This window comes from Pseudorca crassidens, chromosome 13 (assembly GCF_039906515.1).
Source record: "Pseudorca crassidens isolate mPseCra1 chromosome 13, mPseCra1.hap1, whole genome shotgun sequence".
NCBI lineage: Eukaryota > Metazoa > Chordata > Mammalia > Artiodactyla > Delphinidae > Pseudorca > Pseudorca crassidens.
In genome coordinates this window covers 39,163,986-39,740,701 of record NC_090308.1, presented here as the reverse complement: position 1 = coordinate 39,740,701, position 576,716 = coordinate 39,163,986, and the positions used below count along the sequence as shown (strand labels likewise).

General features: G+C 36.6%; 2 protein-coding genes, 3 long non-coding RNA genes, 1 other non-coding gene and 2 pseudogenes across 11 annotated transcripts; 4 read left to right on the top strand and 4 right to left on the bottom strand.

Annotated features, from left to right (window-relative positions):
* Positions 1-103,255: 103,255 nt before the first annotated feature.
* TBC1D32 (TBC1 domain family member 32) lies at positions 103,256-292,130 on the bottom strand. 6 transcript variants are annotated; one of them, XM_067702240.1, is made up of 34 exons: positions 291,964-292,130; positions 291,630-291,787; positions 282,759-282,920; positions 274,790-274,967; positions 264,103-264,171; positions 262,046-262,171; positions 258,892-258,970; positions 258,662-258,765; positions 258,509-258,570; positions 257,800-257,944; positions 255,379-255,438; positions 248,595-248,685; positions 245,294-245,434; positions 242,717-242,809; positions 237,943-238,085; positions 236,204-236,331; positions 223,846-224,047; positions 223,177-223,259; positions 215,561-215,699; positions 212,879-212,966; positions 210,920-211,038; positions 207,857-207,973; positions 201,075-201,163; positions 185,515-185,637; positions 184,083-184,191; positions 183,242-183,338; positions 168,396-168,521; positions 151,795-151,878; positions 141,423-141,492; positions 139,210-139,325; positions 138,256-138,410; positions 132,189-132,329; positions 117,845-118,033; positions 103,256-108,449 (listed from the first exon to the last, which is right to left on the bottom strand). In XM_067702240.1, exons 2-34 carry the CDS (start codon positions 291,782-291,784, stop codon positions 108,330-108,332), a joined length of 3,903 nt encoding a protein of 1,300 aa, XP_067558341.1. In that variant the 5' UTR covers positions 291,785-291,787; positions 291,964-292,130; the 3' UTR covers positions 103,256-108,329. The 6 variants fall into 6 exon arrangements, with proteins under 6 accessions (XP_067558341.1, XP_067558343.1, XP_067558342.1 ...); XM_067702242.1 differs by lacking the exon at positions 132,189-132,329 and having other exon boundaries at positions 291,630-291,785; XM_067702241.1 differs by lacking the exon at positions 262,046-262,171 and having other exon boundaries at positions 291,630-291,785.
* On the top strand, positions 291,870-310,634 carry LOC137204592 (uncharacterized). The gene is made up of 3 exons (XR_010933745.1): positions 291,870-292,205; positions 292,365-292,517; positions 310,498-310,634. It is a non-coding gene; the product is annotated as an uncharacterized lncRNA (long non-coding RNA).
* On the top strand, positions 306,822-309,043 carry LOC137205089 (matrin-3 pseudogene; annotated as a pseudogene).
* A 22,141-nt stretch (positions 310,635-332,775) lies between the features above and the next one.
* LOC137205139 (U6 spliceosomal RNA) lies at positions 332,776-332,882 on the bottom strand. The gene has a single exon (XR_010934002.1). It is a non-coding gene; the product is annotated as a U6 spliceosomal RNA (small nuclear RNA).
* A 3,254-nt stretch (positions 332,883-336,136) lies between these two features.
* Positions 336,137-345,041, bottom strand: LOC137204591 (uncharacterized). The gene is made up of 3 exons (XR_010933744.1): positions 344,848-345,041; positions 342,872-343,103; positions 336,137-336,382 (listed from the first exon to the last, which is right to left on the bottom strand). It is a non-coding gene; the product is annotated as an uncharacterized lncRNA (long non-coding RNA).
* A 13-nt stretch (positions 345,042-345,054) lies between these two features.
* Positions 345,055-358,411, top strand: GJA1 (gap junction protein alpha 1). Its single transcript, XM_067702247.1, has 2 exons — positions 345,055-345,259; positions 355,506-358,411. The coding sequence occupies exon 2, from the start codon at positions 355,522-355,524 to the stop codon at positions 356,665-356,667; it is 1,146 nt and encodes a 381-aa protein (XP_067558348.1). The 5' UTR covers positions 345,055-345,259; positions 355,506-355,521; the 3' UTR covers positions 356,668-358,411.
* Positions 358,412-514,001: 155,590 nt separating this feature from the next.
* LOC137204878 (TNF receptor-associated factor 1 pseudogene) lies at positions 514,002-515,122 on the top strand (annotated as a pseudogene).
* A 1,556-nt stretch (positions 515,123-516,678) lies between these two features.
* On the bottom strand, positions 516,679-520,391 carry LOC137204984 (uncharacterized). The gene is made up of 3 exons (XR_010933939.1): positions 520,213-520,391; positions 519,169-519,227; positions 516,679-516,902 (listed from the first exon to the last, which is right to left on the bottom strand). It is a non-coding gene; the product is annotated as an uncharacterized lncRNA (long non-coding RNA).
* Between the last annotated feature and the right edge of the window lie 56,325 nt (positions 520,392-576,716).

Below are 576,716 nucleotides of genomic sequence, written 5' to 3'. Positions count from 1 at the left end.
AAAATAATAGTGGATGAGATGTAAGAAATGAAAGCATAGAGTCTCTCTGAGGAGAAGTATATAGGGAAACCCAGTCTAAAAAAAGAAGGTACAAACAAGGATGCTAGAGGAATTTGAAGCCTCTTCAGCTACCGCAACCTTTAAACACGGTCAAACTCCTAGCCAGATTAACATAAAAACTTATACTAAAGGCCTATTTACCTTAGTTCCTATTACATGATATATCATGTCTCAACAAAGAAAACCACAAGGCATGGTAAAAGGCAAGAAAAAAACACAGTCTTAAGTAATAACATAAGCAGTAGAAGCAAACTCAGAAATAACATCAATGTTGGAGTTATCAGACAGGAATTTAAAATAACTGAGATTAATGTGTTAGACCTATAATGGATAATGTAAGCAGAGAGATGGAAAGTCTAAAAAAATCAAAAATACTAGAAGTTAAAAACATTATAACATAAATGAAGAATACCTTTGATGGGCTTACCAGTAGACTGGACACAGCCAAGGAGAGAATCAACAACCTTGAAGATATATCAATAGAAACTGCCCAAACTGAAATGCAAAGAGAAAAGAGAATGGGGAAAAAACAGAGTACCCAGGAGCTGTGAAACAATTACTAAAGTTATAGCATATTAGTAATTGGAGTACTAGAAGAAGAGAGAATGGAGCAGAAGAAATACTTGGAGAAATAACAGTCAAGAATTTTCCAAAATTAATGACAGACACAAAAACACAGTTTTAGAAATCTCAGAGAATGCTAAACAGGATAAGTGCCAAACATCTACATCCAGGCATGTGATATTCAAACTGCAGAAAACGAAAGACAAAGAAAATCTAGAAAGATGCCAGGTGTGGGGTGGGAGTGGGAGGGCACCTTATCTATAGAGTAACAAGGAAAAGAATGACCACAGACTTATTTCCAGGAACCAGTCAAGCAAGAAAATGGTATAATATTTATAACAGGAGAATGGCATAATGAAAATTAATTTAGACCAGTTTAAAATGTATATTGCTAACTCTACAGCAACTGCAAAAAAAACTAAAAAGTATAATTACTAGATAAAAACTGGAGTGGAAATATAATTATATAAAATGCTCAGTTGAAACCAGAAGACAGAAAAATGGGGGGTTGAAAAAGAAGAAAAATGTAACAAACAGAAAGTTACCAACATGATAGATATTAATCCAATTATGTCTACATTCACTTTAAATGTGAATAACTGAAGTGCACAAGTCACAATACACAGACTGTCAGAGTGGATTAAAAAACAATAATAATAAGACCCAACTATATGTTGTCTTCAAGAAATCCACTTTAAATTTAAAAACTCAGGTTAAAAGCAAAAGGCAGAGAAAGATATACCATGCTAACATACATCAGAAGAAAGTAGGTGTGGGACTTCCCTGGTGGTCCAGTGGTAAAGAATCTGCCTTACAATGCAGGGGACGCGGGTTTCATCCCTGGTCAGGGAACTAAGATCCCACACTCTGCGGAGCAGCAAAGTCTCTGCACCACAACTACAGAGCCCACATGGCTTGGAGCCTGTGCGCCACAACTAGAGAGAAGCCCATGCACCACAACGAAAGATCCCGCATGCCTCAACGAAGATCCCATGTGCCTCAACTAAGACCCGATGCAGCCAAAAGTAAATAAAATAAATTAGTAAGTAATAAATAAATCTTTTTTTAAAAAAGGAATAAGAAAGTAGATGTAGCCATGTTAATTTCAGATAAATCACACTTCAGAACAAGGAATATTTTCAGGGATAAAGAAAATCATTACATAATGATACAGGGGTCAATTCCCTAAAAAGACACAACAATCATAAATAATTTTAGAATAATTATTGTATAGAAACTAGTATGCTCACTATTCAAACTATTAAGCAATACAAAAATAAGGAAAGCTGAAAGTACATAAAATTTCATTGCCCCCAAATTACCTGTGTAACCTCAAAATTACCCGTGTAACTGTGAGGTTAGCTCCTGTGAATCTCATTTCAGATCCAGCTATGTTAGGTAGATAGATAGATAGAGGAGTAGTGTCGTTTAAAAAACACAATAGACAGGATCCATTAATCCATTAATACTTTAAAAGTACTAGCTCTCCAAAATCCTGCTTATATTGAGAATAATATTACGTAAACATTAAGAATTTGGTATCATTATACTTCAGCCACAATTTTCTAATATAGTTTTTTTTTTTTTCTTTTTTTTTTTTTTGCGGTAAGTGGGCCTCTCACTGTTGTGGCCTCTCCCGTTGGGGAGCACAGGCTCCGGACGCGCAGGCTCAACGGCCATGGCTCATGGGCCTAGACGCTCTGCAGCATGTGGGATCTTCCCGGACCGGGGCATGAACCCGTGTCCCCTGCATCGGCAGGCGGACTCTCAACCACTGTGCCACCAGGGAAGCCCTGAAATTGATTTTTGACATGAAAAGTAGGATTCTAATTTCATTTTTATTCCATCAAGATAATTGTGTCCTAACTTCATTTAATCAAAAATGTTTCTCTACTATTTTGCATAAATCAGGTTACTGTTTCTATAGATGTTTTTCTATGTTCTCATTTCACTAATTTGCCTATTCCTTCACCATTAAACCATTGTATTAATTACTGTAGTAATAAAATAATTCTGGTATACAAAAAGGCAAGTCTCCCGTACTTTGCTCTACTTCGTGATTAATTGGTTATTCTTTACTCTTTGCTCAAGCATATAAATTTCAAATAATTTTGTCAAATTATGCATGTGCGCACACACAAACACACACACACACACACACATTCACATTTACATAGAAGCCTGTTAAGATTTTGATTAGAATTGCTTAAATCTATTAATATAATACTGTGACTTTTAATCAATGAACATGATATATATCTCCATTATTTGGTATTTTTTCAATGTTTTCAAAATTTTCTTTTTTATCCATAAAGGGCATGCATAACTTCTTTTAAATTAGTCCCAGATACTTTATATTCTTTGTATTTTGTATTATAATTTCTTGCTTTCTCATGTACAGAAATGTGACTGATTTGTAGATAATGAATTTCTTATCCAAAAACTTTCTAAATTCTCTGATTAAACTAGTTAATTGTATTCCTCTCATCTTTGATTTATCAATTCTCAGAAGGGTGAGTTAAAATTTCCTACCAATATTTTAATTTTTTTAAGATGTCTTAATAGACCTTCTCCTACCTGGCTAGAAGTACAGACTATTTTCATTTTTGTGAGATTCACCTATGGTTTTATTTCTAGTTTTCCCACCTAATTATGCATTCCTAAACAATATGATTTAGTTTTGCCTATTGTTGAAATTCATATAATTTAATTACGCACTATGTATAATGTTATGTCTAGTTTCTTTCTCTCAATTCACCTTTTTTGTGTTGTTGAGTTTCTGTTTTTCATAATTGCTGTATACTACTCTGTTGCATAACTACTCTATGACTTAAATAGCCATTCAAGTGTTAAGAATATTTCTTACTTACAAAACAGAGTCACAGATGCAGAAAATAAACTTATGGTTACCAGGGGGGAAAAGCGAGGGGAGAGAGAAATTAGATTGGAATTGACATATACATGCTACTATATATAAAATAGATAACTAATAAGGACCTACTGTATAGCACAGGAAGCTCTACTCAATACTCTTTAAAGACCTAGATGGGAAAATAATCTTATAAAAAAGTGGTTATGTGTATATGTATAAATGATTCACTTTGCTGTACAACAGAAACTAACACAACATTATAAATCAACTATATTCCAATAAAAAAATTTTTAAAAAAGAATATTTTCAGGTCACCACAACACTGAAAATTCAGACTACAATTATGGATTAAAAAAGCAGTTTATTTTTGCTAATTTTGAGGATAAGTTTTTTACACCTCCAGTCAGCACCAATGTTCAGAACAGAACAATTATCTTTGGCATTTCTTAGGGTAGTTAGTTAACTATTTCTAGTTTGCCTTTATACCAATGGTGACGTCTTTCGTGATTGCAGCTTTACAGGAAGTCTCCTATTTGACTTCCTACCTTGTGTTTTTATTCCTATCCACCAAGACCTATGAAACTCAAATTTACTCAGTTTTACAAATGCCTTCAAGGCAAGATCCAGCTTGTGTCTTGCCTATTTCTTTTAGCATGTACCTTTACTTAGTCTTTGGCCTGACTATTCCTTTATTTCTTGTCAGCAATCTGATATATTTAAGGATGTCCTTTTTATGATATCCAAAGTTGTAGCTGCTGTTAGTAAGAGGCTCAATCTTGGTACCTAGTTCACCATATTGCAAGAAAAGGAAGTAATTACATGCAATTTTTCAGTGTGCTTCCGCAGCAATTTTGTAAATGGCCCGGAATTTTTTCACAATTCTCCCATTGAGAAGTGCAATCTACATCCCCACTCCTGGAATCTGAGCCCTGTGACTGCTTAACAGTGGGATACACTATAAATGACACTGTGCTTTCAGGCTCAGGCCTTAAGATAAATATAGCATGTACTTCTCATTTCTTGGGACATTTGCTCTTTCAAATTACATCATGTTGCACATATTTACTTTGTTTAACTATTCCCACTAGTTGATCCAGTGCTCAACTATCTCAATCACAGAACCAGGCAAATCAAAGTTGTGGTCTCAACAATTATTCTACATGTTCTGCATAACTCATCAGTGTAATAAATGCATAGCAAAGTATTCATAACATTTTCAGAGAAAAGAAAATTTTTGTGAGTGTAATTAATGACTTCGTTCATATTTAATATATACAATGGGTGCTAAGCATATATTGAGCATCAAATATTAATAATGCGATTATGCAAAATAGATAATAAGAAATAGGTAGATATTTTTTAAAGCACATGTGTATTATTTGGAAAAAATGTAATTCAAAAGATATAAAGTGGGTGATTATTTGATGTGAAATAAATATAAAAGGCAAATAATACTGTCTGAAACTGTGATTCTCAGCTGGTACTCCAAATTAGAATCATATAGGGTTTTAAAAAAATACAAATAACCAAGCACCATTAATACCCAAGGAGGCAGGGTTGAAAAGAACTGGTTAAAGCAGTGGTTCTCAACCGTGGCTTAACATTATAATCATTTGTGAAGATTTTAAAGAACAAATTTCCAGGCTGTATTCCAGGCCAATTAAATCAGAATCTCTGGGGGTGGGATCCATGCATCAGTACTTTCTAAAGCTTCCAGACTTTTCCAATGTGCAGCCAAGTTGAGGACAACTCATCTAAAATATCTGATTGGTTGCATATACTATAATATAGGAGAAAGACTTAAAAATTAAAAATTCTATATAATAATTGTTTGCATTCCTATTAGCAGTTCAGTTTAAATTAATGTAAAATTTGACTACAAACTCTCTTTAGTACATTTTTCTCAGACTAAGAAAAATGAATCCTCCACAAAGAAAATTTCAGTGATTGACAGAAAATTTAAATGAATGGTCTATTCAACTTGGAGAAACTAAGAACATTTTTCTAATCAAGTAAGTAAATTATTCGATCAAAGTCAGAATCTGATATTAATTTAACACTACACAAGCATGGCTTCTTGCCCAAGTAAATAAGCAAAATATTGAATGTATTTCATTCAATCATAAAAAATATTTTTGATCATCTTGATGTACTAGTCATTGGCTTAAATGCTGGAGACACAGTAGTGAGAAAAATCAAAGATGCCTACTCACTAGACACTTATAATCTAACGGGAGACAATTTTAAAAATCACGCCAATATCTGTGTAATGACAAGCCATAAATGGCACTATGAAAGAAAGGTTCAGGGTGCTATAAGACATCTTACAGGAGAACAAGGGAGAAATGACACTATGCCAAACCTTATGAAAGTGGCAGCTTCCACTTCCTGTTTATCGGATCCTCGTTCTTAGAATCTAGCTATCATGATGTAAGGAAGCACAATCAACACGTGGAGTGATCTATATGGAGAAGAGCCAATGCCCATGGGACAGAGTCTTGGCTGAGTGCCAGCCAAGAGCCAACCCCAAATTGTCATTCATGCACATGAGCAATCTGGAAAAGTAAATCATACAGTCCCCTCTTTCCTCCAGTGTGGGGAGTCAGGAAGGGCTTCTTGGAAAGTTTACTTCTGAAGAGAGAGGAGTTATGTGCAAATGCCTCTGGAAGAAAGGTTGCTTACAGTTATGACCTATCTGCTAGTCACAATATTTTAACTGGGCAATTGACTGGATTATATGGAAATCTAATGACCAATACTTAAAAAATATTTTGAGTTAGAAAACAAAGGAAAATCAAATATATTTTGCATAAAACATCACTATTAATTTCATATTAACAGGACCAAAATGATACTAAAGGTAAAAGCAGTATATGGTAAAAAATGTGACTAATGGCAGATATAGATCAGAAGAAATTTTTTTTAATTCACTCTATAATTTTCATATCTAACCATGTTCACTAGAATATTATGTTATTTTGTTAAACCACAAAAGATGTTTTTTTTAAGGACCCAGTAAAAGTGTATGAGGTCAATACACTTTTCTTCCTGCTTTTATTTTAGATTAAAAGAGAGTAAAAATGAAGTCTTCTCATCAGTTCTTGTGAAATACTTGTATTGAGTCAAGTCATATGAGTTGCAACACTCGAATACCTGTGCACACACTTAAATATTCAGTTTCAAACCATTGATTATGAATTATACTCACAGTTATCTAAGCACATCCTTGCATAAATATTCCGATGTAAAGGGGAGCTGGAAGATGAGCGAAGCATCGTCATTATATTCAGCTCTTTGCCTGCAATTTAGAAATAAATGGATGTTGAAGTGTTTTCCCGTCCATGTATTGCCCTTTTCCTGGCACTTATCAAGATATAATTGAAAATAGTGATACAGTATTAAGGCTCAGAGAAAATCCTGACGTGTAATGGATTAAAGCACAGAATTAGTCAGACCTTATGATTTTCAGACAGCTTCTGCAACTGCTTCTCTGATTCACCAGTGAGCTGAATTGAGCATGAATTTTTATCCTTTTCAGTGCTCAAATACATTCATGACCTACCAGCTCTTTTTTAGAAAGCCCATGCCCTCTCTTAAGCCTCACTGTGGTCTCCAACATCAGCAAGAAATTATAATTTCTTGAGTTAAGTATTCAGCTACACAGTAGTTCATGCTGTCCTCCTTTTTTAATGTATCCCATTGGGTATTAACAGTGTTCAGATTTATTTTTCATAATTTAGAACTTGCCTTATAAAATATTAAAATGCTTATTAATGTTTGGAAAAGTGGCAGAGGCACTAATATATATTGCAAGCAGCACAATGCTGTTCTTCAGCCTCATACTAATTAGCCATACATATAAAAATACCTCAATTAAGTTTTGTCTTCATTGTTCAGAAGGCAAATAGAAAAGAGGACATAGAAACACATTTAAAGACTCTTAGGACAAGTTTGTGTTTATCTGAAACTGTAACCATTGGCTCAAACTGGTCAGATCATATTTATGAACACATATTATGTACAATAATTTTAAAAGGTTTCTCATCTTCTCACTGATAAACAGAAAATAGTGAATTCCCATATATTATGAAAAAACAAAATAAAAATCATACTTTCAAATTATGAATCTTTTGTGTTTCTCAGTCACCGTTACCATACCATGTCAAGCACTTTTTTTCTTTCAAGAATGATAATGAATTCAAGTTGTTCCATTCACCCTTCTGACTGACTCCTGCTGCATTTGCCAGATAACTAAAAACATCTAAAAATATTTAAAAATAACCCTCTGCCCATGGAGAGTTACTGTACATATATAGTACTCACTTCAGCTGATCTCACTAATCAAAAAGTAAAATTATTTTACAAAATCATACATTATGGTGTCTGATATCCATATTTCTACAAACAGAATTACCAAACAATAACTTTTGCCTTCTGACACCAGTCGTCAATATAGTAATCAACATCAAGCAAGATTAAGAATAAATTAGATTGGGCTTCCCTGGTGGCACAGTGGTTGAGAGTCCGCCTGCCGATGCAGGGGACACAGGTTCGTGCCCCGGTCCGGGAAGATCCCACATGCCGCAGAGCGGCTGGGCCCGTGAGCCATGGCCGCTGAGCCTGCGCGTCCGGAGCCTGTGCTCCGCAATGGGAGAGGCCACAACAGTGAGAGGCCCGCATACCGCAAAAAGAATAAATTAGATCAATACTAAAGATGATTCATTAATTTTGATTTTTAACTTTAGCAGCATTAAATTTGTAGAAATGCGTTTTATAGGACTTTTGCAAATAAAGATGCTTTTGACCTATTTGCTACTTGATGATCTTTCCTGGAATAGAAGATAACAGAAGTGAAAAATTAAGCACAAGGCAAAATAAATTCCCCATTACTGGAATTTTTGACATACTGCCGTTGCACCAATTTCACCAATAACTTCAATTTAATGAATTAATCACAGATTAGCAATTCTGCCCTGTATGTTAATGTGGTTAAGACCAAATTTGTATTTCTATTCTAAGTGACCTCCTTGTTTCCACTGTGAGAGTGCATCCTGCTTTTCCTAATACTAGTGAGCAACACTGGGCAACTGTTTCATCCCTATGAGCCTCAGTTTTCCAATCTCATAGGAATAATACAATAGAAATAATAGTACCTACCTCAAAAGAAATAATTAATGAGACAATTTTCATAAATCACTAATCACAATGTAATCCCTTGAAAAGTATTAGCTCTTATTGCCCTGTTAAACATATAAAGAGCCATAATTTCTGAAATGATTACATTCAATATTTTCAATGATCTAAAATCAAAGCAAAAGTTTAGAAACTTATGTAAGTTATGAAGGGAGGAATAGGAAATAAGGCATTGTAACCTTCAACTGGATGAGTACTTTCCATATCCCCTAGAGCACAATGCTATCATTCAGAAGATTTTCTATGCTTATGCTTCTTTTCATTATGAAATTTATTATTTATAGTTCAGATAGATGTTGTTGGTTTTTAACTGGAACACACAGATTACGGTCAACGTTTTTAAGAAGTATTCTGTGAGGAAATTATAATATGCTATTTACCCAGAGAAGGTTGACAAGCCATCTTTGTCTGATCATTTTTACTATAAATACATATATTGTGATCTTGACTGTGGGAGAGTGGAGTTTTGCATGAGTGCACACAAGGACACAAGGTATTGCAGACAGGTGGATGACTGAGTGCAAGTCGACTGGCAGGAAATTAATAGGAAATGATTTTCAGTGGAGGGTGTATACTAACTGATGCCTGTGCATTAACCAGCGTTATTGTTAATGGAGTATCACCATATGAATTATGGAATAAGATAACTCAAGAGACTGTAAGAAATTCTTATTTACTCTTTGTGACTGAGGATTAAATTTTTGTTGGTGTGAAATCTACTCTGAATAATACATATGTTATGAAACCTTAGCCCAGAAGGATTAAAATACACTGTTTTTTTGTCATTTCATTGCCATTTTCTCTTAAGCCCTGAGGTTTCCATAGACACCAAAAGTTAAATAAGATCAAGAAACAGGATTATCTGTCCCTTTCTTTCTCTCTCCCTCCCATCTCTCTCTTTCTTCCTAAAAGATTAAAGAAGCACTGTTCCCTACTGTAGATAAGTAAATTAAAAATAAAATGACAGAATTCATAAATTAATAAAGATATATAAATGTTTGTTCACTTCATACTTATTAAGATTTTTCAGTGTATAACTGAACAATAAGCTTATCATCAGAAATACCTGCTAACAGACCTTATTGATTCCTGTGCAGTATACAATGTATGTATGATGTTTCTCTTACTTTTTCCTTATAAAAATATGTGACCTTAGAATACTGAGCCTTATTAATTTACATTTTGTTTTATTTAAATCTCTCTCTATATTGTGATAAATTTGTGTAACTTTTACCATCTGTTGTGGAATCTTTTATTAATACACAGCAGTATTTATTACTTTCTGGGAGAATTACAAACCACTTTTAAGAAACTAATGAAAGCCATTCCCAGAAAAGACACATACAAAGTTTAAATACACACAAGAGACATACACATTTTTCTACAACATGAAGGGGCTTATATATACCTTGAAACCCATCCTTTCATATTAGGACCATAAATAAAGAAATCCTGATCAAAGTTTATTTTAACCTGAGGCTACATAGTGTTCATGCTTTTGACAGTTTCCAAGGCTTTGAATCAAAACACATGGTGTCCTCTCCAAACTCCGCTCCTCATTTAACCTTAGTAGGCTCATTTATAAAGTAAAAAGAGGGGGAGCTTCAAGATGGCGGAAGAGTAAGACGGGGAGATCACCTTCCTCCCCACAAATACATCAGAAATACATCTACACGTGGAACACCTCCTACAGAACACCTACTGAACACTGGCAGAAGACCTCAGACATCCCAAAAGGCAAGAAAGTCCCCACGTACCTGGGTAGGGCAAGAGAAAAAAGGAAAAACAGACAAAAGATTGGGGACGGGACCTGCACCAGTGGGAAGGAGCCGTTAAAGAGAAAAGGTTTTCACACACTAGAAGCCCCTTCGCGGGGGGGAGACTGTGTGTGGGGCGGGGGGGAGCCTCAGAGCCGCGGAGGAGAGCGCAGCAACAGGTGTGTGGAGGGCAAAGCGGAGAGATTCCCGCACAGAGGATCGGTGCCGACTGGCACTCACCAGCCCGAGAGGCTTGTCTACTCACCTGCCGGAATGGGTGGGGGCTGGGAGCTGAGGCTCCGGCTTCCGAGGTCGGATCCCAGGGAGAGGACTGGGGTTGGATACGTGAACACAGCCTGTGGCTAGTGCGCCACAAAGAGCCAGGAGGGAGTCCGGGAAAAAGTCTGGAGCGGCCGAAGAGGCACGAGACTTTTTCTTGCCTCTTTGTTTCCTGGTGCGTGAGGAGAGGGGATTAAGAACGCCGCTTAAAGGAGCTCCAGAGATGGGTGCGAGCCGCGGCTCCCAGCGCGGACCCTAAAGGGGCATGAGACGTTAAGGCTGCTGCTGCCGCCACCAAGAAGCCTGTGTGCAGCACAGGTCACGCTCCACACCTCCTCTCCTGGGAGCCTGTGCAGCCCGCCACTGCCAGGGTCCCGGGAACCAGGGTCAACGCCTCCGGGAGAACGCACGGCGCGCCTCAGGCTGGTGCAACGTCACGCCAACCTCTGCCGCCGCAGGCTCGCCCCGCCCTCCGTGCCTCTCTCTCCCCCCGGCCTGAGTGAGCCAGAGCCTCCGCATCAGCTGCTCCTTTAACCCTCCGGCGTCCTACACGCAGAGGCGGGGCCAAATCCAAAGCTGAGCCCTGGCAGCTGTGCGAACAACAAAGAGAAAGGGAAAGCTCTCCAGCAGCCTCAGGTGCTGCGGATTAAATCTCCACAATCAGCTTGATGTACCTGCATCTGTGGAATACCTGAATAGACAACGAATCCCAAATTAAGGAGGTGGACTTTGGAAGCAACGATATATATTTTTCCCCCTTTTTCTCTTTTTGTGAGTGTGTATGTGTATGCTTCTGTGTGTGATTTTTGTCTGTATAGCTTTGCTTTTACCATTTGTCCTAGAGTTCTGTCTGTCCATTTTTTGTTGTGGATTTAGTATAGTTTTTAGCGCTTGTTATCATTGGTGGATTTATTTTCTGGTTTGGTTCCTCTTCTTTCTTTTTTTTATTAATTTAAAAAAATTTAATAATTTTTATTTTAATTAATTTAATTTAACTTAATTTAATTTTATCTTCTTCTTACTTTCTTTCTTTCTTTTTTTTCTACCTTTTAATCTGAGCCGTGTGGATGACAGGCCCTTGGTGCTCCAGCCAGGCATCAGGGCTGTGCCTCTGAGGTGGGAGAGCCAAGTTCAGGACACTGGTCCACAAGAGACCTCCCAGCTCCACGTAATATCAAACAGCAAAAATCTCCCGGCGATCTCCATCTCAATGCCAAGACCCAGCTCCACTCAACGACCAGCAAGCTACAGTGCTGGACACCCTATGCCAAACAACTAGCAAGACAGGAACACAACCACATCCATTAGCAGAGAGGCTGCCTAAAATCATAATAGGGCCACAGACACCCCAGAAAACACCACCAGATGTAGACCTGCCCACCAGAAATACAAGATCCAGCGTCATACACCAGAACACAGGCACTAGTCCCCTCCACCAGGAAGCCTACACAACCCACTGAACCAACCTTAGCCACTGGGGACACACACCAAAAACAATGGGAACTATGAACGTGCAGCCTGCAAAAAGGAGACCCCAAACACAGTAAGTTAAGCAAAATGAGAAGACAGAGAAACACACAGCAGTTGAAGGAGCAAGGTAAAAACCCACCAGACCAAACAAATGAAGAGGAAATAGGCAGGCTTCCTGAAAAACAATTCAGAAAAATGATAGTAAAGATGATCCAAAATCTTGGATACAGAACGCAGAAAATATAAGAAACGTTTAACAAGGACCTAGAAGAACAAAGGGGAAACAAACAATGATGAACAACACAATAAATGAAATTAAAAATTCTCTAGAAGGGATCGATAGCAGAAAAACTGAGGCAGAAAAATGAATAAGTGCCCTGGAAGATAAAATAGTGGAAATAACTACTGCAGAGCAGAATAAAGAAAAAAGAACCAAAAGAATTGAGGACAGTCTCAGAGATCTCTGGGACAACATTAAACACACCAACATTTGAATTATAGGGGTCCCAGAAGAAGAAGAGAAAAAGAAGGGGACTGAGAAAATATTTGAAGAGATTATAGTAGAAAACTTCCCTAATATGGGAAAGGAAATAGTTAATCAAGTCCAGGAAGCACAGAGAGTCCCATACAGGATAAATCCAAAGAGAAACATACCAAGACACATAATAATCAAACTATCAAAAATTATATACAAAGAAAAAATATTAAAAGCAGCAAGGGAAGAACAGCAAATAACACACAAGGGAATCCCCATAAGGTTAACAGCTGATCTTTCAGCAGAAACTCTGCAAGCCAGAAGGAGTGGCAGCACATATTTAAAGTGATGAAGGAGAAAAACCTGCAACCAGATTACTCTACCCAGCAAGGATCTAGCTCAGATTTGACGGAGAAATTAAAATCTTTACAGGCAAGCAAATGTTAAGAGAATTCAGCACCATCGACCAGCTCTACAACAAATGCTGAAGGAACTTCTACAGACAGGAAACACAAGAGAAGGAAAAGACCTACAATAACAAACCCAAAATAATTAAGAAAATGGTAAAAGGAAAATAAAGATTGATAATTACCTTAAGGATAAATGGATTAAATGCTCCAACCAAATGACATAGACTGGCTGAATGGATACAAAAGCAAGACCCATATATATGCTGCCTACAAGAGACCCACTTCACACCTACGGACACATACAGGCTGAAACTGAGGGGATGGAAGAAGATATTACATGCAAATGGAAATCAAAAGAAAGCTGGAGTAGCTATTCTCCTATCAGACAAAATAGACTTTAAAACAAAGACTATTACAAGAGACAAAGAAGGACATTACATAATGATCAAGAGATCAATCCAAGGAGAATATATAACAATTGTAAATATTTATATACCCAACATAGGAGCACCTCAATACATAAAGCAAATACTAACAGCCATAAAAGGGGAAATTGACAGTAACACAATCATAGTAGGGGACTTTAACACCCCACTTTCACCAATGGACAGATCATCCAAAATGAAAATAAATAAGGAAACACAAGCTTTAAATGATACATTAAACAAGATGGACTTAATTGGTATTTGTAGGACGTTCCATCCCAAAACAACAGAATACACATTCTTCTCAAGTGCTCATGGAACATTCCCCAAGATACATCATATCTTGGGTCACAAAACAAGCCTTGGTAAATTTAAGACAATTGAAATTGTATCAAGTATCTTTTCTGACCACAACGCTATGAGACTAGATATCTACTACAGGAAAAAAAAACTGTAAAAAATACACATGGAGGCTAAACAATACACTACTAAATAACCAAAAGATCACTGAAGAAATCAAAGAGGAAACCAAAAAATACCTAGAAACAAATGACAATGAAAACACAACAACCCAATACCTATGGTATGCAGTAAAAGCAGTTCTAAGAGGGAAGTTTATAGCAATACAATCCTACCTTAAGGAACAAGAAACATCTCAAAAAAAACAACCTAACCTTACATCTAAAGCAATTAGAGAAAGAACAAAAAAAAAAACCCCAAAGTTAGCAGAAGGAAAGAAATCATAAAGATCAGATCAGAAATAAATGAAAAACAAATGAAGGAAATGATAGCAAAGATCAATAAAACTAAAAGCTGCTTCCTTGAGAAGATTAAAAAAATTGATAAACCAGACTCATCAAGAAAAAAAGGGAGAAGACTCAAATGAATAGAATTAGAAATGAAAAAGGAGAAGTAACAACTGACACTGCAGAAATACAGAGGATCATGAGAGATTACTACAAGCAACTCTATGCCAATAAAATGGACAACCTGGAAGAAATGTACAAATTCTTAGAAAAGCACAACCTTCTGAGACTGAATCAGAAAGAAATACAAAATATGAACAGACCAATCACAAGTAATAAAATTGAAACTGTGATTAAAAATCTTCCAACAAACAAAAGCCCAGGACCAGATGGCTTCACAGGTGAATTCTATCAAACATTTAGAGACGAGCTAACACCTATCCTTCTCAAACTCTTCCAAAATATAGCAGAGGGAGGAACACTCCCAAACTCATTCTGCGAGGCCACCATCACCCTGATACCAAAACCAGACAAAGTTGTCACGAAGAAAGAAAACTACAGGCCAATATCTCTGATGAACATAGAGGCAAAAATCCTCAACAAAATACTAGCAAACAGAATCGACCAGCACATTAAAGGGATCATACACCCTGATCAAGTGGGGTTTATCCCAGTATTGCAAGGATTCTTCAATATACGCAAATCAATCAATATGATACAACATGTTAACAAACAGAAGGAGAAAAACCATATGATCATCTCAATAGATGCAGAAAAAATTTCGACAAAATTCAAAACACATTTATGATAAAAACCCTCCAGAAAGTAGGCATAGAGGGAACTTTTCTCAACATAATAAAGGCCATATATGACAAACCCACAGCCAACATAATCCTCAATGGTTAAAAACAGAAACCATTTCCACTAAGATCAGGAAAAAGACAAGGTTGCCCACTCTCACCACTATAATTCAACATAGTTTTTGAAGTTTTAGCCACAGCAATCAGAGAAGAAGAAGAAATAAAAGGAATCCAAATTGGAAAAGAAGAAGTAAAGCTGTCACTGTTTGCAGATGACATGATACTATACATTGAGAATCCTAAAGATGCTACCAGAAAACTGCTAGAGCTAATCAATGAAGTTGGTGAAGTAGCAGGATACAAAATTAGTGCACAGAAATTTCTTGCATTCCTATACACTAATGATGAAAAATCTGAAAGTGAAATAAAAAAACACTCCCATTTACCATTGCAAGAAAAAGAATAAAATATCTAGGAATAAACCTACCTAAGGAGACAAAAGACCTGTATGCAGAAAATTATAAGACACTGATGAAAGAAATTAAAGATGATACAAACATATGGAGAGATATACCATGTTCTTGAATTGAAGGAGTCAACATTGTGCAAATGACTGTACTACACAAAGCAATCTACAGATTCAATGCCATCCCTATCAAACTACCACTGGCATTTTTCACAGAACTAGAACAATAAATTTCACAATTTGTATGGAAGCACAAAAGACCCCGAATAGCCAAAGCAACCATGAGAAAGAAAAATGGAGCTGGAGGAATCAGGCTCCCTGACTTCAAACTATACTACAAAGCTACAGTAATCAAGACAGTATGGTACTGGCACAAAAACAGAAATATAGATCAATGGAACAGGATAGAAAGCCCAGAGATAAACCCACACACATATGGTCACCTTATCTTTGATAAAGGAGGCAAGAATATACAGTGGAGAAAAGACAGCCTCTTCAGTAAGTGGTGCTGGGAAAACTGGACAGGTACATATAAAAGTATGAGATTAGATCACTCCCTAACACCATACACAAAAATAAACTCAAAATGGGTTAAATGTAAGGCCGGACACTATCAAACTCTTAGAGGAAAACATAGGCAGAACACTCTATGACATCAATCACAGCAAGATCCTTTTTGACTCACTTCCTAGAGAAAGGGAAATAAAAACAAAAATAAACAAATGGGACCTAGTGAAACTTAAAACTTTTTCACAGCAAAGGAAACCATAAACAAGATGAAAAGACAACCCTCAGAATGGGAGAAAATATTTGCAAATGAAGCAACTGACAAAGGATTAATCTCCAAAATATACAAGCAGTTCATGCAGCTCAATATCAAAAGAACAAACAACCCAATCCAAAAATGGGCAGAAGACCTAAATAGACATTTCTCCAAAGAAGATATACAGATTGCCAACAAACACATGAAAGGATGCTCAACATCAGTAATCATTAGAGAAATGCAAATCAAAACTACAGTGAGGTATCATCTCACACCACTCAGAATGGCCATCATCAAAGAGTCTACAAACAATAAATGCTGGACAGGGTGTGGAGAAAAGGGAACCCTCTTGCACTGTTGGTGGCAATGTAAATTGATACAGCCATTATGGAGAACAGTATGGAGGTTCCTTCAAAAACTACAAATAGAACTACCATATGACCCAGCAATCCCACTACTGGGCATATACCATGAGAAAACCATAATTCAAAAAGAGTCGTGAACCACCATGTTCATTGCAGCACTATTCACAATAGCCAGGACATGGAAGCAACCTAAGTGCCCATCGACAGATGAATGGCTAAAGAAGATGTGGCATATATACACTATGGAATATTACTCAGCCATAAAAAGAAATTAAATTATTTGTAGTGAGTTGGATGGACCTAGAGACTGTCATACAGAGTGAAGTAAGTCAGAAAGAGAAAAACAAATACTGTATGCTAACACATATATCTGGAATCTAAAAAAAAAAAATGGTTCTGAAGAACCTAGGGGCAGGACTGGAATAAAGATGCACACATAGATAATGGACTTGAGTACATGGGGAGGTGGAAGGGTAAGCTGGGACCAAGTGAGAGAGTGGCATGGACATATATACAGTACCTAATATAAAACAGATAGCTAGTGGGAAGCAGTAGCATAGCACAGGGAGATCACCTCGGTGCTTTTTGTCCACCTAGAGGGCTGGGATAGGGAGCTTGGAGACAGACGCAAGAGAGAGGAGATATGGGGATATATGTATATGTATAGCTGATTCACTATGTTATACAGCAGAAACTAACACACCATCGTAAAGCAATTATACTCCAACAAGATGATAAAAAAGTAAAATAAAAACCACCTAAGAATAAATAAATAAAAAATAAAATGTGTGACTTTGTATTCAGAATGCAAGAATATGTTTTCTGGATTGAGATGTGGTCTCACCCAAAGGGTGTTCACACACACACACAAAAAGAAAAGTGAAGAAGAAGAAAACACAGCAGAGGTAGATTGAGGATTCAATGCAGAGGTGCAAGAAAGATACAGAGTAATTGGTGGGATCTACACAGAGCTCCAATCCCTCATTGCAGTCTGTTCCTGACATAAATCCCAACCTTAGGAGCCCATAAAATTCTTCTATAAATCCTCCTTTTTAGTTAAGCTTAGTAAACGTTTTCTTGCTACAAATTTCTAGCTAAATTATTTGCAAAGAATTGTTTTTATAAGCCATCTCTACTTGATCACCTCACATCATTCAAAGGACTTCAGTCCACCTTTCACCTATACTACTTAAGCAACATAAAGATCAAATAGAGCATCTTCTATTATACTCCATCAATGATTCAAAATTATGTCACATTTTAGTTTGCTTTGTAAGTGGACTATAGTATTTTTGCACATGCTTATGTTTTATTTGGAGTTTCTCCTTACACTGATCTTTCTTTTTCCTGAAACATGCAAACAAAATCCTTTCCGAGGCTCTGAGGAGGAATGCTCTCCTTTTCTAACCCCATGAAACCCAAGTACATGCACATAAACGTACAGACACTGCTGTCTTGCCGTGGTTAATGCCTGTTCACTCTAAAGTTCTCAGTTTTAATATCGCTTCCATGTTAAGACCTTCTCTGACTCTACCCACATAAATTAAGTTTCCCTGTTTTACTCTCATAGCATGCTATACTTCTTCATGGAAATAATCACAATTTTTAATCATTATGTAACTGTTTAATGTCTGTCCAAACCCCTACCCACCCAATATCCTTTAAAAAGCTATGGAACCCCCTGAGGAAAAATGCTTTATTTATTTTATTTAACACTGTATGTCTTATGCTTTTTCTACATTCATGCCTAATAAATGGTAATACTTCCTCTCTAATTTAAACACAGATTTATGTTTATTAGCCAAGATATTGTTAGTATTCATACTATTCTTTGGTTATAAGGGGAGTATTTGAGGGTGTTAATTCTTTCAAATGTGTAATTCTCAGAGCATGAATAGAAAACAGTTTTCTTCTTGTGTGTCAATGTTTATCTACTAGTATTGACTGTCTATAATGAAACCTTGAGATGGACTCTGAGGCTGAGATTAGGTTCAGCAGGAAAGAGTAAATAAGAGATAAATTCTCTCTGCTAGGGACAAAGGAAAAGTTAGTGGGGTGTAGTTCTTAATTTTCATGTTTGACATCTTTGGCCTAGTAAAATTATATTACCCATGGTGCTAATTATATATCTAGTTGATTAACTGTCTTAGCTGAAGTATTACTGAGATTGAAGTTCCAAGATCATCTTAGCATTTTACTGGTTTGAAAGAAATACAGGCATGAAATTTAATTTCCAAGTTAGTCCAAATGCTTCTATAGCCTGAATCCACTCAAAAGGTCTCTTTGAGTAAGTCAGTGGGTAGATCCTAGTTTGCATATCATATTACTGAATCAAGGCTCAGGAGAATTTAATATCCTCTTTAACTCTGGCTCTGAAGTATCTTAACCTCACTAGTTTCATTTGCCCATCTGGAAAACAAAGATCATAAAACCTTACATGAGTAACTATTAAATGAAACTATACATTTTTAAAGTTATACTTAATTACATTTTTGTGAAAACAATATTTTTTAATATTGGCTTTAATCTTGGTGTGATGAAATGGTAAGTGGAAAAACATCAAAAGCTGATAGCTTAGACACAATTTCTAAAAATAAATAACCACTTTGATTTGAAGCAGTAATGTATGTTAGTAAAGAGAAGGCCCAGCCTTGGATATGATTCCAGAAAGGATCTTAATAGTTTCATTTGGAACTAATACCACTTAACTCTTACAAAGTAGGACTCAGTAATTCAGGTTCATTATGTAAACATCTTTGGCATTTCATTTACTTTCTGGGTATAAACATCTCGTAAAACAATAGAAGAACAGGATTATCTGAATATTAGTTCTTGGATTAATTCTCAAAATGGCTTGAGGACAGAAGCAACTGTTTCAATCTGTTGTGTACTACTTGAAATTAGGATTTTTCTTCTTGAAAAAAATATAATAACTTTTAAGGTAAAATCTGTTTGGAGCTCAGTATTATGATTTGTGATACAAATGAACAACATCAAGAAAGTAAGCAAACACAAATGTCAGTCCTACTCCCAGGTTGTAGTCTAGACATTGTCATTAACAATATCTATATCCCTTCCTTAATCTTTTTTTCAAGTACCTCAGTTTCTGTCTGTTCCTAGTCCCTTTAGTACTATAATCCCAATAACTTTTTAAAATCCCCTCTGTGACCTATAATAAATTGATTATACAAACTTCCCTCACTCTCATTTCTCCATTTTACACATTATCCAGAGTAGCTTCCATGTTTCTTCATTAAAATCCCTTGCATATACTTTAAAGGCTATGCTAAGCTAAATCTCAACTCACTATCTACTTGATGCGTATGTGCACTCTGCAGCCAGGTTGCCCATAAATTTATGACCACAAACCTCAGGTAGGCCTTAGTGTAGTAATTAATCTACTAATATTTCCTACCTTCTCAAAGTTCTAACTCCTTTCATCCTCACCTCAGACCATGACTTTCTTCCAATTTTACTGAAACACACAAGCAACAAGAAGAGTCCTATTCAAGCACTTGGACACGAAAACTGCCTGTCTGCTTACATTCATCTCTCTTATTAGATGAACCATTTGTGCTCCTATCTAAAGCCAATCGTTCTACTGTGCACTAGATTACATTCCTTTTGCCAAAGGAATGACGTCACATCACTCTGGTAACTTTCCCCTATTTTTCCCACAAAATGAATTATTTTTTTAAAACTACATTTTTCTTATCCACAAACATTCCTTTTATCATCTTAAAAAAACAAAAAGAAGCAAACAAAAATGCTTGACCCCACATCCCCATCTAGCTACAACCCTTTCTGCTCACTTTTACAGCAAAACTTATTGAAATATTTATCAGTATTTGCCACCTCCTCCCACTGTCTCTTGAACTTGCCCCAATTAGACTTTCACCTTGCCACTCTACCAACACCACTCCTGACAATGTCCCCAAAGAATTCCATGTTGCTCAATCCAATGATCAATTCTCAGTACTCTTATTACTTGATATATCAGCAAAATTTGATAAAACCAGTATCAACGGCCACTCTTCAGTCTCCTTTGCTAGTCCCTCTTCATCTCCCTAATATCTAAGTGCTGGAGCATACATGAACTCAAGCCTCTGTACTCACTCCATACGTGATCTCAGCTAGCATTGTGTTTTTAAATTTCATCTATAAATTATTTCCAAATTTATAGTTCCATTAGATATCTCTACCTTGAACCCCAAATCTGCAGTTCCAATCATTTACTTGACTTATCCACCTGCATATCTAATAGGCATCCCAAGTTTTACTTGTCCAATACCAAACTCCCAGTGTTCTCCCAAAAACCTGATTCTCCTAACATTTTTCTTCTCAGTAGTAGCAACTCCAATCATTCAGGAGTTTTGTCATTCTGGGACAAAAGCCCAGAATCATGTTTGACTCATTTTTTATTTCACAGCCCATATCAACATGTTAGCTAATCCTACTAGATCTACCTTCAAAACATCACCTTAATCTGTGTATTTCTCATGACCTCCATTTCTGAATGATCAAGGCATAATCATCTATGACCTAAACCAGTGCAAAAGCCATCAATATGGTTTCTCTGTCTTCTGCTACTATCTCCCTTGCTCACTTTGCTCCAGCCACACTAGCTTCCTTGATGACTCTGAAACAGGAGAGGCATGCACCTGCTCAATGCCTTTGTCCTTGCTGTACCCTATACCCAGGTTGTTCTTCCCCCAGATATCCACATGCCTCATTTCCATCTACTCCTTCAGATATTTCTTCAAATATCCCTTCTGGTAAGGCCTTTCCTATCTAATATTATATCCCATCCATCCCACTACATAACCTTAGTAGACATTTTATATGTGTATATATGATATATATTTGATATATGAATGTATTCTATATGGTATGTCAGAGACAAGCATTGTTTTTCAAAGCAGGATATATTAATCACTCAAAGCATCAGCCATTAATATGGTCAATCACATTCCTTTGGCATGCTTTACTTTTCTTGTTGACCTCACAAATTAATTACATAGAAAATATTTTCTACTTTAATAAATGATTGATAAAGATATGGCATTAGGTTTAGAAGAAAAACATAATAGGCCTGAGATAATTATAAAATCTAACTTCTATTAATTTCATTAGGTTTTTAAAAAAAATTTTATTATAGTATAGTTGCTTTACAATGTTGTGTTAGTTTCCGCTGTACAATAAAGTGAATTAGCTATATGTATACATACATCCCCTCCTTCTTGGACCTCCCTCCCACCGCACCCTGCATCCCACCCATCTAGGTCATCACAGAGCACCGAGCTGAGCTCCCTGTGCTATACAGCAGGTTCCCACTAGCTATCTATTTTACACATAGTAGTGTATATATGTCAATCCTAATCTCCCAATTCATCCCACCTTCCCCTTCCCGCAACCCGTGTCTACATGTCCATTCTCTACATCTGTGTCTCTATTACTGCCCTGCAAATAGGTTAATCTGTACCATTTTTCTAGATTCCACATATATGAGTTAATATTCGATACTTGTTTTTCTCTTTCTGACTTACTTCACTTTGTATGACAGACTCTAAGTCCATCCACAACTCTACGAATGACCCAGTTTAATTCCTTTTTATGGCTGAGCAATATTCTATTGTATATATGTACCACATCTTCTTTATCTATTCATCTGTCATTGGACATTTAGGTTGTTTCCATGTCCTGGCTATTGTAAATAGTGCTGCAATGAACATTAGGCTACATGTGTCTTTTTGAATTATGGTTTTCTCAGGGTATATGCCCAGTAGTGGGATTGCTGGGTCATATGTTAGTTCTATATGATTCTCATTCACATTTTTCATCTTTAAAAAAGAATATAAGCTTTAAAAATATATATATATTATTTTCTTCTATAATTTCTTATAGTAGTGCATTTTTTGAGCAAATAAAATTTGGTACCAAATCAAAAGTTTCAGTAGTAGCAACACTACTTTTCAAATGTCACTGATGATTTATAAAACCAAATAAAATAATTAAATGTAAGAAAAAAAGCAAGGGTTGACTTGACTGAAGCCTTTAATGCTACATTTGCTAGCCACATCAATGGTCTAAAATCGTGTTCTCAAATTTTATCATTCATTAGAATCATGTGAATGGCTGGCTAAAATGTAGATGACTATAAACCTCATGCTATAGTTTTTGACTCAGTAAATCCTGCATGAGGCCCAATAATTTGCATTTTTATCAATTCTCCAGGTGATATTAGCTCAGAAACCACACTTTGAAAACCTCTGGCTTAAACTGTCTTTCAGATTTACTGAAAGATAAACGCGTTCCAGAAAAACAACAAAAACAAAAAACTCCCACTTTCCCCATGCTTAGAGTAAAGAGATGGTATTCATTTTTTTGTTCACTGGTTGGTGTTAGAATTTCCTTTTGCCTTTATGGGATTCAGACCACACTTCACGCTGATATCACTAAAACAAAGCAATTTGAGGGCAATATGGCTTTAGGACAAGTATCCAATAATATTGTAATGTTCTAGATTATGTAGCCACAGCTATAATTTATAATCTTATGCATATGACTCTCCATTGTGTTACTTCTGAAAAGGGAAATCTGGGATAAAATGAACAGAAGTTTTAGAGTATCGTGAATAATTATATCAAAATCAAAACAATGGCATTTCAGAGAGTCTGATTATGTGGTATTATTCTTGATTTACTTACTAGATGTGCAGCTGAATTTTTTAAAGTCCAATTGCCAACATAAAGAAAAAGCCCTTAGCCTCTTCCTCATAGCTTCTACTTTCCATTGACATTTTGCTATTAAAATGTCTTCTGACAATCTAGATGATTTTACAACCACCATCGTTTCTCTTCACACTCTTTTCAAGATTAAAGGGGTTATGAAAAGAGATAGAAAAATAAGACTATGGTGTGTACTGCTGACTGGAAAGTAGTTAGTGTGTGTGATTCACTGTAAAGTATAGCATGATTGAGAAAAATGAGACTCTGGAACATACAGGGTTTATCTATTCCTTTTATTTACAATTCTCGGTAAGCAGGCAACTAAGAAGGCAACTCCTAAAATGTGCACAGTACATCACAGTTAGCTATCATGACTGAGCCTACTCAACAGGTAACATTTGTTTCTGCTATTGCTCTTAATCCTAGTTTAAGCCACTTCTTTCACTGTACTCCCATTCACTGTGGTCTGTTAGAAGGTAATACAATACCATTTCGTTCTGCTACATTCATATTTTAAAGGTAATAAACTCTAAGTTTGTATTCAAAATAGTGATATCACTCCCATCTATAAATTTTATACACTAACATATCTAAGTATTATGATTTTTAAAATATGTAGTACTTTTTGTTGAAAATATTGACAGAATAGGAATGTTAAAGTGACTGCTATACAGTCCCCTGAGACATAGCAGCACATAGTTATGAAGATGAACACCTTCATCTGGGCTCATAAAACTTTAACACATATCTTCTGTGGTGGTTTAATTTCTAAATTTAATTCTGAATCTATTTTTTTAATTAATGTCTTGATTGTTGTTATAGAAATTAGTGACTGAAGAACAATTAGGGGGGAAAAAGCTCAAAACCAGAATTTGCATAGAAATAAAGGACTGAATATGATCTATAGATTATTCTGACTATTCAGAATTACTGAGCATATGCTGTGCTAGAAAAACACCACAGATTTACAAAACTCAAAACCTACCATGACTTTTTCTCACAAAAGAAAGCATATCCTACACCAGAAAATTAAGAGTATTGATTTAACAACTGTGCCAAGGTAATCATGTTTGGTACACTTTATCTGTCTCTATGGCATGACATTAAAAACAAAATACAAGGACCTAAATGGAGTATATTAATATGTGGAAGTCAATGAAAACTCAAGATACTGAAATTGAGAATAAAATTTTCTTTGATTTATATGAAAAAAGTCCTTGATCATCAGCTACTATCTAATGGGCTTCTCCATTCCTTAGGAATAAGTAAAAAATAAATCTATGAACCTCATGATAAATACCACTAATAAAATATCAGATGGTTTAAAATAAAAGCAAGCTAAGATTTTCATCACTATTGACTATGTCTTAAGAAGGAATGAAATACAATTCCAGAAAATTAATAAACAAACAACAAAAAATGCTTTTTCAGGAAAAGAAAAAAGAAACAAAGAAAAATTTACCTTCCAGGGATTTCCCATTAATACTAGAAACTAAAAGCTATGCCATAATTCTAAACATATTTGTTAGATCCAGCATGGTTGCTCATGTCCAAAGCAGTGGAAAGCAATAGGCAAAGGATTACTGGGGCCTCATTTATCCCTTTGTATTTATGTGCTTTTTTGATATTCTACTTCATTTTTTAAATGATTGAGGATGCTTTCACAGTTATGGTGTAACAAGGTAAAAAGTGGATGGGGAAATAAGGGCAAGAAAAAATAAAGATTGGAAGATAATAGGAAGTAGGATATACACATACAGCTGATGATATAGATAACGGTAGATATATAGATACAGATATCGATTACAGTATAGATACCATAAACTCCTACAGTTACCAAAGGTGGGTTACAAATTTGCCTCTAGGCTTAAATTTTTTTTTTAATTTTTTAAAAATATTTATTTATTTGGCTATGCCAGGTCTTAGTTGCGGCACGCGGTATCTTCATCGCCGCGAGCAAGATCTTCGTTGCGGCATGTGGGATCTTTTTTAGTTGCAGCATGCGACCTCTTAGTTGCGGCATGCGGGATCTAGTGCCCATACCAGGGATCGAACCCAGGGCCTCTGCCTTCGGAGTGCAGAGTCCTAACCACTGGACCACCAGGGAAGTTCCAAGGCTTAAATTTTTTAATTGAGAAAATCAGATTTTCTAAAATAGTCAATCTTATGCAAACAGTAATGATCAAAAGTAAATGAACGTATTTGAACCATAATAATTTCTCACTTGTTTCTGATATTCTTCAGATTTCTCCACAGTCCTCCCCTAAAAGTTCACAAATTTTATATTTTGCAACTGAAAGATAACAGTTGAAACTTAACTCCTCTTATCTGCTAACAACCTTGATTTTCAAGGTAAAATATTGCTATATTTGAGATCTATGTAGGACTTTAATACACTATTTTCTGTATTTTTTCTCATACCATCACTACTAATTCATCTACGTTTCAAGTTATTATTACTCCCTAGAGGAAATCATAAATCATGTTTAATATATTTTTTCATAGGCAAGGGAAAAAACTGTCCATTTTGCATTATTAATTAAAACAACAAGAGTTAGTTTAACACTTACTGCTAATGGGGTCAGGAGCCATTGACTAAGGAGAGTAGCACTGCTGCTTTTCCAGCCTTTATCTAAAGTACACGCCCGGTGACTTTATCTACCCATTTAATCTCTTAAACTTTTAAATCTAATTTCTTCTTTTAAATCCTCTTTTCTTGTTTTGTTTTGTCTCCTAACTCCTGAAGTTCTCTTAGATAAGCTCTAAATTCAGTTGAAATAATCCCTATTGATTCTTGTGTTTCTCATAAAGTTTGAGAACAGGAAAACAAACTCAGATCAAAAGCTGAAATAAATGTCACTGAGCTAATAAAAACAATAAATGCATTTAATATTTAAGCCAACAATAGGTATTTTCAGCAGAAAGTATACATCCAATAAACAGCAAACCTCCATAACATTTACTAAATGCTCAGCTAATCCTTATATACCCCTACATGGCAGGTGCCATTATCCGCATTTTACAGATAAGGGAATTGACAAGAGGTAGATTAGTTTGTCCAACCACAAAGCTACTGAGGGATGGAGCTGTGATTCTAATTCTAGCAGTCTGCTCCAGCCCATGCTGGAACCTCTAAACTTCATCCCCTAAGAGGGAACTGTTCAAAGGCTGATCACCCGGTTCCATATGTAGCTTCTTATATGATCTTGATTATCTGCTCTCTCATATCCAGCTGCTCACACTTCTTCTTAGCAATTTAATGTTACCAAATAAAGCATTTAAAATTTACACAAATGAGAAAAATTTTGAAGTTAGACATTACACAGGACTGGGTCCTGATAAATAGATTTTTATAGGTAGAACTGGGAGAAGGGCACTACTAATGGAAGAAACATCAAGAACAAGGACAAAGTGGCATGGAAGACAGATGTAGGCTCTGGAGTGGCAGCTGCTGAGCATGCCTTCAGTGTGCAGTGTTAGGAGAAGTCGGAGTGAAATAACCACTGAGGACCAGATGATGAGAGTCTTGAATTTCAAGAAAGAACACAAGTGGAAGTCCTAGAAGATTATGGAATCAGAGAGTAATATGATAAGACATGTGATTTAAGAAACTTTCTTTTGCAGCAGTGAGAAAAATTGATAGGGAAGGCTGAGGACTAGACATGATGGGAAGACCAATTAGGAAGCTATTACAGTTGTCCAAACTATTGGAAAAGAGGGTGTGGGTCAGGTCAGTGACAATGTTAACAGAAAGGAGGAGATGGGTGCAAGAGAAACTGCAGAAATAGAATTGACTTTTCTTGGTAGTTTCTTACACTTGTTTTCTGAGATAGAGAAAAGAAAATTAAAAATTAATTCTAAAATGTCATGACTAGTTGATTGCAAAAAATATGGATCCATTAACCCAGCAAAAGATCATAAAAGAAAATGCTTAGCATAAAGACAAGTTTGATTGTGGACATGATTAATGTGAGGTGATAGGACAAAATTTACGCAAAGAACCCTATCAAGTATTTATTGAGTATGGAACTCAATGGAAAGACTGAGGGGATAGATGTATATTTTAGAGTTGTCAATATAGATGATAGTTGAAATTATGGCAATAAATGACACAGCAGAGAAAAAGAAAAAGAGAAAATAATATAGAAAAGGAAACCTGAGAAGAGATTCTAGAATATATATATTTAGAAATAAAAGGAGAGTTAAGAAGGAAATGTCAGAAGGTTAGCACAAAATAATCACACAGAAGCCAAAGAATAAATTTTCATAAAGATGTGTAAAGTCTAGTTTCTGTAACAAGGTCCTTAATTCCCAGAACACCCATAATGGCTCTGCTTCCATGATACTAGCCTGACTATGCTCTATGGTGGATATTACAAAAACTATGTGAAAATCATGATTCTAACAACATAATTAGTGATTTTTAAAAAAATGAAGTCAATAAAGATATTTTGTGAACTATAAAAAAAGAAGATAATGAGGTAGAAAAAGATGAGAAATGAGCAAAAGCGATTTGATTTTATAATTAGGTGACTTCTTTTAGAGAAATTTCAGAAGAGTGATAGGGATAAAATTTATATTTTATTTGAATATAAAATTTCAAATAAAATGAAATTTTATTGAATTTATTTGAATTTATTGAAATTTTTATGAATATACAATTTATATTTTATTTTAAATTTAAATTTTATTTTATTTATTTTATAAATAAAATTTATATTTTCAGGTACTGAAAAGTCAATATATAGTATACACGGAAGTGAAAGCAAAGAGTACGTTCACTGAGAGTTATTAAATGGTAAAATATACTGTTGTAAACATTTGTTATATTGTGCTTTATTTTATTTTAATTACTTTTGGTAGCCCAGCATGTGAACCCTGTCCTACATTTGTGGGATGTCCCATTGTATACATTTTGGTGGGTGACTTGAAAAGCTAGAAAGATGAGGCACACTCCTTTCAGCCCACCCTAGCAGCTAGGGTGAGAACACAGGGCTGGGGCTTGTCCTTGCAGGTGCTTTTGCCCTTTCAGCCTTCCCTATCAACTTTGATTCTGGAGTGTGCCCCACACTCTGGACAAGGGAAGAGAAGAGACAGTTTCTTCGAGGAGCACCAGGTGGTAATGGCACTTCTCAGGCCACTTCTGAAACATGAGTTTGGCATAGTCCTGGCTGTGTTGCCCATCTTGGTTCTTTTCTAATTTTTGACTCTGGTTTTCTAGCCTTCCAGACAGTTTGGAGAACTACTCAATATGCTTTAAATACATGACTTACCTGTGTATATCAGAGAGAATTGATTTCTGTTTCTCACAGCTAAGAATACTGATTGATGAGTATGACAAAAGATCAAGGTAACTAGGAATTTTAGGCCTCTTGCTTGAGAATATATGAAAAGTCTCAACATGGTATACAGGCTGGATAAGAAAGCAAGTGAAAATAGTGAAGGATTAATTTTATGGAGTAATGAAAAGTCCACAAGGACTTGAGAACTTGATGGGGATAAATGATAGGTTCATAAGAACAAAAGAGTAACAGAGATTAGAGGAGAATTTAACTGTTCAGTGTAGCACAAGTCAACAGATGATATGATTCCATGCTTTCCAGGCAACTACATGGAATCAACCTGACTTTGCCACTGGCTACACCCCCTTAAGGAGTGGTTGCCAGACTAACAGGAAAGAGAGACAGTCCATATTTATGTTACTTATGCCACTGCCTCCAGTTTAGATCTTCAGATAGCATTTCCTCAGCCTCTTGATTCTAGTACATCTTGTGGTTCTCCCTGACTGACTTGATATCACCTGATTTACTTTACATTCCTTTTAAATGTTTATGTCCAAGTAATACTTGCATATAGCAAAAATTGAAAAAGAAATGAAAAGCATGTAAGGAAAAACAAGAGTTTCCTGCTTCAATCCTCCACAGCCTAGTCCTGTTCCCCAGAGGAAAATATCTCTATTTTTATTTTTAGTTCTTCTGAAGTGAGAGTAAATTAAACAAAAACAAAAGACCTTGGGCTTCCTTGGTGACACAGTGGTTGAGAGTCCGCCTGCCGATGCAGGGGATACGGTTTCGTGCCCCGGTCTGGGAAGATCCCACATGCCGCGGAGCGGCTGGGCCCGTGAGCCATGGCCGCTGAGCCTGCGCGTCCGGAGCCTGTGCTCCGCAACGGGAGAGGCCACAACAGTGAGCAGCCCGCATACGGCAAAAAAAAAAAAAAAGACCTTGAAAATCCCCCACTATGTACACTGTACACAAAATGAACCAATATTGTTAACATTCTGGGAGTGAAAATCTTGAAAATATATATAAATAGAAATGCCATAGGGTTACATGGCTATGTAACTCTAGTTTACTCTGCAAACTTCACACTATGTTTCTTCTAAAACAAGATTCCTGTGTTGAGTGGTATGGGTATGTTATCTTGTCTATTCATTTGTTTTTGTTTGGGTGTTTCTTTAACATGGAACTGAAGCTCTGAGATTGGAGACAGAGTGGAAAGTGGTAATGGCTTTTACTCTTTTTAAGTAATCAAGGCAAAGCAAAAACCAAAGTGTACAGTTATTCATATTTTATTTGCCTAAGTATCTAGTGCTTTTCATTATAAATGACTGGTCCATTTTTTTTTAAGTACTTATCTTCCCCCAAAGAAAAACATAAAAAATTAAATTTGGTTGCAATTTATATAAATTAAGATATCATCTAAATAATGATTTAGAATTTAAAAATTACAAACCTAACTGACTTCAACTACCTGATATAGAATATGTAGACATTTATTATCAGAATATTTTAAAATTTTAAAAACACGTCTTAGGGTCAGGGCTAAAAATGTTACCTATTTCATCCATCTATCGAATGGAGAAACTTTGTTGGAATATTTCTAATTCAGAACATCTACATCTTGGAAAACTCTAGTTATTAGAAAGTTCTTCCTTATTTTCAGCCAATGTGCTTTCTATAATGTTTTCTCTTTTGTCAAAGTTAAGCTGACTTCAAAAACACAGCTTAAGTATCCTTCATTCTCCAGAAGCTTAAAATATTAAATAAAACATTTCTCTTAGCTATATTCACAACTTTAATTACTTTTCATATGACACCCAAACCTGTTTGTCAGTCTCTCTTAAAATATGTTGACCTGAATTGAACACAATATTCCAGACATTATATCATTGGTACAAGCATTTCACAGGATCAGAATGTTCTATTTCTAGTAACACAGCCTAAGAAAGAATTAGCTTTTTTGGCAAATGTGGTATCATATTGACCCTGTGGTCTTCCAAAGTCCTAAGTGTTTTTCATGTACTGCTCTCAAGTCAGGTCTCCCTTTAGACCATTAAATTTGCATAAGTTCTGTACCTACGATTCAGTGGGGAAAATGGTGTGTTCACTGCATAGTTCCATTTAACAATGTTTTCAGCCATTACTTATGCACAGCACAAGCCAACGAATGATTTCAAAGACCACAGAATAAGTTATCTGCTTGCTATGGGCTTGACATAATGAGGCTGTCAACAATTTTTTACTCAAGTGAAATAAATAGCCCTAAATAATAATTATGTATTTATTTAGTGTTATTACTCCTCAAGGCATTTTTCAATCACTAATTTACAGCACATCATGAAATATAGGCAAGAAAATTTTTGTTATGATGGGACTTACCACATGTGAAAATATATTAGCTTTATCTTAATATAAAATCTTGAAAATTCTTGCAGGAAAGGGAGCTCCCCCCTTGGTAGTAGGCATAGATAATTTTGTTTTCGCGGTAGCTCTCTAATCTGAGTTTTACATATGTCACATTTTTGTCTTTTCATTCTAAATGCCTTTCCAATTACCACTTTTCTGCCAGTATCTTTATTTGAATGATCATAATTTCTCCTCATGATGTCATGACTTCCTCTGGGGAAATAACAAGGGTAGTTATAGTGAATGCCAGTTGGGTATAGGAAAATTCGGGCTTCTCTGACTTGGCTTCAAAAGAAAACGGGAAACAAACAATTACTGACCATCCTCTGTGATGCAGACACTAGGTTGAGATATTCCAGAGATATGATCTCATTTCAGTCTCATAAGATCCTGTAAGGGACGTATTATTTTATTTTTCTTTTATAAACGAAAAACATTGGCAGAACTAAGACTCAAAGAGATTATTTGGCCCAATAGCAGAATGTGATTTAGCTGAGATTCAAACACAGGTTTTGCTGATTCTGTATCCATTTTCTTTCCTCTAAAAGAGCTTAAGTGAAATTCATTACATATAGTAGGGGAATTAGGAATGCTTTTAAGCACCAAAAAAAAAAAAAAAAAGTGTGGCATAACCTCTTCCTATATCCAGCATAAAGAAATTCTACAGAGACATCAGAACCCCAGTTTCCATATACAACAGGGCTAAAGAGCTTTAAATATGAACACTGTTTTAAGGAAGTTCCAGGTGAAGAAACAGATTGAATATTATATTTCCTTGCACAAAGTAAAGTTGAACAAAATTCACAAATTCAGTTCCATGGCCTACTAGTGAGAGTTTACAAATAATTAAGAGACCCCAGAAGACTTTGAAGAATCCAGATACAGTGGGATAGCAGAGAGTTACATAAGGCATCTGCTGCATAACCATCACTAGCTTGTAGATGTGATCTCATTCTGCCTGTTTCCATCTACTTGTGCCAATTTCAAGGTGAACATCTTACCCATCAACCTTGTCCATTCATCTCCCAACTGTTTGATTTTCTTTGCAAAGATGAAGTAACAAGGTGATATTTTATGTTGTCTTTTGTCTTTCATGGGCTCAAAAAACTAGCTCAGTTTGTTCAAATTTTCCATATCTTGAAGGAATGTGTAATGCAGCTTTTGCTGTGGTTGGATTTCCTTTTCACAGGTGGCTGGCTTGCTTACCAGCTGTTGTTTGATAGTTATTACAGTTAATTTACTTAGAAAATGAAGGCTTTACTCTGCAGCACAAGGGTATTTTACACTTAGCTGACAAATCCAATGCCCTTCTAATTGCACTGGCATACTCAGACTGCCATGCCTGACCTTACTTATAAATCTCTGGCTCAGAAGTGCAGGCAGTACCCTGGGTTCAGAAACCCCTTAGCAACACACTTGCAATCAGGAGTCATGCTAAGAGTTCTATTTCTTCACAACTATAGTTGGAGGGTTACCAGATGAGCATGGGAGAAGACCATTTCAAGCTTTGGAATAGAAATCAGAGCACCAAACCCTGACTCATTACGAGGAAGAGAAGTATATCTAATCTATTTTATTGTATAGTAAAATCCCCTCAGATCTTCACAGCTTGCATTCAAGAGCACCAGGTCCTTGGATTCAAGGAGCTTAGGGTACCATGGTGAGAGAGTTACATGGTGAAAGTCAACTCAGTTGTTCTTTTACATTGTTCAATTTCCAGTCAAACAAAAGTTCTGTTTCTGTCATTACTACGATGCAATTGCAATACCTATAGTGTGTTGCCAGGACTGTTAATGAAAGTGGATGAAGAAATTGTCTAAACTGGATGTGTGGAGGAACACCAAGAACCCATGACTCAAAACAAATTTCCTGCTCAGATGCTACACCTTTAGAATGTCATTAATTTGTGCGTTTTTTTTTTTGAAGTGTATTTATATTCCCAGGGTGAGCCACATGTTTAAAATATTAATGTGATATCAGATCTTTTCAGATTGCCTTTTTGCTAACAGGAGCAACTCATGGAAATAAGTTTGCATATAATTATTAAGTGAAAAAGATAAATAGAAAATTACACGCATATGTATGTGTGTATGTGTGTATACGACCACAGCTACTTAAGACAAAAATACAGAAACAGATTGGAAGGAAATACAACAAAATAGTAACAATTATTGTTACCAGGAGTGTGGATTCTTATATTTACTGATTCTAAATTTTCCAAATGCTTTATATATTTTTTAAATAAAATTTTAAAACAGTAGGCTCTTGATAAAAATGGTTAGTATGCATTTCATATTATTGAGAAAGGTAAGACGAAACACTGGCACCAAGAACTGGCTCTTAATGTGCCCCGTTGTTCCTCCTCCTATAAGCTGGCTGGTTCTCTGGCAGTTGTTAGCATCCAGGATGTCCTCCCACTTCAATTGCAATTTTGTAGGTAATGTGTTCCCCTGACCTTGGTCAGCTCTCATGCTCTACAGAGTTATGTGAAGACTTCTCTGTAACTTTCCCCATGTCTGTAAGTGCTTAGTTTCTACATGTCACTATCACATTCCTCTGTAAGGGTGAATCAAATTTTGTTGTATTTCCCTGTCCTTTTATTTAAGAAGGAAAGGTATTTGAATATATTTCCACAAACATCAATCCACTCTTCTTTGTGACATTCATCTTCTGTGGGATTTTGTATCCCCCATCTAGAAATTGTCCCTTAACACATCATGGCATTGTTCTTTTTCATAGTACTATGAGATACTGGAATCATACGTCAGCCTGTTTTTCTATTTTGTTCCTTCAGCTTTTTTTCCCCAAGGGAAATAGGTGTGAGTGTCTCTTATTAAAGGCATCACAGTGCAAGCCAATTACAGTCTCATAATGCATAATACCGTGCCTCACACTGGGTTGTTTCCCAAACTAGTGAGCTACTTTTTTTCCATCTGTCTGCCTATAACTTGGTTAAATAATAATAATAAATTAAAAATAAAAAGTGAGGTTATAGGATAGTAAGGCAAATTCCCTAAAAACCTTAATGTACAAATCAAAGAAGCCTGTTGAGAACTGAATGTTAATAAAATTTTAGAATACTATGCCTTGTTAAAAAATTGTTAGCCAGTGGGCTTCCCTGGTGGCGCAGTGGTTGAGTCCGCCGCCGATGCAGGGGATACGGTTTCATGCCCCGGCCCGGGAAGATCCCACATGCCGCGGAGCGGCTGGGCCCGTGAGCCATGGCCGCTGAGCCTGCGCGTCCGGAGCCTGTGCTCCGCAACGGGAGAGGCCACAACAGTGAGAGGCCCGCGTACCACCAAAAAAAAAAAAAATTGTTAGCCAGTGAAACCACATAAATCAGATGTTTAATTCAAGGGACTCCTTGAGTTAGATTTAAAAGGAGAGGAAGAAAAACCTATGATTGGCTGTGATTTAAAAGAAATCATACGGGGCGTGGTTTACGATTTGTTACGTCTCTCCTGAAAGCTCATAAAGCAATTGATTAGCAATATATTTAGCAATTTTCAGAAACCCTGAGGATGTAAAATGTCAAAAGTAACCAGAAATCTTATTTTCAGGGAGAATATATATTTCAAGATTTCATAAAAAAAAGAAAAACAAGAAATAAACAAAAAAAAGGTTTCATTAAAATTAGAAGAGCAAGGGTGAATTGTATTACAGAAAGACTGTGAATTTGAAAGCAGACATTGTCATCTGGAGTTTGCGATCAGCATCTCAATTTCTCATCTGATTTGTATTAGTCTCCTCAGATGTAGAAAGTGTGAGGTTAGCTGGGGCTATGTCTTGCAGCTGCTGTGCTTTACTGAGGAGGCTAGTTCAAGGAAGCTGAGAGCTGCTTCAGGTCCTCTGGGCAAAGCCGATCCACTGGTTTCACACCACATTATTGCCTTTCAAAGCTGAATAATGGATTTGCAAGTGGATTTAAGAAAGTTAAGAAGAAACAGGATAACTTCTCATTATAATTTATTCTTATGTCTTTCTCTTTCCATTAATCTATCTCAGGAAATATTAAGCATCATACTCATTTTCACTGACGGCTGGAAATATTTGCTGATTTGCAGAAGTAAAACTACTTCCATTTCCATTTTATAATATTGTTTCTATTCACAGATAAATTTTTATGTTTAAAAATATTTTGATGGTATGAGCTTAACATTGACAAATGTACTTAATACAAGATAAAAAATACTCTATTTAAATTAGACACCAAAGCAATGATGTTAGACTTTGAAAGAGACTCTCATTTTAAATGTAGATCCTGTATTATTCCCTATTGATACATGAAAGCTAACAGACAGTATTAGTTCTCAGGAAAAATTGATTGGTGTGATATTTGTCTTTCCTTTTCCATTTTAAAGGGGCTATAGGAATATATTTTTAAAAATTATTTTCCCTTTTGTTATATAAAACTTTCCTACTTTGAACTTACCCAATTCAGCATGGCTAGTTGAAAAGTAAAAGATGCAGGGATTCAGTTACTCATTTGTTTTTCGTTATACCTAACAATTCCTTTGAATTCTTTATACTTCCACGGTTTTCTTATGGTTTGATTGTTCAGGAATCAAGTAAATACTGTCTGGATCTATATGGTATCTATCTCCCTTTACTGTCTTTTGCCCCACATCAAATTCGAGTTAAAAAGCAGGTGGTATCTATTATGTATGCCTCCTCCCTTCCCTGAAATCACTTCCTTGTGTTCCTGGATAACATAAATTAAGACTAAGACCATTGGCCTGCAGGAACATAAGAGATTTCATAGTCCTCATGGTCAAGACTGACCCAAGAAGTTAGAAGCTTCCAAAAGATTTCATATGCTTCCAAATTAAAATAAGGAACCAAGTTTTCTCCTACCAGCTACATCTTCTCCCAGCCTTAGCATCACACCATAATCACCCACATCCATAGACAAGTAGGGGAAAAGCGAAGCAGACAATAGCAGGTGGGAAGAAAATGATTCATCAGGCTTGCATTCTATTCTTTCCTTACATGGGAGTAGCAAAGCACCTCCAGAAAAGAAGGGAGGTGACCTTGTCAAATTCCTTTCTAAGCATGTTAATGATAGGCCTCTAGTCAAATATACAAGTAGTGTTTCCTAGAAAGTCTTTATGGATAGAATGCTTCTAGCAGGATGTACCTGCTCTGTCTAGGATTACCTATGGAAAAACACAAATAAATAAAAATAAAGAAAACCCAGTAATCTATGAATAAAGAGAAATAACATATAATCTACATAATTATAATTATGTATACAGAGAAGTAGCATAACTGAAGCAATCCCTTTTGGCTATGTGATTTAGCCACACACGTCACTCAGAGAGGTCATATGTTAAATCTTGGCCAGAGCATGCAACCGAAAAGGGACCTGGGGAATGACATCAGCTATGCCAGTCCCCTTCATGCTTCACTATTCTTTAAGACTACTGTATCTTTAAAGTTATTAGTAAAGCTGACACAAGATAAGATCTCTCACTCTCATAAGTTTAAATCTCATAAGTTTGATTTAAAATCAGATCTGTTGTTATCTCAAGAGAAATAACTCATGGCTGCCCCCTTTTGTCCTGAGAGGTCTCTGATCCTATATTGTCCATTTGAGTTTCAACATTTTATGATTCCCAGCATTCATCCACAAACCCTCAGAATTCTGGATTTTAGCAGACATTTTGGCACCCTATTTTAAAACCCTAAATTTCCAATTTCTGGGTTTTTATGTACCAGAGCCTGAAAAACATACATCCTTGCATTTTACCACCAAGCCTACATTTGTTGAGAATTCCGGCTAAACCAAGGTCTTAAATTATGTCTGTTTTATACAGATATTCTACTGCAATTAGAACAAAGAAGATAATAGTCATCCATAACTTTTCTGCCTTTGATAGCACTCTTCCAATGAAAGGACAAATGTTTCCACCTCTACTATTCCTAATTTTATTTTAATATTAGAGTTCGATGCAATTAACATTCTAACTGATAATTTTATATCAGATATAAGCTTAGTAAATCAAATATTAGTCATTTTGAGTGTTAATAGAATAGCAATATGTTAAAATTTAGATACTCAATTATTCATAAAGCATTTATTTTTTTTCCTACTATGTGGCAGATGTGGTACTATGTTAAAAGCTATGGCAAATATAAAATATTACCATGATTCTTTCTTGGAAGAGTGTTTAATACGTAGAGAGAGTAAATCCAGTAACCAGGTAATTAAAATAAAATGTGACAAATGTTAGATTAAGTGTTGAGTGCTACAGAAACACAGAGAAAGAACTGATGAGCTGGAAGGAGGAGTCAATAAGATTCCTCTGAATGGGTGGTTGTTGGTCTGAGAATTGAAGACCGAATAGGAAGTCAGGTCATTAGGTGCAGGAGGATAGAAAGGGCATTTCACTGAGAGGAAAAAGCAGGCATGCAAGCAGAGCATGAAAGATGGTAACTGTTCAGAAACAGATAAGAGAGTGTATGGAGTGACTGGAAGACAAAGGATGTGCTGGAGTACCACCAGTCTCTTGTAGGATACCATTTTAGAAGCTATTGCAGTGGCTCTGGCTTGAGATTTTGATGGACTCAATTAAGGCGGTGGCAGAGAATTTTTTTAAAAAAGAAAGAGAAAAACAGGAGATATTCAGTAGGTGTATTGAGTATGCTATAAGTGAAAAATAAAAGAATAATATTTATACAATAGAATCTTACTCAGCCATTAAAAAGAATGAAATAATGCCATTTGCAGCAACACGGATAGACCTAGAGATTATCATACTGAGTGAAGTAACCAAAGACAAATATCATATGATATCACTTATATGTGGAATCTAAAAAAAAAAAAAGATACACATGAACTTATTTGCAAAACAGAAACAGACTCACAGACTTAGAAAGCAAACTTATGGTTACCAAAGGGAAGAAGTGAGGGAGAAGGATAATTTAGGAGGTTGGAATTAACATACATACACTACTATATAAAAAATAGATAATCAACAAGAACCTACAGTACAGCACAGGGAACTCTACTCAATACTGTGTAATAACCTACATGAGAAAAGAATCTAAAATAGAAAAGATATATGCATATGTATAACTGTATCACTTTGCTGTACACCTGAAACTAACACAATATTGTAAATCAACTATCCTCCAATATAAAATAAAAATCTTAAAAAAATGATTAAAAAAATTTTTTTTTAATAAAATAATAAAGGAGGATTTGTAGGAGTAGCAGGCCTCTAGGCCTTTAGGTTTAACAATCTGGTGATGAGATCAGCTTCCATAAGGATTACAGGAAGAAAAGCAGGTGTGTTGAGAGCCAAACACAGACCACGATTTCAACTCACTGAATTCCTCCCAGCTCTTGGAACAAACTAAAATTTTGTATATGCCTCTGAGTCCTCAGTCCATTCTATTCCCTCTGTCTGGGATGCACTACCACATTTTACCCTTCTTCACGACAAACTTCCTCAGGGCTTTCAGACACAGACCAAATATTATCTTGCAAATATTTCACAGGGGAGTAAGCATTTTATTGCTTATATATCTTCCTCTATTATGTGCCTTCCTCACATGCCATCATCATTATTTCTTAGCTTTTCTTCTTCCTCCACTCAAACTATAAGGTACTCCAAGGCAGAAGCCATGCTCATTCCTTTAAACTCTGCACCTATCACAAAATAAGCACATGAGCATTAGTTTTTGTTTCTGGTGTTTGTTATGCCTTTTCTAAATTAATGTTAAGAGTACCAAAATTGGTTAACTTCAAATTATGTTTTGTGCAAGCAGAAAATGCTGCATACATCTTAAGAATCAGATATAGGCATGGTTATTCACCTTTGACTGTATATAATGTCACATGTTTTCTTGTGTGCATGTAAGCATACAGTTAGTATACATTTGTGTACATTCACTAGCCAGGATAAAAACTATAATAACAATAACAACAACAATAATAATTATAATTCATTTGATGCTTCTCTGAACACCCAAAACATTTGAAAAGACAATTAGTTGCTGTTGTTGGCATATGATGTCTGAATTTTTATGATTCTAGTCAGTCAGTGAATCAGGAATCAATGAATTTGTCACTTTCTATTTTCTAGCTTGGGTGCTTTTGTGCACCATCATTCCACTAACGTCAAGTGTTAGTGCAATTGACTGGTAGTATGTACAAAATAAACTATCTCTCTCCTTTTTTTTGGTAGACTGTGGTTTTAAGAGCTAAACTGAAAATCTTTTTGATCTAAACAGTTCTATTACCTTGCTTTAAAAAAGTGTCCCTTTAGCTGATTACCTTTCTAAGTTATCTCACTAGGAACATGGCATTCTTTTTTTTTTTCCCCTAGGCTCTGTTTCTTTCAACTACTTTCCAGAGCTCCCAATGAAGTGTAAAAACCCAATAGTATACAAAAACTTTGCAATTTCCACTGGGTTCAATTCCAAATAAATCCAATTTTGAGGTCAGTCCTAAGGGCTACATGATATGTCCACATTAGAACAAAGTAATAAGTGAACCAAAAACATCAACAGCTCACAGAATCATAAGCGTGGAGAATTAGGGCAAGGGGAACTTTTCCTGAAATGCTTCTAATCAGAATATGAGCTCTAATGACCATGTTTATATTAACTTCCAGCAGAGATGGCCACCCAGGCTGGAGTATTTTCCTGCTACTGTGTGCTCAAAAAAAGATTTCTGTGTTTTGAAGCAATTTAACCATCACATTCATGGCTGCAGCTTCTTGTTGCTTTATTTTTATAAAAAAGCAGTTCTTTTGGTGTTTGGTGTTCTTTACTGTTTAGACATTCTGTCAAAAGGATTTTTTCAGTAAAGAAGTCAGTGGATACTGTGTGCCATTGCTCCCACACTCATTTGAAAGCTAATAGGGAGTCTTAGGGCTTTCGTTCACTCTCAAGCACCATTACTGCTGAGTACATTAAATAATACCCCCTTTTTAGTGCATTTTCAATCTGAAAGATAAATCTTGGATTTTAATATCTGATGGCACTTGTAGTGAAAAATTTTCTTTAAAAAATCACTCAAACTTTCAAAATTATAAATTGCTGAAAACTGTTTTATCAATATTGTTTTGAAGCAACCAAGGATTTCAGGTCATTAAAATGTTGGAAATTTCCATTATGAGGCCTTGTGTGTGTCTTCAAGTAGTTTTCCCTAATGAAGTGGGATACTCAGTGTTCTTAGAGAATTGTAACATGATGTAATTTCCTAAGGGATTTCCAGATAATCACAACTAACCCTAAACCAAATGCAAATTTCCCAAGGCAGTTTTATATCATGGTGCATCTCCCAGATTTAGGCCTGTCCAATCAGTTCCAGCCCAGATGTTCTGGGTACCTCTAAAGGGCAGTGCCCATCAAGGATGTCACTGTGATAACATCAGGCTTCCCTTCTTAATGGGTGGCTCAAGGATGTTCCCAGAATGGAAAGTCACATTCTTGAAAAGCCTTTATTTTTTTCCCCTAGCAATGCCAGTCAGTTAACATTAACTTATTGTTAGACAAGAAATTGATAAATGGACAACGAGTTTTACTTATCTAGGATTAAGAAGGAAAGTAACTTTTCGTATAACATACCAGAAATCATGTGAAGCACTTTATATGTTTAATCCTACCAAGAATCCTAAAAAGAAGTCGACGTTACTTCCAGTTTTCATATGAGGAAATCCCTAATCATAGAAGACAATCTCCTAAATATGATAGCTGCTTGCTTTGTATATTGTATCATTTTTTAAATACTCTAAACAAAGAGAGATCCTTCAAAGGATTCACAGCTGTTCATGTCACTCATCTATTATAATCATTTACTGCTTTTCGTAAAAGGATGAAGTCCAAACTCCTAACTTGGTACTGAGGCTCTCTCTACCATCTCTCCATAAGCCACATTCCTTTCTTCTCTCTAATGTTCCAGGTAATGCCTTCTTCTTCCAGCTCTCCCAACGTGCTGGTTCCTTCCTATCCTAGGCAGCATATGCTGTCCTTTCCATTCAGGAAGATCTCTCCAGTCACCTCCACTCCCAATTCATCAGGCTAACTTTTACTCATTCTTTAATTCTTGGAAGAAATAGCACTTCCTCAGATAGTTTGAAACTATAATTTCTGCAAGACTATTGAAATACATTTTGGTACTATGAGGGCACATACTAAATCTTGTTTTATATTGTATAACAAGATGCCCTCAAAACATCCTCTATTTAGTCCCCTGAGTATGTATTTCCATTTCAATTAATTAACTTTTTAAATCATATACTTTTCATATCACCTATAACCACAAGGTTTAAGGGGTCATGAGCTATCTGCTTCATTTACTGTTATACCCACATGACCTAGTGGCACATAGTAGGCACGCAGTAAATATCTGTTGAATGAATAAATGACTATCCCACATAATTATCTTCCTATTTCACTTCAAAAAAATCTTAGGGGAGCTTACTCCGAGTTAATGTTTCCAAGGATTTTTTTTTTCAGTTTTCTTCCATATCTTAAAAGCACTTACTTGCCTTTCTATGAAATAGAAATAAGGGAATGAAAATTCCCTTTCTATGAAATAAGGGAATGCACAAGGTTGTAACATGTTAAAAAATAAAATAAAATAAAAGACTGTTGTGTTCACTCTTGAGGCCCCCGACTGCATTTGCATCTGTACATCTTAATATTGATTATATAATTTAACCGACATTCAACAAGACATCATTTTGCTTCTTGACACTCTCATTTAATACACATGTGTTGTTTATTATAAATATGTACTTTGGCAAGTTATAAAGAAAATTTGAGGTTGAGTAAAAAGAAATCCATCTACCAAAAGCATAGCCTTACATTCATTCCACTACTAAAATTGGATTAAATGTAAATAAAAATGAAATACATGTATTTGAGCTTCTTTATAAAAGAAGAAGAGCACATGTTCTGGTTTTACAATTTCTATCTTGCGTGACCCCTTTGCATCACTAAACACTGTTGATAAGTCCTTTCTTAAATCTCCTCTCTGAGTTTCAATGACACAAAGCTTTTCCTCCTAATTCCCCTCCTTTTTCTCTTATTGTTCCCCATCACTCCATTTTCTGGCTTCTCTTCAACTATATGTTCCTTAATCAAGCATATATTAAAAGGTCATTATGTACCTCGTGCTGAGATTCATGCTGGAAATATGATGATGAGGAAGACAAATACAGTCCTTATCCTCATAAATCTTACTCTCTTTTCATCTCACTAAATTACTTGAAGAGTATCAACACAATTTTTGCAAACATCTCTATGTTGATAACTCCAAAATCTGTATCTAGCAAACTGCTCTCCTAAGCTCAAGGTTCACGTAACTACCTGTGTAATGGGTATAACTACCTATATGTCTCACAGGCACTTCAGACTCAGCATGCCCAAACTGAACTTGTCATTCTCCTCCTAAAACATATTCATACTCTAATTTCTAACTGCATAATGCTTCCTGTCTCCCAGTCTCCCAAACAAGGAACATGGAATTCATTTTGACTTTCCCTCTCCTTTATTCTTCAAATGCAACTGGTCCTCAAGCCCTATCTGTTTAACCTTTCCTTATAGCCTTTCTCACTGTCACTGTCCTAATCTAAACTCTCTTCACTTCTCTTCTGTATTACAATATTTACCTAATAGCTGGTCTTCTCTTTTTCATTTCTTTTTATCTCTAGTCCATTTATCACACTGCCACCTAAGTGGTATTTCTAAAAATTCAAATACAGCCCATGCTTAAACCAACTGATCACTTTTCATTCGCTAAGCTTTGTAGCATGATATGTGTCCTTATCTGATCACAAGTTGCCTCTCCAGCTTCCAACTCTTTATCCATTATATCATATAAAGGTCTCTCAATGAGACATATTATTTTAGATTTCTGTACTTTTATAATGCCTTCCCTCTGTCAGAAATACCTTTCCCACCTTGTCCATCAGTCAAACTTAACCACTAGAATTCATATTAGACACCTTTTCTATGAAGCCTTCACTGAGCTCTTCAGAAAATGCTCTGCCACCAAAAATTTTTACAAATCTAGAACATAGTATTTTCTTCTGCAATTATACATTTACATATTTAGCTCCTCTAACTGTAAACATATTTAGACTTTAGGACCTAGCACCATGAACCATAGCACATAATGGCTTCTTAACAAATGGTTGTGAAATGAGTCAATTAATGACCATAAATAAAGTAATAAAAGAGTAGAGTTCTCCTCTGACAAAAAGTCCCTGAAAATGAATAGTCAACTAGGGAAGTAAAATTGGTATCACTAAACCATATTTATGGTAATTCAATCTAATATTTTATTAACTATTATAAACTAGAAGAGAAGAAGCTGGGGAAAAGGTTTTCACTTGTGGTCAGGAGGGAAAGAGGTCATGGTTTGGTATTATCATATATTAAACTTTGGTATTTTGCTTCCAAAATGCCACCTACCTCCTACCCTTGTATGCCACCTACCTCCTACCTTGTATACCACCTACCTCCTACCCTTCCCCTTTTATGGCTGTTATTATTTGCCTTATGTATTGAGGCGCTCCTATGTTGGGTGCATAAATATTTACAATAGTTATGTCTTCTTGGTGGATTGATCCCTTGACCATTATGTAGTGTCCTTCTTTGTCTCTTGAAATAGTCTTTGTTTTATAGTCTATTTTGCCTGATATAACAATTGCCACTCCAGGTTTGATTTCCATTTGCATGGAATGTCTTTTTCCATCCCCTCACTTTCAGTCTGTATGTGTCCCTAGGTCTGAAGTGGGTCTCTTGTAGACAACATATATACAGATCTTGTTTTTGTATCCATTCAGCCAGTCTATGTCTTTTGGTTAGAGCAATTAATCCTTTTACATTTAAGGTAATTATGGATATGTATGTTCCTGTTACCATTTTCTTAATTGTTTGGGGTTTGTTATTGTAGGTCTTTTCCTTCTCTTGTGTTTCCTGCCTAGAGAAGTTCCTTTAGCATTTGCTGTAAACCTGGTTTGGTGGTGCTGAATTCTATTAGCTTTTGCTTGTCTGTAAAGGTTTTAACTTCTCCATCAAATCTGAATGAGATCCTTGCTGGGTATAGTAATCTTGGTTGTAGGTTTTTCCCTTTCATCACTTTAAATATGTCCTGCCACTCCTTCCGGCTTGTAGAGTTTCTGCTCTAAGATCAGCTGTTAACTGTGTGGGGATTCCCTTGTATGTTACTTGTTGTTTTTCCTTTGCTGCTTCTATTATTTTTTCTTTGTATTTAATTTTTGATAGCTTGATTGATACGTTTCTTTGCATGTTTCTCCTTGGATTATTCCTGTATGGGACACTCTGTGATTCCTGGACTTGAGTAAATATTTCCTTTCCCATATGAGGGAAGTTTTCAACTATAATCTCTTCAAATATTTCCTCAGTCCCTTTCTTTTTCTCTTCTTCTTCTGGGACCCCTATATTTCGAATGTTGGTGCGTTTAATGTTGTCCCAGAGGTCTCTGAGACTGTCTTCAATTCTTTTCATTCTTTTTTCTTTATTCTGCTCTGCAGTAATTATTTCCACTATTTTATCTTCCAGGTCACTTATCCATTCTTCTGCCTCAGTTATTCTGCTATTGATTCCTTCTTGAGAATTCTTAATTTCATTTATTGTGCTGTTCATCACTGTTTGTTTGCTCTTTAGTTCTTCTAGATCCTTGTTAAACCTTTCTTTTATTTTCTCCATTCTTTTTCCAAGATTTTGGATCACCTTTACTATCATTATTCTTAATTCTTTTTCAGGTAGACTGCCTATTTCCTCTTCCTTTGTTTGGTCTGGTGGGTTTTTACCTTGCTCCTTCATCTGCTGTGTATTTATCTGTCTTCTCATTTTGCTTAACTTACTGTGTTTGGGGTCTCCTTTTCACAGGCTGCAGGTCTGTAGTTCCTGTTGCTTTTGGTGTCTGCCCCTAGTGGCTAAAGTTTGTTCAGTGGGCTCTGTAGGCTTCCTGGTGGATGGGACTAGTGCCTGTGTTCTGGTGGATGACGCTGGATCTTGTCTTTCTGGTGGTCACTCCCACATCCGGTGGTGTTTTCTGGGGTGTCGGTGACCTTATTATGATTTAAGGCAGCCTCTCTGCTAATGGGTGGTGTCGTGTTCCTGTCTTGCTAGTTGTTTGGCATAGGATGTCCTGCACTGTAGCTTGCTGGTCGTTGAGTGGAGCTGGGTCTTAGCATTGAGATAGAGATCTCTGGGAGAGGTTTCACTACTTGATATTACGTGGAGCTAGGAGGCATCGGGTGGACCAATGTCCTGAACTCCGTCCACTCTCCCACCTCAGAGGCACAGGCCTGATGCCTGGCCACAGCACCAAGACCCGGTCATCCACACGGCTCAGAATAAAAGGGAGAAATAAATAAATAAATAAATAAAATTAAATAAAGTTATTAAAATAAAAAATAATTATTAAAAAAATTTAAAGTAATAAAAAGAAAGTAAGAAATAAAGTAGAGAGCAACCAAACCAAAAAACAAATCCACCAATGATAACAAGAGCTAAAAACTATACTAAAAAAAACAAAAAATGGACAGGCAGACAAATGGTAAAAGCAAAGTTATACATACAAAATCACACACAGAAGCATACACATACTCACCCACAAAAGATAAAAAGGAAAAAAATATATATATAGTTGCTCCCAAAGTCCACCTCCTCAACTTGGGATGATTCGTTTTCTATTCAGGTATTCCACAGATTCAACGTACATCAAGTTGATTGTGGAGATTTAATCCGCTGCTCCTGAGGCTGCTGGAGAGATTTCCCTTTCTCTTCTTTGTTTGCACAGCTCCCGAGTTTCAGCTTTGGATTTGGCCCCTCCTCTGCGTGTAGGTCGCCTGTGGGCGTCTGTTCCCGCTCTGACTGGATGGGGTTAAAGTAGCAGCTGATTCGGGGGCTCCGGCTCACTCAGGCCGCAGGGAGGGAGGGGTAGGGATGTGGGGCGAGCCTGCGGCGGCAGAGGACACCGTGACGTTGCACCAGCCTGAGGCGTGCCGTGCGTTCTCCCGGGGAAGTTGTCCCTGGGTCACGGGACCCTGGCATTGGCGGGCTGCACAGGTTCCCGGGAGGGGCGGTGTGGAGAGTGACCTGTGCTCGCACACAGGCTTCTTGGTGGCGGCAGCAGCGGCCTTAGCTTCTCATGCCCGTCTCTGGGGTCCGTGCTGATAGCTGCAGCTCGCACCCGTCTCTGGAGCTCGTTTAGGTGGCAGTCTGAATCCCCTCTCCTCCCACGCACCCTGAAGCAATAGTCTCTCGCCTCTTCGGCAGCTCCACACTTTTTCCCGGACTCCCTCCTGGCTAGCTGTGGTGCGCTCACCCCCTTCAGTCTGTGTTCACGCCGCCAGTCCTCTCCCGGCGCTCCGACCGAAGCCTGAGCCTCAGCTCCCAGCCCGCCTGCCGCGGCGTGTGAGCAGACAAGCCTCTCGGGCTGGTGAGTGCCAGTCGGCACTGGTCCTCTGTGCAGGAATCTCTCCACTTTGCCCTCTGCACCCCTGTTGCTGCGCTCTCCTCCGCGGCTCCGAAGCTTCCCCCCTCCACCCCCACCCCCATCTCCGCCCGAGAAGAGGCTTCCTAGTGTGTGGAAACTTTTCCTCCTTCACGGCTCCCTCCCACTGGTGCAGGTACCGTCCCTATTCTTTTGTCTTTGTTTTTTCTTTTTTCTTTTGCCCTACCCAGGTACGTGGGGAGTTTCTTACCTTTTGGGAAGTCTGAGGTCTTCTGCCAGCGTTCAGTAGGTGTTCTGTAGGAGTTGTTCCTCATGTAGATGTATTTCTGATGTATTTGTGGGGAGGAAAGTGATCTCCGCGTCTTACTCTTCCGCCATCTTGAAGCTCCTCCTATCAGTATTTACTCTAACTTTCATATATAGCACATAGCAGTGTCAATTATATTTATCATGTTGTACATTACATCCCTAGTACTTACTTATAACTGTAAGTTTGTACCTTTTGACTGCCTTTATCCAATTCCCCTTGCCCCTGCCCCCACGTCTGATTCTTGACTATTGCTTTACTTGACCTTAAATTATAGCAGAGGATATCATTGTTTGGCTACCCAAAGTCCATCCCTCTCCCTTCTTTCAAACATGGGGAAGCTTATGGAAGAGTTTCCTCAGTGGTAAAAGTAGATATCCAGAAATATTTGCTCCTTCTTCTTCTAATGGACATATATATGAATATTTTCATGTATAATTGTTTCTATCCGAACATTTTTTTCAAGATTGAATTTTCTGGAAGACATGAATCATTTTCTGTTATTGTTAATAACATTATAGTCTTTTCCTTAAAGATGATGATAGCACAATTTTAAGAATCTTTAACTACTATTTATAAAAGAATTGTGTGTTGGTTTTCTTGTCCAAAAGTTACAACTAGAATTTTTGCTTTTGCAGTTGATGTTATTTGTACAGAGAAAAAGTCATAGCTAGTAAGTTCTTAGTGATTTTCTACAAAAAAAGTGATTTTATTTCACTGTGACTGTGATCAGTCACAGTGAAATCATGACTGTGATCAGTCATGCTGATCACATTTTGGTTTGGAATTTACTTCTCTTGGAAAATTCATTATTGTGAAGGCAATCTTATTCTGGTACATGTGACAGAAACAAAAATGCTAAGGTTCTCAATATTAGTTAAACTTTGTATCCCTAAGCAAGAAAATTATTTAATCCATAAATAATGAGGCCCACACATCTTTAAAAGATCTTCAGGGAATATGAGAAGTAAGATTTAGCTTCTGATGTCGCAGCCTTGAGGAGGTGAACCAGTGGGAAGCTGACCTTGCCCTAATGCACGGGAATAAGAGAATACTATAGGAGGACTGTTATGAAGTAGACTTGCTGCTACTGGTTAACACCACCTATCTATCTTGTTTGGATGCCTCTGCAGGCTCACACCTTTTCCTCTGTAGCCAGTCTCTTTTGCAGCCAGTCCAATCCACCTCTAGGGGAAGAGTTCCTAAAACCTGAGAACATCTTGCCCTAGGAAAACAGGATAGGCAGATTGCTAATGACACTTCCTTCCATGTCCAGTGTGCTAACAAATCTGCCCTTTTTCCTTTTTCAAAGCCACAGTATAGAGTGTGCTCTATCTATTGAGAACATTTGAATGGGTTAGGAAGGATTAAAACAGGCTGTCCTTAATATTTCAATATAATTCAGAACTCTGTGCAACAATGAGGAAAGTGGTAGTGAATTCTAGGATACTGTTTCAATCCCAGGATAATGATTTAAAAATAGGTGAAACAATGAAAGATCCCTCATGCCTCAACAAAGATACTGCGTACTGCAGCTAAAACCTGATGCAGCCAAAAAAAAAAAAGTGAAAAATCCCACTATAATTTCTAAATGAAACGACCCCCAGGAATTCCCATGACCTTTTCAATATCTTCCAAACTTCTTAATGTTGTCTATTTATTTATTTTGATTAATTAAATAAATTAGCTTTAAATGTCTAACTTTCTGTAAGGAAATTTTAGTTCTAGTATTTTTTTAAGCATAAAAACTAAAATAGATAGAAAAATATACCAAATAATAAATAAAGATTTACTATAAAAATTAACTGGGTTATGAAGGAAACTTGCCATTAACAGAACTCTCCAAACCTAAGATTTAGTAATTCAGACAAGCATACTGTAGACTGGAAATCAAGGCACAGCTATTACAACATACAAAACTAAGTTTCATTATGTAAATCCGTACTAAGGATACCTTATCATAATATAAAGTCAAATCATTCTAATGTAAATGTACAGCATTAAAGAAGTTATAAAAGAGTTACTATGCATTCAGAAAGGATCTAAGTTCAGTAGAAATCCAATGAATTTTTGTAACTTTAAATTGCCTGAGTTTATTACTAAAACACTTGAAATCTTTGTAATTCTGCTCTCATTTCTCTAGATCCCCTAAGTGCTGTCAGGTGCATCCTTGGAAACATCATTGCTTTTGTTTTCATCAGTTCACATATTCCTGGCATTTTCCCATTGCTTGTCAAAGTAATTAATATCTGGAGTGGAAGAAATAGGCATACTGCATTTTAATACAAACTTTTTGAGAGAAACATTGTTAAAGGAACAGTCTATTAAAAGTGAGCTTTCTGTCCTTGACCTTTTGTTGCATTGCAAAACACTTCTGATCTACTTAAAGAATTATGGACCCGGTTGTCATCTCTGAAGAATTAATGAAGGATTTTATTTTCAACAGCATATCTGCCAAAGTTTTGGAAAAGTTTAGCTATTAATTAACTTAGGGTCCATTTCACAGTCAATGAGAATAAATATAACAAATCCATTCTATGGAATAAGAGTGAAAGCTTATAAGAACTCGAAGTACCTATCTCTTTGAATATATAGTTTTTGCTTGTTTATCAATAAACATATGTAAGAAATTGTTTATTCTTGCTAGCTACAAGTAGGCTATCGACCACCTCACTGTGTGACCATGGAGTCAAAACATATTGATAAATCAGCAGATCTAATTCTTTTCACAGTCCACTATAAAGCACGATAGTTCACTTTCCCAGGGGTATGACAACTACCTGACATCTTGCATCCTCCCTTCCAGATGCTAAGTATTTAGCATTACATCATCCTCCATGTAACACACCTGGAGTTTTTAGGCCCTGCTGCCTCTGCTTTTAGTCTATGGTTAGTAACCTTTGTCCTTTTTGTTAGGACACCCTCTGTAGTCACAAATCAACACAAGTGTACACAGTCCCATTAAATGGGTAGACGTTGAAAGTACTAATGAAATTACAAATATTTGGAAAAAAGATAATACCAATAGTTTTCCTCCCAACATACTACATTTTTCAAATTCAATCTTGTACAAATTGAAAGCAATTAAATAATGAAAAGAGTTGCAAATGTCAAACAGATTCTTAGAGTATTTCATAACACATACTTTTCTCCATTGAAAGATCCAATGATGTAAGGGCAAAAAGTGTTTGATGCCTTTAAAAGGCTCTAAATTTATACAGTCTATAAGACTTTTGCTTCAGAATTTCAGATAACCAAAAAGAATGTATTAAAAAAAACAACCTTGATCTCCAGAATCCTTAAATGTAATTCATGTTATTTTTTAAAAAAGAAGTAATTATTAGAGTAAAAAAAAAATTGTATATGAAAGTGTCTATGAGAGTATCTAGCACAGAGCAGACACTTAGGAAAACCAACATTCTCATTCCTTATCCCTCTCTTACCAAAAGAATGGATAAAATTTCACAATACACAAGCAAAAGACTTCAGAGATGCTAAAATCTCCTCTTCAAATGGCAGTTTTCACACCCTGGAATTTAATTTAATTTAATTTTTTAAATTTTACTTATTGATGATCTTTAAAATCCCTAATTGGTATTACAAATGGCAATTACATCAGAGCAGATAATAGTTTTATATGCATTCATGAAACTTTAAGGTAAATCCATGTAGGATTCAAATCAGTTTTCTTTTTGAAGTATATAGTTTCATATTGCTGCATAACATCCCAAATAATAAACTTTGCACCAGTTGCCTGCTGATGCCTAAAACTCCTTTAACAGAAGACAAATCTTTTATTCCACAATTATAGTTTAGGCTTAAGTATGCCAATATAATTTGAAAGGAGTAACAATTTAACTTCTGTTCACCTCAGAGTTGAAGAAACTGATTTGTGAATCTCCCTGGAAGCCAGTGTTGACAGGCGTAGGAAAAGAGAAGATTAAAGAGTACTATGGGGCTTCCCTGGTGGTGCAGTGGTTGAGAATCTGCCTGCTAATGCAGGGGACACGTGTTCGAGCCCTGGTCTGGGAGGATCCCACATGCCGCAGAGCAACTAGGCCCGTAAGCCACAACTACTGAGCCTGCGCGTCTGGAGCCTGTGCTCTGCAACAAGAGAGGCCACAACAGTGAGAGGCCCACGCACCACGATGATGAGTGGCCCCTGCTTGCCACAACTAGAGAAAACCCTCGCACAGAAATGAAGACGCAACATAGCAAAAATAAATAAATAAATAAACTCCTACCCCCAACATCTTCTTTTAAAAAAAAAAAAGAGTACGATGGGGGTCAGAAGAGAACCAAGGTAAGGAGCTGACGGGGAAATGAGTTAATCAAGTGCAAACTTTGTCTTTTACCAACAAGCCTCCTCTTCTGCCTTTCCATTTTCCTGTCTCTTTCTTTCCCTCTATCTTACATTTCAAACACTCCTTTCCTAGAGAACGTTGACAGCTGTATGCGTTTTCAGGATTGTGAAGGTCAAGAGGTACCAAGATAGTTCTCCATGCATTATTCTCAGGTGTTCTAGGTAAAAGAATTGGTCTAAGGGTGGGATTTAAAAGATTGAAAGAAAAAGAACGATTGTAATTTCCCTTGAGTTTTTTCCTAGCCCTGGAATTATAGATAGTGATTCCTCCCCGTCCCCTTTTTAAAAGAAATTTTACTACTATGGTAACATGTTTACAACTAGTCTAAATATACAGAATTCATGAAAAACTGAATTCATGGACATTTTCCAGGACCATAACATAGTTTTTTTGAACTTAAAAGCCAATTTCTTTTTATAATTTACTCCCTTCCCCAGTTAAAATAAGGTAAAAAAAAAAATTACATCTATTCCCGTCATTTACAAGACATGGTCACTATTTTATTTCCTCTCTAAATTCTCTTGCCCTTCTAATCTTCTTGCAGTTTGCTGAAGGTCAAGTTACACGAATATTTGCTTCTACTGATTAGAATCGAATAACCAGTAGGTGGTAAAGTTGAGCAAAGTTCAGAAAACTGCACTGCAGACACAAGGCAGAGATGCAAGGTGCAATAAATTTACGGAACAGCATGGACCTATGTAATTTAGCATGACCTTTCTGGTTTTCTATACCGGAGTGTACTATTCATTGGCAATTAGAGGAGTTTAGTATGAACTGTGTGAGACTTATTGAGTTTGAAGTTTTTTTTTTTTTTTGCGGTACGCAGGCCTCTCAGTATTGTGGCCTCTCCCGTTGCGGAGCACAGGCTCCGTACGCGCAGGCTCAGCAGCCATGGCTCACGGGCCCAGCCGCTCCACGGCACGTGGGATCCTCCCGGACGGGGGCACGAACCCGTGTCCCCTGCATCGGCAGGCGGACTCTCAACCACTGCGCCACCAGGGAAGCCCAGTTTGAAGTTTTATACTGAATTTCTTGGCCTGACTGCATAGCAACAAACTTTACTTACTTTTCTGCTCTTTTCCCTAATTCCAGCACTACCACCTCCGGAAGAGCCCATTTAAGAAAGCCCATTTCCTGAAGATTAAAACTCCTTCAAGGGCATCTTAGTGTTTTATATTTATAATGAGAGAGTTCTCCCCGTTTGGTGCTAGAAAGATCATACGTAAAAATAACTAGATGTTAAAAGCTGTTGGAAGGAAGGGAAGGAGGGAAGGAGGGAGGGAGGGAGGGAGGAAGAGAGGAAGAAAGGAAGGAAGGAAGAAAGGGAAAAGCAGAAAGAAGAAAAAAGAAGAAGAGGAAGAAAATATACACATTCAGAATTTTTTCTTTTCCAGGAAGGTGGATTATATATCTTGTTAATTTATGCTTATAGGATAAAATACTTTATTGTGGATCAAAATTTACCTTATCAACTGTAAATACAAGCTGATTGTTTTTCAGGGCTGTCTCTGTGACTGACCACATTTCATTTGCCTAATATCAATAGTTTTACTTTAGCTATTCTTTTCTGTGGATATTCTCAAGCTCTTGGTATTATTAACTCATTTAAGCAATAGAGGTTTTTCCGTTTGAACTCTGGGTATTAATTGCATTAAAAGCATTAATTGCAATTATTTTCTAAAATATATATTTTTTAATTTTGAAAATAAATCAGTTCCCTGAAGAATAATTATTCCTTCTCAAAAAGTGCAAGTGTAGGAGGGAGGTTGAGGAAGATGGCGGAAAAGTAAGAGGCGCATATCACCTTCCTCCCCACAAATACATCAGAAATACACCTACATGTGGAACAACTCCTACAGAACACCCACTGAACACTGGCAGAAGAACTCAGACCTCCCAAAAGGCAAGAAACTCCCCACGTACCTTGGTAGGGCAAAAGAAAAAAGAAAAAACGACAAAATAATAGGGATAGGACCTGCACCAGTGGGAGGGGGCTATGAAGGAGGAAAGGTTTCCACACCCTAGGAAGCCCCTTTTCGGACGGAGACTGTGGGTGGCGGAAGGGGGGAAGCGTCGGAGCCGCGGAGGACAGCGCAGCAACAGGGAGGGGTGCGGAAGGCAAAGTGGAGAGATTCCCGCACACAGGATCGGTGCCGACCAGCACTCACCAGCTTGAGAGGCTTGTCTGATCACCCGCCGGGGCGGGCGAGGGCTGGGAGCTGAAGCTCTGGCTTCGGAGGTCGGATCCCAGGGAGACGACTGGGGTTGGCGGCGTGAACACAGCCTGGAGAAGGCTAGTGCACCACGGCTAGCCAGGAGGGAATCCGGGGAAAAGCCTGGACCTGCCAAAGAGACAAGAGACTTTTTTTGCCTCTTTGTTTCCTGGTGCGCGAGGAGAGGGGATTAAGAGCGCTGCTTAAAGGAGCTCCAGAGACTGGCACGAGCCGCGGCTAACAGCGCAGACCCCAGAAACGGGCATGAGACGCTAAGGCTGCTGCTGCCGCCACCAAGAAGCCTGTGTGCGAGCACAGGTCACTATCCACACCCCGCTTCCGGGGAGGCTGTGCAGCCCGCCACTGCCAGGGTCCCGTGATCCAGGGACAACTTCCCCGGAAGAACGCACGGCGCGCCTCAGGCTGGTGCAACTTCACGCCAGCCTCTGCCACCACAGGCCCCCGCACCCCCCCCCCATCCGCACCACTCCCTCCCCACGGCCTGGGTGAGCCAGAGCCCCTGAATCAGCTGCTCCTTTAACCCCGTCCTGTCTCAGTGAAGAACAGACGCCCTCAGGTGACCTACACGCAGAGGCGGGGCCAAATCCAAAGCTGAGCTCCGGGAGCTGTGCGAACAAAGAAGAGAAAGGGAAATTTCTCCCAGCAGCCTCAGGAGCAGCGGATTAAAGCTCCACAATCAACTTGATGTACCCTGCATCTGTGGAATACATGAATAGACAACGAATCATCCCAAATTAAGGAGGTGGACTCTGGGAGCAACATATATTATTTTTTCTCTTTTTGTGAGTGTGTATGTGTATGCTTCTGTGTGAGATTTTGTCTGTATAGCTTTACTTTCACCATTTGTCCTAGGATTCTGTCTGGTTTTTTTTTGGTTTTTTTACCTTTTAAAACTTTTTTTCTCCAAAATTATTTTTTATTTTAATAACTTTATTTTGTTTTATCTTACTTTATTTTATCCTCTTCCTTTCTTTCTTTCTATTTCTTCTTCCTTTTATTCTGAGCCGTATGGATGAAGGCTCTTGGTGCTCCAGCCAGGAGTCAGTGCTGTGCCTCTGAGGTGGGAGAGCCAAGTTCAGGACACTGATCCACAAGAGACCTCCCAGCTCCACATAATAGCAAAAATCTCCCAGAGATCTCCATCTCAACACCAGCACCCAGCTTCACTCAACGACCAGCAAGCTACAGTGCTGGACACCCTATGCCAAACAACTAGCAAGACAGGAACACAACCCCACCCATTAGCAGAGAGGCTGCCTAAAATCATAATAAGGCCACAGACACCCCAAAACACACCACCAGATGTGGACCTGCCCACCAGAAATACAAGATCCAGCCTCATCCACCAGAACACAGGCACTAGTCCCCTCCACCAGGAAGCCTACACAACCCACTGAACCAACCTTAGCCACTGGGGGCAGGCACAAAAAACAATGGGAACTACTAACCTGCAGCCTGCAAAAAGGAGACCCCAAACACAGTAAGATAAGCAAAATGAGAAGACAGGGAAACACACAGCAGTGAAGGAGCAAGGGAAAAACCCACCAGACCTAACAAATGACGAGGAAGTAGGCAGTCTACCTGAAAAAGAATTCAGAATAATGATAGTAACAATGATCCAAAATCTTGGAAATAGAATAGAGAAAATGCAAGAAACATTTAACAAGGACCAAGAAGAACTAAAGAGGAAACAAGCAACGATGATCAACACAATAAATGATATTAAAAATTCTCTAGAAGGGATCGATAGCAGAATAACTGAGGCAGAAGAATGGATAAGTGACCTGGAAGATAAAATAGTGGAAATAACTACTGCAGAGCAGAATAAAGAAAAAGAATGAAAAGAACTGAGGACAGTCTCAGAGACCTCTGGGACAACACTAAATGCACCAACATTCGAATTATAGGTGTCCCAGAAGAAGAAGAGAAAAAGAAAGGGACTGAGAAAATATTTGAAGAGATTATAGTTGAAAACTTCCCTAATATGGGAAAGGAAATTGTTAATCAAGTCCAGGAAGCACAGAGAATCCCATACAGGATAAATCCAAGGAGAAACACGCCAAGACACATATTAATCAAACTATCAAAAATTAAATACAAAGAAAAAATATTAAAAGCAGCAAGGGGAAAACAACAAATAACACACAAGGGAATCCCCATACAGTTAACAGCTGATCTTTCAGCAGAAACTCAGCAAGCTAGAAGGGAGTGGCAGGTCATATTTAAAGTGATAAAGGTTTCTGTCTCTCTTAACAGACAATATGATTCTTTACATAGTAAATAGTAGGGAATCTATCACAAAGCTAACAGCACTAATAACTGAATTTAGCAAGGTCACAGGATGCAAGATAAATATTTAAAACAAATTGATTTTTCATACGCTATCAATAAACAATTGAAAATTGAAATTTAACAAACAATATCGCTTACAACAGCATCAAAGCAACATGAAAAAGAGATAAATTTCACAAAATATGTGCAATATCTATACTCTGAAAACTAAAACAATGCTGAGAGAATTTAAAGATAAATAAATGGAGAGATATACTGTGTTCATAAGTTAGAAGACTCTGCTAAGGTAATCTATCAATTGATAGATTGATTTCTCAATTAAATATAATCCCAATCAAAATGACAGTAAGCATTTTTTTTTAGAGATTAACAAGCTAATTCTAAAACTTACATCAAAATGCATAGAACTTATACCTAGAATATCCAGAACAAGTTTGAAGAGTAACGAAGTTGGAGGTCTAAAACTACCTGTTTCAAGTTTTCATAAAAATTTATAGGGCTTCCCTGGTGGCACAGTGGTTGAGAGTCCACCTGCTGATGCAGGGGACACAGGTTCGTGCCCCGGTCCGGGAAGATCCCACGTGCCGTAGAGCGGCTGGGCCCGTGAGCCACGGACGCTGAGCCTGTGCATCCGGAGCCTGTGCTCCGCAACGGGAGAGGCCACAACAGTGAGAGCCCCGCGTACTGCAAAAAAAAAAAAAAAAAAAAAAAAAGTGATAGTAACTAAGGGTAAACATAGAGATCAATGAATAAAAGATAAAGAGTTCATAAATAGACGAACATATATGATGAACTGATTTTAAATAAAAGTGCCCAAGTAATTCAGTGGAAAAAGGATAGTCTTTTCAACAAATGGTGTTGGAAAAATTGGACATCTATATGTGAAAATGAACTTCAATTCAAACTTCCTAACAGATACAATCATTAACCCTAAATGTATCACAGACCCAATTGTGAAACCTCTAACTATAAAACTTCTGGAAGACAACGTAGAAGAAAACCTTTGTGACCTTTAGTTAGTCAAATATTTTTTAGGTAAGACACACAAAGCACAAACCAAAAAGAAAATATTGATAAATTTATCTTCATCAAATTTAACAAATTTACTTCTTCAAAAAACTCATTAAGTAAAGGAAAAAAACAAACCATAAACATGGAGAAAATATTTGCAAAATTGATATGTGATAAAGGGCTTGTATCCAAAATATGTAAAAAACAAAATGGCAACAAAAAACCTCTTACAACTCATTGATAAAATAATCTAATACAAAATTTATAAAAGCTCTGAAGTACAGAGCATAGTATAGTACCCATCATCCAGTTTTGAAAATTATCAACATTTTGCTAATCTTATTTCATCTCTCTTCCCATATTCTTAAAGTATATCTTAAGCATCGTATCATTTCACCTAAAAATATTTCAGTATGTTTTTCCAAGTGATTAGGACTTTTTAGCATACAGCAAGCATACAGCAAGTCCTTAATATCATCAATAGCTAATAAGTTTTGTTTTGCTTTTTGATTTGGGGGAAATGATAGGGTATTTCTATGGTAATGAAAATAATGTAGTAGAGAGGAAAATGATGATGTAAGACAGACAAAATAATATTGTTGGAGCAACATCCTTGAGCAGGCAATAGAGGCATGGAATCTAGTGCACAAGAATAGGAATTAGCTTTAAATAAGAACATGAATTGTTCATCTGCGGTAACAAGTGAGAAGGCACAGTATTTGCTGTGGTAACAGATGCTGGGTACCTTGACAAATAGGGTGGTGAGAGTGTGTGAAATTTCACTTCCATTTGCATCTATTTTTAGTGAATAAGATTTGAGTCATTTGCTGAAATGCAGAATGGACTGAATGGTGCTGAGGATTGGCAAAGAGAAGACTGTCAAATAATATCCAAGAAATTAAGAGAGTGAATAACTAGGAGCAACCACTATGATTTTAAGAGTGCACTTGAAAGTTGTAGTTGTATATTTAGGGTGAGACTAATCAATGTAATTGGGCATGTTCTTCCCACTACACTCATGTCCAAAATGGTGGAGCTATCCAAGGATATTAAGATTTATGTGGATCTCTAATCCCAGTAGTCAGAGAAAATGCATTTTGAATGATGCCAACACCCAATCTGACCCTAAAAGAATAAGTAGAGATTATCAGAAAAATAAATGTAGTAAGAGGGAGGGTGGGGATTAAAAAAGAGGCACTGAAAATACACAAAGGAATAGAGGTGAGAAAGAAGTGAGTTAATAAGGTACAGCATTTTGTGCTGAAAATTAAAATGTAAAGAATGGAATGGTAACACATCAAGCTAGAAAGGGATCTAGATCATGGAAAGCTTTAAATAGAGCTTAGTTTTATCCTATAGGCAATGAAAGGTTTTATGCGGGAGAGTAAAACAGGTTTAGTTGTAGAGTTTGAATAAAATATTGAAATAGAATATAATACATGTGAAGATTTGAGGAAGACACAGGCAGAGTCAAGAAACCACAAACAGGGTCATTTGCAGCAGTCTAGGCAAATGGGGTCTGAACTAGAGTGTGAAAAGAGGTAAGAAATGAGAGGAGATCAATTAAACAAATACTTCAGAAGTAGAATTAGCAGGATTTAACATGACAATATGTTGGTTGTGGGCAATAAATATTAGAACTTTAATTTTTATCTTAAAACAGAAAAAATAGGCTTTCCTTACATTTAATATATGGATTGATGATACATGTAAATAATACCTAAATTAACTCATTTTGGAGTGGTTGCTTAGTATATTTTACTAAGTAAGAAGATCAAGAGTCTGGACACCATTAACTTATTAGATGTGGGTAGGAAATGGGAGGGAAAAGGAATACGGAAGACTATGGTTTCGACTTGAGTGACAAGATGCAATTTGTGCTGCTGTTGTTACTAAATGTAATTTAAAACGACAGATCAGAAGCTAGTTTTAGGGAGAAAAGAAAATAGATTTAATTTTGAATGTATGTTGAGGTATCTGAAGGACACCTTAGTAGAGCTTTCCAGCTGATGGTTGATTTTGGATGAACAGGGGAAGAAAAAGATTAATTCTACATGTACCCACTTTAACTCTCCATCTCCATGCCCGTAAATCCTAATCATCTTTAACTGGTCTATTACAATAATGCTATTTCCTAGGAATGAAAAAAATGAAGAAAGAACAAAGAGAAACAATATCAATATTAATAGTAACAATAACAACTACAAGGAAAATATTTAACATTTAATTCTCATTGGGGCAACCCATTTAGGTAGGCCCTGTTTTTCTTTCATTTTCGTAGATGAACAAACAGAGACAGAGTAGTGAAGTTACTTGACCTAAGTCATACAGCTAGTACTACAGAAATGATTGCTGAACACCTTGAGATCAAACCATGTGTAACACAGAGTCAGCTTGGTTTACTTTACCTCCCAGAATCTAAATAAGACTGGACTGAAGGCCCAGGTATTTTCCCAGAGCCACCTCTGGCTGTAATTTTCTATGTCTATTGAATTTTTAGTCTTGGTTCTATGTCATGAAGTTGTTTTTTTTCTGTCCATTCTGGACTAGCTAAAAATGAGGAACTCATCCCCTCCTCTTTAGGTTTCACAAAAAGAAACTCCATTTCATGTGTTGAAAGGCCATACCCTAGAGAAAGTTCAGCTAACTGGAGAGCAAGAAGTAATATCACAGCAAAGAGACAACTTCACATTCAGTATCATTGTTTATTAAAGTCCTTTGGACAGTTCTTCCATGTTGATTGATTCCATCTCTCTTCTCCTTTCATTACTACTCTCAAGACCCAAAATGCTGCCATCTGATATTTTTTTATACAGAGTAATTATGCTCTAGCATTAAAAACAAAACTCCTTCAGTCTCATTTCCCTGATGTCTTTCCTTCTAATCTCAAGTTACCAAATCACTTACCTTTGTTTTCCTAAGCAAAGATAATTCCTTTCCTAAAAGGAACTCTATTTCCAGTGAATAAAAATATACTTTTTCCCCATTCAGCTATACATATAAAAGGTTTGGGGCATGAATATTTTGATCTATGATCACAGTTGATTAAATCAGTTGCTTTTGCTGACTGTAGCCATATTTAAAGCTTAATAATTACAAATGTGACCTCAAAATAACTAAAGCAAAATTGGAAATCTGCCAAAACTCGTGGTTAACAATTTAATTATTTTCTAATTGAATATATGTTTGATGTTTTTCCCATGAATGATTTAGTACAAAAATGAACTTTAAAAGAACCCACAGATTCATAATTTGAATAGAAATATACTTAATATAAGCTGCATTGTAGGAAAACAAAAATTAAAATAATACCACTTTAAAAATTGTGAATCACTATTTTGTACACCTGAAACTTATATAATATTGTTCATCAACTATACCTCAATAAAAATAAACAATAAAATAAAAAAATAATAAACTTTGGAGGAAAAAATTATACTAAAAGAGAAAGGTACTCATTAAGCAAATAACAGTATTCTCTCAGTTGATTATTCCATTTGTCATCATATCACATAAGGAATAGAAGTGGAAAAATTATAATTTACCTTCAAGGCTGAGTTAAATTGTAATCTACTTGAAGGCAGGCATTGTACTGACAAAGAAACAAAGTTTCAAGGAAGTTAAACAACTAAAGATGACTGAATCTTCTGATGAGTTATTGTTGTTCTAAATACCACACCTAACTTGGACATTAGTAACAGTATGAGAATTAGAATGGTCTACTAAAAATCTCATTTACCTATCCACTTAAACATTTATAGACCATCCACGACGTGCCTGGACCTGTGCTACATATTGGGTAGTCTTGCTTTTTAAGCATCTCTACCTAACTTTCTACACAAATAATCCCTAAATAATTAGTCTCAATTTCTGTATAAAATAAATCTATTTTAATATTATTTTCTCTATATCCTAAATTTACACTCTGATATTGTAGTAATATTTCAGAAAAAAAAAAGTTATACTGAAACCATATTTGGAAGTCAGGAAGAAGAGAGATGCAACATAAACAAGAAGACCATTCCGGACTTCTAGAGTAGCCTCTTAAGAGCATATGTACTCACCTTTTCAAATCCATCATTGTTTTAGTATGGGTTCCCCAGGGAACAGACTCTGAGACAGGAATTCACATGTAGATACTTTCTTGAAGAGTGCTCTTGGTAATGAGATTTGTAAGGAAGCAAAGGAAGTAGAATTGGGCAGAAAGGGAATTTATTGATAAATTGTGTCACAGTGACAACAGGGGACTCAGAAGGTCACACAGGATGTTCTAGAGCTACGATGACTTTTCATATGTGCCCAGAATTGAGGGAAAAATACTAAGGTCCTTGAAACCCCACAATGACTAGTCATTGGATAACAGGGGTGCTCCCAAGGAGGCAGCACAATCTTTTGCAAAGGAAGTCCTTTTGGTTGAAGGCAATTACTAGAGAGGGACTCAACTGTGAGCCAAAAGCAGCCAGTATACCTGACAGCTAGGGAAATAAGTGGCTAAGCCATGAAGGAGGGACCTGAGCAGTGTACCACAGTATCTACTACACTACATCCTTTGCACAAACTGGATCCAATTACTTTGTAAAATAAGTTTGCCCAATTGAGAACAGCTCAAATGTTCTCTTTCACTGGCGAAACTTAAAATAGAAAAGTTAGTGGGGAAAAAATATAGCCTCCACTACTGCTTCTGATCTTATAGCCACCATCAATACGCATCCTCTCCCTCTTCTGTAATCCACTCTAGATTCCCCTCACCCTCAGCTAGAACACTGCTGATATAGGTGGTTTACCTGGTGGAGTGAACAAGAGTTTTACCCCTGAAGGGTCTAAGTCCCTGGTCACCATGCCCTTCTCAGACCATAACTGCTCCACTCATACACATATCATCAAAACTTGCCAATGTATACCAAAAGGTGTCCTCAAAGGACACCTGGAAGCCAAGTGTATTCTTCTGGCCACCATAAAAAAACAGGCTTTCCTCTCCATGGTGATCAGGGTTAATTACACTTGCCAGCAGACTAACTTCTTTCCTTGCTTGCTGTTCTCTTACCACAAGACACTTGAAGGGACCAGGGAACATACACAGCTTCAAATTTAATAAGATTCATGCTGTGTCTCGTGGTAGATGCATCCTCCCCCTCTGGGAAACAAGAGCTCTAGCTCCTCAGAACCTAAAATGTGGGGTTGGGAGGCACAAATTCCCCAAATGGGTTACTGGGAATAGTGATAAGTTGGGCCATTCCTACTTTCACGTCTTGGTTCCTGGTCTCTTGAATCCACATCCCTGTAATGATACATACACACCTTTGAGTGTATAGTATTCATTTTTTTAATAGGTCTTTATTGGAGTATAATTGCTTCACAATACTGTGCTACTTTCTGTTGTACACCAAAGAGAATCAGCCATATGCATACATATGTCCCTATAGCCCCTCCCTCTTGAGCTCCCTCCCACTCTCCCTATCCCACCCCTCTAGGTGGTCACAAAGCACAGAGCTGATCTCCCTGTGCTATGCTACTGCTTCCCACTAGCTATCTGTTTTACCTTTGGTAGTGTATATATGTCAATGCCACTCTCTCACTTCCTCCCAGCTTCCCCCTCCCACCCCGTATCCTCAAGTCCATTCTCTATGTTTACATCTTTATTCCTGCCCTGCAACTAGGTTCATCAGTACCATTTTTTTAAATTCCATATATACATGTTAGCATACAGTATTTGTTTTTCTCTTTCTGACTTACTTCACTCTGTATGACAGACTCTAGGTCCATCCACCTCACTACAAATAACTCAATTTCATTTCTTTTTATGGCTGAATAATATTCCATTGTATATATGTGCCATGTCTTCTTTATCCATTCATCTGTCGATGGACATTTAGGTTGGTTCCATGTCCTGGCTATTGTAAATAGTGCTGCAATGAACATTGTGACACGTCTCTTTTAATTATGGTTTTCTCAGGGTATATGTCCAGTAGTGGGATTGCTAGGTCATATGGTATTTCTACTTTTAGTTTTTTAAGGAACCTCCATACTGTTTTCCATAGTAGTTGGATCAATTTACATTCCCACCAACAGTGAAGGAGGGTTCCCTTTTCACCACACTCTTTCCAGAATTTATTGTTTCTAGATTTTTTGATAATGGCCATTCTGACCGGCGTGAGGTGATACCTCATTGTAGTTTTGATTTGCATTTCTCTAATACTTAGTGATGTTGAGAATCTTTTCATGTGCCTCTTGGCCATGTGTACGTCTTCCTTGGTGAAATGTCTGTTTAGGTCTTCCACCCAGTTTTTAACCGGATTGTTTGTTTTTTTGATATTGAACTCCATGAGCTGTTTGTATATTTTGGAGATTAATCCTTTGTCTGTTGTTTCATTTGCAAATATTTTCTCCCATTCTGAGGGTTGTCTTTTTCTCTTGTTTATGGCTTCCTTTGCTGTGCAAAAGCTTTTAAGTTTAATTAAATCCCATTTGTTTATTTTTGCTTTTATTTTCATTGCTCTAGGGGGTGGGTCAAAAAAGATCTTTCTGTAGTTTATGTCAAAGAGTGTTTTTCCTATGTTTTCCTCTAAGAGTTTTATAGTGTCTGGTCTTACATTTAGGTCTTTAATCCATTTGGAGTTTATTTTTGTGTATAGTGTTAGGTAGTGTTCTAATTTCATTCTTTTACATGTAGCTGTCCAGTTTTCTCAGCACCACTTATTGAACAGGCTGTCTTTTCTCCACTGTATGTGTATTCATCTGAGTGCCTCAGCTGCCGCTTTAAAATGCTATTCCATTGCTCTGTAAGGTTAGCAGCTTCTTGGTAGACAACATGTGCAGTAATGTTGCATTTTCTTTGCTGCAAAGTGAGTCACTTAGTCCCATGTGATGTTATGTGGAATATCGTGTCAGTGTATCATGACTAGTGATGTTGGCTAAGGTTCAGTGACAGGAAATATAAACACATACCCAGAATATGTTTTGATTCCATCCTGGACCCACTTTGTGCCTCAGTGAAAGCTAACATTTTCCAGTCACTTATGAATGGGCCAGAGCATTATTCCCAGGTTTTAAGAATTATGAGATGTAATAATTTGTCCTGTACTTTGGAGGGGTTGCCCCCAGCAGGCCACAGACCACTTTCTAGGTAAAAATTTCATTGACATACTGAACCAATGAATTGTTGTAGGATTTAAATTCGCCTCTAGGGATGTCATGTTCTATAACCATTTGTAATGATCTCTGTAAGTCAGTACACAAACACAAACACACACACACGCCTCAGACCTTGCCACTTGTTACTTTGCTTCAGATGGTTAAGTGCTATAACCTGATCTCTATTATTTCAGAATCCTATCATTTCCATTGCTATTAGGGAGCCCAGTTCTGTAACACCATCTATCATCAGCTGTGATCTACAGAGGAGAGCCACAAAGATTCTCAGTGATATTGGTTCCTTTCACCAGAACATTTCTTACTGCTTTGGGAAATGGAGAGGCCTCTGTACTCACAGAGTACATTTCTCTAGCATGCTCACTTCTCTGTGTCTTTTGATTTCTTCTTCCATTATCTGCCATGGCAACTCTGGCATTTCTATATCATTTAGTGTGGACCATTGCCTTCTCTAAGTTTCTAAGAGTCAGCTTAGCTGCATTTTAGTAGCATTTCCCAGGGTCCTTGACAGTGCTAAATCTTATATCAAAAGAGAGTACTTCCATGTCAATAAACTATGCATTTAACCTAATGTTCTATTCTCTCTTGATTCAGTTATCCCCAGAATCCAGGCCCACATATATTCTCCAGACTCCTGCTGGTACATGTTGGCTAAGTCCTTTCTTTTACAGAGTAAGCCCACAATTACCCTGCTTGAGTTATGTTGATACTTGACAAGCAGAGAAATGGAGGATAATGTTTGTTGCCTATATCATCTTCAAAATGAGGTGGTGTGCTAGTCTTCAAAAAGGAAGAGTGGGCCACTTCCATAGGTTCAGAGAGTTCAGGGACGCAAGGACTCAAGGTTTCCAATTGTGTTGACCCAGATATCCCCATCCCAAATCTCAAGATTCCATATCTTCCCAAAAGAGTCTTGACCTTGATATAGAAGACTTGCAGGGTTGAAAAGAAAGCATTCTCTGAAGCTCTACTTCCCTTATAATTAAGTCTTAGGCCTGATTCTCAGCATATTCTGTGCTCCATCTGCAGAAGATGTAGCTACTCCTATAGAGTTTACCATTCACCTTACTCGACAATGAGCAATAAACCTGGGAATCATTATTACCCTTAACACCTACACCCCTAAATTTTTGAAATATTGCAATTCCTTCTCTGACTCAACTTCCTCCTCCTACAGCTGGACCTATTAATCCTGCTCTAAACTCAACATAATTTAATGTTGAGACTATTATCCCTCCTTGATTTCATTTCCTTCCCTATCCAGTCTAAATTTCATTTCTTCTTTTAGAAATATTCACAAATCCCATGGCCTAACCAACTTTAATCCTAACAAATTCTCTGATCAATCCTGGAGAACCACAATGTTTTTTTCTCATTTCTTTCCTCTGGACTATTGCACGTGCTGGAGAAAATTCACATAACAGTAGAGATCAGCTACAATAAAATTTGTGATTTTCACCTTCGATAACTCAGTGTTTTCTATCTACCTCTGTCCTCATCAATTTCTCATAATTATCTTGTCAACAGAATAAAGGTGCTTCAAGCCAAATCTAACATGATTAAGTCCTCATTCTTAATTAATTAAACTCCCTTCTTTGTTAAAAAAACAAAGAAGGGAGTTTCATATTTTCTGAAGAAAAATAAAATACCAGAAATGAACACAAAAAGAAATAAAAAACTTGAATAGACAAATGAATATTAAAGAAAAAGAAACTTAAAAAAAATTCATCCAAGACAAGACAGTTTTATTTTGGGAATTCTACCTATTTAAATTAAACTCCCTTCTTTGTTAAAAAACAAAAGCAAAACAAAACCTGAGTTCATGTGATGTTTCCTCCTTCAATTTCAGCTTACCTCCTAGGTATAGTCTATAACATCAATCCTATCTTCCTCAGTAGGAAAAAAATGTTTCTGTTCTTCTGCACACCAACATCTCCATCTATGATTTTTATTTAGGAGCTTCCTAACAATGACAATAATAGCTGTTACTATTGAATGTTAACTGGGTGCCAGTCATTAGAATAAGCACTTTAACTGTAACATTTAATCTTCACCATAATCCTAAATTATCCCCATTTAATAAGTGATAAAACTGAGGCTTGTATGTTCACACAGCTAATAAAACATAAATCTAAATTCAAACCCTAGTGGTCTAGTACCAAGATTAGCATTGACCAATACTGCCCCTTCTCTTGTTTATCCTCAATCTATTCTTGTCCTCTTATTCCTCTTGCTCTCTAAACATGCTCAAGTATTTTTATCCTAAAACTACCTTTCTTTAGTCTTGATTTCCCTTCAAACCACCCTCTAGCTTCTTCCATTCCTTTATGATCAAGCTCCTTAGCAAATTAAGATAATTTACCTTCTGCCTCTAGTTTCTCACCTCCAATTCATTCATATATCCTCTGCAGTCTGCCTTATTCTCTTATCATTCTAATAAAATTGCCATCAATCTCTTCCTTGAAAACCAGTAGCCTCCTGTCAATCCCATCCTACTCAACCTCTCTGTGGTATTTGATTCTACTCTCATTCTAGAGTCTCCTTTTCTTGACTCATGATACCATTCTCTTTGGCTTTCCTCTTTCTTCCTAAGTCTCCTAATTCTCAGTCTTATTTATTGCTCTTTTTTTTTTTTTTTGCTAAAATATTGGCCTCCTTGCTCTTCTTTCCCATTATCCCTCCCCTACATGCACCCCAGTACAAACACTTTAAAGAGCTGAGCACTGTCCTGAAGAAGCTTAATACCCAGTTCAATGAGCTGTACTATACATAATACTCCAAACACATTTACAGAACTTGTAGTGACCAGATATAAATTACTATACAAAGCATTATGGTACATTAAGTGTTTGAGGAAGCACAGGATAGAAGATTCAATTGTTAAGGTAATACATTAAGGTAGATTTCTCAGAGGAGCTATATGTTGAATAAGCTGAGGAAAATGAATTCTCTCTCTCATCTTCTTAGCTTGGAAAAGATGATCATGCATTTTCCCTCATCCTTAAAGAAAGCCAAAGAAAACAATTCAGCAAGCTGCTTAAGTAATCAATACTGTGTGCTTAATGATCCTTCAGCTATTTTAATTTAGTCATCCATGAAATCATGAAAAAACTGTCTGGTTAAGTTCAAATTCATAGTCTTTACCATCACTTCGTACATGATCCACATCAGGACCAATTAAATAAAATTGGCTTAGCTTTTATCAAATGCTGGAATGAATAGATTTGAAGATGCTGAATATTCTTTTTATAAATGACTTACTAATGTGCTCAAAGCCATTCTGTGGATTCCATATTCCCCTCCTACAGGCACCACAGCCATTGTATCATTACCATCCAGAGCTGGTTCAAATCCTTACATGACGTTTTATTAGCAATGCAACCTTCTGCTTACTACTTGAATTGAGTCTTCATTTGTTCATATACATGGTAGAGACAATTATATACACATACAACAATTAGGATATTGTTGTGAGAATTAATGAGATAATTTGTGTGAAAGTACCTAAGGAGAGTACTCACCAAAGGATGGTCCTCTTTCCTTTCTTCCGTTTCCATCGCAAATCTGGACTACTTTCTTTTTGCCTGTTTTATTCTTCACTTATAGCAAATAAAGCATTAGTTTTGAAAAAGAATTTTAAAATCAGGTTGTTTTCAGTTTGTTGGCATTATGAATGTGCAGCAATATGCCTTGCACCTCTCTCTAGCATACTGTGTTTGACATTCCCAAGAAGACTTAAATACATATATCTTCTGTTGAAGTCACTTTGTGCTATCACTGTAAGAGTTATGATAGAAATAATTATAAAGATATTGCCAATCTATCACTATGATGGCTCTGCACACTTTCCTGCTGCTTATTTTCTCCTTTCCATTCTATATAAAGAAATATTATATGGTTTTTTTTTTTACTATAGAGAAGGTAGTAAAAAATTAGAAATCCAAATAGGAAAATATGCAAGGAAAATTATGCATATTAGAATTCAATGGACATTAAAACTTGAAAAAAATGTGTTGTGGGAGTCCATAGAAAATATGGAAAAGACCTTCACAGATAAAATAGTAAAGTTAACAAAATGTCTCTAAAACCCAGTAAGAATAAGATGTTATGGAGAAGGCTTAAAATCTTAATAGCCACTGAGACTTTAAGGTAGACTAAGGTTAATTTAATGATAAAATACAGTGTTTCTTGGGGAAAGAAATAAGGAATGTACATTTTTCCTTGTCCACTAAAAATGGCTATATAGGCTACGCTGAAGAAATTGAGATGTCCATTTTTCTAGAAGAGAAAGAAATGGATTTGAAGGAGATCAATATTGCTTGAAGAGAAGAAACATGTAACTTATAAAATCAAGTCCATTTGGGATTCATTCCAAAGGTGAAGAAAGTGGCAAATATTAAGAAAAATCTCTACCAGCTATATTTCATATCTCCCTATGAATTGGAATGGAAGCTACAAAGTTACAAAAAAATGAACATAGTTCTATATAGAAAAGCACCTTTAAAAACAGTAATGAAGGTTAGATTACTTTTATTTTCAGAGAGCAGCAGTGTTATAGAATGTGCTAGAATTTTTTTCTGATCCATTTTGTCTCACGGTTTTCATTTATTGGTTCTAAATGATATGTCTCCTTCAACAATTTCTAAATTTTTAAAGTTAAGATTACTTTGCGTTTAAGATGCTTTGGCAAGGACTCTAATGAGAATTTTAAATCTGTGCAAAATCTCTTGAAGTTCTAAATGAGGCCATCAAAGAGGACATTCACCAGATGGAACAAGTGATTGATCGAAAGCCTGGAGTGTTACTTTTAATCTCTTGTTTCCCAGCAAAGAGAAATTTTGCAGAATCTCCTCTCTTCTTATAGACTTAAACTAAAATACATAGTTAAAATAGAGGCACTATACTTTAAGTATATTTACAGAACGGAAAGTAGAAAAATCTTGTGCCACATCCCAATCAAGAGTTGGATACTCTAAAAACAATGTGGATACTTGCAGTTCTTTCTTTAAAAAATAAACTTATTTATTTATTTATTTATTTATTTTTGGCTACATTGAATCTTCGTTGCTGCGTGCGGGCTTTCTCCAGTTGCAGCGAGCGGGGGCCACTCTTCATAGCAGTGCATGGGCTTCTCATTGCAGTGGCTTCTCTTGTTGCAGAGCAGTGGCTCACTGGCTTCAGTAGTTGTGGCACGCTGTGGCATGTGGGCTCAGTGGTTGTGGCACACGGGCTTAGTTGCTCTGCGGCATATGGGATCTTCCCGGACCAGGGCTCGAACCCATGTCCCCTGCATTGGCAGGCAGATCCTTAACCACTGCGCCACCAAGGAAATCCCAGGGCTCCTGTTCTGCTGCTACTCTTAGGTTCATTTTCCACTGCTGGATGGAGGGCAGTCCCCAGAGTTCTCATGCCCCTAGGTGATGGCCTGTGTCTGAGCCTAAGATTGCTCACCAAGATCTACGATTACCTTTGATTCCTTGAGACAATGCTAGACTGCATTTCTCAGCTCCTTTCCACATAGGCAGGACTTTTCCTCACTCTCTCCTTTCCCCATGTACAGCTAGAAGGAGTCTGAGTCCTTGATTTGTCTCATAGATATTAAGCTTTTGTGTAAAAGATAAATAAATTTTTTTGTGTGTTAAGTCCCTAAAATCTTGGGTTTGTTTATTATTGCAGTTAGCCTAACCTTTTCATACCATATTTCCTTGAGGATCTTGCACAAACACACAGAATAGTTCAATGGAGAGGAAATTGTGAAATACAGACCGTATCTGTCTGAGCTAATTTCACAAGTAAAATCTGCTTAAAGGTTTTTAACATTCCTAGTGAGAACAATGACTAACTCCGTCATTAGTATCTGTGATGGTTAATTTTATATTAACCTGTCTATGCCACGGTACTCAGATGTGTGGTCAAACACACATCTGGATGTTTCTGTGAAGGTATTGTTTTTAGGTGAGATTCATATTTAAATCAGTAGATTGAGTAAATTACCCTCCATAATGTGGTTAGGCCTTGTCAAGTCAGTTGAAGGCCTTAAGAAAAAGAATAGCCTACCCTGAAGAAAAGGGAATTCTGTTATCAAACTGCCTTTCACCTCAATTTGCATCAACTTCTCTCTGGGGTCCTAGCCTGCTGGCCAACCTTACAAATCTTGAGCTTGCCAGCATCCACAATCACATAAGCCAATTCCTTAAAATTCTTCTCTCTCTGCCTCCCTTACTCCTCTGTGTGTGTGTGTGTGTGTTAATTAGCCAATGTCAAGTAAAATGGCATCTTATATTCATTTTAGAATTAATACACTTGTCATGGAAATATGTTTAGATTTTCTTCATGAGTCCTGCTACTGCCTTTTGTATCACAAGTGTATCTCATCTTTTCAATTATAATTATAAACAATAATGACTTAAAATTTTAGGGCTTCCCTGGTGGCGCAGTGGTTGAGAGTCCACCTGCCGATGCAGGGGACACGGGTTCGTGCCCCAGTCCGGGAAGATACCACATGCCGTGGAGCGGCTGGGCCTGTGAGCCATGGCTGCTGAGCCTGTGCGTCTGGAGCCTGTACTCCGCAGCGGGAGAGGCCACAACAGTGAGAGGCCCGCGTACCACAAAAAAAAAAAAAAAGAAAAAATTTAAAAAGGCTGCCCCTAGAAGGTTCAAATGGAAAAACACATGCACATGAACTTGACAGTAATCACTCTATTTGAAAATTGCTTATTGGACATTTGTTCATATTGGTCACTGTGTTAGGCACAAGGAATATAAAACTTAAGGGGTTAAAAAAAGGGGGAAAACATAGTTCCTGCCTACGGCAAGTCATATTTTCCCAAAAAAGCAGTAACGATACCTTCTAGCCTTCATTCTCTTTTTACTGTGATTTTGATATTCCTCCCATTGGGAGGCAGAGTCTGTATCTCCTCCCCTTGAACCTGAGTCAGCTTTTGCCTCAACAAATATAGTATGTCAGAAGTGATATAACTTTCAAGGCAAGGTCATAACAATGCCATCCATGTTCTTCTGCCTTGTTCTTTTGAGACCTTTGCTGTGGGGAAAGCCAGATGCCGTGTAAGCAGTCCAACAACCCTGATTACTATGCCGAGCCCAAAATAGTTCTCATGGAGAGACCACATAGAAACATCCTAAGAAAATGTGGAGAGGAGAAACAGAGAGAAATTCAAACAGCTCCCACCTGCTCCAGCCCCCTGTATTTCAGCTCCATCCACTGACTGACTAAACTAATGAGAGACTGTGATGAACTGAATTGTGTGGCCCCCGCCCAATGTTTATATGTTGACGCCCTAAACCCTAAAGTGACTTATAAGGAGATAGGGCCTTTAAGAAGGTAATTAAGGTTAAATGAGGTCATAAGGGTGAGGCTATAATCCAATAGAACCAGTGTCCTTATAAGAAGAGGAAAAAACACCTGAGATATCTCTCTCTTTTCATGTGTGCACAGAAGAAAGACCATGTGAGAACACAGTGAGAAGTCAGTAATCTGCAAGCCAGTAAAAGAGGCCTGACAAGAAACCAACTCTGCAGGCACCTTGATCTTAAACTTCTTGTTGCAGCAGCCTGAGCAGACTAATACAGAAACTGTGAGCCAGAACCATACGGTCAAGTCCTCTCCAAATTCCTGACCCACAAAAACCATGCAAGGTAATAAAATGATGATCTTTATTTTAAGTCACTAAGTTTTGGTGTGATTTGTTATGCAGCCACAGATAATTGGGATGCTGTTCTTGAGGCACTCGTCAGTGAGATAAAACACATAACTAATTATACATCAAAATGCCATATTAGTTATGTATCAAATTCTATGAGCTAGGAAGTAAGCAAAGGCAGAGCAGAAGATATTTTTGAACTGGAAATTTTAAAATAGTAAATAGTTAACCAGAAGTAGACCTAGGATGATAAAGGCTTACATGGGTTTGAACTGGGAGATGGTAGGTATCACTGAAGGAGATATCACTGAGATATACTATGAACCGAATTATGTCCCCCAAATTTCATATGTTGAAGCTCTAACTCCCATGTGACTATATTATAGATAGGGGTCATTAAGGAGGTGATTAAGGTTAAATTAGGTCATGAGTGTGGAGCCCTGATCCAATAGAACTGGTACCCTTATAAGGAAGAGACACCAGAACTCTCTCATCTGCAAGCCAGGAAAAGGGACCTCACTAGAACCTGACCATTCTGGCACCTGATCTCAGGCTTCTAGCTTCCAGAACTGTGAGAAAACAAGTTTTTTTTGTTTAAGCCACCCAGTCTATGGAATTTTTTTATGGCAACTGAGCTAATACAGGTGTCTTCATATGTTTTTCAGGACTTAATTAGATTGGGCATCAAACCCTTAGTATATGTGGAGAAAAAATAAAAACATATATCATTTGCTTGATCCACACATTAGTCTATGAACAACTTCAAAGCAAGAGTTATGTTCACTGAAGTATTTCTAGCACCTAGATCATGATCATGGCCTATATCTGAGCCATACAATTGCTAAAGGAAAGGAGAAGGGGAAGAAAGAGGAGTTAGAAAACTGAAATCTTTCAATGATATAGAACCTAATACCATCTGGTAGAATCTCTAGGATAACCCAGGGAAAGCAACCTTCCAGAGAGAAAAAGTGGAACATATCACTTAATGGAATGGAACTTGCCAAAATGGAGGAAGCCTCTATGAATCTTTGGGTTAACCAGTGATGGCAGTATGCAAAAGGATGATTGCCTGTGCTTTAGGCCACTCATTCTCAAAACTTTCTTCCTACTCATTATTCCTCAATAATTATTCAGTGCTGGTAGAATCATTTGTTGTGACCAGTCTAGGGTATGTGGCCTCCCGCTAGTCTATACCTTGCTTTCTGACCCCCAACAGCTCTCTCTGCTGACTCTAGTGTTACTCCATAGGCCTCCCTACACTCACTGTTCAATTCTTCAATGTTAATACACATCTAGATTTGAATACTTTTACATACAAAGAGTATAAATAAATGCACCTCATACAAATCATTTTAAAAGAAATTAAAACTTTTTAAAGGTTGAATGCATGTGAAGTAATCATTAGGAAAGAAAAGGCCATCAATTGTGTACTTAAGAATTCAAAAAGGAGTGTAGGGAGGAAGTGAAAGACAAGCAGAAAAAGAAGTTCGGGTCCAAGATCTCTTAGTACATTTTTCTTTGTCTTTGTGATTGTAAGCACTCATTTACAATAAATGGAATCGTTAGTGAACTTATTCTAGATCCAATTTTCACCTGGCCTTTTTACTGTAATCAAACATGAAAGTAGGAAGAAAGACCAGGCCAAACCTTAATGCCTGTGGGTTCTGCTCCTTTGATTCCATAACTTTAGGGCAGATTTGGATTTGCCTGTTTGATAATGTATAGGGTTTCCAAGGGGGGAATTTTTTGAACTGGAACTTCACTTTCCTTTAGACTGAATATTACTTTGTAGTGGTTTGCTGCCTAATTGTAGGTGTACCTTGACCAGTCATACTCTACAGTTTCCCCCAAAGGGAGTTACTTTTTATTGAGATGGGACTAGATGTCCAAATTTACTTTTTATATAGACACATATTTCCTACTGGATCTCTTACTGGGTCTCTGCAGCAGTGGAACCTATTGGAATGTGGATTATGTATGAAGGATACATATTTCTAATATGACCCAACTCTAAATGTGTGATGAGCTGAGTACTACACTGCAGAATAAACTAGCATATTATAGTGCCCTATAACAACTATAGTGCCTATAGTGCCACATAACAACTCTCTGGTACAGACAAACTGAGAGAAAATAGGATTGAATCATGGATGATGATCTATAAAGACATTACTGTCTAGCTAGAAGGCAAAACCCCTGTATTTCAGTTAAGATAGGTGACATCTATTTTATCTTCTTTATGACTACTTGCAGAACCATTCTGATTACAGACCATTGTCAAACACAACTTCAAACACTACTGGACAACCCAGGCCATAAATATTGACTGGTTGGTCTGAATTAAAAAGGTGTATAATTGGCTCAAGAGGAAAAGAACTTTTCTGGCACAACTGTAATAGATATAACCATAAAGTAATTTTTAAATTTCCACAAACCACACACTGAAATCAATATATTGCTTAGCAAGTGACATGTTGCATCATCTAATTCATATTTAGCGTTTAGGGTTTTCTAATGTTTACAGAGTACAACATAATCCATAGTACAATCTCATAGATGGAATTATGATCATTGCAAAGTTTGTCTCTGACAGAAATATTTTAATGTGCAACTTAGTGCTGCTTCAGGTTTATAATTATTTTTGTTCTTGAGAATTTTGCAAATAAAACTGGCACTAATTTTTGTTTATATTCCTAATGTAAGCAGATTTCAGCTTCTGAAAAAAAGAGTTTCTGGGCCCTGATGACTTCTCATGGATTTAATCTCTGTAGCACTGATTTATGCTAATCTGACAGTGAATCCTTTGCAAGTTTTTGGCCCCAGACTTCATGTTTACCCTGCTCCAGTTGGACTTCATACTGTACTTGGTATTTGGACATGCTACTCACTCATTCCACAGCCTCACTCCTTATCCCCTATTCCCTGACAATCTCTGAATAATGAGTGAGTCTTTAATGGGTGATTGCTTTGTGAAGAGAAATGAATAATTTACCTGATAATCATGGTCATCTATCAGACTATGCATTTTTTCCTAATAAGTGATTTTGCTATGTTTGCTTAAAACACGCTGAATTTTTCATGAATTGGATGAGTGCTTTCCAGCATCTGTTTATAATGTCAACTAACATTTTTTATGAGATGAAACGTTGGGAGATGGGAACAGGAAAACTGGGTGTTTAAAAAGATATATTACCTTTCAGAATGGGAGCTCCCTGTACCTGAAATATAAGAAAGTCCAGAGGTTTCAGAGTGGTTTTGTTGTTTTCAGATCTTTTGTTCATGCTGCTCAGCATACTGTGCAACATTTGCACATTTCTTGAAAGATCAGTTTGTACTTAATGCTTTGAAGAGAGGGAATCATGGGAGCTGCGTACTTATATGGAAGTATTCTTGTTGAGTAACATCTGAAGGTCTGAACATTAATCTCCTATTTGAAAACCTAGCTTAAAGCTTAAGAAAGAAGCTAATGTGTCTGAGGGTATTAAAGGCATAAAAGCACATTTTATTTGCTGTGATTACTACTGATGAAATGAAATATTAAATAGAATGCACAGTAAAGAAATTTTAAATAATTATAAGATACAATTTATATATTTCTAAGGAAGTATTAATATTGTAAAAAAATCTGCACAGTAAATTGTAGTTTCTAAAGTACTTTTAAATGATTATCATGTTTAATATATTTTTAAAAATTGTAAATTCAGAATTTTAACATATTTAAAAAACATATTCAACCTAGAGGACCTTCAAGATGGTGGAAGAGTAAGACATGGAGATCACATTCCACCCCACAAATACCTCAAAAACACATCTACATATGGAACAACTCCTACATAACACCTACTGAATGCTGGCAGAAGACCTCAGACTTCCCAAAAGGCAAGAAACTCCCCATTTACCTGGGTAGGGCAAAAGAAAAAAGGAAAAACAGAGACAAAAGGATAGATAGGGACAGGACCTGCACCTCTAGGAGGGAGCTGTGAAGGAGGAAAGGTCTCCACACACTAGGAAGCCCCTTTGCGGGCGGAGACTGTGGGTGGTAGAGGGGGGAAGCTTCGGAGCTGTGGGGGAGAGCGCAGCAACAGGGGTGCAGAGGGCAAAGCGGAGAGATTCCCGCAGTGCCGACCAGCACTCACCAGCCCGACAGGCTTGTCTGCTCACCTGCTGGGACGGGCGGGGGCTGGGAGCTGAGGCTCGGGCTTCGGAGGTCAGATCCCAGGGAGAGGGCTGGGGTTGGCTGCGTGAACACAGCCTAAAGGGGACTAGTGCACCACAGCTAGCCAGGAGGGAGTCCGGGAAAAAGTCTGGAGCTGCCTAAGAGGCAAGAGACCATTGTTTTGGGGTGTGCAAGGAGAGGGGATTCAGAGCACCACCTAAACGAGCTCCAGAGACGGGCGCAAACCGCGGCTATCAGCGCGGACCCCAGAGACTGGCATGAGACGCTAAGGCTGCTACTGCCGCCACCAAGAAGCCTGTGTGCGAGCACAGGTCACTGTCCACACCTCTCCTCCGGGAGCTTATGCAGCCCGCCACTGCCAGGGTCCCGTGATCCAGGGACAACTTCCCCGGGAGAATGCACGGCACGCCTCAGGCTGGTGCAACGTCATGTTGGCCTCTGCTGCCGCAGGCTCGCCCCACATCTGTACCCCTCCCTCCCCCCCGGCCTGAGTGAGCCAGAGCCCCCGAATCAGCTGCTCCCTTAACCCCATTCTGTCTAGGCAGGAACAGATGCCCTCAAGCGACCTACATGCAGAGGCAGGGCCAAATCCAAAGCTGAACCTCAGGAGCTGTACGAACAAAGAAGAGAAAGGGAAATCTCTCCCAGCAGCCTCAGGAGCAGTGGATTAAACCTCCACAATCAACTTGATGTACCCTGCATCTGTGGAATACCTGAATAGACAACGAATCATCCCAAAATTGAGGCAGTGGACTTTGGGAGCAACTGGAGACTTGAGGTGTGATGTATGTGACTGACTAGTTTCTGATTTTTATGTTTATCTTAGTTTAGTTTTCAGTATTTGTTATCATTGGTGGATTTGTTTATTGGTTTGGTTGCTCTCTTTTTTCTTTTATTTTTTTATTTTAATAATATATTTTTGAATTTTTTATTTAAACATTTTAATTTATTTATTTTCTTTCTTTCTTTCTTTTTTATCCTCCCTTTTCTTCTGAGCTGTGTGGCTGACAGGGTCTTGGTGCTCCGGCCAGTGTCAGGCCTGAGCCTCTGATGTGGGAGAGCTGAGATCAGGACACTGGACCACCAGAGACCTCCCAGCCCCACATGTTATCAATCAGTGAGAGCTCTCTCAGAGAGCTCTGTCTCAATGCTAAGACTCAGCTCCACTCAAAGACCAGCCAGCTCCAAGGCTGGACCCCCCATGCCAAACAACTAGCAAGACAGGAACACAACACCACCCATTAGCAGAGAGGTTGCCTAAAATCATAAGATCACAGACACCCCAAAACACACCACTGGATGAAAACCTGTCCACCAGAAAGAAAAGATCCAGCCTCATACACCAGAACACAGGCACCAGTCCCCTTTACCAGGAAGCCTACACAACTCACTGAACCAATTTTACCCACTGGGGGCAGACACCAAAAACAATGGGAACTATGAACCTGTAGTCTGTGAAAAGGAGACCCCAAACACAGTAAGATAAGCAAAATGAGAAGACAGAGAAACACACAGCAGATGAAGGAGCAAGGTAAAAACCCACCAGACCAAACACATGAAGAGGAAATAGGCAGTCTACCTGGAAAAGAATTCAGGGTAATCATAGTAAAGATGATCCAAAATATTGGAAATGGAATGGGGAAAATACAAGGAATATTTAACAAGGACCTAGAAGAACTAAAGAGCAAACAAACAATGATGAACAACACAATAAATGAAATTAAAAAATCTCTAGAAGGAATCAACAGCAGAATAACTGAGGCAGAAGAACGGATAAGTGACTTGGAAGGTAAAATAGTGGAAATAACTACCACAGAGCAGAATAAAGAAAAAAGAACGAAAAGAATTGAGGACAGTCTCAGAGACCTCTGGGACAACATTAAATGCACCAACATTCGAATATAGGGGACCCAGAAGAAGAAGAGAAAAAGGGACTGAGAAAATATTTGAAGAGATTATAGCTGAAAACTTCCCTAATATGGGAAAGGAAAGAGTCAATCAAGTGAAGGAAGCACAGAGAGTCCCATACAGGGTAAATCCAAGGAGAAACACGCCAAGACACATATTAATCAAACTATCAAAAATTAAATACAAAGAAAAAATATTAAAAGCAGCAAGGGAAAGACAACAAATAACATACAGGGAATCCCCATAAGTTAACAGCTGATCTTTCAGCAGAAACTCTGCAAGCCAGAAGGAAGTGGCAGGACATATTTAAAGTTATGAAAGAGAAAAACCTAAATTAAGCATACTCTACCCAGCAAGGATCACATTCAGATTCGACAGAGAAATTAAAACCTTTACAGACAAGCAAAAGCTAAGAGAATTCAGCACCACCAAACCAGCTTTACAACAAATGCTAAAGGAACTTCTCCAGGCCAAAAACACAAGAGAGGGAAAAGACCTAAAATAACAAACCCAAAACAATTAAGAAAATGGTAATAGGAAAATACATATCGATAACTACCTTAAATGTAAATGGATTAAATGCTCCAAACAAAAGACATAGACTGGCAGAATGGATACAAAAACAAGACCTGTATATATGCTGTCTACAAGAGACCCACTTCAGACCTAGGGACACATACAGACTGAAAGTGAGCAGATGGAAAAAGATATTCCATGCAGATGGAAATCAAAAGAAACCTGGAGTAGCAATTCTGATATCAGACAAAATAGATTTTTTTTTAACATCTTTATTGGAGTACAATTGCTTCCCAATGGTGTGGTGGTTTCTGCTTTATAACAAAGTGAATCAGTTATACATATACATATGTCCCCATTTCTCTTCCCTCTTGCATCTCCCTCCCTCCAACCCCTCTAGGTGGTCACAAAGCACCAAGCTGATCTCCCTGTAGTATGCGGCTGCTTCCCACTAGCTATCTATTTTACGTTTGGTAGTGTATATATGTCAATGCCACTCTCTCACTTTGTCCCAGCTTACCCTTTTCCCTCCCCGTATCCTCAAGTCCATTCTCTAGTAGGTCTGTGTCTTTATTCCCTTCTTGCCCCTAGGTTCTTCATGAGCATTTTTTTTTTTTTAGATTCCGTATATATGTGTTAGCCTACGGTATTTGTTTTTCCTCTTTCTGACTTACTTCACTCTGTATGACAGACTCTAGGTCCATCCACCTCACTACAAATAACTCAATTTCGTTTCTTTTTAGGGCTGAGTAATATTCCATTGTATATATGTGCCACATCTTCTTTACCCATTCATCTGTTGATGGACACTTAGGTCGCTTCCATGTTCTGGCTATTGTAAAGGGAGCTGCAATGAACATTTTGGTACATGACTTGTTTTGAATTAGAGTTTCTCATGGTATATGCCCAGTAGTGGGATTGCTGGGCTATATGGTAGTTCATTAGTCATTAGAGAAATGCAAATCAAAACTAAAATGAGATATCATCTCACACCGGTCAGAATGGCCATCATCAAAATATCTACAAACAATAAATGCTGGAGAGGGTGTGGAGAACAGGTGGGAATGTAAATTGATACAGCCACTATGGAGAACAGTATGGAGGTTCCTTAACAAGAGATTTTAAAATAAATACTATTACAAGAGAAAAAGAACGACACTACACAATGATCAAGGGACCAATCCAAGAAGAAAATATAACAATTGTACATATTTATGCACCCAACATAGGAGCACCTCAATACATAAGACAAATGCTAACAGCCATAAAAGGGGAAATCAACAGTAACACAATCACAGTAGGGGACTTAACAACCCACTTTCTCCAGTGGACAGATCATCCAAAATGAAAAGAAATAAGGAAACATGAGCTTTAAATGACACATAAACAAGATGGACTTAATTGATATTTATAGGACATTCCATCCAAAAACAACAGAATACACATTCTTCTCAAGTGTTCATGTAACATTCTCCAGGATAGATCATATCTTGGGTCACAAATCATGCCTTGGTAAATTTAAGAAAATTGAAGTCATATCAAGTATCTTTCTGACAACTATGCTATGAGACTAGATATCAATTACAGGGAAAAAATCTGTAAAAAATACAAGAACATGGAGGCTAAACAATACGTTACTAAATAATCAAGAGATCACGGAAGAAATCAAAAGGGAAATAAAAAAATACATAGAAACAAATGACAATGAAAACATGATGGACCAAAAAATATGGGATGATGCAAAAGCAATTATAAGAAGGAAGTTTATACCAATACAATCTTACTTAAAGAAACAAGAAAAATCTAAAATAAACTACCTAACCTTACAGCTAAAGCAATTCGAGAAAGAAGAACAAAAAATCCCGAAGTTAGCAGAAGGAAAGAAATCACAAAGATCAGATCAGAAATAAATGAAAAAGAAATGAAAGAAACGATAGCAAAGATCAATAAAACTAAAAGCTGGTTCTTTGAGAAAATGAAATTGATAAACCGTTAGACAGAATAAGCAGGAAAAAAAGGAAGAAGACTCAAATCAACAGAAATAGTAATGAAAAAGGAGAAGTAACTGACACTGCAGAAATATGAAGGATCATGAAAGATTACTACAAGCAACTATATGCCAATAAAATGGACAACCTCGAAGAAAAGGACAAATTCCTAGAAAGGCACAACCTTCTGAGATTGAACAGGAAAAATTGAAAATATAAACAGACCAATCACAAGCACTGAAATTGAAACTGTGATTAACAATCTTCCAACAAACAAAAGCCCACCACCAGATGGCTTCACAGGTGAATTCTATCAAACATTTAGAGAAGAGCTAACACCTACCCTTCTCAAAATTTTCCAAAATATAGCAGAGGGAGGAACACTCCCAAACTCATTCTACGAGGCCACCATCACCCTGAAAACAAAACCAGACAAAGATGTCACAAAAAAGAAAACTATAGGCCAATATCACTGATGAATATAGATGCAAATATCCTCAACAAAATACTAGCAAACAGAATTCAATAGCACATTAAAAGGATTACACACCATAACCAAGTGGGGTTTATCCCAGGAATGCAAGGATTCTTCAATATACGCAAATCAATCAATTTGATACAATATTAACAAACTGAAGGAGAAAAACCATATGATCATCCCAATAGATGCAGAAAAATCTTTCAACAGAATTCAACACCTATTTGTGATAAAAACTCTCCAGAAAGCATGCATAGAGGGAACCTACCTCAACATAATAAAGGCCATATATGACAAACCCACAGCCAACATCATTCTCAAAGGTGAAAAACTGAAACTATTTCCTCTAAGATCAGGAAGAAGACAAGGCTGCCCACTCTCACCACTATTATTCAACATAGTTTTGGAAGTTTTAGCCACAGCCATCAGAGAAGAAAAAGAAATAAAAAGAATCCAAATCAGAAAGAAGATGTAAAACTGTCACTGTTTGCAGATGACATGATACTATACATAGAGAATCCTAATGATGCTACCAGAAAACTACTAGAGCTAATCAATGAATTTGGTAAAGTAGCAGGATACAACATTAATGCACAGAAATCTCTTGCATTCCTATACACTAACGATGAAAAATCTCAGAGAGAAATTAAGGAAACACCTCCATTAACCATTACAACAAAAAGAATAATATACTTAAGAATAAACCTACCTAAGGAGACAAAAGACCTGTATGCAGAAAAGTATAAGACACTGAAGAAAGAAATTAAAGATGATATAAATAGATGAAGAGATATAGCATGTTCTTGATTGGAAGAATCAACACTGTAAAAATGATTATACTACCCAAAGCAATCTACAAATTCAATGCAATCCCTATCAAACGACCACTGGCATTTTTCACAGAACTAGAACAAAATATTTCACAATTTGTATGGAAACACAAAATACCCCAAATAGCAAAAGCAATCTTGAAAAAGAAAAACAGAGCTGGAGGAATCGGGCTACCTGTCTTCAGTTTATACTATACAGCTACAGTAATCAAGACAATATGGTACTGGCACAAAAACAGAAATATAGATCAATGGAACAGGATGGAAAGCCCAGAGATAAACCCATGCACATATGGTCACCTTATCTTTGATAAAGAAGGCAAGAATATACAATGGAGAAAAGACAGCCTCTTAAATAAGTGGTGCTGGGAAAACTGGACAGCTACATGTAAAAGAATGAAATTAGGACACTTCTTAACACCGTATACAAAAATAAACTCAAAATGGATTAAAGATCTAAATGGAAGGTCAGACACTGTAAAACTCTTAGAGGAAAACATAGGCAAACACTGTATGACATAAATCACAGCAAGATCCTTTTTGACCCACCTCCCAGAGAAAGGGAAATAAAAACAAAAATAAACAAATGGGACCTAATGGAACTTAAAAGCTTTTGCACAGGAAGGAAACCATAAACAAAACTAAAAGACAATCCTCAGACTGAGAGAAAATATTTGCAAATGAAGCAACTGACAAAGGATTAATCTGCAAAATATACTAGCAGCTCATGCAGTTCAATATCAAAAAAACAAACAACCCAATCCAAAAATGGCCAGAAGACCTAAATAGACATTTCTCTGAAGAAGATATACAGATTGCCAACAAACACATGAAAGAATGCTCAACATCACTAATCATTAGAGAAAGGCAAATCAAAACTACAATGTGGTTTCACCTCACACCAGTCAGAATGGCCATCATCAAAAAGTCTACAAACAATAAATGCTGGAGAGGGTGTGGAGAAAAGGGAATCTTCTTGCACCGTTGGTGGGAATGCAAATTGATACAGCCACTATAGAGAACAGTATGGAGGTTCCTTCAAAAACTAAAAATTGAATTACCATATGACCCAGCAATCCCACTCCTCGGCATATACCATGAGAAAACCATAATTCAAAAAGAGTCGTGTACCACAATGTTCATTGCAGCACTATTCACAATAGCCAGGACATGGAAGCAACCTAAGTGTCCATCGACAGATGAATGGCTGAAGAAGATGTGGCATATATACACTATGGAATATTACTCAGCCATAAAAAGAAATGAAATTGAGTTATTTGTAGTGAGGTGGATGGACATAGAGTCTGTCCAACAGAGTGAAGTAAGTCAGAAAAAGAAAAACAAATACTGTATGCTAACACATGTATATGGAATCTAAAAGAAAAACATGGTTCTGAAGAACATAGGGGCAGGAGAGGAATAAAGATGCAGACGTAGAGAATGGACTTAAGAACACGTGGAGGGGGAAGGGTAAGCTGGGACGAAGTGAGAGAGTGGCATGGACATATATACACTGCCAAATGTAAAATAGATAGCTACTGGGAAGCAGCTGCATGGCACAGGGAGATCAGCTCAGTGCTTTGTGATCACCTATATGTCAGCTCAGTGGGATAAGGAGGGTGGGAGGGAGATGCAAGATGGAGGGGATATGGGGATATATATATGCATATGGCTGATTCTCTTTGTTGTACAGCAGAAGCTAACACAACATTGTAACGCAATTATTCTCTAATAAAGATGTTAAAAAAATAAATAAAAAATAAAAACACAACCATTAGAACTGAGAGCCTGGGTACTCTCTCTTCTGCCTCTCCACCTTTAAGCTCCTAGTCTTTTAGATTACAAAGTGGAAGGTCAACCTCCTCCCAATGTCGTTTATTCCAAAGAAAAGCCCTCACTTCAAAAGAGGCTTATTAGAAAGATAAATGGCAAAGATTACCCATTGTCTCGGGGAACCTAGTGCTTGTGTCTTAAGGCTTCTCACCTCCTTTATTCTCAGTTTAACTAAAGGGGAAGCACATTAGGTCTGGCCTTTGCACTTCCCCAATACATCTTACCATATACAGAAGCCAGTATCTCCAGGTGATACAAATGCACAGGCCAAAACTGTACTGAGCACAATTATCTCAAAAATATTACAATCTGAAAAAATACACTATCTGAAATAGAACTAGTAGACAGATGGACTTGGTGTCTTAAATCAACTTCCTCAGAAGCAGAGCCTGAGATAAAGAGTCTTGTGCAAATGATTCTCAGGAAAAAAACTGGTAAAAGAGTTGGGGAAGTGGGACTTCCCTGGTGGCGCAGTAGTTAAGAATCTGCCTGCCAATGCAGGGGACACGGTTTCTAAGCCCTGGTCCAGGAAGATCCCACATTCCGAAGAGCATCTGAGCCCCTGTGCCACAACCATAAGCCTGTGCACTAGAGCCCGCGAGCCACAACTACTGAAGCCTGCAGGCCTAGAGCCTGTGCTCCACAACTAGAGAATCCACCGCAATGAGAAGCCTGCCCACCACAATGAAGAGTAGCCCCTGCTTGCTGCAACTAGAGAAAGCCTGCACGGAAGACCCAATGCAACCAAAAACAAATAAATTAAAAAAAAAATAGTTGGGGAAGTAATAAGGTGTGGTGTCAGGCAAAACACTGTAGATTGTAGCTTCAGTCTGATCCTTTGAAAGTTACCACACCTCAGAGTCCTCCTGACTCAAGACAAGGCAGAAGGACCTTTTATAGTCACATCTTTTATGGGGAAGGAGAGAGAGGGAAAAGGCAATTTGTACCTCATCTGGCTCTCCATAGGCAATGGACTCGGTATCTAATAGCAGTCCTCTGAAAAAGAACTGTGGATGCTGCCTGTTAGAAAACTTGCCAAATACGAGGGGATCTGAGTGGAGCGCTAACATTATGTACTTAAATTCTCCTCTTGTACCATTCAGATACCCTTGCATCACACATTACATTTACTCCATCCTGTCATGGATTGAATGTTTTTTTAATTTTTATTTTATATTGATGTATAGTTGATTAACAATGTTAAGTTTCAGGTGTAAGGTGATTCAATTATACATATATATGTATCTACTCTTTTTCAGATTCTTTTCCCATAGAGGTTGTTAAGAATATTGAGCAGAGTTTCCTGTTCTATACAGTAGGTCCTTGTTGTTTTTCTATTTTATAGATAGTAGTGTGTATCTGTTAATCCCAAACTCCCAGTTTATCCCTACCCCCCACCTTTCCCCTTTGGTAACCATAAGTTTGTTTTCTAAGTCTGTGAGTCTGTTTCTGTTTTGTAAATAAGTTCGTGTCTTTTTTTTTTTTAGATTCTGCATATAAGCAGTATCATGATATTTCTTTCTCTGTATGACTTACTTCACTTAGTATGATAATCTCCAGGTTCATCCACGTTGCTGCAAATGGCATTACTGCATTCTTTTTAATGACTAATAGTCCATTGTACATATGTACCACATCTTCTTTATCCATTCATCAGTTGATGGACATTTAGGTTGCTGCCATGCCTTGGCTATTGTAAACAGCGCAGTGAACACTGGGGTACATGTATTCTTTCAAACCATGGTTTTCTCCAGATATATGCCCAGGAGTGGGACTGCTGGATCATATGGTAGCTCTATTTTTAGTTTTTTAAGGAACCTCCATACTGTCTCCACAGTGGCTGTACCAATTTACATTCCCGCCAGCAGCGTAGGAGGGTTCCCTTTGTTCCACACCCTCTCCAGTATTTATTGTTTGTAGAATTTTTGATGATGGCTATTCTGACTGGTGTGAGGTGATATCGCATTGTAGCTGTGATTTGCTTTCTCTAATAATTAGCAATGTTGAGCATCTTTTCATGTCCCTCCTGTCTATCTGTATGTCTTCTTTGGAGAAATGTCTATTTAGGTCTTCTACCCATTTTTTGATTGGGTTGTCTGTTTTTTTTTGATATTGAGCTGCATGAGCTGTTCAGGGTCCAACCACATAGTAATTTGAATAGGGTGAGACAAGAATTATTCATTGTAATAGGGGATTGGGATAACAAAGGATTGGCTAGTGGAAGCAAAGAGAATACTAAATAATATAGGAATGCCAAAAATAAGGAATAGCTACTACCACCAAGGCTGAGATAGAGCCCCAAGGAAAATCCTACTTAATATAAATTCATGAGCATTTGGGAGAGGATAAGGAAGAACTAGACACATTTAGAAAATAATAAACTGCTTTGTTAAAAGAGATATAAATATTAATTTTTAAATAGGCAAAAAAGTAGAAAAAACAGGAAGAATGGGATAAATTAAAATAAAAATGTAAGATTACAAATATGCAAATACATAATCATTGTCAGTTTACACTGATTTAATTAAAAAGCTCATGCTGTCAGATGGTATTTTTAAAAATCTAGCTACATGCTCTTTATAAAAGATACATCTAAAACATAGATTATACAAAAGTTGAAAGTTAAAAAATGGAAAAGTATGTATCAGGAACAAATGAACAAATCATGCTGCCCTACTAACATAAGAGAAAACAACTTTAGATCAAAAAACTTCATTAGAGTCTCTAAATAATACTAAAATATTTAATTCACTGAGAATATATAAAACTTTCTAAATATGCAGGCATAAAATAAAATACCCTCAAAATATAATAAGCAAAAATTGAATTATAGGAAGAAATTAACAAATCTACCATCATGGTGGGTGATTTCAACATAGCTCTAAATTACTGATGTGTCCTAAGAAGATATATAAGGAGATTAAAAATATATTTGTAAACTACTAACAAGCATAATTTTATACACACACATTCACAAGTATGAATCACATTCTCTAATGACAACAATTGAAGTGGAAGTTAATAACAAGGTAAGTTTTTAAAAGCTCTATGTATATTTAAGATTATAAAAACTTAAAAACTCAGTAATCAAACTATTATAATGTAAATTTAAAAATCCACAGAAATAAACGATAATGAAATACTAACATACCACATCTTTAAAGGTACAGTGATAGCAGACCTACAGGGGAAAGTTTTATCCTTAAATGTACATTTTAAATAAGAAATTCTGAAAATTAACAAACTAAGTATCTCACTTATAACTTAATAAAATAAAAAAAGAATAAATCTGAATAAAAGAGAAGGAAAGAAACAATATAGTTAAGAGCAGAAATTTTTTTTTTTTTTAAATTTTAGAACAGGTTTAGATTTACAGAAAAACCACAAAGATAATACAGAGAATCCCTATATACTCCATGCCCAGAAGAGCAGCATTTTTTTAAAAATTGAAAACAAAGACACATTGCAGATGATCAACAAAGTCAAAAGTTGGTTCTTTGAAAAGGATAATACACTAGACAAACATCTGGTAAAATCTTATGAAAAAAAAAAAGAGAAGAGAGAGGAGGCACAGATAGCATTTTAATGCAAAAAGAGAGATAACTATAGAAACAGAAGAATATTCTTTTTTAAATAAGAGAAAACTACTAACTATTCTAGTACAGTTAAATGCTTAGTAAAATGGATATATCTCTTTAAAATATAACTTAACAACTTACAAAAGAAATAATAGAAAGCAGTCATTACAAATTTTCCCCAAAGAAACCACCTAACAATTACAGAGGCAAATTTTACCAAATTTTCAGGGAAAGAGCATTTCAATTTTGTACACTTCCAAAAAACAGATAAAAATAAGTTTCAGTTATTTAATTAATCCAGAATAATCTAACAATCTTAATTCAAAACTGAAAAAACACATTATAAGAAAGAAAAAGTCCTGACCAATCTTTCACATAAATATAAATGCAAAATCACAAACAATATTTTGGCAAACCAAGTACATATATTTATTGAAAGAATAATATGTATGCCCAGTAGGATTTATTCCAGGAATTCAAGAATGGTTTAATATTAAAAAATAAAACAAAGTAGTTCTCCAGATTTACAGTATTAGGGAAAAAAAATCCATCAATTGATGAAGTAGAACTTAATAAAATTAAACCTTATTCATGATTTTTAAAAAAAATTGCCCACTAGGGGAAAACATGAACTTCTTTTAAACTGAAAAAAAATATATCTATAAAATCCTACTGTAAATATTATACTAAATAGTGAACATTTAAAAGATTTACTTTTATAATCTGAAGCAAGACAAGGATCTCCACTGTTGCATGTTTTATTCAGCATGATACTAGGTGCTCTAGCAAATTATACTAGATATCCTAGCAAGAGTGTAAAAAGAAAATAAATAAAAAGTCTGAAGATTGGAAAGTTAAAAATGAAATTTCAGTTCTAATCATATCAAAGATGATTGTGTATAAAGGAAATCACCCCCCCCAAATACACAGATAAATTATTAGGATAGATTGCTGGATAGAAGATTGTTTTGCACAAATCATTTGCATTTTTACATACTGGCAGGAAACAGAAAACTAAATTCAAAAAAGATTTCGGATAATGTGAAAATATTAAATACCTAGAAATAAACAGATCAAAAGTTGTGTGAAATCTTGATGCAGAAATTTATAAAAACTATTGAGATTAAGAGAAAAAACTCCTAAAGAAATGAAGCGATTAGAAGATTCAATATTATGAATATGTCTCTTCCCCCCAGATTGATCTATCCATTCAGTGCAATGCCAAACACAACCTTATCGGATTTTCATGTTGGGACTGGGATAGAACTGGTAAGTTGATCCTGAAATTTGTATGTAATGCAAAGAACTAAAAATATCCAAGAAACGCTTGAAGAACAAAGTCAGATAAAATTACTTGCTCTACTCCATATCACACTTTTTTTTTTTTGATGATGAGAAACAATGCCGTATTTTATTTTATTTTATTTTTTGCGGTGCTGGCCCCTCACTGTTGTGGCCTCTCCCGTTGCAGAGCACAGGCTCCGGACGCGCAGGCTCAGCGGCCATGGCTTACGAGCCTAGCCACTCCGTGGCATGTGGGATCTTCCCGGACCTGGGCACGAACCCGCGTACCCTGCATCGGCAGGCGGACTCTCAACCACTGCGCCACCAGGGAAGCCCCATATCAAACATTAAAGTATAATAACTAAGTCACTGTGGTATTGGTGCAAAAAGGGGCAAATATTCAAGAAGCAAATAGGGAGCCCAGGAACAGACCATAAACATACAGAGCACTTGATAATTTATGAAAATGTCACTTTAGAGCAAAACAATTTCTATAAATCAATAATAAGATATGCAACCCAGTTGTAAACAAAAAAAAGGGCAAGAGGCTTTAACACACAATTTACAAACAAAAATATACACACAGCCAGTAAATACATGAGAAGTTTTCCAACCTCAATAGTAAACAGAGAAATAAAAATTAAAACCTTAATATACAATTCCAGTTTTGGGGTTAAGTAAATTAAGCACACTCCACTCTGTCTCTCTCAATGAATACAGCTATAAAAGGTTGGTAGACTATGTGGAACAGCAAGACACATAAAATTAAATATCAGAGGAGGATTGCAGAAGAAGACCAAAATTAAAAGTGCTACTGAATTGTCAGTGAGTTTGACATTTTGTTCTTCCATTATTCCCTGACTTGAAATCAAAGCACTGACAACCCCCAAAATGGGCACCTGTTGAGAATCTCTCTGGTTCTGGCTCAAGGAGCTGGAAAAGGAACTCCTAATGCTCAGAGACAGAGCACAGCACTGTTTTGTTCTGTTTTTTTTTCTCTTTTATCTCAACCGTTGTTTGGTATTTCAGCCCCCAAGCACTACCATGGTGATGGTGTTGGTGTCAGTGACTGGTAAAGAGAATTCATAGGAAACAAAATTTGATAATAGGTAACTTCCTGTCCAGTTGGTGAAGCTGGGGTTCCAAGAAAATGGAGCCAAACCCCATTGTGTATTTTCTCTCTCTGTCCTCCCTCGATCAATCACTTGGCCCTAGATGTGAACACAGTTGTGAAATTACCCAGTGGAGGGGATTGTTAGTTAAACCCCAGACTCCTAGCCAGAAGACCAAAAACAGTACTTGACTACCAATAGCAAAAGTAGTAGCAATGTAGTAAAATGTGTGGCAACATTCTAAGAAGGATGGGAGGAATTGGGAATATATGGTCATAAATTCTTATACTATATGTGAAGCAGTATATTATTGGAAGGTAGGTTGTGATTAAAGATAAAAGATACATAAAACTACTATATATATAGTTATATATAATATAGTTATATATGTATATATACTGATATATATAAAACTAATATGACAATAGTTATATATTGATAGTTATATATGTGTATATATATATATATATAACTATATATACTGCTATGTAAATAACTAATAATGTGACAATAGTGGAGATAAATAAAACATGAAAAATATTCAATTAACCAAAAATAGGCAGAAAAACAGGTAAGTTAAAGAATAGAATAGAAAAAACTAGCAAGATGGTAGGTTTTCATCTGATTATATCAATAATTAGATTAAATATACAAGAGCTAACCACCAACTGAAAGAAAGTTTGGATCGAAAGCAGGACTCACCTACATGCTGTCTACTAAAACCTCCCATTAAATACAAAGACACAGATAGGTTAAAAGTAAAAAGAGAGAATAAGATATACCATGCAAAACTAATCTAAAGGGAGCTGGTATTTCTATACTAGTAAAAGGCAAGGTAGACGTGAGAACAAAGAATGTTATCAGGGATAAAGCGGGATATTTCATATACATAATGGGGCTAGTTCACCAAAAAGACATAAAAATCCTAAATGTGTATGCATCTAACAACAGAGCTTCAAAATTCATGATAGAATTAAAAGCAGAAATAGGCAATGTAGAAGTATAATTGTAGATTTTATCATTCTAGCTCAGTAATTCATAAAACAAGTAGATAGAAAGTCAGATGGTATATAAAGACCTAAACAAGACTATGAACCAAATTGACCTAATTAGTATTTACAGGACACCTCATCCAGCAGCATCAGAGTATACAATCTTAAAAATTGTACATGAAACAATCACCAAATAGTCCATATACTAGGCCTTTAAAAAGGCTTAACAGATTTTAAATGATTAACATAAAAGATGTTCTCTGATCATAATGAAATTAAACTAGAAACTAATAACTGTAAAATATCTGGAAAAATCCCCAAATATTTGGAAATTAAATAGCACAGTTCTAATTAATTCAAGGGTCAGAGGAAGGCAAATGGAAATTAGAAAATACTAATTTTATTTCTTGAGCTGGGTTATGGTTACCTGGAGTTTCTCTTTATGAAAACTCATAAGCTGTACATTTTGTTTTGTGCACTTTTCTGTATGTGTGTTATATTTCTCAATAAAATGAAATAAAAAATGGGCAGGGCTTCCCTGGTGGTGCAGTGGTTGAGAGTCCGCCTGCCGATGCAGGGGACACGGGTTCGTGCCCCAGTCTGGGAAGATCCCACGTGCCGCAGAGCGGCTGGACCTGTGAGCCATGGCCGCTGAGCCTGTGTGTCCGGAGCCTGTGCTCCGCAACGGGAGAGTCCACAACAGTGAGAGGCCCGAGTACCGCAAAAAAACCCAAAAAGGACAAATTCCTAGAAAAATATTATTTAGCAAAACAAAGTCAGGAAGAAATAAAAAGGGAAGTTGGAGCAAGACTGAAAGCTATAGTGGGCAGCCTCGTTGGGTAAACTCCCAAACCTCCTCAGAATCCAAGTAAATAAGATAGCAAAGAAAAAAATCCACAGACAAAAGCTAAAAACAACAAACTAAATGACTTGTTATCACCACAGACTCCAAAATATAAGTAGGTGCAGCAAAACAGCTACAGCAAGACAAGTGTGTTATTAGTGAAATGCCCAACAAAAAACAAAGGTAAAGCAAAAAGACTTCTAAGAATCCCAGAAACTAAATTGTTAGCATGTATTCACTTCTAAAGCAGTGTCTCTCCTCCACAGAGAAAGCTCAGCTGACTGATCTGAGAGGAGCAGACAAATCTATAGTAGAGCTAATGGGTAAGAGCCAGGGGAACACAACATTAAATTCAGGTGGTGGTGGAGTGATATGGGTTGTAAGAACTTTTGAAATTAGCCAAGTGAAGCTCTCTTCTAGGACAAAGCCCTACAAACAGGAGAGCTTACTCAGAGAATCTAAATTGAGCAAGACAGAGACAAAATGGCTAAGAAAAGGGACGTTACAGATAAAAATGGGGAAGGAGAGGAGACACATCTCCGAAAGGTCATGCTTTTGAACACCTCAGAATAACCACAGGAGAGGAAGCCGGAGAGAGCCGTGAAGCTAGGAGCGTCTCCTTGCCCACACTTCACTACTGAGTACAGGGAAATCATCTTGCTTATACTTGAACAACAGAAAAAGATGATGGCCAAATCCTGAACAGAGCTATGTAACAAAGTTATGTAAAAGTCTCCCTTTTAAGAAGACTAGAAAATTATCAAACCAAGGCCTTTATTAAGTGGTAACAATTTATTGTGTTATAAGATCATATGACACAAGAGAATGATGATGTGTTGTGTGGAGCTTATTAGCATCCACTGTTCTCAAGTTTTGGCAAAAAAAAAAAAAATACTAATATAACTACCATAATATACATAAAACTTAGAGAGGTAGAATTTTTGCTCGGTGATTTCTCATAGTTAAAACGCATCACTGGGTCCGTAAAATATCTTAAAACTTAAAGAAACTTTTCATGATAGTAGAGAAGATAGAAGATGTTTGCACAGTGATGGATGACAGCATAAACCTAGATATATTAAATTCAGGAACGTGCATCACTAATGACAGTAATTATTTCAAGCAGAGGAAAAGTGATCTGAGCCACTACAGAAAACAACATAGCAATAGCTTCTGGCCATTATACAGATTTACAACTCTACACACACTCATTAGTTTCGGCTTTTCTGTTCTTTCTTCAAACACCTATGGTGAGTATAATGAAATTGGACTAAACAGCCAAAAGAAATAGGCACACACTTGTAGGGGCAGTTATAGGCAGAGTTCAGGTTTTGATTGAATATGAAGCCTTTGACTGTGTTTCCAGCCATGCCCTATTGAACTTCCATTTTTCCAGGCTCAACTTCTGAAATTTTCAGCTTACTTTTTGCTTTCCTCTTAAATTTTGTTGGTTGGTGCATCTTTATTAAAAAAAGGTATTCCTTTTTGTTAATTGCACGAATATGAGTCTATCTGGTGTGACTGCAGCACTTATGTAACTGCCAAAGACAGTCTTGTCAAAATAGATGTTTGAGATAATTATATAAACTTAGATATCAAAAATATATTTAAAATATTTAATATGCTAATAAAAGCATAGCATCAGCAGTAACATTTTCAACTGAGAACAGATGATATGTTTTATATCTGATATAAAAAATGATTAAATCCAGTGATAAAAATTCTGAAATAATGACTCACTGTTAAGGTTTTGATAAGGTATTAAGTTACTCTTTGTAACTTTTTTTTATCGTTTTACTTTTTCCAATTCCAATTTTCCTTTGATATATTAAAATAAAAACTTTTTATTTCAAATAAAAAAACAGAAAAGCAAAATCTTTTGGCTTGGACTACTGAAGTAGCCTATTTAATCTCCTCACCTCCGTTTCTGCCTCTGCTCTACACTTGACCACCATCTATTCTGTTACCAATATAAGGTATCTTCCTGTCATATTTATTATCCCTCCCTCCAAAATCGCATCAAAATAATAGCAAATGGGTAAAAAAAAAAAAATTTAGTCCGTAACAGTTTTGTGGATTGGATTTGGGAATATCAGAAAACCGAAGGATCAAGATGATTTCTGCAAGATGAAAAGAAGGGACTATTGAGAGATAAGCCAGGGTTGTAGGTAAATCTCGGATACAGAGAAAGATGGATTCATCGAAAAAGCTATTCCTGATCCAGTCATCAGGTATGGAGGGCAAGTTAGGCACCTGGAACATTGTACTCAGGAAGAGCTAGGGCTCCTGGGTTGGGGGCCAGGTGTTAATGCATAGTCAGTCTACCTGCTTGGTTCATACTTGCACAAAGTAAAATCTGCCAGTGGACAATCTTAATACATATTTGTTAAATTAATAAACAAATGCAGAAATATTACTTCTATTATACACTAGCCATAAGGAAAATCACTGACCTGAATTGCAATCCTGGAAGCACTCAGCTCCAGACCCACCATTAGAGAAATTTCAACTCCACTCACCCCTTAAATGAGACTGGAAAAATCAGGAGAAAATCCTCATCAACAACCTTTTCTGAGGGTTCATATTATCTCAGTCCCCAATATCAATTCACTATTGCTCCTAACCTTCTACTCCCCCGCCTCAGGCATTACCGCTGTAGTAGTTTATGACTCCTCTCCAGTTGCTCCTAATTGTTCATTGTTGTAGGTGCTACCATCCTTCTCCAACGCATGCCCTGGGAACCATAGCTCCTTCCACTCCAACAGAGAAATTTCTCTCAATGTGACACTGATTTCAGTCACCTTAGGCAATTGGATTTCTAAGTGATGAAACTCTTTTTTCCACCCCAAGTAGCTATATTCTTTTAGGAAGTTATGTCACATGCCTCAAGAACCAGGCTTGAGCTGTGTAGAGTACTTTGCCCTGGTCTTGGCCAAACTTTATTACCCAAGACCCTTAATCCTGATATTTGCACACATGATCATCAGTTTTAGTCTTTCCTTCACTGTTTCTTCAAACTGCCTAGTGAATCTTATGCACAGAGAATTCCAGTGACCTGCTACGATGACGCCGATTTCCTGAAATGAATGGTCCCTCTAAGGTAAATTAAATAGTTATCATTACCATTGTCTACTCCAGGTGTTTGGAAGTCTTCCATTTGAGTAGCCTGCTAACTATATAATTTTCTCAATGACTAGAACTATTTTAGTATCTGATAGAAGAAGTTTTCACATATTGAGGCATAGGGAAGTTATTCTGGCTTATACATGATATAACTTAAAATTTATGCTTATTAGAACAGCCTGTTTTGTGGCTTATTAAACATGCATTGTACATCTGCTTTAACCATTAAATAAAACAATGCATTTAAAAATCAAAATGGAGTAACTGTGGTTCAGGCATTCAAAATGGATCTAGGTGGCCATTGTGGATGTGATTTGAGACATATTCCTGTATCACTGAGAATCTGAATTTTCTGAACTACATCATACTCAAGGACACCACCAGCCATTCTCAAAATAATATCTGCTAGTATAGCTGCCAGCTGCAACATTATGGTCTCAAGTTCTCCCCTAGGAACTACATAACCATTTCAAACCCCGACTGATCCTTGCTTAACATGCACTCTTAATTCTTGCCAGATCCAATCTTAATTCTTGACACACAATTTATGTAATTTTGTGGTTTTTGCCTTTATAAGACTCCCCCATTTTGTAGTCTGGTGGAACACAATTCAGGTGCTTCTTGAATCTGTGTCTCCAGGGCTACAGTCCTCAGTTTGGCTCAAATAAAACTCTTTTCTATTCCTATTACAGATTGGTTTATCGATTATTTTCATCGACATATCGATTACTTCTTTACTCTTGAAAAACAATTATATATTATGAATGTAATTAGTCTGGCTTATTCACTTGAAGATATTGGTTCCCTTTCTTTTTAGTCATACCATGTTATTTTGACCTCAGATCTCCCATTGCCTTCCTTTATCTCACTTATCTAATTTTTTTCACCATGTTCCAAAGGTTAACATTTGTCAAGCCAAACTGATCGTGGCCGATAATTCTCAGTGGTTTAACATTGGTCAGTCAAAACAGGAACTTTTATAACTTAAAAACTTGCAAGAATATCTGTGAGAGAAACTTGAGCCAAAAAATAAGAGTTGATGCTGTGAATTTTGTGTTTCTTGATTTTTTATTCTGCTGCTAGAGACTTTTTCATCTTTTTGTTTTTCCCTTCCATGCATATCAGAATCCCTGCACCCTCCACCACATTGATGCTAACAACGTAGGTTGTATTTTTCTTTGTGTTCATATAACAATTTACACACACATACATGTATACGCATACAGGTTTTGTTTAAAAAAATAGGCTCATACACATATTTTCATGCATCTTGTTTTTTTTGCATTCAAGAATACTTTATGAAAATCCTTTAGGTTAGCTGACAGAGCTCTAAGTCATTCATTTTTTAATGGTACAGTGTGTAGTTGCACTGTGATTTAGTTAGCCCTTCTTCTGTTGATGGGCATCTGCTTTGTTTCCAGTTTTTCATCATTAGAAACAATGCTGCCATAAATATCCTTGTACTAGTGTCTTTCACATGGGCACCTTTATTTCTGTGAGAATCAACTCCTAGGAGAGGAATTGCTGGGTCTATAGGTATAGGTATTTCTAATTTTAATAGATGTTGCCAGATTGCTTTCCAACACTTTGCTTCTCTGCCAACTATACACAAAACGTATTGCTCTAAAGGTTTTCCTTCTTTCAAAGTACAAAATTTTAAATTTCTATCTCATTAAACTTCAAATGTTCAATATTTTTAAAGGATGAATTGTTACTGATATTGCTTTTCATTAAACATGGTTTAATATAAAATTTATGAATCTAAGTACTATAGTTTCTCTTAATTTTCCAACCTTATCTGCATTAGCAATTTTGCCATCAAATTTAGAAAAGCAAAGGGGACTACACGGATGCTCTTTTCTACTACTTTCCTGGGCGCTCAATATCCTTAAAATTCAGTTTACTGCCAAAGTTACTCTAATGGTTTAAAATCTTGCCTTGCAGGATTCAAGTAAAGAATTAGCTCCCCTCCCTATCTCTATGCTAAAAATGGTTTTCCTGTTGATTAGGGATTTTATTTAAACTGAAATTAAGGAGAATAGGAATAAGATGAGGCCACATAATAACATCTCAGTCACAATGTATTCTCAATATAAGGGATTCTAACTGGCAGAAGTTTTTCACTGTTGTCTGTACCCAAAGGCAAACTGTTTTAAGACAGTCTTTCTTGCTTAATACCCGGGTATCATTTTTGAAGTGTCAAATGCCCATTAAGTACTGGTTAATTATAATTATAGACCAGATTCAAAGAGAATACAGATTTGTTTCACTGATATATCTGTAGAAAAGGAGTAGCTCAGAACTATCTTATTCTCACAAATTATCTTAAAATGTTTTATTTAAACTAAAAAATATATACGTATTTATGTAATAGGTCAAGTTTCCATGACTGCACAATAAAGATATCATCTCTGTCAGTATTCTACATTACTTATAATTCTCGAGTTTTTTTTAAAAAACAAGAAACAACTGAGGAAATCCATATTTTAGTACCTAGTATGTCCACAACCCCTACTGTTTTATAATCTCACTTGATGTTCTTTTTTTTTTAATGTCAGTGGAATCTGGGAATGAGACCACTTGAAACTTTGATCAGCAATCTGTGCCTCACTATTAACTAAGCTTCAGTAACATGGCACAGAATATTAGAACCAAAAGTTAGACTAGGATGACCCCAAGAAATCATGTACCCTTGTTCTACACCAGAAGAAATGAGGTCCACAAACATTAAGGTACTGAGATGACCTGGTTAGTTGTTTATGGTACCAAGACTAGAATACATGCTTATTGATATTTTGTCCTAGTGTTCTTCATTGCACAATGTAATATGATTAAATATGAAGAGGTTAAAGTTAGGTAAAGCTCTAGACTGTGAAATATAGAACAGAGGTGACTTAGAAGGAGAACTGATAGGATCAAATTAGTTGGTTCCCTTAGGAAAATTACTGGCAAAGAGGTGGAAGGGTGAGGGAAAGAGGTATTGATAAAAAATTTCCTAAGTGACAGCTTTGTCCAGGGCCAATGTTGCAGACATATAGCATTTTAAATCAGCATTAAACCTACTATAAAGACTCTCACAAGTAAAAATAGTATGGATGGTGGTCTTTCAAGGTTACATCCTTTCATCTACTCTCTATGGCTGTTTTACAGCACTCAAGAGGATTCTGTACAGTACTTTATTTTAGCTTTGCTCTCATTAAGGACCCATAAACTTAATTACTTAATATTCCTTAAGAAACACAGCTTGAAATAATTACTTCATTAGAGAAATTTAGCAGTGTTCAGACTCTCTTGAATAGATTCTTTCTCTAGAGTTGCTGAAGGTTTTATTTGTCCTTTCGTTTTGAATGCAAACTTTTTAATCTTCATATCGCCTGTACAATTGCATTTCAAATACCATTTAAGGAGAAATTTTTTAAAAACCTGCAGTAAGTCATTTTGAAGGATGTTCCTTATTAGCATAAACCACAGCTTAAAAAGTTCTAGAGATGTGAACTATTGGTAACTACTATGAGCTATATGGTATATGGTAAAAGAATAAAGAAAAAAATTGGTTTTAAATAAATGGTTTTAAGCATAGCATTTCATTTATAATGGATTGATATAGTTAACGAAATTTGTGGAATAAGTAAAATACTACATCATGTTACTCTACTGCTGAAAAATCTTCAGTATTACTTACAACCTACAGGAGAAAGTCTGAATTATTTGGCCAAGCTTACCTTCCAGTATTTTTCCTTAAACAAAACCTCCACTCTAGCCAGAGGGCTCTACTGAAACCTCCACTGCTCCTTAAGGCTCTCGCTGCTCAGGCTACTCTCAATACGCCCTCTGCAGCTCCATCCTGCGCGCTCCCTGCTGTTTTGCTTTATTCCTATCCCTTCCAGATGAAAATCCTGCCCCTCCCATGATCAGCTCAAGGTATTGCCTCCTCCCTCTGAGTCTTTCTACCACCTATTGCTCTTGATATTGCTCAGGATTTAAAAAATAGGAACCTGTACACTTGCCTTTTCTGTTGTATGAGTTTTACGACTCTCAGTCATAAGCACTTGAAGGAAGAGACTGTCTTATACTTGATGTCTGAGAGTAGACTCTCAAATACTCATCAGTTTGAAATTTATTTCATTACCAAACAATCCTATAATATGGAAGTAAATAATTTCCATGTACAGCAGGTATGAGTTTAAATATTGATCACTGCTTATATTGTACTATTAATAAAAATAAACAAGGAATTTTAAATGATCTATATAATATGATCACAATTTTGTCCATATATAAAGATTACATTTCACTTCATGAGAAATATTGGAGATATGTATATATAACGTTAAAAGAGATATATTTGGGTGGTAGAGTTGTTATAAAGATGAAATATGCATACAGGTACCTTGAAAACAATAAATCACTATACAAACTTACAGAGTTTTTGACACTTTTTTCTTGGAGTTATTCTGTCTTTTCAGTGATGATATTAGATGTATTCTGTATACTCTTCTAAACTTGTCACTTCTGTTTCCTCTTTTTTTTTTTGCATTTAGCTCTTTGGGAATTGGGCTTTCTGAAATCCTGGTGAGCCTAAGGCTGTGATGCTGCTCAAGTATGTCTGAGCCCTGATTCAGCTTTCTTCCCTAGGATGAGGATGTAGCCTGGATGTAGAGTTTGGGTCAAGGACCAGCAGAACCAAAGACTGTAAACAATTTCTTTAACCAGAAGAACATGAATAGTTTGAGCAAGCTCTTTCTGAATAATGATATGAGCTCCAAGAATAAAATAATGGTAACAAAAGAAATTGAGCTTTTTGGAATCTTAGACCACATTTTGCAGATTTGCTGGCAGATAAGCTTCTCTTGTTATTGACTTAGGGGTAAAGAAAGTAGAATTAGGTTATATATGCTAAAAAGTTATCATATAGAATAAGATTCAAAATACCTAACTCTGGTCAAATTTGAGTTCACTGATGAGACTGATACCCTAATGGCTATCTTTAGATGTCCCAGCCTTCATCTATAGAAACAAGGCTTCCTTGATAGTACACATATCTGCTAGTCAAATGGTATCTGTTATGTCTGCAAAACTGTTTGCTGATTGCTAAAAATATCAATGAAGGGTATGATGAAACTTTCTTAATTGCTTTTGTGCTAGACAATACACTTAGATTTTCAATATGAAATCCCATAAAACACTATGAAATTAAGAATATACCTATCTAGGATCATCAAAAATTACTCCGAAAGGGGAGCAGAAATGGGGAAACTCAAAGAAGCTGACAGGGTATTTAATGCTAGATACCATTAAAAACAAACAAACACACAAACAAAAGCATGTGATTTCAGTCACTTAACGCAAGGTTGATTTTTTCCTCTGGTCACAGTCCAATGACGGTTGATAGGGAGGTTTTGTTCTTCACAAATTTAAGCATCCAGGCTCTAGGGGCAAAGAGAAAGAGAGCTCATAGAGAAGGCACACTTGTCCTTTATGCTTTGGTCTGCTCACTTAACATTGGTTAAGCTGATTAAATGACCTGAAATATACTTAACCTAGAAAGAGGAAACCGATTGGTGAACATTAACTAGTCTCTGCTGTACCCATCATCCATTCTAATGAATTTTTTTTCAAGTCAAAATAATTTGATAGCAAAATGATGGTAAGCAAAATACTAATTTGAAAATTTTTCTCTAAGGAAAATAATAAGAAAAACGTAGGCAGTTATGGAGATAATTTTGGTTTGGAGCATTTTGGTTTTCATTATCTGATGATTTACAGTGAAACTGTAGTTAATTTTATTTGATGTTGTAAGAGGAATGATTACATTTTAGAGGTGCTCTGAAAAGGATGAACTTTAGCATTTTAGGAAAAGGCTAAATGTAAATGTTATTCAATAAAGAACAGCTGACACATATTATAATGAGAGCAGATAAATGCTTAAATCCTGGATTAGATGATCAAACGTTAACAGCCAACATTTTAATAACTGTCTCCCCCAATGTATCTCAAAAGCACTCTATTAGCAAACATGACAGTCCAATTATTTCCATGGTGCTCAGTATTTCATGGTGGCCTATTGCCAATGGTAGAATATGGGGTGGGCAGTGTGTCAAAGAAGTGATTTTAAAAGGTAAAATATTGCTAGTGCTGAAAATTCAGGGTTTATGTGAGGCTAACCGTCCTGACCCTGTTTAAACTCATCAGATAAGTAAATACATCAGCACCTACTTAAGTAATAACTCTTTTAATATTCTGCGGAAAAAAATGTAGGTAAGTCAATTTTGCTACAAAAAACATGTCAGTAAAATTTTATGTCACAAAAAAAGGAAACATTTGTTTTACCTGAAGATAAAACAATTCAAAAATACATTGATAATCCCTTATACATTGATCTGGTCTATACTGCTACATCTAGAGTATAAAAAATTTAACCTTTCAAAACAGGAAAGAAATATAGGAAAATGGAATAAACTACAAAAATGTGTCATCTTGGATTGTATAGAACTTTTATTTCTTTCTTGCCATTTTATAACTAATAAGGAAAACATAAATAGGAAAATATAATGTTACTCTTGGAAAAGTTTGAAGGAGGGAAAAGATTAGAACCATACCTAACAGAGTGCCTAATCTACAGTAGGAATTTAAGAAAGGTATACTGAATGACTAAATGAATGAACAAATAATAAGAATTGAAAGAGAACTGAACTTGAAGTCTGAAGAATTAGGCTCAGGCTATGCTACCACCAGCTAGCCACACAAGAGCATATAATAATAGCTATAACTTATTGAATGCTTACTAAGGAGTTCTTACAAACACATGCATTATATCATAATCCTATAAGGCAGGTACTACAGCTATGCTCATTTTACCAAGTAAACTGAGGCACAGAGGAGTTAAATAACTTGATGATGAAGACAGACATGGGAACTAAATTCAAGCAGTCTGCCTCCTGAACTTTCATTTTACCCACTGCCTTACATTTCCCTTCTATATGATCTTGGGAATTCCTCATCACTTTCTGAGTTACAGCTTCATCATCCATGAAGCTAACTAGGTTATACCATCTAACATGGATTTGGAATTATATGTGTAATTAGTACTCTAAACCAGAGTTGGCAAAAGTTCCCTGTAAAGGGTTAGATAATAATAAATATTTTAGGTTTTTCAGGCCATACAGTCTCTGTCACAACTCTTCAACTCTATCATTGTAGCACAAAAGCAATAGATAATAAACAAATGAGCACTCTGTCCCAAAAAAACTTTATTTACAAAAATAGGCTGTAGTTAGTCTCATGTCTAAAGTATCATATGTAATAAAAGAATAGTAAGGCAAGATCTAGCAAGAACCTAGCATTGTGCTAGGAGAGATCTTGACATCTCAGATATTTAAGTCTTCTGCCTTTAGAACTATGTCATTTAGGCATATAACTATCTGTCCCTCTGATGGTTTCTAGGAAGAGAGACTATACAGATTCAAACACCAAATTCATCTGTCAGTTTCTGTAAATACAAGATAAGAACACATTTGCAAATATGATGTATTTCAAAAAGGTGTAGTCTGGTTTCCAAATCATGGTTAGATTCTCAGGCTACGTCTCAGAAGCTTATCAGACACAAGTTATAGCCAAAACAATACCCGTAGGCAATAATACCCTCAAACACATGCAAACACTCATGTGCACACATACAGAAGGAAAACTCTTATACAGAACACATTTTAGTTACAACCTTTGCTAAACAGAATTTAGTGAACTATTATTTCTACTAAATACACATTCCACAGTAAACAGAAAACATATTTGCACCAAGAATGTTGTATGTTATTTCCTCCCTGCTGTACTGAATCAAGGATCTGTGGGGGAAATTTGGTTTAATATCTCTAACTCTGTTTTTTCTGTATCAATGTCATAATTCAAAATAACTTTTATATTTCATTCAGCAAATAGTCTGAAACTCTGCTCTGTGCCTAGCACTAGGCTACAATTTCTGGGAGATAGGAATTAATCAACTTTGTCTCTATCCGTAGGATGCTTACACTACATACATGCACCCATATGTTCATAGCAGCACTATTTACAATAGCCAAGACATGGAAACAACCTAAATGTCCATCGACAGATGAATGGATAAAGATGTGGTATATATATATATATGTGTGTGTATATATATATATATACACACACACATATACACATATATATATATACACACATATATACATATATATATATATATATACACACACACATACACACAATGGAATCTTAGCCATAAAAAAAGAATGAAATAATGACATTTGTAGCAACATGGATGGACCTAGAGATTATCATACTAAGTGAAGTAAGTCAGAAAGAGAAAAACAAATACCATATGATATCATTTACATGTGGAATCTAAAATATGACACAAGTGAACTTATCTATGAAACAGAAACAGACTCACAGATATAGAGAACAGACTTGTGGTTGCCAAGGGCGAGGGGGGAGGTTGGGGAAGGATGGACTGGGAGTTTGGGATTGGCAGATGCTAGTTATTATACATAGAATGGATAAATAAAAGAATCCTAAAGTCCTACTGTATAGCACAGGGAACTATATTGAATATCCTGTAATAAACCATAATGGAAAAGAATATGAAAAAGTATATATATATATATGAAACTGAATCACTTTGTTGTACAGCAGAAATTAACACAATATTGTAAATCAACTATACTTCAATAAACTAAATTTTAAAAAATCAATGAAGGGACTTTCCTGGTGGTCCAGTGGTTAAGAATCCAACCAGCAATACAGGGGACGCGGGTTCAATCCCTCTTCAGGGAACTAAGATCCCACATGCTGCGGGGCAACTAAAGCCCGTGCGCCACAACTAGAGAGCCCGTGCACCACAACTAACGAGCCTGCATGCTCTGGAACCCACGTGCCACAACTGCAATGAAGAGCCCATGTGCGCAACGAAAGATCCTGCATGCCACAACTAAGACCCGATGCAGCCAAAAACATAAATAAATAAATATTTTAAAAAATCAAGGAAAAGGAAAACTTCAAAAACAGGAAAAAAAGTTTATACTTAATTTTGATATGGCATTCCCAAAGAAAAGTGTTTATTAATGATACATTTTTGGAATAATAATGCTGGCATAAATAACAATGAGAGTTAAAGCTTTTTTTAATTATTATTTTCAAAAAAAGAAAAGAAAGAAATACATCTAATAAACTAATGAAGGACATAATATGAAATCAACTAAAACATTCAATTAATCCAAAAGAATGCAGAATAAAAAACAGGGAACAAAAACATCTGGGACAAATAGAAAACAAATAGCAAGATGATAAATGTAAATATAAAATATGAACCCCAAAATATCAATAATTACATGAAATGTAAATGGTCTAAACATCCTAATTAGAAGGCATGATTTGCCAAATTTGGGGGTGGGTGGGGGGGGTGGGTAAGGGAAACCCAGAGCTAATTCCTTGCTGTTTACAATAAAAATCACCTTAAATATAAAAATACATAAGGGTAAAGTAAAATAATGGAAAAAGGTCATGCAAATCCTGAACAAAAAACCAAAAACCTAAATATCAAGTAGATTTTAGAGCAAAAAAAATTACTAGAGATAAACACAGTCATTTCATAAGGATAAAGAAGCCAATTCATCAAAAGGATATAATAATCATAAAAGTTTATACACCTAATATTGTAAATTTGAAATTGAGTTTCAAAGTACATGAAGTAAAAACTGATAGAACTAAAAGGAGAAACAGACAAATGCACAATTATGGTTAATCTCAACATTACTCACAATACTTGCTAAAACAGCCAGAAAGATCAGTAAAAATATACAAGCAACAGTATCAAACAATTTGATCTAATTGAGATTCATAGACCACTCCACACAAAAACAGCAAAATATATACTCGTTTTAAGTATACATAAACCTTTTACAAGGTAGATAGTATTCTGGGACACAAAACAAGTTTCAATAAATTTAAAAGGAATAAAATCATATAAGGAATGTGTGACCACAATGAGACTACATTAAAAATCGATAACAGAAGTAAACTTGGAAAATCCCCAAATATTTGGAAACTAAATTACATACTTCTAAATAATCCACAGATCAAACAGAAAGTCAAAAGGTAAATTATAAAGTATTTCTAACTAAATGAAAATGTATAAACAACATAACAAAATTTGTGGATGCAGCTAAGGCAAGTACTTTACAGGGAGTTTTATAGCAATGAACACCTATACTAGAAAAGAAGGATTTCACATAAATGACTTTAAGAAACTAGAAAAACAAGAGCAAATGAAACTGAAAGTAGAAGAAAGGGAATAATAAAGTTCCGAGTGGAAATCAATGCAACAGAAAAATAGAGAAACTGATGAAACTAAAAGCTAGTTCTTTGAGAACATCAATAAAATTCATAAACTTCTAGCCAGACTGAAAAGGAAAAAAAGAGAAAATACAAATAAACAAAACCAAAAATGAGAGTGGTGACATCACTACAAATTCTACACGTATTAAAAAGTGTAGTAAGTTTCTATTACGAATAAGATGATGACAATAAATTTGACAACTTAATGAAACGAACAAATTCCTTGAAAGAAACAAACAAAAGCTTACTTAACAAAAAGAAACTTTGAATAGCCATGTATCTATTAGGGAAATTAATTTTGTTAGAAATCTTATCACAAAGAAAATTCCAAGCTTCACTGGAAAATGCTACCAAAGCTTTAAGGGAAAAATATCATTTATACACAAACTTCTAGATAATAAAAGATAAATACTTCTCAACTCATTTTATGAAGCCAGCATTCCCTGATATCAAATCAGAAAAAGAAAACTACAAATCAGTATCCCTCATTGCTGATGACACAGTGGTTAAGAATCCACCTGCCAATGCAGGGGACACGGGTTTGAGCCCTGGTCTGGGAAGATCCCACATGCCACGGAGCAACTAAGCCCTTGCGCCACAACTACTAAGACTGCACCCTAGAGCCTGCAAGCCCCAACTACCGGGCCCATGTGTCCTAGAGCCCATGCTCTGCAACAAGAGAAGCCACCACAATGAGAAGCCCACGCATCACAACAAAGAGTAGCCCCTGCTTGCCGCAACTAGAGAAAGTCTGTGTGCAGCAACAAAGACCCAACTCAGCCAAAAATTAATAAACTTAAAAAAATAGACATAAAAATTCCTAACAGAATTTTAACAAATCGAATCTGACAACAGGTAAAATTGATAAAATATCATGACCAAGTAGAGTTAATCTTAGGAATGCAAGGTTGGTTTAACATTTGAAAATGTCGGTAAGTCATCATATTAACAAACCAAAAAAAAAAACAAAAAAAAGAAAACTCATGGTTGTTTTAATATAAAGTATCTGATAAAAATTATTTTACAGTGGAAATTCTATTCCTGCAACTCCCACAAAAATAATAGAAAGGATCTTCACCTACCTGATTAAGGCATCCACGAAAAACCTACAGATAACATAATAGTTAATGCTGAAACTCTTCCATTTTAAACTGTCTCCTCTTCTGTTACTTTGAATGAAGCGTCCATGTTCCAGGCAAAGGCTAATTCCAAAAGTTATTAACTAGATACCATTCCCCTACCACTCATCATGACATTCACTCTAGCATTTCTCTTTTCAGCATCATCAGTTTTTCCTTCCTTACTACATCATTTCTACCCACATGTTTCCCTTTCCCATCTTTAAGAAGTCTTTTGATCCCATGCCTACTCTAGCTACCACATGCATTCTCTTTCCCTGTAACAGCAATACTCCTAGAAAGAGCAGTTTCCAAAATCTTTTCCCTCAGCATCATTTAAACCGGCTCCAAACTTTTGCCCTCACTACTCCATCAAAACTACTCTTATCAAGTCAACAAATTCAAAGGTCAATTCTCATTTATCTTTATAACTGTATTTTCAGTTTTAAAATTATTCACCTTCACACAAAGACAGTGGACTCTCTGAATGGAGGTGCTGTATCTCATTTATCCTACCTTGAATATTAAAAATATTTCATTATATGTGTAATACTCACAATATGTCTGTATAATGAATGACCAAAGAAATTTCCTTAACATCTTGGAACTGGAAAATCAAACTAGAGCACACCATAATTTAATAATCATAAATTTAGGTAGAATCCTGTTAGCAAGTTTAGATGAATTTCTGAGACTTACTTTACTTTCACAGATTCTTTAGATGCCTAAACATGCAGAGGCAGAACTACAAAGATGCAATTTTGAAAACAGATATTTGAAGATGTATATATGAACACTTAAATTTTTCACAAATTTGTTTACATTGTATTATAAAATATAACTATAATAAATCCTGTAAAATGTATAAAGTCCTCCTTCACAAATTAGAAATAAGTCCTAAGAACTTACACTTTAAATAATTAAAAATAAAATGGAGAAGCAAGACAGGGCTGTATTTATTTCTACTCTAAAGAGTATTCTTAAAATAAAAATAGGTACAAAAATAATTCACAATGGTAGCTACAAGAACTACCATATTTTATAATGTTATTTCACCAAATTGCTAAGTCATTGTTCATAACATATTTATCAAATGAAAATGAAAGCCTTCTGGCTCCAGCTGAAGTCACTTTTCCACAATGTAATGATTATCTAGATCTTGCTTCAGTTTTCAATCAAAATCACCAATGAATATTATAAAATTAAGTTATAGTTCCTTCTCCATTTGTATTTCCAATTACCATGTAAGACCTTTTAAAAAGAAATAAAGCTGCAAGTTTCTCAGGACCAATAACAACGTCTCAGGAACAGAATGGGAAAAAACAGAAACAGGTACTACAGGTTCTGTGGAACAAGCTTTTCAAAATTAAGTTTGAAAGTAGACAAAACTTGGTGTTTCGAGTAACCTGGGGCTTTCTTACTTAACTCACATCAGCCAGAGCTAAAGTGAGCAATATGTCAAATTAACTTGCCCAATTTTCTTTTCTTAACTTTTTCAGTGCCCTTTAGGAACACCATTACTGAGAAGCTGCTGTTGGCATTTACAGCACAAAAACTGATTTTGGAAGGTTGATACTACAATCGCCTAAATATCACAAAACTGAAAATTGTATGGTACCAGTTATTTCAACATACTAAAAGGAAAAATAGAGTCTGTAGATAAGCCATTTTTGGTTGGGGGAAAAAAAGGCTCCAGAATGGTTTTAATGGTTGATTTATATTTAAATATAAGCAATGAATACAAAATGACCTCTACCTATAATTTTTAAAACTTGTTGAAACTGCTGACTGAAAAATTAATATTTTTGTGTCTTATCTTTCATATATTAAATGTGATGGTTACAAGAAAATAGAGCCTAGCATATTAATCTCACTGGAGCAGAGCCTTCTATTTAAATAAAACACTGTGTTGGTCATTTAAAATAATTTACAAATCTATTCTCTTTAATGTTTTCAAGTTCAGTACAAATCAAATCTATCACTGAGTAAACCACATAACAAACGAGAGTCAAATGCGTATCAGTAAGAAATAACCAATCTATCTTTTAAATGAACCATGTAGAGACTATATTTCATATGAAAAATTATAAATTGATATAGGTATCAAAAGCAATTCCTAGAAAAACAATTATGTCTGACGACGACAATTTTCCTACTACTTGCCATAATATCATTTGTTCCTCCATATGTAAAATAAGCAGTTATGGTTTTGCCTATTTTCCTTTATATGTAAAGACATAGAAATGAAGAAAACAATTGTCTTCCTTGTCTCTATGGAATCTCTCTGGCTGGTCAATTATTTACAATACTGCTGCTACTTTCCAAACTCATTGGAAAAAAATATTTTAATCATCCTGGGAAGAAGGAAATGTAGGTTAAGACTAACTCTTAAACATAAAGAACTATAAATAAGCTAGATTTGATTCTAAAACAACCTTACACAACAACAAATTTACAAAAATGAATTCACTTCAATTGAGCCAATAGCTACTGGAATATATTATTATATTCAAAAACTCTCAGTACTGATTTACAATACTGTGTATTCACAAAGCATATGTTGTTATAGACACAGACAGAAAAGTCAAGTCCCTCTGTCTCCTTTAAAAATAAATAAAACATAAAATTAAATTGCGTGTTCCATGATCTATGTGCTTTGCACTCTAATGTTCCACATGTCTCTCAGCAGCACTGGTCGGTAGTTCTGTTCCAAAATTTCCATGTATTCAAAGTAATCACTCACTCGAAACCCATGCAGTGCTTCTTCCTGTCAAAAAATAGAAAGAGATGTTCATTCGCTTGGGTAAAGACACACAATTCTAAGTTAATGTGTTTTAACCAGTTAATGTATCATTTTTTTTCAGCTATAGATGGGGGTTTTATGTTTCTAATAAATGTGTAACTGCTTTTTTATTTAGTAGGCTATATGTATATGATAGCAAAAAACCATGTCCCTATGAAACAAGGTTGCCTGTTTTCAAAACCAAAAATGCTTTACCGCTAACAAAAAAACAAGATAATGAAATCTTCCTAATATTTAAGATATAATAGTTTCAATTACAGAATGATTGTTCACATTTGTAATTAGTAAAGACTCTGAAGCTTATCAAAGGATACTTATAATGTAAGAAATATCAGTTCTACAGCTACTGTTCATAAAATCTCCAACAGTCTGCAGTTCATAATGTTGGTACTATGCATGTCTATACTAATTTGGAATTTAATGGTTAGTGACCCAAATAAGGCACTCAAGAATGAAAAATAGTAGGAGCATCCATTTAGAATCTTAGACACTTTTAGGAAATTTTATGACTATTTCTTTTAGTATCTCCAAATACTCGCTATGCAATGCCTACCCTTCAAGGTAACAACAACAAAATTCTGCAAAAGAAACATGATCCCTTAAAAAAAAAAAGAAAAAAGAAACATGATCCTTGATTCAATGTAATGTATTATGTTAGAAGTTTTGGAGGTTATAAAAAATTTGGAGCAATTCATGCCTTTCTGGAGAAAATAGCTTAAAGGCAAAAGCTACTAACAATAAACAATTCAAAAGAATAAAATATAAGATATTATCATATACCAAATATTGTGTCAGAGACAGTCTGTAGATGAGAGACATCAGTGTAGGGCAGTTAGGAAAACACCACAAATTCTCAGTAAGAATGGATGTTTTTAAAGGCCTCAGATGTCACTAGTCACTACTAGATTAGTAGTAGTTCACAGCTTGCACATAATGGGAGAACAGTACACTTACTTGCCACATACCACCTGAAATCTGGGTAATTTGGGGGAAAAGTTAATTGGTACTTTAAAAAAAAAGTATTATTACTGGTCTACAAGGCTGATACTATAATTAAGAAAACTAAATGATGTTAAGTTATATGCATAAGATTACACCTTTAAGACTAGAGCTAATACCCTCGAACATAAAAATTTGAACTTTACTCTTAATTTTAAAATACTTGTGACGTTATCCATTTCTTCATTTCTTCATTCATTAATCTCATTCATTCCCTTATTGTATGTAAAGTTCTTGGTTATACAGTGAAGACCCAAAGATGAATGAGACGGGTCTCTGTCCTAAAACATTAACAACTGAAGTATATATCATATCTCCAGTTTTATGTATAAGCAACTGAATCAAAAGGAAGATGTTCATTTTATGAATAGCAGAAATACTATGTAAATTTCTCTCTATCAAACATATTTCACTTTGTTCTTTGGGCGAAAAACAGGATTGAAGTAAGACCAATCTTACTGTTCAAGAATTCACTTTAAACGGTTAGAGTTGTAGTCACGGAACTATTTATGAAGTTATGCATTCTCTTCATTCAAATTATATGTGATTTGACATTAATCACCCTTTCACTAAAACTATACCTAACTTGGAAAAGAATTATAGTAACGTGTTATTCTAACCAGAAGAAAAAAAACCTAATGCCAGAAAAATGGTCTTAGTACATATTCATGATTTTTAAAAGAATGCTTATTGTTCATTAAATGTGAATTACAATAGGAGATGACAGCATTTGAACAATACCTCTAATAATTCTTTCTGGGCAAAAATAAGCAAAACCTATTTTAACATCTTTTAATTATTGCTCCACTTTAACTTAAAAATAAAAACTACCTATGGAGAACCATAGCTATTACTTGGTTTAAAAATACTTTTTTCCTTAAAACATGTTTTTTGAATTATGGCTTCCATTTTGGACATTAACTTTAAAATAAAGAGAAAATACTCTGATAATTATACTGAAGACACACCCATAAAATGGCAAGTAAAGTTGAGGTCTTATTTCATAAGAGAAAGATAAGGCTATTAAGGTCTTATTTCATAATGAATTAAATATTCATTTTAAAAGGAATGTTTTTAAATTATACAGATTATTTAAAATTCACAGGCAATTTTAACTCTGAATAAAATTTTAGAATCTCTGAATTCCACTTTGTCTTCAAAGTGGAATATGTTTCATTTTATCTGGAATGTTCTTATAGCCTTTTCAGTGAATTAATTTTCTTTGTAATTATGACCATTTAGACTGCCAGCTTATCATTCAAGTTATAAAGGACCATTTCCTCAGAATACTGCTTTATTATCATTTCATTTATAGACATAAGTATATTGGACTCTAAAAAAATATGAATTCCCTTATTCTTTAAATAGGTAGGCATATGTAATTATATAAGGTAACATTATTCCATTTTATATAAACAGTGCACTATTTGTTCAAGTTTTGTTTTAATAAGTAGTTTGTCTTGGTTGGGAAGTCCATAATGAGTATACTGCATTTTCTTTTTCTTCCTAGTGGCTTTTCAACCAGTGTGCCTTCAATGATTTGCTTTTTTTCATTAATGTTGGGTTTCAAATGTTGAACCATCAGAAAAGCATTAAAAATCACCATCTTAAACCACAATGCTGTGTGTGTATTCAATTATATAATACGACATATACACAGTTTCCCTCTCTCCTTTGTACCTAGAATCTAGTTTCAAGTATGTATCCACTGGTTTTCTTTTACTACTGAGAGCACTTAATTAGAAGTTCCACTGAATTTAGGATTTTTTTTTTTTAAAGTAAACAGACTGGTCAATAATACACTAGAAAGATCACAGGATTTGGATTCAGACCAAAAAAGGGTAAAAACTCACCTATATTAGTTACTAGATGTATGAACCTGGGAAAGTTTACAGATTCTCTAAGCCTCAATTTTACAAAGGCTGAATAACAGCATAAATTATGTTGTCTGAACTCTTTACCATGAATTATAAAGCCTTATGTGATCTGACTCCTGTCTGATCTCCGACCATTCTTACTCCCTCACCTCGTTTTGGCCACAATGGTCATCTTGACACTTTCTAAGTGGGCCAAGCTCATTCCAACCTCTGAGCCTTTGCACTTGTCTTTCTTCTCACGTAGAAGGATTTTGTACAGAAATCTGTGCATTGCTTTTTTTCCTTTGCTTTATTCAGGTTTCTGATTAGCCTCACTGGGCTAATTAGCCTCAGAGTAGCCTTCACTGGGCTCTTTATCTAAACAGCACCTATGACTCTCCCTCTCTGACTCCCTTACTGTGTTTGATTTCTTTACAATAAGATCTATCAATACCTGAAATATTATATATTTATTCACATATTATTTATCTACTGGTAGAATGTTAAGGTCAATTTGGCAAGGCCATGGCCTATTCTTGTGACTACAATGATGCCTGGGACACAGATGCTGGACGATGGTCAATGAGTAAATGAGCAGTACCTGTTACTCCCTTTGCCGAGTGCCTGGCATTCAATAAGCACTCACAGTATTAACCGTGGTCATAATAACGTTTTTATTAACCTTTCTCTGAAATGGCTGAGCTAGATTTTCTTGATTGAACTGCCAATTTGTAACGTTAAGTGTGGACAGGCCCATTAAAGATTATTGACTCTAGTCTCTGCTCTTCAACCCCTTACCAAAAATGTAAGAGAACAATTCACTTAAAATATTAAGCTATTACTGTCCTTTCTTGCAACTTCTCAAGAATATGCCTATTATGGAAATCAAGCTATACCTATAATTTCAATCATCATTTTTATCAAAGTTTTCAAAAATAGTTTCCAGCAGAAATGTTTTTAGACCTACTGCAAGCCCTGTAAATTTGGAATTTGAATTGAAGATAAGGACTTTCAGGGTGGTAAATAGATACAAAGCATGAAAAGATGAAGTGTGCTACCACGACATGCCCTAGTTTTAAGATTTTAGGACCAAGTTTAGGTATTTTCTGATATACCGTTTCCCTAATATTTAATTATTAATGCATTCAAAAGGTGATTTTAAAAAAAGATAATAGCTCTTTAGAGTGTATGGAGGAAAAAAAGTAAGATACATCACTTTGGGTTAAATTGGAACAAAGAGTCAACTAATTAATAATCACCAGGAGGCATATAAAATAATTTTGCCACAAAAGGTATATAGAACTTACTATCCACTAACTTAACAAAGGATCCATATTAATGTCATCTCTCACATAGGAAGCACCAAATTATACAGTTAGAGTTACATAAGAGAAGGGGTTTTGTGAACTTAGTTCTGCTCTTTACCCTTGCTGGAGATGACCTCTTGTGTGTTATGTCTGAACTATGATATAAAAAAGGATCTTCCTTCCTGGTCAAAGCGGTAGAAACACAAACAACCTGTAAGTCACATTTCTTCTAGTATATTCTTCCTAGAGTGTTTGGTATAATTAGAAATTCCTGGACCCAATATTTTCCAAACTTCTGAATCCCTCGTGTTCAACCTCCAAAGGTAACATTTTCACATATTCTAAAGGTTGCAAGCTACTTGAGATTTTATACTAAAATGTGACAACGTAGTTCTCTGTCATGAAAACTCTGTCTTAGTAGGTCTGGGAGGAATCTAGGTATATCAGTTTTAATAAGGACCCTAGTGATTTTTAAGATCAGGAAAGTTTAGACAGAAAGTGTAGTTCTGGAGAGAACACGATGTTCTTAAATATTTAGGATAAAGTATGCATTCGTAAAGACTTTAACTCAGCTGAGGGGTACATGGCATATGTGATGACTACAGAGATGATTAAATTTTGGCTGGGTAAATGAGGGAATAGGCCTTGATCAGATACAACGTAAGAGAATGTTCCTGACATAGATCTGCAGTACATGCCTGGTATTACTACATGATGTAATACCAAGATGTCTCAGGAGCTGGAGAAGAAAATGGGAGCAAAAGTATACAGTCTAGCAATGGATCCAGGAGAAAATCCTGTTTCCTTTGCTGTGTTGTTTGCACATTTTTTAAGTAAAAAAAATACAAGAGAAGGATGAACAGGGATGTAGAAACTCAAATAACTGCTACTTTTTTTTTTTAAAAGCACTTGCAATGTGTCAGATAATGTTCTAGAAGTATTTTACAGATATCATCTCATTTAGTTCCTCAACAACTCTATGTGATAGGTATTATTTCATGCCCAATTAGACAGATGAGAAAACTGAAGCATGGAGAGGTAAGCAACATGCCCAAGCTTACACAGAGTGGCAGAATTTAACTTGAGGTGGACTCAAGTGATATAAGGTCAATGCAGAAAACATAACTGAAAACCACAGTTGAATAATACTGAGCTTGTTGTGTCTGATCCTTTGGATGGTGAATTATTTTTAATACTATAAACACTTTTGTCTTTTGAGAGCTTAGAATACAATTATTATTATTATTTTCAGTCTGATCTCCATTTCTTACCCTGTCAACATGCTCAGGTAACCACAGCTGCAATAGTAACAACAACAAAAAAACCCTCTTGACAATTTACTGATGGGTTGAAATTAATCTTATTTTTACATAATTATAAATTGATTTTGCCATAATATGCAGGATTTAGTTGAAGCATTTTAATTAAGTATTTTGAGTCTTCACAGACTGATTTTCACTGGAAGGCAATCTTCTCCTAGCCCGGCATTTCAGTGATGTTTGTCCCCAGGCTGAATTCATAATCTAAAACCTAGATCACTGTCAGCCTATTACCATGCAGAGGAATGCAATACAGCCAGTCTGGTAAAACAGTGGGTCTTCTGAAGTACTATCAAAGTAATTCTCCCTACACTTGGTGCTTGTGTGTGGGTGGGTGCATGAGAGAGAGAGAGAGAGAGAGAGAGAGAGAGAGAGAGAGAGAGAGAGAGAGAGAGAGAGAGAGAGAGAGAGAGATCCATCCATCCATTAAAAATAAACCAACCCAACTTTAGACTTTCAAGTCTGAGATATTTGAGAATATTTATTTTGTCAGATGATGTTTTTGTTTCTGGATGTTTGATGACTACAGATTTTCTGAACCATCATCTGTCACAGAAAAACATTAGGTCCAAGGACTAAGCTCTTCAGCACACCTTTAGAAGTTGCCTTCTAGGTCAGCACTAATCTATCAGTCACCACAGTGTGGGAATAATGCACTTAGCTGCTCTATTATCCAACCCACATTCTTGTTGTGCCTAAAAAGATATTGTGAAAAACTCAGATAACACCTTGCTGATAAACTTATACCCATGGCATTCATCTAATCTTTTAGTGGTTTAATCAAATGAGGAAACATAAACAAGTTTTATTGCTTGCTTTTTTTTTTTTTTTTTAGTAAACCTGAGTTAAGAAATTTCAAGTCATCTTTTTAATATACTGATCAGGAAGAATTGTTCAGTGGCCTACCAGAAATGCAAACACTGAGTCTAGATTCAATTACCTGATTTAAAATCTTGAGCCTAAACCAAAATGAATACAGAATGGGTTGGTATTTTGTCTATACTACATGTTTCAGAAAGATTTTTATTCCTAAAGTAATATTTCCAACATGCCCCTTCTGTCAGTGCATGAAACTTAAAACCGGGAAAAGAACTCCGTATTTTCAATTCTGGAATCATCTCATTATCTCAAGTTTCTCAGGATAACTGATAATACTGTAACTGAAAACATGCTTGTGGTTTTTCAGTAGTTTGGAAACTACTGAAACTACTGAAACTACTGGGCCTGATTATTTGAACTTATTTACCACAGTCAGATGCTTGTTCTATCCATTTTTATATAATGATTAATATCTTCCTTTTAAAAAGTTGTTTTATTACAAAAGAAGCACGGTCCCATTATTTTAAAAAAAAAAAAGTCCACATAAATATACTCAATAAAAAGTAAAAGTCCCCTGTTTTACTCTACCTCCTCTTTCCTCTCAGAAGCAGTCATTATTAAATATGTGGAGTCAGGGCACAACATGTAATCTATGTAAGAATATTATTATGGCTGTGGTATGTAGTTATATGGAGAATTATTGATAAGTATTTTTCCTTTTGAACAAGTCTGAGATTTTGGATCAGATATAAAACATAATTTCCAAGGTTTAATCTCCCTAACTGTAGTTTAATGAGGACTTTTAAAATCATATATCTTTCTGACTAGGGGGATCTTTTGAGGGGAGGAAGAATAAAAATCACTTCCTTAATCAAAATTTCATGATTGGGTAATATGTGAATAAGTGAAAAACAGTATACATATGTTTACATACTTTGCAAAGAAGAGATTATAACAGGGCTTAATGGAGTACTTAAAGGGGTATGTAAATGCATATTTCAAAATTAACTACATTGGAATTTATCTCACAAGAAAAATACCCACCAAAAGAAATCAGTGACCGTAAGACCTACCTGCTGAAAATAAAACAAAAAATACAGTGAAGTCACGGTATTAGAAAGGTATTAGAAAGGCATTTTTCCTAATACCTCAGATGAATGCAAATAGGAGGAGTAAGAAGTAAGGTTAGTTCCAGGACAAGTGCTAAAATTAATTCTTTGCCAACATGTTCTTAGTTTGGATTTAAACCAATTCAACTAATATTTTAGTAATTTAAATAGGACTTAGGTAGTAAAGATAATCTTTTTACCCTCACTTTAAAATTCTTTAAATTTAAGTTTTAAATTGACAGGATTATGCTCAGAACACAACAGAGTTTGGGAAATATTTAAAGAGGTCACCATTTGTAAACCCTATTATAATTTTTCCTGGCAGTAATCAAGAAAGGGATGAAACTGCAATAATCACCAACATCAATCAGATTTAAAGGTCATGAAATATAAGGATATCCTTCTGGTAGAAAGGAAGATGTTAGTAATGTTTGTTATTCAATGTGAATAAAAACTAAGTTCATTCATCTTTCCCTTTATATTTATTTACATTCTTTGTTTACTCTATCCACAAGTATTTATTGAGCACTTGCTCTGTGCCAGGTGCTGTTCAAGGCACTGAAAAATACATTAGTAAACGAGATAGACAAAATCACAATCCTTGTGGAAGATTACACATTATACTGGGGAAGATTGACAGAAACATATCTAAAATAATTTCAGCCAGTGACAAACACTATAAGAGAAACTAAAGTAGGATAAGAGGTTAGATAATTATAAGTTAGGAGATATAAAAATATAAGAGTTTGGGGAAATTTCAGACTGAAATCTCTATAACTGACCACTGCAACTAATGAAAACGTCCCTTACTGAAAAGGAACCCACATTTTGTCCTCAACATAATTCTCATTTACTTAACCATCCCTGTTCTCTAAATTACCTCTTACAGACCACTTTTTTCTTTTTCTACCTAAGTTTTCCTTCTACATGTATGACCATTGTCTTGTTATACTTTATTTCATTAAAAATGTTTCTAAGATCATAATTCTATTGATGTATGTAGAAAGTTTGAGACCTTTTGAATTCAGTATTTATGAAGTAAAAATGCTTGATAGTTTCGCAATCTTAAATGATCAATAACATGTACTTACAAAAAATCATCATTAAATGAAAAATAACTGATAAGTATCTAATGGTAAAGAATAAAGATAAAATTAATTCACGTAGCAATTATCTGTCCACCTAGAAAAAACCTAATATTGGTTTTGGTGTATGTATGCATATGCGTGCATATGGTGTCTGAGGGTAGCAGGGGGAGGGAAACATATTTTAAATTCAAGGAAAGATTTTAACTTAAAACAAAAAGTTGGATTTCCAGGAAGAATCACACATAGAGATATATTTATATATCTTGCATTTTCTAAAGTCCAGAGCTTCAAAAGTCCCATTATTGTGAGAAAGAAAGCAGCTATATCTTGCTTTAAAATATTAACTTATATATAGTAGTGACTTTTTTAAAAAGAGTGTTATGATAGAATCTTTCATGGAAAGCCTTTTATAAAAATATTTGATAGTTTAGAAAAATACGAAGGTATAGGCAATTACATTAAATGTTTTTAAAAAGTATCAAAGCTCTGTATTAACACACAGTAACTTGAACTTTTATTGACTAAATAAGATATAGGAATATCCAAAAAAAAAAAAAAAAAAAAAAAAAAGCCCTTTTGGCACAGCATACTGGCTGAAAGCAAAATTTTGTAGCCAGGCAGCTTAACTTCATATCCCAGGCCCACCACTCTCTAGCACCACTCACCAGCTGTAAAATCTTGGGTAATTTACTTAACTCAGTGCCTTGGTTTCCTCATCTCTAAAATAAAGATAATACCTACCTCTCAAGGTTGTTTTTAGGATTTCATGAGTGTCTAGAAAAATATCTGGCATTAGACACACCATCAAAGTTGACCATTAACTTTCAGCCAAAATTTTTCCTCTAGAAGTAAAGTTACTTACTTTTAGGAAAACCTGCAGATCTTGAATCTGAGTGTGCTGTAGAATGTCTTGTTGTAGATGTTTGAATATAGCTATACAGATATACACTTGATAATCAGGACCAAGGAAAATACAAGTAGCAATATAATGGCAGATTTCTATCCAATCTAAATAATTCCAAAAACACTGAGTTATCCATTGCAGGCAAATCTAGGGAAGAAAAAAAAAAAGAATTTAGTTCATTAGAAAGCTTATAAAGCCATATTTGACTTTTAAAAAACAGTACCCAATAACTCACACAAAACCAATGAAGAGCTTAGCATTTAATCAAAATAGAAAGACATTTTGCATACAAGAAGCCTAATAAGGATGCTTCACCTATTTGCCTAATGTGTGAGAAGTTTCATGGCCTAGGGATTCAGGACTTAGGGGTAACTGGATGGTGTTCACACTGTTCATATGCTATTGCTAAATGCCTTCTTTAGTCATATTTTCCTCCTCTTACCATAACACCAGTCTGCTCTCTACAGATAACAAATGCTGAGACTATTTTAACAAATGCTGAGACTATTTTAACAAATGCTGAGACTATTTAGCTCTCAGCGATGGGAGCTTTTTCTATCCTACCTATAATCACAGCTGTATAATTATGCAGATGATGATTGCTAAATATGCATATGGACTCTTGGTGAATCAGAAAACAATTTAAACCAACTAGAATTATATAACATAAAAACTGAGAGCTAATGAATAGAATTCAAAAATGAGACTTTTTACAAAAATCATTTACTTTACTTTCTGAATAATATTTTTCAGATTATAAAAGTAATACATACCCATCACAAAAACAAACAGAAAACTTAAAAAAATACAGTGATTAACATTGTTAATATTTTGGTACATTAATGTTGCAGGTGGAATTGTGTCTCCCCCCCAAAATATGTCAAAGTCCTAAACCCCAGGACCTATGAATATGACATTATTTGAAAACAGAGTCTTTACAGAGGTAATCAAGTTAAAATGAGGTCATTAGGGTGAACCCTATTCCAATATGACTGGTATCAAGGAAACTGAACAATCTGAACACACACAGAAGGCAGAAGTTGAAAGGACACACATGGAGAATGTCACGTGAAGACAGAAGATTGGAGTGACGCATCTATAAGCCAAGAGATATCTAAGGCTACCAGAAGCTAGGAGAGAGCCCTCAAACAGTTCTTTCCCCAGTGCCTTCAAAGGGAACAGAGCCTTGCCAACACTTTTATCCCCCAAAACTGTGAGATGATAAATTTGTTGTTTTAAGTTACTGACTTTGTAGTACTTTGATACTACAGTCCTGGGAAACTAAGACACTTTCCAATATTTTTAATTTATGATTTACAATTTACCACTGAGGAAAGATTTCTTTGATTGAACCTCTCTTCCCTATAGTTTTGTTCTTTAGAGGTGGGAAGGAACGGAGGAGATATGGAGGCTTATCTCACTTTGTCATAGATAAAGTACACATACACAAATTTTCCTTTTTTGTTCCACTGTTTTGACCTTTAAAAAGTATATTATTGAACAGTTTCTAAAATTTGCTTTTATTTCGCTGATTCAGTTTAGAGGGATGCTGCTTCTGCTTTTAACTGCCTTTATCAAGGTGTATTGGTTTGCTGAGGTTGTTGTAACAAGGTAACAGACTGGGTGACTTAAACAACAGAAATTTATCTTCTCTAGATTTTGGAGAAGCCCACGGTTAAGGTATTGGCAAGGTTGGTTTCTTCTGAGGCCTCTCTCCTTGGCTTGTAAATGGCTGTCTTCTCCCAACGTTTTCACATGGTCTTTCTCTTGTACGTGTCTGGTGTCCAAATTTCTTCTTATAAGTACACTGATAATATTGGATTCAGACCCACCCTAATGACCTCATTTTAACTTAATTACCCCTTTAAAGACTCTGTCTCCAAATACAGTCTCATTCTGAGGTACTGAGGGTTAAGACTTCAACATATGAATTTTGCAGGGGGGGGTGCAGGGAGGGAAGGGCACAAACCAGCCCATACCAGATGGTATCATAAAATTTTTGTTTTCCATACATCATTACTCATGTCAACCATTAACCTTTTAATTTCAGGCTATTATAGGCATATCTTTTCATCTCATTTTCTGGTCATATTTCTTATTATTGATAATGCCAACTATACATGACCAAATATTTTCTTTTTTTATTTTTAACTTTAATTCTGTTTCAGGTATCGGATTTTCCTTTACAAATATTATGTTCCCTTCTATTATGTTTCAAAATCTTTTCATAGAGCCCATGGGTTAACTCAATATTGAATTAAAATATATCTGTGAACATCCAATATTTGTCAACAGGAAGGATATATTTAATTTCCTTTGGTCACAACTTTACTTTTCACTTGGCAGCAACAGGATTCTTCTCCTAGATCTTGACCTGGAGGGAAGGTTGGTATGCAAAGCTCATCACCAACTTCCACTGCCTAATCAAGTATCCACACAGTATAGCTCAGCTGCCCTGGGGAGGAAATATATCTCTTGCTCCTACTTGACTAGATGGCTTGAAAGAGTCAGTGGTTCTTTGACTAGAAGCAAAATGTTTTTAATTCCCTAATGCACTGCTGCCAGGCTTCTGTCTGTTCTTTGCTACAGATGCTAATACCAATCAACTTAGGGCCACGCTTTGTTAATGAAAATGAGAGACTCTGGATGAATGAAGAAGGAGAAACAACCGAAGAGTGAAAATTAATACAAATGATCCAAGTAGCCAGAGAAAGCAGTTCCCATTCAGTTGTCAGCTTCATAGGTGACTAGCAAGTCGACAGTAATGAAGGGGTAACGGTTTCTATCTTCTTTCTAGTTGGCCTATTCTACAGGTTGAATGGTGTGGAACTGTTGATCGTCAGCTCATTTTGACCTTTAAGCCTAGCAATTTTATATGATTCAAACAAAGATATCCGAAGTCAAAATACTTACTTATCCATAAAGCTTTACCCATATTGGTTAAAAAAAGTTGCCCCTAAATCTGCAATTACTTATTTATTTACATAGTTTCTAATGCAGTGGCAATTTTCTGGCATTTACGCAACATTCATGCAGTGTTTTCTATACAATGTCTATTTTTTTCCATTAAATGGAGAATAATACCAGCCTTTTCTACAGATGGGAAATTTAGGAAAGGAAAAAGAGAGATTATAATTGAAAGCACTCTGAAAATATATCAAGTGCTATGTAAATGTTTTTCTATAACAAAGGTACAAATGTTTATTATTTAACGAACATTTATGTACCTAATCTACAAGTGTTATAATTCTTCTGTGAACAAAAGACATTTAGTTCCTGCTCTCATGGGACTTATATTTAAAGAGGAGACATACACTTTTTAAATATATGACCTTCTTCACTTGGTAGGAACTGTATCTGCTATTGCTATTATATATGTAAGATACTCCAGAATTATTAAATTGTAATAGAATTCTAAAACACTATTTCCCTGGAAGAATGCTGAACCATGAGTTAAGGAAGTAACTTCTCTATATTTATAAAATGAAATAGTCCGTGAATCAGCTGACAGTCTAGGACTCCAACAGGACAAAAGAAATAGTATGTGTCCAAATAGACATGATGAACTTTTTTCTTTAACATTTTTATTATGGAATTATTCCAAATATACATAAAAGGAAAAAAGCAGTACATGAACCAGACTCATCAAAGCTTCAAAATTCTGACTGGCTGATATGTCTGAAGTCCATTTTCCTGTATAGGTTTCCCCTCTTTAAAAATTTTAAGATAAAACACATCGTAAATTCCTATATGTTACATCTGTGTTTGCTTTAAAACAAACTGAGTTAAGTTTTCATTTCATTTACCACACATGACAAAAATAACAATCCAGAATAATAATACTAACATGACCACAAGCAATATAATTACTTAAAACAGTAGTATTTTTGCTGTTTTATTTGTCATTTAGACAATGTATTACTTGGCATGTACAGTCAAATTACTGTGCTTTAAAGTGCCTTTTAGGGTGTGGAGAAAAAGAAACCCTCCTATACTGTTGGTGGGAATGTAAACTGGTGCAGACCCTATGGAGAACAGTATGGAGGTCCCGTAAAAACTAAAAATAGAGCTACCATATGATCCAGCAATTCTACTCCTGGGCATATATCTGGAGAAAACTCTAATTTGAAAACATACATGCACCCCGATGTTCACTGCAGCACTATTTACAATAGCCAAGACATGGAAGCAACCTAAGTGTCCATCGACAGATGAATGGATACTGAAGATGTGGCACATATACACAATGGAATATTACTCAGCCATAAAAAAGAATGAAATAATGCCATTTGCAGCAACATGGATGGACCTAGATATTATCACACTAAGTGAAGTAAATCAGACAGAGAAAGACAACTATCATATGGTATCACTTATATGTGGAATCTAAAAAAAACGATATAAATGAACTTATTTACCAAAACAGAGACTCACAGACATAGAAAACAAACTTATGGTTACCAGAGAGGATAACAGCAGGTGTGGGAGATAAATTAGGAGTTTGGGATTAACATATACACACTACTATATATAAAACAGGTAAATGACAAGGACCTACTGTAGAGCACAGGGAAGTATATTCAATGTCTTGTAATAACCTATAATGGAAAAGATTCTGAAAATAACATATATATATACACGCACACATATATATGTATGTATAACTGAATCACTTACACAACATTGTAAATTAACTATAATTTAAAAATGGTTAAAAAAAATAAAGTGCCTCATAAGGTTATACTATCAAGTGGGTACTGTTAGGTTCATTTAATTATATGTGTTTATATTATTATATGAACTATTTAAATGACTCCAAAGTAAAAAGACAAAGTAAGGTATATTTCCTGATTCTTCAGCTTATTCTTTTCCCTATCCCTATAAGAAATCGTTTAACAAAATATGATACATTCTTTCATATTTTTAATATAAGGATATTTGTACATGTATTTATATCTCCACCCTTTCTCATACAAATAGTAATGTACTAAACACTCTTTTTTGTCTCCACCTTTTTCTCACTTAACAAAAGATCCTGTATATCACTCCATGGCAATATACAGAGGTACTTCTCATTCATTTTTATAACTGCATAGGGCTACCCTGTGGATAAACCATAACTCATTCAAGAATCCCGTTTATGGACACTTGCATTATTTCTAGTCTTTTGATACTATATGCTATAAAAACATATTTGTACACATACATTTTCAAAATTTTTGTCCGTGTATCTCTGGGATAGATTTCTATAAATGAGACTGCTGGATGAAAGGGTAAATGCACATATGTTTTTGCTAGATACTGCCAAATTCCCTCTTATAAGTCTCAAAAATACACTATATTTTCAAAACCAAGCAGTTGAGGCCTTACAGTCATTGAGAAAATATTATTAGTAGTTTATGGAATAGGTTACAAAGAAAGTGAAACAAACTAATTATGTTTTTATAGTAAACCAATGTTCCTTACACTGAATTATAATTTGAAACATTTGAATGTCTTTTTAGGATAAAGAGGGAGGAAAATCACTTATACAATATGCATCAAAACGTACCATAGCCTTCCTAGAAAATTTTGCTCCTTAATCATACTTAAGCTTATGCCAAAGCACATTAAGATGCAACACTAAGACAAACATAATTATTTTAGCTGAGGTAAATTATTCTCACTTGTATCTAGATATAAAAAAAAATCTTCAAAATATTTACTTAATTCTTAAGTAAAAACATTGGTTAGAACAATTACTTATGGATACCTGATTAAGTCAAAATAGGTATGCTCTAAATGATCAAGTTTTATGATACAAAGACACTTTTTAACAGCTCTTCTGGCATTATTTGTTCATCATAGAAAGAATATTAGTAAAGTAAGATGTGGTTTAAAGTGAAGTCCTCGCTATCAGGGTGATATCAGTAAGTCAATTAACTCACTTCACTGATCCTGAATTTCTCCATTTATCATGAAGTTAAAATTTTAAATGAAATAAGATCTGGAAACACACTTTTTATACTGCAAAAAGTTGTTATAAATAAAAAGGTAGTATTTTTGTTGCACTTCTAGACAAGACACTGTGTCAGACACTTAAAGGACTTGAAGATAGGTCAGGCACACGTACCTTTAAGGAACTTCAACTAGTAAGAAAGAGGTAAACACACAAATAACGATTCCACAAAGAAAAAGATATATTTCTACCAGAAGAATAATACAGAAACTGCATACAAATTCAAAGCAGAATCATCTACTTGTAGGTGATCCAAAAAGCTTCCATTTGGACAGATATCAAGGATAAATACCTGACAAGTAAAGATGGGGCACAAGGAGGGAGAAGGTATCATTTTAAGTAGCAACATCAACAATGTGAGCAAAGGGGAAGCTTGGGGACATGCACATTTAAGAATGTGACTGAACAAGGGGCATTCCCAGTCTTGAAATTTAGATTTACATTTGTATAATTTTGCATTTTACAAAAGCACTATGTCACAAAATATGAAATAATAAAACAGTTTTCTTTAATCCTGCTTTCATGGTGGGGGTAAATATATTCAGAGGATTATCCATGTTAGCCCACTTGCTGACACAGTACAGTACAATAATCACTGATACGCAGAATCATGACCCCAAGGAAAAAAAGATAAATCATTAAAGATAAAGGGTACTTCTTAAAGCACGAAAATTACTAAAATACAATAAAGGTTTTTTTTAACCAAAGAATAAAATTGGTCAAAAAGTTAGTTAGAACATGTGATTTTCTGTTCATTTAAAAAGAAAAAATATATATTTGAATTTTGATTTTCCTTCCAATCTCAGTTACTCAAACTCTAATCAACAAATATATATTTCTAACTACATTTAATTTTTTGTATTCTAGTTAAGCTTATTATTTTTACTGTAGAGATCTGTATATTTTATTTAACAACCTGATCACAAATTCCTTCATTAATCAACCAATTCCTTAGTGTCTATAAATACGCAACTTCAAAAACCACCGCTCCTAATTAGATGAGAATAAATAAGCTTTGAAATACAAAATTTGTACCCAAATAATTACTTAACCACATATACCTAGTTACTTAAAAGCTGTTCTCATAGTTCATAATTAGCAATAAAATGGCAAATAATATAAACAAAGCAATGATACACACTTAAGGCACAAAATGATTAGCTCACATAAGGAGCCATTAGAAAGGCATTTTTACATTAGATAAATTTAAGAAACATACTAACATTACTACTCAGAAATAATGCAGTAGTTTTTATTAGGTAAACCTGCTACATGTATGCAGTTTCAAATTGATAAACATATATCAAATTGTTAAAGAGATGCCAAAATGATAAAGAGGTACCAAATTCATATAGTGGGGCCTTAGGTATTGAAAGTTTTTCCCCACAGTTTTTAGTAGTCCATTCTTAAAGGTTATATGTTAGCAATTTAATAAATGATTGGAGATATTAGACAATATACATCATATTAATCAAGACTAGAATGACACAAGGAACTCTCAGGAACATACTGCCCCCCGGCTTGAATTATTAAAAAAAAAATAGAAAGAATGGATTGTTGAGCTTATAGTAAATATTTAAGTAACTACTTCCAAGCAGAATTAAACATTTTCTGTTTCAAAATTCTCAGAAGTGTTTTAGGTACATACACAATAAGAGCTAGAATTGGCACAGAAAGAATTGGCTTTTCCACTACATGCAATTCCTCTGTTATATTTAGACTTCTTATTAAACTTCAGGAAATTTAAAATTCAGCAGGCAGAGTAACCTGATGCAAGTAGATGTAATAAATGACATAAGGTCTCTTCAAAATAAGTATAAAGGCACATATCATAATGTCAGGAACTATACTGTCTAGTTAAAAGAAAAAGACCTCCAGTAGGACAAATCCAAAGGAATGCAAAGATAGTTTACTATTAAAAAATCTATCAACATGTCCTATAAACAGGTCAAATAAGTTCCAAGATCAAGATAATCTTAACCATAAAGGAACTTGACAAAATTCAACATTCTCACGTGATTAAAGAAATCAAAATTCAATACCTTACATAGACTAGAAAGATTCGTCCATAGCATGACAGGGAACAATACTCTCCATAAATAGTTACTACTTAATGGTGAAATGCTGGATGAACTCCCAGTAATCATTCAAGTCTAAAACAAGTAAGCCACTATTACTTAGTATTATACTGGAAAATTTTCCAAAAATTTTCTGTTGAAGTATAGTTGACTTAAAATGTTATATTAGTTTCAGGTGTATAACACAGTAATTTGATATTTTTACAGATTATACTCCATATAAAGTTATTCTACAATACTGACTATAATTCCTATGCTGTAATCAACAAATATATATTTCTAACTACATTTAATTTTTTGTATTCTAGTTAACCTTATTATTTTTACTCTAGAGATCTGTATATTTTATTTAACAACCTGCTTACTTAGTCGTGTGCACTTCTTAAACCCCTTCACCTATTTTGCCCCTCCACTCAAACCTCTCCCCTCTGGTAACTACTAGATTGTTCTCAGTATATGTGAGTCTGCTTTTGATTTGTTATATATGCACCTTAATGTTCATATTCAGCACTATTTATGATAGCCAAGAAATGGAGGCAAAATAAGTGTCCATCAACAGATAAATTGGATAAAAAAGATGTGGTACATATATATACAATGGAATATTATTCAGCCATAAAAAAGAATAAAATTTTGCCATTTGGGACAACATGGGACGGACCTGGAGGGTATTATGCTTAATGAAAAATTACATAATTAAAAAAAGAATGAAAGAGAAATAAAGTATATTAGAAGGTTGGAGGAAAAAATTAACAAAAATCTAGAAAAAACATATAACCAAATTAACATACAAAAGCTAATGACTTTACTAGTTATTAATAATAACCAAAGAGAAAATAGAACTGAAAAAGAGATCAAGCTAAACTAATTAGAAATATCTGTAATGAGAAATGTACTACACCTCTTTGGAAAAAGCTTTACAACTTTAGTAAAATATAACATAAAGAAAATAAATGTCAAAGCTTACCATGTTCCTAGATAGGAAAGTTGAGTACAGTGAGGATCTATAGTTTAACATAATAGCAATCTAAATTTCAAACTCAAATGCCCACTTTGAACTGGGAAAAATTACCTTAAAGTGCACATAGAGGAACCATTAGGTAGAAATAGCTAAACTAACCTTTTAAGGACAGAGTTAGGAAGGAAATGATAGGCTTACTCTTACCCCACTTTAAGACACAATATAAAGTTACAATAAGTAAAATACAATAGTAAATAAGTAAATGGCCAATATATTACAAAAGTAAATACGTAAAATATTTATTACTCAAGAATTGAAGAGATTTGGATAGTGGTAGTTACATTTAAAGACTATTTACAAGTTAATAGGAAACACTAAGACAGGTGGGCAATTAATAAAAAGATACATCTAATTAATAAAGCTGTGGAATTATAATCAACCTTATTAATGTTTAAAAAACTCCCCAAACCTCCCAAATTTTAAAAATTTAGCAATTAGCTTTAAAAAAGCCAAATACATGGTCCTGAAGGACAGAAAGTCTCTTCATTTTTCTTAGAAGAAAAATCAAAGCAATTTGATAATATGCATCAAGAGCCTTAAAAGTGTTCATATCTTTTTGATTAAGTATTTCTACCTTCTGGGACTCTGACCTAAAGATTCTAAAATTAGAAAAAAGGTTTAAGTTCTACAATATTAAACTTGAGCCTGATAACATAGTGAAGAAACAATCCACACTCCACCAATGAAGGACTAACCATGCACAGGAGGGAGACATCTGTGGCTACTGCATATGACATTTCCAATTCCAGGCCCTCAAAAAATCATTAAACCTTCCCAGTACCCCAAAAGCAGAGACAAGAACGCTAATTGTTAGATAAGATACAGTATCTCACATACCAGATACACAGTGGTGATGAGAATTCTTGCCCTTAGTTACCCTACTTAATCCTTACAGAAGCCTTATGGAGGAGATATTATCATCGCCTTAAAAATGCAAATGGAAATCAAAAGAAAGCTGGAGTAGCAATTCTCATATCAGACAAAACAGACTTTAAAATAAAGACTATTACAAGAGACAAAGAAGGACACTATGTAATGATCAAGGGATCAATCCAAGAAGAACATAATAACAACTGTAAATATTTATGTACCCAACATAGAAGCACCTCAATACATAAGGCAAATGGTAACAGCCATAAAAGGGGAAATTGATAGTAACACAATCATAGTAGGGCACTTTAAAACCCCACTTTCACCAATGGACAGACCATCCAAAATGAAAACAAATAAGGAAACATAAGCTTTAAATGACACACTAAACAAGATGGACTTAACTGGTATTTATAGGACATTCCGCCAAAAAAACAACAGAATAAACTTTCTTCTCAAGTGCTCATGGAATACTCTCCAGGAAACATCATATCTTGGGTCACAAATCAAGCCTTGGTAAATTTAAGAAAACTGAAATCATATCAAGTATCTATTCTGACCACGCTATGAGACTAGATATCAATTACAGAAAAAAATTTGTAACAAATACAAACACATGGAGGCTAAACAATACATACTAAATAACCAAGAGGTCACTGAAGAAATCAAAAAGGAAATCCAAAAATACCTAGAAACAAATGACAATGAAAACACAATGACCCAAAACCTATGGGACACAGCAAAAGCAGTTCTAAGAGGGAAGTTTATAGCGACACAATCCTACCTCAAGAAACAAGAAAAATATCCAATCAACAACCTAACCTTACACCTAAAGCAGATAGAGAAAGAAGAACAAAAAACCCCAAAGTTAGCAGAAGGAAAGAAGTCATAAAGATCAGATTAGAAATAAATGAAAAAGGAATGAAGGAAACAATAGCAAAGATCAATAAAACTAAAAGCTGGTTCTTTCAGAAGATAAACAAAATTGATAAACCATTAGCCAGACACATCAAGAAAAAAAGGGAGAAGACTCCAATCAATAGAATTAGAAATGAAAAAGGAGAAGTAACAACTGACACTGCAGAAATACAAAGAATCATGATACATTACTAAAAGTAACTATATGAAAATAAAATGGACAACCTGGAAGAAACGGACAAATTCTTAGAAGAGCACAATCTTCCGAGACTGAACCAGGAAGAAATAGAAAATATAAACAGACCAATCACAAGCACTGAAATTGAAACTGTGATTAAAAATCTTCCAACAAACAAAAGCCCACCACCAGATGGCTTCACAGACAAATTCTATCAAACATTTAGAGAAGAGCTAACACCTATCCTTCTCAAACTCTTCCAAAATACAGCAGAGGGAGGAACACTCCCAAACTCATTCTGCGAGGCCACCATCACCCTGATACCAAAACCAGACAAAGATGTCACATAGAAAGAAAACTACAGGCCAATATCACTGATGAACAAACATGCAAAAATCCTCAACAACATTCTAGCAAACAGAATCCAACAGCACATTAAAAGGATCATACACCTTGATCAAGTGGGGTTTATCCCACAGATGCAAGGATTCTTCCATATATGCAAATCAATCAATGTGATACACCATATTAACAAACTGAAGGAGAAAAACCATAGGATAATCTCAAACGACGCAGAAAAAGCTTTTGACAAAATTCAACACCCATTTATGATAAAAACGCTCCAGAAAGTAGGCATAGAGGCAACCTACCTCAACATAATAAAGGCCATATATGAAAAACCCACAGCCAACACTGTTCTCAATAGTGAAAAACTGAAACCATTTCCACTAAGATCAGGAACAAGACAAGGTTGCCCACTCTCACCACTATTACTCAACATAGTTTTGGAAGTTCTAGCCACAGCCATCAGAGAAGAAAAAGAAATAAAAGGAATCCAGATCAGAGAAGAAGTAAAGCTGTCACTGTCTGCAGATGACATTGATACTATATACAGAGAATCCTAAAGGTGTTACCAGAAAACTACTAGAGCTAATCAATGATTTGGTAAAGTAGCAGGATATGAAATTAATGCACAGAACACTCTTGCATTCCTAAACACTGACGACGAAAAATTTGAAAGAGAAATTAAGGAAACACTCCCATTTATTACTGCAAAAAAAAGAATAAAATACCTAGGAATAAACCTACCTGAGGAGACAAAAGACCTGTATGCACAAAACTATAAGACACTGATGAAAGAAATTAAAGATTAGAAAAACAGATGGAGAGATATACAACATTCTTATATTGGAAGAATCAACATTGTGAAAATGACTATACTTACCCAAAGAAGTCTACAGATTCAATGCAATCCCTATCAAACTACCAATGGCATTTTCCACAGGACTAGAACAAAAAATTTCACAATTTGTATGGAATACACAAAAGACCCCGAATACCCAAATCAATCTTGAAAAAGAAAAACAGAGCTGGAGGAATCAGGTTCCCAGGCTTCAGACTACACTACAAAGCTACAGTAATCAAGACAGTATGGTACTAGCACAGAAACAGAAAAACAGATCAAAGTTACAGGATAGAAAGCCCAGGGATAAACCCACGCACAGTATGGATACCTTATCTTTGATAAAGGAGGCAAGAATATACAGTGGAGAAAAGACAGCCTCTTCAATAAGTGGTGCTGGGAAAACTGGACAACTACATGTAAAAGAATGAAATTAGAACACTCCCTAGCACCATACACAAAAATAAACTCAAAATGGATTAAGACCTAAATATAAGGCCAGATACTCTAAAACTCTTAGAGAAAAACATAGGCAGAATACTCTATGACATAAATCACAGCAAGATCCTTTTTGACCCACCTCCTAGAGAAAGGGAAATAAAAACAAACATAAAGAAACGGGACCTAATGAAACTTAAAAGCCTTTGCACAGCAAAGGAAACCATAAACAAGACGAAAAGACAACCCTCAGAATGGGAGAAAATATTTGCAAACGAAGCAACTGACGAAGGATTAATCTCCAAAATATACAAGCAGTTCATGCAGCTCAATATCCAAAAAACAAACAACCCAATCCAAAAATGGGCAGAAGACCTAAATAGACATTTCTCCAAAGAAGATACACAGATTGCCAACAAGCACATGAAAGGATGCTCAACATCACTAATCATTAGAGAAATGCAAATCAAAACTACAATGAGGTTATCACCTCACACCAGTCAGAATGGCCATCATCAAAGAGTCTACAAACAATAAATGCTGGACAGAGTGTGGAGAAAAGGGAACCCTCTTGCACTGTTGGTGGGAATGTGAATTGGTACAGCCACTATGGAGAACAGTATGGAGGTTCCTTAAAAAACTACAAATAGAACTACCATACGACCTAGCAATCCCACTACTGGGCATATACCTGGAGAAAACCATAATTCAAAAAGAGTCATGTACCACAATGTTCATTGCAGCATTATCTAAATAGCCAGGACATGGAGGCAACCTAAGTGTCCATCGACAGATGAATGGATAAAGAAGATGTGATACATATATACAACGGAATATTACTAAGCCATAAAACTAAACGAAATTGAGTTATTTGTAGTGAGGTGGATGGACCTAGAGTCTCTCATACAGAGTGAAGTAAGTCAGAAAGAGAAAAACAAATACCGTATGCTAACATATATATGTGGAATTAAAAAAAAAAAAGGTTCTGAAGAACCTAGGGGTTAGGGCAGGAATAAAGATGCAGGCATAGAGAAAGGACTTGAGGACTTGGGGAGGGGGAAGGGTAAGCTGGGATGGAGGGAGAGAGTGTCATGGACATATATACACTACCAAATGTAAAGTAGATAGCTAGTGGGAAGCAGCAACATAGCACAGGGAGATCAACTCCGTGCTTTGTGACCATCTAGAGGGGTGGGATAGGGTGGGTGAGAGTGAAGCGCAAAGGGAGGGGATACGGGGATATATGTATACATATAGCTCATTCACTTTGTTAGATAGCAGAAACTAACACACCATTGTAAAGCAATTATACTCCAATAAAGATGTTGAAAAAAAAAAAGCTACATGTCATAGACTTTCAGAATGTCTATCTCTTGAATAGCTGAAACAGAACTCAACATCCGTGAATGCCAGGGATCTACAATAAAGCAAACCTATATGTTATAAAAGACCTGGGGGAAAAAAGCCAGTTTAAAGATTTAAACACATAGAGACGTATGACTACTTACAAAAATGACGTGATTAATTTCAATGTATTTCCTATATTTGATGAGAATGTAATTTTCTTTAAATACACTGAGATCTTGGAGTTGAAGAAATACTATTTCCTATGGATTACCTGTGATGGTGCAAAACCAGACATGTGAAAAGCTGAAAATACAAGTGGCACCTCTGCTTTCAGTAGCATTTCAATATAGTGAGTGCTGCAAAAATATACTGGATGAATGCCAGATTCTATAGTGTCAATAGGTAGGTACCTCTGCATAAAAGAGAAAAATTGAGAATTAATGAACATGCAGCTAATTTAAAACCAATCAAATTCATCTAAATCTTTTGCTCTAAATTGCTACTTCAAAATTATCATGGTGGCATAACAAGCTACTGCAAATTTTATGTAAGTTAAAAAGTTAGAACATTAAACACTATAGAAAGATAAAAACTCAATAAAGGCAGTATGATATACCTTCCTTCCAAGATAAAGGAATAAAATTAACACTTTGTAATTGTGACATATTGAATCCCTTATGGAATAATGGAGATGGATGTTGCATGAAAGAATAAATACATGGATGAGTACATGAGTAATAAATGCTTTACATTTTAAAACTAAGTATATTTCAATACGCTTATATATCCTTGGATTTAGTCAATGACTCTAAAACATCAAAAAGGTTTATTTAGTCTGTCAGCTCTTGGTATTTGCCTAATCCACCTTTTCTAAGTTAATGTTAAATAACCCAAATCTAAGCTCTAGTTACTAATAAGTGAAATTGGGAAATCCATAAGAAATTCATATCTAAAACTGTGATGCATTCCCATCAAAGTACTCAGGCTATCTATTTACAAATATATAAAATTTATTTCATATATTTTTATATTTATTTATATGTCTATGTATACATTATATACATGTATAGATACATATACACATATATTTACAAACTTGCATTGCATTTTTCAGCCATTTCTTCATAAAGTCAGTTATTTTTTCAATTTAGTTCTTGGGTACAATTTATCATGAATGCTCAATGTTTTAATGAGTGTTACTTTAAACCCAACATCTAACCACAATAAATTTTTTAAACAAAGAATAAACCTGAAGATGTACTTTTGTGTCAAGAAAAACTATTAGACTAGCAATTATATCCTACAGACTTATAATAAACATTGATACTCAAATTAGATCTGACTTCTAGAGAGCCCTTTTAACGTTTTTACCTTTACTGGGCAACTCAAACTTTTTTAATAAAAGAAAGTTAATACTTTAAAATCAAACTCATATATGACAATTATATAAGAGTTAAAATAAGGAGGATTTTTTCAAACTTTATACTGCTAAACCGTCTTTAAGGATTTAGGTTTGAGTAATATATGAAAATTTCTGAAATCAGTGAGTTGATTTATCAGTAGTTTTTGTGTTTTATCAGTATGATAAATGGTTTACCATTTCACATTGTAGAAATATATATTTGTGGGAACATATAGGTACAAATATATATTTTATGATAGGTTCTTAGGGAGATATCTCACAGTACACAAAAAAATATTATATACTGACAACTGAAGACATACATAGCATATTAAATGAACATCTTGTAGTCAACTTCAGATGGATGTGCAGACAAAAAATTACTTTTATTAAGTAGTTAAGAATAATAATATGAACTGAATGAGAATTAGTACCCTTTGATTTATCTTTTGTTGAATACACAATATGTTTCACTAATTACTATTTGTAGAGTAGAATTAATGAATCTAATAAATATATGTAAAAGCAAAATAAATCAACTTATACATACGTAATACTTTAATTTTCAATGCAAACTTAGCTAATAATTTTCTGAATATATATATATAATAGTGTAAGAATTGTATATATTGGAAATATTTCTTACACAGTGTTCTCTAATTTGCATTAAGGACAACATATTTAGAATAGGTTTGTATAGAGATGGAGATAATAGACTAATTAATTACCTTCTCAAAGAAAATAAAACATTATTATGTAATGGATTCCCAAAGATAAGGCAAGAATTCTTCTACTCTTATGAATTATACTCTGTTAGAAGAAATTATGCCATAAATTTTGGTAACCAACACAGCTCCTAGCGCCAAGCCCTGCACAGAGTAGCTACTCAACAAATTGACTGAATGACAACAACATACTAATGATTGCACACTGTAATCACAGGAAACTTTCTTATAATAAAAGTTTTGTTAGTTGGCCTATTATTATTTCATAACTCTAATTTATAGGAAATGGTATTCATAAAACCAAATCAATAATGACAGCTCTGAGTCACATGAATATAACAAGGAATCTTCTGAATCATCAAATTATAAATTATGTTTGTTATACTTTCAGTGTTTTGGTATATTTTGGTTAGTCATAACTCTTGGAAAGCATGGTAATGCTTAATAAAAGGTAACTCTAAATAAAATTCAGAATATAGGATTAAGCAGGCCACATATAGGATCACAGCGCTTAATAGATCACCTAAGTAACATATACCCTAGGCCAGTATCATGCAAAAAATTATCAGTATCAAAATGTTCATGTTATGCCACTTCTTAGAGTATTTGGCTTTAATGATTAAAAATGAAAGATATGTGCTTAAAGAAATGAAACACAGTAAGCAGCCTTAGTTTTTTTCTTCCACTAGAGGTAGCTCTGATGAGTCATTTTATTCCTGACACTAAGAAAAATCTATGGAAATTAAATAGAAAGACCCTATTAGAAAAGACAAACTCTCCAAACCAATCCAAACTGATCCAATCCAATCCAGTCCAGCCCTCCACTCTAGGGTCCTGTGGGCAGAGAACAGGCCGTGTTTCATTGGCAGTGCTGCAGTGACTCTGTGCAGCATGGCATCATGCACATCGTGCAGAGGGGCGAACAGAAAACTCTGGAGATATCTTTTTAAACTTTGATTCTATAATTCTAAAAAACAAATCTTTCTCCTCTCAGGGAAAAAGAAAACACATAGGAAAATGGAATCTTCAAATATGATTAAGATTTAAAGTCGCATGTAAGAAAGGGAAGGGGTTTTGACACCTGTCCTCTTTCCAAGCAAGTGACTGGTTACATGACTTACCATTGCTAATGCCCTGCAAATGGATTACAAATGTGCCATGACATAATGGTTGTAAAATTAAAATCAAATGAGTATTTCAATGCTATTAGAATTTTTAACTCCAAACTTCCCGCGTTAGGTAGTTATTACTTTATTTTATGAAGAGGAAGATATAGATATTCGCACACGCTCTTATTTTATCTATATAAATAATATAATGTATATAAAGTAAGTGTCCCATGATACCTTCCTGTTGAACTACAGTACTTCATTCAAATGCCACTTCAGCCTGGTTTATCATCAATGGAGTTTTGGTTTTATGTGCATTAAAATACTTCAGTTTTTATTTCAATTTAATTTGTTCTATTTCATATGTTTCTACTAACAGAGAAGGCATATATAACTGTAACTTTTATTATAATTATTGTTTGAGATTAGGTATTCCTCCACGGAAATAACTGATTTCTTGATTTTTCTTAATCTATATTTATTAACAGCTTTGATGTTAACAATTAGTCAAACTGATTCTTGATGAAATTCCATAAAAAATGATTATTTTTATCATTCAGGAAGGATTTTCTTAAGGACAAATAAAATTGGAAGATAATTTAATTAAATCAATACATTAAAGAGTTCTTCTGGTCTAAACAGCTTAAGGACACATTTTTCAAATTATTTTTATCTCACAATAATAGTAAAAGTTTATAAAATTTTGAGAACTTCAAATTAATATTTCATTATGTCCTATACTGTTTATCCTAGGCCAAATTTTTAAATCTTTTTGGTGCAATTTGCTTACAACACTTTTACAAATGTAGAGGAGCTCTCTTAAATACACTTCCTAAAGTAATAAAAAAGCCTACTGTCCTTTACAAATTTCTATTTAAATATTAATTCATATATTCAGCACATTTACTAAATAATTATGATGGGACATAGTTTGGGACATGTCAGCAAACAAAACCCTGCCCTCAGAGAGCTTATGTTTAAGTGTATAAATAATAAACAAATACATAAATTAAGAAGCATAGTGGGAATTGATGTAGGCTATGGAACAAAAGGAAAAAAATAGAACAGGGTAATGAGGTAGGGGAATGGGGGACTGGGGGAACAGGTTGAAGCTTTTTTGAGGTGGATTACAAAAATGTGTATTGTGCTAAAGATGGTGGACAAGTCTGTGCTATTAATGGCTAAAGCTAAAGTGTCTTTAACATGTCTTGTGGCAACTGCAGATTTGCTTAAGTTGTCAACCTGCATAGAAAGTGTCAGTGTAATGTCTGAGGCCAATGGAACAAGCATAATAGAAAAGGACCACTTTTTAAGTAATATATTAAAGTCTATTACTGCACGCAGTAACAAGGAAAGTGGCACAGCAAAAACACCAATCCAAAAGATTACTAAATCAAAAACATTTAAACTATGGAGTACTGACTATATGGACATTAGTAACTGCACTTAGCTAACAGTTCTAGATAGAATCCTTGAAGAGGAATGTTTAGCAGAATGTTATTTGTTTTACAAAGAAACAGTAAAACAAACTACTGGTAATAAAATAAAAAATATTCAACTTGGTATATTTGTACTTGAAAAGGAAAAGAAATGATACTACAGAAGGCACTGCATGAGTCTTCACTGATGATACAGATGCACCAACAGAAAGGTGTCAAGGTTTTACATCGAGAGCTCATTCTAAAACCCCTGAGGAATAAGTCACTCCATTCCATTCACGGATCTATATTCCATATTAAATTGATGCTATCAAAATGGCAAATCTGATAAACTCAAAGCTGCTAGAGTCCTGCCTGATTTCAGTTTTATAGGAAGAAATGCTAGTGGAGCACATCACTCTTGTTGTGTTAAAAATAAAATAATGTGTGAGAAAACTAGGTTTATAGCGTCAAGGCAGAAATGCAACTTTACAAAATTATGGTTAAAAACAGTTCATTGGTGATGTCTGACTGTGTCACACTCTGAACACTAAAGTAGAATACTTAAGACTAGTGGCATGTAGGTATCATTTTAAAATACTTGACATGAAAATGTGTGATAGACTTAAAATTCATACTTATTATCAAAAGAATGTTCAACATTACATTTGTAAATGAAAGAGTGAAAGACCTTTAAGATATTTTAAATCTTCACGTACAATTTAAAGAATTGTTCAAACTCTGGTTAACAGAAGGAAAACAGTTCCATTGATTGGAGAAAAGCTAGTACATAGCTTTTTGCCTTTTGCTTCCTGCTATTCACGTGAGCAAATTTCTCATTATGGTGAAGTATTATTCAGGAATTACATACAGCTATTTCAAGCATAAAATCATAAAATTTCAATATTTAATGTACTCCTTGGTGCTTTCTTTTCTTTATCACAAATACATATTGCAAAAGCATGTCATAAATGCTTTCATTTAACTTGACATTGATACTCTCTAGCCCCCTTAACAACTTATCCTTGGGTACCGTGTAATTCTGTTGTCCAAGGATAACATGTCATGAAAAAGGTTTGGGAAGCATTAGCATGGCTTATTTTAATGGACAGTTTCCCCAAGTTGGAGGTCTTAAATGCAATAAGTACATAAGTAAAACAAAATACAGAAACTTTAATAGAGGGATGCACTTACCTTTAAACTTGGATCTCATGGAACTAGTAAAATCTTTAAAAATACACTATACTACCTTAATCAAAACTCATCATAGATTTCCAAAGTTAGTGTGATTTTCCTCTATACAATATGGATACAATTCCAACTTATTATTTTCTCATACTATAATTTAACCAGAGATTCTTTCTAACAGAACAAGAATAAAAATATCCATTCAATAGTTTTCTTTTTATATATGGAACTTTATAATTTACTAAATGACAAGTTTAAAATTTAATAATGCACCTATTATCACTAATCTTTCATTCAGTTACCATTAGGTAAGACAGCAAGTATTCGAGAAAATGCCAAATCTATATCTTCAAAAGGAATCGCTCAAAATTGCATTCAGATAGAAAACGAGTACATAGCGCACTCTACAAATAAAATAATAAGATCCCAATGAATTTAAATAGGATTTTCCTTAAAATTTAAAATACTCCTTTAAAAATAGACTAAAAAGTCTTACAGAAATATGTAGTCTTGGCAACCAAAGGAAAGCAGAAGTCAGAAGCCTGGAGAACTGCTGAAGAAATCGGAATGTTTTGTCTTTGTCCCCCAACATTATTATGAACAAAGAAGATACAAACCAGTCATGGCCAGTGTAACTCCCCTGCAAGCAGACTGAAAAGCACAGTTAAGGAACTTTTATAATAGTTTATCTTAACATGGTGAGATATAAGAACTCCATAAATATTCATTTCTAGAATCTCAGGAAAGAGATATTAAGGACAGTTAGTTCTTTTGTCTTCAACCAATTTATAAGCTATTGATATAAAATCAAACTTTATTAATAAATCACTTGCACAGTGACTATTTTAATGTTAACATGTGTGCTGACATGCCCAGTGGAGGCCAACAGCACCAGCAACTGGAGGAAAAACTATCTGTTCCGTGGAAACACACTGTTCAAGTCACTAACACAATAGTACCATCCTTTCTCTAGTTTAGGTTATCTGCCAAATTATTAGCATAATCAAGTATAAAAAAAAATCCACATATGTTGAGAATTCAGTAATGCAAAAGATCTGTATACACTTTTTTCTTAAAGTCAAACCCTATTTCTGAAAGATAACCAATTCAAATAAAATAAATGCATGTTTTATTCTTATTATAGATTTACTAAATCTAGAGTATTATTGATTTACTAAACCTAAAACTTCCTTATATATAACTGAAAATACATTCTAATAACTTTACTTATTTATTTAAGATTCAACTAATAAAATTTAATAATTACTACTCAGTCTAATAAAGTACATATTTAAAATATAAAATTAAATACCATAAAGGTGTATCGTAACAAATCACTAATATAGATTAAAGTATTCTTTTCCTATTAATGTATTAAAGTACCCCATCAAAGGATTCTGAAAAACATATGAAGAGAGCTCAAGTACTGTCAGTTATTTGAAAAGGATACGAAGAGAAGATTTTACAGAAGCTTGCTGCTGTTTCAGGAATCTCTCACAATGCTTTAAAACCAAGGTAAGATCATTTTCTGCATCATCTCTTAACAGATTGAGGAACTTGCCATACCTGTAAAAGACCAGAAAACATAATGAAAAAATGTCAGGCCCTGCATTGTAAATTCATTTTTTAACATTCATCAAAGTGTAGTTCTCTTGAGATCTCATGGTTTTAAGTTTTCAAATTTCTACTTTTAGCGTAACTAGTTATACAAAGCACTTATGAAAGAATAACACTCAATATATGTACCTGATACTTATGATCTATTGGAATTAGCAGTATTCATCTGGTAAATACAACAACTTTAAAGGAAAATGAAATGGTAGTGAAAGAACAAAACATGGATACTATAGATGAGTAGTAGAATATAAGCATTTTTTCCTGAACTTAATCTAAAACATGGAATGTTCATAGGCTAGATTGACATAATGTTAAGTTTAGAAGCAATTTTAGAGTTCATATAGCCCAATGGTCCTATATGAGGGTGGCACCTCCCCCAGGGGCTAGTTTGGAAATTTACGGGAGTGCTTTTGATTGTCATAGTGACTGGGGGACTACAGATAGTTGCTGAGTAAGGGCCAGGAGGTTAGACATGGGACAGTCAGTCCTGCACAGTAACAACTTGTAAATGCCCTGCTTGTCATTTGCATAGATGAAAAATCTATTTATAATTATCTGAAACTAATTCTGTTTCATATAAAATCATAAAATATTAGTCATATATTTTATTATACACTGAATGAAACCATGTGTAAGTTAGGGAAAGATAGTTCTTTTGCTTTGCTTGAAGCCTTACTAAGACTTGTTCACCATTTTGCAAAGTCACTTTGCCAGTGGCAACCCTCTTGTAATATATGACGCACCAAAATAAAATCAGTCTATTCATAGCTGCCACAGCTACAATGATTCTAAATGGGTGCCAGCTATTGTCTCACTACTGGCACCGCAGTAGTATACAAACGTTTCATTATAAATCACTTCGGTTATCTCTTAACAGTAAGACATTATGTTGAATTAAAAAAATATATGTGACTAGACTGCTCATATTATCTATGGTTTCCATTTCAGAATGGAAATAGGTCATTACAATATAAAAGGCGGGTACAGGGTCACAAAACATAATCAATGGGTTATATACCCTATGTGATATAGGTGGGTGAGCTAGAATTACTATCATAGTTTTTGTTATAATGCTATGGATTTACAGAGTCTTTTTCATTTTTATTTTTATTATTATATATATATTTTTTGCTGTGTTGGGTCTTCGTTGCTGCACACGGGCTTTCTGTAGTTGTGGTGAGTGGGAGCACTCTTCCTTGCGGTGCGTGGGCTTCTCATGGCGGTGGCTTCTCTTGTTGTGGAGCATGGGCTCTAGGTGCATGGGCTTCAGTAGTTGTGGCTCGCGGGCTCTAGAGCACAGGCTCAGTAGTTGTGGTGCACGGGCTTAGCTGCTCTGCGGCATGTGGGATCTTCCCGGACCAGGGCTCAAACTCGTGTCCCCTGAATTGGCAGGCGGATTCTTAACCACTGCGCCACCAGGGAAGCCCCAAACAGTCTTTTTTAAAAGCTTTCACATGCATCTTTTTTACACTTGATTCTGAAGATGACCCAATGAAGTAGACAGAATGGGACTATCAAGATTCCCATGTAATAATCAAGAAAAAGAGGAGTTCAAGGACTCAGACCTTAACTCCCAGTCTGTTCTGCTTGTCCATTTCTTTTGAAAATTATAATTTCAGTACAAAAAATTCAAACTACTATAATTGGTTTACTCATTTTAACTTCTGCATCTACATTAAGGTACTTTTGTACTCATAACTATATCCTGACAGTAAAAACTAAACATATTTTAGAAAATGGTATGATTGTGCTACCAATGTGCTGATTTTTAAAATGTTGTTTTTTGGAAAAAACCTGACAGTCATAGAGACTTAAATACGTTGTAGTTAGCCTATGAAGTAGTAATGAACTGTAACTGATTTACCTGCAAGGGTAATTCAATCATATGCCAATATCCTAAAAACAAAGTTATTATTTTCTGAATGACAAACTCTGCATTTAAAGCATACAAAATAGTTGATTGTTAAATTAAATACTATTAAGCACACATCAGCTAGACAAAACAAATTCTAGAAATGCACAGGGAGATATTTCCCTATAATATACCTGACAGTCATTTTAACGCCAAGCTGTTGCACAGATGAAAGATTTTCATTCTTCACACTTGCATCAGTAGCTATAAACAACAGAACACTGGGTTATAAAAATGTATAAAACTCTGCATAATAATCACATTTTAATTGAAAATTGATGAAAGCAATATTTTTACATATTTTAATGTAAATTTTGAAAACACACTGATGAATCCTGTTCTTTTAAGAGCTGTCAGTTACATTTTTCAAAGGAATTAACAGGAAACTTTTTACAAAATACCTTTTCTCTTAAAAAAAGCATTTAGAAGTATATTAAGTACAAAACAAATAATCATAGTTTTAAAGCAATCTACTTTTACTTGGTTTTCAGGACACAAAAGCTGTTAACACAAAAATGGTCTAGAATACTGTACTCTCATCAAGCAATGCATATATAAGATTTTGAATTACAAATATAGATAAGTATGTCTGTTTACTTCTTAAAGATTTACACGTGAGTGTCAGGAAGGAATAATTGATATTATTCTACATATAACGTACAGCAATGTACGAGGGTGGACTGAACAAGTTTCTTCCCGCAGGCAGATTTTCTCTGTGAGGTATGAAGTGTGATCATCTACCAAAAGTGAAGGGGTTGCACAGTACAGAGGACTACAGGAGAGGCTGAAAGTTTGGATTAGTCTTTGACAACACTGGATGACCAAATTAAGCATGAACACTCAAAAGCATCACTAGATAACAAGGCGGATCTAGCTGAAACTTTCCATTTTTGCCTGAAGAAATTATAGTGTGTGCACAGTGTGTGTGTGTGCAGATACACACACACACAAATAAGGAAATTGTCCAAAATCACAGAGTTATCTAGTGATAGGGAGGGGCAAAAGCTAGGTTTTCTGAATTCTGTATCAGCAGTTTTTTTTTCCCATTACACACTGGTACATCTCATATTATTAACAATATACCTACTTAACTCATGAATTTATTCATTACTTTTAATAAATCCCTTCTTATAAAGTGTGGAGCACCACGCTAGAATCTATGAGGGATAAAAGATAAATCATACATCATGCCCTAAAAGAACTTTGCCTGTAGTGTCAGAGATAAAATGTGTATATAGATAACTCTGACAAAGATGTTTTAAAGCACAAAGTGGAACAAGAGTGGTACAGATAAAGAATTACATGAATTCACAGGAGGCAGAGATTGGGAAGAAGTGGCATTGAAACTGAACCTTAAAATATGGGTAGCCTTGAGATCTGCAGAGATAGGGAAGAACAAAGTAAACATCACAGTTATCAAACATCTACTCTTTAAAGCAACAATAATTCATCTTTCAGCACTCTTGGTAAAGGTAACCTACTTCTAGTTTGCCTAGGACTTGCATGGTTTTAGCACTTAGTCTCATGCCCCAAGAACCCCTCACAGTCCCAGGCAAACCAGGCTGGTTGGTCACCTATCTAGCCTAGAGGGGTGATTTCTTAAAGAAAAATAAATAAAAAATTTAAAAGATAGGTGTCAGTTAATTTCTTGATAAGCTACATCTGAGTTTTACTTATCTAGATCAGAATACGATCTCAGCAATATTGCTGAATTTCACCTATAATGATAATAATTAAGCTACAGTTCATATAGCTTAGAATTCCTTGCTATTCATAACTCTTACTCTGCTAACAGATGTACCTTCTGTCCCTAAGGAAGAAGGATACCAATTTTGTCCTTCTCCTAGCAACAGGCTGAGCAATGTCTTCTCCAGATTTTTCAAACTAGCGTGAAGATGGTATTCCCCCACAATGCCCTCGCCTTTAACTACAGGGCTATGAGTACTCTGTGTCTCCAGTAGAGAAAAATGAATCCAATATATTCAATACAAGGAAAGGGAGAGACATAGAAAGGAGACAAATTGCTAAGGACAGCTTTACACTATTACTGAATACTATGAGCCAATGATTCTGCCTCTTTTTCTGCTTAGACAAAAAAAGAAAAAAGTCTGATTTGGGTTTCTATCACTTGGTACTAAAACATATACCACAAATTATTCTCACTCACAAAATAATGACCAATATTTAAAAACTATTAATCATCATTCATATGCTCACCATAATTTCAAGTTCTTAGTTTCCTAAGTTGAAATAATGTAAAACTTTAGTGCAGTAGTGTCAGTGACATTGGCTGATTTTGCAAAATTTCAATAGTTTCAATAAAATAAACATTGACTTTATATATTGCTAAAGCCATGGAACAGACCTACTTATCAACTATCATAATGTGATATAATGACGAAAGTGATTTTATAAGCTACTACCAGACAATGTTAAGTTAGATTAGATGATAACACTTAGAATGTAGTACACATAAAATTAGATTATTAAGCATAAGAAATATCTTTGTTAATATGTAGATTTGTATGCTTAAAATAATACTTATGTTTCCCTTTTGGAAAGTAGAATACATATAGATATCTTCACAATAGAGGAGAAGTATGCAGTGAACTAAGAGTGCTAAGAATGGGCATTCCCAATGTCATGGATTCTATAGATCAGAGTACCTTCTACCATTACAGTAAAGAATGGAATAAAGTCAAGAATCAAGATGAGAGAATTTGCCCAAAAAGACTATGACACTGAATATTTACATAAGGTTCAAGTTCTTAGTTCTTCACCATGGAAGAATAGCGTCTTTCCAGAGTGGCCTAGCTGTCGGCCTGAGATGACAGATAAGTTTCCTGATGTTGTAGGAATAATTTCCCAAGTCCATTCCCTCTAAAAGCTTATGATTCTGTACCTTCAGAGTAAAAACTTAACTCTGCACATTTCAACAGGTAATGTTTTCCAGTTGTGGCTGTATATCAAAATCCTCGGAGGAGCATTTTAAAAGTGAAAATAAATACTCCAGACTACTGAACAAGATTGCGGAAGGTGACTGTTCAGTCATTTGTCTTTTTAGAAGACCTCTAACAGCTTACTTCTTGTGCATTGAAGTTGAGATCCACACTTAAAGGAATAAAACTGAACTTTAGAGACAGTTATAATTGGACAGTGATACCTTGCTCCACACATTTCACTTTAAAGAAGGTATCAGTTAAATCTCCAAAAAGACTTTTAAAGGAGAATATATGAGGTATTAAGCAGACCAAAACAAATATCAAATATCCACTCAAAAAATCACTAATCTGATACAGATGTAGGTGACTTGAGAGTGAATAAAATTCCGTTAGAAAAAGAAGAAATGAAAAGTTTCTTGAAGCAGTAATGAAGTCAGAAAATGGTTCACAGGTATATATTAAAAAAGAGGCTTCATATTTTAATCTGTATTTGACATACAATATGACAACCTGACAAGTAGAAATGGATCTTGGGCTACAAAAGTTCAGTGAAATAATCTTTGTTACATTTAATCTGGACTAAAAACAACTTATGAAGCAGAAATTAAAATCTTCAGAAATAAAATTGATGGAGCAAAATGATTAAGTAAAATTTAATGATAAAAATGGATGTTTTCAGGGGACTCTGATGCATCACTGGTAACCAGTGATTTACTGAAATGTGCACAATAGTGTGTGGGATATGTAATAAGTGCTTAACAAACACTGAGTGAATGAATGAGTAGATGAACGAATAAATGAACAAACATCCAATGAACAACAAAAATTGTGCTTTACGTATCAAACTAGAAGCAAGGTGGAGATGGAAATAGATATGAACTTAAAAATTTTTTCTGGGGCTTTCCTGCTGGCGCAGTGGTTAAGAACCCACCTGCCAGTGCAGAGGACATGTGTTTGAGCCGTGGTCTGGGAAGATCCCACATGCCGAGGAGCAACTAAGCCTGTGCACCACAACTACTGAGCCTGTGCTCTAGAGCCTGCGGGCCACAACTACTGAAGCCTGCGCGCCTAGAGCCTGTGCTCTGCAACAAGAAGCCACCACAATAAGCCAGTGCACTGCCAAGTAGAATAGCCCCCGCTCGCCACAACTAGAGAAAGTCAGCATGGAGCAACGAAGACCCAATGCAGCCATAAATAAATAAACAAACAAACAATTTTCTGTATATTGAAATCAAGAAACAAAAGGATACCCCAGAGTCACTGTGAAGCACAATAAGTTACTGAATAAAGGCCAACCAATGACACCTATAGCATCAGACTTACCCTACTCAACAATGCCTAATTCAATCTCAGCATTAATTATTTGCAATAACCAATCATTTTAATTATAAATATAATAGTCTCAAAACAAAATGAGTTGAAAAAATTAACTGAATATTGACTGAAATCACTCACTTTGGTAACACATTCTGTTCTACTTTTAACTTGGAAAGCTAGCACACAGAGCAGTGGTAGAAGAAATTAAATCTATTCTGCCTGGCACTTGGCTAATAGTGCGAAACTAAATAATTTTTCAGAATAGTAAACCATATCTCCGGACAAATCCAGTATTAGAGAAGCAGTTACAGCTTGGCTGTTGACTGACTCTCCTGAAGCCCTGCTATATCAGTAGTAAAGCCAGAGAACTCTCACCACCCAAAGAAACCAACCAGTCAGTCCATTTCTTCCTACCTTCCTCCTTCTCCAAAGTAAGCCTGAAGGTTCTGTTGCTTCTTTTTTAACATGTGGTTGTTATCTATCCATTTTATTCAATTTTTACTGCCATAAAATTTAATTCCTTACGACCAGTAAACTAGCCTAAGTCTCAGCATCCTATGTGATATAGTCAGCACTATTTGGAGAAAAGCATTACTCTTTTCCACGTCTTTGATTATACAATTGCCCTTGCCTGCAAGACTCTTCGCCTCTCCTATTTCTTTCAGCTGTAATGGCCCAGGAGGCTTCACTAGTGCCACTCCTCTTGCTCTATCATTGCTTCCTCCCCTAATCTTCCATAATGGCATTAGTCAACACTAGTCACTCTTTCCACTGAACACCTGTGGCACATACCACACAACCCCTCATTTGACAAAACCTCAATTCAAATAGCATACTTAAAGGCTCTAGCACATTGCCTGAAACAAAGTAGCCAGCTGAAAAATGTCAGTTTTCCATTTCTTTATTTTCTATTTTACCATACGCTGCAAATTATTTAATTCATCATTTTAGGTATATGTCCTATTTCCCCTCCTTGAGGACAGGGTCATTCATATTATATACCTCCTTGCCAATTATTGACCATACTCACAAACACGCTCCATAAATGCAAAACAGAAAAGAGCATATTTGCTGAATACCCAAAGGAAGTATAATGGATATTTAACTGTATATATTAATCAAAAGGTGAAACAATGATATTCTGATATTTTTTCCAACCTTTTGATTAATAACATAAAGAGAAAAAGGATAAAATTAAAATATTTACCACCCTGAAAGGACTACTTAATTTATCATTTCAAAGAAGCAACTGCAGAAGAAAAAAACCTCCAACTCATCCCAGGGAAATGAGCTGACAAATGGTTAGTGTCTGTTAGGATTTGGAAAGATACTTGTATGGAGTTACAAACTGCAAGTGTGCAGAACTTTATCTGTTTGTCCTCTTTCTTTAAGGTGATAAACAGCCAAACTAATTTGATTTTTCCAGAATTTGCAAATTTTATAATGGATTGAAATCCTGAGGGAGCTAACAACAGATGGATGACTGTGTTATTCTAATTTCAGCTACCTTAGGGTTTAGCAAGCTGTCATGTTTAAGAAGCCAATCAATTTCTCATTTCAAGAAACAAGAAAAAACATTGAATATATCTATCCAGTGTCTGCTTTGAAACATCTTTTATATCAAAACATGGTTTTTGGTTATTTAAAGTAAATAGAGTGAAATTTTATAATAGCAAACCACTGTTCCACCAGCCAAAAAGTAAATGATAAAGGGTAACAATCAATCAACAGGAAGCCACTTTATTTTCATCTGTGCTCTACAACGCCAGTGGATAGCTGTTCCGCTGGAGCCTTTAAAGGATTTAAATTCACATTCAGGGTTTATCTGTCTAGTTAATACATTCAATGAAGCCAACATCTGAGATCTCCCTCAGCATAATTTAGAAATATAACAGAGGGTAGTAAATGCATGCACACTGGGCAATCAGCCTTGTTGAGTATTTAGATAACATATACAACATAACGTTAATTTTAAATTATCTATAGAAAATACGACCCAATAGAACAATGTGCCAAAGAGAGCTGCAGAATTTGAAGACCATCATACTGAAGACGAGAGATACCCACTTTTTTTTTTTTTTGCGGTACGCGGGCCTCTCACTGTTGTGGCCTCTCCCATTGCGGAGCACAGGCTCCGGACGCGCAGGCTCAGCGGCCATGGCTCACGGGCCCAGCCGCTCCGCGGCCTGTGGGATCTTCCCAGACAGGGGCACGAACCCATGTCCCCTGCATTGGCAGGCGGACTCTCAACCACTGCGCCACCAGGGAAGCCCGATACCCACTTTGGCCATGCAAATCTCCATGATCACCACTTCTTACTTGTTTCCTTTCTTACTCACAGACTTGATCATTAATCCCTGTATGTTTTTCACACTCTTTTTAAGGTTTGTTCATAAAGTTGTAACTTTCTTCACAGATGCTTTTCCTCAAAATTCTCTTGACAATTTCTCTTTTCTTCCCTCTGAGCCTCAGTTTCCTGATTTTAAATGTGATGAGTAGGCCTACTTCAGAGAGTACAGCTGACCCTTGAACAACACAAGGGTTAGGGCGCCAACCCCATGCAGGCAAAAATCCGAGTATAACTTTACAGCTGGCCCTCTCTATCCTCAGTTCGGCATCCAAGGATTCAACAAACCATGGATTGGTAGTACTGTAGTATGTATTTATTGAAAACAATCTGCCTGTAAGGGGACCTGCACAGTTCAAATCCATGTTGTTCAAGGGGCAACTGTAGTTACAGGGTTGAATGACATGATGCACATCAGGTGCCCCAGCACTCTATTTAATTCACAAGCAGTGGTCAATAGTTACCAATGCCCTTCGCCTACCTTAATCTCTGTTTAATTCTGCCTTGTATTTTCCTCTCATTTCTTTGCTTTCATTTTCTTAGGATCACTTTTATCCCTTTCCCAAATCTGCATTAGATGTCACTGTGATTTAATTAGGTACATGTTCCTATGTATTTTTGTAAATCCCAATAGCTTTAGGATTGTTATACGAATGTACTGTGTGAATATGGACGCTATGTGACAGTATGTACATGTAACCCAATAAAAATATCTCAAATGCCATATTAAAGATACAGAGGCATTTGAGACCTAATGAAATAATTTAAATTAGCCATATACAATATAATAAATATCAAAATGGTAGTTTAATGTGAATGCAACAGGAGCACAGAGGAGGGACTTCTGACTGGGAATAAGAAGGTAGGTGACATTCTAGCTGCAACTTCACAGTGCAGTTGGACATTATCATATGGGTGTCATGGGGAGGAAAAGGTTTATCCAGAGGGAACAGTAGGAACAAAGGTTCAGTGATATGAATGCACAGGATGTATTGGGGCAGTGATGAATAACAGAGCTAAAAAAATTAGTCTGAGCCAGACTGAAAATGTATCTTTAAAATTTTTTTCTTTTTATGGAGATTTGACACATTGTGTCTAACTTGAATAAATAACACATATTTGAAGGATGGTTTCTTTAGCAAACAGAAAAGTCATGTTACCCTTATGAGGAAGAGGGGCAATATCCCATGATGATCTATTATCATGAGCCTATGCTACCTCTCTGCTTTTTCTTCACTGTGTCTTCATTTACTGAGCCCCAGGCACTGGATATTCACCTTTGGGAAATTTTAGTTCTTCACCCTTTACACAGTTACTAAATTCATTGTCCTAAGGCACAAGATGAATCAATGCTCAGAAATCTTAAATGTTTTAATTTTAACAGACAATAGAGTAAACCAACTGGTTGACACAGTATACAAAGCTTTTATCCTTCATTCTTCTATCCATTTTTTCCTTTATTTTTTATTTATTTATTTATTTTGCGGTATGCAGGCCTCTCACTGTTGTGGCCTTTCCTGTTGTGGAGCACAGGCTCCGGACGCGCAGGCTCAGCGGCCATGGCTCACGGGCCCAGCCGCTCCGCGGCATGTGGGATCTTCCCGGACCGGGGCATGAACCCGTGTCCCCTACATCGGCAGGCAGACTCTCAACCACTGCGCCACCAGGGAAGCCCCATTTTTTCCTTTATTTGTCAAACATTTATTGGCACTGTTACTCTAGGTGCAGAGGATACGACAGGTAAGACAAGGAAACTACCTTACAGGAGTGTGCTGTCACGTAAGGAATTAGACATTAAGTCAGAATATGAGAAAAACATGACAAAGAGATGTGTATTGGCTTTATATACTAAGCTGATGATTTAGTAATTTGTATTTTCAGCCCTACCTTCTCCCTAAGTTCCAGATTCAAACAGCCAACATGTACAGAGCATGTCTACTTAAATGTGTAATAAGTATTGGAAACATAACATAAAAGCAAGCTCCTAATCTCCTCTCTGAAACCTATTCTTTACCCATTCTTCGCTATCTCAGTGTTTGGTAATCCCATCCTTCCAGTGGCTCAGATCAATAACTTGGGTCTTTTGACTCCTTTCTCTCCCACCCCATATTCAGTCTGTTACTCAATTCTGTTGGTCCTATTTTCAAAATATACCTAGAATCCAAGTACTTCTAACTCCACTGACATCCTCATCCAAGCCACTGCCATTTCATCTTTTCAATAGCCTCCTAACTCATCTCCCTGCTTTAGCCCTTTGTTCTTCAGTCTTTTCCTGATACAGCAGCAATAGTGATCTTTTAAAAATGTAAATCAGAGCATGTCACTCCTGTGTTCAAGACCTTGCAATGACTTTAAAAACCCTAGATCAGGGAGTTCCCCAGCAGTCCAGTAGTTAAGACTCCGTGCTTTCATTGCCGAGGGCACAGGTTCAATCCCTGGTTGGGGAGCTAAGATCCCACAAGCCACGCAGTGTGGCCTAAAGAAAAAAAAAAAGAAAAAACAAAAAACCTATATCATCCTCTCCTCTCTAACTTCAACACCAACAATCCTTCCCCCATACTCCTTCTGAGCTGTACTAATCTCCTTCCTAGTCACTTGTTGGAAGTCTCTCCCTCTGGAAACAACCATGTATCTTGCTCCCAATTTCTGCTGGTCTGAACACTATTTAACACTGGAACCGCCACCCCCAACTAGCACTTCCTAGACCCCTTCCCTGCTCTGCATTTCTCACTTACCACCATACCACTTGACATACTGAATCTTTTTACTTATTTATTGTTTGTCTTCCAATCAGAAGGTAAACTCTGTAAAGGCAAGACTTTTTTTCTCTTTTGTCCACTGATGTGTCCAAGTGCTTACAGCAGTTCTATTATACAGCAGAGGAAAATATCCATTTGTTGAATAAATGAATGTGTATTTGGAGAAGAGAGGGTGAGGTTGGCAATGCTGCTAATAGTTTAGTGCCCCTGAAAAACAAATATGAGGCGTGGAGAGAAAGGGATGATGCTAGAGAAGAAAGGAGAAGAGCAACATAAGGCCTTGGGTACTATGATAAGAAGATTAAACTGTATGCAGTGGTCAATGGTACGCTTCTAAGAGGTAGAGGAAAGAGCGGGTCAGATTTACACTTCACAGGTCACTCTGACAGCAGCATAAAGAATACCTCTGAAAAGATGAGACTCCAATTAGAGACATCAGGTAAAGAGAATGTTGTAATAACCTAGGCAAAAAGTAATGGTGGCCTAAACTAACATAAAGAAGAGTAGAGATAGATATAAGTAGATAAATTTGAGCTATATTAAGAACACAGAATACAGTTTGGTGACTGGGGGGGAACCTGGCTTAGATGGACAGATGATTGCACTGCCCACAAAAATAGACAGTGTAGGAGGAGGATGTATCTCAGTGACGTATGAGAAGGTGGACATTTTGAGCTTGAGGGTTCTTTAGCACATCCAGGTGATGTTTACCAATTAAGCATCTGGAAATATGAGAATGAAGCTTATAGATCTTTGCATAGAAGAGGTATATTTAGAAGTCATCAATATATAAGGTGGGTAGAACAGTACAAGCAGATGAGATCACTAGGAAATCATCTCCTAGTGGATAAAAACAGAAGAGTGAAAGACATTGGAAGATACTGCCTTAAGGAAAAACAATTTTTAATGGGTAGACAGAAAAAAAAAAAAGAGCTCAAAAACGAAGCTAGAAAGTTACAAGGAAACCCAGACATTTGCACAGAAAAACTGAAAGATATCCGGAATGTATATGGCACAAAGGGAGAGATTTTTTAGGGTGAAAAAACCTTGTGCATATTTGTGTCTAATTACACTCCTCTATGAAACATTATCTATTTGCACACTGAGCACTTTCCAAAATACAAAAATGTTTAAACTGTACCTGTATATTCCACTGAGGGGAAGTAGCATTCAGATGGGCTTTCAGAGAGATGAAGGACAAATTTTTCAAGTAATTCTACTAAAGCTGTAATAAACAAGAGAATAATTAGGATGTTAAAGTCATCAGAGCTTCTTCACAGTTATGCTCTTAAGGGGGGCCAATTCAAAACATTATTTTAATATTCATAACAATGTTTCCAATGTAAACTAAATTTTAATAGCTTCACTGAGAACCTATTCAATGTAAAACTGGAAAAGAATCGTCTGTTATCTTTAGATCCTCTAAGGATTACTTCAGAATTTGCTAAATGATTTCAATTCAGAAAAAAATCACAAACTAGGCTATAATATCTTACCATCATCATTCACACATGCAGAAAAAAAATCATGTGAGCTCCAAGACCAGAATCAATGCATAGCTCACATCCCTTTCAAAGCAGGACATATTATGTGTTTTATGTACTTTGCAACAGACAGTATCTGTTCAAGGCAAGCAGATCAAAAGTAGGCTTGTCAGGGGTTGGGGAGAGGGAAGGATGAACAGGCAGAGCACAGTTTTACGGCAGTGAAACTCTTCTGTAAGACACTACAATGGTGGATACGTGTCATTACTATGACATTTGTCAAAATTCATAGACTGTGAAACATCAAGAGTGAACTCTAATGTAAACTTTGGACTCCTGATGATAATGATATGTCAGTGTAGGTTCATCAGTTGTAACAACTGTACCCCTCTGGCGTGAGACGTTGATAGTGGGGGGAGGGGTTGTACATATGTAAGGATAGAACTTATGTGAGAACTTTCTGTACTTTCCACTCAACTTTGCTGTGAATCTAAAACTCCTCTAAGTTTATTAAAGAAAAGTTGAATGTAAATAGTCAATGTAATAGTATATAAATAATGCCACAGTATTTGCACATATTACTTCCCAAACAGATATAACCAGGTGGATTATAATTAATATGCAATCTAGAATTATTTTTGCTGGAAAGAAATATATCTGGAGGGTAACTGATATGCTTACACTTACAGAAAGTAAGTTTTAGTCACCTTTTAAAATTGTGCCCTAGTTATATTCAGGATTCTGACTATGGCCTGTATTAACTGAATGCACCCTTTTTCACATCCAAGTGCATTTTAAAGATATAATTCATGAAGGAAAATTAGTGTTCAACATGTCAAAAATATAAAGTCAAAGAAGAATAACATATGCTTTCCAACAACTATAGGTCTAACAAGCTACATCTCATGATATAGCTTGAGCTATATCTCAAGATAAAAATGAAATTTTTTATTCATGGAACTCTATTCATATTCTGATTTCAAGTTGAAATGAATATTTAAAAGTATGAAAATGCAATAGTCGAGGATCAGAAAGGACACCAGTATTGTAGATTATTTAAACTTATAGTTGTTTAGATTGGTTCTATCTTCACATACATAGGCACAAATTCTCCCACTCTTAGAGAAATCTTTCAAAAGTTTTTTTCTATGAACCTATATGTAAATAATGGCCCTTAGGTGAGAGCTTTCAACTTCTACATGTTTGTTTATAAGTCACCTACTGCTGTCTCTTGAGATTATAATTTTTCAGAAAGAGTGTGTCGATGAAATTTAGATACAATCATTCCTAATAAGGTGTGAGATATACATTAGTAACAAAGATTATATAAAAATTTTAAGTGGAAATGTCCATTTAAAACTCAACTATAATTATTCTCATTTTAGCACAACCATATGTTTGTTACAAATTATGGATTTAAGCAAAGTGGCTGAGTTAATGGGAAAAGTCACAGCACACTGCTGAACAGTTATTTGAATCCAATGCCTGAAATCAGGTTTAGCCATCAGACAGCTAAACATATGTTAGTGAAGACAAAATACACATCTTTGAAGCTGCTAAAACACAATATGATTTGAAACTTAAGAGTCACCAGACTAACTGCAGACTTTGCAAAGCATACTACTTTCCAGCAAGCACTGATCTTGAAATATGAAATTATGTTATTAGATCAATATATTGGAGGCTTATGAAGTAATTCTATGCATCCTATATAAGGATGACATCACTGAACTACCTAGAGAAGGTTCTGAATTTCTGCTGATTCCAATATTTTTGCTTTTCCCAGCAACCCATATGAACGGCACTATGCACTTCCAAATATTTTGAGGGATGAGCTAAGCCATGGAACAATGTTAAAAACCAATCCATATATGGTAATTGAAGCCATGGCTACAATTTACTGGTATCATCTTTCTAACTAACCAAATGTAAGTGTAGCTAAACTGCATAATTACTACAGTGGCTGTCTCAGTATGACTGTCAATTCACTAAAAATTCCATTATCTGTGACTCAAGGAAATTAATTCACATAAAACATTTCTTAACTTCAAGAGAAAATTAACTCCAGGATATTACTATCCAGAAAGTAAACCTCAGAATATTGTTTTAAATGGATTTTTATTTTAAATGACAGACCTGGAATTTCAAAAGGACTTTAAATTAGGAGATGTCCTTTTAATTATACTTATTCCCTAGGGTTGGACTATGACATTAGTAGACTACGAGACCAAGGTTTATAATACGTATATAATAAAAGAGGACACGGGTTTTACTGATGAGGAAAAACTGAAGGCAGCTTATTCAGGGATACTTGGATATTGACTGTTTTCTCCCTTGGCATTGCCATCACAACAGCAGCTGGTTCCAAAAAGTTCAATGTTTGAAAACATACAAAATTTCTCCAGGATTCACTCTTTAATTCTTTCATCTTTTATCACTGCTGGCACATCACCAGATCACAAGACAATTACATTATGCGTGCAATTTTTTCCCAATCAGCATCCTTCATGTAACCACCAGATGTTTGTTCCTGAACACTTCAGTATTCAGAACTTACAATTCTCATCTCTCTACCCTCCATGAAGTCAGAACTCTACTAATGTGTTTCAAGCACTTTACAATCTCACCACATCCAACTATGTTCACTTTTTATACAAATTATAAGCACAGACTATTTTTCTCAATGTTCTCAAGTAGTTTATATTCATTCCTTGTTTTTAAAAGAAAGTTTGTACAATTATAGATGAACAGGAGGTTGCAGGAACATGACAGAGGTAGAAAAATTCCTTTATTCCTTTATTTAGGGTAGGTCTGCTGGTGACATATTTTTCACCTGAGAATGTATTGATTTCCTCAATATTCCTGAAGGCTACTTTCAAAAAACACAGAGCTCAGGTTGACAGCTCTTTGCCTTCAGCTCTTGAATAATGTCATGCCACTTCCTCTGTCCTCCATCTTTTCTGGGGAGAAGTCCACTGTCATTTGCATTGATTTTCCCTTGTAGCTATGGTGTTGTTTCTCCCTCTCTGCTTTCAAGATTTGTCTTAAATTTTCAGAAGTTTGACTATACAGTTGACCTTTGAACAACAAGGGCGGATTGGGGTGCCAACCCCCTGCACAGTCAAAAATCATGTATTGGGTTGGCCAAAAGTTTCCTTCGGTTTTTAAAGTAAAAATAAGATACATTTTTCATTTTCGCCAAGAACTTTATTGAGCAACATATTCACCATTTTGTTCCCCTACCGTCTGCCATTTTTCAGGCAGCTTCATAATTCCATCTTCCCCAAACTTTTTATCTTTTTGAGCAAAGAACTCTTTCATGTGCCTTTTACAGTCTGCCAGGGAATTGAAAATTGATCCATGAAGAGAATTTTGTAAAGACCAAAACAAATGGAAATCTGAAGGTGCAATGTCTGGTGAATATGGAGGATAAAGCAGAACTTCCCAGCCAAGCTGTTAACAGTTTTGTCTGATCATCAAAGAAACATGCAGTCTTGCATTACCCTGATGGAAAATTATGTATTTTCCGTTGACTAATTCCAGATGCTTTTCTTTGAGCGCTGCTTTCAGTTGGTCTAAATTGGGAGCAGTACTTGTTGGAATCGTTTGGTTTTCTGGAAGAAGTTCATAATAGAGGACTCCCTTCCAATCCCACCATATACACAACATCACCTTCTTTGGATGAAGACCAGCCTTTGGTGTGGTTGGTGGTGGTTCATTTTGCTTGCCCCACGATCTCTTCCGTTCCACATTATTGTACAGTGTCCACCTTTCATTGCCCATCACAATTTGTTTTAAAAACAGAATGTTTTCATTACATTTAAGTAGAGAAGCTCACGTGGAAATACTGTCAAGAAGGCTTTTTTCGCTTATGTGGAACACAAACATCAAAGCGATTCACATAACCAAGCTGGTGCAAATGATTTTCAACGCCTGATTTGGATATTTTGACTATGTCGGCTATCTCCCGTGTGGTATAACATTGATTGTTCTCAATTAATGTCTCGATTTGATCGCTATCAACTTCAGCTGGGCTACCAGACCCTAGAGAATCGTCCAGAAAAAAATCTCCAGCATGAAACATCGCAAACCACTTTTGACACATTCCATCGGTCACAGCACCTTCTCCATACACTGTACAAATCTTTGTTTGCATTTTGGTTGGGTTTTTACCTTTTGTGAAATAAAGCCGAAGATGTGGCTTTTTTCTTTCATCTTCAATATGAAAATGGCTACACAAAAATTCATCAATTTTGATAAGTTTTGTTTTTAAATGCATGCTGATGTGACAGCTGCCACAATACAGTCTAACAAAATTGTTTCAAATGAAGTTAAAGACAACTAAGTGCCACTGGAACTATCTTATGGAAAAAACCAAACAAACTTTTTGGCGAACCCAATATAATTTATGGTCAGCCCTCCTTATCCTCATTCACAGATTCAACCAACCTCAGATCATCTAGTACTGTATTTACTACTGAAAAAAAGTCTGTGTATAAGTAGACCTACACAGTTCAACCTTGTGTTGTTTAAGGGTCAACTGTATTGTGTCTTGGTGTGGACTTCTTTGGGTCTTTGGTCTTTGAGGTTCTAGAATCCACAGGCTTAGGTCTTTTGCCAAATTTGGAAAGTTTTCAGCCATCATTTTTTCAAATACATTTGTAGCTCCAACCTCTTTCCATGACTCCAATGACGCAAATGTTAGATCTTCTGTTATGGTTCCACAGAACTTTGGGATTCAGTCTATTTCCTCTCTTAATATCTTCAAGTTCACTGATTCTTTCCTCTGTCCCCTCTATTTTATTGTTGAGCCCATCCATTGAGCTTTCTATTTTGGGAATGGAATTCTTCAGTTCTAAAATTTCCTTTTGGGTTTTCTTTATATATTTCTTTGCTGACACTTTGTATTTTAAAATTTGTTTCATGTGTGAAACAAATACATGTGTGGAGGGGAAGGAGAGACGGTGGCCTTATTACCATTGGGTGATGGTGAAATTCCTAACTCTCTACCTAGGTCTCCTCTGATACCATCCTACCAGGGAGAGGCAGGGGTGCCTCATTACTGGCAGCTGAGAACAGAAGTCCAGGCTGAACCCCAAGTCTTGTTGGCAATATTTTCTAAAGTGGTGTTTGTCTCGATTAAAGTGGTCACTATCTACAAATTTTGCCTTGGTAGACTGCCCTTTTCCTGGTCCTTTGGTTAGAGAGAGCAGGCTTTTACTGCCCAGCCCTCATTTTTCTTCCTGCATCTGTTGGCAATCTTAATTACTCAGCCTAGGATATACAAGGCAAAAAGAAAACCCAAGAAACATCACCTCTGAGTTGTTCCTTAGGTCCCAAAGTCCCTAGCCAGTCTGTCTTCTCTCCATCTTCCAGAGTCACATATAAAACATAAGATGATATCCAGAAATCTTAGCTGTACACAGGATGAGGGAAAAGGGAAAGATCATCTACTCCATCTTTTAAAAGTAGAAATCATCTCTGTACTTTTTTCATTATGAATGTTTAGACTCCTTAAAGGCTGGATGTAAGTTCCATCATATAAATTAGACAATCACACGTAAAATTTTTTTATTCTTAGCCTATTTGAAATCATTCTTTATTCTTATATTATTCATGTGATTAATATTGAGTCTTAGTGAATTATCTGCTTGTACCAAGTACAACTGCTTTATAACCATAAGTAGATAGAAGACAGGCCAATTTAAAGTCCATGGGTACAAAACAACTTTGAGTTGTTATGGTATAGCTGAAGCACAGAAGGATTCAGAAGGTGATGGATTAGAAATTGTGCTGAATTCCTCTTTCCCTTGGTTAATTATGCCAAGAAGAGGGTGGATGAAAAAAGGAGCTTTGGTAAAAGAATCACACGATGGGCAAATACCACAGGAAGAATGCCATTAAGGCTAGACCAATAACGATATATGATGGTGCTCACAAGGTTAAAGTGAGTGGAAAAACAAAGGAATTGATGCTTTTGCCCCTTTAGCATCAGCCATTAGGGATCCTCCTTTCAGGCCTCAGGCTTTTATCATCATAGCACCTCTTATGCTTTCTTTCATGAGCTTTAATGTCTCTGTTTCTGCTTATAGTAGGCTGTATATGTCTTTTTTTTAAGTGATTTACTAGTGCTTTGATATTATCAGATAATCTAAATTATTAAAGATTTTGGTCTCATTACTGCATATTTGAAACAGTAACTGGCTAGGATCCCAGGGGGTCAACTGAGATAAAGGAAAGTGTTATAGGAATCAGATCCATAGATAAATGAGTAGACTGACAAAGTGAAAGAGTGGCATGGACATATATACACTACCAAATGTAAAATAGATAGCTAGTGGGAAGTAGCCGCATAGCACAGGGAGATCAGCTAGGTGGTTTGTGACCACCTAGAGGGGTGGGATAGGGAGGGGGGGAGGGAGGGAGATGCAAGAGGGAAGAGATATGGGAACATATGTATATTTATAACTGATTCACTTTGTTATAAAGCAGAAACTAACACACCATTGTGAAGCAATTATACTCCAAAAAAGATATTAAAAAAATTACTTTGTATAAGCACATTCACTGACATGGAAAATTCTGTACAACACTGTATTGAGTGAAATGGCAAAAGAAAATAGTATGGTAGGTATTAAATCTTTTTGGCTAAAAATAACTTAGTGCTAACCTTATCCTTCAGAGATTACAGGTAAATTTAACTTTCTTCATTTTGTTTATAATTTCTAGTTTTCCTAAAATGATCATGTATTTCACACAATAATTTAGTTGCTAAATGATTAATACTTGAATTAAAGTAGCAGCAGAGGACATGGATGAGAAAGAAAGATTAAAAAAAAATTAAGAATAAACTCTAAGACATGGTAACCAAGTACATGAGAGTCAGAGGATGAAAGAAAGAGAGAAGTCAAAGGGAACCAGGCTGTTTCTTTCAATTACTGTACTAGGTATATACTAGTGACAGCAGTCAGAAAAGAGAATGCAAGAAGAATACACTTTAATACTTTCCATGGCATCTCATATAGATAAAATCTAAATGGCAGGACAAAATGAGAAAACTAGATTAAATGCTCAGAGGAAAATTAAAAAATATATATAGCCAGAAGTAAATTTGAAACAAAAATACAGCCCCCACTTTTTTTTGTTGTTGTTGTTTAAAGAGGACACTTGACTCATGTCATCTTATCCTAAGTGATTATGTGGAGGCACCTAATGCACACTGTTGCTCAAATTTTGCCCCTAATGTTATTCTCCCCACTGAAAGGAACCAGAATCCCTTGAACTATGTTTAGGAGCTGAAAAAGTGAGTCTAGATGACCTCATTGCTGTTACTATGCCAGGATTCTTTCAGAGGAAAACAGAAAAAATAAATTAAAATTTAAAGGACAAAGAGGCCAACTTAAACAAAAACTCTTAAGAGTCCAAGTTGTGATAATCTGAGCATTTGAAGTATACAGTTATACAAAATGTATTATAGTTATAAAGCATACCAGTTTCCAACACTGTCTATCAGACATGTTGTACATGTTATCTAGTGACCAACTCAAATTATATGAATCCTACACTAGAATTCCAGTTATAAACTATATTATCAATATTAGAGAACAGAAATAGGAAGAACATACTTGGAACCTATTTAAAATTGTATATTTAATTATTAGGTCACAAATAAAAGATTAGTGGAAAACAATGATTAGAAGATAATGTGAGAAATAGAAGCTTTTTTTAATACGGAGACAACTCTACAAAGACAGATATAAGAGTAGAAATTAAACGTGCAATTGATGATGGAATCCAATGTTTAGAATGGATAGACAACAAGAGGCTAGGTTAGTAAATTCAGGGGAAACTAGAAGTCAATCAGACCTACAGAGATCTTCCTGACAAGAAACTATGTTCTCTCCCAGAGCTGAATGAAATAAACACATGAAAATGAAGGAAATTTATAGAGGTTCAGGGAACATGTCCTCGTTAGTTCTATGCTAGGAAAAAGGTCTCAGATATAGTTGGGGGTAGGGTGGAAAATACTCACAGACCAAAAATAAGGTCATGAAAAGGAAAAATCTGACTCATGTTTTAAAAAATTAACTTCGGCCTGTGAGCTCTAGGTCATATAATCTATTGCTTCTCCGAGTGACTCATTACAAGTGAGTGCAGGAATGTTAGGCAATTACACATCTACATTGTCTCACTTGTTCTTAAAAGCTAAAACCCGGGAAAGAAAACTCTGGAAACAGCAGGAGCTCAAGCCAGAGAAAGTTGGAAATTTTCTCTCCTGATAGCTGTTTAGATGCCCTGGGTTTAAATCAATTTGGGAAGACTACTGATGGATTGTTCGCCCCCTCCTTACCATTACCTACAAAGGACAGTAGCTGCCCATAGTGGGGAGCAGAACAGGGGGTCAACAAGTAGGTTCTCAATAAGTTTCTTGTTAACTGAATTTCCTTTGTCTACCTCCTTTTGGATTCAGATCGTATAATTTATAGAGAGGTTAAGACTAATTCATTCACTCAATATTATAATTATGAAAAAATATTAATGAAGGTACATGGTATTTATTGTGCACTGCAGAGTCTTACGTAGAGATTTTGGGGAGAAAATGCAGCATAGGTAATGATAATTTTAAAATCTTTGGTTCTTGATAACTGTAGATTGCTTATATTTAAAACCCAAGTTGACCGAGACTTTCAAGACGACAGAGGAGTAAGACATGGAGATCACCTTCCTCCCCACAAATACATCAGAAATACATCTACATGTGGAACAACTCCTACACAACACCTGCTGAATGCCGGCAGAAGACCTCAGACTTCCCAAAAGGCAAGAAACTCCCCATGTACCTGGGTAGGGCAAAAGAAAAAAGTAAAAAACAGAGACAAAGATTAGGGATGGGACCTGCACCTCTGGGAGGGAGCTGTGAAGGAGGAAAAGTTTCCACACACTAGGAAGCCCATTCACTGGCGGAGAGTGCGGGTGGCGGAGCCGGGTAGCTTTGGAGCCATGGAGGAGAGCGCAGCAACAGAGGTGCGGAGGCCAAAGCGGAGAGATTCCCGCACAGAGGATCGGTGCCGACCAGCACTCACCAGCCCGAGAGGCTTGTCTGCTCACCCGCAGGGGCGGGTGGGGGCTGGGAGCTGAGGCTCAGGCTTCGGAGGTCAGATCCCAGGGGGAGGACTTAGGTTGGCTGCGTAAACACAGCCTGAAGGAGGCTAGTGCACCACAGCTAGACGGGAGGGAGTCCGGGAAAAGGTCTGGACCTGCCGAAGAGGCAAGAGACCATTGTTTCAGGGTGTGCAAGGAGAAGGGATTCAGGGCACCACCTAAACAAGCTCCAAGGCTATCAGCTTGGACAGCAGAGATGGGCATGAGATGCTAAGGCTGCTGCTGCTGCCAACAAGAAACCTGTGTGCAAGCACAGGTCACTCTCCACACCTCCCCGCCCGGGAGCCTGTGTGGCCCGCCACTGCCAGGGTCCCGTGATCCAGGGACAACTTCCCCAGGAGAACACAGGGTGCACCTCAGGCTGTTGCAACGTCATGCTGGCCTCTTCTGCTGCAGGCTTGCCCCCCATTCTGTACACCTCTTTTCCCCTGGCCTGACTGAGCCAGAGCCCCCGAATCAGCTGCTCCATTAACCCTGTCCTATCTGGGTGGGAACAGACACCCTCAGGCGATCTACACGCAGAGGCGAGGCCAAATCCAAAGCTGAACCCCAGGAGCTGTGCGAACAAAGAAGAGAAAGGGAAATCTCCCAGCAGCCTCAGGAGCAGCGGATTAAATCTTCACAATCAGCTTGATGTACTCTGCATCTGTGGAATACCTGAATAGACAACGAATCATCCCAAAATTGAGGTGGTGGATTTTGGGAGCAACTGTAGACTTCGGTTTTGCTTTCTGCAGCTAATTTGTTTCTGGTCTCACGTTTATCTTAGGTCAGTATTTAGAATTTATTATAATTGGTAGATATGCTTATTGATTTGGCTGCTCTCTTTTGTCTTTAATATAGAGATATGTATTTTTCCTTTTTCTCTTTTTGTCAGTGTGTATGTGTATGCTTCTTTGTGTGATGTTGCCTGTATAGCTTTGCTTTTACCGTTTCTCCTAGGGTTGTGCCTGTCCTTTTTTTTTTTAGTATAATTTTTAGCGCTTCTTATCATTGGTGTATCTGTTTTTTCTTTGGTTGCTTCCTTCTTTCTTTTTTTTTCTGTTTTTATTACTTAAATTTTTATTTTAGTAACTTTATTTTTATTTTTTCTTTCTTTCTTTCTCCCTTTTCTTCTGAGTTGTGTGGCTGGCAGGGTCTTCGTACTCTGGCCAGGTGTCAGGCATGTGCCTCTGAGGTGACAGAGCCGAGATCAGGACACTGGACCACCAGAGACCTCCCAGCTCCGTATAATATCAAACGGTGAAAGCTCTCCCAGCAATATCCATCTCAATGCTAAGACCCAGCTCCACTCAAAGACCAGCAAGCTACAGTGCTGGACATCCTATGCCAAATAACTAGCAAGACAGGAACATGACCCCACCCATTAGCAGAGAGGTTGCCTAAAATCATTATAAGGTCAAAGACACCCCAAAACACACTACTGGACATGAGCCTGATGACCAGAAAGACAAGATCCAGCCTCATCCACCAGAACAGAGGCACCAGTCCCCTCCACCAGGAAGCCTATACAACCCACCGAACAAACCTTAGCCACTGGGGGCACACACCAAAAACAATGGGAAATACAAACCTGCAGCCTGAGAAACAAGACCCCAAACACAGTAAGATAAGCAAAATGAGAGGACAGAGAAACAAACAGCACATGAAGGAGCAGGGTAAAAACCCACCAGACCAAACAAATGAAGAAGACATAGGCAGTCTACCTGAAAAAGAATTCAGAGTAATTATAGTAAAGATGATCCAAAATCGTGTAAATAGAATGGAGGAAATACAAGAAATGTTTAACAAGGACCTAGAAGAACTAAAGAGCAAACAAACAATGATGAACAACACAATAAATGAAATTAAAAATTCTCTAGGAGTCAAAGGAAGAATAACTGAGGCAGAAGGACAGATAAGTGACCTGGAATATAAAATAGTGGAAATAACTACCGCAGAACAGAATAAAGAAAAAAGAATGAAAAGAATTGAGGACAGGCTCAGAGACCTCTGGGACAACATTAAACGCACCAACATTTGAATAATAGGGGTCCCAGAAGAAGAAGAGAAAAAGAAAGGGACTAGAAAATACATGAAGAGATTATAGTTGAAAACTTCCCTCACGTGGGAAAGGAAATGGTCAACCAAGTCCAGGAAGCGGAGAGAGTCCCATACAGGATAAATCCAAGGAGAAACACGCCAAGGCACATATTAATCAGACTATCAAAACTTAAATACAAAGAAAAAATATTAAAAGCAGCAAGGGAAAAACAACAAATAACATACAGGGAGTCCACAAAAGGTTAACAGCTTATCTTTCAGGAGAAACTCTGCAAGCCAGAGGGAGTGGCAAGACATATTACAAGTGATGAAAGGGAAAAACCTGCAACCAAGAATACTCTACCCAGCAAGGATCTCATTCAGATTCGACAGTGAAATTAAAACCTTTACAGACAAGCAAATTCTAAGAGAATGCAGCACCACCAAACCAGCTTTAAAACAAATGCTAAAGGAACTTCTCTAGGCAGGAAACACAAGAGAAGGAAAAGACCTATAATAACGAACCCAAAACAGCGAAGAAAATGGTAATAGGAACATACATGTCGATAACTACGTTAAATGTAAATGGGTTAAATGCTCCAACCAAAAGACATAGACTGGCTGAATGGATACAAAAACAAGACCCATATATATGCTGTCTACAAGAGACCCACTTCAGAGCTAGGAACACATACAGAAAGTACGGGGAAGGAAAAAAGATATTCCATGCAAATGGAAATCAAAAGAAAGCTGGAGTAGCAATTCTCATATCAGACAAAATAGACTTTAAAACAAAGACTAGGGCTTCCCTGGTGGGGCAGTGGTTGAGAGTCCATCTGCCAATGCAGGGGACACGGGTTCGTGCCCTGGTCTGGGAAGATCCCACATGCTGCAGAGCGGCTGGGCCCATGAGCCATGGCTGCTGAGCCGGCAAATCCAAAGCCTGTGCTCCGCAATGGGAGAGGCCACAACAGTGAGAGGCCCGCGTACCGCAGAAAAAAATCCCGCCCAAAATCCCCCAAAAAACCAAAAAAACCCAAAGACTATTACAAGAGACAAACAAGGACACTACATAATGATAAAGGGATCAATCAAAGAAGAAGAAATAACAATCGTACATATTTATGCACCCAACATAGGAGCACCTCAATACATAAGGCAAATAATAACAGCCATAAAAGGGGAAATCGACAGTAACACAATCATAGTAGGGGACTTCAACAACCCACTTTCACCAATGGACAGATCATCCAAAATGAAACAAAATAAGGAAACACAAGCTTTAAATGATACATTAAACAAGATGGGCTTAATTGATATTTATAGGACATTTCCTGCCAAAACAGCAGAGTACACTTTCTTCTCAAGTGCTCATGGAACATTCTCCAGAATAGATCATATCTTGGGTCACAAATCAAGCCTTGGTAAATTTAAGAAAAGTGAAATTGTATCAAGTATCTTTTCTGACCACAACACTATGAGACTGCATATCAATTACAAGAAAAAATCTATAAAAAATACAAATACATGGAGGCTAATCAATACACTACTAAATAACCAAGAGATCACTAAGAAATCAAAGAGGAAATCGAAAAATACCTAGAAACAAATTACAATGGAAACACGATGACCCAACACCTATGGGACGCAGCAAAAGCACTTCTAAGAGGGAAGTTTATAGCAATACAATCATACTGCAAGAAACAAAAAGCATCTCAAATAAACAACCTAACCTTACACCTAAAGCAATTAGAGAAAGAAGAACAAAAAAATCCCCAAAGTTAGCAGAAGGAAAGAAATCATAAAGATCAGATCAGAAGTAAATGAAAAAGAAATGAAGGAAACAATAGCAAAGATCAATAAAACTAAATGCTGGTTCTTTGAGAAGATAAACAAAATTGATAAACCATCAGCCAGACTCATCAAGAAAAAAAGGGAGAAGGCTCAAATCAATAGAATTAGAAATGAAAAAGGAGAAGTAACAACTGACACTGCAAAAATACAAAGCATCATGAGAGATTACTGCAAGCAACTCTATGCCAATAAAATGGACAACCTGGAAGAAATGGACACATTCTTAGAGAAGCACAACCTTCCAAGACTGAAACAGGAAGAAACAGAAAATTAAACACACCAATCACAAGCACAGAAATTGAGACTGTGATCAAAAATCTTCCAACCAACAAAAGCCCACCACCAGATGGCTTCACAGGTGAATTCTATCAAACATTTAGAGAAGAGCTAACACCTATCCTTCTCAAACTCTTCCAAAATATAGCAGAGTGAAAAACACTCCCAAACTCATTTTACAAGGCCACCATCACCCTGATACCAAAACCAGACAAAGATGTCACATAGAAAGAAAACTACAGGCCATTATCAGTGATGAACATAGATGTAAAAATCCTCAACAAAATACTAGCAAACAGAATCCAACAGCACATTAAAAGGATCATACACCCTGATCAAGTGGGGTTTATCCCAGGAATGCAAGGGTTCCTCAATATACACAAATCAATCAATGTGATAAACCATATTAACAAACTGAAGGAGAAAAACCACATGATCATCTCAATAGATGCAGAAAAAACTTTAGACAAAATTCAACACCATTTATGATAAAAACCCTCCAGAAAGTAGGCAGAGAGGGAACTTTCCTCAACATAATAAAGGCCATATATGACAAACCCACAGCCAACATCATCCTCAATGGTGAAAAACTGAAACCATTTCCCCTAAGATCAGGAACAAGACAAGGTTTCCCACTCTCACCACTACTATTCAACATGGGATCTAATGAAACTTGGAAGCCTTTGCACAGCAAAGGAAACCATAAACAAGACGAAAAGACAACCTTCAGAATGGGAGAAAATATTTGCAAATGAAGCAACTGACAAAGGATTAATCTCCAAATATACAAGCAGCTCAATATCAAAAAAGCCAACAACCCAATTCAAAAATGCACAGAAGACCTAAATAGACATCTCTCCAAAGAAGATATACAGATTTCCAACAGACACATGAAAGGATGCTCAACACCACTAATCATCAGAGAAATGCAAATCAAAACTACAATGAGGTATCACCTCACACCAGTCAGAATGGCCACCATCAAAAAAATCTACAAACAACAAACACTGGAGAGGGTGTGGAGAAAAGGGAACCCTCTTGCACTGCTGGTGGAAATGTAAATTGATACAGTCACTCTGGAGAACAGTATGGAGGTTCCTTAAAGAACTAAATATAAAACTACCATACGACCCAGCAATCCCACTACTGGGCATACACCCTGAGCAAACCATAATTCAAAAAGAGTCATGTATATACACATACATATAGGTGATTCACTTTGTTATAAAGCAGAAACTAACACACCATTGTAAAACAATTATATTCCAATAAAGATGTCTAAAAAAAAAAAAACCCAAGTTGAACCAGATTATAGAGCCAGATGTACATGTGCATGCACACAGACAAATAAGCATGCCTGCCTTACAAAAGCATTTATTTGTTCAGTATTTCTGCAGCTTACCCCCCAAATTAGTTCATCTTAGCTTATAGACAGAAAACAAGTATGCTATGAGACTGGAGATAATTAAAAACTTTTATCATCTTCTATCTCAATCAGTATTACGCTCACCTGGGTTTACTTAATAAATGTTGTTTGCCTCCCACGTGGAAAATATTAGGTAGTAAAGAGAAGGTGCAAAGAGGTAGTATCGAAAACTGATACTAAGCACGAGTTTTGGATTCAGATTGCTTGAATTCACTTCTTGGGTCTGCCACTGTGAACTGAGCTGGTTATCTAACATTTCCTGGCTTTTGTTTCCTTATCCATAAAATGCAGACTATCTTATAAAGTTGCTGTTAAAAGTAACTGAGTTTTGTGTAACCTACTAGACCTTGCTGGGCAGAGAGGTCAAGATCTACTTTTGAAAGTAGCTCAAAATCTAACAGTGGACACGGTATCAGAGTAATGTAGAACTAAGGTCAAATCTTGTGGGAAATGCCCCAAGATTCCAAATAGAACACAGTTTTAATGGTAATGTTCTACTTGTTTATGTTGTTTCAGAGTCATGGATAGGACTGAACAGGTGATTTCTCTCCTGTCTTATCACCATCCCTGTAAGAGAGAAACTCAGAAAACTACACCTTTACTTAGGGTGTTTAAACTGAACAATATTCCAAGCTGCTCCTTTCTCATTTTGTTCTGTACCTTTTGGCATTTGCAAAACCTATTTTAAATATTTTCTATTATGCAACCAGTGATAAATATATATTTCTAATACCTATTTTTAAAATATTTGGGGGCGTATGAAACAGGTGAACTGCTCATTTTACACTAAAATTTTGGAGAATAATGTTTGATTTCTTGCCCATATATATCATATTCCCTGAAAATATAATTTCTCCAACAAAATATAAACTTATTTTTATTTCCCATTTTTAATTTTACAGCAAATGATACAAACATGAAAACCATAAAGCATGGCTGATAAAGAGGACAATCATTTTCAAATTATAGCTTTCAAGAAATCTAGCTTATATTGACATTAGAACTTTTTCTTAGACTATCTTTATTTAAGATAATGTTAATTAAAACATAATTTTAGGAAGCATGCATGCATATAAATATCTGAACATAAAACAACTTGCTTGCTGGTTAGACAACATAGTTATCCCCACACACACACACCCAAATTTCCTTAAAAGTCACTGAATTTATTTGGCTAGATGTGGCGGAGTTTCAAAATATGTCAAAACATTCAATAAAGTTCCAAAAACATAGCAGTATGGTATAGCTAGGTGAAAGCTGGTGAAACCAAGCAAACTGTTACCTAGGCAAAGGTAGATTTAGCTTCCAAGGCCTCTGAAACAGTACTAAAAGAAAGCTGAGTAATTTCCCAAATTTTAATTTTTGTTCCCAGGACCACAAATTTCTCAGAAGTCAATGGACTTCTGGAATTAATATGTATTCTAGATATGATATGCCAGTACTAGTCTTCAGGAAAACATAGCTTCTGCTAATATACTCTTCAAGCCAAAAAACTCACAAAAATTAAAACATACTCACCACCTCCACTGATTATATCAGGTTTGGCCTTCATCATTTTGCAAAATTGTCTTCGGCAGTTTTCTATCCACTCAGTTTGCTTATCAGACATTTTGAAGTGCAATAGAAGTTTGCCAAGATCATTGTCTAATAAGAAAGATGACTTGTTATGTTAACAAAACATGCTAGATACACTGAAAAATAAGTATTCAACTTAATTATGTAAACAGTTACAAGTTCCAGAAAAAGTATTTTATTTTATCTAGACAGACAAGGTCACTTGCCCTCATGAAACTTACATGTCATAAAGCATGTGTGTGTGTGTGTATGCCTGTGTGTATGCATATACTATATATACACAGATAGGAGTATAATTGAGCATAATCAAGACATACATAAGAGGTGTATATAACAACAACAACAAAAAAAAAGACATACATATTCCAATGGTCTAAACTGGTTTTATTTAGTCCTAAAAAAGCAGCTACATATCCTCACACAGTCCTCATGGTCATCATATATAAAATTATATGATTAAGTATATAAATCATAATTTATTCAACTTTCCACATTTGACAATTAGGTCACTAAAAAACCTTCTCATATCAAAGCTACAGACATATTCTTTCATACAATCATCATGAGTATATAATTATACCAAACATATGCACACTAATATACACATAAACCAGAAAGAACTGTTTTGTTGGAAGAGTGTATAATTCTGATATTTAGTACTAATCTAATCTATTCTCTTTAAGTATCAAGACCAGAATGATTCTGTAATATTTCATAAATGGCCTCAATCAGAACCAATATCTAGAGAAAAATGAAACTGATTTAGTCAAAGGAGAAAATTATTATTTTTAATAAAGATTCTCAAAACCTTTAAACAAGAAATATCAAAGCTGATAATTTTGTTGAAAATTATATTATTAACAGCAGAGTATTAATGTTAAATGCATCTCAATATAAGTTAGGTAAAAGACAACTGAACAGCATTAAAATGGAATTTTTATAGTTTCCATTTAGAATATCTACATTACTTATTTCCCAAGAACAAACTATCTAGAACCTATTAAGAATCACTAATGGTTTGTACCTCTTAATTCCCTTCACTGATCTTGCCCCACCCTCCATAGGTGTAAAGTAAGATACAAGGATAAAATTACAGCAGAGAATGTAGCCAATATCTTATAAAAACTTTATATGGGGCATAATCTATAAATATACTGAATCACTATGTGGTATACCTGAAACTAATATAATACTGTTAAGAGTCAGTTATACTGCTATAAAAAATCACTAGTGGCACATGACTGGAAAGACAAATGCAGTTTGTTTTTCATCTTTGTTTCCTTCTGTGTCATTCTTTCTATCCATCTGCAAGCCTGCCTTTTATAACCACCACCATCTCCTTCAAATAGAGAATGTCCATACAGCTCTTCTGTAAATTACCTACTTTTTAAAAATCCTGTTATCTTTTGCCTCTTCCCTCCGGCTCTACAGCCTCATATTGCTCTCCTGTCTCTCCTTTCACATTTGCTATTCTATTTTGCTTTTTCATCTCATTCTAAGGAAAAGAGCACAGGCACTAGAGTGTAAACAATTCTGAAGCAGCAAATGTGGTATGCATCTGAATCTACCAATTGGTAGAAAGGCTAAAGGGCCCAATTTAGTACCTGGAAATTTGATTTGAGACAATAAACAAATGCTGAGCTGGAGACAGAGTGCCTGCAAGACTCCTAGAGAGACAACTTTGTATGCTCATAACCTCTGGTTATCGTTTCCCTCAGCTCTCAGTGGAAGCGTGAGCTCTTCAATATGCAACGTCACGACTAAAAATATTTAGTGATTTGATATGTTTATTGAAAATTTGTATCTGTGATGTTACCAAGTTTGAGGGAAACAGTTCCTTTATTCCCCCCCTCTAAATTTGGAACCAAATGAAAAGTAGACAGGAGAAGATAAATGGAGTTCAAAATATCAGTGCTAGTACTATAACAGCTAAATTAGGCACCATAACTTGGATCTCCTGCCACATAGACTTACAAGTATCTCCCCTGCACTGAATATATTCAATTACAGACAATGACAGACAACCAAAGGCCTCTGCTGACTGCTCTTGTTAGGAAAGGTATGAGTATAATCTAAAGATAAGCTAACTTAAAAAAACTTTTTAAAAACAGAAAAAATAAAACGGTAGGCTAACTTGGAAATACAGCCTTTAAGTAGGCTAATCTAAGATTTTCCATTCCTTCTCCAAAATTCACCTAACAAACATTTTTCTTTCCTAACTTTGTACAGAATAAGTGAGGAAGTCCAGAGAGAGGCTAATAATCTTACTCCAGCAAAAGCCCTTGGGCATGGAGAATGAGGCAAGGGGAAACGGAATCAAAGGAATGGTACCATAGGAATACAGTAACTCTGAATCAGTGATTTGGGGAGTAGAACAACCATGAACGATACACAGAATTTCATGTTTGCCAAAATTTCTATGTTTATAATCACACACAAAAAAATAAAAACCAAAGTCCTGCTTCTGGCCATGATGGAGGAACTAGAAACAGACTTGCCTTCCTGCCATAAACAACTTGAAAAATGGGTAAAATATACCCAAACAGTTTTCAGACACTGGCCAATAGGCAGTACAGGACCGTCATGTCTGAGAAAAGGGAAACTAATGAGGTAACTTTTACACTTGGGCCTTGTTTTTTTTCTTGAATCACTTTCAAGATCACTGTGCAGGAAGGGGGATGCCCTGGAGGTCTGGCTGAGTTAAAGAGACAGAAGTCAAATTGCAGAGAGGCTGAGGAGACTAAAATTTGTGGATCAGAGTACTGAAGAGGATGAACAAAGGAAGAACTCCAGAAATCTGTATAAGTCTTTGTCAAGTTGGTTGCAAAGAATCAGCTGTGCAGTTGAAGAGTGAAGCTCCACAAGACTGGGTAAAGAACAGCTGAGAGCTGTAAAATGAACAACTCCCAGAGGATACATAGGGTTAGAAGATGTCCAAGTTCCAAACAGAGTGTGAAGAGTCCTCCTTAATTACCAGAGTGTTCCACAGACCAGAAGAGTCACACCTTAGTAACAGAGTTAAATTAGCCATAAAGACAACTTTGCACCTACCCTAACAAAAAAATGAAAGCCCTGAATGATCAAACTGATCCACGAGTAACTTGACTGCATGCCCAAAAATGTCCATTACTCTTTAAAGACAACAAAATCTAGCACTCAACTATGTAAAATTAATAATGTTGAATATTCAATTAAAAATTACTAACATGAGAAAGGGGGAAAAAACGACTCATAACCAGTAGTTAAATCAGTTAATACAAAGACTCAGAAAGGACTGAGGTGATACAATTAGCAGCCCCAAATTTTAAAGCAGTTGTTTTTAAGGATTTTAAGAAAATACAAACAAAAAGTGATGTTTAACCAAATCGTAGTTATCTACACTGGTATCCTACTTAGTAAAATGATACAACCAAGTGGTACATGTAACAAACTAGATGAATCTCAAAACCATTATGCTTAAAGAAAGCAAGCACAAATAAAGTATCCTATGTGATTCTATTTGTATGAAGTGCTAGAATGGAAAAACGAATCTATAGCTATAGTTCTCAAATGGACTAAGTTTTGCTCCCCATATTTCAGTACTGTCTATAGACACTTCTGGCTGTCACAGCTGGGCGGGGTGGGTGCAAAGAGAGAGTTCTATGGGCATCTAGTGAGCAGAGACCAGGAGGCTGCTAAAAATCCTACAATGCACAGGACAGCTCCCTCTGGCAACAAGCAATTAAGCACTTACTACCACTGAGTAAAATGGAAGAAAGGAAAATCATCAAGTTTCATGTTTACAAAATTCAATTAGAGTCAATATTTCATACCTAAACTCTGAAATTCTTTGTTATGGTAAGCACCATAATCTTTTCATACTTGATGATATTGTATAATTTATTTCTCAAAAGATTATTATATAGAAGTAAAGATTATACTTATACTATAAATAATGTAAAAAGAACCTCAATTTCAAGGGGAGGAAAAATGTAAGCTTAATATAAATGCAAAGAAAATCTATACAGAAAACTTTTAGCACTTCTTTCTGAGGATATCAGACATTTTAAATGCCCATTTTATACAGAATATCATAAACAACTGCTACAAAAGAAACAAATAAATGGAAGATTTCATAAACTAACTAGCAACAGATTCCTAGGCTTAATTTGGAAAGTCACCCTTCTATTAGACTGAAGCTCATTTGTGAAATATTTGCTTCCAATTTGTGTTTTCTGCTTATCTTTTCTTTTTCCATGTATATTAATAGAGTTATTCCAGCTTACTCTTAATACAATAAATAAGAAGACTCTGTAGTGGTCTCCAAGAAGCAACTAGACAGATGCTTAATATTAGTTCTTCCTACATTTCTAAATGTGAGAGTATCTAAATTCTTCCATGTCTTTATTTTGTTTGAACTGTGAGTTCTTAAACCCATGACATCTATATGTTATATAGATTATTCCTCACTTTGGAAATATCATATCACTTTTCCTTTTAATATGTGATAATTAAGCATGTACTATAAGAGAAATCAGTGAAAAGTTTTTTAAAAAAAATAAGGAATTAGTTTTCCCTTATGACCTGCACCTAAACTAGCAGGTGATCTATTTCTGCTGGTTGCCATTCATGTTTATTGCAAACATGAAAGTAAGAAGCACATGAAGAGTTTTATCATTCAAAAGTAAATACTTATTTAAACTAAGTATCTCAACAGCTGCAGCTCAAGATTTACTACACTGGAAAGAAACCATAATCTTATATCCCTATTCTCAGTTAACAGGATGATGCCAAATCAAAGCCATTTACCTTTACCTGCAGAAAATAAATTTTAATTCCAAGGTTAGAAACAATACAGAAAGAAAAAAGAAAAAGTGTCTGACTTGACATAAAGGCCTAGATAAATATTTAATAAAAGGGAGAATTCATCACTAAAAATATTTATAGACTATATGTGTAAGACATAATACAAAAAGGTTTTTAAAATCAGAATACCCATCATCATGTTGCATTACATTTTATGTAGTATAATATTATTTTTCAAAGCACTTTCAATTTTTCCCATGGGATTCTATTTTTAGTTGATTGGAGGAAGAGTGGTAATCCTAAATCTTACATAATTTATCAGACTAGAAATAAAAGCAACCTAGTCTACTCATTTGTTAATTTGGCAATTTTCACTCTTTTATTAAAATGTAGTTGCCATTATAGGTCATCTCATTCTCCCTTTTCTCCTCTTAAGTTCAATTCTACTTACTATGTAGATAATATTCCAATTTTGAATCTAACTATTAGGATTATATAATGATTGTCATCCCATTTGTAAGTTAAAAAGACATGAAGATAATTCATAGGGACATGGGCATGAACTTAATGTCTGAAAAGACAGAAATTACCAAAGTGTCAGCAAGGAGCAGCATCAGTGAATAAAGAATTAAACCCAGTCGTGCCCTGGTCCGGGAGGATCCCACATGCCGCGGAGCAGCTAGGCCTGTGAGCCATGGCCGCTGAGCCTGCGCGTCCGGAGCCTGTGCTCCGCAACGGGAGAGGCCACAGCAGTGAGAGGTCCGCGTACCGCAAAAAAAAAAAAAAAAAAAAAGAATTAAACCCAGTAAGATAAAAATAAAAATTTGGTAAACAAAATCAATATAGAGAAATGAAAACTGTCTTTTAAAAATAAGGATATTATTCTAATGGCAAAATAACAGTATTTGTAGTTGAAAAGGCTAAATTTCAACATCTTTTAATGCAAACAATTTAAAATAACATCAGCATGTCTTGAGAGCTAGAATATGTTGGCATCCTAAGACTGTAACTACAAAAGCTATCAACTTTATTGCTCATTCACTCAACACTGAATAACCCCAGAGACACAAAATATGGTGCTGTTGTTCTACAGCTCCATCTCTAATTTAGAAACTTTATCCATATTTGTTTTCTTACTGACCAAAATGCATTGCAATGATTAACTTTCGATAAACAGTAGGCTCCAACTATGAAATATTCAAAGTAGACATATATAAAAATACTTAGCAAAAAGCCTTTTCCACCCCCCAACATATTAACACATAATATGTTTTAATAAACATTGCCAATGGTTTGAATGTTCACTTGCGCCTTTATAAAGTATCAAATCTATGCAAATAATACAGATTTAATACAGTGACTTAGATTCCTGATCTTCACCTAAGAACATCACATGGTCCTTGTAAGCATTTGATCAACACATAGAATCTAACGATTCAACATAGATTTTATACAAAGTTCACTCAGAGTTGAAAAATTACAAAGTGTGAAAAGCAAGTTCTATCTAGAACTCATTTCAATTTTGTATGACAATCTCCCTCTTTTTCTCATTTAATTTGTAGAAAGAAAAACAACTTCATGTTGAGGCAAAAAGAAAAAAAAAGATACCATAGTGAGATTTATCTCTCATATAAGATTTAAAATGACCTGTTTTCTCATATATGTATAAAGTCACCTAAAAATATCCAATTACAATATCTGAATAATCAGAGAGTAACGAATTTTAACATTATTTTGTGCTTTCCATTAAAGGGAATGATTATCACCATGGAACTTACTCTTTTATACAGTACTTGAAACAGAATGTTTTTGCCAGTCAGAAAATCAATTTCCTATGAGATAAGTAGAAATGCAGTAGAGGAAGTGGTAGAGTTAAGACACTGAAAGCTATAAAAGATTAAATTGGATGTAATCACAGAATAAAGGTTGTGCTTTTGGTTTTTTTTCCAACTGTGAAAAAATGAGATGTAATGCTAACAATGCATACCTTTCATGTGCTATATATGGGTAAAGTAGTACTTTGTAAATGATAAAATAAGAATAATAAAAGTGACTCCTTCATGAATGATATATGTAGAAGTCTAGCTCAAGGAGCTTTCTAACTGCAAAGCCATTCATTCTCTAAAAACTGAGTCAGATCAGAGGTTATTCCAGGTATAAATTAAAATTTCTAAACTTACTTCAGATTAGCCTAGAAGGAATTCCCAGTGCCCTCTGACAAAGATTTGGAAGACAGAGTTTGATGATTAGAAAAACAAAGGGAGAAGAAATCCAATATTAATTCCCCCATTCATTCAATAAATATTTATTATTGCCTACTACTTTAGACAAAAATGTTCATGGAGGTGACATTCTAGAGTAGCAGCCAGTGAAAAAATAAATACATAAGTAAACTTCATAGGTAAACTATAAGTGCTGTTAGAGAAATAAACAGGGAGCCAGAGAGAGAAGCAAGGGAAGAAGTCTATTTTACATAACGTGGAAATTACTTCTATGAAGAAGTAACATTCAGACTAAGCTTCAAAAGGTTTAGAAGGAATTACCCAAATGAAGAGTAGGAATTAGTACTCCAGGAAAAGGGAATATCAAGAGCAGAGGCCCAGAAGCACAAACAATGTATTTTAAGGCATGAAAGAAGTTTCTAAATCATATATTTGATAAGGGACTTATACTAAGAATATGTAAAAAATAATAAAAAGACAAATAACCCAATTGAAAAATGGGCACAGGATCTGCATAGTCATCTCTCCAAGGAAGATATACAAATGGCCAATAAGAACATGAAGAGTATCACTTATATGTGGAATCTAAAAAATAAAATAAACTAGTGAATACAACAAAAAAGAAACAACTCACAGATACAGAAAACAAACTAGTGGTTACCAGTGGGGAGATGGGGAGAGGGAATCAGAGAGGTACAAGATAGGGACAGGGGATTAAGAGGTACAAACTACTATCTATAAAATAAATAAGCTACAAAGATATACTGTACAACACAGGGAATATTGCCAATATTTTATAATAACTATAAATGGAGTATAATCTTTAAAAATTGTGAATCACTATGTTGAACACCTAAAATTTACATAATATTATAAATCAACTATACCTCAATTTAAAAAAAGAACATGAGGAGATGCTCAACATTATTAGTCAGCAAGCAAATGCAAATCAAACCACAAGGAAATAGCACTTCACACCCAGTAGGATGGCTAGAATCAAAAATATCAGATAACAAATGAAGATGTGGAAAACATCAACTCTCATACACTGCTGGTGGGAATGTAAAATGGTTTAGCTGCTTTAGAAAACAGTGAGGCAGTTTCTCAAACTATCAGAGTTAACATATAATTCAGCAATTCCACTCCTAGGTATAACACTCTAGAGAAATGAAAACATGTTCATGCAGAAACTTGTACCTGCAGTTGCCTGGTGGCCTAGTGGCTAGGATTTGGTGCTTTCAGAAACTTGTACTGGAATGTTTGTAGCAGCATTATTATAACAGCCAAAAGGTGGAAACAATCCAAGTTTGTTTCACAAAATACCGCATACTATATTATTCCATTCATATGAAAGCTCAGACTAGAGAAATCTCTAGAGACAGAAAGATTTGTGGCTGCTCAGAGCTGGGTGAGGAAAGAGGGGAAAGCAAGGATACTGGGTTTCTTTTTGAGGTGATGAAAATGTTCTGAAATTTGTGGTGATGGTTGCACATACCTGAATATAATAAAAAGCACTCAATTGCATACTTTATATGGGTTAATTGTATGGTATGTTAATTATATCTCAATGAAGCTGTTTTAAAAATTTTTCAGGGCTTCCCTGGTGGCGCAGTGGTTGAGAGTCCGCCTGCCGATGCAGGGGACACAGGTTCGTGTCCCGGTCTGGGAAGATCCCACATGCCGCGGAGCGTCTGGGCCCGTGAGCCATGGCCGCTGAGCCTGCGCATCCGGAGCTTGTGCTCCGCAACGGGAGAGGCCACAACAGTGAGAGGCCTGCGTACCGAAAAAAAAAAAAAAATTTTTTTCAAAGACCTATATGATTGATGCAGAATATATAGGATAATTACCATAAGAAAGAGAAAAGACGAGATGAAGTAAAAGACAAGCAAGATGAAAGAATGGGAAAGTAACATATTTGTTATTAGCTTTCACTCTGTTTACTTCTTAGACAGCACAAAGGAAGGGCCTCCAGAGGTTTGCATGGGTAAAGAGTGACTACTGAGGAGCTCTTGGAACATTCAAGTTTACTTACATCAGGAGTTACTAATATGTTTGAAGCTTTCAATGAGCAGCCATGTGAATTTCTAAGATCAAAGAATAGCAATCATTGCCAATGGCCTGGCAGTCAGTAACCTTGTGAGTTATTGCTGTGCTTCTGCTACTCTGTTGGCCCTGTTAGGAATACTAGAAACACACAGGCAATGACCACCAACAAAAAAAACCAAACCAAACAAAAAACAAACAAAAACCACCACCACCACCAACTTACTCTCCACTTTGAAGACACCAGCCCCAACGAAGTAAATATATTTCCAAACAGTTTCTTGATAAAGACAGAAATTCTACAGTAGTAAGGTATATAGGATACAGGCATAATCTAGACTGCTGATTTTTATAATTCAGCCTGAATAAACATTATAAAATAAAAAATAAAGTGAATGGAAGATGCTAGAAAGGGAAGTAAGAAGAGCTTAGTTTTCATTTTATTAAGATATTTCTCTCTGATGCTTTCAATACCCAGAGTACACTATCCAACTCCTCAAGCTATTTTTATTTCCCAGTATGGAAGTACTGAATTTCCCTTCCTCCTTAGAGAAAGAAGTACCCATCCTGAACACATCAAAATGGAACATATACTAGTGGCTAGGGATGTTATAACTCCTGGGAGATCTAATTTTAGCTTAGGAAAACAAAAACAAAACAAAACAGATTGCTATCTCACAATCTTCCTGCTTCGTATGGGAAAGGAATTATGAGTTAATCTCTAGTAGTGCATGCTAACAGGTACTTGGTTTTAACCACCATACAAACTCTTCTTTCTCCGACTCCCCTTCCCTCTTTCTTATCTTCTGCACAGGAACAGTAAGTTACCATACTAACACATTTCTTCCTACTTTTCTCAACTCTCAGATAACAGAGAGATGATATTTTGGAATAGATTTTTATGTATGATGATTTAGGTATGTTCACATATGTGACATATGTACATAAATAATATTAATCAGCTTTTAAAGGGCTTTTACATTTTAATATGGTGACCCTAAAAATGAATACAAAGAAAAATAACTGAACCAAATGATGTCTCAAGATTCTTATTCACAGATGAAGATAAATCATCTAATAGCTAACACCGATGCCAAGGAACTAACAAGAGGCAATTTAACAGATGAGGAAATGCTAAGTGTAGCAAGAAGGATAAATCTAGAAGCTGGGAGACAAATTAGGTGAATGTCACCATGTGCACACAACTACAGTGATATTTTTTCCACAACGATGAAATGATATCCCAAATATTGAAGTGCAAATGACTAGAATAACACCTATCAGAATCAGTGAATTATTACCTCTAAATCTAAAAAGCAAGTATATGAACGCTTGCTTTTAAAATAGCTATTTGTATCTTAAAGTATTGCTTAAACAGTTTTTTTTTTTTTTTTTTTTTTTTTTTGCAGTACGTGGGCCTCTCACTGTTGTGGCCTCTCCTGTCGTGGAGCACAGGCTCTGGATGCACAGGCCCAGCGGCCACGGCTCACGGGCCCAGCCACTCCGTGGCATGTGGGATCCTCCCGGACCGGGGCATGAACCCACATCCCCCGCATCGGCAGGCGGACTCTCAACCACTGCGCCACCAGGGAAGCCTGCTTAAATAGTATTTTTAAATGCATAATTAATGTTTAACATTGAACAGTTTAACCAGGAACATTACTTTCAATTTAGACTTGTATCTGCTAGAAATACGTTTGGCTCCATTATTCTCACTGAGGTTACAGAGATATCATCACTGTATTCTCTTACGTACTATCAAAATCAGACGTGCTTCTGATTTCCTCTCCCATTTTCTGCCATTCTTCTACGAGTATAGGGTGAGTGATACATCGGCAATACCAGAATGACATATATTTGATTCATATTTGACTCAGTACGTACCTATGCAAAATCGCTTCCTGAGGTACCTCTTTGGCTATCCACTGACTGGTACCTAGATCATTCTCTCCTGCTTAACAAGAACCACAATAATGCCAGGACCACTATTAGGAGGAAGTATTAGGTACTGCTGTTAAATTGAGAATAATGCCTTATTCAAACACTTGTGTTTTAGGTACAAACAGAAAGGCAGCTAGAAGTTGCTGTCCAATATGGTGGGAAAATATGAAGTTAAATAAAGAAAATTGAAATTGTACTAAATTAAAACAGAACATGTGACAGAAAGGCAGGCACAAATGAGTTGGGCCTTGTAGGCTATAGTGGAGTCATGAGAGGGTTTCAAGTAGAGGAGTTAAATGATCCAACCCACATTTCAGTAGCCATTCCTGTGGCTGCTGTGTTGGAAACAAACTGAACAGGTTACTACAATAATACAGGTGAGAGACGAGGGTGGTAGTAGATGAGTGAAAAGTGGTTTTATTTCCGATATGAAGGATCAAGAGCATTTGCTGACACATTAGATGTGGGGTTATGAAGACAGAAGGAGTCAAAGAAAACCTTCAGGTTTATTGCCTAAAGAACTGGAAGCATAAAGTTGTCCTTTTTGAAATGAGGAAGAATACCACGTATCAGAAATTTATCTCAGACGTGTTAAATTTGATATGTTTATTAACCGTCCTAGTAAAGATGTCAAGTAAACTGATATGAGTACAGAGTCAAGTAGAAATACGGGTTTAAGATATAAATCAGAGTGTACTGGATGGTATCTTAGTCATGAGACTAGACAAAATCCCCAAAAGAATAAGTACAGACAACAAAAAAAAAAGAACTGAGACCTGGGGCACTCCGAAGTTTAGAGGTTGGACAGATGTGAAAGATCCAACAAAAGAGATGAAGAATTTGCCAGAAATGCAGCAGGGGGGAAGAAAATTAGATAATGTACTTTCTGAAAGCCAAATAAGAAAATGTTTCAAAAAAGAGAGGCATCAAACATTTTAAGTTTTATTTATTTATTTTTTTTTGCGGTACACGGGCCTCTCACTGTTGTGGCCTCTCCCGTTGTGGAGCACAGGCTCCGGACGCGCAGGCTCAGCGGCCATGGCTCACGGGCCCAGCTGCTCCGCCGCATGTGGGATCCTCCCGGACCGGGGCAGGAACCCGCATCCCCTGCACCAGTAGGTGGGCTCTCAACCATTGAGCCACCAGGGAAGCCCCAAACATTTTAAGTTTTAATGCTGGGTGTAGTAGGATGAGGATGAGATCTGACCTGTCGATTTAATCATGGTAGAATGGTAAGAGTGAAAGCCTGATTAGCTTTCAAGTGGATTCAAGAGAGCATGGAAAGAGAATAACTACAATATTAAGATTAGACAACTCCTTCAAGGAATTTTGCAGGAGAAGGACAGAAATGGGATTGTAGAGAGGGGAAAGTAAATTCAAAAGAAGATATTTTAAATATGGAAAAATTAACAGCATGCTTGCTGGCCTGTAGGAAAGCTATAGTGGAGATCCACACCCAACCCCCACCCACAAAAAAAGCAATAAAGAAAAAGGGAGAACTGTTAAAAGCAATATCTTTGCAAAAAAGAGGATGGAATGCAGGGCACAAATGGAGAAACTGGACTTTGTAATTAACATTTGCAGTTTTATTCATAGTAATACAAAATCTAAATTGGCACAGATGCAGCCGAGTGAGCTGACATGTATCAGGAGCACATGGAAGCTGACTGTTTCTATTTCCTCAGTTTAAAAAAAAAAGGAAACAGAGTTATCATCTGATAGGAAAGATTGGGAAGAGGTTAGGAAGGTTTGATGAAAGAGAATATTTGAAAACAGTCATCTAGGAGACTAGGAGAGTAAATGGACCTGTGGACACACTATATGACTGACTGCCTGGCAGCATTACAGGCTTACTAGAGGTTAATAACCATTCTGCAGTTATCTTCTGGGCTAGACAGATAAGCTATTATTACTCCCTTTTCTAAATCACTTATAAGAGTAGAGCAGGGAAAAAAATTATACTCCTCTGAGCACCGATTCCTAGGAATCGATTTTTTTTTTTTTTTTCCTTCTCAGGGAACTATCCATTTAATCTTACTTTCTGATTTGTTTGCCTTGGTCATTTTAAAATAAAGCATATATTTTTTATCAAACTATTATACTTTGAAGAAACAAACTATCTAATATGGCAGTCACAAAGTAAGACTGACAATGAATGAATTTGCTGTTCAAAAGAAAAGATATATTTGTTTCCAAGTGAAATTTAGCAAAGGTAATGATGCTATATGGTAACAAGGAAAAGGGCTGAATGGTTGAGGCACGAAGAATAGATCATATGCTATACATCATCTTATATCCGGTGCTTAGTGAAGTACCTGATAATCAGCACTCAAGAAACATGTTGAATAAAGGAATGAGGAGGCAAATACATAATGAAACCTAAAGACAGAATGACAAAATATAAAGACTGATTAAAAAGACTGAAAGTAGGAGAGGAAGACATAAAAGACTGGGTTCACTGAAAGATGCAAGTCAGTGGTAAGAGTCCAAAATGATATTCTTTTAAGAGTTTCTTCTTGAAAAATACTTAATATTGCTCCCACATCTCTGAATTAGGTCACACGAGAAAAACATACGACAAAATTTTAAAAGTGTATTAAAAAGACAAGTATTAAAAACTTTTAAAAATCCCTCACATTCTCTTTCCCTAACCTAGGTAGACAGAAAACAAATAGAAATTTGTCTCCATGCAATTGTGAGATACACAGTGTATATCTTAAACACTGGATAGAAATAAAAACATGTATCAATTGATGGCCTCTATTGATTGATTTAAGGCAAGTAAACACTGGGAAAAGTAAGTGGCTTATGAAGCCTCACATAGAAGAAAAATTTCTTATTTTTCAACAACCACTCTGTGGAATCTAACCTACATGAAATGAATTATATACGTTATTTCTTTCCAATGCAAGTTTGATAGTACAAGGAGATCATGTTGATATTAAGATTTAACTTCTCAAATTAATGGTTTAAAATCTTCATATTTCATCTTAGAATTCTCAAGTCTAAAAACTGCTTGAATTTTTATTGCTCTTATGATAAAGTCTAAATACCTGAACTTGAGGTACCCTGGTCTTACGGCTGAACTTGGCTTACCTGCCTAAGACTTATCTCTGGTCACTCTTGTCCTCACAGTCCAAATCTCATACATCCTTGAACTACTCATGTTTCTTAATATAATTTGCTCCTTTTAGTCTCACTGCTGTTTCCTCTGTCAAAAACGCTCTTCTAATACCCAGAAAACACCTACTTCACGTCTCACTTTAAACTCAGTGCTCTTTGGAAGAGCATCTGCTTATGTGCTACCCTAGCAGGCTACACATTTTTCTATATATTTAGTTCCTATCACACGGTACTACCATACAATTGTCTAATTACTTGAATGTATTCCCTAAAAGGTCAAAAATATCAGAATTTTAATTTTATTATATTTATATAACATTTATATTTTAAGTCCTGAGCACACAGGACTTACGTATGGCACACAGATATTAAAAAATATTAATCTGTGGAATAAAGTTCTACGTATCGAGAATTAATTCATCGAAAATCACTAATTCCCTTTTTTAAAGCAAAAAAAATAGTTCTGATAAGAACTATTCAGCATCATACAAATATTCATTTAGTAAGGAACATGTGAAATCATGAAAACTTACAAAGAAACAGACATATATGGATTCAGGTATATGAGCTGAATGAAAAATAGTATTAATCTCCCTTCATAATACTTTATCTTTTTTCAAATTATAACAAAAATAAAAAGCAGTAAAACATGGCACTTGATGGTAAATGTTTTACCTTGTTTTAGATCAGCATTTCTCGTAACTCTGTCTGACAAATAGCAGTCTGGTAAAGGGTATGATGAAAACATTGGCCAAGGATATGGATCATCACCCTAAAAAAGAAGACAGATGACTTTAGGAAGTAGTTTAATATTAAATTTTAAGACTTTCTGAAATATCACTTAAATTGGCTTTTGTTTCATAAATTCCAGAGTTGTAGCATAACTAACCAAAAGCTATCTGACATCATAATTCAACACTCTAATGGATACTAACTAAAATGAAATATAGAAACAACGTTAAATAAGTACTAAAGACAAATATGATAACTTGTTGTAGCAACTAGACTGCTCACAAAACTATTTCTCCTATGCTGTCAATCATTTCTAGCTCACCATTCTTGGAGTGAAGTACTTAATATAACAACAACAGTAAAAATAACAAAAAAACCCTTCAAGAGAAAACCAAACTCTATGGATACTGATGAAACGAGAGGTACTCAATATAGCCAATGAAACACAATGAGAATTAGTCATCTAATAAAAAGCAGGTATCATGAAGGGGAAAGATATTAAAAGTGAAAAAATGTTAATATGTGTTCAAAGACACACAAGGAAAATGAGAAGTTTTTAATAAAAGAATATCCTACTCTGCAACACAAACTACCACTCAAGACACCTTGCCTTGAAGAATGCTATTTTCATTAGAAAGTATTTACTTGCATCCTAAAGTTTTTCTAGTAACAAAAGTTCAATTCTGTGATGTGGATATTCAGAAGTTGTTTATTGTCACTTGAGCTGGCTACCTTGCTTCAAAATGTCAGAAAAACATTCCCCCCTCCTCTTTACCCCACTTACCTTCTCTAGTATCCTTGGAGGCAAAATTCGTTCCATTGGCCCCCCAATAAGATTTATTCTAACAAGAACATGATTTCTCTCCACTGATAAGCTATCAATTATAAAATCTCTGAAAAATAAATATATCAATTGTTACTGCCTTAATTGAATATGATTTTATTTTAAGATCATGTCAGTGGAAAGTAGAAGAAAAAAGCAATACAATTTCTATAGAAGAGTCTGAAAAATAAATTCACTTTTTATCTTACAGCTTTCTTAGCTACAGAGCAAAGAATTGGAGATATAATTCATACAATGAGATGAATGAGATTAAGAATATTTCCTTGATAAATGTCACATGTTATAAAGAAATGGGATTAAGATGTGCATTATTTCCACACCAACTCTATCACATTTTTAGATTTATTCATTTTATTTATTTTTGGCTGCGTTGGGTCTTTGTTGCTGTGCGCAGGCTTTCTCTCTAGTTGTAGAGAGCCGGGGCTACTCTGCCTTGCGTGGGCTTCTCATTGCCGTGGCTTCTCTTGTTGTGGAGCATAGGCTCTAGGCGTGCAGGCTTCAGTAGTTGTGGCACGCAGGTTCACTAGTTGTGGCACACGGGCTTAGTTGCTCCGTGGCATGTGGGATCTTCCCGGACCAGGGTTCGAACCCGTATCTCCTACATTGGCAGGCAGATTCTTAACACTGTGCCACCAGGGAAACCACATTCTTAGCCAAAGTTCCCTTAAGTTCTAGATCCAGTGACTTAATTCAAATTCTTCACTTTGTATCCTCCACACTTCCTGCAGCTGTTAATAATATCCTTCTATATCAAACCTAGAGTATTCAGTAATGTGGCCTGGTATTCTGTACTATTTTTCCAAGGTCTAGCTAGAGTGGAGGCACACTTTTTTTAAATTACAGACACAAAAACAATGCCAGCTATTGAATGTGTGTTCAAGATATGTCAACCGAATCAAGGTAATAGTAAGTATGACATATTAATAGAAAAAAGTTTTCAAGATATTACCATAACCTCATTTTGCAATAATCAGAATTTATAACTATGAACTAACATAATTAAGAGAATGAAGTAAAAATTGCCTCTATAAGGGACACAAAAATCAAACGTTTTGTTTAATGAGTCATCTTTCACGAGTCTGAATTTAAAGCTGATACAACTTAATAAAGTTAGGACTTAACTAAAAAACAAAAAACTAAACAGAAACTTAAAAAGTAGTACTCTGTAAGCTGTCTCCAAGAACATTGTCTACAATCTTTTTAACTGTGACATTTATGCTTTATTGCCTTTTACTCTTATTTAAATCTACTGAATTCAGATAATGGAAAAACATTAAATAAACTGTACAGAAAATTACTGCCTCAACAGAACATCTGTAAAGAAAGCTGTTATTGTCTCTTAATTATTTTATTATTATTATTATTTTTTTACCTGTGACTGTCAGAGGTCTCTAAGGTATTTTCTTCTTGAGCATTTAGTAACATTTCAGATACTTGATACTGAGCCTCCAATAGGAGAAGAGTGTCTAGATCACAGCATACCACACTTAATAACCTAAATAAAAAGGAACAATAAAAGTAGATTTTCAAAAATATATCCTAAAAGTTTAGAAACTTTCTTGGTGTCTCAAACCAAGAGAAATGGAAATAAAAATTTTGTAAGAAAAATCAGGTAGTTATTTCAGATATATTTTTAATCATTTTGAATAATTGACCTCAAAAAATTTTCTAATTGAAATATCATTTAAAGACCATGGGTTATTTCTAATCTACTTTAAAAATTTATCTACATCTAGGAATAATAAATTTTATTCTCAACTGATACTTAATTTAAAAATTAATTAGGGAACATTAGCAAATCTATAAAAACTACAAATTGCCACCACTTTTTACTCAATTAAATACAGAAGGAATGACAGAATCATCTTGCTACCAATCCAGGAAATATTTATTAGGTGAAATGTCAATGGCTAACTTTATAATTGTCAGATAAAGCTGAGAACACCAAAACACAATGATCTATCTTAACATTACTAAAAGTAGAAATCATGAGGCTCCTATTGTGATGCAAGAGGATGTACAGTGAGTGCACCATCTACAAAATATTCTTGCCAAAAAAACAGAACCTGAAACTAACCAATCCTAGATATCTCATTATCAGTTTATACTGATACAAGGCTCAGAGAAATATGTAAAAAGACACCACAAGAGGGAAACAGTCAACACAAAAACCAGAATTTGGAGAATACTACACATTATATATTTCTTCTGGAAAAAAAATGTTCATAAAAAAAAGAGGGGATAAAGGAAGTTATAAATTAAAAGAAAAATAAAATGAATGTGAAGATTTTGTTTTGATCATGATTCAACCAAAAACTGTGAGAATGCATTTTGAGTCACACAGGAACTATCTCCAAGGTATGTTAAGTAAAAAAGAAGAGGCACAAGACGTGCATAGTGGTAGCATTTGAACCAAAATGGAGAAACATTTGAATACATATTTAAGTACATATTTGTTTCTACGTAGAATCCCTCTCTAAAGACAAAAAAGAAACTGGTAAGAGTTGTTAGCTGGGCGGGGTGGGGGCGGTGGTTGGAATCTGACAGACTGAAGGGAATATACTTCTCACAGTATATCTTTTACAGTTTTTGAATTTTGGTGCAATCACATGTTTTATCTAGTCAATAGCATCCATAAATAGAAAAATGTTTGGTGGATGCATTTAACAGTCAAAAATGGCAATTCAATATCACTCCCCAGAACCTGGCTAAAATAACCAAATTTATCCAAAACTAAGGGAAAATCTACTATCAATTTAGAGAAATGTTCCATACTTAGTTTATAAAAGTAAGAACATTTGTGCTAGATAAAATGAAAAGAATACTTAGACTTCTAGTTTAAAGATGGTAGTGTAAGTTGGTATTTCCCTTTTCTCAGCCTAGAAATAACCCCAAGGATTGAGAAGGAAGGAAAAGATCATAAAAATGTTTAGCCACAAAATGAGCTGAAAGACAGTCAAGGGCAATCAAAATTGGGCAAAGACCACTATGGGAAGGAAAGAAACTGAGAAAGGATGTCATGGCTGCCCATGAAAAACAACAGAATTAATTTCTCAAAAAAATTCATAAAAACAAAATTTTCAGAAATGAGGAGTATACTAAGATGAAACTCTCTGTTTACAATAGTGGAAACAGGATACACGAGACAGAGGCAGGAAGATCCCTGGTCCTATTATGGTTCGTAGTAATAGAAGAAACAAGGTAGAACATGGAGTCACAGACAAATCAATTATTAGTTATTGGTTACAGGTTATAGAGACAATTATTAATAATTAAAACTGACTACACGCATAGTGAGATTGGCAGGGACAACACAAAAACATACACAGACCGAAAACTCAGGCCCACAGAAAAAGTTCAACTAACTGGGAACATGACCATAACTTCTCTTCAACACGAGCCTCATGTAAACAGCTGATGGTGAAAGAACTCACACTCCTCCAAAAACAAATACCACAGGATGCATACAAAGGTGCTCCAAGAAAAAGGAGGAAATAACAGGATAAGCAGATGGCAAATACAAACACACAGGGCAGCCATTATACACTCCAAAACTATGACCAAATAATTGTCCGTGAATTCTTTAAGTTATATAAATGTATCAAATCAACAGGTTGTATAACTTACAGAATATTATATTGCAATTATCTCTCAACTGAAAAGTTTCATAAAGCAGTAGTCTCCAATAAGCTCTTTGCACAAAGTAGAGCTGTATAAGCACAGGAAAGAAACAGCAAAACAACCAGAAAAGATAAAACATGAACTGGCAGAGCTAAGGAAAGAAGCAGAAGAACAAAAGTGTCACAGAAATTAATGCACAATTAGAAATAGCAAAAAAGAACAGATGCTGCTAAAAGCACAATAAATGATACAGGGAACAGAATGAGAGTGTGAAAAACATAATGAAAATAAAGAATTTAAACTACTGATTTCTTGAAGAGAAAACAGAAATAACCTAACAGGATACATCTTTAGAGATACTAGTCAAATTCCAAGAGAAAAGCAACCTTGACAGCATGTCCAGGGTAAACTGAACCAAAAGGGTCAACACTGAGACAGAGCTATTAGACTTAGAGAAAGAACCACTGGGGTATCCAGGGAAAAAGGTAAGTCACTAACAGAGTTGGGGTTGGGGGGAAGGGAATCAAGCTGTTCTCAGATATACCCACAGCAACATTCAATACCAGCAGGACAATGAAGCAATACTGGGAGGAGGTCTAACACCAGATAGTAACACACATTACAAAGCTGTGAAAATTTTAAAAGTGTAGTAATGGCATGAATAAACAAACGAAAATTCAAACAGATGCAAATATATAGAGGAATTTAAAATATGTCAAAGGCAGACAGAATTTCCTGGTGGACGGAATATGTGGAGCAGAAAGAAGAAAGATACCAAGGATGACTTTAGATGTTTTGTTAGAAAAATAAGAAGGATCAAGTTGTCACCAAACTAGGTAATAAAGCTTTAAGTTATAAAGGTTTAGGGAGGACCTAGTAACCTTTCTACTTTCTTTAGGTTACTAAATCAGTGAACAGGTAATGAAAATAACCTCAACATCCTCTAGTTTATGATTTGAAAAGAGGAGTCTATAGACTATAGATGGACAATTAGACGATCCAAGGTGAATTAGAGTAGCTCTGAAAGCGGATCCATGCCTGGACTGAATTCTCATTAGAGAATGAGTAAATAGAAACTTTAACAAACGATGTAAGACTTTTAAAATCCTACAAATACTAGGAATAATATAAGGTTAGCAAATTTGATCCAGCAGTAAATTAAAAGAATAGCATACTGTGATCAAGCACCGTTCATTCCAGGAAGAAAAGGATAGTTTAATATTGAAACATCTCCTGATATAATTCATGACATCTATATGTAATAGAAAATATATAATCATCTGACCAGATGCTTGAAAGCTACTTAATCTAAGATTCAACCACTCTCTACTCCCTGTCCTCCAAAAAATAGCATTCCCATTAAGGTCATGAAAACAGCAAAACTGTCCATTATTTAGCATTGTTTTAGAAGTTTAAGCCAATGCAAAAAAGATAAGAAAAAGAGGAATGCTATCTGAAAGGAAATAATGATGTTCATTATCAGAAGATGATAAAACTGTTTATTTGGAAACTATCCTTCCCCATGACATAAAATTCAATTTACTTGATTTTAAGAAATATTGGTTGAATACCTACTAAGTGCCTATTACTGTTTTAAGTGCCAAGGATACCTCACTGAACACACATGCACAAAAATCCCAGTCTTTATGGAATGCTAAATACTAGAGGAGGGTAACAGTAACAACAACAACAACAAAAACACAGCATGGATACAACTAAAGCAGGGAAGTGAATAAGGAGTTGTAACAAGAGAGCAGTGGGGATAGATCACTGTACGCAATTTCAAATAAGGTAGTTAGGAAAGACCTCAGCAAGAAGGTGACACCTGAGTAAAGACCTAAAAGAAATGAAGAAACAAGCCATGGAGCTATCTGAGGGATAAACGTTCCAAGGGAGAGCAAACAGCTTGAGCAAGGGACTGAAGGCTGAGAGCATGACTGGCATGTTTGAAGAACAGTATGCCATTCTCGCTGGAGTCTCTCTACTCTGCTGGCTTTGAAGAAGCAAGCAGCCATACTGGAGAAACCACGTGGCAAGGAACTACAGGTAGCCTCTAAGAATTGAGGGCAGACTTCAATTAACGAAGCTGCAAGGCCTCTAGCCTCTAAGCAGCAAGAAAATATGACCTTCAGTCCTAAAACCATAAGGAACTACATTCTGCCAAAAATCTGTGAGTTTGGAAACAGATACTTTCCTGATTGAGCTTCAAAAGAGATCACAGCCCCATCTGACACCTTGATTGTAGCCTTGTAAGACTATGAACAAGGAACCAAGCAGAGAGAACCAAGTAGAGAGAAACTGAGGTAAGTGTGTGATGTTTTAAGCCACAAAGTTTGTGGTAAGAGTTCAACAAAATGGCTCCACTAACAACCTAAAAGCATTTAAAGGAGAATAGTTAAATGAATTAATAATTGGTATATCTATACAGTCTCAGACATTAATCTCAGATATGGTGCTTACCACGTCCTAAATTTATGTGACATATTTAGTCTCACAATAACTCCAAGGAAGGTAGAGTTACTGTCTCCATTTCACATACGAAGAAATGGAGGCATAGAGAGGTTACGAATCTTGTCTAAAATCACTTTGATGATGTGGTTCCAGAGTCCATGCTCTTAAACCACTGGGTGATATTGCCACATACTGTAGTATATACTGGGGAACATAAGGCTACAAATATTAAACTAACAAAAGAAATATAAGACCTATGAAAAAAACCCCAATGTCCTAATGAGAGTAATTAGAGAATACTTAAATAAAATGGAGATATATACAATGTTTACAGATTGGAAAACTCAGTATAAAGATGTCAGTTCACTCACTATTTATCTGTAGATTCAATCCAAGGATAATTAAAATCCCAGTGGGCTGGTTTGTGTGACAAGATGATTCTAAAATTTGTATGGAAAAAAAAGGACTAAAAGTAGCCACGATATTTTTGGAAAAGAACCAAGTGGGAACAATCACCCTATCAATTATTGTAACATATTATAAAGCTATAGTAATTAACAGAATCTAATATTTGTACAAGGATGAACAAAATCCAACTGAATAGAATAGGAAGTTCAAAAACATACCTTTGAATATTTAGATACCTTTTCTGTAACACACAAAAAAAGTATGTATATATATGCACACAGAGATACGTAGCTAATGTTCCACGTGTAGTTGTTTATAATAGCCAAAACTAGAGAACTATAAGTATCTCAAACGTCTGCTAGTAGCATAATATATAAACAAAACACAGTATACTCATGCTATGGAATATCATATAGCAATGAGTATTGACCTTAGAAACATAATGCTACATATAAAAGGTCAGATGTCACAGAGTATACAGTCTATGCTACCACTAAAATAAAGCCCAAAAAGCAACAAAATTAAATGTATTTTTTTGGAAATACATAACTAAGTAGTAAAAATATAAAATAAAGTAGTAAATACCATAAAAGTCAGAATAGTGGTTACCCATTAGGGAGATGGGAGGCAGTCATGATCAACAAATGCAGAGTACTAGTAAGTTCTCTTTGTTTACTTGACTGGGATTTTATGTAGACATTTATTCTACAACACTTTGCTAAATTTATGTTTATATTTTATGCAGGATTTATATTTTTAATATTTCATAAAAAACTTGTGTCATGCTTGGGTGGATAATGGGAAAAAGTATAGCATTATATCTATAAGAAATATAAACGTGTGCAATAAATGAACAAATCGAAAACACCAATAAAACAATGCATACTTTAATAATTATGCATAAAAGCCTTGATAACAATGAGTGCCATTTACTACTCAATCATGTAACCATCTAATAAACAGATCTTAATGTTTCATTAATTATATCAGCATATTTGTATAAGCTAGCAGCTACAGTAAACATGGAAGAAAAAGCCAGTTGAGTAAGACCATGTTTTTAGCCTAACCATGAGGCTAGGTTTACAAAGTGAATTGGAGTGTTGTGTGCAGATTATTTTATATCCATTAATTTTTGAAAAGTGACCATAAAAACATGTTTCAAAACTTACATATTATTAGGCTTACAAGTAACAAATTGTGAAGTTTAAGTTTTGTTGGCCCCAACCCAAATTTCTCGAAGTTAAGAAAAAAATCTGCTGCTTATTTCAAACATAAAGTTAGTTATATCAAGAAGTATTCCAAAGAAAATCAACAATTATCCAAGATGAATCCAAATTCATTACTGGATAAGTGCTTTAATGGTATATTTTCAGTTTTTTATGGACAGATAAAGTATTAAAAATAAAGTTAATGTAAAGATATCAACGGTAAGTTTCACAGAAGAAATTTCAAAGTGTTTGTGAATATGTATGTGTATCTCTCTCTCAGAACACAGAATTAGATGGAGTCTACCTACCCCAGGCACAAACCCCCTCAGGTTGTTAGGTGTTATAGGTTACTTTCATCAAAATAAGAGAAGTTTCTGTACACCAAAAGACAGACAGTAATCACAGACCTTAGCTATTCATTCTCTATTTCATACAATCCTAAGCAATGTGCAAATATTACAGACACTATTATAGCCTTATGGTTCCCAGGAACCCAAACAGTCTAGCACTCAGGGATATGGTGTTGCTGTTTGAAGGTGGTGAAGACATAAGAGTTTGTCTGCCTGCAGCAAAGCTTTTGGAGGCATGACATGACTATTTAAAGTGGGAAAGGATCCAGGCCCCTGTAGTAACTCCATGAAAGAATTTGTATACCTGTGTTGATATTCAATCAGATCTACTGCCTGGGCTTCCCTGGTGGCGCAGTGGTTGAGAGTCGCCTGTCGATGCAGGGGACGCGGGTTCGTGCCCCGTTCCGGGAAGATCCCACATGCTGCGGAGCGGCTGGGCCCGTGAGCCATGGCCACTGAGCCTGCGCATCCGGAGCCTGTGCTCCGCAACGGGAGAGGCCACAACAGTGAGAGGCCCGCGTACCGCCAAAAAAAAAAAAAAAAAATCTACTGCCTTATTTGAGTCAGGTTTATTGATGACATCTAATAACAGCTTTCTCATCTCACCTCAGGCACTGAAGGCTAAGTCCCTATCTTTATTAGACACTTTATACTGCATTGCTCAGTCTGCACATGTTTCCTGCCTTAGTGTATCTGTTAATTATATGTAACAAAAGACATAATCAGGATGAAGTCTCCTTAGGAGAGTAAATTAACAAAGCCTCTAACTGAGAAGATACTGCTAATTTGGCCAATGTGAATACCAGGAGCAGTCTGCTTTCACCCAACATGGACAGTAACACATCTTTCATTGTAACAAAATTTAGTCCAGGGCAGCCTTGACTGTCCTATCATCCCTCAGGTCATCATGAAAAACTACTCTACCGATGATATGTTAACTGGACCTAGGTGAAAAGGAAGTATCTGGCATTCTACATGTTTTAGTAAAAAAAAAAAAAAAAAAAAAAAATAGGTGTGCCAGAGAGTGAGAGATCCAAAAAACTGGGACATTTCATTGGCATCTCAGTGAAGTTTCTGAGTTCTAGTGCCCTAGAATGTCAAGATATCACATGTAATATACATGATGTATTATTAAATCTTATACTATTTACCACCAAGGAAGTGACATAATGCATGATTTTAGCCTCTGTGAGTTTTAGAAGCAACACCTACAATATTTGGGTATGCTTCTCTGATTTATATCAAGTAACCCCTAACTATGAACTTTATGTGACCTAGAGGCTAGAATAAGATCTGAGGCAGGCTCCAAATCTAGAAACTCTATCACTTGAGCCTTTAATCCAGCAGATTCAATGTTCAAACTTAATGGCTGATTAGATACTATACGGAGCTTCTAGCAAGGGGCAATACAAGATACACACATGGTCTCCTAACATTTTGGAGCAAATCCATGTTCTCTTTGTTAAATAAATATTCCTGTTTTTTGATCCTTATTTGATAAACAATGTCTAGCCCCTGCCACCATGTCTACTTTGGTCATAAGCCCAGCTGAGTAAGCACTAGGGTAGCTGAGGAAAGAGGCGGAGCCAAACAAAAGGGATTATTTTACCTCCTTTGCAGAAGGAGAGATCAGAGCATTGACATGAGTCAAAAATACTCCCTCAATCTGAGTGTATTCTCAGAGGATCATCTATATACCTCTTCCACCAATCTTCTTAAACCAATCCTCCAAGTGCTTAGAATAATACCTGACACACAGTAAGCACTGTCATATTTGACATTATTATTATTATGCTTTTGCAGGAAAAGTCTTGAGATATATTACTGGTAGATACATAGGGAAAAACTAAGCAGATGGAAAAATAATGCCTTATTAATGCTAAGAAAAACAAATTTGGGGAGGAGAGGAAATTGAATGATAATATATCTCTTGAACTGACAGATAATAACATTTAATCTTTTTCAACACAATACCGCTTCCCTTAGCTGCACTTGTCTCTGATTCACGATTTCCAGAAGGTAAACCTCCAATGTTCTGCCGAAGTTGGGAAGAACAGTAACCTAGGCTGAGTGGGTAGGAATTGAGAGAATGTGAGGGCATATCTAAATCTTATAATTTGAACTAATCCTATTATTGAAAATCTTAGACTTTCACACCTAATCCTCTATTTTCATCTCCATTTTCAGTGGTGTCTCTAATTCCTAGTGTTTCTAGAATACTGTGATAAAAAGTTGCTTCTGGGCATTCCCTGCCAATTTACTTTTAGCTTTGCTGACCTACTAAATCAGTTACAACTTACCCATTTGTTTTGTAGCTCCCGACATTATATTGTGAATATCTCCATCCCGCAATCCTTTCTGAAAAAGTTATCTCCATCAAAACATGGGAGTAAGCCAAGAAATAGGAAATTAAATCCCAGGTAAAAGAGAATCCAAATCAGAAGAGAGAAGAAGCAATTCCCAGGATGACGGTGAAGGGAAATCCCAGGAAGGCTGATATACAAGGCTAAAAGATCCTCCAGTACAAACACATGTGATATAAGAAAAAAAGATAAAATATTACCTGATGTCCTTTAGTTTATTATTCACAAATATGAACAGGATATGGTCCCTGCCTTCAAGAATGTAAAAACCTTGAGACTATAAAATATAATCGGACAGAATGGTTATAAGGCCCTTGACATTTATGTTGCAAAACAGCAGTCCCCAACCTTTTTGGCACCAGGGACTGGTTTCGTGGAAGACAATTTTTCTATGGACTGGGGTGTGGGGGGGAATGGTTTCAGGATGATTCAAGCACATTACACTTACTGTGCACTTTATTTCTGTTATTATTACATTGTAATATATAATGAAATAATTATACAACTCACCATAATGCAGAATCAGTGGGAGCCAAGAGCTTGTTTTCACTTGCCACTCACTGATAGGGTTTTGATATGAGTCTGCAAGCAATTGATTTATTATGGTCTCTGTGCAGTCAAACCTCTCTGCTAATGATAACCTGTATTTGCAGCCGCTCCCCAGCACTAGCATCACCGCCTCAGATCGCCTCAGGCATTAGAGTCTCATAAGGAGCAGACAACCTAGATCCCTCACATGCACAGTTCACAGTACAGTTTGAGCTCCCGTAAGAATCTAATGCTGCCGCTGATCTGACAGGAGGCGGAGCTCAGGCGGTAATACGAGTGATGGGGAGCAGCTGTAAATACAGATGAAGTTTGGCTCGCTCACTGCTCATCTCCTGCTGTGCGGTCCGGTTCCTAACAGGCCACAGACCGGTACCAGGGGTTGGGGACGCCTGTTGTAAAACAATGCAATGTATGGGTCAGGCATTATATTCTCTGGAACCAGACCATCTGGGTCCAAATACCAGCTTCATTAATTACTAGGTGTGTCATCTTAAAAGGCTTAACTTCTGTGGCTCAGCTGAGTCATTTTAAAAAATGAAGCTAATTAGAGTACCTATTTGATAGGGTGGTTCTAAAATTAAGAGATTTAAATGTGAAACTAATACCAGTACCTGGGACATAATGAGCACTATACAAGTGTTATGCAGCAGCAGACGTAGTATATATATTTTTTTTTTAGGACAGTCTGGAAATACATTAGTAGATACACAGAAAATGAAGCGAATGGGAAAAAGCCATGCAATTGTTAACTTCAGAAAAAATAAAGTAGCAAAAAGGAAATAGTCATAGTATACTACTTGGTCCATAAATGAATAATATTTATATAGACACAATAATGTAAACTTCCACTAGTGATTTAATCAAGATTGTGATGAAATTACAGAGCAGGGAGAGAGGGAGAGCAGAGGAAACCTAAGTCCTAAGACTCGAAATTCTTTAAGACAGGAGATCAGGAACTTCTCTGGTGGTCCAGTGGCTAAGACTCCACATTCCCAAGGCAGGGGGCCCAGGTTCGAGCCCTGGTCAGGGAACAAGATCCCACATGTCATAACTAAGAGTTCACATGCCACAACTAAAGAGCCCGCATGCTGCGACAAAGATCCCACACGCAGCGACAAAGATCCCACACGCAGCAACAAAGATCCCAAGAGTTGCAACTAAGACCCAACGCAGCCAAATAAATAAATAAAAAATTTAAAAGTATTCAAAAAAGAGATCAAATCTAAATTTCAAAAATCAAGACATAGTATATAAGCATGTTATTTTAAAAAAACCAAATAACTCAGATACAGAGAACAAACTGGTGATTGCCAAGGGCGGGGGGGGGGGCGCAAAATGGGTGAAGAGTGTATTCCGTATTTGAAAGCTGCTAAGACAGTAAATCTTAAAAGTTCTCATCACAAGAAAAGAGATTCCTGTAACTATGTATGATGATGATCTTAACTAGACTTTTGTGGTGACCGTTTCACAATACATACAAGTATCAACTCATTATGTTACACACCTGAAATTAATAGGTCATGTTAATTATAGCTCAAATTATCGAGGACAAAAACCTCATTGTGCCTTAATTAGTGCCCTTAAAAGACAGGTGTTCAAGAAAATAATTTGCAGCAGCATATAATAAGTGTACAACTTTCTTTAAAAAAGTTTCCAGGCAACTGTTTTTAATCAACAGATTTAGCAAATGAATGTTAAACAAATAACCAAAAAGTACTTGGCAATGTGGTAGACATGAAAGTAAAAGAAAATGATACTCCCTTGGGAAGTTTAAGTTTCAGTCAGAGACAGAAATAAAATTAAGAATGTGTGAATGACAAAAAAGGCAAAGGACATTCAGGAAAATTATCAGAGTGTTCTTATAATAATAAGTCATGGAGAAAGTAATTCATGAAGCAAGCTTTTCCTTGAAGGATGATCCAAATTTGTACAAAGACAGCAAAAGTGAAGACAATATTCAAGACAAACAGGTATAGAGGCAATAATAAACACTGTGCTTGAGGGAGATAAGTCTAACTTACTCAGAGCATTAGTTCAGGCTGAGTAAGGTGGAAAATATTATACACAGGAAAGGTGGAGATATTCTGGAGCTCCTTGACAGGCCCATAATAGAGTCTGGAATTGCCAGTTATTTAAAATGGGAAGATGAAGAGCTTTATAAAGATGCTATTCTCGGGCTTCCCTGGTGGCACAGTGGTTGAGAGTCCACCTGCCGATGCAGGGGACACAGGTTCGTGCCCCGGTCCGGGAAGATCCTACATGCCGCGGAGCGGCTAGGCCCGTGAGCCACAACTACTGAGCCTGTGCGTCCGGAGCCTGTGCTCCGCAACAGGAGAGGCCACAACAGTGAGAGGTCCGCGTACCGCAAAAAAAAAAAAGATGCTGTTCTCTTCTGCATTAATTACCTCACATTTTTCATTATCTTAAAATCCAATTCCTCACTAGGTAGCCAAGTTAAAGAGAATGAGAACCACATCACATTTACACATTATTACATCTCCCACATGTAGCACAGAGCATACTGTCTAAAAGTGAATTATAATGCTCAAACTACTTGAAGTGTTTTACATAATCTTTGTTCTTAAGCTCTAGGAAATGCTGGGGAAATAATTACCTCTGGAGTGAAAAAACAGCTATTTGAAATTCACCAATTCCTTCTGTTTCACTAGGGTTTCTTTTCCTTTTCTATAAAATTCATTTAGAATTTAAAATAGCAACCATATTATGATTCCATTTTTATAAAATATTTCCATATAGCTATTCTTCTGTCTGTATATGAATATAAGACATCTAGAATGATTTTCCTCAGTGTTAATAATATCACTTTCAGAGTTAGGAGGAATTTCATTTAATTTATTGTATTTAATTTCCTGCATTGGTTAATTTCTTTATAATAAAAACAAATTATTGTTTGAAACACAAAGAAAGAAAGTTAAGATGACTCAATATTGAACAACTAAATAGATAGTTGGGCCACTTAATAAGATGGAAATGAAAGATTTGTTTTGTTTTTGTGGGAGAAGACCCAACAGTTCAATTTTAGACAAGTTTGTGATATCTGAGAAATGTATGAATTGAGATATCAGGATGCAGTCATATATTATGAGTCTGGTAGCTCAGAATGATAGTTTAGATTGGGGATATAAATTGGGGCATCCGTTGGCATACAGATGATACTTAAAGGCAAAGGAGTAAGTGGATGAACTAGGGGCAGCGTGTAAAGAAAAAAAGTGGACCCAGGACCAAGCCCTGAGTATTCGAACATTCAGAGGTTGCTTAGAGAATGAAAAGGAGGAGAAACTGCAGCCATAGGAGTATGTGGTATCACAGAAGCTAAAAGAACTTTCACATAGAAATGGCCCATTATGTCAAATGTTACTTACAGTAAGATGAGAATCAAGAGAAGAATCCACTAGATTCATCAGCATAAAAGTTATAAGCGACCTTGAGATGAGTAGGATGTGCAGTTCTGACAGAACTGTAAAGTCAGTGTCAAATCTAAGGGGGCTGAGGAGTAAGCAGAGGTGAGCAAGTAGGGACAGTTCGTATAGATACATTTTGCTGCAAGAGGCAGAGAAATAGGACACTGACTGCAGAGAGATGTGATGTCAAGGAGTTTCTCCGTGCGTGTGTTTTGTTTCATTTCATTGTAAAATGGGACATGTGAAGGCATGTCTGCACACTGATACCAGTAGTAGAAAAGGACAGGTTGGAAGTGGAAAAAAAGAGGATAGGAGGGCTAATCAAAGGAGCAAGCTTCTTGTATATTAGTCATTTACAATATAAGATTTGTAAGAAGATCTTGGCAAATAAAAATTCAGAAACTTAAATAGAATGTGATGCTGTTGAATGTGAAAATCCACATTTCCTTAAGCCCCAAATTAGCCTCATCTAAGAGCTGTGGTAAACCTAAAGAAATTGTATCAAACTTACCATCATGCTAGTCTAGATTTCTGAAGCAAGGGGAAAAAAAATAAAGTGAATGGAACAAAGCAATGCTAAATGTAGAAATCAAACACATTAATGAGATGACTTACTGGGAGGGAACGGTACAATTAAAAACAAAAAATTGTGGGAGTGAAAGAAAATGATACAGGCAAAAATCTGAAATACATAGAAACATGAGATTTATATAATACTAAGCTATGATTTAAATTATCACCACTGGACCTCAGTGACCAATGCTAGACTGAAACAGTAGACAAATGAAAGTAAACTTTCATAGACAAATGAAAGTTTCATTTAAAAATGAAAGTAAACTTTCATAGAAAAGTGAAAGTTTCATTTAAAAAATGAAAGTTAACTTGAGATGCATAACTTAAAAATACAACTGAATATTATAAGAATGGACTGCAAAATACCATGAAATTTCTTGTCAAAGAAAAATCTGTTAAAAGACACATAAAATTAAAATACAAACTTTTCCTCAAAAAGTGGTTTTGTCATTTTCTTTGTCTGAATGCTGATATTGTAAACAGCACATTTCTTGGCAGATGTGGAAGACTACTGAGATTCTGAAAAAATGAAGTCAATTTATTTCCTAAGTAAAACTCAAAAACCGTATACAGCAAGTAGACAGATATAAAGAAACGAAGTACTGCTACTTTATATCTATTACTAACATTTTTATAGTGCTTGCTATGTGCCAAGCACTGCTATAAGCCCTTCTAATTTTTCATATGTAAGTCTCATGGTAACTCTGTGAGGAAAAGTATATAGTTATCCTCCATTTTACAGATGGGTAACTGAGATCTCACTTCACAAAACTAGTAAACAGTAGGCAGACTGACTCCAGAGTCCATGTTGCTGACCACTATATTGCACGGCTATTATAGGTATCTACAATGGGATGGCAAATTTTCTAGTTTCCATTTAGACATTATGAGAAAGCATACACTATGCAAATTAATATATTTTATTCCCAGGAGCATTTTACTTCTTGGATTGCTTTTTACATGACTTAAAATCCTACTGCTAAATATTTTGCCAGAAGAACACCAAAAGAAAATATTACTCTACAAAAGAAAGAAAACATACAGAAAAAAAAATTTACTCAACATATTAATAACAAGAGACCAAAATCTATGTTCTATAATTAGAAAACTCAGAAACATACTTGCTATGCAAAAGGAGATTCTACTGATAGGTTTTCCCCAGAATTCCTCATCACTGCTTGCTATATGATTATCTGATGCTATTCACAGAAAGTTAAAATTTAATGTGAAAGTACGTTTTGAGATAAAGAGCATACCACCACAAAGAACTATAATAGCTGCAGCTTTTTTTCCTACCTTCTTTGAACTATAAATCCAAAAATGAAACTCAGCTATTAATGAATGTAAAAAAAAAAGGCTTAAGACTTATAATATACACTACCATTAGAGAAATCTAATTTTAGAAAAGTAATTGCTTTATTTCTTAGGTAGAACATTCTCACTGACACCCTCCCCCTCATACTTTTAAAAGTTACTTTGCTAGTAGAAAGGAAATCATGAACCTATGAAAGTAAAAACTTTCTTTAATTCAGCTGCTTTTAAATGTTAAGGAATATAAATTCAACCAGAAAAGATTTAAACCTTGGGTTGAAGAGTATGATTAACATTGAGGAGCAACATTTGGGCAAGATAAATCATCCATTTCTAGGCCTCTTTCAAGACTACATTATGGCAGGAGTCCAATCCAACACCAATCCAGGGAAGCCCCAGTTGACTCCTGAGTAAACTGAATAGTCCACAGAATGCCTCTAATGAATCGAGCAAAAGTGAAATACACTGTGATAGTACAGAACCTAAAAACCGAGTGACTATATGTAAACGTAAAAATCTAGTGATTATAATTTACTTTGTAATATTACAGGAAGACAAATTACATTTAAACATGCTTTAAAAATTAGCTTATTTTAAATACTTTTTTAAAGGATATAGAACATATCCTTAACTGTTTTTGCAATAAGAAAACATCAAGTGAAATTCAGCATCTTACCTTAGACCAAAGATGTGTGATTGTTCATAGCTGAATAAAGAACGAATCTTGGCTTCAGAATTCAAAATTATAAGTCTGTCAATAATATCCTGTAAAAGAGACTGAGTTAGACTGTTCTTGGCTGAAACCATTTAAAGAAAATCAAATCAACAAATATTTATTTAGATTTGTGGTTCTCAAACTCGGCTTTGCATTTGAATGTAGGGAGCTGTTTCAAAAAACATTTTTTTAATTAAGCCTAAATCTCACCCCTAGAGATTCTGAATTAATTGGTCTGGGTGTGGTATGAGCATCAAGACGTGTAAACATTCCTGAAATGAATCAAATGTTTAGCCAAAGCTGCTTATTGCAGCCAGTTAAATACTGTTTAAACTGCTAAAAATGTAAACTACCTTGAAAAACAAATATGAACTCTAAAAATGTGAAGCATGAACAGTGGATTTAAATAGTTTTATCTAGGAATTATTTGAGATTTTGTTAATAGATATTCTCTGCTCATGTAAAGCAGTGGTTTCCAACCCTGAGCAAACACTGCAATCACCTAGAGAACTTAAAAAGTAAATATAGGGCCTCCCTGGCAGCGCAGTAGTTAAGAATCTGCCTGCCAATGCAGGGGACACGGGTTCGAGCCCTGGTCCGGGAAGATCCCACATGTCACGGAGCAACAAAGCCCGTGCACCACAACTACCGAGCCTGCGCTCTAGAGCCCGTGAGCCACAACTACTGAGCCCGTGTGCCACAACTACTGAGCCTGCTCTCTAGAGCCCGCGAGCCACATCTGAGCCTGCATGCAACAACTACTGAAGCCCGTGCGCCTAGAGCCCATGCTCCACAACAAGAGAAGCCACCACAATGAGAAGCCCGGGCACCGCAACGAAGAGTAGCCCCCGCTCGCTGCAACTAGAGAAAGCCCATGCACAGCAAAGACCCAACACAGCCAAAAGAAAAAAAAAAAAAAGTAAGTGTAATAGCTGTCCAAGCTCTATCCCAAAGCAATTAAGTCACTATCCCTGGGGTATGATTCTGGCATTAACATCCTTGTAAAAGCTTCCCACAGTTGTTGCAATGGGTAACCATGCTTAAAAATCACTGATGCAAGTACAGAGAGAACCTGATGCCTAGGTGCCATCAATTGTCCCAAGCACTGACAATTTAAGCCTATCACAAAATTTTGAGCATTCTCTAAAAGGCTTTCTTTCTATAAGACCTCGCTTTTGTGCATATCTTTGGGTTCAGGCCTAAGAAATTTATTCATAGCAAATACTTGTCTCTCTCATTGATCATTTTCCTGATCAAGAAACTTGTTACTTTCCACGAGTTTAAATTCAAGGTATTTCTGTAACCAACAGGGCAAAAGAGGAATGGTTATTCTAGGGAATAAAGTCACATAATATTTCCTGAGGTCTATGTAGATGATAGTACAAACATATCAAATACGTAAGAGGCCAGGAAATAAGACTGTAAGGAGGAGGAAATAATGGATCTAAAAATCACATCTGAAAAATACTAAACAAGACACAGGAAAAACTGGATTTTGTATGCTTACCAACTGAAACTTTACATGGAACACTTAGGAATGCATTTACCATTCTACAAACGTCTTGTAAAATGTGTAAATAATATTAGCACAAAGAGTTTACAATCAGCAAATATTAAATAAACTGCCTAACAATGAAGAATGAAAAGATTGCTATCTTAAACAATCTGTCCTTGTTGGCTGCTACGTAGCTGGACACTCATTTCAAAACAGTACATGACACCTTGTGACTCCAAAGTTCTAGTTCTGAATCTAAGTACTAGATACTGTAAGAATACAAGGCAGAGAATGTATTACCAACAAGCTAATAGCAGCTATCTATCAATGATAATGCATTTTCAGAGAACAAATGTTACAGTAAATAAATTCTTCTTCAAAGGGGATTACACTGATGGATCACCACTTAGGGAAGTAAACTCCCGGGGAGCCCACCTTATGGAGAAATTCAGTTTGTAAGCACTACAATGTGTGTCAATAAGGCAATCAGTTTCCTAAATTAAGCAACAGCTTCTGAGAAATAAGTTACTGCAAGTAAGGCTTGGGACTCAAAAAGGAGTCTGAAACTCTGTGCTTTTTTAAAAGCATATTGTCTAGCTTGGGAATATGTTCAGTAATCTAGTAAGCCAGAATGAAACCACGACTGGAAAAACAAAGAGGAATATGCATTCTCTATAAATCAATATATGTTTGAGTGCCTATTCTGTTTACAATTGTCCCAATGGCTGTGTTTGTGCTATCTGATCCCTTTTACTTAAGAAAGGGCCAAGTGAAGGGTGAGGAATATGTCAACCATAATGCCAATATTCCTATACCTGCACTATTAGGAGTGGTTTGTGATTGGTTAGTCCATAAACATCCATGAACAAAACTCAGTCTATTAAGGTCCTCCCTTGGGATTTTTCAAAGTGGGGAGTGTCTTAGTCCATTCTGGATGCTGTGATAGAATAGCACAGACTGAGTGGTTTATATATAACAGAAAGTTTATTTCCCACAGTTCTGGAGGCTGGTTAGTCCAACATCAAGTTTCCAGAGATTTTGTGTCTGGTGACGACCTACTTTCTAGTTCACAGTCAGTCATCTTTTTGCTGTGTCCTCAGATGGCAGAAGGGGTAAGAGGTTTCTCTAGGGTTTTTAATAAGGCACTAGTCACCCCATAAAGACCTTACCTCCAAATATTATCACACTGGGAATGAGGTTTCAACATATGAATTTGGGGGTATACAAACATTCAGTCTATAGACAGGAGGTAGAGGAAAATGCCACTCTGGTGGTGTAGCGAGTTGAACGGTGACTCCCTCTAAAAAAAAGATATGTCTATGTTCTAATCCCCAGAACCTATGATTGTTACCCTATTTGGAAAAAGGGTCTTTGCAGAGGTAATTAAATTAAGGATCTTGAGAATAAGGTCATCCTGTATTAGGCAAGTGGGCCCTAAATCTAATGACAAGTGTTCTTATAAGAGAAAGACAAAGGGAGATTTAAGAAAGAAAAGGAGACGGCCATGTGAAGATGGAGGCAGAAATTGGAGGGATGCAGTAACAAGCTATGAAATGCCTGAAACCACCAGAAATGAGAAGAGGCAAGGAAGGATTCTCCCCTGGAAACTTTGGAGGGAATGTGGTCCTGTTGACACCTTGATTTCAGACTTCTGGCCTCCAGAACTGAGAGAGGATAAATTTGTTGTTTTAAGCCACCCACTTTGTGGTAATTCGTTATGGTGGCCCTAGGAAACTAATACAAGGGGGGATGGTGAACGTGTCAGTATGGAATGACAGGTAGTCCCTCCCGTGTGTTCTTCTATAGAGGACACCATCTGCAGAAGAACATATTAATAATAATTACAGCAAACAATTATATAGCACTTATCTGCCAGTCAGTGATTTAAACTTTTATATTTAATTTAGTTCAATTCACTTAATTCTTACAACAACTCTGAGATACTAACAGTATTGCCCTCTTTTTAACAGAGGAGAAAATGGGTCAAACTTGTCCAAGGTCACACAGCTTGTAAGAGGCAGAACCAGGAATCTAATCCAGGCAGTCTGTCTTCAGAATACAAACTCTTAACCACTATACTATGTATATGCCTTTCAATAAAGTCAAAATGGAGAGCAATAAAAAGAAAGGGAGTGGGGAAAGCAAGAGAGACAGATGTCGACCTGACTGAATTCAAAGTTCTATTTCCACTTGTCCCTGATTTTATTGCAAGATGGTAAGTCGATTCCTTTTTTGCCTAAACTAATTCAAATTGAGTTTCTCCAATAACTAAAGGGGTCCAACCTAATATACAATGTATATAAATAGAAAAGAAATAGAAAAGCAATTGAAAAATATATCTGTCAGAGGAAAAGAATATTTTGTGTCATTCATCTTTAATATACACAAGTACAAGTTAGAAGTTGTTCCAGGGCTTAGAATTTTGGTAGATATTCAATAGGAAACCATGAAGAGTGAAGGCCAAATATTCTTAAAGTATAAAGAATTTCTTAAAATTGAGAAACATAACACAAATAGAGAAAAAGCAAAAATAAGTTGAAAGACCACTATGAGAAGAAGAAACGTCAATGGACATTAAACACGTGAAAAGATATTCTGCTCATAATGAGAAAAATATAAATTAACATTTCTTTCCTGTCAGACAAATATCTAAACCACCGACCACATTATCTTCTATGAGCCTGTCAGGAAACAAGCACTGTAATATCTTATTGATGGGAATGCAGAAAATTATTCCCTGTGGTTGGAAATCTAGCAATACATACCAAAATTACATATGAATTTACCTTTCAATGCAGGGATCCCACTTATAGAAATCCAGCCCAAAAATCAGTAGTAGGCAGAATTCTAAGATGGCCCCAAGATTCTCAGGCCTTAAACACTAATGTATCAATAGGTAGTGCTGTAAAGAGATTTTGCAGATGTAATTAAAGCCCTTAATTAGTTGATTTTAAGAGGAGATTATCAGGGTGGCTCTGATCTCATCACATGAGACACTTAAAAGCAGAGTTTTCTCTGACTGGTCACAGAAGAGGAAGTCAGAGAGATTCAAAGCATGAGTGAAGTTCTTCAATGCTGACATGGAGGGAACAATCCGACAAAGCCCTGAAAGCAGCCCCCGGCTGACAGCCAGCAGGAGATCAGGCACTTCAGTCCCACAACTATAAGAAACTGACTTCTGCCAATAGCAAGAACGAATTTGTTATCGTGGATTTTTCCCCAGAGCCTCCAGACAAGCACTCAGCCTGGCCAACATTTTGATTTCAGTCTTTTTAATACTCTGAGCAGAAAACCCAGGTGCACAGTACTTGACTTCTGACCTATAATAAGTGGGTGTTTTAATTTGCTAAGTTGGTAGCAATTTGTTATGCAGCAATACAAAAAAAAAAATTACAGACATACTGGTAAACACAAGATAAGCCAAGGCTATTAATTTTGGCATAATTGATAATAGTAAAAGACTGAAAGAAACCAAGGGTTCACCAATAGACAACTGGATAAATAAACTCTAGTACATCCACACAAGAGCACTATGTAACTGTAAAAAGGCATGAGTAAGAGCTCTACGTACCACTAAGGAGTAATCTCAAAGACAAAGGAGCAGGACTTCCTGGTGGTCCAGTGGTTGAGAATCCATCTTCCAATGCAAGGGATGAGGGTTCGATCCCTGGTCCTGGAAGGTCCCACATGCCACAAAGCAACTAAGCCCGTGCACCACAACTACTGAGCCTGTGCTCTAGAGCTCGCAGGCCACAACTACTGAGCCCGAGCACCACAACTACTGAAGCCCACGCGCCTAAAGCCCATGCTCCACAACAAGAGAAGCCACCGCAATGAGAAGCCCGTGCATTGCAATGAAGAGTAGTCCCTGCTCACCGCAACTAGAGAAAGCCCGCACGCAGCAACAAAGACCCAACGCAGCCAAAAATAAATAAATAAATAAATTTATTTAAAAAAACTAAAAAACCAATCCTAACATAAGTGGAAAGATATTTGACTATGCACTGTAGAACATCCATGAAAACTTGAGAACAAACATCCAAGCGATTGCGCTAGATTAAATAATTCATTTGTACTTGTGTTCCATAACAGATTTCAATAAAGGTAATAATATTAGAAATATTTTTAAAAACCATTCACTGGATATCTACTATGTTCTATATGTAAATATGACTAAGATATCCTACTTGCTCTCAGGCCCTCACAGTATAGTAGGGAAGACAGGCGCATAAATGGCTAATTATAAAACTACTTAAGAAGTGCCAAGATACAGAAATGGAGACACAGATGTAGAGAACAAACGTATGGACACCAAGGGGGGAAAGCTGCGGGGGGGTGGGATGAATTGGGAGATTGGGATTGACATGTATACACTGATGTGTATAAATTGATGACTAATAGGAACCTGCTGTATAAAAAAATAAATTTAAAAATTAAACAAGCAAAAAAAGAGAAGTGCCAAGATACAAGTAAGGATAAGATAAAATTGGAACACTTCAAGAATATAAACGTTTAATGATAAAAATACCTATCTTTATATTTCATTCACATAAATCATCAAAAATTTCCCAAAGTAGAGAAAGTTTAAAAAAATAAAATGTTTAGGGTCAAAAGAATTAGAAGAATTCAAAATGTCAAAACCGTAAAAAAAAAAAAAGACAACACACAGGACAAAGTGACCAGAAATAAAAGTAATGATTAACAACAGAATTTCAGAACTAAATAATTCTTTACTGATGCATATATACACATATTTATGTGTGTTCAATTTATAAACTTACCCAAACATGAGGAACTAAATGTCTCTGAATGATTAAAACAAATTACCCATCTTAGAGTATGAATATAAAATAAGTCTCAAATTAAATAAATATGTATATACTGCCCTCATGGGGCAGTAATATGTAGTTCATTTAAAACATAGGCAGAAAATGCATTGGACTCCTTCGATACAATTTATTAATGTAAGTCACCTAAAAATAATTCATACACATACTTCTATATATGCCAAATCTCTTTCCTAGTTGGGAAGCCTTAACCTTGTTATTTCAATAGGTGCCACCACCGTTAGACAGCGGATCAAAGATCCCATTTACAGATAATTCAGAAGCTAACATTCTATAGGTTAATAAATCAAACAGTCTTTAAATGTGATTTAGTATACCTTTTTTTCTGTTAAATTGCATTTTTACTACAGATCTTAAAAAGCGGCACTATAAGAGTGAAAGATTAAAAGAAAATGACTTACAATAACCCTCGTTGGGACTTCACGAAGAGAATATTCTTCTTTATTAGGAAGACCCTGATTGCCTACAAGCTCATAAACAGCAGGATAAGATAACAGGTTCACCAGTGCTAGAAAAGACTGGGGTGGGGGGAGGTGGGAGGGGGAGAAAAAACCAGTCGTTCAAAGGGTTCATTTTTTTTTAAACCACATCCAAGGAAGACTCATTAATGCGAAGGGCAATTTTTAAAATAAGCCTAATCAATCCATATAACTGAAATATATGCATCTATGATAAGTACAAAATAGTTAACGTCAACAATAATCTATGTCCTAACAATACATAACTGTAACAAAACATAAATGAGAACTGGAAAATGCTTTAAAATATCACGTATCTCTTGAAAGTTAGGTTCTGACAAAAAATGAAATGAGCAATCATTCTCATTCTTTGCACTGTTATATCTGATGCATAAGAAAATATAAGAAAAATACTTTGGGGCTCTGGAGCAAGATAATAATAAATTCTATATATTACAGCACTCAGGTCACAAGGCTATCTTTATCCTTTAACTACATTCACTGGAAATTCAAGTAATCTAAATATAGTTATTAGAAAAAGCCATGGCTTTTCCCATCAAAACCCGCTCATTTTCTGGTGCAATCTTACCAAGTTAATCTCTCCATGAAATTTTTAAGCTCCTGCTCTTGTCTTATCGACAAGAATCTGAATATTTTTCTCCAGCACAGTTCATTCTTTGGATCCCCTATGCAGAAGCACGCAGTGGTTGCCCATTACTAAACATCAGGTCTAAACTCCTTAGCATGACTTTCAAGGCACTTTACTAACTGACACCTTTCTTCTCCTCAGTGTCAAATCTTCTGCCCACGCCCTCCTTCAAATAATCATGACAATTTTCTATTAGATTTGAGTCTAAGTGTTCAAGGCTTTCTTAGGTTTGGTTGGTTGGTTTTTGTTTCAGCTTTGTTTTTTACTTCCAGTTTGAGGTAATTGATACGTAACACTACATAAGTTTAAGGTGTACAGCATAATGATTTGACTTACATAATCAGGAAATGATTACCATAAGTTTAGTGAACATCCATCATCTCATATAGATACAACATTAAATAGAAAAAATAAATTTCCTTGTGATGAGAATTCTTAGGATTTACTCAACAATTTTCATATAACATAAAGCAGTGGTAATTATATTAATCATATTGTACATTACATCCCTACTACCTACTTATAACTGAACCTTTGTACATTTTGACCACCTTTACCACCATAAAGATATTATACTATTATTGACTATATGCACCACTATACATTTCATCACGTTGACTCATGTATTTTATACTGAAAGTTTGTATCTCTTAATTTCCATCACCTATTTCACTCATTCCCCCACCACACTTCCCTCTGGCAACCACCTGTCTATTGTGAATCTATGACTGTTATGTTTGTTCATTTGCTTCATTTTTTAGATTCTTCATATAAGTGAAATCATATGTTAACTTTTTCATCTTCTACAAATTAGTAAATGATGTTTCTTCTTCACATATTCACATTCATAGACAGTGTAGCCTTGTTGCTGTAGTTGTTCATATTTGACCAAATACTATTCAAATTAATATTAACTTCATAATATTCAAAAAAAATATTTTTTGAATAAAGCAACATATAGGAAAAACCTTAAACATAAAGATAAGTTTTGTGGATAGTTAGAAAAATCTCATTTTACAATAAATTCCAGAACTTACCATACAAAAAAAAAAAGTGAAATCATATGGTATTTGTCTTTCTCCATCTGACTTATTTCACTTACCATAATACTCTCTAGGTCCATCCATGTTGTCATAAATGGCAAGATTTCATTCTATTCTATGGCTGAGCAATATTTCATTCTATGCCTATACCACATCTTCTTTATCCATTCATACATCAGTTAATTGAGAATTTCATAAATGTTGAAATTTGTCGAACGCTTTTTCTGTATCTATTGAGATGATCATATGATTTTTATTCTTCAATTGTTAATGTGGTATATATTACAACAACTGATTTGCAGATACTGAACCATCCCTGCATCCCTGGGGTAAATCCACTTGATCATGGTGTATGATCCTTTTAATGTATGGTTGAATTTGATTTGCTAGTATTTTATTAAGGATTTCTGCAACTACATTCAGTGATATTGGCCTGTATTTTTAATTTTTTTTCACAGTCTTTTGTTGTGGAATCAGGGTGATGCCGGCCACACAGACTGAATTCTGATGCATTCCTTCCTCTTAAACTTGTAATAGTTTGAGAAAGAAAAGCATTAACTCTTTACATGTTTGGTATAATTAACCTGTGAAGCCATCTGATCCTGGACTTTTGTTGCGAGTTTTTAAAAATTACGGATTCAATTTCACTACTGGTTATCTGTCTGCTCATATTTTGTATTTCTTCCTGATTCAGTCTTGGGAGATGGATAAATTCCTAGAAATATACAATTTCTTCTAGGTTGTCCACTTTATTGGCATATAATTGTTCATAGTAATATCATGATTTCTGTGGTACTGACTGTAACTTCTTTTTCATTTCCAATTTATTTGTCTCCTCTCTTTTCTTGAGAAGTCTGGCTAAAGGTTTATCAATTTTCTTTATCTTTTCAAAAAACCAGCTCTTAGTTTCACTGACCTTTTCTATTGGTTTCTTAGTCTCTATTTCCACTTTGATTTTTATTATTTCTTTCCTTCTATTAAATTTGGGTTTGTTTGTTCTTTTTCTACTTCCTTTGAGTCGGCATTTGTTGTTTTGATTTTTTAAGATGTCTGGTGTGTATTGTTTATTAATTGAGTAAAATTATAGTAGGAATATCCTAAAAGAAAAACGTCCTTGCAAGACAATTCACAGGGAACACTGGTATTTGTCTTTTACTAAGTTTATTTTAAAAATAAAAATTTAGAAATAAAAGAAAGGAGGGAAAAAAATTAGGAAAGGCTGCTGGTTGTAACTGAATATAGATTAAGGTCTGGATGAAGTAACTTGAGAGAGATATTTCAAATCTATACATTGTTAGTTAAATCATTTCTTACCTTTTGACAGCTTCGGTCAATAGGGTCCACTGGAGTAGATTTGGGATGGGTTACCCTAACATCATCTCTTCCACATTCCAGATTGGCCCATAATTCAGTTAAGAGTGCATTAATAAACCCTAAGAAGAATTTTACATCATATTTATAATATACTACTTCTTTGATTATGGAGGCAAGACATAATTATCCTTCTAACAAGACTGGTCCACACTGACAGAAGACATACTTGTATCCTTGGTGCCATTATCATATAACTATGGAATGCCTAAACTCTCAAAGACTATTTCCCTAGAGGACTGAACTTTGAGCCCCAGTTTTTATCCTTTAGCCAATGACCTCTCCGAGCATGTTTTCGTGAAAAAAATAAGGTTTACATGTTACTCAGCAAATAAGCTAATAGTGAAATGCAGCCTGAAAGCTGGGGTGTATGTGTGTAAAGAAGGAGGTATCCTGGAGGCACAGTAAACAACCAAAGAGTGTGTGTTCCCTTTCTTTAGTGTAACAATTTTTTTGCATTTCCATATGCTTAGAACATTTCTCCACTTCATACAACTTCTGGCTCTATACAGTCTTTAAATTCTCCTGAGTCAGATACTATAAATCTAAATGAAAGTGATTATTAAGCCCAATTATCAAATTCCTTTATGAGGAATCAAAGCATATGGAAAGGTGCAAGACAGAACACCTCATCATAAATCAGTAAGTTCGTAATAACACATTAGAGCAGAAAGGGTCCTCTGGTACAATGGAAAACATACAGGCTCTGAAATCAAAAATAGCAGTGTTCAAGTTACAAATCTGCCAGCTTGTTAGTTACATGTCCTTGAATCTTTTGACTTCTAAGAGCATCAGTTCCCGATTTGAAAGCTGAGAAAAGTGTTGCATTTGAGGGTTGCCATAAAGTATAAATGGGATGATACACACAGAGGTCCTAATATAGTACCAAGACATCAGAGGAACTCGAGCAGTGTTAGTCTTCCTTCCTTTGTCCTATGAAAAACTGCATTTAATCCTCTCAAGAAAAGTTGGATATATGAGGTTTAGAAGCTTAATGACTTGAGCAACAAGAAAATCTGGGATTGAATCTAGTCTTCAAATGCTTCCATGAATGTGTCCCTCAATACTATAAATAAATTGGATTTTATTTTAAGTAAAAAAGTGGCTCAGCTTAGGGCAGCTTCTGCAAGAAACGTGTTTCATAAGTATTCCAAATTAGTCCAGCCAAAAAATATTTAAGATACACTATAGAAAAATATTTACATTTGAGGAGAGAATCAATAGTGACCACTGATGTTATGATTCTTCACTTCTAAGACTTAAATATAATCACGGCATCTCTATTAGAGATTACATCTTGTCTCTGGTTCAGGGTTCAGATAACCTTAATATACAATATATTAAATCTCCCAATGTTAGAATGTCTTAAAAATCCAATCTGTAGTAGATAATATTCAATACATGCCAACTACAAACTCCAAAAATAGTGGTGAAAATTAAGTAGGTGAAAGAGAATCTTTCAAGAAAGGAAGAGAAAAAGGAATAAGAAAATGGCATGTATGTGTGATCATTATGACTGGAAATCTTGATTTATATATAATTTACTGAAACTGAGCATTAAATCCTATCAGATGCAATTATACCAAGAGAGGATGACAAACTTTTGATTTATAAGATGAAGGCTTCTTAAAGCCATCGAATATAACTCAGTTTAGATCATTATGCACTACGGTTCTGAGGAAAGAAAGAATTTATATATTTTTTTTACAGAGAAAAAAAAAATTCCTAGTGGGATTGCACGGAAGAGAAAAGGTAAAAAGGAAATCCCAATAACATTCTTTTTACCTAAGGCCTAACTTGGGAAAAAGAACTTTTGAGTGAAATACCTGATACTTGATCATGGCAGTTAAATTTTGTATAGACTCACTCATTTTATTTAAATTATAATTCTAAAGAGCTTACCTGAACTTTGTAGTGCTACTGCACCTGCTGCTGTTGATGCCACGTGTGTAACCAGAACTCCATAGCCAAACTTTTTATGCCTGCTGACCTAACATAAATAAGGAATAATGAGAAGCAGGAAAACACAGCATGCTAATATTTTACTTACATGTTACATGTAGAGTTACTGATTTCTTTATTAAAATGCTGGACAGTCTTTCAAGAAAAGATAACAAGAGCAGAAAAAAGTCAAACTATAACAATGAGTGAGTTAATACTAATGTAATATTTTTGATAATCTTGTTTCAGAGATCTAGGTTCTGGAACCAGCCCTAAAACTATGTTGCTTCATGACCCTAAACAAGTCACTATGTCTCTAAGTCTCTTTATATATAAAATAAGGGACTTTGGACCAGATGAAGAGAAACTCCTTCCAATTCTAATTTCTGTTATCTTACTATTTTATTCTTTAGGTTGGTTCTTTGATAATAAATTCTCATTAATTAATCTGTATTGACTGCCAGTTTTTTAACTGGGCTTTCAAATAAACGACTTTAAAAAGAATAATGGTATCTTCTTAAAAATGACAGTTTTAGAGGCAATGTGATTTTTTTCCTAAAGAAGGAAGTTATATACACACACGCACACACACACAATCCTCATTTAATATACAGGTTTCTAAACAACGTTGTAGAAAACCTTAAATAATTTGTTATTTCACAAAGAATATCATCCATGTATTCATGGTAAAGTTCAGAAGTATCTCTCAGCAGAAATCAGAATAAGAAAATAAAGATGTTATAAAATATTCCTCCTTCCTCAGACTTTATAGGTCAGCCTGACCTTAGACAAAGTGTTTGACTTCTAAACAGAGCTAACCATTTAGAATTTGTATTTTTCAACATTTCATTAAAAGGATAAGGATATGTTTTTATCAAATTTTTAAAATATAAACTATACATTCCATGTTAAGGGCAAAAAAAAAAAAAAAAAAAGGCAGGGGGGGACTAAAAGACCATGGGAAACAATTAGGTTTATTTCTTAAAATTTTTTGCTGCTCATCTCTCTATAAATTTGCCTTCCTTTTCCATTTTTATTACTCTTATTTTCCATTTTCCTTAATTTATCATCCATTAGTTCTGCAGTGGGATAACACAGAAGTACAGCAAGATAAATGTCTATCTTTTTTCCCATTTGCCTTCTTCCATGACAATGGGAAAAACACCTTACTCATCAATCATCCCAAAGGACACTGCTGATTCAGATATTAGCAGCCACAGGGGTCTTCCAGATCAACACTAAATACTAAAGAGGAAGGGCAGAGGAAAACTTCAGAGAAGCTAGAGGGGCTTCACTAAACAAGACTTAGATTTCACGGACACTGTTAAGACTAATCTGAGTTCCAGTATTACTACCATCAATAACTACATGTGTGAACACAAGCAGATCATTTATAACCAGCCTGGATCTCCAACTTCTCTTCAGCAAAATTAAGGAAAGTCTAGTTGCCTTCTTACAAGATAACTGAGAATCTAAATGTTCAAAAAATGTCTTGAATGGTGTAAATCAACATTAAACTACTGTACTAAATTATATGGTTGTAAGTTACTGATGTCCAGGGAACAACATCTTCTATTAAAACGAACAGTATATTAAAAGGAAAATCAGATTGTTTTAAAATTTATGAATATAAAAAAATGACATCTAGTCCTAGGTGTATTATCACAACAGTAAAAAGCTATGTCTATATGGTCTCAAGAATCTGAATGAGAAAGAAAAATCTCTCAGTCACTTGAATATTTTCAAAAATGGAAAGAAAAAAAAAAAAGGGAAACCCAAATGGTTAACTAGTACACAAGGAGAAATTCAAACTCACCAGCAGATCAAAACACAATTTATGTAAACTAAAAGCCTGAAAACCTTCTATATTTGCTATAATCTGAATGTCTATCTCCTCTCAAAATTCCTATGTTGAAATCCTAAGCCCTGTAAGTAATGGTAGGAAGTGGAGCCTTTGGGAGGCTATTAGGTTGTGAAGGTAGAGAGTGCTCACGAATGGAATTAGTGCTCTTATAAAAAAAAGATCCCCAAGAGACCCTAGCCCCTTCTGCTAGGCTACAATAAGAAGTCTGAACATCAAGAAACAATAGCTTCCAGAGATAAAGGAAACACTTTTAAAAGCATATCTATGGATCCTAAGAAGCCCTGACATCTAGGGATATTTACTGTAACAGCAAAATGATGAATATACCTCAAAGATCTCTGTCTGATAAAGGGCTAAATTTATAGTAAATTTTATTTAATGGTACCAATAACAAAACCCCTCTACAAATATATTTATTTCTTCCAAAATGTGAACCCCAAACTCCCAATGACACATACACTTAGACCCAAAAGGTTTTTCTCCTGGAATTCCACCGAGTTTTAGTATAGCCAGATGTTTCATACCACATTTATAAAACATCTAGATGATTAACTGAGTTTTTCAATTTCATCCAGTTGTTTCAGCCTGTAAAATACTCACAGATACCAACATCAACTCTCTAAAGCTTTCCTGAAAAAATATCATTAAATATTACAATGCTATATGGTTTTTTAATTGAGGTTTAATAATCTCTTCACACAAAGAAAACAGAATAATGTTCTTAATGGCTTTTACAGAAAGGAAAGTTCCTTTTGCCTGTGGCAGATGGTAATTCGCACCTCTAATTCTTTTGCGTATTGGCTGAACATAAATGTCACACATTCACTGATGGCACCTGTTCTTTGAAGAAGTTGTAGTCCTTTGGGAGTGGCAGCAAAATTTAGTAAATCGTCTAACAAATTCTCTTCGCAAGCCATACTGAAACAGGTAAAAAGAAAGGTACGAACGTCTTTATTGTACTCAAAACTGAAAACAACAACAACAACAAAAAAAAACAGCTTAATACTACTAATAATTAAATTTATAGAGTACACATTGGCTACAAAGTACTCAAATGTTTAAAAATAAGATAAACATCATGGTTTCCTTGACAGTGAGTTGTTTTTCTTATTTCTTCTATCCAATAATTTTCCTTCACTAAATGAATCAAGTATTAACTGAACATGTCAGCATTTTCATTACACCTAGATTCTCTCAACCAGGTCTTAATTTCATTCTGTTTTCCTATTATAATACTGCTGTGCCTGGATTCCCCAAGCCCCAACTCTCCATTATTTCTATACTTTCTTTTCATTACGGAGTATCTGTCTTCTGACTTTCTAAAGCATATCAGGCATTTTATCTTTATTGTCATTGGTTCTTAGTCTTACTTTTGGAGAATAACATTTTTTCTCAAAATAATTCTAAAAGGCCAGTAACATTCTCCAGAGAAAAAGGAAGGACAAAGAAAACAACCTGAAACATTCAGAAGACACACAGTAAATAGGTGAGTCAGAGCTAGCAATTTGGAAACACAGGAGAGGATATCAGCACTTCATCTGAAGTATCAGATGTAAGAGAAAATTTTCTACCCACCCTACTGGATATTCCTACTTGCCTAGAGAAGAAAAAACTGGATATTAAAATAGGTCAAAATCAAATGTTTATATGCACAGTGAAACAGAGCATGGAAAAGTGTGCCCTTTTTTGCCCAAGGAAGTTTCAGAAGTATGTTTTGAAACTGGTAAGAGATTTGAAATCCAGAACTTTTCTGATCAGAAAAGGAACAATCAGTACATGCCGACACATATCGATCAGTGATCACACAGCAATGGCCAAAGATATAACTATGTTCAAACACAAAATAAATATCCCTTGGACCAAGAAGTAGGGCTAGTTCTGAGGCAAATGCAAGCAATGGAAACCAAATTTGGCTCCAATAGGATATAAAAGACTCAAAGAGTTGCATATGACCAGCAGTAAGCTCACTGCTTAAGATTCATGACTGGGTAAGACTACTAAAAATAATATATGTTTAATTAAAATATATAATTTATATACATAAATATATAAACAAAATATATATGTATAAAACTGACTAAAATTGGGGCTTTTGACAAGCCATAAGCCTAGGGAGACTTGAAGATACAGAGAAAGCTTCATTTCTAGAAATGAGCAGATAATCAATTCATCTTCTAACTTTTAACAGTATATGCAGTATCCTCATCATCACCGACAGGAGCCTCAAAATGCCAATACAATGTTTATTTAAAACATAGGGGTAAAAGAAAAAAACATAAAACTGCTGGACAGGGAAGAATGAATATAGAAATAGAAAGTGGGGGAAATGAGGGAGGGCAGAAGGGAGGAAAGTAGTGAAGGAAAAAAAGACTCATTTTTAAATGCACTTGAAATCAAACTTCAAAAGGCATCTAAAGCTAAGAGCCAGCAGAATCAACATTCGTTAAATGAATCCATTCCAGCTGAAATAATTTAGAAATAATGACTAGCTTTATTTATGATACTCAAAGGAAATTTTTTAATCTTCCATTAAAACTGAAGCAAAAAGCAGAAATGAAAAACAGGTAGATATTTTTTTAAAAAACCCATTGGAAATCTTGGAAGTATTTGTTTAAAAACCCACTTAAAAAGCAAATAGGGGGACTTCCCTGGTAGTGCAGTGGATAAGAATCCGCCTGCCAATGCAGGGGACACGGGTTTGAGCCCTAGTCCAGGAAGATATCACATGCTGCAGAGCAACTAAGCCCATGCACCACAACTACTGAGCCTGTGCTCTAGAGCCTGCGAGCCACAACTACTGAAGCCTGCACACCTGGAGCCCATGCTCCACAACAAGAGAAGCCACTGCAATGAGAAGCCCGTGCACCCCAACGAAGAGGAGCCCCCACTCGCCGCAATGAGAAAGCCCGCGCGCAGCAAGGAAGACCCAACACAGCCAAAAACAAATTAATTAATTAAAAAAAGCAAATGGGAAAACTCTCAGCCACAAAGAATTATTGAATTGAATGGTAGCTAGATAAGAAATAAATGTTTGAGAAAACAGATGAGACAGAACATACTAAAAGTTTTCAAATACATCTAGTAAAAGCTTCAAGAGAATTGAAGAAATATTTGAAAAATACTAAGAATTTTCTAGATTTGAAGAAAGATGCCACTCCAGTCTATCAATCAAAAGAACATTCAAAGTACCAAGTAGGAGTTAATCAACTATCCTCCAAAATAAAGTAAAAAGTAAAAAAAAAAGTACCAAGCTGGATAAACTTAAATCACACAGAAATAGCAAACATCCCCAAAAAGAAATTAAAAGCTATGAAAGAGAAAAGATATGACCTATAAAATAAAAGTGATTATACTAACAGGCTTATCAGTTACTACTTATTCTAGAAGACAGTGGAGTAAAGCCTCAAATAATAATAGGAAATGATTGTCTATCAAAACTTTGATACCCAGATAAACTACCATTTAGAGGAGAGAGAATGTGAGCCCTCAAAAGCTGTGGACAGGGTGGGGGTGGTTTGTGTGGGCTGGAAGGAGAATAGCTACTATCAGACACAGAAAGATAAGGACAGTTTACTACCCTCAAACCCTTAAGAACAATTAAAGGATAACTATATTTAGAAACTTAGTAGGGAAAAAAGTGAGCTTATCAGAAAGAATGGCCTACAAGTTTCAACAAATGACCTAAAATAATAAACATGTCAAAAAATTTAATATCTGTGTGAAGAAATAAATCAGGTGATTAAAAAATATAAAACCAAAATTCTAGATAACTATAACAAGACAGTCATGGAGTATTTAAAGGAGCAGCAACTGGTCAAAGTATGCTAAACTCCATAATGCTTTTCAAAACATGATATAAATACCCAATTACTTCTTACTTTCTTAGAAAAATATATGGTTAAATATGTATATTGAGAATTAGGAACAACCACTTAAAAAAAGAAACAGAACAGTGACTTATAAAGTCAAAACCAAGGGAAAAACAGGATAAAATTTATTGATCTAAGATAAGGCAATAAAGGGAGAAAAGCAAAGAAAATAGAATAAAAATAGTACAAAATAAGAAAAATAAGCCCCAAATATTAGCATTGCAAAAATGTAAAAAACTTCAATTCATCTAGTAAAAAATAGAGATTATCAGACTGGATAAAAATTCAAAATTTACTGCTCTGAATGATAGGAAAAAAAGAGATGAAAAATATACTTTGTGTTAACAGGCTGACCCAACCTCCATCTAAACTCCTTTTTTATCAACTCCCATCCAGCAAGAAGTGGCCATACAGCAAATCCAGTAAGATGTTCACAAAAATGTTAATGAGAAGAGATTTCTTTCCTAAATAAAAGACAAAGCATCATGAAAAGAAGCCATTTGTCTCTACAACCTTTTTCCTCTTCAAAAGTGCAAACTTGAGGGCAACCCCCCCCCCCAAAAACATTAATAATGAAAAAGAAGAGGAGGCTGGGTCTCAAACCACATCAGTAAGTCAATGCCTGGATAGTATTCCATGAGACTTCTTGCTTTATGAGAAAAAGAAAGTCTTACTGAGCTATCTGCAATCAGACACATTCTTAACTCATGTACTCTGCAAATACTAACTAAAGCCAAGTATATTTAGCAATATTAGTAACATACAGGATAAAACTTAAGGCAAAGCAGTAATGAAATACTATATAATAAAAAGTTCCCAAGAAACAGTGAATTATGTTCCTAATAGCATAAAATATAAGTATGTAAAACAAAATCCCAGAATTACAAAAGAAATGGACAAATCAACTTTTATAGTGAATGATTATACATATGCAGACAAAACAAAATATTGGTGGAAATATTAAAAACTTAGAATATCTCTACTTCCAATAAAAAACATAAAATAGTCTTTTCAAGCAAGGACAGATTTTTGTTTTGATTGACCCTGTACTACAACACAAAATCTCAACCAACCTAAAAGGATACATATTATGCAATCTATATTTTCTGAAAAGAACAGAAATGAATTAGAAGTCAACAGTAAAATATAGTAGTAAAAAACAAACAAACTACGTTTGGAAACTTAAATGTATTCCAAATATTTCATGGATTTAAAAAGTAAAATCAAGATAGAAATTTCCCAATATTTATAAGAGCTTAATAATGAAAGTACTACATATCAAAATGTATTAAAGTTAGAATGGCTGATGTAGATTCCTTCTTTTAATATCCATTCTCAATCCCCTTTCACTTGTTTTCCTGTACTACTAAAGTGAGGGAAGGAGAGAAGATAGAGAGGGAAAGAGAACATTAGCAAAATCAAAAACTGGTCTTTGAATAAACTAATGAAAATAAATTGGTGGGGGGGGCAGCAAAAAATACTAAGAATCAAAAAATGAGAAATAACTACAGGTAAAGAATTTTTTTTAACATCACAAGAATACTTTGTACAAATTAACACCAAAAAAGTAAATATTGATTAAAAAAATACGTTTTTTAGAAAATATAGCAAAAGTCACTCAAGCAGAGATAAAAACCTTGAATGAACTATTAGCCATTAAAGAAATTATTTTTTAAAAGTCTACCCTGACTCCCCCCAAGTAAAAACACAGGTAAAAAACTTACAGGTTGTGTCATATAATTCTGAGAAAGTTAATATACTTTAGCTTATCGTTTCTCCTATTAACCTAGCATTTAATTCTCCCTTCAAATTATAGTGAAGACACTCAATGTTTCAAAACAGAAGGAAGATCTAAGCTACTGAATTTGTTTATCATCCTTGAAGAACCCTTCCCCCAGGACAATAGGCAACGATCACACTGCTTTATTAGCTTATGAGAACTCCATTTTTTGAATGGTTAGATGTTATAGAGTGTATAGTACAGACACTCTCATGGCAATTAAGCTTTAGGTGTTTATTTCTTTGGGATCATAGGCTGTTTTTGCAGATCAAAGATTCCCCCGTTACTTCAACATCTAGTTTTACCAAAGGTCCCTTGGTAATTGGTTGGGGCAGGTTGGGCATCATTGGGTTTTTTGTGATTACATTCTTCTCTACCATCACCCTAAGGATGGCCCCTAAGTAATTTGCAGTCACTGCAATCACCAATATCAAACTAGCCTCGTAGAAATTTCATCTGGGGTTGCATTTCAAAGTCTAGATTTAAGACATACCCTATGATGACTACAAAGCAGCTTCTATCTTCTCTATAGTATTGTAAGCACCAATAAATGAAAGGATGGAGAGGAAATCTCCAACATATACTGTCAGAAAGTAAGATCAAAATGCCTAACATTAGCCTGTCAGAGGCTCAAAAATATAGATTATAACAACTTACTCTTCATTTTACCCTACTCAGTAAGACTAAGATCTCAGTCTTACCATCACTGTCCTTATTTAGAAACTAGTGCCTGGTGGTAGGAGAAGTGTTATTCATTCACTAATTCAACCAAGCTATCAAGCACCTGCTACATGCTGGAGACAAGCTAGTCTAGTTAACTGGCCAAAATGATTTTGTTCTCAAGTTTTACCAAACTACAATGGAACAAATAATGCCCATCTCATACCAACTTTTCAATCAATGCAGAAGATATTCAACAACTCCATGAGATCATTTGATTTTGATGACAAAAATGAAAACAGTTCTACTTTATCAAAAACTATTAAACCTTTGTTTCTAAGACAGTAATATCAGATACTGAAGGAATCTCCTTTTCCTCTAGCATCAAGTTTACACGTGGAGCACATTCCCCAGTTTAACACTGCTTGCCTCTCTCCACCTAATCACTCACTCCTCCCCACTGAAGAAGGGACTTAGGAAATTTGTAGGATGACCTAAGCATGATTGGCTAGGCAATGCCTGTCCCCCGGTCCACCACTTCTTTGTGACCCAGCTACCTGTAGGAAGCACACAGTCTGCTTGGTTCTACTACATGGTTAAGTTTGATCTTTGTAAGCTCTGCCTCTGGGGGTGATGGAAGCCTATCCACTGCTGATAGTGAAAGAAGGGTAAATCTGTCTAATTCTTCTGATCTTGGGAAGCCTATGTTATTCAGTGTTTTGATTTCCTTGACTTCTTTATCTCTATTAATTGGTTTACAACACAGGAGAGAAGGAGTGACATATAATTTATTAGTTACCTCAGACTCTAACATCAGAATCTAAAAATATTACTGACAGTAAAACGTGTTAAATACATTGACTATGTTCTCTCTCACTGCTAGTCTGTTGACCACACTATCTCTTCCACCCGAAATAATGTTCTCCCCTTTTTAGACAGTTAATATCCATGTATCCATTTTAACTTAGTTTAATAACTGCTTCTTGGGGAAAGATTTCCCCAAGTTAGCTCCCAAAGGACCCTGATGACCCCCTATCATAAATTTAGCATGCTACATTGGACGCACTGTATTAACTTATTTGTATCTTACACTACACAATAAGTTCTCTAAGGTATATAGGTATACTCAGAACTCAGCAAAGTACTCAGTCCAATAAATGGCTGAATGAATGAGTAGAAAATGAATGCATGAATGAAAATGATAAATCATAGATCGAAGAAAACAGACCTAGAAATTACCTGAAAAATGAATTGCAGCAACATTGTTACTCACCCCCTCACGCAAAGAAAAAGATGGCAGTTGATTTAAGTTTCACAACTATATCAGAAAAAAAAACTATAACTGATTTTTAGAAAATTAACTATTTGTTGAACGATTACATCATTAAGGAAATGTAAAAGGCTTTGTTTGACTTTTTTGTTTTTGAGTTAAACTATGCCTACCTAAAGAAAAATGGTGACTTTTTAAATTTCTCTTAACTAAACATCACTTAAAGTTCTAATTATCTTTGTAGATTATGCCAACACTCAATTAAAAAGAGACTCCAGGAATACATCACCAGATCTTAATTTAAAATATATATATATATTCCCCATTAATCTGACTCCATATCCTACTGATATTTGTGAAAACAACATGGAAACATCTAAATTAAAAAAATTACTATAAATACTGATTTAAATAATTCTCCAATGCCAAAATCTAAAATGTACCCCACACATTTTGGAAAGTTATAGTTTAAATGTAAATGGACTTCACTGGCATTTGAAAACATTCTACTTCTACTGAATTTCCAATTTTAGTATTTGGTAATTCTCCAAGTTTTCTGGAAACACTACAACATGTCACATTTCCCAACCCAAAATGTAAATACAGGTTGAAGTATAATAAATATTGCTATTTTTTCTTCTTTTAAAAGGTACAAGTATATATGATTGCTAAGGTTCCTCCTAGGTGTACTTTTCCTTGAACCTATATTATATTTATATACATCTAGCTTCCTATAAAATGTTTTTGCCACAGTATTCTATTACATTTCTCATTTTGAAATTATTTCAGCAAATGTGAAAAAACAGATTTACTTACATGTTCTGGGATTCCTGGCTTTTCGAAGAAACAGAATCAGAACCCTGTACTGGAGTAGGAATTCTTTCTGATAGCAAACTTGTCTAAAATATAACAAATTTACATTTTTTTTTTTTTTACTGATAGTGTTATTCATAAGCTCTCATGCAACATTTTTATATTTGACTCAATGTAATTAAAAATTAAATTACCTGCAAATTTTAAGTTATTTAATTCTTAACTATAATGTAAAGTATTTCATAAATGAAGCATATAAATGGGGTGGGGGGAAGATATTGACATATACTATATGTCATATATACTATATTTGACTGTTGCTACATTATGACCTCCAGTGTATGAAACAAAAACCCAGGTATCTGTAAAAATTGCTCAGAAATAACTTCCAAAGGGTCAGTGTATGCAGAGACAATTTATTCAAAGGCTCTCTTTTCAGAAGAAAAGACTTTGTAGTGCCCAGTTAGGTCATAGAGCTTTGTGCTATGGGGAGAGGATGTACTGAAGTCATGTTGTGCCAAATAAGAAAGCATTATGTCCCCTGGACTACTGTGGTGCTAAAGTCGTCATATGTGCTCCAGTAAAATATTTTAACTGTAGTATGATATTACAATAGTGACTGTATTTGAAATAAAGATTTGAAGAGAAGAAAAAAAGTTTGAAAATACTTACCTTCTTCCATGCCTTTGCTATAGATTCATGCAAATTATAAGGAATTAAAACCTGCAAGCCTTCACATGTACCATATATTTGACGACACACAGAAGTAAAAGCTCCTTTAACCGCAGGAAACATTTCCGATCCAGGAAAAATAGAAATATCTTCATCAAGAACTTTTTTCGAAAACTGGGCAATTATATGAGCACCTGTAGGACTAAAAGATGATACCTAAAAGCAATGTACTTCAAGTGACCTAATCTGACTGAAATGCTTTTCTCTGCATGGGTATATCACTAACTTGACTGTTTGGTAGTTAAGTTCACTTATTTCCATTTGTTTGAATTTTTTTTTAATTCTACTTTTTAACTTTAACATTTAGTATATGAAACAGATACATGATTCCTAAGTTAAACCTAGGTACAATCAAGGAATAAATCCCAGGTGTCTCATACCGATACCTCCCGATCCATATACTTCTTCCCCTCCTCTAAAACTATTACTTTTTAGCTTATTCTTTTATCATTTCCTTTTGAAAAAGCAAATATAATTGTATTTATTCATATTCCATCCTACTATACAAAAGGTAGCATTCTATAAACATTCTTCTGTTTTGTTTTTTACTTCATATATTCTGATAATTCTATAGCAGTACATAAAAAATTCCTCATCCCCTTTTTACAGCTGCTAAGTACTCCTTTGTATAAATATAATTTAATCAACTAGCCTCTTATTGTTGGACATCTGAGATATATCCAGGTTTTCACTAATAAAGTTAGAAACTCTTCACCACTGCACAATGAGGATTCAGAAGAAGTTCTAACGTTTTATGCTTTATCTGTTTAACTTCAATGTGAGGGAGACGCTTTAAAAAAAAAATCTAGAAATCATAAGGATAATGATTGGGAAAAACGACTACATACAATTAAAGGATGTCTACATAGCAGAAAAAAACTTAAATAGAGAAGTGATGGACAATAAAAAGAAACCTTAGAACTCATGACAAAGGGTTAGTCTTCATAATTTTAAAAGAATTGTTATATATGGATAAGAAAAAGACTTCCAGGTTAACTATGTCAGATTGAACACATACATTCACATCTGCTCCCTGCTGAAATATTAAAATGTAAAAGTAAACAAAATTTTCAGAAGGCTCTTGCAGCCGTCAAGGACAAGGAGAAAAAAAAGGATATGATAGTAACAAAGTTTGGAACCTAGAATAAAAGAATAATTCAGAGCCTAGAAAAACTGAATGATCAGCCACAGTGTAGAAAATGGAATCAACATGATCTCATAGAACCTCTCAAAAAACTCAAATTGGTGACACCAAAAATCTCTATAATTGGGGGTACCAGTGGGACTTAAAATAGAGATGCCTGAAACTCAGTTTAAGAAGGAATTTGACCTCCAGATTCTTTTCACATTCCAGGTAGTCACCCCTGTACCTCTTGGAAGTTAGGCAGAGATTAAAACTGATAGCAAGCAGCACAGGATTTAATCAAGTTTTATATACTAAAGCTTGAGACCCATCACCTTTTGCATTCAGTGGTCTTCTCTCACTAGGCTTATACTCTCTTCAGGCAGCTAACTGTAAGAGCCTTCTTCATGGACTCTGACCAGAACAAAGACAAGACTAAAGATACTTACATTAAAGGTTCCTCAAACAATACCATGGCAAGGCTCCCCTTCAGCAAAGGCCACAAGTGACAAGTCACACTTCCCTGCATGAGTTTCAAGCAGCTTTTTACTAACTTTAATATACTTGAAGAAACCTGATTTAAAAAGTCAGAGACCAAGATAACAAATACAAAAGTCTATTTGAACATAAAAATAAAATGACAAATGAAAACTTCATTACCTTCACAGAGGTAAGAAGAACTTACACTCATGAAACAAGAATAGGATGCTAGTAAGAACACTCTTGGACATAAAATCATAGCAATATTTTTTTTGATCCATCTCCTAAAGGAAATAAAAGCAAAAATTAACAAGTGGGACCTAATTAAACTAAACAGCTTTTTGCACAGCAAAGGAAACCATCAATAAAATGAAAGACAGCCTACTGAATGGGAGAAGATATTTGTAAATGATATGACCGATAAGGGGTTAATATCCAACATATATAAACAGCTTATACAACTCAACATCAAAAACAAACCAAACCCAGATTAAAAAATGGGCAGAACTGAATAGACATACTTTCCAAAGAAAAAATGCAGATGGCCAATAGGCACGTGAAAAGATGTTCAACACTGCTAAATCAACAGGGAAATGCAAATCAAAACCACAATGAGATTTCACCTCACACCTGTAAGAATGGCTATCATCAGAAAGAACACAAATAACAAATGTTAGGATGTAGAGGTGAGGATGCAGAGAAAAGGGAACACTGCTGGTGGGAAATGTAAATTGGTGCAACCACTGTAGAAAACCATACAGAGTTTCTCAAAAAAATTAAAAATAAAACTACTATATAACCCAGCAATTCCACTCCTGAGTATATATCCAAAAGAAACAAAAAGACTAATTTGAAAAGGTATATGCACCCCAGTGTTCATAGGAGCATTATTTACAGTGGAAGCAACCTAAGTGTCCATCAACAGATGAATGGATAAAGAAGATGTGGTGTGTGTGTGTATACAAATACACACACACACACATATATATATATATACACACACACACACACACACACACACACAGTGGAATACTACTCAGTCATAAAAACAAATGAACTTCTGCCATCTGCATCAATATCCATGGACTTGGAGGGCATTAGCCTAAGTGAAATAAGTCAGACAGAGAGACAAATACTATGATATCACTTATATGTGGAATCTAAAAAATACAACTAGTGAATATAACAAAAAAGCAGCAGACTCACAGATAAGAGAACAAACTAGTGGTTACCAGTGGGGAGGGGGAGGGGCAATATAGGGGTGGAAGAGTGGGAGGTACAAACAACTACTGGGTGTAAGACAGGCTCAAGGATGCATTGTACAACATGGGGAATACAGCCAAGATTTTGTAATAACTGTAAATGTAAAGTAACCTTTAAAACTCACATAAAATAAAAAACAAATTAAAATAATAGGGCAATAGAGTAAGAATGTACTCTTAAAAAAGAAGTAGAAATAAAAATTTCAGTAGAAGTGCTTAAAATAAAGCAAGCTGAGGCAATTTGCTAGAAAGTTAAAGAACAAAACAAAACAAAAAAACATGCATAGAACAGATAGGGAAGTCTAAATCCCAATGAGAGTTTAAGAGAAAACAGAAGATCATTGCCCCAACTTTTGGCCCCCAGCAACCACAAATTCACTTTGTTGCTATGAATTTGTCTATTTTTCACATTTCATATGAATAAAGTCATATTATGTAAAAACAAAGACAAAAAAGAAATGAAATCCAACTATTTTTCTTAAACTGAAAGACATAAATCTTCAGATTAAAAAAGTCCATCAAATAGGTTAAGAATAGAACTTCATCAAGAAACATCATAAAATTTCAGAATACTAACAGGCAACAGAAGACTGAAAAGCTTCCAGAGGAGGTGGGGAAAAAGTCATCCTAGTGATGATAAAGGTCATTACAAGGATAAAAGCTATGCACCAGACCAAGCCAGGAACTAGTCTGAATAAAGTAGATCAGAAGGCTAAAAAAGTCTTTGATAAAAATTGATAGAATTTGTCTAGCATTTGAATATACTGCAAGAAGATATAATGTTAGGAAAGTTAAGTACACTGAAAATTAATGCCAACAAAAGAAATAAAACTAACTCCAAAGAAAACAAGTTGTGAAAGTAATGATATGGCTGGGCTGTGAAGGTTGCTCATGGTAGGGTAGATACAGTATGATTCCAACCAAGACTATTGGCTCAACTATATTGCACTGATAGAGGGAAGGGAGAGAGTAAGTGTTGTACATGCAGGTGGGCTGGGGGAGATAAGGAGAGAGAGATATAAATCATTGTAATAAGTCAATGAATAATATGTTAAACTAAAATCTAAAAGTATTATAAGTGCATTACTTAATGATCTAGATGTAAGCTCTAAAGGAAACATCTAAAGCAGCCAAAAGTAGCTGCCTCTGGAGAACAAGGAAGGAACTTTTTATAATAAGCTTTGTATGTTCACTGTGTGTACACGTAACTCAGAGTCGGTGAAAAAAAATCAAACTAAAAGAGTGGGCTGAAGCTATGAAAAGGAATCATTCCTATATACCAACAATGAAAGGTCAGAAAGAGAAATTAAGGAAACAATACCATTTACCACTACAACAAAAAGAATAAAATACCTAGGAATAAACCTACCTAAGGAGGCAAAAGACCTGCATGCAGAAAAATATAAGATACTGATGAAAGAAATCAAAGACAAAACAAATAGATGGAGAGATATACCATGTTCTTGGATTGGAAGAATCAATATTGTGAAAATGACTATACTACCCATAGCAATCTACAGATTCAGTGCAATCCCTATCAAATTACCAATGGCATTGTTCACAGAACTCGAACAAAAAATTTTACAATTTGTATGGAAACACAAAAGACCTCGAATAGCAAAAGCAATCTTGAGAAAAAATAAAAAAGGAGCTGGAGGAATCAGGCTCCCTGACTTCAGACTCTACTACAAAGCTACAGTAATCGAGACAACATGGTACTGACACAAAAACAGAAATACAGATCAATGGAACAGGATAGAAAGCCCAGAGATAAAACCACACACCAATGGTCACCTAATCTGTGACAAAGAAGGCCAGAATATACAATGGAGAAAAGACAGCCTCTTCGATAATTGGTGCTGGGAAAACTGGACAGCTACATGTAAAAGAATGAAATTAGAACACTTCCTAACACCATACACAAAAATAAACTCAAAATGGATTAAAGACCTAAATGTAAGGCCAGACACTATCAAACTCTTAGAGGAAAACATAGGCAGAACACTCCTTGACATAAAAAAACCACAGCAAGATCTTTTTTGACCCACCTCCTAGAGTAACAGAAATAAAAACAAAAATAAACAAATGGGACTTAAAAGCTTTTGCACAGCAAAGGAAATCATATACAAGATGAAAAGACAACCTTCAGAATGGGAGAAAATATTTGCAAACGAAGCAATGGACAAAGGATTAATCTCCAAAATATACAAACAGCTCATGCAGCTCAATACCAAAAAAAACAAACAACCCAATCCAAAAATGGGCAGAAGACCTAAATAGACATTTCTCCAAAGAAGACATACAGATGGCCAACCACATGAAAAAATGCTCAACATCACTAATTATTAGAGGAATGCAAATCAAAACTACAATGAGATATCATCTCACACCAGTCAGAATGGCCATCATCACAAAATCTACAAACAATAAATGCTGGAAAGGGTGTGGAGAAAAGGGAATCCTCTTTCACTGTTGGTGGGAATGTAAATTGATACAGCCACTATGGAGAACAGTATGGAGGTTCCTTAAAAATACTAAAATAGAACTACCATGTGACCCGGAAATCCCACTACTGGGCATATACCCAGAGAAAACCATAATTCAAAAAGACACATGCACCCCAATGTTCACTGCAGCACTATTTACAATAGGCAGGGCGTAGAAACAACCTAAATGTCCATCAACAGAGGAATGGATAAAGAAGATTCGGTACACACATACAATGGAATATTACTCCGCCATAAAAAGGAACGAAATTGGGTCATTTGTAGAGATGTGGATGGAGAGTGAAGTCAGTCAGAAAGAGAAAAACAAATATCGTACATTAACACATATATGTGGAATCTGAAAAAATTGGTATAGACGATCTTATTTACAAAGCATAAATAGAGACAAAGACGTAGAGAACAAACGTATGGATACCAAAGGTGAAAGGGGCAAGTGGGATGAATTGGGAGAGTGGGATTAACATATACACACTATTGATACTATGTATAAAATAGATAACTAATGAGAACCCACTGCATAGCACAGGGAACTCTACTCAGTGCTCTGTGGTGACCTAAACAGGAAGAAAATCCAAGACAGGGGATATATATATACATATAGCTGATTCACTTTGCTGTACAGTAGAAACTAACACAACATTGTAAAGCAACTATACTCCAATAAAATTTTTAAAAATAAAAAGTAAACTGAAAAAAAAAAAAAGAAATGGAAATAGCCAAAAACCGTATCTCCATAGGAGCAATGAGATGCTCAAACATAACAAGAGTTGGACAATATGAATCAAAACAAGGTCTTTCATCCATTAGCTTGCCAAAATACAGTCAAACTGATTATGTAGTCTTGACAAGAATATGGAAAGAAGGGTACTCTTCATGCTTCTCACACACTGCCAGCAAGAAGGTAAAATTCTACAACATTGGAAAATCATCTGGTAGTACCCATGAAATATAAAATATACATGCTGCTCTGACCCAGCAATACCATTTTTAGGGCAGTCTACTTTGAAATTTAAAAAAGCCTAGTATATAAGGTACTTCATAAAGAATACAAATTTTTCGTGTATTACTAATTGACCTAATAGATAAGTTTTTTCAGAATAATAATTGCAAACAAGTATTTGATGATTATACCTGTGGAATAGTGAAATGACAACAAAGTTATAAGGGATAGGAAGGAGGAGCTGCGAGTATTCTTATAAGGTTCTTGCACTACCTGTTAAGTGGTATAGTGTTATTCGAAAGAAGATTTAATACCAGTAGTTACAGCTAATTCAGCTGTAAATATGTATTACAAACGTAAGGGCAACCACTAAAAAGAAAGAAAAAGAAAAGTATAATTGATATGCTAGGAAAGAAGAAGACTGAATCATAAAATGCTCAGCTCAGTTAAAGCCAAAGAAGGTATACGCAGGTGTCCATACACATCTGCCTCCCATTGCTCAGGAGAGCCCAGTAAAATAAGAATACAGTTGTATAAAAGGGAAAACCCCTGAACAATGGCAAGAATGGGAAGAGAAAGAGGTTTTAAAGACTTCTGGGAGAAGGCAGACAGGGAGGGAGCAGCTCCAGATTACAGAGGCAGAGGAACCCACAGTATAAAAACCCTGCCTGGAATGCAGAAGCGGAGAGCTCATGATGGAGCTCTGAGCTCAGAGTCAGCAAATGCAGTGGGGCCCAAAGTGGGGAGGAGTCTGATCTGCCCCTGCCCCACACTCACCTCAGAAGCATGAGCAGCTTTTATACCAAGGCAGAATTCTGAACAAATGTTTAGGGAAAGTGAAGGCTTCTCCAGAGAGAGAAGTGAACTCCTAAGATAAAAGTCTTCTTAATTCTGGCATCTGAAATGTCCTCAATATAATAGAAAATTCCCAGCAACGCCCTTATTCTCTCAGAGAAAATTTGCCAATCAACTCACCACACTGGTCCACACAGAGCTGCTGATCAAAATCCCGTTCAGGAAAGGTCTAGCTGGAAACTCCCCAACTTAAAAAACTAAGCGGCAGAGCCCTTGTCTACATCCATTTTGTCTTAAAGAACCAATAACATGAAAAGCTGAACCCAAAGAAGAGAACTCAAGCAATAGAAAAGAACGGCTAACTACTGGGCTGAGAGTGATTTGGGAAGAATATCACAGCAAATAAGAATAGAAGATCAGGAAAACGGATTACTCATGGAAGATTAGACCACATGCTTATCTCAGCACCCTCCCCGCCGAGCCCCAGAAAAACAGGGACCAAGAAATAAAGAGATATAAACCCACAATGGAAAAGAGAAGAACAATAGCTAAAAGATGTCAGCAGTGACTTAGAGGTGGAAAGCGGCAGTGAGACATGTGGTAACTGAGGAGCAGCCCAGGAAGAAGCAGACCTGCAGAACTGAGCAGAAGCAAGGCACAGCCCAAGCCCAGAGGTCTCAGGCACCAGGAACAGCCCAGGGCAGGATGCAGGTGGGGCTGAACACAGGAGTAGTAGTCTAAGGTCTCCCAACCCATAGCCCCAATTCCCCATCCTGCCAAAAGACTAGAGGTTTATTCTCTAGAGTGGTGAATACCATAGCCATTAACCACATTTAATTTTTTTAATTTAAAAGCAAGTAAAAGTTACAACTCAGTTCTGTCACACTAGCCATATGTTAAGTGCTCAACAGCCATAAGTGTCTAGTGGTAACGTTACTAGACAGTTCAGGTCTAGAACATACCATCATCACATAAAGCTCTACCGGACAAAGCTGCTCTGAAGAAGGTAAGCCTAACAGGCTCAGAGCTGGAAGCCAGGCATAGCTGAGGAGAGCCATGAGGTGCCCAACTAGACAGGGAGTTCGAGAAGGGCTGAAGTCAGCATTCTGGACCAGAAGGGCCCCTCCCCAACTAAACTACAGGATCTGGGAACCAGGCATGGAAAACCTGGCCCATCCGACGAGCTTAAAACATATCAAACCAAGTATTAGAAAGTAAAAATCACTATCAAAATAAATCCAAGAACATCTCCTACGTAACGAAAAAGATCAAAAAGGCAGGACTATGAGGGAAAAGCTAAGGGACCCAGAGGATCACACCTGGAAATTCAACAACCAATTCACAGGAGCACCAAAAAGAGAAAACAGAAGCAGAGAAAGTGATCAAACTCACAACAGAAGCAAAGTCCCCTGTGCCAAAGAATGCAAGTCCTCTCCCTAACATTGTCCAGCTAATGCCTGAGAAAAGGAAAAAAGGCCCAGCGTAAGTCATACCCTCAAGAAACATTAGGTCCTGGAAAGTTTCAGAGGTAAAAAAGCCTCCTGGGGACTTCCCTGGTGGCGCAGTGGTTAAGAATCCACCTGCCAATGCAGGGGACACGGGTTCAAGCCCTGGTCCGGGAAGATCCCACATGCCGTGGAGCAACTAAGCCCATGCGCCACAACTACTGAGCCTGCGCTCTAGAGCCCGCGAGCCACAACTACTGAAGCCCGTGCACCTAGAAGCCTGTGCTCCACAACGAAACAAGCTATCGCAATGAGAAGCCCGCGCACTGCAAAGAAGAGCAGCCCCCGCTCACCGCAACTAGAGAAAGCCCATGCAGCAACGAAGACCCAATGCAGCCAAAAATAAATAAATAAATAAAATTCATCACTTTACTCCTTTGTAGTGGATACTGTAAAAAAATTTTTTTAAAAAAAGGCTCCTGAGAAAGAAACTCAGCCATGGAACTTGGCAATAGTGGATGCAGGAGGCAATGTAACAATGTTTCCAGTCTCCCCACCTAGCCAAGCTATCAACCAACTATGAAGATGTATTTATTCTGTTCAAAGGTAGGAGTTCAGAAAGCTTACCTTCTACAAAACGTATTAAGTACTTGAACACAAGGCACAAGCCCACTTTTTATAAGGCACATGTGCACACACTAAAAGCTAACTAACCCGTACTGCCTCACATGTAGTAACTGGCTTAAAGTGTTGACAGCCCTGTGAGTCAGGTAGTGCTGATTATCCCTAATTCACAGGTGAGGAATGACTGAGCGGTGGAGCTAGGATGTGAACCCAAGTAGTCTGAACCAGGGCTCGTGTGACTAACCCTCACTCAGTGCTGCCTCTCAATTTAGTTACTAATGCTCCGTTCCTCCTTCCCAAGTTCACTGTCCGGAGTATGTGTTACTTTTGTATAGCAGAGAAAAGAAATTTTTCATTAGTGCAAAATAGGTCAAAAAGAAAAAAAAAGAAAAAAACTACTTCTCTTATACTAAATCAAAGTTATCGAAAGCCAAGCCTCAAAGTCTCCATCTATATAATGAAGATGACCACAGAGGCCCCCTCCTTAGCCACTGTGAGGATTAAACGGTGACCCAACAAAAGACCTTGGTCTTGTGTGACTATTATCAGAAAGACAGTATGTTCCCAGATGTAAACAGATTAAAACACACGATGGAAAAAAAAAAAACAGATGGCAGAAAAAGTGCGGAACACACACAAAAAAGGAAGAATAAAGGCAAAACAGAAAACAGTAACAAATACGGTAGATATTAATCCAATCATATCAAATCACTCTAAATGACAAGAATCAATTAAAAGAAAGACTGTCAGACTAGATTAAAAAACAAGACTCAGTTATGTGGTATCTATAGAAGTGCATTTTAAATATAATGACAAAGATAGATTAAAAGTAAAGGGATGAAGGGGCTTCCCTGGTGGCACAGTGGTTGAGAGTCCGCCTGCCGATGCAGGGGGCACGGGTTCGTGCCCCAGTCCGGGAAGATCCCACATGCCACGGAGCGGCTGGGCCCATGAGCCATGGCCGCTGAGCCTGCGCATCCGGAGCCTGTGCTCCGCAATGGGAGAGGCCACAACAGTGAGAGGCCCACGTACCGCCAAAAAAAAAAAAAAAAAAAAAAGTAAAGGGATGAAGAAAGACATATGCTGACAATCAAGAGAAAGCTGGAGTAGCTATATTAATTTCAGACTTCACAGCAAGGAAAATTATGCAAAGGGCACATTACATAATAAAGGGGGTCAATTTTCCAAAAGGACATAACGATCCTTAATGTGTATGCACCCAATAGTATCAAAATACATGAAGCAGAAACTAACAGAAATGCAAGGAGAAAAAGATGAATTCACTGATATAGTCTGAAATTTCAACACCCCTCTGTCAGTAATTGACAGATCCAGCATGAAGCTAGTAAGCACAGAGCTGAACACCACCAACTACCAACAGTACATAACTGGTATGTATAGAATACTTCAATAGCAGAATATACATTTTTCTCAAGCTCACATAAGACATAACATTCACTAAGAGACCACATTCTGGGTCATAAAACACATGTTAACAAATTAAAAATATAAATCATACAAAATATACTCTCTGACCCATAAATAACTCATAGGTCAAAGAAGTCTCCAGAGATGTTTAAAAATATTTTGAACTAATGAAAAGGAAAACACAACTCAATTGTCAGATTCAGCAAAAGCAGTGCTTAGAGGGAAATTTATATCATTGAATGTACATATTAGAAAGAAAACCTAAAATTCAATAATCTAAGCTTTCACCATGGAAAATGAAACTAAATCCAAAAGGAAGAAGGCAATAAAAACTACAACAGAAATCAGTCAAATTAAAAACAGGAAATGAACAGAGAGGGGGAAAGCTAGTTTTTTAAAAAGATCAGTAAAATTGAAAAGCCTCTAGCCAGGTTAGAGGCAGAAAAAAAAAAAAGTAGAAGCAAATTAACATCAGAATTAAGAGGGGCCGTCTCTACTAATCCCATAGACTTTAAAAGGGTAATAAAGGAATACTGTAAAAAAAAAACAAAAAACAAACAAACAAAAAAAACCTCTATGCCCACAAATTTAAAACTTAGATTAAGTGGACCAATTCCTTGAAAAACACAACCTGCCAAAATTCTAACAATCTGAACAAACCCATATCTATTAAAGAAATAGAATAAATAATAATCTTCCTAAACAGAAAACACCACACCCAAATAGGTACACTGGTGAATTCTATCAAACATTTAAGAAATTATGCCAAATCTCTTCCATAAGATAGACGCAGAACGCTTCCTAACTTATGAGACCAGCATTTTACAGTAAGACCAAAGATCACAAAAACTACAGACCAATCTCTCTCACAGACAAAAATCCTCTACTAATATTAGCAAATCAAATTTAACAATGTATAAAAACAATTATTCTAGGTACGCAAAGCTGGTTCAATATTCAGAAAGTTAATTAATGTAATCTACCACTTCAACAGGATAAAAGAACACTCACTGTGGTGTTATTTATGAAGGCAAAATCCTAAACAAACTTGATATCCAATAATTGGACAGAAGTTTGAATAAATTATGGTAAAGCATACAAAAAAGTATCATAGAGCTATTAAAAATGTTTCATTCACCTAGGAAGATGCTTTGGTTACACACAAAAAAAACTGCAGAGTAATGTATACACCATTTTTGAAATGAGAAAGAATTCTATAAACATGAACATATATACTTGATGCATCATTATAGGTGCAGAGAAAGTCTGGAAGCATAACCAAAATGTTACCATTGGCTAAGCCAGGAGATAGAACAGAGTAGGGGTTAGAGAAGGAAGATGTGGAAGTAGTCAGCATTTCCATTGTGTGGTTAACTTGAAATCAATCATGTGTGGCTTTAGAAGTTGAAAGAGTACAGTCCAAGGAAGCAAAAAAGATCCCATGTAGAGTGAACCCTCCTATTCTTATTTTGAAGTTGCAGACATCAAGACCTACTCTGCCTGTATAATCCATAATCCTGGTTACTCCTGCAACTTTCTGATGATCTAATATATTAGCAGTTGATCAGGAAACCTAACTATATCTAGAATAGTTATCCTGATTTTCATTAATATATGACAAAATTTTGGGAAACTTTAAATCAGGTATGAGAAAATATGCTAAAAAATTCCACAAATTCAAAACAGAAACATACCTTTTTTCTTCAGGAGAGCTCATATTTTCTCCATAAAGTAGCAGAATAAGTCCTTCTTCTACAGAAGCAATTCTTGCCAAAATATCAGCTACATGAATTAAAGCTGTTTCAGAGCAATTTGGAGCAGCCTGTACATTAAATATATCATATAATTTTAAGACACACTAACATATCACAGACTAACATTCAAGGGTGGTCATGTAGTCCAATAAAGTTATATTACCACAACAAAAAAAGTTGATTGTTTGGCTGTGAAATAATGTCTGAATTAAATGTGTCATTAGATTATATTCTCGTACCAGCACAGTTGATAAGGCAAATACATACACACTTTTTACCCAAATCAATTATTGATTATTAAGACAGTTGAAAAAATTGCTGCTATCACAGTTTTATATGTATATAATTCTAATTGACAAATGCAGTAGCTCTTCTTCTTTGCCCTTTACTTCTCACTCACTGGGTTCCTGTATATCCAATCTAATTTTATTATACATGGTATCTAATATACTACCATCTCTTCTAAGGGATACCATCCCTTCCTACACCTGGTTGTTGGGTCATGATTGTAGGTGTGACTAAGGACAACCAATTCATGGGCTGGCAAATAGCCAATGATGTCATCTAATGAGAAAACATAGGTTGGACCAATCATATTTCCCCACTTTTGATTCTTAAAAGTACTAAAACTAGCTTTACCAGTACATACTGGTAAAGAAAGATGCCAAAAGAAAACAGAAAGTTAAAGATAGATGTATGAAGCAAAGAAGCAAACAACAGCTATGGCTCAAGATTCAGGAGTACATTTCTCAGCTCTGGTATGTGGTTTACGTTTCACAATTTACTTCATGGCATTCTATAATATTCAGTTGTGTATTATGCTCTATTTGTTTCTTCTCTGCTCATCTCGTTTCCCTGAGGTTGACTAAGGTCAAAATACTTTCATTATATCTACTTACTTTCCCAGAATTCCATACTTTGTACTACATTCACATAAATGCTTAATGTTTTCTAAATGAGCAATAAATAATGAATACTTGAATGGGTGAGCAGCTGCCCAGCCCATTGAAAGGTGGGCAAAGGGAGACGAAGCTAATAAAAACACTACAAAACACGGACATGGAAAGGCAAAAACCTGTAGCCTACTGATAAAGCTTTAAGTCATTCCCCAGAAATTTAAGTCATAAAAAGTGGAGAGATATATTAGACTGCACTAGTGGTAGCGGTACCAACTCTTCCACCTGTTAAATGTCTGACATTACGCAATTTGCTTCTTTCAGCCTCAGCTGTGAAAGTTAAGTTATATAATGTAAGGAAATATACTGTACAACCTGTAAAGAGACATATACGTATGTTCAGAACTGGGATAATTATAAGTTTTTCTAAAGTAGTACTTGTTCTTCATGTAAAACAAAGCTGGCTCTTCAGGAAAATATTTCCAAAGGCTATACAGTTGCCATTAAAACAAACAACAGAACATTCACAAGACTTATTAGATTTGCAAAACAAATAGCTTAATATAGTAACTTTAGTCCTTACAATCTAAGCCTGACCAAAAAAAGTTTAAGATGTTATATGTACTTTTCCCCCCACATTGTCATAACTAAAATCAACTGATTGTATAAACTAAGATTCAAAATACATTTACAAGGAAAATGGTATAATACTTCAGATTATCAAATTTAGAAGTCCCACTGAATATTCACTAATATCCAATTAAGAGACTCTTTAATACTAACCTTAGTTCCTTTCATTAGGTTATGAATAGGTTGAAGAAGCGCCTCGATCACAGTGTTGTTATATAAACATTCAATTGCACATTCTTTTTGATCACAGAGTATACAAAGAATTTCAGTTACCATACTTGCAGGAGAGTAATTCTCTGATAAAAAAAGAAGTATTTTTTGAAAATTAAAACTTAGAACATTATTATATCTTTTATTTCTGTTAACTACTGCTGTTCCAAAAAGCTCATCAAGGTTAATTAAAGGATGCCCAAAGGATGATTTATTACCAAATTATGACCGTAAACTTAAGACAATGTTAGCTTAACTTATCTTCAAGTTAATAAAAGTGAGTAAATGATAATATAAATACCAAAAGACACCATGAGATCATTTGCTGTTTGACATTAAAGCTCTGCTTGATAGTGAGAATGTGGTCTGAAACAAATTTACAACTTCTCCCCTCCTGGCAAACACCTTACTTATTGTATTCACTTTTCTTCTTTTTCTTAAAAAAGAAGAAAGTGTCTTCAGGTGTCAAGCCTCGTAGAAAATTAGAGTCATTAAGACAAAACACAGACAAAAAGAAGGCAGAGGAGAAACTTTAATGGAGACCAGAATACTTCTTACGTTACCATAAAACCAATGAAATGAATGAGAATTTTTAAGACTTTGTTTTAAAATATATATATAGGAAGACACAGATACAAATAAATATAATATGGGGAACAGTCCCTAAAATAAATATGGTATTTTTAGTTTCATAAATTAACATTTCCAGACACTTGAACTCCTAATATACTGAACAAAATAGTGTTTTACATGAAAATAATAAAGTTTTAAAAAACAGTGCTTTACAAAAGTTAGTAATGTAAGGTTGTCCTAGTAAGATACAAGACTAAAACACCAAAGTTCTTAATTTATACTACAATATTCCATACTCCATAAATACACTAAGCAAATACTTGACAGAAAGGGAAAACAGAAAAGTTCAGTGATTTTTTTTAACCAGCTCGAGATGAGAAATGCTGTTTGCAGTGAGAGACTACTGATGAGCATCTGACCATTATTCATTCATTCATCCAACTTTCTGCTACTTTTGAGTACTACGTAGACAAAGAAGTAAATAAGACAAATAGTTCACAAGATGGTAAACCAAGACATTATCAATTATAACAAAGGATAATATTTTTCATAAAGGAAGCATAGTATGCTGTAGGAGCATGTAGCAGGGGTACCTAACCTAGTACTTTATACATGTAAATATCAATACCTTAAAGGCAGAAAAAGTATGAGAAACGTTGTTAGGACTAATAGGCCGTTATAATTGCATGGATAAAACCTACCAATTGATAGATGTATTACAACACTAATATATGACCCAAATAATTTTTTTCTGTGATTCACCTGTGTTCCTCTAAGAATTTGTACCATCATTTCTAAAGTAACTTCCACGTTTAGAATGTTTGAGTCTATAAATCGGGGGCGGGGGGGGGAGGCGGGTTGTTATTAAGTGTTTTACTTTGAAAACAAACTTTTTCCTTTGAATATCAATACAAGTTATCTTTTAAATGTTAACATTTTTAAAAAAATTTTATAAGTCAGCCAACAGTTATAAGACTAAAAGGTATTTTTCTGAAAAAAAGAAAAGGTTTTCCTTTGCTTTATTCTTCAATAAAAGACGACCCTGAAAATAAGTACTGGATATAAGCTGAAACAAGCAAGCTGATCAAAACACCCAAGAAAATATAAAGGATATAAAATAGCAATAAAGAACACACTAGTACCTATCGAACTTATCTTAATATCGTTTAAGAACATCTTGATCTTAAACATCAGAATTCTCAGCAAAATTGGTTCTAAATAAAAATATACACCTTAAATATCAGTGAAAAAAATTAAATTTCATGGTTTACTTCCAGGACCAAGGTATTTCCTTTTTTTACTTTTTTTTTTAATAGATCTTTATTGGAGTAAAATTGCTTCACAATACCCTGTTAGTTTCTGCTGCACAACAAAGCGAATCAGCCATATGCATACACATGTCCCCATATCCCCTCCCTCTTGAGCCTCCCTCCCTTCCTCCCTAGCCCACCCCTCTAGGTCATCACAAAGTACCAAGCTGTACTCCCTGTGCTACACTGCTGTTTCCCACCAGCCAACTATTTTACATTCAGTAGTGTATATATGTCAATGCTACTGTCACTTTGCCCCAGCTTCCCCCTCCCATCCCATGTCATCAAGTCCATTCTCTATGTCTACCTCTTTATTCCTGCCCTGCAACTAGGTTCATCAGAACCATTTCTTTTTTTTAGATTCCATATATATACGTTGGCATACAGTAGTTTTCTCTTTCTGATGTACTTCACTCTGTATGACAGACTCTAGGTCCATCCACCTCACTACAAATAACTCAATTTTGTTCCTTTTTATGGCTGAGTAATATTCCATTGTATATATGTGCCACATCTTCTTTATCCATTGATCTGTCGATGGACATATAGATTGGTTCCATGTCCGGCTATTGTAAATAGTGCTGCAATGAACACTGTGGTACATGTCTCTTTTTGAATTATGGTTTTCTCAGGGTATATGCCCAGTAGTGGGATTGCTGGGTCATATGGTAGTTCTATTTTTAGTTTTTTAAAGAACCTCCACACTGTTTTCCATAGTGGTTGTTATCAATTTACATTCCCACCAACAGTGCAGGAGGGTTCCCTTTTCACCACACCCTTTCCAGCATTTTTTTGATAATGGCCATTCTGACCAGCGTGAGGTGATACCTCATTGTAGTTTTGATTTGCATTTCTCTAATAATTAGTGGTTTTGAGCATCTTTTCATGTGCCTCTTGGCTGTATGTCTTCCTTGATGAAATGTCTATTTAGGTCTTCTGCCCATTTTATAACTGGATTGTTTTCTTGATACTTGAGCTCCATGAGCTGTTTGTATATTCTGGAGATCAATCCTTTATCTATTGTTTCATTTGCAAATATTTTCTCCCATTCTGAGGGTTGTCTTTTTGTCTTGTTTATGGTTTCCTTTGCTGTGCAAAACCTTTTAAGTCCCATTTGTTTATTTTTGTTTTTATTTGTTACTCTAGGAGATAGGTTAAAAAAGATCTTACTGTGGTTTATGTCAGTGTTTTTCCTATGTTTTCCTCTAATAGTTTTAATAGTGCCTGATCTTACAATTAAGTCTTTAATCCATTTGAAGTTTATCTTTGTATGGTGTTAGGTAGTGTTCTAATTTCATTCTTTTACATGTAACTGTCCAGTTTTCACAGCACCAGTTACTGAAAAGACTGTCTTTTCTCCACTGTATGTTCTTGCCTCCTTTGTCGTAAATTAGGTGCCCATATTTGCGTGGGTTTATCTCTGGGCATTCTAACCTGTACTCTTGATCTATATTTCCATTTTTGTGCCAGTACCATACTCTCTTGATTACTGTAGCTTTGTGGTATAGTTTGAAGTCGAGGAGCCTGATTCCCCCAACTCCATTGTTCTTTCTCAAGATTGCTTTGGCTATTCGGGGGTCTTTTGTGTTTCCACATGAACTGTAAGATTTTTTGTTCTAATTCTGTGAAGAATGCCATTGGTAGCTTGATAGGGATTGCAATAAATCTGTAGATTGCTTTGGGTAGTAGAGTCATTTTCACAATTTCGATTCTTCCAATCCAAGAACATGGTATATCTCTCCATCTGTTGTATCATCTTTAATTTCTTTCATCAGAGTCTTATAGTTTTCTGCATACAGGTCTTTTGTCTCCCTAGCTAAGTTTATTCCTAGGTATTTTATGCTTTTTGTTACAATGGTAAATGGGAGTGTTTCCTTAATTTCTCTTTCTGATTTTTCGTTGTTGGTGTATAGGAATGCCAGAGATTTCTGGGCATTAATTTTGTATTCTGCAACCTTACCAAATTCATTGATTTGTTCTAGTGATTTTTCTGCTGGCATCTTTAAGATTTTCTATGTATAGTATCACATCATCAGCAAACAGTGAGTTTTACTTCTTTTCCAACTTGTATTCCTTTTATTTCTTTTTCTTCTCTGACTGCTGTGGCTACGACTTCCAAAACTATGTTGAATAATAGTGGCAAGTGGACATCCTTGTCTTGCTCCTGATCTTAGTGGAAATGCTTTGTTTTTCACCATTGAGTATGATGCTTGCTGTGGGTTTGTCATATATGGCCTTTATTATGTTGAGGTAGCTTCCCTCTATGCCCATTTTCTGGAGAGTTTTTTATCATAAATTGGAGTTGAATTTTTTCAAAAGCTTTTTCTGCATCTATTGAGATGATCATATGGTTTTTATTCCTTAATTTGTTAATGTGGTGTGTCACACTGATTTACGTATACTGAAGAATCCTTGCATCTCTGGGATAAATCCCACTTGATCATGGTGTATGATCCTTTTAATGTGCTGTTGGATTCTGTCTGCTAGTATTTTGTTCAGGATTTTTGCATCTATGTTCATCAGTGATATTGGTCTATAATTTTCTTTTTTTGTGATATTTTTATCTGGTTTTGGTATCAGGGTGATGGTGACTTCGTAGAATGAAGTTTTTTAGAAGAGTTTGAGAAGGATCAGTGTTAGCTCTTCTCTAAATGTTTGATAGAATTCTCCTGTGAAGCCGGCTGGGAGGACCAATGTAATTTCTTATGAATAATGCTGCACCTTAATGAAACCTCTTTACTAAACTAGGTCCATCACTCAAAACATCCAGAAAATAGAATATTTTTAGATGGTTTCTGTTTCTCTATTTATAGTAACAATAGAAGCAGAATTACCTAAATGACCAGGTGATGTCATCTTTGGACAACTTGGTGAGTAATAGATAAGTTGCGTAAACAGAACCAGCAGATCTGCAAGGGATACTGAATCTTCAAAAAGGAAGGAAAAAAAAAAGTTATTTTCTAGCATATGTTTACAACTTAGAAAAATTTTAACTAAGCTTCCATCCTCCTAATCTGAGGTTTCATGAAGACCGTGGTACAATTAGGGAGAAAGGGGCTATAATCCAAGATTATATCAGGAAGAATAAATTAGACATAGTAAATTAAAAGATAACAAGGGTAAATGATGCAATATGTGCTATGTGAAGGTGTAGTTTTACCACTTATGTTGAACCAATCATTTAATATAAACCTACCATAGAAAGATCTATGAATCTGATCAGGGCTGTTTCAGTTTATTCAATTAGGAGCAGTAAAATTCAGCTTAACATGTTGGTCCAGCTAACTTACCTATATAGCACTGTAGAATAGAGGTTAGCAAACCTTGACCAGATAGTGAATAGTGTAGGCTTTCTGGCCAGTCTGTCACAAAGATTCAGCTTTGCTCTTGATGCACTAAAGTAGCCATAGACAATTTGCAAATGAATGAGTGTGGCTATTTTCCAAAAAAAAATTATGTATGTTGAAATTTGAATTTTATATATTTTTCCCCACCACACATTAAGTTTTCCCAATAATTTAAGAATATACAAGCTAATCTTAGCTCAAAAACCATACAGAACAGTGTATCAGATTTGGTCTATGGGCTGTAGTTTACCAACACCTGTTATAGAAGCTTACATAAAAAATTTCTGGTGAAAGCACATGTGAATTAAAAGTGAATGCTGACCTATACTAAATACAGTAGGATAGATGTCTCAAAACTGAGTTTTGAGATGATCTGTGACATCTGATAGGCCAAAATGTTGCTGTCAAAAGTCAATTAAAAATGCTAAATAAGTTGGATGATAGACATAAATTTAAGTTAAACACCTGAAACATCACAAATATACATTAATCTTTCTATTTCTGTAAAGTTAACAATATCCTATACAACGGCAGCTCTTTTCTTGAAAGTCATTTCTCTGCATGCCCACTATACGTAGGATTATATGGCAGTACTACATAAAAGTACATAAAACACTTTTTCTTAAGGAGTTCACAATCAACTTAACCATGGAGAAAAGGTTTAAGTAAAACAACTAGGAAACAGTATAAAATGTTCAAAATGAAGATACTTTATAACAGGAATGGGAATATATAGCCATCATATCCTAATTTTGTAAGGCCTGCAAGCTAAGAATGATTTTTCCATTTTTCAAAGGTGTGTAAAACATGTCAGGGTCCTCAAAACCATTCCCAGATTCACTAGGAAGACTCAGAATTAAACATACAGTAATACCCCCAGCTATGATTTATTACAACAAAAGGAAACAAAGTAAAATCAAAGGGAAAAGGCACATAGGGTGAAATCAAGAGCAAACCAGGTACAACTGTCCAAGAGTCCTCTCCCAAGGAATCACACAGAATACACTTAATTCTTCCAACAACAAGTTGTGACAACACATGTGAAATGCTGTCTACCAAGGAAGGTCATTAGAGAGTCAATGTGCAAAGTTTTTTATTGGAGACTGATCATATGCATAAGCACTCTCTGCCCAATACATACCAGGATTCCAGACACCCAGAAGGAAAGCAGGTTTTCAGCTTAAAACACATTGTTTGTATTAAGAGTGGCTCACTGTGCCTAAAATGTTATTAGTTCTGGCAACAGTGAAAAATCCAAGTTCCTAGATGCCAGCCAAAGTCCAGCCTTGCAAGCAGCCCTTTCTAAGGATAGTGGTCTCTTGCCTAATGCGTTAACTTTTTTGCACATGCATGCGTGTGCATATATACACACACAAAGAATATGCAACAGAGACAGTATGTGGCCCAAAAAGCCCAAAATATTTATTATCTGGCACTTTACAGGCAAAGTTTGCTGATCTCTACTCTGTACTATATTCCTAGAATAGACAAAAGTTTTAAGGAAAGTAAGGAAGACAACTAACAGCATGTGAATTCTGAAGGAGAAAACTTTAAAAATGGGACTTAGGGTAACAATAATATAGTAATATATCATATGGTACAGGGCTTTGCAGTTTATAAAATACTATTCCCAAACCTCTTCTCTGTGATCATCTCAAATATTCCCTGAGTCCAGCACTGATATTCTAGTTTTTACAGATAAAGAAACGAATAGTTCAGTGATTTGCCCAAAGATCTCAGCTAGTTTTTAGGGGAACCAGAACTTAAACAAGGACTGCCAGCTCTGTATCCAGATTTGGATCATCCAGTATATCTAGGATTTTGAAGGTCAGAGAAAAAATAAGGAAAACATTAAAGACAGGGAAAATAAAATTATACATATAGGAAGAAGTACATACTGAAAAACAAAAAAAAATAATAACACTTCGATATGTAAGCCTGTCAGCAGAACAAAAGGTACGTTGCTCAGTACCCTAGGAGAGACCAAGCCAAACCTCTAAATTTTAAAAATCCATAGCACAAATCTTACCATACCTGAACATATTCATATCTAATTGCACTTACCTTTTCTATTCTTCAGCTTTATAGGAAATAGCTTTCTGCCTTGTGTATAGATCAATAATCTTCCTAAAAGGCACAGTGAGTGAATGAAATAAATATATTGTAATTCTTGTCCTGAGTAGTAGAAAGTTTTCTGCTTATTCCCTTAAAAGAAAAACAATTACATTTGTTTTAATGTCATTATATTTTACAGTAGTTATTTCATTAAACAAGGCTGAATATTAAACAAGGCTGCAGTCTATAATGGAGACACTCGGTGTAAGTTTTTTTAAACATTCTTTACTGTTTCCCAAGAGACTTTAAGACACCTAAATCTGAAGAAAAGCATTCATAATAAAATTTGTCAAACCTCAGAAAAGTACAACATGCATACAGTGTTCATTCTAAAACAAACACCATAAGATTGTTAGTTATCTCTCATTATAAAGATACTTCAAGTTAAGAAAGGAATATAAAACATTACTTACTGTTTAATTCTACCAATTAAAAGCCAGTACTACAAACGATATTTATAACCATGTTTGCAAAAGAAATTACAATCTCTAAAATACAGACTCCTTCTAACATATATCATTTATTCACTCATTCATCAATACATTCGAGATCTATTGAGTACCTCTTTTATTTAAGACCCTGAACTATTTGCTGGTGTCAAAAACCAAGAAGCAGCATGAAACTGGGCTTCCAATTCAGAGTACGGCAAACAGCCTGATATACACAGAGCATAGCGAGGACAAGTAGGAGAAACAAAAGCTAGAAGGTAGCTGATCACATACGACTGAGCTGCAGAAAGAGTACGGGCTTTATTATAGAGGCAATTGGGATGATATTAAAGGGTTTCAAGCAGGAAAGAAATCAAACATGCATGTGGAAAACTGACTCTGATGGCAACATGGAAAGGTGAATGGAAGAAGGCCAAGGCTTAAAGTAAGACTCATCAGGAAAATCATGAACAAAAACCTCCATAAGAGAAAAGAATGGAGAACAGCAGACAAATGTTTAAGGAACTGAAATCAATATGCCTTAACCAGAATTACATGCAGACCATGAAAAGATTAAAAAATTTCTCAAGTTCCTAACTCAAATATCTGTGTACATAGTAAATTCTTCTTCTATTTAATTCTGAAGAAAAAATGTTTAGAAAGAGAATAGTGATTTCAGTCCTTGATATTTTAATATTGAAGTTGCCATGGATCTTCCAGATAGAATACTAAATATAATGAGTACATTGGTCTGGAATTCATGAAAGGAGTATAGACTTAAATATTTCGGAGTCATCACTTATATATATAAATATGTAATATTTGAAACCATGAGAATGAATGGGCTCCTTCAAGAAAGAACAGGTAGACTAAGCTGAAAAAAAAAATAAAAGGCAAAACTTTTGTGAGTACAGACATATAAAGAAAAGAGCCTTTCAAGTGACTAAGAAAAACTTATTAGATGAGAATGAAGAAATCAAAGAGTGGTACTAGGAAGATGAGGGAAAGGGTCAAGAGAGGCAAATGCTATAAAATGAGGGCAAGAAAGAAGAGAAAGTTAACAATGGGAAGATCACTGCACCATAGAAATAAAAGCCTCATTTCCATGGTTGAGAAGTGAATAGGCGGTAAGAAATGGGACCTGGGTACATATTAAACACTTGGAAGGCCTTTTTTCTTAAGGGAAGCAGAGAGATGTGAGGTACATATGAACTTGCTCAGTTTTTTATATGAAAGATATGAGTAGGTTTAGAGAATGCAAGGAAAGGTACCAATAGAAGGGGAGACAAAACAACAAATGAAGCAATGTCCTGGTTCTTAAAAAAAAAAAAAAACAAACACCAGATGCAAACAGAATCAAGAACAGTCGAATAGATCAATCTGGAATGGAAGGATTACTCTTCATTGTAGCCTGGAGAAGGGAATACTGATAAGGGCATATAAATATGCATCTGTAGGTATAGATGCAGGACATTTGGGGATTTCATATCCAAAATGTTCCATTTTTCTCAGTAAAGTAGGATGCAAGGTTTCCTCGAGAGAAAAGTAGGCAGGAACAAGGCAGGGGTTTGATGGGACTGGTGGAACACTGAAGAAAGGATATCTAAGTTGATTCCAAAGCAACACAAAGAGCCATGGAAGCCAGAGAAATACATCAGTGCACCATCAATTTAACGTTACAATGCTCTCTGTTCAATTTTCTGAGGACCAGAGATGATCTAAAGTTGAGTAAGTGCAGGCAGGAAACTCTGAAAGAAAGCAAAAATTTTGAAAGAAATGTCAAAAGAATGCAGTGAAGCACCCAGAGGTCTTCACTAGATAGGGAAAAAATCAAAGCCATGAAGGGCTGGGAGAGTGGTAGAGGGAAAAAAAAGCTAGATACAACATTTTAATACTAGATTAGAAAAATTTATGAATCTACAGATGATAGAATATATATATCAACTTATATATCTTTTTTGTCTCTCGAAGTTCTGGCTTCTGTACTTTCTCCTCTACTACAAAATATTTATCTATTGAAACCTGTTAATAATTGGTCTTTGACCATTTTCCTTGAGTTAAGAATTTACTCAGGGATAAAGAAAATTATAAGATATCTTCATATTCTCAAAGAACTTAATATTTGCTTAGAGAAGTGACATAAAATAGAATGATAAAAGACATCAAATTCACATGGCAAGTTGTGTGACGTAAGCAAAAGGGCAATAAAAATTCACACTAGGCAAAGGAAGCTTCCTGAAAACAGTTTATTCTTTCACAATAAGATTTATATCATTGTAGGGCATTATGGATAGTGGCAGCTGGAGTAGGAATAACAAAGTATACAGGCACTGGTATGCCTTCTAAGAGAAGATTCATTTTAATCAATAACTAGATATGAGATTGGATATATTAGGGCCAGATTATGAAATAACTAGGATATTTTAGCTCAGACTGAGGATAAGCAGAGAAGAATCACAGAGTGGGGTGACATGTCCAATAATAAGACAGTATTTTATAAAACAGAAACTTTCCTCCCACTAAAATGCGTAAATGGCTGATATATTCATTCTTTCTTCCTCTAGTGTATTATTGCAGCATAACACACTAGGACATACACTGTGGTATGAACTGAAGAACTTCAGATGGTAAGATTCACTACAATAACCTCAAATGTAGATCGGCTATAAAAAGTCATCATTATGGTATATCTTAAATTTGTGGAAAGTATTTTGTATTAGCAAAAGCAGTCTAATTTATCATGATATTAAAAAATAAATTACTAAGCTATTTTTATTAACAAAATTTACCATTTTTAAAATGTAACAAAATATCATACTTACCACAAGGCTTTGAATGTCCCAAAACCTCATCAGCTTTCATGGTCTTACACAACTCAAAGTACTGAACACACTGCTGAACTGCTGTAGTTATCTAATAAAATAATAGCTTATTAGTTCCAGAAGTTTAAGTCCACAAGTCCATGTATTAAAAGAAGTTAGTCAAGGTTATAAAATATGCTGGGAAAATATTTAAGAAAAATATTCAGAAAATCTAGAATAGCACCTTTCCAGGCCATTAAAGCTCAGTCTCCCCAGTTACATTTTAACTATGGCATCATTCTGGGAAACACAGAAAATATTTGTAAACCAACAAATATAACATTGTCACAATGTTGGTGTCAAGGCAAAAATACAACTGTCCTTTACATTTTATAGTGAAAGATGCAAAAATTCTGGCCATGACTTTAAAAATTATCTTGCCAATATCCCCAGTTCCCTTGCCTTTGAGTTTTTTCTTCCTACTTAGCCAGCAAAATGTGAACTGGATCTAGCCTTCATTTCTATCTTAGATACCAGAATTGCTAAAAACTATTAAAAAAAACTCAATCCAAAGAACAGTCATAAAAATTGACCTCCAACTTCTATACCCAGCGATTCTCTGATAGTCTTTATTCTACCTCCTTCTCCCATTCTCCTCAAGCAGAGATTTCCGATCTTCTCCCTTTCTTCTGCACCTACATACTTCCTGTAGATGCCCTCTCATTCTAACTCTCAAATAAAATAGAGGCCACCAGTGAGACAAGGAGTGATAACTGTTAGATCTGGTAATAAGAAGGTTTTTGGTGACTTTGAAAAGATCAGTTTCAGGGGAGTTTGGGGAATAAAACTAACTATAAGGAATAGGAATGGAAAACGTAAAGGCAGCTATAGTACAATTTTCATTTGCAAGAAGGCTGGTTGTAAAAGAAAAAAACGAGTAAAACATAGGGGTGGGATCTTAGAGTCAAGAATGAATTCCTCAGGTTGGAAGGATATGGTCATGTTTAAGTAAATAGAAAGTTTGACTATGCAGGAGAGAAAGGATAATTGACAGAAAGGTGTCTAAGAGCAGGAGCAGCTAGGACCTAAGTGGAAGGAAGGGTTAAGCTTTAGATGGGAAAAAGATGGAGGTTGTGTGGATAGAGGCAAGTTCATAATCATGGAATCAAGGAATTGATAGATTTCCTAGTCTCATTCATTCTTATGGCCTCAGTTTCATGCAAAAGAGTTAACACAGCAGGATTTCTATCATTAGAAAGGCCTGCTTACAAGATTGGTCCTTAACCAGCATCTGGGAACTTGGATTTCAGGAGCTTCCCCCCATTCTAAGAACTGTACCTAAACTGTACAAACAATGTGGTTTATGCTGAACGTCTGTTTTCCTTCTGGGAATGTGGAATCCCTGGTGTGTAGCAGGCAGAAGGTGCCAACATGATTAACCCCCAATTTAAAAAGAAAATGGGCACTGAGTCTCTAATGAGCTACCCTGGTAAACAACATTTCACATGAGCAGTCACAATTTGACACTGGAGAAATTAAGTGGAGTCCTGTGTGACCCCACTGGCAAAAAAGACTCTTGGAGGCCCATGCTTGGTATCTTCCAGACTTTACCCAATGCGCCTCTTCCCTACACCAGTTTTGCTTTGTATCTTTTTTCTATAAGAAATCATATCTGGGAGTACAACTATGTGCTGACTCCTATAAGTCCTCCCAGCAAATCATCGAATCTGGGGGTGGGCTTAGGGAACCCCCTTCCATATCTATGTCTTATCTAAATCAAACTTTAGGATCCAGATCAATAAAATGAAACTTCCCCCCAGAAATCTGGATCTCAAACTCGATATGACCAAAGAATGATAGACATTCAAATGAGTAAGTCCTCACCGAAACCCCTTTCAAAAAGCCAAGTCCTCTAAAACCTACACTCTAAATATAGTACTCCTGAGTCCACCCATTTATCCCAATACACTGTCATAGCCTTAATTCATGTTTCCATCATCTTTTGCTTGGATTACTGCAAAGCCTCTTAGGGGAGAAGTATTGAAGTAAAAACTATCTCCACCTAGCACCTTCAGCCCATTTTCCAAATTTTCCAAAGCCCTAATATGATATTACTTCAGTACATGAAAATCTATCAGTGGCTCACTAAACCTCCAGAATAAAGGCCAATCTCCTAAATTTGACAATAAGAACTTTTTAATGATCTAACATTAGTCTTATTCCTCTCATCCTCCAGATGTCCCCCTCTGCAGCCACACACACACACAGAGAAATACATTTACTTGTGTAAAAGTCTGTCACCAAAAGCCAGTTCAACATGTGACCAGTCAAATGACCAATTCATTAAAAGCAAATCCACTAAAAATCTCACCAGTCAATGCACACCAACTGAATTTGAAACACATTCAAACCTGAAATTAACAACAAACTCATTTTTATCTGCAAAAGGGAAAGGGCTTAAGATTCCCCTTAAGTAGCTCTTTCCTATTTTTAATGGAATTATAAGGCCCTATCCTGCCTCATACATGAATGAAACAAACTGAGGTCAACTGGCACAGACCCAATTTAAAGCATCTAAGAACTTTTCAAAAAACATCATCCACTTAATATTAGCTTTCAGGGAACTGATTTTCAGGAAATTTCTCTAATACTAATTCACATTTCTCTTAGCAATCTATGCCCAGCCATATGAAATATGTGCAGTTTCCAAGTGTACTATGTGTTTTCCAATCCCTAAAGCCTTTAAACATGCTATTCCATGGCCCTGAAATATTTTCCCACCACTACCTTAACCATCACCCCTCTTTCCCAGAATAACACCTACTCATTAATAAAAAAATTTCCCACTATCCTTGAAAATGAGCAATTGTTCTATAGATAAAAACCAGAACCATATTTCTATATAACCATGGTTAACAGGTATCTATAACAAGTTTAAAACCTTGTTAATCATGACATGTCAACCGATCTCAATGAACATACTTTTGTAAGCAAACCAATCAGTTAGCCCCTTTCTTCTAAAAGTCAGCCAACAACAGACACATTCCAGGAAATCTACAGTTGGCATGAACTCACTCTCACCTCTGAAAGCCCAACCTGAGTTCCAAGTTTTCCCCGAAATTTTATATTAACAATCTGCTTTGCATAATTAAGTAAGCAATAAACTCAGTTTTATGCATTGTTTCAGATACTGAACAGTGGTCTTAACCCTCAATGATTCTGGAGCTTACATTGAGATTACCTTGAGGATTCTCATTTGGCATCATTCCATGGGGTCCTCAAAGAAGAGTGTTCACTGGGTCCCCAAGTCCCATACTTTGATAATCCTTCAGATCTGCCACCACGTGAGTCTGTCTCAACAATGATCTAAGCTTCAACTTGCTTCACTGAGTTCTCATTGCTAGATTTTATTTTCCTTGGATTTGTAATGAAATAGGTCTTTGTACAAAGTGGCCTTTTGTTTTGGAGGAGCACCATTTGGTCAATAGTTCTACTATTAACCTGCTTATTCTTGTGTTCATTTTGCTTTTGTTGTTATTTGTAGACTCTGAACTCCTGTCTTCTTTTGGTTTAGCTTGCATCTACTGAATATATAAGGGAGTGTTCATAGGAAACAAAAGGAGGCACAGCCCAGAAAGTCTCTAATCCAGTCAATCAAATCCAAGCCAGCCCTGAGATGAGTGGCTACCAGCAACAAACTCATGCAAAGGCAACTGGTCAAACTGCCTTGGGACTTCTACAAAAATTTCATGAGGACACTCCCTGACTTGTCAATTCTTGAAAGAGGGGAATCAATGATCATCATGTCACCAATCACACAGCCCCTCCCTAGCTTCTGCTTAGTCAGAACCTGAGACACCATTCATAAGCACACACTTTTGCCCAAAAGTATAGTGATCTGTTTCACGTTTGTCATAAGTTTATCTAAGGTGCAACCTCCTTGACAGAACTACTTCCTAGATGGACTTACTCTTAAGATCCTAATTCTTACACATAAATTGATAAATAGCAACAAAAAAATGACTTTGAAAAACTGCCATTTTGGAGAACTTTTGACGTGACAAATATACTTGAGAGGCTCTAAAGAATTAGAAGGCAAAAGAACAAATAGCGTCTCTGAGAACTCAAAGTACTATCTCCAAGATAATCTTTCTCACTCTTTAGTTTACTTCCACTCAAACCTTCAAAAACCCATTCTTCCTTGCACTCATTTCTACTCACCTTTATCTTCACTACCCACTTAAACCCACTTCTGTTCCTTCTACTCCTTCCCATTACTTCTTACACGTGCTATCTTTTATTTGAGAAGGGGTAACAATCACAGAAAAAGGTACATCTTAGAAGAGGGACAATCACATGATATAATACTCCCTTTAAATTGCAGGAGCAAAAAGCAGATCTAGGGCTTCCCTGGTGGCGCAGTGGTTGAGAGTCCGCCTGCCGATGCAGGGGACACGGGTTCGTGCCCCGGTCCGGGAAGATCCCACATGCCGCAGAGCGGCTGGGCCCATGAGCCACGGTTGCTGAGCCTGCGCGTCCGGAGCCTGTGCTCCGCAACAGGAGAGGCCACAACAGTGAGAGGCCCGCATACCGCAAAAAAAAAAAAAAAAAAAGCAGATCTACAGTAGGTAAATTTAAATATTAAAGAGTCAAGTTGAGGGTATGAAAAGCGATTATCCTAAACCTTAGGAAAGACAAATTTGCTGTAAAATTCAGTATTTTATTTCATACTTATTCTCCTGCACTAGGAAATATGTACCAGCCAGCTCACTTAACTGTTAATCCCTAAGACTGGTGAGGCGGGGTGGGGGAAATATAAAAAACAGTAAGGTAGGGAGAATTTAAATAACCTAGCTGTCAATATTTTTTTTAAACGACTTTAAGAGGGCAAGAAAAATAGGAAACGTACTACATAATAAAGCCATTTCAGAAGTCTTTCCCTTAAGGGTAAACTGGACGAAAGATTCAAATTGTTAAAAATAATAGTTATGCTGATAGCCAAAATGCTTTTCAATCAGTACAGATATTGCTTTAAAAAACTGATAGCACATACACAAATTATTTGTTGCCCAATGCTACCTACTGAAAATGTCATATATGCCACAGACAGAACAAACTGCACAAAAGAGTAGCCACTAACCCATATTACTTTTAAATTTAAATTAATTAAAATTAAACAATCAATTTAGGGACTTCCCTAGTGGCACAGTCATAAAGAATATGTCTGGCAATGCAGGGGACATGGGTTTGAGCCCTGGCCTGGGAAGATCCCAGGTCCCAAAGACAAATCCATGGAGTGGTCCAAAGTTCCCACTGCAGATATACAAATTTTTTTTTTTTTTTTTTAGATATACAAAATTTGATCTTCAATTCTGAAAGGAAAATGGGAACAAACAAACATGGCATCCATTTTCCCCAATGTTTCTTTTCAAAAGTTGGGTTTACTTTTTAAATTTTATATATATATATATATATATATATACACACACACACACACACACCATTAAAAAAAATCTCTTGATATTTTGGTAAATTTAGGAAAGCTTTAAGAGAAAATGAGGTTTAAGATGAAATCTCATGCAAGTTTGATTAATTATGAACATGAAATATTTGAACAAGTTGATAGAATACTGAAGTTGATAATGAAGTAACTATTTGTAGGCTAAGAATTGATTATAGTATAATTCACTTTCCAAATAAGGAATGGATTTTAAGAGTTAATCTACAAGAAACATTTGAAATACATCCACTAGGGCCTATGTCATACCAACAGTTATTTATATGTCAAACCATAAGAGGAAAAAAATTCTTGGTTTTTTCTCCTTTTTCTATTCTAGCAAGATCACTCTAGGCTCATACGGCAGTAACAAATTTCCAGTTAAAATGGGAATGAGAGAAATGTGGAAAGACTTTCAGTTTCTCTAAGGATTTTTAAATACCTATTACCTCTACAAATAAATTCCCATCCTAATATTCAACATCTCCCTCTTCTCCTTTCTGAAGCCTAATTCTCAAACACAAAACAATTATTATTCTCCTTTCTTCAATTTATGTTCTACTGCAGTCTTCCTAAAATTCACAGTTCTAGGAATCTTTCCCTTTACCTCACTCAACTCAAGATTCTACCTAACTACATAGAACGTATTTATTATCTCAAAGTCATATTAGTATAACTTTAATTTCACAATTTTCATGTTTGTCAATTAATTGCTAGACTTGCTGATTTCAGTTCCTTTCAGTGCCCTAACATGTTGTTCTACTAATAGCAGTAAATGCAGAAAATTTTATGAATATATTTTACAGTATTAGTTTATATTTAGTGTAACTTGAATCAATTTTTGCAACTACAAAAGCATTTACCATTCTGAATTTTATCATGCAACTTTCAGTTAAAAGCATGGGTAAATTTTATAGAACAAACTCCCCTACAAACAACTGATCTGAATTAAACTATATGATAATATTGGGTTGGCCAAAAAGTTCATCTGGGTTTTTCCATAATGTTACAGAAAAACCCAAGCGAACTTTATGGCCAACCCAATATTTAATATGGCTTATCCCAAAATAGCTAGTTACCAGCCCAATTTACTATGAAGTTATATATTTCCTAACTGTTATCCTGACAGTGTTTTAAGTCTCTACTTTTATCCTTTTATGTTCACAGAATGGTAGTTTAAAAGTCACATAAAAGGGGGACTGCTTCATTATCCGATATTAATCACTCAACTTTGCACATTCAAGTTATTACATCAGATATCTTTTTCTGATAATATTTCTCAAGATAAGAACAGAAATATAGACTTACCAGAGATTTATATTTCTTTTCAATAAGTCTTAGTACTGCAGTTCTGCTGTAATATGCATGCTAAAATTAGGAATAAAATGGTATTTAATATTCAAGCTATACCATTCAAAATCTATTTTTCCTGTAACATTTCTTTAACATAAATTACACAATAACTTAGTTTAAATTATTGTAATCAGGGTAAAACACGTTTTTCTAAGTACAATGGATTATGAGCATAGCAGTCATAAGAATGAAAATTATATTAAAAACTGGAGCATTTACTGACAGACCAATAGAAAACAATCTACCCCTCAGTTGTGTCCAGTTACCATGCTAAATTACTTTAAAACCAAAAAAACCGTGTCTGACTACCAGTGTATGACAGAGCCTAAAGTAAAGATTAAGAAGTGAGGGCGAGGGGGGTCGGGGGAGGAATCACAACTCTCACAATGAAGAGGGTACTGTACTGTTTACACATGCAGAAATCTGCCAAGGTTGAAATGCTCTGAAGGGACAGTATCTTAATCATTCTCTGCCAGTCATATTTTAAAAATGATTCGAAGTGCCAAAAAACTCTCTCCTTAGAACTAAACATGGATGAGATTAAAATATGATTTTTATGCATTGTACAAAGGGGAAAATTTACATGAATATTACTTATGTTCGATATCATTAGCCTTCAATGTAGTTTATTTTACTTTAAAAAATTAAATAATAGTCTGTAAAAATCTATCAAAATTCTGGGGAATAGAATTTAATTAAGTGGGGTTTGGGTTAATTGAGGGTTAATCAAAACCCTGTGTGTTTTAACCCTTGTAGCTTAAAATGTTTTAAAAAAACCATTAATCTTTTTTTCAGGTTTAGTAAGAGAAACATATTGACTTACAATTAAACTACTGATCATGTTCTAAAACGAAAGCCTCATAGTACATCCCTTAGACTGGAGTTGACACACCACAACCCTCAGGCCAAATTCAGCTGTCCCCTGATATGGTAAACAATGTTTTATTGTAACATAGTCACATCCATTCATTTATATATCACCTATGGATGCTTCTGGGCTACTGAGAACTGAGTAGTTGCAAAAGAAACAGGACAGCCCACAAAGCCAGAAATATTTACTGCCTGACCCTTTACGTAAAGTTTGACAACTTCTGCCTTAGATGAGTGGAGGAGAATGTGATAAATTTTAATAACACCAGAACACACTTGGGGAGCTGATTTAATAATTTTCCATTGGTTAGTTTTCCTGTAATGTGCATCATTCTCTTAAGAATCAAGTGCTGACAATAAAAATGTTAAGTAAAAAAAGTTAATTATAAACACTTAGAATATGATTTGTTAAAATTCACCTGTTTAGGTCTTTTTTAAAGCATACAACCACATAAAACAAAATCTTAATAGCTGTTATCCCTGTGTTATAGAATTAGAGAAATGTAATTTTATTTGTGCTTTTACATATTTTGTATATTGTCTACAATAGTGGTGTAATTTGATAATCAAAAAAAAGAAAAACGTCAAATGTCAGATGTGAGGAACAAAGGGTTCAGGTAAAATTAAGTTGAGCAAGCATTTATCAAACATATACTATATGTAGGCCAGGTAAGTGCTAAGCACCAAACAGAATTATGTTTTGGTTAACTGGGCATTATTATACAGTCTAGATAAACGGCAAAAAAAAAAAAAGCAAGCCATCAGCTAGATAATGTCCAAATCGTGCTCAGCAGTAAATGAACATGTTGCTGCTTTGCTTTGCATGGTTTGCATGGCAAGTCATGGTCCCATTCCCATCCTTCCCCACTGCAACAAATACAGGTTGAGAGGGACCAAGATGTGAGAACGCAGGCCAACACAGCTATGACTACTGCCAGACACAGATCACTCTTATTCAACAGCAGATGAGGGAGGCAACAGTGTAAGAATCTTTTAATATTAGTTTCAGTCCTAAGATAGTGATCAACTCCACAGGAAGTCACGAGCATTCAGGCATTAGACACATTTTACAAACTGCAATTTCATTAAGTGGCAAATGAAGAGATGTTTTCAGACCTCTAAGCCAGAGAAAAGTGAGCATTGAACCCTTATGTTCTACCACATCTGCTTAAAAATTTCGTAGCTTTTAAACTAAGACATGATTTTGGATAGGTCATCAGTTTAACAGATTCAAATGAATTACCATTAAAATCCTTTTCTGACTCTGTCACCTAATAGGTAAACCATCTTGAGCAAGTTACTTCTCTATCCCTCAGCTGCTGCATCTGTAAAATGGGATAATAATACCACCACCTATATCATAGATCGTTATAAGAATTAAGTGAGTTAACATGTGTAAAAGTGATAGAACTCTTGGCACACAGTAAACATTCAAACACCAGCTATTCTTTGACACAGTAGAGCAATACACAAAGAAAGGTAATAAAACATTCCGTATTTCCTTACCATCCACTTTTTGAACCACACAGCCTTGGTATCAACCAATGCAAGAAAGTATATTGGATCCAAAATCTTTTGTGAGACAAGATGGCTTTGATCATGTTTAACTGATAATAAAGACAAAGTACTCTCCACAATTTCTTCCATATACCTTAAAGTTTGGGAAAGAAGTTATTTTTAGAAAAAAACAAATGCTATATATATGTAATAGTGACATTTTATATTTATGGAATGATAAAGTAATAGGTAATCTTTAGAAACATCATTTTTTAATATTTCAGTAAATAGCAGGGGTGAAATTCACCCCCAGTTTTCTCTGCTCTAAAAACTTATGTTCTACTTCAACACCGGCTGTCCAAATTTAACTTTCCTTTTTAGACCCACAGTTACTCTTACAACCTTATTAAAAATCTTAGAACTAAAAAGGGAAAAGTTTAAAGAACATTCAAGGAACTTGACCAAAGTAGCGAAGACCAGTAATGAAACAGCCTGAAGCTACAACAGCCTCTTACCTTGTTGTGATAATTAAATGGTATAAAATGGTACTTGCATAGAGCCATTCACGTAGCTAAGTAAAAAAACATGAAAAGCTAAAAAATAAACTAGTAAGCCTTTCCCAACCACGTAAATCAGTTAAGACTGTCTCTACTCTCTTTGAAATGTATATGGACAGTAACACTCCTAATTTTACAGTGGCATAAACTAGGGGGCTTACTTTTCTGGGTGTCGAATCCAGAAAGATGGAGCCTCTTTCTGATATTCATTTAGAAGACGAACCTATAAAACAGTGCATAACCGTTCTCAAGAAGTTAGAATTCTTAAATATAGAATTAAACAGAAATAAAAGCATATTATAGAAAATGAATACCTTTTTAAGTAAGTGGATCACATTAGGATTAGTTATATCTATGCCAGTTGAAAGAGTAGGAATATGATTTTCTCTAGAAAGAAAGTATAACTCCAAATATTTAGCTAAAAAGAAAATATAAAAATAAGGTTGTAGTACCATTCATTCACAGTGCTTTCTGAAACAGTTAATTCCTATCCATTTTCTTAAGTACAAACTTATAAATTTTAAAAATTATATAATAAACATACCTAAGCTTTTATAAATTTCCTTGGTCATATGTAATGGTGAAAGTGTAAACGTCTGTGCATAGAATTTTAAAATCCGGTCCTATGGAAATGAAACAAGATTTGCATCCAATATTCTTTCATCATCTATTTTTGTAAGAATCGTTTTCTACATAGTAAAAAACTTAATAAACACAAGACCATTCAAAAATTTCAGTAGAAATGTAATTAAAACGGCGCATTCTTGTGTTGGTTGGCAAAACGTAAAGTCAACCAAAACTAAGAGTCAACCTAATACAGCAGTATATTGTTGTAAAATCTGGTAATAGCAGATACAGACATGGGGAGATGGGGTGAAGAAAGGAAACAATATAATTTGTTACAATATAATTTGTTACAATTTGACACAATGTAGAGGAGTCAAACAAAGAAACAGTAGGAGTACTAAATGTAAAACAAAACAAACAAAAACCCCACTCCTTTCCAAATCCACTATTTGTTTTTGTTTTAATTGCTCACATAGGAAGATTAATTAGATTGTTAGGACTTCAATAATTTTCCCTATTCCCAAGAAAAATATTATATTCCAAAATTTTACATTATTAAAACGTAAAGTAGAAACTACCACAGTGTAAATGAATTAAATGAGATAACAGATGTAGTCAGTACCTGACACTCGTAGGTACCTAGAAATGACAGCTTATCATTTTAATTATACCAACTTTGATGGGATTGAGCCTAACAGTGAAATTCAGTTTCCCATTAAAAAAATAAAATTCCCTCAAATGATCTACTCTGAAGAAAAAAAAAACCTTGACTATATCAAATATTAGATCAATACACTTACAAAAAATGGTTACCCAAGTGACTAAAAATATATTTCAATAACCCAAGAGGTTCGTACTGAACACAGGATATTAAATACTTTGGGAAGTTTTCATATTTGCAGCAATTGGTAAGTATTTGTCATACTTTTCGAACACTATAGGCTTCACTCAGTTACATGTAAGAGTCCTTTAGAGCAGCATTCCCCAACCTTTTTGGCACCAGGGACCAGTTTTGTGCAAGACAATTTTTCCACAGACAGGAGGGCGGGGATGCTTAAGGCCATAATGCGAGCCATGGGGAGCGGCAGATGAAGCTTAGCCGCTCACTGCTCACCTCCTGCTGTGCGGCCCAGTTCCTGGGGGTTGGGGACCCCTGCTTTAGAGTAGAAAATGAAGAAACAGAATCAAACTCAAGAATTTGGGTAAAGCATAAATTCTAGATGAAAAGAACACCATACCTTGTTTTCTATTCAAGTTGATTGGTTTTATTACCATTTCCCCTCTATGACAACGTCTTCCAATTTTATTGCCTTAAGTATCCACACTGACTCTTGCTGAATATAATGGACAAATCAGGCCACTTACATTGACCCAGTAGGATCTTTACCATATTTATAAAAGGAATAAAGGAAACCTATTAGACCACTATTATGTCTTTAAGAGGGAAATTTACAATTTCCTGTTAGAATGCCTTGAAATGTTAAAAGATAACCCTGAAATATCTTTCTCCTTTGAAGTTCCTGAATCCTTGAGTTTTTAGAGAAGTCTGCCTCACCCTCTGGGGTTAGTATGGTTGAACTGCATCCAGGTATTGGGTAATTAAACATCATTTCCCCCCTTATAAAAATAACAAACGACTTGTTTCTAAACCACTTCTGTTTACCAGTATATTTTCATTGATGGAAGAGTAATTTTAAGTAGTAAAAAGGTACTGAGTTTTATTTTTATTTGTATTAACTGTTTACTGTCTGTCTCCTCTTCTAAAGTTCTATGAAGGCAAAGGCTTCTGTCTTGCTCAGTGTTCCTAGCATCTGAACTAGAATGATGTACACTGTAGGTATTCAGTGCATATTTGTTGAAGAGCTGGAAAATTTTCTTTTTTACTAATACCTTTAAAAATTCTATATAAAAAAACCTTATCAATTTTTTTTTTTTTTTTTTTTTTTTTGTGGTACGCGGGCCTCTCACTGCCGTAGCCTCTCCCGCTGCAGAGCAGAGGCTCCAGAAGCGCAGGCTCAGCGGCCATGGCTCACGGGCCCAGCCGCTCCGCGCCACGCGGGATCCTCCCGGATCGGAGCACGAACCCGCGTCCCCTGCATCGGCAGGCGGACTCTCAACCACTGCGCCACCAGGGAAGCCCAAACCTTATCAATTTTAAAGCTAATGTTTTTCTTCACTGACACATCATTTATGAAGAAAAAGACACTTAAAAAAACCTAGTTTGGGGGACTTCCCTGGTCGTCCAGTGGTTAAGACTCTGTGCTCCCAATGCAGGGGGCCCAGGTTCGATCCCTGGTCTGCGAACTAAGTTCCCACATACCACATCTAAGCCCGCGTGCCGCACTAGAGAAGCCCATGCGCCACAACAAAGACCCAGTGCAGCCAAAATAAATACATATGTAAATACATAAAAAATCTAGTTTGTAGTTAAATGTGATGCTGGAATACAGTCAGGATTTTTTTTAATCCCATATAATTACTGCACTTTTTAATATAATCTTACTTTTCAACATAGTGTTTCTGAGAAGTCATATGTGAATCATTTTTTTTTTATATATAAAATAACTCTCTACTGACTAACTTTACAGTTTTGGGAATTTTCTACATTAGTTTTATAATTCATCTCAATTATCTTCTAAAGTGTTAGCTTTACAGTTTTCTAACTTTTCTTTTTAAGCAGTTAAGCAATCTCTAACACTTAACTGCACAGGGAAAATGCTTATTAATCCTTTAGAATAAATTGTAATCATTGTAAGTTCAAGTCTTCATATATCATGAATTCTTTCAAAAACACACTCTTTCTTTTAAAATATTTTTCTTAATTCAAAAACATTGACACAGATACTTGGATATCCCTTTACAAGATAAAACAAAATGCATAAGCTAACATAGCCTATTATTTGGCAATGAAGTATGACACTGACCAACCATACTTTGAATCTAATCATGACATAGTAAGTTAATTCCTTTAAAAAAAAAAAAATCTTGACAATTCAAAAGCTGGAGCTGAAATTATATTTGTGTTACTATTAAATATTTGAGCTACTATTAAAGAAAATTATATTCCATTTGCTCCTAGAATAGTAGGAAAAAAACAGGAATTCTTAACACTTCTGTAGGCATTTCCTTACACTAAATACAGGATCAGGATCTGAAAGATACACTGTCAGTTTCTCACAGAGAGTGGTCCAATTTTCACAGTTCAGTACGTCAGATGGAGGAGCTGAACATAACGTTTGCAAGGCTTCATATCTCACCTATAATTTTTTAAAAGAATTTTTATTAATACTCAGCCACCAAAATAATAGCAATTCTCCAAATATTTAACAAACATTGAAACGCAGAGTCTGGATAACTGCTCTGAAGAGCCAGTTGAAAATCAGAGGCCCTTTTATAAAACAATTCTTGATAACTCATTTTTTAAACTGTTAAGCAGAGAAACTAGTGTTTTAATTTTTGCTTTACATAAAATAACCTAACTATATTAGGAGATTCTAGGTCACACGTCTAAGGGGAAGAGGAGAAGGGATGGTAGCCAAATCTGAATCACCAGAATAAGGTATTCCAGTGTCTCCTCCATAGACTTTCCTCACTTGAACAGACCCCATAGGTGGTCCCACAGTTTGAGGACTCTAATTCTAAAACACTGCCCAGTTATGTCCCTGGTGAAGCATTCCCATTCTAGGATATATGAACAATTCTCACAAAGCAATTAATTTGAACTTCTTTTTGCCGCTACACCATATTTTCTGACCTTCTAACCACTGAGATAGGGAAAAAAAAGTGATTCAGCAATGTGATGCAAAATTGAATTTCTGAATTTTCACAGAAATCTTATTAAGCATTCTTCTCAAAATTCAATCAGAATTCACTCAGGACAGTATGACCCAAGGGACAGCAGTGGCAAATAGCTCTACTCCAATCGTAAGTGGAGTAAAGCTTCTCCCCCGCTCACTCTCCAACTAGTGAGTAATAACACACTGATTCCAACCTGTTCCTCAAAACTTGGTTGTTCCTCAGCTGAAATAACTGAAACCTAGTGAGGGGGTAAAAAAAAATGAAGAGTCAAAGAGCTAAGACCTTAGAACACCAAGCACTCTGAATGTGTCAAGGTGTCAGTTTTCAGGGTGTCAAGTTTTAGGTGAAACAAATAGAATATACATGTATTTAAAATGTCTATATATTCATATGAAAAACTCTTAAATACAATTTTATTTGGGATAGGCATTAGGGGGACTATGAAGAGAGTTTAAAAACATTAAGTAAATTTCTCCTTTTCAGTTAATTTTTAGGACAAAACTCCATTAACAATTTACTATTTGCAGAAGTAGAACAAAGGTTTCTGAACAAGTATAGATTTCCAAATAATCCACTTAAACTAAAGTCAATAATATTGTTATCATATAAAGTCAGGTCCCATTGCCAATCTGTTGAAACATTTACTAAAACCTAGAAAATAAATCAGAATGTGAAATGCTGAGAGGAAAAAAAAAAAATCAGTGGGAGTAAATCATAGCTATTCACTTAATTTAAAATGAAAAGTTGAAGAAAAACAACGTATTTCAAAAACGAGACCAAATGGCAAGATATAACAGATGTCTGAGGTACTTCAAAACTCCTATAATTTTCTATTTCAAGTGAAACAGAATGACTTTCAAATGAAATAAAACTTCATAAACAGTAATTTATACAATTATTACAATATAAAGAGGCTCAATTCAATAAAATTGCTTTTTAAAAATATTTTCTAATAAATGAACATGTGTCAAAGTTGCTCACGTTTTCCAGAAGTAGAAAGAGGATTAAATGAAGATTATTTTCTTCAAAGAAATCACTAAAATGTCACATACAAAGCAACAGTGAAGGAACAGTTTGGGAGAAACTGCTCATAAATTCATCCCTTGAAAATTGAAACTAGAAATAAAAATTTCCTCTTACAAACTGTGAGCACTCTCTAAGGAGAGCCTCTCTTACTCTGTGACTTTTCATTTCAAGACTAGAAAGTCTAGCAGGGATATCAGTCTAGAACTGCCATGATATTAAAGGACTATCTTCAAGAGAAATAATCCAGCTGCTACTAATTATAATCTATTTATATATATATATATACACATATACACATATACACACACACACACATATATATATATATATATGACTGAACTTAACAGTTTTCCTTTAAACTTACCTCTTTAGGTTGCCCAGGATCCAACTGGTCTAAAATTAACTGTAATTTTCCTTGACAAAATTTATAACTCTGTAACACAATTAACAGAACGTTAATTCCTTCATTCATTTAGTAGACTTTTAGAAGTATTGTTATAAATGATTTTTCATATAACTCCAAGCACAAAACAAATTCTGAAACAAGAGAAGGGGATGATCTATTTTGATTTAGCAGCAAACTTAGAATTTTTGTATCCCAAGGCATTTAAATGAGAACTTAATGTCCCAGTAGGACAGTAGGACATATACTTTCATGTATATGAGGTTATCATTTGCTGAGCAAATGCAACATATAGAATATGACTCAAAAGATATAAAGCTAAAAATGTTTTGTACCCAGGAATCTGAGATGTATGAAACAAAGGTAAAACAACATAAACAAATAAGAAGGCATTGATGGTACCCTAAGCATAGCTATGATGCTGCTTGAACTTTTCTGTTCCTTTTCTTCCCTGTGCTTCTCCTTAAACTTTCTCCATGTCTCCTCTTAGGTGAAGAATTCCTAAAGTAAAAACTTCTATCTAGAAAAAAGTTTATAGTAGACCATAAGCTGTTTTAGAAAAGGAATCTTCTTCTTGCCAAAGCAATTTAAATAATACCTTAAATAACCACCTAAAAATAAAACTGCCTTTATTATGTAACAAGCCTCGTACTACCTCAATTCACAATGACTCTGAAGTATGAGAAATATGAAAACCAAGTCACCCAGCAATCAGAACTCAGATTCCCATCTTCATTAGAGACCCTCTTCTCTTCACTGTCTATACTCTCTTGAGGTGTTCTCATCTAGTTCTTAAATACATCACAATGACTAAAATTTATCAGTCACTTCATCTCCAAGGTAACATATATAATTATCCTTTCAACACTTCCGCTGGATGTTTAATAAGCACCTCAAACTTAACATATCCAAAATAAAATTCTTGATTTTTTTATTCCAAACCTGCTCCTCCCTCAAACTTCCCCATCTTGGTAAATAGTTCTACCATCCATCCATATTTTGTCTTAAGTCAAAAATAGGAGTCAATCTTGACTCCTTGCTTCCTCTCATTTCCTACATCCAATGCCACGACAACTCCCAAGTTTCACATATCATAACTCTAACTACCCATTGCCACTTCACTGCTAAAACCTTAGTTGACACCATCATCGACTCTAGACTACTTAAATTCATCCTAACTGGTCTCCCTGCTTCTGCTCTTAAACTCATCCTACTCTACCCCATCATCCATTCTCTAGCAATAGACAAAGCTTCTCAAAATTATAGATCAAGTCTCTTTATCTTCCTTACTTCAACCCCACAAAAAGACTTCCCGCTTTACTCAGAATAAAATATAAAAGTTTGACTTACACGATCTGGCCCCTGCCTACCTTTCTCTCATACCACTCTGCCCTCTGCCATGTAGGTTTCAGTCATGCTGGCCTTTTTTCCCCCATCCCTGGAAGATGCCATGCCCACTCTAGTCTAAGAACCTCTGCCATTGCCACTCCTGCTGCCTGGCAATGCTATTCTTCTAGAGCTTTGCATGGCTGCCTTCCAATCACTTAGTCTTTTTGATCTTTTTGGTCTTTTTCACTATAGTATCCTCAATACCTGAAACAGTGCTGGATACAGAGTCGGCACTCAATATACATTTGTTAAACTCAAGAATGATTCCATAGCCAGTCTTCCTACCATGTTACATTGTCTCTAACAATACAGGGTACATATTGCTTGATAACAAACCCAAAACAGCCTGATATTTCAGATCCTTCAACGTAAGTTTTCTTAAAAAGCCTTAAAGTGTCCTCGGTTTTACTCTTTTCTAAAGGTATATAGTTCATATACCCAGAGAAAACCATCATTCAAAAAGACACATGCACCCCAGTGTTCACTGCAGCACTATTTACAATAGCCAGGTCATGGAAGCAACCTAAATGCCCATTGACAGATGAACAGATACAGATGATGTGGTACATTTATACAATGGAATATTTCTCAGCATAAAAAGGAAGGAAACTGGGTCATTTGTAGAGATGTCGATGGACCTAGAGACTGTCATACAGAGTGAAGTCAGAAAGAGAAAAACAAATATCATATTAACGCATATATGTGGAATCTAGAAAAATGGTATAGATGAACCAGTTTGCAAGGCAGAAATAGAGACACAGATGTAGAGAACAAACGCATGGACACCAAGCGGGGAAAGCGGGGGTCGGGGGGGGGAGGTGGTGGGATGAATTGAGAGATTGGGACTGACATACATACACTAACATGCATAAAATAGAACCTGCTGTATTAAAAAAAATTAAATTAAAAAATAAAGTATATAGTTCAACTGCTGAAGTCTGTATATACTACTTTTTAAAATTAGAAGTACTGTATATTAAATAATAGAGCTTTAATTTTGAGTTTTCATTATACAACAATTAAAATACTAAAATGTATGAGTGGTAACTACTAAATAAAATGTAAGTATATATAAGTGCAGCTTGTCTTGTCTAATGGGAAGAAAGTATACACAACACAGGATATCTTACATAGTATACATATACAAACATTAAGATATATGTTGTGTGTATATAGATATAAGTATATATGTCCATATGTGTATATAGTATGTATATAAGTATATAAAGTACATATACACACTCATTCTACTGCTAATTACACAAGCTCTTTTCTTTAGCCTGGCCCTTTTGCCTCTTCTAAAATTGATTTCTTCTCGTCCTCCCACTTCCACTATCATGACTTTTATCAGATTATCATCGATGTCTAAAATGTCCTGCCATCCAACTCATTAGCAAATAAGAATATCAAGGACATGAGTTTTAATCAGACAGAAGATTAAGCCAGGTTTTAAAATTCTAACTAGCTATGTGTCCCTGGAATCTTTAACCCCATCCGCAGTTTTCACATCCACCTCCTAGCATCACTGTAAGAATTAAACGAGAACAAATGTAGTCTTTTTGCTTTATCATTATTAAATTTTAAAATTTGAAGTAAATCTCAAATTTACTTCAACCAGGAAATTTTCTATCTGAAAATAGAAAACTGAGTCCCCCCTACCTACTGCCTATTCAAGATCTATAAATATAATTCATTGATTTCAGATTTCCATTCAGCTTCTTTTCTAAAAGAGAAGTCACGTTCTACAACAGCCCTGGTAAATGCAGGGTCAGATACTGTTTGAACATTTGCAACTACAGGAGTTCATATTTGCTGAAACAACCAATATTATGTCAAGTAGCAGTCAAAAAAGATAATACTTAGATCTTAAAATTCATTTGCTTAAATGCTCCCCCTAACAAAGACTTTTTTTTTATCTCTTTATGATCAATACCTCAGGCAAGCAACCCTTACTTTGAAAATGTCTTTGCTTTTCACTTCACAAAAATGATCGCAACTAATCAGCATGATGATCCCTCAACTTCCCTCCTCTTACTCTCAACATTATTCTGTGGTGAACAGTTAACCACCAAATCCAAAGATCTTTTCTTAGTCCTTATCTTATTTGACTTCCCTCTAGCCTTCATCCCCCCTTAACCTCCTACCCAGTGCAATATGGTTTGGTACCCTGTCTAACCCATTCTTCCATTTCTGTCTGCCCTCTGAAATGCATTTCCTAAGATCTTGCTTACTTAGGTGGCTTAAGTAGCAACATCTCTGCACAAATGACTCACGTTGTTATCCCCAACATTTCTACCAAATGAATCCTGCATGTTCAACTACCTGCTACACCACTGGGATACCTTACTGGTGTCTCAAATTCAATATGTATACCCAACAACAACAACAAAAAAGAATAAAAGAAGAACCCACCACATTCTTCTCCACATCTAATTCCTCCCTAATTCCAGACTTGGTTCATAACATCATAGTCTCCCAGCTACTTTGGCTTAAAAAAAACATAACTAGACCTTTAACTTCTACTTCCACTTTGCACTACTCCCTCCAAAACATATCAAAAATCAAGCTTAATGATCCTACTTCTGCAATAATTTCACATCAGTCTCTATTCCTACAAAGCCTCCTCAGTTCAGGTCCTCATTACTTTTTACTTAACTACCATGATAGCCTTCTAACTTATCTCCCTACCTCCACTTTCTCCCCTTCCCATGCCCTTCTGTATACAACTGTTAGGTAAGTCTGACACACATTTTCCTGTTAAGAAACCTAAAATGATTTCTCTCAAATTACAAAACAATTAAATTTAGCTTTTGAATGCATCCATTTATTCCTCAAATATTTATTCGGCATCTACTATGTGTCAGACACCTACTATGTTACCAGGCACTATGATTTTATAGCTAGAAACAATAAATAATGATTAAGATATAATCCTTACCCTTACTCCATAAACTGCCCTTAATCTAACCTTCCAATTTACTCCTTGCAAACTCTGTCCTAACCCTTCACATAAACTACTCAGAGCTTCCCAGGTATGCCACATTCTTTGTTGATGCAGAAATTTTGAACTTTCCCTTGTCTGAAATACTTTCCTCTATAGCTCTTGGATATTCTTGGTTATAAGGGCTGGTCTTTGAATTCCCATGACACATTACTTCTACTTGCAACTTGGTTATTTATGTACATATCCTATCTCTTTACTCTCAAGTAAGCTCCTTGAAAAAATAATGTATATCTGATTCATCTTTGCAATTTTATAGTGCCTGGCACAAGATACTGTACACAGCATATGTCCAATACATATCTGTTGGTTGACTATGTATCCAAACAGTTGAAGTCCCTTAATTCTACCATGTTTGCCTTTCCTCTCAGGTAATAATGCATATTAGAAAAGCATAGCCTTTAGTAGTTATCTGATTGGAGTAGACTCATTAATATGCTTAGTACCCTATAAGATTCCTTTGTCTTCTTAAACATAGTACAAATTACTCTTAAAATGTTACTTAAGCAATGAAATACATACTACACTAGAAATGAGAATAAGTCTAATACCTACCTTAAAGGTTACCTATATAGGTTTTTAACATTTCTGTGTGTTATTGTGTATCACTGGATGGACAAATTTCCATTGCAACTAACTATAATAATTTATTGATACTTAACTGGAACATGTAGATAACGTGTTCCATTGACTACAACAGAGTTAGAAATATTTAGAACAGCTGAAATTGTTAGATTAAAAATTCCTAAGGGGAGCAGTGTCTGCCAACTTGATTGGTAAAGCAACGCAAAAGAGACCTGTTGCTGATATCAATACAGGTAGATAATTCCAAAAGGAAAACATTTTTAGACATATTTACATGTGTGAGAGTATAAACCAAGCAAATAATTTCTGAGCAAATGCTACAGGGAAAAGAGCAAGAAGTAGAATAGGTTGATAATCTAAGATGGATTTTGGTCCTACTGTATGATCATAAGGATCCTAATTAAAGGTCTTCAGATGCTAAAATAAGATTTGTATACATTTCTGTAAAATTCAGTATACCTAAAGATAGTGAACATAAGATGCATTCTGTAACTTTTGTTGTTTTAAAGAGATATATTCACTTTATTACAACATATATTGGAGAATATTCACATTAGTCAATAACTACACTTTAAGTTCAAAAATCATACCACCCTCAAATTACTCTAGAAATCTCTATTTTAAATATTTGGTTTGTAAACTATATAAACCATTGAAATACAGCTAGTCAAAGAAAGACAACTATTACTGTTGTTCAAAGAGCTATGGGAAATATAAAAATATTAAACCTAATGATTCTTTAGGCTTTAGTATGTGTAACTGTACAATGATTTCTTTCCTGTTCTTACAAAAGAAAAAGAACCACCACCCAGTGATGATGACAATGATAACAGCAAACATTTATATAAGAGCTTAATATGAGCCAAGTACTGTTCAAAATGCTTTACATATATTAAATCTGCAAGGCAACATTATAAGAGTAAATACTATTACTATCTCCTCTATAACAGTTAAGAAAATTGAGGCACTGAAAGAGGTTAAGAAGACAAAGCCCACAGCTCATCAATGGCACAGCCAGAGTTTGACTTGTTTCCAAGATTCAGAATGAGTTAGCTTCATGCAGAATAGTTTTTTTTAATTGTAGTGCATCTAAAACTTCTTAAAATTATGAGCCCGGGTTTCCCTGGTGGCGCAGTGGTTGAGAGTCCGCCTGCTGATGCAGGGGACACGGGTTCGTGCCCCGGTCCGGGAAGATCCCACATGCCGCGGAGCTGCTGGGCCCGTGAGCCATGGCCGCTGAGCCTGCGTGTCCGGAGCCTGTGCTCCGCAACGGGAGAGGCCACAACAGTGAGAGCCCCACGTACCGCAAAAAAAAAAAAAAAAAAAAAATTATGAGCCCACTCTTCATTAAGCCTTAAATACAGAACAAAGTTATTAATTCAAAACAAAAATAAGGTTTTAAAAATATTTTCAAATGATAAAGTTCTTAATTTCCTAGATGTTTAAGTAATGTTTTAACAAAAAAAGAACTTCTGCACTTTTCTTTAAAAGTGCTACCATTGAGAAATAATAACAAAAATCTATTAATATTTAAAAGTATAAAGAAACTTAGGTATTCATAAAGATATTAGCATTGTTAATCAGAGAAATTAGTTTTTCTGGTGTCAAATTGTCTCAAGACATTACTATTAAACAAGCAAGCAAAGAAAGCTCACACCTGCACCTACCCAGTTCTTCTCCCAAACCAGCCCCCTGCCTCAAGCTTAACTCTAGGCAGCTGCATTATCAATATCACCGTGTTTTTTCCCCTACTCTCAGCTGCCTTTCCCTTTCCCTTCTACATTTTTAGGATTTTAGGTTCCTATCTTTTTCTGTTTATAAGACAAATAATAATAATAAAAGTCTTATCAATTAAGGGTAGCTCGAGATGTTCTGAATAGTAGTTTGGGCTGTGGCTATCCTACTGTTCTGGCCGATGTTGCTGAACAAGAGATGAGAATCTTGTAATTCCTCAGCAGTAGTATGACATCCTCAAAAGCAGAATTCCTCACCAAAAAGAGCACTGTAAAAACTTTAAAGATTTTAGGAGAGGCCAGAAAAGGGGTTGAACTCAAGATATTCTAAGATTTGAGAAGTTAGGGTAAAATGTAAATTAGAGTGGTTGATAGCACAGCACATACTCAGAGACAGGGGAAAGGCCTCAAACTCAATAAAAGGAAAAAGCTACTCAAGAAAAGTCTTACTGGAAGAATTCAAAACCTAGCAACAAGATGGAATTCAAAGTGTTCCCAGGAGGCAGTTCAAACACAAAGCTTCTTTTCCAGGAAGTAAATAACAGAAAAAGATCCTGGCCTTCAGGTGAACAAGTAGCAACAATGGCAAGATATTAGTTTCCTCACTGCTACTGTAACAAGTTACCATAAACTTAGGGACTTAAAGAAACACAAATTTATTATCTTACAGTTCTAGAGGTTAGAATACATTGGCAGCCACTCTGACATCTACTTCAGCCTGCACAGCACCTTCTCTGCCTCTGACCCTCCTGAGTCTCTCTTATAAGGACGCTTGTGATTACATTAGGCTCACCTGGATAATCCAGAATAATCTCCCCATCTGAAGATCCTTAAATTAATCACACTAACAAAGTCCCTTGGCCCATGTACGGTAACAGGTTCATAGGTTCTGGGTATTAAGACATGGATGTCTGTGAAAGGGCTGTTATTCTGCCTGCCATAGGTACCAAAGGATGGGCTTCATGGGGAGGTTACCATGAAAGTAAAGAAACAATAAATTCCTTAAATAGGTTCACATCATTAAAGAACAGCTGGTGACTGTTATCCTAAACTCACCTTCTCCATACAAAGGGTACATCTTGGGGTTCCCTCAGAACGTAGTAAAATATCGATAGTTTGCACACTACAAAAAAGCATAATGTAATGCCTGTGCCATATTACAACTGAATACTGTCGGGGAAGAGAAAGAAAAGCTGCAAGACGAAAGGATATTAATTTTGAAAGCTTAATTAGAGGTAATCCTCTAATCTTCCAGCAGTAGAAAATGACCCATAGAAGCTCAGTTAGAAACCATACAGGACTAGAGCTGGGAAATTTTCTATTTGAGTATGTCTCTCAATGGTATCCATTTCAGCATATCCTTCAAGAAATAGCAACAATAATAAAAGCTAACACGTACAGAGCAGCAGCAATTATTAAATCAGTTAATCTTCTCAACAGCAGGATGAGGTAAGTGGTATTATCATTCCCATTTTAAAATGAAAAACACTACGTCAGGGAAGTTAAGACACTTGTCTAAGGTCACACAGCTAGTAAGTGGTAGAACAAAGATTCGAACCCAAGAAGTCTCCAGGTAGTGCAGCACAGAACAAAGAGAACAGACTATCAAGGGTAAGAGACCAGGCTTAAATTCACAGTGGAAGCCTAAGGAGCAACACAAGTTTTACCTATTATCATAAGCCTCTCTTTTTCCTGTAAAGTAGGCTGGTAACACCTATAGTGAATATAAAGCCAAGCAAAGGGACCAACATATGGCAGCAATCTCAATAACAGATATCTAATATTATTATTTTTATCTTTCTAGCATTATTTTGCAGACTTTTTCCAGGTTTAATCACAGTGCCAAATGCTTTCAGTGAATGCTCTGCTCACAACTATAGTAAAAACCAGCCAACTTTATTCTTTAATATGCTCAAACTTACACAAACAGTCTCCAAGGCAGTAATGTCCAAAGTTTTTCAATACTGGGTCAGAAATCCATATACAATCAGGACGCAATGTTTAAAATAGCAATGAAATAAAGCCTACTCTATTCACAAAATACAAGTGTTCTAATATCAAAACAGCAGCATCAAAATTGTTTACTGAATGCTATTCATAGAACAATTCAGTTTTTTTAAAGCCCGATGCAAGTAACATCAATTTTGAAGGCATCAATAATAACATCAATATTTAATGGAATGAATGATATATTTTCAGGGATCCTTTCAATTCTGAACCTATTAATTCAGCCTCTCTTCGGTCAGTTACATGCAAGGGAGTCTTTTTTCACTAAACAAAAGCATACGCAAACATCTTAGAGTCTGGCCACACTGAAAGAGCTTTCAGGACAGTTCTGGCATTCATCTGCTTTTTTCCAAAGGCCCAGGGATCCCACACCTTGTTGGTGGGCATACTTCACTTTCAATTCAATTAGTCGCTTCTGACACAAAGTCATATTCATAAGGCAGGCACTTGAAAATGCAGATATACCCTGTGGACATTCCAAAGGAAGCCATATAAACTCAGAGCATGATCCTTCTCGAGAATCAAAACAAAATAAAAAACAAGAATATCTTCTGAAAGTATGACTCCATCTCTACCAATGCTGTGAATTTCTTCAAAATTCTATGATTCTATGACTGGAAATAAGTTGGTGCTTACCTAGCACCTCTTAACTGCCAGCTACTCAATCAATCCTATTGAGATCTGAATACTTGTACTTCTTAGAACAAATTAACAGTGCTCCACTTCTTTTCTCTTGTGGTTCGATTTCAGTGTATACACATGGTTCATCAAATAACTAAGAAAGTATAATCTTATGATCCCTCAGAGTCCTAAAGTTGGGTTTTCTGTGCCTTTCATTTCCAGAAAGTCCTTGATCTGAAGAAGCAGTTCAGTAAACCTACTGAATAAGCCATCTGATTGTATTAAGCTGAACTAAAATCTCTACAGCCCAGCTTCTTCCAAAGAGTACATCAACAAGGGACGAATAAGAGCCAAAACGTGAAGAAAATTCAAAATCTTTGTCACTTCCTTCCTCACATCAGATAATTAACCTGACTTGTAAAATTTAAAACTCAGCACAATATCTCCTGCTAAATGATGCAGTGATAACTTTTACATTCTGCTTTGACTAATTCCAAAACCATTTTTCCTTCAAAAGTGCAGTCTCAACTGTGACTAATACACACACGTATTTCAGGTTTCACCCAAACTCCACAAATCCCTTTTTGCTATACGTTTAGGATCTATGTTATAGTTATGTCCCTATGTTAGAACTAATTAGGTGAAAATGTTTCACTAAAAATAGCAGGTAGGATTCACACGAAGGTCAAACAGATTCCATTTGGCTTGAAATTTTCTATGTGGAATTTCATGGTGCATGCATGGGCTCTACTCTATCTAGTTTCCTTTGTCTTCTATTAGGACTAATCTAGACATTGGCCTTTCCCTTAGCTCTGCTGAAGCCAAAAGACAAGGATTCCAATAACCTGGAAAGATAAAATATAAAACCTCAAATCTTTTGACATAAAAAAAAAACTTAATGTGTTAAAACTAACAATTCACAGCAACCTTCACAGAAGATAAATAAGGGAAATGTTTTATCTCCATATTCATCTATAATGTAGTTAAATTTTGATTAATAAGGATTAATTGGGAATAAGATCTTTAAAGTCTAAGCAGATTTGTTTCAAGTGTTATTATTTTTTAATCCAAAATCCACTAGTTTATTTCCTTACCTCATTAATAACTGTTCAGATATAATTCACTGAACATATAATTCTAGAAGACGTTATTTCATGGACTAAATCTTTAATATTAGATTATGTTATTGTTTATTATCCTTCTGAATCTTAAAACTAGAAAGTGGAAAAAAGTCTAGCTAATAAAGAATGTATTGAAGGTAATGATTATTAAACACCATTTCAAGACATAAATGCAAAACTAAACAACATACCTGACCGAATGACGAATCACTATCAGAGCAATTGTCTGTGCAGTAACTATTGCTTTTCTCCTTTTGGATTTTTTTCTGCCTTTCTTGACTTTGCATTTCATCTTCTTCAAACTTGTTGATCATAGAATCCACCACTATCATCATGATGTTCTTCAGGGAATGCATCATTTCTTTGTATCTTTAATTCAAAGCAATCTTTGTAAGAGAATGGCTATTAGCACAGATTAAAACATTCAACTAAATTAAACTACCTGATTATTTTTTTTCTTGTAAAGTCCCTTTAACAAACAATTCTAAAGAGAAAAGACAGTTTTTCTGAAAGAATAAATGGCACAACAGAATCCACACAACAGGAAAAAAAAATTAATAGGGAATCTAAAATGTGTTATTTCCCAAGTTTTACCATCTGGTTACATGAACCAAGGCAGTAAAATTAAAAGAATCCAAGGCAAGATGTTCCAATGGCATAGATTCTAGTTATTAGTAACAAAGTCAACTATTAATATCAAACTACCAAAACCCAGCCTACTTTACACATCACTTTTATTCCTTTTATTAATTTCTCTTTCTCTATCCTCCCTTCCTCTATTTTCTTTGCTTCCCTTCTCTCCTGCCTATAATTTATGTGTATAGACATCCATCACCACAATTGAGACCTAAATAAGTATTAAGAGATCAGTGGGTCCTTTCAAACAGAGGCTAGAGAACCCATTGTCAGAGATGTTAAGAAAAGGATTCCTGAAATTAGTAGAAGTTTGAACTGGATAATTTCTAAGATCCCTTTCAGCTCTAGTGGGTCTAAATATACATATATTTTAAAAACTTATAATAAATTTCTCCATTTATTAAGTGCAAACTCTCAAGCATCCATACTAACATTAGACTGAGATCCTCCAAAACCCAACAAATAGAATTTTAGAGCTAGATGGAAACAAAAATAATCTAGTCTACCCTTTATTTTACAAATGAGGAATATGAGATGTGAACTATTGAAATTTCTATATTTAAAATAAAAAGGCATGAAGATTTAAATAAACATAGTGAATAAAGTACTAAATTTGGAATCAGAAAACCTGGATTAGAAACCTGACTACTTTACATACAAGCTCTGTCATTATAAATAAGTCTATTTTTCCTCAACTATATATGAGATAAAAAGAATACAATCTAGGAGCACTCTTCTATTTACTAGATGGGATGCTGCCCAATTTATAAATTACTGAATAAAGCCATTTAGATCTTCAAATTAAAAGAAAAATACAATCTAGCTGATCTAGTTCACATAGCCATAGCAAGAAATAAATGAGAATATATATCTGAAAGTTCTTTGTAAATATAAAGCATGATAATATGTATGTTTATTGTTTATCATTATAACACTGGAAATACACTAGAAAATAAGCACAGAAACTTCCCTTTCTTTATATTTCTGGTTAATGCATCATATTAACTACATAAATCAGAGAAAGGATACTTCTCTCATAGAAGTAATAAAATCATGCTGGGGGATTTGGCTAAAAATAGTGGACTGAGTTTTTAAAGTTTAAAGAAATTTTTTGGGACTTCCCTGGTGGTCCAGTGGTTAAGACTCCATGCTCCCAATGCAGGGGGGCTCAGGTTCAATCCCTGGTCAGGGAACTAAGATTCCACATACCACAACTACTGAGCTTGCATGCTCTAGAACCCATGCACCACAACTAGAGAGCCCATGTGCCACAACTACTGAGCCTGCGTGCTCTAGAGCCCACATGCCACAACTAAAGAAGCCCATGCACTGCAACAAAGACCCAGAGCAGCCAAAATAAATTACTTAATTTAAAAAATAAAAACAAAATGAACTTTAAAGAAATTTTAAAATATATTTTAAATTATATATTATATACATTGTTATTAAATATATGTGATTTCTATATGTAATTTAAAACACATATATTTAATATTATTTAACAATATATAATTTATATATTATATAACTATAAGTAAATTGAATATAATACATATAGCTGTATATGTACATATTTTTAAAGTCCCAGAAATTATGAGAAAACACAAAAATATTAAAAGAAAATTAGAATAGATTAGGAATGATACAGAGGGAAAACACATACAGAAAAGAACCGCTATAGAGGTGAGAAACAGTCCAGGGAAAATTCAAGTTTAAAGTAAAGGGATATAAAGAGCAAGAAGGGTAACACAACATTGTTAATCAACTATAATCCAATATAAAATAAAAAATTTTTTTAAAAAAGCAAGAAGGAATTGAATCCTAATACACTCATTAGACTAACTGGTGAAGTACATGTAGGAACCGAGTGAAGAGGCCCCAGGCTCCTCCTCTACACATTCTGAGCACCAAGAAACAGGGAAGTATAATGATGCCCCAGTAGCAATCAACAGCTATCCACCAGAGCTGCTCTCCCCTTCCATAGTAATTGGATTATAGCTGGGAATAGGAGTAAACTACACTCCCCAGACTCCGTTCCAGTTAGGTATAGCCATGTGACGAACATAAACTCCTGTCCCCTTAAAATTTACAATACAGTGATTTAATAAAGGAATATAAAAGTAAATCTCAGGGGGAAGGGTGGGGGGAAGGGACAGTTAGGCAGTTTGGGATTGACATGTACACACTGCTATACTTACAATGGATAACCAACAAGGATCTACTGTATATACAGGGAACTCTGCTCAATATTATGTAACAACCTAAATGGGAAAAGAATTTGAAAAAGAATAGATACATGTATATGTATAACTGAATCACTTTGCTGTACACCTGAAACTGTCACAACATTGTTAATCAACTATACTCCAGTATAAAATAAAAAGTTTAAAAAAATGTAAATCTCAATGATTTACAGGATAAGAGTAAGGGTTATTAAAATCCATAGAAAATCTGTAAGTTTCATTTTAGAAATACTTCCTCCAGAAAACATAAATTTCTTGAAACCACAAACATTAATTCTTCTGCAAGAAATATCAGCAAACGAGCTAAAGGTAGATAAAAGAATAATACTTAAAAAAACAAAAAACTAGAGAGTAAGGCCCTGAATATCAAGAGTTAAATAAACTAGAACTCAGTAGCAACTGCAGATTTGAAAAAGCCAAGGAGAGAATATGGACACCATTGAGAAGATTCCTTCATACTCCAAGAAGTTAAAATAAGAAAAAGCTCTAAGAGGTAGTGAAAAAACCCATACCAATTAACAATGAAAATACACATTGCGAGTACTTCCACTTAATATATATGAGAATGTATGACAGATGCTACAAATGAGCTGTTTCATGTACAAACCTCTATTTAAAAAATAAATATCAAAATGTGTAATTAGGAAAGCAATTTGAAGTGTTACAGTAAAAATGTTTTTAATAAATGTACTGTTGACACATTAGCCCTAAGTAGTTTCTAAAGAATCACACACACAAACAAAGAAAGAAAATAAGACTCTGTACAACTTAAAATCCTTCATCCATGATTCACAAAGCAGAAGACATTCATTAAGACATTTAAAATCTTTTTGAGGTAATTATTGTTGTATTAATTTTTACACATGAATGAACTAAAACACAAGAAAATTAAATGTCTTACCCAGAGACAAAAAGTAATTTCCTAACAATCCCATGTAAAACTTTGCTTTTAGCATTAAAAAGCTTTCATTTTCTGACTAATGAAGAGTTTTAGTCCCCCTTTTAGAATAAGCTTAATGATACTGTCAGAAATAGACTACTAATTATAATAAAGTAGTCCCTCCTTATCTGTGGTTTCGCTTTCCACAGTTTCAGTCACCCACAGTCAACCGTGGTCTGAAAATATTAAATGGAAAATTCCAGAAATAAACAATTCATAAGATTTAAATTGTCTGCTGTTCTGAGTAGGTGATGAAATCTCGAGCCATCCAGCTGCCCAGCATGTGAATCATCCCTTTATTCAGTCCCGCCTATTAGTCACTTAGCAGCCATCTGGCTTATCAGCTCTACTGGTCAAGGTATCCCAGTGATTGTGGTCAAGCCATCCTCATTTTACTTAACAATGGACCCAAATCGCAAAGAGTAGTGATGTTAGCAATTCAGATATTCTCTTACTATGCCTAATTTATAAATTAAACTTTACCATAGTTATGTATGTACAGGAAAACACATAGGATTTAGTACTATCCATGGTTTTAAGTATCCACTGGGGTCTTAGAATGTATCCCCCTGTAGGAAAGCAGGGATACTGTATTATCCAAAGATGGAAGTGGCTCTAGTTTTGTTTTTTCATCAAATCAGTAAATAAGAAATCTTGATCTCCATGGCTTTTAACTTAATATATATTGTGGTTAGAACTTGCTAAATTTATTAATAGCTGCACACTGTCACTTTGTTCATAACATGTTTAAACAATCAGTTGTCACAAGGGGAAAGAGGTCTCATCCAACATCATAAAGAAATGTTTAACAATTTCAAAATAAATCAAATAAAAATTTTAAAATATAATAGGTAATATAAGCTCAGGTATATATTTCAATTTTTCTACTACATGAAAGAGGGGCTATATCTCAAGCTTCAGCACCTGCCTTCAAACTGCAATAGGAAGCAACCATGATGGTCCAGCATGGAGAGAAACCAGATGCCAAAGGCACTTAAAAACATCACATAAATCCAAGTCCACAGTCTAGAATTAACAAAGCAAATGTCATGTGTCCAAATCATCACCAAAAATAAATTTTGGGGGTCCAAATTTTTAAAGTTTTACTGTGCATAAAAATTATGCAAAATTTTTATCAGAATAAAAAATCATTGCAATCTAGCTTCAAAAAGCAATTTTTAACATTAGATAACATTAACATGCTACCTACCCTAAGAATTAGAAACTAAATAGAGCTACACTAATAAGTATGAATTAAGAAGAAAATAAAAATTTATGCTCTCTACTTGCCCATTCTGCCCTTTATAGCCCTAAAGAGTCTTCTGTTATGTTACATTTCATGTGGGGCAAGAGGGGATGGGGGGGAGAACCAGACCTTCAATCATCAATCATATGCCAGTGTTGAAAGATAATTAAAGTGAGAAATACCTAAGTAGCTGAGTTTAAACATGAGAAGGAAATTTCAAATCTTCTTTCATCTCAATTACTGCTCTGTATTAAACTGTTTTCTGAGTGAGAGTCAGGCATTTTGTCATGCTATCTCACTGCTCAAGAACTCAGAGTGGCTGAGACCTAAAAAGAGTGAAGAAGCATTAGGAACAAGACAAGGATGTCCCCTCTCCCCATTGATTTTCAACATCCTACTGGAAATCCTAATTAATGCAATAAGACAAGAAAAGGAAATAAAAGGCAAACAGATTGGGAAGGAAGAATAAACTGTTTGCAGAAGACATAATCATCTATGCAGAAAATCTGAAAGAATTAACCAAAAAACTCCTAGGACAACTAAGTGATTATAGCAAGGTTGCAGGATACAAGGTTAATATACAGAAGTCAATCACTCTCCCACATACCAGCAATGGACAAGTGGAATTTGGAATTAAAAACATAATACCATTTATATCAGCACCCCCCAAAATTAAACACTTAGGTATAAATCTAACAAATATATACAAGATTTATATAAGGAAAACTATAAAACTCTATTGAAAGAAATTAAAGAAGAACTAAATAAATAGAGAGACAGTCCATGTTCAAGGATTAAGAAGACTCAATTCTTCTCAACTTGATGTACAGATTCAACACAATCTAAATCAAAATCCCAGGAAGCATTTTGTAGATATCAACAAAATTATTCTAAAGTTTATATGGAGAGACAAAAAACCCAGAATACCCAGCACACTACTGCAGGAGAAGAACAAAGTTAGAGGATTGACACTACCCAACTTCAAGACTTACTATAAGCCTACAGTAATCAAGACAGTGTGGTATCGGCCAAAGAAAAGACAAATAGATCTGTGGAACAGAATAGAGAGCCCAGAAATACCTCAAATATAGTCAACTGATCTTTAACAAAGAAGCAAAGGCAATATAATGGAACAAAGATAGTGTTTTCAACAAATGGTGCTGGAACAACTGGACATCAACATGCAAAAAAAATGAATTATATATGTACCTTATACCTGCACAAAAATTAACTCAGACTGGATCACAGACCTTAATATAAAATGCAAAACTATATACCTACTAGAAAATAACATAGGAGAAAATGTAGATGACCTTGGATTTGGCATGACACGAAAGATACTTCATTAAAATTAAAAATTTCTGATCTGCAAAAGACACTGTTAAGAGAATGAAAAGACAAGCCACAGACTAGGAGAAAATATTTGCGAAAGACATACCTGACAAAGGACTGTTATCCAAAACATACAAAAACTCTTAAAACTCAACAATAAGAAAACAACATGATTAAAAAAATGACCCAAAGTTCTTAACAGATAACCTCACCGAAGAAGATAAACAGATGACAAATAAGCATATGAAAAGATGCTCCACATCATATGTCATTAGGCAAATGCAAACTAAAACAACAATGATATACCATTACACACCTATTAGAATAGCCAAAATCTGGAATACTGACAACATCAAATTCTGACAAGTAAGTGGAACAAGAACTTTCATATATTGTTGATGAAAATGCAAAATGGTACAGCCACTTTGGAAGACAACTGGGCAATTTCTTACAAAACTAAACACAATCTTACAATGTGACCCAATCATGCTCCTAAAACCCCGCACACGATGTTTATAGCAGCTGTATTCATAACTGCCAAAACTTGGAAGCAAGCAAGATGTCTGATACATTCAAACAATCGAATTTATTTAGGGCTAGAAAGAAATGAACTATCAAGCCATGAAAAGTTTCCATGGAAGAAACTTAAATGTTTTTTTAATTGAAGTGTAGTTGATTTACAATGTTTCAGGTGTACAACAAAGTGATTCAGTTATACATATATATGTACATATATATATATTCTTTTTCAGATTCTTTTCCACTATAGGTTATTACAAGACATTGAATATAATTCCCTGTGCTACTTAAATGCATTTTATTAACTAAAAGAACCCAATCTGAAATGCTACATACTGTATAGTATGTATGACATATGTCATACTGTATGACATTCTGGAAAAGGCAAAACTATGGAGACAGTAAAAAGATCAGTGACTGCCAGGGGTAGGGAGGGGGAAGGATGAACAAGCAGAGCACAGAGGATTTTAGGGCAGTGAAACTACTCTATATGATATTATAATGGTGAAAACATGTCATTATAAATTTGTCCAAAACCACAGAATGCACAATGCCAAGAGTAAGCTATAATGTAAACTATGGACTCTGGGTAATAAAGATGTGTCAATGTAGGTTCCTTAATTGAAACAAATGTCCCATAAGCTGTGTAGTGCAGCCCCTCCCCACAAAAAAAAAAATTTGTACCACTCTGGTGCAGAATGTTGATAATGGGGAAGTCTATATATGTGTAGTAGCAGGAGGTATATGGGAAATCTCTGTACCTTCTGCTCAGTTTTGCTGTGAGCCAAAAATTGCTCTAAAAATAAAGTCTATTTTAAAAAAGTGAAAAGTGAAGGAGTAAGCGACACAAATATTTAGGGAAAGGACATTCTAGGTAGCAGAAGCAACATAAATACAAAGAGCCCTGAGGGAGGACTTTGCTTGGCTTGTTTGAGAAAAAACAAGACCAGTGTGGCTGGAGCAGTGGAAGAGGGAAAATGATAAGAAATCAGGTAGGAGAGGGAGCAGAAGGCTCATGGTGGGCCTTGTAGGCGACAGAAGAAACTCTGGATTTTATTTTGAATGAGATGAGAAGCCTTCAGAGAGTGTTGCGTGGAAGAGTGGCATGATCTGAATCACTGGTTTAAAGAAGCATTCTGGCTGCTATGAGGTGAAAAGACTGTAGGGGACATGGGTTAAGGGTGCTTTCAAGGAACGCTGTTGAGAGAAAAATTACTTTAAAATATTACTGTGGGCATACTCACTCTTTAGATTCCTGAGTTCTTTTAGTAACATGCTGTACCACTGTGTCATAGCCAAATTCCTCACCCTGATTCTGATCAGATGTCCATTTTTCTATTTCTTCTTCAATCATAGATCCCAAAGTATTACATATATACTGTCTAAGGTATTTCACAAATTCATAGCTGAAACAAACATTTAAAAAATAAATGCAGTAAATATCATGAACTCACTTATCAACCATACCCAGAAAAAATGTTAGCACAGAAAGATTTGTAACATATAATCAGATTTCTTACCTTAAACCAGGATTAAATTAGTCATTCATCCCAAATCATATAGCTAATCTAGAATTTTGTTGTTTTTTTCTGAGACACTTGGAAAAGATCACATTTAAAGATGATGACAGTAGACAGCAAATTTCAGGACCAGCACAAACTTTAGGGGGTTAGGAGTCTTTTCACACTTCTTTTTTACGCTCATATCTTTTACGTGTGATGCTTAATGGTAGGGAAAGCGGTTGTTAAAGATTTTCACAATTGTTCAAGCTGATGAAGAAAACCACACTAGATAACAGTAATTATAAAAGAATAAATAGGAAAAGGTTAAGCTCCAATCGTCAAGAGTTTTTGGTACATTTGTAAATTGTGTTCATTTTGAACTGACCTAAATTCCACCTAATCAGCTTTTGTCTGACTATGTTCACAAGAAGTCGCTCAGACAATTCAATACATTGGACCTTCTTCTTCATACTGTTAGGTTGATGCTAACATTAAAATCCATTTGCAAACTCAGACAATAAGCAAATATGAGAGGGCAAGAGTTCCAAAAGTGGATAATTATATTATGAAACATGTTTACTGAAAATAAAGAGCAACGATTATAATTAATATCTCGATTTAGAAAGGTTTAAAAAGTTTTTGTGGTCTCTTAAATGACAAAGATAATTTAGGACGGGCCATTTTTGTAAATGCCACTATGTTCAAGACTTGTAGTTTGAATATATCACTGTATAAGAGCCTTGCATATATGCAGTACAGGACATCAAGGAGAGCCTGAATAATTTTCTTCACATAATTATAAGTCCATCATGGTATCCAGCATACAGTCTTCAGTTTAATATTTATTAAATGATTGTATGTCCTCTGAAGAACAGCCACCTTTTACCCAGGTAGCCAAAGGATCTCATTTTCAATTTTAACTGCTTTTGATTTGGATTTCCTGCCCTACCCGTTTCTCCTCAACTCTGAACCCATTGCTGCTACCTGGAATCTCCATGGCTGCTTCAGTAATGTAAGTGGCAGGCCTGCCATAGACGATGCAGGCTCCAAAAGTCAAGCAGAGATACTTGACATGAAACCATGTAGTATTATAGAAAAGGTACAGGCTCAGAGTCAAAACGGCCTGAAGGTCAGCTCAAGCTCTACCACTCTAGCTGGAGTGGCCTGAGACAAGTCTGTTTTTCCACCTGTAACTTGGAAATGATCATGTCTGCTTCATTCCACTATTTTAAATTCAGGAGGCAATAGACAAGAAACTTAATCATTATAAACAACAAAATTAAGAAGGATATTCTCTACTCCGACAGTGTCAACTTCAGACTCAACACAAACAGGTGATTCCTTTAGTTCTTTCATCAGCCAAAATGTCTCCCCAGAATCTAGACCTATACAGGCATACCTCGTTTTATTGCACGTTATTGTGCTTCACAGATATTGGGAGTTTTTAACAAACCGAAGGTTTGTGCCAACCTTGCATCAGAGCAAGTCTATCAGCACCAACAGCATTTACTCACTTTGTGTCTCTGTGTCGCATTTTGGTAATTCTCACAATATTTCAAACTTTTTCATTATTATTATATTTGTTACAGTAATCTGTGATCAGTGATCTTTGATATTACTACTACAACTTACTGAAGGCTCAGATGACGGTTAGCATTTTTAGCAATCAAGAATTTCTTAATTACGGTATGTACTTTTTTTTACATAATGTTATTGCACACTTAATAGATTACAGTATGGTGTAAACATAGCTTTTATAGGCACTAGGAAACCCCCCAAAAAATCATGTGACTCGCTTTATTGTAATATTTGCTTCATTGCAGTGGTCTGGAACCAAACACGCAATATCTCCGAGGTATGCCTATATATTAACTACCTACTGGACAAGGCTACTTTATGTTTTTTTCACCGTATCAATCAGCACAGTCAATACCAAATTTATCATCCTTACCCATCCGCTCACAAACCACGTTCTCTTCTGACATATATCTTTGTTAATGGTACCATCCTTCAATCAGATACCTGTGTATAGCCTCAAACAATCTTCTCTATTACACCTCAGATCTAATTAGTTACCAAGCTCTGTAATTCTGTAAATTCTTCCTCCACAACTTCTCTTTCCTTTCCCACTGCCATCGGACTAATGTTCACATCTTCATAACTTTAGCTAAACAATTGCAAGGGCTCTCTTAGGTCATCCTATAAATCAGTGGTTCTTAAAGTATAACATGGGGCTTCCCTGGTGGCACAGTGGTTATGAATAAGCCTACCAATTCAGGGGACACGGGTTCGAGCCCTGGTCCGGGAAGATCCCATATGCGGTGAAGCAACTAAGCCCATGCGCCACAACTACTGAGCTTGCGCTCTAGAGCCCATAAGCCACAACTACTGAGCCCACATGCCACAACAAGTGAAGCCTGCGCGCCTAGAGCCCGTGCTCCACAACAAGAGAAGCCACCACAATGAGAAGCCACACACTGCAACGAAGAGTAGTCCCTGCTCACCGCAACTAGAGAGAGCCCTCGTGCAGCAACAAAGACCCAACGCAGCCAAAAATAAATTAATTAATTTTTTAAAAAAGTATAACATGGATAAGAATCACCTGAAGGGCTTATTAAAACACAGATTGCTGGGCCCCACTCTCAGAGGTCCAATTCAGGTATACTGTGGGCCCAAGAATTTGCATTTCTAACAAGTTCCCAGGTGATGCTGACGCTGTTGCCAATGCTGCTGGTCCTAGTACCATAACCTGAGAAGCACTGATCTAGATACAGATTCTGTATTCAGATAGCTTTTAAACTAGCCTAAGTGTCTTACAACTCTGATCAGCAGATTCCTACAATGCTGTGTTAGTTTCTGGTGTACTGCAAAATGATTCAGTTATACATATACATGTATATTCTCTTCCATAATCTTTTCCATTAGAGTTTATATATTATAATTTATTAGATCCATCCATTTTAAATGTTGACTTTTTTGTTTAGGGTATTTCTAAACCAAATCTTTGCATATTTTATACAAAATGGTGAAAACTTACACAGCCAAGATATCATAAAGGTATCACTGCTTTCTTTGAAATGACTTTGAAAATGAAAAGGATCCAGATAACCCTTTCAGCCCAGTGTGATCTCACAGCCAGTCTCTTACTACTGGGAAAGAGAAGAGAACAGTGAATGTGGAAGAAAGTGAAGAGAGAGACGAAAATTCCGTAAAAATAATTCTGATCCTCTTCACAACCCTGCCCAAGGCTAGTCAATCAGACACATCAGTTTTCTTCGGCATCTCTGAGATATTCAGTGAGAAATGGAAGGTGGGGCAAGCCTGAGTTATTTCCCTGAAATTGAAAGAAGAGCCTTTCTGAGGATGAATCCCACCATCAACACCTACTATGGAATGGCAGTATTACCCTAGTCCCTTAGTTTCATCAGCCTTATCTCTGTGCCACAAATCAGACAATTAGGAGAAACGAATATTTAACTGAGAAATATAACTCTTGTGTTTGCTTTGTTTAAAGCCCAATCTGTAAGTAACAAAAATGATATTTTCATAACAAAGGCAGTAAGAAAGTATAATGCAAGCCCATTAACAAAATGTATTCAAGAAAGTTAAGACAATATCATTCTAAAATAAAAGACATATTTTTAAAATCCCCACTATTTAGCATCAGATGTAAATAACAAATATGCTGGGAACATTTTTAAATCTGTTCTTTGGGAACTTAAGTAACCACACACTTTTTTTTTTTAATGACATCACTTTGACCTATGACCACAATAACATCTCCCTGAAGACCCCATTCAAAATGCTTTAAAGTTTTGGTTCATTTGCCAAGTTAAATTAACCCAAGGACCCCAAGTCTGAATCTTGCCTTAATGGGTTACTGCTCTTTTCAAATGAATCTTTTAAGAAAAAAGATCTCTTGAGAGGTCAGGTCCTCTATCATGGGAGGACTACCAGGCTGCCTATGATCTTAGGATGCTCTACTGACGCACTAATCATTGGAAAACTCTGAGAGTCTCCAATCCCAAATTAGTGAAAATAGTCATTTCTTCAAGTGGGCCCTTCTACTCCGTGGGTAAGAGTAATCCATGTCTTCAAATTCCCATCCGATAATTCATTTTGTGTTGGTTCTTTTACCATCTGAATTCATGGCAATACCCCAAAAAATCCTAGAAGTAAAATACACAGCAATGTGTCTGATCATTCTGCTTTACTTCTGACAAATATGAAATTTTTCACATTTACACAGGAAAATTTTATTAAGTTGAGTAAAAGAACATTCACTGTTTTCCATTCTTCTTTCCTCACCTTTATTACCTAGGAAAATTTAAGGATTTTTTTCCCATGATGAACTTCTGACATGTTCAAATGTTGATATCAAAATATACAGAGATTACTATTACAGTATAAGGACATAAAAAATCTAATACAAGTTTGTTTGAGGAAATCATCCTCTTAGCTATTTAAAAAAGAACTTTTTCAATAATATACAGAAAAATTATCAGTAATGATATGTTTTAAAAAGATAACTTATTAAGTTATGAATTATAATGCTGATATTTGGAATCCTTAAAATGGATTATATTTCAGGATTATAGGACTTATTATATGATAAACTTAACTTTATATATATTAGTGTATAAAAAGCTATGTTAAAAAAAAGAATGAGTATTTTATACTACCTACAATCTTTTAGGTCAAAGAATAAGCCTCTGAATCATGATAAACAGTTACTAAATGCATTCATTAATTATGGAAGCATACATATAATTCTTAGCGATTTCTTCTATGCAGGGATAACACTTTACATAATGGATGTTTTCTTGAAGTTAAACATACTAAAGTTCACTAATATAGTAGAGTTCACTAATTAAACATACTAGAGAGTTCACTAATTTAGAAAGTCACTGGTAGATTCTTCTGTAAAAAAAAAAAAAAAAATCCCAATTCAATAAATACAATTGTGCTCCTTCTGTATCAAACCAAAAATATATCAGATTAGAGGGCTACAAAGAAGAGCCTCTGCATTAGAGACTGTTACAATCATTAGGGTTGCTAAGTATTTATATACTTAGCAATCCTAATGATATATATATATATATATATATATATATATATATATATATATATATATATGTATATAGCAATTCTCATTGAAATGCAAGTAAGTATTTTCTAGCTCTGTGGTTCTCAACCCTGGCTGCATATTAGAATCACCTAGAGAGTTTTTCCAAAAATACTAAGGCCCAGTCTCTACCACTCCCCCTCTGCCAAGCCCCCCAGGAAATTTGGATTCACTTATGGTTAAAGTTCATCATCAGTGCTTTTTTAAACAAACTCCAATCAATCCTAGTGTAACCAAGACTGAAAACCAGGGCTGTTGTTTTTTTTTAAAGGAAGCCAGTCTAAGTGTAAAAATTTATACAATACACAGACACATAATGAAAGCAATGTCTTCTTCCCTACCTCTCACCCCTCCTGCAAGCCTCAAATCCTAGCTGCCACTTTCAAAGAAAAGAAAGAAAGCTTGGATCTTTTAGAGAAAGTGTACAGTTTAGGGTAAAAAAAAAAAAAATAAAAGAGGCTATGGAAAGCAGAGATAGGTTAGGGCAGCTGCACTGTGGGGCAAATCCCCAGATAGGGCAAATCCCCAGATAGGGCCATTCTGCCTACACTATGGTTTCTCTCCAAATGACTGCTTTCTTCCCCCACTTTATAATACTACCTGAAATTCCATCATTCATGGACTCAATTGTTTTAACAACCAGCTTCTTACAAAAATGCCAATAACCTAGAGATACCAGTTTCCCCTATAAAACTATTTAATAAGATTATTTTTCTTGCTATTATACCAGGACAACATCGGGTGGATTTAAGGAACCAATGTTCTGATAGTGGAGATGGGATGACAGATAATTCTGGTGTATGAAACACTTCGGGAAGCAACATATACCTAAGTGACTCAAGAACATTTAGCGTTCAAGGAGAGTTAGGTCAGTGAATAGAAAGACAAATGAAAATATGAGTACCTGGACTGACAGTTAGGATCTCATCAAACTCTGAGACTGTAAGATCCTACGAAAATACCAAACACAAGCATCTCCTCCTCCTCCTCTTTCCTCCTTCATAAGGAGTTCCTTCCTCCTAAGACACAGATCTCAGGCTAGTGCAGCTAACACATGAATTTTATTATCTATATTTTTAAGACTAAAAATTACTCAAACTACTTTTAGAATTATAAATATTAATTTTAAGACTACAAACTTTTATAATTTGAATGTGTCTGGGATTTTTTAGGTAGGCCACAAGTAAATCTCTTTATTAAATAGTAAATATTAACTATGCAATTAATCGGCAGGCCTTTAATCTATCTAATAAACTGTTGAAGAAGAGTTAAAATTAACACAATAGTCATTACACTGCTGAAAGGAACCAGAATGATCCAACTTTAACTTGAAAAGCATTTAAAAATTGACACAGCTAAAGCAATATTTATAGGCAAATGTGTAGTCTTAAATGTTTACATTAAAAAAAGAAGAAAAGCTGCAAATAAGTGAGTTAAACATTCATCACAAATTTTAAAAAGTGTCCCAGGAAGGGAAAAAAGAAGAGCAGAAATTTTAAAAACCATAAAAAAAATACATAATAGAAAGGAAAATTGAAGTTAATAGCTAGTTCTTTGAAGACTAATAAAATTAGTCTAAATAAACCTCTAGCAGAACAGATGGAGAACAAAGGAGGAAAGGCATAAATTTAAAAAAAGAATAAAAAGGGGACAATTATAGATACTGGAAATATTAAAAAAGTAATAGGATATTAACAAAAATCTTTATACAAATAAATTTGAAAATCTAGATTAAATGGACAAATTCCCAGAATATGATCCTAGCAAAAACTCAATAATCTGAAAATATTTTAAACAAGTATTTACATGTGAAATAAAAACCAGAAATTAAACCCCAAATTTAATGCTTGATGTGGATTTGTTTGAGGTAAATAAGTATTACCTGAGTATAATAAACATTAACAACCAAAACTGAATTTGAGAACGTTGCAGTTTTTCTATATTCCTCTGTTTAAGTAATAAATCAATAGCTAACCAATAAAAGCTGGTCTCTGGTATCTCCAAAATAAAGAATATTATCATGCAATATCAGCTCTTAATAGTGGACTTAATGAATAAACAGGAAAACCATGGAAATACAAAAGAAAGCATATGTATACCCAGAAATACTAATTAACAAAAAAATTCCGTCCACACCTCTTAAAACTCCCTTGAGAATCTGGTGAAAACTGTAATGCTCTCCCCATAAAACTGCAAGTAAACACAAACTTTTGTACAGAATATTAAAGGGTTCAAGGATTCCCCTGATGCCCACATATGAAGCAGGTAGGAATTCCAGATAAGAACTTCAGGGCATGCAAAAGTCAGTAAAGATAACATAACAAGAAAATTGTTAAATGTCATCTTTTATGAGATCAAAATGAAAGGCAAACACTTAATTAAAAATATCATTACTGGGGCTCCCCTGGTGGCGCAGTGGTTGAGAGTCCGTCTGCCGATGCAGGGGACACGGCTTCATGCCCCGCAACGGGAGAGGCCACAACAGTGAAAGGGCCGCATACCGCAAAAAAAAAAAAAAAAAAAAAAAAAAAATTACTACTAATAATAAATTGAGGCACCTGGAGGTAAACTTTTCGATGGAGAGGCTTAATTTAAATTACACATGACTCAAATCAAAAGAAAAACACACGTCTCTAGGGAAACATAGCCTTCAAGATTTACCTCAAATGGTAAATCTTCTTATCTTCCTACGGTAAAACTTCCTATCTACTGCTCCCAAACCCAGAGCACTCTGTACTTCTATAGCACTTATACTCCTGACATGTATCACAGGCATTTGAGTATGCACCTTATCCCTCTGTAGGAACTTAAGCTATTCCATAGGAAGTTAATCTCTCTGGAGTGTTCCTGTCGTGCTCAAAATGCATAATTGGTGCAGCCACTGAAAGATCAGATCAGCAAAGCAACAGGGATCTTGGGAACTCAATGCTTTTGAGGTATAGTGACAGAAAGCCCTTGGGATGATAGAATTATTCTCAAATGAACAAGAATAATTTACAACTAATGTTACTATGTTGCCCAGAAGAAAAAAATAACAATTAGGATATGTCGGTTGTGTCAGTAAAAACACAGAGGAAGCATAAGGTTTGGAAAATGAGAATATAACATAAATTCGGTATCTGATTAAATAAAGGAAATCAAGAACCTCCAACTTGGGCGCTATTTTGACAACAATCAAGTGAACATTCTTTTTTTTTTTTTCCTTTTTTTGCGGTACGCGGGCCTCTCACTGCTGTGGCCTCTCCCGTTGCGGAGCACAGGCTCCGGACGCGCAGGCTCAGCGGCCATGGCTCACGGGCCTAGCCGCTCCGAGGCATGTGGGATCTTCCCGGACCGGGGCACGAACCCGTGTCCCCTGCATCGAGCAGGCGGACTCTCAACCACTGCGCCACCGGGGAAGCCCCAAGTGAACATTCTTTATCCAACTACATTTTGATCTTTTCTGGATCAGCTGGTTTGTTTGCTTAAGAAATCAAAAGGAATTTTACTTGTGAAAATTTTCATCAGTTTCCTCCAGATGTAAGAGGATCTCCTCGGCGCACTCCAGGGAGGGAGCCCCCGTGATTTTCTCCTTCACGCTCTGGAACAACTGCCTCAGCATCGCCTGCAGCATCACTTCGACCTCGCCAGAGACAAGGGCCATCCTCTGTCAGAATCAAACGCCCGTGCCCTTTGCTGAGGGTCGCAGCAAATGCCGCGCCCTGCGCAAGCGCGTCCCCACCCAGCCCCCACCGGCGCACAGCGCCGTTCCCCGGGAGACCGCGGCAGGCGCTTAGGGGCGGGCCCTCGGCTGCCGGCGCGTCGTCCAGAAAAACAAGTTACCTTGCGTTGGGGAAACAAGAATCCTCGAGGTCCCGCCTTTGGAACTCGTCGCTGCCGCCCTTCCGGGCCAAGAGGATTCAAGCTGCACCGACTAAGAGCAAAAAAGAGATCCCAAAGGCTCTGCGGGTGGACTTGACGGCGGGACGTCACCGCTACGCGTGACGTCCGCACGTTGACGTGACTTTCCAGATGGGAGGGAGGGCCGCTTGACAACCTGCCCGGGCTCCTAGAGGAAGTTTCAGGTGCGCTCGCTGAAAGGGTTGTAGGTGGGAGGAAGAAAAGGGTAGGAGGAGAAAAGGGTGAATAAAAGAAAGATAATAGAAGTGAAACTGAAAGCAGCTTGAAAAGTTTTAATTGAGTGAATGGTATTGAAGTGTTGCAATGATCTTTCCTTCAAACAGCTAACACCTATTGACTCCTACCCTTTACCAAGCTCCTTTACCAAGCACCTTGCTAGGAGCTGTGAAGAAGAGGACACTGTCACATTCTAACAAACAAGAAGTCAGCGATTACAACACAGTGCAATTAAGTGTTACGATAGAGAAATGCGCCAGGTAGGTGCTGTGGAAACCTAGAATCACCTTTTAACCCAAAAGAAGAGTCAAGGAAAGAAGTGAAGAGAAAACAAACTGAACGTGCAAAGGGTAGGGACCTGAGAGAGTGTAGCATATTCCGGTACTTGAATTTTGAGAATTAGAAAGAGGAGGAGAGGGGTCTAGAGAAGTAAATGGACCACATCGGAAAGGGTCATATTTGGCACTTTTAAGGGATTAGAGGTTTGTCTTGAAAGTAGTAGAACACAATGGGATTCCAGAACTAAATCGTGAGATATCATATATAAAGATCACTCTGCAGGAAGTTGCAATGGATAATCATGGTCCTTCATACAGTTTCCAATCTAGGTAAATCCCCAGTCCATGGTCATGTCCAAGCTGCAAGGTACCAACCCATCAGTGTTGGTTAGGATCAGATCCTGGTGTCTACAGAATAGTCAATCCCAAATCACTGATATGTGGTTCAATGTCAATAAATTCTCCCTTATCCAGCTTTATATTTTATGCCCCTGGTCCAACAACATCTGATTCACTTTACATGTTAGCCAGGATCAATGATTTCTTTGTCTATGCTGTTACTTCCAGGAGCAAAAGTATGATATATCTTTGCCAGCTCTAGCAGCATGTTTCTTGGTGAAATATATGCTCAATTTTGGTTGTCTTATTACCACATTAAGAAAAAAACAAACTGGCAGAGTAGGCATACTAGTACCTTTATTTGTGGGCGAAGCTATAAAAGCCAATACCTGTATGTGCGTAGAATCACCAGCATGTGACAACTGCATTTTCAGACTAACACAGGTGAATTATATTGGCAATTCAGACACCAGGATTAACATAGCCATCAGCGATGTAATTTTTTGAAATGGTAGACTGTTATTGGTAAAATTCAGAACAAAATAAGATATACTCTTTATTTAAATAGTTTTTGCATTCCTAGAAAAGTCAGTGTATTAAAACTGTGCCAAATATTATTTTTATATAAATGGAATCAGTTCATGGACTCAGATATTTATCAAGAGCGTTTTAATCTACATGAATGTCCAGCAGGACTGTTGAAAGTCATATGGGAACTAGAACAATTCTTTTGTGTGGGAGAGTGTCCTGTGTATTTCAAGATGTTCAGCATCCCTAGCTCACACTACAAATACCAGTAAATGCCATCAAATTATTGTGATGACAGAGTGTCCCCCACATATTTCTAAAATGCTTTCTTGGGAACAGTGTGGGGAGATTTGAACTGCACAGATTGAAAACCACTGTTTTAAAGGATATACCTTTGGAAGAAGGAAAAAAACTTAAAAGAATACCTGATATTCAAAAAGGAAAATTAGCCAAGAAGGGGGTGAGGGGAGTAATGTATTTAAATAAACCTCAATAAATCTTGTCTGTATAAAAAAGTAATTTATAATATTCTAATTTGTGAAGGTGAAAATGCATAGTATTAAAATACTATAAACAACCCTGGGTAAGTAGGAAATATAATAAGTGGAAGTATTCTGCAATCCTTGAATTTTTCTGAAGGAAGTTTAAGATATTAAACTTGGTCAGGTAGGCATGGTGAAATTTCAGATGTAACCATTAAAAGACTAGATATAGAGAACTTAAATTCAAAAAATGGAGGGAAAATGATATAAGGAGATTTAAGGATAGAAAAACAAAAACCCAATCAATTGGAAAAAAATCAAGTAAGAAAACAGAAGCATAAGAAAAATGGGAAAAATTTAAAATATACAAAGATACATGACAGATAAAGTACAGAACATTGCTAAATTTAAATGAACTCAACGCTCCATTTAAAGGAACTGTCAGATTAGATTTTTAAATAGCTAACTAAATGCTATTTATAAAAACCCTAAAAACATAGAAATGTCAACATTAAAAAGGTGAGGAAAGAAAAACTAGGTGAATATTATCCAAGAAAAAGTTGTTGAAGCTATATTTGTGTCAGCAAAAATGAAATTTAAGAAAAAGAGATGTTAGGAATATGGCATGTCGCTTCATAATTTTAAAATATTAATTCAACGGGAAGATATAGCAATTTTAAATGTAAAGTAAGTAAGCAAAACTTCCAGTCTCTCCAAAAGTCTTTAATTTCCCAGAGAAGGTTTCTGCACATGTTCTTACAAAATATCCTTGAATAAGATACACTTCAGAGTTGAATAAAATCTTTTTTTTTTTAGATTTGCTTTTTTGGATTGCAAGATACAGGTAAAGAAAATACAGTTGTCTCAGCAATACACAGTTAGCATTTATGCAGGCCTGCATATCATTATCAATATCATTATCAAAAGCCTCTCAAAATATCCAGAAATTGTTGTGCCAACCTAATTATTTGTTATTCAGACTGTAATAATCCTATCATTTTCGTGACTCAGTTTATCTTGTTTTATCATCTCTGTTTCTACTGCCTCTGACCATCTTTTCTCAATGCCTCCTGCATTCAAAACTCCGTAAGACTCTGTAGAGGATGCCATGGCACACAATAGACCATGCAGCTAATTTTTGTTTCACTGTGAACTTTCAGTAAGTTTGCTAATGCTTTTTTTTTTTTTGCGGTACAAGGGCCTCTCACTGTTGTGGTCCCTCCCGTTGCGGAGCACAGGCACCGGACGCGCAGGCTCAGCGGCCATGGCTCACGGACGAAGACTAGCATTACTGGCTAGTCTTTACATGAAAAAAAAATCCTAAAGCAAAGCAATTTTAAGGATTAGCAAACTGGGCTTCCCTGGTGGCGCAGTGGTTGAGAGTCCGCCTGCCGATGCAGGGGACACGGGTTCGTGCCCTGGTCCGGGATGATCCCACATGCCGTGGAGCGGCTGGGCCCGTGAGCCATGGCTGCTGAGCCTGTGTGTCCGGAGCCTGTGCTCCGCAACGGGAGAGGCCACAACAGTGAGAGGTCCGTGTACCGCAGGAAAAAAAAAAAAAACTCCTCTGAAGTATTAAAAAGTTTAAATTAGTGATATAGCTAAGTATTAAACTGAAGAAATTAAAGTGTTATGTAATAATGAATAATAGACATGAAAAAATCTTCAGCCACACTGGTTAAAAAAGAAAAAAATGCAAGCTAAAACAAGGTAACCAATTTACAAAACTAGCAGAGTTCTAGAGCATATATATATTTAGGATTGAACAATATGCAGTGAAATGATTACTCTTTTATTATGTTATAAGGAGTACATGTAAGCAAAATCTTGGAAATGAAACTGGCAATATATATCAAGAACTTTTGACTCAGTAATTTTATTTCTAAGAATCTACTCCAAGGATCAGAGATGCAGTTGATAGATTTATTATGAGGATGTTTACAGACAGGTTATTTGTAACTTTAAAAAACAGGAAAAGCTCCTAAGTATTTCATAATAGGTTGAAGGTTAAATAAATTATGGCATAGGCATATGCTGTTAATATCAGCCATTTAAAAATATGTTTCCTATGAATGTTCAATAACAAGGGAATTATTCACATTTTAAGTGGAAAAGTTTGAACCTAAAATTGTATACATTCACTCTATTTACTGAGTGTCTGTAATGTGCATTGCATGATTATATATTAGGCAATACACACATATCTTACAATTACGGATGAAAATTTCTTCTACCGTAATTGTCATATTAGTATATATAATGCTAGACCTAACAAATTCTTAGTCCAGGTATAGAATAAGTGCACTAAATCCTCCTGCACTATAGAAAGCCAATGGATTATGTCTGAAGTTGATAAGTTGATAAATAATGGCATGGTTATATTATATTGAATTAATGAGAAAACTATCAAGACAATTAAAAACAAACATTTGAATATGGTTGCCTCTGAGAGGTTGAAACTCCAATAGGGTTGGGGCAGCAATGAGGCAGAAGCACTTGCCTTTTGTTATAAGTTCTACTACACTATTTTAGTTTTATTAATGCATATTTATACTTTCATTTTACAAACAGAATGCCCTTTTAGAGTTGGTAGTACATGGGGTCACAATAAATAGCGCTCCTCTTTCCCACCCAAGGTCAGAACTGGGAGGCAAACATAGGAGTCCAACAGCTGAAGATAAAATACCAACTTCATTAAAAGTTTAATTGAAAAATGTGACTTACGTTTGTGGCACAACAGCCTTGCTAATATTTCACCGCTAAATTAGCCTTTACCCACCCAGCCATTTGTATAGCTATAAAATAGCAGGCCACCCCCAAGGAGGTAGACAGAAAGCAGAACAGAATGCATGCATCCTGCACATAGGCTGAGGCTAAAAATCAAAAAGAGAAAGGAGTCGAGCAGACATACTCTGTTTCTTTTTCCAGAGTCACTGATCATCTCTATAAAATCACTCACTAGCCATCTCCTAATTAAACACATATAAGATATCTGCCATGTGCTAGGTACTTTGTTATATGTTATGGTTGGATCAGTGAACAGTAAGATAGGCAAGACAAGTCTGTTGTCCTCAATAGCTCAGTCTGGTGAGATAGACATGTAACATGTAAGGGAGACATGTTTATAAATAATTAGACAAGGTGCTACATATTATCTTGAATGATTTCCTCCAGTTCTAAGAATCAGCATTTGGAGAGTCTGTTCAGTTCAATTATTTGTCCATAGTAGTTTTGGTGATTTTCTTGTAATCTTGGCATATAATACTTGCATTATCTAAGTGAAGCTATAATAGTCTAATTCAAATTCTTCAGCTGCCTCTGTTTATCCCATTATTACTTTTGAAACTCTTTTGTTTTCCAGGTCAGTTTTTTCATATACAGATTTAAAATAGCCTTTGTATTCTGTAATATTTAATATTTTTAGTGGTAGTTTCAAATTTATTTATATATGTCCTCAACAATAAAATTAAGCATATCCTTTCTTTTTCCAGGTACTTTTCCTATTTATACTAACCATGAACATTAGGATAACACATTTTAAAGGTAGAAAGGCACTAAAATAACATTTGAATTGGAAGAAGAATCAATTTAATAGAATTTGGTAACTTTGAGGTTTTCTTTAAAAACTGTTATCCTTTTTCTAATACAGATACAAAAAAATTACTAACAAAATTCCATAATACAATATTCTAGTGAATTACAAAATTATAGTAAAATGTCACAAGTACTGTTAGACTACCAACAGTAAGCACTGAGTAATTTTTAAAGCCTTTTTAAAAAAATCATTTTAAGAAACATTTTGCTATTAAGAAAAGTTGCCTGTACAAAATACATTTGTTATAACTAGCAACACCCTATAAGAAGCATTTTACTGGATTTAAAAATTATTTAGCCTGTTAAATATGGCAACTTGAACATATGCATTTATTCCTGCTCTATCCAGAAACCCCACTAAAATGAGGATAAAGAAATACAAAAGACATAAACCCCCAAGGACAAAGAGAATGTTGAGAAGAGATAACAGAGAATTTGGTTTATTCTGTTTGTACACTATAAGTGAGGGTTTACCTACTCGAACATAGGCTGGCAGTTCTGGGATGAATCTTTAGAAGTTGTGGGTAAGGATTTAGCTTGAAATCTCACCTTGTTCTATGCAAGGAAGCATAATTTAAGAATACTTATAGTTCATGTAGATAGGAATTTTCCATAAGTCGAGCTACATTGTAAAAGAAGACAGAGTTGGGTGGAGGCCTTACGTGTGTTCTGAGTGGGCAGGGGTTTATTGATAACTCAAGCTTCATTATACACCAAGAAACAGTCAAGGGAGAAGTTTGTGTCCTCTGAGTGTGAATGAGGTCTTATCCTGAAATTAGACCTCATGAGACATAGGTAGATGTACTCAGAGGAAAAACCTTTGGTGTACAAGGAATACAGGCATGAGTTTAGTGAGATGTCAAGGGCGTACTAACTCAAGAGAGAAACCTTATTTTTTGGGGGAAGGGTGAAATGAGTCAGAAGACATAGGTTTCCAAACTCAGGCAGCTACACTCTACAAAGACTTAAATGAGCCATGACTTTAAAATACCAAGTATACCATGATGACTCCCTCACTTTTATCCCCAGCCCTAACATTTCACATTTACTTAGATTCTTATATGCAACTGCCTATTGGACATTTCCATCTGGATAAATGATAGGACTCTAATAATTTAACATTTCGAAATCCAACTTTTGAAAATACTCTTCCCCAAAAATAAAAAAAATAATTTTCTTTATTTAAAAAGAAAGAAAATACTCTTCCTCCTCTCACTTCCTGAGTCTCTCCCATCTCAGTAAATGACCCACCCTCATTTCCAATTGCTCAGCCTAAATTTTTTAAATTATCCTTGATTCCTCTCTTTCAGTCATATACTATACCCAGGCTTTCAGGAAATTCTGCCAGCTCTACTCTCAAGCATGTGCAGAATCTCTGTATTTTACAACATCCAGTGATACCACCCCAAGTCAAGACATCATCTGCTCCCTCTCTGATTTCATTCGCATCTAATCTTCCACCTTCCCCTAGCCACTTTGATGCTTACAAGCTTTCTTGCTATTCCTAAAATGCATTAAGCATTCTCTTACCTCATGGCCTTTGATGTTTTCCCTCTGGCTGGAAAGTTCTTGCTTTCAGATATTCATATAGCTGATCTTTTTACTTTCTTTAGATCTCTGCCAAATATCAATAAAGTAACTAGTGTTCAGTAAAGAGAGATCTTTACTCTCTTATATTTAAAAAAAATACTCTTTTCTAATCATTCATCACAAAGTTCTCTCCAACTGTTACACAGATTATTCCCTAAGCAGGTCAAGAATCATGCAAAAACTTTTCAACTCTCTCCTTTGAAAATTTTTCTTTTTTTTGCGGTACGCGGGCCTCTCACTGTTGTGGCCTCTCCCGTTGCAGAGCACAGGCTCCGGACACGCAGGCTCAGCGGCCATGGTTCACGGGCCCAGCCGCTCCGCGGCATGTGGGATCTTCCCAGACCAGGGCACGAACCCGTGTCCCCTGCATCGGCAGGTGGACTCTCAACCACTGCGCCACCAGGGAGGCCTCTCCTTTGAAAATTTTGATATCGATCTTTTATTTCATTTTGGAATTTCATATCTAATGTACCTTAGTGACTCAGTAGAAACTTCTAGTTTAACATCCTACTATATTTTTTCATGTTATGCTTCTCTTACTGGAATTTTTGCTCTATAGAAGCAGGGACTTCATCTTTTTTCATTGATATAACTCCAGTATCCGTAATACTGCCTGGTGCATAGCTTTCCAGAATATCTGTTGAACGAATGAATGCATACAGAAGAGAACTAAGGGAATGATCTGGATGATGGCAAAGAGAAATATCAGAATGGCAGACTTGATAGAGTGGAGTGAAACCCCAGCTACCCACAAACAAAAAGAGCTCTGGGAGAGCTCTGGAGTCCAACTTTAGCAACACAGGAAAACAAACAAACAAACAAAAACTCTGAGAATAACTGCACAAAAAATAAAAGAAGATGGCTTCATTTTGCCTGCATCATCCCATCCTCCAAGCTGTCATTGCTCAGCAGGAAGAGGGAACTTCCCAGCTAGAAAGAGTTATCCTCACCAGGAAAGGAAAAGTGGAATGAGCAACCAGCTGCCCCATCCTTTGGGGCACCACATGAAGGTCCCCTTTCAATTTCACCCCACCCAGACTCAGCAAAGCTGAGACACATATAGAAACAATAGAGATGGCTAGGGACAAGGAAGAGAAACAGAGGTTACCAATCGTAGCCATGCAGTAGGAGAGACTGTGGTTTACAGTGACCTGCTCTGCAGACAAACAGGGCAGATTTTACTAATGAAAAAAAAAAAACAATAGACAGCACAGCTGCTGCACACCTCCCTGCAGTGCAGCTCTACTGCAAGATGACAGCCTAGATCCCTACAGTTGACTCCTACCACCATCTGCAAACTTGGGGCTAGCCCCTCAAGCTGTGCACTTTCACACTGCCAGCCTGACACTTGTCATCAACATCCACTGCAGTGCACATGTGCAGACATGGGAGAGCATTCCAACAGCCAGGGCTGCACAACTGCTTGTGGGCCTGGATCAGGCTTTGTCTTCTGTCACTGGCCTGCACAACTGTGTTCCAGTGCCTACTCTCACCACTCCTATTCAACATAGTACTGGAAATCCTAGCCAGAGCAATCAGGCAAGAAAAAGAAATAGAAGGCATTCAAATTGGAAAGGAACAAGTGAAATTGTCTTTGTTTGCAGATAATATGATCTTATATACAGAAAATTCTAAAGATTCCACCAAAAAAACCTGTTAGAACTAATAAACAAATTCAGTGAAGTTGCAGGATACAAACTCAACATACAGAAATTAGTTGTGTTTCTATGCTCTAACAATAAATTATCTGAAAAAGAAATTTTAAAAAAATAGTCTCATTCACTATAGCATCAAAAATAATAAAATACTTAGGAATAAATTTAACCAAGGAAGTGAAAGACTAAAAATTGTAAGACTCCAACAAAAGAAACTGAAGAAGACACAAGCAAATGGAAAGGTACCCCATGTTCATGAATCAGAAAAATTAATATTGTTAAAATGTTCATACTACTCAAAGCTATCTATAGATTCACTACAATTTCTATCAAAATCCCAATTCATTTTTCACAGAAATAGAAAAAACAATCCTAAAATTTGTATGGAACCACAAAAGACCCTGAATAGCCAAAGCAGTCCTGAGAAAGAACAAAGCTGGAGGTATCACACTCCTGATTTCAAACCATACTACAAAGCTATAGTAATCAAAACAAAATGGTACTGGCATAAAAATAGTATAGACCAGTGGAAAAGAATCTAGAGCCCAGAAATAAGCCCTCACAGTACAGTCAACTAATAGTTAACAAAAAGAGCCAAGAACAGGCTCTTCAATAAATTGTATTGGGAAATGGATAATCACATGCAAAGAATAAAATTGGACCCTTATCTTATACCACTCACAAAATTTAACTCAAAATGGATTGTAGACTTAAACATAAGAGCTAAAACCATAAAACCCTTAGAAGAAAATTTGGTGAAAATCTTCTTCACAAGATGTGTCAAAGATTATTTTTTTGTATATGACACCAAAAGCAAAAACAAATAAGTGGGACTACATCAAACTAAAAAGCTTCTGCACAGCAAAGGAAACAGTCAAGAAAATGAAAAGTCAACCAACAGAATGGTAGAAAATATTTGCAAATCATGTCTGATAAGGGATTAATATACAAAATACATAAATAATTCATAAAACTCAATAGCAAACTATCCAATTAAAAAATGGGCAGAGGAACTGAATAGATATTTTCCCAGCGAAGACATGCAGTGGCCAACAGATACATGAAATGGTGATCAACATCATTGATCATTATGTAAATGCAAATCAGAACTACAATGAGATATTATCTCATACCTATTAAAATGGCAATCATCGGAAAGACAAGAGATAACAAGTGTTGGTGAAGTTGTGGAGAAAAGGGAACCCATGTGCACTGCTGATGGCAATGTAAATTGGTTCATCCACTATAGAAAACAGTATGGAGAGTCCTCAGAAAATCAAAACTAGAACTACCATGTGATTCATCAATCCCACTTCTGTGTATTATCCAAAGGAATTGAAAGATTCTTTTTTTAAAAATCTTTATTTATTTATTTATTTTTGGCTGCATCGGGTCTTAGTTGCAGCATGCAGGGTCTTTCGTTGCAGTGTGCAGGCTTCTCTCTAGTTGTGGAGCGCAGGCTCAGTAATTGTGGTGTGCGGGCTCAGTAGTTGCAGCACACAGGTTTAGTTGTCCCACAGCAAGTGAGATCTTAGTTGCCCCAAACATCCCCTGCATTGGATGGCGGATTCTTAACCACTGGACCACCAGGGAAGTCCAAAAAGATTCTTAGAGAGCTCTACACTCTCATGCTCATTGCAGCATTATTCACCATAACCAAGATATGGAAACAACCTAAAAGTGTCTGTCAACAGATGAATGGATAAGGAAGATGTGGTGTATATATACAATGGAATATTATTGAGCCATGAGGAAAGATGAAATCCTGCCATTTGCAACAATATGGATGAACCCTTAGGGCATTATGCTAAGTGAAGTAAGTCAGACATAGAAAGATAAATACTGTATGATATCACTTATATGTGGAATCTAAAAAATCTGAACTCAGAAATAGTAGAGAGATGGTTATCAGATGCTGGGAGATAGGGAAAATGGGGAGATGTGGACAAAGGGTACAAAGTTCAGCATGGTGATTATAGTTAACAATACTGTATTACATAGTTGAACGTTTCTAAGAGAGTAATGTCACAACAAAAAAGGACATGGTAATTATGTGATGTGATGGAGGTGTTAGCTAGCTAGCATTATGGTAGCAGTCATTTTTCAATAAATAAGTGTATTAAATGAACACCTTAAATTTAAACAATGTTATATGTCAATTATATCTGAATAAGGCTGGGATGGCGGAGGGAGAATGGCAGTCCTAAAGAGCAACCAAATTGTAATTGAAGGCAAAGTGGTACTGAAATGATTTCTACAAAATAAAATTAGAAATGAGAAATTAACTGAAGTGTTTGATCACATTGACATATCTTGCTTACAATGATCTTGGAGAGTTTGGAGAAAATTAGTGGTAAGAATATAGAAAAAAAACCCAACAACAACACCCAACCACAGCCACAATAATAACAAAAATAAGGCAACCATTGACTCCTGGAGAAACAAAGCATTGTACAGAAAAATAATTATAATCATAGCATACTATCTGGCTAGCTATTGAACAGTATTTTCATGTCACAAATACAGACATAATGGATACAAATTTTACCAAAAATTGTGATATAGCTATACAAGCAGATGAACTAGCAAGTGTAAATATATTATTATAGAGCTACGTCCTTGTTTTCCATATTATGAAGTCAATATATGCTTTAAGTTGAAAAAAAAAGGATGGCAATATATTGTATTTAAAATATGGATGTAGGGCTTCCCTGGTGGTGCAGTGGTTACGAATACGCCTTGGACTTCTCTGGTGGTGCAGTGGTTAAGAATCCACCTGCCAATGCAAGGGACATGGGTTCGAGCACTGGTCTGGGAAAACCCAACATGCTGCAGAGCAACTAAGCCCGTGCGCCACAACTACTGAGCCTGCACTCTAGAGCCCGCAAGCCACAACTACTGAAGCCTGCGTGCCACAACTACTGAAGCCCGCGTGCCACAACTACTGAAGCCCGCTCACCTAGAGCCCGTACTCCGCAACAAGAGAAGCCTGTGCACCGCAACGAAGAGTAGCCCCCGCTCGCTGCAACTAGAGAAAGCCCACACGCAGCAAGGAAGACCCAACACAGCCAAAAATAAATACATAAATTTAAAATAAAATAAAATAAAATATGGATGTAAATAAGAGAAAAAAAATTAAGTATTGAAATTGCTTACCTCTCAAGGAAATCACGTATTGAGGTTTGAGAGAGATAAGGCTGAGCATTAGAGCTTATTGATTAGAAGCTTTGTACTATTTGCTCTTTTAAACTGTATAGATGTATTACTTTTAAAAATAAAAATTATATTAAGAATGTACATTTTTAATTGTAAAATGACTACATGTAAGGATATAAAAAGATAACATGTAAAATACAGGTCTGTAGGACCAGAGTCTACAACATGTTTATCTAAGATGAAATTCTCAGAGCACTTTCAGTGAAATTCAACGCCAAATTAAAGTTCAGAATTTCTCCTACCAAAACCATATTTACTATCTCTACTTTTGTGATAATCATGCTCTCACTTTTCTTTTTTCTCTCACTTTTCTTTTTTTTTTTAACTTATTTATTTAATTTTACTTTTGGTTGTGTTGGGTCTTTGCTGCAGCGCGCGGGCTTTCTCTAGTTGCGGCAAGTGGGAGCTACTCTTCTTTGTGGTGCGCAGGCTTCTCATTGCGGTGGCTTCTCTTCTTGCGGAGCACAGGCTCTAGGCGTGTGGGCTTCAGTAGTTGTGGTGCACGGGCTCTAGAGCACAGGCTCAGTAGCTGTGGCGCACAGGCTCAGTTGCTCCACGGCATGTGGGATCTTCCCGGACCAGGGCTTGAACCCGTGTCCCCTGCATTGGCAGGCAGATTCTTAACCACTGCGTCACCAGGGAAGTTCGCCCTCACTTTTCTTTATCTTTGTACCATCAAAGGTTTTATCCCTAACCTACAGGTTAAGTGTTGCCTGTTTTTGACTGTATCTAAATGAACCCTACTGCATATAGTATGCTATAACTTGCTCCATTTTCTAATACACATATTTGTGAGGTTGACCCAAGAAAGTGTGTTGCTGCCAATAATTTTTTCCACTGTATTCTATTTGCTTTTGCCTATACCACATTTTTGTTCAAACTACTCTTGACATTTGAGTTGTTTCCGTTATTTTTGCCGTTACAAACAAAACTATCAAATCATATAGAATTGCATTTGCTTTATGCAAATTAATTTTGTATCCAGCAATTTTACTAAAATCTCAATTCTAGTAATTTATCTCTCAATTTTTTCTATGTCTATTTATAAAATCCACAAATAATGGCATCTTTGCTTTTTTCCAATCCACATCTCCTTTATTTATTTTTCTTTATTACTAATACTGGACCTGTGGTACATATTGAGCCTGCCAATCAGATTGTGGTTCAAATTCTCAGTTACAGCTTTTTACCCTTCTCAGCACAGAACTTATGTTCAAGAAAGTTGATTTTCCTTGTTATCTTCTGGGGTATGAGGTAGGGAGGGCAGGTTTAATCCTGGCTCACCATTATACATTTGGCCATTTGATGTCCTAGTTTTATAGGGGAGACGTGTCTTCCTATTAGACTCCTTCTCTTGAACAAGTCTTGGGCTTTGTTTCCTGTTGCCATATCCTGTGGGGCCATGGAGAAACATGGTTAGGGAATAAGCCAGTTCCATTTCTCAATTTACCTATCTGAGCTCTTGACTTAACTTAGGTAAGACCTGAAATTTTCTTACCTTATTATTAGTTCACTGATACATTTAAGGAAATTTTATTAAATATATTTTATGAGAACTGTTTAGTTGTTTTCATTGGCAAGTCAGTCCAGGCACCCAGCCTGCCATGTTAGCAGAAAAAAAGCAGATGAGTTGAAGAATTATGAAAACAAACTAGGCTGCTGATTCTTCAGACAGGATGCAAGAACTAGTTTAAGTGTACCCTTTGAAGTAAGGCCAGTTTTCTAAACAATTTTTAAATCCTTTCTCAAAAAGTAATGACAATGCCAAGACTTTTTTCCTTTTCCAGTAAAAGCCATATACTACATTTCCGACAGTAGGTAAAAATATCCAAAGGGTGTATTCATTGCACCCTGATGTCATTTCTCTTGGTGAAAACACTATTGCGTTTTTTTCCAGAAAAACTATCTCCGTGCCAACACATATTATGCCAATCAGTTACACATCAAGTTTTGAACTCCAAACACCTACACAAAGTTCTTCATGATTGGCTGTCACTTCTCAGAAATAACACAGTAATGTTCCAGCGTTCCTGAGAGATCATAGTATTCTTTTACAGTCCGTTTGATGTATGTTTCCAAAATGCCAGACAGAAACCCATAATGCCTTCAGAATTTGTGCCAAGTACACATAGCTGAGATTACTCAGATAAAGTCATATTAATCTTAAAGACATTTGCTATTTTTTTAGAACGACAAAAGGGCATTCATAAAATTTTATGTGTAATTTACTTTGTTTATTCTATGGATGTGACCCTTAATTGTTTGTTTTGCTATTTAATTCAATGTTTGCTGAACAAAATGACAGGCATTTTGAGTCCCACTTTCCTGCATCCAGCATAACTGAGGTTATCAGACTGGACTCGCATATTCAGAAGAGGAAAACAGTCACTAAAATAAGGAGGCAAGAACTCCTTTTTTGTATCCATAACGTCTGGCAGTACCCGTGGCATGTGGGAGAAGCTAAATATTTATGAAAGGAATAATAATGTTGAGGGATATTAAATAGAATTCCCCACTTGTGCCAGGAAGAAAATGACAGAGAAAGAAGACAGGCTCTGGGGTTCGATAGATCTGGGCTTGTATTTCAGCAACGTCAGTCATTAACTTCCTGGCACTAACAAGTGAACATCAGTTTCCTAATCTGTAAGGAAGGGATAATGCCTAATTCACAGGGCAGTGAATTGTGGGGATTAAGTGAGATGGCACATAAGCAACTAGCATAGTTCCTGGCACAAAGTTGTTATTCCGTAAGTTATTTCCCACTTTTTCAAATATTGTTTAAAAATTATCGCGAGAGAACAACGACCACTGCTGAGAGTGCGAGCGACGCGCGCGCTGAGTAGGGGGAGGGGCCTGGCGCGTGCTGAAATGGGACTGAGAGTTGTCTGCTGGTTCTCAGCTTGAAGAAGATTCTACAGTCATTATTGATCCTTTTTCTTGGCATTACCATTTTTTGAAGCAAAGTTAACCTAGTTTTCTAGTTTGAGCTTTCTTTTTAGCCATCTTTTTTTAAAAAAAATTTAATCTATAAACTAGACAAGAGATAGTTCTACAATGTCCAAGTCATTCCAGCAGTCGTCTCTTGGTAGCGACTCGCAGGGCCGTGGGCGTGACCTGTCTGCAGCAGGAATAGGCCTTCTTGCTGCTGCTACCCAGTCTTTAAGTATGCCAGCGTCTCTTGGAAGGATGAACCAGGGTACTGCACACCTTGCTACTTTGACAAATCTTGGAATGAGTTCTTCATTGAATCAACAAGGAGCCCATAGTTCACTGTCTTCTGCTAGTACTTCTTCCCATAATTTGATTTCTGTATTTAACATTGGAAGTAGAGGTCCCCTCCCTTTGTCTTCTCAGCACCGTGGAGGTGCATACCAGCCCAGTAACATTTTGGCCAGCTTTGGTCTGTCTGCTAGAGACTTAGATGAACTGAGTCGTTATCCAGAGGACAAGATTACTCCTGAGAACTTGCCCCCAATCCTTCTACAACTTGAAAGGAGGAGAACTGAAGAAGGCACTACATTGAGTTATGGTAGAGATGGCAGATCTGCTACATGGGAGCCACCATACAGAGTACCTAGGGACGATTGGAAAGAAAAGAAGCACTTTAGAAGAGATAGTTTTTTTTTGTTTTGGGGGGGTTTTTTTTTGGCTGTGTTGGGTCCTCTTTGCAGTGCACAGGCTTCTCATTGCAGTGGCTTCTCTTATTGTGGAGCATGGCGGGCAGGCTTCAGTAGTTGTGGCTCACGGGCTTAGTTGCTCCGCAGCATGTGGGATCTTCCCAGACCAGGGATCGAACCCGTGTCCCCTGCATTGGCAGGCGGTTTCTTAACCACTGCGCCACCAGGGAAGCCCAAGAAGAGATAGTTTTGATGATCATGGTCCTAGTTTCAACCCAGTGCTTGGTTATGACCGTGGAAGTCGTTTGCAATCTGGTTATTATGACAGAATGGATTATGAAGATGACAGTTTAAGAGATGGAGAAAGGTGTAGGGATGATTCTTTTTTTGGTGAGACCTCACGTAACTATCATAAATTTGACAGTGAGTATGAGAGAATGGGACATGGTCCTGGCCTCTTACAAGAGAGATCTCTGTTTGAGAAAAAGAGGGGTGCTCCTCCAAGTAGCAATATAGAAGACTTCCATGGACTCTTACCAAAGGGTTATCCCCATCTGTGCTCTATATGTGATTTGTCAGTTCATTCTAATAAGGAGTGGAGTCAACATATCGATGGAGCAAGTCACAGTTGTTGATGCCAGCTTCTTCTTGAAATCTACCCAGAATGGAACCCTAACAATGATATAGGACATACAATGGGTGATCCATTCATGTTGCAGCAATGTACAAACCCAGCACCAGGAATTCTGGGACCTCCACCTCCCTCATTTCATCTTGGGGGATCAACAGTTGGACCAAGAGGAAATCTGGGTGCTGGAAATGGAAACCTGCAAGGACCAAGACACATGCAGAGTGGGAACTAGCCGAGTTGTTCACATCATGGATGTCTGGCAAGGGAAAAACTTGAGATATCAACTATTACAGCTGGTGGAACCATTTGGAATTATTCAAATCATCTGATTCTAAATAAAATTAATGAGGCATTTATTGAAATGGCAACCACAGAAGATGCTCAGGTTGCAGTGGATTATTATGCAGCTATACCAGCATTAGTATTTGGCAAGCCAGTGAGAGTTAATTTATCCTAGAAGTATAAAAGAATAAAGGCCTTTATTGAGATGGAGACCAGAGAAGATGCAATGGCAATGGTTGACCACTGTTTGAAAAAGGCCCTTTGGTTTCAAGGGAGATATGTAAAAGTTGACCTGTCTGAAAAATACAAAACATTGGTACTTAGGACTCCCAACAGAGGCATTGACTTACTGAAAAAAGATAAATCCCGGAGAAGATCTTACTCTCCAGATGGCAAAGAATCTCCAAGTGATAAGGAATCCAAAACTGATGGTTCCCAGAAGACTGAAAGTACAACTGAAGGTAAAGAACAAGAAGAGAAGTCAGGTGAAGATGGTGAAAAAGATACAAAGGATGACCAGTCAGAACAAGAACCTAACATACTTCTTGAATCTGATTTGCTTGATCTACTTTGAGTGAGCTTTTGGTTTTCCAACTGTGGCCCATTGACAAAAATATTTTAAATCTTAGAAGCCTGAAACACTGCGTCAGACCTTATTGTCACGCTGTAGTAAATTCTCCAAGGTAGTGCAGTCCTGTGAGGTTTCTTGGCAATCAGCCAACTGTAGCTCACCTTCCTTGACTCAATAATATTTATTGATTTGCTTATTTGAACAAATTATCTCTAAGATAAAGTCTACAGTAATATATTTACTTGTACAAAGAAAATCATATAAGCCCTGAAGGTTTTAATAGCAGTAAAATATGAAAGGTGGTCACTGAGTTTTGCTTCCTCAACCAATTTTTTTTTTAATCCAAGAAGTGATAGCAAGAAGGACATGAGAGTGGTATGAATAAAATTATAAACCTAGCACTTTTACAGTTTACAGATTACAAAGATAGTGATAGAATCCAAAATCTCTGTATTTTTAATATATGTAATAGGTGTCACATTGGCTTCCTGTGTAGTTTTGTCTGAATCATGTTTAGGCCTTACTTCAACTCTCAAGACATAGAATACAACAACAATGGTCATTGATACTCATCACCACTTCAATTGCTTGCAGTAGACATAAGGAAAAGACTAGCATAGTATTATAATTGCATTCAAGTAGCTACAAGCCATGGCATATGGAAAGAAAAAAGTGCTTTTAAGACACATAAAATACAGTGTTATCCACTTACTAACTAAAGAATCAAGAACCCCAAAAAAGCAGTTAAAAAAAACAAACAAAAAACTCGGTTCAAATGTTAGAATAAAAGCATAAGGTAAAAGAAAATTTGTTCCTTCAAATTTAATCATTGTAAATGCAAACTTACACTGTTCTACCTAATGTCACATAATTAATTTATTCTATCAATACTTCATTATTTTTCTTAGCTTGACAGGTTGGGGAAGGATGTTATAATAATTCATAAAATCTTTGATAATGTCTCTACCTTGTCCAATAGTCAGTGATCTGGAAACATTATTTTTCAAGTTAGTAAACCAATGAAAAAAAGCAGATTTTATATGTTCTTCTGTTGCTTGCTAATTAGCCTAAGCCTACCAAAAATCTGGTCCTACTTTTTGATATCAAGACAGAGCTTCCTCAGGGCAAATTTGTTAGGGCTAGTGATTTCTTTTTCAGTAGCACTAGATAGACTTAAAGGAAGGAATAGAATCCCAGTGAAGAAGATACCCTGCCATCAGCTACTTCACATTTCAGAACAGAGCAGACAACCTCAGGGACCTGTGGGTAAACGGTAAATGACAACCAAGATTCTGCCCATTATTAATTCAGTATCTTGCTGTTTGGTTTTCGGCAGAAACAAAACACATAATTAGTCTTGGCAGTTGAGAACCACAATTGCCTCTCACTATGTTGAACTCTTTGCTTCCCTTTTATTTATTTATTTATTTATTCATTAAAAATATTTATTTATTTAGGCTGCGCTGGGTCTTCATTGCGGCACGCAGGATCTTCGTTGCGGCATGCATGCGAGATCTAGTTCCCTGACCAGGGATCAAACCCGGGCCACCTGATTGTCCTTGCTTCCCTTCCACAGGACCACAGGACCACCAGGCAAGTCCTTGCTTCCCTTTCCTTTAAGTATTACAGAAGAATAATTTCATATGGGTGTAAAAAGCAGCCAATAGAAGAGAAGCATAAAAATGCCTATTAAATTGTATCCTGTGTATTGTCACTCCTGTGGTAATGACCATAATTTATGACACAACTTTATATTCTGCATATATCTTCAGAAGCTACTGAACGTGACTAACAGTAATTAAGCATAGCCCTGTGGAATAAGTCTTAAAACATTATCTGACAACTTGGCTAAGGGTACAGAATTTTCTCTAAATAGCTCAGATTTTATAATAGTACCTAAATGAGAACTTATCCTCTCATGCAGCAACAGTTTTGTTTTGCTTTTTTAATGTATTTATTTATTTTTGGCTGTGTTGGGTCTTCATTGCTGCGTGCAGGCTTTCTCTAGTTGCGGCGAGCAGGGGCTACTCTTCTTTGTGGTGCACAGGCTTCTCATTGCTGTGGCTTGTCTTTGTTGCAGTGCATGGGCTCTAGGCACATGGGCTTCAGCAGGCTCAGTAGTTGTGGCTTGCAGGCTCTAGAGCGCAGGCTCAGTAGTTGTGCACGGGCTTAGTTGCTCCGCAGCATGTGGGATCTTCCCGGACCAGGGCTCAAACCCGTGTCCCCTGCATTGGCAGGCGGATTCTTAACCACTGCACCACCAGGGAAGCCCATTGTTTTGTTTTCTGGGCTAACTTTTCTCATAGTTAAACATAAAGCACTACTTATACTCACTATGAAAAACTGTTAATATGTAGTTGTGGTGGAGACAATAAGTTATACAGGGAAGAACTGAATGATTTATTTTTTCCCAAAGGTCTAATCCTTAGATCTACTTTAAACTGTTGTCTAAGGCAAAAAGTGAAGACAAATAATGCATTTTGATACCTAGCTGGTAAGGCTTTGAATAAAAGTTTGATAATTTGCAGCAAAACAGTCAGATACTAGGCTGAGGTTCAGAAACTCTTGCTATCGATTGTGTTCGCTTTTATTTTAGAGGACCAATGTATTTCAGAAAAATGCTTCCTTGTGGTAGAGAATAACAACATGCTCATAACTTTCTTCTAAATATTCAAAGGTATGCTCAGAGAAACCTGTATTTTTGACCCTTCAATAAGTTGTTTGTAAATATGAATCAAAAGAAGTGTCAGTCTCATGCCTAGGATAAAATCCCTAGCTTTTTTATATGAACAATATTTTCAACTATTGATTTATCTTCATTTAAACCTCAAACATTTTTCAAATGACTTCACAGTCTATAACATAATATAATACCTCAAAATGTATTCCTAATCTAAAAACTCATTTTGGGATGTGTTTAGGCAATAATATAAAGCAATCAAACATTTTATCACTTGGTAATAACATTGTATCAAATTATCCACTCCTGATTATACTTTCTCATGATGAAATGAGGTATCAGAATAAGTTGTGTCAGAGAAACTGGAAAGTAAATAAGATTTACTGAACTGGGTACTAGTCAGTATTGCTATTCTGACCCTTCCTTTCTCTTTCACTTTCCAATAGAATGTTTCAAAGTAGCAGAAATTCTTTCTTACTGAATTTTAAAAAATCACCTGATTGATAAGGCATTAAGTTCTCCATTCTTTCATTTTTGTTTAAACAAAATAAGGAATATCATTCAAAAAATGATACAAAGATTCAAAAAGGGTAGCTCAACTAAATATTCTGATGAAACAGCATTTTAATATTATTTTTGTCAACTTTTGGAGATAAAGGACACTATCCAAAACACATGCTTAATTATACTTACCACTAATATGTAACTATTTTAAGGTGTAAAATATCATTTTTTGACTAGGATCAATTGATCCTCATTTTCTTTCTGAAAGTAGAGCTTAGTCTTACTAAGCCTGCCATATGTCTAAAGAAGCCACAATTTGTAATTACAGTTATTTTTCCATATTTATTTTGCCAGTTGAATAGTAAGCATAATTGAGGCCTGGATAATTAATATATATATATAAGTATACGTCTATATTAATTATCATTTATTCTGATTTTTTCCTGTTTTACAACTCCATTTGCTGCAGAAAAAAAAATAATAAGATATTTTCATATCCTCTTTCTTTCCCTGCCCACTAAAAATATTTCTCTTTTGCCTGTTAAATTCCTGGGTCTTAGGCAGTCAAGTTACCAGGCAAGGGAAGAATTGAAAGGAGTCAGAGCCAGTTGGATTGCTTTAAATTGGAGATGACAAAGATTTGCAAAAGAAAATTATGGAAAAGAAGAAAAAATAAAGGAATGGAGGGCAAGAAAGTTAAAGATCAATCCAGACTCGCTTTAGGGGATGTTTGAAGCATTGTGGATGAAAGTTTAGGTTGATCTTCTCTACCATGTGGGGCAGGACTCTAAAAGATAGGTAAAAAAGAGGATTCAAAGAACTTTGTTGGTATGTTATGACTGAATCTCCTCTTTGGCGGTTTTTTAGGGGGGGGGTTACATTGGTGAATTAAGTTGCTTTTTAAATTTTTAGGAATGTTGTATTATGTTTTTCATTTGTGTGTTTGTTTTCCAATTACACACCATGTTCAGGTTGATTTCAGAGTGAGAACAATAAGGTCCAACTTTATATGGATGACAACATAGATTATGGATTATTGTTCTATGAGGTGGTAGATATTTAATTTATAATTTCAAAGAAAATTAGTCTTATTTTTCATTTTCTTCCAAGTTTTATTGTAAGCCCTAACATAATAATCCAGATGATTAAGAAACTGATATATTCAGTATCTTCTATTGGTTACACGTACTGAATAGTTCACGCAAATTAAAACAGATTGTGGCATTGTAAGACCGCAATAATGCGTAACTAACATTATTAAATACTTATTCCGTGCCTGGCTTTATTCAAACCATCTCACACACATTAATTAATTTGATAAGCTCACTACAACTCCATGATGTAGAATTGCGTTTTTCCCTACTTTTCCAAAGAGGAAACTGAGGCAGGAAAAAGATAAATAACATGCTCAGGGTCACACAATACGAGCTGGTAGATAATGGTGCTATGTTCAAAACCATGTAGTCAGGTTTCAGAGCCTGCCTTCTTAACCTCTAGATTATACCATCTCTTTAATCAAGGCTTATATTTAATCTCTAAACAGTAAAACATTATATTACTGGTAATTGCCCAAATAGAAAAACATATTAAGGCATTTAATAATTAATAACAAAACATATGAAAGGAAATCAATTTTCACAGTATGAAGTTTAAAACAATCCTATACTCAATAATACAAATAATATATTTGTACTGTATTTTGTTTATGTTCTACCCAATCCACCTACTCACCTTGCTTTCTGGCTAGAGCTGTCATTATTACAGCTACTGAGTATTGCACACATAAATCTTGCTGCAATTTATTTGAGAAAAAATAGAAAAGTCACTTTTTTCTACATTTTCTCTTAAGTGAGGAAAAACGTAGTGTGTCAGGGTGTTTCAGACTTATAAAGGGAAAATTTGGACAAGGGCGTCTAAGAACATGTAATTTCTACTCACATATGCTACAAAACAATGGAGGCTGTCTGCAGAGAGTAATGATAAATAGATTGATGGAGAAATATATATTGTATACTGTAAATTATTTAATATATACCATATATATTTGGCAACACTAATAGATATGTCATATTGTTGAATCAGATTGATAGATAATTATGTTATATACTGTAACTTATTTAATATATATTATATGTATTTGGCAAAACTAATAGATATAAATCCTATTGTTGAATCTGGTTGCTTCCTGAGAAAGTTTTATCAGATTTATCCATTGTTGCTCTAGGGACATAATAGGGCTGATGGGTGTGAACCCTAGGGACACAGACATATCCATTAAAATTCATGGTCACCTTAAAAAGTAACACATGGGAAATGATCCCAGCAAGGCACTAAAAGGGCCAATCTATGAAGAAATCTATCCAATGATCATCATGTAACAATCGTGATGGGGTAGCTATGGAGCAACATTTCCTTCACCATCTCAATAAGTAATTCTCCTGAGGATGACCTATACTGAGGCTTTAACAGGATCATCCTCTGTAGTTGAATGAAAATTGCCACTTCCATAGGAAATTACCTAGAAAACAAATTTCTCATAGAACAACAACCTAAATCACTTCAAAATGTAGTACTTAAGGGACTGTTTTGAGAATGGTGAGGACATTACTAGCATTCTAAGAGGGTGTTCCCAGAATCACCTAGACTAGACTGATTTCTAAACCATCCTATTGTGTTTTTCCAAAGGACTCCCTAAATGTGGAATTTAAAACCCAAGAACTTTTCATTGTGTGGATGAGTTCATCCACAAAGTTATTTAGTTGACTCTGAAAATATTTTGTAACTTTTTGTGTGTGTATGAGTGATCTTTTTAGTGCAAAGAGATGAATGTCTTACGGGAGACCCTCAGAAAAATCTCATTTGCGGAACTTGAAATATCTGCCACCACCAGGTAATGATTTCTTTCCTCCACATGGGATGTAGGTGAACTTAAGGAGCCATGATTTTTGTCTATTGTTCTTACTCAGAGAAGTATCAACATCTATGGCCCTTTCCTAGAAAATAGGCTGCTATCTCTGCTAGGAAAGAGAATTTCTTGCAGTGTGTAAATCCTCAGCTCGTAACAGCTTGGTTTAGGTATCAGTTTTGTTTTTTCTGTTTCTGTGAAGGGTAAGGAGAAACTTGCTCCTAGTGCCCCAAATGAGGTGTGAGGATTATGAGTGGGTCTAACCACCACGGGCCCACAATTTCTTCCCTGAGGAAAGTAATAAAAGGACTTGGAACACCTTCACGCCTTCTGACATTAACCCAATCCTGTTGGTAGAAGCTCCACTGTAGGTGTTCGGCATGTCGTTTGTCATTCACTCCCACCTCTGAGACTCCAAACCATCTGAAAAATTAAAGAATCCCACTTCAGGCAAAGGGCAGGAAAAGTATAAGAGAGGATGAGGGGGAAATATGCTGACCTGAGAACTTTGCAAATATGTGGAGTTTGTAAAACTAAAGGCAAAAAAAAATGTACATAAGCAATTCACTCTAGTTGATAAAGTTTTTTTCTCCACAGTGGTATAGGTTAACAATTTTAATACTGCTATCCATTACATTGGAATTGAAAAATTAAGTAAATAGATGGCAAGTGGTGAGAGCCAGTGTCTCACTGCTGAAGTGAGAGTTTACAGATAAGTAGGGGAGGCAAGGATGATCCATGTGGTAGTGGATTAAAGTTGGAGATATCAGTATGAACTCATGTTTAGCTTAATATAGATACAGACGGTTACATATAGAAATATTTATTAGATATGTATATATTCACAGGTCAGTATACACATAGGTATTTCCTTGCTCTATCAGCTGAGAGGGCCTGGAAGCCATAACACCTCAAAAGCAAAGAGCACAACTAGCACTCAGACCTGGTTTCTAAGATCCTTCTCCAGTAAAAGGAACAAGAGATCGTTGGATAAATGGCTGATTCTAGGACTGGCTTAGGCAATAGGCAACATGTACTGGATTATCTTGTAGTGTCAGAAAGTAAGGAAGTGCTCAAAATAGAACAAAAACCTGCAATGATGGGGGTATGTCAAAGGGACACAGAAGCCAACTAAAAGATATCCCAATGGCCCAAATTGGCACAATTTGAGCAATAAAATAGTGTTGGATTATAACACAGTATAAAATAAATGTCTGTAAGTTCATAATAACATAAATTAATGATTGAATAAATAAATAAGTGGGGGAGAAGACACAAATCTCTCATGCATAAGAATTCCAAGTAATTTATGTAGATACTTTGCCCTCAAGGAGAGAGAGCATGACTCCCACTCAAGTGTGGGCTATTCATAGTGACATCCTTCCAAAAATTACAGTATGGAAAGAGAGAAAGAAGAGAGTCACTTTACTGTGGAGAAACCTGACAGACACTGGCTCAACCAGGTTATCAAGGTCAACATCAGTAGTTTAAGTCATGTTAATGGTATGTACCCTTGATATGATGCAATGAAAACAGCACTTTAACTCTGTAGTCTTCCTCTCAAAACCCACAATATCCATCTAATAGTGAGAAAAATATCAGAAAAACCATAACTGAGGGACATTCTAAAAAATACCTAAACAATACTCTTTAAAACTGTCAGGGTCATCAAAAACAAGTCTGAGAAACTGCCACAGCCAAGAAGAGCTTAAGAAAATATGACAACTAAATATAATGTGGTATCCTGAATGCGACCCTGGAAGCCTTTGCACAGATGAAACTGTTCATAGTGCTCCATGTCAGGGTAGTTCTGTGACCTTAGCCATGTGACTGAATTCCTATACCTGAGGTTTCTTGTTTTTATACTTGAGATAATTACAGTTATATATCTCATGGAGCAAATTGTGAGAATTAAATTAGACAATTCTAAAGTGCTTACATATTTAGTAGTAACAGTAATAGTTAATAGTAGTAGTACAAGCTCAATATGTCAGGTTCTTTTCTTCATTAGTTAAGGAATTGACAGTTTAACCTTTGTGTCAAAGCTACAGTTTTATCTCCTGATTTTGTATCTTATTTCTCTTCATTAACACCCGAGAAAGGAGATGAAGATGACAGCTGCAGGTGTCTTCTCTTTTTCCCCCTTCTCTAATTTGATTTAAGTGTATATTACCAAGCATTCAGCATGGTGCTATACCCTATGAGAACTAAAGAAGAATAAAACAATTTATGCGGAGGTGAAAATTGGGGGAAGGAATGGAAAGGCATTATAATCAGGAGACAAAACATTATGTACAGCATCCCAGACCCTTCATAGCAATCTCATCCAAACTGTCAAGCTCCTAGCCTCTCTTCTTGAGATGTACCTACTTCAGCCACATGGGAAGGCTTTCCATGCCCCAGACTTTCCAATATCTGTGCAGTTGCTCATTCTATTGTTTTTAACTATAATGTCCTCTCTTCTCTACCTATCAAAATGCTACTCACTCTTCAAGGACCGTCTCAAATGCTACCTCCTCTGGGAACCTTTCCCTGGTTCTTCCAGGTAAGATTAATTACCACCTCTCTCTGGCTCCACAGCTTGCTTATAGCACTACAGTAGCCCCCAAACTTCCTGAAAATGGGATCTTGTCTTATTAATGCATTTATCCCTAGCAAGAAAATTCAGTTAATTTTTATAGAAGATTCAAAAATAAAGATCTATATAGCAAGCATCCTACAGTCACATTGTTCTTAAATTTATTTTAATAATATTTTATGATGTTGAGTGCTTAAAAGGTATTTCTTCCAGCTTGCCTACATAGCACCCAAATTTTAAGATTCCCTCATGTAAGCACAGTTACTAACAAGAAAGAGAGAGGTTTGGAGAAAACACTAAAATGGTAGACTGGAAACCTGGTTCTATCCCAGCTTTGCCACTCACTAACTGTATCACCCTGAGAAAATCATGTCTTTGTATCACAATCAACACATTTGTAAAATAAGAAGTTAAGCTAGATGACTTCTAAGGTCCTTTCCAGCTGTATAGTCTACCATTCTACAAATACCAGTCCTCAGGTCTTACCATTACATTGCTTTCACCCAAGGATTTACTGATAATACTGACTTTAAGTAAAAGCTTAAAGTAAGATGAGGGCGGTGACTTCAAAACAACTGGAGAATAGTTATCTGCGGGACTTCCCTAATGGTCCAGTGGTTAAGACTTCGCATTTCCACTGCAGGGGCACGGGTTCAATCCCTGGTCCAGGAGCTAGGATCCCGCATCTGTGCGGCCAAAAAAAAAAAAAAAAAAAGAATTATCTGCGATTGGGATGCTGTGCCATTCCTTTTTTTTTCTGAAAAGCTTGGGAAAGACACCAGTGTTTGTAACCAACAGCGGGGTCCGACTGCTCGCCACTCAAAAGCCAATAAAGAGGCCAGGTTTGTGGAAAGGAAAGTTTGCTTTATTTTGGATGCTGGCAACTGGAGAGTGGAGGGGGGGAGGGTGGACACCTGTCCAAAGGCCAACTCCCCCTGACCTTGACAATCAGGGGACAAGAGCTTTTGTAGACAGAGGGAGGGGGCTACACGTAGAAACGGTATAGTCAGCTCTGACAGTCATCATCAGTGGTCTGACCAGTGTCATCTTGACTGTGTCAGGTACAGTTAATCTTCAGTTCCAGGGTCAGTTTGTTTCCATTTCTTTGAGGCCAGTTCTTGGAATTGTGGCATCTTATGTCATGGCCACAGCCTGGTCATCATGTAGTTAACTTCTTCCACCTGGTGGGAGTTTCAGTATCTATAAGACAGCTTACAGGATATGGCTCAGAATATTATCTATAGCCCTTAAGGAGGAACTAAATGTTCTTGACTACACTTAATGACTAAACTATTATTATTTGGTCTCCTTTGACCGTTTTCCTTTGTTCCTGCATTTTCTCACTTCTCTGATTAAACTTATTCTTTGGCTAAAGTTTTTCCACAGAAAAAAGGAAGGCTGAGGACATGGGGTGGGGAGGGCAAGGACCATAGGTCCTGCTCCATTTCATGTTGACATGTGGTGGGTAGCTCTGAGTGTGCAATCGATGAGACCACGTTCCCTAGAAGAGTCAGAGGTGGAGATACCTGTTCAAATGCCTTGTTGGAGGAGTGTTCTCAGGAGTGGGGTGGGGGGCGTGAGGGAAGAGGAATAGGCAGGGAAAAATAAAGCTGGCAGGGACGTATTCTCAGCTAAACAATAGCTTTGATCCCATGGAGAAGCTCTGGAATAGGAATTACACCACAGATTTCACCTTGAGGTGAAGGGGTTGACATTTGGTCTCCTGTGTCAGTCAGTCACTGGCCAAGTTTGGGAAGGTATAGCCTCCAAGGCAGGTCAGGTGGCTCCTGGCTGCCTCTTGACCTAGGGCAATTCTCTGTAAGAGAATTTCTCTATAAGAGAAAGGGGAAGCTTTGATTTGTTAGTAGTTAACACCTGGAGCCCCTGTAGGATGGGTGCTTCAGCTAACAAAAGGAATCTAGGCAAGCACCAACACCATCCTCTGATTAAAATTCCTTTACTTCCCAGAGCAGAAGCAAGTACTCAAAAAAGTAGAAGTAGACATATACTAGAATATTCTAAGTTCTGAATGTAGCCATGCATGTACTCATTCATTTCTTCATATAATCAATTAATAAACATTGAGTCCTGCTTACTCTGACCTGCTTCAGTAAACAATGCAACTATGTTCAAGTCAGACGCCCTTGAATGTACCAAACTAATGGTTTTTCGTGATTTGGTATAAGAAATCGTTTTTTGTTGTTGTTGTTTTTTGTTTGTTTTGTTTTGTTTTTTGGGGGTTTTTTTGGCCGCAAGGCTTGTGGGATCTTAATTCCCTGACCAGGGATTGAACCCATGCCGTTGGCAGTGAAAGCACAGAGTCCTAACCACTGGACAGCCAGGGAATTCCCAAGAAACCGTATCTTTTTAACAAAAGTGTTCATCACTGGATGGGATGGATCCTTACACTATCCTTTCTTCAAAGGGCCTCAGGAGAACTGAATGGACAGCTTAGACTGAGCTGTCCACCCAAGGCTGGACTTGACCCTACCAGGAGCACCAACCACTGGCCTGTTGGTGTCAAAACCCAGGATCCATGGATATTACCTTTGATATAAACAGAGCTCTTGGCAGTATGAGTCCCTATATGACATAAAAGAACATGTGGGGCTTTGAATACATTTGCTCTAGAAGTTATATATTATCGGTTTGGTTTTGTCCTCTTGCATAATACGTGTTTTTTCCTCTTGATTAAACTTCTTTTGCATTATATGTGGCCAGTATGCTTGCAAGTAAGGAAGCTGTAGCCATCCTGCTGGAATATGCAGAGTTCACTACAACCCTCAATGTAAGCTAGGTTCTGTGGGTCAAGAATGTATCTAATAGCTATGGAAACATATTTAAATCACTTCTTTCCTGAAGGGAGTGACTGCAAAGAATGACTCCAAGGATTCTAGCATAATGGAGAACAGTACTGGCAAGTGAGACAGAAAATACTGGAAGAGGAAGCTTGTGAGACAAGAGTTTGAATTGGCTCAGAGAACTTAGTCCTTTCACATGCATGCACATGTCTCTTAAGAGTTCTCCCATTGTGGAAGGCTTTGCTGCTGCTTCTTCTTTTTTTTAAACTTAATTTAATTATTTTTTATACAGAAGGTTCTTATTAGTTATCTATTTTATACATATGTGTATATATGTCAATCCCAATCTCCCAATTCATACCACCACCACCACCCCGCCACTTTCCCCTGTTGGTGTCCATACATTTGTTCTCTACATCTGTGTCTCTACTTCTGCCTTGCAAACTGGTTCATCTGTACAATTTTTCTAGATTCCACATATATAAGTTAATATATGATATTTGGTTTTCTCTTTCTGACTTACTTCACTCTGTATGACAGTGTCTAGGTCCATCCACATCCCTACAAATGGCCCAGTTTCAGTCCTTTTCTATGTCTGAGTAATATTCCATTGTATATATGTACCACATCATTATTCATTCATCTGTCGATGGGCATTTAGGTTGCTTCCATAACCTAGCTATTGTAAATAGTGCTGCAATGAACATTGGGGTGCATGTGTCTTTTTGAATTATGGTTTTCTCTGGGTATATGCCCAGTAGTAGGATTGCTGGGTCACATGGTAATTATATTTTTAGTTTTTTAAGGAACCTCTGTACTGTTCTCCATAGTGGCTGTATCAATTTACATTCCCATCAACAGTGCAACAGGGTTCCCTTTTATCCACACCCTCTCGAGCATTTGCTGTTTCTAGATTTCTGATGATGCCCATTCTAACCAGTGTGAGGTGATACCTCATTGTAGTTTTGATTTTCATTTCTCTAATAATTAGTGATGTTGAGCATTTTTTTCATATGTTTGTTAGCCACCTGTATGTCTTCTTTGGAGAAATGTCTATTTAGATCTTCTGCCTTTTTTTTTTTAACATGTACATGAAATATTTTTATTGTTGCTAGTTTTACAAAATTCTGCCCATTTTTAAAATTGGGTAGTTTGTTTTTCTAATATTGAGTTGCATGAGCTGTTTATGTATTTTGTAAATTAATCCTTTGTCCATTGATTCATTGGCAAATATTTTCTCCCATTCTGATGGTTGTCTTTTCATATTGGATTACTTTGGATAGTACAATCATTTTCACAATATTGATTCTTCCAATCCAAGAACATGGTATATCTCTCCATCTGTTGGTATCATCTTTAATTTCTTTCATCAGTGTCTTATAGTTTTCTGAGTACAAGTCTTTCACCTCCTTAGGTAGGTTTATTCTGAGGTATTTTATTCTTTTTGTTGCAATGGTAAATGGGATTGTTTCCTTAATTTCTCTTTCTGATCTTTCGTTGTTAGTGTATAGGAATGCAAGAGATTTCTTTGCATTAATTTTGTATCCTGCAACTTTACCAAATTCATTGATTAGCTTTAGTAGTTTTCTGGTGGCATCTTTAGGATTCTCTATGTATCATATAGGGTCATCTGCAGACAGTGACAGTTTTACTTCTTCTTTTCCAATTTGTATTCCTTTTATTTCTTTTTCTTCTTTGACTGCCATGGCTAGGACTTCCAAAACTATGTTGACTAAGTGGTAAGAATGGACATCCTTGTCTTGTTCCTGATCTTAGAGGAAATGCTTTCAGTTTTTCAACACTGAGAATGATGTTTGCTGTGGGTTTGTTGTATATGGCCTTAATTATGTTGAGGTATGTTCCCTCTATGCCCACTTTGTGGAGAGTTTTAATCATAAATTGGTGTTGAATATTGTCAAAAGCTTTTTCTGCATCTATTGAGATGATCATATGGTTTTTATTCTTCAGTTTGTTAATATTGTGTATCACATTGATTGATTTGTGTCTATTGAAGAATCCTTGCATCCCTGGGCTAAATCCCACTTGATCATGGTGTATGATCCTTTTAATGTGTTGCTGGATTCTGTGTGCTAGTATTTTGCTGAGGAATTTTGCATCTATATTCATCAGTGATATTGGTCCATAATTTTCTTTTTTTGTAGTATCTCTGTCTGTTTTTGGTATCCGGGTGATGGCGGCCTCATAGAATGAGTTTGGGAGTGTTCTTCCCTCTGCTATATTTTGGAAGAGTTTGAGAAGGATGGGTGTTAGCTCTTGTCTAAATGTTTGATAGAATTCGCCTGTGAAGCCCTCTGGTCCTGGACTTTTGTTTTTTGGGAGATATTTAATTACAGTTTCAATTTCATTACTTGTGATTGGTCTGTTCATATTTTCTATTTCTTCCTGGTTCAGTCTTGGAAGCTTATACCTGTCTAAGAATTTGTCCATTTCTTCCAGGTTGTCCATTTTATTGGCATAGAGTTGCTTGTAGTAGTCTCTTAGGATGCTTTGTATTTCTGCGGTGTCTGTTGTAACTTCTCCATTTTCATTTCTAATTTTATTAATATGAGTCCTCTCCCTCTTTTTCTTGATGAATCTGGATCAATGTTTATCAATTTTGTTTATCTTCTCAAAGAACAAGGTTTTAGTTTTATTGATCTTTGCTATTGTTTTCTTTCTTTCTATTTCATTTATTTCTGCTCTGATCTTTATGTTTTCTTTCCTTCTACTAACTTTGGGTTTTGTTGGTTCTTCTTTCTCTACTTCCTTTAGGTGTAAGGTTAGATTGTTTATTTGAGATTTCTCTTGTTTCTTGAGGTAGGATTGTATTACTATAAACTTCCGTCTTAGACCTGCTCTTGCTGCATCCCATAGGTTTTGGATTGTCGTGGTTTTGTTGTCATTTGTCTTTAGGTATTTTTTGACTTCCTCTTTGATTTCTTCAGTGATCTCTTGGTTATTTAGTAACGTATTGTTTAGCCTCAATGTGTTTGTGTTTTTTACATTTTTTCCCTGGTAATTGATTTCTGATCTCATAGCATTGTAGTCGGAAAGGATGCTTAATATGATTTCAATTTTCTTCAATTTATCAAGGCTTGATTTGTGACACAGGATGTGATCTACCCTGGAGACTATTCAGTGTGCACTTCAGAAGAAAGTGTAATCTGCTTGTTTTGGAGGGAAAATCCTATAATTATCAAGTTAATCTATCTGGTCTACTGTGTCATTTAAAGCTTCTGTTTCCTTATTTATTTTCATTTTGGATAATCTGTCCATTGGTGTAAGTGAGGTGTTAAAGTCCCCCACTATTATTGTGTTACTGTCGATTATCTCTTTTATAGCTGTTAGCATTTGCCTTATGCATTGAGGTGCTCCTATTTTGGGTTTATATATATTAACAATTGTTATATCTTCTTCTTGGATTGGTCCCTTGATCATTATGTAGTGTCCTTCCTTGTCTTTTGTAACATTCTTTATTTTAAAGTCTATTTTATCTAATATGAGTATTGCTACTCCAGCTTTCTTTTGACTTCCATTTGCATGGAATATCATTTTCCATCCCCTCACTTTCAGTCTCTATGTGTCCCTAGGTCTGAAGTGGGTGTCTTGTAGACAGCATATATATGGGTCTTGTTTTTGTATACATTCAGCGAGCCTGTGTCTTTGGGTTGGGCCATTTAATCCATTCATGTTTAAGGTAATTATTGATATGTATGTTCCTATGACCATTTTTTAATTGTTATGGGTTTGTTTTTGTTGGTCTTTTCTTCTCTTGTGTTTCCCACTTAGAAAACTTCCTTTAGCATTTGTTGTAGAGCTGGTTAGGTGATGCTGAATTCACTTAGCCTTTTCTTGTCTGTAAAGCTTTTGATTTCTCCGTTTAATCTCAATGAGATCCTTGCTGGGTAGAGTAATCTTGGTTGTAGTTTCTTCCCTTTCATCACTTTAAATATATTGTGCCACTCCCTTCTGGCTTGTAGCGTTTCTGCTCAGAAATTAGCTGTTAATCTTATGGGAGTTCCCTTGTATGTTGTCATTTTTCCCTTGTTGCTTTCATTTATTTTTCTTTGTCTTTAATTTTTGTCAATTTGATTACTGTGTGCATAGGTGTGTTTCTCCTTGGGTTTATCCTGCATGGGACTCGCTGTGCTTCCTGGACTTGGGTGGCTATTTCCTTTCTCATGTTAAGGTAGTTTCAACTATAATCTCTTCAAATATTTTCTCAGGTCCTTTCTCTCTCTTTTCTCCTTCTGGGACCCCTATAATGCAAATGTTGTTGTGTTTAATGTTGTCCCGGAAGTCTCTTAGGCTGTCTTCTTTTCTTTTCATTCTCTTTTCTTTATTCTGTTCTGCAGCAGTGAATTCCACCATTCTGTCTTCCAGGTCACTTATCCGTTTTTCTGCCTCATTCATTCTGCTATTGATTCCTTCTAGTGTATTTTTCATTTCAGTTATTGTATTGTTCATCTCTGTTTGTTTGTTCTTTAATTCTTCTAGGTGTTTGTTCTTTTATTCTTCTAGCACTTTGTTAAAAATTTATTGCATCTTCTCAATCTTTGCCTCCTTTCTTTTTCCAAGGTCCTGGAACATCTTCACTATCATTATTCTGAATTCTTTTTCTGGAAAGTTGCCTATTTCCAATTCATTTAGTTGTATTTCTGGGGTTTTATCTTGTTCCTTCATCTGGTACAAAGTCCTCTGCCTTTTCATTTTGTCTGATGTTTTTCTGTGAATGTGGTTTTCATTCCACAGCCTGCAGGACTGTAGTTCTTGCTTCTGCTGTCTGCCCTCTGTGGATGAGGCTATCTAAGACACTTGTGCAAGCTTCCTGATGGAGGGACTGGGGGTAGGTAGAGCTGGGTGTTGCTCTGGTGAGCAGAGCTCAGTAAAATTTTAATCCACTTGTCTATTGATGGGTGGGGCTGTTCTCTCCCTCTTGGTTGTTTAGACTGAGGCGACCCTGCCCTGGAGCCTGCAGGCTCTTTGATGGGGCTAATGACAGACTCTGGGAGCAGTCACACCAAGGAGTACTTTCCAGAACTTCTGCTACCAGTGTCCTTGTCCCCACAGTGAGCCACAGCCACTCCCTGCCTCTTCAGGAGACCTCCAACACTTGCCGGTAGGTCTGGTTCAGTCTCCTATGGTGTCACTGCTCCTTCCCCTGGGCCCCGAAGTGCACACTACTTTGTGTGTGCCCTCCCAGAATGGTGTCTCTGTTTCCCCCAGCCCTGTTGAAGTCCTGCAATCAAATCCCGCCAGCCTTTAAAGTCTGATTCTCTAGGAATTCTTCCTCCTGTTGCCGGACCCCCAGGTTGGTAAGGCTGACGTGGGGCTCAGAACCTTCACTCCAGTAGGTGGACTTCTGTGGTATAAGTGTTCTCCAGTTCGTGAATCACCCACCCAGCAGTTATGGGATTTGTTTTTATTGTGATTGCACCCCTCTTACCATCTCATTACGGTTTCTCCTTTGTCCTTGAATGTGGGGTATCCTTTTTGGTGAGTTCCAGTGTCTTCCGGTTGATAATTGTTCATCAGTTAGTTGTGATTCCGGTGCTCTCACAATAGGGAGTGAGGGCACGTCCTTCTACTCCGCCATCTTGAACCAATCTGCTGCTTCTTTTTTTTTTTACACATTTGTTTTTTAATTAATTAATTTATTTTTGGCTGCAATGAATGTTCATTGCTGCACACAGGCTTTCTCTAGTTGTGGTGAATGGAGGCTACTCTTTGTTGTGGTGCGCAGGCTTCTCATTGTGGTGGCTTCTCTTGTCGCGGAGCATGGGGTCTAGGCGCGCGGACTTCAGTAGTTGTGTCTTGCGGGTTCTAGAGCACAGGCTCAGTAGTCGTGGCACATGGGCTTAGTTGCTCTGTGGCATGTGGGACCTTCCCAGACCAGGGCTCGAACCCACGTCACCTGCATTGGCAAGCAGATTCTTAACCACTGTGCCACGAGGGAAGTCCAGGCTTTGCTTCTTGAGCCTGATAACTCCTTCTTGCCTAACATCATTCCTAACATCCCTTTGGGTTCAGTTCTTACTTTTTTCTCCCTAATTGCAAAATTTCAACCTGTTTCTTGCTTCCTTATCCACTTTCACTAGTGTTACAATATGTGTTGTTCTGTATCCATGCTTCATTTATGCACGGGACTAACCTCATTTTTCCATGCATAGCATTGGATTGAGGAATTCCCCAGTCACCAGGGAGAGGAAATATTTTATTTATCCTGGGGCCTCAAGTCTTCAGGAGATTTTGGATCTCTGAGACAGTGGTTCTCAATCAGGGGCAATTTTGCCCCTGGAGAGACATGTGGCAATGTCTGCAGATATTTTTGATTTTCACAGTTGGAAAGAGAGTGCCACTGGTGCCTAGTAGGTAGAGGCCAGGGATACTGCTAAGCCTCTAATGGTACACAGGACAACCTCCAGGAACAAAGAATTAACTGGTCTAAAATGTCAATAGTGCTGAAGATCAAATCTAGGATACTAAGTATATTAGCCTCTCTCACTTCAAGGCTCCACAACCTGGCTCTTCTCTTTACTGAGGTTGCAAAATCATCTCTTCCAGGTAACAAGAAGACATCTGTCTTTACTAACAAAGGGCTCCCCAGTTTCTGCTCAGGCTACTTCCAGCTGCCGATGAATGAATTGACCAAGGAGTTCCTCAGTGGACTTGCTGCTCCTCTCCATGGTCGGATCCCTCCCTCTAGTGGTAAGCATTGCAAATGCAGCTGGAAGGACTGAATTTCCCATGTGCCGGCACCAATACAAGCAGGGTGGTATTGGGAATTGGATTATAATATTTAACAGACTATCCCCCATGCCCAAAACTTCCAAGAACAAAGATATTTTAAAAGATGCTAAACACATCTTAAAAGATGTGTTCTTTTTTTCTTAAAAGAAAAAATAAACACATCAGGTAAGCTTGAAAGAAATTTCATTTATTCAGTTTCAGTGTAAAAATTATGCATTTTTTATGAAGATAAAAATGGAAACCTACCACTATCAAGTATAACTCATCTGTTTCCTTTCAGCATTTTAGAAACCAACCCTGGGATTCAGAGCATGAATTTGAGCTCAGGCATTTACTAACTGTGTGATCTTGGTCAAGTAAATTTTCAAAGCCTCATTTCCTTCATTTGTTAAAAAAAAGAAAAAAAGCTCCTTCATCTGTATAATAGTACCTATCCTATAGGGTTTAGTGAGGAGTAAGTGAACTGTTGTGTGTGAATCACTAAGAATTAAGTTATCTGGACACGCTAAGCTCTGCGTTTAGATGGGCAGCATTTGTCACCTTCTTGCTTTGTGTTAGGTGGGGAAAATAATAAGCATGCAGTGCCTCTCCTCTGTCCTGCTCAAAAACTACTCCAGGCCATTGCAGCCTGCTTTGTGACACTCTATAAAAACGTTCTCTCACAGTTACTGTTGACAACCCCATCAGAGGTTTCAACCTGGAAACCTCTGCCTACATCTCTTTCTTGTGATAGTTGGCTGCAGCAGTCTCCTTGGAGGTTTGGATGCACTGCCTCCCCAAATAATGTCCTCTCATGATCTGAAATTTCAGGGTGTGGCAGCCACAAACTCCCACCAGAAGATCCTTTGGTCAGAAAACTTTGTAACCTTTATCCCATTTGAGCCAGCAGATGGAATGAAAATTATTCATAAATAAATGTGTAGGAAATAAACTCTGAATATATTTAATGTGTATATAGTATATATATATATATATATATATATATATAATGTATACACATTATATATTTAAACATTAATAACAGGAATTACAATAATTCCAAAATCTTGCAGAAAGACCATTTACATAATAAATGATTTTTATGATTACAATTGAATGCTACTATACATGAATATAATCTCTTCACACACAATGGCTTTGACATAATTGCTGACATTCATGTAACTCTTCACTTACTTAAAGCAAAGAATAACTAACATATTCTAATCATAGCAAAAACCTGTTCACTGACCTATGATAATTTAAAAGCTTTCTTACCTTTCCAATTTTAGGAAATTTAGGGGTTATTTTTTAATCCCTTCAACAATTCATAGGTGGTGATTGGATGAATGAACAAATGAATCACTCTATCAATCAACAGATTTTATTTATGGCTCCTATAGAAGAAAAATACTCTCGTGGAGCAAATAGAGCTGACAACTGATTTCATAAGGGACACATTGAATGAGACAGTGTACCTGAAAGCATGATGAATGATGTTTGGAACATGGTAAGGATTTAAGTAAGGTTATTAGAATTTCAGTCTAAATGTAATGCACCTCTCAGTTGCTTATTGTAACATAGGTAAAAATATGGAAATTATAGAGACAACAATATTCTGAATAAAAATTCCTGCCATAAAATAAGCATTCCAAAAATATTTTTATGAATAAGTGAATTCCAACAGTTCTTAGAACTAATTATTATTTTAATAGGTTTTTCCTCATTTTTTCTGCACATTTTTTATAGAGGTGAGATCATACTCTATAAATTATCTCATATTCTGCTATTATGGCTTTCTATTATAAAATGTTCTTTCCTCATAAGCACTAAAAACCATTTGAAAATATTATTTTAATGACTCCCTAAAACACTTTATATCCCTTAATTTACAATTTCCATGTTGTTGGACAATAAGATTGTTTAAGTTTTCTTGTTTTCTGTTTTTTAGCATTACAACTAAAGCTGTAATAAACACTGATGTAAGTCTGCATCTATTATTTCTTAACATTGATTCATAGGAGAGTTATTAAAGGGTGAAATTATGTAGTATCTATTGATTTTTCCTGACTGGCCTTTTTTCCCCTTCTTTTGGTGGCAGCACCTCACTTTGTATCCCAAGATGTTTGAGTAAAGTCATCTCCATCCCTCCTGGCTGCAGTTACTCATTCAGGACTGAATGGGAGACCCAACACAGGCACCGAGATTCAGCCCTGGTTTTTCTAAGAACTACTGTGGAAGAGTCATTCCCTTTCATTAGGGATTGCTAATGTGATCTGATACAAGCCCAATTTTCTATTGCCACCGGAGAGAGCCAACCTTGGTATGAAGCTAACACAGAGGAAAGGCAGAAGCTAGAGATTTAAAAAGGCAGATTCCTAATAACAGAATTTCAGTAGCAGATTCCATCCTAAAACTAGGATATAATAATTTCTTTTTTGACCTAAGCAGGTGTAAGGTGAGAGTTTCTACAACTTGCAATCCTCAGAGACCAGACTAGTTAAAAGAGTGTAGCATGTTTAAGATTGATGCTTTATTGCTACTTTCAAGAAATTGTAATTTATATACACAGTACCATTTAATGAGGGTATCATCATATCAATGTTTCACATTGCTATTTTTAAATCTCTACTAATTTTATAGGGGAAATGCTATTTTATTTTAATCTATATTTCTTAAACTAGTGGTGGTAATTTTTAAAATGTGTTAACCATTTTAATTTGTTTGTTAATCAACTTTTCCCATTTATATATGATGATTATTGATGGGGTTTTATGCAACCTCTATTAGTTTTATACAAAGTTTTCTAGCTTTTTTTTCCCATATGTGTTACATTTTTTAAAATCTATTGCTTAACTTTTAGATATGTGATATCTATTTTTTCCCCTAGTGAAATTTCTCCAATTCAAACTTGAGAAAGAGAGAGATTGGGTCAGGATGGCAGAGTAGAAGGACATGCACACATTCCCTCTTGCGAGAGCACCAGATTCACAAGTAACTGCTGAACAGTCATCAACAGGGAGACACTGGAACTCACCAAAAAAGATACCCCACATCCAAAGACAAAGGAGAAGCTGCAATGAGATGTTAAGGGGGGCTCAATCACAGTAAAATCAAATCCCATAACTGCTGGGTAGGTGACTCATAAAGTGGAGAACACTTATATGACAGAGGTCCACCCACTGGAGTGAAGGTTCTGAGCCCCACAACAGGCTCCCCAACCTAGGGATCTGGCAATGGGAGGAGGAATTCCCAGATAATCAGACTTTGAAGGCTAGTGGGACTTGATTGCAGGACTTCGACAGCACTAGGGGAAACAGAGACTCCAATTTTGAAGGGCACACACAGGGTACTGTGCGCATCGGGACCTGGGGGAAGGAGCAGTGACCCCATAGGAGACTGAGCCAGGCCTGCCTGCTGCTGTTGGAGGGTCTCCTGCAGAGGCGGGGGGTGGCTGTGGCTCACCACAGGGACAAGGACATTGGCAGCAGAAGTTCTGGGAAGTACTCCTTGGTGTGACTGCTCCCAGAGTCCACCATTAGCCCCACCAAAGAGCCTGCAGGCTCCAGTGCTGGGTCGCCTCACAAACAACCAACAGGGAGGGAACCCAGCCCCACCCATCAATAGACAAGTGGATTAAAATTTTACTGAGCTCTGCCCACCAGAGCAATACCCAGCTCTACCCACCACCAGTTCCTCCCATCAGGAATCTTACACAAGCCTCTGAGATAGCCTCATCCAGCAGAGGGCAGACAGCAGAAGTGAGAACTACAATTCTGCAGCCTGTGGAACAAAAACCACATTCACAGAAAGATAGACAAGATGAAAAGGCAGAGGGCTATGTACCAGATGAAGGAATAAGATAAAACCCCAGAAAAACAACTAAATGAATTGGAGATAGGCAACCTTCCAGAAAAAGAATTCAGAATAATGATAGAGAAGATGTTCCAGGACCTTGGAAAAAGAAAGGAGGCAAAGATCGAGAAGATGCAAGAAATGTTTAACAAAGACCTAGAAGAATTAAAGAACAAACACATAGAAGGATTAAAGAACAAACAAACAGTGATGAGCAATACAATAACTGAAATGAAAAATACACTAGAAGGAATCAATAGCAGAATAAATGAGGCAGAAAAACGGATAAGTGACCTGGAAGACAAAATGGTGGAATTCACTGCTGCAGAACAGAATAAAGAAAAGAGAATGAAAAGAAAAGAAGACAGCCTAAGAGACCTCTGGGACAACATTAAACACAATAACATTCATTATTATAGGGGTCCCAGAAGGAGAAGAGAGAGAGAAAAGACCAGAGAAAATATCTGAAGAGATTATAGTTGAACATTTCCCTAACATGGGAAAGGAAATAGCCACCAGAGTCCAGGAGAAACAGAGAGTCCCAGGCAGGATAAACCCAAGGAGGACCACGCCAAGACACATAGTAATCAAACTGACAAAAATTAAAGACAAAAGAAAATTATTGAAAGCAACAAGGGAAAAACAACAAATAACATACAGGGGAACTCCCATAAGGTTAACAGCTAATTTCTGAGCAGAAACTACAAGCCAGAAGGGAGTGCTATGGAGAACAGTATGGAGGTTCCTTAAAAAACTAAAAATAGAATTACCATATGATCCAGCAATCCCACTACTGGGCATATACCCAGAGAAAAACACAATTCAAAAAGACACATGCGGGGTTTCGCTGGTGGTGCAGTGGTTGGGAGTCCACCTGCTGATGCAAGGGATGCGGGTTTGTGCCCTGGTCCGGGAGGATCCCACATGCCGTGGAGCAGCTGGGCCTGTGGGCCATGACTGCTAAGCCTGTGTGTCCAGGGCCTGTGCTCCACAGCGGGAGAGGCCACAGCAGTGAGAGGCCCACGTACCACCAAAAAAAAAATAATAATAATAAGACACATGCATCCCAATGTTCATTGCAGCACTATTTACAATAGCCAGGTCATGGAAGCAACCTAAATGCCCATCAACGGACAAATGGATAGAGAAGATGTGGCACATATATACAATGGAATATTACTCTGCCATAAAAAGGAATGAAATTTGTTCATTTGCTGAGACGTGGATGGATCTAGAGACTGTCATACAGAGTGAAGTAAGTCAGAAAGAGAAAAACAAATATCGTATATTAACGCATGTATGTGGAACCTAGAAAAATGGTACAGATGATCCGGTTTGCAGGGCAGAAATTGAGACACATATGTAGAGAACAAACGTATGGACACCAAGGTGGGAAAGCTGTGGGGGGGGGGTGAGGGGGTGATGAATTGGGAGATTGGGATTGACATGTATACACTGATGTGTATAAAATTGATGACTAATAAGAACCTGCTGTATAAAAAAAAATGTGATCAAATGTATTCTATTTTAAAGAAGCAAAAATAGACCATGTTTACTGTCTAAATTATATAATAATTTAATGATATTTAGCATCTGTTGCAGATGTATTTATTATTGCAGATTGTATTTGCTTTATCAATGTCTTTGCTTTTGTAATTAAAATAAAATAAATTAAAATCTGGAAAAAAAATGGAACACTTCATGAATTTGTGTGTCATCCTTGCGCAGGGGCCATGCTAATCTTCTCTGTATCATTCCAATTTTAGTATATGTGCGGCCAAAGTGAGCACTAGACTAGGTTTTATCATTTAGTACTGTGACTTCAGGCAAGTTACTTAACTTCCCAGAATATCTGTTTGATCGTCTGTTAAATAGATATATAATGCTTACCTAATTTAAGTAGTATGAGGATTAAATGAGATAGCATATTGACATGGTAAAAAGGAAGAAGAGATTATGTTCCTGTGTTACATAGCAATCTTTCTAGATTTCATTGACATCTACTTGTCATTGTTCAATAATGCCAGGACTGTAGTGAGAGAGTCAAACACCTTACCAAACCATTCAGTTATAACTAGCAGTCAACTGATGAAGCTTTTTGGGGGGTGAGAGGAAAATTTTATTTATTTTTTCGGTAAAAATAATTTTTCTGACCATCCCGGTCTTAAAAAAAATGGATTCATGATTATTCTTCAGAGGAGCCTCTCCTTTAAATGCTCTGGTTCTAAACATTCCATTAGCTCAAGATTGGTAATAGATTTTGTGTGCCAAACAAACTAAAATGCAGCTTTTTTTTTTTTTAAGACACCTTTTATAGAAAAATCTTATGGAAGCAGTTCCACTTCTAATGATGATGGAATAAGATCAAACCAGACTGAATCCTCCACAGAAAACAACCATAAAATCTGGACCTAATACAAATAGCAGCTACGTGAAGCACTGGAAAATAAACAGAAAAAGATCGACTATAGTGGATTATACTTGTCTAGAAAAGTGGGGTCCCCATTTTTTGAAACTTTTAGCCTGAGACCAGGTGCAAATTGTGCTGAAGGCAGTGGGGACATGATGGAAAATGGCCTCTGGTAAACCAGAATACTGAAGCCAGAAAACTGTGAGAATAAGTAAACTCTGGAAGAAAAAAAAAGTCACAAGAGCGTTATCAAATTCTTCCCTACCCATATCTTTGACCCATTAACCACACATGCATGAAACATAGAAAGCATCTTGGCCAGTAGTAATCGAACTGAACGGAGACTAAAGCTGCCACCCAAGAAACAAAGTTTGCATTTTCAATTTTGCATAGATTGATAATTGAAAGGATTTATCAGACTCCACAGAGCACACAGTTGGCCCTCTCTATCTGTGGGCTCCACATCTGTGGAATCAACCAGTCGTGGATTGAAAATATTCAGAAAAAAAGAAATTCCAGCAAGTTCCAAAGAGCAAAACTTGAATTTGTCTTGTACAGGCAACTAGTTGCATAGCATTTACATTGTATTTATAACTACTTACATAGCATTTTCATTGTATCAGGTATTAGAAGTAAATGTACAGATGATTTAAAGTATACCAGAGGATGTGGGTAGGTTATATGCAAATACTATGTCATTTTATAAAAGGTAATTGAGCATCAGTGAATTTTGGTATCTGCTGGGTGTCCTGGAACCAATCTCCCGTGCATACCGAGGGATGACTGTACTCATGTAAGACTTTTATTAAAGGCAGAGGATATTGTATGTCGAGAGGAAAAAAAGTTAAAAAAAAAAAAAGCACTGAGGGTGCTTGAAACCTCCAGGCACAGCTCCCCAGGGTCTGTTATGTTCACAAAATGAATATGTATTTCACCTTGGGATTGAATTGCCAATATTTCTCTGATAAATCTTGGTTTCAGGAGAGCTGCCCAAAAGTTTCTGGCAGACTCTTTTATGCTCTTCTGGGTATAAAAGCCAAGCCCAAAAGTTTAAATGGTCATGTCAGGTGTAATTCATCAATAAACAAGCTGATCTTGGGTGCCTCCGGGGAAGTTTTGAACTTAAAACAGAATATTATAAATCATTGGTTAGCTGACTGATCTTTTCTTGGCCAGGATAAGGTGCCAAACTTCCAGATGTCCCTGGAGATAAACATAGAGCTGTTCTAGTCCAGATCTAAAATAATTTTATCCTACACAAATTCCAATAAGATAATTGCCTGCTAAAACAAAAGAAATGACACACATCGGGGGAAAATAATAGAATCCAGAATCTCAACAACTTAACGTTTATAATCCCTAGGGTATAATGAAAAATTGCCTGACATATGAGAAACCAGATAAATGGAACATATTGCCAATAGAAAAGAAAACCAATTAAGAGCAACTCTGAGATGACACAAGTGTCGGTACTAGAAATTAAAGGTTTTAAAGTGGCTATTTTAACTTACCTCAATGAAGTAAAACAAAATATATTCACGATTGAATAAAAAGGTAGGAGATCTCAGCAGAGAAATAAAAATGGTAAAAGAAAAACCAAATGGAAATTTTAGAACCAAAAAATATAATATGTTAAAAAAAATCACCAATGGTTGGACTTAGAGGAATGGAGATGACAGTAGAATGAATTTGAAGATAGATCAAAAGAAATTAGCCAATATGAAGAGGAAAAAAGTAGAGAGCCTCAGAGATCTGTCAGATGATAGCAAATGGTTCTATATGTATAATGGTTCAAAAAGGATATGAGAATGAAACTATAATAGAAAAAAAATTAATTGAAGATATAATGGCCAAAATTTCCCAAATCTGATGAAAGACAGAAATTTTCACTTACAGTAGTTGCACTATTGAAAATGAAAGATAAAGAGCAAATTGTGGGGAAGCAAGAGAAAAATGACATTTTACATATAAGAGAATAATAATCCAATTAATCAGCTCACTTCTCATAAATTATGAGGCCAGAAAAGAGTGGAACATTATGCATGAAAATACTTAAAGAAAAAACTGTCAACCCCAGAATCTATAACCAGAAAAAATATCCTTGAAAATAAAGGCAGAATAAAAATCTATAGAACCATCTTAATGCCATCTCAATCAAAATCCTAACAGTTCAATTTTCTTGTTTATCTTTTAAATACTTTGTGTGTATGTGAAAACTGAGAAGATGGTTTTAAAAAATCATATGGAAATGCAGAGCCAAGTACAGTCAAGACAATCTTGAAGAAGAACAAAGCTAGAGTACTTATACTATCATATATTAGGACCTATCATAAAAGTATAGTAATTAAGGGAACATGTTATTGGTGCAAAGATAAACAAACTGACCAATGGAACAAAATACAGAGTTCAGAAATAGACCCAGATATGTATGGTCACCTGATTCACAACAAAGATAATACTGAGAAAAGGATGATCTTTTTAATAAATGATGCTGAGTAGACTGAATTTCTATAGCAACAAAAATGTATTCTGACCCCTAATTTATACCATACACAAATTCAACTTCACAGGTATTGTAGATCTAAATGTGAAAGATAAAACAATAAAACTTTTAGAAGGAAACATGAGAGTATCTTTTTTTAAAAAAATATTTATTTGGCTGTGTCAGGTCTTAGTTGTGGCACAGGGGATCTTCGTTGCTTCGTGCAGGATCTTTAGTTGTGGCATGTAGGATCTAGTTCCCTGGCCAGGGATGGAACCCAGGCCCCCTGCACTGGGAGTGCAGGGTCACTGGACCACCAGGGGAGTTCCTAGAGAATATCTTCTTGATTTTAGTTGGAGGAGGCAAACATTTCTTTAAAAGATTCTAAAAAGTACAAACTGTAGAGAGAAAATTTGACAATTTAGACTATATTACATCTACAATTCTTTTTTTAATCAAAAGAAACCCTTAAGCAAGTAAAAAGGCAACCCAGAGAAAGAAAAGCTATTCACAATACACTTAACCTGACAAAGGACTCATAGACAGAATAAATAAAGAACTCCTGCAAAATGACAGACAACTCAAAAGACCTGTACTAGAATGTTCAGAAGATTTGTATTTATAAAATCCTCAAATTGGAAATTACCCAAAAGCCCATTAACAGTAGAAAAGATAAATAAATTGTGATATAGTCATACAAGGGGATATTACACATCAATAATAATGAATGATCTATGACGGCCTGCAAGAATATGAATGAAAATGAAAGAAGGCAGACACACAAATAAGTTAACACATTAGCATTATTTTATAATCATAATAAAGTTTTTAATAATCCCCCCAAAAAAGCCAGACACACAAAATAGTACATTCTTTAAGATTCAACTTGATTATTAAAGAGAAGGGGAAAAATAGGAAAGAATTAATAGTGATTATGCTTATGGAGGAAGTATTAATGAAAGGAAGGGCCTTCAAGGAAAGCTACAGGGATGATACTGATGTAATTTTCCATTTCTTGATATGACTGCTGGTTAAACAGGTGTATCTGATTTGCAAAAGTCCTCCAAACTTTACATTCAGGATATGTTCCCTCTTCTTTAAGTATGTTATACATCAAAAAGTTCGTATAAAACAAAAGAGAGGCAGAGGGAATTATCCAAAGCAAAATTAACTAGCAAGTCAGTGGCAAAAGAGGAGTTCTAACTTCTAGCCTGGAAGATGCAGATCCTTTCACTCAGAGGCTGGAGACAGAGTGGGGGCTGGACAAAAAGGCCATTATCAGAAGGACCATTTGGTCTGGACCTCCTATTCAGGAAGGGCCCCAAATGTGAAGTTTTTATATCACTTCCAAATAAGATTATACATATAGTTAGGAGATAAACTGACATTTTGAAGAGTATGTTCATCAAGAATCTTTAAACATTACCAGCTCATCCTACCTTATGATAAACTATTAAACAATTATATACTGTTTTAGTAGATCCTGTAATTTATGATATGAATAGCAAAGTTATATATCTTTATGGGGGCTTATATTAAAGTTATTAACTAGTTAATTTAAATTTCAAAGTATATCAAGCATTTTATAATATGGCTTTGGCATGTCTTCATTTTTAAGGATATCGGAAGCCCCTCCAAATGAATCTGACTTATTAGAATTGCCTGTACGTAAAACCACAAAAATATTAAAGAAATAATAGGGTTTCCATAAATGTTTCTTGAATCTGAATCCAAAATTGCAGTTTTCATTGCCTAATTAAGGTCTAAAATAAAGATTGATTCTATGTCCTATCTGGTTTAGTGGTCAATTCATTAAAAATTTCTGTTAAAACTGGCTATAATTTAGAATTTAGTCTAAACACACAATATGCTATCTTTTTATGGATGAGTGTAATTGAAAAGTCTGATTCACAAACCTGTAGTCTTTTCCCCCAATGGATAAACTGTTTCATAAAAAGCCAAGAAAGTTACTGAAACTCTTTATATAGAAATCCATAAAAGGAGAATCATATCTCTGAGCTATATCCATTGCCTCTATTGATGCTTTGGAATTTAAAACAAAAACAAAAAAAACTTCTATAATCTATAATAATCAAAGCTTGATTTCTTTCACTTTCCACACGTTAATATTTTGAACTTTAATATTTAAAATCCATTCATACTTTATTCAAGAATGAAAATAAAAGAACTACTAAAATTATTGAGGGGAAATCAGTTATTGGAATGAATCCCATCTAATAGATTTAAAAAGTCACCTGAATCTTCCAAACACATCAAGTTTGCTGTTTTGACTGGAAATTTTATAAAACAGGATTGCCAGGAGAATACTGAAGACCAACTGTTGCTGATGCTTGTAAGATCAGAAGTTAGGTGATAACAACCTCCTGTCGGTATTTCAACATGAGTGGCCCAAGGCCAGGAAAATGACAGGGGTGCAGGGGTGGACTGAAGAGGGTCAGCGTGAAACACAAAGGAAAGCCCACTGAATATGAATCAGTCTGAACTTCACATGATGTAGGATTCAAGTTACTTATGAAGCAAATATTTAGAAAGCATTATGAAGCATTAAGAACACATATTAACTTCAAACAAAAAGCATTTAAAATAGCTATGCCATTTTTAAAGGTAGATATATAACGTCTTGAGATGGGGCCATTCAAATGTAAAATTGTTAAAATATCCCTATATGTTCTTAAGATGCTCCAATTCTTCTGGTATCTCCTTTCAACTCATGGCTTTTGCTTCCATCTCTTAACACCAGGAAGCCAGGAGCTAATTCCATTTTCCAGGGTACTAAGTTGCAATATAAAAGCAATACACAGTTTCCCTGTTTTATGATGTCTGTAATTTACTTTTAAAAACTTCAGCAAAGATGCAGTACTATAAACGTGTGTGTTGGTTGGTTGCATACAGAGTTAGTTACATGTAGAGTATGGGTACTTAATCAAGAATTCATGGCTTAGCATGGGTGGCAAACATACATCAAAAAGGCCACCTCAGAGAGGACTACAAGTGCTTCTGTATTCATGTCTTTGAAACACACCAGATATTTGTTAATTAGCATCCTGAATGTCAGATATGGATTTTTACTGATGAAATTAGTGATTTGTTAATTAGCATAATGGTTGGTAGAAACAGCCTCTCCTTGGCGAAATGAGTGGTATTCAGTTTGCGTAGATTGGCTATAATCTAGAGACATTTGCATGAACAGAATTTAAGAAACTATTTACTTGACCCCCAAATGGTCATGTATCCAGTCATTGGTTGGGAGGATATCCGGTGGCTGAGTCTTTCTATTACAATCAAGTGCTGTTTCTGGAATATTGTCGCTTCTGCTTTAAAAGAACTTTTCGGGCTTCCCTGGTAGCGCAGTGGTTAAGAATCTGCCCGCCAATGCAGGGGACACGGGTTCCATCCCTGGTCTGGGAAAAATCCCACATGCTGTGGAGCAACTAAGCCTGTGCGCCACAACTACTGAGCCTGCGCTCTAGAGCCTGCGAGCCACAACTACTGAGCCCACGTGCCACAACTACTGAAGACCGGGCACCTAGAGCCCGTGCTCTGCAACAAGAGAAGCCACCACAATGAGAAGCCCGCACACTGCAATGAGTAGCCCCCACTCGCCGCAACCAGAGAAAGCCCACATGCAACAACGAAGACCCAATGCAGCCAAAAATAAATAAATGTATTAAAAAAAAAAAAAGAACTTTTCATGCAAGGTGGTAGTCTCAGCACCTAAAAAGAACAGAGAGTTGGGACGTTGTAGAGAATACAAAGCAAGTTGTATGAAATGTTTAGAGTCTGCTTACTAATAGGTGTTTATTAAATAAGTGTCTAAATGTGAAGCCAAACTTGGTCTAAAGCTTGTTTTGTTTTGAGCTGGTACTGGTGTCATGAGGGAGTAGCTTTAATACACCTCAGTCTTTTGTGATGTGCACTAATAGGTGCCAAAAAGAACTAAAGGTCAGTTCTATCAAATTTAAGTGAGTTCACAGGCCCCTTGATTCATTTCTGCTCATTCCCATAAGAATTTATATCCTCAGGCTTTTCAAACTGTCTTTGTAAGTCACAACAGTAAACTAATTTTTGTTAATTTTTCTTTTACCCTTTCCAAGAATATACTTTCATCTCCATTTTCACCTTCTTAAAACTCCAGTGTCTTAATCCAAAGGTGGAACTTAATGATGGAAAACCTAGCCTCTACAGGGAATGAGTAGGTTGATGGTTTTGGTCTGAAAGAGATTTGCATGTCCTTAAGCTGTACTTCACTGGGTGATAGTATTCTGACTTTATATTGAGCTGACCTTGGCCTCTAGTGTTTTGTTGTAGGTGACAACATGAATCTCCAAGAATTTAAAAAGTCACCTAAAACTTCCAACAGATTGGACCTTGTTTTTATATCAGTAACCACTTTCCTGCATAACTAACAAACCCTCAGTAGCATAGTTCCTGAGACATAAATATTTGCTAAATGAATTAATGTAAATATTCACAAATGATCCAAAAAATTAACCATGCTTAATGAAAAAGGTGAACAAAGTTAAAGTATTAAATAAATGGTTTACCAGTTACTTATTCTGAAGCTGATTTTCACTCTGTACAGTAGGTGGAGCCAAAGACACATTTATCTACTGGCTGGGAGTCTTTCCCATTAAACAGAACAACACAAAAGATTCTTCCCTTGACAAATACTTGGTGTGTAGCCTCACAGAAAAATTCACTTGGAAATAGGTGTAGGCTAGAGAATAAGTTCAGATTTTACCCAGGTTGAGACAACCTTTTAACCTCAAACCCCTCTCAAGGATGACAGAATGATAAATAAATGGCAAGCAAGTTTCAGTTAAGTGAGTACTCTGGAGTTCCGAAGTAAATTGTCAGACCCCAGAAATATATCTATTGAAAAAGGAGTCTAGGGCTTCCCTGGTGGCGCAGTGGTTGAGAGTCCGCCTGCCGATGTAGGGCACACGGGTTCGTGCCCCGGTCCGGGAAGACCCCACATGCCGCGGAGCGGCTGCGCCCGTGAGCCATGGCCGCTGAGCCTGCGCGTCCGGAGCCTGTGCTCCGCAACGGGAGAGGCCACAGCAGTGAGAGGCCCGCGTACCGCAAAAAAAAAAAAAAAAGAAAAAAAAAAAGAAAAAGGATTCTAGCACAAGTGGGTAATATATTGGGAAATCTACACTATTCCAAAGGAAATATGGTTGACCAACAGTCACTTTAAGAACTCATTTTCTGGCTGGTTTTACCAATTTGGGTAGAGTATTTGCGAATTTGCATACTTTTGGGGTTGCAAATTAACTTTTTCTCCTTCCTTACAGTCCAATAAACATTAGATAAAATGGAAATTTGGTACCTGGTTAGAATTATTCTGATGTTAATGAAAGGAAATCCATAAGACAATGCCATCTTAATCCAATACAAAATCATCCTAGACCCTCCCAGTCTTTGATAATCCTTTTATTCTTCTACAGCTGCCTTTGAATTCCCACAGAGGTATTGCAAACTTCAACTCTGATCAACTTGTTCTAATCCGAGAGTCAGCTGATAACCTCATCTACTTTATTTGAGAAGTTACTTTTAAACCTTAGCTTTCTAAAGCACATACTCTCTACTTTAAAACATTTTTTTTTTCCTTTATGGTCTTCATTCACTCTTGTTTGAAAGGAGTAACTGCTCTTTTATCCAAAGTTAAGACTCCCCCAAGTACCAGGGTGATATTTTCCTTACAAATAAACCCACTTCCCTTTACCTGATTCTACCTTGCCTCTTTCTTCATTCTTTTTCTTTGCCTGTATTAAATGAGGAAATCCACTGAGGCTGTGTGAGTGCTGTCTTTTTGGCACACTGCCTACATACCATCTCAGTTATAATACCTGTACCTGTGGTTTCAAATAGCAATTCTATGAGTAAAACCCCACATCTCATAGCAATTTTAAACTGAACTCCACAGCCCATGTTTGAAACTGCCAGCCAGATATCTTCACCAAGATGTTTCAGTTCTTCATACCAAATTTTCCAAGTTGAAATCATTAAATATCTTTCAGCAAATCAGTTCCTCCTCCGGACTTCCTTTATGTGTGTGTGTTAGTAACATTTTCCCAATCAAAACTCCAAAATCAGTTTCCACACTCCTCTCTTGTCCTCCCCATTCAATCTATCATCAAGTTCTGGTAAATCTACCTTCTTGTCCTTTCTTACTCCTAGTACCCTAGTTCAGATTCTTATAACTAACTCACTCCTCTACCATTACATTATTCTCCTTACTAATCTTCAATCTTTATCCATCAATTATTTTTTAACATCCATGCGACGCATTGAAGTGGGAGTAATCCATCAGAGTTTGTGTGAGATAAGCACTCAAAATCCTTAAAAATTAATCCATTCATCTCTTAAAATTTCAAAAATTGCTATTTTGAAACAAAGGTAAAAATCAAAAAACGCAGTTGGTTTTCATATTAAGAAATACTTCACACGATTCTGAAAAATAGTCTACTCTTCACTGTGCCAATAATGTGTGTCTCTCAATACACAGAGCAACATGGATAAAACGGAGTCCAAGGCCTGGCTCATGGTGGCACCTAAAGAAATTCTGCAGAGGACAGAACTCTAAGTGACTGTCCCTCATCTCTCAAAGAGCAGTGTTGCCTAGCACATCAGGCCGCATCCATTTCTTCTGCATAGACAGGGCCTGGCAGTCAGAGAATATACAGTTCTGAAAAGTCAGTGTTTATATTAATGAAATGGCATTGGCATTTTTAAGAATATGAGAAAAACATTAAAAAAAAGCTATCCCACAATTTTTGCAAAAGATTCTGATGGAGATAAGCTTCTAAGGTCAGATAAATGGGATACTTTTAAAAATGTATATTATTGGTCAAAATACAACTCACCAGCACTGCTACAGCATGAAGTATAATAGGAGTTGCTGCTAGACATTTGGAGAAGCTTCGAGGGGTGCATGAATGGTAACTGTTGTCAATATTCCAACAAGGAAGCCATTCAGCGGCCCAGGTCTTCTTGAGCACTCTTACTCATAGGATCAAATCTTGGTGGCATTATTCCAAAAGAAGAGAAGATCACATAGAATGTCTTCATCTTTTATGAAAGATTTTGTGGAAATCACTTTAGAAATAAAAGATATAGTACAGTCCATATGTTAGGAGAACTTATTATTTAATTGCTGGCTAATGCTATGACTAATCTCTTTGGCTTAGAAAATGGTTCAAGCAATTTCCATGAGTAACTTATTTTGGTATAAAGAAGTTCTTTCTTTCTCTTTCCAGTTGGTCACATAAGCAATAGACTAAAAGAAAAGGTTCCAGAATAGTTAGATAACAATTTCATTTTATACACCTAACAGAATTGGAAACAAACACAATTTTTCATTTAAAAAAACCCCTGTTATAGAATAGCCAATTGCAACTTTTCTTTCATGTAACTAATTCTGAATTAGCATTTTAGGAAATTTTTAAAAATAAAATGGATGATTTCAGTAATCATTGCACTTGATAAATCCTTTTACAAAAGTAAACCAAATATTTACGTAAATTAAATAGTTAGGACAAAACAATAAACTCATTTGAAGGAAAGGACAATGTAAATCCAAGACCAAAACAATATTTATGGATTGCTGAGCATGAAAACTTGAAAGTCAGACTATAATTTCCATTTCTTTTTTCCCCTTCTTTAACATAGAGAAAAATGTACCCTTAGAAATAACATAACCAGCAAATAAGAGAGCAAAACTCTGTCTTAACACTACAACATTTCAAAAGGTGTTTTATTACTTATTTCAATGAATTGAAACTTAGGGAGAGGTATCTATCAGAAAATATTTGCCATCCTCTCCCTTTCTGATATCTGTACTACTGAGAAGAGGAAAGAGTATTAAGGCTGGATGAGTTTGCTTTGTTTCCAGAGAATAATGGCCAAGAGATTTCCCTGCCCAACCTCAGGAGCATCACTGAAGCCAGTTTACGGGAATTGTCCTACCACAGCCCTCTAGTATGGCATCTGGAGAGTCCTCAAAGGACCTACCCACTCTAAGATTGAGGCCACATGACTCAGGCTATTATAAACCCTAATGCAGAGTGCTGAAGAGGGAGGACCATGGAAGTAGTGGAAAAGCACATAAAAATTATATGCAGACCTCTGCGGTCATCAGGCAGAAAACTATCCAGTGGGTTTTAGAGAGGGAGATGGTCTCAAGGAAGGTTGATAGTTTCGGGACCCACTTGATGCCAACTTAACATATGAGTATTTCATAAAAATATCCTGACATTTCACTACAAAAGAGATTTCATTTTTAGTGAGTTGGCATGAATGGGGCTGAGATATTATAAATCTTCAGTTCCCTGGAGATCTGGCAGAGGTTAGATATCAAGATTTTCACAGTCAAAATGTATTATATATTATACAGTTATAACTATTGTTACATAAAACTACATTGGTTTTGCTAAACTGCAGTAAAGAAAAAAATTCGAAGCAGTCACGGGGATGGAAGGTGGATTTGGGATGGGCATACCACCATAAAATGTTCATTTCTGACATTTCTCTCTCCCATCTCCATTTCCTCTGTTCACTCTCCCTACTTAAACTAAGAGGAAAGGAATTAGCTCATCAAATAACTCACTCACACACACCTTTAACTTCACACACCTTGGCCAATAGGCAACAAGTATGCCTTGGCTATACTCTTTTCCACCACATTAATTTACTGTAATATTACAGTAAGTAAAATTTTAGAAAAGGTAGTAATATTCTAAAATACACTGCTTTTTATCATCCCTGGACATTTGGTGAAAAAAGCGCTAACTAAAACCCATAATTGTTTTTGTAAGGAGCAACTACAAGCAGTGGAACTCACGTCTCTAATGCTATTTCATTTCTCTAGTCAGCAGATTTAAAGTACAGCTTTATCCGGGCTGGTTACTCCTCTTTGCTTCTTCTCTCCCACCCGTCCACGTTCGCCGGCCTCCTCTCCACTCTCCTGCCCGCCTTTCCTCTTCCCCGCCCCTTTCTTTTAGTCCCTCCTCCTTGTTGAGTCAGTGGCTTGAAACTTTTAAAAGCTCTGTGCTCCAAGTAAGAAAAAAGCTTTTATGAGGTATCAGCACTTTTCTTTCATTAGGGGGAAGGAGTGAGGAAAGTACCAAATAGCTGCAGACTTTTAAACTTTAAATAGACAGGTCTGAGGGCCTGGACTTGTTTTTGCATTTGACTTCATTCTCTGAGGAGTTCAATCACTTGGCGTGACTACTTCACTTCTTTCAAGAGAAACAGTAAGTTTTTTAAAAGATCTTTACCTATTCCTTTCTTTTTCTACAAGAAAAACTTTTCTAAAGTTTTAAAATTTGTTAAATGTAGCTTTCACATGATATTGTAAAGGGAATGATGAACTTGAAAGTGTCTATAGTTTTAAACTTAAAATTGAACTTACGGTATTTACTTTTTGACTGTTAAAAAGTTTTCTTTTAATAATGCAACAGGTAAATAAGATTCAGATCTTTCTGATTAGAATCAGAATATTAGAATAAAGTTACTGGATATTTGGTTCTCCATTTTAGAGGATAATTTTACTTTTTTGGGTAATCAGTAATAGTCTAGGTGCTTTGTAACTTTGAGGGGGGCGGGGTTAGGGGGCCTAGGTTGGGGGGTTTGACTGACAACAGCAGAAAAATCAAAGTGCAAATTTGCTTAGCGTGCTTGCTATAGAATTCTACTCTTTGTACTTTTTCATATGGAAATCTTGATTGATGTTCTATAGCCTTGCAAAGCAAACTTCTTAACAAAGTGCTTTGTTAAGACGTTGCTGCTTGACTTCCACGTGGTCCCTTCCTAGAATTTTACCCGGTAAACAAAAAGGTATAAAAATCAGAGCTGTAATATTGGGGTTCTTAAAGCAACAGTAAAGGGTTACTTTGTATTAGCACCCACTATGCAAAAATCTTGAGACCCTCAGGAGAGCCACCACTGAGTCGACCACGCTGGCAGTTCCGGAGGTGAAATCCCTTGAATGGGTGGTGGTTACTTAACAAAGCATTAACAGAGAGAGAACGGACGTTTAGAAGAGAGTATATGCCAGGGTGCATTTCCAAAACGGTCTCCTAAGACAGGGGCTCCTAGAAAGAATAGGAAACGAAATTTCTTAAATCGGCGCCTTAGAAGAAGCTACCTCCCCCCAGCCCCACGCCCCCGCCGCCTTCCGCTTGTCCGAACCTGTAGCAGACTTCAGAGCTCTTGGGCAACATTTTTGAGTTTGAGCCGCAGGGTGCGGTGCTGCCAGTAGGCAAAGATAACACTGATTTGTTATTTTAAAGGGCTCAATTTCTTACATGCTCTTATGGGTAACACACATTCTGTTAGCCAGAAATGCAACCGTGCGTTTTCGTGTCCGGTAGGGATTTTGTCTGTTCTAACTCCACAGACTAATTAGTTTAAATTCTTGGTGTGACCCTGCAGTTTGAAGTATTTGCACCAGAGAATGCTGAAAAGCAAATAAAAATGAAAGCTTTGCGGAACGAGGACGCGGGCCTGGGGCCGGGAGGGCTCGGGGAGCCTCCTGCCATCTTATCATCTGCCCGGCTCGCCCGGGGCTCCTGCACTGCCGAGCCTCCGCGCTTTGGAAACGTTTGCTGAGAAGTTTCCCTCAAATCCTCACGGTCAAACCCAGCGCAGGTCCGAGTTCCGCCACTGGAAAGGAAGGGGGAGGGGGAGAGAGGCGGGGAGGGGGGGGGGAGAGATGGACTGTGGCCAAATGGTAAAAGAAGAGCAAGTGATTAATTGAATTAAATGTGTCAATCTAATTTCCCTTCCAAAACCCGCACCCGCAGTGTCTTTTTTTTTTTTTGAACTTGTTGAATCCTACTGTATAAAGCATAAGGAAATCTGAGTACCTTGGGAATTACCGTGCCTAAATGGCACTTGTAACTCTTCTGTAAGTTCTCAAAACTTCCCAAGAATAGGGATGGGGTGGGGAGAGCGGAGGAAGCCCCATAATGAAATGAGTAAAGAGCTCATGACGTGTCCAGAGGCAGATCAGAATTCGGAAACTCAAACCTTGAGTTCCCAGCAGCGGCTCACCCACCCTTATCCTCTTGGCTGGCCATCCAGGTGTTTACAGAGCATCTCTGATAAAGCTTATCAAAAGCTCTCCTTGACCAACCTCATCCTCACCCTCAACCCTAGGGCGTGCCTGTGTTTCTCTCCAGGAGTACAAAGTGGGGGTGGGAAGAGGAGAGCTACAAACTGTTGGAAAAATAGACGTGGCTTTATTTGGAGGTGGGTTTAATTTCTTCTGCTTCCCAAACCAAGCTGGTAATGAAAAGATGCTTAATCTCACCCTCTGATAATTGGGCACACTTGAACTCAGTCTAAAATGCCTCAGGCAGTTTGAAGAGTAGATTATGAAAAATTTTTAAAAAGCCTAACTTATACAAGGATTGCCAAGAATAAAATCCTGCAGTAATGCAGATACCTCGTTAAATTAACCCTGTCTCAAAGAATGAAAAAAGCCAAGTAGAAAACCCTTCAGGAGAAAGGGTAATTCTTCTATGTAGGCCAGATTGCCAGAAGGTTATTCTGTCCTAGCAGTGTGTATGTCTGGTGCTTTGTAGTTTCCAAAGTCAGTATAGTTATCACCTGTCCTTTGCCTGGAAAATGCAGTGGTAATGCTTTGATCCTACTCTCTTCACTGTTTAAATATGTTCCACATTTTTCTACTACCTTTTATAGTTTATCACTGCCACCCCATCCACTCAATTCCTGGCCCTTTACAGTGTAATTCTTACATTGCTGACCCTGGGAAACACAGTTCCAAGCAAGTGTCTGAAAGGGTGTGTTTTCAGATATCGAGAGTTGTTTTGTTACGTACATGTTTCCAGTTCCTGCGTAGAGAAGGATGGAAACCTCACATTACAGTGCATTCCTTCATTTCTCTGATGATATCCAGAGGGGTAGCTTGGTATGAGGCTCAGAGGCTCTATGTATGATACTGAGGGAAGGGAATGATAGGAAAGTCACCAGTGATTAATACCTTCTACTCCACCTTTCCTGTTCTGATCTGACTTCCCTTCAAGATTCTTAATTGTTTGAATAGATTGTTGGAGCATATTCACACACGTTAAGTTGGTTCAGCTCTGGGGAGACAAGTTATTAATTATTAATTATCTAGTGTTTACCATTAATGTCAATATTCAGTATAGATAAGTCAAGTTTAAAAAATTATCCCCAGAATTTCTCAACAGAAGTCCCCCCCCAACCTCCTTCGGGTAACTACCTAAATTCTTCACTTTGTCTCCGCTTTGCCTGTCTAGATTCACCATTTGGCTATGTGTGTACATACTGTCTTTTGCCAAAGTTAAAACACAAACCAGGGTGAGCCATATATATATATATATATATATATATATATACATACATATATATATATAAATTTTTTCTTTAAGAATTTCTTAACTTTCAATAACTTTCACATCCAAGTTTTCCTAGCTTTCTAAATCGTTTCTTAAAAATATGTGTTTTGGGACTTCCCTGGCGGTCCAGTGGTTAAGACTCCGCACTTTCACTGCAGGGGGCACGGATTTGATCCCTGGTCAGTGAACTAAGAACCCACATGCCACGCAGGATGGCCAAAAAAAATGTGTTTTATGGAATGTTTAAAATTTACAGTAATATAGAAAATATATAGTGTTTTTTAGCAATTTCTGTAAGGCAGATACATTCTATAGTACATGACTTTTTCCATGATTTAGAGGAGATGCCTCCAAATAGAAACACAAAGACCCTCTTCATGGTCCTTTCTCCCTATTAATTGATAAAGGGTAAATTCCTCCTTCTCATAAATCTCTTTGAGGTTGCTAAAATAGCAATATTGTACTCATTACAGGAGCATCTAGAAAACTAATTTTGATTACCATTAGGCAAATGTTAATCACTTCTTAGTTGCTATTTTGCTAAAGAAAGGATGCCAAAGTTAGAAAATAAGTGGGCTATATCTACATCTAAAATTCATTTAAAGAGTAATAGCTAAACTTTATTGAGCTTTTATTAAGAGCTTCATGTGCATGAGATATTCATTCAATGCTCATTAAGGAAAATAGACTGTTCTTAATCAATACACTTGTGAGGGCTCTAAGAGTGTGTTTATATGATGACAAAATAACTAGGCTGTTCAATAAAAATAGTAAATTTGGAGGTGACATTTGGGGGAAGCACCAAAACTGATAGAAATAGCGTTATTTTAAAGTCCATCCAATCACAATCTAAGAACATGGCTTTTAGCCTGCAGCTTCTGACTTAGGCTCTTTCCTCTAGCACCCCTCAAGTGACCATTAGAAACTTCCGTTAGTAGGGGAGTTGAGTGGTAGCTATTGGACTAGGGGAGGGGATTGTCTCTTTGGATGGAGTCCCTCACTCCTCAACTCCCATCTCATCTCATTGTTCTGTGGAGGCTGATGTGTGCTGACAGGGTGATGAAAAAGGGTGAGGGCCGTGGAAAGAAGGCTTGTTAGTGTGTTCCCCATCCTACCTCCCTCAAAAAAGCAATGCCACACACATCAGATACCTGCAGAAATGTAGCAGTATTTCAGTCTTTACAAAGGAATCTAAGGATAATCAGGGAGCCATGAGACAGAATTTTAAATAGAACAGAGGTTTACATGGAATAGGTTTGATACATCACAGAGTTAGGCTAACTACCCAGGTATAAGGAAGCAAAGGTTGTATATTACCTGATGAACTGGGAAGATACATTTTCTATGGTACCTGATTCAAATCACTTAACTGCCTAACATACACTCAAACTATATAGAGATGTTATATTAACCAGGGTTGATATCAGCTGTTATTCTTCCGTTCAGAGCCCCAATCTTACCCCGAGATTTATCATTCTTAAAATATACACAAGTTTTAACAGATTATTTCTTCTATTGCAAGACACTGTGGGGTCTCTTTCGGCGACAATTGAATTGTGTAGTCCAGTCAGAATTAGAATACTGCAGAATTGGACCGAACAAGTTTTTTTTTTGGTGGTGTTGTTTTAAAATCTTAACCTGTGAAACAGCATAATAGTGAAACTGCATAAATATCTATGATACCTGGTGCAGTTCTGCAAGAATCCCAAATCACTATGACCTTGTGTAATAAATTCAAGACCTTGTTTAACAAATTCTTTGTTAAAGAGTCTGTTTTCTTAATTCAGTCATATTGCCTGTTCAGGAATCATTTAAAGTATGTTGTTTCAGACAGTTCTCTGTTACAGCAATTATCACTTGAAAATTTAATAGTCCGTGTAATATGAGATGCTGACAATTACCACTTTTTTTTTTTTACTGTGGAAGTCTCTTTTTAATTAATTTGAAACTTCAGAAGTTTGGGATATATAACTATAATTAAGAGAGTCCCAAGGAGATAGTAAACAAACAAACAAAACTGGTGAAACCTAGTACCTTTCTTTGTACAAGCCGCTTTTAATTCATTCAATACATATTCACTATCTCTTAACTCTTTTAAGCACTGGAGATACCGCAGTGGACAAAAGAAACTCCCTCATGGAGCTCACATTCTAGCTGAGGAAAGCAGATAGTGAAAAGTCCTTGTCATGGAGGCAGACAAACAATAAACAAGTAAATACATAATGTGCCAAGTAGAGCCAAGGGCCATTAAAAAAACAAAAACAGAACAAGGGGAGTAGCAAGTGACAGACCTAGAGTGCTGGCTGATGAGGTGATACCAGAACAAGCCATGGAGATGGAACCAAGCTGATCAAGGCAGATCGGCTTGTTAGTTTTTCAAGACTGACTGAGGAGAATAGATTGGCGAGCAGGGTAACTAGGGTCTTGACGTATAACCTGAAGGAAGGTGACAAGTAACCTGATGATGGCTGAGATCAGGCTAAGAGCAGGGGTGGTGGTGAGACTCAGTCTGTTTTGGGTGGAAGATAAAACCTATAGAATTTGCAGACAGGTTGAATGTAGATTATGTTAATTATGTGTGGGTATGAATATTACCAAAAACACATCTGGCTGTTGTAACTATAGAGGAATGGTCACAACTGAGCCCACTCAAAGACATTTACTGCAAGGGAGAGGGGTTCTTACAAAAATTAAAGAAAAACATTAGGAGAGTTTACAGTTTAGTTTTGGGGCTTATAGTTTTTTTTGTTTTGGCCGCACCCTAGGGCATGCTGGCTCCTAGTTCCCCAACCAGGGATTGAACCTGTGCCCCCTGTGCCCGGAGTCTTAACCACTGGACTGCCAGGGAAGTCACAAAAGGCTTATAATGTTTGGTTTAGGATATTAGAAACACACACAGTACTTCTGCCCCGCCCCACCCCCCAAATCCATTAAGTGGATTTTTATCAGGAAGCACTCCTATTTACCTTTATTTTATTTTAGTTCCCCACTCTCAACTCATTACAGTGTCTCTTCTTGGGAAAATCTTTAAAATTGGGAATAAAATATATTCTAATTCTCCTAATAATTATTAGAACATTAATGACACAGCAAAGTGTCTAGCTTTGGCACAGTGATTTGTTTATATGGCTCTGGAACAGGGGACGGTCAAAAAGTAACTTAAAATAGAAGTTTTTTTTTTCATTTTGAGTAAAGCATTTGAGTCCTTGTGCTCTTGGGGAGCAGCCGATGGAGGTGGAGGGACAGGGGGCTGTACAGTAAAGGGTAAGCTCAGTTCCCAGTTGCCCAGAGACCTCTGCCCCCCATACTAACCCTGCCCCCCCCATCCCCTTGACCTTTTTAGACACTCAATCCCTTTCTGCTCTCCTGCCATTTCTCCACTCCTAAATATTTTGAATGAGAGACGAGACAGAGCACCAAAAAATGTCAAGAAACATTTGCCTCTTGGCCTGAAAACTTACTTCAGAATCACCTGGTGCATTTGTTTAGAAAAAGAAAAAAAAAAACAAAAGAATGATTCACAAGCCACCCCCCACCCTCACCCCATGATATTCATTCAAACTGGTGAGTGTCAGGAATGTGTGTTCTTAACACATGCTGCTAAGTGATTCTGATGCCCTTCGGGAACCTGCAAAGGGCCCAGAGGGTCCTTGGGCGGGTCACACCTGGCGTGACTGGTTTTTGGCTTCTAGTCTAGAGGGCCATGAAGAGCAATGGAAAATGTGATCTAACATGGTACATAGAGGACACAAGAAGGACGGTCCAGCTACTGTCAAGCATATGCTCCTAATAAGAAGTTTGTACAACTCCTTAACCTAGACCTTAATCTACATATAAATTTCCACCCTGGGAACCTAGAGGTGAAGGCATGAATATACAGGATATATGCTCAACTGCCATGATGTTATCATATATCAAATAAGGAATATACCTGTCTCATACTAGTGAATGTGAATGGGGTATATAGTCTATAAATCAATGCTAGGGATTCTGTAAACATAATTATGACCTCTTCTTATAAAAGGGCATCACTTTTTCAATTATGACTTGGAAAAATGAAAATGATAATGGGGATGAGGGGACAACCGGTTGATAGAACTTTTAATTCACAGCAAAGTGAATGACTACCAAAAAGATAACGGCATTATAAGCCATCACATTAAACATTATCTGATGGTCTCTATGATAGTGCTAATAACAGGTATCTACATGTTGCAGGATACTAGGTGTCCAATTGGATAATTCAACTCATTCAGGTAAAAGAGTATAACTCAGTTAATGCAAATGACAACTGGGTGGCTGCTTAAAGAAAAGACAACTTGGCTACTACCTAGAGAGCTGTCCAGTGACCCAGTTCACATACTGTGGCACTATAGGGTATTTTTGTGGAATCTCAGAATTATAGGAAACTCAAGTTTTATTTTTCCATAGAGTGTAAAGAAACTTAGTAATTAATTGCCACAAGCATCTACATATTTTACTTTGAATAATAACGAAACACTGACTAAAATGACAACTTCTCAGTGTACCTGAAGCACGTTAAGTTTTTCTTGAGCTCGATCATCGCGTGAATGTGAAGAGATGTGTGCAGTTTATCATTTTATACTTAATTGTTTTTGTCATTCATCCCCACCCCCACCCCCCCAAAACTGGAGTATTGAGCAAAAGCAGATGACACTGGCAAAATATTGTAATTCTCTACACAGAATTGGGACCAATTTACACATCATCACATCGAAACTGTCTATTGATAGAGCTTCAAAAATTCTGTCCTCACGGACTGTGCTTCTTCATTGCCAGTGTAGTATCTTCTGCTAAATTGTAGTTTCTTTCTTTTACATTCTGTCATATCAAACCGTCCGTCAAAGCTAAATTACTGCCTCTCTTCAAGCTTCTCAAGCTTTCCCCTGGCTATTTCACTCTCTTTGTCAGTCCTACAAGCCTTTGTTCTTGTTTGACTGCTTTCCATACATCAATTTCACTTTCGATTCACAATCTAAAATGGCCCTTCCTAGAGGTGAAGCTTCCTTTTTTATGACCACTGGCAGGGTCATAAAAAAGTTATTTACTGTAATTTGCCCACCCACCTCCAACCTTTACCACTCACCTCCAACCTTTACCCATCACCCACCCCCCTTTCTTTGGCACCAGTCTCTGGGCTGTCATCAAAAATACTCACTGACTGCTAATTTAGATAGCTGATACATTTTCAGTTTATGAATCAGCCATCTCTTCTTTGTTCCATCCAGGAAATCCCAGGCCAGTATCCAATTCATTTTTTTCTGCCCTCTATAGCCAGGAGGTACAGGCATTAGACAGAAATGTAACATTGCTTGGTGGGGAAGAAGATTCCCATGGACCTCATTTACTTCCCACAAGGAGAAGATGGCTTATAGTTTAATACCAGGTGAAAAATTCTTTATATCCAGACAACAAACATATTTCTAGGAAGTCTATATAATCCTACTTTTAGTTATACTATTTTTTTTTTTTTTTTTTTTTTTTTTTTTGTGGTACGCAGGCCTCTGTTGTGGCCTCTCCCGTTGCGGAGCACAGGCTCCGGACGCGCAGGCTCAGCGGCCATGGCTCACGGGCCCAGCCACTCCGCGGCATGTGGGATCTTCCCGGACCGGGTCACGAACCCGTGTCCCCTGCATCGGCAGGCGGACTCTCAACCACTGCGCCACCAGGGAAGCCCTAGTTATACTATTTAAAATTCAGTAAGCGCCTGAAAAGTCTTTGCTTTGCTTGTTTTTAATGATTAAATAATCTTTGACTACTTCATCCCATTCTGAACCCTCCAATTACTCTCTGCTGAAAATTAGACTATATTCTCTCTGGCTGCCACATGCAATGTTATTCATTTCTTACCAGATTTCAGCCCCCGCTAAGATTGTATATGTTAAAGCACGGAAACATTTCTAACGTTAACCCAGCTTTGCTATAATTTTAAGACCAGTGTCATGCATTGGGAAGCCTTGGTCTTGGGATTGAAAGTCTTTTTCTGGCTCTACGGATAGCTGAATATTTCCTATATACTTAAGACCTCAATTTTCATCAGTTAAAAGGACTATTGGCATTAGAAGAATAAATTGAACTAAATAACTTTTGGGATTCCTGTCATATCAGCCCCAATAATGGGTAAGTCCTAGGCTTGAGATATCTAGGTATTGATAGGAAGTTAAATAGAGTGCGTGGGCTGAGGACCCAAAGCCCAGTAAAGGAACTTACTTGTACAGCAATCCAAAGATTAAAACCAATCCTTTTTACTAGAGATAACACTAAAGTTGTCTTTTTATTTCTCAGGCTATAATTAGTATCGAGGTCAATTGAACTCTTACTTGAAACGTGATGTGCATTTAGTCTTGTTTTTTGAAAGTACGTTCCTGCATCTAGGGACACAGTGTGTCAAAATGGTGTGTTTCAGCACAACGTATTTTCCTCTGGGCAGAAGACAGACTTCTGAACCACATGAGTCACTGCTTAAGAAGAAACAGAGAAGTATAAATGACTACACTGTAGAGTATGCACAAATGACACTTGAATTACCAAGGAGAAACATTTCAGGATACAATTAGGAATAAAGTACTATATGTAATAGGAATGAGGTTTGAAAACAGGTTGCATGCATGTGCCTGGGTATGGGTGTTCTTACCTCAATTCTTAGGTACCCATGCTTTTTGAATACCACATATCAGCATTTTGCTTGGGTGTGCATGCAGACACAGGCCTATCAGGTAAGAACAGTCCTCTAATTGGACCGTCCAGGGGGATAAAATAAGCAGAGACACTTAGCGCAGACAACTTCTCAAGTCACGTGGTAAGACAGTGGTTGAGCAAGTAATACATCTTCGCAAGGTTAAGATCGCAATTTACTCTGCACATAGGCTCTGCTGTTTCGAAGATTTAGCGTATCTCAAGAAAATTTGAGAGCTCTTTTCAGGGGAAAATGGAAGAGTTTGCACTTGTGGCTTTTTTGTTTGTTTATTTGTTTGTTTTTGAAGAGTGCTAGAAAGATAGGAGATCTTTTATGGTACTTTGCTGGCTGAAAGAAACTGTATATTAAACTAACAATCTGTGGCCTATGATCATTTAGTTGTCTTTTTCTTTTCAGGTGGTGCCCAGGCAACATGGGTGACTGGAGTGCCTTAGGCAAACTCCTTGACAAGGTTCAAGCCTATTCTACCGCTGGAGGGAAGGTGTGGCTGTCAGTCCTTTTCATTTTCCGAATCCTGCTACTGGGGACAGCAGTTGAGTCAGCCTGGGGTGATGAGCAGTCTGCCTTTCGCTGTAACACTCAACAACCTGGTTGTGAAAACGTCTGCTATGACAAATCTTTCCCAATCTCTCATGTGCGTTTCTGGGTCCTGCAGATCATATTTGTGTCTGTTCCCACACTCTTGTACCTGGCTCACGTGTTCTACGTGATGCGAAAGGAAGAGAAACTGAACAAGAAAGAGGAGGAACTCAAAGCCCAAAACGATGATAGGAATTTGGAGATGCACTTGAAGCAGATTGAAATAAAGAAGTTCAAGTATGGCATCGAAGAGCATGGCAAGGTGAAAATGCGAGGGGGTTTGCTGCGAACCTACATCATCAGTATCCTCTTCAAGTCTGTCTTTGAGGTAGCCTTCTTGCTGATCCAGTGGTACGTCTATGGATTCAGTTTGAGTGCTGTTTACACTTGTAAAAGAGATCCCTGCCCGCATCAGGTGGACTGCTTCCTTTCTCGTCCCACAGAGAAAACCATCTTCATCATCTTCATGCTGGTCGTGTCCTTGGTGTCTCTTGGCTTGAACATCATCGAACTCTTCTATGTCTTCTTCAAGGGTGTTAAGGATCGCGTGAAGGGAAAGAACGATCCTTACCACACTACCAGCAGCCCACCGAACCACGCCAAAGACTGTGGATCTCCAAAATATGCTTATTTCAATGGCTGCTCCTCCCCAACCGCTCCCCTCTCACCCATGTCTCCTCCCGGGTACAAGCTGGTTACCGGAGACAGAAACAATTCTTCCTGCCGCAATTACAACAAACAAGCAAGTGAGCAAAACTGGGCTAATTACAGTGCAGAACAAAATCGAATGGGGCAGGCAGGAAGCACCATCTCTAACTCCCACGCACAGCCTTTTGATTTCCCTGATGACCACCAGAATTCTAAAAAGCTCGATGCTGGCCATGAACTACAGCCTCTAGCCATTGTGGACCAGCGGCCTTCCAGCAGAGCCAGCAGTCGTGCCAGCAGCCGACCTCGGCCTGATGACCTAGAGATCTAGGTCCAGTCTTGAGAGCATAAAGATTCCACTCAGTTGTGGAGAAGAAAAAGGTGCTATAGAAAGTGCACCTTAGGTGTTCATTTTTTTTCCAGTGGAGGTGGTACTCAACAGCCTTGTCACGAGGCTTAGAAAACACAAAGACATTAGAATACCTGGTTCACTGTGGGTGTTAGGGATAGGCAGGTGGAGAGGGAAGGGATGAGAGAGGTACATGTTGGTATTTAATGTAGTTGATTCAAAGAACTTAAATTTTAAATAAAAGTTGCATTAGGTGATCCATAGTTAAGGGCTTTTTCCTCCCCACACACCCTTAAGAATACTTCTGTGTATGTGAAAGACTGGGTGGGTGATATTTTTGGTTAAATACTTTTTTGTTTTACCAAGAAACTGAAATAACTTTGGCCAGGAGAAAATACTTCCTGAACATCCTGCTTCTCTTTATCAAGAAGACAGAGGATTGTCCTTATGTCCCTGCTAAAACATTCCATTGTTAAAATTTGCACTTTGAAGGTAAGTTTTCTAGGCCTGACCCTCCAGGTGTCAGTGGACTTGTGCTACTATATTTTTTATTCTTGGTATCAGTTAAAAGTTCAGACACGGCCCACAGAAGAAGACTTTCCATGCATTTGCAAATCTCAGCCAGTTTTACGTACATTCTTTTTTACATCCACGTTATTATTACCATCACTTTGCATCATTCCTCAACTACTATTCACATTCATTTAATGATTTCTGTAGACATTTAAAAAACAGTTGGGATATCACTTACCATTTTTTGAGTTAAAGTCAGGGAAGCAAGCCATGCTCAATGTTTAACAATCACTTGTATGTGAATGTGTGTGGAAGAGTGTGTTTTATTTGTCATGTATTGGTACAAGCAGATGCAGTATAAACTCACAAACACAGATTTGAAAATAATGCACACATGGTGTTCAAATTTCAACCTTTCTCATGGATTTTGTGGTGTGGGCCAATATGGTGTTTACATTATATAATTCCTGCTGTGCAAGTAAAGCACATTTTTTTTTTTCCCCTAAAATGTTTTTTCTCCATGTATCCTATTATGGATACTGGTTTTGTTAATTATGATTCTTTTTTTTTTTCTTTTTTCTTTTTTTAGAATATAGCAGTAATGCTATTGCTGAAATGAATGATTTTCTTTTTCTGAAATATAATCATTGATGCTTGAATGATAGAATTTTAGTACTGTAAACAGGCTTTAGTACTTAATGTGAGAGACTTAGAAAAAATGCTTAGAGTGGACTATTAAGTGTGCCTAGATGAATTTTGCAGTAACTGGTATTCTTGGTTTTGTCCTACTTATGCACATTAATTCAGAACTTTTATTCTATCATGAGTTTGACAGTCTTTTGGAGTAACCAGCAACTTTGATGTTTGCACTAAGATTTTATTTGGAATGCAAGAGAGGTTGAAAGAAGTTTCAATAGTACACATGTAACTAATTTATTTGAAATCTATCCTAAAGAAATCTACCAGTTTCTTCAAATGTCTTTTTAAAATTCATCACGGATGATTAGTGAAAATGCAGAGTATCATACTTTTCTTCTTGCATGTCAACTACATAAGCAGTTTTGTACAATGAGAAATACTAATTTGTTTGACATTCCATGTTAAACTACTGTCATGTTCAACTTCATTGCATGTAATGTAGACCTAGTCCATCTGATCATGTGTTCTGGAGAGTGTTCTTTATTCAATAAAGTTTTAATTTAGTATAAAGATAGCCTTTATATCCCATGTGATTTTTTAAAACTTTTATTGCATCAATTCACAATTATCAAAGACATTTCCATTGGTTATGAGGATATGGGCAAATAAGATTCACAAGATTCCAGAATCTTTAAAAGAACAGTATTTATTATTAGCTAGATTCAGTGCAACATTGATGAACATATTTGGATATTTATTCAACAGAGAAGGTAAAGTATTAGAGTGTTGAATTTGGAATATAAAATTAATGAGATGTGTGATAGAGTCTAAAGTGAGTAATTTAGTAGATCCATACATGACAGAAGTAAGCATAAAAAGATGAGGGTGCTAAAATTTTAAAGCTATAGGGCCTCCCAGATATAAAAGAATAATGCAGGGTTGGTTTGAGTATGGTTATGCTGTGTGACAAAAGAATGAAATAGATCTATGATTCTATTTTTCCAAGACATTGTGAAAACACAGAAAATATGAATTTTAAAATTCTTAACACCCAAGAAAAATTGAACCATTCATAGGGACAAGAACAATTCTGGGCAACTGATAGTATTGCTGTAGTTTAAAATATAAAATGTATTATCACTTTTAAGTCACATTTCAACAAAGTTTTTTTTTTTTTCCACACCATGTGGCATTTGGGATCTTAGTTCCCAGACCAGGGATCAAACCCATGCACCCTGCAGTGGAAGCACGGAGTCTTAACCACTGACCACCAGGGAAGTCCCAAAAGCTTTTAACTTACTAACATTGTTTACATGAACACATCACAAAGCAAACTAGTAAATGCCTGGAACATAAAAATATTACTAGTTTAGAAATAACCTAGTTCAGTTCAGTGGCTTCTTTTTTTTTTTTTTTAATTAATGAACAAATGTTACAGGATGTGCCTAAAGTTAAAGGATTGTCTACTAACCAGTTTCTGAGTCAATATAATTGGTAGTATCAACATGTCTTCAAGTATTACCATTTGTCTGGCTGAGAATCTGAAGGGAGAGGCAAGTTTTCTCTGTGCATGTATGTGTTTGCATTTACTATGGGGAATAAAGAAATGTGGTTTATTTGAATGTGTGTGTGTATTCACAAACAGTTCATAGGGTACAGATGGACAAATAGACTACTGAATGTAGGTTTCTGATGTACGTGTGTGGAGGTGGGAGGGCAAGTTACATCTTTAAAAAATAGTCCATCTTAAACATTTCCCAAACTTTAAAGCTTCTCACTATTTAAAAAAATAAAATCTAAGTATATTATAAATATACAGTTTTAAACTACAGTTTTAGTAGACGAAATTGAAAATCAAACCTCAGGTCTCCCCATTCTCCAACAGAGACATCAGCGAAGTTCTAATTCAGAGGAAATCACTGTTAAAAATTTGAGACACCAGCCATATATCAGACACTTTGTTAAGTAGTGGTGATTATTAGAATGACCAAAGAGTCCCCTGCTCCATGAAGCTTACAATGTGAAGCCTTCCAGAAGTTTTAATAATGATGTTCCACTCCGTTTTGCTTACCTTAATTGGCTGCCTATTTTCCACAATTAAAAATTAAATTGAGCTGTGTTTTAAAATTATGAGAAAACTATGCAGTTTTATTCCACAAATTTTTATTAGATACTCATTTTTGGCATAAAATTTCAGGTTTAAAAAATGGGAAATTTTTGAATCTTCTAGAAGCAGTAGAACTTTCTGTTGTGGAAATGTTCTATTCTGTGCACTATGGTAGCCACTAGCTACATGCGGCTATTGAAACACATGGAATATGGCTAGTGAGTCTGAAGAAAAGGATTATTATTTTTTTAATTTAATTTAATTAATTTATTTTTTATACAGCAGGTTCTGATTAGTCATCTATTTTATACATACCAGTGTATACATGTCAATCCCAGTCTCCCAGTTCATCACACCACCACCCCCCTCCCCCACTTTCACCCTTGGTGTCCATACGTTTGTTCTCTACACCTGTGTCTCTACTTCTGCCTTGCAAACAGGTTCATCTGTACCATTTTTCTAGATTCCACATATATGTGTTAATTTATGATATTTGTTTTTCTCTTTCTGACTTCACTCTGTATGACAGTCTCTAGGTCCACCCACATCTCTACAAATGACACAGTTTCGTTCCTTTTTATGGCTGAGTAATATTACATTGTATATATGTACCACATCTTCTTTATCCATTCGTCGATGGGCATTTAGGTTTCTTCCATGACCTGGCTGTTGTAAATAGTGCTACAATGAACATTGGGGTGCATGTGTCTTTTTGAATGATGGTTTTCTCTGGGTATATGCCCAGTAGTGGGATTGCTGGGTCATATGGTAATTCTATTTTTAGTTTTTTAAGGAACCTTCGTACTGTTCTCCATAGGAGCTGTATCAATTTACATTCCCACTAACAGTGCAACAGGGTTCCCTTTTCCCTACACCAATTCCAGCATTTGTTGTTTGTAGATTTTCTGGTGATGCCCATTCTAACTGGTGTGAGGTGATACCTCACTGTAGTTTTGATTTGCATTTCTCTAATAATTAGTGATGTTGAGCAGCTTTTCATGTGCGTCTTGGCCATCTATATGTCTTTGGAGAAATGTCTATTTAGGCCTTCTGCCCATTTTTTGATTGGTTTGTTTTTTTAATATTGAGCTGCATGAGCTGTTTATATATTTTGGAGATTAATCCTTTGTCCGTTGATTCATTTGCAAATATTTTCTCCTATTCTGAGGGTTGTTTAGAAAAGGATTATTTTAATTTTAATTTAAATAGCTATATGTGGCTAATGGCTATTGAATTGGGAGGTGCAGTTCTAGAATCTGCTGGGGAAAAAATAATTAATATTGGGTGGAAATGGAGGAAAGGATGGTCATGTTAGAAACTGGAAGGAGAAACTTCAGGGTCATTTTTATAGTCTTATAATAGTGTTTCTTACTCTGTAAACAATAGGAAACTTATTTAAGCAAAGCCTCTGCTTTTACATGAAATTACCTAGTCTTGTTAGATAATCATATATTTTATATTACCATCATTTTACCTCAGAATTTCATGCACAAACTTATGCTACCTATTATTAAAAGTGGTAGGATTGCCCCAAGTCCTTAAATATTGGGAAGAAGTCTAGTGAACCCTCTTGGTTCACTGCATTATCATCCTAGCCCCTGTGGGTCCTCACGAAGCTTCTAGGCCATGGGCTGTTCTTTCACCTTATTTTGAGAAACTTGCTGAACCTCTACCTGCCCAGGGTACTAGGTCCTTGCCCACACACTGCCTCTCCTAAAAATTCCAAACTTCATATTCCAACATGCCAAAACATCTGTGCTTTGTACTTGGAGGGAGAGCAAAATAATGAAGTTTGGGGGCTTATTAAAGTCTTAAAGTGGGTTCTTTTTATAAACAGCACACCCAAAGTATAGAAACATGTTTATAATCTTTACTGGCTCCAAGATTCTGTTTTTACCTTTTCTTGCTTGGGCAAATATAGCTGAGCCCCTTGGCATGTCAGAATTTGCAGCTGGCAATTTTCAGAACTCAAGAGCAGACGTGGAACTTTGCTTCAAGGACAGTAGAGTAACAAGAATATCACATAAAGAAGAAAGAAAATTTGGAGGAAAATGTTTGCATTTGTTTCCTGGTCTTCAAAGTGTTGAAATTTTAAGTCAGATTATTTCTTCTGGTCTCCGGATGTTTCTCTCAAATGACCCAATGCTTATTTGGGCTGTGACGTGTAGAGTAATTTCAATGCCCACACACTTTCCTGTTGAATATAAAATCTGTCTCAAGAGGCGCCCACTTTAGAAAGCCAACCCTGGTCTCAGGTCTTATTTAATGTAATGAGCCATCTGTCCCTACAAGACATGGAATGAAATGGAGTCTGGGCGGGTATTTGTGCTGGAATCTCTTAGTCAGTTACTTTTTACAAAACTGTTCATCAGAATTAGTATAGACAGTAAGAGAGCTTTTAGTTGCTATGGTAGCAGAAACCATGAGGGTTATTTTATTTTAAAAGTAAATGGAGAGAAATGTAAGACTGCCTTCTGCTTTGAAAAGCTTGGGTCAGAGTTATATATTTCATATATTCAGGTATATTTATGAATTCTGAACACAGTTAACTAATTTAGAAACCCTTCCCTGAAAAAATTTAAACTGACCTTAAGCCTGTGAGAAAACAACTTCAACTGAGGTTAACTCAAAGAACTCTGGAGGGTAAAAGGTATATTTTGAGATTCTCTAAAACACTACTTGAAGTCTCAACTCCACCCAGAGTCCTAGAGTATAAATTGGCCATTGCTTTTGAAGACTTTGATGTGACTGTGGCTCACACTCAAGTTTTTCTCAACTCAGAGCAACTGGAATTAAACTGACCTTTATAATTCGTTAACATATTAATTTCTAATCATTCAAGCTACTCCCTATATAAAGACATTTTCAAAGGTAGACACAACCAGAGAGTTAGTTAAAGAAAATGTTTATTCTGAGACAATTTTTCATATTTTAGCCAAGCTTGTCAATGACTGCCCTTCCTTGGGCAGGTTAATTCAAAAATATTTGGGGGAACCATGAGTTTCAAATTTCAGTGAGACTGAGTAATTTGGAAGTTAAATGTAACTATATCCAGCATCCTGTCATTTATAATTCAAGGCAAATATAAAACTATAATAGATATTTTCCTGTTATATTATTTCTGTATACTTGAAATATCATATAATTTATAATTTTATAATTCATAATTTGTAAAATAAAAATGACAGCAGATGCAATCAATTATAATGTTATTGAAGTTATTTCTTTCAGTTTAGAACTTTCAATCATATTTCTTCTCCATTTTCACATTCTTTATTTCTCCAGTCTAATCTCTCACTAGAATTTTCTGACTTGTGATAGCTTAAAATATAATATATACATTCTATTCCTCTCAGGTTTTGTTCATAGCTGGAGTTTCAATTATGGAATTTGTTTCCTACCATGAATCTACAGTAGAAGTTAAAACAATTTCGGTGATATAAAGCTTCCACCAAATTTCTTTCTTTCTTTTTCTTATACACATTTAGAACAATTTTGTTGTTGGGTTTTGTTTGTTGATTTTTGTATCAAATACTTCCTTTTGCCATATATAACTTATAGCTTGTTCCCTTAAATATTTACCTTTTAACAAACTAGTGCAAGTTAAACATTTAGATAGTAACTCTGGAATAATCTAGCAGAAGTTTAACATTTGTAATTAAAGAGTGTCATCAGAAACCATCAAAAAAATTGTTTAATGTTCATTTTTACTCTCGTCCTCACTTGTCTGGAGGACTTGCAACACTTTATGATTAAAGAGTGTAAGAGCTGTACGTGATGGTTATCCAAACTTCCAAACGCGGCAAATGCGGGAAGCAGGCTACCATTTGGCATTTGACCAGTCTTTTTAGTCAGCATTATAGCCAAACTCTGCCTCTAAACTGATGATTCTACGTGATAAATAGCTATGATGTGTGAGAGAAAAAGAGCTAAAAAAGCTATAATGTGTTATAAGTAACATCAAACTAAAGAAAGATTTCTGTGTGGGAATATGTTCATATAAAAGTATTCTAATCTTGTAAGATAAAGAAGAGTAGTTCTAAGAGAAAAAAAGTGTAGTTAGCTAGTTGACTAAGGAACTTACTGCTTTTTTGTTTGCTTACAGCAGCATTTTAGCTTTGGAAATAAATTATTAAAACAAAATTTCACTCTTTCAATTTGTTATGAATCAGTCTACCATAGTGCTAACCCCATAGTTTGTGATGACAAAAATAATCTGATTCGTTTAGGTATTTAGACAGGGTTTTGTTTTTCATTCAAAAAATATTTTGAACAATCCTCTCAATTTGTGGTTAGATGCAAGATGACCTTTAAAAAGCAGGCACTGTTTTTAAAAGCCACATTACATTAAAGCTGCAAATGTTTTCAAGAATTAGAAACAGGAATGTCTTAAGATTTTCCAAAATTCCCAGGACTTCTGGGGAATTTCCAATATTTGTGAGACATACACTCGGTTGTCTCTTAAAAAGTATTCACAGAACTTGGATAATCAATAAAAATGTGCTCTGTGGTGAAATGATATGTCAAGCAAAAATGATGTAAGTGGAACTAGATGAGAAATTTATAAGAAAAGGGTGTCTGAAAAAATTCTTACCACATTAAATAAGATTTGGTCTTGTGTTCATCCTTGCACGCTACACATCTTTAAAAGATGCTGCTTTAAACAAGACTTCTGCCCTTTCTTGTTATTTTTAGTATCTCCTCAAACCATAAATACAACCATGTGTCAGGGCAAAGCTGTACTGATGGTTTGGACGTGGAGTACTCACTTTTATTCTAACCATTCAGTTCCATTTATAGCAAGTAATGTGTATTTTTCATCAATGATCAGATTTTGCATATTTTTAGTTGTTTGTGGACCAGAGGTTTGAGGAGTAGAATACTCTTCCTCTCACCTTCTTCAGTGCCTATAATTTCAAACATGAATTTTTTGAGTCTAGGAATACTTTTTAAAAAAAATTTACATTTATGGTTCTAGGGACTTTTGAAGTTGGCAGAAGCACAGGTAAACTGAAACTGACGATTTAGGGAAGTGTTTGTCATTTATTTACCGTGTGACCTTGAACAAGATATATAACCTCTGAGCCTCAGTCCCCCAACTCTAAAGAAAATAGAAATTCATTCCTGCAACGTTATTGTGATGATTAAATGAGATGTGAGTGACGTGTATAGGACAGTCCTTGACAAATGGGTGGCATTAACTAATGGCTACAATTTCTTTCAAAGGAAATGAACAAAGGGAAAATTAGTAAGGCTAGGAAAAAAAAAATCCAGCGTGGTCAAATTCTGAATGTCAAAATATTACCTCTGTGTTTTCTACTTCTGTAAAAAACTGTAATAAGTAAAACACTGATAGGACAATTTGTGTAATCAGAAGCCATTGAAAAACAAACCTTAGTGTCTGACACCACATTTGGTGATATACATGAGGTCTAGAAAATTAAGACCATTACAAATATGAAAAGAACACAAGGTGAGAATACTTTAAATAAATTCAGTTCTTACAGTAGATAGGGACACATGGTCACTTTCAGAACTCTGAGAATTTGATGAATAAATATTAACCTTATAAAGAATAAGGGTCAGAATGTGTCCCCACCATAAGACAGCTAAAAGGAGTATTATTAACATAAAGGAAAAGAATGGAGAAGGGAGACAGCATGAATTTCCAGTTTAGAAATCTTTAACGACTCCTTTTGTCTTTGTGGAAATGACTGCAATCCCTCAGTCTGCCTCTAAGCAGACTGGATCTGCTGGATCTGACATTTTTGCAGTCTCATCGCTCTTCATAGCCCTCTGTCACAGCTGTTCTCGACTTTTCCTAGTACCTCCAAATCTCTCAGTTTCTTCTCACCTGTGGTCCTTGCACAAACGGTTCCTTCTGCCTGAGTCACACTCCTTCTCTTTGTTGACCTAAAGCTAATAGACCACCAGTTATTTCTCCAGCAAAAATGGGTTTATTTGGGATCAGCAGAGAATTGCAATTCGGGGTCTGCAACCACAGGGAGCCACAGGCAAGGCCCACACAGCAAGGGAAGGAGGATGCTTTTATAGAGGGGAAAAGGAAGTTGGGAGGGCTGTAGTAAACAAAGAGTCCATGGTTTTTCCTTGGCTGTGTTGTTGTCAGGAAAGAAGAGGAACCTTTCTTCTTCCTGTTGGGCTCTGCTATTGGAGCTGGGTGTGAGAGTCTTCTGACTTTATATTTAATTGAGGTTTCTGCTTATTAATTTCTTACATCTTTCACTTAGCTAACTCCTACTCACCCTTCAATTCTCAACTGAAATGTTGCTTCCTCCTGGGACCTTTCTCTGATTTCCCGGGGCTGCCCATGTTATACTCCCATGGCACCTTGCTCTCTTCTTTACAATGTGGGCTGAATGGTTTAGTGTTTGACTTTCCTAATACAGATTTTCCTTGGCTTAAGATGGGGTTACGTCTTGATAAACTCATTATAAGTAAAAGTGTATTTAATATACTTAACCTACTGAAAATCATAGCTTAACCTAGCCTAACTTGAACACGCTCAGAACAACCTAGCCTAACTTAAACATGCTCAGAACACTTACGTTTAGCCTAGAGTTAGGCAAAGTCATCTTTACACAAAGCCAATTAAAGATAAAGTGTTGAATACCTCACATAATTTATTGATTACTGTAATGAAAGTGAAAAGCAGAATGTCTGTATGGGTACAGAATCGTTGTAAATGTATTGGTTGTTTACTCTCGCGATTGCGTGGCTGACTGCAGCTGCCCAGCATCATGAGGGAGCATTGTACTGCTATCGCTCACTTGGAAAAGATCAAAATTCAAATTCTGAAGCACGGTTTCTACTGAATGCGTATCACGAAGTAAAACAGTCATAACTCCAACCATAGTAAGTCAGGGACTCACTATGAAAACAGGAGCCTTTTTTTTTCTTTTTCTCTGCAGTATTGTTACTGCCTAGTGTTTTGTCTGGCAAAGTAATAATATATTGACTGCTAATTAATGAATGCAATTGTAGCAGATACACTTCTCTGGCTCTAAGTCAGGTATACCTCCATTAGGGAAATAGACATATAGGTTGAAACTAGCCACCCACATCAAATTCTTCCCCCATTTTCTATGCTCATCAAACTACCTCCTCTGTATATTCATATATGCTTTTCTGCACAACAAACCTGAGAGATAATTATTATCTTCTTTTTACAGATGTGTAAACTGAGGTTAAGAAACTTGACCAAAGTCAGTAGCAGTAAGTGGCCCAGTTAAGTTCTGCAACCATATCTGCATCCTTGCCCACTCTGCTCTCCCAAAGGCCCTCGTTAGTGAGGGGACGAGGTTGATCAGAGAATGTGAGGCTCTGGGCCAATATTTACATCTATTTCTAATAATAAATGTATGCAGTGGTTTCCTAGTTTTTACATCTGCCTCATATTTGGAAAAAACGTCAGGCCTCAATTTCAGAAATAGATCGGCTCTTGGTAAACTGATATTTGAGCTATAAAAATTTAGAACCATACCGTGACCTACAGTGATTTCACTAAGACATTGCTGTTGTGTGACACCCTCTGTGGATAGTCAAGACCAGCTCTGGAGAATGGCTCTGCATCCATCTGGTGGCGTCAGTTGCAAATTCTCCTTCCTTTTTTCCTTTCTTCTTTTCCTCCTTCTTTCCTTCCTTCCTTGCTTTGTTGCTGCTCCTGTTACTGTTGATTCTTCATCCTCCTCTTCCTTTTCCTCCTCTTCTTTTCCCTCTCCTTCTTCTTAAGTTATAAAAGCAACATCTTCTCATCACAAAAATGCAAAGGCAGGGCTTCCCTGGTGGCGCAGTGGTTGAGAGTCCGCCTGCCAATTCAGGGGACATGGGTTCGTGCCCCAGTCCGGGAAGATCCCGCATGCCGCGGAGCGGCTGGGCCCTTGAGCCATGGCCTTCTGAGCCTGCGCGTCCGGAGCCTGTGCTCCGCAACAGGAGAGGCCACAACAGTGAGAGGCCCACGGAACGCAAAAGAAAAAAAAAAAGCAAAGGCAGAAGTATGTAAAAAAGTGAAGGCCCCTTCCAACCCACCCCCTAAAGAGAATGAAATTATACACAGGTATACATATAGCTTGTGAATTATTTTATTTATTCTTTACAAGAAACTTCCGTGTCAAAGTATATGGACCTACCTCATTTTTAATGGTTATATAATATTCCACAAGGATGAATAGTCAGTACTGTATTTAATTATTCCTCTATTGTTGGGCATTTCAGTTTTTTCCCAATTTGCCATTATTACAAATAATACTACAATACTTGTATGCATATTTTAGCCATGTTTTTAAAATTAAAAGAAGAAACTTTAGTAGGCAGAATGCTCTTTTTTCCCTAAATAACATATCTCAAATATTTCACTATGTTCCATGATCAGCATGTGGTTATTAACATTATTGACATTGTGTTAGGCTCATGACAGAAAATGTCTTGATCATGATGGCAATTTTTGGTTCAGTATAATATGAGGCATTACCTTTCGGAATCTCCAAGAATTTTGCTAAGGGAAGATCAGTAGCTCTGCCAGAGACCTTTATTTCATCTTCACCCAGCAATTCCTTTTCACTTTCTGCCTAGCTAGCTGCTTGATACAAAGATCTATAACTAAGGGAAAAGATAAATTTCAATATGACATACTATAACACTATGAAGACCAAGGAACAGCTCATACTGCCAAACTTCTATGTCATTCTTTCCTAATAAACACACAGTGTAAAGTTGTTTACACTGCAAGTAGAGCACACATCTTTTCCTTTGTTAAATTATATTTAACAAAATAATAAAAGTAGTATTTATTAGAGAAAATTTGAGAGAAATTTAAAAGTTAACAAAAAACAGGAAAGAACAAAATCATTTAATCTCAACATCCAAAGGAAAGAATGACTAAATAGATTTTATTTTGAATCTATGAAAAAGTTAGCCTTTAATTTGAAAATATTAGTGACCATTTTCATATTAAAATCTACATCTTTTAATTTTTTTAGACTTGATCTTAAAACATAAACATTTTTGCATTAACAGAATCTTTTACAATGTCATTAAGCATTTGAATCATTATTTATCTAATCATCTTCTACTGTTGAACATTTAACTTGTTTTCAGCTTTTTACTGTGATAAGCAAAATTTAATGAACAATTTATTTTTTTAATAAGATTTGTTTCTTTAGGATAAATTCTAAGAATTAGAGTCAAAGATTTGAATATTTTAGAGATATTTTTGAACTGAGTGAGAACTATATTTGATACATTTTTATTGCTGTTTTGGTAGGTAAAAATTCTCATTTACCTTACAATTACATTAATTAATAGTGGCAAGAATAATATAGATATTTATGTAGATATGCCTATGATATTTTTCTCATATGAAATGACTATTTATGACCTTAGCCTTTTGCTCTTCTGTGATCTTAGTATTTTTAAGAGCTTTTTCTAATAATAAAATGTTTGACCACTTGTCTTTTTTTGCTATGGCTCTTTTTCTAGCTTATTATATGATTTTAACCCTTAAAACATTTGTATGTTTTGGGGATGAAAGTTTTTAGACTTTGTATAGTAAAGATTTTGATTTTTACTTTCAAGATTAGAAAACCCTATCTTTTACCTAGGTATGTTGTACCTTGATATTTAACCACAATTTTATTTTAGCTGTTCATTTTATGCTTTTTATTTTACATTTGACTTTTTACTACTCTTGTAGTTTTGGAGTAGAACCTAGCTAAGGCATCTATTGACTTTTTTTCTGAGTCGTTGACCGATTGCCTCCACACCATTTTCTTTTTAAAAAGCATCCTTTATTAAAGTGAAAACTATGGTTAGTCCCATGATAAAATATTCTGCATATAAGGACAACAAATCAAAAGATGAATAGCATATTTACCAAATTCTCAGGCACCAAGAGCAAGGGAAGGGCTGAAGTCAGAGTGTATACAGGGAGGTCCCTACCTGGAAAGGTGAAGAGGGGTTTGTGCAGGAAGGTGAGTACTCCTATAAAAAGATCAGCTATGGGATGGGAAGAGTCAACTCGGACACCGTGGTGCTTGGAGAGAGCTCTGCTGTCTATCAGCTGAGGGAGTTGAACCAGATGCTGCTGTTCTCATACCATGCTCCAACAGAGACATTTCAGGGACTCTCCTGGGAAAGGGTCAAGAGCTAGGAGTTTGTAGCTCTCTTCTCTCTCTTCCTTCAGCAAAACACTCTGCTTTGTTTCAATGTGAGATTTATTTGAAGAAATAATTCCAGTGTTTTTTAGAAAAACGTTTTTACAGAAATTTTCAAAACTACTTGAAAGTAGCAAAAATCATATAATGAATCCCTATACTTTCCCAATGATTATTTTGTCTTTCTTATTTCATTTCTCCTTCACTCCTTTTTTCTTTTTTAATCTTGAATATTTTTTTTTTAACAAATCCCAGGTATCTGGTCATTTCACCTGTAAATAATTGAGTATACTTTTCTACCTGAGAAAGACACCTCCTTTTTTCAAAATATAATTACCATACATTTATCACATGTAACAAAATTAAAAATAATTTCTTAATATTGACTAATACTCAGTCCATAGCTCACGGTTGTCTTTTTACAATTGATTTCTTTGCATTTGAGACAAGACAAAGTCCATATGTTGCATTTTGTTGTGTCTCTTCAGTCTCTAACCGTCTCTTCCCAACTTTCTATGACATTGAATATTTTGGCCAACACAGTTTTTTAAACTGCCCATCTGTTTCTAATTGATTTGACACTTCCCATATTATATTATAATTTACATATAATAGAGTCAGTTCCGGTCCATCAAATCTGTTTTATTGAACTGTGTCTAGTGTTGTGTTATAATGGCATCATAAAAGTTATTTTGATTTCAGAATAGGTTTTATTACCGAGGATCTTTTAGAGCTCAGTCTACTATTTCACAGTCTATTTTTATTAAATGTTCTTACCTACTTATTCTTCTATATGTTACCTTAGATCCTTAACCTTTCTGAAAACGAAAAAGGTGTTTTTAAATCCAAAGGTTTGGGGCAGAGGCTCTTAACAGACATAAAACTTGACATAAATGAATAATTTCTAGAGTTATCTATTATTTTCAACTTTTCTCCACATAAATATTTTCTGGTACCAAATCTAGAAACCACATCTACTCAATACCTTTATTAAGTTCAAAGGGAAATGTTGAGGAAAGAAATTATTTCCTAGTAAACCAACTGAACTTAATGCAAAAGAAAAGAAATGCCATGAAGGAAAATTGGGCTTGCTGTGGTTTAAGCAACAGATGAAGATACTTTTCTCTGCTGGATTGAATCCAGGGGAAAAGTGAGATGGGAAGCTAGAGATAATAATGTTTATGAAACCAAGGTAAGAGTTTAAAAAAAATTTATTGATTTAATAATCTCGATCAAGAAGGAACAGAATAGGAATGAAACGCAAGGGGTTAAGCATAAGCATTTTCACTCATGCTTTAAAAAATTATTCTCTTTGAGATCCAGCCCCCCATTGCAGAGAGAAATTTAGATGACCAATTATTTTCATTTTATCCTCTGTCTTGGCATGCTAAATCCACAATTTATTGCTACGTTTACATACTGTGAGGATGAAATCCCAAGCTTTGGCAACTTGTTTAACTTGTTTGTAGGATGAGATCTGATTGATTTTGACATCTATGGTTGCTTAGGGATGACTGGCTGATTTCTCAACTTAACGTAGGACACTGTATTAAGGTGAAAGGCAATTAAAGATAAATTAGCTAGATTTTCTGAGGATACCAAAATGTGGGACCACAAAGTATGGGCCTCAAAAACACAACTGACCCTCTTCTTCCTGGCAAACGTCTTGCATGTTAGGCCAGCAGAATGACCAAGACTAACACGGGACATCAGATGATTTCTGCAGTTGTTTTTGCAGCAAAGAATGAGAATTCACTGGATTGGGTCATATTAGGAAAGCCAGCACCTGTCATTTTAGTCAGTTGCTGACAAAGGCTTGTGTTTTCTCATATCTTAATTTGACAGGTATTGGCATCTCTCACAAATTACAAATATGTTAATACAAATTTCTTCTTGGCATGATGGATTGAATACCATCTCCCCACTCTACTTCTTGGCCCAGAACCAACAAAATACCTGGAATATGGTACCTCCTGAGATTTTTGTGGGGGAAGGAAGTTAGGTTTTATCTCTTTTCTTCTCCTTATTTTACCTTTCACATTCTCTTTTTAACAATGTTATTGAGTTTTACTCAGACACGATTCCATCTTGCACTTTAACTATTAATCTTCAGTTTAAGAAAAGTACTTGGATGTCTGGTGGATTGAGGTGCAGGCCCAGACAGAGGTCATATTGTAAAAGGAAGCAAGGAGCCTTCTGGAAAAGAAATTATCCTAAGAGTGCCAGCACAGCCCTGAAAATGTCAGGCTCTCTTCCAACTCCCTGTTTCTGCATATGTGATTCACATTGTCTGCAGTATATTTCTTCACCTAACTAACCCTTTCCCATCTTTCACAACCTATCTTGGTCATCATATCTGTTCTCACTAGCCCTTCCAGTCTAGGTTAAGTACTTTTACCCTGTGCTTCTATAGTCATATACTCCTCTCTGTCATAGCACTTATTATACTATGTTGTAATTGTCTATTTTTGTCCCCTACCTTTTCTACTAGAATATCAAGTAATTGATGGCAGGAACTGGGTTTATATTCACTGTTGCTCACCAGTCCTTCCCATCGTGTGTTGCACACATAATAACTTCTCAGAATAAATGGAGTTCTATTTAAGGATATTATCTCAGGAAGAGAAAAAAGGGACAGTGATTCTGAGTGAAGGAATGTGTCTGTCATTGAGACAATCTTTTGGCCCAGTTTCCATGGATTCATTACTTTGTCCTGAGAGAAGTGTTGGTGAATGAAAACTGAGAGGTGTGTTTTATTAAAACTCCTGTAGGATGCAAGGAGCTCATGGCAGCATTGCTTTAAGATACACATAACTGGGCTTCCCTGGTGGCGCAGTGGTTGAGAATCTGCCTGCTAATGCAGGGGACACGGGTTCGAGCCCTGGTCTGGGAAGATCCCACATGCCACAGAGCAACTAGGCCCGTGAGCCACAACTACTGAGCCTGCACGTCTGGAGCCTGTGCTCCGCAACAAGAGAGGCCGCAATAGTGAGAGGCCCGCGTACCGCGATGAAGAGTGACCCCCGCTTACCACAACTAGAGAAAGCCCTCGCACAGAAACGAAGATCCAACACAGCCATAAATAAATAAATAAACAAAAACAAAACAAAAAAAGATACACATAACTGAATATAATACATTCTTTTCACTCTCCTGATCACCAGTAGGAGCAGGCACAGCATCTAAGTATCAGAATCCTTAGCATCTGGTGACCAAAGTGATCCAAATAGAAAAGATGGCAAATCTTCCACCACCATAGTACCAGATAGTTTTGTTTCTGAGCACATGGGAGACAAATTGGTAACTTTCTATTCATCGCCCTTGTTCTTTGTTTCTTTTCTGCTTCCCAGTTTTCTGTCTTCTCTAGTGTTAACTGAGCCTTTTATGATTCCAGTTTCTCCCTTCTCTTAACATAACAATTATACTTCTTAAAAACTTTTTAGTGGTTACCCTAGAGTTTGCAATATACATTTACAACAAATCTAAGAACATCTTCAAGTAACACTATAATGCTTCGTGGACAGTGCAGGTACCTTTAATAACAGAGTATTCTCAAGTCACCTCTCCCACTCTTATAACATTGATGTCATTCATCTTACTTATTTAAAAACTATAATTGCCCAATACATTGTTGCTATTATTACTTTAAAATAGTTGTCTATTAGCCCGATTAAGAATAAGAAAAATAAAATATTTTTATTTTACTTTATTTATTCCTTCTCTGACCCTTCTCTTTATGTAGTGCCTGGTATTAGGTCCGTGCTGAATGATAATAACCCAAGATTATAACATAGTTTTGAAGGTAGAGAGGGAGAAGAAAGGTAAGTGGTGGTTTAAGCACACTAATTCCCTCACTTTTCACAGCTGGGAATAAATACATAAAGAAACAGGGCTCTATGATTTAAAGTTATAATGGAGAATTCCCTCGCAGTCCAGTGGTTAGGACTCCACGCTCTCACTGCTGAGGGCCCAGGTTGAATCCCTGGTTGCGGAACTAAGATCCCACAAGCCGGGTGGTGTGGTCAAAAAATTTAAAAAATATTAAAAAAAGTTATAATGGAACCACTGTGTCCTTATATATCTCTATAATTTTCTGAGCACTTCTTTACTTTTTGGCACCAAAAGATATTCAAGGCTCATATTTAACTCTGCCTATACCAGCCCCAGAATCAGTCATTACTTCAAGTAGTCCTGGGGATATCATTGTTTTAGACTCTTTCAGTGGATAGATTTAAGAAGGATGTATGTATCTACTAATGTACATGGGCCGTGTGTACATGTGTGCGTGTATCTAATAGTCATTTTGAATTTAAAATCATAAAGGGAGAACCACAGAAATTAGCTGTTAATGTGCTTGGAAATGTAACACCATCTCCTTCACAAACATCTTCTTTATCGTTTTCTAGTTAAACATGTTTACCTCCAGAACTACTATTCAGCATAAACTATGATATTTTTCATTCCAATCCTTTTGATTATTTTTTGTTGACATTTCTGAGATGGTGTTGTTATCTACCTTTTTTTTTCTTCCTTAAAAATAAGTTCTTACAACTTGTATGGAAAAATATATTCAATTATTTAAAAATCTACTTAAAAACAAAATTTTGGAACATGTATAATTTAGGGAATTTTATACTTTATAATCATAAAATGTGATACTTTATACATGCTGAAAATTTTAACCTGAGGGAAGAATATTACCCCGAATATATATTCAAATTTTATAACTGGGGTTTTTTAGACAATTTTGGTACTGTACGTCAAGTTCAAATGACCTCATCAATGATCTTCTTCCGAAATAGATACATTATTTGCAAATGACAAATGAAAGATTTGGGAGAGGGGAGAAAAATATTCTCACTCTCAGTTGTTATCTCACAGCCATTTGAACTAGGCAGTTGTTTATGCTGATCTTGAAAACCCAGTAAAATTCTGGAACTGTTATCTAGGGGTAAACTTTTCCACTATCAATTTGAAAACTCAAGACATGTTTTAATATCATTACTCTATCATCTCACTGTAGAGTAAATATTTAAATCTTGCTTCTGTTTAATAACTTATATAATTAGATTCTTGTGGAAATATCATTAAATTTCAACCATACCTTGTAACATGAAATTAATCACTGAAAAACTTACAGTACTTTTTTCTGTCATAAAAATTTAGGTTGGACACTAAACATAATATGAAAACTTGTACAAGTATCCAGTGCCTCTTTAATTTCTCAGGTAATCTGAATAAGGTGAAAATTTGGGATATTAATATTGGTTTGTGATGATTAAAGATTTAATAATAGAACAGCATGGCAACTGGATATACATAGACAATTTTATGAGACAAATGAGTTAATTTAAGAGATAAATTTTGTGTTTTTAAAATATTTTTACTGTAATTATAATATATTTTATTTATATTATAAATATAGAGGGGAATATCTCTTAGGTCATTTAGAGCAGAGGACCCCAACATTTTTTGGCACCAGGGACCAGTTTTGTGGAAGCCAATTTTTTCACGGAGCTGGAGGTGTGGGGGATGGTTCAGGCTGTGATGCGAGCGATGGGGAGCGGCAGATGGAGCTCTGCCCGCTTTCCTGCTGCTCACCTCGTGCTGTGTGGTCCGGTTCCTAACAGGTACTAGCCTGGAGGTTGGGGACCCCTGATTGAGAAATTTGCAATTGCTCTTAAACATGTCTTTTCCTTGATAGGTAATCTTATCTAAGAACCATAACTAATTTTCTGTAAGAAACATGCATCATCTCTGACTTGTCAATCAACCAATAAGCAAAAAGTACCCTATAGGAATTAAGACAGTATATGTAAGCTGTCTATCTAAGATATATTAGGTATATCTTTTTTCTGTCAAATTGTTCCATTAAGCTTAAAGAGAAATGGATCAATGGTATCCTAAGAATGTTCTCAGGTTTATCTGTTTTTGTTTCAAGCAAAGTTTGCAATTTTCACATAACTTTTTATTTTTACTTTAGGAAAAAGAAAAGATAATGAGAAAAAAGTTTGTAGATGTCTTAGTTCCTTTTATGAAGTATTGCAACAGAAACCAGCAATCACATATACAACCATCAACTCTGAATATAATATGAATTATATGTAAGAAGTAGAATTTACCTAGATTAGTCTGTTTTTTTTTTAAATTATACAATCATATTATAGAACACTGTGGCTTCTACAATTTGAGTCAATTTAGGAACGCAAACTCCTGCTTCCATAATATAAGGAAATAAGAATAATTTTTCTACGTAAGTCATCTAGTATAAACAAAGTTCACAGACTGATTTACTTTTATCAAAAGGTAAAATGATTCACTGTTATATCCGATCCTAAGTAGTTCTGAAACACAAAATAAATTTAGCATGTACTTATACTATTTGGGTTTCCCAAAACAAGATATTGATACAAAATGTGTTAAAATGGCTGAAGTTTATGGCTAAAGAAAAGGGAAATGAATAATTAAATATAAAAATTTACCAACTTTATTATTTCTAATTTTACAACAGATTCAGGTGTTTAAACCTGATTGGTTTCTTGATCCTACCCACTATGAACATTACTCAGTCTTATATTTTAACACCCTCAGTGTCACCTTTTCTTTGGTGTTTCATTTTGCAATTTATATGATCATTGCATCCAACTGCAATTGTTCTTCAGAAGGTTTCATTCCACTATCATAATGAATTATATTATCTTTAGTAAGTTGAATATATACTTGTTTTTGGGACTGGGCAGATTTTTTTCAGTTTTCACTTACAGTCATCAGCTTTGCCTATGATGAACCATCCTTAACCTTTTGGAAGCTTTCAAACATAAAAATGTTATAAGCTGAGCAAGGTTTTCCATACATTGTTATCTCTCTCCCTCTCTCTTCTCTCTTTTATTAATTCTTTCTTTTTTCTTAATTTTTAATTTTATTTATTTATTTTTGGCCTTGTTGGTCTTTGTTGCTGTGCACAGGCTTTCTCTAGATGCAACGACAGGTGGCTACTCTTCGTTGTGGTGTGTGGGCTTCTCATTGTGGTGGCTTCTCTTGTTGTAGAACACAGGCTCTAGGTGTGCGGGCTTCAGTAGTTGTGGCTCGTGGGCTCTAGAGCGCAGGCTCAATAGTTGTGGCACATGGGCTTAGTTGCTCTGCGGCATGTGGGATCCTCCCGGACCAGGGCTCAAACCCATGTGCCCTTCATTGGCAGGCGGATTCTTAACCACTGAGCAACCAGGGAAGCCCCTAATGCTTTCTTTTTAAAGTTTTTGCATGATTTCTTTTTCCAAAGCTATAATATGACTTGGAGTTAGCTGTTCTTGAATTCTGCTGCCTTTTGCATCTTCATATACCTGAGTTCCAAACTTTAAATATGGGTAGCTGTTCCTTAGAAAATTGAAGGCATGAAGTCAAAGTCCAAGACTTCTTTGTTTTTTTTTCCTGTCACTTATTCTTTAACTTTTTTCTCTTTAACTTTTTTTTCTTCTTTTTTATTAAGATATAATTAACAGGACTTCCCTGGTGGTCCAGTGGTTAAGACTTAGTGCTCCCAATGCAGGGGGCCTGGATTCAATCCTTGGTCAGGGAACTAGATCCCACATGCTGCAACTAAGAGTTAACATGCTGCAACTAAGAGTTCACATGCCGCAGCTAAGGATTCTGCATGCCACAACTAAGACCTGATGCAGCCAAATAAATAAATATTATAAAAATTGACACAGCACTGTATAAGTTTAAGAGTTCAGCATAATGGTTTGACTTACATATATCATGAAATGATTACCACAGTAAGTTCAGTGAACATCCGTCATCTCACCTCACTAAATTAAAGAAACAGAAAATTTTTTTTTTCTTTGTGATGAGAACTCTTAGGATTTACTTTCTTAACATCTTTCATATATAATATACAGCAGTGTTGATTATCAAAGGCTTCTTTGGATAACTGCACAAGGTGGATGAAAATCATCTGGGTACATAGACCAAACTGACGCGTAGTCCATTTCCACAGCCAGTGCAGAGCTCTGCTCCTGACTTTTCCTGGACGCTCAGTGAGCCCCACATACCCAGAGAAGCACCGTCGCATGTGGGGATGGTGCAGATAGCCACCCTGACACAATGAAACAACCCCAACTATGACACCTGGAGTCCATGTGCCCCTCCTGAGTTTATCACGCTTGCTGCTCTGGTTTTGTTTTGTTTTGTCTTTTTTGTTTTTTTAAAAAAACATCCCTCTTAGAAAACATCACATGATTTTGTTTTAGATTTGGGTAACGCATAAAATGACAGCAATTTGGTTAGTCTCTGTGCAAATATTTGTAATGTTAATATTTTAAGATACAGTCTGCAGTATCTTCAGTATGTTTTCTTTAGGCTTTCATTCAGCATTCAAACATGCCCAAGTCTCTCCCATAAAGAACACAAAACAAAGAAAACAAAAAATAACCTTTCTCAACTCTGTCTCTTTTTTCCTCTCCTTCACAGCCAAACTTCTTAAAATAATCTCCTCTATACTCTGTTTAAACATGTCCCATTTACTCTTCCAGCCACTGAAATCCACTGCATGTTCAAGAAAAACCATTCTCATGTGATCATTGATGACATAAATTGTCATAACGAAGGAACAGTTTTCTATCCTTGCTTGGTCCTTGGGAAGCATATGTCAGTATCAACAGTTCCCTCTTTGGGGCTCAGAACTGTCTTCTGGAAAATACTTGGATGTCTCAAAGGAATGAGAAATACAGCACATTCAGGATAGGATCAATGACATTCCCCAAAACTGTTCCTTAGCTGGAGTTCTGCAGGTCATGAATGGCACCACTATCTACTCCATGGATGGATATAATTTCAGTCAGTAATATTTACATTTTTACTACTTCACAGTATGTATATACATTGATTTGGGGGACACAAGGATATTTTTTGGAGTAAAATGCAAAACATAGCATAATTTCATTAACTAAATAAGAAAAAATGTATACTTTTTTTCCCCAGTCAAATTGAGAACTTGTTTTGCAACCAAAAATAAAGTTTGTAAGTAGAACCTAGAATGTGTGCTGCTCAAGCACTTGGAAATTAGGGAAGAAGATGGCTTCTGAGAGTTAAACTAGTAAAATCCATAATTCTTCAATAAGATTAGTTATCTATGGGAGTAACCAAAAGTTGCTTTAAATTTTTCACTAAAGACTTGGGAAACACCCAATATACTAACATAGCATTCTGGGTGTAATCTCACTGGAATGTTTAGTAAACTCAAATATAATCAATTGTAAAATGTATGGAAAGCTAAACTGAAAAGATATTTAGCTAGAAAACAGAAAATAAAATTGCAGCGAGTCAGACATTGACATGTATCTAGTGAAAGTCTTGAGGCAGGTATCCCATCCATTTGGTGCAGATGTAGGCCTCAGACTTTTGGAACTTAGTGCCACTAGATATTTCAGTTACATAACAAATTCCCCCTTCATGTTCGACTATCTAATCATAAACTGACTTTCTTAAACTGACTTTCCATGGAGACCAGTCTACATGAAAAGAATACAGCTATGCCACACATATTTACAAGTTCCAAAATATAAATAGTACACAAATACATTAGCCCTGAAGCTATACCTTAGTCTCTTTTGAGTTAGCTAATCCAGTCATCTTTGACTTCTCAATTTTAAACTCATCCATGATTTCTAGGCTCAGACTCTAGAATATGGAGGTCTAATTAAATAATTAAATGTCTCTCCTTGCAGGGAGACAACATTTATAGTAGCCCCTCCTCTGCAGTTTCACTTTCCTTGGTTTCAGTTTGGGACCCTATGTCAGTCTTGGTCCCAAAATATTAAATAGAAAATTCCAGAAGTAAACAATTCATGGGTTTTCAATTGTTCTGAGTAGCACAATGAAATCTTTCGCCCTCCCGCTCTGTCCTTCCCAGGATTCCCAGGTATCACATCATCTGCTCCTGATGTTCAACCATTGACATCATCAAGGCTTACTGATCCGGGGATCACCTGAAGCTAATGATCCTCCTGACATATTGTCAGAAGGTCAATATGTCCAGTGCTACATCATGATGCCTACATCATTCACCTCACCTCATTTCATCAGGTAGGCATTTTATCATCTCACATCGTCACAAGAAGAAGGGTAAGTACAGTATAATAAGATGTTTTGAGAGAGACAAAGGCCGTATTCACATAACTTTTATTAGAGTACGGTGTTATAGTTATCTACTTTATTATAACTTGTTAATCTCTTACTGTGCCTAATTTTTTTAAATAAATTTATTTTATCTATTTATTTTTGGCTGCATTGGGTGTTTGTTGCTGCACCTGGGCTTTCTCTAGTTGCAGTGAGTGGGGGCTACTCTTCTTTGTGGTGCACGAGCTTCTTATCGCAGTGTTTTTTTTTATTGTGGAACACGGGCTCTAGGCGCATGGGCTTCAGTAGTTGTGGCACGTGGGCTCAGTAGTTGTGGCTCGTGGGCTCAGTAGTTGTGGCTTGTGGGCTCTAGAGTGCAGGTTCAGTAGCTGTGGCGCACGGAATTAGCTGCTCCGCAACATGTGGGATCCTCCTGGACCAGGGCTTGAACCCGTGTCCCTTGCACTGGCAGGCGGATTCTTAACCACTGTGCCACCAGGGAAGCCCTGTGCCTACTTTTTAAATTAAACTTGATCATAGATATGTACGTATAGGAAAAAAGTAGTATATATAGGTTTTGGTACTATCCTTGGTTTCAGGCATCCACTGGGGGGTCTTGGAATGTATCCGCCATGGATAAGGGGAGAAGACTACTGTACTAGCGAAATCCTTATACATTTGTGTAATTGATCAAATCTTTTTTTTTTTTAACATCTTTATTGGGGTATAATTGCTTTACAATGGTGTGTTAGCTTCTGCTTTATAACAAAGTGAATCAGTTATACATATACATATGTTCCCATATCTCTTCCCTCTTGCGTCTGCCTCCCTCCCACCCTCCCTATCCCACCCCTCCAGGCAGTCTCAAAGCACCGAGCTGATCTCCCTGTGCTATGTGGCTGCTTCCCATTAGCTATCTACCTTATGTTTGGTAGTGTATATATGTCCATGCCTCTCTCTCGCTTTGTCACAGCTCACCCTTCCCCCTCCCCATATCCTCAAGTCCGTTCTCTAGTAGGTCTGTGTCTTTATTCCTGTCTTACCCCTAGGTTCTTCATGACATTTTTTTTTCTTAAATTCCATATATATGTTTTAGCATACGGTATTTGTCTTTCTCTTTCTGACTTACTTCACTCTGTATGACAGACCCTAGGTCTATCCACCTCATTACAAATAGCTCAATTTCGTTTCTTTTTATGGCTGAGTAATATTCCATTGTATATGTGTGCCACATCTTCTTTATCCATTCATCCGATGATGGACACTTAGGTTGTTTCCATCTCCAGGCTATTGTAAATAGAGCTGCAATGAACATTTTGGTACATGACTATTTTTGAATTATGGTTTTCTCAGGATATATGCCCAGTAGTGGGATTGCTGGGTCATATGGTAGTTCTATTTGTAGTTTTTTAAGGAACCTCCATACTGTTCTCCACAGTGGCTGTACCAATTCACATTCCCACCTTGATCAAATCTTTAACCAGGGTTTTGCTGTTGAAACTCTAGAAACAAATATATACTAATAAATGTTACTTAATTGACTTACTCCTTTGCCATTTCTACAAGAACAGTACCTTTAATGTGTAACTTCTATTAGTTTTAAACTTTACAATTTTCTTATTATATCACAGACTGGTAACTATGTCACACACTTAGCATTAGTTACTCATATAGGTATTATGCCTATTCTTCTTGCCCCACCATTGTTAATTACCAAGATGATCTCATTTCATTCCATTGTTCAACATGAATTACTGGTTGAAGCCTAGTATGCTATTTCAGAACACATCCTGTGGTCTGATTCTAATCTCTTGACTTCTCTGGACATTTCATATTGTATTTCTCATCATTTATTTTCCAAAGTTAGGAAACTGAGATTTTAATTTTTCTTTTTAAACATATTAATGTTTAATAAGCATCATGATCAAAAACATAATATAATTGTTTTCTCTTTTATATTTCCAACTCTCAATATATCTGTCAGCTTGGATTCCTTTTTTTTTTTTTCCTCAACTATTTTCCCTCTCCTAGTAAACTATAGTTTTACTTTCTTTCCTTCATTTTTTTTTTTTTTTTGCCTTTTCTTCTGAGTCATCTCCAATATTCAACATAAAGAATGTCATTCTGGTTGCTGAAGATGCAATTTACTGTTCTTTGATACATAAAGACAGGTTAGCTCTCTATAAATTAAGGGATTTAATTGAGGATAAGCACTCTCCTTGTATCTTTGAATTTTCAGTGCTTTGCACACGACTTAAAACAAAGTGGGACCCAATGGTAAATATTTTCACTCATGAATAAAACCCTTCATTTTCTCACATCAATGTAATAAAGAAACATTGACAAAGCTATATATTTTACTTCCTAGCCATATCTGAAATATGTAATTATGTGGCTTGAAAGGTGTTAAAAAGTAGACAGTTACATATGAATGAGCCCCACAGCTAAATATGTCTATATTTAAAATTTTTTTCTACTCTTACATTTAACAAAAAATAGTATGGGTGTATAGTCCTGTGATGATGAAGTCTATAAAACCCCATTGAAATACTGAAAATTTTGCCATTTTATATTTCTCGTTGTGTTTGTGCATTCACCTTTGTATTCTTTTTTATGCCTCATCTCATTTTCTCCATCAAACTTAAAAAAGGTCAGAATCATCACTTGCCATTGAGGTGGTCCTAAAGACAATATTATTTCCATATAACGTAGAACATAGTGTGCTATGAAAGAGATATTCATGGAAAAAGAAGTTTTTCTCATCTGCCTTTTCCTTCTGCCATTATCTTCCCACAAACCAAAATTATAATAGTTACTGGTAGTATTTTTTAATTTTTTGCTCTGTGCCAAGTACTGTTCTGAGAATGTGTGTATATTTAATTTCAAAACAACCACAATTTTTATTCTCATTTTTTTTCCCAGAAAAAAAGAGGTCAAAAAGCTTCTTTGCTAAGCATCATACAAAGGCTTATTTATTTATTTATTTAAGTACTGCCCTTTGTATGCTAGAGACTCCATACTTCCATAGCATATAAGGTGTATAGAACTTCTAGCATCCTTGTTAAATTATCCTCTTACTTGGTTTGCTCTAACCTGTTCCAACATTTTCTTTTCTAACTTTTATTAATTAGTATTTTTGCTATCTTTGTAAGGCATTTCTGGGCCTACTACCAGATATAAAAAATACAACATAAAGTATTGTTAACATTTACTTACTTGTTGATACACTAACCATGAAATGGCAGTGCATTGACATGGCATCTTTATTCTACTGAGATGATAAATTTTTTATTTGCTTATTATGTTTCATCGGTGAGTGGTCAAACATTTATTAAATAGAGATTAAGTAGATTAAGCTTAAGCTTAGAATGCTCTTTTCTTTCTGAATAATTTTATATTATTTCCAGTAGATACCTGCATTAATGCCTTTTTAAAAATTAGTTTCAAAATAACATCATAACTAAAATTTTATCTATGTAGCTTTGTAGAGATATGGGTAATATTTAAAGTTGCTCATATAATCTATTTTAAGAACCTAATAACCTGGATATTTTGTTTTCTGCTACAGTTTTTAAACTAAATAATAGGCAGAATAAGTAGAGTCACTGCCAAATCTGAATTTTTTGCAAATTTTTATCACATCTTCCTATTGTGCTCTTTCATTTCACTTTAATTCCTTTGTTTCATTTTAATTCTATGTAATTACTAAATATAACAATGGATGATTATAATTTTTTAAAGATAACAATTTAATAAACTTTAGAAGAATTTTCCTGGTCCCATGGCTAACGAATTCTCTCTCCAGGATACCGTTTGTCTGGCTCGTTCTTCAGTTTTTACAACAGAATAATTTAAATTTGGAAGTAAATTGTGGGAATAAGGGTAGGAATGATGTTTACCTTTATGCAAAGCAATGACCTATAATTACAGGAACCTAGAAAAAGCTGTTGGGGGAGATAAATGCATCTATTGAGAAAGTGTTTGCATTCATTTAAGGTTGAGGCAATCTGGTTAGTTTGCATAAAGGGAGGTTTTTATAATGAGGTAGGTACTTAATTCTTTCAGAGAGATTGGGTGTATTCAGGTGTGGTCTTGTCTCTACAACCTGGAAGACAGTTTCACCTCCCTGTTTTTTAAAGTCCAGTGTGTCTGGTAGATCTACATCAACCAAAGCTCTGCTAGGAATAGCTCTTCAAGGACATTATTGAAATTTGAGACTTGTTTATATTGTCCCCTCCCTCTGTGGATTAAATGATAATAACCAGTTTTTTCTTTCTTCAACTTAGATCTTTAAAGGCTATATCTGTTACTCTGAGTCAATAGAAGGGGTATGTTTGGACCAGTAGCTGTGCAAACTTTTTTTGCAGTAGATAGCAGTAGGAAAAAGTGTAGGCTTTATGCTTGTAAAAACATTTACAGTCTCCTAGCAATCTGCAGTGATGCTATGCAAGTCTGACAATAGATGAATGTTTTCTAATGTCATAAAACTTTACAGTAATATGGGAAACTTACTTAACTGTTTGCCTCAGGAGTTGATGTTCTGCTTCTAGAGTTTCAGAAAGACTTGACTATAAACTAACTTTATCATAGAGTCATCAATTATTAACAGCAATATATACTTAAAGCAATAGACATTTTGTCCAACCTCTATATCTTTTTCAGATGGGAAAATTGATATGTTGAAAGATTAAATAAACTTTTAAAGTCATATGATTATTTTAGGTATTGAACAGGGATTAAAATACTCACTATTCTCATTTAAAATCACTGCTTTTCCACTATAGCTTTGTATGTCACCTAAAATGCTTAGGGCTGAGGCTAAATTGACTGGTGGGCTGGAAAAGAAAGCAAGAACTGTAGAGTATCTGAAAAATAACTTGTATATTTGAGGCATATATGATAGGATACAACAATGCATAATCAGTACAAATGTGTGCAATTCTATGAAAATTACCTGCTTCTCAGCTGGAATTTGGGCACAGTCTGGATGCAGCTGGTAGGTGTATGCAACTACCCAGTTTGTAAACATAGAGAGCGGATTGGACCACTGTCAAAAACTCACGCCTGTAGGATTCAGGAATCAGGAGTGGGCCAGGTGGTGACTGTGTTGTAGAGAGCAAAGGATCACCTATAGAATGGGCAATGCATGCTCAGCTCCAGCTGAAGTAATGTAAAAATGTGAGCCCAATGTTGCCAAATCTTCCTATTAAAAAAGAAAAGATAACTGGATTTTTAAAAACAGTGTATTTACTAAATAAAACCAGCCTACATTTAGAGTTGCCAGGTCTAGCAAGTAAAAACACAGGACCTCCCGTTAAACTTGAATTTGTTTATCTGTTTACCTGCATTTTATCTGGTACACCTAACTGACTCACCTGCCTCTTTGCAAACTCTTGTTTAAGGAAACAGTAGGTATGTTGACGCTCGTGATATGTATCCACCACTGAGGGTCAATTGTGTTCACTTAGTTACCCCATATTATTTTCAAGATTTTTGGTTCAGAAATGGTTAAAGCCTTTCACACAACAGTAAATTGTTCAAATATTACATTTTTAAGGTAGCAAATTTCACATTAAATATGTCAGAACAAAATATCTGAGTTTTTAAAAATTACCTAAAGAATATAGCAAAAGTGAATAAAAAGACACTTTTATTGTTAGCTTCCAGGGAAGATTAATGCTTTCAATATAAGAAATAATTATGTGAAGATTTTCTGGGAAGAAAAAATTCCTATATATTATTACAAGCAAACACGATAATAATAGAGGCAGAATGCTCAGTCTCCTTGAAGCTTTGCCCCTGTCTGCTCATAAAACCAGATAGGCTGAGAACAAGCTACAACGCATCCACCAAAGTTATAATTAACATTAGCTTGAGAAAGAGTCGTGGATCCACTTCATGTCGAATTCCGTTTGATCTTAATTGAAAGGAGGCGCGGAGTTACAGGAAACAGACCCTCGCATTGAAAAGGCCATGGTAATATGTTTAGAATTTCCCAAGGAACAGAAAAAGGTCTTGAGAGCACAGACGCTTGGAAGCGGAGAAGTTAAGCCTTTAACACCTCACAGCAACAAAACTCATCTGTCAGGCTTTGAAGGCCTTGGCTCTGGGATTTATTTTCTTCTCATCTAAGATAGGCCCAGAAACTTAATTTTGTTTTTGAAACGAGTAATTATCCCCAACATTTCATCAGTTTGTTTTTGATTACCTTCTAATGCTTAGCTACCTTTCACAGGGTACCCACCTAGGACCTTCTCTGAATAGAATAGCTTTTCCAGAGAAAGTGCTAAAATAGAAACAGACTGAATAAAGCAATTTTTTAAAAAGTAATTAATTAATTAAATTACGACTGCTTTTGGGTCTTCATTGCTGCGCGCAGGCTCTCTCTAGTTGAGGCGAGCGGGGACTACTCTTCGTTGTGGTGCACGGGCTTCTCATTGCGGTGGCTTCTCTTGTCGCGGAGCACGGGCTCTAGGTCTGCGGGTTTCAGTAGTTGTGGCTCGTGGGCTCTAGAGCACAGGCTCAGTAGCTGTGGTGCATGGGCTTAGCTGCTCTGCGACATGTGGGATTTTCCTGGACCAGGGCTCGAACAGGTGTCCCCTCCATTGGCAGACAGATTCTTAACCACTGTGTCCCCAGGGAAGTCCCTGAATAAAGCAGTTGTAAAGACAATCAACTCATCAAATGTTTATGTTTCCCAAGCAAGAGGCATCCTTCTAGGCTTGGGTTCCTGCTTTCAAGGAACATAAAATTTGAAGGAAGAGATGGAGACACAACAGTAGATACATAGAAAGGAATACAGGACGAACCTCTTCATTCCTTCATAGGAGAGGGGTGATATTCACTGAAGTTGATTTTTGACTGGGTTTTTAGTGGGAATCTCAGTTTCCCAACCATGGATTGAACCTGGGTTACAACAGTGAGAGCTCCGAATCCTAACCACTAGACCACCAGGGAACTCCCCTTGAAGGGGGTTTTGAATGCTGGATAGGAATTTGCTAGACCTATAAGGGAAGGAAAGTCCTTGTAGCAGAGTGACACACTTGAGCAAGAGAATAAAATTGTGTGGTGTGTGAGGTGTGTGAGGACTAGTAAGCAGTTTTGAATCGTGCATAGACAATATTATTGAAAAGAGAGGGGAAGAGGCATGCAGTCTGGAGACAGGCGGCGAAGGTCATTTCATTTGCTTGCAAGTACGTTTAGACTTTCTTCTGAGCACTGGAGAGCAAGAGATGATTAGATAGATTGTGTTTTAGAAAAAGACTTGGCCACAGAGCATAGATTGGCAGGAGAGAGGGGAGGCAGAGGGGCTGTGGTTATAAAGCAAGTTAGAAATTTAAGGTGTGAACTGGGGCTGGGAAGTGGGGATTAAAAAGTTAGGAGCAGTGAGCTGATGACAGAGAAGTTTCAGCATGAGAATTAGCCTGGAAATAAAATGAGAAAGAGGAAGGAATCCTTCTAAACCAATTGCAGACTAGGGCTGGTCTATAGGCTAAATCTGCCTCAGTCAGAGGTTTATAAATTAGGAGCATTTTTTTGGAGGAGGGAGTGTGGTTCAACAAAGTGTTTATCTTTTATTCTTCTGATTCTAGGTAACTTTTATTTAGAAAAAAATTGTACAAGGACACAATTGTTTAAGGATACCCATACATATGCCATATTGCTGTCAATTGATAATTAACAATTATCAATTGTTAATTTTTCTACATTTATTTTTCACTTTTTTTCTTTCTCCCCCCCTTTTTTTTTCCTGAGTCAACTGAAAGCAAGTTTCAAGCATCAGGTCACTTCACTCCTAAATACTCAAGCATATATGTCCTAAGAAAAGGGATATTCTCCTAGAAAAATCTCCATATCATTATCAAACTCCGGAAGTTTAATATGATACAATAACATTAGCTTCTCTACCATCCATATTCACATTTCCCAGTTGCCCCAACAATGTTGTATGTGTGTGTGTGCATGTGTGTATGTTTTAAATCCAAGATCCACTTAATAATCACATATTGCATTTAGTTGTCATGTCTCTTTAGTCTTCTTTTCTGTAAAACAGGGTCCCACCTTTGTTTGTCTTTTGTGACATTTTGTGGCATTTATGATGAGCTCAGTTCAGTTGTTTTGGAGAATGTCCCTTAATTTTGATTTGCCTGATTGTTTCCTCATGATTAGATTCAGGTTAAAACTTTTGGGGACTGTAGTGTACAGACTTCCCACTGGATTTTAGCAGGAGCACATAAGTCAGTTTCTCTTATTGTTATTGGTGCTGTGAAGTTTGAGCACTTGCTCAAAGTGGTCTGCACTCGACTTCTCCACTGGGAAGATGTCTTCTCCCTTTTGTAATTAGAAAGTTCTCTGTGGGGCGATGCTTTTTTTAAAAAATATGTATTTATATATTTATTTATTTGGCTGCTTCGGGTCTTAGTTGTGGCACGTGGGATCTTTAGTTGCTGCATGCGAACCCTTAGTTGCGGCATGTGGGATCTATTTCCCTGACCAGGGATCGAACCCAGGCCCCATGCACTGGGAGTGTGGAGTTTTAGCCACTGGACCACCATGGAAGTCCTGGGTGATGCTTTAACATGCTATGTCTACACTGCTCCTTAACCACCTTTCACCTAATGCTTTTCACATATACTGGTGATCCTTAACTGGCTGCATAACGTTAAACAAATTAGGAAATTGCTCACAAAAATCTGGATTCCCAGGTTCTTGTTAAAAATTGCAAGATGTGGCAGAACTGGGCTCATATTCCTGAGCTGCAGTAATTGCTAGGAAGGGATCAGCGATGGTCTCCTAAAAATGTGACCAAAAAAACTGTGGTTTTCAGTTTGCCACAGTTTCTACCTTTCCCAGTTGTTTACCCTGTCCTATTTCACTCACTTAGGGATTCTATTTCTCCTCTATAACCATTTGAGATTTCTGTCCTTGTACTATGGTTTCTAATTTAGGGATCTGCATGGTTGGTGGTGATGAGGGATATGGAAGCCTGGAGAAGGAGCCTAGGGAAAAATATTGACAGCTTTGGTTTTAGCTGTTTCTTGAGGTGGTAATCGTTTCAGAAAGGCAGAAGAGACATCTGAACTGGAGGTAAGATTTTGAATTCTAAGGTGCTAGTTGAATGTATGGATGCAATCCCTCCTTCAACATATTGTATATTACTATAATAATGTTACCATATGATATGATCATTTACTACAATCCATGTTCCTTACTAGTCAATCATCCATCTTTTACCCTCTGCACTTGGTGCATATTAAACACTCAATAAACTTTACTGAATGAATGAATAAATGAATGATTCATATGAATGAAGCCACTTATTGTCAAGAGACATTTAAAGTGGGACTGATTCATAAGCCAGATAACATGAACCTCAAAGGGTTGAGAAGTGAGGGGAAGGTCGACATGATCTGTAGATTCTGTGGGAAGTGTGATATGGTGGAATGAGCTGCCTCTGCTCCAGGTAGCCCATGGTGAGAGAGGTGTCATCAGGGGAGAAACATTTCAGTGAAGGCGGGAAGGTGGCCAGAAGGATCTATGAATGAGACACCAGTGAATGGACATTAGCAGTGAGGTGAGGGGGCAAAAAATGATATCGTGATGTCAGGTTGCTTTGGTGACAGGGAAAAACAGAACATTTGGATTTAGCAAACTCTTATAGGATCCGAGATCGATAGACCCTTTCAGTTCATTTCAGCTGTCACTGAGTACCTGCTTCAAGAGGGACAAGGCTGTGAGTGGTACTGGGGCTATGGAGATAAATAAGATGTAGAGTTGCCCTTAGGGAATTCAGATTCAAAAAGAGATCAAGAGGTAAATAATGATGAACAATTTAGTGCCAAACTGTGCAATAAGAAATATATGTACAAAATGTAGCCCAGTAATTAACTTCATACCACCTCGGGAAGGGGTTGGTTGTAGAAAGGATAAGAGCATCCTTTGGAGTCAGATAGCAGTAGGCTCAAATCTTAAATATCACCTCTTACTGGCTGCATGTGTGACCTCCCCAAGCCTTAGTCTCTTGATCTATAAAGTGTGAATGATGCTTGGGCACTGTTATAATCTTTAAATGAAATAATATTCATATGGCATTTAGTCTGTTGGTGTTTGGATGTCAGTAAGGACATGATATCTTTATCAGAGATGTCCTCTTGTTCACATTCTAGAGCAGAGCTATGGGGCATGGTGTACTGTGGCTTGATATTTTTAAGAGCTTGTTTTACTTTTGAAGCCCTGCATAACTTATTGTGTCTTAGCATACACAAAAAATTTCTTTTTGTCTTTTAAATTGCCACTCGTACATTGTACTTTTTGAGGGTTTTTTAAACTCAAATATTTTAATGAGAAAATTTATAATTTATGTGAGAGAATTTACCTTTTTGGATATAAAAAACATTTTCTACCTACAAGAAATAGAGCCTCTTGAGCTTTTGCTTGTTCTGGTACAGGACACTAACCAGCAGGTGTTTATTTAAAATACCTGGCTAATTTCCTTGACCTTCTCATTTTGAATAGACACAGGAGACATAACACAAATGGTTTGTTTTGATATCCTGGCTGTCAACATCTTTAAAATACAGGCTCTGTATAGAAAAAGTCTCTGATTCCTTTTTATGACTGCCACATGAGTGTTCTGTTTTAGAACTATTACTCTCTGTAATGTGCTATAGCGTGATCATTTTTGCAGATTTTCCCTAAAGACTGGTCTGTGTAACTAAAGATCATGTTGATTTCCACGTAGCATCCTTATAAATATAATATTTGTTTGTAAATTGTTGAGCATAACAGAGGCCAGGCAAAATTGCAATACTGACGATGGGAGATTCATGAAAGCTCCTGAAGTTAAGGTCTGTTTTCGTTTTTACAAACAATGTATCCTCAAATTGCGGATATGAGATACTGGATGAGCTCAAAATGACCAAGTCACTCCCTGGTTGGACATTCTGTGCTTCACAAAATGTAATCTCTCTTTTAGAACTCTAGAAATAATGCAACATTTTAGAAGGATGAGTTTACTCCCTCCAGTGCCTGAAGTTAGTTAACCAGGATTAAGCAATAGATGGGACAGGACCTCCTAGACAGTTGACAATGACTGATGAGTGACTTGTATGTGAGAGAGTTTGGAAAGTATAAAGTCAATATAAGTACCAGAGAAGAGAAACTAAACTTTAGAAGTTGTTTCTATTATTCTCTATGTGTCTTATTAATCAGGTTAGAAATTTTTCTGACTAAACAGTCTAATATCACTGATACATTGAGGATCTCTTACATGCCTAGCAACAGGTTATGTAATTTGAGAATTTAATAACTTCAATAAGAACAAACATGCCAGTGGATCCACAAAGCTGTCTGAAATCCTTTCAAAACATGTGGTGGGTAGAAACAAATAAAGAATATAGTATAAAAAATAAGGACCCCTGTCCATTATGACCTATAATATCTTCGAAAAGGATTTGGTCATCAAGGGTCTCTAGGATGAGTCAGTAACATTAAACTAAAACCAAACATAGACTAACCCATTTCTTCAAAGTGGGTTTTAAGACTATTATCAAAATATTAGGAAATTATTTTTTATTATGATAAACTGATTCTTATTCAAATGGAGGTTAAACAAGAGAAAATAATTTTAAGCTGTAGCAAAGAAGGAATTTAAGCTGGAATTTAAGTACATTTTTGGATTTGTTGGTTGAGCAAATATTTATGCTCGGCAATCTGAAATATATTTGGGGAAAAGGTATTGAACAAAATAGGAACGGACACTACTCTCGTGGAGTTTACATTCTAGAGGGAGGAGGATAAAGAGATAAACAGATTGATGAACAAGAGTGTTTCAATACTGAGCACACTGTGGGCATCTGAAGTTACACTGCAAATCTTTGGTTCATTGTTATTTTTCCCTGGACTAGACTGTTTTCCATTTTAATTTGTTGGCGAGATAAACTTGCTTCTAAAACTGTAGGTAGGAGAAAAAAGAGATAATGTAAAAATTAAAATGTCATTCATCTGGCTTTAAGAGCAAAAGGAAATGGATACTTGGCTGAAGACTAAGTAAGGAAACAGTGGAGAAATCTTCAACAGTTACAGATTTAGCCAGCAGTTATGCCTGGACCAGGACTGTAAACAATTTGTACTTTTAAGTTCTCCAAATTCTGTCATATTCATTAATCATATTTTACAATTAAAGCATTGCCAAATTCATGCCCTTGAAAGTTTTTCTAAACCTTTCCCCCCCTTTCCACTCCTATCTCATAATCATTTAAATTTTATATTTCTACTTTTTGAAGTTTCTATCTTATATTTCTTTTCCCCTATTAGTCTAATTTGGACCATCGTTCAAGGTAATAAAATCATGTTTCACCAGATCATTTAATCTATTTCTTAACCAAGGAAGGATTCTCAGCAAACATTTTCATGCACATTTTTTATTACATTCTTAGAGATATATGTTAGGCTAGAATTCTGGCAAGTTTTAATAGACCTCAAAGGATCAGAAATTAAATAGATTGTACTTTGTACGCTGTTTCCAACTGAGTGATTTATTTTACTAACATCATAACTAATGAGCTCATTTGGGATACATAGAAAAGTTGCTTGAAAGTTAGTTCAGTAAGCCTTAGGAACACAAGAGTAAATATAGAATGCTTTGCTTTGTTAATTATTAACTATAAGGCCCATCTTTCTTGTCTCTATTTCTTTTATAGTCTTTAATTTTTGTTTTCATATTTTTTAATCTGTCTGGTGCCACAAGAATGTAAACTTCCTGAGAGCAGGACATTCCTATTCAATGCTGTCTCTCCATAGCCTAGAAAACAAAGTCTGCCATGGTAAGCCCTCAACAAATATTTGCTTATAATTCGATTAACTTTATCAATCAGTTTTCTAACAAGGCACACTAATTGATTTCTTTTGGAACTAAAGTAGAAGTAAGGATGGCAATGTTAAACACACTCAGTAACTTTCAGCAAGTTTAAATTTATAGGAGCATTGATTCAACCACAGAAATGAATTATCATGAACATGCCATGGATTAGTGAGGAAAACAACCTCAATTCTTCTCCTTAATCTTCCTCTTTGGCCTCTTTCTTTCAGCTACCCTTTGCCTATTCTCCCTAGCTCCACACTGTCTTATGCTTTTTTTTCAGTAGCCCTGCAAATTCACTGCCAGTCAGAAAAGTTGAAAATGTCCTTCGACACTCAACAGTGGCAGAATGATCTCCTTAGAACTTTGCAAATTCCCTATCTTCATCTAACTCATAGAATAACAACCTTGTTTCAGGCCCCAAAGTTCATGGGCATCCCCTAAATTTATTATGATTTGAGGCAAAAGAATACTCAAAAACAAAGAAAATACAATTCCTGATAGTTTTGAGAGAAAGTAGACAATTGTAAGCAATATTTCTAGCAAATAAAGAAAACATACTGAAGCATTATTATTTGGTAGAAGAAAGAAAATTAGGGAGAGTCATTTTAAAGAATATTTTCAGTATTATAGATTCTCTGATTAGAAAATTAATCAGGTAGATTTCTATGAATTTATCAACTTAATTTTTATCATGTATGATAGAAATAATGCCATGACAGAGAAAATGACCATTTCCTGAGATTTCTTCAACTAATAAAAGGTAAATCATAATGGTAAACACTGTATATCTTGATAAAGTTATTCTAAAATATGGACACTGTAAAAACAGTCATACTATGAACAAACAGAAAAAGAAATAAAAATGCTTCTTCTGCTAAGAAAAGATGCTCAAACTCAGTCACAATAAGATAAATGTAGATAAAATTATACTGAGATATATTTTTTTACCTACCAGATTTAGAGACAACAAATTAGAGGACATAGTTGGCCGGGTTGGTTGATGAATAAATTGCTTAGATCTATTAAAGTTACAAATACACATATTTCTTTTCTGTTTCTTTAAAGAATTTTTTTTTGATGTGGACCATTTTTAAAGTCTTTATTGAATTTGTTACAATATTGCTTCTGTTTTATGTTTTGGTTTTTTGGCCACGAGGCACGTGGAATCTTAGCTCCCCAACCAGGGATCGAACCTGCAGCCCCTGCATTGGAAGGCGAAGTCCTAACTACTGGACCACCAGGAAAGTCTTTACAAATACACATATTTCTTGTTCTAACAGTTAAAATTCTAGGAGTTCATCCTACAGCTATACTTGTACATCTGCAAAATGATAAGAGTACAAGGTTAGCAATTGTAGCATTTCATATGATTCAACATAGTAGCAAAAGATCGGAAAAAAATCTAAATATTCAAAACAGAGAATTGATTAAATATATTGTATTTTCCTGCAATGCAATGTTATGCAGCCATAAAAAATAATGAAGAAGATCTCTATGAATTTATATTAAAATATCTCTCATCTAATATATTAAGGGGAAAAAAGCAAGGGACAGAATAGTTTATATAAGGTGCCACCATTTGTTCAAAGAGAAGGAAGAAAACGATATATGAGTGAATTTGTGTCAAAGACCTAGGAAAAGACAGGCAAGAATGGGACAGCACGGGTTGTTGTTGGGAGAAGGGGGTGGTGGGTGGAGAACTAGGTGGATAGGATATAAGTGAGGGAGGAAAACCTTACTTTTATCTTCTTTGCCTATTGAATTTTGAATCATAGGAATATATTAGCTTTAAAAAATATATAGATTATGAAAACAAAGTCAATTTTAATAGCTATAAAGTAAATTGTTAGTGTATACTTACAATTTATTGTACACAAACTGATATTTAAAACACAGACCTTAAAACATAATTTTATAGTAGGTGACAGAACCACTAATATATTAATCTTGACTTTGATATTTCCTCAGATTCTCAAAAAGTGCCTCTCATCCTGTGTACTTGACCTTAGAGCTGTTCACCTGCCTCTCCTTTAGGACTTGATGCAAAACAATGGAATTTGTATAACTATAAATGTAAGAAACACTCCATATTCCAAATAAGTTTTAGAATTTGGCTCTTACCAAGATTATTCCCAGCTCAAGTAGAAAATTTCTGATTCAGTAACCTCTCTTGCCATGAGTTAACAATGGCTCTTAAGTATATTCAGTTCCACCTAGGCAACTGTCAACTAAGGACATCCAAATCTCAGCTGTGTCTGGATGTGTGCAGAAGTCAGGTATTTTGCCTCCTGTTAATCATGACCCTACACTAAGATAGGAGACCAACTTTCTATGCCTGCACAATGCTATACCCCCAGATTAGGGTTGCATGCATACTTTAGAGAGAAGCAAAGGAGTTAATATCATGGGAATGAGTCTGGTAGTGGAGGAATGAGTAGGCAGTAGAGAAAACTGATGGTTGGTACTTGGTTTTCCTCAAAGCCTGGAAGATCAAGCTGAATGAAAAATATGTTCTTCCACTTATGTTGCATTTCTTCTGCGCCAACTCTCTGTTGGAATCCACTGTCCCATAACAAGCTGAAGAGTCATAGTTTATCTAACAGAGACAAAATCTGACAACAGGATATCACTCTAACCCGATGTTGGATCTGTTGACATTTGAGACAGGAACTTTTATTTAAATAGAATTGTCACCATATTTTAGTTTAACTGATAATGTTATGGTTTGGGTGGAAATGCTGTTTGTGTGGCTAAAACTTCAGGCTGTTTGCCAGGAAGTTTGTCTTTTAAACTTTGATGATGATCTTGTTTGGAAGAAATAAGACAGACTCTGAGAGACCTAAGAGTGAAGGTTAAAAACACCAAGTGAAAGTCTTCCCTGGTGGCGCAGTGGTTGACAGTCTGCCTGCCGATGCAAGGGACACGGGTTCGTGTTTCGGTCCGGGAAGATCCCACATACCGCGGAGCGGCTGGGCCCGTTAACCATGGCCACTGAGCCTGCGCGTCCGGAGCCTGTGCTCCGCAATGGGAGAGGCCACAACAGTGAGAGGCCCGCGTACCACAAAAAAAAAAAAAAAAAAAAAAACCACCAAGTGAAGAGGGGAGACAACTAAGGATAGGGACAGTTCAAAAATAACAAAATCTGCTTTCTACAGGCAATGTGCTTTGAGGAAAAACAAAAGGTTCTTGGTAACCTGAATGACTCAGATGTTGCCTGAGCTTTCTATTTTATTATTATGGACCTATTTATATACTATATCCTTAACTTTTGCTTAGAAGTATGTAAGTGATATTTCATTTTCCGTCTACTGAATTAAAAATGTTCTTTATTTACATTCTTCAGATTTTATGAAGGCTGTGGGGATGAACCATTTTACATTTCTATGTTTTCTCTGGTGAAAATTCTACCTCTAGAAACTGAGATTCTTTGACTGCTACATACAATTCTCTTGGGAATGATTCACAGAATGCAGTGTTGAAGGAGGAGGAAGTGGTGTCCGTACTGCTTCCGGACGTGCGGATACAGTGGTTTAGGTCATGTCTTAGCAGAAAGCCTGTGGAGTTCGTATGACCAATTGCCAGTATCTGCTTTACTTACCCTTCCTAGTATCTCTGAGGAATATGAGGCATTTACTGATTCTGTTTCTGGGAGTGAAATTGGGATTTTTCAGCCGGAAACTACAAAAGTTCACAAAGATCATTAGGGAGTTGCCATTGGCTCCCAGAAACTTTGTCAATGAATCCTGTTTGGAAGTAAATCCTGTACTAGAATGAAGACATTGCTATGTTTTTGTATATAGAGAGAGACAGAATTATGAGCTGAAAGGAGCTTTTGAAATCCAGATAAAATATTTTATATGAAGAAAACAAAGCTGAAAGCAATTGGGTCATTACAGAAATTTAAAGATTTAGCTTAAATCCTTTGTTCTGTCAAGTACAATGAATGAAATTTAGATCTGTCTTTCAAGACAGCAAATTTCTGATAATCCCCATAGATAACCTCTAGATTCCCATTCCTTTTAAAATGTCTTTGATCCTCAGTGGATTTACTGTTTTCAACAAAGCATAGATCCAGAAACTTGCCTTTATCTTAAGGCTTTTCTAACCTTCAAAATCAAGAGCCCTTCCTCCTAATCCTGCTTCCCTATCGTGCTCCCTAAGCTGACATCGCAGCACCTGGGCTGCAGATACGTGCTTCAAAAGCTGGTTTGGAAACGGAGCCAAATGTGTCACCCTAATGGACAGGCGTTTCTTTCTCGGGTCACATCTGGTTTCTGAATCATAGGGAGTGAAAGATAGGCATGTAAGGCAGTGTTAGGTCAGTGGAGAGCAAAGCATACTGAGCAGTAGCTGGAGCTGTGGGAGGCACAGAAGTCAGAAGCTGTGGAATATCTATGAAGAAATGGTCGTCAGGAGTTAACTGTCTCACGTATGACTCCTTTTGACCTCAAGAATCTACAGCTGACTGGAGATTCCAGTTATATCCTGCCCTTTAAACTGTCAATAATGAGAAACACTTAGAAAGCTCCCTTTATTCAGTACATCTTTATCAAGTACCATAGGTACAGATAGCATTGCCTCAGTTGGACCATCACATTCCTTCAGGTGACCTGGAACCCTGCTCTGCGTAGTTACAACAGCTCATCGTTGATTTGGGGGATTTGTCCACATGATTTCTTCTCTATTACCAATCACTTTCTTTTCAAACGTGGAAGTGCTTGTTGTCATGTTAACAATTTGATTCTCAAGTCAGCAAATCAGAAGACTTAAATGTATGGAGGTAAAATGAAAAATGTTATGGCAGTTTGTAGATTTGAAATAATACTTTGAGTTTTCCTTCTCCTGGAGTTCATGTGCTCCAGCTGCCCGCACCCCCTTTATACACGCATGTATGTGCACATACGTTCACACATGGAACGGTAGTGAGAGAGATGGCTTTTTCCTCTACTACAGAGCTTTAAAAACATGAAAATGTTCTTGCCCTCCCCAGACTCATATAGGATAATCAAGCTAACCTCTTTTTTTTTTTTTTAAGGCCTCAGTGATATTTTGAGAGCTGTCGTTCCCAAGCTTCTTCTGAGCAAAGTGTAAACATTGTCACATTTGGCCAATTGATCCTAAAGCCCTAGCTTGAACCACAGATTGGAATTTGAATGAAGGGCAGCTATCTGTGTGATGGCCAGCAGCCTATGAGATGATCTGGTGTGAGATTTCTTCTAGAAGCTGTGCTCACACCAGATAGTGAAAAAAGAATTAGAGGTTTTCTTTTCTGCTGAGTCTTTTCTAATGAGATTCATGCTCTCCTGGTGAATTTGAATTAAGACACTCAAAAATCCTGAGAGAGAGCAGCATGGTACTGAAACACAAAGAATGTCATCAGGTTAGAATAGGTTGCTAGCAATAGGTTGGAACCATATATGCAGTTAAGTAGCTTTAGAAAGAGACACAGAAAGTTGAGTCATGAGACCAGCGTTCTCTACATGGGATACTGTGTCTTCAGTACTGTTCCAGGGCCCCAGGAGGCAAGTGTTCTGAGATTTCCTGTGCTTCCTTTCTTGTTTATTCCTGTGAAAAATGATCATGGCCTCTGTCAAGTTGAGAGTATCTCTTTTCCCTTAACAACCTGAAAAGACCCAACACGCTATTAAAAATCTAACTCCTTAAAATGCTGAATGCAGATATGCTCAGACTTTCCCCTGAGCTATGGTAGGACGAGGTATTTTTTAACTTCACATGACAAGGGCTAATGATAGTGCTTTTTCTTGACTCATGTTTTGAACATTACCAAAACTGCAACCCCAGATTACAACCTTATTTTACCACAAGATCCAGTATTGTGAATAGGAATTGCAGAGGCAAGGACAGAAAAAGCCACAGATATGGTTCTGGCTTGAGATGTCCTAGATTTCCCTTAAGTATATTAACCATTGCAAGACAAAGTTCAGCAGAATTGAAGAGATAAACCGCAAAATTACTGGATTTCAACTCTCATCATGGCAAGATTTAAACAATAGGAAAAAATAGAAGTATATGTCCCTTACCATTTTGATAGTAGATTTTGTGTTTCACTTTTTTCCTAACAACAAAATAGATCTTCTGAACACTATCAATCTTTACAGTATTTGCTCTGTACTTTTCTTATCATACAACTAATAGCATTTTGTTAATTAATTGTATGATGCTTTTATTCTCCCCAGTACCTAGCAGAAAATGTGTAGGGCCCAGGGCCAATTTAAAACATGGAATCCTTTGTTCAAAAAATTTTAAGAATTTCAAGGCAACAACAGCAGAGCATTAAAACAAGTGCAGGACCCTTCCAATGATGGAGTTCTGTGCAACTCTATAAGTTATACACATCTGAAACTGCTTCTGCTAGGACATAATAGGATTTCAATAAGTCTATGCTGCCTGGATGACTTAGTGAATAAGTGCTCTGAATGAATATATCTTTTATTCTGAAGACTAGAAATGAAATACTTATAGGTGAGATTGGGTCTAGAGTATGAATTGCTTCTCCAATAAATCAATCTCAATGTTTCCTACTATTAGTCCTACTTTTTACCCAATGGTTCAGAATATAAAATCTGGTCAGCATTAAGAAAATAGATTAATTTTGTTTGTTTGTTTTTGTGCGGGCCCCCGGGTAGTGGAAGCACCAAGTCCTACCCACTGGACAGCCAGTGAATTCCCCCAAAATAGATTAATTTTTGTGCTTTCTTTATTTTGTTCTTCTTCATGCACAAGCTCAGTAATTTTGGCAACTCTCTCTTTTTCAGCCACCATCTTCCAGTTGCTTTGAATAACGTCAAGCTTGAACCCCGAAACATCCTAATTAATATACAAAGAAATACGTTAATATTTTAAAAACATTATTATACACACACTGCCTTAGTAATACTAAAATAACAGGGTACAAGAAAGTGTAGTTACTTGCAAAACTAGTGTGCCCTATATCTGGGAAGTCTCAAACCACTGATAAAGACCAGACTACTTCAGAAAGAATAATAGCTTGAAGGTGAAATTTACTCAGCACATCACAAATCAATGACAAATAAGTTTCTCTGCTCCATGCTTGACAAAGTATTTTTCTTTAATTGAAGGAAAAGACTTGATTTTTTCCAGAAATGATCTGATTCTGGAGCTGTCAGAGGAAACTTCTTCTGAAATGAATGCATCTATCTGTAATGATATGCTAAATCAGTTTATGCAGAATGAGTTTTTTTAAAAGTAAGGTTCATTTTTGTTTCTTTAAAGTTAAAAAGTAATCTAATAATAAATTATGATGGCTCACCTAAGGTAAGTCTTATAGGAATTATGATTATTATTACTACTATTTGCCAGAATCAAGTTTCTCATTGCATGTTGGCCCCATGAGACTTTGGCTCTGTTTCAAACTGTATATCCATGCTACCCTGTTTCATCTTCAAACTGACTGATTCCCATTTTTCTTCCTCTGTATTTTTTTCAACACATGGAGGTGGAAACTTCATGGATTATTCCTTCCTTCAATAATATAATAGAAAGAGAATAGTCTTTGGAAAGCGACAAACTTGTATTTGAATCTTAGTTTTGCTGATTTCTTCCTGTGCTGTCTTGAAAAAATTAATCTCTCTGAATCTCAGTTTTACCTTCTGTAAAATGGAGGTGATTCAACCCTTGCAATATTTGTTATAAAGGTTCATGATGATACAAGTAAGTTGAATGATGCTTGACAGGCATTTAAAATATGGTAGATACGATGATGATGATTGTTTATAGCTCATTTTCCTTTAATAAAGTTTTTTCCTCATAATCAAAGGAATACATGCTTATTATAGAAGGCTGGTAATATTCATAGATGTCTAAAGAAGCAGGAAAACAAATTAGTCACCATACTGAGATGATAACAATGATAGATTCATATCCTGTCATTTTTTGGTATGAATCTTTTTCTTTACCTAGTTAAGGTCATACTTAGTATGTCTTATTTTTTGCTTAACATAATCATAAGAATGTTCCCATATTTTTCAATTTTTTCATAAATGCCTTCAATTGTTGCTGAGTAGTCTATTGATAAATGACCCACCCTTTTTTTTTTTGACTGAACTCTCAAACCACTTTCACTTCAGTGATAAAAGGGCTAGAAACACCAAAATAATTATCTATTAAATGTTGTGATAGTTGGCAAGAACAAGAGCTGTTAACCTTACAATCTCAGGTATAGCCTCTCCCACTGCACAGCAGCTATTCTTCAGTGATTTGACCTCGAAGCAGCTGCTTGGAGCCAGTGAACAATAAAATTGACCCTGCCCACCTCCACAGTAGGAAAAAAACCAAATATTTAATTAAGAAAATAAATGTTTCTGAAATGACGCATGGTTATTACCATGCAGACAGAAATAAAAAAGGTGAAGGAGACTGACAAAGAAATAATCTCAAAGATTCAGCCTTTTGATCTCTGGAGGCCAAGACTTTCAGAATCGGAAGAACAAATAATAAAGAGAGAAGAGAAGGTGGCAGGAGTCACTCTGTGGTGCAGAGTTAGGATGGGAAGTGGAGAGCAGTTTCTCACTTGTTCAAATCTAGATAGGAGGTACTGGGTCACAGAAGCATAGGTAAGACATTGGATTGAACCAGAAGTATAAAATCACTAACCCTTTAATACCTTGCCATTTGGAAGTTAAGTATGCTGAAAAGTGATACAATCATATATGTTGTTAGATACCACAAGTAAACTCTTTACAGTTTAAGGTAAATGTAAAATATTTCACAAAAATGATAACTTTGGATGCTGGGAATAACTGTCCAAGCTAAAAGCCCTTTAAGATTAATTTGTATTGGTAGCAAAATAATGACATCGTAAGAGGAAGTAATTTAAGATGTATAACAGTGTTTTTAAATGAATTATAAAAATTGAGACCAAGTGGTTTACAGACAACATTAAAGATTCTTGTCTTCTCTCTCCTTTGTGAGCTAGACTTTTTACAGGTGTGCCATAAAAACAGGGAGAAATCATCGCATCAATTGCTTAAAGAGAAACTGACCTTACACATAAGACGGAAAGGACAAATAATAGCAGTTGACTTCATATCTAAAAGTGATTCTTTTTAAGTACATCTTAGTAGTGTGTTCTTATTTAATTGCAGAAATCTTGAAGAGGCGTGACTTTCAGGAAGGGTAACATACCTCAGCAGCTATAATTTTCAGGAAGAGATCTGGAAAGCTCTGAGTCATGTTAAGTAATCAGCGTCTCAGTGTTGATGCAATGATGCCAGCATTGATGGGCACATTTTTGACCTACTCTAGAGATCTTTATAGAGGGTGGCTTAATGAATTAGTCATCCACTGACTTTGTGCCTTTCTGTGGCCTTCTTCATCTTGGCCACAGTCTGCTGGACCCAGGACTTGGCGGCACCTTGTCTCTACCTTCTTTATCCCATGACTCTAAGAGCTCTAGCACTTAAGACTCACCTTGCTGATTTATCTTTTATTCCTTCTTCCTCTTATTTTTACTTCTATTAAAATCAGCCAGATTTAGGGACTTCCCTGGTGGTCCAGTGGTTAAGAATTTGCCTTCCAATGCAGGAGACGTGGTTTCAATCCCTGATCAGGGAACTAAGATCTCACATGTTGCAGAATAGCTAAGCCAGTGAGCCACAACTACTGAGCCCATGTACTGCAACTACTGAGCCTGCGTGCCACAACTAGAGAAGCCTACACACTGCAATGAAGCCCTAGAGCAGCCAAAAAAAAACAAAAAATCAACCAGATTTATAACAATGAAGTGGTTTAAAGAGATAAAAAATATTAGTATTGATCCCTCTAAAGACAATGATTAATATTTTTCATCAGGGTTTCCCTGGTGGCGCAGTGGTTGAGAGTCCGCCTGCCGATGCAGGGGACACGGGTTCATGCCCCGGTCCGGGAAGATCCCACATGCCGCGGAGTGGCTGGGCCCGTGGGCCATGGCCGCTAAGCCTGTGCGTCCAGAGCCTGTGCTCCGCAACGGGATAGGCCACAACAGTGAGAGGCCCGCGTACCACAAAATAAATATTTTTCATCAAACCTGGGAAAAGTTAATTGTACATAATGAAAAAAAAAACTGTGTGAAAGCAGCAAGCCCAATGGCTAGCACAGGTTGATGAACTGCACATGGTTACTTGCTTTCCCTAGAGTTAAAATCATATATGTACGGAGAAACTGAATAGAAGACAGGCCAAAATCGTTATCATTCCTTATTTGATATCATTGGCCTTGTATTTAAATTGACTATTCTAATGAGGATGATTGATTTAAAAAAAATAATCTCTCCAGAATAAAGCAATTTACACACAATATGCTGACCAGGCTAATCTTTAGGTTTGTTTTGTGTATGTGATGAGTATTAGAGACATTAATTTTTTGATAATCTTTGCCCAATTATTATTAAACAAAATGTATTGTTTTGTTTGTTGATGTCTTATTACATCAACAAAATAAAATTTCTTAATACATTGTTAGTAACCTTAATCTGAAGCAGGATTTAAAATATGAGAACAATATCTAGACTGGAAAGGAGTTAATAGATAATTTAACGAAACTCTAATAGATATTTTAATGACATAATTGGTAGTAAAGGTCTCCCCTATAGCCTATGACTACATGACCAAAAGGAGAATAGTGCAAAGAATACAGAGAACCAACTCAGATAAATCAAGTTATTGAATATTTTTCCTTTCAAAGCCAAAATATTATGACTGCTTCAACATCGTGTTTGAACAGACATTAAATCTGATCTAGCAAAGCAGCACTTTTTTTATTCACACCCAGCCTCAAATCAAAGAATTGAATCAAATCACCATCAAACCAAAGAATTATAACATGTAAGACATTATTGATCATCTGGGCAAACCCTGTGCTTTTATAGTGAATAAAATTGAGAACTAGTTTATACCTTAAAAATGACCTCTAAGTCTATTGTTTCAAGTATTATGTACTTCAACTTTTAAGAGATATATTGAACAGTTTTGTACTGCCACATACCCTACTATACTTTTCTACACTCTTCTTAGCATTTCCTTTTATTATATACTAGAGGACTTTGAAACTTGATATAAGATGTAGTGCAACTGTATAATTAAATGAACAATGTGGGAGCCCTCTGAGGGCTAAGCCATAGAAAGGAACTGTAGTTACTTATTGCTCATACAGTTCATTCTCATAGATATACTGGGTATCGTACCATGAAGTGGCCAAAAATCACTACCAGTAAAGTCAGGATATAATCTGTGGTTGACATTTTGTAAAGATAATGATAGATAAAACAATGTGGTCTTGAATTTTCTGCTAGTTAAACTAGTCATAATTTGTAAATATAAACCAACTGAACTTGATTTTATTGTTTTAGGCAAAAAAATGAACCTGTTATCTCAAAAAGAGTCAGCCTTCCCAGGAAGAATTAGAGATTCTTTTTTAATGGATACAAGGAAAATTCATTTCTCTGCACGCAAGGGATATTTGTTGGCTAGAGAGTAGAAGTGAAGTTACTTTCTACAGTTTGTTGTTGAACTTTCTTCTTTGTTGAATTGTGAGGAAATATGTACAGAGGATAATTACCGGGCAGGGCATAAGTCTTCCAAAAATAATTCAGCCGAAGGTTCTTAAAGATATAAATTGTCTACCTGGAACTAGAAGTTACCTACAGATTTGCCTTAATGACATGCTCAATCATGATTTGTTCATTCATTCCACAGGGAAAACATGTACAGTTCTGATAGGCAGGGAAGTGGTAAGGAAGGCCACCTTCAGTAAAACCAATTTCCATTTCAAGTAAGTCTGGCAAAGCCAGGAGCCACACCTGATAGAAGTTTATAAACTTTGTATAATTTGCCAACGTTCAAATCTTGTTTCACTTTTCCTACAGTGATTAACAAGGGTACTTTTAGATGAAAAGGGCTGTTTTGCTTGTCTTCAAAGTAGCCATCCCTACCTGGACCTGAGGTGGGGATCAGTAGTATGCTTCTTCTCCAGAGCTCTGGCCAGAGAGAGAGGAACCCTGAAGGACATTGCAGGTGACAATAAGAGCAAAGGAAAGGAAGAGGTGAGACTAGAGTTGCTGGCCTGGAGCTAAGGAGCTGGGACTGGGGTGTTTCTATGTGGAATTCCCAGATTTCCACAGAAAGTCTGTTTTGTTTCATTTTGGCTGTACAATGCAGCTTTCAGGGTCTTAGTTCCCCAACCAGGGATAGAACCTGGGCCCACGGCAGTGAAAGCACCGAGCCCTAACCTCTGGACCGCCAGGGAATTCTCTCTTTTTTGTTTTCTACAATTTTACTCCTCTTTTTGTTCTAGATCATTTATTACTAAATTAATTGAGGCATGAGGGAGAGCAGAAATGTTAGGAGAAGATGGAATGTTAGGAGATCTGAGTTCAAATTCTGTTCATATCTTTTCTGGGATAAGGTGTTTTACTTTTCTAAAGATCAGCTTCCTTCTCTAAAACATGAGGCTTCCCCATCCCCCTACCCCATGAGATTAAAGAGAAAGTATCTGTTTGGTACCTGACATCAACTAAGTGATCAATAAAATATTTATTTATTCAGAGTTTAAAGTATCTGAAAATTGCTCAACAACAATTGGCATCTGTAAAGAATGAGAAAGAAATGCGGTAAAGTTGTTTTAAAGCTCTTCTTTAAAAAGTCTAATACGGAAACATACTACTGATATCTCAGCACTGCAACTCTGTGATAGGTACCCAGTTTTCATACGCTTACAAGTTTTCTTTTGAGTTGTCACTGTGGTGAGAAAATCAATATGTAAATTAACTTAACCAATATAGGAAAGTACTTTTGTGGGCTGATCTATCTAAGAATATACCATACCTTATTCCAGAATTGGTCAGGGTGAAGACTATTTCATTGTTTTCTCCCAAACGATTTTCTTAACTTAGCTCTTTGGAGAAAGTCGAGACATGAACTGTTAAAACATCTTGCTAAATATTTCTCACAATGTGGTTTAAATTGTTTTGTCTAGTCAAGATTTTAATGGCTTAAATAAAGGGGCTTCTATCACTTCCCTTGGGGAAAATATTCAGTAGAATAACATGAAAGCTTCCACAACACAGAATTTTTATCATCTTTGGACGTATAGATAAAATCATTCAATTGTACTTACCTTTGCATGGTTACTTTGATAAAGAAATATTCTTTGGGGGTAACACTAAGGTAACACCTATGAAAGGACTACTTCAGCTACACACTGAGTAGAGGAATGCTAGCAATATATATCTCTAGGGAAATGGACTGCAGGCAGCAGGTATGGTTTTAGGCATCCTCTTAAGGGAGGATGTGTTTAAATGCAGTGTGACTGGTGGAAATGGTTAGATCCACACTTCATTTGAGTCTCTGAATGTCTCTTGACATGCATCTTGAGTCATGAGTACACATTCAGGGTTGGCCATTGTCTGAACATTGGCCCCTGTAGGTGGAGGTTAAATGTGATGGTCAAACAACTGAAATCCCTGAGGTGCTCAAACAAGAACAAAACTGGAAATAAAAATTAACAAATTCAAATGTCCAGTTTTCCAAAATAGTGCTATGCATGTAGATGTTTTTGAGGGTCTAAGTGCTTTGCTATAATAGTAATTTCTTATTATGTTGCTACAAATAAAATCATTATAAAATATGAGTTAAATAGAAAGCACCATGATTGTGGTTTACACTTTCAAACATGTGGTATTTCTCATCTGTAGGACTTATTACTCCATAAGGAAGCACTGAGGAATGACTGAGAGCATGTATTCTAGAGGCCTGGGCTCAAATTATGTCTCAGGCTTTTCCTAGCTGTGTGACCTCAGGCAAGTTGCTTAACCTTTCTGTGCCTCAGCTTTCCTAATCAAAAAATTGGATAACAAAAGCACCTATGAAGTAGGATTAATATGAGAATTAAATGAGTTAACATACAGTGCTTGGAACTGGGTCTGGCTCTTAATAAATATTAGCAATATTTTTATTTATATAAGGTGCATCTCCCTGCTGGAATCTAAGAGGCAGAAAGCTGTCTTTATTGTTATTTTATTCTCAGCATGTACTATAATGGTACACAATATATAGGACTGCTAAAAATGGGTTCATCAAACCAAAAGTAACCGATAAAATTTGTTGGAATAACAACAAGAAAGAATAAGATTTTGGTTAATAATTATGTATCAATATTGTTTCATTAATTGTAACAAATGTACCACACTAATGCATGACGTTAATAATAGGGAAAGCTCTGTGTCTGGGCTTGGTATATGTAACTCTTTGTACTATCTGCTCTATTTTTCTGTAAATCTAAAATTATACTAAAAAAATAAAGTCAGTTATGCGGAAAATAAGTAAAGTGAAATAAAGGATTAAAATGAGATTCAGTCTTACTAACTTCATGGTCAAATGGCAAAATGGCTGAATTAAGACAGACTGAACTAAAGGAATTAGGAAAACCTGAAACTGAAGAGTGTCTTGTCTGAACATCCAGGCTCTAGTCAAAAGTGTGATTGTTTAATACCACCAACCGAAAACAATTAAAAGCTCACTTGGGAACAGCAAAAGGCCTAATTTGATAAAGATATGGGCCATGGAAATATTATTGACAACAATATATGTTACAGTTTACATTTTATATTAAGTTGCTTTGCTTGTACATAAGTCTTTCCTAAAATAACAATTGCAACCTTTTAAGAACACTGAGGATGTATCTAATAATTAAAAAAAAAAACCTCCAGACTGAGTTAAAACCAGTAAATGCCAAACTGATTAAAAACTGGCACCCTTAGTAACAGGTGCTTAATACATATTTAGTGAAGGAGTCAAATTGAATAAGGGGATATACAAGGCTGTCTTAGGAATGTTCTTCCTTCAGTGAAATGGGGTCACAGGTAGAATTACTTTGTAAGAAGCACAACAATTACACCCCCAAAATTTTTTTCTAGAGGTTTTGATTTAACAAAATTATAAATTCACAGCTCAATCATATATGAGATATGGACTGTTTATAAATATATAAAAAATCATCACAGAAAGATTATTGGAAAGGAGATTAAGTATAGGTATAATCTGGGGTACAATTTTGATTTTATGATTAACTCATGTAAAGCTTTAATTCTATTCAACATTTCCTAATTTTTAAGTAGAGAAAAACATGACCACCTACTTTCTCCTCCACAAGCATTTTTCCAGAATTGAGGTACTGAATATAAGTTGTTTGTAGTGTTTTAAGAGAAGAATAATGTTTAATTTAAAGTAACTTAATAACCCTTCTTTATTCCTATGCAGACAGAAAACCGTTCAGAAAGATACTCTGGTACCGTTCCCATCATGCTCTTTGCGGAAATATAGCAAACCTATAGGTGTCTATGTAAAGCTTGTGTCCTCAAAAGATCTTGATTTTGATGTGAAGGCAAAGGCAATAAAAGATGTAAAGCAACTAACCTGAGCACCTTCTAAGTGCCTAGCACTGTTCTGGACACGTGGGGATACATCAGGAACCAAATGGATGATAACCCCTGCCCAGTGGCGCTTACCTTTCTTCAATGAAATAAGCTAGGTTGCATGACCCAGTTTTGTCCTTCAAGTATAGTGCCATAAGAAGAGGAAATGTTGGATTGCTAGAAAATGTGTGGTGTTTTTATAACTAAGCTGTATTTAAAAGAAGGAAAAAAATGGAGTAATCTCTCATGTCAAAAGACTAAGTGTTCAAGCAGGGTTAGAATGGCATGACTTGAGATGGGAAGGTGTGTTGGTGGTGTCCTGAACTATTAGTTAATGACCAATATCATTGATCTTGAGAAATGACAAGAAGACTTTTAAAATACTTTCTTTACTCAAGGTTCTTTTCCTTTGGTTTGTATTTCAAAAATTATAAATCTCCCTGCTTCCTGGTAACAACTATCAGCATAGCTCCTAACTGGGCCAAGGCCATTGTACTTCTCTTTGAGAGTGTAACAATGGCATGGTGGAGCTTTGAGCTTAATACAGAGACCCTGTCAATTCCTTTAAAAACTTTTTATAAATTTGTAAGGTCAAAATAATCTACGAGATTATAAATACGCAATGGGTCACTTGTGAAAGGTACCTCTGAGCTTAGAGTCAAAGACTGGTTTTGATCCTCACCTGGCATGACAATTACTAATGGTAAAACCTTGGGCCATGATTTAGCCTGAGTCTCCGTTTCCTCATTTGTGAAATAGGAATAATAATAATGTTAACATTGTTTAAATCATAGGATATTTTAATGAGGATATATATATATATGTATATGATAATATATCTGGCAATATATATTAATATACCTGAGAATATATATTATCATATATATCATAAAAATTTTGAGTGACAAAATATGTTAAACATATTTGTCTTATAGTCTGTGAAATAAATATAACTGGGTTTTCATATATGATATTTAATTAAATCTAAGATGTCATAAGCTGTAAGTCACACATTATTTTACGTACCACTATAAAAGAAAAAGACATTGTCAATTAAACTAGGACACAAAGTTAAGAGGCATCTTAATTTCAGAGATATTAACATCTGCAAAAAAAGTGCATCTTATTTTAATAGATGGAATGTGGTAAATTACACTGCCCCCTCATTTAACTTATATATGTGTCATTTCAGACTTAACTATTGTCAAAGTAGCATGGTTTTTAATTCTTCAATTTCCATATTCAATTTAAAAGGTATGAATTGAAGAGTAGTATACTGGTGGTCAAGAACCTAGGTTCTGGCGTCACAGACTGAGTTAGAATTTACTTTTCTGCCATTTAATCAGCTACATGATCCTTGCTAAGTAACTATTACTGTTATCATCATCATAATTATTACTGTTATGAACATTCTTTATGATATGAAACAAGTGGCAATCCTTATAGTGACTCATAGTGTTGGGTAGAGAAAATTAATCCTATCCAAGAATATCTGAAAAATTTTCTATTGATCACAAAAGAACTGAGTGAAAATTTACTTGATTCAAGGCAACCACATCTCCATTTCTGGAGAAACAGCTCAGAGCTCTCATGCTGCTGACAGTGGGTCAGAATCTGTTGGATGAAATGTTCATACATACATATGACTACAGTGCGCTAATAAATCATTTCCTCCAAATGGTGCTCCTGTCATCATGTGCATCAGTTAACAGTACAACAGTTCTCAGAAAATATTTGGAACAAATGTGCACTCTTTTAAAAATATGTTATATTTTATCCAAACCAAACACTGTCATGCTCATTTCAATTTTATTCACAATATGTAAGAATATATTCTATTTTTGCTGGAAGAAAAAATATTCAATTGAATTCAACATGTTTTGTCTACTGTGAGCCATAACGTAATATATAAATGATATGTAAATCATTTATCAATAAGTCCAGGATGCAAAAAATATATATTTCATCCTCTTTTTCTTTTCAAATTTATAGAAAGGAGCAGCATCTTGACTCTGTCAACTTGCATACCACATGGGGTCGGTAAATTACTAAAACTCTCTGGGCTTCAAATAAGTCACCCACAGATATGGATTATGCAGATAACAGGAACTCAACAAAAAGTTGTGAGAATCAATAGACAATATAAAAGTGTCTGGTAAGTAATAAATGCTCAAATATACTAGTTGCTATCTCCTCCTCTTAAAATGATGTAGGCTTTATTACGCTTTCATTCTGGATTCTTCAAAGGGCCAAGTCCTTCATTTTGAGACTCCTGGAGATTCACATATGGCAACTCTCGGTGAAAATTTGGTAGCATGAATGAAATACTCTTTTCTACATATTGAAAATATGTTTTCATCATGAACATTGAGGATGCTTGGAAGCAGGATCACTGACCCTTTGTGAAGCCTAAGCTAAATACCACACTCTTCTTAACGCCAAGAAGCTGTTGGGTTTATTAACGCTTGCACAAATGTGTGTATGTATGTAAGGGTGTTCCCTTAGATAAACTTTGCTACTCAATTTGGAAGGCATGGCTGACCCTTAGTTGACCTGCTACATGAGGTACAAATCAACTGGGTAATGGAGGGCCTTTTTGCAATGTCAAAACACAATGCTCATTCAATATTCTCTGGACTGCTCCGGGCATTGTAAAAGCTGTAAGTTTTTAGATCTTTGATCTCTAGCCTCCAGTTCGTCCCTGGTCCCATTTGGCTTTCTGTAAAATTAAGTCTCTCAGTGTGGCTGTCCAGAGTAACCACAAAAGAATGTTTATGCAGTAGGAACAGTTTCTCTGGACAATTTTTCACTGAGGTCAGCGGTGAGTCTCTGGCATCCTGATACTTACAAACTTCTTAGTGTGACAATTTTGGCATCAGTTATCCAGAGAGAAGCATTGTCAGTGCAACAGGAATTGGCCCATGTCAAGCTGACAGAGTTACACTGCCAGGTGAGGGGGACTGCTGGTGTATAAGTCTTCTTGCAAGGAAGCCCAATATTCATTTGGCTTTGTCTGATAAAGAAATAAATAACATTTGTGATTCAGGATCATATTGTAACCTTAAAAAGTCTATGAGTAACAAAATTAAGAAACATGATTCCAAGAGTGTCAATATTTTTTTCTCAGCATTCAATTCAACTTTGTTCTTAATTGCACAGACCTCACTGCCTGAGTATGTCAAATTCACTTTTTCCTTTCCTTTTTGGATGGCAGCGCATGGAATGCCCTTGTATAAACACAGCTAGGGCATGAGCACAGTTCCACTTCATTTCCTCAACTCTTTGTTTTGCTCTTCCCTCATTCTCCTGTGTCTGCATTCCTTGACAATTGGTGGATTCAGTCAGCATCACGCAAGAAGGTATATAGAGGAATTTATAAAGGCCAATAAATAAATTCAAGCTAAAATAGTAATGATAAAAAAGTAGGGGAATTAGTCTGGGTTCTCCAGAAAAACAGAAACAATAAGCTGTATATATAAAGAGAGAGATTTATTTTAAGAAATTGGCTTATGTCATTGTGTAGGCTGGCAAATCTGAAATCTGCAGGGCAAACTGGCAGGCTAGGGACCCAGGAGAGAACTGATATGGCAGTCATGAATCCAAGGGCAGTCTGAAGACATCACTTCCTTCTTTCCTCGGGGACCTGAGTCTTTTTCTCTTAAGGCCTTCAACTGATTGGATGAGAACCACCATCTTAGGAAAAGTAATCTGCTTTACTTAAAGTATACTAATTTAAATGTTAATCACATCCAAAAAGGACCTACACAGCAACAACTAGACCGATGTTAGACCAAACATCTGGGTACCATAGCCTAGCCAAGGTGACATATAAAATTAACCATCATAGTGGGATATTCACTTACAATAACTGAAAGAACATTCAGGCTCTAAATTTTAGTAAACAAAATACATTTTACTAAAAAATGAAAATATAATTGCAAAAGTTTTTAAGTCAGTAAAAAATGAGTATGATATCAGCCAACGCTCTGAGAATATTGCAGGACTCAGGCCAAAAAATTAATATAAATCAAAGTCTCCTATCTTGCTTTTGAATTCTATTTTGGATCATCTCTTAGAGTCATCTTTGAGGCCACTCGTGATAATTTGTTTCATATTTTCTTCTAATGAATTTTATGGCTAAAAGTCGTTGTTTTGACTCATGAACATAACAAAAATATGTAAGGATAAAACACAACTTTCATTTCACATATTCCACATATTACATTCAAAAAACATTTTTTGAGCTAAATATAGCACATACATATTTCAATATAAACGATATACAATTATGTCTAAAGCAGAATTTAAATGAGCTTTGGGAATAAAAGTAAGCACTTTTAACTTTATTTCCTGGGCATGTTATTATCTCAATCCCTAAGAAAAGGGGAGACATCCCAGGAGTTAGCTGAATCCTAATGACTTGTCTAAATAATATCGAAAAAGCTTGGTTTGCTGTTTTGATTCCTGGATTTTCAAAATTGTTTACTTATTAAGCTCTCTTATTTGATTTCTAATAGTTGGATGGAATTATCAAAGATGCAACCAGCTTTCCCAAATGATTGAAATAAGAATCTACCTAGTGGCAGATGACTAGAACAAACTTTTAAAAATCTATCTTGTTTATTTCAATAATAAAAATCTTGAGTTAAAATACCAAAAGTAGGGCTTCCATGGTGGCGCAGTGGTTGAGAGTCTGCCTGCCGATGCAGGGGACACGGGTTCGTGCCCCGGTCTGGGAAGATCCCACATGCCGAGGAGCGGCTAGGCCCGTGAACCATGGCCGCTGAGCCTGCGCGTCCGGAGCCTGTGCTCCGCAACAGGAGAGGCCACAACAGTGAGAGACCCGCGTACCGCAAAACAAAAAACAAAAAACAAAAGTATATTCGACTGGAGGTAGTCAGCAATGAGGAGGTGGAATGAACTTGAACGTGTAAGCAAAGGAGTAAGAGTAGGCGGAGCAAGAAAATGAAGGACGTGTCAGCAAGCACAGGATGTGTCACACTTCTGACCCTGTTAATTTAAATTGCTAAGCAAAATAAATGCAACCCTTATGGTCAAGGCATGTCATAAAAGAAAATAAAATTAATTATCATAATATTAGGGTGATTTCTATTTTGCTGATGAAGAAACTGATGAGAAACACTAATGGCCTTTCTAAGGCTACAGTTGAGCTTTGACAAAGCTGGGATTAAAGAAACAGCTCCCTGCCCTGTCTTCACAGGCACTTCTCTCTCTGGATCCTGCAAACCAGCACAAATGAATCATCAAGAACGTTGGCAATCTGGCTGCCACATGGAAATAAGCGAGCCGTCAGGCAGTTGGTGGTTCAGTCTGGGTAATGCACAGCATAAATTCAGCAGCACTGTCTCAGGTTAACCCAGCAGATGAATAAAACCCTGATGGGCACAAAGAGATGTTCAAAATATCTTCAGTGCCACCTCAGAAAAATTCAAAACAAAGTAATGAAAGGAAAGTTGATCTGTTTGCAGCACTGCTCAGGAATTACAGGCTTTCAGTGCTGAAATCTCCCTGAGGAAAGCTGTCAATCCTAAAAAATGCACCCTGTTTTAGGAAGACTGCTTTCCGAGCCAACTTTCTGACTTGAGTTATTTGAGCAGTTGGCTTTACCTTTAGGCATTTTGCTGTTAATTTGCAACATGGAAATTAAATGGTCTTGGGAGCTTCATACACATTCTTGTTTAAGAAAAACTTTGTCTTACAAAGTCATGGATTTTTCTTAAATAGACCAGACAGTTTGTAGCTGTTTGACCACAGAGATATTTTTTGTGGCTGTGAAAATTTCTGCTAACACAGACAGACAAAGGGCACAGGGCCACGTGGTCTTGGCCAAATACACATCTCTTGCCCTCACTTTCTCTGCAGCCCCCAACTCCATACATGGATGGGACATGAATTACATTTCAGTTGGTTCCATTTCCCTTAGAGTCCGAAAAAGTTGAACATTTTGCTTGGCTTCCGTCTGAATAAGGTATTTTCAAAGCAACACATACCAGATCTCACATAACTGTCATTTACCCGGACTGCAGAGAGTAAAATTATCCATTAGGCAAATCACAGACACTATTAATATTTCCCTTGTTACTATTTAACGATGATTTTTTAAGAATTTCTGGTCTCCAGAAGAAAGATGGCTGAGGTTACTATAGAAGACAAGGAGAGTGTTCCCTTGTAATCTAATATTTTCCTAAATTAACAACCATAAGGATATCAGAAGCAAGCGGGCCTGAGCCACTGTGGTCCTGCTACAGGCTTATGAAATACGTGACCTGTCACATCATGATTTTCCCTCCCCAGCTACACACCCAGTGTCAATCTGCCTTCTCTCAGAGGGCGTATTAAGCACCCATTTTAGTTCTTATTTAGAGAAGTAGATAAAGGAAGGTGGGAAAATATTTATGAAACAACCAAGAAATAGTCCTGCTGGTAAGACTTGTTTCTCACTGCCATTCTTTGTTAGCCAACATGAGACTTTGAGGCTTGTGTTCCTGTCTTTCCATTTAGAGACGCTGACTCTAGTCAGAGTAGGATCTCCCCTGGAGGAAGGCCACTTTGCACAGGCAGCAAGCAGAGTGAAGGGCTGTGGACTCTAGAGTCAGCTGCTTTGCCTGGGGCGCAGGCTGTGGGTGCAAATCACACTGCGTTAATACCCTGTGTTGGTGAATAGAGAAGCTGCAAGAAAGAAAGGGAAGGGAAAAACCCACAGGAGTGTAATACCTGCATCCACTGATACCTGGGCTCATCAGATGTCGGCAGTGTTCATTGAAGGATGCCAGGAAGTACTCGCTGACCAATGTTTTCCATACTGACCCCAAATCAGAGATTTCATTTAGTGTTTCTTGAAGGCCTTTTGGCGTGTGCTAGTCACAAACTAAAATACAAACAGCTGTGGGAAGGCGAGGGGGTGCGCCTCTTAGGAGGAATTTACATGACAATGGAAAATGGCCTCCTGTAAGAAGGAAACAAAAATGAGGCTCCCAGAATGACAGAGAGGGGGTAGAAAGAAGTGGTAGAACCCCTAAGATACCATATCTGCTTTTGCCCAGGAAAGCTATGTCCGGAACAAGTGGCAAGCTTTCAACAGATGACAAGAGATTGAGCTATCCATCATCTAGACCAGGCTTTCACTCGCTTAAATGAAAGCCTGAACAATTTCATAGAAGAAACATGGCACTGAAACTGGATGAAAGAAAAAATACTACAGTGAGAGAGGGTATAATTTTTCACATTTTCATTAATTTGGAAAGATGGAGGCTAATAATGTCTTTATATAGTCTAGAAATAGAAAAGCTCTGAAAAACATTTCAACAGAGATGTCTATCAAAATAATCAACATGGTAGATCTAAATACCAATCCTAAGAGAGCTGATATATTCAGATTGCTCTTAATAGCACCTGCTGATAGGAGGAAGCATTCTGATCTACTCTAAAACCAAGTACACATATAAATATTTAATCCTATATAGTAGGTACTTGACCCCTCCTTCAATTTCTATGTGAATTATAATATGAAAATAATACAAATAGGAATTTCAATCTTATATTTCAAGGCCGGATTCAGTGATACTTCATCCTTTACTCTTTCCCATATGTTCTCAACTTGATTGAGTAACTGCTACCTCTGCACTTCTTGACAATCAGCTGTGCCTTTGTTATAGTACTTGTTCAGTTTGTATTATAGTCAGGTGCTTGTATGTTGCCTTCCCCCATCAGACTACAAGTTCTTTGAGGGCAGAGGACTTATTCAACTCCTCTCTCTTTAGTCTCATTGTTTTTAATGCGGTGCTTTACAACAAATAAGTGCTCAGTAAATAGTTGTCAGATTGAATTTATATATTGAATTTCCTCACTTAAAGTAGATAGCATCTAGATCATCTAAAAAATTTTTAAATTACAATCCCTTGGGTTTATGCAGTATGTCTTCTCTAATACCAAACTTGGATTATCTCAACTAATTTCTTTGGGTCGCCATAATAAAAAATAGACTTTGTTCTTCTCAAGCTTAGCTATAGAAACTAAAACACAGCAGTGAAAACCAAATGTTTCAAAGAAGATTAGTGACAGAAGGGTCAAGTATATGTCAGAAACAGCATCCTGGGGCTTCCCTGGTGGCGCAGTGGTTGAGAGTCCGCCTGCTGATGCAGGGGACACGAGTTCGTGCCCCGGTCTGGGAGGATCCCGCATGCCGCGGAGCGGCGGGGTCCATGGGCCATGGCCGCTGGGACTGCGCATCCGGAGCCTGTGCTCCGCGGCGGGAGAGGTCACAACGGTGAGAGGCCCGCGTACCGCAAAAACAAACAAACAAACAAACAGAAAAAGAAACAGCATCCTGAAGTCCTTCTCAATGGTGTATACAAAAGCCCGAGTCGAGGTTTACCTAGATGCCTTTAAACGTCTCAGGTCTCACATTCTCTAAATTACTAAGTAGCAAATATGCTACTTGAGTAATAGCTCATTGATAATTGATGTTCAACACATATAGTCGTATAAGAAAGTATACAAGTGCCACTCACCTCTCACTCTTCAGAAGAGCTATAGCTACAGCCATTAGATCCCAAGGGCTAAGGCTCAGAGAGCTACTCAGAACTTTGGGCTAAATTAAGTAGGAAGAAAAGATGGCCAAGAGGAGCATGATTATGGACAACTTTCTTTCCTTATATGTTTTCTTCTAATTTTTTTTTCTGAAAAACTGTATTGGCTTCCTTAATAATTCTTACTTTTGAAAAGTAGATGAAAAAGGGTAATATAAAATGCAACACACTGAACATGACTATTAAACAGAATTTAGATACCGTCCTTGCCAATGCGAAACAGCTTAAGTTTTTTGGAAAAAGTAAACTTTATAAAAGGTCTAAGGACTGCTTATTTTTGTGGGGTCAACTCCATTCCCCACCTTTTTCTGGTATCATATACTGTTGCTTTATTCCTGGGGTTAGGGCTTTATGTATTTTACTTAGTTATTTAACAAAGAGTATAGTGCTGCATATGAGTGTCAGGCACTGTTCTAAACACTTTACAAAATTAATTCAGTATCTATTAACAACCCCAAAGATAGATGGTATTTTATCTCAGTTTCAGAAAGAATTGAGGCATGAAGAGATTACATAATTTACCCAAGGTTATCCACCTCAAGAAGAATGAAGCTGCGAAATGAGGCATCATTAGTAACTAAGTTTTGTCCTATGAACTCTCACCTCCTTCAAGAAGTGTGCTTAACAGAGGCTGATAATTCCTCTACCTCGTTGTGCTGTCTCTCCGCTTAAACACTTACCCTTCTCAGTAGCCAAAAAAAGTGTTATTAATACTTTTAACTTTCAGTCTGACTGCTTGCTCTTTGTCCTTTGTTGATATATATCAAATGAATCAGACTGACACTTCCTAGAAGAAAGTGCTATTTCTGCGTAACTTTCACTATGTCGTGTCCATCCTGTTCATGAAAAAGATAACTTCGTAAACTCATCTGGAGATTAAAAACGAATTCAACAAACACTTATCAAGCAAGTGTTAGATGTGAAGCACTACCATAAGCATGGAAATGATGGCAGACTCCTTGCCCTTCGTGCTAGCACATGCTAATAGATGATATGAGCACAAGGCAGCAAGATAGATGGCTATCCCTTTGCCGTGAAGGGCTGCAACGCTCTCCCCTGAGGTAGACCAGCGGGAACCTTCGCTTCTGCCGGGAGCCAGCCACTCCCTGAATGATGGTATTTCAGGCTTGCGAGGCCTGGAATATGTTGCTTAGTGGGAGGCAAGCATCTTGTCTTCTGCTCCCATTTGGCAAGGACACCTCATTATGTAAGACGGCCACTGTTTATCTGCACCATATTTATGGTTTCTGCAAGGGTTATTCTAAGGTTTGGCAGATACGAAGGAATATTTTATAAAACACGGCTTGTAGTGGGCAAGACCTCAAATGAAATTTCTGGAGTATATCTAAAGTACCTTTAGATGATTCATTCTAAGGTGATTTAATGCCTCTCTCCCTACCCCACCCCCCCTCTGTTGGTCATATTCATCCGATTGAGATGAGAAATAAACTCTTTAGGACAGGGTACTATTATTACATTGTCATTCCTAAGTTTAAAAAAATCAAAGTACGTTCAGTGGCCCCTTGAAACCTGAAGAATATCTATGTTTATCTCATCTTTCGCAAGTATTTCTAAAACGTTGGAGTCAGAGCAGCACTTCCTCTTTAAAAGTCCTCTCTGCATCGCTCAACCTGAATCCCACAATATCATTTTCAACGGTTTGTCCTTAACACCCTGATGCTTATGAATGGGAGATTTCATAAAGGTATCTTTGGGGAGATGCGGTGAGGTGTCAAGGGTCTACTAAGAATTAGTTTTTTATTCAAACGTTATTATTTTGCTGTTAGCTTCATTGGACATTTATATCCAACCGTCGCTACATAAATCTGGAAATTAATAAAAGAGAACCTCAACACAAAAGAGCGATCACTTTACATGTCTTTGTTCTAAAGTTGATTTAACATCCCTGAGTATATAAGAACCATTTTATGAGCAGACAGCTTCTATGGTCTATTTCCAGTGCCACCTAGTGTATTTTGTAGTTTAACATACATTGATTTAGATTGTCTCCACCTGATTAAACATCTTACAAAAAAAAAAAAAAAAGCAGTGCTCTTCAGTTCCAGTCTAGGAAAGTAAATATTTCCATTTAAAGGGATTGTAGCATATGAAAATAAGTAAGTTTTAGAAGTCCAATCAATTTCTTGGTGCTCTCTGCAAGCTTGTCATAAAATAGAGGTCAGTCTGTCAGAATTTATTAGAAATTGCCAAGCCCTTTAATCTGTGATAAAATAAAGGGACAAAAAGCCAAATTTACTATACACATGTGTGTTTTTGAAAACTGTGCAATAAATCTTCCATTTTATAAGTAAAATCACAATTTAAATATTTCCAAAAAGCTCCCCTCTTTGGAGAAATAATGTGGTCAACACTCTTGTAAAGAATCACCTTTTGAGGTATCTATCTTGTAAGATTATATTTTAGCAGAGTAGATTAAACTTGTAGTACAAAGGTTTATTAATTTGCAATCACTTAAAACAAAGCAATAAACAATAAATGATATGAGTTTGCAACAACACAACGTATCTCTACAAAGTAATTGTTTTCCTTTATGAAGGAAAAAGAAAAAAAGACTGGTGAATATTTGCAGTTGACTCTTCAAGGCACAGTTATCAATAAGCCAAGAAGGCTAGAGGATTGTTTTAGGCGGTGTAAGCAAAATCCTGGTTCAAGAGATTGCTTTAGTCTACTAATACTGTAGACTTGGCATGCTCACAGTCTTGTTTGCATAGCTGTCTCCCCAAATAAAATTATAAATGCTGGGCTTCCCTGGTGGCGCAGTGGTTGAGAGTCTGCCTGCCAATGCAGGGGACACGGGTTTGTGCCCCGGTCCGGGAAGATCCCACATGCCACGGAGTGGCTGGGCCCGTGAGCCACGGCCACTGAGCCTGCGCATCCGGAGCCTGTGCTCCGCAACGGGAGAGGCCACAACAGTGAGAGGCCCGCGTACCACAAAAAAAAAAAAATTATAAATGCCTTTCACATGTGTGGTGTCTCATGAAAACACTTTCCAACACTTAGTGGAATTGTAAACCTTATTCTCAGCCTGATTTCCTTTTTTTCTCTTTATTGTCCCTCTTCACTCTCAATTTTTCTTCTTATTACATTAGTGTTTTTCTTCTTGTAGGTAAATAAAAGGCAAACATAGGTAGTATCTTAGAATGAAAACAATTCTCAAGAACTGAGTTAGACTAACCTAATGGTAGATGGAACAAAATCTAGTGTCTTGATTTTTGTGTCCTTTCAAAATTTACCCTATTTATATCATAATTTATCTATCTATCTATCTACCTATCTATTTATCTATATCTGCTATTTTAGAAGAATTGTCTTGGTACTTCCCCAGAGGTCCAGTGGTTAAGATTCTGCCTTCCAGTGCAGTGGGCACGGGTTCAATCCCTGGTCGGGGAACTAAGATCTCACATGCCACGCAGTGTGGGAAAAAAAAAATTGCTTTATAAGTGCTTTTTTTGTTGTTTGTTTTGCACAAACAACTTTAGATCTGATGCAATTCTGTCAAATTCTAAGGTCCTAGCCAAACAAGATCAGTTAACCATTTATTGTATTATGTATACTGCATTTTCTCTTGCCAAGCATTGTACTTGTGAATAGAGATACCAAATCAATATGACATATACTTCACACTTTGTGGGAGCTCAATCTAATGGGAGGTGGAAGTGGAGGTGAGGACAAAAACTATAAATAGATAACTATATCACAATATAGCAATCACACATGCAAACAATAAAAGGAGTTGGTGGGGATATAAGGCAAACTGACAGCTTATAGATGCACAAGTAATTAAGACATATCAATCAATATTACATGTTCAAGGCAGAAGGAAGGGAATTTTATTTATTTATTTTTTTTGCGGTACGCGGGCCTCTAACTGTTGTGACCTCTCCCGTTGCGGAGCACAGGCTCCGGACGCGCAGGCTCAGCGGCCATGGCTCACGGGCCTAGCCGCTCCGCGGCATGTGGGATCTTCCCGGACCGGGGCATGAACCCGTGTCCCTTGCATCGGCAGGCAGACTCTCAACCACTGCGCCACCAGGGAAGCCCGGGAATTTTATATTATGAAAATCCAAAAGCCATTTTGGGTTTCGGTATCCGCAGGAGTCCGGGAACCAACCCCCTGTGGATACTGAGGGGTAGCTGTATTCAGTGTAGGTAAGGCCTTTATTATACATTTATTATAGCCCAGTTTTGGGTGTAACAGCTTAAGTGAGATTTAGAGACTCGAATGAGATGTAAAGAGAAAACAAATATAGGTACATTCAAATATGAGAAAATCTGTTTTGTCAGAAATACTTATCTAAATTGCAGTTATTTGTACTGGAGAAAGGACTAGTACATGAATGAATATATGTTATTTAAAAATATATGGAAATGAATGAATATGTGTAATTTTAAAATATATGAACATGTATATTATAAAAAACAGTTCTCTTTAATATAATTGCAACAGAGAAAAGAAACCTTTTTAGAAGGGTGCAGAGGAAGTTTATGCTAGTCATTAGGAAAACTGGTACAGTGTGAGAGTTGCGAGTGACTGGAGAAACCCAATAAGAATAATCAAAGGCAAGAAATAGTCCAGGGATTTGCATTCCTCTAATGATTAGTGATGTTGAACATCATTTCATGTGTTTGTTGGCAATCGGTATATCTTCTTTGGAGAAATGTCTATTTAGGTCTTCCACCCATTTTTGGATTGGGTTGTTTTTTTTTTGATATTGAGCTGCATGAGCTGCAAATCAAAACCACAGTGACGTATCACCTCACACCGGTCAGAATGGCCATCATCAAAAAATCTGCAAACAATAAATGCTGGAGAGGGTGTGGAGAAAAGGGAACCCTCTTGCACTGTCGGTGGGAATGTAAATTGATACAGCCATACAGTATGGAGTTGTAGTTAAAAAACTACAAATAGAAATACCATGTGACCCAGCAAACCCACTACTGGGCATATACCCTGAGAAAACCACAATTCAAAAAGAGTCATGTACCACAGTGTTCATGGCAGCACTATTTACAATAACCTGGACATGGAAGCAACATGTGTCCATTGATAGATGAATGGATAAAGAAGATGTGGGGGCTTCCCTGGTGGCACAGTTGTTGAGAGTCCGCCTGCTGATGCAGGGGACACGAGTTCATGCCCCGGTCCGGGAGGATCCCACATACAGTGGAGCGGCTGGGCCCGTGAGCCATGGCCTCTGAGCCTGCGCGTATGGAGCCTGTGTTCTGCAACGGGAGAGGCCACAACAGGGAGAGGCCCGTGTACCGCAAAAAAAAAAAAAAAAAAAAAAAAGATGTGACACATATATACAATGGAATATTACTCGACCATAAAAAGAAATGAAATTGAGTTATTTGTAGAGAGTCGGATGGACCTAGAGTCTGTCATACAGAGTGAAGTAAATCAGAAAGAGAAAAACAAATACAATATGCTAACACATATATATGGAATCTAAACAAAAATGGTTCTGATGAACCCAAGGGCAGGAGAGGAATAAGGACGCAGACATAGAGAATGAACTTGAGGACATGGGGAGGGGGAAGGGTAAAGCTGGGACAAAGTGAGAGAGTGGCATTGACATATATACACTACCAAATGTAAAATAGATAACTAGTGGGAAGCAGCTGCATAGCACAGGGAGATCAACTCGGTGCTTTGTGACCACATAGAGGGGTGGGATAGGGAGGGTGGGAGGGAGACACAAGAGGGAGGGGATATGGGGATATATGTATATGTATAGCTGATTCACTTTGTTATAAGCAGAAACTAGCGCAACATTGTAAAGCAGTTATACTCCAATAAAGATGTTAAACCAAAAAAAAAAAAAAAGAAAGAAAGAAATAGTCCAGGGAGAAAAGGCTAAAATAACAACACTGTTTCAGCTGGAGGAGAGAAAGCTACATTTTGGTTCACATGACTAAAGAGACCTGAGGACAGCTCATCTATTGCCCTGTCCCTTCCTCCCTGCCAATTCCAGTGTTACCATAATATAAATATAATGAAACAATTCTGTGCTGAGTCCAGATGTATCCCATTTAGACAGAATGACTTAAGGATTCCATGTTCTGTATTTTCCCCAATGACAGAAAAGTGGGAGCTGGGGCTGAGGAAAGCAGTTTCATTTGAGCTTTAGGGAGACATTCAATGTGTCTCGGTGATGATGAAGTTATAGTTCTGTCCATATGTTTTCTCTTTTTATACCAGACCTGGGAGGGATGGGGCAGACTAGGGAGGCCTGGTGGTGGTTGAGCAGGAAAGTGGGTTACTCTTGATGTTCCTAAATTCTTTCAATTCCTCATTGGCTCTTTTCCCACAGCAAGGGATTAGCCTGGCTTATGTTGAGAAAATAGCAGGTCTCGGAAGAGGATGTGTCCTTACTTAAAACGGACTCAATAAAAGTTTTTTGGATTTATGAAAAATGAAATATTTTGGTAATGGGTAGTCATTTTCCACATCTCAAGAGACAGAACACACTAAGTCTACTGAAGAAAGTTATGTAATGTCAGATGAGAACTTTCTATGTCTGAGGACTGTGAGAAAACAGGAATAAATTTATGAGATATTGTAAAATCTATTTTTCAAGAAACATGAATGATTAAAATAAAAGAAAAATCTACTTAAGATGCTATAAATCAGTCCTCATACAAATTACTTACAAATTACTGAAGCTCTGAGTAATGTCAATGCTCTAAGTGGGGCTGGGTCCAAGATGGTGGCAAACTGGAGACCCCCCTGCCCCATCTTACAGAGTTGGATGGAGATCACTCAGCATCTGGGTTTGGGGCCCTGAAGGAATGCTGGCTCAGGAAACTGAAACCTGAAATGTGAAGCCTGTAAATCTGAATTTTTATTTGAAATTCGGATTAAAAAATAAAATTAAAATAAAAACCCGAAGTGGGTCAAACTAAAGGTGTTTGCTGGGGTCAAGTCTAGTTTGTGAAGCTACCCATTTGTGATTTCTGGTGAAGACTGAGTAGTACCTGGTCCCTCATAAGTTTTGCAGCCAGATATGTTTCCACAATCAACAACTCTCTAAAGTTGTCAATATCTTTACAAGTCATTAGCACTAGGGTTTTTTTTCCTCTTGTGATTGAACTATGCTGGGGAAGAAAGGGAAGAGAAGTTTGGTACCAGCTTTCTTGGAGCTGGACCAGTTGTCCTTCATAGGTACATTATGCCATGGCATCAAAGCAGAAATCCTGGGGGGAAGGTGAGCAACTGGAGTCCTAACACCGGGGAGTGAACTGAGTCCTACCTTAGAAAAATACCTGGAGAAAGTCCTGACTGCAGTCAGGTGATTGGATTAAATGGCTCCTTAGTTCTCATTCCAGGCTTTGATTACATGGCTCTGAGCCATTTCTGGTGATATCTTTATTCTCTCTCATTATAAATATTGTCTCTTGCCTTTAGAAAAGCTTTTATTCTGCGTTTAAAAAAGAATTACTCTTTTCTTCCCCCCAAAAGCCTCTAAAAGTGAATACAAAGAAACTTGCAACTCCTCCTAAATGGACAAGCCCAGCATGTTTTGTCTATGGAGTTTTAAAATCATTGGATTGACTAACATTCCAGAATAATGCAAGTCTCCACCACTAAAGGTTTGATTCATACCTAAAATGTTGCCATTATTTGGGGTAATGACATATAATTAAGCCTGCCGACTATGTCTCATGCTTTTCTATCAGTGATTCATGGCTGTTGTCAAAAAGCAGCTGCATATCAGAGCCTTTTTTGTGAAAGCCCTGTTTGAAATACCCAACAAACAGGGTTTTCTTGATTTATCAGCTTATGCAGGTAGTTCATGTGCTTTTGTAAAAACCTGAGCTGATGCCAGCTTCCATTTATATCCACTGCAACTTTTTTTTTTTTCTCTAGAGATGCTTATGATGTTACCATAAAATGTAAGTAATAAAAAGAAAAAGATAAGGTTGGTTTAACAGGAAACACATTCATTACTGTGTATTTCACAACGCAACACTGTAGAAGAATTCAGGTTATGGGATCTAAGATTGCTGTCCCCCATGGATTTGTATCGTATCCTAACAGGTTCTCTCACGCTTCAGAAGAGGACAGATATGTAGAGTGACTTGCTGCAGAGGAGGTGATCTTCTTATAGCATGTGCCAGTTTCTCCTCACATAAACAGCTAGAATAACGGATGTCTGTTCCTTGGGTAGCAAGCCAACTCATCAGATTAGTAGGAATCAAAAACCAAAGCGAAATCCAGTGTCCTCTCCTTTCTGTGGCAGCAGCTGAGCTTCTAGAGGGGACAATAAACCAGAGGACTTGTTCCATAGAGAAAGGGTTTACTAGCTTCGATCCTTGGTATTCAGTAAAAAGAAATGTATATACAGTTCAGGTAACACAGACACTTTAAAAAGAGTAACTTGACTCTTCACAATTTAATGTAGTGGCATAGAGTGGGGAAAAAAAAGGAAAATAATTTTGAGTTTTTCAAAAGGAATTATTCAACTTCCAAAAGTACTTTCTGACTGCTCCAAATATATCTCACAAAACACAGCTGCTTTTCAAAATTACTGTCAGGGGCAAGACAGAGGTGTTGGTTTTCCTAGATCTAGAGGTAGAAAGTAAAAAGGGAAAGAGTAGGAACTCACTTGGTTTTTCACTTGAGGGGAAAAAAAAAAAAAGAGTTCGATCATGAAAGAGGGATCTGTTTTCCCCAGACCCTTGATAATTTCTCTCAGCTTTGGCTTGATTTTTATAATGAAAAGTTTAAACCCAAATTACAAGTTTAAATTAAGAACTCTTAATCTAAAATCCTTTTATTCCTAGCAAGAAATAATTTCAGGGATTCATGTGCTGTTGAAATTACTAGCCATATATTTTATTAAGGTTAATCACAGCCACTATTAAAAGAGAGGTAATAATATATGTTTTTCTCTGCTAAGATCAGCTGATGAAACTGTAGTTCTCACATGGTTGCAATATTCTTGCTAATTATCTAATCATCAGGACAAAGATGTACAGAACCAGGCAGGTTGAGACGGCTCCTGCTGCCGGATTCCCAATCAAAGTAAGAGCTTTGTAGACAGTATGACCTATTTATCATAAAATATGCTGAGTTATTCAAACTGCTGCCAGTTTTGAGAGCCAGTACTATTATTTCGCTGCTTGAGTAACTGCTGTTAATTGAAATGCAGACAACATCATTCTCAAGGACGGGAAATGATATTGATGAGTTTTCTCTTATAATCCTTTCTTTCATTACCCTCTAGTTGCTTATATCAACACATTTATTACTGTCATTGAGTTAATCATCACATTTCATGAACACTCAAGTATTATTTGCATAGATGAATAAAGCAAGATACTACTAAATCAGATGGTATCATGGGAACACACTTATTCAGTGACATAAACTAACTCCTTTGTTTCTAATTGACCTCACTTTAGGTATGTATAGTTCACATTGCATCCTAATAGTGAGTGGATTTCTGGACAGATCTCTGAATCTCTCATAGTCTTACTTTAGAGCTTCTTTTTTGTCTCATGGGAGCAAAACTTTGTTGGTGAAGTGATTCTCAAACAGTGTACGTACGAATAGCCTGAGAAGTGTGTCAACATGCAGATTCCAAGGCCCCTACGCTGATTCAATAGATCTGTGTTGGGGCCCAGGAGCTGGTTATCTTCGCACACATCCCGGGTATTTCTGATACAGGTAGCTCACAGACAGTATCTACTTTGACTAAAGGATACTTGAAAATACATACATACAAGTAATTTATAAGCTTAAATTTGCTATTTAGTTACAATAATGACACAAGAATACCGAACACAGGAAGAATCACCTTATTTAAGGCTTTATTTAGGGAGTCTATACTTTTTAAGGTCTTGCTGAACAGAGAGAAGTCTTACAGGGAACATGTGGGAACTCTTGGTTTGGAAAAAGCTTCTCATAAACAATCAGAAAGTAATTGAATGTGTGGGAGATTGAGAAGTGTATTCCTCCAAGTATTTCCAGGAATAGACTCACGTAATGTTTATATACTTAGTGGGAGAGTGTTATTGGGAAGCTGGACTGTGATATGTGATCGTGACCTTCAGCTGGGAAAAACAAGAGGTAAGTTGAAGTCTGTGACATTAAACTTTCCTTTCTCTTTCCGGGGCCTCAGGCACAATGTAACTCTAGCTTCTTCTTCTTTTAATCTACCTGTGCTCTATAGCACAGGTTAGTTTGCATGCCCCCCAAATTCACATGTTGAAGCCTAACCCTGAGTTTGATGGTATTAGGAGGTGGGGCTACTGGGAGGTGATTAGGTAGTGAAGGTGGCGCCCTCATGAATGGGATAAGGGCCCGTAGAAATGATACCCTAGAGAGCTCCCTTCCCCTACTTCTGTCATGTGAGAACACAGCAATAATGCAGCTGTCTATGAACAAGGAGGTGAGTCCTGGCCAGACACTGAATCTATTGGTGACTTGGTCATGGCCTTCTCAGCCTCCAGAACTATGAGAAATAAATTTCTGTTGTTTATAAGCCACCCAGTCTATGGTATTCTTTTTTCTTTTCTTTTCTTTTTTAAGGATTTGACACATTTTATTTGAATTTGTAGCAATATATCAAGTTGTTTTGCTGCATAAATATTTTGACTTCTTTCAGTTTGTTTTTATCTTTTCCAAAAGGTGGTTTTAAAACTTCACCTTTAACCTATGGATGTCTCCTTATCGTTTTTAGCTGGGGCAGCAGTGGTGAAGAGGGCAGGACCTCTTGCTGGTGCAGCACCAGCTGCTGGGGCAGGTCCACCAGTCCCGACATTACAGATGAGGCTCCCGATGTTGACATTGGCCAGATCCTTTGCAAACAAGCCTGCCCAGAAAGGTTCAGCATTTATACCAGCTGCTTTAATGAGGGCATTGATCTTATCCTCTGTGACCATCACCTCATCGTCGTGCAGGATGAGGGCCGAGTAGATGCAGGCGAGCTTGGAGACGGAGGCCATGGTGTGGGTGAGGGCTGGGCAAGGGCTGCTGGGCGCGGTGCTAGTCGCCAGATGAAGTGAGGGCCTCACCCCAACGTGGCCTTACCTTCCTCGGAGGAACAGGGAGCCTTAGCGGCAGCTGAGGAAAGGGTAGTCTGTGGTATTCTGTTACAGCAGTCAGAACAGACTAAGACAACCTCCTTGATAGTAATGCACGTTCCTTAGGAGAATGGACTTTGGAACAGCAGGGAATTCGTATTTCACTGTGAGCTGCCAGCCATACCATAATTTTGGCATATAGAACCTGTGGCAGAAGTATTAGTAACCATGACCGTCATTGCGTACACATGGAAACAGCATCTTTGGATAACTTCAAGTTATTCAAATAAGCCTTGAAAGTAGAGAGAAATTGATTGTAATAACCAGAAATATAAAACCTACTGAGTATAAAATTTCATTCCTAGAAAGAAGAAAAATAAAAATATGAGGGGTAAATCTTTATCAATTTTGCTTTTGCCTTCAAGAACTAAAATTTGTGGTACTTTGCACCATTATGATGATTTTACAGTCATCTAAAACGTTTAAGACTTTGCTTTTAGTGAAAATTTTGAATTGGGTTGTTGATCTACCTTAATTTATTTTTGGTGCAGATTCACATTATATTAAAGGAAATACATGCTAAATTTTAGTTAAATTCAGGTTTAGCAGATCTGTACACCAGATGATGAGCTTGTACACAAAATTCACTTGGACTTTTCTTTTAAGAAATAAAAATGACAATTTGCTAAAAGACATGCAGAATTATCGAATAAGACAGATGGTCTTTGATGCAGTTTTCTTTGGATGAAACGTAACCACCATGACAGTCAATAGTGTATGCTGAGACAGTTTGGGAAATGTTGTCCAACCACATGTGAAAATAAGCCTGGCATCCCAGACACGGAGATCCATCTTTCAGTGGAGAAATACTCTCCTTCCTCTAGAAATGTTGCCTAATTCTTGCCATCTTGTCTTTATTAGCCTGAACAGAGCTTGAGGTTTAATTTTCAACCAATCTTTGATTACTCTTCAGTGTTCCTTTTCTGGAATAGGCTTAAAGGTATATTATGGGGTGAAAGTGCTCCATCATTGTAAATCAAACTACTAGCTTCCTAAAACTGCTTGATTTTATTTTTCTGCACTTAATTTTTAAAGAGAAAAGGCATATAGTGACAATGCAATCTCAGATGGTGAATATTATTCTTTTTTTTGCTCACGTGGCATGCAGGATCTTAGTTCTCTGACCAGGGATTGAACCTGTGCCCCATGCCTCTTGCAGTGGAAGCATAGAGTCTTAACTACTGAACCACCAGGGAAGTCCCAGGTGGTGAATATTTTTTAAGAAGTAATTTCCTGGGCATATTCTTGGGTCACTTGCAGATCCAGCCCACCTCCTTCAACTAAGAAAATGGCATTAAAATTACTGCAAAAGACTACTGTTATTTGACATAGTTCAAAATCAGGAATCATTGTGAAAAGTTTGTCTTTAATTTCTCGAATCTTTGAAACCAAGGACCTTGTCTCCCATTTACCCCATCTTTTTTTTTTTCTTTTTTTATTATGTACCCAAATATTTATTTATCTTAGTGGATTTTTTGAAAGAATAAAATACACTTCTGGCCTTTAAGAAATGTAGATTTTAGGTGGATATTTAAAGCGTATTAGTAAAATAACCAAAGGATAATACCAGAATAAAAGTATATAGATGAACTAATAATCCATATTTTTTAGGAATGATGAACTTTTTTTTTATTAGAGTATATGGTAGTTGATTTACAATGTTGTGTTACTTTCTGCTGTGCAGCAAAGTGAATCTCTTTTTTAGATTCTTTTCCCATATAGGCCATTACAGAATATTGAGCAAAGTTGCCTGTGCTGTACAGTAGGACCTTATTAGTTATCTATTTTATATATAGTAGTGTGTATATGTCAATCCCAATCTCCCAATTTATCCCTCCCCCACTTTGCCCCCTGGTATCACTGCCGTGGCCCAGGGTTCAATCCCTGGTTGGGGAACTGAGATCCCACAAGCTGTGCAGGGCGGCCAAAAAAAAGAAAAAAATCTCTCCCATCTTTTCTAAAGCCTTTCAGAGTGCTGTACGTATAAGGAAACACTCTGATTATCTGGCAACCAGGCTTTTGGCATTCAGGAGTATCAATCAGAGAAGCTGGGACACTAGGAAATTAAACATATAAAATAAAAGATTTATTGTAGGGATTTGATCTCATAATATAATTGTGGGAGCTGTTGTTTCTGTGTCTGGCACTGGAGTCTGAAGTTCATATGGCAAGCAGTCGAGAGGGGTGTATGAACGTGAAGTGGGAAAAGCAAGGAAAAGCCAGAGCTTGTGAAGCTAAGCCAGAAACCACAAGGACGGGAACTCCTGTCAGCGTCTCTTGGCCTCCAAACTTCCAGCTTCTAGGAGGGGACCATTTTGCAAGAGAAACCAAAGCCCTTCTCCTGGGAGCTAAACATGCACTTGGCTCAGAAGTGAGAGAAGCTGAATCAGAAGATCCAGCAGGAGCTGGAAATGCTGAGGGCCCGCCCATGCAGCCTCCTGCCAATGGTGCAAATCAGTAGATAAGCAGTGATGTGTGTGAGATGCAGCACTGCCTTGTTCCCTGCACCAACTGCTTGAGGAATATGTTTGCTCTTTCATTTCCACCTTCCAAATCTTGTGCAAGATGTTCCTTTTGGCCCATGTTAACTATGAACTATGCAGGGAAGGGAGTTCTAAGTACTGAAGTTTCAGCTTTATTAAATTAGCGTAATACGAATCCACCAGTTTAACCTTGGTTAACTTGCCATCCAAATACACCTTTTTAAACCACACTTAACTTCCAAGTAATGACAATAGGAGAAACTTACTTCCACCTAACATAAAACAACTATCCTTTATATAACTGGAAACACACTAACATCCCCCCTATAAAGATATAAAATCCTTTATCTCGCAATGATTTTCATTTCTGTCCTAACTGAATCACATTTCCTCTTTGATATAAAGTAACTTAAATATTGAGCTATAATGTTAACCAGTATTCATTCCCAAAGGTTCTATGCTCTATGCAGTCCTGCTTGTATTGGACTATTTTTTTTTTTTTTAATCTCCTTGGAGGTAAAAGGAGTCATCTCAGGAAATCTACACCCCAGACATACTATTGTCTCCCCGCACTGCAGAGTAGTAACTCAATTTCCCCTTGATTTTAGGATCAGGCATGTTATCTGTTACCTGTTGATTCTTTGATTTAAGAAGTATGAAAGAGGTGTGGTGACAGTCTCATTTCCAGTTTAATGGAACTACTGCTGTGTCCCACTGGTAGAAGCCTTCCCCCCCTTGGTAACTTCCCCTAGACCAACAGAGCTCAGAGTACAAGAACAGGAAGCAAACATTTTGTTAGTGATCACTAGTAGTAATCATTAGAGCAGCCACTTCCTTGTATACTGCTTGAGTCCCAGAGCCCTAAATCCTGCCTAGAGGAGAAACAGTATCATATACTTGTCTCTGAATGAGGGTATGTACCCCATTCCAGAGGTCACGGCAGTTCTGCAAGGTGTGGCCGCCTAGCTGGTACCATAATTAAGTCTTCAAAAGTCTATTCCACTATTTGTTCAGCCTTCCATTTCACGATGACAGGGAAGATGGAAAAACCAGTGAATTCAACGGTCATAAACCCATCCACAGATTTCATAGGCTGTAAAATTAGTTTCTTGGTTAGAACAATGCTGAGAATAAGATATTTTGTATGTTAGAAGATGATAGTTTTGGCATAAGAATTGTGGGGAAGGAAACAAATTTATATACAGTACAAGTGTTTGCTCCAGTGAGAACAAAGCACTATACCTTCCATGACAGAGGTGGTTTTATGCAGTTAATCTATCACTAGGGAATTGCCTGGCCGTCCAGTGGTTAGGACTCTGCGATTCCACTGCTGGGGCCCGGTTTGATCCCTGGTCGGGGAACTAAGATCATGCAAGCCTGGCTGATTCTGTTCCCTCCCCTCCCACCCCCAAATGAATGGTGCCATGTTGGAGACTCCATGTTGGTCTGTGCTGCTGTCAGATTGGGCATTCAGTGGCTGTAATCAGATCACCATAAGTGAGGGAAATCCATGCTGCTGTGGCTATGCATAACTTCCATCCTTGCTTCCATCAGTACTTTTTCAGGAGCCTATTGGTCAAGTGTAGGGATGATTGAGGAAAGAGGCTGACTACTGTACATATGATGGGTCATCTTACACACCACTTATTAATATCCTCCTCCACTGAGGTTTCTCTTTGGTGACCATGTAGATACATATCTTCACATCTTGTACACATTCGCAGAGGTCTCCGTATTACCAAATTTTCAGTTATGTTCTTTCCAACTGCCTGACAATTCAGCCAAATCCTAAGCTGCTCTTGATGAGGTAGTATAGATGCACATTTCTGGCAATCTTCCTTTCCAGGTAGAATGAACAGCCAGCTGTATTACTCAAAGTTCTGTGCACTGAGAGGATTTTCTTCACCACTGTCTTACAAGGTACCTCAGATGGGAGCTGCTGTAGTTGCCTGCTTGTCAGGTACAGCCAGCCTATCATGCAGAACCACCTTCAACCCAAGCCCCAACTCTTACTTCCCCAATTAGCTAATCATAGGAAACTCCCCTTAAGGTGGAGAAGGAGAAGGCTTTGTGACAGAAATATTGGTCATGAGCAACTGTGCCACTTACTCATGCGCCTTCTTTGCATTTTCAGGACCTGATCAAGTTGGATCTTGTATACCACTTTCATATAATGATGGAGTACTGCTGTGTGTGCCTATCTTTAGGGCTTAGTAGGATAAAAACCAGGATAAACACTCACGTCGCATAGTAATCTGGTGACCCATGTTCAAGGGTTCAGCCTCTATTAAGGTTCAGTGGCAAATGAGAATCTGATTATCAAAAGGACAGTGGTAGTAACTTTCCACTGAAGAAGGTATAGCTATTTTTTCTTTCTTTCTTTCTTTTTCTTTTTCTTTTTTTACAAAATCTGAATACTTTGTGCTATAATTCACCTGTAGGGGACTGTCAAAGGCCACATACTACATCCCGTCCTACCACTTTCAGATCTCTAGGGCCATACAGTCCAAATGGCATTGCGGCTTACATGGTATCCTGGGACTGCTGCAAAGCCTTCTTCTGTTCTGCGCCACCCTAAAACTGGCAGCTTTTTGGGTTGCTCTGTAAATGGGTTGGAGTGGCACCTTCAAATGCCAAGTATGTTGCCTTCAAAATCCAGAGATGTCTAGTGGCATTATGTCTCTTTCTTAATGGTAGGGAGAGCCAGACACAGCAACTTGCAATTCATTTTGGAAGACTAACTTCCAGAAATTTCACTGAATTTCTGTAGGATTTATTTCTCACCAGCTGGCACACAGTTGTCACACTCATGTGTCTGGGGTTATCACTATTTCTTGCTCAGTTAATCCAATCGGTATGATACCATCAGTGTAATGGACAGAGGGAAATTGGTGGTGATCAAGGTCCCTGACATATGGCTGAGAAGCTGATAGAGCCCTGAGTTAGGACAGTGAAGGTACATAGTTCATTCTGCCACTACCTCCAAGCTCCCAGCTTCCATGAGTGGGGCATCCTGCAGGAGAAACTAGTTCCCTTCACTGCACCTGGCCTAGGATTCAGAGAAGCTTTAGCAGAAGCTGCAGATGCTGTCAGCCCAGTTGCTGCTTTCTGCCAACGCACAAACCAGCAGATAAGACAACAGTGCCGGAGGCCCTGCACTGACCTCCTGAATGTAAAGGACTAAGGTCCATCTTTCACTTCTGGCTTCCTGTGCAAGTGCTTCCTGTGGACTATGCTAACTGAGAATCTGCAGGAAAGAAAATTCTGGGAAATGTAGTTCTAGTTTAGCCAAGTGGGTACAACTCAAACTCATCACATCAGAATAGCTTTGATCTCAAATGAAGATACAACAGAAACCTTTGAGAGCAGGAAATTCCCTTAAATCCTGAAAACAATGAAGGTGTCTGCAAAGAATGAAAGCTCAAACAAGGATTTCTTCTCATCTGCTTCATCAATAAAAAAGAAAGATTTGCTATGGCAAGCTGGTGAAGTTCACAAATGTAAAATATTACGTTTGTGGGGTGAAAGCCAGGAAGAGCAGGAGAAACAATTGAAGACAGAAGAACAAAGGGAAAAGGCAAAGCAGAGAAAGTAGGTGATGGTGATGAGAAGGAGGGGGAAGGGCTGAGCAGAGGGCAAGTGGAGGGACGGTAAACAACAAGCAACACCTGTCAACAGAGAAAAGCAGCAGCGACTAAAAATTGGAAAGAAGACCATTTTCTCTCTCTGGGTGAGAAAATGTCTATCCGGGCCTCATTTAGCTACTCCTGAAGGAACAGGCATGTGGAAGATCCATTCTTATAATTATAACCGACAGAGCTCAGGTGGCAAATGGCTCCCAAGGAAGACTATCCAGGATCTTTGGAAAACACATGGCATCAGTTAAAATGGCTAATCTAAACTTCCTGTAAAATTTACATGTATAAAACAGTTCCTTCCTCAATAATTTCAGTTTAAATGTATTTATTAAATTTTGTCTAATTTCAATCTGTTTTTTTCACATTTGCTATTTATAATAATAGCTACCATTAGTTTTTCATTATTGGCAAAAATTAGGACATAATTATATATGTATAATTATAAATGATATATATATATATTTAACATCTTTATTGGAGTATAATTGCTTTACAAGGTGTGTTAGTTTCTGCTTTATAACAAAGTGAATCAGTTATACATATACATATATCCCCATATCTCTTCCCTCTTGCATCTCCCTCCCTCCCACCCTCCCCATCCCACCCCTCTAGGTGGTCATAAGGCACCGAGCTGATCTCCCTGTGCTATGTGGCTGCTTCCCACTAGCTATCTATTTTACATTTGGTAGTGTATGCATGTCCATGCCATGCTCTCACTTTGTCCCAGCATACCCTTCCCCCTCGCCATATCCTCAAGTCCATTCTCTAGTAGGTCTGCGTCTTTATTCCCGTCTTGCCCTTAGGTTCTTCATGACCAGCTTTTGTGGTTTGTTTTTTAGATCCCATACATATGTGTTAGCATACGGTATTTGTTTTTCTCTTTCTGACTTACTTCACTCGGTATGACAGACTCTAGGTCCGTACACCTCACTACAAATGACTCAATTTCGTTTCTTCTTATGGCTGAGAAATATTCCATTGTATATATGTGCCACATCTTCTTTATCCATTCATCTGTTGATGGACACTTAGGTTGCTTCCACGTCCTGGCTATTGTAAATAGGGCTGCAATGAACATTGTGGTACATGACTCTTTTTGAATTATGGTTTTCTCAGGGTATATGCCCAGTAGTGGGATTGCTGGGTCGTATGGTAGTTCTATTTTTAGTTTTTTAAGGAAGCTCCATATTGTTCTCCATAGTGGCTGTATCAATTTACATTCCCACTAACAGAGCAACAGGGTTCCCTTTTCTCCACACCCTCTCCAGCATTTATTGTTTGTAGATTTTTTGATGATGGCCATTCTGACTGGTATGAGATGATATCTCATTGTAGTTTTGATTTGCATTTCTCTAATGATAAATGATGTTGAGCATTCTTTCATGTGTTTGCTGGCAATCTGTATATCTTCTTTGGAGAAATGCCTATTTAGGTCTTCTGCCCATTTATGGATTGGGTTGTTCGTTTTTTTGATATTGAGCTGCATGTGCTGCTTATAAATTTTGAAGAATAATCCTTTGTCAGTTGCTTCATTTACAAATAATTTCCCCCATTCTGAGGGTTGTCTTTTCATCTTCTTTATGGTTTCCTTTGCGTTGCAAAAGATTTTAAGTTTCATTAGGTCCCATTTGTTTATTTATTTATTTATTTTATTTTTTGCGGTACGCGGGCCTCTCACTGTTGTGGCCTCTCCTGTTGCGGAGCACAGGCTCCGGACTCGCAGGCTCAGCGGCCACGGCTCAGAGACCTAGCCGCTTCGCCGTATGTGGGATCTTCCCGGACCGGGGCACGAACCCGTGTCCCCTGCATCAGCAGGCGGACTCTCAACCACTGCGCCACCAGGGAAGCCCTGTTTATTTTTGTTTTTATTTCCATTTCTCCAGGAGGTGGGTCAAAAAGGCTTTTGCTGTGATTTATGTCATAGAGTGTTCTGCCTATGTTTTCCTCTAAGATTTTGATAATGTCTGAACTTATATTTAGGTCTTTAATCCATTTTTAGTTTATTTTTCTGTACGGTGTTAGGGAGTGCTCTAATTTCAATCTTTTACATGTAGCTGTCCAGTTTTCTCAGCACCACTTATTGAAAAGGCTGTCTTTTCTCCACTGTACATTCTTGCCTCCTTTATCAAAGATAAGATGTCCATATGTGCGTGGGTTTATCTCTGGGCTTTCTATCCTGTTCCATTGATCTACATTTCTGATTTTGTGCCAGTACCACACTGTCTTGATTACTGTAGCTTTGTAGTATAGTCTGAGGTCAGGGAGCCTGATTTCTCCAGCTCTGTTTTTCTTTCTCAAGATTGCTTGTGCTATTTGGGGTCTTTTGTGTTTCCATACAAATTGTGAAATTTTTTTGTACTAATTCTGTGAAAAATGCCAGTGGTAGTTTGATAGGGATTGCATTGAATCTGTAGATTGCTTTGGGTTGTATATTCATTTTCACAGTGTTGATTCTTCCAACCCAAGAACATGGTATATCTCTCCATCTGTTTATATCATCTTTAATTTCTTTCATCAGTGTCTTATAATTTTCTGAATACACGTCTTTTGTCTCCTTAGGTAGGTTTATTCCTAGATATTTTATTCTTTTTTTTTGCAATGGTAAATGGGAGTGTTTTCTTAATTTCACTTTCAGATTTTTCATCATTAGTGTATAGGAATGCAAGAGATTTCTGTGCATTAATTTTGTATCCTGCTACTTTACCAAATTCATTGATTAGCTCTAGTAGTTTTCTGGTAGTATCTTTCGGATACTCTATGTATAGTATCATGTCATCTGCAAATAGTGACAGCTTTGCTTCTTCTTTTCCAATTTGGATTCCTTTTATTTCTTTTTCTTCTCTGATTGCTGTGGCTAAAACTTCCTAAACTATGTTGAATAATAGTGGTGAGAGTGGGCAACCTTGTCTTGTTCCTGATCTTAGTGGAAATGGTTTCATTTTTTCACCATTGAGGATGATGTTGGCTGTGGTTTTGTCATATATGGCCTTTATTATGTTGAGGTAAGTTCCCTCTATGCCTACTTTCTGGTGGGTTTTTATCATAAATGTATGTTGAATTTTGTTGAAAGCTTTTTCTGCATCTATTGAGATGAGCATATGGTTTTTCTCCTTCAATTTGTTAATATGGTGTATCACGTTGATTGATTTGCATATAGTGAAGAATCCTTGTATTCCTGGGATAAACCCCACTTGATCATGGTGTATGATCCTTTTAATGTGCTGTTGGATTCTGTTTGCTAGTATTTTGTTGAGGATTTTTGCATCTATGTTCATCTGTGATATTGGCCTGTAGTTTTCTTTCTTTGTGACATTTTTATCTGCTTTTGGTATCAGAGTGATGGTGGCATCGTAGAATGAATTTGGGAGTGTTCCTCCCTCTGCTGTATTTTGGAAGAGTTTGAGAAGCATAGATGTTAGCTCTTCTCTAAATGTTTGATAGGATTCACCTGTGAAGCCATCTGGTCTTGGGTCTTTGTTTGTTGGAAGATTTTTAATCACCATCTCAATTTCTCTGCTTGTGATTGGTCTGTTCAGATTTTCTATTTCTGATTCAGACTTGGAAGGTTGTGCTTTTCTAAGAATTTGTCCATTTCTTCCAGGTTGTCCATTTTATTGGCATATAGTTGCTTGTAGTAATCTCTCATGATCCTTTGTACTTCTGCAGTGTCAGTTGTTACTTCTCCTTTTTCATTTCTAATTCTATTGATCTGCGTCTTCTCCCTTCTTTTCTGGATGAGTCTGGCTAATGGTTTATCAACTTTGTTTATCTTCTCAAAGAACCAGCTTTTAGTTTTACTGATCTTTGCTATCATGTCCTTCATTTTTTTTTTTTCATTTATTTCTGATCTGATCTTTATGATTTCTTTCCTTCCGCTAACTTTGGGGTGTTTTTGTTCTTCTTTCTCTAATTGCTTTAGGTGTAAGGTTAGGTTGTTTATTTGAGATTTTTCTTGTTTCTTGAGGTAGGATTTTATTACTATTAACTTCCCTCTTAGAACTGCTTTTGCTGCATCCCACAGGTTTTTGGTTGTTGTGTTTTCATTGTCATTTGTTTCTAGGTATTTTTTGATTTCCTCCTTGATTTCTTCAGTGATCTCTTGGTTATTTAGTAGTGTATTGTTTAGCCTCCATATGTTTGTATATTTTACAGATATTTTTCCCTGTAATTGATATCTAGTCTCATAGTGTTGTGGTCAGAAAAGATACTTGATATGATTTCAATTTCCTTAAATTTACCAAGGCTTGATTTGTGACCCAAGATATGATCTATCCTGGAGAATGTTCAATGAGCACTTGAGAAGAATGTGTATTCTGTTGTTTTTGGATGGAATGTCCTATAAGTATCAATTAAGTTTAATGTATCATTTAAAGCTTGTATTTCCTTATTTATTTTCATTTTGGATGGTCTGTCCATTGGTGAAAGTGGGATGTTAAAGTCCCCTATTATGATTGTGTTACTGTCGATTATCCCTTTTATGGATGTTAGTATTTGCCTAGTGCACTGAGGTGCTCCTATGTTGGGTGCATAAATATTTACAATTGTTATATCTTCTTGGATTGATCCCTTGATCATTATGTAGTGTCCTTCTTTGTCTCTTGTAATAGTCTTTGCTTTAAAGTCTATTTTGTCTGATATGAGAATTGCTACTCTAGTTTTCTTTTGATTTCCATTTGCATGGAATATCTTTTTCCATCCCCTCACTTTTACTCTGAGGTGTCCCTAGGTCTGAAGTGGGTCTCTTGTAGAGAGCACATATATGGGTCTTGTTTTTGTATCCATTCAGCCAGTTTGTCTTTTGGTTGGAGCATTTAATCCATTTACATTTAAGGTAATTATAGATACGTGTGTTCCTATTACCATTTTCTTAATTGTTTTGGGTTTATTATTGTAGGTCTTTTTCTTCTCTTGTGTTTCCTGCCTAGAGAAGTTCTTTAGCATTTGTGGTAAAGCTGGTTCAGTGGTACTGAATTCTCTTAGCTTTTGCTTGTCTGTAATGTTTTTAATTTCTCCACCAAATCTGAATGAGATCCTTCCTTGGTAGAGTAATATTGGTTGCAGGTTTTTCTCCTTCATCACTTTAAATATGTCCTGCCAGTCCCTTCTGGCTTGCAGAGTTTCTGCTGAAAGATCAGCAGAGTTTCTGCTGAAAGATGTTAACTTTATGGGGATTCCCTTGTGTCTTATTTGTTGTTTTCCCCTTGCTGCTTTTAATATTTTTCTTTGTATTTAATTTTTGATAGTTTGATTAATATATGTCTTGACATGCTTCTCCTTGGGATTATCCTGTATGGAACTCTCTGTGCTTCCTGGACTTGATTAACTATTTCCTTTCCCATATTAGGGAAGTTTTCAACTATAATCTCTTCAAATATTTTCCCAGTCCCTTTGTTTTTCTCTTCTTCTTCTGAGACCCCTATAATTCGAATGTTGGTGCATTTAATGTTGTCACAGAAGTCTCTGAGACTGTCCTCAATTCTTTTCATTCTTTTTTCTTTATTCTGCTCTGCAGTAGTTATTACCACTATTTTATCTTCCAGGTCACTTATCTGTTCTTCTGTCTCTGTTATTCTGCTATTGATCCCTTCTAGAGAATTTTTAATTTCATTTATTGTGTTGTTCATCACTGCTTGTTTGCTCTTTAGTTCTTCTAGGTCCTTGTTAAACGTTTCTTGTATTTTCTCCATTCAATTTCCAAGATTTTGGATCATCTTTGCTATCATTATTCTGAATTCTTTTTCAGGTCTACTGCCTATTTCCTCTTCATTTGTTATGTCTGGTGGGTTTTTACCTTGCTCCTTAATCTGCTGTGTGTTTCTCTGTCTTCTCATTTTGCTTAACTTACTGTGTTTGGGGTCTCCTTTTCACAGACTGCAGGTTCGTAGTTCCCATCGTTTTTGGTGCCTGCCCCCAGTGGCTAAGGTTGGTTCAGTGGGTTGTGTAGGCTTCCTGGTGGAGGGGACTAATGCCTGTGTCTGGTGTATGAGGCTGGATTTTTCTGGTGGACATGTCCATGTCTGGTAGTGTGTTTTGGGGTGTCTGTGGCCTTATTATGATTTTAGACAGCCTCTTTGCTAATGGGTGGGGTTGTGTTCATGTCTTGCTAGTTGTTTGGCATAGGGTATCCAGCACTGTAGCTTGCTGTTCGTCGAGTGGAGCTGGGTCTTGACGTTGAGATGGAGATCTCTTGGAGATTTTCACTGTTTGATATTATATGGAGCTGGGAGATCCCTTGTGGACTAATGTCCTGAACTTGGCTCTCCCACCTCTGAGGCACAGCGCTGATGCCTGGCTGGAGCACTAAGAACCTGTCATCCACACAGCTCAGAATAAAAGGGAGAAAAAAAAGAAAGAAAGAAGAAGATAAAATAAAATATAAAAGTTATTAAAATTTTAAAAATAATTATTAAAATTTTTTTAAGTAATAAAAAAAGAAAGAAAGAAGAGATCAACGAAACCAAAAGGCAAATCCACCAATGATAACAAGCGCTAAAAACTATACTAAAAAAAACTGGATAGACAGAACCCTAGGACAAATGGTAAAAGCAAAACTATACAGACAAAATCACACATAGAAGCATACACATACACACTCACAAAAAGAGAAAGAGAGAAAAATATATATATATTGTTGCTCCCAACGTCTACTGCCTCAGTTTTGCGATGATTCGTTGTCTATTCAGGTATTTCACAGATGCAGGGTACATCAAGCTGATTGTGGAGATTTAATCCGTTGCTCCTGAGGCTGCTGGGAGAGATTTCCCTTTCTCCTCTTTGTTCGCACAGCTCCTGGGGTTCAGTTTTGGATTTGGCCCCGCCTCTGCGTGTAAGTTGCCTGAGGGCGTCTGTTCTTTGCTCAGACAGGAAGGGGTTTAAGGAGCAGCTGATTCGGGGGCTCTGGCTCACTCAGGCCAGGGGGAAGGAGCAGTACTGATGCGGGGCGAGCCTGCAGTGGCAGAGGCCAGCGTGACGTTGCACCAGCCCGAGGCGTGCCATGTGTTCTCCCGGGCAAGTTGTCCCTGGATGACGGGACCCTGACAGTGGCGGGCTGCATAGGCTCCTGGGAGGGGAGGTGGGGATAGTGACCTGTGCTTGCACACAGGCTTCTTGATGCCTCTAGCAGCAGCCTTAGTATCTCATGCCCATCTCTGCGGTCCACGCTGATAGCCGCGGCTCGCGCCCATCTCTGAAGCTCCTTTAAGTGGCGCTCTTATTCCCCTCTCCGTGCGCACCAGGAAACAAAGAGGCAAGAAAAGGTCTCTTGCCTCTTCGGCAGGTCCAGACTTTTTTCCAGACTCCCTCCCGGCTAGCTGTGGCGCACTAGCCCCCTTCAGGCTGTGTTCACACAGCCAACCCCAGTCCTCTCCCTGGGATCCGACCTCCGAAGCCCGAGCCTCAGCTCCCAGCCCCCGCCCGCCCCGGCAGGTGAACAGACAAGCCTCTCGGGCTGGTGAGTGCTGGTTGGCACCGGTCCTCTGTGCGGGAATCTCTCCGCTTTGCCATCTGCACCCCTGTGGCTGCGCTCTCCTCCACAGCTCCAAAGCTTTCCCCCTCCACCACCTGCACTCTCCGCCCAGGAAGGGGCTTCCTAGAGTGTGGAAACATTTCCTCCTTCACAGCTCCCTCCCAGTGGTGCAGGTCCCATCCCTATTCTTTTGTCTCTGTTTTTTCTTTTTTCTTTTGCCCTACCCAGGTGTGTTGGGATTTTCTTGACTTTTGGGAGGTCTGAGGTCTTCTGCCAGCATTCAGTAGGTGTTCTGTAGGAGTTGTTCCACATGTATTTCTGATGTGTTTGTGGGGAGGAAGGTGATCTCCACGTCTTACTCTTCCGCCATCTTGAAGCTCCCCTCCTATAAATGATATTTAAAGTGCTGGTTAAAATAGCTTTTACTCAATATTTTGGTCCCATTTAAGCCAAACTGTCTCAGAAACTTAAGTAGATTTGCACATAATGCAACAAACTTAGTGTATATCCTTGAAAGAGTCCAAGGAACTCACGAAACTTAAGGGAAAAAAAATTACATGATATATGGGTAATAGTTCCTACTAACTTTGCTTTATTAGGTATAGGATAATTTAAAGATGATTATAAAGTGTGATTCATTCAAAGAAAAATCCTGCAGAAACAACCAGCAACGTCATAAATTCCTTTATAGAAACGTATCACTATATTTTTCTTACAACCTTGATTCTAAGAGAAAAGAATGATTCTTAACTGAAGAAGCATGGGTAACCTATACCAGAGTTCTGATCTCAGGCACCTAGGAGGTGTAGGACTTTTGGCAAATTTCTTAACTTCTCTTAACCTTATTTTCTTTTTCTGCTAAATAAAGGATCCTAATACTTACAGAGTTGTTACGAGGATTAAATTAAGTATATATCTGGCCCATAGATATGCAAAAAATGTTAGATGCCATTATTATTTGCAAGAGATAATTGACAAAATTTATAAATCATAGTGAATTAATGTTGATAATAATTTTTATTCCAGTGTATAATACTCAAATTAGCGGAAATATTTGAAGTTATTTTTTCTCTTAGGCTATCTAATGATTTTAAAACATTATTTTAATTGGAGCCCTGTTGTTTAGTTTTACATGGATTAGAATTTTATTTCCTCCATTTTGTTAATAAACAGAAATGTGATTTGCCATTACTTTAAGGCAGAAGAGAGTGTAAACATAATTTAAAGGGGAAAAAACGTCCTAATTATTTTAAGTGAGTTATTTGATAGCTTGTAGAAATTGCTGTTCTTCTTAGCTAAACTTATAAGGAAACTCAAACAATACTGTTTGAAACTAGAAGAAGATTTAGGGGAGAATGAAAAAAGGTTGAGGGTGGAGAGAGAGCTAGATATGAGCAGTTATATTTATTTTTTATGTCATTGATGAGTAATCTTATTAATGCTGTCTTTGTTATTAGTCCTTCATAGAGCGCTGTGCTCATATAAATTATTCTGAAATTTATTAATCACTACAGAGGCTCAGTTATGTGTAGTCTAATGAAAATTCATACTGTTTTCAAAAGGCAATAATTATTCAACATTTAAAAATATTTAAAAAAAATCTTATCTCTGTTGTATTCCCTTAACTCAAGTTTATTTCTAATTTCTGAGTAGGTACCTATCAGAGGTGGTTCAAGGGTGTATTTCTAGCATGAAGAAATTCACAAAAATGACTGATTGTGTTCTGCAGAATGCTTATGCTTTTTGACCCTGAACCAGGCCTACATGTTTAATTCTGATTAAGCACAGTTTATCATGACCTTGTTTATAACACCATGAATAGTTTCATAAAAATGATACTTTCTTTGCCCTTGTTTCTACATTAATGTTGTTACTGTCACAGATCTGTGGATTTATGAAAAAGTTATCTATCTGATGTATTCTTGGGGCCCCTGCCAGAATCACTCACATTTATACTTATTTCAAGAGTATCTGGGAGAGTTTGCACAGCTTAATCCGAGAGCCGGACTTGTCACTGATCCCTCCCTGCATTTCTTCTGGTTGTACAAGTGAGAGAAAGAAGAAAACTTTTGATAAATTCTTGTTACCCATGACAGTAGAGATTTTTCTGTATTTATTTAATTTTTTGCTCATATCTTTTTGATTTAATAACTTTATGTTGAAAGAATTAAATATCCATGAAAAATCAGTATCAAGGGAATGATGCAATGCATTTCAATGAGATAAGATTTTTGGAATAGATTATGAATGAGGGTGTGGCCGTTGAACAAGCCCAGAACGCCTCTAGGTCAAAAACAAACAAACAAAAATACCAAAAAACCCCAAAAAACCCTGATTAATTCAAAGCTTAGATACATTAAGTCCACAAACGGTCCAGTTTTCAGTTGGACTGCTTTACATGTACAACAAACCTGCAGTCATTTGGTAAAATGGGGTATTCTCTTATTCTGGATAGCTGTTTTTCTTAGGTATCTCTGAGTTCGCCATTAGAAAGTTTTTGTTTCAAAAGGTCATAATTCTAAAATATATTTTAATTGCATCTGCTTTGTTAAACAGTATATTGAAGGTAATTAATTTTTTTATTGAAGATATGGGACAATTATTCTCTGTGTAGGAGAAAAATTATCTTAATTTTCTAATGTAGGAGAACCCCACCTGATTGCTAATAAGTGTGGTTAAAAAAAAATCAATTGGAAAAAGAAAGACTCAACTTACTGCAAGGCTGATGGAATGATAGTGGTGGGCCTGTGCAGCTGACTGGCTGGGAGTTCTGGGAACCTGGGAGGAGATTCCCAATTGCATTTTACATGGGATTTTACATGACTGTTGGGGAGTGTCATCATGCAGTTTATTCTATCTACTTGATTTTTGTTGTTGTGTTTTTCATTTATCTTTTAAAAAAAAGGAACATGGAAGATATTTAAATCTGTGGTCTCCAAAGCAGTGAAAAACAGAATTCTATATGCAAATCTCATATAAACATTATCTTATATGACCTTCAGGACTACATGAGCTGCAGCTGATCATCACATTTTTGAAGTTGGAAGTAGGCCTGGAGAACTAATTATTTTGCCAAGGTCCTATAGCTAAATCCAGTTCTATGAAGTCAGTATTATGTCCACTGTACCACATCACTGCAAAGGCAAAGCAGCTTTCTCCTAAGCTTTTTGCTATGTTTGCATAAAATCAACCTTAACAATCTTTACCTTTTTGTTTTCTGTTATGACAGCATCATCAGTTACTAAGTTTTTCACATAACCTTTTAAACTATTTTTGGCTCATATTTGTGAGTGTGCATTGTTCTTTGTTTTTGTTGCTCTAGGAAGGAGAATGTTGCACTTGCAGTGCCATATTCTGCTCTTCTACTTATACATTTCCCTAGTATTTATGTGTGTGCCTTTATTTATAAATACATAGATTATCTTTAAAAGAGTATACACAAAAAACTGGTTTAAATGATTGTATTTTGGGAGGGGAGCTGAGTGGCAGTGTGAGAAAGAGAACTTTGTTTCTTTGTATAATTTTGTTCCTTTTGAATATTGTACTGTGTATATATTCTACCAGTTGAAAATTTAAAAATATCTCTTTATTGTGGACATTTGGGGTATGGCTGCTAAAGACCAAGAGACACTGCTTACATTTTTGAAAATCCAAAACAGACGTGAAATATTTTAAATCGTGGCTATATTACTTTTTTCATGGATTCACTGATTTCAGAATGTGCCAGATAATCTAAATGTTCTTGGTATTTGGAGCTTAAATAACAAAAGAAGACACATGCAACATAACTGCAGCATAAAATTTTTGAATAAGAAGGTATATTATAGATCATTTAGTCCAATGTCTTTATTTATGAAGAAACTTCTAGTTGTTAACGGCAAAGCAGGGAAAAAAAAACCAAAACATGTCTTTGGACTATAAATTCAACATGGTCTCTAATTTGCCTTATGGGAAAGATTGCCATGGTTAATTGATAGGAAAAAAGGTACCTAAAAAAATGATTATTAATAATATACTCTGAAGATCAGACATCTTCTCTTGGCCACATCCTTATGAAAGACATTTAAGTTGAAGGAGTATTTGCATCAAAAAAATAATTTGCTTTTTTTTTCTGAAGTTTCTGACTCTGGGAGTGCTCTGTGTAACTGTCATAACATTTTGGGAGACAATATTATTTAGTAGCAACAGTTATTTCTTATGTGATTATTATTACCATCCAGTTAAATGTGTGTACGTGTGTGTATTTTAAAAGTTTATTGTTTCACATATTGCAGCCACAGGAAGTAGTACCATCATCATAATCAACTGACAATGGACAGTGATATTCATGCTAGCCCAATGTATGATCTAGCAATGCCAGTTGAATCTTCATTATTTTTCAAAGGTGTTTAGAGTCAAAGAATCAGCAAGTGGAAATGATTCACTCAGGTAATAATCCAATCTATCCATTTTACCAAGTTTAGGTATTTTCTAGTCATTAAAAAAAAAAAAATCCGTGGTAAACTTCTTTGGCATGAAATTTAAAGGCATCAACTGTAGGGAGTAAAATATATACAACCTTGTTTCTGCAGGTTGAAAATATTTCCCTTTTTGATAGGTTTTCTGGCCATTTTCCCCTGTGGTCATCTTTAATGAATGAGTGCTACTATCGTAATAGGAATAACACCATAAGCAAGAACGTCACTGATAGGTTCCGATGAATAGGCTGATTCACTGACATGGAAAAGAAAAAGGGACGTGTACTATGATTATCACATTTGTAGACTCATGCAGATGAGCAGTGGCAGCTTTTGTCCCCCAGTAGTTCCGTGCTTTTTAAATCACATATCACTCTTCTATGTTGAAGAAAATTCATCTTTGCCCAGTGTTTTCTGTTACTATGTTATGTCACATCCTGAGTTGACCCATGCCCTGGCTGAACTTTCAATCTGGTTCCTTTTTCTCCTTTCTTACTAGGGTACACTCTGCCAGTTTTAACAAGGATATCTTTAAAACAATCCTCAACTTTTCTAAAACCATTTTCTATGCAACTCAAGTTGATTGAGTTTAGAAATTTAGAGAAAAAGAGATTTCAGGAGAAATGAACAACTTTGTATTTTGCCCACCATTTCTAAAGAGTAGGTTTTGATTCAGCCCAGCTCACATCTGATTCTTTGACTTTTTTCTTAGGATAGCTCAGATTATAGCATATTTAGCAGACTGTTATATTACTTTATCTACTAAAATAACCTTGTGAAAATTCCCTTTGTAAGAATAAGATAATAGGGCCTTAAATTCTAGCAGAATTTAGATACATAAAGTTAAATCATTTTAGCACCCAGAGTTTTAACATTGTGGCACTTTCAACTGACTTTGTCAATTCAAAAAAAAGTGAATTTTGAGAAAATAGCTATTTGACACATCTGTAGTTTATTAAAAAATGATTATTAATGTCTGAAAGGGGAAAAAAAAACACATAGGCAAAATTTGTGGTTAAGTCATGAGGGCGCTGGTTATTTTTATTAGCCTACGTTTTCATACTTGTGACTGTCCTCATTAGTAGAATATTCTCATTAACCTGGTATGTTATTACGCTATCCTCCAGTGGTATCTCGGGTGGGCGTTCAGTAGATGATGAAACTTCTCAGTTAAGGAACTGCAATGCTCCTGAGGTATATAACAACCTCGTTTTAGAAAGTTCTTTTCCTAAGAAGTTTTTTAAAAGGATTCGAGATTTTGTCACCTGGATCATGGCATACCACTTAATCGTTTAAGCCATAATGTTTGAAGAATTAACTAAGCTATGAATCTTTTGGGTTATGGATTAAAGCTTAATTGGAAATATTTTCCTCTATAATTTAAACTTGTTTTTGATGGTACTTATGATAATTTTAGCAACTAAAGAATCTTAATTGGTGTTTGGGCATGAATTTTTCTAACACAGTAAAACTCAGTAATGGATTAATTGTACTATCCATTTCAGAATGAATTTATACCATCAAATCTAAATTATCTGATAATTAGGATATTCATATTTAGACTTAAATTGACTAGAAGCTTGGCTGAATTCACCTCTTTATTTTTACAGTGTAAAACAGTACTAGAGTTTTCACTAAAAGAAGAAACTATATATATATATATATATATGCATATATATGTATGTATAGATATTTTTCTATTTTTGTCCTTAGCCATGATTTCATAAGTACATACCATAGTCCAAGCATTTTATTTGGTATTGGTAGTATAAATATAAATAAGAGCTAGGTCTGCCCTCAGGGAACCCTCACAATCTGGAGGAGGGGAAAACAAAGATACAACTTCATGGTAACAGCCTTTATTAAATTCTACAGGAGAGGTGAGAATAAGGTGTTATAGGAACACAGATGGGAAGTGAGGAGGATGGTAGCAGGGATTTACGAAGAGAATAAAACTGCTCTGAGATTCTAAGGGCTGAACAAAAGTATCGAAAAGATCATTTCAGGCTGGAAGGGACACTGTGGTGGAGGGCGGGGACGTCTGAAGGGAATTTCAATAGTTCACGATGGTGAAGGCATAGGGAAAATAGGGTGAGTCGGCCAAAGATTCATGAAAAATGGATTGGGGCACATTATAAATAATACAGAGTCATGCTAAAGAATCCAGACTTCATTAGGTAGAAAATTGGACCCAAAAGTCCTTGAGAAGGTTTGCTTCTTTATTTTGGAATAGCAATTTGAAAATTGCTTCTAGTCTAAAGGAACACTAATCCCACAAATTAGGACTTGTGATAAAACAAATAAGGGGTATGCAGCAGTCTCCATTTCCTTCTTGGAGATTCACTGTGTTCATCAACAGATTGAAGGCTTGGAAAAATTCTGCAGAAAATAAGCCTGTTAATATATTTAGCCTACTGTTTCCTAAATGCATATGTGATCATGGAACTCTCTTTTCTGCCCTTTTCCCATTTGTCTTCTGTAACACACTTTAGGAAATTCTGTTTTATGAAGGAAAACTCTTATAGTTATGGAGAATATGGATAAAATGGGAAGATATTTGAGGCTGAAGGTCAATATGGAGAGATATAGATGAGATACAATTGCAAATAACGGCTAATAATCATAACAAATAACAGCTATTTTGAAATAAATGTTATTTTGAAATTATGGAATTTCTGATGCCCTTGTTTCAAACTTATATGCAGACAAATTTCAGTTTCCGTCTAAATTGAACCAGCAAATTCAACTTCTGTGAAACTTTTTCTTAGAATACCCATTATAAGACCATCATGAGAGATTCTTTAAATGATATATACTGATTTTCTTTACTAATGTGCACTTTAAAAGAAATATGCAATCTCTTTTTTAAAAAATCCAGGCAAAATACAACTATATTAGTTATAGTTACTACTGTCAGTTTTTAAACAGTCATAGCTGTGAATAACATCAGTGAATGAAATCCATTTGCTGTTTGTGGCTGGAAAATCTATGGTTTTTGAAAGCTGGAATTACTTGGGAGTGACCATTCAAATGTGTCATGGAGGAGATAATAACTTCACTGTTTCCCTTTAAAATCTGGCCCACACAAAATGCCAAAACACTTAAAATATGTTCAAACGAAGTCTGATTTTGTAACAGTTTCTAAAATTGGAAAAGTAACAGCATATTGTAAAATTTACACAAAATTCTTCTCAATTAGATGAAACATTTGTAGTAAATACTAAAAATTCCATCACTCTCACGAATTTTGGAGTAACATATTGTGGGTACTCACAGAGTCCTCTTTTCCTTTAGCTTAGAGAAAATACCATTTTCCCTTGTTTCTCAAAACTGTCAATTTGCAGGTGACTGCAACATTAGGTTCAAATTCTTCTCCAAAACACAGAAAATATTTTCATGTGGAACACTAACACTAAAAATAGAAAATTTTTTTTTTGGCTTATAACCACTGAAAATTATAACATTTAAAGAGAGAAGAGTGAGTTAGATTGCTATGTTAACTAAAGTCCTACCTTGCCTCTATAAATCTGTTATATTTAACCTATAAGGATCAGTTTTTATCTTTCTTTAAAAGAATTAAAAAGAAAATGCTCTTTTTTCTAATTCTTTGCATCATTTGGCATTAAATATTCCTTTCTTACATTATTCAAGAAAGATATTTCCTGTGACAATTACGATGCATCATCTGTTGCTGTTCTCAGCTTTCTCAAGAGGGAGTCTTTTTCGTTATTCACATGTTCTTGAGTTTTTGATGTATAGTTAATTTCTTACCATGCTTTCTTTTTCTATACTTTTTTATTTCCTATATTTTGATCATACAAGAATGTGATGAGAAATTTGCCTATCACAGCTCTTGGCATATTTCTCTCCCCTCTTCATTTCTAGCCCCTTAGGATGAGTTCCTCTATTTGCAAGAATAACTGCTTGCAAGTTGTCAAGACAGATATTCAATAGTCTTAGGAGTAATGCACACCTATAAATTCTGTCTTTAATGGGTGCCACTTTTCACAGCCCCATAAGAATCCTTAGGAGGTAATCTTCAGACTGCCAACCTGTTGTAGTTTTTCAAATCATTAGCATAATGAGTAGTGCAGTGAAGAGAAAATTCCTTGCAGGGCCCTTCCCCTTATGCCGGAGGCAGAGATCCTCTAAAATGAAACAGCTTTGGAGAAATACGTGTTTGTCCCTTGAGTTCATTTAAAAATAGCTGTAAATGACGAATCGGGCTGTGAGGAAATAAAGTGACTAAAACAGTTGATTCTGGAAGTTAGAACGACACACATATTTGGCTCAGAATTTCAATCAGATGTTGTACTGGGCAAAAGTCCACATCTTACCTATTTAATGTGTATGTGGGAGGGGAAATTTGGACTCAAAAAAAAACAAGCTCAACAAGATTTAAAGAGCCAAAGATTTCAATATTGTGTGAATCATTTGCTCTGAGTAACTCCAACTAGGCTGTGAACGTGTCCCGATGCACACGTCAACTCAAGTCCTAGTGGATCAGCGTGCTTCAGACTAAGCTGGCTCAGAGAAGCATATGGAGCAGTGTGGGGATAGATTCTAACTCATTTGTTTTACATGCACTAGGGACCATTACAATGTATTAGTAAGGAAATTAACAGCTGTAGTAAAACAAAGAAATAAATCGTCAGTATGCCAACAATTTAAGCAGTTCCTTATTTGTCAATATTGCAGACAGAACCAAAGTTCTGTCTTATGAAAGTGTGCTTCAGCAATTTTATTGGATACTGTTTTAATATATAACAACCTTTGATGCTTATTAAAACTTAATTTAAGTCATCTTAGAGGCCTGCATTTTAATGAAAAACATTCTTTTCAATAATTTCATTCAAAATCAATGATTCCATGATTTTTAGTGCAGACCTTTTTTTTATGTGAGGCTGCCCAGGAACCAGATCTGACATGTTTGAGAAACTTCATGTGTAGAAGAATAACAACATGTCACATATCTGATAATCTCTGTTTACATCCGTGAAGAGTTAAAATATTTATGTATTTTTGACATCCTAAACAAATAGCAGTCTGGAAAAATCCAAATCAGAGATTTGTTAGAATTCCTATCACCTCTAATTATTACTGAAACAGTTGAATTCTTTTTGAATTTTCTTCCCCATTCTCCTACCTCCACCATGTATATGTGGTACATCTTCACTTACAGCACATGTAAGCCATCACTGAGTGTATTCTCTCCCTTATTTAGTCTTTAAGTGTCTAGTCATTTGGTTGCCTGAAACTTATTTTCTAATAGATTCATCTGGAGAGACTGAAGGGACCACAGTTTTCTAAGATTTTGTACGTTGACAACAGCTACTGAGGCATGAGATAGGCGGGCTCCAGGTTAGGCATTTACAACTGGCCTCCTGTTTACACTTCATGGGGCAGGAAAAAGGTGGGCTTCAGGCCGGACACTTACAACTAGCCTCCTGTTTGCATTTCCTGAGACAGGAGATAGGTGGGCTCCAGGTTAGGCATTTACAATCAGCCTCCTGTTTGCTCTGCAAAATAGAAATAACAACAGAAACTGGGTAAACAGCTAGGCTTTGTCTCCTGTGGACACCTTAAGATACCAGTCACAGCAGGAACAGAGAGGGGCTAGACCCTGTTTGAGTAGAGGTCACAGATTTCCCCTCCTTGGGGCAAGGGAGACACTGCACATGCGCAGAAAGGCTCCTTGGAGGTCAAAAGGCAGGGGACGCCAGGCCATAATAGATCTTGCTATTTTCCCTCTCAGATGCTCTTGTGCTGAAATCTATCTTGGCTGAGGGGTGCAAGAGCACCTCGGGGAGCGTCCTAAGACAAATTAGCCAGGGGGGCAAAACAACACAATTGGCCAGAGGGAAGACAAAGACCTGGAAAACTGTCCCTTTATAAATTATGTAAACTTCCCAAAGGCGCGACTCTTGCCGCTCTCTCGCAGGGTTCGTCCGTGAGTCTTTCCCACGTACTCTGCTTTTCCAGTAAACGTTTTACTTTTCACTTTACCTTCTGCCTCCTCGTCAGAATTTTCTTGTCAAGGCAGGCAAGGACTGGGCATTTAGGCTCTAGCCGCTGGTCTTCGTGGTCTCGTGATTAGAACTCCTTGTTTACACCCAGGCGGCGAGGGTTCAATTCCTGGTCACGGAACTAAGGAACTAACTCCTTTAGTGTGAAATCCACTTTCCTGAAATTTTAGAAGTAACCATGGTTTAGAGTGGCTTTTCTATCTTCACGGAGCTCCTGCTTCTGGTGTGTGTGTGTGTGTGTGTGTGTGTGTGTGTGTGTGTGTGTGTGTGTGTAAGTGTTAAAAAATATGACAGCTTGATTTCTGAGATTTCTTGGCTTTTACTTTGATCTTTCCTTCCCTTCATCCTCTGTTCCATTTTGACTGAGGCCTGGCTGCTCGGTTTCGAGAGTTCATGGAGCTGGCCTGCTTTTCAATCTTCCCTGTGGATCTCTTGCACTCACTTTTAGATTGGGCAAAATTCCCTGTTTTAGCTGCTACATTTTGTGTGTGTGTGTGCGGTACTTGGGCCTCTCACTGCTGTGACCTCTCCCGTTGCGGAGCACAGGCTCCGGACGCGCAGGCTCAGCGGCCATGGCTCACGGGCCCAGCCGCTCAGCGGCATGTGGGATCTTCCCGGACCGGGGCACGAACCCGTGTCCCCTGCATCGGCAGGTGGACTCTCAACCACTGTGCCACCAGCGAAGCCCTAGCTGCTTCGTTTTAATGGGCACGAAACATTTTCCAATGAATACCTACTGGCTATTTTGGCAACTTTCTTTCTCCTTTACAGATGCCAGTACCATGCCGGTCTTGTGGCTGTTAGCTTTTTGTACCTACCGTCTTGTTCTGGACTTTATGAGGGTACCTTGTCACATAGTTTTATATCAAATGTTGTCTGTGGGTTTTTGGTTTTGCTCTATCGTATGATTCTGTGGGAGGGGATCCAGGAACGTTAAAAAACTATACCATTAACCATCTCCATCAACTTCCAAGAATCCTTTCTGCCTAATTTAACTGTAAAAAAAAAAATCAGTTTGCATTACAGTGCTTTCTATAAAACTAAGATATATCTCCATATCTCCATGTATCATTTAATTATTAAATAATAACACTCTTGTCCCTGGATACTTTCCTGAATTGAAGTCACTTTGTTTAGATTTTTTTTTAAGTCATTGGCTTAAGAATAGTTGACAACTTTAAATATTAAAACCAAAGTATACTTAAAGGTTGACTTTGGATTTTTAAATGGCTCATGTAATCCCCTACTGGTATTCTCTCTCTTTCTTCCTTCTCTTATTTTTAAAAAATACATTTTTTCAAGAGGTACAAACTACTATATATAAAATAAATAAGCTACAAGGATATATTGTACAGCACAGGGAATATAGCCAATGTTTTATAATAACTGTAAATGGAGTATAATCTATAAAAGCATTGAATCACTATGTTATACAAATGAAACTAACAACATTGCAAATCATTATACTTTATACTTCAATTAAAAATACTTTTCTTTCTTCTTATACATGAAGATTATTTGAAAACTCATGTTTTATAAAGCTATTTAAATATCAGTGTCTGCTTCTCTCCTTCTTCCTTATTTTCTCCACTTCAGGAAAAAAAAATTGTTTTATTAGCTCTTTTAGCTTACTTTTTGCTTATTGACCTCCATGTCTCTAAATGAAATTATTATATGACTTCTTCCGGATTATTTCATTTTGGGGCACTACACCTGACTTCTTACCGTATAAGATAAAGATTTACCTCCCCATCGTCTTCTTTACCCCAACTCTGATACTTGCACCCTTCCTGTTCCCTCTACCTCCTTATTTAATTATATGATACTTTTGCTTCAATGAAAATATGCTTTGTTAGATACTGTCTACATTATTATGACAATTTACATGCTATTCACAACTTCCTCCCAAGAGTTAATAATTGTCTTATTATTTGTTTGTTTACTTGGTTTTCTATGTCTTTGTCAAGAATTGGAGCCAAGACTCTGTCAAGTTGTCTAATGAGTTCAGATTCATCAGGTAGTTTATCTATCTTATTTTGGAGACCTCTAACCTGGAGTTCTCTGGGCTTCTCCAGTTGGCATTGGTTGCTATATGTCTTAGTCCATTTGAGCTGCAATAAAATACCACAGACTGGGTGGCTTAGAAAACAGTAGAAATTTATTGTTCACAGTTCTGGAGTCTGGAAGTCCAAGATCAGGTGCCAGCATGGTCCGGTTCAAGTAAGATTCCTTTTCCAGGTTTCGTTTTTTATTATGTAAATATTCAAAGTTTTTCTCTCTACCCTTGGCCATTTGGACCTTCATGTCTTCTCCCCTCTAAACTGGTGGTTCTAACCAAGGCAGTTTTACTCCCTAGGGGACATTTGGTAATGTCCGAAGATACTTCTGGTACACTTTGGGTTGTCACAACTGGGATTGCTACTGGCATCTATTGGTTAGACCACAGATGCTGCTAAATATTCTAAAGTGCACAAGGTAACACCCTACAACAAAGAATTATCTGTCAATAGCGCTGAGGTTGAGAAATTGCTCTAAACCATACATCCTCAACAAGGGTGATATTGCCTCCAAGGAGGTGAAAATTGGTTTTTGAGGATTGGGGGTGGGGGGAAGACAGAGTGCCTCAGCAATTAAAATGATACATGGCCCTTCAAAGGGCTGAACTACAAAAACAGATATGTATATCTGTGGTGTTAAAATTTCATGGAAGGGATAATTGGGGGGAAAAAATGACTGAAAAATTTCTTAGGGGAAAATTTGTGGGAAAAAATTGAGAAATACTGCTCCAAACTGAAGAAGGTTTTGTTGTTATCAAAGTGTGACGGAACTGCATTTGTAATCCAGATGCACGAGGAAGGGCAGAAAAACACACAGTGAAGATTTAGGACCAGTGGGAGTTTTTTCACACGACTGTGGAAAACAGGCTACTGAAGGAACTGCAAGGGGGTGAATGGAACAGAAAAGAGCATAACATGAATTATTTTAAAATAAACTGTGTACCCCTTTCATAGTATTTGGGAATAGGGGTTATGGTCCCTAGATTTTTAATAGAAATGATCTTGCCCATCGAGCCACAGTCAGGTAGATTTGTAATAAATCTTCTCTAGCAGTTACCAGCTGTGTGGCCTTGGAGCTATCACTTGCTATCTCTGAGCTTGAATTTATTCATTTAAGAAAAAGGGGAACTTCCCTGGTGGCACAGTGGTTAAGAATCTGCCTGCCAATGCAGGGCACATGGGTTCAAGCCCTGGTCTGGGAAGATCCCACCTGCTGCAGAGCAACTAAGCCTGTGTGCCACAACTACTGAGCCCGTGTGCCACAACTACTGAAGCCTGCATGCCTAGAGCCCGTGCTCCACAACAAGAGAAGCCATCACAACGAGAAGCCCGTGCACCGCAACGAAGAGTAGCCCCCGCTGACCACAACTAGAGAAAGCCTGCATACAGCAACAAAGACCCAACACAGCCAAAAATAAATAAATAAATTAATTAATTAATTTAAAAAAAAAGAAGAAAGGGGATAAGAATCCTATTTTGCAGGGTTGTTAAGGGGATTAGAGATATGTACACAATGCCTAACTCAAAATACAGCAATAATAAAGCTATTTTAAAATAACATTTAAAATAAAATGTTTTTTATGTAAATTATATATAGATCTAGTAAATTCATCAGGGCCAACTCACCACAGTACCCCAGTCACCCTTGGTCAACTCACATGGCACAATATGTGCTTACTAGTTATTAGAGAATTCTGACCATTGGGAAGGTTACGTACTTTGGTGAATTGTGTATACCTGAAAACTTATATATGGCAGCAATGTGAGCAATGGGGTGTGGTCTACATCAATCTGTAACTGGGGTGGGGGAGATTGTTATATTTGTTGATGCATACACACTTGATAATGTGACAACTTCATGGCTCTGTCTCCAAGAATAAGTGTATTGATTCCAGCTCACTTCCACAACAGAATTTCCTTTTCTTTTCTTTTTTTTTTGACGCCAAGTTGAAACTCAAATCGAAGGACACCTGTGTTAGTTTCTATCACGAAAAGGCAGAGATAGTGGAAATCAAACATCACAATGTATACTGTGCAATTATTGCTACCTGAAAATTAGGTGTCAAGCCAGTAGACACAACCAAGCCAAATATTAGGAGAATGAAAAATTCCTTATTACTTGCATCAAGTAAGAAGAACACTGGGGATCTTTCCCAAAGCAGTGTCTCCCCAGACAGCAAAACTGGGGACATTTTAAGCTAAGGGTACATGCATATTCGTGAGGGGGCTTGAGCAGAGGGGAATTCAGCATAGAATTGGGGCAAAGATCGACAGAAGCCAAGCTTTAGTTGACTGAAGTCATGAGGGTCAACATCATCATTCCATCTTCCACCTGGGTGGGGCCTTAGGTCCCGCAGAACTCAAAGATATATTAGTATATCCCTTGAGGAACCAGGACCCTGCCCAAAGACTGCACTATTGTTTTCTGACTGATCCTCCCTTGTTTCTGCATTCCTTCCCATAAGATCATTAATTACTGAGACCTGTTCAAGGGCAAGCATTGCGGCCAGGCATAAATCACAAAATGGCTTAGGCCAAAATGGGTTCTCTTATGTCAAGAGGCCATTCCTAGTTCTCTTTCTCTGGGGATCCCCTAACCTATCTGCTTACGCTATTTCCAAATGCTAATCTCAAGCCCTTGAAGCTGTGCTGCAGACGGACATGTCCTTGATAACCTGAGCACAATTTGATCACAGCAAACCCGAGGACATTTGGGTTTTTGTCTCTTGAAAAGTTATTACAAAACGTTCTACCACATTCCATATGTCTGTGTTAAAAGCTTAACCCAGTTGCTAGTTAATTAGTGAGATTTTATGCATTGGAATGTCAAAAATCATGCACAATAGAAGCTTTATGAGATCTCTTCGCTCAATGATTTGGTCCATTCTAGAAGTCATGTGATGAGTCAGCATATCTCATGACAAATTATGGAAGATACAGTGTTAGTCTTTTAACGTGGGTTTTGCTTAAGCACATCAATTTGCACTGATGCCTGTAGGCAGATTTTAGTATATGTGCAGCAGGTAAAAAAGAATCTAATTATGGCAGAATTCTTGTTCAGTGAATCATTGTATAGTTCACGGTGTGTTCAACCTTGTCAGTTTCATTTCAAAATGTAAGATGATGCCTGTCGTATGTGGTGTGAACTCATTTGTACTGATTGCACCGTTATTGTGCTAGGGAAAAGAAAAATTGGGATTTTTGTGGCTATAAAACAAAGAAACATCTCATATTTTCATGACTACTTTTGCTGCAACATTATGTACTTGTTGAAACCTTGCACTTCAGATTGGGAATTGAACCCATGTGCTGAGACTCAAACCAGGCCAAAACCCATAGTCTTCCAACTGAGATCACACACCTGGTTTCAGGACTTAATGAAGCTCAGGTTCTTGATGTCTCAGCGCAGAAAGAATTCAGTGAGAGACAAAGTGATAGGTAAGAAGTGGGTTTATTTAGAGAGAAACACACTCCACAGACAGAGTGTGGACCATCTCAAAATGTGAGAAATGCACCAGGGTATGGGGTTGTTAGTTTTTATAGCGGTGGGTAATTTCATAGGCTAATGAGTGGGAGGAGTATTCCAGCCAATTTAGGAAGAGGTGGGGATTTCCAGAAATTGGGCCACCACCCACTTTTTGACCCTTATGGTCGCCTTAGAACAGTCCTGGCGCCTGTGGGTGTGTCATTTAGCTTGCCGATGTGTTACAATGAGCGTATATTGAGGCTCAATCTCTAGTGGAAGTTGACTTGTCCATCATTTTGGACCTATTTGGTTCTAATCCATTTATGTCATGTCCTTGGGCTATGCTATTCTTTCAAAGGTTGTGCCCTGACCCCTTCCCTCCTGTTTCACTGCCACTCTGAAACTGCCTAGGAAACAGAAGGCTGTTTATTGCAGTGAGTACAGTAAACTTTATCAGAGACTATGCTTTAAACCATTGCCTCTTCCTTGCTTTTTTTTTTTTTTAATTTTTATTTATTTATTTATTTTTTGGCTGCATTGGGTCTTTGTTGCTGCGCGCGCGGGCTTTGCGCGCGGGCTTTTCTCTGGTTGCGGCGAGTGGGGTCTACTCTTCGTCGCGGTGCGCGGGCTTCTCATTGTGGTGGCTTCTCTTGCTGTGGAGCACGGGCTCTAGGCACGCGGGCTTCAGTAGTTGTGGCACGCAGGCTCGGTAGTTGTGGCTTGTGGGCTCTAGAGTGCAGGCTCAGTAGTTGTGACACACAGGCTAAGTTGCTCCGTGGCATGTGGGATCTACCCAGACCAGGGCTCGAACCCGTGTCCCCTGCATTGGCAGGCGGATTCTTAACCACTGCGCCACCAGGGAAGCCCCTTGCTTTTAGTGAATAGTAATCTGAGCATATTGTCCATCTTTCACTTTAAGATAAATCAAGTATTCCTTTAATTCAATAAATATTTATTGAGTGTTACAGCATGCTAGGCGCTGGAGATGCAACAATAATAGAGAAAATCTGGCCCTCATGGAAACTAAATTCTCGAAAGAGGAGATTAACAGTAAACAATATAAAATAAATAACGAGTTAGCTAGCTCGAAAAAAATGGAGGAAGAAAGATATATAGTGTTGGGCAATGGTATTTGCAATTTTGGATAAAGTGGCAAGTGAGCTTTCACTGAGAAAATGACTTTTGAGTAAAGATGTGATGGAGTGAAAGAGCTGGCTTATGTCTGGAAAAAGAAACCATTCTAAGCGAGGTCACAGCAAATGCAAAAGTCCTGATATGAGAATGCTCTGAGAATTTTGAGATAAAGGAAGAAGGCAGTGTGGCTCTAGGGTAGAGCAGAAGGGCAGAGTAATAGGCTATGAGGTCAAAGACTAAAGAAAAGACAGATCATGGAACGATCGATCTAAGGCCATAGAAGGGACTTTGGTTTTTTATTATGCATATGAACTATTAAATTTTTCCTTTTCTTTTGGACCTTTTCTCTGATAGCAGAATCATACGTGTAGCAGCAGAAAGAATTCAGATTGTCACAGTAGGAATGCCAGAAGAAGACAGTAGTTTGCTTTTTTTTTTTTGTTTTTTGTTTTTTCTGGAGAAGGGGTAATGTTCCCAAGCTAACAATGTAGCAGGAATGAAAAGAGGAAGAAAGTCAATGTTAATTTTTTTTTTACTTTCAAAGAGGCTTTTGAATATCAAAAGAAAAGTCCCTGAGGTTTGTACAACACTGTTTATGCTGATAATGGAGTAGAGAGAGAATAGAGGAAGAGACTGAAGATCTCTGTCCCTGCCCCACCACAGGAGGATAAGGTGACCTAGGAAGGAAGAAAGAGTGGTTTGGTGTGACCTTGAAGTGTGTGTGGCAGGGGGAGGAGGGAGTGGGGTGGAAGCTTGTGCTGGTGGAGAAGTGGGAGTTTGCAGTAGAGGCAGTGGGCAGAGAGGCTGAGTATCTTTGGTGGCCATTGCCAGGAACACATGACAGCCAGTGTCTGTGGAACTGTTGGATGACGAAACTTATATCCAAGCTGCCTAGTCCCTGGGGGATTGTCCAGCAGAAGGACACTCTTGTGTGCCCTGAGACTTTGCTGAGTACCCCCCTGCTCCCTACTGCTATGAGTATTTCTCTGCAGGGACCTGTAAGATAGCTCCTCTTTATGCCCTGGACTCTCTCATAATCCTGCAAACAAAGAGATGGGGTCAAGTTGGGGCATTGGCTATCTGGAGAGAAAGGGTCCAGGCTTGACGCTCAGGAGAGGCTGGACTGTAGGGCAGACAGCCTGGTTAGCGGCTGGTTTACTGATGTCCAGATGTTCATTCTATCTTATGAATATGAAAATGTTAACATTTCCCTTTTCATTTTGACCTTTTCTTCGATAGGCAGCATCATCTATGTAGCCTCACAAAGAATTAGGAGTGTTATAGTAGGAAGGCAAGGAGAAGGAAACAGTATTCTGTGTGTGTGTGTGTGTGTGTGTGTCAGGGGGCAGTGTTTCCAACTAGTAATAAAGAAGAAATGCAAAGAGAAAGAAATATCCCTTTTGTTGGGTAACAAAATTAATAATTTAATTAGTGACAAACAATTATCCTTTGGCTAGTATATATGAAAATTATATTTGGACAGTGCATTTATTTAAATATGTAGGTAGAACAAACATGGTACCTTCTAGAAACTATTAGGAAAATTTCACTTCAAATATAGATCCCTGGAAGAGAAATTTTATTAGCTTTCAGTGCAGAAAATAAATTAGTTTATTCATTCATTATTAAACATATGTGTATAGTACCTACTATGTGCCAGGGACTTTCCTAGGTGTTAGAGCACTAACAGTAAACCAAGAAGTCTTTGTCTGCATAAAGCTTACATCTCAATAAGTTAGTAGTGTTGAAATAAATTTCTAGGCCCAAGAAGTGTTACCCCCAAACTGGGTTTGCCTCTTGGTGGGTGTGGAGCCAAAGGACACAACCAAGACAAAGATCAGAAGAAGGAAGGATTTATTACTTGCAGCAAGTAAGGAGGACACTGGGCATCTTTCCCAAAGCGGTGTCTCCCGAACAGCAAAATTGGGGAAGTTTTAAGCTAAGGGTACATGCATATTCATGAAGGGGCTTGAGCAGAGGAGATCAGCACAGAATTGGGGCAAAAATCGACAGAGTCCAAACTTTAGTTGATTGAAGTCAGGAAGGTTAATATCATCGTTCTGTCTTTCTACCTGGGTGGGGACCTTTGTTCCTGCAGAACTCAAAGACTGTATCAGATTGTTATGTATATCCCTTGAAGAGGAGCTGAAACTGCACCCAGATGGGACTCGGATCCACAACCTTCCATTTATTTGGCTGCACTGGGTCTCAGTTGTGGCATGCGGGATCTTCTTCGTGGAATGCGGGATCTTTAATTGTGGCATGTGGGATCTAGTTCCCTGACCAGGGATTGAACCTGGACCCCCTACACTGGGAGCACTGAGTCTTAACCACTGGACCACCAGGGAAGTCCCTTGTCTCAGGTCTTAATGAAGCTCCGGTTCTTTATGTCTCGGTGCAGAAGGAATTCAGCAAGAGGCAAAGTGATAGTTAAGAAGTAGATTTATTAATATCCTTTGTAAAGGGATTGCAGGAAAATGGGGCATGAGAGGATGGTCATCTCCCAGATTTTGGGCAAGTTCCTGGGATGAGCCACCAAGTGAAGGTCCTTGGTTTCTCGCAGGGAAGAATTCAGGAGTGAGCCATAGTCAAGTGAAAGCAGAGACACACATTCCATAGCGAGAATGTGGTCCGTCTCAAAAGGTGAGAGTGGCTCCAAAATATGGGGTAGTTAGTTTTTATGGGCTGGGTAATTTCATAGGCTAATGAGTGGGAAGATTATTCCAACTATTTTGGGGAAGGGGCGGAGATTTCCAGGAATTGGGCCACCACCCACTTTTTGGCATTTTATGGTCAGCCTTGGAACCGTCATCGAGTCTGTGGATGTGTCATTTAGCATAGGCTAATGCATTATGATGAGTTTAATGAGGCTCAAGGTCTACGGAAAGTTGAATCTTCTGCCTTCTTGGGCCTAGTCGGTTCCAACCAGTCTTTGTCATATCCAGTTTTTCTCAATGGCTGTGTCATTCTTTAAGGATTGTGTCCTGCCTGATTCCCTCCTGTCTCAGAACTAGGACTTTGTTATATTGCTGAACTATTGTTTCTTGAATGCTTTTCCTTTGTTCCTGCATTCCCTCATTTCCCTTAAGGTCATTCGTTAATTACTGAGACTTGTTCAAGGGCAAGCATTGTGGCCAGGCTGAGATCACAAAATGACTTAGGCCAAAATGGCTCCCTTCTCTTTCTCTGGGGACTCCCTACCCTATCTGCTTACAGAAGAAGCAGCTCCTTCCTGGGGTGCCATGTAAGCAAACTGAAGTTTAGGTAACTTTCATGTCCCTGTAAATGGTTCACTTGACCACAAACACAGTACGTATATCTAGTGAGCCAATAACTGAACGCCAAGCCAACTCTGGGCTCTATACTTATTTCCTTGTTGCTTCGCACCCCAAACAAGGTTGACTGTGTGGTCCCAGCCAGTCAGGTATTTCCTATTTTCTCTTTCTTGTTGTTTATTGTGTTATCCTAGAAAAGCTTTCTTTCTTCCTCCCCATTTTGCAGTTCTCCAAAATAAGGATGTCCGTTTCATGAAGTATTAAATAAAGTTTGTTTATATCACATAAATTGTCTTCTTCAGTCATTTTTAACAGTAGATAAATATATAAATAAAATAATTACAGATTGAGTCATGTTCTATAAGCTTTTAGTTAAATAATAAACCTAGATTATGTAAATAATAGTATTTAGATGAAAGAATTTAATTAATTTATAAATTCACAGACTAATCCAGGGGTCTGCAAATTACAGCCCATGGGCAAATCTGGCCCTCTACCTGTTTTGGTAAATAAAGTTTTATTGAAACACAGCCGCAGCTCTTTGTTTACCTATCATCTACTAATGTTTCTGAGCTGTGACAGCAGAGTTGAGTAGTTACAAAAATACCCTGGGACCACAAAGCCTAAGATATTTACTGTCTGGGCCTTTCCAGAAAATATTTGCTGACCCTGGTGATTAATCCAAATATAATTTGAGGCAACGAAATTTGAAAATTTTTGGACTGCTCAAGCAGCATGCTTTCCAAAGCTGTTTAAGACAATGTGGGGGATGAAATCATATTTATGTGTATGATAATGTTTTCACCACTTTTATCATCAGAAGCTCAAAAGGCATATAAATGTACATGATGTCATATACATTCAAAGATTTGAGTTTCTCAACATTATTAAATAAAAGCTACAGTAAAACAGTCATTGTGCCAACAACGTTGAAAAGTGCGTAATTATTCTCATTCTTAAATTACATGTGGCTCATTCTTCTGTTTTGGATAATTAAGATAAATCTTAGTTTAAGCAATTTCTGAAAAGGTTTTTTGAGAGAAATAGCGGACCATACAGTATTTAAGAACAATGCTCTAGATTCCAGTCTCTTACTGTTGTGTTCCTACCCCTCTGGAATATTCCTATGGGTTTCCCGGATGCTCGTGATGCTCATTTTCAGTGTATCCTCCCTAAGTTCTTTGTTTCTTGTTGAATGCTATGCTTGACTCCCATCGTCTAAGCTTATTTTCTTTTCTTCACCTATCCCAAATATTTGTTGTTTTTTCCCACATTCCTACATTACACCATACATACCTGTGCTATATCCGAGGAAAACTAAGAAGGGCTACTAGCATTTCTACATCCTTTCACTCTGTTTTTATTCACATGTGAAATTTTGCTTTGGAATTTTTGAACTTCTGACCTCTCTTTCACTTTGGTTCTATTGTCATTTTTCTGTGTTCCTCTTTTTTCATTATAATGTATTTGCTCATGATCAGAGCATATTCTCCTAATTCCCATGAAGTTACTACAGCACCCATCATTTTGGTGATACCACACAAATGCTCTGAGCATATGATTAGGGAATTGAGGGTGGGGAGTGAGCTCTTCTAAGATTACAGTTTTATTTTGTAATCTGCCTGACTCTGCAAACCTTCAATCCACACAGTTGAGGCCATTTAATTCCTATCTGTAAATTCAACTCAACCTCTCAGACCGATTTCCCTGAAGTAGTAGGGATTTAGAAAAATTTGGCCAATAATAACCTATCAAGTTAGCATAGCTCTTTGTTCTCTGACTTTGTACAACAAATTAAATAGATAATCATTCTTGTGACCAGGTTAGTTCTAAGACCTAGTTCCTCTTATTTTATGACAACTGGTGTTGAACTCTGTTTGTACTCTGTTGTATCTTCGTTCCCCTAAATTTGGGAGGGGTATCTAACTTGGTCATTCAGGTCTTGCCCATTCACTCAGTTTGGTAGCTAAGATGATCTTTTTGACCTCTGTGACCTGACTTTGCCTTCAGGGAAGAGCAACTTGATTAATTGAGAGGGGTCTTTCAAAGTAGCAAAATGTATTTATCCTGTTGGAATAAATCAGTAACTCTCAAGGAAGGCTTTAGAATTGGTCTTGTTGAAATAAGCCAGACATTACCTCTTCACATCTAGGTCTTACATCGGAGAAAGTAATGAAACTGTATTCTTCACATTACTTCTGAGCTTCTAAGTACTGCTACAGAAAATTAAAACAAAACAAAACAAAACAAAACAAAAACACCAGGATGACTAATACTCATTAAACTCAAAGTAACCACTTCTACTGGCCCATGAACACTGATGGGCAAATTTTCTCTATTTCCTGAGCAAATTTGTCCTTCCACTCTTCATTATGGTAATTTCAAACCTAATTAATTCCCCTCAAACATCTGACTCTAGCCACTTTTTTCCTCCACTTCTCACTTCATTTTCTGCAGTGGATCCTAATAGAGAAAATAGATGCCATTAGACAGAGACTCTCTCAATGTTCCAGCATTACATCTACACAGCACTACGCTCCCCCCACCTTTCTTTCCTCCTTCCTACAGTTTTAATGGGAAAGATCTGCCTCTTCCTCCCCTGCACGGGGCCTGAAAATTATTCTCCCTTCTTTTCTGTCTCCAACTTCTTCCATTTTTCTTGCTCTGTTTTGCTCACTGGATTCAAGTGCATGATATTAACCAAAAAAACGAAAAGGTGAACAGGAAAAAGACAAGTACATCAGACAAACAGTTCTCCCTGGATCTCACATCTCTTTAGCTACTGACCTCTCTCATGCTTTTTACAGCCCAAATGCTTGAACAACTTACCCATAGTTTTGTCTCTGCTTCCTAACCTCCTGCTGGTTTCTCAAGAGGCATAATCTGCTTCTTGCTCTACCACAGCCTGAAATTGCTTTCATTAAGATCACAAATGACATTTACATCCTTAGATCTGCCCCTTGTCTTGATCCCTCTAAAGAATTTGACACCTTTGATCACTTCCTCCTTTCAAAAAATACCCTCTCTTACTGGTTTTTAAGAAAACACACTCTTGTGATCTTCTCTAATTTCCGGGGGCACTTTTTTTCAGTCCTCTTTGTTGGCTCTCCTCTATCTATTCACACAGAAAGGGTGGTTTCCCTCACGGCTATGGCTTTGGTCTCCTTCAATGGAGACTTCAGAGTCTATCCATTGCCCCTAAATCATCCCTAGCTGCTATCCTTATTGCTATTCTAAAACTAACCCCTCCCCCCCCTCCCCCCCAACCCCCGCCTCACCAAATCTCTAGTTCCAATCTCTCTCCTGACCTCTGGACCTATAAACATAACAGAAGACTTTACACATCCATTTTGCTGGTTTGCAAGGCACTACAAATCCAACTTGTCCAAATCTGAATTTATCAAGTTCTGTTCCCAACCTCCACAAAAAGATTCTCTTCCTATGTTTCCTATCACCTTACACACTGACTTGCTCAAAACGATGACATAGAATATCTTTCCTGACTACTTCTATGTATCCCCATCCTCCATCATGTTAATCTTGAGGAGATATCTAACTTGACCAATCAAGTCTTGTCCCTTCACCCATTTTGGTAGTTGAGACCTTATTCCTTGGAGCAAAACTTCTGTGACCCGCCTTCCAGGAGAAGTAATGTGATTAAATCCAGATAAGTCTTTAAAAGCAACAAAACTGGGCTTGCCTGGTGGCGCAGTGGTTGAGAGTCCGCCTGCCGATGCAAGGGACACGGGTTCGTGCCCCGGCCCGGGAAGATCCCACATGCCACGGAGCGGTTGGGCTCGTGAGCCATGGCCGCTGAGCCTGCGCGTCCGGAGCCTGTGCTCCGCAACGGGAGAGGCCACAACAGTGAGAGGCCCGCGTACCGCAAAAAAAAAAAAAAACAAGAAAACTGTTTGCATCCTGTTGGAATAATCAGTTATTTATGAGCATGGCTTTAGAATTGGTCTTGTTGAAACAAGCCAGACATTCCCTCTTCACACTGAGGTCTTAGTTCAAAGAAAGTAACAAACCTGCATTTTTCACATTTCTCTCTGAGCTCCAAGCCCTGCTTCAGAAATTTAAAACAATTCTTCTTTTTTTAAAAGATTGAAGTATAGGTGATTTAAAATATTATATTAGTTTCAGGTGTACAACATAGTGATTCAATATTTTTATAGATTATACTTCACTTAAAGTTATTATAAAATATTGGTTATGGGTTTCCCTGGTGGCGCAGTGGTTGAGAGTCCGCCTGCTGATGCAGGGGACACCGGTTCGTGCCCCGGTTCGGGAAGATCCCACATGCCGCGGAGTGGCTGGGCCCGTGAGCCATGGCCGCTGAGCCTGCGCGTCTGGAGCCTGTGCTCCGCAACGGGAGAGGTCACAGCAGTGAGAGGCCCGCGTACCGCAAAAAAAAAAAAAAAAAGTTAAGTTAGAAGCATTGTAAGCATGTGGTGTGTAAATGTGTGTGTTTGGGGGGGGCGGGGGGTGGGGGGAAGAAGCTTTGTCCATGAAGATTCTACAGCAAGAATTTTTTGATGCAAAAAAAAAAAAAGTCACATTAAACAAAACTTGAAATCCCTTCAAAGTTTAGTATACCAGGGCTAGCATGGAACAGCCGAGTTTACATTTGAATTGCAAGCTTTCTAATACCAAGATCTAGCAGTTTTTTAATAAAGGAAGATGAAGTTCCTTAAATTGTTCTTCCCCGCAGCCAGTGTGCAGTCAAATGCCTCACTGCTTTACTTATTGAATTGCTTGTAATGGGAATACGAGAGTAATCTGTCACACATGGAGCTAGAAATTTCTCTTGGTATGTCTAGATTTAACAATAGGATTTGAATGTTATTGTATTAACAAACAAGTAAAACCATTAGAGCATCACAAAATTAGCATTAGTAATTTGGCTTAAGGAATTTTCATGAGGGTTTAAAAATCCCTTTAGAGTAGCTAAAAGACATGCTTCTGTGTTTTCTGTCATGGCTAACCACAGCAAAGATGGCATGTGTTTCTTAATTTTTACCAAAAGGAGCAGATGGAGATCTGGACTTCGAAGGCTTTGCTTTTTAAGGAGTCTCTACTAGGCAAATGATTTAGATACACATGTATTAAAAGTAATAATTTTTCTTCCATGTAAAACTAACTTACCATGAATTAAGCTGCTCTTTCAATTCTGGGACAGAAAAGTCTTTTAGGTCTATTCAGGTTTTTTTAAGGAAGAGGTCTGTGAGGAGTCAGTAGAGTCCAGAGAACACTGATTCGCTGAGTGATTTTGGAAAACACCTTTGATCTATCTGTGGTTTCTGTGTCCATAAAAGGAGGCTATGCGCAAATCTCCAAGCTCTTTCTTCCTTGAATAGGCTGTGATATTATTGTAATAAACAAGAGTCTGGCCTGAAGCTCTCCAAATGCAGGTCAGGGAAACAGGTAACATCTCTTGCTTCTAGATTTGTTAGGCAAAGTTTATAGTATATATTTTACGTAAACCTGTCTGATGAGAACATATCAGTGTAAGACAATTTGGGCCAAGCTCTGCACTTTTTTGGTAGTTTCTCTTTTAAAAAATATTTATTCATAGAATGGAAAGATAGAAGAGAAAATATAAAATGCATATGGTCCTTATATCCTAGATTCCTTCAGTGACACAGAGCAAAATTGTTAGGAAAATCTTTCTGCTCACTGTTGGCTAACATGAGATGGTGATTTACTTGAAGTAAGCCTTGTGTTCTTATTTTGTTGTGTCTAGACAGTCAAATTCTTCGCTGCAATTCAAAGAATGTGCAGCCAGTGTTGATGACATAGTAAAGGAAGAAAAACAAATGTAATAAATTTCCAAATTATGCTATTTAAACTCATTGAAAAATGAAGCAAAGAATGATTTTCATTAATAGTACATGCACTCCTTCAGCAATATGTCCAAAGTATTTTAAGGTACAAAAACAATTGTGAGCTACAGTCTGAAAGCTTTGAAGGATTTTATTTTACATAATTTTGAAATGAATGTGTGCACAGAAAGTATTTCTGTGATTGAATAATGACATTAAAACAGTGATATTATAGCACTGGCAATGGGCTCAGACGGTTGACTTGAATTTTGTGGATTAAACCAGAGATTCTTGGTAAGAAACATCAGTGTATTATAAATAGCAAGATGGAAATAGAAAACCATTAGCTCAGCAGGACCTGTATATTTGGGAGAGAAGAGAGAAGATTTGAAGCTGCATAAACACAACAGATGTCATTAAAAATCTAGCTTATTTAAGAAGAAAACTGTTACTGAAAAAATGTTATTTGAAAATTTTTAATGGTATACATGGGACTTTTTTTTGCAATGATCCATTAGGTATATTACCCATCACGTACATCAAATAGAACAAGGCAATTTGAGTGCCCTGCAATGAGAAGACCTTAGTTCAACCTCTGAGAAAGCTGCCCATTAAATTAACTTTTATGTTGATAAAACTCTTTCTGATAAATCAGGGTCTTTACATAGTAGTCTACACAAAGTGACATATGACTTTTTTGCCTCAAGTCATTGTTCACACAGGAAGTCACTAAAGGATGTTCATTCTTCCTTAACCTTAATAAGGGATAAGGACATTTATTTCTTCTGCATATTTTGTAAGGTTCCTTGAGCCCACAGTGGAGAACAGGGTTGAGGTCAGTGATGAGTAGGGCCATGCCAAGTATTAAAATAGTGGTAGGGAGGGACTTCTCTGGTGGTGCAGTTATTAAGGCTCCGTGCTCCCAATGCAGAGGGCCTGGGTTCGATCCCTGGTCAGGGAACTAGATCCCACATGCATCCCGCAACTAAGGAGCCCTCTGACGGCAACTAAGACCTGGCACAATCAAATAAATAAATGACAATTTAAAAAACTAAATAAAATAAAATAGTGGTAGGGAATTCCCTGGCGGTCCAGTGGTAAGGACTCTGCTCTTCCATTGCTGAGGGCGTGGGTTCAATTCCTGGTAGGGGAACTAAGATCCCACAAGCTGAAAAAAACAAAACACAACAAAAAAAACCGTAGCTGTAGTAACCAGCAATCCTTCCCAAATCCTAGAATATCTCCCAATAAATGACAGCATTTCAGTAATCCTCATAGTAAAACTTGAAGTATTGTTGAAAATTATTTGTATGGAATGGTTCATTGAATTTTTCTTTTCAGCTACATGTTGAGTCCCAAAGATTAAGAATTTGTGTTTCTACTGAAAATGTCTCCTTCTCCCCCAAAGGGAGCAGCTTGGGGACTAATAGAGGTAGGCACAAGCATAGAGACAAATACAAGAGTAAAGATTATGTTCACATAATTTAAAATATAAACTGACATACACTGATGGTAGCTTTAAGGAACAGATAGCCAGCAAAACACATTTGCCTATTTCATTTTAAAAATACTAACAAAATATCAGCATGCCACATAGAATCTTTTTATAACTTTTTATTATGAAATTTTCAAACCCATACAAACACCAAAAATAGTATAAGGAGGAGCTTCCCTGGTGGCGCAGTGGTTGAGAGTCCGCCTGCCGATGCAGGGGACACGGGTTCGTGCCCCGGTCCGGGAAGATCCCACATGCCGCGGAGCTGCTGGGCCCGTAAGCCATGGCCGCTGAGCCTGCGCGTCTGGAGCCTGTGCTCTGCAACAGTGAGGCCACAACAGTGAGAGGCCCGCATACCACACACACACACACACACAAGTAGTATAAGGAGTACCCATGTAATCATCCTCCAGCTTCAACCACTACCTCAGACATTTTACCATTTTCTTAGTAAATATTTCAATCTGCAGCTCCAAAATATGACTCTTTAAAAAATAACCCTTGTCGCACTGAAAACTTTAAAAATAATTGAAACGGAAATACATGAAGTGTCTTAACTTTAGGTACTTCATTTGGCATGGAGAAATTATATCTATAATTTAGAGAAAAACATGAACCTGAAATGAACCTGTTCTCTCAGTTCTTTCCAGAAGTTCAGCTCAATTGCACAGAGAAGCAAACCTGGTCATCCCAGCTAAACAGTCATTTTGTTTTCTGTTTTTTTATAGGGCTGCAGGTATATGAGTGCAGAAGTTGAAGAGTCAAAATGCTAGAGTTTATTCATTATTTGGATTTTTCTCAGATCAAGCATGTTGATCCTTCACACTTTTCTGGAGGGGTGAATGTTGGCACACAGCTCCGGAAAGTGAAACTAAGGGGATTGTGGTGACGGTGAAAGGAAGTCACCTTTAGCAGCAAACTCTACCAAAGCCTTGACCATTTCAAATCGTATTACAAATTCCAATGATCATTTTAGGAAAATAGAACAGAATATGGAATATATTTATACAGTGAGAAACTTTGTATGTCTATTTGATCAGTGAAAATGATGACATTCCTAGAAAGGACATCTTTAAAGTTGCTGAGTGCAAGCCGGGAGGTGATCTAACACCAGTGGGAAGATACCATCATCTGATACTAGTGTCCCTCACTTTAGGGGACAACGAGGATTTTAGTGGCTAATTTTAACTGTCAGCATGGCCTGGCTTCAGTATCCAGAAGTTTGATCAAACACCAGTTTTAGATGTGACTAACATTTAAATCACTAGAATTTGAGTAAACACAGTTATCCTCCATAATGTGAATAGGTCTGATCCAATCGGTTGAAGCCCTTAAGAGAAGAAAAGACTGAGATTGCCTGAGAAAGAAGCGATTCTGCCCCTAAATTGCCTTCAGATTCAGTACTGCAACATCACCACCCTCCTGGATCTCCTGCCCGCCAGCCTGCCCTGCAGATTGGGGACTTGCTGGCCAATGTGCGCCAATTCCTTGAAATATCTTTATCTCTGTCTCTATCTCTATCATCTGTATCTATACACACACACACACACACACACACACACACACACACACATTTTGTTTCTCTGGACAGCTCTAACATAGAGATAAAAGAACTCTTTTGTGATGTAGAGAAACAACTGTATTTAAACTATGTTATATATTTCAACTGGCTCTCAGCAAATCTGAAATCATAAGATCTTAGAATTGGAAAAGAACTCAGAGCTAATTTATTCAAAAATTTCACCTATATATTGTTAAAATTATAATAATAAAGGCCAAATGATTCACATGTATTATGTATACTCTTCACAGCATTCCAAGTTAGTATCATTTTATTTTTTGCTTTTTGGTTTTTTAAAAAATTAATTAATTTTTGGCTGCGTTAGGTCTTCGTTGCTGCACATGGGCTTTCTCTAGTTGCGGCGAGCGGGGGCTACTCTTCATTGCGGTGGCTTCTCTTGTTGCAGAGCACAGGCTCTAGGCGCATGGGCTTCAGCAGTTGTGGCTCGCAGGCTCAGTAGTTGTGGCTCACGGGCTTAGCTGCTCTGCGGCATGTGGGATCTTCCAAGACCAGGGCTCGAACCCATGTCCCCTGCATTGGCAGGCAGATTCTTAACTACTGTGCCACCAGGGAAGTCCCAATATCCAGTTTTATACATGAGAAGATGAGGCTCAGAGAAGTAAGAAACTTCTCCAAGATGACCTGGGTGGCAGTGACTAAGCCGGTATTTGAATTCAATACTATTTGAATCCAAAGTCCGTTGTCTTTCTGTTAGATTTGGTGGCTTTTCTTCAATGTGGCTCCTAAATGCTCGGACATTTTTGGTGATGTATAGAATTTCGGTGATGCAAAGCCCATTATATGACAACTGTATATATTTTTTAACATCTTTCTTAGAAACGTCTTTCATATTTTGAGTCAGATCTTGCTATGCGTTTTGCCCTCTATGACTACATTTCCACATGTCAGCTCTTCAAATACTTGAAGCTAGCCATTTGATCCAAAGTATTTCCTTTTTACATTTTTTTAAAACTTTAATTTAATTTAATGTAATTTTTGGCTGTGTTGGGTCTTCATTGTTGTGCGGGGTTTTTCTCTAGTTGCCACAAGCGGGAGCTACTCTTCATTGAGGTGCACGGGCTTCTCATTGCAGTGGCTTCTCTTGTTGTGGAGCACAGGTTCTAGGCACATGGGCTTCAGTAGTTGTGGAGCGCAGGCTCAGTAGTTCTGGCTTGTGGACTCTAGAGCGCAGGCTCAGTAGTTGTGGAGCAAAGGCTTAGTTGCTCCGCTGCATGTAGGATCTTCCGGGACCATGGCTCGAACCCGTGTCCCCTGCATTGGCAGGCGGATTCTTAACCACTGCGCTACCAGGGAAGCCCCTCCTTTAAAAAAAAATTTTTTTTTAAACAAACCCTTTTTTAAAAAATAATTTATTTATTTATTTATTTTTGGCTGTGTTGGGTCTTCGTTGCACGCGGGCTTTCTCTAGTTGGGGCGAGAGGGGCTACTCTTCGTTGCGGTGCGCAGGCTTCTCATTGCAGTGGCTTCTCTTGTTGTGGAGCATGGGCTCTAGGCACGCAGGCTTCAGTAGTTGTGACTCGCGAGCTCTAGAGCGCAGGCTCAGTAGTTGTGGCACATGGGCTTAGTCGCTCCGCGGCATGTGGGATCTTCCCAGACTGGGGCTCGAACCCGTGTCCCCTGCCTTGGCAGGCGGATTCTTAACCACTGTGCCACCAGGGAAGTCTCTAAAATTTTAAAAAGTGTTTGTCATAGGAAACAATTTCCAGATTCCCTCCCTCGTGATTGTTTTTACTGATGTTCTTTGGCTAGCTCTCCCTTGGTAGGCTCCAGCAACTATTTCAAAAGTTGGACTCTAGTATTATCTACTCAAAGAACAATGGAATGTTTTTCCCTCTTGTTTTAGATTCTATCCTATCTTAATGCAGTCTAAGATTTACCAGCTTTTTTAAAAAACAATTTAAGTATAGTGATTTATGATATTGTGTTAGTTTCAGGTGTAAGATTTACTAGCTCTCTAATGTAGTTTCATGTCTCTTTTTACAGATTCCTTTATAAGAACTGGTCTCTCATCTTTGTATCTGTGTGGTCAATTTTTGCAGGACTTCGAATTTTCCACATTAAAATTCATATTATTAGTTTCAACCTAATGGTCAAGTCTACAAAGGTATTTAATATTGTATATTCTATCTTTTTCAATTGACAATTTTGGTTAACTTGAATAAAGAGTTTAGTTTTAGACATATTGAATATAAAATATTAGGAGTGAATATATTGCTATGAGAAAGATTATAAAGAATGAGATTATCAAAGATTGATCTTTGGGAAGCAATTTAACCTTTAAACGTGGGAAAGCCCACTTCAAGTAGGGAAGGAAAAGAACAAATTGTTGAAAATGTTTGAGATTAGGAATCAGCCCTGTTCTGAAACATGATAGGGGTGAAATAAACATTTTTAGTAGAACCAGTGCAAGAGGCAAAGAAAGATAGGCGAGAGAGCAAGGAAAAAGCAAAAAAAAAAAAAAAAAAAGAAGAAAGAAACAAATAGTACAGCCTTGAGAAAGAGTGCATTTGACGCTGTCAAAACTGCAGACAAATCAAAGAGAATAAGTGAGAAGAGACTTCTAGATTTGGCAGTTGTAAAAATGGTTACTGGAGGTAGCAGAAGTGCAGTTCCAGCCAAATGTATGGGATAGAAGTCAGATTGTGAGGTGTGAAGGAGTGGATTGGTGATGAGGATGCAGAGGTTGAAACTTTTCCCAGAAGTTTAGTGCTTTTAGAGAACTACAGGCTGGTGGCTCTACTGAGCAGGTAGAACCAAGTATTTTCGTAGTTAGGGAAGATGCCTTGACAGAGAGATTGATGATGCTAGAGAGAGAGGGGATAATGAAAGGTATGCCATCTTGGGAAAAAGCCTCCAGGATTGGATGAAGAGCTGAGCTGAATTTGTGAGTTTTGTGGCGAAGGATGAACATGTTTTCCGAAGAATGAGTCCCCAGGAAGGCAGGCAAGCTGGGTTATGATTCTGTGTAACCAAGATGAAAACTAGGTGCTTAACAGGTGGAAAGGAACAAAAATAACTCAGCTCTGGTCAGGAGGACTTCAGTAGCTCAATAATGAAGCAGCAACGATGAGAAAGTAGTCATGGTTGTCTCAAGATATATTGAAATTGCACGGGGGAGTGTATTAGTTTGCTAGGGTGGCCATAACTAAGTACCACAGACTAGATGGCCTAAACAACAAAATTTATTTTCTCATAGCCTGGAAGTCTGAGATCAAGGAGTTACCAGGGTTGGTTTCTTCTGACGTCTCTCTCCTTGCCTTGTAAATGGCTGTCTTCTCTCTCTGTCTTCACATGGTTTGTTTTTTTCCTCTCTATGCATGTCTGTATCCTAGTCTACTTTTCTTGTAAGGACACCAGTCTTATTGGATTAGGACCCTCCCCAACACAGGAAGAATTCAGTCAACAACGGACAAATAAAAGAACTCCACTTCTTTCTTTTCTTGCAGATGAGTATGTTGTAGAGAGTAGAGCTCAACATTTAGTGAGTGTGGCAAGCAGAATAATGGCCCCCAAAGATGTCCACATCCTAACCCCTGAAACTGATGCTATGCTACTTTATATGGCAAAAAGGACCTTCAAATGTGATTTAGTTAAGGAGTTTGAAATGGCAAAATTATCCTAGATAATCTGAGTGAATCCAGTCTAATCGCATTGGTCCTTAAAAGTGGGGAAGTTTTCCCTATGAGTTCAGGGTTAGAGGGAGATGTGATTCTGGAAGAATGGCCAGGGGGATGTAACACTGCTAATATAACACTGGAGGAAGGGAACCAGGAGGTAAGGAAAGCAGGCAGCTTCTAGAAGCAAGAAGAGGTAAGGAAATAGATTCTCGCCTAGAGCCTCGGAACTCACCCTTGTCAACATCTTGCTTTTAGCTCAGTGAGAACTGTGTTACACTTCTGACCTGCACAACTGTAACACAATAAATTTAAGTCACTAATTTGTGCTAATCCATTACAGCAGAAATAAAGAAGTAACGTGGTATGCATAGGAATCACCTAGAGATCTATTTAAAATCCTGATTCTGGTTCAGTAGGTGTGGGGTGGAGCCTAAAAGTCTGCATTTCTAACCGGATCCCAGGTGATGCCAGTGCTGCTGAACTGGGTACCACACTTTGAGTAGCAAGGCTGGAGAGACCATGCATGCAAATCTCCTTACATTATAGGTAAAGGACTTACGGATACAGGCAGAGCTGTCTTTGACTCCCTGCTTTTCTCACTGTACATTGCACTACTACTAAAAAAAGAAAAGACAAGACAAGAAAAAAAAAGGAGTCCATTAGAGAATAGCAGGCAAGGAAAGGTGCCAATGTTTGGAACATTTGGCTCCAGAGCCTCTGTGTGTTTATGGTGCCTGCGAGGTGTGCTGGCTGACACTGAGCTGACACCAACTGTTAATTACCCACACTTCAGTAAACTAACAGCTGTTTGCTATGCGCAGCAGGCTGAGGGCCCGTTTGGTTCCCAGGGGTTTCTAACTTCCTAGGTGTCAGCAAGTTCAAGAGAGAAATTTCAGGGCAAAAGAGCCTTTTGTTGTGACAATTTCGTAGGGTGATTTCCAGGAAGAGCCTCAGAAGCTGTAGATCATCTGTAAACTCAGAGCTGTAAACACAGGAGGGAGTGTTTCCGATGACCTGAAGGATATGTTCTATGTTTATCTTGTTGCCCGAGGCACTCTGTAATTATGGGAGAGCAGAATGTCAGCTCATCTCTTTGTGGGTGGCACTGGCCAAAGGGTTTGAGGAAAACTACCGGGTTTATTAAAAAGGATAAAGAGCTCCCACGTTGGATGTAACAAAAATCCAAGGTGAAAATCAGAGAGGAATGGATTCTAAGAATGTGGCAGGGACTTGTGAGGAGAGCTGGTGAGCAAAAGATTATAAAGAGGAATGAGGAGAGACTGCGCAGCCGAGGCTACATGGAAACCTCCCACTCTACAGAACAGTAAGGAAGATTCACAGGCACCAGGATGAGGGTCCTCAAACAATAGTACCCGAGGATCACATGAGGAGCCTGCTAGAATGTGCTTTCCTCAGTTCCTACACCAGATGTTCCTTTTAACTTTTTCTTATGGAAAATTCCAAACATACGAAAGTAGAGAGCATGACATACTGAACTCCCACACGCCCATCCCAGACTCAATAACGATCACCTCATAGCCGGTCTTCATTCATCTATTCCACCTGCTTCATGCCTCCCTCTCATCTTTCCTTCTCCACTGGGCTATACAGAAGCACAGCCAAATCATCACTGAAAAAGCATTTCATGCGGAGAGAAAAGTAAGCACACACCCCCCAGGACAGAGCGCATCTAGTGAAGAGGTCTATGGAGGTGGAATGGAGAGAATGAGGGGGAGGTTGGCAGGGGATGAGATCCGAGAGGTCACAGGGCAAATAGGCGTAACAGACACACTGTGTAGGTCTTCGCGGCTTGTTGCAACAGCTTTGGCTTTTACTCCAAGTAAGGACTTTAGAGCAGGAGGGACTATCAGTTGTGGGAAGCTAAAATTGAAAAGGCAAAGGGGGTAAAATATTATTACTGGAGCCCCATAGAAGAGGAGCTGCCTGGTAGGAGCTGTTGTCAGAGTCAAGAATGAAACTATGGCCAAGAACTTTGCTCCAAACTCAGGAGGGAGTAAGAGAATGATCACCTCAATTCCCATGGAAATAGGAATCAGTCTCCTGATGAATGGAGTAAACTCCATCTCTGTCTCTTGGTCCAGGGGTAGGAGAAGTCTGAATTGTCAGAGGGCAGTCTCAGCTTCCAGCTAAATGGAACATGGCTGTGTTCCTCATTGGAAGCATTTCCTCCTTTAGTATCTAGGACTTTCAAATCACCAAGCCTGAGCCTGTGGAGACAGACACTTAAAGTTCAGTGGATGATATAATAGTGAGAGGGATCCTTTCCACCCCTACCTGCTGGTTCCTGGATTTATGTAATTTGGTGATGGAGGAAGTGGTACTACTTAGTCCCAATTTCACCAGTGAGATAAGGCACTCATTCTTCCTTGGTTTCTATTCTATAGGTCTGGGCAGAAATTTGTGTGTGTATGTGTGGGGAAGGAGAATAGAAAATGGTTCTTGATTTTGTTCCCATGACTTTTGGGGCTTATTACTCACCCTGTGTTAACTACACATATGATTGTTTTCCTTGAGAGAGGAGACTAGAAAATTTCAGGGCAATCCTGCTCCCATCTTCATGAGGCTACTCCTTGAAAAGTACCACTTTCCCTGTATACAGTTTACCCTTGAACGGTGTGTGGCTTAGGGATGCTGACCCTCAAGCAACGGAAATTTTCGCAAGTGAAGCCTCAAGCATCCTTCACTAGGTACATAGTTCTTTCAGTACATTAGCTGAAATTAATCACATCAATCCAGCTCACACTTCACATGTGCCCTCTTTGTACAGAATCTAAGAGTTAGTAGAATCCATAAGTCTATCACAGTCCCAGACCCACACCCATAGACATCAGCAACTCTCTAATATCCAACAAATGGTAAAAATAAAGATTCATGTTATTATCACCACCCAAGGACCCCAGGGACACAAGTACTAGTTTCTAAGTGGAAGCAAGTCTATCAGAAACTGAAAATCTTCTCAGTTTCATTCTCAGCAGCATCCTGGTTGGTTTCTGCCTATTGTCCAAAATCTTCAACTGTAACTTGAAATTTGATGGGGAAACATCTCCCATGAAGATGTTAACTATGGCATTATATTTATCTTGGGGAAACAATCCCTGATCCACTGCCTCCTTTTTTTTTAGAATGGCATGTAAGAAAAGTTAGACTCAGTTAGGAAACTGGGTGCTACTGTGATCTACCAGATGATTATCTGAGGTTCCTTCTTCCTCATTTTGCTTATTCAAAAATCATTTCCAGTTTTTCTTTTGAACCCTGTGTGCCTAACCTTCCTGAATTGAAGAGTCAACTATTTAGTGGCACAATCTCCACACTGTCTTTGGAGGAGGTTGCCACCCTTCATTTGTAGCACATTTCATAATGTCATTCTCTACCTCACACTCCCTTCTAGTTGCTGTGTGTCTGAGTTCCATCTGCTGCCATCACCACTTCCTCTGGAAATCCTGACTCTTTCGTGCTGCATGCTTTCCCAGAACAGCTTCCTTGCAGCCCAGGCCAACACACGAAGTGTTTGTGTCTCTGAGGTGCCAAACACACCCCTGCATTTTTTTTCTGAGTTTTTTTCCTCTTAAATTTCGACATTTGATATTTTTGCAGAAACTTCATCTTATATTTGTTCTTAATGCATGAATATTATTAGATTACTTTTTGGAGTATTTCTGATAGCCAAAAAACTTTGGAAACCTTAGCTTATGACTTTTCTAATTTTTTTTTTTTTTGGTCTTTAGCATAGGTGATACATTCTGACAAGCCTTTGATATTGAAATCTTATTTTGCTGGCTTAGAACCTCCATGAAAATTTGCAACTTGTCAAGACTTGAATTTCTCCATTACTGTGTTCTCTCAGCTCTGCCCCCTGAGATACTTGCAGATACACAGTTTAAAGCTACAAGCTAGGAACAAGAAATTGATGTTGGTTGGGGAGAAGTTCTGAATGTCAGATTAAATTTGTAGCAGGAATTTATTGGCATTAACCCTTGCCACGCACTTGTTATAGGAGAGATGCAAATAAGAAAGGGTCAAGAGTGACATTTATTGTAGGAATAATATTTTAGGAACAATATTGTCTTGCTGTTTTGGCATATTTATGTAAATGGAGGAAGGATAGAAGTTAAATTAAGAGAAATAGAGACTTGTATAGTGATTTAAATACCACCCAAGTTATTTTAGCATCATGTTGAAAACTGATGCTTCTGTTTATTCAACAACTTCTTGACTCGTCTAAATATCTATTCTATTTTGGGGAAATGTTTACTGCTAAGATAATAGGCCGTGGGTAATCCACTGAGGATGAGATCGTTTTTTAGTGCATTCTTTAAGGAGTGGACTTGGTCATCTTTATTTGTCCTTCTCTTTTAGTGGAATACATGTTATCATTTGCTTAAAATTCTCACTCCGGTAACTATATATAAAAGCTGCTTCTGCCTTGGTATACTTAGGTATACTGATATGTATTTTAACAAAATAAAAAGGAGAACAGTTTTTGTTGTAGAACTCAAGAGGAGAGAAGATGTTTGCTTGTAGCTCTCAGAGAACAAACACATCTTGTAGCTTTGGTTCTTGGTGTGGCGTGGGGAGGATAAAGGAGAGAAGGACCAATGCTTTCTCAGGTAGGCTGGTTTTGGTTGGAAGTATCTGAGTATCAATCTGACTAAACAGTAAAGGATTTTATTGGCTCACATAACTATAAATCCAGAAGTAGGATTTAAGCACAGTTTAATTAGGATTCTAACAATATTTCTCTGCTTTTCTCTCAGCTTTGCATGGTCAACATCATATTTGTCTGCAGGCTCTCATGCCTCATCCTCTCAAGATGGCTGCCAATTGCCAGTGGAGCCATGTGCTTCAAATTCACATTCTGTAGGAGGAAGAGAGAACAGTTTTCCATTACTGCCTTTAAGAGTAAAGAGGGTTATTTTCCAGAAGTGTCCATCAACCTCCACATATCCAAATGATTAGAATCAGACCATTCTGAACCAGTCACCTGCAAGAGAAATGGGATTATCCTTAGCTGGAGTAAACCCATCTCTCTCTCTCTCTCTTTTTTTAAAAAATAAATTTATTTATTTATTTTTGGCTGTGTTGGGTCTTCGTTACTACTTGCAGGCTTTCTCTAGTTGGGGCGAGTGGGAGCTACCCTTCATTGCAGTGCGCGGGCTTCTCATTGCACTGGCTTCTCTTGTTGCGGAGCACAGGCTCTAGGCACATGGGCTTCAATAGTTGTGGCACACAGGCTTAGTTGTTCCTCGGCATGTGGGATCTTCCTGCACCAGGGTTTGAACCAGTGTCCCCTGCATTGACAGGCAGATTCTTAACCACTGCACCATCAGTGAAGCCCCTTGACCCATCTCTTGAATTAACAACAATTCCCCAAGTGAATGACTGCTACTCAGTGGGGAATTGAGAAATGGATGTTAGGGAGTGAATCGTAATACTTATTAAAAATGTGAATTATGTCACAGAAATCTAAAAGGACTAATTTTTAACCCAGAAAGAATCATCATTGAAAAAAGAAACTTCTTCCTTATGTCAATAGAAGAGAAGTACTGGCTCAGAGTCAATGCACTCCTGTTAGTAATTTCAGTTTTCTGGTCTCCAGGGGAATGGTATTCCATCTTAGATTATATCCACGATGCTTAACATTTTGACTACTATACCCAAAGTTTCTGAAAGCTTTGTCAGCTGATTTAGTTGCGCATTCTAGGTATTAATGATGTATTTTCCCTTTTTATTTAATTATTTAATTATTTTGGCTGCACTGTGCAGCACGTGGGATCTCAGTTCCCCAACAAGGCATCGAAACTGCACCCCCTGCAGTGGAAGAGCAGAATCTTAACCACTGGACCACCAGGGAAGTCCCGTATTTTCCTTTTTTAAAGTAATGAAATGCATGTATAACTTTCAATCAGCATAAGATAAATTGTGCTTTCATAATAAATATTATTCTTGCCAAAGGATGCATTTTTTTTTTGCCTAAGCTACTTAATATATTTTACAACTAAATATATTACAACTAAATATATATTTTCTTTTTTTTGAATTTTTGAATTTTATTTTATTTATTTTTTATACAGCAAGTTCTTATTAGTTATCTATTTTATACATATTAGTGTGTAAATATATATTTTCTGAGTCTTAATATATAGAAAATAACTAAACCCCTTAGATCCCCTAATGAAGTCTAAAAATGTCTCTTTTCTAACACATTCTATTTTGTATTATAGTTTCTTTTTCTTTTCCCTAATTTTAAGTACATGATCCGATAAATGGTTTAGTTTAAATGTAAGGACAGTTAAATTGCTACCATTCTAAGATTTAGTTGAGTAGAGACATTTTTAGCTTTATCTAACAAAACAAGGAGAAATTGAATTCTTTCAGGAAAATAGGAAAAGAAACAACACAATTTATAAACTAATTATACCAGAACACACACACACACATACCACTGCACATCCAAAATTTTGTTAATGGGTCTTCCACTGACCTTGTCCTACAGTTATGTTTTGAGACTCTCTTATACAAAAACATCTTTTTTTAAACAATGTTTTTAAAAAAGAATTAAGTGGAGAGAAAAATAGCCTATGAAAACTAATTCTAAATGAGATATGAACTAAGACTTTTGATTAGGGTTTGCTAGAAGCTGCCATACCTGCTCCAACATCAGGCAATGGGAGAGTACCAAAGCCTTGTAGCTGGGCTCTGGAGATTAGAGGAATGACCACCAATGAATATATGATTTATAATTTAAGTAAATTTTAAATATTTTCTTTTTATTATTGAGGCAATTATCAGTATAGATAATTTAAATGCTCTTTTATCATAAGCAAAGGATATTTTACAGAAGGTTCCAACTCATTTTATTTATATATATTTAGATAGTAAAATATTTAAAATGCTGTAGATGCTGATCAAACTCATTATCTCATTTTGTTTTGTCCCAACTACTCTAATACATAAAAATGTGGGTTTGTGTTTGATCTACACATGGCAAGGGTGAAAGACAGGGAATGGTGGAGAAACAGCTATAGGGAAGTAATTCTATTAAATTTTGCTTTAATGAACCGGGCAATATTTCAAAAAATCCTGATAGTAAATATCTTTACCACTGTAAATTTATGTCTCTATTTTTCTTAGTGACATTTTAAGTGTCTAACATCTGTACACTGAGTTTTATTACAAAGAGTAACGTTTAGACAAATTAAACCTAACTAAAATTGACATTTATATGACTATATCCAGTCTCAAAAATAGCAAACAAGTTGGAAGTACTAGTGAGATGATATTCAAGATCTTATTACATCACTATTCATACATGTGGATGTAGAGGAAGTGGCTGGGTCATTTTGATGGTCAAATGTTAGATGTGTTTATACTCAGCTAGATAGTGATTTTCCAATGGGGTACAGATTATAAAAAAACAGCATATAATTATCTAAAGGGGTTCAGCATTTAGTGAAGGCAAGGAGAAGCTAGTCTTGAATGAGAATGAGGGAAACATATGTGTTTTGTTTTTAGTAAAGTCATATATTTTTTAAAATATTTTATTTATTTATTTATTCTTGGCTGTGTTGGGTCTTCGTTGCTATGCGCAGACTTTCTCTAGTTGCGGCGAGCAGGGCCTATGCTTCGTTGCGGTGCGTGGGCTTCTCATTGTGGTGGCTTCTCTTGTTGCAGAGCACGGGCTCTAGGCGCGTGGGCTTCAGTAGTTGTGGCACGTGGGCTCAGTAGTTGCTCCACGGCATGTGGGATCTTCCCAGACTAGGGCTTGAACCTGTGTCCCCTGCATTGGCAGGCAGATTCTTCACGGCACCGTCAGGGAAGTCCTAGTAAAGTCATATTAATTAATATTTAGTATGACTATGAATTAACCTCTTACCAAACAGGGCTCGTGGACTAGCAGGGTGCTTGTGGTTCTGGACAGAGACGGGGATTTACAAAGTTTTTGCTGAAAGTGGAGCTAGAGTGGACCCTGAGACTCTGAAGATCTGATTAATATAGTATTTAGGAGGGAATCTGGAGTTGAAAGTCAAGCAATTATTCCAGCTAAAGGATCAATCTGGAGAAACTGGGCACAGACAGAGAAACTGGACGTGAGGCAAATGGAGTGACTCAAAGGCATGTAGACCAAACAAGGGGTTCCTGGCAATATTCCATGAGACTTAAGTGCTGGTGTTTTATAACCTGTGACTCCTCTATAGGTGATGAGGAAGCCAGTTGTTAAGGTGCTGTGATGGCTCATTATAAACCAGAGGATGTGAAATATCATGTTTTGTTTGATGGATATAATACCTACTCACAGAGTGACTTAAAAGAAATTTGCATTGGTTTCCAGCATTTAAAGATAAATTGTATTAGTTGCCAGCATTTAAAGATAAAAGCACTAAAGATATTTTACCTCTCAATTTACAGCTTTTCTGAAAACACCAGAAGATCTGTTATCACTGACCTTGCTGTCATACTTGGTACTGATAGTTTTAGGCTGTCACACTCTGGCCTCTTGCAATGGGCATGCACTCTCTTGTCTGCCACAGTCCCCGCCAATCCCCACCATCCCTGACTCCATGGACAGGAGACAGCTGCCTTTTACCATCTACACATTTTGTTGTTTTGCTTGTGATAGAATTAAGGCAAAACTGAGATATTTCTTAAATCCATTTTTTAAAAAAAAAGACTTTTATTATGAAACATTTCAAACATATAGAAAAGTAGATAGAATAGTTAAATAATTCCCCATGACCCTATTTCACGGTTTAACTGTCATTACTCAAGTGTAATCTTGTTTCATCTATACCCACACCCACTTCCTTCCATTATATTATTTAAAAGAAAATCCCTGACATCCTATCATTTTATCTGTAAATATTTTAGCATGTAACAATAAAAGATGGGGACCCTTTTATAAATCATATAGCTATAATAACACAATCACACCTAAGCATTAGCAATAAGTATTTAATATCATCCAATACCAAATTTCCAATTGTCTCATAAATACAGTTTAAATCTGGATTAAAATAAGGTCTACACAAGGTAATTGATTGATATATCTTTGAAATCTCTTCTCATTTATAGCATCTCTTAGTCTCTTCGTCTCTGTCTCTGTCTCTCCCTCTCCTTCTTTTCTCTCTCTCCCTTCACTCTCCCCCACCCTACTCATCTCTTTCTTCTGGCTATTTATTTGTTTAAAAAAACCTGGTTGATTGTTTTGTAGAATTTCTCACAGTCCAAAATTTGCTGATTGCCTGTCCAGGGTAAAATCTAGCATGCCCCTCTATCACCTGTATTTCCTTTAAATTGGCTTGAAGTTTTTGGAAATAGTATTTCATAGGTGGTGGTATATTCTGTCTATCAGGAGGCACATAATGTTAGGGTCTCTGTCTTTCTCTCACTAGCAGTTGTTAGTGCTCAATGCCTAGATCCATCAATTCATTAAATGTTGCAAAATGTTGACAGTCTAATAAATAGTCTAATAAATGCTTGATTCTCTCCCTCTGTTTACAAGTTTCTCAAAATAATTAACATCCTCCATCTGAGACTATTTTTTTTTTGTATTACAACTCATGTGTTCAAACATATTTAAGATGTTTCAGTCCGTTGCAGTTATTATCCATATTGATGCTCATAGTTTTTGATTTTTGCTTAGTTTGGCTCTTGAGTATTTTTGACATAACCCTAGCAAACTTTGAAAATGTCTTTGTTATCTGCTGGACAAAATGTTCTAAGGTCATATTGTATGTTTTCAGTCCAGATATGGAGCCAGCCATTTCAGGAATCTTGACTCCTTTGAGTGGGAATTGGTATTTCAAGAACATAATCTGAGTGTTGGGAGCAATTCTCTATCAAAGTAAGAAAATGAAAGATAGCTCAGAGGACCTTGTGTTAATTTTCCTTTTTCTTAAACCAGATCTCACCACTTGTAGCTACATCATCTGAAACAGGTGACATGTCAGGAGTCAGCAGAAGGAGAAGAGAGACTGTGAAGAACTCACACACACAATTGCATGTCCAGAATTGGAAATTACACATATCTCTTCAGCTCACAGCCCACTGGCCAGAATTAGTCAAATAGCTCCATCTAACTATAAGGGAGATAAGAAATGTAATTCTCTCATACTTGGACCGGAAAGGCCAAAACAACTGCGTAGGATCTTCTGGGATCAGTTTCCCTGAAAACAAACTCTGAGGTGGAGATTTTTATGCATGAAGTTTATTGGGAAGTGTTCTTAGAAACATCTATAAGAGAGTGAAGGAAGCGAGTTTGGACAGAGGGAAAGTGTGAACTGTGCTACCTTGCAGCAGAGACCAGAGGTGATGTTTTTGGGGGAGCTCTGGAGTTGAGTTGGCCCTTCAGAGTTGTCTGAATTAAGACAAGGTGATTGGGCCTTGGTACCCTAGCATCCAGTCATTGGATGCAAACTGCCTTTAGCTTCAAGTTTAACAGGGATGTGTTTTGTTCCCTGATGGATTACTATCTGTAAAACCCATCAAATAGGTTAAATCATATTAATCTTAATATATCATACTAATCTAATCTATTTCAAGATTGATATTTGTTTTCTCATTTAGTGAGAAATTTGGGGACTCTAATCATAGTTGCTTTAAGTCACTAAGGACTTACAGGACAAAAATTCTTTCATTAAAATTTTACTATTATGTATGTTGCAGAAGAGACTTTTTATTTTTGTGATTATTAAGCTTTCAGTTAATAGTCTCATCCTGTAGGGAAAGATTGATGGTTTATTTCTAATCTTAGAAATTCCATCTTTGCCAGAAAACCACTAGTCTCAAAACAACAGAGAAATTGTGTCATCTGCCTGCAGTGTCAGTATTTGTATTTCTATTTTTATTTCTAGGGTGTGCAGTGATATTAGTAATGAGAAGTATATTATCACACCAGAGGTTTTAAAGAGAAAAATGATGAAAATGCTGGAAAAATGCCACAACCTGGTAAAATATTTCTTAAAGTTTGGAAGAAAGGTTTCTCTTTATATGCACTATTTTGTATATAACTATGGAAAAGTAAAGAAGAGTATGGAGAGGCAAGAATTGTAGTTTTAAAAAAATGTTATTTATAGGTTCTTATTCTATAGTTACCTATCAAATGGATTATTTCCTACCTCCAAGAATAAGCAGAAGAAACTTATGAGAATATAATATATATATTTTCAATATATATATTGAAATATATACAACTTTAAAAATAAGACAAATACCCAATTTTATTTTATTTTATTAAACAATTTTTTTATTTTAAATTTATTTTAAATTTTTTGTCTGCGTTGGGTCTTAGCTGTGGTACGTGGGATCTTTCGTTGTGGCGTGAGGGCTTAGTTGCCCCGCTGCATGTGGGATCTTAGTTCCCCGACCAGGGATTGAACCCATGTCCCCTGAATTGGAAGGCGGATTCTTAACCACTGGACCACCAGGGAAGTCCCTATATACAACTTTTAAGTAAACATCTTTTTGGCCAAGACCTACTATTAAGTGGTCATAATTTATTACATCATAATTCTCCTATGAAATTACTTTTATCTCTATATTTGCTTTATGCAGCTGCTTAAAATGAGTTTACAAACATGGTAGCAAAGTGTATTCACTAGTAGTGCTAGTAGAGTAGCCAATAGTGACATGTAGCTATTTATCGTGTGAAATGTTGTTAATCTGGATTGAAATGTATTGTAAGTGGGAAATACTAGATTTTAAAGTCTTACTATGAAAAAAAAATCTCATTAATAATTTTTTATTGCTTACATGTTGAAAATAATATTTGAATACATTGGGTTAAATAAATATACTATTAACATTAATTTTACCTGTTTCTTTTATTCTTTTTAATGTGGCTACTAAAAATTTTTAAATTATACATGTGACTCAAAGTTATGTTTCTCATTACATTTCTATTAAACAGCATGATCTAGATGCTTTAATTTTTTTCTTTCCTATTTTATTGTGAAAGTTTTCAAACAAATAGAAAGTTGAAACAATTATACAGTGAACATCCATATCCTGTACCATCAACATCTTACTATATTGATTTTGTCATGTGTCTAACCATCTATCCATTTTTTCTATTCATCCACCCATCCATGTCACTTTTTTTTTTTTTTTTTTTGCCTTGCAGCATGGCTTGCAGGGTCCTAGACTAGGGATTGAACCCAGGTCATGACAGTGAAAGACTGAGTCTTAACCACTGGACTGCCAGGGAACTCTCCCATGTCACTTTTTGATGTATTTCAAAGTATGTTGTAGACATCGCTATATGTTCCTCCAGTTTCTTCAGCATGTAGAAGTTTTAGTTTTGGACTCTATTAAAAATTAATAATCCCTTGAGTCATGTTTCTGCTTCTTTAGATTTGATTGTGTTAATGTTCAGAGACATAAACAGACTAAATGTATCAAATTGGATTTACTAAATCTTCTGACTAGAAGGAACATTTAATCTCTGTTGACATTAAAGTACAGATCTAGATTATTCAACAAATATTTTGAAACCTTATAACATTAAATACTGATTAGGAAAAAAATTCTACCGTTTTCTGAGCATAAGGTCCAGTCTGTGTTCCATGTTAATTGTGTGACCACAGATGGTCCTATAACCTCTTCGAGCCTCTGCTCTCAAAGTAGTGCTTATTTCACAAGATTACAGAGATTAAAGGAAATAATATGTGTAATTGATTTGCTGGAGGTTTTGGCATATACTAACTTTTAAAAGAAAGCTTAATGGAAAGAAATGTAAAATATTAGGAGTATTTTGTCCAGCAGATGGATCAAGAGATCCCTTGACAGTTTAGGAAGTGTGGGAATATCTCAAATAGAAAACTGAACGTTCTTATAGACTGTTCATCATTTATAAATATACTCAGAAAGGCAAATGTTATGTAAAACCCTCAAAAGAAATGTATATTAAATTCTTCCTAATTTTACTTATAAATATCTTATAGAAATATTCTAAGACTTCTGTCAACATTTACCAGATTGAACTTCCTAAACAATTTGGACTTGTGCCTGTGTTGGGTTTGGGGACTTGAAGAGAAAATGTGTTTACAAAATTTTTGGTGATTCACTAACAGATGATGTGCTGGTTAAAAGGCTAGCACAGTCAAAAAACTGATAGAAAATAGAAGATTTAGCAGTGCTGTTCTCTACTTTCTGTGTATAGCTAAATGGTCAAACTACATTAAATATCCTTTTAAATTCTAATTATTTTGATTTTTTTTACCTTTATCAAAGTAACACATACACATAATTTTAAAAAGGCTTAACAAACAAATAAAACCAAAGGTTCCTTCTTTTCATAGATTCCTTGACTTTTACTACTCATTAAGGCAACCATTTTCAACTTTTAAACAATTTTGTAGTTTTTACTTACATATTCCTAAACAATGTTAAAGTATTGATAGTTCTTGGTTCATTCAGTTTAGATATTTCATACTTACTTTCTCAAGGTAGGTAGGGATTTTAGTTCTTTTACATTCTCTTTATTATTTCCACATCTGCTCAATATATTTATAACTCAATTTGTAAAATCCATAGTTACAATTATTGTTATGACTATGCAATTTTTTTCATTGCTTAGCTAAATGGTATGAGTTCTTTTATTACATTTAAAAATTTTTCCTGGAGTTAATCATTGCTTCATATTTTTTCATTTATTTGGTTTCTTTGAACCAGGAGTTAAGTTTTCTACCCCTTCCAACAGTTCTCCAAAACGTTTCTAAGTAGATTTTTGGCAATAAAACTTGTCAAATAATCTTTCATTTACTTTTTTTTTTTTTTTTTGCGGTACGCGGGCCTCTCACTGTTGTGGCCTCTCCCATTGCAGAGCACAGGCTCCGGACACGCAGGCTCAGTGGCCATGGCTCACGGGCCCAGCCGCTCCGCGGCATGTGGGATCTTCCCGGACTGGGGCACGGACCTGTGTCCCCTGCATCAGCAGGCGGACTCTCAACCACTGCGCCACCAGGGAAGCCCCCATTTACTTTTTATAGTGAAAGACTTTTCTCTTGAAACCATCCATCCTTTCACTCTAGTCTGGACCAATAGTTATATAGGCTTCCCTTTGAATTCCCTTTGGAATTTCCTTCATATATATCTAATGTTTGACTTCAATTTCCCAGGACTCATGTTTTCTTCTTCTTTGTTTAATCACACATTTTAGATTTTTGTTTTTGTTTTTTCTTGGACATGCTGTGTGGCATGCAGGATCTTACTTTCTTAGCTCCCCAACCAGGGATTGAACCCATGCCCCCTGCAGTGGGAGCATGGAGTCCTAACTGCCAGGGAATTCGATCATACATTTTAGAACAGAAATTTTTCTAATAGCTTCCTGAAAAAACATAAAAGAGAAATACATTTTTTGAATTTTTGAGTATTTGAAAAAGTCTTTATTTTTACCTTACATTTGATTAATATTTTGGTTGGCTATAGAATTTAGGATTAAATATCATTTTCAAAGAATTCTGAAGGCATAGCTTTGTCTTTTAGCATCTACTGTTATAGAAGAGAAACCCATTCCCAGTCCTTTCATGTAATTTTATTTTTTAAAAAATTTAGAAGCTGTTAGGATCTTCTTTTCAACTTCTTCTTCTTTTTTTCTTTAGATATTATAATAAAATGCACTGTTATAAGTCCCCCTGCTCATCTTTAATTTTATTGAACAGTTTGTCCTTTTTATATAGAGATTATTTTATTTCATTCTGGGAAATAGTTCTCTCTTTGATTTTGGGGGGGGAATAATTTTCTCCACACTCTCTTTTTTTTAGTTATTTTCGGGATAGGTACTTGTTGAATGTGGGCATCTTGGATCAATTGTCCAGTTTTCTTCTTTTGCTTTTCTATTTACTATTATGTTTGTTTTTTGTTATTTTTATAAGGATTTTTAAATTATTATTATTATTTTTTATAAAACAGGTTCTTATTAGTCATCGATTTTACACACATCAGTGTGTACATGTCAATCCCAATTGCCAAATTCATCACACCCCCACCCCCACCGCCCCACGGCTTTCCCCCTTTGGTGTCCATACATTTTTCTCTACATCTGTGTCTCAATTTATGCCCTGCAAACCAGTTCATCTGTACCATTTTTCTAGGTTCCACATATATGCATTAACATACGATATTTGTTTTTCTTTTTCTGACTTACTTCACTTTGTATGACAGTCTCAAAATCCATCCACATCTAACAAATGACCCAATGTCGTTCCTTTTTATGGCTGAGTAATATTCCATTGTATATATGTACCACATCTTCTTTATCCATTCATCTGTAGATGGGCATTTAGGTTGCTTCCATGGCCTGGCTATTGTAAATAGTGCTGCAATGGCCATTGGGGTGTATGTGTCTTTTTGAATTATGGTTTTCTCTGGGTATATGCCCAGTAGTGGGATTGCTGAATCATATGTTAATTCTATTTTTAGTTTTTTAAGAAACTTCCATACTGTTCTCCGTAGTGGCTGTATCAATTTACATTCCCACCAACAGTGCAAGAGGGTTTCCTTTTCTCCACACCGTCTTCAGCATTTATTGTTTGTAAATTTTCTGATGATGCCTATTCTAACTGGTGTGAGGTGATACCTCATTGTAGTTTTGATTTGCATTTCTCTAATAATTAGTGATGGTGAGCAGCTTTCCATGTGCTTCTTGACCACCTGTATGTCTTCTTTGGAGAAATGTCTATTTAGGTCTTCTGCCCATTTTTGGATTGGGTTGTTTGTTTCTTTTAATATTGAGCTGCATGAGCTGTTTATATATTTCGGAGATTAATCCTTTGTCAGTTGATTCATTTGCAAATATTTTCTCCTATTCTGAGGGTTGTCTTTTCATCTTGTTTATGGTTTCCTATGCTGTGCAAAAGCTCTTAGGTTTCATTAGGTCCCATTTGTTTATTTTTGTTTTTATTTCCATAGCCCTAAGAGGTGGATCAAAAAAGATCTTGCTGTGATTTCAAAGAGTGTTCTTCCTATGTTTTCCTCTAAGAGTTTTATAGTGTTTGGTCCTACATTTAGGTGTCGAATCCATTTTGAGTTTATTTTTGTGTATGGTGTTAGGGAGTGTTCTAATTTCATTCTTTTACATGTAGCTGTCCAGTTTTCCCAGCACCACTTATTGAAGAGACTGTCTTTTCTCCATTGTATATCCTTGCCTCCTTTGTCATAGATTAGCTGACCATAGATGCATGGGTTTACCTCTGGGCTTTCTATCTTGTTCCATTGATCTATGTTTCTGTTTTTGTGCCAATAGCATATTGTCTTGATTACTGTAGCTTTGTAGTATAGTCTGAAGTCAGGGAGTCTGATTCCTCCAGCTCCGTTTATTTACCTCAAGACTGTTTTGGCTATTCAGTGTCTTTTCTGTCTCCATACAACTTTTAAGATATTTTGTTCTAGTTCCATAAAAAAATGTCATTGGTAATTTGATAGGGATTGCATTGATAATGTAGATTGCTTTGGGTAGTATAGTCATTTTCACAATATTGTTTCTTCCAATCCAAGAACATGGTATATCTTTCCATCTGTTGGTATCATCTTTAATTTCTTTCATCAGTGTTTTATAGTTTTCTGCAAGGTTTCTGTAAGTTTAGATAGGTTTCTGCATAGGTTTCTGTAAGGTTAGATTATTTATTTGAGATTTTTGTTGTTTCTTGAGGTACGCTTGTATAGCTATAAACGTCCCTCTTAGAACAGCTTTTGCTGCATCCCATAGGTTTTGGATCATCGTTTTTCCATTGTCATTTGTCTCTAGGTATTTTTTGATTTCTCCAGTGATCTCTTGGTTATTTAGTAATGTATTGTTTAGCCTCCAGGTGTTCGTTTTTTTTACATTTTTTTCCCTGTAATTGATTTCTAATCTCATAGCATTGTGGTCAGAGAAGATGCTTGATATTATTTCAATTTTATTAAATTTACTGAGGCTTGATTTGTAACCCAAGATGTGACCTATCCTGGAGAATATTCCATGTGCACTTGAGAAGAAAGTGTAATCTGCTGTTTTTGGATGGAATGTCCTATAAATATCAACTAAATCTATCTGGTCTATTGTGTCATTTAAAGCTTCTGTTTCCTTATTAGTTTTCTGTTTGGATGATCTGTCCATTGGTGTAAGTGAGGTGTTAAAGTCCTCCATTATTATTGTGTTATTGTCAATTTCCTCTTTTATAGCTGTTAGCATTTGCCTTTGGTATTGAGGTGCTCCTATGTTGGGTGCATATATATTTATAATTGTTATATCTTTTTCTTGGATTGATCCCTTGATCATTATGTAGTGTCCTTCCTTATCTTTTGTGACATTCTTTATTTTAAAGTCTATTTTATCTGATATGAGTATTGCTGCTCCAGCTTTCTTTTGATTACCATTTGCATGGAATATCTTTTTCCATCCCCTCACTTTCAGTCTCTATGTGTCCCTAGGTCTGAAGTGGGTCTCTTGTAGAGAGCATATATATGGGTCTTGATTTTGTATCCATTCAGCAAGCCTGTGTCTTTTGGTTGGAGCATTTAACCCATTCACATTTAAGGTAATTATTGATATGTATGTTCCTCTGACGATTTTATCAATTGTTTTGGGTTTGTTTTTGTAGATCCTTTTCTTCTCTTGTGTTTCTCACTTAGAAAAGTTCCTTTCACATTTGTTGTAGAGCTGGTTAGGTGGTGCTGAATTCTTTTAGCTTGTGCTTGTCAGTAAACATTTTGATTTCTCCATTGAATCTGAATGAGATCCTTACAGGGTAGAGTAATCTTGGTTGTAGGTTCTTCCCTTTTGTCACTTTAAGTATATCATGCCACTCCCTTCTGGCTTGTAGAGTTTCTACTGAGAAATCAGCTGTTAACCTTATGGGAGTTCCTTGTATGTTATTTGTCATTTTTCCCTTGCTGCTTTCAGTAATTTTTCTTTGTCTCTAATTTTTGCCAATTTGATTAGTATGTGTCTCTGCATGTTTCTCCTTGGGTTTATCCTGTATGGTACTCTCTGTGCTTCCTGGACTTGGATGGCTATATCCTTTCCCATGTTAGGGAAGTTTTTGACTATAATCTCCTCAAATATTTTCTCTGGTCTTTTCTCTCTCTCTTCTCCTTCTGGGACCCCTATAATGTGAATGTTGTTGTGTTTAATGTTGTCCCAGACGTCTCTTAGACTGTCTTCATTTCTTTTCATTCTTTTTTCTTTATTCTGTTCCACAGCAGTGAATTCCACCATTCTGTCCTCCAGGTTACTTGTCCGTTCTTCTGCCTCAGTTATTCTGTTATTGATTCCTTCTAGTGTAGTTTTCTTTTCAGTTATTGTATTGTTCATCTCTGTTTGTTTGTTCTTTAATTCTTCTATGTCTTTGTTAAACATTTCTTGTGTCTTCTCAGTCTTTGCCTCCATTCTTTTTCCAAGGTCCTGGATCATCTTCACTATCATTAATCTGAATTCTCTTTCTGAAAAGTTGCCCATCTCCACTTCATTTAGTTGTTTTTCTGTGGTTTTATCTTGTTCCTTCATCTGGTACATAGTCCTCTGCCTTTTCATCTTGTGTATCTTTCTGTGAATGTGTTTTTGTTCCACAGGCTGCAGGATTGTAGTGCTTCTTGCTTGTGCTGTCTGTCCTCTCGTTTTTGGTTTGTAATTCTATTTTTTCTAGGAGATTTTCTTGACTTTTTGCTCTAACTCATTTATTGACTATTTATTTGGGTATCATTTTTAATGTCCAAGACCACTTTTTTTGTTGTTTTATTATTATTCCTATTTTCGTGGAATCCTAATCTTCTTTCACAAAAGTACAATAACTCATCTTTTGAGAATATTAATATAGTTTCTTCAAAATTTTCTCCTTTCATTTCCTAAATCATTTTAGCTTTCTCTGTAGTAAACTTCACAGTTAGTTTTGGTATTGTCTTTTGTGTTTCAGATTGTCTTTTAACATTCTCTGATAATCAATAAATATTCAAGAGTGAAGCACCAATTGAGGGCTTATAAGCTCTTTGTGTTGGGACAGATTTGTCGTTTGGACTGATAGACCTATGGGATTTTTTTAGGCTGTGTTTAGTGTTTCCAGGGAAACATTCTCCAGAATCCTTCTCTGAGGTTGTAAATCTGACAGCCAGCATTTGGGGCAGGGTAGGTCCCAGAGCTGTTTAGCTCACAGTAAAGTATGTAGAGTTTTACTAAATTCCATCTTACCTTACTAATATCTTACTCCAAAATTGCTTTGGGTTTTGTTTTCCAACTTTGAAACAATTCAGATTCAATTTTCCTTAGGGAAAAAAAAAAATTCATTTCCTGCAGTGTGCCTAAGGGGTAATTACCTAATAGCACAGAGAGGAGGTAAATGGAGTCTTATTGGTCTTTTTAAAGTTTCATAGATATTTCTGTCATCTTCAAATCCCTGACATGCCTACCTTTAGAAATACCTGATACCTCTAATTATTGAGACTTTGGGGGTATCTGAATAAAAACTGCATCAGGATTCCATCAGGATTCTTTGTCCTAAGCACTTGGCTTTGAACTCTCTCCCTGCTGCTAAGGCATATTCCATTTCTTTATCTGTGTTCTAAGTTTATAACCTATTGTGGATGGGATTACAGATGTCTCCTGTCTCCTACTTATATGAAAGAGAGAATTTGTGCTTCTGTTTCTTTTCATTTTTTGCGTTTTGGAAGGTATTTTTAAGACAAGAAATAAGAGGAGTTTACTTAACCACCCAATTTTATTTATTTATTTATGTATTTTTTATAAATGTATTTTTTTAGTTTTCATTGCTGTTCATGGTCTTTCTCTAGTTGTGACGAGCAGGGGCTACTCTGTTTTGGTGCTCAGGCTTTTTTTTTTTTTTTTGTATGGCAGGCACAGAGTTTACTAGAAGACAGTATGTGTGGGAGAGCACACAAAGAAGCAGTTTATTTAGGGTGGAAGTGAAAGTTACTCACTCGGAGAAGAAGAGTGTGGGCGTCTTTGTGAGGAAGGGGTGTCTGCTCGGGCTTCTCATTGCTATGGCTTCTCTTGTTGCTAAGCATGGGCTCTAGGCACGTGGGTTTCAGTAGTTGTGTCATGTGGGCTCAGTAATTGTGGCTTGTGGTCTCTAGAGTGCAGGATCAGTAGTTGTGGTGCACGGGCTTAGTTGCTCCGTGGCATGTGGGATCTTCCCGGACCAGGGATCGTACCCATGTCCCCTGCATTGGAATGTAGATTCTTAACCACTGCACCACCAGGGAAGTCCTAACCACCCAATTTTAAATACTTACTTTCTTCTTCATCTTTGTTTTTTAATTCTCTCTTTATGTCATCTTTTTCTTAGTCTTCTCTTTTTTCTTACCATAAAGGATACATTACTTTTAAGTATTTCACCGGTTTGTTGACTAAATAATTATTGTCTCCATATATGGTTATTGCTCACTGCTAAGTAAATGCTTTTTTCACAGAGAGGTGGTCTTAACTTGATTTTCACTTTCTCCTGGAACCTTTGCTCAAAACTTTAAAACTAGGATAGATTCTATTTTTATGTAACTTTAATACCATCATAACATTTACTATATTATATTGAAATTACCTGTTTCCTTGTCTTTCTGAATCTTCACTAAGTGTAGGGACTGCATCTTGTTCATTACTGTATCCCCAATGCTTAGCTCACTTACCTCAAATATAGTAGGCATTTGGGAGATTTTGTTGAATTAATGAATGTTAAAATGCATAGATAACTTGTATTAGTGTAAGGCAGTTAAACATTTTAGTACATTAGACTTACTATTATTATTATTTAGATCATTATAGGAAACGGTGAAAACTAAAAATTTTAAAGATCATCTCTTGTACTAATAATCTTTTTACTCTTTTACTGTAATTAGTGAAAATGAAACTTCTTGAATGTTTCAAGGAATGCTTTTAAACAATTTCATTAATACTTCTTTATAGTTTTCATTGCAGTTTTGTTAGCCCAACTTGTTTTAACTTCTATAACTTTGCTTTTCAGCTCTTAATTCTAGTGTGTGTTTAGAATTTTGATATATTGCATGCTTTTCTCCTCACTGGGAAGAATTTCATGAGAGAAAGGAGGCAGGCATTGTAGTATATACTTCATACTGGGATAAAAAGAACAAAAAAAAACTGTGAGTGGTAAGATTTACATGCATGAAGTATTTATGGTAGAATGAAAAATCCTTCACACTATCACATATAATTATGATTATCTCTCTCAGATTATTTCTTGGCTTACAAAACAAAATGCTTTCCCAGGCTAAACTTCAAAGCAGGTAGTGACTTCAAAGACATAGAAATTTAGCACAGACAAAAAAAAAAAAAAGAAAAACAAAGCAAAACAAAAAGAGAGGAAGAAATATGGTTCAGAGGTAAGAGAAATAACAAAAATTGTGGTTATCCTAAAACTAGCTTTTACAAGTTTTACTAAGAAAACTTTGAAAGTCAATTAAAATAATGTAACTTAATAATACATTGGAAAGGAGCATCAGATAATAATCACTCATGTTATGTTAATACTTTGTGATTTTCTCAAGAAACACAGCTAGCTTTATGTTCTTTTAATTTAACAGTATGTAGAATTTAATGTTTACTTGGATTCTGAAATGGAGATGAAAGCATAATACAGTGCACCACACTTAATAAACAACTATAAACATGGCCCAGATAAAGTAGTTTTGTATTGTCACTGGTAGAAATACCTTTTGAGATGTCCAAAAGGATTTTTAAATGCATTAATTTAAGCAACTGAAATATTCATTTTTGATGTTAGCACTGTGAGCAGGTTGTCTCTTAAACATACTTGATTAAAAAACAGTTTGGCTTAGCTCAGTGTTTTGCTCTTCAAAGGGATAAAACATTACTGGAGAGTTTCATGAAAAATCTTTTTAAATACCAAGAATACAGTTAGCTATGTCCCTAAAGTAATGTTTCCCAGTTCCCTTTATACTTATGTGCATATACAATAACAGTAAAATAAAAGGAAGCCTGGGATATATTTAGATTTAGAATACAATAAAAGGAAAGGGGACAGGATACATTTTACAAAATTAACCCCTAAAGATTATCTTTATTTTACATGAATACATGCTCATTAAGGAACGTTTATCAAAAATAAACAAACAGGTCTTCCCTGGTGGCACAGTGGTTAAGAATCAGCCTGCCAGTGCAGGGGACACAGGTTCAATCCCTGGTCCAGGAAGATCCCACATGCTACGGAGCAACTAAGCACATGCGCCACAACTACTGAAGCCAGCTCACCTAGAGCCCACGCTCTGCAACAAGAGAACTCACCGCAATAAGAAGCCTGTGCACTGCGACGAAGAGTAACGCCTGCTCACCACAATTAGAGAAATCCCGCGCACAGCAACGAAGACCCAACACAGCCAAAATAAAAATAAATAAATAAATAAATAAAACAAACAAGAAGGAAAAAACCCCAAAATGCTCAGAGTTGCCATTTATATCCGCACAACTACTGTTAACATTTTAGCAGATTTTCTTCAAACCATTCTTTTGTATACATTTATTGTTGATGTTATTTATTTTAAACTTCTGTTGTTGGTTATAAATAACAATCTTTTAAGTAAGATAAAGAAAAGCAAGAGAAGAAAAAATAGTGGAAGAAATCATGAAGAAATGGGTCTAGAAAGGGAAGAGAAAAAATTTCCTTCAGGTACTTTCCAAATAATGAACATTGTTTTCTAACAACAGTCTGAAAAATGTACAATCAATATACAGAAGCTGCGAAACTACTGAACAATAAAGTCTGCACAATTTAAATGCAGCACAATGTTATTTGGGCTTCTTTTCCACAGGAATAAAATAAAATGAAACAAAATTAAATTAAATTAAATGTGCCTCTTAAAATAAAATACACATTTGAAAAACAATTGACTGATTCTACCTTATGTACAAGATGTCATACAGACATCATTTCAAAGTCCATAAATATTTATTAATCCACACAACCTGGCCCAAAGTAGACTCTAAAAATATTTTTTTGAGGAAATAAATAATATTTTTAACTGCAATAGATTGTGAAAATAATATAATAGTTGATCTGTATTCAAAAAGACCTTATAATATTGTTGGGAAGATAAATCAACACATGAAAATGTGAAATGTGAAAATGAGAATATAGAGTAGTTCAGAGAAGGTAATGGCCACCAAGGCATGGAGCTGTAAGAAACAAGTTATGGAGAAAGAAGGGTTAAGAAGGATTAAGAGAGACTTAAAGCTAAGTAACATTTATATTTTTTAGCTTCCTGACTTGAAGAGGTAGAGATATCAGTATGGGAACAATAGCAGGAGCAAAATTTGAGAGAAGATATGGGACATGACGTGTCCAGAAAATAGTATGAAATTAGAAGACTAATGTAGAAATGATGCGCTGAATGCTTAGGTCAAGGGATAAAGCTACAAGACAGCTCTCATGAGATAAGCAGACATCAAATAAATACTTATAATGGTGATGAAATTTACAAAGCTGAACTTGTGTGCCAGGTTTCTAGGAGTGCAATTGGCACATTGAGCACACAGGACAAATGCATGTACAGACAATGTACCTTTAGGTTGTCTCCTATTACCCCTTTAATGTGGTGGAAAGTGATCTTCTCCTGTTCATATGAAAACACTGGTAGTGTCATTTTTCTCTTATGGTCACTTTATTTATTTATTTATTTTTCATTTAATTAATTAATTTATTTATTTTTGGCTGCATTGGGTCTTTGCTGCTGTGTGCAGGCCCTCTCTAGCTGCGGTGAGCGGGGGCCACTCTTCGCTGTGGTGCTCAGGCTTCTCATTGCAGTGGCTTCTTTTGTTGTAGAGCATGGGTTCTAGGAACGTGGGCCTCAGCAGGTGTGGCACGCGGGCTCAGTAATTGCAGCCCGTGGTCTCTAAAGAGCAGGCTCAGCAGTTGTGGCGCACGGGCTCAATTGCTCTGCGGCATGTGGGATCTTCCCAGACCAGGGATCGAACCCATGACTCCTGCATTGGCAGGCGGACTCTTAACCACTGTGCCACCAGAGAAGCCCTTATGGTCACTTTAAATTGCAAATACTTTCCAAATCAGAGAGTTTTTCCCTTGTAATAATCAAAGTTTCCAAGTCCATTCAATGTACAAGCTATTCCCCTCCCCCATTTAGAATCTCTGCAGGGGGAGCAGCCTCTTTGTTTTCTTTTCTCTTTGTCATTCAACTCCTTATCCTTTTACTGGTTCTTGCTTCTGACTCTTCTGAGGAAGGAAGGAGAGGGCAGCGGAACAGAAAAATTCTTATTTGACTGAGACTATCTTAACCTGACTTCTTGGTTTCTGGGTCTGGCCCATCTCTAAAGCTGATTCCATAGAGGATGTTTTTGTGTGCTCTTAGTAGGGTCTCTCACTGGTGCTTTCCTTGCATGAGATGATATATTCTCCTCTTGCAAGTTGCATACACCTTCCTCATACCCTAAGTATGTCAGGATTCCTTTAGCTTCTCTCCGCTGAGGCCTTCTATCCGACCCCTGCCTCTAGATGACCTTGTGAGGCAAGACCTAAGTCAACTCCACATCTATTTTCTGTTGTGAATGTCTCACAGCTGATATTGAGGACCTTTACACAGGCTTTGCCTTTATAGATTCTGGGAGTGCAGGCTGCCACCAAAGCAGCCTCTTCTCCTTCATCTCATCTCTTAGCATATAGACCATCTCTTATCCCCTTTGTACTTTCTAGACAGCATGTAAGACACCAGTCTTCTATGCCTCCTTAACTGTAGGCAACAAATAGTGAGTCATTTAAAAGGTCTCCTTGAAGCCTCTCACACTAGGTTTGAGATTGATGAAGAGACCTTCCCCATTGATGGACACTGGTCTCACTGCCCAGCTATTCCCAAGAAGTCATCTTCAAAAATTCTTTCTCTTAATATGAGTGAGAGCCTGAAGAGTCACAAAACAGATATTGATATTTTTTTTTCTAAAAGTTTCCATCTTGGCTTGGCACCTCACTTTAGTATATTTTTAGGGATTCGGCTAAAACTTCCATGTTAAATCCTCTTCCAGAAGCATATAACAGGGGACCTAACATAGTCTGTGGGACCAGGCAGAATCCTCCTGAGGAAATGAAAACAGCAATTTCATAGAATTCAATAAAAGAGCATTTCAAGAACAGAAGATTGCTCCACAGTGCTAGAGGCTTCCAGGAAGGTAAACGAAAGAAGCACTGAAAAGTACCCATTTTCTCTAGTAGCAAAAATGTTCCTGTGAAGAAATGGAGGGAAAAATCTAATTCTATGAGGTTGAAGAAAGAGGAGGGGTAAGGAAATGGAGACCCCAAGTGTAAGGAAATGGAGACCACAAAATTTGAAACTTCAGAAATCTTGAAGTGAAGAGAAGAAAGAGCTGGGAATTCTTTGCAAATGGGAGAAGCAGAAGACATTTAAGGAGTCAGTAAATAAAAGATACCAGAGAGAGAAGTGATCATCTAAAGAAAGACGGCTGAATGGGCTAAAATCTAGAGTTGAGGTAATGATTAGCCTTGGGGAGAAGAAATGCCTCTTAAGCAAGTACCAGGAGGAAAGACTCAATGCAGATTTAGGGCAAATTTGAAGGTTTGGCATTTGAAAGCTGAAGGATTTATTGCATGATTGCTTCTACTTTCTCTGCTTAATAGCCAAGTCATGGAATAGAGGACTTTTGGGGGGAATTGAGAAAAATAAAGAGAACTTGAATAACAGAAGATCTTAAATATATTTTTATATCTGGATTTCACATTGTAGGAGAGACGCAATTCAGAGGAAAATGATAAAACATAGAAATATGAGGTTATTTTGATTAATAATTTTAATTAGTGCTTACTCTGCACAAGAATCTGTGCTAAGCACTTTACCAACATACATCCAATTTCCATCGCTACTCCTAGACTACAGCTGGCTTGCCATCCACTTTTGCTCCTATAAATTATTCTCTATACAACAGCCAAGATGGGGCTTTTCAAAATACAAACCATGTCATGCCCCACTTAGGACCTAGCATGGCTTCTATGTGCCTAAAGAAAAGTCCTGCATTTTCTAGATCCTTCCCCACCTTCAACCTCACCTTTTCCTTTGTTGTGTGTGACATTGATTTGAAATTACTGTCAATAGATCTATTTTCATTTCATTTAAGTTTTCTAACAGGTTTTTTACAGGAATATGAAAAAGCTATTGATTTTTATTTTAGACAGTCTACAAATAAGTAATATTTCAAAACATCACTTAGGTTAAAAATTTTTTTGCAATACGCATATAGAAGGAATGAACCAAAACAAACCAACTCTGCCTCAAACCCTGAATTCCTTTGTCATATAGCTTGAAATTTTATTTTGGTTTCAGTAAGAAAAAGAAACTTTATAGAGTGCAATATTCTCCCTTCTACATAGGAATAGAAGAAACCAATACAGGGCAATGAGAATTATGGGAAAATGCCAACATCTAGTTTTCCATTTTCCTAATCATTCAAATTTCTCCTTAAGGTTCTACTTTGCTTTTATGCAGCTCTCAACCTGAGTGAATAAATATTGGTCATAACATCAAGATACATTTTCTGTTATTTGTCTAGTGGTGCTTTTTGTACCACTATATTTAACCTTACTCCATATTTAAATGAACCCATAAATTTGGGGTAACTTTACTAAGCCATTAACATTTTCTGTGGGGATAAAGCATGGCTCCTGAGGTTTTAGCATGGAAAAAATTTTTTCCTTTCCTTTCTTTCTTTTTCTTTAAACTCAGTTAAAAATAATTTGTCTGGACATTTTAAAGTCTTAAGATTACCAAAAACAAATAAAGAAGATAATAGAGACATTGGTTTGATTTCAGTGGTTACTTGTATTCTAGCAATTCAAAAACAAATAAGTAAAACTGAAAATAATTCCTACTTAAAAGTTCTGGAAGAAGACTATTAGAAGATGTTTATTAATTTAGTGTGATCTGTATGAACTGACACCTTTGGCTATTTTGAAAGTTTTGCGATGGGTCAAAAGAGTTTCAATTCACATGTCTTAAAGGGAGTATTAGAAAATATAAGGATATTTCAGTGACAAAAGTATCTCAAATTAATCTGTTTGAGACACTCTATGTACATTTTTTATGATTTGTGAGCTGCTACTCATTTTTATGAGTTTTTAAGAACTTTCTCTCACTAGCACTCCCTTAAAATATCCCAATAGTTTGTATAACTTTAGCAAATAATACTTCTGTAGTAATTGGCCAGGAAATAAATATCACTTGCAAGGGCCAGAAAATAAATCTTAATTCAACACAGTTAATAGCTTTCTTCTTTTAGTATATATACAGAGATTGATTTTGGCTTTGTTATGGGACATCTGCATCCAAGCATATAATTTATTCTAACCAATCATTTTCTTACTCTATCTTAATAGCTTTCATGACCTCTACTCACTCAGTAGACTATAAGAGCAGTTACACTTGTCTTACTGATTTTATATTTGCTTTAGGGGAGACATAAAGGAATAGGAAGAACCAATAAAGATGGTTTAACCAAATGCTAACAGAGCAAATCTAATACATGATAGAAGTAGGGCTACTAGTTTAGACAATCATTCATCTTCAGGAAGCTACTCTATGGTTTACTCAGAATGCCAGAAGAGATAGGCACCTTTACGCCCCTCTCATACTCTCCAGGTATGATTCCACGGTTTAGAACAGTGGTTCTTAAAGTGTAGATGGGGACCAGCAGCATCAGCATCACCTGGGAACTTGTTAAAAGTGCAAATTCATGGGTACCCTCCCAGATTTGCTGATTCAAAACCCTGAAGGGTAGGTCCCCATAACTTGTATTTTAACAGGGCTTCCAGGCACTTCTGTCCAGTATGCTGCACACAGCTCTGGCACAGTTACTAACAGAGAGATTACAGCTCCATGTAGAAAGACATGATGGATTAATTACATGTGGATGTATTCTGCCTCTTTCTTAGTGAGCCATGCTCTTCCTCTGGGTAGCATATGTGGAGGACATATGCATACAGCCTTAGATGGGAGAAAAGAGAATAGCCCTCCATCTTCTCTATGTGATCTATACAGTTAAGGATTTTTTGTTACATGAGACAGAAATTCCAACACAAACTGGCTCAAGTGAAAAAGAATATTTATTCACTCAATCACTGACGATCTAGGGATTAATGATAGTCATAGGTAGCATTTATTGAACACTGAGTATGTGTCAGGCACTGGTCTAATTGTTTTGCATGAATTAGTTCATTAATACTCACAAAGACTCTTTGAAGATAGTAGCATATCTCCATTTTAGAGATGCAGAAACTGAAGCACAGTAAAGGACTGAGATTCAAACCAAGACAGTGGAGCTGGCTTAGGGCTGGCTTGATCAGAGGTCAAGTCATGACCCTGGAAATCTTTCTGCTCCCAAAGTTGAACAGAAGTCCTGAGTCTGACTCACATCTGCTAAGAGTCATAGGCTTCTCTCTGAGCCAATCTTAAATATGGCCAAAGGAATGAGAAGTACTGATTAGCTAGGAACAATCAGGGCCCACCCCCAGAGCTGAGAGTGGAGTGAGAAAATCAACTCTCATCACAGGGTACTGTTTTAAGTGAAGAGGGGAAATGGGTACTACAAAGGAGCAGAGAAGATCACCAGAGGCACTGCTTTGTTACTCAAGACCTCTTTGAGTTCAAGTGGCATTAGCCTCAGGCAAACTAGCTTTGACAAAGAAGCATTTATTGTGTCATATTGTTGAACCATGGGAAGGGGAGAGTTGCATGAGGACTTGAGGGACAACCACCGATGAGTTGTTGCCAAGACTCCCCCTCTTCACCTTCCCAGTTGGATTTTTTTTTTATGGACACTATAATATCAAGCAATTTCATTCTCTGGTTCTGAGTTCAAAGATCCTAGAGAGGAGCTCATATTATCTAAGCTTCGATGAAGGATCCAGCCTTGAGTGACTTAGCAGTGGCTGGACAGCTGAAATAAAAAGAAAAAAGGCTATCTTAAGGTGAGGCCATTGGATGCCTGCTCAACAGCCATTCTCTTTTTTTCTCCTTTCAAGTCAAACTCTAATTTTGTTTAGATATCTACTTTCCTTTGCATAGTCCTGTCCTTGAGGAGTGGTGACTCCAAGCTCCAGCTCCAAATGTTGAATCACGATTGATAGAAGATAATCCATTGCAGATATTGTTTTAGGAATGAACATATAATCCAGTTCTGGCCAAAGAGATGCAAGGGGACTCTGCTGAAGGGTTTCTTAGATTGGTTTTCCTCACTGATAAAAAGAAATTTATGGGGTCTTAAAAATAAAACACACACACACACAAACTTCTCTAGTTAGCATAAAAGACAACAGCTAAAAACAGAATAAAGGTACTTCTTGAAGTGACCTTGTTCACACCAGAGCTGGCTTTTGCTTTTAATTTGATGACAATTTGTTTATGTCTCTGTTTCATAAATGGTTAGTCATTCCTTCGCCTTTATCTTGAAGTACCCACACATCACATGTGTTTCATTTTAAATTCGTATGAGAAAAATGAAATGACAGCTCTGTATGGTTGGCATTATTCATGTCTCCCTGACTCCACCCTCAACTTTCATTTTAGTAGAGTCTGGTACTGGTTGTGTGTTTCCCATAGGCAAATGCTGGATAGTTTCATTTTTGGTTTTTATAGAACGTTGTGACCTATGAATAGCTGTCTTCTAAGAATTAATAATTTGGACAAATTGATTCAAGTGATCATTATAGCTGGACCATTCTAATGTGTCCCTATTTCACTTTTGCATAAAATAGCTCCACTGTGTTTCTTTCTTCATGATTGATATAAAGGAAGCTAATTGAGAATGAGTGTGATGATATCAAAGAATACTTTTTCAAGAACATGGGTATTATACAAATAAAGAGTAAATATGTGTCAAAGATTTATTTATTTCCTCAATTAAGAAAGCAGGATGGTCAACTGCTACAAAAGGCATTTGAGAAACTGAGCATTGCTATGCACTGAATAAAAAATGTTGGATTTCTTGGTTAAATACAAACTTGGATAACATCTTAAAGAGCAATAAAACCATATCCTTTGGTTATAATTTCAACCAGACATAAATTATTTGCATCTCGCAGACAAAATCCAAGGTAAAATGTAACATTATAGAGTTTGGACTCTGATTGATAGTAAAGAGTATGTGAAAGAAAAGTTCATTGCTCTAGAGATTTCAATAAGTCTTAGGTGACTCTATTAAACAATGCTCCAGTGTGACATTGAAAGCACATGTAATCATCCTTCTACCTTATTTCCAAGATGAAAGCACATGTAATCATCCTTCTACCTTATTTCCAAGATTTTCATATAGTTTAACAGCAATGATGCTACAATGTTGTTATGAAGATTAAATAAAATAATATACATGAAAATGCTTTATACCATAGAGTCTTATAAAATGTAAAGTGAGTTTTTTGTAGGTTATTACTATAGCTATACAATATTCCAAAGGCAAGCTTGACACTTGACATAAAGGAGTCAAGTTAGAGTTCGACTGTCAGGGTTTTTTTGGTTTTTTGGTTTTTTTTTTTAGATCCTAAAACAGAGACATCATTGGTGTCTCCAATGGCAGGATGAGAATGAATTTATGTCAACATGGACATGATATGCAGAAAAGATTAGAGGAATCACACATGTTTTTACTACCCCAAGGAGAAACATTGCAAAATAAAATTGTGTTCATTTTGTTGCCCCAACTTGAAGATAATGTTCAGAAAAAACTACAAATGTCCTGCTTTATTAATTCAAGTACTGTGTTGAGCACTAACAAGGTGTTAGTGTGTCTTACTGTGGGGAGACTAAAGGGAGTAAGATATTCCTTCTCCACAAGAATCCAGATTTAGCAGCAGAAACTACACAAAAATAACCAGTTGGAACCAAGAGGGAGGGATAATTATTTTGTTTTGAATAATGGCAACATGAAGCTTTGATTAACTTAACTATTGTTTATTTAATCATTTGTAAGTTGGAAGCAAGATTTCTTGTCTTTTACTGGTTACTATTCACACTGAACTGCATATGAAACTCTTTATTTCTCTGTCTTCATATTTTATATTTCATTTCATTTTTTTCTCTTTGTTCTCATAGCTTCAAATATAAAGTAACTGAAGAAAAACAGTAATTGAAAGAGATTCTCTGTAAAATTTTTGATTTTTTAAAATGAGTTTAATAAGTCTAATAAAAATGTTAATTTGTCTAATGCCCAATATTAAAAAGAAGAATACAGACCTGTGTTTGAAGAACCAAATGGAAATAATTTTATATCTCTAGATTTTTCCAGTGACTCTATAAAATTTCATGAGTTTAATAGTAAAAATTTTAGAAAAATAGTAATTTTCTTTTACTACCAACCAGTAAGTTATTATTAACCTAGTTAAGCTAAACCAGAGATATAGCCTATAAAAAAAAAGCAGGACTATTTCACTGGAAACAATAAGAAGAAAGGAGAAGACTACTTCTGAACTGCAGTGATTACTAAAATTAAAAACTTACCCTATCTGTTTTCTTCGTGTTTGTAAAATCCCCCTAAATATGCCTTTCCAATTTTTTGTAGAAAATTATTTAGACTAATAATTACTTGATATTTCATCATAATTCATTCCAGTTTTTCAAGTACAATTTTGGAAAGGCCAAGAGCTGCCTGGAGGATGGAATGCATCTGTGATATTACTAAACTCCATAAGCTTAATGAAAGGAGAATTCAAATACTGTATATAGTTTGCTACTGTTTGTTCCAGACAGATGTTTGTGTATTATCCCTTTTTATACAGAAACATCGTTATAGCAAACATGTGGTTTTATCTTTAGAATTAGGTTCAATCTAATAGCATTCCAAATAGTTCTGTTAAAAGACCTAGATGCTATCTGGGCTGGAATGGTAAAACCTAGAATTCTCATTCATCAGTACAATAATTTAGTTCCATATGCTAACCAGAGATGGTTGCCAAGAAATATTATCAAGTGAGCAAATAAACTGTGGCAGTCATATATATAGCCTGGTTCCATTCATAGCCAAACTGTAACAGAAGAGCTTACATGTATGTACTGGTGTGGAATGGAAACGAGTGTATTCTTTTCTCATTACGCATCTGAGTGGAAGCATATTTTTCTCTTTTCAGTGTTTGAATTCACAGCACTGGAAACAAACAAACAAATAATAATATAATATATATAAATTCATATTATTTTTCATGTGTGTATGTAAATGGATAAAAGGATAAGGGGTTGATAGATGAAAGGGGATTTTGACTTTGCTTTATATACATTTGTGTGTTGTTTGATTTTTTATAGTGAACATATATAATCACTTTTAAAATAAAGTAGAAAATCAAGGCAAATAATTTAAAAAAGAAGAGATGAGTTATAAGTACTGACATGGAAATACATATATATTATATACATTAAAAATATATTTTACACGATAAAAGCAAGTTACAGAATAAAACAGTATTATCCTACTTATGTTAGAAAAAGAAAAGCAAACTGTTGAGAGTGATGTTGAAGAGAGACTTTCACTTTTTCCTCTACATACTTCTGTGTTGAACTTAATTTAGTAAGTATATATTTATACATTATTTGTGTTATTTATGAAAAAACAATTTTCTTTTGCTGAGAATCATCTGTTTGTTTTCTTTCTGCTAAAGAATGAGTCCTAAAGAAAGGCTTGAGGAACTTTTTAATATGTAGTCAATGATCAAATCGGAAAAAATCTCTTTCTTTTTGTTTAAGAGTCTCATTAATAAAAAGAGCCACTTGCAAACTTTTCAGAAATAATTTTTGGTATTTTTTCTCAATCTCCCTAAGAAATTAAGTCCTTTATTTCAATATTAATTTTTTCCTGCTTAATAGCTCTAGTGAAATCTTTTAAACTGTTTGACGTTTAAAATATTCTCTTTATTCTTGATAGGGATATTTTGTGTATTTTAATCTGGTCCAGTAATTTTGCTTTCTCGTAGATAGGTGGACTCCTTCATAGAGCTTGCACTTGTACCCCTCAGATGTCTGTTTATTTTTTCCTTTGTGCTCATATTAGTGGAACTGCCATCTTTCTGGCTGGTCATGTGTACCTGAAGGGAGAGATGACAACTCAGATCCGAGCTGATACACCTCTTGGTAAAGATAATGTGTGCTGGAGGGTGACCACAAAAGGAGAAGAGCGTCTGGTATTGCATTTTGTAAACTGCCCACCCTCAACCTGTGCCAAACACTGCTTTTTTCTGGGGGCTGTCTCTCCTTGTACTTACCCAGTAGGGGCTTGGTGATGGAAAGCCACTCACTCCTTCTGCACTAGGCAGTTAGTCTATTCTTCCTCCCTAACTTGGGGCCAGTGGTGTCCAGATGAACTACCACCTGTTGCAGGTGCTTGACTGGAACTTAGGTTTTCTGTCCACTCCCATGAACCCAGTAGGGCAGAGGCGGCACTGAACCGGCCAGTAAAAGGTGAAGAGAGGAAAGTGTAGAACTAGAAAGATTTCCTCTAGGTTCTGTGGGACCTGACCCACCTTCTGGTCTCCAAGGACTTTTCACAGTCTTTAATGTAGATGCTGGGATCCCTCAAAATTCTTTTTTACCTTTGTGGCATCTCCAGGTTTGGGTTCAGGGGAAAGATTGAAAACTCATGATTGAAAACTCATGATCCGATCCTGACCACTGTACCAAGCTCCAGCCTGGAATGTACCTGCCTCCCAAATCTCCTCCCTTACATCTAGCTTAATGCTTCTTGTACTTTAGTTCCTTTCCCCAGGGAAGCATGATGCACAGATTAATATATATTTCCTTACACTTGTCTATATAGTGCTGACCACTGGGACTGTATAAGGATTTCTTCAGTAACTGGCCATCTCCCTAGATGTAAGGTACGTGAGAGCAAGAAATATGTCTGTTTTGCTTGTTTACAGCTCTATCTATGACATCTATCACAGCGCCTGGACAAGAGCTGAGACTCCATGAATATTTTTCAGAGGAAAAGTAAAGGGAAGAAGGAACAAAGATCTATTTTTGTTAAAATGGAACATAATATATGCCTATTCAAGAACAATCTACTTCTGAATTAGTCATGTCTGTAATATATAAAAAGTGTGGAACCACAGACTGGCTTTATCCTGGATGCTAAATAACACTTGGCCTTCTCATTTTATTAATATCTTGTCATAGACCAAAAGTAGATGAGTTTTTTGGAAAAGAAACATAATATGTTACAACATCAAATAAAAATTAATTTTGTATTACCCATTGAGAATGAGTAATAAAGTGTTAAACATGTTTAAAACTATTATGAATGAGTCTGCAAAATTCCTAGGATGTAAAGAATTCTTTACTTAAAAGTCTGAAAATCCATGTGAAAAATTAGCAAAAAATTAAGCTTTCTTTGCTGAAAAAATGACCACAGTAAATTCGTGAAGTTTAAATAGTAGAGCAAAAAAGAGAAGAAAAATGTTAGGTACACTTTCAAGATTCTCCTTCTAAACACTTTGACAGTTAAATAAGTTCTCCTATCTGTTCTAACATATAAATGAATTACTCAGACCATTGTCTATGTGTTTCCTGACCAGATAGTTCAGTTGCAGGCACATTTCTCAGGTTCTCAGATGCTATTAGTTCATAAGGCTTTTTAAATAACAGACAATGTCAGGATATAAAATGAAGTCACAAGTTCAGACTATTTTTCTTCTGGGGCATCAGGCTATGATAGAAATACTTGGTGCTTGCGTGTTACTCTCTTATTTAATCCACTCTTCCCTTTCTGGTACAATAATTTAATCTCGGATACATGAATGGACAAGACGTCTCCCTCTCATCTCCCCCTCCCATATCTATCAAATTCTCCAGGGTTGTCATCTTCCTTTGTGACCTACAGTTAGAGAGTGAAGTCAATTGGTTTACAATGAAGCAAACAAGAAACTTTATCTACAAAATCTCTGCTTTCCTCAGTATTAATGTCTTTCACAACACAGTTTCTATTCACTGCCAATTTGCTTTATTCTTCTTGCCTGTCATTGAGCCAACTTTCACTCCTTCATGTAAAATGCATACTTGTGGAAGTTATCAACTACCAATTGAGGGAGTTCCAAGTGCTAGGAAGGAAAACAAAACAAAGTCCTCCGGGACACAAGGCTTACACTGATAAGTGGAAAGAACCAAATTAAGGCTAACTCACCTAACTTCAGAGCATGACTCAGAGACACAGATCGTGAGTCATGGGCTTTCATTGAGATAAGGCTGGCAATACACATAGAAAAGATCAGTGTACACAAAAACAGGCTGAAAAAAACATATAAATCCATCATGAACAGACCAGCTTGTTGCAAAGATGTATATCATGACTAGGACTGTCATATTAATAAAGGTTAGTAGCACCTGTGAAGAAATCAGTGTTTCCAGTGACCCAGAACAGAGTGCATTGTAGAATAGAGGTTCTGTTTATACTGAGCTTGTCACTATGACCATGAATATTTCCAGTGTAAGGAGGAGTTTTGGTAATACTTAGTAGAACAAATAAGGCACTTGAAGACGGGCCATGAGGAGAGAAGTAAAAGCAGGGCACTTCATGCCAAGTCATCTGTGCTCCTGGGCTCATTCTCACTATCTTCCCTGCCATCTGACTGGCCCAAGCCTATGGTTATGACTCCCTCCCTCGCCCACTTCGTGTGTTCTGCCAGCTTTTTGGTATGAAACTCTATTTTCCAATTCCTCTCTTTGTCATGCTATGGACCATATTGCTTTTTTCCACCCTTGGATTCGTTTTCTGCCAACACTGCTAGGGATGTTACTAGAAATTTAGGTTACTCTGGAGTTTTATCTCCAGTTTTGTTTGTTCCTTGTCTGCCACTTCCTCCACCCTCAACCATATACCAATACATGAACACAAAGATTCTTCACTCTATTTTCTGACTCTATGAGGCATGTTAACCTCTCAGTCAGAATCAGTAGTGGATTTATTATAGATCTTACAGACAGAATCTACTGGGAGATGAAATGGACTGAAGGACATTGATTCCTAGGTAAATGGGAAATAACATATAGATTCAGAGATCTGGAAAGAGTTGAATGTGATAATTGGACATAAAGGTAAACAAGAGAAGTGTTTTTTTGTTTTTTTAAGAGAAGAGTGTCAGATGAGTGAGGATAATGCTTACACAAGTGAGGTAACAACAAGACCACACAGAGGAAGGAACTAGAAAATGAGAGGGGATTTTATGCTGTGGAAGACCGTAAGAACACTAGTCTGAATTTTTGGTAGAAGACGAGAAATCAATGGTTATTTTTAGTTCATGTTTCTCCGTTCACTAAATTATTGTATCTGTGAACAGGGCAGATCCCAGACTGTATAGGATAGATTCTGAATTCAGGCAAATCTGCTTTTAGGTCCCAGCTGTACTGGATACTGGTATGTGCACTTGGGCAAGTACAAACCCTCTTGGAGCCTTTGTAAAACAGATGTAATACTTGTATCTGCTTCTTTGGAATAGTTGTTGCTCACTGTCTGTTTCTACCTCCTAAACTCCTTCCCATCAAGATTTTGCCCCCATCATGCCATCCATCCTTGCTCTGGTCACCAGTAACATTCATGCTGCTAAATGCATGTATGGTCAGTTCTCAGGACACATTTTTCTTAACATGTCAGCTGCATTTGGCAGAGTTAAGACCTCCTTCCTTCTCGATACACTTTTTTCTCTTGGCTTGGAGGACACCACGCTCTCCTGGTTTTCCTCCCATGCCACTGGTTGCTGCTTCTTGGTCTCCTCTTGCTGGTTTGCCCTTTTCTGCCTGAACTTTCAATGTTGAAGTGCCACAGAGTTTAGTTCTTTTCCTTCTTCTCCATATGCATTCCCTCCCTTAGTGATCTCAACCAGTCTTGTGGATTTAAACTCTATGTATATGCCATAAGTCTCCCAAGTTTATGTCTTTAGCCCAGACCTCTCTTCTGAACTTTAGAGTTGCGCACCAAATTGCCTACTGAAAACCTCCATTTGGGTGGCTAATGGGGATCTCAAAAGTCACAGGTCCAAAAAGGAACTTCTGGTCTTCTCTCCTTCAGCTCCTTCACTTGCAGTCTTCCCCCTATCACTTGATGATGATCCCAGGCCTACATTTTTGGAGTCAACATTTTTCTTGCTCTTTCTCTCATATCCCACATCTGATCCATCAGCCAACCCTGTTGGCTCTACTTTCAAAATATATTTGATCATTTCTTCCTATTTCCTGTGGTCTTCCCGCAGTCCCAAACGCAACATCTTCACCTAGATTATTGCCATAGTTTTCTAACTGGACTCCCTGCTACTGACTTTGCCTCCCTACAGTTTTTTCTTAATACAGAGTTAGAATTGTCTATGAGTCAGATCATGTCGTCCTCTGCTTAATGCCTTCCAACGGCTTCACATCTCACTCAGAGTAAAAGCCATCTCCTACAAGGCCACCTCTTTCGTCCCTCACCCCAGTATCTCTCGGACCTCACTGCTTTCTCTCCTTTCCTTCTTGCTCTCTCATTTCCAAGCACACTAACCTCTCTGTTCTACTTGAACATGCCAAACATGTCCCCATCTTAGTGCCTTGGAACTGGTTGTTCACTTCACTAGGAATAGTCTTTTCTTCAGATATTCTCATGGCCAACAACCTTTACCCTCAAACCTTTGAGGATTGTTGTATTACAGACTCAGTGTGGCTTACCCTGATCATCTCATTTAAAATTGCAACCTGCCTCACCTCTGGCACTCTTAATCCTCCCCTTAAGCTGCTCTATTTTCCCATAGTAACCATCACTCTAAAAAAAACTATATAATTTGCTTACTTATTATGATTATTGTTTATTACTTAACTTCTCCTCGTAGAAGATAAGCTTAAATAGGGCAGGGGGTTTTACCTGTTTGCTTCACTGCTGTATCCCAAGCACCTGGGAAAGGTGCACCTACTGACACACAGTAGGGATTTAATAAATATTTGTTAACTTAAATAAAACTATCTATTGGTTTTAGAGGGTTTTGAGGGTTAAACAACATGCTCTGGACCTTACATCAATACAGTACTTGGCCAGTAGGGCTACAAAGAATGACAGCTATGAGCAAATATGTAGGATAAGAAAATTCTTCTGTCTTCAGTCTTCCCTTTCCCAATCCCTTTCACTCAATATGGTCTTTAATTTTTCTTTCTTAAGACCCTAATAACCAGAAAATCCATTGAAAGAGCCCAGCAAATTTAATCTTCAAAGCATTTGTATAGAGTAGATCTGTAAATTTGTTGATTATTTGATAACTTATGTCATGTTCCAAAAGATTTCCATTTTGAAAGATGAAAGTAATCTTTAGTCAAAGGAATACATCTCAGATTGGATTTGGGGCCTTCAGTGAACTGAATGAAAAAGGTATTCTAGGGATAGGGAAATTTTTATGACACATCTAAATCATATTACATAGTGGGGCGGTTGTTTCATTAAAGGTTAAGGATAGGGAAATTTTTATGATACATCTAAATCATATTACATAGTGGGGCGGTTGTTTCATCAAAGGTTAAGGGTGACCTATAATATATTAAAAAATCTTTAAAGAAAATTAGTCCAAAAAAAGCCCATGATTATAAATACTTCATTTGTCGGAAAATAGTTTTTTTTGTTTGTTTGTTTGTTTGTTTTTTCGGTACGCGGGCCTCTCACTGCTGTGGCCTCACCCGCTGCGGAGCACAGGCTCCGGACGCGCAGGCTCAGCAGCCATGGCTCACGGGCCCAGCCGCTCCGCTGCATGTGGGATCCTCCCGGACCGGGGCACGAACCCATGTCCCCTGCATCGGCAGGCGGACTCTCAACCACTGCGCCACCAGGGAAGCCCCGGAAAATAGTTTGATGAAATTCAGTCCACTTTGATTAAGCGGGTTGATGGTTTGACATCTTTCCTTACAATACAGAACAAATTCAGTTTCATTTTTTCAAAAGTAAGACAATATATTTGGAAGTAACTGATCAATTTTCAAAGAATTTCTCCCCTGTGAATAATTATATTCACTGTCTTCACTGGCTCTAATAATTATCTTCACTGGCTCTAATTCATTTTACTTAACTTTACAGTATATAAATAAAGATTTTAAACGCAGCTTAAAATGATGGATACAAAAGATAAGCATTGTATATGCCCATTGAGATCACTATATTATTGATTCATTATTGAACATTCCTTGAGTTCTATTATATTATAAGTAGTGTATTAGAGAAGTAATATACAGCCCCGGGCCTCAGGTAGACATAGAGAAAATTAAGATAAAATGTAAAGATGCCACCAAGGGTCCTTGTGCCACCGGAAGCTCCCGCGGGGCTGCTGGGAGGCGGCGGCAGCGCCAAGATGGGGTAACCGAGACCTGCCGTGCGAAAGTGACTTTTACCTAAGATACTCTGGGCAGAACTAATATGCATGGGACTTGCATTTTTGGACCTGACCAGAACCCTGGGGATTTCCACTGGGGCGGTGAACACCAACACCGAGAATCCTAGGCTGCTCCGAGGTTGCAGGGAACATAGACAAGTGTCTATGTGCCGTCTGTCTCTCCGAGAACGTGAGGAATGGCGAGGATCGGATCTGTCTCAAATGCAAAGGGGGCGACTCCCCATCCAAGAGGCCAGGAAGCCTTCTGTCTCAGAAGCAGGATCAGCCCGAGGTGGCCGAGGCTGGAGTGGGTGCCCCTTTGCCGGAGTTGGCTGCTCATTCAAGGGGAGCCCAAAGTTCATGCAGGAGCGTGAGGTCACCGCCCAGGCCACACACCTGAACCTCCTGTTGGGGCTCGTGAAACCTAGCTGGGCTCTGGCCTGGGCTCTGGGCTCGTGGCCCTGGAGCGGAATCTGTCAGACCTGCAGCTGCAGGGGCCTGTGGAGGCGGCTGGGGACCTAGAGGTGGACTGCTACCGGGTTCCCTGCTTCCAGAGCCAGGAGGAGCTGGCCCTGCAGCACTTCACGAAGGAGAAGCTCCTGACTGAGCTGGAGGGGAAGCTGTGCATGTTTGAGAACATTGTCACCGTCCTCAACAAGGAGGTGGAGGCCTCCCACCTGGCCCTGGCTGCCTCCGTCCACCAGAGCCGGCTGGACCGTGACTACATCCTGAGCTTGGAACGGAGGGTGGTGGAGCTGCAGCAGACACTGGCCCAGAAAGATCAGACCCTGGGCAAGCTGGGGCAGAGCTCCCGCCTCACGGAAGAGGCCTCCTACAATGGCACCTTCCTACGGAAGGTCACCAGTGCCACCAGGCAGCGCCATGAGTCAGCCTGAGTCAGGACCGCCAGCCTCTTCTCCCTGGCTGTCTACACTGCCAAGTACCGCCCCAGAGTGAAACCAGTGTGGCCAGCAGCTGCCCACTCTTCTTTCCCCTCAACAAGCTGCAGTCACCCAAGCATGCCTACGTGAAGGACGACACCACGTTCCTCAAGTGCATCGTGGAGACAAATGCTTAGGGCAGGAGGGGCCGAGCAAGCTGCATGTGGGTCCCGAGGGAGCCCCCTCTCAGATGGGGGTTCAGCAAGATGACTGAGGTCTTGCCCTTGGTGCCCAAGATCCCAAGGCACAGTGATGGGCCAGGGCTGGCATGGTGTGAGCCGAGCGGACAGATTGACAGTGGCTAGCCATCTGCTTAGTGTGGCAGGACCTTGGACTGGACCTGCAAAGGCACAGGGTCCCTAAGCCGGTGGTGCAGGACTGACCCCCCTGCACTGACCATGCAGCACTGGAGTCCTGAGAGCCACCCCGGCCCTGAATGTTGAGATGGGCTCTGGCCAAGATGGGGAGGGTGTGGGGAAAGAAGCTCTAGGGATGGGAAGACCTCTGCAGGCCGCCATGGAGAGTGAGCTTGCTCTCGTCCTGCTTGCGATCAGAACCAGGACCAGGGGGTGGAAGTGACAGGGTGCCAGTGCGAATTCAATCTGTCCCAGCCTGGACCGAGTTCCCCAGCCCTGGAGGTGAACAAGCAAAGCCAGGGGGCTATGCAGGGCTCAGAATAGCGTGAACAATATATGCACCATTTTCATTCAAAAATATGCACATATATTTTATATTTATTTCATATAATATATATCCCTATACTTGTTTCATAAATACACTTCGTATTTATACTGAGAATATTTCGAAAAAGACATACAGGAAACTGGGAACCTTAGTGTTGTCAGGGTAGGGAATAAATTGTTGAGGGTCAGGATGGGGTGAGACGTTTCACTTATATCTTTATGTTTTGAATTTTGACAGTATGAATCACAAAACAAAGTATGAAAAGAGTTCTACTTCCAACAGTTTATAAACTACTCATTCTAATTTAGCTTCTTAATTTAATTTAATTTATTAATTTTTTAAAAAATAAATTATTTATTTATGGCTGCCTTGGGTCTTCATTGCTGCACGCAGGCTTTCTCTAGTTGCAGATAGCGGGGGCTACTCTTCGTTGCAGTGCGCAGGCTTCTCATTGCGATGGCTTCTCTTGTTGTGGAGCACAGGATCTAGGTGCGAGGGCTTCAGTAGTTGTGGCACAAGGGCTTAGTTGCCCTGCGGCATGTGGGATCTTCCCAGACCAGGGCTCGAACCCGTGTCTCTTGCATTGGCAGGAGGATTCTTAACCACTGTGCCACCAGGGAAGTCCCTATTTTATTTTATTTTATTTATGTAAGTTTTTTGGCCATCCCGTGTAGCATGCGGGATCTTATTTCCCCAACCAGAGATCGAACCTGCACCTCCTGCAGTGGAAGCGCAGAGTCCTAACCAATGGACTGCAAGGGGAGTCCAGGCTTCTTTATTTTAAAGAAGAAGAAAACAAGACCCAGACAGTGGTGACAGAAGGTTACTCAGCTTTCTGCAGACAGGACCAGAGCTAGAGTCTAGATTTCTTGCCTCCGAGTTCAGGGCAAAGTCTATAATAGCAGACAGAAAACCAAACATGTAACTGAATATTATGAAGAAATCCATTAAGGAAACAAAACCAAAATTGACAGTATATTTTAATTTCATGTTATGCTTTTATGGTCTGATACAAAATATTCCAAAAGTGTTGCCATCTCTCATCTACTGAAGGTGATAGTTATTTCTTCATCTTATGGCATGGTCTTGAGTAGATTTCTTCAACAGTGGTGACAGAAATTGAGCCTTCTTTATCTCTCACAGGTTTTCCTTTGTGATCAAGATCTTACGTTTGTGAGATAACTCCCTAAGGTCAGAAAAAATTATCTGTATGTGAGGAAAAGAGATTTCTTCTGTGCCATGCTGAGAGACACCATTTCCTTTAAGACTTGGATCCAAACTCTCTTCTTCAAACACATTAGCTTTGTTTGTTTTTCCTGAATTATTTTCTCTCTTGATTGTGCCTTAATTCTATGTCACTTCAAGTCTCAAAGCTAAAATTTATGCAATGTGCCCTTCTTTTCAATTAAATTGTACAAACACTTAATGAAGCTCCAACCATGCTCCAGGTACCATGTTAGGGACTTAGGATTAAAAAAGGTGAATAATACAAAGCTTCTGGCTTCACACACCTCAGTTTAATCAGGGATACAAATATATCCATTTAAAAATTATTAATTAAGGGTTTACTATATGCCAGTCATTATTTGAGCTGTTGGAGATACAGCAGTGAAGAAAACATACAGAACTTCTCCTGCTCAATATTCTGTAATAACCTAATTGGGAAAAGAATAGATACATATATATGTATAACTGAATCACTTTGCTGTACACCTGAAACTAACACAACATTGTTAATCAACTATACTCCGATATAAAATAAAAAGTTAAAAAAATACACAAATCCTAACTACTAAAAATCAAGGAAATTTTATAATGGATTAGATATTAGCCAATATGAGGGGATTATTATTAATTTTCTAGGTGTGATAATTACTATGGTTATATAAAATACTTTATCTTAAGATATGTTTGCTGACATATTTAGAAGAGAAGTGTCAGGATGTATACAACTTGCTATCACATAATTCAGGAATATTTTCAAATTGATCCTATTAAAATCTTTCAAGAGTTCTCCTTTGTGATCAAGTGGTATATTTGTGAGATAATTGCCTATAATTAGAGGGTACTATCTGTATTTATTTTATAAAAATTTTAAGTACTTATTTGCATCTTTTTCCAGATAGGTAAAGCAAATAATTAAAGTATGTTAACAATCATCAACTCTAAGTGATGAGTAGAAGAGGGTTCATTGTATAATTCTTTAGACTTTTTTTTGTATAAGAGGTACAAACTACTATGTATAAAATAAATAAGCTACAAGGATATAGTGTACAGCACAGGGAATTTTAAACCACCATGCTGTACACCTGAAACTAATATAATATTATAAATCAACTATACCTCAATTTAAAAAAAAACAATTTTTTTGTTTGATATTTTTCTTTTATTAGAGAGTTGGAAAAATATCTGTGCAATGGAGCATACACACTAGAGGGTGGAAACAGGCATAAAGAAATAAATAAGTAAAATACATAATATGTTAGATGATGATAAATACTGTGGGGAATCATAAGACAGGAAGGGAGATGAGGGATATAGTTTTAACACAAATAATTTATAAATCTATGTACTTGAATAATATTTAAAGTCTTATGGGCACAATGACTAAGGAGTGACTTCTTTTCTGTGTGGTGGACAGGAAAGATATTGAGTAAAAATTACTGGAGCAAGATCTTAAAGGATAAGTGGAAATTTTGCTAAAAGAACAAGAAGGGTAGGGGCTAACCCCCAAGAGGGTATTCCAGGACAGATTAATAGTGAGAATGAATGATTCCCAAGCTCTGCTAAAAAGATTTTGGTTCAGGAGTCCTGCAATTTGCATGTTATAAAGCTCCACAGATAATTCTAATGTGCTCCAAAAACTGAGATACTGTAGCAGAAACAGGTATAGTTTGTGGGAAAAGAGAAAACGGGGAAGTGGTTGGAAGTACAAACTGTTGCTAAGTAAGAGGCTTTATAACAAGATAAAGATTTTGAAATTTGTCCTGCAGGCACATGGGAGCCATAAAAGGCTTTTAATCGTGGGAGTTACATGAGTGATCATATCTGAATTTTAGAAAAATAACTCAGATGCTGTGTTTAGGTAAGAGGAAGAAGGGAGATACCAGAGGCAGGGAGACCAGCTACGCTACCCCAGTAATCTAAATGCAAGTTGATGAAATCTGCCATAGGTCCCTGGACCTCGAAATAAGAAGGGAGGGAGACTAGATAGATCTTAGTCATGTGATATGAGTGAGAAGGACTCCAGATTTCCTGGTTTTGTGAGCCACTAACAAACTTAAGGCAAGTAGAAGAAACAGGTTGGCATGTGTAGAGAGGATACATCAACTTGCATCTCTTCAAGAGCTTGGGGGACACAAACATGGATTTATTCAGAAGGCAAAGGGAAACACAACCCTGAAGGTTGAATAAATTTGGGGTACAAGAAATAAAGATTTTGGACACATTACCTTATGTGTGGTATGTTGGAGCCCTGGGTCTTAGACTTGCTGGGAAAAGTTACTGATACCTGTGGAAGATACAGAGCAAAAGAGAAGAAAATGTGAGCTGCATTTAAGAAATCGTCAGAGGAAGAAGAGGCAATGAAAACTACTCATTCTTTTATGCCAAAGAGTTTAGAAATTCTTCCAAGACAGAGCAGTGTCTTTTACTTCCTTTGTACCCAATTTCCAAGGCATTCGTGCAGCACATACAACAGGTATTTAATAATTGCTTTCTGCATTGATGACCTACTGGTATGTGTAAGAATGTGCTTTTTGCCTATTAGTAATATTTCTGAAGTCTAGATGAAGGCCTTAGAGCCTAGTATCAAATGCCAACATTATGATTAATGAATCAAAGAAAACAAAGCATATTAAAACTGAGCTTCCTGAGCTGTTTTTTTAGCCCAAAAAACAGTTAGTTAGTTGTTTATAACTCAACTTAAATCTAGTTAACTAAAAAAAAAAAGAGTTCAGACATAGACTACTCACATGAATTTTCCAAGTGGTTTAAGAATTATGTGTAGATCAACTCTACTTCAATAAAAAATAGATTAAAAATTATACGTTAACATTTCTATAGATATTTTATTCTTTTTTGTCTAACATTTTGGGTTCTTTTTCTCACAGTAAAACATTAGTCCTAATAAATTTTAAACATTTAAAAATGTATATGATATCATTTATATTGCTCTTGCCAACTATTAACGACACTTCAAAAGTCATACCATGAACTATTTAATACCTTTCTAAGAAAAAGATAGTCTTCTGACTACAGTGACTCTTGCAGCTACTTGTAGCTTATTTTAACAGTTAGGCTAATTGAATGAAAGGCAACACTCAAATTGTAAGTTGTATGAGCATTGTCTCATCAGATCATATAGTAAACCAGAATAAACAAAAGACCAAAATTCTGCATGAATTATTAAGTGAAAAGAAGAAAACTAAAATCAATTATAAGAAAACTAAAATCATAACAAATCAATCAATTATTATAGGATTAGCAATGCTTACTCATATGTCAGCTGGATGACCTTCAAACCACGAAGACGTGCAGATGTGTTGAAAGAGATAAGGAAGAAAAGCATAATATTTATTGGACCTGGTGGCATGTTATAGGATTCAGGCTCATAATTTCCTAAATGACTCAGTGGCATTGCACAATTGATGTTTTGAAAAAATCAGTTACTTAAAGTAACTCCAAAGAACTAAATGGTGCTTTACTGACCTACATTATTAAAATCCTTCTCCAGTTTACCAAAACACACTCTAGAATGGTGTTTACCCGCTGGATCGGCTAATCTCTATTTCATTAAAAATATCTTAAGATCCCTTACCACACACATCGATCTATTTAATTTGCTTTATAAGTCTAAATAACTGTAGGAGTCAGAGCCATTACCCCTTCAGTATTCCCTTTGTTATTTTGAGCTTCTTCAAAAGATGTTTTACTCATGTGCTGAATATAAACTTCAGCAGAATAATTATTCTTTATTCAGGAAGAGGCAGAAAGTATGGGGAACTTAAAATAAAATTAGAGCAATGGCAAAAACTTCAACCCAGAAAAATGCATTTCTTTTCAATTTACAGCATAAAAACAATCCTGAAAAAATAAATACCATGGCTTACACAAGTTTCCATCACTAAAAGTTGTTCTTCAGTAGAAAACCAAACCACAAGTATGTGTAAGAAGTGATAGGGGACAGGGCTCTGATATTTATTTGTTTGATCAAATTCATTCGTTCTTGTTCACTGCTATATAAATAATTTCATCAGGAACTAGAAAAAAGGGCAGTTAGTAACTTTATGCGCACGATTGGAAGGTTAATGTTTTTCAATTCCAAGAATTTAGCACTAGGTAAATCTTTGTTGTAGCTGATAATTAATAATTTACAATAAAAAGCATAAATTGTATTCTGGCATAAGTTTTGCTTTCCTGGGGTATACGTATACTGACTAGCATCATGTCTGTTCACTCACTTATCTTAGCTATGTTAATAAAATTATGAAGTTGTAACTTGAAGCAAGTGTTTAGTTTGCTAACATTCCTTTAGGAAATATACTATGTTTAGACAGACTTGTAAAACAATCAGCTTCCGGACCAAACATCTGATAAACTGTAAAGCAGGAATAGGTACTTTAATTTTAGACAGAGTAATGATGACTTATTTCCTCTCATTGCAGGTTGGTGGCTTCTTTTATCTAGGACCAGTGTTGAGCGGGAAGGCATTGCAACCAGGCTTTGTTCAGACTAGGGGAATATGTTCCGTAACACTTCTAATAGGAGTTGTGTCACAGCCTCACTTAGTGTCCGGACTTATGAAGCCCAAAAACTTTTTTCTATAATAATTAGGTTGTAATTTACTGAAGGAGTTAATTGCTTTTTTTGTATGCCAAAAGCATGCTTTGGGAATAACCGATCCTAACATTTAAGTCAGTGTAGGGAATCTGAGAAAGTCTGTGCCTCTGTAAGCTAGCGTTTGGAAATATTTCTGAAATTTGTATTAGAAAAACATTTTCAAAGAGATATTCATCTCCTTTTCTCTTGTTCTCCCCCTAAATGAACAGAGGGATTTCTGCAATTTGGCTTGAAGAAAATGAAGAACAATAAAATTAGATCATTGCCCTTTTTTTTTTTCATTTTCTTCAAATCTCCACCAAAGGCTCTTAAATGACATAAATGTTAATTTATGACAAAACAGCTATTGTGTTTGTTCACTTCTAACAGCCAAAATGATTGTGTGAAAACTCTAGTCTCTATTGTTCCTTTATTGGGAAAGTCTTTGAAAAACAAAAAGATTTTGATGAACTTCAAAAAGGTGTGATGGCCAATTGTTTGAACTCCTGTGAGAGAATTCTCCCACTTATTCATAGAACACAGTGTGGTAATGTTGGAAACTCAAATCTACACAGGATGTTAGTGCCTGCACACGTGTCTGCCGCTGTGATGTGGCAAGTACAATACCTCCAGGTTTATAAGGAGATCAGCTGTAAACAGGATGCTCAGTAACAGCTACGGACACAGTGCCTCTCTCCTTGGAGAGAGAAGAGGTTTGAAGGTTATTAATGGAAACATTCTACCGGAGTAAATATGAAAAACACATTCAAATCCTCTTCCAAAGAACTTTTATTTATTCTTTATTATGTCCCAAATACAAAATCCTATTTTAAGCTATAGATGTTAATAAAAGTATAGAATATTCCTCAAATATTCCAACCACAGTACATATATACGTTCTTTTTTTTTAAAGAAGCACTTCATTTTATAATATATAAAAAATAAAGCACAAAGAGAGATTTGATCTGGTTATTTCTGAGTTCTCTTCAGATCAAAGATAATAAGAGTTTGTAATTCTATGCAGTATATAGAAATGGCTTTTTGATTGACTTAAAAGTAAATTTTTCTGTACGTTAATTTTACAGGAGTTAAACTATATCATTATGTTAAGGTATAGAACTTATTTAGTAGGGTTTATATTGCTGTAAATATTGAGCTTATAACTGTTGGCCTTGCTATCACTTTTGGAAAGATACAAGCTAAGCAACATATTAATAATTGTCTTTGGTTGGGGCTAGCTGCTCGGGAAAGCCAATGGAAGACCTTTTAGGCAGTACATTTATTTTCTATGAGCTGTCTCTATGATATCCTTATTAATAATCAATAATCAGTTGTGGTCAGTTTCAGTTCTTTTATTTTTAAAATTTTTTAAAAATAAATTTATTTATTTATTTTTGGTTGCATTGGGTCTTCATTGTATTGCGTGGGCTTCTCATAGTGGTGGCTTCTCTTGTTGAGGAGCACGGGCTCTAGGGGCACGGGCTTCAGTAGTTGTGGCTCTCGGACTCTAGAGCACAGGCTCAATAGTTGTGGCACACGGGCTTAGTTGCTCTGCGGCTTGTGGGATCTTCCCGGACCAGGGCTTGAACCTGTGTCCCGTGCATTGGCAGGTGATTCTTAACCACTGTGCCACCAGGGAAGTCCCAATTTCAGTTCTTTTAAAGGGCAGAATCAGTGTGATGAATCAAAAGACGGTAGAAAGGAATCCAACTTTCCAAAGAAGTGCTTTGTCATATCCAATTCCCCAAATCATTATTACTATTTTTAGGCTTTCTCTTTCCCTTCTCCACATTTTTCCCTCAGCCTTGCCACCTTACACACACCCACCGCTCCTTGCCTCCTTGCAGTGAAACTGAAGTCAGAAAGAACCCAAAACTTCACCCCAGCCCATTTTTACCTCTATTTTTGATTGCTTCTCCCTCCTGTCCTCTTGACCCATCTTCTTTCTGCTCTCAGTTCTTGCTTCATGCATTAGCTTCTCATTCAAATGCATCTCACTTGAGATGACTCTGCAGTGAGGGGTTCATTTTTTTTTCCAGCTTTATTGAGGCATAATTGACAAATAAAATTTCATATATTTAAGTTGCATAAGATGATTTGATATACATGTACATTGTAAAATGATTACCATAATCAAGTTAATTAACGCATCCATTATCTTAGTTATCACTTTTTGTCTGTGTGTGTGGTGAGAACACTTAAGATCTACTCTGTTAGCAACTTTCAAGTATACAATACGGCATTATAAACTGTAGTTCCCTTGCTGAACATTAGCTCCTCAGAACGTATTCCTCTTATAACTGAAAGTTTGTACTTTATTTATCTATCTATTTATTTATTTATTGAAGTATAGTTGATTTACAACATTGTGTTAGTTTTAGGTGTACGGCTAAGTGATTCAGTTTTATATATATATATATATATATATATATATATATATATATATATATATATATATATTCTTTCTCAGATTCTTTTGCTTATAAGTTTAAAAAAAATTTTATCTATTTTTTTATACAGCAGGTCCTTATAAGTTATCCATTTTATACATATTAATGTATACATGTCAATCCCAATTGCCCAGTTCATCCCACCCCCAACTCCCGCCACTTTCCCCCCTTGGTGTCCTTAACGTTTGTTCTCTACATCTGTGTCTCTATTTCTGCCCTGAAAACCGGTTCATCTTTCCCATTTTTCTAGGTTCCACATATATGTGTTAATATAGGGTATTTGTTTTTCTCTTTCTGACTTACTTCACTCTGTATGACAGTCTCTAGATCCATCCACGTCTCTACAAATGACTCAGTTTCGTTCCTTTTTCTGGCTGAGTAATATTCCATTGTATATATGTACCACATCTTCTTTATCCATTCGTCTGTTGATGGGCATTTAGGTTGCTTCTATGTCCTGGCTATTGTAAATAGTGCTGCAATGAATATTGGGGTGCATGTGTCTTTTTAAATTATGGTTTTCTCTGGGTATATGCCCAGTAGTGGGATTGCTGGGTCATATGGTAATTCTATTTTTAGTTTTTTAAGAAACCTCCATACTGTTCTCCATAGTGGCTGTACCAATTTACATTCCCACCAACAGTGCAACAGGGTTCCCTTTACCCTACACTCTCTACAGCACCCTCTTAGAACTGCTTTTGCTGCATCCCATAGGCTTTGGATCATTGTGTTTTCATTGTCACTTGTCTCTAAGTGTTTTTTGATTTCCTCTTTCATTTCTTCAGTGATCTCTTGGTTATTTAGTAACATAGTGTTTAGCCTCTGTGTGTTTTTTATGCTTTTCCCCCTGTAACTGACTTCTAATCTCATAGTGTTGTTGTCAGAAAAGATGCTCGATATGATTTCAGTTTTCTTAAATTTACTGAGGCTTGATTTGTGATCCATGATGTGATCTATCCTGGAGAATGTTCCATGTGCACTTGAGAAGAAAGTGTAATCTACTGTGTTTGGATGGAATGTCCTATAAATATCAATTAAATCTCTCTGGTCTACTGTGTCATTTAAAGCTTCTGTTCCCTTATTAATTTTCTGTTTGGATAATCTGTCCATTGGTGTAAGTGAGGTTTAAAGTCCCCCACTATTATTGTGTTACTGTCAGTTTCTTCTTTTATAGCTGTTAGTCATTGCCTTATGTATTGTGCTCCTATGTTGGGTGCATATATATTTATAATTGTTATATCTTCTTCCTTTATTGGTCCCTTGATCATTATGTAGTGTCCTTCCTTGTCTCTTGTAACATTCTTTATTTCAAGACTATTTTATCTGATATGAGTATTGCTACTCCAGCTTTCTTTTGGTTTCCATTTGCATGGAATATCTTTTTCCATCCGCTTACTTTCAGTCTGTATGTGTCCCTAGGTCTGAAGTAGGTCTCTTGTAGACAGCATATATATGGGTCTTCTTTTTGTATCCATTCAACAAGCCTGTGTCTTTTGGTTGGAGCGTTTAATCCATTCATGTTTAAGGTAATTATCGATATGTATGTTCCTATGACCACTTTCTTACTTGTTTTGCATTTGTTTTTGTAGGTCCTTTCTTCTCCTGTGTTTCCCACTTAGAGAAGTTCCTTTAGCATTTGTTGTAGAGCTGGTTAGGTGGTGCTGAATTCTCTTGGCTTGTGCTTGTCAGTAAACCTTTTGATTTCTCCATTGAATCTGAATGAGATCCTTGCAGGATAGAGTAACATTGGTTGTAGGTTCTTCCCTTTCATCACTTTAAGTGTATCATGCCACTCCCTTCTGGCTTTTAGAGCTTCTGCTGAGAAATCAGCTGTTAACCTTATGGGAGTTCCCTTGTATGTTATTTGTCATTTTTCCCTTGCTGATTTCAGTAATTTTTCTTTGTCTTTAATTTTTACCAGTATGATTACTATGTGTCTCGGCATGTTTCTCCTTGGGTTTATCCTGTATGGTACTCTCTGTGCTTCCTGGACTTGGGTGGCTATTTCTTTGCCCATGTTAGGGAAGTTTTTGATATAATCTCTCAAATGTTTTCTCTGATCCTTTCTCTCTCTGTTCTTCTTCTGGGACCCCTATAATTCAAATGTTGTTGCATTTAATATTGTCCCAGAGGTCTCTTAGGCTGTCTTCTTTTCTTTTCATTCTTTTTTCTTCATTCTGTTCCACAGCAGTGAATTCCACCTTTCTGTCTATCTTTCAGGTCACTTATCCGTTCTTCTGCCTCAGTTATTCTGCTATTGATTCTGTCTAGTGTTTTTTTCATTTCAGTTATTTTATTTTTCATCTCTGTTTTTTTGTTCATTAATTCTTCTAGGTGTTTGTTAAACATTTCTTGCATCTTCTCGATCTTTGCCTCCATTCTTTTTCCGAGGTCCTGGATCATCTTCACTATCATTATTCTGAATTCTTTTTCTGGGAGGTTGCAAATCTCCATTTCATTTAATTTTTTTTCTGGGGTTATATCTTGTTTTGTTCATCTGGTACATAGCCCTCTGCCTTTATCTTGTCTATCTTTCTTTGAATGTTGTTTTATGTCCACAGGTTGCAGGATTGTCATTTTTCTTGCTTTTGCTGTCTGCCCTCTGGTGGATGAGGCTATCTAAGAGGCTTGTGCAAGTTTCCTGGTGGGAGGGACTGGTGGTGGGTAAAGCTGGCTGTTGCTCTGGTGGGCAGAGCTCAGGAAAACTTTAATCCACTTGTCTGCTAATGGGTGGAGCTGGGTTCCCTCCCTGTTGGTTGTTTGGCCTGAGGTGACCCAACACCAGAGCCTACTGCGCTCTTTGGTGGACTCTGGGAGGGGTCACGCCTAGGAGTACTTCCCAGAACTTCTGCTGCCAGTATCCTTGTCCTCACTGTGAGACCCAGCCACCCCCACCTCTGCAGGAGACCCTCCAACTAGCAGCTAGGTCTGATTCAGTCTCCTACAGGGTCACTGCTCCTTCCCCTGGGTCCTAATGCTCACACTACTTTGTGTGTACCCTACAGGATTATAGTCTCTTTTCCCCCCAGTCCTGTCAAAGTCCTGCAATCTAATCCTTTTAGCTTTCAAAGTCTGATTATCTAGGAATTCCTCCTCCTGTTGCTGGACCCCCAGGTTTGGAAGCCTGATGTGGGACTTAGAACCTTCACTCCTTTGGTTGGACTTCTGTGGTATAAGTGTTCTCCAGTTTGTGAGTCACTCACCTAGCAGTTATGGGATTTGATTTTATTGTGATTGCGCCCCTTCTACTGTCTCATTGTGGCTTCTCCTTTGTCTTTGGATGTGGGGTATCTTTTTTGGTGAGTTCCAATGTCTTCCTGTCAATGATTGTTCAGCAGTTAGCTGTGAATCTGGTGCTCTCGCAAGAGGGAGTGAGAGCACGTCCTTCTACTCTGCCATCTTCTTCCTTATAATTTATTACAAAATATTGAGTAGAGTTCTCTGTGCTATATGGTAGGTCCTTGTTGGTTATCTATTTTATATGAAAGTTTGTACTCTTTTGACCAATTCTTTCCATTTCCCCCATCCCCCAGACCCTGGCAACCACCATTCTACTCTCTGTTTCTAGGAATTTGACTTTTTTAGATTTCACATATAAGTGAGATCATACAGTATTTGTCTTTCTCTGTCTGGCTTATTTCACTTGGCATAATGGCGTTCTTGGGTAGGCGGTCAGCTACTCCTCTTGGATTATGCATGCTTGATTAGAGATGAGCAGAACCTGGCTCATAACCTAAGTGTCCTATGTAGAATATCACATTGTATATGTGGAAGTGTTTTAAAGTCAATTATAAACATCAAAGCAACTCCATAGCAACTCTAATCTCAGGTATTTGTCTTCATTTCTGAACCTTAACCCCAATTCCAGGCTCATATGCAAATGATTACAATGAAAACTTAACCTGCCCAAACTGAACTCATATTTACTCCTTCTCCAATCCCCAAATGTTCCTTATTCATGTTTCCCACTCCTTTGTAGTAGTGCATGATCAGTGACCCCCTTTTCCAGACTCTTACACACCTATAATCACTCAACAAATCCTGTCAGAGTTGAAGCCAAATTCTTCAAATCCCAACTCTATCATTTACTAGCTATGTGACCTTGTGGAAGTATCTTAACCTCTCTGAACCTCAATTCCCTCCTCTTTAAAATAATAACATCTGCTTCACAGGTTTAATATAATGGTGAAATAACATAAAGTCAAGTACCTAACATAAGGCTTGGAACACAATAAAGGCTCAAGAAATGTTAGTTTTCTTCCTTTACTCTTTCTTCCACACCATCGCCATCCTTTGGTGACTGAGTCTGTGCCTTTAAACTAATTCATAATTAATTCATTCCATAAATATTCATTTATTCCCTCATGTACTTAAAAGGTACTCAGTCAAAGTACTGGGAACACAGTTGAGAGAGAGAGAAAGAGAGAGAGAGGTATGGGTTACATCTTATACTCTGTCCAACAGGTATAGTATGTTGTCTTGCACATATAGGTGCTTAATACTTGTTGTTGATGGCAGTGCTGTGGTAAGTCTAATAATTCCTCTTTCACTGATTCTCCTTCTCTGTCTCACTCTTTACACACAGAGTCATTACAGTTTTATTAAGGCTCATATTATTTTTGTTGGGGAAGAAGCTTTGGGAGCTTCAGTTATTGACTCAGCAAACCACAGGATGTCTGTGCAGACAGCAGACCATAGTGGTGTTGTGGTGAGCTTGCATGGACATATATACCCTGGGACCCTCCGGATCTTCCAGTTACTCCATGTGACCTTTCACCAACTCAGTGGTAACAAAGAATCTTCCTTTTTACTAATTTTTGAGCCCTTAAGAGAAATGCAGTAGAGCCCCCCTCCCCAAATCCCTCATATTTAACAATTACTGTTTCATAAAGAGAGACCTTCAATTTAAAATGGAAACAACAACAAGAAAAGTGGGTACTAAATGTTTGCAGTATGAATCTTGCCTCTGAACTCAAGACCAAGTGAACCTTCTATTTTCCAAAATCAGAGTTCACAATTCTTGCAGTAATGTAACTATTTCAGAGAAGGCCATTTGAATGCACATATTCACTACTTTTTCTGGAACTTAACGATTGTATTTCTTTCTCTCCTAGAAAGTATCTTATGCTTGAAAGAAAACTGCTGAGTTTCTTTTCAACAAAGTGAAATATCTACCCTCAAATATAAAAGATCAAACAATTCATCAGTCTAGAAAATATTAGATTTAGGATTAAAGATACAAACTTCAATGATGTAGTGTTTAAAATGGCAATTTTAAAGAAATTTGGAAATAGCCTGGTATTTTTTGGTGGTGTGGGGTGCTCAGAAGGAGACATTCAGGAGTCGTGCCTAGTGATTGGTTTGGGGTTCATTTAATTTCAGAAAAAATCTACTCCCAGGGTTGATTTTCAACATTTTTCACATTCCTGTGATCACTCTTGTATATGTTGAGTTCATGAGGGCAAGGCAGTTTGCAAGAAGAAAACTTTCAGGCAGAGACATGGAAGAAGGAGATAGGCATTGAGTTGCAAAAGCTTTTCAGTCAAACCCAAACCAGGTTCCTTAATTTTTCAAACCTATGCATTTTAAGGAAATGTAATCCACATGTGTTTTATTCACTTACAATGAAATCATGGAATCTTTAAAAACAGCTGTTTAATGTAAAAAAAAAAAAGTCATTTCTGTATTTTAGCTTCCTCCAGTCAAAACCAGAGCTGCGCTTCTCCATCAGAAATCGATTTGTGGATCGAAGGCTGAGATTCAATTTGAAACTCTAAACCTATTCTTCTGAGGTGAATGTTTAAAATCCATCAAAAGAGTTGTCCCTCTTAGAGAACTCATAAACTGGGGAGAGATTTTTCTCTCTTAAGTCTGTTTGACAATAGGATTTGGGGCAATTTTTATTTGGGGATATTTGAAATGTCAAAAATCTTTTGTTTTTCAAAAAGCAATAAGGCAAAGGCAAAACCAAAGTGTTGTTATGCTTCTCCATTCTGAGAGATCAGATCAGTTCACCAAATATTAGTTAAGCAGTTTAATATTGCATTAGTCAGGGTTTTCCAGAGAAACAAAACCAATAGGATACGTGTGTTTATATATAAAGAGGTTTATTGTAAGGAACTGGCTCACGTGACTGTAGAAGCTAAGTCCCAAGGTGTGCAGTCTGCAAGGTGGAGACCCAGATTATAGCTTCGGTATGAGTTCGACAGCCTGAGAACTATGTGAGCCGATGGTGTAAGTTCCGGGCTGAAAGCCTGCAGGCCAGGGATCCAAGATGGGCTGATGTTTCAGTCCACTTCTGAAGGCTGAGAAAGACCAGTGGTCCAGCTTAAATGGTCAGGCAAGGTGAATTTCCTCTTACTCAACCTTTTTTCTTGTCAGCTCTTTCACTGATGGGGTGGGGCCTACCTACATTAGGGAGGGCAAACTGCTTTACTCAGTCAGTGGATTCAAATATTAAGGTCGTCTGGAAAGACTCCCACAAACACATATGGAATAATGTTTGTCAAAATGGCCCAGTCAAGTTGAGACATAAAATTAATCACCATAAATAAGTTCTAGAACAGCTTTGATCACTGAAAATGCGATGCTAACAATATGTGCCCTCTTCTTGAAAAGCTCATAGTCTAGAAAAGGCAGCCAAGCAGGTAAATACAAAATTTCAATGCAAGGTGATAAATCCAGTAATGTACAAGTAAGTGTAAGAGTGATTAACTCTACTGAGCTTCAAGGAGAAGAGTTAGGTACCTGGTGGAAAAATGTTGAAAAATAAAAATTTGTTTTTTTTCACTTTACATGACTGCTATGTGGATCAAATAACTTAATAATAATAGTTTGTATTTATTAAGGTACTACTCTGTGCTTGGTAGAGTGCTAGGCAGTTCATCCTGAATCCTCACAACCTGGTAAGAGTGTTGTTATTGTATCATTGAACAAAATGAGATCAGGAAGTTTAAATGGCTTTCCTAGTTTTCCTAGTGGGATTCAAATTCGAGAGTTGATGCTCTTTTCACTATTCCACACAGCCTTTCATTCGAGGGTGTTTACTATAAGATTTGTAAGTTTACCCTTATTTCAACACGGTAAAATATCATTATGATTCTACTTTTCCATTTCGATTGAGTTTGAAAAATACTATGTTAATAGAAAGTGTTCTGAAGTCTGAAAGTATAAGGGACAATCTGATCAAGTATCAGCTCTGTTGGGGGAGACAGTGATTGCTGCTCTAATATTATCAGAGGTATCATGGCAGATTCCTTCAAGGTAAGATTAAAGGTAGTAAGGAGTGGCAATGGAAGCAGCAGGATTCTCCCCTAGAAAATGCATGTGTGAACATCAACAACTGGTTAGAAGACTGCTTCTTAAGTGAAATAGCAGCAGCAAACACTGAAGGGAATTTTAAAAGAGGAGTCAAGTCATACTGAAAACGAGTGGTGACATCAAACACAAATTGGTGCTCACAGAAAATCTGATTCCACTTTCATCCTTTTCCACTCTGAACTTTTCAAGTCTCCCCTCTTCAAACCTTTACCCCTGCCTACTGCGCAGTTTCTCTCCCTCTTTGTCATTCAGTCACTGCTTGCATTCCTCTTAAGACCCTCTCCCATCATCTAGAGCAGGAGAGGCAACCAACTTTGGAGTTTATTTATTTATTTAAAAAACTATTTTACTTGGGACGCCGCAGTCGACCTCAGGCCCTCAGACATATCTTTGGGGTGGCCCTTCTCCACGGGGACCGCACCTCTCCCTGGCCACCTTCCTGTGCACCTGTTCCTGGGGTAGAGGGTGGCCCCCGACAGGTCCACTGGAGATGCGGGACTCACAGGGCCACAGCCCTAGCCTGGCCGTGCCTTCGACAGCCTGGGACCATGTCCTGGAGTTTTATCTTTGAAAACAAACAAAATAAAAATAACTTTTGTCACACCCTCTCAAACGCAATCTACACTCACATTCACTCATTCATGAATATACGTGAATATAAACATATGTGCATACAGAAGTCCATTTTATGACAGGAGAAAAAAAGATAAAGGGGAATCAACACTTGGAGGAAAATGAGTAGACAATACATGAAAATATAGGCCAATGAGGGTATGAGGAAAATAGGGTGGGAGAAAAAGTGTGCTGGGTAATAAGGCTGGATGCATGAAAACTGGGTTGGTGTAAGCTGCACAATCTATATCCAGTCACTGCTTCAGGGAAGACTTCCAACCAATCTACCCTTGATACAACTTTCAAGGTTTGTTTTTCTGGTTTGTTTGTTTTGGTTTGTTTGTTTTTTAAATTCTCAGCATGTGAAATAGTGATACTAAAGAAGTCTTCTATTCTGTCAGTTATAGGAGATTTCTCAATGCAGATAGGAAATCATAAACTTTTGAATCCTGGGCTCAAATCCTGGCTTTCTCCGCTACTGGAGATCTCTCCACGTTTCAGCTACGTTATTAGTTATTGCCAAGGTGAGAGTAGGTGGATAATACTACCCACTGCATAAGACTTGTGTGAGGAGCAGAGCAGCTTAAAACAAACAAACAAAAACCTGGCTCACAGAATGTAGTCAACAAAGGTACCTGGGAGTAATTATTATTTTTAAGGTGATCAATACCAGGATATGAGAGAACACTATGAAATGACTCAGCAGGCCTTGAATTTACTTTTTTACTTAGAAAATAAATAAATAAGCACAGAAAGAACAAGGAACAAGTGCTTCCTTGATAGATGGCCTCAAACACTATGCTCTGGTCTGTGAAGAATATTTGTTTTTTCTTTCAGAAACATCCCTTAAATGCTAACAGTGTTCTTCTTTTCTTATGCACAGATATCAATGGGAAATACATATTTAGAAAAACTGTCTCCTTTGTGAGACCAAGAGTCAAACTTTTGACTCCAATAAATCAGTGCTTGGAGAATGACCTTAAATTCACCACAGGCAGAGGAAGATAATTGAGAAATGTAAGTATAGAAATAATGTATTCTCAGGTTCTACATGCCTTAGCATAATACACATAAGTTACTTTCTAGAATATATCATGTTAACAATATCACTTTTATGGAATTTATTCCTATGTGATCTATCAGTCCTATTTGAATGTTATTGTGAAATATTGGATAATCACTTAACATCTCTGAGCTTTAGTTTTGTATCTGAAACTTGGGAATAATAATATCTATCTTACAGTGTTATTGTGGATATTAAATAAGATAATTGTTAAAATATTATGCATATTGTTTGAGATGTAGTAGGCAATGTCCATAGTGTTAGAAAATGAGACTTAGAAGCCTAATGTACTGTTGGCTTGTCTTGCTTCTAATTCAGTAGATTGTCAAACATATAATTTAACGAACTTCCCTGGTGGTGCAGTGGTTAAGAATCTGCCTGCCAATGCAGGGGACACGGGTTCGAGCCCTGGTCTGGGAGGATCCCACATGCCGCAGAGCAACTAAGCCCGTGCGCCACAACTACTGAGCCTGAGCTCTAGAGCCCGTGCTCTGCAATAAAAGAAGCCACTGCAATGAGAATCCCACGCACCGCAACAAAGAGTAGCCCCTGTTCACCGTAACTAGAGAAAGCCCACACACAGCAACGAAGACCCAATGCAGCCATACATAGAATATATATATATATATATACATATATATAATTTAACAGACATTTAATATTTTATCTCCATGAAAATAAAATCAAATAATCAAATGTCTCTAATAACTTTCCATAAGGTGTCTTTCCTTACTTTTTCTGGGAAATAACCTAGATCCTGCTTTTAATCTAGGGGTCCTTACAATCTAAAATAGCAAAATAATTTTGTGGGGATATCACAATTAAAGAGAAATTAACAGGAAAAAGAAAATAAGGGATTTTATTTATAAAGTAAATTTAGGAGTAAATATGGATAATTTTAGACCTGTTATAGAGATAGGATGAGTGTTTGTAAGCAAGAAACACTTCGACAGTGTATAAAGGAGAGAGGAGTTTCTTTTCCATCACTTAAGAAATATCAAGGTTCTTGCAACAGTCTTCTGATGACTAGAATCATAGTACAAACCTGGACTGAAACCAAAGACACATCCTACCCTGGGAATTAGACTTTATCTTTATCCTTCCTTTCCCTGATTGTTGCAATGAGGTGCTGAGTTCCAGCTTACCATGTAAAGGAGGTTGGGAGGTGGGGGAAAGGAGAAAGAATTTATTTAAAAAGACGAGATAGGGCTTCCCTGGTGGCGCAGTGGTTGAGAGTCCACCTGCCGATGCAGGGGACACGGGTTCGTGCCCCGGTCCGGGAGGAGCCCACATGCCGTGGAGCGGCTGGGCCCGTGAGCCATGGCCGCTGGGCCTGCGCGTCCGGAGCCTGTGCTCGGCAACGGGAGAGGCCACGGCAGTGAGAGGCCCGCGTACCGCAAAAAAAAAAAAAAAAAAAAAAAAGACGAGCTATTTGCAACCATATGAATGGACTTTGAGGGCATTATGCTAAATGAAGTAATCCAGACAGAGAAAGACAAGTGCTATATGATCTCACTTATAAGTGGAACCTTAAAAAAAACAAAACTAAACGAAACGAAAATCAAACTCAGAGTGAATAGATCAGTGGTTGCCGGGGTGGGAGGTGGGCGAAATGGGTGAAGGGGGTCAAAAGGTACAAACTCCCAGTTATAAAATAAATAAGCCTTGGAGATGTAATGTACAGCATGGTGACTATAGTTAATACTGTATTGCATATTTGAACGTTGTTAAGAGAGTAGATCTTAAAGTTCTCATCACAAAGAAAAAAGATTTTGTAGCTATGTAAGGTGCCAGGTGTTAACTAGACTTACTGTGGTGAAAATTTCACAATGTTTACAAATTTTGAATCATTGTGTTGTACACCTGAAACTAATATAATGTTATATATCAATTATACCTCAATTAACAAACAAAAACAAACCATTTCCTGATCAGCTATCTGATCACACCATCAGCCCACTTCCCCACACCCAGTTCTTTCTGGTCTTATTCATTCTTCTGCCTGACCTTTGAGATGCTTGCAGGTGTCATGCATGGAGCATCTCCACTTGCAATAGGCCCCTCCCCTGTCATAATCATTCCCTTCCCCTGCAACAATCCTTTCAAGTAGTTTCTCTCACACACACACAATAAGAGTCCTGTTGGGAATCTTGGGTCAGTATCCAAATAAGGTAGAAAAGCATTAAAACTGTCTATGATGTCATTAATATCATTTGAAAAGGTGCAAATTACCAAGTTGGTTCTGATCACTAGTAAACATTGAGTGCACATCTGTGTATGACACTATACAAAGAACACTAAACAGATATGTCTAGCTACACATGTATAATTCTAGGCTATTTTTATGAAGGCGTTTGTAAGTCCAGTAAGCCCACAGAGGTCTGCTTGTTCAGGTGTGTCTAGCGTATGAGGTGACTCAGGAAGTAAGTGACGATACCCTGTAAACGTAGGAGAACCTCCTACCTTTAGAAGGACCTCCAGGCATCCAGAGAGATGGCCAGTTAGGGACGCTGGTGCAAATCAAAAGAAATCTGGCAGAAACAACTGCTGGGAAAGGGGCTGCTGAGGCTCTTTGCTAATCAATGTTTGAGAGGGCAAATGACAAGTATCTCCTTCTCCTCTACGGGGAGAGCAGAGTCCAGGATGTTTAACATTCATTAGGCACCAGATACTGAACAGATCATGTAAGAGATGCATATTTATGCATATCATATCCATGTGAACAAACTAGGTAATGTCTTAAAGATGCTACATAATTTGAAACATGTTGAAGACAGTTTTTGAAAGAATGTTTGATTTGATAAATTCTAACCAAAAAAAGGAGTATCTTTAAATGGGGGAGAGGTAGAGCAAAAAGATATCTTTTTCTTTGTGTTCCTATGTTTCTCCAGGGTCACAGAAGAGTTATCTCTTAAAGGGATGCATCATAGCTTTTTTTCTGTGACTTCTTAAACTAAGATGGTACAATTACCTCTAAGGAGTCTCAAAGTAGAGACTCAAGTACTAAGATAAATTGAGTTTCTATTGTTGTTTGTGCTCAACTATGTAATGCCACTTATATTATGACCCTAGTGAAGACAGCACTATAGAAGATTCCCTTGTCAAGACACCTGCTTGCATACTTATTTTTCAAATAGATTAATTGCCTGACTGTTCTTGGATACATTTATTCCATGATAGAAGAAGAAAATCTTGAACCTTTTTTTTTATACAGACATATTTCTCTGCATTTTGAAAGGACTGCTTTTTCTTTGCAAATATGTCAGTTTCCTAAATATCTATAAAACTACGTTTTCATTGCTGTCACTCTAATTATTTGCAGAGTCAAATAAATAGCCAGGTGGATACTGCTTCTTAGATCTAGGAAACAAAAGTTTCAAAGTTATTCTAGTTCTAAGATATTACCACTCTAATGGGCCTGTTAATTCTTTTCTAACATTGAAATCAGTTGAAAATTGTGGGGATCAGTTGAAAATTTTGGAGATAAAGTGAGTAATACTATTTATATGACCAGTGACTTTAGGTGCAGGAAATGAAACGCTGACCTCTCAATAAAAAGAGCAGGATAGACCAACACCTCTGGGGCCTGTGTGCTTGAGAGGCAGTGTGTCTGCCAGCCCTGGAGCCCCTTCTCAGAAAAGTGCCAAACGCAGAATGAATCCTATGAGCAGATGGCTACTTGGTGACGTGCTCGCCCACCATCTTGGCAGGGAATTTATCTGAGCCGGAGGTGACCCAGAAGTGGAGCTGGCTCAGTAAATGTGGGGCTGTATCTTAGATGGTGACTGTCTGACCCGGTCGACCTTTCAGCCCCCAGCCCCGCCCTGCTGAATCGCAGACCAAATCGGCAATCTGCGTCTTACCGAGCCTCCCGGTGGTTCTGACGCATGGTAAAGTTTGAGAACCGTTGTTCTGAACTCTGAAGCACAGAGGGGGGCATTTAATTCATTGTGGGCAGTCAGGGACAGCTTCTGGAATGGACAGTCATTAATTTGGATAGAAATATGTCGGGGGGAGAAATTTGGAATGGGTGTTTTAGAAAAGCAAGCAGTTTAAGAAGTATCGTGGGATTTGTTCCATAAAAGATGTTCTGAAAATGACATATGAAGCGTGAACGTGGAGGAAACATAGTGGGAAAGAGGGAAAGTTGAAGGTCAACTAGTTGCGGACCTTGTGTACCTAACGCGAAGTCTTCACATCTTTGATGAGCCACTTTAAGTAGTGTGGAGTGGATATTTTAAAGAGCCCAAAGAGGAGGTAGTTGTAAAAGTCCAGGTGAGACCTGGTAGAACTATAAAAGAGACAATAAGCTCAATAGTTCCTTACGAGGTATAACTACCCTTTGGCGCTTGGTTGAAAGAAGCAGAGAGAGAATAATAGTATGACTACCAGCTTTCTAGAATGGGCGAGAGGAGGGCAGTGCTCTCACCAAATGAGTTATGATCCGTAGGAGGAGAACGTGTGCGTGCGTTTAGACAGGTTGCCTTTGAGTTGCTACGGGACAACCTAGAGGAAGTGGATATTCAGTAGGAGGTAAAATATTTATGTCTGAAGTCCTAAAGAGAGACCAGGCTTAAGGTTGAGCAGTATATATGGCTGTTAAGGCCATGAGAATGGATAAAATTCCTCAGGGGTACAATATGAAGCTATAGAAGTTTTGTTTTCCTTAACCATTAATATTAACCTCTTCATAATCTGGTGAAACTGTTGATTCTCTTCTCAGAGAACTGCATTCACAGGTAAAACTTTGCATATAAAGTCGGGGTTCATGGGCTTCTGGAAGCTCCTGCTGGCATGCCCAGGGATTCAAGGGAAGAACACTTGTTGTAAAGTTCCAGTTACCTTAGAAATGGTGATTAAAATGGTACCAGCTCACAGGTTGTGTGGTAGATGCTCAGTATATGTTAGATAACAGTAATAACAAAATAAGTGTTTATTAGTTCAACTCTCCAAAAACCAACTTAAATTCTCTCATTTTAATTTCTCTCTCCCCGTTCTCCTCTTTCTTTATTCTCATCATAATACACATATTCCACCCCTTAGGGAAAAACAAGCAAAGTAAAGCAAAATAAGTCTTTCTGTTCATACAGTCTACACACTTTTGCCTTGCATGCTGTCACTGGCTTTGTTTCTTATGTATTAGAATTGGGGACTTGTATTGTCTAGTATAGGATTTCCCACAGAATACTGGGGAAACGCCATGGGCAAGTCATGCTTTTTGAAACCATGGCTTTGAATCCAGGATTTACAATTTATGAATTATATGGCCTCAGCTTTCATATCTTAACCTCCAGAGCCCAGTTTTTTCAGCTATGAAGAGGGTTAACGACTTCTATTTTGCAGAATAGCATCAAGATTATATAATGTAGATTTTGAGGAAACATTAATCAGAGTGCTCTGTACAAAGCAGGACTTCCCCTAGATCCTGATCAAGGCCAGAATCTGAGGGAAGTGTCCATAAGGAATGATTAAACATTATTAGGTTGCTAAACCATCCCAGGACTTCTAACTAGATAAAGAAAAAAAAATATTTACCAGCTCTTTTCTCAGAGAACATCTTGCCTGTGGTTGGGAGGAAATACTTTGATGAGCTGCGTGGAGTGTGAGGTGAGATGCGTCCTATCCCCAAGGAGTATTTTGAGTAAAAACAGATGGTCATTAAACCAAGTCCCTGGGAGGGTGGGTTCAATTTAAAAGGGAGCTTTAATTTGTTCTGTAGGTTGTGCAGAACTGAGCCATGCCCTATCCCTGACTCTAACTTTCCCCACCCTGCCCCCATGTGGCTCACAGCCTCTCCTCTAAATAAAATGTTTTAAGATATTCAGTTAGTATTGTGCAAATTTGATGACCACCCTGCATCCCTAAGTATTTGTTCCGCTGTCTCAGTGTGGCTAAAATGGGGGTTAATTGCGGGGTACCATTGGGTTCTTCAGAAATGGTGTAATTGATATGAAGCAGTATTCTAGAGCTAAGGTTTGTTCTGATTTTATTTTGAATCTCAACAGAATGTATACCATGTCCCTAGAAAAAGTCTGAGGAAGACTCTGGGGGCCTGACACAAGACAGGGACAGATTTGGGTGTGCTAAGGCAGTCCTGTTTGTGCGTGGTTCTAGTTTTTATTTCTGGGTAATTTTTTCTTTTCCTGAGAAAAAAATTTCAGAGTTTAAATTGTTTGAAAACCCACTTGAAAAATGTGTGAGGTTTACACTACTGCAGAACAAATAAAACCATGTTTCTCAATTTACCTCCTTGATTTCACATGTTTATATTTCAGTTTTAGAATATTATTGACAGTCTTTCCCTTCCAGGAAAATTCAGTTCCTTTTCCCCTACCCACAGCCCCATGTCTCACCTGTTCTAGTTTCCTCTTCAATAAATAAATAACAAAACCCCACCTCTACTTTATAGATTATGTGGCAAATGTATGAAATGTCATTGCTTGTATTTTTAAAACTATTTTCTGATTTTTCATTAGCTTTTCTCTGTAGTTTACTGTTCCCTTTAAAGTAAGAGTACTAGCATTTTACCAGTTACGTTCATGTCCAATCTGTCCTCCCATTCTTGTAATCTAACCCCATTTTATGTCTGACCAACCCTTTTGGCTGTGATCGAGAGGGCGGGTAGGACTTATTATTCTTCACGTGGAAGATGAGTGCCCCGGTGAAATGCAGAAGTGATAGACAGAAGCTTACATTTGAGGAGGACCAATGGATGTTAAGGAATAAGATATTTCTTGATTATTATTTTTTAAAGTGAAGGTGAATATGTTTCATTTTGGGAAAGGAGCATGGATAGGTTTCAAAACAGATTTATTACACTTACTATAGGTTCACTACAAAAGGTGACAGACCACTTAGTGTAAAATGGAGCTTATATCTTTGTTGATCAGAACATCATCTCAGGAGAAATCTGTTCTGAAATGTGTAATATCAAGCCTTCTCAAAAATCACTGTGAAGATGAGAGCTTCAAGGAAGATAAGACAAATTGTAATAAATTGCTTATAAATTTACTACACTTTTACCTTCAAAGTACCTTGAATCAACTTTAGAACTTTTTTGGATCAGTGCCTAGGAAAAGATGTACCATGGGCCAACATGTTCTCTTTTTAATTAGGGAACACACATAATCTAGGGAAATAAAAGTGAATTTTAGAAGCTCTGTTTAATGGTCATTGGTCACAAACTTCCTTTTTTATTAAAATTAGCTTGTAATAAAAAGAAAAGCCACTCCATAGGAGAGATTAATTGCCCTAATTGGATCTCCTTTTATTTTTTCATCCAAGTTATATGAAGAACTGAGTAAAAGGAAGAATTTTCTTGAATTTCCAAGGGTAACTAAATTTGGAAGTCTTGGTAAAAGGGATCATGGCAAACAGCGACGGTCCATAGTGGTGAGGAGCTGTGATGTGGGAAAAATAAAGGACAAAGAGCAAAATGAAGAAGTACTGTTGTTTTTAACCAATTTATAAGAATTGGTAAAATTTTCTCAAGTACCATACATACACACACATATGCACTGCACAACCGAACAATCCAGTGGTTTCCATTAAAACTGGAAGTTAGAACCGTAGCTAATCGGCAATGTAAGCACATGAAATCAGAGAGGCTAATGGAGTCCATAGTCATCAACCACCCTCCTGCTTTGGGTCGCAGTCCAGGGGGGCATGGTTTAAACATGTGAAATAAATGCAGAGATTACATAATGCAGCTTTAAATTGTGGTCTTTTTAAACAGACCACTGTTATTTAGTAAAATCCCGTGTGTGTGTGTGTGTGTGTGTGTGTGTGTGTGTGTGTATGTGTGTGTGGGTGTGTGTATCTAAGGGGCATATGGTTTGAGGAAGTATGACTTATGTGATCTGGGAACATCCTTACAAATGAATTCCATCCCTCCTTATCAAGGAAATATCCTGATTGTGGCAGCTACTTGCTTAAGCTGTATTCTATTACTAGCCTCCGATCAGTATCTCTGTATTACTTGTCTGACAGGCTAGAGTAGTAAATAATAACAAGAATCCATTAACATAAGTGTTTATAGTTAAATCTTTATTGGTCACCCAAGACAGCTTTTGGTTCTGCTGTATGGAAATAATTGTTTCTATAATACACTTTCAATATGATCAGAGCCTTTATAAGACCTGCTGTGCTGAATGTAGCCTTTTGTTCTGAGAGGAAATGTCTCACCTCACAGAACAGTCTGGTGTGTCAAGAAAAGTTACTGAAAGAACCTGTTTCTTCATTTCTCATTCTTCTGAACTTTCTCTTATGAAACGTATCAATGCTATACACATTCAGGGAAATGTCTTAGTGAAAAGGAGTAGACATAAAGCTCCCTCAAAATCAGTGGTTATTACACAAAAGCATGGGTCAAATAGAATTGAAGGACACTGAGTTATAAGTATCAGAAAATAGCAAGCTTCAGGCTGTTGAAAGTTTCTTTTTGTCTTTTTAAAGTAACCGTATATACAAAATAAAACTAAATTAGTCCTCTGTTCCTTGGTTTCAATAACAATAAAACAAAAGGGCATTTACTGGATTTGCCTTGTTTGCTACATTGTTTTTCAAGATGTAGAGTCTTCTAAAACACAGTATTCATAATTTTTCCAGAGTATTGGACACTATAGATTAGTCTCCAGAAAATTATTGTACTATGTCAGTTCCATAAAACACATTTCTTTAATAAGCACTAGTTTCAATACTTTATAAGAAAGATACAAATATGCTAGTTTTTAATTTTATTTATTTATTTTTGGCTGTGTTGGGTCTTTGTTGCTGCATGCAGGCTTTCTCTAGTTGCGGTGAGTGGGGGCTACTCTTCCTTGCGGTGTGCAGACTTCTCATTGCAGTGGCTTCTCTTGTTGCAGAGCATGGGCTCTAGGCATGTGGGCTTCAGTAGTTGTGGCGTGTGGGCTCAGTAGTTGTGGTGCACAGGCTTAGTTGCTCTGTGGCATGTGAGATCTTCCTGGACCAGGGCTCAAACCCGTGTCCCCTGCATTGGCAGGTAAATTCTTAACCACTGTGCCACCAGGGAAGCCCAATATGCTAGTTTTTAATATTATAAAATGATCAATTTAATATATATTTATATGCATACTTACATAAGTCTATAAATGTTCACTTTATAGTTTATGAATGAACATACTGTATTTTAGAATGTTCCTTGTAGTTTTATCTTTTTGAGTTTAGGATGTATTTTTTTCACAGATAAAATTTTGATGCTGTTTAACTCTCAAAAATTAGAACATCAAATCTTATTTAATCCAAAGTGCCTGTGAAAAGGAATATTAATAAGGCCCTGTGACCTACAGCTGCTTATCAAAAATGCATTCCTAGTTACAACTTAAGATTCAGGAACCTGTGTTTGTGTATTCTCTTACTCCTGGTGGTATCGACAGCTCAAAAGTTTGGGTGGAGTGGAAGTGGACAAACTCTGAAGATGAAGAAGTTCCTGTGTGTCTGTTTGCCATCTTTCTATTTGCATCACAAAAAGCAAATTGCTAGACAAGTTCCTCCTTAGTTTTCTATATTGGAATGGGCTGGCATTTGGAAGCAAACTGTACCACAACATAGGAAATTTTAAGTTGATCAGTTCCAACTTCTTGCCATCCATCCACCATTTATTCATATAATTTTCATTTTTTGAACTTTATATTGTTTGTGCTTAGATTGTGAATCTTTCAAAGAAATGCCAATTGTTCAATGTATGAAAAAACTTCATCTCTCAGAGTGATTTCAACTTTCTCCCAACTCTTACGGTTTTGGTTACAGGAAGGTCTAAGGTGAATTTGGCAACCTCTTCCATTTTGAAAGTTTAGAATGGGGGAAATGGATAGAAAGCTAGCAAACAAAGAACCATTCTGAAATTGAAGTAAGTTCTAATGCAAAAATTATTCTTTCCAGCCCCCAGGATGAAGACAAATTGCAGTTAGGCATTGCAATGGAATAATTGCAAACATATTTTCTCTAAAACCATAAGAGGCTAAAATAGTTTTTCCAAAAAAAACTTGGTCATAAGGATAAGCTTTCAAATACATATGTGATCTATGTGAATTTATCTAATTGCTGCTTAATAGAACCTTACAGATTTGCTAAAAGTCTTTTAATGAATTTATTTTTAGATTTTTAAAGGTGAATTTTTCCTAAAATTTTTGCTTGAGAATTGTTTAAATGAAATAATATTCAATGAAGCATAGCAGAATAAAGCCAATTGATATTTTAAATAAAGATACTTGCTTTTATATTCATGAAGCTACTTATACTATGGATTATTTTAGCTTTGTTGAAATTCTGGCTTCCTTGATTTTCCTAGTGCAACACAGTACCGCATTTCCGTGGTTCTCCTGCTACTTCTCTGGTCTTCACTTTTGTTTGTTTTTGTTTGGTCTCTTTTGTTCTCACCTCTTTTGTTCCCACAGCGTTCTGTCTTCTCTGTTTTCAATCTCTCCCTCTTCACCCCAACAGCTTCAATTACCACCTCTGCTGAGATGATATTGGAACCTATGTGTCTAGTCTCCTCTCTTTTGCATTTCTTCCTGTCTGCTTAAACTCTTCTTTTAACTCTTCCACCAGTACCATAAACCTAACATGTTCAGTACAAACTCATGTCATTTTTTTTAAAAAAGCATACTGGACTTTTCCTCATGACTTTGCAGATTCTACTAATAATAGTACCATTTCTTCAGTCATCCAGGCTTCTCAGGCACCTCAGATGTCTCTTATTTTCTTCTAGTTCCTAAATCAGTCACCCAATTGCCACATCTACCCTCCTTCTTCCATTTCTTCTGCCCTCCCTTTGTTTTAGGCAGTCATTATTTCTCCCCTAGATATGTAACAAAATTTAACTGGAGCCTCTGCTTCCTTTCTGTCCCTACTCTGAAATCCATCCTACACACTCACAAATTAATCTTTCTAAAGTGAAGTTTTAATTAATTCTCTACCCCAATCCTTAAGAACTTACCATTTTCTGCCTATTAAGTACAATATTCTCATCCTGCCACTCAAGTCTGTTCAGATATGGTCCTACCACACCTGTCTCCTCTGTAATCTGCACCTCAGCCAGACAGGGGTGGTTGGTATTTCTGGGACAAACTGTGATTTCCTGTTTTTGCCTTCATCAATTCTGTTCCTTTCATGAAGAACATCCAACCCTGGCTCAACTTGTTAAGATGTCACTTAGTCTTCAAATGCTACAGTCATGCACCCTAACTAGGTGCCAGTCCTTCTGTTTCTTTTATCTTTTTCCTCACATAGCACTGTTTGTCCGTTTCTAGTGGATCCTACCTTATTCCACTTTGCACTTTAGCTATTTGAAGATGTGTTTATTTCATTTTAACACATTTTTGGTTACTCATATGTGAAATAAAATGAAATACATCTATTACAGTGGAAGGTCTCTGAGGGAAGAGACTGCCTTATTCATATTTGTCTTTGAAGTAGCATATGGCAGGTGCCTAGGTAGTAGTAGATGTCTTAATTAATGCAGGTTTTACTGAGTGGTGAAAAAAAAGACACCAGTAGTATTTAGTACATGCACATTTATACACACGTTTGCTCAGCAGTTATTTGAGACATCTTAGAAAATATTCCAAGATTTTAGTCCTGAGGAATGTTGTCTTTCAGAATCTAGAAGTCAAGATGCTTCATTTCCATTTTTTTTCAGTGAAGTGGGAATAAGCCGGTCTTACTATTTATGTCCAGGGGCAATTTATGCCTCTGTATGCAGACAGTTGTGAAAATACAAAAAGATTTTTGGAGTCTTTCTTTACATTTGTCTTGCATTAGCTCACTTTGCCTCATTTTCTCATGTATAAATTAGGGAATAATATTACCAACTTCACGTGGCGTTTGTGAGCGTTACCCGAATTAAAGCATGTAAACCACTTAGAACAGTGTCTGGCATAGAGTAAGCACCTGATAGCATTTAGCTAATATTATTATCAGTCACAAGCAAGCCTGCTTCTTTCAGGAAGCAACCCCAGAGCGGCTGGAATGGACGCATCTGGAGGCCGGCACAGATTTTTCCTGCACGTATGTCTTTGTCTAAGTCCTCCTTGGATCCTGCATATCTGGGTAATTGGAACTAAAGTGAACTGCACCTGTTTCCCTCTTTCACCTAATATATCAATCAACACTTCTGAGTAAACGTTACCGGTGATGTTTAGATGGGGAATTCTCATACCTTTCTGTTTCATGGTGGGGTGAATCACATTCCCATGTCAATTGCTTGTTTAAGACTATACTATGTTAGTTTCATAAAATGTAAGCTTCGTGTGAAAAAGGAACTGAGTCTGATTTATCACTGTACCTGAGCCATGGCACGCTGCCTGTGTATTGTAGGCACTCAAAAAACATTTCTTGAATGGAGTTAAATGACTAAAACATGTTTTGTTTTGCTTTCTTTTGTTTTTTTTGACCTTTATAAGATATCCTATAGATGAACTTTTTCTCTTGAGAGCAATTAACCTACAGTTTTTATTACCAACATAAATTACCTCTTATTCTGTATTAATAGCTTCTTTGCAATATCCTAGTGAAACAATTCTATTTATTTTTCTTATATGTGAACCCTCAATATAAGAAATTGGGTGTAAAATCTTGTTAATATATAACAGTGTTAGAAACATTCTGTCTCACCTACATGAAAATCATCTAATAAGATTAAATAACATTTAGCAGGTGCTTATTATGTGCCAGACACTGTTCTAAATGTTTTGAAAAATAAAATATGCATTTTCTTAAGTGTAACGTGATATCCTGGATTGAATCTCGGAATGGAAAAAAGACATTAGTGGAAAAACTGGTGAAATATGAATAATGTCTGGAGTTTGGTTAATTGCAATGTACCAGTGTTGGTTTCTTAGGTTTTGACAAATATACTACAGGAATGTAAGAGGATAACATTAGAGGAAACTGGATGAGGGTTATACAGGAACTTTCTGCACACTCTTTGCAACTTTTCTTGTATATCTAAAATTATTCAAAAATAAAAAGTTTATTAAAAATAGGTATTCATTTGTTTAACCCAAGCAAGCCTATGATACAAGTATCATTGTTAACCCCATTTTACAAGTAAGAATCTGAAGTATAGGTTATTTCTCCAGGGTCAACAGCTGGTATCAGTGCCAAGGCACTGGCATTATATAGAGGCATCTCACTCTAGGTCGTATGCTCTTAGCCAGTACATGTTCCTTTATCTCTTGATTCAAATAATCAGGAAGTCATGTAGCAGATATAACCACTGTTCAGTTGATTCTGTGATCAACTATCTACAAACCAGAAACAGACTCACAGACATAGAGAGCAGACTTGCGGTTGCCAAGGAGGAGGGGGGAGGGAAAGGGAAAGACTGGGAGTTTGGGATTAGCAGATGTAAACTATTATATATGGAATGGATAAACAACAAGGTCCTACTGTAGAGCACAGGAAACTATGTTCAATGTCCTGTGATAAAACATAATGGAAAAGAATATTAAAAAAAGGAATGTCTATATGTGTATAACTGAGTCACTTCTGTACAGCAGAGATGGGCACAACATTGTAAATCAACTAAACTTCAATAAAAAAATTTTTTTTTTAACTGGGTGCATTTCAATTGGTTCTCATGGTCATGCCTGAAATTCATGAATCTCAGGCTGAGATGTTGCGTTCTGTGGTCTTATGAGGAGGGCCACTGTCTTAGTTCCCTGTACTGGTACATATTCCACCACCTTCCATGTAGGTCAAGTCTGTACAAGGATCATACTTTCATGCTTCCTCTGTCAAACTATTAATATAAAATACATAGTTGCTGCAAAGAACTGAAATAACATTCAGAGAAGGAAAACATACTAAAAAGCAAAAGCACTCAAGAAAATGTAAATAAAAAAATCACTCAGAAACTGTAAAGTCTATGGCCAGAAATTTAAGCTTAGAGGTAGCTAACATTTTCCAAATAATCTTATTGTACACAGCAGTCAAAAACCTCTTTATTCTTTAATGGGTATGTCTAGCTTGAAAACTCTATGTCTTGCCTGACCAGCTGCAACTATGACCACAGGCCACTTCTTTCTCTCATTATTTTGCCTACCTATTTATAACAATATCCTTTATTGTTTCCTTAACCACAAACTGCACTGAGAGAGAAAGAAACCCTTGGCCCTCTTATTTATTTCAGTATGACAGATGAAAACGTTTGGGGGAGGAGAGCTAACAGGAAGGGAAGGATTTTTTCCCTTCACTCTTTGATGCTACTATTTCAAAGCACACTTTGCATTTTTTTTTTTTCGGTTTTGGTTTGTGTTTTAGTTTAGCCAATGAACATTTACATTATTTGCAATGTATTAGGAAAAATGAAATTATTTATGTTTAGAAAAATCTGTGTGGGAGTTCAAAATTTAATTTCTCTAAGAAAAGTGTACTATTACTCCATAGAGTTAGACTATTGATTAAAACATTTGACACATTCCTACTGGACTCATTTTCTTTCTGGAAACACTTCTTGTTTTTACCTAAAAGATGGTGAAAAAAAAAACTTAAGTCCCATAACATTTTATTTATTCCTAAAAAATATATTCCTGTTATATCATTGATTTATTCTCTTTTTGGGCAAATTGTTTAACAATTCCCAAACCTGGATATTGGTAATTATATTTTCCTTTTGGTTCAATATGTCTAAGAAACACTTTTTAAAAACTGGACTAAAATTATATAGAGATTCATTGGAAATCCACCAACACTGGGTCTAATGTGTAAAGAAAATTCAAATAGCGGCAGACCCAATTTATCTCCAGCTTGGTGTGAAATTTACTGGTGCTGTAACACTATGGCCGCCAGGGGCCTTTAGTCCCGTTCTTTCCTTACTTCTCCACTTTCCCTTCCCCCACCTCCCTTCTTCCATTTCTGTGCACACGCTCAGAAGGCTGGCTGAAGAACCGGGAAGTGAGTTTTCCTTTGCTTTTACTCTCTCTGTATTTTTTATTTTCTCTGACAACAGAAGTTCTAAAGATACCTCATATAATCCAATATAGTTTAAAATTTTTGTTTTCTCCAGGATAACATTATTGGTTTACCCATTTTTCTTTTTTTTTTTTGAACACTGCTGGGCTGAAATTTCACACAAATATAAGTGTCTTGAGTAAATACATCGTGTATTTTTTTTCTTTTTCAGCATTTAGTGCACTATTTTGTTCACAGTGTGTCCTTAATGTACCATTTAATACACATGTACGTATGTTTTGCCTATAGTTATCATCATATTCCATACCAGACTGAAAAACATACTGAAAATATGAGTCTACTTTTCCACAGGCCTATTTAACTTACATTGTTCTATTTAAGGTGTGTGCCCACAACACCTTACCTTCCACCCTACATTTCTCAGCCCAACCTGTTTTTCACAGCCATGCATGAGTCCCACTTCTCCCATTAAGTGTCACTGGTGCATCCCAGCTTTTGTCTTCTTTTCCTTTACTCCTTCCTTCTATTCTCTGAATTTTGTGAGCTCTACTTTAATGCCAATCTTTGGCATGTAACATTATCATTAATATATTAGTACCCTGTATAATATAGACACAAAAATCCTTATGTGCTTTTTCTACCAAACTAGGTCTTAAGTTTCCATGGTGACCATGTCTTGTATTTATTGGTGTTCTCTGTTCTCTAATAGTGGAAATGTCAGTATTATATGGTTGATAATATAAGCCTTCTGTTGACAGGAACAAATTAAGAAATTATATTCTACTTGTTTTCCTATAAGTTAACTTAGGATAGTTTAAATGTCTCACACAACATAAACAATCTTGACTTAAATTTAAAATTGTTTTGTAAGGATTGATGGGAACCTTGAACAATGGATAGAAAATGGCTCTAGTACCCCTAAGTAGTTGACCAGCAGGAAAACAGGTTAACAGAAAGAATGAAGACTTTTACATCAAGTGCTTTCAGCGGGTATTAATGGTTATCTGAGTAGGGTTATGATGCCAGGGTGGTGTGTCAATCTGAGGCTGATAAGAAACCTTTGCTTGGCAAGATAAAGTGAGTCAACCAAATGCTGTTTGTGATTCTGGCATTATCTCTTGGAGGTGAAAAATACTCAGTGTCTCAGGGTCAAATTAAAGATTCAACTATTGATAGATTAAGGTGAAGAAGTTTCAGATTTGGGTAGAAGATGGTTTCTCATTCCATACGCCATCCTCATTTAAGTGCAAATACCTAGACCAAATGATTGTGGATAACTGAGTCATGACCAGAAAGTAAAGAAAGAAAGGGCATTATATATATGGCTTCAGAAACATTATCACCATCATAATAGGCCATTGGACTTGGTATTTATGCCTTTTCATACACTAGGAGCTGCATTAATATGGTCTAAGAAGGATGGTCTCAAATTCAGATTAGAATACTCAAGCAATAAACAAGCAGATATTACATTCTGTAGCATGAGAGAGAGTTATATTTACAACACTATATATATATATATGTTTTTGGCCATGCCGAGCAGCTTGTGGGATCTTAGTTCCCTGACCAGGGATTGAACCCATGCCCCCTGCAATGGAAGCACAGAGTCCTAACCACTGGACTGCCGGGAAATTCCTTTTTTTTTTTTCTTTTTTGGGCAACGCTGCTATTGAAGGTTAATAACTTGAGTGTGAATGACCCTGCACAGGAAACTTAATATATTTTCCAAACATTTCATTCTAAATTGTAGTTGTAGTCATCTGCTGAAGGCCAAGTAAATAGTTTTGTTACTACACTTGCCTTCAAATATCGGCAAATGTGATATAGCATTATTCCTTATACCAGATAAACAATGCTCAAAATTTGGTTATGTATCTAGAGAACTTCAGAAATTACATGGATTGTACATCTTCAGAATTACTTTAGTATCTCACTGCCTTTGTTAAAGGGAAAAAAAGAAAAATGCTGCTTCTTGTACATTCATAGCTGACTGCCATTATCACAAATAGAAGATTATGAAAACAGACCAAATCATATGTCTGCATTCCATATTGTTTACCCTGTTATCCAGTTGGCTGAAATGAGATACCGAGTTAGCTCATGGACATTTCCTAGGCAGCCATCATTCTTTATTTTAAATTTTACCAAGGTCTTAGAATTCTTAAGATAAGCTGCAAAGGATCAAATGCAAGTCTAGGATAAAGAAAAAGAAAGCAACTCTTGATATTTTTACCAAAACCGGACACTGCATAGTGTTTTGAGGCAAAGAAGTACAAATAACCATTCCACACATAGTTCTATATGAGTGTGTGTGTGTAGCGGGAGGGGAGGTGGGGAGCTGGGCAGATAGGAAAGAAGGGGTGGGAGAGAGGAACAAACTGCTCACTTTAGTTACACATTTTCCCATTTAAAGAGTAGTTTTTATGCTTTGTGCCCATAAATCTTTACTTCAGGTTTTCAAATCACAAAGAATCATGAATTCTATTCTTCCTAATCTCATTTGACAAAAATTTTCTACTGAACTCTTTGCCTTTGTTAAAGGGATCATATAATGGAGACAGTCCTTGACCAAAAGAAAATGCAAGATACATTTTATTTCCACACTTCTTGGCATCCTACGTCCTCTTCCAGTTGTTTCTTCATGTCAGGCATTTTTCTTTTTTAGCTTTATACCCCTATATTCTATCAATGTATATGTACAAATTAATACCTATTGTGCAAAAGAGATAGTTACACTTTTGTTTAATAGCCCTGCAAATTCTTCTCTCGGGTAGAATATTCCAAAACTGTATATATAGTTTGCATGAAAATAAAATACATTATGTATCTCACAAGCTTATGATACCAACATTTTCGCTCAAAATTGAGTTCCATACACCTCAATTATTTCTTTTTTTAAAACTGTGGTAAGAAAACTTAACATGAGATCTACCTTCTTAACAAATTTTTAAGTGTACGTTACACCATTGTTAAGTATAGGTATGATGTTGTAGAGGAGATCGCTGAAAATTATTCATCTTGTAAAACTGAAATTTTATACCTGTTGAACAACAACTCTGCATTTTCATCTCTCCCCAGCCCCTGGCAACCACCATGTGACTCTGCTTAGCTACCTCATATAAATGGAATCATGCAGTATTTTTCCTTCTGTGACTGGCTTATTTCACTTAACACAATATTCTCAAGGTTCTTCCATGCTGTCTTATATGGAAGGAGTCTCTTCTTTTTTAAAGCTGTATAATATTCCATTGCATGCATATACCACATTTTCTTTACCCGTTCATCTGTCAGTGGACATTTAGGCTGTTTCCACCTCTTGGCTATTGTGAATAATGCTGCAATGAATATGGGAGTGCAAATATCTCTTTGGAAGACTGATTTCAATTCTTTTGGATAAATACCCAGAAGTGAGATTGCTGAATCATATAGCAGTTGTAGTTTAAATATTTTTAGGAAGCTCCATACTGTTTTCCATAACAGGTGCACTATTTTACATTCTCACCAAGAGTGTAACAGTGGTTCCAATTTCTCCGTATCCTAGCAACACTTTGTTATTTAAAATTTTTTTTTGATAATAGCCATCCTAACAGTTGTGAAGCTATATCTCATTGTGGTTTTGACTTTACATTTCCTTAACAATTCGTGATATTGAGCATCTTTTCACAAACCTGTTGGCTATTTGCACATCTTCTTTGGAGAGATATGTATTCAGATCCTTTGCCCATTTTTAAATTGGGGTCATTTTTTGTTGTTGGTATGTGGGTTGCTTTTTTTTTTTGGCTATATATTAGTTTCTTATCTATTTTGACTATAAACCTCTTATCAGATATATGGTTTGAATATATTTTCTCCCATGCCTTAGACTGTCTCTTCACTCTATTGATTGTTTCCTTTGCTGTTTGAAAGGTTTTTAGTTTGATGTAGTCCTACTTGTCTCCTTTTAGTTTTGTTGCCTGTGCTTTTGATGTTATCACCAAGAAAAATATCAAGAAGATTTTACCCTATGTTTTCTTCTAGGAGTTTTAAGTTTCAGGTTTTATGTTTATGTCTTTAACCCTTTTTGAGTTGATTTTTCTGTATGGTGTAAAATAAGGGTCCAATTTCATGATTTTGCATATGGATTTCCCCATTGTACATTCTTGGTAATCTAGTTGAAGACTAGTTTATTGTATATGGATGGGTTTATTTCCAGTCTCCCTATTCTGTTCAATTGGACCCTGTCTTGATGCCAGTACAATACTGTTTTAATTACTTCAGCTTTGTGTTATATTTTAAAATTAGGATGTGTGATGCCTCTAGTTTTGTTCTTCCTTCACAAGATTGTTTTGGCTATTTAAGTCCTTTGTGATTCCATAAGAATTTTATGATTGTTTTTTAAAATGCCATTGGAATTTTGATAGGGATGGCATTGAATGGGTAGGTTGCTTTGAGTAGTATGGACATGTTAATAATATTGTCTTCCAATCCATGAACACAGGATGTCTTTCCATTTATTTGTTCATCTTTAATTCTTTCATCAGGTTTTGTAGTTTCAGTGTACAAGTATTTCACCTCCTTGATTAAGTTTATTCCTAGATATTTTATTCTCTTTCATGCTATTATGATTGGAATTGTTTTATTAATTTTCTTTCAGATAATTCATTTTTAGTATATAGAAACATAACTGATTTTTGTAAGCCAATTTTGTATCCTACACCTTTACTGAATTTGTCTTTTTGCTTTAACAGTTTTTGTTTTTGTTTTTGTGGAACATTTAGGAGTTTCTACATATTAAAATCATATCATCTGCAAACAGAGATCATTTTATTTCTTCCTGTCTGATTTGGGAGCCTTTTGTTTCTTTTTCTTGTCCAATTTCTCTGGCTAGAACTTCTAGTACTACTTTCAATAGAAGTAAGTGAGTATCCCTTCCTTGTTCCTGATGTTAGAGGAAACCCTTGGGCATATGTTTCAGTCTTCTCTTTCCCCTTCCAGAGATACACCAGGGACTGGGAATCTTGCCAGTTGTGTTGCACCTAGCTGGAGGAAGGGGCTCTGAAGGGTGAGTGTGTACTAATCCAAACCTTCCTCTGGCACCTACTAGATCTAAAGTATTCCTGGGACCATCAGCTCTCCAAGAAATGAGAGACAGAAACGAATCCTTTGGCAGCCCCTGGAAAAGTTGGAACATTGAACGCATGGTCCAAATCCTTTCTTTTTCAGGAGAAGCTTGGGATTTGGGTTTTTCTCACCTGCTCGCACTGCACTGAGACAGTGGGAGCAGCTATTCTGAGAGCTTGCATGCTAGTCTAAACTGCTGTTTTTGCTCTCAGTGGCTCCCAATCTGGAGTCTTTTTGTTAGTGCTCAGATTCAGGCAAGACAGAAACAAGTCCCTCAGGCAGCCCCCAGGAAAATCAGGATGTTGGCTATGTGCTCCAGTCTTTTTCTTCCTCCCCATAGAGAAGATGAGAACTGGAGGTTTTGTCCCAATCATTGGTGCTGTTTTGGGGGAGGGATTATGGTGAGAGAGTATCACAGATTTTCCTACTGGTTTCAATGTCGTTGGCTTTGCATGTACCCTGGGTTCAGGTGCTTCTCAACTCGTTTCTGGATTTCTCACAAATGGAATTAATTCATGTATTACTGTTAAATGTGTGTGTCTGTGGACAGAAAGAGGGTACAGAACTTTCTATTTAACTGTCTTGCTGATGTCATCTCCTTTTTTATTTATTTATTTTGTCTTTCCAGGTACTTGATCTAACAGTCATACATATATCTTGTACGCTTTAAAATAGTTAAAAATACTGGGCTTAAAAATACATCACGGGAATTTGCTGACAGTCCAGTGGTTAGGCCTCGGTGCTTTCACTGCTGTGGCCTGGGTTCAATCCCTGGCTGGGGAACTAAGATCCCACAAGCTGCATGGTGGCGTGGCCAAAAAAAAGATACATCACAAAGTAACATATCACTTTTCAGAAACTTAGTATGAAATGGTTAAATCTTTTGTGTAATTTTTATGCAGTTCTCCTTATGCAAAGCTCTATTCAAAGTGAGGCTGGTGAATTTTCACCAAAGGTGTTCTTAGTTTCACTAAACTTGTTATTCAAGATGTGTGAGTTAATTGGAATTGGATGAGGAATTGCTAAATATTAAAACTTGGAAGATTTTACAAATTTGCAATCTATTTTGGGAAAGGAAGGAAGGAAGAAAGAAAAAAAGAGAAATTGAAGACGGTACAGTGTGTGTTACTTTCTGACTAGAGGTATAACAGTTAGAGGGTAGGTATGCTGGAAAAACAGGTCCAGGTATCCTAAGAAAACAATGAATGCAACAGACACTGTGATGAAAATTAGATGATCTTGAAAACCTACAATCTCTGTTAAGTAAGGTTGGCCAGAAAGGAATATAACAACCTCTGGCTCTAGGCTAGGACACACTTGGTCATTCTTCCATCTAGATGAGCAGATCAGAAATGGCATGTGACCATTTTAAGAACTAGAGCCTGAGAAGACAGAGAGTACACTGTACTGAAGTGGAGATTAGGAATAAAGTCTAGGACTGATCAAACTCAGTCTTTCCACATGCTTGATTTATCTTATCAAATTGTCAGTTTCATTTGATTAAAAGATCTAAACTTCCCAAGCAAGAAGCTTCAGAGGGAGTAAAGACCCTCTCCCCTGCTTACTTGGTGGGCATATATTTAATAGACATACTCTAGGTAGCTAATATTTTAGATATCTACACACTGCTTAGGAGAGGGTTGGGACTGAGGGGTATTATTAGTTATTTATTATTCACAAAAATTACAAGGATCTCAGCTTGGTTCTATCAACATATAAGTTAGTTCATCTTTGAGTAAGATAATTGTACTTCCTGAGAAGGTGGTCTTGGCCTCAAGTAACTAGAACTTATGTTGTTTTTCTTTTTTCTTTCTTTTTTTTTTTTTTTTTTTGCGGTACGCGGACCTCACTGTTGTGGCCTCTCCCGATGCGGAGCACAGGCTCCGGACGCGCAGGCTCAGCGGCCATGGCTCACGGGCCCAGCTGCTCCGCGGCATGTGGTATGTTGTTTTTCTTGACTACAAAAGCTTTGCACCTATGCTTCCTTAAAGCATATTGGAAAAATGAAGACTCCAAAGAGAATTATTTTCTCTTTTCCGTATTAGTCAACCCCACCTTACCAACCAGGGGAACTACAAATTATCATGGTTCTGAAACTGGGAGACTGATGCAATTTCTTCCCCTGAATGCTTGACATTCCACATTAATAAGTAGAAAGAAGGAAAAAAAGTCTTTCCTGCTGGGAGTATGGTAGAAATATTGGAATTCTTTCCAGAATAAGAAGGAATCCAAATCCACAGCAGCACATTGTTTGCATGTTTTTCTAAGCTATATTTTCAGCCTTGAAAACTTTCATGCAGTGCCTCCTGCCAGAATATGACATACTCCACTGAGACTGAAACTAGCACCTGTGAGAAGCAAATCCATGACCATTAAAATATTCAGCCCCTGGGTGGGACAAAAAAAAAAAAAAAGAAACAACCCTTGTTCATTGAGGTTGTGCCAGGAAAAGGCCACTGTTGAGCTGGCACTGCAGCCATGGCCAGAAAGCAGTTTATTGGGCACTTGGAATTCACAGCATTGCTTTGATTCTTAAACACAGCTACACTGGACTGGATTATAAGATGTGGCTCTGTTTGATTGGTGCATCTCATGTACCTGGTATTATACTTACTTCGATTACTGCACATGTTGTCCTATTATTGCAATCTCCTCTTGGCCTGTCTGTTTACCCTCTATAAGTGAGTGAAGTGTGGCCAGGTTTAAGAAAAGTTAGTCAATACTATTTGTCCCCACTTTTGGTAGAAACATGGTGCATTTGCATGAGTGATGCGACTAACACTTGGCCTCACTGTGTAGACAACCCTCGGGAATGGAAGGGACTGGGAAAAAAAGGAGGGAGCTTGTCCCACCCAAGGGCATGGCAGTCACTCTGCTCTACTTGAGTGTTGTCACACAGGATCTGGGTCCTGGAGGTAACAAATCTTCCACATTCTTAAGAGAAGCTGTACATGAAATAACTTACTTCTTAAGTGTATGTGTCAGTGCAGTGTGTATGCTATTCAAGGGCAGAAACTGTATGTTTTATCTTTCAATTCCAAGTAGTGCCCTTACATAGTAGATCAATATGTTTCCCCCCTTTCATATTATTTTAGTAAATTAAAGTGAACTAAGACCTGTGTATTTTATAGACATGCATGTGATATATAAAATAGGTGGCCACATGGTAATACTTTGCTTGTATGTTTCCTGTCAGTGAAGGACTTTTGTATTAAATAGGATAAAATAGGTATTGGAAAGAGAAAACTGAAGTATAATATGGATGAGAAATTTACAAAAACATTTGATCCCACAGTTTCAAATTTTCCCACCTGGATTCATTGCATCCCAGAGTATGGAGTAAACATTAAAAAATCATCAAACTACTTAGCAAATATTTTAATAAGTAAATGAAAGAAATATATCAAGGATGCTGGATATAGTTAGACAAGCTACAAAAGTGGTTACTAAATGGTTCCAAGGACGTGGGCCAGCTTGAAGGAGTTTTTATTGATTTGTGGATAGATGAAAAAATATAGACAATTACAGTGTATGGAATTTATATATTTATTTGTGTCTGGGTGTATATGTACACATAAATGTCAACTATTTTTTTAAAGGACTAATTTTTTTGAGATTTCTGTCCTTTCTACATTTTGAATATTAAAATTATGATATTATGGTAATAGTACATGTTAATGTTTGTCTATTTGCTTGACTATCTCTTTTGTCAAAATAAAAGACCATTAACTCTAGTCAGTTCCCAAAATTTTATTTAAATTTTTCTTGATCCAAGAAATCCAAAACTCTGGGAGCCACAGTACTGGGAGCTCACTAGGGCTCCTAATGCTCATTTTTATTCCACATGCTTATCGAGATTGTGTTACAGTTAAGATGACACCAGGCTGGTAGATGGATAAAGATTCAAATTATATGGGATGACAGAATGAGAATCTACAAACGTCTAGACAGTTTGGAAAGTGGGCTACACTTTACAGGATGAATTTTTCACATGAACAAATGCTGCATAATTTATTGAGTAATTGAGGACCCTAAGTCAACTACATGGTTATGCAATGGGGGTCGAGCCAGCCCAGTGTGAGATCTAGGAACCATTAATAGGACTGCTAGAAAATTGTCCTGTTCAGTTCTGCCTTTTTTAGCATATATATGGATGTTGTGTAGGAATCTAGATGTCACTTTCAGGAAGGATGCCTTTGAGCAAAGTAGTGCTCATTCTGTGGAACTGGAGCAGGGAGGCAAAGATTCTGATCTGCACCAGATGAAGAATAAAATCCATGATGTTTGGCCTGAAGAAGTGGTTCAGGAGGAAGACTATCAACATCAAATACTTGCAGGTATAGAGATTTTGTTCATGACATGAAGAGTAGAATTAGAACAATGGGCATAGACCATGGGAGGCAAACTACAGTTTGATATAAAGAAGTGTTTTGTTAGACCAGTAGTGTAGAAAAAGGGCAGCTCAGGCAGTGGACACCCATGCTAACACTGGACAATGATGAGGTCTTTGCCAGTCGTGGGATAGATATTTTAACCCACAGTTTACCCCGGAAGCCATGTGTTATCATTCCCATTTTATCTGTGCTACAGATGAACGTGTTGGTTGGTGTCTGAGTTGTGTGGAGAATTGGAATTAGTGACCTTTGCCTCTACTGCCTGTGGGATGTGTAGCTAGTCACCTCACACCTGGGAACATCAGTGTCTCATCTGTAAAGTGAGAGTGTAGAGCTCAACCACCTTGTTTTTGTTTTCTATTGTTGCTATAACACATCACCACGTACTTAGTGGCTTAAAACAACATACATTTATTATGTCACAGTTCTGGGGGTCAGAAGTCTGAAATGAGCCTCAGTGGACTAAAATCAAGGTGTCAGCAGGGCTGGATTCCTTCTGGAGGCTCTAAGGAAGAATCTCTTTTCTTGCCTTTTCCAGTTTTTAGAGGCCACCCACATTCCTTGACTCATGACTCCGTACTGTCTTCAAGGCCAGTAATGTTGAGTCAAATCTTTTTCACATTGCGTCACTCTGACACTCACTTTTCTGCCTTTTTTTCCCATTTAAGGACTATTGTGGTTACATTGGACATACCTGGATAATCTTTACAATTTTAGTTGTTTTAAGGTCAGGTGATTATCACATTAATTACATCTGCAACCTTTTATCCTCTTTGCCAGTAACATAACATATTTATGAATTCTGGGGATTAAGACATGGACATTTTCTGGGGGGTCATTTTTCTGTCTACCACATCCTTTAAAGTCAGTTTTACTGCCCACAGATCTAGGAGATAATGTCATCTTAAGCCTGACTTGTTACAAAGGAATGAGACCATTCTCAGGGAGGTAAGTGGACCTGAAGTTTGTCAGTACTCATGGCATCCTCTTAGTGTCCCACAGAAATTCCACTTTTCTCTGAACCACTAAATGTATATGATACCGATTATTCTTTCCAACCAGTCCTCAGCCAAAGACTATCACCTGAATAGTTTGATTTCTGAAACCATTGAAAGAGCAGTCAATTTCCTAGATGATTGGATCCCATTGGTTACTAGTTTTTGGAATGGAAGTGCACAGAACTTGGGCAGAGCTGATTCAGGATGCTTGAGTGGTTTCCCACAGGGTAGCCCGTTATGTGGCAGTCTATGTTTAGCCTTACCAAGCCTAGATGACAGCCTTCCTTAAAGATGAAATGGAGTTCTACAATTGCTCCCTTGTCTCTAACTTCACCGTGCTAAACAGAGCAGTTATGTTAGAGAAAATGAGGTTTACTCAATTTCCCTTCCCTCTGACTCTCAGTGACCAAAAGCACACTTTAGAAGCATTCCATATGCTGCTCAAAACAGGGCACAACTCTGACTAAACAGCTAGAGAAAACCCTGGTTTACAACCTGTCATAAATCTTTATTCCAAACAAGCTCATGAACGTGTTCTTTTAAAAAAATTTTTACTTGAGTATTTATGATCTTGACTTTCAACGTTCACGGTGTTTTGTGAGCCCTGTTAGGAATAGAGGAGTGAGTAGCACAGCAGACTCTCTTCCCAACAAAAAACGATTTAAATGGAAAAAAAATATTGAGACAATTATTTAATGAATCTGGAACTTGCTGTAAGGGCATACAGAAAATGGAGAAACACTCGTTCAAGAAAATCTATGAAATCTCGGAAAGAACAGTGAGAGTCTGTGGCATTTGGGCCACAACCCACTTCCTTCCTCTCCCTTTCCCACAGTCTCCTTCTCATGAAAACTATTCCAAGAGTTCTAATTCTGGTGAGTGCTGTAAAGAAGGAGGGGGTCCCTCTTCCCCAAGGTTCCAGTCTAGGGCTACATTTTCAACTTGAGAGGAACAGGCTGCCAGCTTTTCTCATCTCCCTCTGTCCCATGCTGCAGAAGCTTTATTCCAGGCAAGAAAGAGTAGCTGAGAGGACCAGTTCTCTCTTCCTTCATAAACCCCACTCATAAAATAGAAACTACCCAGGTATGGCAGGCTGATCCAAAGGCAGTGACCCAAACGTTTCTGCCCAGCTCATTTTATAGGTCAGAGATTTCACCCTGGGAGCCGGGAGACTAAGGAACACTGCTCCATGCTCCCAGGGATTGCCCAGAACATACCTGTCAGCAGAGGTGTCGCTCTGTGAGAATCAGGCCACTGTCTCTGTCTTCAGCTCCTGTGCAGTGCCATAGAGGTTCTGCCCTAGGGAGAGGCAGGCCTTAAAGACAAAGAGCTTTATAGCTCTCCCTGAGGAAAAAGACTTTGTGTGGAACAGAGCGTGGAGAATTTCATGTCAAAGGACATTGTTGAAAAGAGCAGAGATTTTGGTGAAAGTAATTAAAAGGATTCTCAAAACTCCTTGATACAAATAGAAATAAGCAAAATGATAAAGTAAGCAGAAGTTTCATAGGGAGAACCAAGAAAAGAGACCCCCAAGAAGAGCTCTCCTGGGATCACAGTCAACCCTGCTGGTAACGAGTGCTGTGTGCAAGCTCTGTGCATCACTCACTCAGGAGCAATCAGAGCAGGGAGTGGGGCAAACTTGAAAACGTTCCCCAAGCAGCGTAGAGATCAGTCAACAAAGAACAGAAGTCTCACTGGCTCTAGGACCTTAAGCACAACCTCTGACCAACCACTAATTGTATATTAAGCTACACTTACTGACTAAGGCAACTCCTGGGATGCCAGCCTTAAAAATAAAATCATACACACCCTTAGTAGGGTGGAAGACTGTGTGCATGCCCAAGACTGTACCTTTTCAGAAGTGATCAGAAAGGCAAAATAGAAGGTACTAAATCCTGGTTGAGCATGGGGCAAAACCACGAACTCCTTGAATTGTCATAACAGCCTCCAAGCCACATGTACATGCAAGGGTGAAGTGCAAAAATCTAACTGGCCAAAGAAGGCTTAAGTGCAATCTTCAAACAATAAGAGGCTTATGCAGTCCCTAAGGCAACCCTTAGGTAGACAGGCTACAAGATAAAAACAAGAATATCTGACAGGGACATCAGAGGCCGCACAGGAGGGAAAGTAGGTGTCACAGAGTCAGATCAGTCAATTAAATAAATAAATAAATAAATGACTAAACAAACAGCGGCTACATTAACCCATGAAGGAGGGTATTAGTATCCAGAAATTGCTACAGCACATTTAAAGTTTCTAATTTTCAGCCAAAATTCATGAGATATGCAGAGAGATAGGAAAAGATGATCCATACGCAAGAAAAAAAAATCAGGCAACTGAAACTGGTTTTTAAGGAGTCCAAATGCGGAACTTAGCAGGCAAAGACTTCAAAGCCTCCATAATAAGTGTATGCAAAGAACAAAAGGAAACTATGTACACATAAATAATTAAAGGAAGGTGTGAGGACAATGTTTCATCAAATAGAAAATATCAGTAGAGAAATGTAAAGTATTTGATTTTATTTATTTTTTTAAGATGCTATGACTGATTTGCTTGTATTGTTTTGTTTTTCTCACACACACACACACACACACACACACACACTGTATTTTATTTTTACAAGAGATAAATAAACTGACACCAAGCATTGTAAATGGATGACCACAACAAAAGCAACAATGATTGCAATTACCAAACATGAAACACACTCACACTATGGCATAATATTGACATTCAGTCCAATAATCCTCCACTGTAACAGCTCCTTCACTATGCAGTGAAAATTGATTTGTATATTTTTTGCCTCTGAGTCCTTGTGAGATTTTTTTTTTATTCAAACAGAAAGTCACAAAAATTATAGTCATCCTCATCAGTTCACTCAGTCCCATGTAATTAATTTTTTTTCATCTTGATCTTTTGTTAGCACTTTTATGAATTCATCAGGTTTCCATTAGAGTTCTGAAAATGCTTATTCATTTAGTTCAGCGGTATAGTCAGTTACCAGAAACCTGTACTTGTCAGTGTTTTCCATGAATTCTTTGAAGATGAAACCCTTTTATAGGAACATTTTTGCAAAAGCATGAGAGTACACCCTGTAAAGTATTTTAAAAGGCCAAATGCAAATTCTGGAGTTGAAAAATAAAATGGCCAAAATAAATATTTTCTGGAGGGGCTCAACAATAGATTTGAGCTGACAAAAGAAAGAATTGGCAAATTTGAAGATAAATCAGTAGAGATTATGGAATATGAATGTGAAGAGAAAAATAATGAAGGAAAATGAACAGATCCTTAGAGAAATGTTGAATACCATTAAGTGTACCAACATATGAATAATGGGAGTACCAGAGGGAGGAAAAAGAAAGGGGCAGAAATAATAGATGCTGTAATGAAATAAAGCAATAATGGCTGAGAACTTCTCGAATTTGATGGAAAACATTAGTCTACACATCCAAGAACTTCAAACAGAATAAATGCAAAATATCCATATGTATACAAATCACACACAAAATGCTGAAAGACAAAGAGAATCTTGAAAGCAGCAAGAGAAAAAACAGCTCCTCAAGTGTAAGAAAACCCTGATAAGATTAATAGTTGACTACACATCGGAAACAATGGATGAGAATTCAGTGGGATGACGGGTTAGAAATGCTGTAAGTTAAAAACAGCCAACAAAGAATCTTATAAATAGCAAAACTATCTTTCTAAAATGAAAGTGAAATTAAAACATTCCCAGATAACAAAAGCTGAAAAAATTCACTCTTGTACAGCTAGTGGACCTGCCATACAAGAAATACTAAAGGACGTTTTTTAGGCTGAAAACGAGTAACAATGGACATTAAATCTAAGCCATAAATACAAAAAAGAGTTCCAGTAAAGGCAATTAAGCAGGTTGTGTAAAAGAACATATAATTATAGATTTCCCTTTTTCTTCTTTTATCTGATTTAAGGAGAAATTTTGGAAAACATATTATTTCATTATATTTTTGTACGTACAGAAATGTAATATATTTGACAATATCAGCACAAAGCAGGCAGGTGGCAAAAAGTTGCACTGGAGCAAGAAAACGACACCAAATGGTAAGTAAAATCCACAAAAAGAAATGACACGAATCATAAATGGTAAATAAGAAGGTTAATATAACAAACTCTATAAATGTGTACTTATTTGACTTTCTTCTTTCAGCTTCTTTAAGGCATAAGATTACATAAAATAATAATTATAACAATGTATTGTTGAGTTTGTAACATATAATGACCTAATATGTATAACAATAAAAGCACAATAAAAGGGGTAGGGAATGGAGTTATATACGAGTAAAGTTTCTTTATTTTGCTAGAATTGACTTAGTATAAATCTGAAGGAGATTTTACAAGTTAATATGTATATTGAAAACTTTAAATCAAACAGAAAATAAACACTTAAAAATACACAATTAAAAATTCTTAAAGGAATACAAATGTTACACTAGAAAATATTCACTTAATACAAAAGAAGACAGTAAAGGAGTAATAGAGGAATAAGAAAGACATGAGACATTGAGAGAACAAAAACCAAAATGGCAGGTTGTAATTTCAACCATATCAATAATCATGTTAAAATGTGAGGGTTTGTGCTGGAACAACTGGAGATTCACATGCAAAAAAAAGAAAAAAGAAAGAAAAAATCTAGGCATAGACATAGACCTAACACCCTTCGCAAAATTAACTCAAAATGAATCTCAGACCTAAATGTAAAACACAAAATTATAAAACTCCTACATAAAGAGATAACATAGGAAAAAAAACTTAGACGACCTTGGGTAGAGCAATGACTTTTTAGATATATACCACCAATAGCACAATCTCTGAAAGTAATAACTGATAAGCTGAACTTCCTTAAAATTAAAAAATTTTGCTCTGTGAGTATGAAGGAAATTAAAACTTGTTATTATTAAAGTGACCTGTGAAAACATTGTTACTGGAAATTGAGTGGACTGGAGGCCTTTCTTCTAGAAAACAAGGACTTGATTGTCAGGTCTATATTAGGTTCTGAACCTTAATGCCATGTATTTGCACTTACGAAAAATTGTTTCAATGAAAAGTACATTAGTAGTAAGAACTTCTGGTCTAGTTGGGAGTTCTTCCATTTGAAAAATGTGATATTTGCATGGAACTGTTTGAATCTTTTTGTTTTCTCAGTTTACCCTCCACTGGATAGGATTGAAGCTAGAATTTTCCCTTCCGATAAAGGAATGAAAAGTGAACATGTTATTTGTAGATTGATGTTTAGTACTAGAGCAAAAGTTGAAATATTAGAATATGTTTTAAGCCTAATCCTTGGTAGTCTTATAAAAATATATCTATTTTACCTATCTTTTGAACCTATAATCACATTGTTTTTCAAGGTATTTATATGTTTTTCCTCTTTTCAGAGCTGCTTCTATGGGGCTGCCTTTTTTTTTTTTTTTTAAGATAAATTGAGGTGTCATTCACAAAAGGCTGCATTTTTTGTTAAGATTTCTTACAACTATGGCTGGGTGTTGTACTCTGGTCTCCCCAAATGGGCCATTTTATCTTTATCATGACTTTAGAGTTCCTCTAGAGTCACTTCTAAAGTCATGTGGTCTTTAACTTTGCAGACTATTTTGCATCTGAGTGCTAATTCAGATTTAAGTTTGAGTCTTCCCATATCACTCCATGAATGTTGACAATGGAAGGAATACCTTTCCTGTAGTTTCAGTTCTAGGCTGAAAGCCTGGGGGAAGAAACTTCATTTTCTTTTCTGCACAAATCAGAAAAACAGCTACTGTGCAGTTTCCTTGTTGACCTCAGCGATGTACTGGACTGGTAGTGTTAATTCAGATTCAAGAAATTATCTGAATCTTGGTTTGAGCAAACTTGTTATCTACATGCAATATTAACTAGATTGGATAGCTTTTATATTTTCATACGTACACATAGGCTCTCCCCACCCTCATCAACATCCATTAGTTATCGAACTTTGTGAACTGGCATTGAAACGTTACAACAATGTTTTGTTGCACAAATTTTATAAACTTTTACAGTGCAATACATGTTATTTTTCAGAGACAAACCAAAGTTTAATTTTTCAAGGTTCATGCTGTTTGCTTTAGCAACATTTGATGGTGGATCTTTTATATACATTTGTAATAGATGAAAAATAAACCAGATTGCAAATGCTTTTTCTTTCTTTTTTAAAGCAAACCATGTACCAAGTTTTTTGGTCTGAATAATGTAGGGTAAGTTAAATTGCATTCTATTAACTAATATGAGTGTATTTCTGTAAGTATAGTTATGTTGAAATAAAGTTTTAAAAAGAAAAAAAATTTTTTTGCTCTGTGAAAAATAATGTCAAGAGAATGAGAAGACAAACCACAGACTAGGTGAAAATATTTGCAAGACACATCTGATAAAGGACTGTTATCTAAAACATATATAAAGAACTCTTAAAACTCAACAGTCAGAAAACAAACTGATTAAAAATGGGTCAAAGACCTTAACAGACATCTCACCAGAGAAAATATACAGATGACAAATAAGAATATGAAAAGATGCTCCAAGTCATATGTCATCAAGGAAATGCTGATTAAAACAATAATTAGATACCACCACATACCATTTAGAATGGCCAAAATCTGGGACAATGACAATACCAAATGCTGACAAGGATGTGGAGCAACAAGAACTCTAATACATTGCTGGTAGGGATGCAAAATAGTGTGCCTATTTTGGAAGACAGTTTGGTAATTTCTCACAAAACGAAATGTATTCTTACCATACTATCCAGGAATCCCGCTCCTTTATATTCATTCAAAAGGGTTACAAACTTACATCCACACAAAAACCAGCACATGAATGACTACAGCAGCTTTATTCATAATTGCCCAAACTTGGAAGCAACCAAGATTCTTCAGTGTGTGAGTGGATAAACTGTGGTACATCCATACAGTGGAATATTATTCACTGATAAAAAAAAGGAGCTATCAAGCCATGAAAAGACATGGAAGAACTTTTTGCATATTGCTTAGTGAGAAAAGCCAATTAGAAAAGGCTACATACTGTATGATAACAGCTGTATGACATTCTGGAAAAGGTAAAACTATGAAGACAATGAAAGATAGGGGCTGTCAGGAGTTTGTGATGGGGTCAGGGAGGGGATGAATTCGTGGAGCACAGAAGATTTTTAGCGCAGTGAAAATGATGGAAACGTGACATTACACATTTATTCAAACCCATGGAATGTACAACACCAAGAGTGAACACTAATGTAAACTATGGACTTTGGGTGATTATTATGTGTCAATGTAGGTTCACAATTATAAAAAAATGTACCCCTGTAGTGTGGGATGCTGATAGTGGGGAGTGGCTGTGCATCTGTGGGGACAGGATATATATGGCAAGTCTCTGTACCATTGCCTCAATTTTGCTGAAAGCCTAAGTCTGCTCTAAAAAAAATAAAGAGTTGAAAAAAATGTGAATGAATTAAAAACCCAATCAAAAGGTAGAAATTAGAGATTGGATGACAAGACATGATCCAAACATATGCTGTCTACAGGAGACATAGTTTAGATTCAAAGATACAGATATTGAAAAGAAAAGAATAGAAAAATATATACCATACAAACAGCAACCATAAGGGAGCTGGAGTGGCTATACTAATATCAGACAAAATAAAATTTAAAACATAAAAAGGAGGAAGAGTGATATTTCATAATGATAAAAGGTTAAGTGCATAAGGAAGATGTAGCAATTATAAACATGTATGCAACTAAAACCAGAGTCTCAAAAATACATGAAGAAAACTGAAGGAAGAAATAGACAATTCAAAAATAATAGTTGGAGACCTCCATACCTCACTTTCTATGATAGATAAAACAATAAAGCAGAAGAATGCAAGGTTGGTTTAACATACAGAAATCAATCAATATGATACATGATATTAATAGAATTAAGGGTATTCCTCCATGGAATCTAGAACCCAGAATTTAATGAGAATCAATATTTACATGACCAAGTTTTCAAAATGAAGTGTTCTGCTCAAGTTATAATGGTACAAAGTTTTTCCCCACGCCGTGATTCTCATCCAGCAATATTTAAAATTAAAATCAATATTTAAGGATTCATTTTCCCTCAGAATGGTGCTCCGCCACTTATCAAATATCCTTTCCTTCTCCTCATAAGTATTTTCTAAATTCACAAGTGGATGAGAAAAGTTGGCGTAGAAATACAAGCCCTACAGTTTCCTGAAATTCCCAGCATACTTTTTGTTGTAGAGGTGGAGTATTTCTTGTTGTAGTGCTGCATGCAGATGAAAAATCAGAAAAGGCCTTACGTTTTGTTTCCATGATTCCCACAGAGTCTGGTCTCTTAGCCATACACATCTCAAAATCTGATAGGCAGCTTATGCCATAGCAGTTATTCAGTAATACCTTGGTTTTTTTTTTTATTGATTGTCAAGGGTTGATTAGGCCCTGTGAACACCTATGTCAGTCAGCCTTTCCAGTGATTGACTTATTCCAGGGAATGAATTTAATAAGCTACACTGAAAAAAAATTATTTTTCTACTAGGGATATCTACCTCAGAAATGGAGATTTAACTGAAGCTAAAACTTATACTAATGTATTAAATATACTAATGGGGCTGTACTGAAAAGTACAGAGAATTGGAAAAGGCACACCTGCCTAAAGAAGCAAATCTGCTAGAGCCTTATCTTGGCTGGTAGGAACTTTCTCCTTAGGTGAGTACAAAGCAGTACTCTATTTTGCAAACTATCTCCTTTTCTTCTGATTCAATATTTGTATTTGGTTGGTATATTAAATGAGCCTGCAGTTTACTCTAATCGTTACTTTGTATTAATATGATGAAGTTGTTAATAGTCTCTGTTAGGGGTAATGTTTTACTTAGACTTTTCCTCAACTAAGGAGCCTAGGAGAGACTGTTGTAAACACCTGGTGTTTTTGTCACTCAGCATTATTTCATGCCCCCTCTTTTGTTTTTGTTTTTATTTGAAGGAGAGATGAGTAAAATAGACTACAACTTTCCTCTGGGGAATTATTATTTTCTAGTCACTTGATAGGTGATGGTGGTGAGATTGACTCCACTCTTAACTCCATTCTCTATTTTGGGAGTAGAATTTGGTTAAGCCACTGGTTTATCCTTACCTTCAGCCACAGTGATTGACAGAGTGATTGGATTATTGTCCAGCTAGAGGTTATGAGATGCCAGAGAACATTTGCTGAGATTGGTGGGAGGAAGATGGCTTTTTCTTCCCCTGGTAGAGCATGGTATGAAGAATTGAAGCCAACACCTGCTGAAGCCATGCTCCCTACCTTAAGGGGAGAACCTAAAACTGCCAAAGAGACCAATTTTGAAGCTTCGGGATAATGTTATTATTGTAGAGTACAGAACAGAGAGATGGAGAAGAAACGGCCTTTGTTCATACCATTTGAGTCATTGGATCAAGCCTCATCTGAAATCAAATACAGTATCTATATCTGGACTGTTAAATTATTAATGAATAGATTTAATTTATATGTAAGTATGTTTAATTTAGATTCTCTGTCACTTGCTGATGACACAGCTGAAGAAATGTTACTCAACTGATAAATGAAAGCTCATTCATCAAAAATTATTTTTCTTTATTAATACACATAATGTAATATTTGACCATCGGGCTCCCCTGGTGGCGCAGTGCTTGGGAGTCCGCCTGCCGATGCAGGGGACACGGGTTTGTGCCCCGGTCCGGGAAGATCCCACATGCCGCGGAGCGGCTAGGCCCGTGAGCCATGGCCGCTGAGCCTGCGCGTCCGGAGCCTGTGCTCCGCAACGGGAGAGGCCACAACAGTGAGAGGCCCGCATACCGCAAAATAAAGAAAGAAAGAAAGAAAGAAAGAAAGAAAGAATATTTGACCATCAGGAAAACTTATCACTTACAAAGTTAGGTGTGTGTGTTTTCAATCAGTGGTATGATTCTTGTGATTGGGAAGCACAAACAGGTGAAGAGTCTCACGTGAGTTGGGGGGTGATCCTTGTAACAAACAGATGCTTGGTTCCAATCATTAGACCACAGAGAAAATACTGCTTTGGAGTCCAGTGTTTCTTGACGCTGCACTTAACTGTTTGTTTTACACTATGAATTTCTTGGATACTGTGTGAGCCTATTTTAGAGGCTTAAGTTATGGTGCTCACAAACTCCCTCAGTGTCCTTAAAAGGACAAGAAATATTGGCATACTGCTTCTCTTTGTTCTCATTTGGACACTCCTTAATAGAGGGTCAACAATGGCAGCTGTGTAAAATTTCCCCAAATTACTATAATTTCCTCTGGCCTTTGCACTTCAAATGAGCGAGGAGGAATTCTTTAAAAAAATTTTTTTTAGACAAATGCTATACTTATGTTCTGTAATAAACACTGAGTTATAATCTATCGTTTCCCCAATAAATTCTACCATTACCTATGTTGGACTTCCTGTGACATCTACCCTTACCAGGCAAGTTCTGTTCCACCTTTATCTCCATTTTGGAAGACTGGCTCTTTGTTTTGTTCCTTCCCTGTGGTACACCATTTAAAAAGGTCAATTTTAGGAACTCTTTTAGTTGAATATTTTTCCTTTTGTTCCTATTTTAAAAGACTGCAAGTTTGCATCTAATTTTTCAAAGAATAAGTATTTTTGTCATTTCAAATCTGATTGCCTGAACCAGGTTTTAAGTCTTGGGCTATATATACACAGTTTAAAGAGAAAAAGTCTTGAAAATATTCATTTGATTTTATCAAAGTGAAAGTCTGGCCTAGAAGTTCAAGACTTCCAGATATGTCCAGTTAGTGGATCGAATTACCTGGATCGGCTCTCTCTTAATATTAAGTCCCTCTTTTCTTCTCTCTCCTCATTCTTTAGTATCTAAAAATATAGATTTGGCTCTGAGGTTCCACAGTAAATATTCCCTCAAATGTTAGCAATCTTAAACACGGAATCCAGTCTCTAATCTTATTTTTCATGGCACCTCTACTGCACTTTACAACTGCCTTTATTTTTCAATAAAACCTTTAGAATGCAGAATCCTAGGCTTTGTTTTTTCTTCTCAAATCCTAAATGCAGGTGTTTCAAATAGTTCCCTCTTTAATCTTTATCTCTCTATTTCCTTTTCTTTTGCTCATTATCCACTTCCAAGACTTCAAAAGTCAACTCTGTGTGTAACTTCAAAACCTATGTTCGTCAGATCCAATTACTATGCTGAAATTCCAAATATTCATTGTCTGCTTAACATCCCCATTTGAGGCCTCTAAATTATTTCAAATTCAACTGATCCCATTATATTTCACCCTAAATAAGAACTTCCTCCTCAGACTGAACAACTAAGAGTTAGTACTTACTTAGACTTCCCATTTTTTTTTAAAGTTAACATCTATTCAATCAGCAAATTCTCCATATTACATATTCAGCCTTTTCTTTCTATTTCCCTCCTACAATTCTGGAACAGATCTTAATTACCTCTTGACTGATCCCTTGCAAGAGTTTCCTCCCTAGGCCCCTCATATCCAGTCTCTCCTTTTTTGTGTACACCAAAAGCACTCTACGCTCTACGCTCTACGCTCTTTAAAGCGTAGCTCTGTCCTTTTCAGATCTTCATTCAAACTCTATCCTTATAAACTAATACAATCACAATTTCCTAACATGACCTTTAATCACCTCTACTACTTTTTCAAATTTACTGCTTGCTATTCCTCCACCTAAAGAGTGAGGATGCTTCACCTTTCATTGCCTCCTAAGTCCTTGCAAATCCTTATACCTAGAATAATTTTGCGCCATCTCTATCCATGACCGTTCAACTATAATGCTATGGAACATCCAAGCCTTCAGAATCTCTTCTTTCCCTACTTGCCATATTTCTCTGACCTCTCACTGGAATTGTTCTTTTTCTTTTTGACTTTTCTAAGTCAAAAATTTTTTCATTATTTTTTAAAATTTTTATTAATTTATTAATGTGTTTTCCAAATTAATTTATGCATATCAATAAAATTATTTTGAAATATGTATAATCACTAAGTAACAACAGCCTCCCATCTAAGTCCTAATGCAAAAATTGAGGTTTTCTGGTTCCCTCTACTGTTTTTTGTTTATTTTATTTTTTTTGCGGTACGCTGGCCTCTCCCTGTTGTGGCCTCTCCCGTTGCGGAGCACAGGCTCCGGACGCGCAGGCTCAGCGGCCATGGCTCACGGGCCCAGCCACTCCGCGGCATGTGGGATCTTCCCGGACCGGGGCACAAACCCGTGTCCCCTGCATCGGCAGGCGGACTCTCAACCACTGTGCTACCAGGGAAGCCCTGCTTTCTGTTTTCTTTTAAACATCTTTATTGGAGTATAATTGCTTTACAATGGTGTATTAGTTTCTGCTTTATAACAAAGTGAATCAGCTATACATATACATATATCCCCATATCTCCTCCCTCTTGTGTTTCCCTCCCACCCTCCCTATCCCACCCCGCTAGGTGGTCACAAAGCACCGAGCTGATCTCCCTGTGCTATGTGGCTGCTTCCCACTAGCTATCTATTTTACATTTGGTAGTGTATATAAGTCCATGCCACTCTCTCACTTCGTCCCAGCTTACCTTTCCCCCTCCCCGTATCCTCAAGTCCATTGTCTATGTCTGCATCTTTATTCCTGTCCTGCCCACAGGTTCTTCAGAACTTTTTTTTTTTTTTAGATTCCATATATATGTGTTAGCATATGGTATTTGTTTTTCTCTTTCTGACTTACTTCACTCTGTATGACAGTCTCTAGGTCCATCCACCTCACTACAAATAACTCAATTTCGTTTCTTTTTATGGCTGAGTAATATTCCATTGTATATATGTGCCACATCTTCTTTATCCATTCATCTATTGATGGACACTTAGGTTGCTTCCACAACCTGGCTATTGTAAATAGAGCTGCAATGAACATTGTGGTACATGACTCTTTTTGAATTATGGTTTTCTCAGGGTATATGCCCAGTAGTGGGATTGCTGGGTTGTATGGTAGTTCTATTTGTAGTTTTTTAAGGAACCTCCATACTGTTCTCCATAGTGGCTGTATCAATTTACATTCCCACCAACAATGCAAGAGGGTTCCCTTTCTCCACACCCTCTCCAGCATTTATTGTTAGTAGATTTTTTGATGATGGCCATTCTGACTGGTGTGAGGTGATACCTCATTGCAGTTTTGATTTGCATTTCTCTGGTGATTAGTGATGTTGAGCATCCTTTCATGTGTTTATTGGCAATCTGTATATTCTTTGGAGAAATGTCTATTTAGGTCTTCTGCCCATTTTTGGATTGGGTTGTTTTTGTTTTCATATTGAGCTGCTTGTAAATTTTGGAGATTAATCCTTTGTCAGTTGCTTTGTTTGCAAATATTTTCTCCCATTCTGAGGATTGTCTTTTCATCTTGTTTATGGTTTCCTTTGCTGTGCAAAAGTTTTGAAGTTTCATTAGGTCCCATTTGTTTATTTTTGGTTTTATTTCCATTTCTCTAGGAGGTGGATCAAAAAAGATCTTGCTGTGATTTATGTCAAAGAGTGTTCTTCCTGTTTTCCTCTAAGAGTTTTATAGTGTCCAGTCTTACATTTAGGTCTCTAATCCATTTTGAGTTTATTTTTGTATATGGTGTTAGGGAGTGTTCTAATTTCACTCTTTTACATGCAGCTGTCCAGGTTTCCCAGTTATTGAAGAGACTATCTTTTCTCCATTGTATATCCTTGCCTCCTTTGTCATAGATTAGTTGACCATAGGTGTGTGGGTTTATCTCTGGGCTTTCTATCCTGTTCCATTGATCTATATTTCTGTTTTTGTGCCTGTACCATACTGTCTTGATTTTTGTAGCTTTGTAGTATAGTCTGAAGTCCAGGAGCCTGATTCCTCCAGCTCCATTTTTCTTTCTCAAGATTGCTTTAAGAAGTTGTATTTTCATTATTTTTAAAACTATTACTTTTAATTTAAGATTGCTATTTTAAAAACTTATTATTTAAATTTTAGATTGTTATTATTTACGGTGCCTTATTGCCAAAGAAGCCATAAGTTCCCCCAAGAAGTGATAATTCATATTTTTCATTTTTTTCTATTCTATATAGTGCCTAGTAAAGGAGCTAAATAAATACTCAAGTAAATTTTTGAATTTATTACCAATTCTGTGCAAACTTAATGAGGTGTTGAAATAGCTCTCAACACTTTAAACTTTTAATATTTTTACAAGCAATTAACTTCTCTAAGTGGGAGAAATAATTTTCTTCTCACTGAACTATCTATAATAAAACTCTGTGTAAAATCAGACTGGATTAGTGAAAAAAAAAAGTAAGATGGTTCCAAATAAAAAACATGACTGAAGCCTCAAATATTTTCTTACTATCCTTTACCTTTTTGTAATAGCTAGAGCTGGATTCAAGACTGAGCCTGCTACTGAGCCGTTTGGGTGACATTTTGTGGCCAGTTTACATAATCTTTTAAACCTGTATTCTTATTTGTAAAGGGAGACTAATAGTCTGTACTGATGTTGTTAAGAATAAACACGACAATACATGTAAAGAAGTGATACAGAGACCAAGCTAAATACACAGTGGCTACTACTGACATTATCATCCATTATGGACTGCTTTCTCTTAACTAAAACTTACATCCCCATCTATTAAGTGGGATCTCTGAAACGTTAGATGACTCCTTGCGCACGGTTGCTCCTCCCAGTTTTATCATGCATTGCATTCCCCTCTTTTCTCAAATTGCTGATATTCTACCTTGCTTAGAAGATCATAAAATCTGTCATGACATCTCCTTATTAAATTGTTGCAAAAGAATAGAAAAGTTGACAGTAGTTTTTTACTTATTGTGATTCAAAACTGTTCCATTTGTATATCACAGTCCCACAGATGGGGGCTTTATATTTTACTAGCTTCTAATAATATAAATGTTTTGATCTATTCTTCTATCTTATTACCATATAAATGGTAGAGTGTTGTCTAAATTAGAAACAGGTTGAGTGCACACTTTGAAGAAGAAATCTTCATTCTATAACCCATGGTCGGTGCAGCAGAGGTACGAATACATATGTCCCATTGCCATTATCAGTCATTCCTGATATCTGTCTAGTGCTGTAGAGTTTACACAACACCATCACCACATCATCAACTTTGAGTTTTGCAAAATTCAGTTAGGAAGGCAGGGCAGGTATCATCATTTCAATACTGCATTATAAATGGGAAAACTGAGGCTTGCAAACATTAATTTGCATGAAGTCACATGGTTTATAATGGAGAGCAGCATTCAGAATAGTCTCCTGACTTCTAATCAAGGACATTTTCATAATCTCCCTAATTTGTAATGTCCATGAACCATACGGTAAAATTAACCATGCTTGCTAGACAGCAGAATTTTAAGACAAATTAGGTATCCTTCTAAACATTTAGGAATCTTGTTCTTGCTAAGTAATACAGTGAGGAATTCTTTTCATGTTATTGTCCATATTCTATGGTTAAGTATGAGTTCACAGCATTCCTATCTTGATATAAAACCCTTCTGACTTTCAGAAACTTTGTGCCTTCTCTTTCCTTCTCTCATTTCTTTGACATGTAAACTGGTTGCAGCTAAGTGAGTCAGTAAATAAGGGAATTAAAATATATATACATATATATATTTGATGTATATGTACTTTTCACACACACACACAAAATACAACAGGTGCTGATAAAAGGTACCACTGTTTACCCTCATTCAAAAAACACTGGTGACATCTATGGAATATAGCAAGAACATTGATAGGAATTCCCTATACTAATTACATAGATAGGAAGACATTTAAATATTATTATCACTGCTCAGTATTACAATAGTCCATGAAAGACAGTGTTCTTTGTCCAGGAAGACAACATTATCTGATTAACAGAAATAGGTGATAGCATTTCTATTTTAGGTATTAGACTCTCCCACTTGTAAAGGTGATTCTGTTCTTTTATTTTTTTCCTCCTAACAACAGATTTTTTTCTTCTAATAAGTGATTTTTACATCTCAGAATAATTCAAGGTTATTTAATTTTGAACATAAAAATATTGTCATCAATACTTTTGTTATAACACAAACATCATCCTGTATTGCCTCAGTTTTCCCATTAGTAAAATGGGAACAATAAAATCTTATAAAAGTTTTGTGAAGCATAATCATATACACCTGGTACATGATAAATATTCAATGCATGCTTGTTATATTGGTGGTAGTATTGTCCCTCCCCCACTTCAATATTAAACACATGGTGTATTTGATTGCAAAAATGGCCATAATTCTCCACCCCTCCTTATATTCATGCTCTTTGCAATGTGGCTTTATAGCATCTCCTCAGCTGGCCCTGTGACTTGCTTTTAGAAATAGAATGCAGCAGAGATGCCACTTGCCTTATACAGCTTCACATTGTTTCTAGGGACCTCTGCCTCCAGCATATAATCAAGCCCAGGCTAAACTAATGGCGAATGTAAAAAAAAAAAAATCATGTGACCTAATGATGACTGAGAGAACTTTTTCATTTGGGTTGCCCAAAGTGGCTTAGGTAGCTGCTTTCCTGACATTCAATGATGTGACCATGTGAATGAGCACAACTGGCCTGTGTTTATTTTGAGTACACAGAGCATACTGATGTAAAATGGATACGGTTTTATCTTTTTCATAAGGAATTGAGGCAACAAGCAATATAAACAATAAAAATCACTTTAGTATTGTTATTAATATAAGTAATTGATATTATATGATAATATAATATTAATATATAAGTAATTAATTTAGAATTAAGAAGCACTAATTACCCTTGAAGCTAAGTGTTACCTTATGAAGGTTTACCTTGTATGAATAAATTCTGAAAATACTTGTTAATTACCTTTTATGTAGAAACCTTAATTTAATCTGACATGAAATTGTTTATTTTTTTCCCTCAGATCTAAATGAGAATTTTAATTCATTGCATTATGTTAGCCAAGTACACCTGCTCAGTGCTCTTTCTGTAACAATAAATAAAAAACTGAAAAAGTAGATGCATTTACTCTTGATAAATTTGACAGTACCCCTTTTAAATCATTTTTTGCATTTAATAAGACTGAAATAAAATTTATTTTGGTGTTTCTTTGAAAAATATTCTGGGGAAAAATACAAGTAAGTTTAATTAGCTCCTCTTACAACACAAAAAGAACATTAACATTTAAAAAAAATGTTTTATAGTCATCCCTTAGAATGAGACAAAGTAAATGAACACTATTAGAATAGAAGGATGGAAACTGAGTGGAAAACCAATTTAACTCTGACAAACACCTGGAAAACCTAAACATTTTGTTTATTAAATTTCCAGACAGAAGAAATTGTTTTTTTCTTTGCATGTTCAACTTATATAGCATTTCCTATCCTAAACAAACATGCTTCCTAATTTAGCATAAATTTCCTCATACTAATGAAGTAACTTTATATATTATTTGTTTATTATTCAATGGCACAGTGTTATCCACCTTGTTTTCCCACTAGAAACATATGTATGACATCCGGATACTGTCAGGGAATACTTTTTAGCCGAGGTTCCCATGGTCTGCATTAGCTATTGTTTGAAACACAATAAACTGGCAGGGAGTGAATCTATAATAAAACCAGGAACAGTTGCTTGGCACCTGGAAACACATGATGTGACACAATTACTAAGTATTTTGTAGGGCAAACTGTCACTCTTATATAAACCTTATAACTGTTAGTGACTAACACAGATATACTCCATTTCTAACTCAATTTTCTTTAGTGATAAGAGCCAGACAGAGTTACCTCTCACTGAGAACCAAACATTTCTGTATTGTGCTTCAAGGGATTAAGAAACCATCTTCTGCTCTAATATTAAATGAAAAAAATATTTTGAGATCCTAGTGACACTATACTTCTTTCTCTCTTTCATGAATATGAGCAGATAGAATGCACTTTCTTCTAAGGGGATCCATAGACAAAAACCATTTACGCTTAATAGGGAAACTATAGTATTATTATTAGTCTCTAATATTGACTTATGGTCAATAAAATATCTTTAAAAAAATTTACAAGTTTTTTGTAACTAGGCTTTTCATCTTTATGATCACTGGCCAACTTCAAAAAAAAAAAAAAAACCTGTTAGGATTAATCAATGATACTTGTAGGATTTGTAGAGGTGAACACTAGACCAAGTAAAATGTTTTCAGTTCTATTACCCCCAAATGCAGTTTTATATGTTACTTCTCCCTTTCAAAGTAGAACAATTAAGTCTAAATTTTTAACGAAGCACCAAAACATTTTCA

What these genes read in the sequence shown, in the direction of transcription:
- TBC1D32 (XM_067702240.1), bottom strand. Translation starts at nt 291,784, where the DNA reads ATGGCCCTTGTCTCTGGCGAGGTCGAAGTGATGCTGCAGGCGATGCTG. An exon ending in TCACACATCTTTGGTCTAAG is followed by an intron (nt 185,638 to 201,074) that starts GTAAGATGCTGA and finishes CTTTTTATTTAG; the next exon opens with GTTATTAAGTGTGGTATGCT. An exon ending in CTGGTTTTGCACCATCACAG is followed by an intron (nt 118,034 to 132,188) that starts GTAATCCATAGG and finishes TTTCTTCCCTAG; the next exon opens with ATTTGCCTGCAATGGATAAC.
- GJA1 (XM_067702247.1), top strand. Translation starts at nt 355,522, where the DNA reads ATGGGTGACTGGAGTGCCTTAGGCAAACTCCTTGACAAGGTTCAAGCC.